This window comes from Aspergillus udagawae (genome assembly GCF_001078395.1).
Source record: "Aspergillus udagawae IFM 46973 DNA, scaffold_2, whole genome shotgun sequence".
NCBI lineage: Eukaryota > Fungi > Ascomycota > Eurotiomycetes > Eurotiales > Aspergillaceae > Aspergillus > Aspergillus udagawae.
Window position 1 is genome coordinate 5823 of NW_025091265.1, and position 540287 is coordinate 546109.

Here is a 540287-nt window from a genome sequence, read left to right on the forward strand (position 1 = left end):
ATTAATTATAGACCATCCTAAACTTCTTTATTATGTAATACCCTTTCTACATGGAATTTTCATCTCTAGAGTAAATAAGTTATATAGTTAATGCCCCTAAATAATATATCTTATTTTCAGCTGAATTAAGCTTAATGTGCTAATTGCAGTGGGGGTGACCATATTTAAATCTAGTAAGCATTGGACCCACCCACCACCAGCCAATCAGCAACAATACCCTAAATCCAGTGAGCCCTCAAAGCTCCGCCCCTTGTGGGATAGGGAAACTAAAACTAGTGTGATTCCCTAGGCTAGGGGACCAAACCTAAACCACTATAAGTTTAGTAAGGGTTAGATTTAATTTTAGTAGTTTAGTTATATAACTCTAACTTTATCTTATTTAACTCATGCAACTTCATGGTCTAATAGTTCATGGTCTAATAGTTTATAGTCTAATAGTTCATAATCTAATAGTTCATGATCTAATAGTTCATGGTCTAATAGTTCATAGTCTAATAATTCATGGTCTAATAATTCATAGTAGAATATATGGCTTATATAACTCCCTGGCAGCTGCAGAGGGAATATAGTAAATATAGTATATATAAAAATATATAGTTTATCTCTTATCACCACTACTAAATATATATCTCTGTACCATGACTTCATTAATCCTAAAAGCAACTAGCTGTGTGCAGCTATTAGAGGAACTTAAGTACTTACTATCTATAGTATATTAGTTAATAGAGTTAGTCACCCTTAGTTAAAATTTGATAAAGTTTAATAATTAGGAGAATTATCTAGAGGTAGTATTATACTTAGCTACTTTTCTTCTAGATTAGAAGGAGCTTAAGATAATTATAATTAAAATATTAAATAACTTATTTATTATAGAATAGGATACTAGTAACTATAATTACTAGTTATGGGTCCTGCATAAGCTATTACTAAGAGCTTTTACTTAGGGTTAGTAATATAAAGTCTACCTAGCCTACTCTAAAATCTATATAGATCTAAACATCTTCCTCTATTATAATATTAGCTACTATATTAAAGACTAGATCCTTTCTCTAGAGCTATGGTGCCAGCTAAATCTATACTAGTTACGCTATTAGGATGATTAGTATGCTAGCTAGGGAGGCCTACTAGGAACATATTATTAGCCTCTAGACTTATAGGAGGTAGTTAATCAGGACTATAAATATACTTAGGTAGAGCATAGAATTATTATCTAGGTAGAAAATACTAGACTTAATAAGATAAGGACTATACTAGCTATATAGTAGAGGGCTCTATAGGTAAGAGAGAATTATTAGGTAGTAACTACCCTTATCCCTCTAAGGGACCCTAACCTAATACTATAGCAACTTAAGTTATTATAATATATACCACCCTTCTTATAGTCTATATCATAATGGCAGGTGGTTCTCTATAAGGAATATAGAAGCTGCTTTATCTAGGATAAGCTTAACTATTACTTAATCTACCACTATGGAGTAACTGACAGTGTATTATATAATATTAGCTTTCTACAGCTAATCTAAGAGCTAGCTAAGTTATAGAGTGATATTATCCACCTATACTTATACTAGAGGATCCCTGTAATCCCATACCTATAGATAATGAAAGGGTACCACTGTGCTAATTAATTCTACTAGTATTAGATAGTTATTAATAGTAGCTAAGTGTTACATAACTAGGCCACTAACTATATAAACCTAATCAGAGAGGGCTCTTAAATATTTTACTAGACTTTTTTAAGCTACCTAATAAAGGTTTAGTATTTTCCAGTATATCTACTAGATAACTTTACCTTTCCACTAGATGAGGACACTACTGATGATAAAGATAATAATATAGAAGAGAGTAAGGTGTAGGGCTTCTATCTAATTATTATAGGTAGTTACTAGTTACTAAATCACTATACCTAGTAGAGGGGATATTCCACTATAGGGTACTTAAATATAGTTAAGAATAGATTTATAGATTAAAAATAATAAAATAAAGCTTCTCTAAAAGTTTAATTTAATTTAACTAGAGTTTAGGAGAGTATAATAAGGTTTAGAATCATAGGCTAATAATTTATAGTAAGGGGCTGATAATTATTATATAAGAATTATCAGCCTATCCCTACTAATAATATCCTGGTTTTTCCACCGCGATATAAAATTAATAAAAATAGATAAAAATAAAAGGGAAGTAGTTTCTAAACTATTAAAGGCTATACTATCTAGAGAGAGAAAAATAATATCAGATATTACAGGGGTGGGCATTGATAACTACCATGGTTTTCCCTTATAGCAGCATTAATCACTTTAAGATATCATATAGAATGCCCTGATATATTAAGATCTATTATATCTACTCTAGCCACAGGTGAGTTCCTTTATAGGTGCTTTACCCACTATACAGGACACTATTTTACTATTACTAGACTTTATAAAACTATGCCTCTTATTATTAGAGATTATATATAAATATAGCAGTAGTAGCATAATATTATTCTTCCAGAGGACTATTTATAGTATCTCTATTAAAGCTACTTGGGTTGCTATTAATAATCTAGTATGATTAGGTCACAGTTAACTGGGTCCAGGACTGTATAGAAACTGGCTAGTAGAGTAGATCTAGATCTAGCTATGTAGAAGGTCTATCTAGTGTATAAGACCCCCTGAGGTGCCAGCCCATGAGATCTAGACTAGTACTTATATAGGGGTATTATACATACTAAAATCTAGTATGGACCCAAAGGGTAGGATAAGATGGTGATCTATTTAGCCATGGTTTAGCTAAGCTACCACTTTTAAAATATTAATTAGAAAGGTATTAATCTAGACTATTTTATTAGCTCTTAGGGATGTGGTGTTTCTTCTAGAAATAACTACTTATCTATATACCTTTAGTAGAGATTGCATACTAGCATAGGGTGTAAATTATAATATATTCACCCTAGTCTAAGTATAGGGGAAGGGAAGGCCACTCCTATATAAATACTAGATAGGCTGGAGAAGACGGCATTATAAGAGAAAGGTTTAAAATATATTAACTAAATATCTTAATGGCCAGGGAAAGCAGAATACTAAGATTAAAAGTATTTTAGTATCTCCTTACTAGTGTTATAACCATCTCTATATATTGCATCTAAAGACACACTTTGCTTTTTCTTATAATATCTAATCATTATTTAATAATTAGACTAGCATGCTAATTTCTGCTAGCGCATGCTATGGTCTTTTAGCTAGTTAAGTACTCTGTAAGTTCTATATCTGAAGACTGGGTCTGTTATATATATTGAAATAGAAAAAGGGTGAGAGAGCACTCTCTCCATGTGTAGGTAGGAATAGTTAGAATGGTGGGACAGGTGGCTGTTGCCCACCGGATTTTTTACTATGGGCGCACGGATGAAAAGCGTGGAATGGGACCCAGTCCAAGGCAACCTTAGACAGTAGGTTCACCATCCATCGTGCGGCATATTCTCCGCGTAATTGAATGGAGCCTTGCTGGTTCTGAATTGCTCATACCCGCCTTCGTGAAGCGGTCCGATGAAGTGGGACTCACCATAGTCGTTCCACGAAATGATTTTGATGAATTCTGGGTGGACAGACAAGACCTCTTGCTAGCGATCATGCCAAAGGTGGTCCCCGCGCCAAAGCCAATTCTTGCCGTAGCCGGGCAAATTGGTATAGAACCATGGAGATACCGGCGTCATATAGGCCAGACCCTCGGATTTGTTAAGGAGTTTTAGATAGGATACACCACCTGGCTCTATCTCGGGCTTTCGGGAGCGTTGCCCCCGGACTCCCTTGGCACGGAACGTGGTGGCTGGGCTTTTTGGAGCCTAGAGTTTGCAATTACAGCGGAGAAAAGATGGAAAGGTTCCATGTCTTGAAACTCCCTTCATCTCTGCCAAAGTACCCACTTCGTTTGTCCCGTCATCTTGTGATCATCGTGGAAGCCCAATCCCACCGCTCCATCAGGAAGGCGTTTGTTCCTCATTTGATGTGACTGTGACACCTTGAGGATACCACCGGGGTCTTTCACACTGTCAGCTGCGAAATTCCTCCAATCAACGGCATCCATGCTTACCAGATGGACTGCTATGCTGTGTAAGAGCTGGCCTAGTCTCTTGGTTGGCTTGCCTTCCTTAAACAGTTTGCCCCATATCTTCTCCAACGTTGTCATCTCTGTCACGGTTGTTTCCGTCGACGGTGCTTTTGGGCGTGCTTCCATTTTCTGGCCTTGGTTGCTTGCCTAGCTATACCGTGACCCCCTTCTCTCGACAGAGGAGGTACGGGGGAAGGTTAGCAGATCACATGGGATGGGAACTGTCACTTAGCATACGACTTACCCCTTGGTGCGCGCATGTAGAGGGAGGAGTTCGGGTCCGTATACTGGCACTTTATGCTGCATCATTGGAAGGACATGATAAGATTGTACAGATGCTACTGCAACACGTAGCTGATGCTAACGCCCAGGGTGGAGTGCATGGCAATGCGTTGCAGGCTGCGTTATCCGGAGGACATTACAATATTGTACAAATGCTTTAAGTAGCAAATCTACCTGTAGAGCGGACACCTTGTGATTTTCCTAAAATATTAAAGATCTCTTGATATACAGAATATATGTCTTACAATCCCCTTCATTTTTGCTTACCCTTGCGTGTACTTGCCGCACGGCTTTCTGTTTCTGTTGCCTGACTAATTCTGAGCTCCGGATGGCAACAATATTTGTTGCTCCAATAGTACACTGTGGAAACCTGCCAGATATCCAGCTTTGTATAGACCTTGGCATGAGATATGATATCCACAACCTAATCGATCAAACGCGATGGGTAATAGGCCTGTTCTCGTGCTGAGGTTGGGCTTGCAAAAATCTCTCCAAAAGGGGAGTTCTCAAGCCTTTCTCTCCGTAAAGATTGATGATGTAAACGCCCCCTGGTTGTACGATAGAAACCTTCTGTAAGTTGTCAATGATGTATTCTCTTTCCGCCTCAAGATCCTCTGCATTGACTTTGTACAACAGAGCCTATATGCAATGTTGTTTAGCTGCTCAATTTCTCCCCTGCAGGGTGGAAAGGCATCCAATTCCCTCTTCAAGAAAATATCTGCCAAGTCACGGTGAGATCGAAGCAGAACTCACTTGACCTCAGCTAGTTTGTGTGAGGGTGGGCAGATTAGATACAAAGGATGAAGACGATCAATCCTTGTTTGAGTCCTATCACTAGAAGGATAAAGGTGGAGAGGGTTGGAGCGGTAAAGGTATTAATGGGAGAATATGATGAAGCCCCATCAGCCATAGCCCTGAGCCCTTTCCCCTGTGGTCGTATGTGCTAGATTTATAGCAAGTGCAGCATATATTGATCGATGTTCAAAGGCTGGCTAAGTGGCTCACCAGACGTCCAGCACATGCAGGGTTCTCCCAGTGTCGGGATAGCTCCAACCGAAGTGCGGGGGCCCAGCATATCACTGCGAGTTTCTGGCCCCGTTTGCCGATTGCCAAGAGAGAATATATTAATTCGGTGCAGATCTCCTGGATTCGATTCGGTATCACAGGGTGCTCGGCCTTTGCTCAATCCATTGAACAGCGGATTACTGCGATGAGATCTCTCCCAGCCTATCTCAGGGATGCCTACCAGTGGTGGATTAACGACACCCTCGCCTTACGCAGTTGCCGTTGCTGGGATCGGTAATTGACATCGGAATGTCCATTGTGGCAGGATGGCTGCGGAGTATCTGATCCATGCGAAGGTATAAATGGGTTACCAGTCGAGGACGATACACAGACTAAGGCTCTAATTGGTATCTGACGATATATCTACAATGAGAGAGTCTATTCTTTCAGCCCTCATGTTCTTCTCTCTCCTGCTCATCGTCCAAGCAAGAGATGATGGCCGTATGAAATACAACTTCAACCCTGGGTGGAAAGTACTCGTGGGCAATCCTGCGTCTGCACAGTCGCCGTCCTTCATCGACAACGATTGGAAGGACGTAACGCTCCCCCACGCCTGGAATGAAGATGATGCTTTCCGCGTGGACATTGCCAACCTGTCCACCGGAATTGCCTGGTACCGCAAGCACTTTGACCTGCCAGCCACGAGCCGGGATAAGAAAGTCTTTCTCGAGTTCGAAGGCATCCGCCACGCCGGGGAGTTTTACCTTAATGGCAAGTGGATCGGTCGCAGCGAGAACGGGGTCATGGCCTTTGGCTTTGATGTCAGCGATGTCACGCTCTACAATCAGACCAACGTCCTCGCGGCTCAAATCGACAATAGCTGGACGTACCGGGAGAAGGCCACCAATACGCCATACCAGTGGAACGACAGGAATTTCTATGCCAACTACGGAGGGATCAACAAGAATGTTTTCCTGCATGTTACGGATCGGCTCTACCAGACTCTACCGTTGTACTCCAATCTGCAGACCACCGGGGTTTACATCTATGCCACCGACCTGGATATACCCCGCAAGAGCGCTACCATCAACATAGAATCGCAAGTTCGCAATGAGTATCCACAAGCCAGGACATTCCAGTACCAAGTCGAAATCCACGATACCGTGCAGGGTAAGAAACTCAAGACCGTCACCGGCGGCCGGTACACCCTACAAGCGAATGAGACCTGGACCATCCGCACCGCAACACACCTCTCCGACCTAAACTTCTGGAGCTGGGGATACGGTTACCTCTACGACGTCCGGACCTCGCTACTCCTCAACAACCACGCCATCGACACCGTCACAACCCGCACCGGCTTCCGCAAGACCGAGTTCACCCACGGCGCGTTCAAGCTCAACGACCGCACCCTCCACCTAAAAGGCTACGCCCAACGCACAACAAACGAATGGCCCGCCCTCGGCTGCGCCGCCCCAGCCTGGCTCTCCGATTTCTCGAACAGCCTCGTTCTCGCCAGTAACGCCGCCCTCATTCGCTGGATGCACGTCACCCCATGGAAACAAGACGTCGAGTCCCTCGACCGCCTTGGCCTGCTCCAGGCCCTGCCGGCGGGCGACTCCGAAGGCGACGCAACAGGCCGGCGCTGGGCGCAGCGCACGGAGCTCATGCGCGACGCAATCATCTACAACCGGAATAACCCCAGCGTCATCTTCTACGAAGCCGGCAACCACGGGATCTCGGAGGCGCACATGAGCGAGATGAAGGCTCTGCGGGATACGTACGATCCGCATGGGGGTCGCGCGGCGGGATCGCGCGAGATGCTGAATAGCTCCGTGGCGGAGTACGGGGGCGAAATGCTGTATATAAATAAGGGGGCGCGCATCCCCCTCTGGCAGATGGAGTATAGTCGTGACGAGGGGTTGAGGAAGTACTGGGATGACTGGTCGCCGCCGTACCATGTGGACGGGGCGGGGCCGCCGTACAAGGGGGAGGATGCGAGCGAGTACAACCGCAACCAGGACTCGCATGCGGTGGAGAATGTGCGGAGATGGTTTGATTATTTCGAACAGCGGCCTGGGACGGGGACGAGGGTTAATGCCGGAGGGGTGAATATTATATTTTCTGACTCGAATACACACCATCGAGGAGCGGAGAGTTACCGACGGTCTGGCGAGGTGGACGCTGTCCGGCTGCCGAAGGATGGGTGGTACGCGCACAAGGTGATGTGGGATAGCTGGGTTGATGTCGAGCGTTTGGCAGGGCATATCATCGGGCATTGGAACTACAACGACAGTACGGTCAAGGATGTTTATGTTGTGTCCACGGCAGAAGAGGTGGAGCTGTTTCTGAATGGCAAGTCTGTGGGCAAGGGCGAGCAGAGCAGCCGATTCCTCTTCACTTTCGCTAATGTAACTTGGCAGTCTGGCACGATCAGGGCCGTAGGAAAGTTGGACGCTCGTGAATCCGTGCTGGACACGAAGACGACTGCTGGTGAGCCCGCCAGTATCCGACTGACGCCTCATACCGGGCCATCTGGATTTGTGGCTGATGGTGCGGATATTGCCTTTGTGGATGTCGAGGTAGTCGATGCAAAGGGCGAAAGGAACCCCATTGCTCTGAGCATCCTTGACTTTGCTCTTTCTGGTGAGGCTTCCTGGCGTGGCGGAATCGCTCAGTGTGCCGACAACTGCATCCTGTCAACTACCCTCCCAGTCGAAAACGGAATCAACCGGGTCATGCTGCGGTCTACCACAAGAGCCGGCAAAGTGGCTCTGACTGCTACATCCGACGGGCTCAAACCAGCAACTATCACCCTCAACACCAAACCATTTGCCAGTAAGGGCGGGCTGAGCACCGTCATTCCTGGGTCAGATCTTCCTTTTGTTCTCTCTCGCGGTCCGACACCGTCGGGTGAATCATACACCATCTCTCGCAAAGCTGTGGAGGTTCCGAAGGTCACTGCTGGATGTGACACGGAGAACATGATTGCTTCCTACGACGATGATGAGGAAACAGAGTGGTCCTGTGACGGGGAAAAAAACAGCACCTGGATCAAGTACTCTTGGGACAGTCCAGTCAATGTGTCGCAGATGGTTATGAAGCTCCACAGCTTCCGAACGACAAAGTATCCAGTTCATATCAGCGTGGACGACAACATAGTTTATGAAGGGAGCACACCAACTTCTCTGGGTTATGTGACGTTGGATCTCAATGCTGCTGTTGGCCAGAGTGTGACGGTGGCTTCAGAGGACGGCGATCTGGGAATTATCGAGGCGGAGATCTACGCACCGGCATAACTCATCCATCACTAATAAACTAGTCGTCACTGCTATTGCTTGAATCCACAAACACTGCCCGTCACTGTCAGACACCTTTCGCGTAGACGTAGGCAACGCCAACACATTCTTCAACGACACCACCGCATGACCCAGAACATAGACCCCCAAGCTCAAAAACTTCAACCACGCCAGCCCGATAAGATAAACCAACAGCCGCCACGGGATCATCCTGTACATCTCCGTCGGATCGGACCGGCCATGACCTTGAGGTGGTTGACCGTAACAGAGACGGCGGCTGTGCTTCCATCAGTGTCTGCAGCCTCATGCACATCCCTAAACGCATCTGCATCACACTGCCGAAGAGCGTCATGAATGCCGACAGCGCCCCCCTGGATGAGTAGCTCATATAGCCAGATGCTGCACAGCGAGGTATGATGAGTGCATCCCGTCGAGGACCGGAGTCAGCGGACGCAATTACCTGAGCGACGGTGACATATTGAGAACTTTTAGACGGTTCCAGGCGGCGAGGAGACGGCACATGAGGAAGGTAACAGAGCAGTGTAAGTAAGCATCTCGAGGAAAGTGCTGTTGATGTTGAGGGCGACAAGGGCGGTAAAACTGAGTGCAATGAGAATCTAGGAGACAGGGAACTCAATGGCTAGATCTTTCTAGAGGCCGGCACTGATCTGAGCGAACACTTATCAACGTCATCAGTGAAAGCCTTCTGGTCAAGAAGATTGATTATGTTCGTCTTGAGCTATAATTTCCTGGCTGCAACCCTGCAGTCCTTGCGTGTCCCAAACATAACATAAGCCTGAGCTCAGGACTGGCGGAGAGGGACAGCAACAGGTCTATATATGTGTTGCGCCGCGGTTCCCAGGCGTGAGACTGCACTGATCTTGTCGCGAATAGAGATTCGGAAAACGCTTAACGAATGAATGAACTTCTGTAAAGAATCAAGCTGTTTGGAAATGAACCAGATTCTCATCTGTAGGCTTAGAACTGTCCGGCTCGCTCTTAGGAGTGCACGGAACGCTCCTCGAAAGTGGGCTCACTCTTTAACGCCCTGGGAAAAATTAGATGGTTTACCGGACTGCTGGTTATGGCCATATTTCCAATAATGCCATTCAGCGTTCCTCTGATGATTTCTTCCGGGAGAATGAGACGGGGTTGGTGAAAAGAGGTTGGAGGGCATAGAAACTCTCCGCGGAATCAGGACTCCTCAGGAATGGGGTTGTGAACTGTCCCCGGTCCTGGAATTCTCACATGATTTGATTGAATAGCGTCTGGGACACGCGGTGCTCTTCTCGCAGGCCAAAGACTTTCTGGATGGAGCCTTGGAGGGCGACATGACACCGTTGCTTTGTGGTCAGGTAGGCGCGATTCAGAGTAATGGGGTTATGGCTCAGGCCACCCCTAAAAGTTTGCCAGGTCTTTCAGAGCTTCGGGTCGAGCGCCAGGTTTAGTGGTGCCTGTAGCCTAGACTATCCGTCTACCTCCATGGCCATGGAGTAGCGCTAGTGCAATACTAGATCTAAGTAGAACTTCTATAATGATCTCTACTAGTAGCCCTGTTATTATTATTCCTATTATTACTAGGCTATTGCCCACCACTATTTTCCCCACAGAAACTATAAGTTAGGTTAGTAACTGGCTCCCAGAGCCCACTGCAACCCAGGTAGATAGTGGTAATCCTATTCCTGTCATTCCCTGCTAGACCTGGTTCATATGGTCATGCCCCCCTAATATTAGTGGTATCATCTTGCCTAGGTTTAAGAATCTAAGCATCTACCCTAGGTATATCACTCTCCCTAGTATAAGCTAATACCTTCCTTCTCTTAGCTGCCGCCATACTAAACTTTTTATACAGGGGAGGCCCGCCACCCATTAAATCTAACCCACCCCTAGGACTCACACTGAAAATCCCCTAGCCCTAAATTATATAAGTTAGCTAACAATATCCCTAAGTAATATATAGTCTTTATCTCTCCTCCACCTCCACTCTACTATATTATTACTAATACTTTTATTTAATCTTCCCTCTAGCATTAGCCCTAATCACAAGCCCACATACCCAGACAAGCCAGACCTAGAGGAGGACAGCTATAAGATAGTAATAGCTAGTGTGTACACCATGACCCTCTTATATAGTATTATAGCCAAGCAGGCTGCTGAAGGGGCTGCCCTAATACAGGTACCTTAGATCCCCTTTAAAGAGTTCTAGAAGCTCACTAAGCAGGCTATCACTATAATAACATCCACCATCTCCTTCTGCACCTAGGTGACCAGTTATAGCGCAAGTGACATCACCACAATAACTATAATTATAACCACTGCCACACCTATTCCTCATGTGGTTATCCCTCGCGACCTAAGAAGTATTAATAGCATCAGGACCACCCTATAGTAGTAGCTTAGGGGCTCTGCCTTAGATCTTTTTAAGTCCAGAATGGACTAGCTAGGCACCATGTTCTTCTTTGTCCCGGCCTTCACCAATAACCAGACCGCCACCATTTAGGGCCACACGCAGGTCGCAGATGCCTATATCCCCAGGGGCCGCTTGATGCTCAGCTATTAGAGCATGGCCCGTGACCTAACCTTGGGGGGAGGACCACCTGCTGGGGATGATGATTGGTTTATGGACACCCTGAACAGCACTAAAAGTGAATTACAAGAGTAGTCCATTCTTGCTAAGCACAGTGAGATTATGCAGTTAAATTTACCTAATATCATGGCCTCACTTTCCTAGCCTCCTGCGACAGGTCCTATCCCAAACCAGGGAGATTATAAGTATGCTAATTTTTCTTTTTTTATCTCTTACTATGTTCCTCTCCTCTTATGTGATAGTGTGTGTGTGTGTGACTATGACTAAATACAGATTGCAATAGGTTTAACTCATCAGCGGGTGAGGGCACTTATGAATACCATATTAACTATGGCGCCCAGCCTTCGCACCTAAAATTTAGTAATGTATTATTCCTCCTCCTACTGCTTCCAGGGCCATACCCTATAAGCAGCTAGATAGAAAATAATAAAAAGCAGTATAGAACCAAGTATCTCTCTAAGGTGGTGGGGAAGATGGTTAGCATCACGCATAAGGCCACCGTGGTGGCGACTGTGTGGGACTTTAAAAAGACCATTTATGAGCACTGGCTTGACAGGCTCGCCAAGGTGCATGCTGACATATCCACCAGGGCAAGGGGGGCTAAGAGCATCATTAACTTCTCCATCTTATTCCCCCAAGGCCAGCTGTCGGCGGCATTTGTGGACAAGCTGGGTAAGTCTCTTTTTAACCATCCCTAAGTAGGACACCATACTCTTTAACTAACCATTCTTGCCTCTTGCCTAGCCTTGCTGATTCAAGAAATCATCAAACTCAGCACTATATTTATCATAGGCTCCAGAAACAACAAAGGCTCGCCCAGCGGCTTTCCAGTGCTTTTCAGAAACCCCAACGACCGCAACTATATCCCAGAGCTCATCATCATTAGGTTGGTTATTAGATCAGGCTGGTTGGGCCCACTCCAATGCGCTTTGAGCTACCAGCTACGCGCCTGGTTTCTTCCTGCGGTTGGCCACCTCTGGCCCGACTAACTCAAGGGACCCTGGGTACCAAACCGCCAGTGGGACATCGTACGCCTCCGCAACGGTCGCCAGTCTGGCAGCGTATTTCAGCGGCCTTGATTCCACCTTGACCACCGCCGCCATGGTGAAGGAGAGGATTGTGGATCTTGCATACCACCGGCAGCCGCACCCCAATTACCCCGATGTGCCCTACGATAAGTATGCCGACAATGTGGTCTGGAAGGGTCAGAAGGGGGCCGATCCAATGTCCGCGACTGCAGCGGCGGTTCCAAAGCAAAGCGGCAGAGCAGCTGCGGGTCCTGCCCCGTCGCGTTCCCGTCCCAGCCGTCGCCCCTGACCTTCCGCACCGGCCCGCCTCAGCCAACTTGCGCCGGCGCTGGCTGTGGCAGCAGCTGCGCGGGTTTCTTCTGCCCTGGCACCCCACTGAAGCAGAATCCGGACTTCCTGGACCCGCGCAACCAGGACAGCGTGCAGAACCCGGACAGCCCCTACTACAAGGACTGGGACGGCACCATCACTCGCACCACCACCACTACCCCTACCAAAACCATCCCCACCACCACTCCAACGCCTCCCAAAACCTCGAGCGTCCCAATCGGAGGCCCCTGCCGTCTTACTGACGAATGCGAGGATAACTGCCCCAAGCCCGGGGCCGTTCACTGCGAGTCCGGAGCGTGCACTTGCTGGCCCCCCCCTCCCAAAACCACCCCACCTTATGCGGCGATGTGCGATAACGTCCCGATGTGCTTGGAAGCTTATGACTGTGGGCCTGGGGCCTTCATGGTGTGTGAGCCAACGGACTATTCCAACGGGAATGGGCTCTGTCAATGTATAAAGGGAATCCCAGTTGAGATAGGCAACGCCGTATGGCACGGCGCGGAGTGCGGTGTGCATGAAATGTACCTGATCGTACCGAGTAGTTAGGGTGAGGAGGGCAGCGGTCGAGAAAGCAACATTGGCCAATGGACAGAGAAGTTTCGACTTGGATTTTCAACCATATACACATTATATATTGACTTGTAACCTGACTCGCGATCCAGCAATCCTTTGGTGGCTCGATTGGCTCGCCACCTTTCTCATGGGTTTGTTACTCTTCAAGATCTCTCACAGCTAAAGACTGGGGCTTTAAAATAGTCAGTTCACTCCTTATCTCGGCATGTACCAGGGTATGTAGTTGATGGGGTGCTTCTTCTTCGCTGGCGGTAAAGAGGTAAATAACAGAACCGAAGTCAAGGGGAATCTGACCTGGCCCATGTACATGGTGCTGTTGCCAAAGGAATCGTCCGTGTTCGTCTTGCAGCCAAGAACCTCGACGACCTTGTCGCTCGCCTGGAACCCGCCGACGCTGACGGTGTAGCTATTGCCCTTGCTGCTCTTGTTATTGATGTAGAAGGCAATCTGGCTGCCACCGGGCCTCTACTCAAGCTAAGGAAGTTACTAAATAAAAATCCGAAAGGTCTTCATAGTTGGTATTTCGCTTTTCGTTTTGTAAAGAAGCTTAGGTTGACTGGTTAAGGGGTTAGATGTCTTTATATAGGCCTGCCATTCGCACCGTAGGCAGTACCGATACATAACGACACATCGAGAGATGTGTCAAGATTTTTATCGTTACCACCCACCGACCCTGGGGCCCGGATACCTTCAGGTCAATCAAGAGCTGGGTCATTCTTACGCCTGATTAGTGCACTCTATGAGATAAAAGCGGCCATTGGACAGCTTCGCACCAACCGGGCTTTTCTGTTGAGCCATTGCCACCGTGGTCTCCAGCAGACTCTTGCACCATGGTGACATCATGGAACGTCTAGCATATCGTCCTTTGCAGTATAAATCAACAGAATCATCTCCCTGTTATAGCAACAGGCTTAACCACACTACGGATTACAAGCCATTTCCACCATCTATACGTTTCCGTTCTCAGGTGAACGCGTCCATCTTTCGCTATCTCCCACCCTAAAGATGAAGTTATTCAACTTGAGTATTTATCTCATGATTCTGGGCACTGCTACGTCCTGGAAGCTCGAGGCTGGAACCCAGACGTGGTCGGGATCGACCCCACAGGGATGTCGAGCCGTGTTCATCCAGAGAGGCACACAAATCAGCTGGGAAGGATCACCAGGAGCCGAAACCCTTCAGCTCTTTAACGTCCAGGGCAGCTGCAGCAGAGTGTATCGCACGGTGATGGGCAAAGGAGATATAAATGCGTCGAACAATATCTATGGCTTTGTTGTGAAGGCCTGATTATTCCTGAGTTATCTGCAAGTCTAGTTTGTTGCATCCTCAACGCTGCGGGAAAAGTTTAACTTAACCTCCCTGTTATTAAATTGTCAAAATTTGGTTATCCTGCAATTAGCAGAAGCCCGCTGCTAAAATATCTCTCTATGGTATTTGTTACGCCCATATGATTACTTGATTGGCGCACATGGAGTTCCAAAATGAAAGCGTACTCTAGTAGGTGGTTCCATGGCTCCTGCGGACCTCAATTCGATCTACCTCTGATATGACGTCATAGAGGTCGCAGGTTTAATACGTAGGGCGAACAACAGATGCTGACACACTTCGATCTTCGAAATTCTCTGGCTGAGGCGACTTGGGGTGGAAGGCCTTGTTGATGCGTTTTTGTCTGGTAGTCAAATAGTTGAAATCCTGCGAAAAAAAGTTGAATGGTCTCTTCCGCAAATGAGTGAACGGCTAGATAAGTATTTGGGCTAGACTATGTTACTGGCGGGGCCTAGCCGCCCTATCCTCTAAGTGGTTACGAAGTAATATTAGCCTGTTTACCCTTTCTTTTGAACTGTGAGATTTCAAGTTCCGGGATTCGATGCGGCTTATCCTGGCTTGGAGAGTGCCTAAAATGCTTAATGCTTATGTTATACTTATGTTGACAATTTTAGTGACATTTGAACAATCCTGATGTGACCAATATGAATTTGTTGTCTTCGGATCTACGGTTATGCAACTCTAATTATTATTATAAATTATAGATAACTACTTACTCTCTCATAGATATTGATCTCCTATATAGCAATAATTAAGTTTTAAATCAATCCTCCACACATGAAAGATAAAATATTACATAGTGTATGGGAGATAGTAGGGTAGCTCATGAAGTAAGAGGGGAAATATAGACTCTAGGAGTAGATATAGTCTCTGCTAAGGCCTAATATAGACTCTAGAGTGGATGTAGACTCTATGCTCTGGTAGCATTGCAGTCAACCATAATTAGTATAGGAGCTATCGACTCCACGCATGACACCATTACTGGGGCCTTAGAAATAGTAGTCTATATTCTAGTAGACTATCTAAAATTAAAGGTCCTATAGCATAAACTATAGAGGTAGATTAGGACTATATTTAATGATATTTCAGGTATGCTAGGAGGAGGATCTTAAGGTAAAGAAGGTAAGAAGGATAATATATAAGATAGTAGTATCTTAGGTACTATACTAGACTTCGCAGAGGTATTACAGAGGTTTTAAAGCTGTGCACTATAGGGCTTTAAATAGAATAGTAGGTAAATAGGCCACCACAGGCCATGATGAAGCTCTAAAGTTATTAGAAAGTAATGGTTACTGTACATAGACACATGCAAGGACTAGATAGTTGTATCCTGCATATCACCTAGGCGAGGGGTCAGGGTATGAATTCACCACCACCACCACCACCAACTGTATGGATTTCAGCTCTAGCAGTACTCTATTCATTAGTTCATTCATAAGGGCATGTCACTGGTGTACCTGAGTTAGTAGTAGGCTGGTAGCTCCTAGTTAAAGTACAGTTAACTAGAGCGTGTACATTTCAGCTATAGGTCAAATCCTGACAAGTTGACCTAATGCAATGACAATTAACAATTTATCACAGACTAAGTAGAAACTACATGCATGGTAGACAACTGAACATCCTTATGTCGTTTCCTGCGATTGTTGATATATCAATAGTAAGCGTCATCATAATATAGTAATAGAGAATATCATGTAAAACATCGTCCCTCCCTATAAATAAAGTTATCTAGGTTGTTTGTTAGAATCAATATTTTTGAAAGTTGCTTTAAGTATTTCACACTCACCACACTAATCTTCGAACACTGCCCCTAGCTGATCAATGTCCTGGTCCACTTTCCCATGAAAGCCGCGTAATATTTTACCAGCAGCATCTTGGTTTCTCACATGGTCACCGGGTGCTCCAACCTGAAATTAGACATTATCTGTGGTCCTAAGTCTAACAGATACAGCACGCTCGTTTCCATATATCTCAATCGACTGCAGTGGCTCATTACCTCCGTTCGCGAAACGGTAACTAGCTCGTAGTACGTCGACATTTCCGTCAGCGGGTGTTTGTCCCACTTTGGCGTCACTACCTTCAGCCTAGGTGACGTGAATCCCCTTCAAGACAGCATATGATACAGCAGTACCACTGCCTTTGCCATACCATATATCCAATTGTTTCATAGGCTGTTGTTCTTTATAAAGATTAAATGGTGCGCCACCTGTACCCCCAATTGGAGCAACCTTATTACTAATAATATAATCATAATAGATTACATAACATAGGGTATAGGTAGGTAATGTAAATAGTATATTAATATTATAAATATCTACTACTATACTAATATACTATCTACCATGCCTATTACAGGAGAAACTAAGGATATATAAGAATGCTTATTATTATTATATCTAGTACTCTTAGTTTTAGTTCCTTATATTTAATATAAGTTATTTACTTAAGTATAAGTTTACTAGTCTAATTCATTAGTTACTCTTTTACTATTAAGTATATATACTTAATAGGCCTTACTTCTATCTTTGCTATTATGATTCATATATATCTTTAGATTATCCTTAATCCTGTTTAGATCCTCATACCTTGTGTCAGATATATGCCTGGCTAGTAAATCATTAGGCTACCTAGTCAGTAGTAGAGTTGCATAACCGAACCGCTAAAATCGAATCCAACCCTCACCGAACTCGCAACGGTTCAATTCAGTTCCTAGATTGAGAAATCGCACCGGGTTCGGGGTGGGTCAGGGTTGGATTCAGGGGGTCAGTGGTTAAACTGCTAGAAACTGTTTTGCTTAGTAATCACTAATTTCTCAGATTTCTCTAGAAATATTAATATCAGAAGATAGCCTAGTATCTAGTCTATCTAAATATGAAATATCGATTCAAAATATTTTGTGGTTGGTGAGATATAAGGGAATAATCATTTCTATTATAAGTTAGTATAAAAGTAGTGGTGATTTATTTATATATGTGCATCAACCTTCGACAATTACTATAGTCAAAGAATGATTTTTTAACCACCACCCATTCAACCCTATAGATATTAAATTAATATTTAGATATAGATTAAAATGACTATAATTACCATATATTTCATATAAAAATAATTTTATATAAGCATGTTTATTAGGCCCCTAAGATATGAGAAATTGAATTCTGAAAACTATTAAAATTTTTAAGATTGCCTAGGCATACCGCCCGCCTAGCTAGGCTAGTGACTACCTATCAAGGCCTAGTGGCGGATTTTGCGGTTAAACTCGCACCGAATCGGAACGGATCAGGTTTGGTTCTGATTTCTAAAATTTGGACTCGAAATTGCAGCGGTTCGGTTCCAACTGGGGGTTGGAGTCGCCCGAACTCGGACCGAATGCAACTCTAGTCAGTAGTCCTTAGGCAAGTATCAGATATAGTCCAGGGACTATATCATCCCCAAAGTAGTGACTAGCAGGAACAGCAGAGACGGATCCCAGGGTATGACAGATAGATTATAGGGATAATAATTTAACTATTATTATAAATTATGAATTATAGATGACTGTGAAATCTCTTATAGATATTTAACTTCTATATATATATATATACACACATACAAACAGATAGATAGTAATACTATTAAGATTTAATTAACATTAAATCTCCACCACATGAAAAGGAAAATGTTGGTTAATAACTTAGGGAGAGAGAGTAGAGGGGGAAAAGAAAAAAAATAAAAAAAATAAAAAAATAAAACAGAGGGAAATATAAAGTCTAGAAAAGTAAGATATAGACTCCACTAAGGCAGGACTATGGTGGCCATAGACTCTGGAGTGGACAGGAATCAATATAGACTCTGCACTGCAGAGGGGTTGCAGTTGGCCGTAATTAGTATAGGAAGCGTGGACTCCGCGGATAACACCATTGTTAGGGCTGTTTATATGGTATTACAGGTATTTCAATTTTCTGTGGGTCTAAAATACGTTTTTCTCCGCTGCCCAGGTCCACGGGTTCTCCTATAAACGGGGGCTGCCGCTCCAGCGCTGCACAATAATACACTTCTCTTTGTCTCTCAGCGTAGAAATCTTACCTTGATTTCGCTTTCTCGCCAAAGGGAGCCCAGAACCCTGGGGAGTGAGGCTGATTACTGCTCATTTCTGCGGATAACAAACCGAGCCTCTTATTATTATTGTTCTCAACCTTGAAACGCCACACACGCAGCCAAAATGTCCATTGCAGCTCTGCCCGAGGAATTGATCTCAAAGATATGTAACCATTTGGATTTCCAGCAATTGGTCGCTCTGAGGTTATCATGCCGCGCATTGTACAAAAACTCACTGGAGAACTTCGCGGAGACCTTTTATCGAAAAATCCGTTTCATTATGACAAGCGAAAGTCTCCACGAACTGGAAGAACTATCCAGGTCAAATGGTCTCCGCCAGCACGTCCAAGAGCTATGGATGATACCCATTGTGTTCGATGGTACTAAAAAGCCCCTCGGCATGGTATCTATATCATCAAAAAGCTGCCGACAAGTCAATGGCGATGAGCTGGAAAGTCGGTATGCTGTCCATAAAGCCATGCTTGCGGATAATTCCAACCTGCTGGAATCAGAAGCATTCAGTGTTCGACTTCGGGAATGTATGGATCGATTTAAGAACCTCCAAACAATAGGACTCGCACATTACACAACGGAATTTTTGCTTGATCCACGGCAGCAGACAGTTCCATTCCTGGGAAGGCGACAGATGATGAGCCGGATTGATTTTCGCTTCGATGTTTACAGCCTGCAAGCCTTTACCCATACCAATCAGGATAGCCAAATAAGGAAACTGAACTCCTTGGCATTATCGAAGCTTTTTCTTGCGTTATGTGGCTCAAGCTGCAGACCCCGAAAGCTGTATACCTGCGATTCTAATTTCTGTGGTGATATCGGCCCCAGAATTACCCTCTCCGAAGAACAATTTGACTCTCTACTGTCAACTTTAAAAGGCCTAGAGGATCTTCATTTATGTATTGATCTCAATGAGGCGGCTTGGCTGAAATTTTTCACGAAGCTTGCACCTCAACTGGAAGGACTGGTTTTGTCGCAAGATCATATGCCTTTTTATCTTCTTCAAGATGAGATGCCTGCCTATCCGGCAAAAAGCTACGTTGGAAACATGTTCCATGACATTAGCTTCACTCGACTCCGAGAGCTTCATATTCACGAGCTTGATATCTATTTCAACTCTTTGAAATCACTATTGCTTAGTGTAAAGAAAAATCTGGTCACTCTTACACTTGAACGGGTGACAATACGCAGCGAGGAGTTGAGAGCTGCAGAAAATCCTAGGTCGCAACATGGCGAGTCTCCCGGCCACCAAGAAAATGAAAGATCTATCCCGTGGATGTCTACCAACACACCTTACGGCGCTGGATTTTCTCCGACTTCACCCTCGAGGTGCCCCGCCTCACCCACGCTTCAATATACATCGCCAGCGTCTCAGCTCACTTCACCAGGGGTTCATCCAATATCGCCATCGTATGGACCAACATCGCCATCGTTTGTACCAACATTGCCATCATTTCAACCAACACTGCCATCATTTTCACCATTGCCATCGTACACACCGACCGTAGCCCCGCCAGAATATGGACCAGCCCCCCTACCAGTCCTGCCAGCATCCGAAACAGCATGGGCAGAAAGGGCACCCCAATTCCCACAGCATTCCTCGACTTCCGAATCCTCTGAGTCGACGACAGAAGAATATCCAAGCGCAAAGTGGTTATCTACTTATCACCCATATTCTCCACCTGAATCTGCTCGAGGTTCAGTCTGTCCGACCTGGGAAACCCGAATGGCATGGCAACGCAACGAAGAAAAGGTGACTTGTATGTCTAGCCTTTTGGACACTTTACAGAACGAGCTATCTCTAGAAACACTCTCATTGGAAGATATTATCTGTGACGGCAATTATTATTATTTCAAAAGGGTCAACAATGGAAACGAACAAAGCGGCCGAGTGGATTTTGAGATTCGCAAAGCTAATCTTTCGTTGAAAGAATGGATTTCCCGTTTGAGGCCAATTGCTCACTGTCCGGGTAATCGCATTTTAGACCTCAAGGAAGATGAAGGTTAGTAGTGCCTCCCTATTTAGTCCCTGCGGTTACTAATGGAATCTAGAAATGGAGGATTGGTTCGACGAAATGATAGGAAAGGACAGCGGGTCATTCAATAGGTTGGACTGTGACTGCAAAAGAAAGAAGAAGCCGTTGTGGGGATGTCCTTTTGGATGCCGCTGATATTAGGAAAAATCAGTTTGCATTTATATCAATAGCTTTGCAAATAATTGTACTCTGGTAGTACACTGGACACTGCATTCAATTCAATTTCTATGACGAAGGTACAGAAATTGAAGATCTTTCTCTTTGCGGATTTTCTCCATTATATACCAAGAAAAAAGTTCCAAAGTTACTATATAGATACGTGAATGGCACATCAGTCACATGCAATGTTTTCAACAACTCGAACCTTCTGCTTACTTGTTGAATTGAATAGGCACAGAGATGCATATGTGCCAAGATCAAAACTGGGATACCAAATGAGGAGAGGTCCTCACATGCGCAGGCCTGAGGATGACATGCTTGCAGACAGTGAATCAGGAAGAGTCCGAGTTTTAGGGCGTCTTTGCTGCTTGATCAGGGTCTTCACACCTCCCGCTGCGGAAGTTGCACATCTCCAGGAATACACCTAGCCGTCCGTGGTTAGTTGAATCTAGCGCATGGCGTCTTGAGGAACCATAGGGATTTCTGCAACTTACTATTAATCCAATATGAGAAAGTATCTAGAGATAATCAGCACTATTCACAAGTCAATATTTCAGAAAAAGAAATCATACCAGCATTTTTGACAGGCTTTGACCGTGTAGCATCAATTTGAGCGTTATCGTCTTTAGCAAGCTGAACGATGTCAACCCAGCCATATTTTATATCCCCTGAAACATTTTAGGGAAAAGGCCATTCATTAGCAGACCAATAACTATGTTGAAAGTCGCATCGCACAGTACTAACTTCCATAATATTTACCAAATTGGCCTTGTCTGTGGGTAAACTCATGCGCGAGGAGTCGCTCTGGTGTGTCAAAGATCATGCTCTCAAGGAAATCAGCGTTGCTCAGAGCTGCTGCCTTATTGTCAGGTTGATATCAGATGTGCGTCTGATATTTCAACACTGCCCACACCCCATCACAAAATGTAATCCAATTAGGATTACCCTGAGTATGTGTGGCTGTCAACGTGACCGCTTGAGCTTGTCCACCACCAAATCCAGCCGCATAACCGTCTGAGATCGTACAAAGAGACTTAGACACTTTTTGCTTGCAGGGACCAGCTGGTAAGTCCTTGTTCCACCAGAACTCTACACATATTATTATTCGGAGATGGGTTCATGATGTTAAACATTTGAATTAGAGGAAATTTAACCAGCGACTCACCGCATGCGATCAAGAAACGTCTTGACGAGGCTATCAGCACAACCAGCTGGACTGAGTTGCTAGCTCATGCAATCCTCCCTGGTCTTGATAATGCCATCGAAACCGGCGCACAGGCAGCCGAAGCAGCATCCAATGCACTTGCTTGAGCTACAAATAAGGCCTTTGAGTTTTCCCGTGAATATCCCATCTTTGTCACTATCCTTTCTTTGGGTGATTTGGCCATTTTGACGCTGTGGGTAATTAAGGTCCTGGGATTTGGAGAATTGGGTCCGATTGAGGGGTCATTTGCGGCATCCTGGCAGAGGACGTATGCTAGGTATGTGCCAAAGAGGTCACTATTTTCATTCTTCCAGTGGTTAGGGATGGCCTGGAAACACTAAGTTCTGTTGCTCAATGGTAAAGGTCTTGGTTAAATATTGATCATTTTGACTTTGGTGGAATGTCAGCAGATTGGTGTTGCTAAAGGGCACTTAGGGCAGAAAGACCATCAGCTATTTTTAAGAGACAGACCGCAAGGTAACCAGGGTTGGATAGTTCAGGGTGCAGATTAACTTGAATACTACTAGTTACTGGTCAGAAGGTTGATTTAATTACATTACTGGGGAACTTGTAGAGGTAATCATTGAAGACTGGGCGCCTAATGTGCGCGTTAAGCCGGGTTGACTCAAACTTCGCGTCGTTAACTGTTTGTAGGGCGAGAGGTGCGAGTTTTAAGAGCAAAGCATGGAGCCAGTGGTCTATTTCTAAACCATTACTTATGCTTATATGTTTAGATGATGCATAAGTAATTACATTATCCATAGTTTAAAGCACCTCAAGGGCCTTTTTTAACAGAATTGTGCATATAATATGGTCAATCCAAAAAAAAAAACCCTTGATTTGGGACATCTCAATCATGATGTAATCATTGTTGCCTTTACTACTTTAAAGGTTGATTTATTGTTTTAGAAAGTTTTACATTAACTTTCTTCACTTACCCACTCTGTTTAGCTTAGCCATAATCAGTGATATTAGGATGGAAAAGTAGACATTACCCTCTCTCTAATAAATAACTTCAAGCGACGTTCCCCTGCTGTTAAGAGTATGGTGAGATGAGAAATTATGCTATGACTTAGGACTAGCATTTTATGCTTAATATTTATATTCCTAGTAGAGCCAGGCTTTCTTATATCCTCCTAATGCCCAGCATGGTGCCAATTAGATATTCCCTCTTTATTACGCATTGCTTTTTCTCTACAGGAACTCAAACCATATCAAATCCTTAATATCTAACGTGCCCTCACCATGCTGCAAAGCATTGAATTTTTTAGCTGGATTACTTGGAACTAGCCTACTAGCAAGCTAGCCAAATTTAATCTACCTATAACCATATCTATAGGCATGGGGTATTCATAGGCAGTGCTTTTCTAATCTATACTAACTGACCCTTCCACCTAGCTTACAGGGTCGCCCGCATGGGCGACCCCACCACCTCAATGTAAGGAGCCATCTCAACGTTAGATTTTTCAAAATATCGACAACTTTTTGAGAATTAGTTTTATCCAACCACCACAATGCCTAGTGATTACCATATAACTAAGGCTAAGATTCAAAATGCTATTGAACACCTGCATCAGCAAAAAAAACCTAATATTGCAAAAGCTGCGCATGATTTTAAGGTCCCTGTATCGCGCCTGTAAGCGCGTTAGAAAGGATGTCAAACTTAAAGCTAATAAATGCCTTTAAATCAGAAGCTTGATAATACTCAGGAGCTTGCTCTAAAGATATATATTAATATATTAGATGAGATGATTATCCCTCCGCGGCCGAAGCAAATCATCAAATTAGTTAATAAGATCTTGTAAGCAGATTATACTAACCCCATAACCCCTCCACCAAAAGTTAATATAAGATGGCTAAAACAATGGCTTGATCGCAATCCAGAATACTAAAGAAGGAAGATAAGGGCTATAGAGCTGAATTAGCAGCAGGCTCATAAGCCTAAGGTTATATAAGACTGGTATAATCATCTAGAGCATACAATCCAGGAGAAGGGAATCACCATTAAAGATATATAGAATTTTGATGAGACAGGCTTCTGAATCAGTGTTGGAAAAGATCAATGGATTATGACAAGGGAAATAATAAAGAAGCTATTCACACCAAGCAATACTAATACTAAGTATATAACCTTAGTAGAGGCTATCTCTGCTGGAGGTGAAACCATCCCTCCATTAATTATCATGACAGGAAGGGTGATTATAGAGGGATGGTTTAACTACACTAAGAAAGGAAGCTTTATTGGTATCTCTGAGACTAGATATATCAATAATGAACTGACATATCAGTGGATTTAGTAATTCCATGCTGCTACAGTGAAATCTAAGAAGGGGGTCTATTAACTACTTCTCTGTAATGGATATGGCTCTTATATCATCTATAAATTCATTAAATTCTGTAAGTAAAATTAGATCATTCTCTTCTTCTTAATTCCATATACTAGCTATATTCTTCAGCCTCTTGATGTTATGGTGTTTAATATCTTCAAATACTAGCATAGTGAAACTATCGCGGATGCCACCTAGTCTGGATGTGGGAAGTTTACTAAGATTAAATTCTTACATGCTCTCTCAGAGATACGATGCTAAACATTCAAGAAATCTACCATCCTAGCTGGCTTCCAGCTTACTGGGATAGTTCCATGGAATCCAGATATTGTGATTACAAGCCTGCCAGAATATTAACTGTGTACGCCACCTTCAGAGGGAAGCAATGAGACTACCTAGACCTAGGGAAGCACACCAAAGATAGTATCTTAATTTAAAACTATTAGTGATTGTATTCCTCACCTAGAAGGCTACAATCAAATACATAATATGAAGCTATTAGTTAAGGGCACTGTTACGCAGGCTTATCTTATTGCTGCTCTCTCTAAGGAGATCTATAACTTAGCTGCAGTGCAGAAGGCCTGTGAACAGCAATCTAAGGCCTTAAAACATTAGATACAGGTAGGAGGCACGGTATCTAGCTCAGGTCTATCACAGATAAAGAAGCTAAAGAAGAAACATGATAATATAAAGAAGAGGTTAAAGCTACAGAAGATATGGCGCACAGTGATGATGGAATTAATTAATTATGCAATTAATCACAGAATAATTATTAAGCGTTCGCGACTAGCTAGAAAGATAGGGTAGATCTTAGAGTTCCTTTTATCTATAGGAAATACATATATTTCTATGGTTTGGGGAAATAATGAAGCTTTAAACATTGTCTCATTAAAAAATCTAACGTTGAGATGGCTCCTTACGTTGAGGTGGCGGGGTCGCCCATGCAGGCGACCCTGTAAGCTAGGTGGAAGGGTCGGTTATTTAGCAGGAACTTAAACTATATTAAGATTCTATATATTAACTATACCTTACTATATCTATAAATCATCAAATTCCATATAAATTTAGTTAAATTATGCTAAACCAGTTAATTAGTAACCTACTAAAATTTTAAATATATATAACTCTATCTAGTGCTATAATCCTACCCCTACTTAAAAGTCACACCCTTCTCTGCTAAGCCCGCAGCTATCCTGCTTTGGGCCAAATCCTAATTCCTAACTTAGACTCTAGTAGGGTCCTCCTAACCCTGTAGGATAGAGAAGCAAAAGGCCAAGCTAATAGCCTCATCAGTAATATTAGTCATTGTCTCTACCCTCCTGTCGCGTTGGGTACGGACCTGCTGCCATTCTATTGCTTTAGGGAAGACATTTTCTGTATGCACCTGGAACACCACAGAATGAGAATAATGCTTTTATGAGAAGAACTGTTTTTGTTACTTAACAGTGCATTAGAAACATGCATATATGGTATATAGTGGAGTCATCGTGTGGCATGCTGGTTGGAGAATATGCAAATCAGTCTGTACAACATCACACTGTATGACAGCCTACATTATACCTGAGCTGATGCATGGGTTCAGCCTCTTCATACTTGCCCTGCTGTTCAAGCACTAAACCAAGGTGGCTGACACTGCTAAAAGTGTAGGGATGCCCTACTCCTAGAACCTTTTTTCGACCTTCTAGACCTCGCTGGTGCATGGCCTTGGCCCCTGCATAATCTCCCCCGTCGTTTAAGCACCGAACCAAGATTGTCGACACTGGTAAGGGTATAGGGATGCTCCGGTCCTAGGGCCTTTCGTAGCCTTCTAGTGCTTGTTAATGCATGGCGTCGGCCTCCTTATACTTGCCTTCTTGTTCAAGCACTGGACCAAGGTTGCTAATACTTGTGAGAGTATAGGGATGCTCTGGTCCTAGAGCCTTATTATAGACTTTTAGTGCTCATCAATGCAAGGCTTTAGATCCTTCATACTTGCCCTGTCTTTCATACACTAGACGTAGGCTGTTGACGCTGCTGAGAATGCTAAGGATGCTCTAGTCTAAAAGCCGTCTCTACTATTCTATGGATATCAGTAAAGATAATTTAGGCCTTATCTTCCATTATTCTCTAGGCATCTTCCTATCCTTCAAAGAAATCTATAGTTTTTATACTAGCAATTCTGGAACTCTTCACTCTTTGCTAAGTAGAGTACATGTAGTAGGTAGTCTCTCCATATTTTTCTATTCCCATGGTTATTAATAGGGAAAATATGATCTCACTAGCATGCTGCTTTTTCTACCTAAATGTGAAGAGTTTTATTTACTCTCAACTAATTTTCGAGTCGCAAGGTGCACAAGGGGATGTAGACTAAACTGACCATCATGAACCTGTACACTAATAAAGGAGTACGCCTTTAGGATACCTATTGCGTCTGCTTGCTTTTTCGCTGAAGCTGCAGGTGGAAGGATTGACTGCGGGATATCCTGTGAATCAATGCAGGCCATGAAGGCATCAGTTTTTACTTTTTCGCTCCAAACACCTGAGTACTGCCACGATGGAATTTTCAGACGTGCCTTTTGACTCGCACATCCATGGAACTTATCAATTCTTCTTTGATTGAGCAGAAAATCTGCTTGCGTTCAACGGCCTAAGTTGCTTTTTCTCTATCCAGTACCCAATGCAGAGCATGGCCAACATCACAACGCAGACATACCCCTGTGGTCCACCCTGCCCGAATTCAGGGTCCATCGCTAATGTGCCCGGGTAAAAAAAGGCGCTGAGCTGAGTAAGCCAATAGAGGCTGCCGATCCAAACTGAGGTTCTCAGATAATGGCTCTTCAACTCCATTGTAGTAGCTGGGCAATAAAGATAGTACAGGGTCGTTAAACCAAGAATCATCCCCATAGAAATCGTCTGCCCATTATGAAATTTTGCATGAGGTGGCCACCGTGGGTTGTAAATATGGGTTTCGTTCCAATCGGCGATGTAGCAGCCCACTGAAGTAGTGATGCCAACTAAGGTAATGAGGATAGAGCCGGTTCGAGCCATTTTTCTTAAAAGATAAAGACCTGCAATTGGACAAGAAGTTAAGTAAATGGAGCTAGGAGTAGTGGCATCGATCCAGACTTTATAACTGTCAAGGTTCACTGGCCGATGGTGGGATAGGGAATTGTATCATTCTTCTTATAATCAATTAATACCGCGGTGTGGGTCCGGTTTTAGGGCGGACTTTAGGACTAAAACCGGACTTAGGAGTCGGCACGGATGCTCCGGAACGGAAGATTTTGGGGGTTTGAATGCACATTCACAATATCGAACATCTAGCTGGAGTATTTCGTCTTGAAACATCGCCATGGCCTAATATTACTAGATAGTGTAAAATCTATCCCGCGTAGTTTGACGATAACATCCAGCGTCGCGTGACTAATTCTGGGAATCACAACTCCTGGCCGTTACAGCGGCGAACAGCTGAGACCGACTTAAATTCTTCAGGGATCCTCGGTCATATATCGCCTGTATGATGCCTGGGCTGATTGAATGCCTGAGGCAACCCTATCCTTTTTGAGCCAGAGGTCGTGGCGATGTCCTGTTGGAATTATCTTCTAGCGCAGCAGTTGCCAGCTCCGAAAAAGGTGCCTGGGAAAAATGACATAAGATATTATGCTGAAGATGGAGCTCTGTACAATGGATATTCAAGCAACCTAAGTCTATGTTTTAAGTCTGAAAGTTACAAGTCCCTAGTCCATGAACGGCGGCACCTCGGCCGGTTTTCTCCACCCTTCATTAGTAGGCGACGTTGGTTCTGTGTCTCCCTTCACCGCTTGCCGGCATTCCAGAGCCGCCAGTGATCGAGGAGGTTGGAGTACTCTACGATGATTCCCCTAATGATCATGACATCGATTTTTCCGAGAGCCCCGACGGTCTTTGGAAAGCGAGGGCATCATATAACGATGAGGGTGGCTAGATTGGTGGAAAAAATCTGTCTCTTGCTGATCCCAACTTGGTCATTCTTGACTTAGTCAGATATACATACTCTGTCAAGAGAACACGACTATGAGCTAATAAGCCGAAAGTAGCCCAGACCCAGGGGCGGGCCTGTGTCAGGCATCCACAATTATATGAACTAGGTTTTGACCAGTAGCTCGAGACCAAGCAGAAGGAAGGAGGGTTAATGGTTGGAAGGCAAATGAATATTAGCCTCATTTAGCTGGACTGACTTTTGGCCTCCCATAAGTAAAAATGCAATGGACAGTATTTCCCAGTTTGTGGGAGTATTGTGCTTTATGTGAATCAAGATGGTATTTCAACTTTCAATGACCTTGAGAGAAGGCTTTGGGAGGCACAACGTTGGGTAAACAAGAAATTTTGCTTGGCAGAGGCTATTAGGTTCCGTTACTGACGCTGATTTCTCATTCTAAGAATTCCTCGATGTGTTTCTCCAGCCTGAGTTTTGTAAGCGCAACGCTCAGTTTTGCCATCTGCTCAGGGTTCCCATCCAGCAACTCATAGATGGCATTCACATCTTTGCCCAAGCCTATTTGCTCAGCTACCTGTAAATCGCGACTGCCAAGAAATGGGCAAAGCGACGGCCAAACACCTTGCACAGTTGACATGAAGATTTCGATACCAAGGGGACCAATTCCCTTGACCTCCTTCAAACGCTCTTTGAGGAGCTTACGTCCTAACTCAGCATCCGTTTCCAGAGGCAATATCCTTGATACGTCCGATCCTGATATGCAAATGAATGTCAGTACCCCTTGCAAGGTCCAGCCGAGAAGTGCGAATAAAGCAAGCTGGGAATTGAGGGCTATGTAAAATCCTCAAGGGCACATTACCATATTTATTTTTCACCAAAGTCGCTAGTTTTCCGAGCTCAGTGGCAGTGCTAAAATCATAACGAGCATATCCTGCTTCATCCAATAGGCCTACTCGTTCTTTCCATGTGCTTGCTTTCAATGTGTTCAAATCATAGTAACTCTGTTTCATCAGACTGAGAAGAGCACTCCTCGCGAGGTGATGCGAGATATGTGCAGAAGACAAGAGTGCATTCAGGATATGAGAAAGAATAGTTTCTGGCGTGGGTTTGTTCGGTGAGGGTATTCCTATGTCAGTGAGAGGAAGGTCTCCATATTCTGCTATCAGTTTGTCGATCTTCTGGATCATAGGAGAATTAGTCCTGGCTCTGTGTTTGATCATTTCCGCATCCAGAGCCTTGGCCTCTTCCTTTGCTGACTTCCTCCTAACAATACCACTTTGGGGAATCGAAGTACTCTTTGTAGGCATCCAGTGCTTCTGTTTTCTCCCTTTTCCATATAGTTCTTCCTCTTCTTGTGCCTTACGCTTCCTTGGCGTGGCTTGATCCGATTCCGATACCCCTGAGGTCGGCTTCAATTCTCTGCGTCGCACTAGGGTGCGAGATTGTGCCCGAGTTAGAGGCATATTGAACATATACTCATGGAGACAGACGCAGATGAGTCAGAATTGGAGTTGGCATAAACCAGAAATGATCGAAATGCATCATTTTATAGCTGAACTTGTTGGCTGCTGGTGGTGGTGGTGGTGTGATGTGGCGGAGGAGTGGATCCAATGACATGCTCGCATGTTTATCGCGCTTAAAAGGTCTACTACGTCATGGATTGAAGAAAGGCAACCTGTCCGCAGGTATTAGACCAACACCATTAAAAAGGCAAGCAAGTTGACACTGCCCGAAAAGGTGCAATCCATGCTTAGTGACTAGGTCAGCTGAGGGTCATACCACCTGCTCCCCTAGCATAAAAGTAATGGAAAAGACCAGAAAAGATCTGGACAATGCATAGTATCATACTATTTCCTCTCTGCGCTTCCTCTGCCTGGACTCCTTTCCTTTATATTTCTCCCCTGCCTCCACTTTTCTTGCATCTACTTGTGTACGGGATAGGCCACAGTCAACAAAGGAATCATTGTTTGTATTGAACGGATGTTCCTATCACCACTTCCTTAAAGTACAGTGGTTGAGAAGTTGTACTGTTCTAGCAGATATTACGTGGATCATTTATTACATATCGGAGCTAAGATTCCAAACAGAGACCATGGCTACCCTTAGAGTAGCTCTCAGATCTATTGCTTTTGTTTCAGTTAACTTATCAAGCTTTGATTTTGATGAGATTTTGCTAAGAAAGGTATGCTCTTCAACCGCGGTCGGTATAGCTTGTACCCATCGTGTTATGTGACCGGATTGGTTCAGTACTCAGTTGCTATGGAAGCAAATCATTGCACTGCACGCACTTGTATCAGAAAATGACACAAAGCTCCTTTGCTTTGATAATTAACCAAACATCCTCCTTACCGATGGCCGGTTCCCAGTGTCTATTAATTTTGCCTGATAGGTCACTCTGTCAGTGCGGACCACTCATCTATTATAAATTAATGTGATTAGTGCTGTAGAACATAGCTTTAACATCAGCATGATCTTGTCTTCTTGATGCCCCTTCTTCCCTATCAATACCCCACTGATCCCTATAAATACACAGCCACTATGTTTACTTCTTATAGTGAGTGGGTTCTTTTCTCTTGATTAATATTAGCAGTATAAACAATACACATCAGAAGTAGTAGGACTGACACCCTGCTCACAAAAAGCGTTCATAGACCCAAATCTAGTACGCAACCACGGAACATGCCCTATTCCTAGGACTCAAGCTTAGTAACTATGTAGAGCCATAAAATCAAAGTAGTACAGCATAATTTGCTACAGCAAGGTTAACATCCTTAATTCACACATTGTCTTACTGTTGAATTGGTTGTGCGATTTCAGCTAGAGTTTTACTAAAATCTAGGATCATGATGGTAGCTATCATCAGCACCAGCAACTACAGTCCGAACTTCGTCTTCAACAAAGAAATATCTGGGCCGACAACTCTAGTTATCCAGGCTAGTCTAAATAAGGTATTATTCATAGATACGGAGATGCTTTTTAAGGGAGTTCCAAGCAATTTCCTCCCTGAAGATCTCCTCACAATTCATGGGCAAATACATAACATATAGTAAAGAGTTTATAGAGAGCTTTATCTACAGGGACTCGGGGATAAGGTATTAATGCTCGTGTTATATACCAAGCTAAGCTTTAGGTTCTTCTGTTATACACCCTTTACCTAAATAATATAATGGGTTTCTATCCATTTTAATAACATTATAAAACACTTATGCCTGCGGAAAATATAATAGAGTATACTTATATTTATCTATTATACTCCATTTAGCTATAGATTACATGATAAACATTCCAATTTATTCTCTGTTTAGTTTTCTAGAGTAATATAACTACTAATAGTGTTTACCTGCATGCAAGAGCTGCCCTAGAAGTTTTAAGTAGCTTATAGTGACTGTCCAGTACCACACTATTGTAAGTACAATTATAGAGGTCCCTTGGCTCTATATAACAAATAGCCTGCAGTGCTTACTTCGTTTTACAAGGGTATTTAGCATTTTAAACCGTAATCCTTAGTCCCTTAGCTCAAGGAGGTATTACTTTTACTCAGAGGACAGAGGAGTCGGAGCTATAGTAGGGCAGGTAGTAACAGTATTGGGCACAGATGCACAGTTACCATACTTATTAGGGGTGACCATAAGGTCTAGTAAGTGCAGAGTCTATATCCACTCTACCTAGAGTCCATGGATGATCCTTCGTATTATTATTACTACCTAAAGTCATCCGCATCTATTAGTTATACCTAGAGTCTATAGCTCTTAGTTATACTACTCTACCATAGAAGCATCTAACTAATATATTTAATAAGAGCAAGATGATACCAGACCGAGGACGTCTTAATAAGCTATATTAATCATTAATTAAGTAGTAATATATATATATAACTTCTTATTCTATAAATTTATTCAATTAGCCCCTTCCTCTCCTACTCTCCTAACCTTTACAATTATTAACAGAGTCACATAACTGAACTGCTAAAATTAAATCTAACCCTTACTAAAACTTACAGTCATGTAAGTTCACGGTCTAGCCTTGACAGATAAACAGCACTCACTAGGCAAGTTAGACAGCTTACAAACCAAAAGGAGAGGACATGGAATTCAGCTCCAGCAACACCCATGTCTGCAACAAAAAGTAGACGCTCGCAATAGAGAACCCAAGACGCCCACACTTGAAATAGAATCCAGCAAAGGTATGATCTCCTAATTGGCAAAGTAGTTTCCAAAGGAACAATAGAGATAGAGCCACTACCAGCAGGGATAAAATATAGCCCCGTCAGTACCAGTAGAGGACACGAATCAAAGACTTACGTATCTTCTTATTCACCACAAGGTCATGCCCTGCCCAGGGATTTTATCACTTGAGCGAAACACGATCGATCTGCCACAGGAATAGAGATATTCCACTGGAAGGGCTTCGCGTCCAGTTGAACTATGCTGATTACTACTCATAGGGGGAAGCTAAACCAGAAGGTCACACTGTAGCATCACCTTCTATATGTAATATAGGGAGTCTACTTACATATGCTACTTTTCACTTGATTAGGGAGCTCCTTAACTAAACATGTCATTAACACAGCTTGCCCCTTCCTAATATTAGTCTGCATTTACTTCACAATCAGATCTCCTTTGCTATAGCCCAATACTGGTGAAAGGATGAAAATACGTGTAATCTGATAAAGGTACTATGAGAGAAATCTGATTATAAAAGCTATTGCAGAAGTCAATGTTAATCAGGACTAACTAGCAAACATAGTAAATACAGCTCATCTGCCTAAAAGATCATCAACACCTACTGGGATTTTACTTGTGATGGCATGCTACTATATCATCACCACTGATTTAAAGCTTTGCTTGCAAAGGAGCCGACGATAGGTCTTCCCGAAGCGCCTTGAGGGACGGAGTAAAGAAGTATTCCCCCCCTTTATGGGTAACCCACGCCCCTAGGCTCAGGCGTGCCTCACTAGGCTTCTTGCCGTCTGGCAAGCCCATGTTTCGAGGAGGGTGGTGGGCGAGACGCTGGCCGGCGATCCCATCGATTCCCGGTCCGCTGAGGCCGACAGCATCATACTTGTTACTTGGGAAGTGATGGTTGCTAGCCCAACCTGTAAACCCAGTCAGTCATCGGGGGAAAACCTGAAAATGGGTTTCAGGAGTGTCTCACGCGTAGTCAGGAAGTTGAATCCGTTTCTAATGTCACTTTGATAGCAGACAAACAGCATACCACGCTCCTTGCTTGTCTTCTTATTTCGCTTTTCTTCTTCTGAGACCTCAGGTCCATAGGCTATTCCACGGCGGATGATGACTGCCTCATCGTCATCGAGATCAGCTCGGGGACGCATTTTGCGGATATGCGCAGCGAAAGGACACCTATCATGTGATCCAACTGGAGTGTAATTGAAGTTATTTGATCTGTAAAGAGAAGGATCATTATCATCGTGCGGATTCAGATCAACAGGGGTTCCTGCATGAAAGGCCATGCGTCAGTGAACTACATGAGTAAGTCAAGAATGAGACCAACCATTCCTCCACCTCCCCATTATGAGCGCACCGAGCTTGTTAGCCGAAGCGGGACTTTTCTCGGTGCTCCGAGATGCATGAGCATTGTCTTCCAAAAATCTTCAGTCCCAGTGCCATTAGCCCAGTGTTCAAAGCACAGTGCACTGAAAGAGGGATTGCCTTACTGATCGAACTCAGGAACAAGTTGCTGCAGGTCGCGGAAAACCATGAAGCTGCCGTCCTTGGTCCACGCGGGTTGTTTCAAGGCGTCACCGTCGTGCCCGATAAGGATGAGTCTGGAAGAGTAGTAGTTAACATTACCAGTTGCAGAAGCATATGGCCAGGATTACCACCAGAGTTCATCAGGGGAAACAGGATGTATGACACGGGCTTACCCTGGAGGGACGGCTTTGGGCTCTTTTTCCCCCTTCGGGGGTGGGTCTAGCCCTTCGAGTTGGGGCTGTGAAATTCCGTCTTGGAAGCCAAAGCTGAGATGAGGTCAGATCTGATTGGAGCGAACCGGGATTCTCCATGATGCACATACTGTTCCTTGCCTTTCAATTGGCGTGGTCGCGCCTTTCCCTTTCGGGTCAAAATCAATTTGCAAGCAGCATCCTCATCAATGTCATCGTCAATGTCACGCATATGCAGCTTCTCCTTGACCAGACCAACGGCCTTCTCCAGCTGCTTCTGTGTGCTTGAAGCGACGAAGACTACTCCGTCAATCTGCCGCTGTTTTGTCTCGGGGTCTTTTTTGTATTCTCGACGTAACTCCTGCGGATCATCCCAGCCCTCGTAAACCAAGTCGTCAAACATGCCTTTGTCGAACAAGTCCCCGCGAATTTGGTTTTTCTTCAGCTCGCGCCATTTCGCCGGGTCTCTTCTGATCTCTTCCATATTTACTTTCGTGTTCATTATATGCTTTCCCAACTGCAGTATAAGTGTTAGCACACTCTCTACACCATACATGGATCCTTCATGTAATAGTATGTAGAATATCTTACAGCAGCTAGACCTGTAGAAGAAAAGGCAATGTTGACACCGGACCATGGCAACAGCTTCGAGGCCTCATCATCGGCAGCAGTTTTGTCTTTTTCTTCGCGAATGCGAGCTCTAGCGTCCAAAACAGCTTTGGCAGTTGTGATGTCAGGAATAAGGTTCCGAAGATACTCTTTGAACTTCTGCCGTTGACTCGCGTCATCCGCAATGCGGAAAAACAGAAATACCTCCTGTCGTTTGGGCAGGCCGGGCCTACGTGGTAATCCAGGTCGTGTCAGCAATGGATGATTGCAACAACCTTATCTGCAAGGGATGGCACCTACCATATATCGCCCTGGATGTTCTCCAGATCAAAGGGAGCCATATTGGGAAGTTGTAAAGTTGTGCGTATATCTTGTCGGAGGCGAACAAGCAAGAAATAGGGCCAATCTTCGTCAGAGTACAATTGCGGGTTTTAAAATGTCACTTTTACTTGACTTTCGTCGAACCTTCCCAGAACACGCTATTTTAACTGCCATTGAAGAGGTGAGGTTCTATACATACAAGCATCATTGCCAATCCAATATGACTGCATAACCTTCTGCTGTGGGAATGACCTACGCAATAATTACACGCAGATTCATCTAGGATGTGAATCCCAGCTGCCTTTCCAGCTGATCGAGCATTCTAGTCCTCCAGCTGATTTGAGTGTACGAACCAAGGAGAGCGGATATTTCAGTGGTCGGTAATCCGAATACATGTACAAGTATGAGATCTCTCTGTCTAGATCTTTTTGGTCAAGCGTTGCCCGCTTTAAGCTCCAAGCTACCAATAGGTTCTTTGCAGAATTAGCCAATCATTAGTCATTCTTTACGCTTCCTCCGCAAACGTAAATCTTGGCGTCATCATTTAGCTCCTTTAGCGTCTAGTATAACTTTGATTGACGGCGGCTTTCCCGCCGGATCCGGCAAAGGGAATTTCAAGCTATGGCTAGAATTCCATGACCGGTGAGATTACTCCACATAGCGAACTTGTGTGCTCCGATGCATATAGGCGGCCAGATGACATCATTGTAGGGGGGCCAATGTAATAGATAACGAATTGCTAGACTTGTCCGCGCATCTAGACTAAAATTCCGCCGTAACAAGAAGGGCTCTATAGTTGGACCCTAGTTTGCCAAATAGACAACATCCATATCTCCCTTACATGGTGACGCCGTGGGTTCCGGTCAGGTGTGTGCCTATTCATACCTGCGAGGAAGGCATATAACACGTCACTTGCTTGAGAGATGGGGGTTAAGAAAATCAGCGCCACATCCTCCCCAACCGACTACCTCAGTCGTTCCACGGTTATTACTGTAGTACTCGGAATAATTGACTTATAAAGGTAAGCAATGGGGAAACCTCTCGCCGTCTTGTATTACTATTTTCACTGCAATGCTCATCGTTTGCTTGGAATCTGATTATCAACATGCGGCCGCACCAGCCATATCTGATTTTTGCTGCACTCACTGGAGGGGTGGACGGTATCAGTCGTCCTTCCTTGAACCCCCTAGGGGCGCAGAATGTCTCACTTAAGGCTGATATACCGTCCTACGTTCCCTCTTTCACCGACCAATCGCCCCCATACAGCGGTTGTTTGGTCGATCGTACCGACTGGAAGGTCTTCTGCAACAGCGGCTCTGAAGATGAATGTAAAGAAGCTCTTGATGGTGATAATAGCACTTACTGGCGAAGCCGTGACAAAAAGTCTTCACATGTTATCACAGTTGACCTGGGTCGAGCTGCCTACCATGTCAGTGCTGTCGCCATGCTGCCGCCGCAGTGTGAAGACGCACAAGGTCTGATCACCCAACATAAGATCTTTCTGAGCGAGGATGGTAACAACTGGGGCGACCCTGTCTCTTACGGCATGTGGCCTGAGGAAGGCAGACTGAAGCTTTCGACATTTGAACCTAAATCGGCTCGATATGTGCGGCTCGTTGCAGATACACGTGGCACGAACCAATCCTGGGTTGGTGTCTCCGAGATGAGCATCTACGCAACGCCTTATGCTATCCCTCAGAATCCGTCCCTTGGCGCTTGGGGTCCAACTCTCGATCTTCCGATTGTGCCGGTATCGGTGGCGAATGAGGCATCTGGTAAGATAGCCTTTTGGTCATCCTGGGCTCAAGATTTGTACTTCTCCACCCCTGGCGGGCAAACAGCTATGAGTCGATGGGACCCGACTGGAGGCCACATTTCAAGCCGTGTGGTGACTGATACCCATCATGATATGTTCTGTCCGGGGACCTCTATTGATGGTACCGGAATGCTAGTTGTAACAGGTGGTAATGATGCGGAGCAGACTAGCCTCTATGATGCTGTAGAGGATAAATGGATCCCCGGCCCCCCGATGCGCATGCGTCGTGGATACCAGTCCTCCGTGACAGTCTCTGATGGACGAGTCTTTGTCATTGGTGGCTCTTGGAGTGGCGGTTCAAGTAGATCGAAAGATGGAGAGATTTACGACCCTAAGACTAGAAGCTGGACTAAGCTTCCAGGAGCCAAGGTTGATCCTATGCTAACAGATGATACCGAAGGCAGGTGGAGAGCCGATAATCATGGCTGGCTCTTTGGCTGGAAGAACTTGTCTGTCTTTCAGGCAGGTCCTAGTAAGGCTATGAATTGGTATTATGTTGGGGGTAATGGCACGGTTACCCCTGCGGGTCCCCGTATTGGAGATGAAGACTCTATGTCTGGCAGTGCTGTAATGTTTGATGCACTAGCAGGCAAAATACTCACATTGGGTGGCTCCCCAGACTATGAGATGTCCCACGCCACGAACAATGCTCGCCTTATCACAATTGGAGAACCCTGCGAGACACCTCAGGTTGAAGTAGCTGGGCAAAACGGACGAGGGATGCACTATAAGCGCGTCTTTCACTCAGCCGTCGTTTTGCCAGACGGTACTGTGTTTATAGCAGGCGGCCAAACCTTCGGGCTTGCTTTTAATGAGGAGAATGTACAGCTGACTCCGGAGCTATACTTTCCTCATAACAACAGCTTTATCCAGCTGCAGACCAACAACCTTATCCGCGTCTACCATAGCTGGTCTATCTTACTCCCCGATGCCACCGTTCTCAACGGCGGTGGTGGTCTTTGTGGAAACTGCACGGCCAACCATTACGATGCTCAGATATTCACTCCGCCTTACCTCCTTGACAGCAAGGGAGATCGTCGCCCACGCCCTAAAATTATCTCAGTCTCCGGTAAAAAGCTTCACGTTGGACAGGAGGGGTGGATTCGAACAGACTCCGACGTCTCCAGCGCTTCCTTTATCCGCTTGGGAAGTACCACTCACACAGTGAATACCGACCAACGGCGCATTCCTCTTTCACTCAAGAAAGTCAGCCAACACAAGTACCACTTTACTATCCCAAGTGAACCTGGAATCACGATTCCCGGTTTCTGGATGTTGTTCGTCCTTAACGCGGACGGTACCCCTAGCGTAGCTAAGACAGTTCTAATCGCTGTTGGGAATGGTTCGGATCATGGCCCTTATGACCATGAGGATATTGGGTCAGACACCCATAAACCCACTTGGCAGTCTTGGAAACCAGCTCTTATCGAGCAATTTGGACAGTGGTTCGGATACTGACATGGTCGTCTGCTTGGAGGTATGCGTGGATCCATAGGGAAAGCGCGAGCAGCGCGTGAAAGGTCTACAAAAACGAATCGTCACCAAATTTGGAAGCGCAAAAAAAGAGGGAAAAAATAATAAAAAACAATAAAACAATAAAAAAGACGAAAAAGAGACAAAAGGAAAAAGGGGGAAAACAAAGTCATTTTGATTTCCTGTATATTATGAAGACTGTAATGGATAGTAACATGGAGGAGCTCTACAAAAAGCTTGGCGAAAGCGCAGGGTCGTGGGGCCGAGTATGGGGTCTCCTTCGTCTAAGGAAATCGACCTTTAGTAGACGGTTAAAACTCAGCGTCGACTGACGATTGATGAATATCGGTCTCTGTATCTATACAGACGTATTGTTACCGCTTGCGAATCCGTTGCTTTCCCTGCAGAATCGACGAGTATCCTGCCCCGACAAGTTAGCTCTTTTACAATGACAGCTTAGTTGCTTCTCCTTTTCTATTCACTTAATATAAACGCTCTGTAAGTTCGAATATAATAGCTTATTGGTATTTAAACTCATATTTTATAGACATGTGAGAAACAGAAGTAATTTTAATATAAGCAAGAACTTGATACAAAGCTACTCTAAAGCCCTCTTGCTCTGGCTGCTTATGCAGGGATTCACAGTGGTCTAGTTTTTCTCTTTACCTTTGATGGAATGTAACCAATGCGGAGTTACCACATTAAGGAAAGATTATCCAAATCCGACCCATGCGATCGTGTAATGCAGGGTTGCTTGCGCCATATTCTCTTTCCGTCGGACTGGAAAGTGACGGAAAATCGCTTTTGGTCATGGTATGTAGATCAACGCTGTTTGCGTAGACAGTTGTCATACTAGTACCTGTTGCCTTTAATACCCTCAAAGTCCTGGGTACTGGACATTGCGTGATCATCTTCTCTAATTTTTGTTCTTTTTCCTTTTCCCTCTAAAATAAAAAAGAAAAGGAAAAAGAAGGCAACCGGAAAAGACTACAAACTAATTCGCAGACATGCGCGAGCTGCCATATCTCAAGAACAACCCTAGGATCATATTCTTCACGGATTTTGATGGAACTATCACATTGCAAGATTGTAAGAAGCCATCTCTAACCTGGATCTTCGTGATCTTATTACTGAAATCGTACAGGCAATGACTACCTGGTACTGGGCCCCATCTTGATGCAGGGAGCATCCGCTGACGTTTTGAGGTTGACAATCATGGGTTTGGGCTGGACAAGCGCGAGGTGCTGGAGCTGGAACTCCTGAAAGGAAATATAACGTTTCGGTAAGATAAGCGATGCGTTGAGCTGTGCGAAGTGAAACCAGGCAGTAATTAACGGTACCAGGGAGTCATTCCAGACCATGCTTGACAGCGTGCGAATCCCGTTCAACGAATGTCTTCACGTCCTCGAAGAGAACATCCAATACGATCCGCATTTCGTTACATTCTATCAATGGGCACGAGAACATAACGTTCCCATAGTAGTGCTGTCCTCTGGCATGGCGCCCATCATCAACGCCTTGCTGGAGAGACTCTTGGGCAGCAAGCCGGATAACATCTTCGTAGTCGCCAACGACATCGAGCCTCGCAACGGCAAGGATGTCAACATGAATGGTGGCTGGCAAATTTCCTTTCACGATAACAGGTAAGGAAACCCTCATACGGGCAGAGCGTAGGCTTGTCACTGAAGACCTGGACCACATAGCTCATTCGGCCATGATAAATCGCTTGCAATCAAACCTTACGCTGCCCTCAGTGGCAAATCTCGCCCGATATTGCTGTATGCCGGAGACGGTGTGTCCGATCTATCCGCCGCATCGGAAACAGACATCCTCTTTGCGAAGAGCGGGATGGGTAAGTCGGCTCTCCAATACGTGCATGCCATATACGAATTCCTTCGTAAACCAAATGATATCAGTACTGACAGCTGCGCAAGGCCTCGTCCGGTACTGTGAGCAACGTGGAATTCCGTTTGTGCCATTTAATGACTGGGCCTCCATCCTTGCCACCGTGCAGGAAATCTACCAAAACGGATGCAGCAATGACGTCGAGGGCCAGCCTTCTACCCACTGAGCTAGCGAAAAATGAAGGGTATATCCCTGCTGGCCAGACTAATAATGGTAAGCTGGATCCTCTGTCTGCCGAAAAGGCCATACCGAACAATGATACATTGTAAAGCCAATGTATAGATAGTAGTGAGAGAATTATGCCAGATGTGATGCAGCTTTCCTCGCTACATCTTTGTTTCCTACTCGAGTTTGGTAGTGACGATTTAATGTAGTAATGTGCTTGTGAGAAATATCCCGTAGTGGACCATCAAACCACTGAAGTAGAGTTTGCTTCAATAATGCGAAGACAATCGAGCCAATAGGCTATCAACGAATAAGATGCCTACCCCGGAGAACCCGAACAGTGTATCGAGTTGCCGTGTTCAATATTTGCCATATGGGTCCAACAACCAGAGAATCTCGACTTTTGCGTACGTCATTTCCGGCGAGCAGCTCACTCAGAAATAAGCGTGGGGCAAACTCCAACTCCACTCGCTCATATAAATGAGTATTACACCCAGTTCGCTCAATTCCTCACTTGCAGTTAGATCTAACTTTGATACGATCTTTCTACGTCGCAATACAGTGAAACCGCGCTCGTCATGGCGTCTATGGACAAAGTGTTTTCGGGATATCATGCCCGCCAGAAGCTTCTTGAACGGAGCGACAATCCTTTCTCTAAGGGCATTGCCTATGTGGAAGGAAAGTTCGTCTCACCCAGCGACGCCAGAATACCGCTACTTGACGAAGGCTTCATGCACAGTGACCTGACTTATGATGTTACAACGGTCTGGGATGGACGCTTCTTTCGATTGGATGATCATATGCAACGGATCCTGGAAAGCTGCGATAAAATGCGGCTCAAGTTCCCAATTGCACCGAGTACGGTAAAAAATATTCTGGCTGAAATGGTGGCCAAGAGCGGTATTCGGGATGCGTTTGTGGAAGTTATCGTGACACGTGGTCTGACAGGTGTGCGCGGTTCGAAGCCCGAGGATCTATATAATAACAATATATACTTGCTTATTCTCCCATATATTTGGGTGATGGAGCCTGAGAAGCAGCGCCTTGGTGGCAGTGCTGTCATTACAAGGACTGTGCGACGGACACCCCCAGGTGCATTTGATCCTACGATCAAAAATTTACAGTGGGGTGACTTAACAAAGGGACTTTTTGAGGCGATGGACCGTGGCGCTACGTACCCTTTCCTCACCGATGGAGACACCAACCTTACTGAAGGATCCGGATTTAACATTGTCTTGGTGAAGAACGGGGTTCTCTATACTCCTGATCGAGGTGTCTTGCGAGGGATTACACGTAAAAGTGTGATTGACGTTGCGCGAGCAAAGAACATCGACATCCGCCTTGAGGTCGTGCCAGTGGAGCAGGTTTATCACAGTGATGAAATCTTCATGTGCACGACTGCTGGTGGCATTATGCCTATCACGTCGCTTGATGGTAAACCAGTCAATGACGGCCAGGTTGGCCCTTTCACAAAGAAGATATGGGACGGTTACTGGGAAATGCACTACGATCCAGCGTATAGTGTTCCAGTTGACTATGGCAGTGGCTAATGAGAGTGATGAGATTGTCAGAATATCATAACTCATTGCTTGTTGTCCTTGCTTGTGCCCCTTGGTCTTTACATTTTCTTGTTATGTTTCACTGCAGATAGCACATTCACATTATTAGTTAAATAAAATACTGAAGTGTTGTGTCCCTTGCATAGCTGAGATGCGGCTTTGAGATTAGCTCACTTGCGCTGTCAAAGACCCGATTTAGGTATAGAGTGATGCCAGTGCCATTCAGGCCAACGCTCAACCCCATGCGTGCTTTTCAGGATAGTGATGATTGTTGTGTATTGGCCAGTTATCGACAGCCACCCAAGGGATACGTTACCATGGGGTTGAACGCCGGTATCTAAGCTACCCTGAATGGCCATGTGATAGTAGTATCTTATTTTGATTATAACTAGTTTTTGATTATTATGGCTATAGTCCGGGGCCTCACTAGTTAGTTTATCTGAACACAACTTAGATTGGTATATGGCCCATTGAAATATTACGTTAGTGCATAATATCAACTATCACAGATTTGTCAGTGTTTTAAGTGTTGGCTAGCTCCTGAATGATTAAAATAGTATTGAGAAATTAGAATCAGATAATAATTATATCTTCCTTATGCTCTTACGACAGGTTCGATGTCCTTCCACACACTGTCCATCACCTTGGCAACACGCTTCACAATTTCATCGACGTCCTCCTTTTGAACGGTGTACGGTGGGGCCAAAAGAAATTGGTCGCCGTTCCAACCGTCAGCAGCCCCAGTGGCACTGAAAATGCAAATGTCATAGCCAGGTTCAAGTCCTCGAGTCCGGATACGCTTAGCAATGTTCAGTTTCGGATCGAAATGAGCCTTAGTGCCTTTATCCTGCACAATCTCAACGGCCCAAAACAGCCCTCGCCCTCGAACGTCTCCCACGAGAGGGTGCTCTCTAAGATGCAGTTGGAGCTGCTCCCCAAGGTATTCACCCATGCAACGAGCATTCTCGACCAGGTTATTTTCCTGAATATAGCGCTGAGTGGCCAGCGCTGCAATGCAGGTGAGGGGCTGTGCCTGATAAGTTTGTGCGTGAGCGAACATCCCACTGCCTTCTTTCAGGCCACGAATAACACGGTCGTGAACCAATACCGCAGAGATCGGAGCGTATCCTCCGCCGAGGACCTTCCCCACGGTCTGAATGTCCGGGACAACACCATCGTGCTGCCATGCATGCTGCGCGCCGGTGCGGCCGAGCCCGCACATAATCTCATCGAAGATTAGAAGGGCTCCATGGCGGTGACAGACTTCCTTCATGGCTTGTAGATATCCTGGTAGCGCTGCAACACAACCTAGGGCCTGGTAAGGAATGCTATGATTAGGATGCATTCAAAGTGTAAGATCCGGAGTGCCGGACTTACAGTGCCGACCATGGGCTCCACGATAAAGGCACAAACGGTTTCGGGACCAAGCCTTTGGAATTCGTCTTCCAGCTCCTGTTTCAGGCGAGTGACGTATTCTTCAGCAGTTTCCCCTTCCTTCATATCTCGCCAAGGGTGGCATGGAGACACCTTCGACACATTCTTCAGTAAGAGAGGCTCAAAAAGCGTCGTTCTGGACTTTATATCGCCAATGGAGAGTGCGCCAATGGTACAGCCGTGCCAAGAGCCTCGTCGCGATATGAAGTTTAGTCGTGGCGTTCCTGGCGACAGTTCGGCAAAATACTGGTACGCAAGTTTAAGCGCTGCCTCGACAGCTTCAGAGCCTGTACCCCCCGAGATTAGCTTCACCCGAGGGTCTTTTAACGTATCAATGGGAGAGTAGTGCCAAACCGGATCCAAGTATGCAGGCCCGTGACAGCTGTCCGCCAGTAGACTTGACCAGCCAGTCCGCCAGTTCAAGGGCAGGGGCATTCTGGAAATATCCAGGATGACAGTATGTAACCGCAGCCAGTTGGCGAACGATTGCATCTACGACAGCTTTGTTGCCATGACCAATAGCCGAAACAGCAGCCCCGCCTGTCGCATCTAGGACCTTTTGTCCATTTTCGAGAGTAAAGTAAAGGCCTTTAGCAGACTTGACTGTGGGACAAGGACGACTGTCCGCGACACTTTGATATAGGTATGTGTCTTCCTGGAGGGATCCCATGGTGTGAGAAGAGATAGAAAATAGACCTTGAATACTATAACCGAGAAGTTGTATGTACCTTCCCTTTGATCTAGCGATGTGAGTCAAAGGATCTTTAAGTAGAAGTCAGCGTAATAGGTCCGCGTCCAGGTAGTGTACGGGTGGCATCGTGTGAATCTAGACCTTCAATGGATGCGTTGACTTTTCACCTTGTTTTGCAAACGGAAACGGTCTAATCATCTCTAGATACTTGCACTACATGTTCCCGGAAGCAGCTAGAGTGATAAGAGACCTCGGAGACATCCGCACGCCATTCGGCCGGATGAACAGAGTTGACCGATCTAGACTTGCCAATACAAAATTACAAGGTGTGACGGGACGAATCGACGGAGAACCTTTTTTATTTGGAATTAAAGTCGTAAGTTCTGATGGAAACATCAACCTTCCTATGCGCATAAGCTATGTTGGACAGCATCGCAATGGGATTGAGCTACCACAGGCTAAGATACCCCATTTTTATTAATTAGGACGACAAAAGATGCCCACCGCAGCCACCCGTGCTATTTTCATGATTGTGATGACGGTTAGACGCATTATTTCAAAGATGATATCATTTGACAGGTGTCATGAACGGTAGGGGTTACAGTGCTTATCATTATAGGTCCGTTCCGCTTGCGGGCGCTAGATATCTGGTTCAATTAGTGTCAGTGAATAATCCTGCACTCTAATATACACTAATTGAGATAGATAAGGATGCAGGCCCGAGAACCAGATCTAGCCCACCTTACAATGTTCAGAATGACCTCTTCCACCTGTCTTGCCAGGGCTCGGGACTTTACCAGATCGTCTCTGTGAATGTCACAAGTGGCTTCAGTAATGATACGAGTTACTTGGTTTTACTGGGGGCTAATGAATCCATTTTTACCGTCACCGCTGCGAGTGTAAGGTTACAATTGCAACTCTACTATGCTTCCCAAAGTAGGCCACATTTCCTAACCTGCTGTGCGAGAATGACCTCTAACAACCGGAAGCTAACGGATACCACGCGGCCCGCGCCGGCTTAGGCTAGCCGCAAATCGCCAAGCATTTCCATCCCTGACATTTTTCACTTGGGTTGCAGTCTATTTCTCTATTTTGTATCGAGACAGCGAGATCTAATCTAGTCGGCGCTGATCTCCTATGCTTGTGTATTTTCGCTAAAATCTGGAGAGTCTACCAGCGAGCATTAAGAAATGATTCCTGCACTACGGCAGCTCTACAGTTCCAATTTGTCGTCTTTCCCTATCATGTAGGCAATGGGCCAAATTAGTAAATTAGAGCCATAGTTTCCGGTCTAGCATGTAGTGTCTCTTCTAGAACTGCATTTCACATTTCAACAGCAGTAATCTGCTAGCCAGCGGAACCTCCCCAATTTCCCTTTTTTTTTTTTTTTTTCCCGGTGGGGTCGTGTAGAGAATACAGAGCGGGAGCAGCAAATGTCATCTGCACAGAACATACAAATTCCGATAGCGATCAAGAGACTGTATGCATGATAATATCATATTATGAGCAAATGATCGTTGCGATGTAACTGAAAGTAGGTGGAGTCTGACTTTCCCCTGTTTACCCATTCGCTAGATGTAACTCGTAAGAAGCACAATGTCTTTACCGTTCGCCCATGAGGTTCAAAATTGGCAGCAAAGGCACGCGAAGTCAAGGGGTGATGAGTGAAAGAGCAACGAAGCATAAACGTTTTTCTGCTCATAAAATAGGGATGAATGGTGTGGGAGGTGCTAGTGCGTAGGTACTTCCATGGATAACTGGCACGAAATATCCTTAGAGCATGTCTTCTACATACTAGCTGTATCCGTCTTTCCCTCTTCTCTATGGGCCAACCACTAGGTTACTATTTTGGTTGGCAGGTTGTCAAAATGGTTCTTTGGTATGTGCCCCACATGCCTCGTGCCTCCCCCCCAACTGTAACGCGCGAAAGAGGTTGTCTCCCCTAAGAATGGTACCGAATTTACGCACCGCATTCGGCTGTAGATTCCTCATTGGCTTGTGGCTTCGGAGAAATGTCAACTCCGAGATACCCCATGATGCCAGTTCGAGCATATCTCACTCTTGGCAGTACCTTATCCGTGACTGTGATATCTTTGCGTCCTGCAGGCACCGTCACTTTTTTGATCCCGCGCCTTGCATACTCTTGATGTCCCCTGCGAGAAGAGCCGAGCAGAATGTCGCGTAATCCTCCTTCAGATGATCCGACAACGCCACTGTTACAATCGGCTGTGGCGAAACCTATAGCAGGCGCAGATCAGACACTAGGATCACAGGGAGACGTTGATAGTGAACTGAGGTGGAACGAGTCCGTCATTCAGGCATGGCGGGTGCTCGCTACCTTCTTTTGCTTCATTGTGGTCGGTGCGAACGATGGCACATATGGAGTACGTGTAAAGTTCCAAAGCTGTCTTTCAGCCCGCTAACGCATTCTTCTTTCAGGCTCTCGTCCCTTATGTACGTTACCCTCTTTTAGGAATCTTCTCCGATACGGCCTAGCATCTGACGAAGACTACTTTGGCGATCTAGCTTTGTGACTACTACGAATTAGACTATGCCGCTGTATCTGTGGTCTTTCTTTCCCCTTGTGTCGGGTACGTTGCTGCTGCGCTAGTCAGCAATTGGACTCATGAGCACTTTGGACAGCGGGGCGTTGCACTTCTGGGATCGGCATGTCATATAGTTGCCTATGTCGCCTGTTCACAACACCCGCCATACCCAATCCTTGTCTCCCTCTTTGTGTTGGCTGGACTAGGTAATGGTGTGCTTGATGCCGCATGGAATGCTTGGATTGGAGTTATGGCACAGAGCAGCAGGTTGATGGGCATCCTCCATGGCTTCTACGGCCTTGGTGCGGCATTAGCACCGCTGGCTGCTACCTCTCTAATTACCAGTCGTGGATGGCACTGGTATCAGTATTACTATCTCATGGTGGGTGGAGCCACGATTGAGACGGTGACGCTAACTATTGCGTTCTGGTCGGCGCGAGGTACTTCGGCCAAGGTAGAGCATCATCAAAGCAACGGGAACAGAGCCCATACCAAGCTCTCCTGGAGGGAAACGTTGCGCGGTAGCCCCACAATACAGTCGCTAGAGTCAGCGGCAACGTGGATAATCTGTCTATTCATTTTCATTTATGCGGGGATTGAAATCACCCTGGGTGGTTGGGTTTTCACTTACCTTGTCCGCCAGCGAGGCATACCTCCATTCGCGGCGGGTATGGCAAATTTTGCTTACTGGGCAGGGCTAACGTCGGGCCGTGTCCTCCTTGGATTCTTAACTACATACCTTCAAATCGGCCAATACACGGTGATCGTGTACGTGGCAGCTTGCTTGGCTTTCCATTTTGTGTTCTGGCTGGTGGAGGAGACAAAGGTCTCCGTAGCTGCAGTTGCCATGCTAGGATTTTTCCTCGGCCCATTGTTCCCGGAAGCAGTCATTGCTTTGGCACATCGTTTACCCAAGCATTTGCATATCGCAGGTATTGGGATTGCCGTCGCTCTAGGGAGTGCTGGTGGTTGTGTTTTTCCATTCATAACGGGGGCCCTGGCAAAGGTGGCAGGCATCCAAATTTTGCAGCCAATGGTCCTAGGGATGCTCGTTCTTTGCTTATCAAGTTGGATTGTGTTTACATCGATGTCAAGGCGGGAATCATTTCGATAGGCTCCACCGGATGTCATGTATCGGCAATTGATCCATGACCTGGCAGTTATCAACGATTATGTTTCTTATACAGGAGGGCCTTCAGACATGGCAATTTGCTTAGAGATGGCGGTACAATAGGAATGACTACTTCACCCAGATCAATCTCTCCCTCTCCGTATGAACGACCTTGTCCGCTGCGTTCGCGACCGACGCACCAAACACTAAAAAGGTCGTCATCTTCCAGACAGGTTCAGCTGTATTCATGTCATGGCTGGAAATGGCGTCGCTGACATTGTGTACGGAACCCTCAACAGTTCCGGATGATTGCCCATCACCTTGCGGAGACAGGAGCTTAATATTGCTGCAAACCTTAACTTTAAGTTAGCATGAACCAAGACCTACTATGAGGAAGGTATCTGGGTTGGCTACCGTTACTTTAATGCCCAGAGCATCGAAAGCATGTATCCATTTAGTTATAGCCTATTATATACTATCTTTAATTATTCTGTCCTTACTATTTTACTGTCTGTATCATCTTCTCCAGACTTATGGCATATTTCTATTTCTACTAGAGTGACCAATAGTAGCATAGTACCTAGTGCTTATTATATTTACTTAAGTCTACAGGAGTACGCCCCCACTAATAATAACTTCTCTTATGCATCCTGATGTCACTCTGTAAGTATTCACAAAGACTGTTGTACTTCTACCCAGTCAGTCTGAGAATGTCACCATGGAGATGGATAAATGTAAGTAGATTAAGACTTAATGGCTTTATTACTTGCTGATAATTAGAGTAGTTGCTATCTCCCCTGGGATGAACTGACCTTGATATAGCAAGCAGAGCCCGGGAAATGGCATGTCAAGATTGGAAGGGATGCACAAACCATGTGCGCTAAAGCTCCGTTTAACATCTCTCCAAATTTCAAGTGGCAGGGATTATAGTTTTGGCGTATCTGATTTTACCAAGGCAATATGTAAAATAATCAGACATGTTGTAGTGCAAGCAGAGAGGATACTGTGAGATGAATGCCATCTTATCGCCTGGTGATATACTGATCAAGGGCGATTGCATCAAAAAGGCAGCAAATTTAAAACTCAAGGCGTCAACGCTATTAGATAGAGAGCTGTAGAATAGAGCTGCATTGTTCAGGCGGTGCTGGTATAAGTTCTCAGGTAGTTATTACAACACCTCTTGAATTTTGTAAGGAATCCAGCCGGATTCTAAGTTTCGAACAAGGCCAAAAGACCAACATCTAGCATCTTGCAAATCTACACCTATATAGAATCGCCACGGGTAGATTGCTTACAGGCCACCAGAGGTCGGTGCGGGGAGGGATTATCATCTGGGATTCAGATCGGCTTACATCCAGGATATACAACCAGAATGTAGAAAGCTGTCATACCAATGCACTATTTGGTGAACTGTCATACTGCTCTTTCCAATCTTTCTTTCTACTGGTGGGACGCTCTGCGACTTGGAAGGATCCCGAATCACAGCCAGGGCTGGAGGATAGTGAAATGTCCAACCCTCGTACAGGGACCAAGCTATATACTTTCAGCGGGTTTGAAGGCTCCCTGAACATGGTCTTGTTTATGCCCTGGCCCCTTCTCTCTTACTCACTACTCCTAGATCCATGCTGCCTTTGACAATGCCAACTTCAAGAAAATCCAAAGTCTCCGAACCTGAATGGGAACATTACAAGGGGATTATTCGGTCCCTGTGGGAGAAACACACCCTCGCAGAGGTGATGAAAATTATGGCGGATGACCACAATTTCCACGTGACGTGAGTTAGCGTTCCAACGTATGATACTTGACGTGGTTGCTAATAGCGAGTAGCAAAAATCAATTTGGAAAGTGGTTGAAGATCTGGGGGTTCAGAAGGTATAAAACGTCTGACGACTGGAGAAAAGTCGCTACAAAGGTTGAGAAGCGGAGACAAAACAAGAAAAACAGTACAGTCGATAATAAAAACCTCCCTATTCCGCCCGAAACTCTCGTAAAGAGATGTCCCGCCATACTACTTCGACTGAATTGAGTCAAGCCACAAATGGTGAGTACTGGATAGTACCCTGATTAGCACAAGGGTCGATCAATTAAAGTCCACCGCAGCACTGACCCCGGCAACTCCGGAGGGTTTTGCCATATTTACACGTCTTCCAATCAATGATCAATCAATGAGTGTTGAGTCCAACCATGGCTTAGAAGAGGTCGTGACACCTGCAACTGCACGACCGGTTTTCAGTCTCCCTCCAAGCTTTGAAGAACCCAACGCCTTTGGCCAAGAGGAGAACTTGCCAGTGGATGCTGCAATTTTAACGGAACAAGTCCTTCATCTGTCACTGTGACCCGCAGCACTTCTCTCTTTTATCGGAAATGGTATGATCGCGCTCCCTTCCTAACGCAGGATCCTACCAAGCAGTACCCGCTAGGGAGCAAATTGAGCAAGAAATACTGCGTATGCGAGACCTCAGCGGAGAAGGGAATTTTAAACAAGCAAGTGAGGCCTGGGTAGCTTTGCTGCAACGGATCCACAGAGCCGAGACTTTAAAGAAATTTTTCAGCGCCATGAACGATGTATTCAGAGGCGATGCTCTGCACTTTGATCCAGCAGAGCTTCGGTTTGATAAGCCACTATATACCAGCGCGAGATTTGTGGCATACATCGTATTCCTGCTCGAAGCTCCGGCGTCGCGGTTATTCCAGGATCATGAGGATCAGATCAAACCTCTGGCGTTCCTCAAAAAGGCAATACTGTTACTCGAACATTTGATTGACAGGTATTATACGGAAAGGGTCAAGCGAAAGATCATCTCGCGATATGTTGATTATTTCCTGGGGCGCGATCCGCCAGCTATGGTTTCCATTATAAACAACATAATGGCGATATGCAAGTTATGGAAGAGATAGCTACGGCTGGTGTGGAAGAACCTCCCTTGGTAGAAATCCTCAGATGGACACTCGTATATGAGGATTTATGTCTGTTTGTGTCAGCGACAGCCCAGTGGGAGTTGTGGTCGGGGCGGTTGTCGGCTTAGCTGTTGGCGTACCAGATACACCCACGCAGTTGTATGTCTTTGCCTGGAGGCCACTGCAGTCCGCGCCAATAGCAGGATTCCATGAGAGAAAGTCAGCCGAAGTGAAGGTGCCGTATTTGGCGACGCTCTTGTCGCAGGTCTCGATCAGGCCGTCCTGCGTCGGAGAGGGTTTCGGCGTGGCCGTGCTAGTTGGGGTGGTTGCGGTTGGACGAGGCGTGCGATAGTTGGCCTCGACGCACTAGGAGTTACCTACCTTGATGCCAATGCAGACTTCCTTCACTGAGGATTCTGCAATGCACGTTAGCTCGTTGGACTGATTGGGTTTTGATTCAGAGAGTCAGAATAGGAGGGGGAGACGCGCATGTAGGACATAAAGTCCTGATGGGACAACCCCCAGTTGACTTCGAACCATTGGCATATAGGTCTTGTCGCGAGCAGCGTCATATCAGGTACAATCTACCGCGATGTCAGGGTTAACAGGACCATCCTGTCGTCGGCTGAGATGGGCTCGCCAGCGCGGCGCCCAAGAAGAGGAAATATGGTAAAAGAGTTTGCAGAACCATCTTGACGGATCTCCTGGGGATTTGGCTCAATCCACTGAGAGAGATGGGGTTGGCCTCCTCCTTTGAGCTATTAATTATGCTCTCCCGCCATGAAATCTTTCACTGCAGGCCATGGATAATGAACCAGACCATCCCACATACATGCAGGCAACTAAATGATCTGTCAGCACTAAGCTTGTGGCATCAAATGAAGCGATGGCCGCAGTAGTTTAATCACCATGTCTCACAAGTTTCTGTTTGCGAAATTTTGGCAAAATACGCCATTTACTTGAGGTTGCATTGGCGTGCAGGGATGATTACTCCGGTTAACTCTGATGGTCGGGTGATTTTGTTGGTATAGTAGGCCATTGCAGGGGCTCGAGTCCTTCGAAATTCGCCAACAATATTTGAGGACTAATGTTTCTGTTGGAATATTATACCACAATGGATATGAGCCATGAGTACAAAGTCTGGACGCCTTTTTGGCCTAGTAGTATTATTATTCCATATTTTCTACGTCTGTATTCTATCTAGTAAAGCTACCATCTTGTAAAATGATATAATTTATTTTTTATTAAGATAACCAGAAGTCCACTTTGCTGGCGGCAACAGCTATTATGCACTTAAGTAGGCTTACTATTACGCTCAATAATACTGCCACTAAAGCGCTGAGGTCTAGGTAGCTTAAACACCAGATGAATTTTAGGAATGTGGCGCTATGGGGCCCTGGCTTGACTGGTAAGGATTTAAATCCCTGTAATATAACCCGCCATACTACGAGTCGCCATGGCCAAGTAGTGTAAATAGCATTGTTAGCGCATATCAAATGTTACTTGGGCCTCCATCTCTTCTCTTCTTTTCTTCCCTCCGCTTAATCTACTTCAACGCTGTGGTCTCTACATGGTCGGATGAAATGCTGGAAAATGACGCTAATTTCAGCCGTCTACTGGCCGAAATCATTTCAGTTGGGTTCCCCAAATTAATGCCGTATTCATCCAGTTCTGTTCTGGTCCGACCCGGCATACAGAAACATGGGGATACCAATGCCGCGGGAAACAATCAGGAACAGTGGGAGCGACTCGTCTGGAAATGGCAGTAGCCGACACTATTGGAAAGCTGGGTATATTCTTCATTTCCTCACTACAGTAAGATACCGGGAGGTCTGACACCTTGCCACCATATCAGCACCGTAACGAGTTCTCTCCACCTAAAATCAGCAAGGAGATCAGACGCGTGCTGGCCACACCAGACAGTGCACAAGCATAATATCCACCAGGTCAGCAGCGATGTCTTGCAGACCGTCAGGCTGTTGACACGGTACGATCCGGATCTCGCGAGCAAATACGAAGACCTCAAATGAAGATCTGTGATGCGTGGATGTTACGACCGGAAGAACAAGATCCTGGACGACCCCACCCGCAACGATTTTGACGATGGCGGCGGACTCTCTAAATTCTGGCGTATACAGAGGATGGCCACCGCTCTGACTTATCGAAACTAGAAGACTAATCTCAATGACATTGGAAGTCTAATGTAACACTGATGTAGCGATCCACCCTAAATTCAAGGCCCCTGTCAGTCAGAGGCGAGGCTAACCTAGACAATATATATACTCCACCAATCATCTTACAGGCTCTGCTATGTTCTGTAGATTCCGACATATACAGAGGATGGCCACCGCTCTCACTTATCAAAACTAGAAGACTAATCTCAATGACATTGGAAGTCCGATGTAGCACTGTAGATGTAAATATCCACCCTGAGTTCAAGACCCCTGTCAGTCTTAGAGGCGGGGTAAGTACTAAGATCGAGGCACTAGTGAAAGCAGTATTAACATTGGACAGCTCGGGTACCCTAAACCATCTAAAATTTAGTACCATGTAGGCACTAGTGCAGTATAAAAGCTAATTAAAAGTGATGTCTACACCTTGCTACTTCTATCATGGCCTCACTCAGGTACCACAGAGGGTGCTTTGAACATCAACTTACAACATCATGATTAGCAAATCCACTGTGCTGGAATATTAGAATATGACCTGCTAACCGCAGCTTAATGGAGATATTGGGTGAAAATGTTCGCCCTTCCAAGTTGCAGCGCAGCTACGGCATGGGCTAGGTGCGCCTATTTTAACGAGTTGTTCCCTTAGCCTGTTATGTACACCGTTCTGCTTGCTTCTCTCTAGCCCACATTACCCTAAGGCATTATTCCTCCTAGCGGTTTCCGTTGCCCCGAGTGGTAGGAAAATATTCAGTCATGTCCGAGGGATAGTGAATGTCACCTTATAGGACATTCTGCCATGATAATGGGCAATTTAGCCTATATATCTGTTAGAGGTACAAGGTTCTCATTACGGCCCTTCACAGACTAGGAGTGCTATAATACAGACCTGGGATTTCAGGATTCATGAATATCGGAATATTACCCTTATTTGGCTAGATAGTCCTGAAGCTGCCTAATACTAGCATTTTATTCCTAAGTTTGGACCTCCTGCAGATACTACATTGTACAGGGATAAACATGTGCCATTCTAGCTAATATAGAAATATCAGGGTTCCACCAGTGATTCCTAAAAGTATAAAAGGCTCCTAGATCTTGGTCCCTGTGAGTGCTGTTAGTAGAGATATTTATCTAGCAAGGACTCTCAGCCATCATCTACTACTTTCACCCACAGTCAACCTCATTATCAAGCCCTTTTTACCAAAAAAAAAAAAAAAAAAAAAAAAAAAAAAAAACCTGTCATTTACCAAGGACCACAGGTTAGCCACAGTATGACTACCATAGCATTCAGTTGCATTATTCTTCACACACTAACATCTTTAAGGATCAGCAAAATGCAACTTTTGAAGAGAATTACTGCCCTAGGCATTTTCCTTACTGCTGCTGTTGAAGCTGCTCCTGTGGCTGCCCCAGCTGATAGAAGCATGAATGAGGCATCCCCATCCGTCCTGTTTATTAAGAAGAGATCCTCAATCAACGACTGCGGTTACTCTACTTTCGTCAACCAGAGCAGTGGTGGATCGCCCAGGGTAGATGACTGCTTGCAAATCGCCCGCAACATTGCTGGCGGCGGCACATGGGTTGTCAGTGCTGTAGCTGGGGTTCATCACCAGCTTCTTCAATACGGCACCTGCGCCTTCGGAGTCGAGCACGATCCTGATTTTGCTGATGGGCCTATCTACAAGATTGGGAACCAGGACATTATTGATCTTATCAATGATTCTGTGAACAGGTTCCAGTGGTTTGGTCTGGTCGGAGCTAAAGGAGAAATGGATTGCCAGCCAACGCTTGGGTCGGATAACGTGCCCATTATCTGGGGTATCTATCACACCTAAAGTACGCATGGCTGTCCTATAACCACTGAAAGCACAAAAATAGGACAGCCGGTAATTAGGAGAGGTAAGGTTGTGAAATGGAAGAGGAGGAAGGCCATTGAGTATGGTTTTAGTCGCGAGGATGTTCATGGATTGGTGATCCCACCTCCCTATTAGGTTGATATGCTCTGGGATTTAGGACACTCTTTTGCAGATAATTCTATTCATATGAAGTATTCAGAGCTGATGTTATTCGTATTAATGTGGTTACTTCTCATAGTAAGAGAGAAAATGCTAGACAATCCCCAGGTTCTTGTGGCTCTCTTTGCATACTCCACAGGTCCTACTAAAGTAATGCTTTATAGCAAAAGGCCGTTTAAAAGTACAACGACTGCCATCGGCCTCTCTAAGTGCCCTGTGAATTATGAAAGACAGCACCATGAACTTAATAGTCTCCCTAGCTCTATAATCTTAAGATGGTAAGAGATGTCACAGTCAGCTGGTAGCGGCCAAGCTTGCTATTTCTTACGCCCTTGAACTGACAAACGCACAGTAAATAATTATATTTTGCTGCCGACGAACTTCATAAAGTATTCTCACTATAAATAGTCATGTTATGATCAATTCTAGTTAGTGTAGGCGTACTGGGGGAATTCGTTGCGGTAATCATGAGGATGTATGATCTGAGTGGCCAGATATAAGCGAAATTCCGCCATTCAGGATAACCGGGTAAACGGATGGCAAGGGTATGCCAGTTTTTACTTCTATTTTGATAAAAGACGCAGAAGGTCACCTGACAGTCCATGGTGCCCTTGGAGCCGACCAGACCATACCATTGGAAGCGCGAGATGGAATCATTCATAAGGTCAAAGATATCCTGATTGCCAATCTTCACTGTTGTTCTAGATCTGCGTTACACCGAACGCGCAAGTCCCGTATTGAAGTAGTTGGTGCTGGACGCTGAAGCCCTGGAAGGTCCAGGTGCCGCCGCCAGCAATTTTGCGGGCGATTTGCAAGCAGTCACCTACCCTGGGCGATCCACCGCTGCTCTGGTTGATGAAAGTTAGAGGCACCACAGTCGTTGATTGAGGCTCTCTTCTTAATGAACAGGACGGATGGGGATGCTTCATTCATGCTTCTGTCAGCCACAGGAGCAACTTCAGCAGCAGCAGAAAGGAGAAGAGTTAGGGCAGTAACGCCCATCAAGAGTTGCATTTTAATACAGCACCTGCGCTTTTGAAGTTAAGGTTGCTCGTGGATGAGACATATGCCTATCTACAAGGTTGGGAACCAGGACATCATCGATTTTATCAATTATTCTATGAGCAAGTTTCAGCGGGACGGCCTTGTCGGTCTAAAGGAGTTATGAATTGGCAGCAGCTTGGGTTAGATCTGACGTATGTTCTATGGGGCCTCTATCACACCTGAAGCTAGCAAACCAACGCAGAGTTTCGACAGTTAGCAAGTGCTCGGCGAAAGAGGAAAGCGAATGAGAAGAGCCGCGCGTGATCTTTAGGGGTATGACTGCTACTCACAGGGATAGCCATGCTTTGCTCTATTTATTTCAGATGCCCTCTAGGCATAGGACAAATTTGGAAAAGGGAAATTTGAATACATACTAGCTTTCTGGAATAATACTATTGTACCTATGTGACTATAGGTTGTATAATGGTACACTGCAGAGTATTCTAGCCCACAGTACATTAAACCCTTAATAAATGAGCTGTATTACTTAAAATCTGTATTAGGACTCTTGCGGTTTCCAGAAATACAGTTTGTCAAAATATTCAATTTCCTCAGACTGATACTCTACGGTAAATATCCGCCGCTTATGCTGCCAGAGTTTCCTTGCAGTAGCATCTAGGCGTACAGAGCAAAGCGTCCAGATTTTTTGCTCCTAACAAGCCCATAATCGCAGCCAACTAGGTCGTTGATCTTTACATGTCTTCCAGGTTCCACTAAAGTAATGCTTCCCTAATGCCTTGGAGGATATAACATCCTCACCTTGGACTGTAGCAAAAGACTGTTTAGGAAGGACAAGGACCTCATTGATGCGCACAGCAGTCTCCAAGTCTTGAAGTTCCTCAATCTGCTGAGTGCTGCAATTTATGTAGCCTAGGATTGTGTCTGTCCAAATACTTGGTCCCGTCCATCCCGTCCAGCCCATGACATCTATTGCCGCATCATCAGTGGTCGCTTGTCGGAGGCACTCAGGGGTGCTTCGCACGATATGGTCCAGTAGGTGGCGGAAGATTGGATGGCCTGACGTTGAGGCCATAATCCACTGCACAAACTGCGGTGACCGCAGGAGCCGTATCATAGATGCATCTCCCTCTATCCCAATAATTACTGATGGAGGCCATTCCTGATTCTCTCTAGAGGACGCCATTATACCCCATGGCAAAGTCTGAAGTAACTGAACGTCGAGGTCACTGTAGATTCCACCGCGTCTAAGCATAATCATGTACTCGCAAAAATCTGATTTGAGGACTGCGTTCGGCAATTTGTCGAATGTTTCTGAGTAAGTACCTGATTCGTCAAGCTCTCGCCCGAGCTGGAGACAGGAATCTGCACTCCAGTACTCAATTTTCCAGCCAGATCGCTGCCATGAAATGACGTGCCTGTTTAGCTTAAAATGTGATATAGGATGTCCAGGCGTCGATATCAGAAGCTGGTGAACAATCTTCGGGATTGAAATCTCTAGTGGTGGGTGAGCAGATTCCTCGGGAGGCGAAAGACGCCCACGAGGGGCTAGGTGGTGATAAAGAAGCCATAGAATTCCTAGAAACATTACTGTCCGAATAACAGTGAAACGAGACATATGAGCTGGCGTTTCTCTTCAGATCGCGACACTGAGAGGCGTTAGGAAATGGTTGCTTTTACTTCGGTCCTCCCTTGTGAGATGAGGGGATTCAACATGACAATGATACTGAAAGAGAGATCGTGGGAGGGAAAATGGTGGCGGTTTCAGTTGAAGGCTAGTCTCTGAGTATGGAGCTAAATCCTTTGAGTTGCAGATTCACAAGCCTCAAGAAGAACAGGACCCTTTGCCCTTTGCAGTTACGCAATAGAGCAGGAGCACTATGCTGTTACAGGTTTGTGGATTGACCTTAAGCTCAAAGCCTCTATTACTGGTGAAGTATAGATTGACCCACTCCCTCCACTAGTTGCTGACCAGGTAGGCCGGGTTATACGTGGTCCCTTGTTAGTATAAGGGGAGAATGCTCGATTGGCTAATGACGACCGAAGGTGCACAGGAATCGATTTTTCTTCCTTTTTCCTTCGCGTGTGTAGGGGAGTATTGAGATTTTGCATGGGTAGCTTCATCGTACTTCGCAGTTATTCATGCGTGGGATAAATGATCAGTAAGAAAATACATGACATACCAAGCAGGTTCCATACAAGCCAGATGAAATAAATGTCCTGTCTCTTGCTATTAACTGATGTACGTGTCTTTACCGCTGGAAGGAATGGAGAAATTATTTGCCTCACAGCTTATGTGTGGGATAATGACTGGCTGGGCATGGGCTCGGGTAAGTACTAAGATCGAGGCACTAACATTGGACAGCTCGGGTACCCTAAACCATCTAAAATTTAGGAAAATGTAGTAGCCACCAGGGATATTTGAAACCTCTCCAATTGTGTCGAGCTTGCCTCATGTTAACATTTGACAGTTCAAGTTATTGCTGGTCGGCCCAGTGGCAGAAATCAAACAAATGACTTTTACCCAAAGCTAAGGGCAAGTCCGCAGTTGACAGACTAATCTGCGATCGTCTTCTCCATACAGGACGTATAACAGCACACTTTCCTAATGCTCAAATATCGTGGTAAATATTTTAGCATCGGGCTCTCTCTTTCGGTCACGTCGCGATATTGTTAAGGCAACATGCTTTTACCGTCAACGTTACCTAGACTTTGCGTGCGTTCTCTCCTTGAGTCCTACACATGTCGTGTCCTCTTCATCTTCTTGATTCCTTACATCTTGACAGTATATTATGCTCATCTGCATTGCTGGCGCGATCCAACATCTTCCTTCTTCAGAGAAGATGAGGCCTATGTGCCTGCATATTTGACTTTGCGTGCGGAGCAGGCTAATGAGTTCATTAAAGGAGCCAATAATAAGACTGGAATGCTTCAGCTTAAGGCATCCTCTAGTCCTTCTATGTGCGTGGGGTTTGCCTCTGTTGCGCGGAATAGTGTAAGCTATTTTCAGGGCGCTGTTGGATCAGTACTATCAGGTCTCTCTGAGGCAGAGAGAGCTGATCTATATCTTATCCTTTTCATTGCACATACAGATCCTACAGAGCACCCAGCTTACTTACAGCCATGGCTTCATGCACTAGCTGATGAGGTCCTACTGTATGATGAGAGAGACGTGGACATCGAGCACATCCGTGAGCTTGAAACATCTGAGGCAAAAAGATTTGCTCGCGAAAAGGGCCTGCTTGATTACACATACCTTTTGAAAGCATGCCAATCCGTCAATACTTCATACAGTATTATATTTGAAGATGACATTATCGCCCTCGATGGTTGGTATCATCGGGTTAAACGAGCCGTGGTAGCTGCTGAACGACAGACGGTGGAAATGGGGGCTGCACAATGTAAGTACTGGAGTAGTATTCTGGCCCTTTTGCATTAGTCAGTCCTCAAATCTAATCCAGACTTCCATGAAAAAGGGCTCTACCTTCGGCTTTTCTATACGGAAAATTTTCTAGGCTGGAATTCAGAAGAGTGGCCTGCTTACTTGTTCTACTCTCTAGTCTCAGTAACTGTTGTGGTAGTGACAACCTTAAGCATCCGCCACTATTTGCCCCCTTTGAAACCATTCATAACGAATGAAACTATTTTCGCTGTATCTTGCATTTGCACGCCACTTTCAATTATCCTCTTTTTTGCGGCCGGCCGAGTGACAATGCTACCAATTCCTGATGGGGTGCATAATATGCCAAAGTTTGGCTGCTGCTCCCAAGGGTTCGTCTTTCCAAACGCCCGTATGAATGACCTGGTGTCTTGGTACGAGTTAAAAGGCATTGGTTATGTCGATATGCTCACAGAAGAGTAAGCAGACAAGCATGGAGATATTCGCTGGGCACTGACTCCCAGTGTAATACAGCATGTCGGTAGCAAGAGTTCCAAGACAAACAACGCTCTCAGGCGCAACAGTCATCGTACGACATCTGAAATGTTATGGAATTTCCAATTGAGGAAAATGAAGTGAACAGCTTACACATGCAGCATGAACGATGGAAACATGATAGCGGAAAATCGCTGAATGGATGACCATAACGGTGGCAAACCCACCTGAGCACCATTCTCAGCACCATCGCTACCTAGGTGATTCCGCAGGCGAAGTTTTACAAAAATACCTCCACTGTATGAATGCTGTGCGTATGGCCTTCTCAGCTGTTATATAAGCTAGCTAGTACTAAACATTCTCTTAATTTCTATGTGTACAGCTTTAATCCCTTGATCATCGGAAGCTGGAGTCTGCTGATGATTTATTTTTATATGCGCACCAATATCTATCCTACCCGCCATGAAGGGAAATATCGGCCGTTCCTTGAGCACGTTACCTAACAATGCGTTATTTTTGAGCCTGAATCTGTTCTCTCTTACCCCATTTCTATGGCAGCACAGTAACATAATTCCAGACCGACCCTACCAACTGTCCAACCCGATCAATCATCGACCTGAACGCGTCTAATAATTTGAAGCTATTCAAGTCGCAAGCTATGCCACGATAACCACACCGAATACCAAGAATATTGGTGGAGCGAGAAGGGTGGATTCACCAACAGTATTTGCTTTAAAGTATTCAAAAAAATTCCAATATTCGCCAAGCAGCAAAGGTTTGGAATATTTCCTTTACTAAGATTGACAATCTCCTGAAATGGACGCAGTTATCAGATTGAAAATGTGCCGAAAAAAATAAAACATGGAGCGTGCTAGGCTCACTGTCGACCACCTCTAGATCTCTTTGACGCGCCGCCAGAGACAGTGCGGATTCCTTCTGGTAGGTTTGGGCATTGATGTTCAATCGCTCCCCCAACGCAAGTAGCTGCATTGCTACGTTCACATAACCTTTGATGACGGCAGCCAGGAGCGGGGGCAGGTGGATATCGAGGTAGTGTATCCGTGATGGGAAATGGGATTGCGACTGAGGAATAGGTCGTTGCTCTCTACTGAATACAAAGTCCAGTCTTAGCTAACTGGTACCCCGGGATGGCTCCTGGATAGAAGCGAAAAAGGCTGGCCACACATTGATATTGTAATAAATACGGTAGAGAATATTGTCATTCAAGACAATATCGTTTGCAGCAGTTTTAAGACTGTTAAAGGGAGTAACGAGGTACTCTGATCACTGAATAATAACCCAAGTAACCCGGCTATTGGGAATAGTTGTGGCCAGATTACTATTTTCTCTTGAAGTATATACTGACGTTCAACTGATCCTTTCAGTGGCAGTTCCCATTGGAACTGCATTTAATGACACGCGGTGCTTGTGACGTATCCAATCGGCAAAAGCACGAAGCCTTGATGGGAATGTCTGCTACAGCGAACGCCAGCTTTACTGCGGGTTCAATGACAGCCGCTTCCTCCGTTCTTCCCAACCGTGTCAAGCACTCATGGTAACCCTGGAGCGACCAAACATTGTTCGGGTGGCGGCGGGGACGAATCAGCGTGTCATCGAGTCCAAGGTCAGCGCGGTACACATTGGCCGCTTCCTCGAGATGGCCTTGTTCCAGGAGAAGGGCCGCGTAGGCATGTCGACTCGGTTGCATCCATGACCATGGTTCACTATATGGAAGTTTGTCATCAAGTTCGATGGATTTGCGCAGATGCTCAAAGGCCGTGGCGTAGTTTTGACGGCGATACTCGATTTCCCCATCCAGCATGGCCGCGGCCACGGCCAAGGTCTGAGTACACTTGCTATTATAGGCACGGCGGGTCCCTGGGACAAGTGCACAAGTCTGCTGAAAGAGCTCCCGCTGCTCTAGGGCTCCATCTACATCCCCGGTAGCCGAATAGGCAACCGCCTTGGCGTAATGTGTAGTTGCCGTCGTGACCCTGTATAGTTCAGAGTCATTCGGTAATTCTATTTGTTTCAGCGCCTCCCACATCCCAAAGCGCACCATGACATGTAAGCGAACGGACATGAAGTTCTCTAACCAATCAGCCATGGGCGGGGACTCAATCCGTAGCACATCTTCAGGGACTGAAGCCTCCATCCGGCCGACCGCATCCAGAGCCGTATTGAGCTTTCCGGAAAGCATAGCCGCGTAGATGAGAGAATGGTAGTCGTGAAGTCGATAGAACGTATAGAAGTTGTATGGTCCCGTGCGGCGCACATACTTGTCGTCAGCTAGAGTTGCCTTGTAATTGGACGCAATCGAACGCCGCCAATCCCCGATCAGAATGTCAAGATGAGTTGGCATGTGGTGGATGTGACCTGCATCCGGCATCAAGTCACGCAGCTGGTCGGCTATATTGACACCTAACTCGGGATTCGGCGACATTTCAATGTAGTGGATGTAGAGGTGCAGCAGCCCTGGGTGCTTGTCAGATTCTTCTTGAGTCAGAGCGCGTTCCAGTACCTCCTTGACCTCCATCGTGGCTGCTTTGGGATTCGGTTCGCCAGTGAACAGATCCCAGAGTGCCCAGGGGGTCTGATTCATCAACGCATCCGCGTAGAGAACTGCGACATCTAGATCGTCGCCAAAGGCTCGATAGACAGGCTCCATGGCGGTCGCGTACGCATGGTTGAGCGCCGAGCGCTCCGCAGTAGTATTGGGTGGGGAGGCGCTCTGGAATCGGGATTGGATGGCTTCGATCAACCCTTGCTCGATTGGAGTCGCATTGTTTGCATGTTCCTTGGCCTTGCGTGACGCATCGTATGCCCGTTTCATGCAGGCCTTCAAGTCTTCCCTATCAAAACTGTCCCACGGCTTGTTGTAGTTGGGGCCCACTGCGTACGCCAGCCCCCAATATACTATAGCGCATGACGGATCGTGAGCGATGGCTTGTTCAAAGCAATAGGCGCCCTCGACATGATTGAAGGCATAAACCCAACTGAGGCCCCGATTGAACCAGGTCTGAGTGTCCGGGCTGGAGGTGGTGATCTTCCGACCGAAAGAGCCGAGATCGTAGTATTCATCGCCAGCCGACACGGGTAGCATGATGGCTGGCAGATGAGTCATGATATGGGGGAGTTACACCAAGAGTAAGCAAATCAGCAACTGAGACGGAGAGGTGACGGTTTGGGCGATCTCCTGACAGACCGAGCTGGGTATGTATGTAGAGGAGGAGTCTTGACCAACATATGACACTGAGATATCGGCCTTTGATTGTAGGCTTCTGTGCATTCATCTATTGATATTAGTAGAAAGCGATAGCGTCGGATCTGTAGTACCGGTGGATAAACTAGGCTGATCTCTGTGGTCTGATATCGACCACTTCCCAGAATCCACTTTCTCGGCCTCTGTGGCGATCTTTCTGGAGTCCTTCGGATACTTGCTGGGGCCTAAGGCAATCAAACGCCGACCGTAGCGGGGTGATGACTAATACATTATCAGTCACTCTCGTGATCAACAAACTCGAATCAATTGATAAATTTGTCCTTTCGAGGCATAACCTTAGACTTCAGATGGTTTCGAGGGGCGAAGTAGCTCAATTTTTTGTCACAAAGGAAACGGCAGACTGTAGAGCAATAGTATGTCGACTACCCCAAGATCAGCTCAGCCACATGTGAAATTGTCATGACTCGCATGGTGGGTACTGTAGCCTATCTATTCATCATCCGTCAATTTGGCCCAGGCCTTTATTGTTTTATTGCTCCTCCCTGCAGAATCTCTTTCCTGAGTATAAAAAGTGTTAAATCCGGGGCCCACTGCTGACATCCGATAGCCGCGCATCTAAGTCTCGGTGTGGTGGGCAGAGCCCTTGTGCGAATGTCCTGCCTCGTGCCCTCCTGTCTTTTCCTATCCCTTGCTGATTGAAACCTGCTCAGTGCTTTAACAGTCGACGGGAATGTCATTACCGCCCCAGTCGGTGCGGTGGAGCCCGAAGAGGAATCGAAGCAGCTGAAAGTTCTCGCGCGGAAACAGGCCCCCAGCGCTGCCCTATACGTAAATAGTATCGACAATGGAGCCTATCTGTCTCCCCTTTCCTCTGAGACCACTGATATCAACAGTAAGCGAAGTTTCTTCCTGAGCCTATCATCAATTCTCTCAGCTTACTGTTCCTCGTAGGTCCAGTTCTACACAACTTCACTGGAATTAACTCATCTCTTGGTGGTTTACGAGACGCCGAAGGGGTCATCAATCATGGAGCCTTCTACTTGAGATATAGTTCTCGCCTTAAGTTACATCGATTTCGCGCATTTTTGGACCACACCATCTTCCTAGCGGATCATTGTGACCTACCCTCGATCAATGCCGTGGGGTTCTCGGGTCCGCCCCATCGTCTCTCTGCCAGCTGATGGCCGAGATTGAATGCATCTTCCCCATCACAGAGCAGGATTCCACCTCAATCTGCCTCAAATCTGCTATTGTGATTTCAAAAGGCTTCAGACATCTCTTCGCCGAACCCACGCTTGTCTGACATCGGACTAGATGCCGATACGAAAGCGTCCCGTTGCGTCCATCAAGGTCGCCGCGCCGGTTGCCACATATTGCGTGCTGTACACTGCAGGGCTTCTATGCAATTAGCATGCTTCTGTTCAAGGCCCGCAGGGCCTTGTGTTCAGGCGATCTCTCAGACTGCTAAAACTTGCTGATAGACCGACCCCGGCTACCGATGTACTGGATGCAGAGCGATTGATCGAGGAGCTGCAACAGGCGCTCAATGCGCCGAGTTCGTCGATCAGCGCGGATGCTGTTTTTGAGGGGTTGGCTGCTGCGGCTCGCGAGGTGGAAGATACTTTGAGCGCTACCATTGACTGACTACGTCTGCACAAATGTCTGTATCATGCCGCAAATTAAATGCTTGTTGTACCAGTTATTACAGATAAAGGGACAAGATGAAAGTCCACATCGATGTACTTGGCTTTCAAAGAGTGAAGAAAAAAGCAGCGCGAAAGAGAGCTAATTAGGATACACCAGTGAGCTCCATTTTAGATGTAACGTGTGATTTTAATATAACAAATTAGCCTATCTGGCTGCCTACATATATAAGTATTTGTCCCTTTCCATTACAACCATGGTTCTCATAACTGGAATGCAGTTGACTCGTATCGGGCATCTCCAGTCATAACCTACAACAGAAGAATTCTTACCCAGAAAACAAACTTGGCCCCCCGCCGAGCCCCACTGCAAAAGCCGTAGTGTTGGCGACCAGCATTGATTACTTTCGGCCTTTGATCTCGCCCATAGCCCTGGTTAGCTGCTGAGTACAGAAGCCAAGATCATCATTAAGCCAACACTTTTAGGACATGCGGCCTTGGTGTAGGCTAGCCATGAAGTTTGTCAGAATGATCCAAATATTAAGGTACTCATTGCCACCGAAGGAAACCGGTGACTCAAAAAATCTCGCATACAAAACACTATAAACGGCCATCCAAACGCTCTGGAATTGCAGGTTACGTGTTTAGTCCGCCCATGCTACGGTGTAGACAGCGCCATTCTCTTCGCTACCGATACCACCATGACACGCGTTCAACAAATCAAACAATACCTTCCATGGGCACAGACCCTGTTGATTATCAATGCCCCCATGAGCGTCGCGGCAACCAGCAAGCTAGCGGTTGCCGTCACTCGAGGTGGGGGACTGGGACAAATTGGCTTCCTGGACGACACGAGGATGCTGGGCACGGAGCTCGAAAAGACTAAACGGCATTTAAGTGATCTCACCGTTCCCAACGGGACGTTACCAATCGGAGTGGGAGTAATTGTGTTTGGGTCCCCTGTCTCGCACTGGCTTGCCCTATTTGCTGCGTACAAACCCGCCGTTGTTTGGCTGTCCTTTGGGACCGCGGGAGAGTTCCAAGAGTGGACAGGGGGGCTTCGTAGAGTGTCCCCAGACACAAAGATCTGGATGCAGGTTGGAAGCGTTGCCGCTGCGCTTGATGCAGCCAGAGCCTGCCAACCCGATGCTCTTGTTGTGCAGGGAGTGCAGGGAAACGATGCGGGCGGACACGGTCACGCAAGTGGAGCGAGTATCATATGCATATCGCTAATCCTAGAGGTATGTGATGTGCTTCACAAGCATCGGATGAGCCAGATCCCATTGATCGCGGCCGGAGGGATCGTCGATGGACGCGGCGTGGCGGCGGCTGTCATGCTTGGGGCGGCGGGGGTCGTGGTGCGCACACGATTTCTGGCAGCGGAGGAGACGAGCTTGCCTGGTGAGTACCGGGAGGCAATCATAAATGCCGTCGACGGGGGAGTGTCAACCGTGCGGTCGAGGGTCTTTGACGAGATCTGGGGCCCTAGTCTGTGGCCGGAGTTGTATGACGGACGGTGTTTGAGGAATGCAACCTATGCGGATGTGGCAGCGGGAATTCCCATACAAGAAGTCGTGAGGCGGTTCTACTTGCGTCTAATGGAAAGACAGGACAAGGATCTTGATGTCAAGGAGGCAGGAAGTGTGTGGGCTGGCACAGGCGTGGGGTTGGTGAAGAAGATTGAGGACGCGGCTACTATTATCTGCCAGGTACGACTGGAGGCAGCCAGGAGGCTGGAGAATGGTATCTCCTCGGTGCATTGTAGTAGAGAAGCATAAAACCGGTTTGAGCTTTTCTCATATGCTAGGCTTTATTGGATACCGCCTTTGTACTTCCTGTATGCTGTTTCCGATGTCGAAGAAAGGGCATTGATACTCTGCTTCAGCTCGATAGCAATAACGAACCTTCATCCTTCATTGTTTACCAGTTCCAATATATTAAACGCCAATATACTCACTCATGTCTTCCAAACTCAAGTCTCGCGAGGAGCAGCTCGCCACCATGCGTGCCCTTCTTCATGGAGAGACCCAACCGAAGAGTGACCTCACGGGAAAGTACTTGATGCAATAACCGCACCCAGAACGTATTGCTCAGCGTCGGTCTCCACGCGGCCACCCGAAAGGCCGAGGGTTGGAATTGTCGGACCTGGAGCAGAGGGCCCTCGACACCTTGCACATCGTCACCGACGACGTGGGATTGCCAAGTTCGCGCAGAAATTTGTAGCGGCTAATAAGGAGACCCGACGGACCCAAATTCTATATCCTCCCCGACTCTATCCTCGATCTGGATGAAGAAACGTCCTTCACTCAAGACGATCTGCGCCATGAGGCCAAGAACATGATTCCTCATCTCCTGGCGCAACCCAGAAATCAGATTGTGGACATTTTCACTGTCGATGGCACCTATGTCGACACGGAGGAGCATGCGTAGGCGGTCGCAGAGGCCGGGGGCGGCGTCACCGTCTACATGGTCCCCGAACTGCCGAGGGATTCGACTGCCCCTAAGCCATCGGCGGACGAGGCGGGCGAGACAATGACGGCGCCAGCAGGGAACCGTTATCGCTTGGACTTGGCCCGATTCCATTGTTACCGGTCCTTGATCAAGTCTTTGGGGCCACGAGACGAGATATATTGGTGGTACGCAGCCGGTGCGGATGGGAAGACATCGAATGAACACCGAACCCGAGAGTATGGAAGCGTGGAGACCGACTCCAGAGTGACATTTTGACAGTGGTACCGCCCTGTTTGAAGGGAGAGTGGTGGTGGATGTGGCGGAGCACGTCGAAGTTTGGGAGGCGGACGACAGTGGCGGTGGTAGTTTCTACTCAGATGCCGCGAATCTTGAGGAATGTAGCCAATTATTGCATCAACGCTGCCATCGAGGCTGCCAAGCTTGGTAATGACCCCCGAGACGAGTATAGGTCAACGAACAAAGCGGCTGCCATTCTGGCTCTCGCCGCCATTGCAATGGGATGGTTAGTCAGGTTGATCATCAATGACGACGACTTCGTGGCCCGAAGAACAGTTGGATGGGCGACCGCCGGGCTAATTCGTTCCTGAACACAACCTCTCGAGAGATCTGCCTTACTTTCGACGGCGGCAGGGTGAGGAACCAGGGGCTGTTTATCTGGAGGTACATGGATAAGAGCTACATGAGCCGACTTTCTCTCAGCTCCTGGGTCGGACGAGCAGCAGCCGTCCTTTTTTACATACCGAGCAGCGTTGGGCGCTGCTATGAGAGAGATTCACGGTAAAAACATAGTAGTCAATCCGTCCTTCGAACCGCTTGTCATGGGGTTTCACACCTATCGGCTGGCAGTCGCAGTGCTCCCGCGCGGAGAGCAACTTATTCCACAAGCTTATGCATGCCCTGCCGATGCGTCCTGACATAACCGAGCACAGGACTGTCTTTACGTGGCCTATATTGGGCAAGATAATAATGTCATCCAGATTCAATCGTGCGGCAATATTCTCGCCGCCAATAAAGACTGGTCAAGTCCCCAGGAGGTCAGATTTACAACGGCGCGGTCCTATGATGGACCAGCGATTGCTTCCTTCGAGGGCAAAATCTGGGGCCGTCCACCGCGGTGGACAATCATTTTTACTACTCCGATTTGGACGACAGAAAGCAGTGGAAGACGTGGGTGGATTTCGGTGCTGCCAGGACAAGGTACACCCCTGCTCTTGTCGTTCAAGGGGACATGTCACCTTCCCTCTTCCTGGTCAATATCGCGTGGGGACTTCAGCAATTTTCGTTGAAAGGCAGCAGCCGGTTCTGTGATACTCTGGGTCCAATTCCTTTTAAACCCTGAACGCAGCGAGAAGCTATTTTGGGTGAAGTGGGGGGGAGTTTGTAGGGTGAAGCTATCCAGATGTGTGGGACCGCGCGGCCCCGCCCTAAGATTATAGACACATGCGGATGCTGATGAGGTGTCCCTGCAGCTCCAGATGCAATAAGATGAATGTGATCATTAAATAGAACGTTGCAATAATGATTAAAGCTCTTCAATCTACACTGGCCAGGTAATATGATATCGCATCCCACCCTGTGTTAGGCTCCTAAATTGATTCCCGTCCCTCCATTTATCCCACGAAGGAAATAGAAGCAATAATAAAATACGAGCTTAGTAGTTTACCATTCCTGAACCTCGCCAGTGTATAGTACGACCTTGCCACCGTACTTCTCCTTGGTTCCCTCTGTGATCACGCGCACCATACCACCGGTGGACTTCTCAATGGTATCCGGTGCCGATTCAATCCCCCAGCCCTTCGCGGCAGAGTTCCCCATGTCGGTCTGAACCCAGCCAGGATCCAGGACAAAAGTGTTGAGCCACTCATCTTCAGCGTTGATCCGAACTCCATACCAGGGGAGAATTGATTTGGAGGCGCCATATGAGGCACTAGGAACGGGTGGCTGGCGTCTAGGATGAGATTTAGTATCGATGCATAGACATTGTGATGTAGGTATCCTTACCCCAGCGCTCCGCCTCCAGATCCCATGATAGCAAAAACGGGCTTCATTGTCGACTTCCGAAGCAGATCACGCGTGGCCTGGTAGAGCGACACAACGCTCAATACGTTCACCTCGATGTGCTCGAGGATATCAGCCCGCTTGACATCCTTGACAAAGGGATACCCCTTGGCGATGCCAGCATTGGCAACGACGTAGTCGAGATGATCCACACCATGGTCGGTAGCCTGCTCGACGGCGTCGAAGGCAGACTGCTCGAAGCTGGCATCATACTTGACCACGATCACACGGCTGCCTTTGCCTGTGGATAGCTTGGCGAGTTCCTGGGCGGTTGCATGCCCGGGATCACGGACCGCAGCGACAACAATCTACGGGTGGTGCCTCGGGTCAGCCTCTAGCTCGTGTTGAGCGAAGTCGAAATTGAGAAAGAGGAACCCACGTAGTCCGGCTTTGCGACAAAGCCCTTCACGAGCCCAAGGCCCAACCCGCGATTAGCGCCGGTCACAAAAGCAACAGTCGGAGCCATGATAGACGATAAAGACGTGTAAAATTCAGGAGAGCAGACGGCAATTGGAGGGTGCGCGTCGGGTCGAACGAATTGATGTAGCTGGATGTCTACGCACAACAAGAATAGCTAGAATCGGCTGGTTTTCATATGTCTCCATGTCAGAGTAAAACACGATCATTGATTACCAATCCACAAATCTTGAGGGTTCCTTTTTGATTACAAATACAACAACTATGTTCCATGTTGGTGATGCTGGAAGCAAAGAACTACCCCGGTAACTTCGAAGGAGCCGAGAAGGCGGCCGGCGATAGCGTGGATTGGCGGGGAACGGAAAGCCGACATTGGCCTTCGGATAGTGAGGTCTACTGGACGCTGGCCTATCATCGGTGCATCCGAGGGTAGCGTATTGAAACTAAGATAAGGCAGGAAGTAGTCACATAATTCGATCGGCTCATGTTCCGCGAACGGAGAAAGGATGAGTAGATGCCTACCCCTGAGCCTATGCAACCATAGGGCTTTACGCAGTGTATGTAGCCATTAGTGCCCTCTTATGCTGCAAGTTGATTCGGCCCTCTTTCTCTTGCATACAGAGCGGTTTGCTTACATCTTTCCATCTACGATTCGTTGGACTCTACCGCTTGCCGTTCAGCTATGGATGAGATGCTCTGTAGTTAGTCATCAATGTTAGCCAAAGAGAGTACAGTACACAGCCTTCGTCAACTTCTTGATTGTAGGTTCGGTTCCACCAAGAAAAGGGGACCGAGTTAGAGTCTGGAATCCGTCTTAAATTGCTCACGCAGATCGGGAGGGTAATCATAATCATCAACTGCGTATATTGTTAGCACCAAAAGGCTATGCAGACGGATAGTAGAATTTCGATCTATAAAATTTCCCTCTTTCGCTGCCACTAATCTCCCGAGGTAATCATGTCACTGCACCAGAGATCCTACCAGAATTGGGAAGACCTTCCCAGGGATTGAGCGCCTTCCGCAGATACGACCTGTACGGCGGACAGCCAGGCCGCACGCTCGAGTTGTATGACACAGAGCGAGCCAGGGATGTTAATGCTAACTTGGACATGATCATTCCCGTCCCTGCCAAGGGAGGCAAGGGGGCGTGTGAGAGGGTGAGGCACTAACTGCGCAAGCGGTATTGAAGCCTATACCCTTAAGGATAGCGGAACGGGAAGAAGAGTTGATAAGAGAGAGGAAATACTTCTGTCTGTTTGGTTAAGCCTAAGGAAAACAGGAAATTATCAGAATCCAGAGACGTAGGACCTCCCCCTAGGCAATGATGGAGTGCCTGCGGGAATGAAAATGAGGTAGATTGCCAGAAGGAACTATGCACAGGAATGAACAGCACTGATTGATCCAACATGATGCACAGAATAAGCGGGAAATCATCAATGACGGACGAGATATTGTGAAACCGGCCTTGTCGTGGCTGATAAATCATATGCACCAAACACTATCATGACTAAATCCCTTATTGTGCCTCATGGAGCAAGGGGCTGTGTTATTCCGAGACCTGTCTATCACATTTTTTTGCAGATGGGGAGTATGCAAAGAATATTTCCATTCTGGGATGATTCCAATCTTGGATATACCTATCTCTCATACCTAGGTCTCATTTTTAGCCGCCTGACATCGCACGTACGGACATGTATATTCCAGAGCGATCCACTGTTTCTCTGCTTAACGAGGAAAAAGTAGGCGCGCGCAACCTTGTTAACAGAATGGAGGACTGGATAGAGAGGGGGATGGCAGTCACCACATCGAATGAAGAGTATGATTATACTACACCCAGCTATCTATCACATAACATGGATTTATGGACAAACGGAGCTGGAAAGTGAAAATATGTATCCATTAGTCTTTCCAAGTTTTCCAAAATGATGATTTTCGCTATATCGCAGGATTCGATTTCTATACTATGACTGCCCAATCATACCCTCCAGAACGGCCCCAAAGAAATCTGCCATTTTCTGAAATACCTCCAACGGGTCAAAATGGAGAGGTGGCCCTTGTCCTTGGCCAGAAACAGATCCTTCATGGTGGTCATACGTTCAAAAGCGTCCTGCTGTTCGCCCGGACTGGAAATATTATCCAGTTCCGGGATAATCATCATGACTAGCACGCCCTGGATCGTCTCCATCAGCTCCTTAGGCCGGAAGAGGGTGAGCTTGTGATAAGTTTGCAGAGTAATGCGGTCTCGGAAAGCAGGGTGGCCACGCTCCACAGCAGCACACAGGCTGGACCTTAGGCCATATCCTAAGCTTTTGGACACCTGAACTCTATTTATGGTGCCTGCATGAATGACTACATATGTTACATGAGAGGAGGCTACCTTTGCTTTAGCTTCACGCAGTCAACTGCAGGAGGTGGCACAAGTGCAGATGGTGCATATACTACTACCCAACTGATGCCATTCCCCGGTATAACACCATGATACATATTACGGTTGCATTGGGAAGTCTATGGCACAGATTCATGATATAAAATCATATATCACTCTGGCTTTTGAAGTTGTGTCCGCCTCAACTATCCATATGATTACCAAAACATCTAAACCCTATCAGTGCGTGCCACCTTCTCCAAATCAACTTAGTGAATCCTTCAGGTGCTAAAATTACTAGGCAGAGCTTATTAGACCCTGATCTTTCAATATGAGTTCCGTGTCTTTTACCATCGAGAACCAGAACCGAGCAATGCAACTATTCATGCGTTGGGCGACAAGTACGCGGGCTGACTTTGAATATGGGAAATCACACACATTCAATGTGCCAACTGGGCACTATAAGATCATGGCTCATGAAGGCGGAAAGATTTTTGATCTTAGACCTACCCAGTCCAGCTTTGAGGTGATGCCCGGCGATCAATATGATGTGATAAAGATAAACTTCTTTTCTCTCTCTCTCTCTCTTCCATGGTAAGGTCATCTAATCATATATTAAACGTCTAGCCTGCTGCCTGTGACCTCTAAAAAAAAAGCCACTGGAAGATTAGGCCACAACAATCAGACTACTTCTACAGCCTGATTGCTGGTCGGGCAAGATAAGGAGCCTAGAATTACAGCCATGGTTCACTCTTAGGGGCACAAGCATTTATGAGATAGAACCAGATTTCTTCATCGTTGAATGGATCTTATATTACGATACATGCACACATGGTAGCCCATCGACGTAGTCCATTAAGGAATCATGGAATTGCATCAGACTCAACACCAAAACCATGGTGTACTGTAATGAGCCCTAAGGCATTAATTAGAGCTCACAAAGAGTAGTTGATATGGCATTACTGCCAAAAGATATTCAGAATTAGTGGAGTTATTCACAGTTACAATATCAATGCCCCCATAAGTCATACTGCCTTATATCCAGTATCTGTAGTATCTACCATGATCAGTGGGTGACCGTGTACCAGCAGCAAGACTACTATTCAGACTTTGGATTAGATGCTGTATTAGAACATTTCAGCACACGCAAGCACTCACTGGACACAGCTCAGCCATCCCAGAAACTCAGAACTATCATGGCTAGTTGCTTCAGCGAGAGTTTATGTTGGCTACTAGACAGAGCAGAGTCCGATCTGGGACAATCCGGAGCCTTAGGAGGATGCGTTCTAGGTGAGATAGAACGCAGCTTGTATTCAATTATTCAACTAAACCAGTAAGGTGAAGATAACACAAAGTCACAGACCACGCAGAGTACCATGCTATGCGAGTAGCTTACAGTCATTCTCGAAAACGGCTTGACCAATACACAGTTGATAACTCTTTTCTGGACCCATATTGAGCGGGCTGTGTAAATCAAGCAGCGCAGTAAAATGCACCTTGTATGTTATTGTTACAGTACCTGGCCTTGTAAAATTAGCAGTGCTACATTAATCCTATGGAAACCCGTACTAGACACAAGCGAAAGTCCCACAGTGACTAGTTCCTAGAAGGTCCGCATGAGGCAGATAAGAATTCGGAGACTTGTACCCCGCAGAGGCAGTCAACGATGGTTGCCTGGCCGAATGCCCCTGAGTTGAAGGGGCCAAATGAAAGGCCTCCGTGCAGTGACACAGCAAAAGCTTTAACAACATTGGCTGCACACCCCGTGGGTCTTACAATATTCTGCCTGTTCTAAACCCTCTGTTAAACTGCCTATTTGACCATCTACTTTGGGCTATCCATTTCCAGACGGCGGTCGTTCTTAACGTAGGCGGTCTGAGAGTAGGTCCCAGGGTGTTATTTAAAACGCTTGCTGCATCACTGTACTTCGACAAATTACTACAAAGGCAGTAAACAGACATAGGTACAGGACGTATAGTCTCCTGGCACATATTCTCTTTCTACTAGATCCCGTGTCAAGACTTTCACAGCAGAGCCTTGGGGCACTTGAGACGGTCGGTGTCAACTACAGCCTCATCTCCGCAGGAACAGATCGTCATCTATAACTTCTTTGCGAGTGGAATATATTTCTCAAAAATACTCACTCCAATGACCTTGAACCTATTCATGTGTCCGTTTCTTAAAATCCCGTTTGAGCTCCGAGCGCTCATCATTGGACATGTGCTCTATACGCCGCTCAGCCCGCCTGTGACTTCGCTTCAGTCCGATGGAATCGAGTACAACGATCTTAGGTACAAGGCATGGGTTGGAAGAGGTAGCCAGCCTTATTATACGCAGCAGAGCGTGGCTAGCTCTTCAAGCTGTCTGTCTCTGCTTCTCACAAATCATCAAATTTCAACTGAGACTCGGGTGGTTCTTGGACGCATGAAAGTCGACTATATCCTTGACATTTCAGTCAAGGATGACTTGATTATCTTTCTAACATGGCTGTCGGTACCATGTCTCACAACCCACATATCGACCCTCTACGCGAATGTCCGTCTTTTTGGTCACATCATTGAGAAGCGCGCTGTCCGTAGCCAGCTCGGCGATGGCGGCCGGCTAGGCTTCCACTGGTCATTCTATGCTGCATTAGAGCGGTTTCTCCGCTATGGTCCTGTCGGAGAAAAAAGACGCAAAGAGGAAGATGAGTCATCTGAATATCGTCAGACCACGCAGGAATTTGAGGACCGCGGGATGCTGATCGACACACTTGTTCTCGATTTCCAGTCTGCGGAACTAGAGCTTGCCTTCCCACCAGAAGATGTCACATACAAGCATTGGTGGAGGCGGCATTGGGGTCGCGATCGGGGAGACCAAAGCGAAATCTCAGAGAAATTGTCATCGTATACAACGCGCCCGGAGTGGCTCTGTGAATATCTGCAGGGCTGGATATGCGGTCTTCTTCACATGAGTTATCATACCTCCAAATTCGGACAACCTATATATGAGCATATTGGGACTATCCAAATGCTTGTTGATGGACAACTACATTACGAATTTGATCTAGCAGCTTGGCTAGCTCGCCTACGGTTTACCGATCCAGGTGATACGATGGGTCATTTACCCACAAATGAGAGAGAGTCTGGATTTTGGAAATGGAAAAAAGAGACATGGCTAAGAAGGGAGGCCCAAGGGTTCCCCGTGATGAAACAGCCATGGGATGATGAATTAGGACCAAGAGAGATTGAAGAATCTATAGTTTGAAATCGGGGAGGATCGACGGTAGTCTGATAAGCCAAACAGCTCGAGAGCGGCGTTAGTGCTGGCAGGAATAGGAGGATGAGGCCGCCCTGTTAATATGATTCGTAAAGACACACTATCAGCTTCCATGGAATTATATTGTACGCACTGTGTAAATCTTACGTAGCAGGATACGGCAGCATACAAGGTGCATTTTCCTGCGCCGCTTGATCTACACAGCCCGCTCAATATGGGTCCGGAAAAGAGTTATCAGGTGTGTATTGGTCAAGCCGTTTTCGATAATGACTGTAGATCGAAGCAAGACTTCGATGAAAATACCGTCCGGATATCCCTACTTCCAGGACGTTGTAGGACTTAATAATGCTGAAAGGATTCCTGTTACTGGTCCAAGACTGAATGTAGTTGGTCTATATCTTGGTCTATTTGACTAACGAGTCTCAATATACAGCAAAAAAGAAAAAAGACTAGCGCCGCAGTAGAACGTGCTTCATCAAGACAACAACAAATCTGGATAATCGGTTGCCTTAACCGTTATTGGACCCCACGCTTACAGGGCAGCCAAAGCGAGGCAGACGGCAACGACAGCGCCGAAGATGGAGCCCGAGAGACCGTTGGCAGAGTTGCTAAGGTTGGTAGAAGACGAAGGAGAGGAAGAGCTGCCGGTGGAGGAAGAAGACTGGCCAGAGGCACCGGAGCCAGAAGAGCCGGAGGAGCCAGAGGAAGAGGACCCAGAAGAGGAGCCGGAGATGGCGCTGCTAGAGGGACGGGCCGACGAGGAGGAGTTCCAAGAGCCGGCATAGGAGCCGTTGTAGGAGCCACCGGGTCCCTTGCCGACGGTGAAGGTGGGCTTAGCAGCGCCAGCGGCGCCAGACGAAGCGGCAGCGGATCCGCTGCTCACAGTGGTAGTGAAACCGGAGGCCTTGCCGCCAGCAACGGAGGAAGCCGAGGGGGCAGGAGTGGAGGAAGCGGCAGCGGAGGACGAAGAAGCGGAGCAAGACAGGTCAAAGAGAGGAGTGGTGCTCAGAGTGCTGCCGACGATACCGAAGCTGGGGTTAGGGGTAACCGGGTTGGCATCCTGGAGGATGTACCACCAGGTGTTGGTCTTGCCGAACAGGGGGCATCCCACCTCGTCCCAGTAAGTCTTGGCGTTGGCCAGGTTAGCGACGGCGAGGTTCTCGGTTTTGCCGCTGACGGGCCAGCCAGTCTCCGTAATCCAGACCTCCTTGCCCTTGGCGACCGCCTGAGTCTTGGCCACAGAATCGTCGAAAAGAGCCTTGGCATCGGAGATGGAGTTGGCCATGGTGTTCTGGAAGTACGGGTAGCCGTCGAAACCGAGCCAGTCGCAGGCATCAATCACAGCCGAGTTGGAACCATTGACCCAGGCGGTCCAGGTATCGACGTGGCCGATGGGGGCACCGCTCAGTTTGGTGCCAGCAATGGTGGAACGGACCTGGTTGATGTACGAGACGAGCTCATCAGGGTTGATGCCGAGGCCAGCGTTGGCCTTGACACCGTCGACCGAGTTACGGTACAGATCCTCACTGCCGACCGAGATACCGACAACCAGCTTGGCCAAATCATCTCCGTAAGCGGCAATGGCGGACTTGAGGGCGGCGATTTCGTTGGCGAAGTTTCCACCAGAAGCCCACAGACCGAGCAGAAGGGAGGTTTCCTCGGCGACGGCGGCAGGGATAGCAGAAATGGGCGTGTTGGGGGTGCCTCCTTGCTGGTTGGAGGGTCAGTCTCTAAATGGTCTGACCATACAACATGCATGACAACTTACAATCATGGTGTACAAGCGGGCACTGGTGAAGCCGGAAGTGCCCACCAGGTTCTTGGCCGTCGAGAATTCGGACTGGAAGTCAGACTGGGACTTGGCGCTGCCATCCGACTTGGTACTGCCATAGTTGAAACCCTGGTGAGCGGCCTCGGAGGTAGCGAGCGCCAGAGCAAGGGCAACGAGCCGTGCGAAGTGCATCTTGAAGGTTCGGAAAAAAGAATGTGTGTAGAAAAGAAGATGCAGACGTTGATTAAAGAGCGTAGATATGTCAAAATCAAAGAATGAAGAATGGACTCAGAGGCACAGAATGAATGAAATGAACATTGGACGTCAAAGACAAAGATCCAAGTTCGAGTAGCAGATGAGAAGAAGAAGAAGAGAGAGACGATAGAGAGAGATGGACAGTGGAAAAAGAAGAAGATTCCATAAATAACGAAGCAGGTCTAGACTCTGGGTCGGGTTGACCTATCCACCTGGGCCTAAGTGGGTCGGGGCCACGTTGGCTCGCATAAGTCAGGGCTTGTCCCGGAACTAGAACACTACTATTAACACTAAAGATAGCATTGCCGGATATGAAATGCATGGATTTAATTGCTCCGAATACAATAATGTGTGTGCCTGGTGGATAGGCATAAAAATTTCAGAGAGGAACCATGGAAAGGCACAAAGGTCTTGAGAGGAGTGCCTTAATTCCCTCAGTCCAATAGTGGATAAGAGGAGGCAGTGGCTGAGGGGACTACCAATCAGCAAAGATGTGGCAAAGGGAGTCGTTATGTAAATGGCTTAGTGCGATGGATATTGTATCCACTAGTGGGGCATCGAGCATCGTTCTACAAATGAAATTGGGCGGGGTTGTCTTGCAATCTTCCCTGTCCTGACCTTGAGACACTTCTCAGCCAAATCAATAGTCCCCTTCAAGTCTCTAGCAAGACGAAATGACGACATTTAAAAATAGCAATAATCGGTCCCAAGTAGGACGATATGTCATCGTGAATTTGACACCAGATCTAGAATTAGAATTAGATGCCTTGAGTGGGAGCCCCTGATTATCCTCGACGGGTACCTGAATAACAATGTGGCACTGCCAAGTATTATTACTCCAAAGTATTCCATATTATCTCTTGCAGTCAGCCGAAAGCAGGTTTCTCCTGACTTACTCTGTACTTTATTCTCAATGCATATAGAAATGCTCTGGCCCCCTCTAGTACCGAATCTCCTACATTACAGCCTTCTCGATAGTTACATTCCATGTTGGGCCTTTCATATTTTACTCTGCGGAACGACTGCTTCAAGCTTAAGTTTTATGTGGAAGTATGCTGATGCAGCCTGTATGCTACGCAGTCCTCTCTGGTCTAATTATTGAGAGACATGTGTCCGTTGTCTACCGTATGAGTCTAGGTTGCTGCCCCCCTAGATTGAGAATATTGGCGTTCAAGGCAAGAAATATATATTTCCGCAAATGTAGATTGATAATGGGACAGCCAATGGCACGGAAATCCCAAAAGGGATAGCTCAACATTTGAATCTAATCCCATGTATTCGACTGCGACATTGTTTTCAACCCTCTCTGTATGAGAGTCTTATGAAGATTAGTAATAATCCTCTTGTGTCTCAACTCAACTCCCATTGGGATGCACGTATGACGCGGTCGGGTACGAAATCACATGTCTGGACGCTATCTCCTGCACATGGGCGTAGGCCCGGTCTACGGAGTATAGGAGAGATTTCAGGGGCAAATAGATGGCCAGAGTGCTGGCGTCTCCAGTGAGTTCACCTGCGTTCTCAAAGTGAGAGTTGTGGAACTTCGACGGTCTTGTGGCCAGTTCGTAGCTTCCTCAGTGGAAATAACGCAAGTAGACCTAATGGACGGCGATTACTGGCTTGTTTCCCACATGCAGGGGATATCCAGATTCGTCGACAGTTCAAAAACAGAGAAGCAAGCATTGCATTTTCGTCTGTCCAGGTTGGCTTGTTTCTAAGCGAAACCAATTTTCATACTAGTTTGAACGTGGATATTCACCGTTTGTCATTATATTGACTATCCTCAAACATTCCTTAGTGTCCAGGAACAGACACAAGAGCAATAACCTGGAGATAATATCACAGGTAGGACGTAATGGCAATCCCCCAAAGATCACTTGAATAAATACCCCGTAAGACCCTCAATCGTCCTCCTGCCGACGTCGTGGTGACGATTCTCCTCCCAAACCTTGCCACCCTCTCCGAATTGATTGGACAAATGGCCCAAGAAAAAGTCCAAATTCTGTTGGCAGTGGGGAAAGGCATTCTTAAAAAAGTCATAGAGATCCTGGACCTGCGGCTTAGTCGGCGCATAGGTGACCTTTTCAGCAAAGAGATCCAAGTATTTTTGCGTGTGCGCAATGTCTGCCATGGCATCTAGCTCCCAACCAGGCTCCAGATGTCCTGGAATAACCTTGACGGGCTTTAGAGCAGAAATGAGCGCGATGGTCTTATTCCATGCGTCGAGGAGGCCAGGGGTTTCAACCTCTTCCACCCTGTATCAAAGATGGAAGTCAGTAGTTGACAACGGGTCGAGGTATTACAGCCTCACCAAACATGTGTGCTTCGACCATAGACAGTATCCCCACAGACGACCGTCTTCTCAGTCGGCAGCCAGAAGACGGTGTGGTCAACACTATCTCCTTGCAAGGGCCCCAGCAGCACCACAGGACTTTCGGGGTTGCCGTTCAGCAAGAAGAAACCGAAATTGAATTCATCGGGTTTCCTGGGCGCTTCGGGAACATTTTCCTGTCCAAAGACTGTTGGCCAATACTTGACCTTGTCATCATATTCGCGGTTGATGCCCTCCAGGACGTACGGAGCGGCATAGAATTTGGCCGTGGGGAACGCATCCAGAATAGGATTTGCGGAAAAGAAATGGTCAGGGTGATGATGCGTGACAAAGACGGCTTTGAGGGGATTTAAGGTGGTTTCTTTGATCCAGCGTACCACGGATAAAGCGTCAGGAATCAGGAAGGGCGGGTCTATGAGGACAGACTCCGAGGCCCCGACGATCAAGGTAGTGATGCTTGACAGGCCTTTGATAGACGAGGCATGATGATAAGTTTGTAGAGGCATGATGAATAGAGTAAGACTCTAGTAGATGACTCTGCGAATATGGTCATTCGGGAACAGCAAGAGGGGTTAATGTACCTCGATCAAACCCTTTGCTGGTTGGTATCATCCTTCTACTGGCTCGTAGAGCGGGTAGCCTGTGCGTGTTTCCCCTCATTTTTGACTCCGCTTATGCCACATCGTCGGAAAACTCCCAGAATATGCATGTGGAACCATCGAATGTCAGCTCTATATCGGGGAGGATCAAACATGCCTGAGTGTGACGCGGCCATCGCCGGCAAACCCCCGACTGAGGATTGTCAAAGTTATTTTACGATATACGATGCGGGGAGTAATCGTAGTCGATTTGGTGGACCACGGATGGAACCCCGGGGTTTTCCCGTTTACCGAAGTCGGATCTGAGGAGGAAACGATGGCCTCGGATTCACTGTCTTCCTGATAAGGGCATCTGGATCCTATGCATATATATCCACCGGCTTTATCTTCCCAGATCGTTGGATATATCGTAGAAATCATCCATCATGAGTCGATTTCATCCCACTATTACCCCTGAGTCTTTGAAGGACAAAGTTATTGTTGTCACGGGTCAGTCGCGTATCTACTATCCCCAACATCCGTGGCTCACTCAGCGATAGGAGGGGCCAATGGAATCGGAGCCAGTTTGGTCGAGTACTGCTGTCAGCAAGGAGCGTATGTTTGCTTCGGCGATGTTGCTGAGGACGCTGGAAATCAGATCGCTCAGTCGCTGTGCTCGTCCGGCTCATCGTCGACCCCGCAAGCCATCTTCCAGCACACCGATGTCACCAGCTATCAATCCGTACTCGGTCTTTTTGACCTGGCCCTGGAGACATATGGCCACGTTGATCATGCTGTTGCCGGTGCAGGCATCATGGAGATTGGTAACTTGTTCGACCCCGCCTTGACGCTGGAGACAGTTCGCGAAGTGCGTTACTATCCTACATATTGAGCTTTTAAGATATTGACTATGAAAAGGCGCCCACAACCAAAGTCCTCGATGTCAATCTGACTGGCTGTCTCTATGTTGCCCGCATCGCCAGCGTGTACTTGCGCCAGAACCGCCCGGAACAGGCAGATCGGTCTATTACTCTCATTTCCTCAGTCGCTGGATTCAAGGAATCTCCCGGAATGTTTGTTTACCAAGCTTCGAAACATGGAGTGCTCGGGCTGATGCGTTCGCTGCGTTTGTACCTCTCTTCTTCGACCCATCGCATCCGAGTCAACGCCATCTGCCCATGGATGACGACCACGGCTATGGTCAAGGGTGTACATGAAGCCTGGACGAAGGCAAAATTGCCGTGCAACACGCCCGCCGACGTTGCTCACATCATCGCCGGTGTCTTGGCAGATTCGTCACTCAACGGCAAGTCTATGTACGTCGAAGGAGGGCGAGGGTGGGAGATTGAAGCCAATATTGATCGACTAGAACCTCAGTGGTTGGGCGAGGAACCGTCGCGGTCTCTGGCGCAGGGGCAAGCAGTGCTCGGAAGTGGCATGGATTGGGCTCAATAACAATTGAATTGTATCAATTTGAGACAAATGAGAAGACTCCGTAGTTTTCATATGTAACTGGAAGAAATATCCCAATGCAGTCATCAAATCCGGATGATCAGCAACGGATATGAACTTAGCCAGTCAACATGAAATTGCTCTGGATGATTGGACGCCGAATGTAGTATCGTAAAGGTGCAATGGATTTTGGCTCAGTATTGCCGCATGATGGATCAACGGCAGGAGATACAGGCCGCATATTATGACCTGTATATGCCTGAACACTATTTCAGCGGCCGCTTATACCAGGCTGAGATCATGGGCTGAATCTTCGCGATGAGTTATTGATTGATTGATTCATTCATTGCGTTCAACTCGCGGGGAAATCATTTTACAGAATCCAATTCCTCAACTCAGTAATCAAAAATTGGAATGCGTGTTTTGAAAATCCAATGCCGCTAGACAGAAAAGGCGTCCGGACGATGTACCCTTAGTCTAGGGATCACATACCGTAGTTATTATGGTATAATATTTTGGCACATGTTCCGAATCCTCCTCTTCCTCGGTTCCTGTTTAGTCCCGGTTCTCCCCTCAATGGAGTAGACCAACCACCTGGTTAATAGGCTTAGAACCTTAGTTCAGCATTGTTTCTCATAGAACAAGCGAGGTTACCAGAGGTATAACCAGCCTTTCATGCCAAGCTTTTGTTAGTGGTCCTGCCGATGAGCCTATACAGCCTCAATCTGGGGATACGTAGGTAAGAGGGGAAGGACGATGTAAAAATCATTGTGTTCTCATCAGCCAATCAGAAATAATTATCCAAGGTTGGATAGACGACGATCGACAAAGGGTGTTCCGCATAGGAGTTTAGCACGAGCTGTGGATCCTCTAGGCAGATGGCTTAGTCTTAACCCACGAGAATGATGCAAAATTCCCTCAAGTCTCGCATCTGCTTTCACGAGCCACAGGCAACCAACAACTCGATCAGAAGGAGTCTTCTTGTCATTCTTACTTTGCCTGACCGAACATGAAAACTGCAGCTGGAGTACTGGTCGTTGCTATCAGCAGCCTGGCTGTAGGTGCTCATGCCGCGGAAGCTCCACCAGCCCCCACCGGGAGCAGCTATGCCTCGGGCTTTGACACGACGCGGAGTTGGGCAAATCTGAGTCCATACCAGGAGGCGGATGGCTTCGGTGTGCCAAAAGGAATGCCAAACGGCTGTGAGCTGTCCCAAGTCCATGTGCTACATCGCCATGCTGAACGCTACCCCACCCCGTATCCCTTGGACGGGCAGGGGATGGAGGACTTTGCCGCCAAATGGAGCAATTATACCAAGAGACATCATCACGGAGCCTCAGCCGCGGGTCCATTGAGCTTTTTGAATGACTGGCAATACATCCTGGGCGAGGACACCCTCCTGGAAACCGGCGCAGCGACCGAGGCAACCGCGGGAGCAAGCTTCTGGACCAAGTACGGACGGCTACTGTACCGTGCCGGCCGGGAGAACGGAGCGGCCTGGAATGCCTCGTTGAATATGTATCCAAACGGCACAGCCCGTCCGAAGCCGGTCTTTCGCACAACCTCGCAGCCGCGGATCCTGGAGAGTGCTCGATGGTGGCTGAGTATGGATTCCTTGAACAAGTAGTAATGCCAAGCTAACAGATAACTCGAGGTGGATTCTTTGGCAATACCGGTGCCAACAGTTCGTATGACCAGTATGACCTGGTTGTGATTCCAGAGGTGTCCAATTTCAACAACACTCTGGCCTCGTACGACTCGTGTCCTGGAGATATGACCGAAGGGTGAGTGATAAATTTTCTGACATGTCCTGATGACAACGAGGCTAAGATGACCAGGGATACTTCTGCACAAGAATTCATTCCCCGCTATACTCGGCAGGCCATCTCCCGTCTCTCCCGGTATCTGCCCAAGGACTTTAACCTGACGGCTTTTGATGTGCTAGCGATGCAGAATATCTGCGTTTACGAGTACACGAGCCTTGGAGGTTCCTCTTTCTGCTCCCTCTTCACGGAACAGGAGTGGAAGGATTTCGCCTATAATGTCGACGTGCAGTACTACGGAGACTATGCGTACGGATCTCCTACAGGCCGTGCGCAGGGCATCGGCTATGTCCTTGAACTGGCGGCTCGACTTCAGGGCAAGTTGATCTACTCCAGCGACACGAGCATTAATTTTACCTACGACAATAACCTGGCACAATTTCCGCTCGACCAGCCCTTCTACCTAGACATGTCGCATGACGATATCATCCTGTCTGTCATCACTGCGTTGGGACTGCGCTATTTCAGATATGGGCCGCACGGCCTGCCAGGGAATGTCGACCACGCACTCAACCGGACTTTTGCCTTGAGCCAGATGACGCCATTCGGAGCGCGGCTCATGTCGGAGGTTTGGACCTGTCCTCGTAACGCGTCATTTGACTCCCTTGCCCCGGTTCTATATCGTAACCCCCATGTCGACCGCACCGTAGGCACGACCAGGTTCATCCGCTTCGTTCTGAATGGAGCTCCCTTGCCGCTGGATGGACTGGTAGGCTGTGAAGAGTCGCACCAGGGGTTCTGCCCAGTTGAGAGATTCTTGAGTGGCGTTCCGACGCTGAAGAAAGAGGCAGAATATCAAAAGGCCTGTTTCGGACATTATCCGACTGGAAGCCAGGTGGGCGATGGTGCTCCAGAGTGGTGAGTTTCATTTATCCAGGACAGCGTGTGACAGGGGTGGTGCCTTGTATGATTTGTATCGTACGTTCAGTCATCCTTTTATTATAATAATTCCCCCTGGACGAGTTGGAGAAAAGCCATTCATGGAGGAAGAGAGTTGCACGTCCATTTTGAGGAGGATAGTCTTGGCGTTTGACAATGTCTTAGCAGTCCTAGTCTAGGCTCTTCAGGGTCCATAATACGTTAACGCACTCTACCGTTTGGGGCTGAAACAGAAACGCTCCTTTGACCAGAATGGGCTGATAGGCCGAGGCTAAAAAGAGCAAATGCAGGATGTCTTGGTCCCTGAATTTCAGCGTGTAACACCCACTGATCGTCGTGTATTGGTGGTGTAGAGGCTAAAATGGCTGTTAGTGCTCCATCGTGGATGGCTTCACAATGGCATTTATCCGAACGCAACCCCTCCCGCCTTCCCCTCGCCAGCCGAAAGCTTCAGCCTGTTGTCATTCTGCAGTGGCATTTCCAACCTCATGACCATATATCTTCCAATTCAGCCGGATTTGCTTGCAGAATTGTGGACTCTGGGCCAAATGCTCCGCAGCGGGTGCCCCGGATTAACTGCCGCATCCCTGATGGATGTGACAAAGTCAATCGAGACCCAAACACTGTAATCTCAATATAGCCGCTAGAGTAGCGTCAGTGTCAGGATGTCGCGATGTGGGGTAGGCCGGTATTTGCTCACTGCTCTACTGCCGGTGATGCAAAGGTATAAAGAGCAGAGACATCCTCGAGTATGGAATCCAACAACTACTCCCTTGGACAATCATATTTGCAGTCAAACACCAATCCCCTTCGAGCATCATGGTTTCTTTCTCGTACCTGCTGCTGGCCTGCTCCGCCGTTGGAGCTCTGGCTGCCCCCGTCGAATCCGAGGGCACCACGTTCAACGAGACTGCTCTCCATGAGTTCGCTGAACGCTCCACCCCAAGCTCAACCGGATATAACAATGGTTACTACTACTCCTTCTGGACCGATGGCGGCGGCAATGTGAACTACAACAATGGAGCCGGTGGCTCGTACTCAGTCAACTGGCAAAACGTGAACAACTTTGTCGGTGGAAAGGGCTGGAACCCTGGAAGCGCTAGGTACAGAGCGTCGTCAACGTCTTGACTTGAGGACCCGTGGCTGATAGAAATAGAACCATCAACTACCGAGGCAGCTTCAACCCCAGCGGCAATGGCTACCTGTCCGTCTACGGCTGGACCACCAACCCTCTGATTGAGTATTATGTTGTGGAGTCGTATGGCTCATACAACCCCAGCAGCGGTGCTACCTACAAGGGCAGTGTCACCACCGACGGTGCCACTTACAACATCTACACGGCCACTCGCTACAATGCCCCCTCCATCGAAGGCACCAAGACTTTCACCCAGTTCTGGTCGGTGCGGACCTCCAAGCGTGTCGGAGGCACTGTCACCATGGCCAACCACTTCAACGCCTGGAGCAGGTTGGGCATGAAGCTTGGAACCCACAACTACCAAATTGTCGCCACTGAGGGTTATCAGAGCAGCGGATCTTCTTCCATCACTGTCTCCTAGGATTACTACACTGAGACTTGATTGAAGGATCAGATGGTTGTGAGAGCTTCGTGTAAGAGTTAAGAGGCGGTAGGTAAATGGGACTACCTGGGATGTTTGTTGGGTATGAAATGTATTTCTGCGTACATCTTCTTCTGGAAACCTATCTTTGGAATTGAGCCACTATCTTTTAGATCACCTGCAATTGCGCTTCATTTAGGTAGTATATGGATTGAGTGATCAAATATTTTGAACAGTGAGAGACATGGACTACCTTGGTATTATCCTATTAATGCCTGGTTGCCATCGTGGGAGCAAGGCTTCATTATCCACCCCAGTTCGGGGGAACAAAGCGAATAGCTGTAAACAATCCGATCATCACTTCGACGCCTGCAGCTCTTCTCTCATGGCTTCGATCTCCCCGTCGAAGTGATTCAGAAAATCTTCATCGCCCCTGGATGTCTTCCACCCCAGCCGATCGCGAGCGAAATCAGCTCTCGCCCGGGAACTGTTTTTGCATTAGTCATGTTATGTGTTAGGTAGATCTTTCTCGCGGCAACATACTTGGATGCAAGAGTAATTTCCACGAGGCTCTCATTGCCCCCGGTGATTTCTGCTGCTGCTTCCTTCATACTGATCGACTCCACTTTGTTATTGTCTAAGAGTCCCTGCTTATGCAGAGCATCAGCAATACCCTGGCTAACCTGTAGCCATGTATGCTCTCCACTCTCGGCGAAGAAGACGGCCCTGGGGCCCGATGGAAGCCAGTCCGGTTGCTCTCGCACAGCCCGGAAGAGGAGGAGATAGAAATTCGCCAGATCCAGGATGTGGACATGATTCCAGATCTATGACGAGGAATGTCAGTCAGAAACTATCTATCATATATTGTATATCAAACTTACACCAGATCCACTCTCAATGACGGCAGTACGGCCTCGTTTTCGGGCAAGGCGCGCAAGATTGGGCACCTGTTGACTTAGTGTCGCAAATGGACCGGATCCTTTGCCATCTGTCGTTTGTCAGTTCAATTCGCCTTGGTACCCTTTTACACCGGGATGAATAGCATACAGATAGTGGGAGGGACAACGATATACGTCTTGACGCCAAGACTCAATCCCGTCTCCACCACCGTGACATCGGTGACCCGTTGCCCATAGCGCTCGGGATGGTTCTTCTCCATTGCGTAGACGTCGTCTTTCTCGTCCGACCAGACCTTCTGATTCTGCGGCGTACCGGTATAGGGATGGTCTCCCAGGATAGACGTCCCAGAGGTCTACATTGTCGTCAGCGTTGCAGTTTTTGACACTATGTATTCGAAAGAAGAAAGCCTTACATGGATCATGTATGCCTCTTTGCCAGTAGCTTTCTGTCTTTGGCTCAACCCCTCTATCAATGCCTTGGCAGAGCGATCGTGGGAGGCAGACGCGGCGTTGATCACCACTAGAGCGATGTGTGAGCGCAAGTCAAAGCATCAATAATCTAGAACTAGTCAATACCATCATGCTGGGAAGCAGCGTCTCTACATGCGTCAAGGTCGTCCAGGCCCTTGAATTGCAGAGGATTTACTCCGAGAGACTGAAGTTGGGCCGCCTGTTCATGTCGACGGATCAAGGCTGAGATGCTCAACTCAGACGCCTCTGCGGATTGCAAGAGTTCAGCGAGAATTGAACCTCCACTGCAGAGCGTCAGAGCTATACTGGGATTGTTCCACTGAGGTTGACAACACTCACATGTATCCGGTCGCACCAACAATAAGAACGCTCTTTGCTGCAGTGAGAGACGCCATGGCTACTACCAGAATGTACAAGCCGCAATTCCAGACAAGTCTGTCTGTTAATTCGTCTACTTCATAGCAACCATTTTATATTTTGTCGCTGAGTTACAGCGGTTGACGTCCATTAGTAATTCCGCCGAGAGGTGACGTCGTGGATCAAAACTCTCCGGATTAGAAATCGCTGCTTGGACCTTCCCCAGACGGGTCTCAGTTAGGCAAGTTGAAGCTATTTCGCGTAGCTTCTTTCTTATTGGTCTGGTGCCAATGTGTACCTTAGTTCTTCAAGAGTTTTGATAAGAAAATTTGCATTGCTTATTAATGACCGTTAAGCTGCTATCAAAGACGCAAGCAATTACTACAATATGGGAGTAGTCCGATGACGGTATATCATCCTATATACATACGCTTCGAAGTCTGCGGTTGATTTAGTCGTCAGGGGTAGAGCAGTACAATTCTGACAATGACACCGCAGGAATATATCTGTGCAGCACAGCAGCCAGTGGACGTAGTCAGCAATACAACCTATGAAGTAAAGAGGATCATCTCTAATGATGATTCTCAAGGTCGACATTCATCTCAACACTTAGAACTTGATATGTACCTTTCTCAAGGATCAAATGAGACATCGAACCTTGTGCCATAATTATGAGGTGGCAGTGACATCTGACATAAAACGCTGACCTTGCCATCCAAAGAGGGATCTCTTCTCCCTAAACTATTCCTGGCGCGGTAAGGGGATGCTAACCTGTTTTGGCGTTAGGCAGCCAGATTGTGTCCATTAGCATTGAATCACAGTGGGTCTTTTGTCTTGGCAGGAGACAACTTCCCACGCGCTGATTGAGCCCATTTTGGGGCAGAGGATCGAAAGTGGGGCAACCCTGATGGCCGCGGCGAGTTCCCATTGGCTAAAATGTGTCCCTGAGACACCTGAGTCTTGGCTTCTTTTGTCTTAGTGGTGGATCCAAAGTTTCACAACTGAATAATATTGGTCTAAAATTGCAATGACCCAATGATCGGATGATGTTGGCATCTGTCCTGGTCACAGTGGCATTGGCACCCTTGGCAGTCAGCACTGCCTTCCCCCCTTAAAAAATAGTAATGAGGAGGACGAGCACTATTATTATTATTATTACCTATCATTAATTTTATGATTAGTTTTCCCAAACCACGCTGCCTCAAACTGCCTGGCTCCTAATTTTGTTATCGTCACTTCCCACCCCTACGATACGTAGTTATTGTTGTTCCTATTATCCCTATTATTGTTGTTCCTGTCTATCGGACCCAGATCATTCTGTTTTGGTATGATGGTCCTGGTGATTCGTCAAACCTGATTTCTGCCATCCCCTTTGTTACCTCCTCTTCCCATTTCCTTGAGCCTCTCCCCGTTTCTCCTCCTTCGGTCAGCCATCGCTTTCGGGATGCGCATGCTGAGTTTGCGCCAACTCTGCGGGGCCACCACTCTGCTCCTCTCTGGGCAGGTGGCCCTAGCAGAGCTCGGGATCCAGGCCCAGAATGTTGGTATGTCTTCCCAAAAACCTCATCTTAGACTTCTTTAGATGTACACCTTGTAACACATGCTATGATGATCAGATTCACTCAAATCGGCGGCTAAAACCGTCGCTGCTCCCATGATGGAGTTCTATGACAAGAACCAGACCGAAGGCATCCCGGGCAAGCTGACCGGCACCTGGTACGTGGCCGGCGCCATGTTCATGACCCTCATCCAGTACTGGCAGGCCTCGGGCGATGAGACATACAATTCTGTCGTGTCACATGACCTGATGTTCCAGTCGGGCGAGAATTATGACTTCTTCTCGGGCAATTACAGCCAATGGCTGGTAAGTCGCAACAGTTTTTAGGCTCTGCCTATGCTGACATCTCCCAGGGTAATGATGATCAGATGTTCTGGGGTCTCGCCTCCATTACAGCTTCGGAGACAGGATTCCCGGAGATCTCAGGCAAACCCACCTGGACCTCTCTGGCTCGGGTCGTCTTCAACATGCAAGTGGCCCGGTGGGATAAGGTGGCCTGCGATGGCGGCATGCGGTGGCAGATCTGGCCGTATCAGGCCGGTTACACCATGAAGAATGCCATCTCCAACGGTGGTCTCTTTGAACTGTCGGCCCGACTCGCGCGCTTCACCAGGAACGACACCTATGCGCAATGGGCCGACAAGATCTGGGATTGGTCGGCCGCCACTCCACTGCTGCAGACGGATCGCTGGTACATTGCCGATTCCACCTCCAACGAAGCCAACTGCAAGGATGCGGGAAACACGCAATGGTCGTACAACTACGGCACCTATCTGTCGGGGGCCTCGTACATGTATAACTACGTAAGTCACTCCATGTCCAGGAGACTTGCTCGACCGGCACGCTGATTATTCTATGGCGAAAAAGACCAACGGTGACGACAAATGGCTGCAGAGAGTCAACGGCCTGTTGGAGTCCCTTATCGGCACCTTCTGCCCCAAGGACAAGGGCGGCAACGTCTTGTCCGAGGTTGCCTGCGAGCCCATCATGACCTGCGATCGCAATCAAATCGGCTTTAAAGGGTACACGGCCATGTGGCTGGCGAATACCGCCATTCTCGTCCCCTCGACGGCGGCCCGGATCATCCCCGTCCTTCAGGGATCCGCTCTGGCCATCTCCAAGCAGTGCTCCAAGCCGCCCGACAATACCTGCGGCATGCGCTGGTGGCAGCCCACCTGGGACGGCTATACTCCCGGTCTGGAGACGCAGATGGCGGCCCTGGCGGGCATCACTGCCAATCTGATGTACTACAAGTCGACCGCCCCGAACACCATTGATTCGAACCCGGACGGCAAGGAGCATCAGATCGACACCCATGAGGATGAAGCGCCGCATGAGCTTGATCCCATCAACACAGGCGATCGCGCGGGGGCATGGATCCTCACCGTGATCATCGTGGTTGCCGTCGGGGGATCCGTTGGCTGGTTGATCAAGACTTGAATTTCTGGGATACTTTCTTGGCTCATTATCTTTGGTGCTCATTATCTTTGGAGACAACAGTTGCTTGTTTGTCTGTTGTCTGGCGTGATTTGGTGAGGGTTTGGATTTGCACATTCTGTCATATTCGGGGCTCATTCCCGTTGCGTTATCATTTCTTGTATTACTTTCCCACATAGAGTCGACATTTTCCAACAATATAGCTGCATCGGACTCCATCCGAGTGTCCAATGAACTGATCTCCCCGCTCCACTTAAGCTTCACCGACGCGCTTGTAGCAGTCCTGCCCCACCAGCACTTATAAAACAAGACAAGATCCTGGGTGATCAATCGAATAACCCATCCACGTCCTGATCGTGTCTACCCAACATGGTGTATACTATCGTCGTCCGTATGCTACACTCCTCATAATCGATCCCGAGCTCAAACTCATTTTTGCAGATCTCCGCGCAAAGCCTGATCCCGAGTGCATCTCGAAGCTTCACGCAAAGCTTCTCGAGGCCTCGGCCGTCTACTCCAAGGACAAGGAGACCCTGTCCTGGTTCGTGATGCAGTCGGTCCACGACAAGCAGGACTTTTGCATCGTGGAGCGCTATCTGAACGAGGGGTCCCAGAAGTACCACCTGGAGAACCCGTACTGGAAGACCTTTGATCCCTATGTCATCCCGCTGTTGGAGAAGCCCATGGATTTGAGACGATTTGAGGAATTGGTTCCAGAGGGAGAGAAGCAGTAGATAAAATCGCTTTGTCTATTTCTTTCTAGTATTTAACGCGTAAATGAAGCGCAGAATGGATGAGTTTCAGAGGATCGACCACTTTGTTTCTTTGACGCGCACGCTGGTGGAAATCCTGCCTGAGCAGCGAGGCATCAATTTGTTTGATTCGCATCTCCACTGTTTTTATCAATGCTCTCCCTGCGTTTCTCATCTCTGAAAACATCCACAATCGTGTCAAAAGATCTCCAGAATGTCGAATAGTCAATCCAGCGATGCTCTCTTATTCCCTGATTCAAGTCGGATATTCTTAGAGCCCCATCTTCCGCCAAAAATTAAATTTTCCCAATCCCCAGATTCTGATCTCCCCTTCGCCACAGTCACTTTTGCTACCTCCCTCGACTCTGCTCTGGCCCTTTCACCAGGCGCAAAAACCGTACTTTCAGGGCCGCAATCGAAAGCGATGACCCACTATCTCCGGTCGCGTCATGATGCTATCCTGATCGGGGTTGGTACTGCGGTTGCAGATGACCCTGGATTGAACTGCCGCATCGCTGGCGTCGGTGGTTACGGGGGTCAAGGTCTAGAAGGACAACCCCGGCCGATCGTCATCGATCCCATCGCCCGATGGGACTTTACAGAGAGCTCTAAGATTCTGGCACTGGCCCGGGAGGGTCGAGGTCGAGCGCCCTTTATCATCACAGGGTCGCAGTCCGTCCCGCCAGAGAAGAAAGCTCTGTTGGAGAGACACGGCGGCAAGTTCATCTCTCTCGATGTGGTGACCTCTGAAACAGGGGAGCATCGTATCGACTGGACCACTCTGCTCAAGGCCCTCAGCAAAGAAGGACTGAAGAGTGTCATGATCGAGGGAGGAGGGACCATCATCAATTCTCTCCTGGAGCCATCCTATCAACATCTCATTGACTCGGTCATTGTCACGATCGCTCCAACCTGGCTCGGACAAGGAGGAGTGGTCGTTTCGCCTAAGCGGCGATTCAACGAGCAAGGCGTGGCCATTCCCGCATCGCGATTGACCGACGTGAAATGGTATCCGTTCGGAGAGGACGTTGTGCTTTGCGGGAGGATCCAGTCCTGAACCTGCATCTCTCCCAGCCGAGATGCGTCAGTCAAAGATTTTACACCTACAGAATTTGGATTCCTGCCTTTAATTGGCTATTTATACAAAAACCCTGACCTCTCCTGATGTTACCCCTTTCTCTAATGGTATCACTAATAAACAATCTCTGTCGAATAGATGGCTTGCTGTCCACTGGTACTGCCATCTTCAAACCATCTGGCGATCACTCTCTCCTTATCATGAAGTGACCATTAATCCACAACAGGTCCGGACTTGAGATAGACTCAAGAGAGGCCGTGCAACTTGGTATGCCGATGACGAGAGACAACGACTATCATGATTCACTTTGAAGCTGCCAAAAATAAGAGAATGACGGACAGCCAGTTCAGCAGACCAGGAAGCAGCAAAGGCGCGGAGGACAAGCGTTAACGCTATCCTGTGTCTCCTACTGGGACAATGTAGCACCAGGGTCTCTTCTCCTCGCTTTGCAGTGGAATAGTGACTTTGTCAGGGAACAAGTGCCGGGTTCCGATCCAGTAGCTAACCACAGGTGTCTGAGTGAGTGGTGGAGCCTACTACGTCGTGTCTTATGGGCGTGCGACCTGGCAATGCTCAGATGTCGCAATTGTAGCAGAATTAGCTGGGTCGCTAAGCTCTCACCGTCTACAGGGGCAAAAGCTTCGATAAATTACTAGGGGGCATTCTTGACTCGCAGCCGTCCTTCTGTTGTGATCATTGCTTAATATTGACGCATCGGAGGGAGAATGATCGAGACGAGGGCCAAGCATTTCATCTACATCAGCCGTAATTTGAACGTGTCTTTGGCTCAGTACACGAAGCCATATATGGGTCCTTGCTGTGTCCTTAGACCTAAGGTCGATAATACAAGGAATCTAAACATCAGTTCCCTGAATGTTTGAGGCATGGTACTTTTGTATGTGGCTGCCTCAGGAATCAGGATATTTTAAGCCAAATTTCCAAGGCATCAACAGCACGTGATCTTATCTAAATTGACCCAATCAGATGCGAGAAGTGCGGTAGATGGGCCCATGGACCTCGCGATAATCTCCTGATCGCTCTGCTCTACCAAAGGGCGCATCCAAGGTCAGATATCATCGCAAATCCTATTCCCAACTCAAAACATCATGACACCCATCATGCTCCATCCAATCGAGCCTTCAGACCCGAACTCAGCGCGTCCAGACCTGGTGTCGGTTCCTTCGGATCATTCTACGTCATCGAACTGCCTTGTCAACGTCCTCCATCTGGTCAGCATGAGCGAAACACTAGGAGATCCTGGGGTCGTCTCATTATCAGGCCATATATATCAATTCTCTGTCTTTATATAAAACTGAACCCGGTTTTTCTTTGCTAACGTTTCCTCCATCCCATCAGTCTCTGCCACGTCTATGTATCCTCATTCTACTCCCACTTTACTTACTTACGCTTGAGGAGAAAAGATCGTTGATGAATTGAACTCAACAATTACCAAGAATGACGTCAAAAGGTGAAATTGAGAGCCTCTCCGCGTATGGAGTCGCTCGGTCCACCATCCAAGGGAGCCCCTTGAGCGAAGACGAGCTCCGCAAGACGGATGCCTATTTCCGTGCGAGTATGTATCTTTGTCTGGGCATGCTTTATCTGCGTGACAATCCTCTTCTGAAAGAGCCTCTCAAGGTGGAACATCTCAAGGCTCGATTACTGGGCCACTGGGGTTCCGACGCTGGTCAATCCTTCACATGGATCCACATGAACCGCTTGATCAAGAAATACGACTTGGATGTATTATTCATCTCTGGCCCCGGCCATGGTGCTCCCGGCGTTCTCTCGCAGTCATATCTCGAGGGTGTATACTCCGAGGTCTATCCGGACAAGGCGCAGGATGAAAGGGGCATGCAGCGATTCTTCAAGCAGTTCTCCTTCCCCGGCGGAATCGGCAGCCACGCAACTCCAGAGACCCCGGGAAGTATTCACGAAGGAGGTGAGCTGGGATACTCTATCTCTCATGCTTTTGGAGCCGTCTTTGATCACCCGAATCTCATCACTTTGACCATGGTGGGTGATGGTGAGGCCGAGACTGGCCCTTTGGCCACCAGTTGGCACAGCAACAAGTTTCTCAACCCGATCACCGACGGGGCAGTTCTTCCGGTGCTCCATCTCAACGGTTACAAGATCAACAATCCCACCATTCTGGCCCGGATTAGTCACAAGGAGTTGGAAATGCTCCTCAAGGGATACGGGTGGACCCCGTACTTTGTCGAGGGAAGCGACCGTGAGAGCATGCACCAGGCCATGGCGGCCACCCTCGAGCATTGTGTATTGGAAATCAAGAAGATCCAGAAACAGGCGCGCGAGTCCAACAAGGCCTTCCGCCCCCTCTGGCCTATGATCGTCCTTCGGTCGCCCAAGGGATGGTCAGCGCCCAGAGAAATTGACGGCAGGTTCCTAGAGGGCTTTTGGCGTGCCCACCAGATCCCTATCACCGATGTGCAGAGCAAGCCGGATCACTTAAAGGCCCTGGAGAACTGGATGAAGGCCTACAAGCCAGAGGAGGTCTTCGACAAGAATGGTACACTGATCTCCGAATTGAAGGAGCTGGCCCCGACAGGCAACTCACGCATCAGCGCCAATCAGGTCGGCAATGGCGGTCTCCTGCGACGACCGATGGATCTGCCCGATTTCCGTGACTACGCGCTGACTGACATCGAGCCAGGTGTCACCATCCGTCCAAGCATGTCCAATATGTCCAAGTATCTGCGTGACGTGGTGGCCAAGAACATGACCACCTTCCGAGTCTTTGGTCCCGATGAGACCGAGTCCAACAAACTTGCCGAGATCTACAAGGCGGGTAAGAAGGTCTGGATGGCCGAGTACTTCAAAGAAGATGAGGACGGCGGCAACCTCGCCATGCAGGGCCGTGTGATGGAGATGCTCAGTGAGCACACCTGTGAAGGATGGCTGGAGGGCTACGTCTTGTCTGGTCGACACGGGATGCTCAACAGCTACGAGCCCTTTATCCATGTGATCGACTCGATGGTCAACCAACACTGCAAGTGGATTGAAAAGTGCCTCTCGGTTGAATGGCGCGCCAAGATTTCCTCGCTCAACATCCTCCTGACCGCGACCGTGTGGCGTCAGGATCACAATGGATTCACGCACCAGGACCCCGGATTCCTGGACGTGGTGGCTAACAAGAGCCCCGAGGTGGTACGAATCTACCTCCCTCCTGACGGCAACACACTCCTGTCGACGATGGACCACTGCTTCCGCACCGTCAACTATGTCAATGTCGTCGTGGCCGACAAGCAGGAGCACGTGCAGTTCCTCAACATGGAGGAGGCGATTGAGCACTGCACCAAGGGAGTCGGCATCTGGGACTGGGCTAGCAACGATCAGGGCTGTGAGCCCGATGTGGTTATGGCATCCTGCGGCGATGTCTCTACGCACGAAGCGCTGGCCGCGACGGCTCTGCTGCGCCAGCACCTGCCCCAGCTCAAGGTCCGTTTTGTCAACGTTGTTGACCTGTTCCGGCTCATCTCCACCATCAATCATCCGCACGGCATGTCCGACCGCAAATGGGGAGCCATCTTCACCACCAACAAACCTATCATCTTCAACTTCCACTCGTACCCCTGGCTCATCCACCGTCTCACGTACAAGCGGCCGGGTCAGCAAAACCTGCACGTGCGGGGCTACAAGGAGAAGGGAAGCATTGATACGCCGTTTGAGCTCGCTGTACGCAATCAAACCGACCGGTACAGCCTAGCGATCGACGCTATCGATCGTATCCCGTCCCTTGGCAATACCGCCTCGGGGGTGCGGGAGCGTTTGATCAATCTCCAGCTAGCCGCAATGAACAAGGCGTTTGACGATGGCATCGATCCAGATTATATTCGCAATTGGTCCTGGGATAGTCTGCGGAAGAAGTGTTGAGCCACCGGCATCATGGCGACCTTTCTTACTGAGCCTGCTACGCTGAAGAAGGAATAATTTATATGTAGCCATGACGAGTATCAAATTGTTATGACCTCTTATCTCCTAATGACCATCTAGCATCTGTGTTCTAGACCCGTAGGCTTTCCACGCCGCATCATCTATTCTTGCTCAAACCCCAAACTGTAGTTACTATCCAGTTCTTTCGTTCATGGACACATCAATAGGCGCCCCGACGAGGCTTCCAACCAGGCTGAGGTGCCGGGGCCGGCTTGCGGTATCCAGATAGGAAAGGAGTAGAGGCGACAAGCTCCAGACCACCGACCAGAGCCCCTTGGGACTCGAGCGCCCAAAGCGTTAAGGCGACATAATTGACCCCGTTGTAGTTGAGAATACCCTCTGGAACAGGGAAGTTGGTTTGCGGGCCGAGGTCATTAACTGCATCCAGTTAGAAACCTAGGTTTGATTTATTCATCTTCTTGTCATACCGTATTTCCCAAACTGATATCCATTGACAAACAGCTGACAGCGATAGCTCGTCCTTGATCTTGCGTCTGATGCGGAGGTGTTAAAGACGAAGCTCAACGGGATATCGTATCCCTCGGGTAGATCCAAGGAGAACGAAGTAGCATAGAATCCGATACCGGCGTTGGTGAGCCCATCATTGATCGGGCTGGATGACTTCCACCAGGCGGTAGGCGGTTTTGGAAGATGATATCCGTGGCGCTCGGCATACATGGCTCCCTCGTTGAGCGGACCTCGCGTCAAGTCCTGGTACTGCTCGCCACCGAGATTGCCGGTCATCTTCCATGCAAGATCGGACAGCTCATGGCCCGAGAGCGCGTAGTCGAGAATTCCTCGAGGGAACTTGATTGCGTCAGTCCCCGGTGCCTCTTCGTCCTGGCCCATGTGGTCGATCACCACTGTCAAGACGTATGATTCCCCGGAAGACAGCTCATGGGGGAGCGAGATGTTTCTGGGATAGGTCATGTTGTTTCCACTACCTGTCCACGATCCCAGGAATGTTTGATTTAGCCATGCTGAATTAGCGAAGCCCACGCCGCCAGACGTGTTGAGGAATACCCATGACTCGTCTCCATTGGCCTTGAAATGGCCCCGGTAGATCAGAGAGCCCCCGTGATACCCGTAGTCGTCAGCGTACAGACATGTAGGGCCAGTGAACTTGCGCGTGTTATTGGTATATGTGTTTGTCAGTGGCGTCCAACTCTCGTCATTATACCCCGGGGAGATTTCGGGAAGAGAGTCGACGTATTTCCAGTCGAGACGCTTCAGGTCTGGCAGGGAGATAGCCGGTGGTTGATAAGGAACCGTTGCAGCGAGATTGCCAATCTTAGACCGAGTTGATTTCAAGGACTGGCCGTTGAAGATAATCCCGTCGAGTCGATTCGGTGCTGAAATAACCTCCAAGGAAGTTGTTGCGTTCACGTCACCTGTCAGATGCAGTTTGCTACCTGCAATTGATGCGCTGCGAAGCAAGTATCCTCCCTTCACAATCACCGTCTCCTTGGATGGCGAGCTATAGTTGGCAATTGGCTGTGTTGCTGATAGTTCCAAGACCCAGTGCTGATAGGCGTCGTTGCGCCAGAGGAGGTGAATCTCAAGGTTTCCCACGTGCAAAACCTGTCTTTGAGCAGTTACATGCCACTGTACAATCCAGGCGCTTCCCTTCCTGGCAACCTTGATGCTGGACCCGTCAACCACGGTTGGTCGGGGATGATGCATTGACAGAGCGAGTTCATGAAGTTCTTCTGCTCCTCCATACAGAACGAGCACGCGCTTCTTGTCGAGTCCTTTAGCCCAGGTGAAGACCTCTGCGGAAGAGTAGATGAGATTGAATCCGCCTACATCATAGTCAGTGACGTGGAATTTGGAGTCTCTGCCGTTCAAGGACAGATAGCCTCCTAGTTGAGGAATCGTCACATTTCCAACGCTCGTCAAAACCTGGAATCGGTATTGGACATTTCCAGTCGAAGTAAAGTCGGCATGTCGCAGTAGATAGAAATTGGTGGCTGTTCCATTGCCAAACAGTGGAGTGACTGCTATATCCTTGTTCCCTGTGTATGATCCATTCCCCCCGTTTCCAGGCGTTGCGGTGAGGTACGCGGGAGACACTTTCAGGAAGTGGGCCTGCAGCTTCTCTTCGCTATACTTTTCTCGCCAGATCTGGCGATCCTCGGTAATAGCGGCCCCATAGTCATACGAAGTGTACCCTCCGTGGTAGCCGAGATTGCCCCAGTTGGTGCCTCCGTACGTCTAAAACAGTCAGCTAGGAGCGGGAGTAATCAGGAGGAGGGAGGATATCACACCATGTAGATGTTGAGAACGGTGACATCAAAGCCGTAATTGTTCTTGTATACCACTCGCACAGCTTCATTGTTCACGAGAATCGCACATCCGTCTTCTGTGACTCCTCCCCTGATTATTGTGTCTTAGTGCGCTGAACAGAGAAGTATCCATAGCATTTCTTACCATCCTCCTCCTGAACCCCCTTGGAATTCCATAATAGCAAATGGCGTCGTAGGACTGTGATTGCGGTGCGTCTGCTGCCAATCTCGCGGGAATCGATAGGTTGGCCATACATAGGGGTTACCACCTGAGCGTACATCAGATATATGTCATTGGCTCTTGAAAGTGATGCTCTTACAGTCATATCTCATAGGATAAGCGTCGATCCCGTAGATATCCGTCTCGCCCAATCCAGTCCCAGGAGCAAAGTATCCCAAATTCTTATTGTCATTGACAACTAATGGAACAACTACTCCAGCGTCTCGAAGCTGCCTCTCGGCATATGCCATGACCTCCTTATTCATCGTTGTCGGAAACTTGGACTCTGATACGTCGGGCCAAGTCGCGTACTCATTTTCCGGCTGAACCAGGATTACCGGTCCTCCATTGGTAATTTGGGCCTTAGCAATAATCTTCCCTAGAGTGGCCATGTACGCATCTGTCGCACGGAGGTAATCCTCGCTATTTGAGCGGATTATGCCCTTTAGACGAAGAACCCATCCGGGAATACCACCTGCCGAGGTCTCTGCATTGATATATGGTCCAGGTCGAGCTATCAGGTAGATACCAGCTTCACTCGCAGCAGTGAAGAACTCGTCAAGGCTCCATATCCCGTCAGTGACAACTTGTCCAGGATTACCCTCCATTAGGCCCCAGTCGGTATAGAAGGAGACAGCATTGAATCCGAGGCTTTTGATCTTCTGGAATACATCAAGCCAGAGACCAGGAACTGGCAGTCGAAAGGGGTGAAACTCTCCCGAGAAGATCATGAGGCGCTCACCCCGGACAAACAAAGAATGTTGGTCACATGTCACTAAGTTTTGAAGGTCTCGCTTATTAGCAGCAGCTTGCAATGAAAGATGGCTGATGGAAGGTGCAGCTACTACCGAAGCAGCGGCGGTCAAGGCGATGAATCTCCTTAAAAGGGACTTCATCGTGCGCTTCGCACCTAAATTGTATTTTCTTCTGGTTTATTCCGCCAAAGAACGTTTATCACCCCTGCCTGAACTCTACCGCAGAATTTTATACGCTCTGTACGCCCCCGCAGCGTGCTCAGGCGCGTGGTGGGGAAGATCCATTAGAAGGAAACGGAATCCCACCAATTCTCCTATCGCATTATGTATTTTCGACCTCATATCATGCTATAGACCTTATCAGGGGACGAGTCCGTATCGATTGGGGAACCTCGACCAGATCCTTGCCCCAGATTGGTGGAGAAACGATCAACATGCGGGGAAGTCGAGAGGATCTACATGGATTCAGCTATTCAGCCTGAATGTTTTCAGCATTGAGAACGGAGAAGAGTCCGATATTTCTCTAAGACCCAATCGAGGGAAAACATGGCTCTGGCTGTGCATTCTTTTCCTTTTTGATTGCTGCAGTCCAATGTTTCTCTCCCTGGGTTGGCCTTCCCTTGGGCAGCTGGGACGACGACTTTCTTTCACGCGTATCTATGGAACACCTGGCAGGGGTGGCATGAGTGTGCTTGTAACTGCTCAGGGTCATTCTGCTGACCACGCAGGATTTGACCAGACTGTTGATATTTCTTTCATAGGGGCTAGCAATGATGCGATTGAGGAACCATCTGTACCAGATGCAGAGCATGCTGATAATACTCAGGCAGAGGAAGCAGGTCGTCTCAGTCCCCGTAGGGATTAGAATAAGAAATATTGTACATTAATCCGTAGAACGCTCAGCTCGCGTTCGTATTTACAGGCAAACACTCTATATCCAGCCTCAGATAATCTCTGTTCCCTTGAATGAGATATGCAGAGTAAGTCTGGCCAGAAAACAATTACCCTGCCCGGGCTCAGCCAGGGCTGCGCGGTCAACAAATGCACATGGCAGAGGTGATGGGTTCTGGTCAAGTCGAAAAGAATGTCATGCAATTATGCAATTGTTTTGTACATCATTTACATATTTCTGCGCTTTGGGAAAGAAAGGTGTCTTCGCCAGGGGAGTCGTATCTGAACAAATCTTATGTACGTCAGCCAAACTGGATCATGTGTCAATCATAACGGGGCCTTTTCCTAACCATCTGGTGGCGAGACAAAGCTTTCCTGGGACGCCTCTTCGATAGGCAGATCAATGACAGCAGTGCCAGGGAGTTCGGTTGCGCCAATATTGGCCTCTTTCGTAGGTTCTTCAGAAGGTTCTGTGGACGCGCATTGATCTAGAACGTCAGACTTATCCTCATCCCCGACTTTTCCATCATCTTGTTCGGGGTTCCAATCGTCTTCTTCGAAATGGGGGTCCGCCAACCGCTTAAAGGCAACTTCCCCCGTGTTGATCTTCTGAAAGACATCATCACGCGCGACACGATGACCGGAAGGCAAGGCTCTGCTCGAAGCCAAGACGCTGCCGCCAAGTGCCGACATATAATCTCGTTTCACAAATGACAGAATTTCCTTGGTTTTCGACAGCATCTTGTCCTCAACCGCCTTGACCATCTCTTCAAATGCTCGTTTGACCGTGTCCGCACTGTCACGGAACATAGTCCAGCGAGCCTGTTCCACATGGGCCACCATGGCTGCTTTCATTCGCATGAAACTTCCAGTACCTACGAAGACAATTAGTGTCAAACCAAGCCTGGGTTTGGAGTGGTCATACCGCGTTCTACAACACAGGTTTCGTAGGCAGGTTCGAGAGCAGTAGCAATTACAGGCTGAAACATGCGGTTGATTTCCTTTGCCTGGGCCACCGTTGTCGCCAGATTCTCGTTACAAACATCTTTGAGAAGCGCCTGGTAGTTGCGTAGCTGATGAGATAACAAATGAAGACTCGCTACTGGACCATTCTGGCTAGCTTCTCGCTCAATGTCGTCGTGGAAAGATTTCAGTAACCGTCCAGCATCAGATGCAGCACCCTGCAGAAGAGAGTTGATGCGCCGCGAGAATGTCTTCTCCCAGCCTGAGGCGATGGCCTTGATGATAGGTTCAATCAGCTCGGCGTTCCAGTCGTGATGCCCTTGAGCGTTTGAATACAGCCCATTACGGCGGCATATAGCCTTGTACGTGGACCAGTAATAACCTCCAGCGGTGCGGTCGCTACGGTCAACTGGCGCGCCCCATCGAAGGACAGTCTTGTTTGCTTCAACTGCGGCCGGCGTGAGGGCGTTCTCTGGTCGCATGTTAGTGGGTCAGAACTGGTTGGTGACGATCCAGATAGGCTACTTACGACAGGCGTCGAATACGTTGTCGTCGAACTCTTCTCGTATCTGCTGATGGACGCTTCGGACGTGCTTTTCCAACACCTATTCCGTCACATCATTGTCAGCAACCTGTAAACAGCATGGTTGAACCGTTACAATAAGAATGAAATGGGATGGATCAAAGAGAAGAGAGCCATACAGAGAATCTTGATAAGAACCGTTCGCACTTACACTCTCGAGCTTCTGTATTTTGTTCTGCACCATGGTATTCTGCCTGGTCTTCTGGCCATCAGTGAGATGGCTGCCATCTCCGGCTGGAGAGGACCACAAGCGCAGAGAGTTCAAAAGTTGACTGAGACTGTTCAGAAATCTTCGCGAGTTGGCTTCTCGGCTCACTTCCGTAAGTTTCTTGCAGTGAGCCTGAAGTTGAGGAACCTCGGTCTCTTCAACAGACTGGAACCCAGGTACATCGGCTTCTTTTCGCAGACGTCCTCGCAGCTTCTGGTAGCCCCGGGACGAAACACAGAATACTGGAAGAGATTTCGCGACTTGATCATAATCGCGTGCATCGACATCAGGATTGAAGTTGGCAGCGTCCTCTTCTTCCGCGAGTTCCTGGTCAAGCTCTTTGACTCCGGCGGCGAAATCCTGCTGAATCGCACCTCGGGAATATTCGTTACGGCCGGAGATAGCTATCGCCCTCATCTCAGCTTCAATCTTCGCGTCAGCTTCGTCAATGTCTGAAATTCTTTTCCGAAGTTCCTTGATCTGAGACTCGAGGTCTTGTTTCTGGCGACGGTTTTCCTTCTTCGTCATCTTCAGTTCCGAAATCTTCCCAGCGATTTGTTCTTTAGTGAGGGGAACACGAGACTCTTCAGGCTGATCCTCCTCGTCGTCCGCCTCGTCGTCGGAATCGTTGCTGTCTTGATCACTATCGACATAGTCACTATCAGCGTCCCCGTTTGGAGTCCGAGCCTTCTTTCGCCTCCCAGGTTTCTCATTGCTCGAGCGTCGTTTTCGTTTCTTGGAGATTGAATCTTCACGGGGAGCGAAAACAGTCTTCCCATCCTCAATGTCATCTTTTAAGGCCTCCCAGACTTCGAGGACTTCGTCCACCTCATCGGCGGAAGCTGTACATGCGGCTTTGGTTTCTTTCAATTCCTCCAGCCGCTGCTTGAGTACTCGCCTTTCCTTGGCAAGTTCGTCGGACTTAGCCCAGTGTACGCCCATCTGCTCCTCGAGTCCTAATGACTCTTGACACTCGATGAGGCTGATGTCGTCAGTTTTGCTACAAATGAAGGTGACGGTATTGAAGCCACCATCCATCTTCAGCTGTCGCTTGAAAGAGTCACCAAGCAGCGATTTGGCGGCTTTGTCATCGACTGCTCGAGTGATCGGAGCCACGATCCATAGACCCGTACACTGTTTCATGTAGCCCTCGGCAACAGCAGAGCGGGCAGCATTTGAATCGTGAACACCTGGCAAATCGACAATGACGGCGCCGGTCGATAGTGCCTCAGCTTTCACGTAAAGACGGACAACCTTGATCAACGGCCAAAATTCCAAATCTCTAGCAGGCTTCTTATCTTTGTCCTTCTCGGCGGTTGTCTTCTCCTTGCTATCGACGAAGAATTGGAGCTTCTTGTAGAAGCGAAGAGAATCAGACTCGGCAATTTCTCGCTTGCTGCCCAGCACATTTTGAACATTGGGATGCCTCATCAGCTGCTCGACTGAGCTATTCTGCAACATCTCTCTCGTGAATTTAGGGTATACAGCCTTGATTTTGGCGTATGCGACGCCCGCCTCGCTTTCCTCATTGGACGCGTCGCGAGACACGTTGCCACTGCCATCGAACAGATCGTGAAAAAGGACCTTGAGTTCCTTCTCCCAGTCTTCCCCTGTGATGAACTCAATTTCGGCCTGATAAGGATCATCGCTGGTGTTGTAGGAGATCTCGGTAACCACCGCCGTGCATGCGCGCATACAATTTGTCGGCACCAGTCTCTCCTCATCAAGCATGGCATTGATGATGGATGACTTTCCAGCCCCCGTGTTACCGACAACACCTACAATCGTCTTGGGTTGCACAGCCTGGCTTTGGACTTTCTCTATAGCCTGGAGCCACTGGGATGCATCTTCAACCGCCACGCGACCGAGCGGCTCTTTCAAATCTTCAAGTAACTTCACTCCTTGTTGCACGGCAGCCTCGAGGAGCTCAGGAGCGCTATCAGCAAACAGGTTCTGTAGGGAGAGCTGCTGGAGAACCTTGGGCTCAGGACGATCTGATGTCGCACTGGCTTTGACTGGAGTGATCTGGAACAACGGATTTTCTGTCAAAGTATTTTGAGTGAGCCCAGAGGAGGAAGCAGTTGTAGACAAATACAGCATGGTCTGAGGAGGTGTGTGTCGTAGCACTCTTCCTAGTTCGATCCAGATGTTTTGGTCACATTTTTTCTTTCTGTCCCAGTTTTGCTTCATCATTTTAAACGCTAGATCTGAATCAAGATGCTTCTCATACACATCGAAATCGTCTTTGAACGAGAAAAAATACTGGTAGAACCCAGCGTTGAGACTTGTAAACTCATGCAGTTCCGCCAACAATTGAGAAGTCGGTGCACTATGGGCGCGAGTAAACAAGAGGGCTCGTTTTTTATACCGTTCGCGGGCGTCTGAAGGCAGAATATTCCACTCTTGAACGAACTCACACCGATGGTGTTCTGTAACCATCAGCAAGTTGCGTTGGACCTGAGTTATGAAATGGTAGCTCCCTCACCGATCGATGACCCCGCTTCTACACAGCTAGGGAGTATCTCTGTGAGGCGCTCATGAATAAAACCACGCATGGCACACTCTGTGACGTAATCCTGAGAGCCTGCGGGCAGGGTATTATGTCCTTGAGTGTCCTCTTTCGACCCAAGGAGACGTGTAGGCGACTCCAAATTGCTCATACCAGTCGCGTTGGGCTGTTTGGGCGAGGGCACTCGATTTTCGTTATTGAAGGACCAGACTTGAGGCTCACGCTTAATCCTCGTATCCGACGTCACCGATCCTCCGTTCGCCGGGGCCAGATTGGAAAGGGGCTCAAGGGGATCCCGTCGCGCTGGGCTTGTACGAGAACCCAGGTCTGAATCCTTGATCGCTTCGATAGCAATGACACGGTCGCCAAAGGTGTCCAGTTCCGCAATAGTGTTCATCGAGGCCACGATAATGCCATTGTGCCGGAACACGATTGGTTCATTGTGGGAAGCTCGTAACAGGTATTGTTTTCTGATATCTTCGAATTTGGTATGCTGCAGTCGATCGGAAGGCACGTCAGCATCTGGTCGGCTATAACTGAGAGATCTTGTGGATCACTCACGCCACGACATTTGATCCACAGGACATCTGTCTCGTAGTCGGCATTGTCGGGGGTCTTGTGGTCATGGAGGACACCAACCCAGAAGACGTTGGGATTCGATAGTTCGTCTGGTGTCTTGGATTTGACGTTGCGATGAAAGGCGCTGCCATGGTTCAATGCCTGGTTAGGTGGGCACCACGGCGGAAAATGATCGGTGCGACACTCACATTGTATTGGCCTTCATGGCCCTGAATGGCGGGAAGGATAGCATCTACTTATCAAAACGATGAACAGAACTGTACGCAGTTGAGAGCATACTCATACTAAGGCAGCAGAGAGTACAGGAGAGAGTATTGATAGATTGATTGCATGAAGAGTGAGGTGACAATTATCTACATACATGCGTGCGCTTTCTTTGAGGCCATCCAACAAAAAGCAAAAAGGTCTCGCTGTCGCGTCGACGCGTTGAGGTGTATTGCCTAATCGGGTTAGCGGATCTGGTTGCTGGATTAACGTCTATACATCACGTGCAAATAGCCTCTGATGTTATTCAGAATGAACGTGAGTAAGTCTTGCCTCAAGGAACTGACACTGAGAATTGGTTTTTGTTTCACTAACGAGTGTCAAGTGGGTAAGATATCAAGTCAATAAGGCAGCCAAAAACTCAGGCCCTCATATCATATGATCTTTCGCCAGTCGCAAACCAAAATATATTTCTGGCGGCTGCTATGGCTAAATGAGTCTGTCATGTACAGTTCTTCTCTGGTTGTTCTGCACTTCTCTTCGAGATAGGACGTATTCGTCTTATGATCGATTGTGATATGACGAGAGTACCTGGTTTGATAACTTGAGAAAATCCAGAATCATTCAGGACAATGAATTATAGTCGTAAGTTTGAGCGGACCGAGTCGCCGAGTCAGTAGATTGGAGAATCTGGTGGAAGAATCTCGCCCTTTGATTCGGATATGAGCCGCTGAGACAGAGATTGGCAGGACACTAATGCCTAATGCCGAAACAGCCCTCCAAAGCTACCCAGGCCTCGCTTGTGACCCTCAATTCAGGCGAATATGCCAGGGAGACACAGATTAGCCTATTTTCCCCACACAAGCTCCAGTGATTTACGTCACTTTTCAGGTGAAACGCAGGCTGTTTCTTCAGCGTTGCAGAATCAAAACAATTCGGCAGAACAGGGCATTTCTCCGCAGTACCTATTGCTCGGAACTGGAACATGACCAATCCTACGGCTGTCCCGGAATATTTACCCTATAGATGCAAGTGCTTCATTGTGTCTAGCCAACTCGGTTGCAGGGGTGCGGTTATAAGCATTCTGGACATATCGTGCGCTCTTTTGCTCCACGGCTAAAATCACTGTCGACCCCAGGTTTTGGGAAGTCTTTTGAGCCAAATCGTCTTTGGAAGCAGTTGATTCCAACCCTCTTTCTCGGGGCAAAGGAACAGGCTCTAAATAGGAGGTCGGACGACAGGATAGACAAGTGGCATTGTATATTCGCATAACGTGAGGGCTCGTCTGGGAGGGACCGGGTCTATAAAAGAGATCATTAGGACCAACGTTGGAATCCCAGAAGCTTGGCATACAGATTCCACAAGCTCTCCCAGATTCGACTATCTGCCTGTTTCTCAATATCCTTGTCAAGAATGTTGTTCACAGCAGTGACTCTCGCTCTTTTGGGCCAAGCTTTGGCTGGCCCGGTCGAACTTGAAGAACGCCAGAGCAGCTGTCCCAATATCCATGTCTTTGGTGCTCGTGAAACCACCGCACCCGCGGGCTATGGTTCCTCCTCTACAGTTGTCAATCTGATCCTCAACGCCTACCCAGGATCTACCTCCGAGGCAATCAACTACCCTGCTTGTGGAGGCCAGTCTTCCTGCGGCGGAGTCAGCTATGGCAATTCGGTGGTTGCCGGAATCAACGCTGTTGCGAGCGCCGTGAACTCGTTCAACCAGAGATGTCCAAACACTCAACTGGTCCTTGTCGGATACTCTCAGGTATCGTATCTTCTCATATTGAAATATCCAAACCCGTCTAATCCTGTGGCAGGGCGGTCAAATCATGGATAACGCCCTCTGCGGAGGTGGAGACCCAAATCAAGGCTACTCCAACACGGCCGTCCCGCTGTCCGCATCCGCCGTCAACATGATCAAAGCGGCTATCTTCATGGGCGATCCTCGCTTCATCGCGGGTTTGCCGTACGAAGTCGGCACCTGCAGAGCGGGTGGCGTAAGCAAGATCTTCCTTGAGTTGTGATGTTGAATCTAACCACTCCCGGCCGTCTAGTTTGACCCTCGTCCTGCTGGCTTTAGCTGCCCATCTGCAAGCAAGATTCAGTCGTACTGCGATGCTGCCGATCCATACTGTTGCAACGGAAACGATGCCAACACCCATCAAGGCTACGGAACCGAATACGGACAGGCAGCTCTTACCTTTGTCAAGAGCAAGCTGAGCTCGAGCGGCTCGGGAGGGGGTTCGGGAGGTGGCTCTGGTGGCTCTGGAGGGTCTGGCGGCTCCGGTGGAACCGTTGCCCATTACGGTCAGTGTGGAGGTCAAGGGTGGACTGGCGCCACCTCTTGCCAAAGTCCCTATACCTGCACGGTGATCAGCCAGTGGTACTCTCAGTGCCTGTGAGCTTGACCGACCGAGCGTGGTGATGTATCACAACTCATGATATTTGAAGGATATGGCTGCCTGGATAATCTTAGGAGATATCGTTCGTCCTCTATTTGCTTCTTTGCGCGGTATGACTTTTTCCCAGGACCGAACATTCCGCAGAGGACAAATATGAATCATGTACAAAGCAGACAAATCCAAGGACAGATATCGAACCAAGTAATATCAATTGATACCCTCGATGTCTGATGCGTATACCGGTACAGCGAAGGAGGTGTCTATTGACATCGGCCTTGACTGGAAATTGATAGTTCCGATTTCCACAAGATACGACAATAAGCGGTGGCTTTCGTATATCTTGCTGTCGGCGAGTTTCCGACCAAAACCCATAAGACTGATAGGCAGAAATGGCATTTTGTTACGCTTTTCGGGTGCCGAGGAGAGCAAAGGGGGAAATTATACCCGCTGTGGTTGGGTGATAATGCATGGCATGCGTCTGGATTTGGTTGGATTTCCCGCAACTTTAATCATGGATTTCCGTGAATCTCGGCCAATCCATCCATTCTTTTACCTTCTGGGATTTGAAAAAGTCTGCGTATCCGTGGAATGATTCGTCAAACCGTTACAGAATCTCCACAATCGTGGGCCACTGAAATGCCGGGATTTGCGGGAAACTTGGCCAAAGAAGGACAAAGACATTGACTGATCAAGTGGCTGGGTCGTCCGGGGTAGAAGTCTGGGGTAGGATGGCCTCTCTAGTCCTGCAACTGCCCAATGGCTTAACTTTTTTGCTTCACGTCAAAACACTCCAGCCGAAAAAGCCATCAAGGAACTGACAGGTTCTGCCGACCACATGGCGCTTGGTCCTGGAGTGGAATTTGCGTCCGCCCCAGTTACGTCCAGAGGTTTCATGCTTGAGCCAAATTACATCACCACTGAAGGTACCGGCCTCTGTCTCGTCGTTTTCATTAACCGATTGTCGCTATATATATTTCCCAGATAGAAGGGACTGGAGCGAGCAACCTTTCCGTCTTCAGGCATCCTCATCTGTTTAGGTCGATTAGCTTCTTCTGCACTCCACTTGCCATCTCCACCTCTTAATCATGGTCCATGACCTCGAGGCTAGCAAGCCCTCCCTGGATGGGAAAGAGTTCCCATCCGCGGAACATGTCGAAGGAGATGCCGTCGGTGTCGTTCATGCCTTAGACCCTCGCCAACTCGAATCCCTGCCTTATGGTCCCAGCGGATTCAAGGGCATCTTTGGCTCCAAGTATGTTTTTGGCGCAGCATTCCTGGCCTCCATGGGCGGGTTCTCCATGGGATACGACATGGGGGTCATCTCCATCATCAATTCGATGGACAAGTTCCACGCGGTGTATCCGCGGGCCGCAAGTGCCTTTGGCAAGGGATTCATGACGGGGATGTTGCTGCTGGGTGCATTTGTCGGCTGTATCTTCATGCCATATCTGGCGGATCGGATCTCTCGCAAATGGGCCATTACGGCTATGGTCATCGTCTTCAACCTCGGAGCCATTCTTCAGACGGCCGCCACCAACTACGACATGCTGGTCGCGGGTCGCTTCATCGGAGGCATTGGGGTTGGTACATTAGCAATGGTATACGTTCCACTCCATCGGCAGCAGTGTTTCCACCAAGATTAATGGGTGAAAATCATAGGGTGCACCGCTCTATATCTCGGAAGTCTCTCCACCACACATGCGAGGCACGCTTCTCGTCCTCGAATCCATCTCCATCACCCTGGGGGTCGTCATTGCATTTTACATCACTTACGGCACCAGACACATGGCCACCGAAGCCTGTTTCCGACTGCCCTTTGGTCTGCAAATGGTGACCGCAACCATACTCGGCGCCGGCATTCATTTCTTCCCGTACTCTCCTCGGTGGCTTGCCTTGGTCAACCGCCAGGATGGCTGCATGTCTAGTCTGTGTAAATTGAGAGGTCTCCCCAGCAGTGATGAAAGAATCCAATTGGAATATCAGCAAATTATGACCGAGATCAATTTCCAAAAAGCTGTCCTGGCCAAAAAGCACCCTGGTGCATCCGGCATCAAGCTTGAAGTTCTCTCCTGGATGGATCTCTTCACCCGGAAAATGTGGAGACGAACTGCTGTCGGCATGGGTGTCGCTTTCTTCCAGCAGTTCTCGGGCATCAACGCTTTCATCTACTACGCGCCAACACTGTTCGAATCTCTCGGCCAGACCGCAGAGACATCCCTCATTCTCTCCGGTGTCTTCAACGTTCTCCAACTCATCGCAGCCATTGTCTGTTTCCTCGTCATCGAAAAGGTAGGCCGGCGCCCTCTCGCTATCTTCGGTGGCTTTGGCACTGCGGTGGCCTATATCATCATCGCGGTCCTTTCTGGCCTTTACTCAACCGCCTGGGCTTCGCACACGGCCGCCGGCTGGGGCTGCGTTGCTATGGCGTTCATCTTTATCCTCGTCTACGGAGTCACCTATTCGCCACTAGGTTGGGCCCTCCCATCGGAGGTTTTCTCGACCACGTCTCGATCAAAAGGTGTCGCTCTGGCCACATGCACCATCTGGCTGTCAGATTTCATTGTTGGCATTGTCACCCCTTCCATGCTGGCTGACATTGGCTACCGAACCTACATCTTCTTTGCAGTCATGTGCTTCCTGGCAGGTGTCTGGGCGTTTTTCTTGGTTCCTGAAACGGGTGGGAAGACCCTTGAAGAGATTGACGAGTTATTCGGTGATTCCAGTGCGAGGGAAGAGTGGGCACTTGCTCAGGAAGCAATTATGGCTGGAAGTACCAAATAGGTAGGTTGTGGTTTGGGTTATGTTTAATTAACACTGCGTTGTGCTATTAGCAAATAGTATATGGTTAGGCAGTTAGGTGTAGTTTTTTGCTATAGCATGAACGAAATAAATAGTACATTTTCTGGACTTTGTCCATGCAGATACACCTAACCATGGACCAACACAACTCACTATGCTCAATAGCTGTAGTTGGTTACCTGGAATAACGATTATTTAGTACTAGGGGACATTTGCTTCTGATGCATAATTAAAACATATAGATTTTGAATAAATTCAGTATGAACTACAGTAGTTCAGTCTCTATTTCCGTCGCTAGAGACCAGCTTCATATAGTTCTTCTTTACTTATGAACTTCATCCCTCTCTCAATCTGGCTTCGCATTTCTTGCCTCCTGCTGCTCGACTCTTTATTGTCGAACAGATTTATATGTCATTCTCTGCCGTCATTCAACGGACATATACCGGAACGAAAGTATGAGCAGCGGTTGTGAGTAGGACCAGGCCACGATGGATTTCGCAGGTGGAATGAGCTCAAGGCTCTTGCTTCGGGACAATATGCATCATTGCTAGCGTATGTTCAGTCTATTAAACACTCTTGGGCAAGCTCCAGGAGCTCTCACCTGTCTTGATTGAAGAGAATACTGATGTTGATCGCTTTTGCTGATCGGGCTGGCAGAGCGTCCTGTCACTAGTCATCGAGGCTGTCTCGTTTTGCAAAAGAGATGCCTTCTCCCGCTCCTTTTCCTGTCTCTGTTTATATACCATCTGCACTTGGTCATCGTCTGAGATGCTGCGAAAATTAGGAAATCCTAAAGGCATGGTGCGATGATGCAAAAGTCAACAATCAGAAGGCTGAAATTAAGATCTGCCAGCCTTTTAAAGAGAAGGACCTGGACCACAAGACTATCTGATATTTAGAACTACTTTGTCCATGATATTTCCAAGCTACTATATAGTACAGCGAGAACAGGCGTGCTTGTTGACGTAAGCTCGGCTCTAACTTAGTCTTGTCCCCGTCATTATGAGTCAAAGCGGTCTTACAAGGTCGGGCAAATAGAAACGCATCATTAAGGCAATCATATTGCGTTGCCTGATATTATGCCTGGTTTATATCATATCCTTGGGAATCAAAGGGTCAAGTTCCTGAAGGTTGATGACAAATCGATGACTTTAAATAATCCAGTGGTAGAGGCTATAGACCGCGCAAGCAAATGGTGCACAGTGCTCGTATAAAAAAACCTTCAGATGACTCACATAAGAGTTCTAGACAACGAGGATGACGCAGAGATGAAATTTTACTGAGCAAAGATGAGGACAGAGTTCTCGAGGTCCTTGTTGGATGGTTAACAAGCTTCTCTCCACAATAAGCAGCCCAGTCTTATCATTAGGTCCACAAAGCTTGAATTTGATTGACATTTAATAGTTCAGGTGCGAACTGGAACTAGACGCTTCGCTCTGGCCCTTTTTAGTCGCCCATGGCAGATGCCGTGCTACATGCCTCATTCTCTTCCATCAGCCCTAGTTTGGCCGGTCTTGTATGCGCGACAACCGACGGAGACCACATGCTTGACTTGTTGTCAACCAGAATATGCCTATCATTTCTAGTATGCTAGGAATTGTCGTTTAGATACCTTTTGGGCGTAGTGAATTTGATGGCTGACCCTTTTTTACTACTTGAACTGATTAAACTATTCTACCTGATTACCTATGAGCGCTAATAAGGCAACATACACCAGACCTAAAGCCCTTATTCCATGGCAGCTTGCAGTAGCATTGAGTATATGATTATTAAGGTGTCTACAGGGTGAGCGAGAGAGAATACCAGCAGATATTCATATGCAATCTACGAAACATTTCAATGTATGATGTATGAAATTGTTGTCACTATGGGTAAGTATCGTGGTGAAGAAGCAATTCAATGTCTAGAAGAAGAAAGGAAAAAATATAAATTCTCCTCCCCAAGGCTGTGATCCTTGACTTTAATATGTCCAGCGTGTCCATACAAATTCTAGCTTGCACATAGGCGGTCAAACATCTCCTCCCTCACATTCTCCATGGCTGCGTCATCTGAGATCCAACTAAGCTGCACTCCAAGACATATTACAGGAGTTTACAAGTGCCAGACCCAAAAATAACCAAGACGTTGGGGCATCATTGCTTGGATGGATTTCAAGATTGTCGAAAACAGCAGCTAAAAACTGCTCAGACACCGGTTCCAGCAAGAATAGCGATCGGAGAGCTATGGGCCAGGGTATTGACTCTCATGGTTTCCTAAGTCAGAGCTTCTAGCCTTGCTTGCTGGTCGACTGTGCGGTTCTGCATAGGGTTGATCCCTTGCTGCGGAAAGGCACAGCTGTACCTTCTGAGGCAATTCCGATGACACGTCTACCCAAGATGGGTTACTAGTCTAGGAAATCCGAGACGATGAGATAAAGCAGCTCAGTGGAGATCTGGGCTCTTTCTTGTGCTGTAAGTCAATTGCATTAGGGCTCTCCATACTGTACTGCAGTGAGAGTACCTATATGTCTCATCAGACTTCAGGTTATTGTGTGCTGGCCCTGTTGCATTAGCTGGGGACTTTGCATGGATTTGAACTGAAAATAACTTGTGTTTTAGCGGTGCAACAGCTTTGAGCTCTCTTTTTTCTCGAGCTTTAATCTCCTTTGTCCATAAAATCTTCACTGAGAGTGGGGTACCTATTTTGTGTCGTCTTGTGTCCCTCGGGTGTTTCTTTGAATTCTATTGGTTGAGTGGGCCGCAGGGAACAATTCTGGAAGGAACGCAGCCAATCGTAATAAAACCCAAGACAGGAACAGCCCACAGTCTGCACCAATCACATTGATTTGATCTCTCACGATCTGGATCCGACAAGAAAACTTTGAATTCCCGTCTGACCGCAATTTTTGAGATGGGGATGCAGCTGCAGATCGCTATACGAGGTCAAAGAGCTCTCCACTCTTGATTGTCGGCTAGTCTCCGCGGCGCCTGAACTCATTTGAAGAGAATTCATGTGAGTGATTCATACTGGACTCAGAAGCGCAAGAACTTGATAGATACACACTTCGGCTGCTATCCGCTGCATGCAAAGCTCCCGTGTTACACCCCTTCAGCCACCCTGCTGCGCACCATGACATGATTGATTAGTAATCCATGCCGCTTCCCAGGTGCCCGGTGTCGGGGAGAACGGAAGAAAGGATTTTCGTTCCAGTCTAGAAGGGACTCAGAAAGAGAGAAGGACAACAAAAGTACCGTAATGTCGGTCTAGACACGTTTCTCTTTAATTAAACAGCGGATGTACTACTCGATACTACCTTAATTTAGGCCCTTTTCCGGAGGTCAAATGACCTCAACTTACCATCCTAACTAATATCGAGAGTAGCTGAACCGGGCGGATCGAGACCTCGTAAAACCAACTATTTTTAGATTAAGCATCAAATAATCAGGAGACAGCGAGAAGGCCAGATAACAAGTTATCGCCTCCGCAGCTTTGGTCTGAAAGTGTTAGGTAAAAGAAAAAGGGGCATAGGAAGTTCCTCGGGACTCGGAATTGCTTCAAAGGGGCAATATCGACTTGGCTCTCCTTAGCGATATTAAATCACTGAGCGGTGTACGGGGATAGCCAGTCTTAGCAAGAAAACTTGTCAGGTCAGCTGAGACACTAAACAACAGCTAACTGATAGCAGTTCATCAAGACAACGAATGACAACTCATCCCGGTGGATAATGGATTCCCATCAGGGGCAAACGGGCAGAACGCCATTGCTTCCTGCGGGTCAGTTGCTTCGGCTTGTGGGTATCGACCCAATTATTGTTGGATTTGGTCGAGGGAACGGATCGCCAACCGAAAACTTTTCGAATTTTCCATGTGTGCGTGCGTGACCACCGAGTCCAGATGGCTCCATATTGTATGATAGTAATAAAAATGTCAATCCGCGGTGGCCGGTGATATTTATCCATTCCACCTTGTTTCGAGAGTAGAGATAGATCACTCATTCCCCCGTCAAACTCTCAACCCAGCCTCAGTTGCATCTCCACTTGATACTCTCCCCCGTGGATACGCGGGGAACTCAGTCTAGTAGTCATCATGGCCTACGACTGCTACTGTGCCATCTGCGGTGTCGGCTTTTGTGGAATGCTCATCGAAACTCCATCAGAAACAGCAGCCGAGCGTCGAAGAAGGTGGATTGAAAAGAGATCCCAGGCCCTCCAAGCGGGCCAGTCTATCGACCAGGTCCCCCAGGAGGGAGAAGAGCCCGTTCGCAGCTACGACCCCAAGATTGTTGGCTGGGAGAACGTAGCATGGCTTTATAAGGCCTACTGTCTCGGATTTAACCCTCAGGCCGCCTCGGGGAAGGGGAAGTGAGTGCCTGATGATCGCCTTTTGCATCGATTGAGGCAGAATATCTGACTATTATTAGGACATTTGTCTCCGGACCAGGTTATTATGCCGACGTTGTATGCTTCTCCAGTCAAGGTTATATCGACAATTCAGCAGGCTTACAGATCATTGCAGGGAGAGATCGCCATCAAGTCTGGAACTGACGCTGTACCGGGCCAAGATCGGAACGTTTATACCTGGTTTGACCACCCTATCCATCGAACTGGAAAGGGCCCATTCTAATGTGATGCAGCTATGGCTCCGGGACCGACGACACCCCCGGACCAGTCATCCCCTTCCACGGATGCTGCTTTGAGATCCTCACTCGCGTCCTTACCGGCTCCACCGATAGCTCAGCGATCGACACGAAAATACTGTACAATGTTATGACAGAGCTGTCCAACGAATCCTCCTCCGCTCTGCGACTGAACTATGGCGACGACATTCGGCGGGCGCAAGGCCGGTACTGGGAGTGCATCCCCGGCGCAGAGGCAAGAAGCCACGACCAAGTCGCATCCTTCTCATACTGACCAGTTGCAGTACTGCGCGACTCATCCAACCGAGACATCTGGCTTGGATGATTTCCTCAAAACCAACCTGGCGACGGACGGCAAATTCAAAAAGTCATTCTCACAATTCGATCTCAAGGGCCGCTCGCCTGCCAGCCCCTTCGGCAAGCTCCCACTCGAACTCGTGTATCAGATCTGCTCATACTTGCCCGGTGATTCGCTCAAGGCATTGACTCAGGCGTCACTGAGCATTCAGGTTGTCACCCAGGACAACTGGTTCTGGAAGCGATTTATCCAGTGGGATATGCCATGGTTCTGGGAATTTTACACCTCGCAGAACCCCAGGGATTTGCCGGCCGACGTCAACTACAAGCGCTTGTATCTGTGGCTCGACAAGATGACTGCTGCTCGGTATGGCATGGACGACCTGGGGCTCATTGGAGTTGCGAACCGTCGACGCATCTGGGGCGTATGTGAAGAACTGGCCAGTCAGTACCACAAGGCTGTGGCAGCAGCGTGAGAGAATGCCTCGGCAACCTTGACATTTCGAAACCAACAATATGACGGATAAGGCCGGTCGGCTGCATCTCTGTCGCTCATCTCACACGAAGCAAAACCGACCCCTCTCCATCCGATATCCTCTCGGAATCATGGCAGGAGAGGGAATGAGAGCACCTGTGCTTGGAAGATTTCAAGGATCGCTATTTCCAATCAGAACGAGATCATTCAACCAGGACAAAGCAAAGTTGCGGTCGCGATAGTGCAGGAAATATCCGATGCCGGAGCGAAGCCAAAAACCATCATTTATAGTCGATCATCATTCTTTGAAGCCGCGGAGGATGGCCTTGATGAGGAATCGAATTGGTCGGATTGAAGTGAGACAGCTTCTCCACGATAATTCGCATTCCCCGATGCGAATCACACAGGACGAGCTCTCCCTGCTTGGTTGCGTCACTCGCTTGGACTATACGATAACCAACTCTACAATTGCCCGAGTGGTGGGATTATCGAGAGAGAGAAAACATTGACTCATGGAGGCAATGCAAGGGCGCAAGCGGGCCGAAATATATCGTCCTAGACTATAACGGAGGAACATAGATCTGGTGGAATTATGGATAGACGGAAAAGATAGACTTATTTCTGTATTAATTTATAATAAAGAATATATTCCTTAGACTTTTGTGATGCAATTGCGATATTATGAAGCTCGGAGTTTGTAATATGTGAACTGTGTCTATGGACTACAGATCTCATACAGTGTTCTATGAAATACCTGGCGGTCTCTGGTTAAAGTCTCTTCACGACAGAATGAGCCTCCCATCTGTCCCGAAACGTCTAGACTCATCAATCGCAAGAGACAACATTAGCCTCCAAGCTTGTCCCAATGCTATAGACTACTAAAATATTAGTTACTGGTACATCTAGCTGCGGAGTCAGCGCTAGGACGGAGTGAGACATGTGATGACGTGGGATGGTTGCCTGCGAGTTATGGACTGCTGTCTTCCGTGTCTTTGTCTATAAAAGGCCACAGGATGTGACTCAAGCATCAATATGAGCCAGCAGTAGATCGAATCAGAAACAAGACAACATTTGTGCATCATGGCTGTCATCCAAAGAGTCGCTATTTTCGGTGTAAGACCGACTGTTAAGCGTTCAATATGACGAGAAACACCCCTACTGACCTCCCTACCGGCCTCTGGCAACTTTGGCACCCCTATCACAGCAGCCCTACGACGTGCGGGCTTCACAGTAACGATCATCACCCGGACCGAATCGAAGGCGACGTTCCCTTCCGACCTTCCAGTTATCAGAACGACTTACTCCCTGGAGAACCTCACATCAGCCCTAGCGGGACAGGATGCAGCCGTCTGCGTGGTGGGTCCCGGCGGTATCGGGGCACAAGTCACCATGATCGACGCCGCCGAGGCTGCGGGCGTGAAGCGCTTCATCCTGGATGATTTTGGCTGGGGTGACAATCCCAAGTCTTTGCCCGAGTTCAACGACATTCATGCGCATCGTCGTGCGGGATGGGATCACGCAAAGGCGAAGGCAGAGAGCAATCCCAGTTTTACATACACGGGAATCAGCACTGGGAATCCAATTGACTGGGTGAGTGATTGCAATTCATGTCATACTCTCGCCTCCGACTCATCAGCTCTCAAGGCATTGAAACGCTTCCCCCCGATGGGCTTCGATGTAGCGCACTTCTCGGCCATCATCTATGACTCTGGCACCGAACGGTTCACCGGAACCACCCTCGAGGGTATCGGACAGTCGGTGGTCGGCATCTTGCAGCATACGGACGAGACATCCAACCGCTTTGTCAAGGTGCAGTCCATCATAACCTGTCAAAACGAGCTGTTGGAAGCCTTCCAGTCTGTGACGGGGAAACAGTGGGAAGTAAAACGAGGGTCCACCCACACACTCATGGAGAACGGGAAACGCAAATTCCAGGAGGGTGCTAGTGGCTGGATTCTGGACTTGGCGGTGGCACAATTATTCGACGAAGGCCAATCTCGTTGTCTTCTCGCTCAGTCGCGAGAGGAATCAGATGCGGATTTACTGGGAATTGTACAGGAGAGTCCGGAGCAAGTCGCGGCCAAGGCTCTGGCTTAGAAGTGGTGTACTTGAAAAGTGGAATCCGGGTTGAAAGCGCAATCACTACGTTCATTAGCTTAGTAGCCGCGAATCGAGTCCTATGTTGAGACAAGTTCTCGTCGCTGAACATGTTTGTGTTGCAACTGTCCCTTCTAATGTCACTGCTCACACTGGTATTGCATGGGCCTGGGAGGTCACCTAAGCATTTCTAAGGTTAACAATCGTGGATATCTTCTGAGAGTTGATAGTATTTATCTTGATCAATCACCGGCCTACGGTTGTAGTTGCCGTGCTAAGAGACGCATTACGCCTGGGCAAATATACGGGCACCTACCCACCAAAAGATGATTCGCCTTTGTCATCCACGAGGTCAGAACTTGCGTTGCGATTTGATATTCGTCCAGTACTGCCTGGTTGATAATAGAACGTCAGCAGACACCAGAACATGCCTTAAGGGAGAATATCTTTCATAAATCCCGACTACTTAACTCCCGTAGACATTCAAGTGTAGACATTCTTACTCCCTGAATCACATTGCAAACCAGCATCGAACATGACTACTTTTCGCTTGAACATCGACTACTGTTTAGTTTCCAGAATGCCTTCTTCCACTTTATAGCATTGACTTGTCAAATCTTTTCTCTGATGGAGCCCATGAGTGACTGTACAANACTTTATAGCATTGACTTGTCAAATCTTTTCTCTGATGGAGCCCATGAGTGACTGTACAAGAGTGAACCCATATCAACCAGACCCTAATATTGCCGGAGCAGGCGTGCGTTTCGCAGGCGTTTTTGACAAGACATATACTAAAGGTTTCTAGGTAATCAGCGGATTTATATTGACCGGAACATTGACCTTTATCGCCTCGTATGCCGTTCTTTACCTTCGAAGGCGCGGCTCATACCCTATAGCGTCCACGATCCACCAACAGCAATGCGGGAAACACAGAAGACTGAAGCACTCGAACGAATTCTGGATACGCGTCTTGACTGCTTTTGTGCTTCAGCTGAGTGACCAGCAACTGGTGACCGGACTCTTGCTGCTGGTGTGCGGCTATGCTCAGTACTGGGGATCGTCCGTTCATCACGGCGCCAACAATCTATGGACAGTGACCGATGTGGTCTGCTGCTCCAGCTTCACGCATGCAGCCACGCTGCTCTCTCTCTGTCCTTACTTCCAGCGCCACCGAAAGCTTGCTACGCTTCGTGTAGTGATTATGTATATCATTTACGGCTTGTGGCTGGTCGTCGCGGTGCGCATCCTATCGCTTGATAAACCAAAGGATTCCCAGAAGCTGCCCTCCTTGGCCAGCAGGTTCTGGCATGCAGCGACGGTGATCGAGGCCATTGGCATTATGTGGATATACCTGTTCACATATCTGCCGGTCTTTCTTTCTGAGCAGGCAATGGAGGTCAGAACGATTGTCAGCCGTGTGTCCCTCTCAACCCAGGATATCGCCTTCATCCGGGAATGGTTAGCTCTGGTGAAGCCTTTGTCGCACAGCGCTGCTTCGGGCTCTATATGGCATCGGTACAACCCGTATGCAATAGCGAAGCGGTGTCTTTTCAAAATGGCGGTAGCTTTCAGCGAAAGGTATGTGGAGACAGATTCCAAACTGACAAGAAGGATAATATCATTGATTGCGGAGTTGATCTTTCCGTGGAGCACGGCCGGTGTCTGGCTGGCACTGTTGTGGGCTTTCAGCTTAGGTGCTCTGATTTACAGTCTACTCCAAAACGGCCTCACATCATCCTGGGATTTTGGTCAATTACTGCCTGTCTTCATGATCCTGCTGCCATTCGTCAGCTTGGTCACTTCTATAATTGGGGATGAGAGCGCTCCGGTGTATTCTGACGGGTTGACTTGATGTTCCCGCGTCTGAATCTGGCTGATAGCAGAATGAGTACTCATAAAATAAGCAGGTGTGAAGAGAAGGATGAATGTACAGCAACTCGTCTTGTTTAATTTGTCTTACTGTCCTGTGACGATATGTGCGCAATCCTAGTGCAAGCGTATAATACTCAAGGAACCTGACCGCGTCAGCATCGAGACTATCTCCACTGAAATGGTAAAATAGATCGTATGAGCTCAAAGGTAAAAGTTTGCTATTGGTTCCTATCCCTATTCAATGATATATTGACTACATTTGAGACAGCGCGAACGACGGATCTCCAGCTTTAATACCCATGGCATATATTCGAACCATATCGGACTCCGGACCACGTTCACACGTGCCAATAATCGGCATAAAACCCTGCAAGGAGGCGTTACAAGCACTGTGAGTAGTACGAATTCGAAAACTTGCAAGTGCCAGAAGAGCAGCAAGTAGGGCCAGACCAGCCGATTCCACCGCACTGGCCGTACAAAGCAGAGCACTATCACAGTCAGAAGAGACAAAGCCACAGCCGTGTGGGTGAGGACTTACACTGCCGGAGCCACCAGTAGAGGAGCTGCCGCCCGAGGAAGTGGTGGAGGAGCTGCCGCCGTTGCCCCCTGAAGAGGAACCACCAGACGAGACGGTGATGGTGGAGGTACCGCTGCTCTGGTATCCCTCAGTGGAGACGATCTGATAGTTGTGGGTACCCAGGTTCATTCCCAGGCTAGCCCAGGCCTTGAAGTGATTCGCGGTGGTGACCGTGCCACTGGACCGCTTGTTTTGGCGGATGGACCAGTACTGGTTGAAGGTGGCCGTGCCGATGATCGAAGGCTGGTTGACCTGTTGGTGCTCGTAGATGTCGTAGGTGGATCCGTCGCTAGTGACGGTGCCCTTGTGCGTCATGCCCGAGCCAGGATTGTAGCTGCCGTAGTTCTCGAGGATGTAGTATTCGACCAGGGGGCTGGTAGTCCATCCATACACGGAGAGGTAGGCATTTCCGGAGGGATTAAAGGAGCCAGAAAAGGTAATGTCACTAGTAAGGAAGTTAGTACTTTCCCCGAGACTTTTTACCGGTCTCCGGCGTTACCTACTGGTCACTGCCAGGATTCCAGCCCTTTCCGCAGGTAAAGTCACCACCGTTCTGGTTCGCCCAGCTCACGCTATATGCGCCACCAGCGCCGTTGGTGTATTGCACTGATCCGGCACCGTTGGTCCAGAAGGAATAGTAGTAGCCGTTGTTAGTGCCTGTCTGGCTGGACGTGATGGTCTGACGTTCCGCCAAGTTGACGGACGTGTCACCTGGAAGAGCATATGCGCCGGCGATAGCGGCGAGACCAAAGCTAAGCGAGGAAAAGGAGATCATTTTGAGACTTGATTTCAGGGCTCTAATAAATATAGTTGATGGTTGTCAAAGTGGTTTCCCAGGAGGGGACGGGTCTTCCTTATATGTTTTTTTCGGCTAAATTTACATATTTGCGAATAGCCTAGCTGAATGAGCACTCCATCCTAGGAAGTAAGCTTTGCTTGAATGATCTTTGCTTCTCGGCAATCATGCTTTCCCCAGACTTTCCCAGCGGCTAAAAGCTTAGCGGTTGGTTCCCCTCTGCTGCAGAACTAGCCCAACTTCGGCAGTTAACAATCTTCACGGAATCAGGCCCGACAAGGCGATACTTTTACCGACAGGCTAAAATGATGATCTTCTGACAAAACGTGAGAAGAACCTAGAAGAAGAGATGGCCTCAAGGCTGGTCACAGACTTACAATCTAGGATTGATGAGATGAGCAGCAACCCAGACTAAGGCTACTTTTATCAGCTAAGAGTCAATGGATACTTTTTCTGATGGATCCACTTGACCCTCTAATAATTCCGCTTTTCAGAAAAGGTACTGAGGTAGAGAAAAGAATGCTTCTTTGATGAAACACGTTGGCTCCAAGAAAATGCCCAGGCTCGGCTGCCGAAGCTTAGTTCTTACCACTAACTACAGTCTATTGATCCAAGAATATTCTGTTCGTAATGGTACTCATAGACGATGTTTCATAATTATTATTGTCAATGTTATTATGAGTCTACTAATTTTACCGGAAATATGAAGGAGATAATGGCGCTGGTGGCTTGTATAATAGCCAGGGCGAGAGAGGGGATGATACGTGTCCCTCGACTTTGATCGTTGTCCCCGATTAGTTGAGGATTATGGCTACGCTACGGAGTACCGAGTCAATGTTAATCATTTTTAAAATTTTAATAGCCAGTGTCAGAGAGTGAAACCCACTATTAAAGCATTTCCGGGGGTGGATTTTTGCCAGACGTTTCATGAACCACTAGTGGCATAAGACCGAGTCAGAAAACCACACCAGTTGGCCGCACAGTGATAATAATAGCAGAAACGTAGATATTCGGGCAGTTTGATATATGATTAAGTAGACGATTCGTACTTTCTCAAATCCATGCCTTTACTTCTCTATCTTCATTTCCAGCATCTCGGCTTCTAAGCCCCAAAAATAAGCACCCCATCCATGCATACAGTCGTCAGCAAGGTTCTCACCCTTAGTCTCTTTGTGCCAGATTTAGATAAGATAGGGTACTAATGTTTCCGGAGAGCTGTTTGCAGTAATCCAGCCGGCGTTCAAATCTGACGACTCATGGCAGATATCTACTTATTCCGCTCTGCTAGCGGATGAGTTTCTTCGTCCTTCTGACGGACAATGAGGTGAAACAGGCCAAATGTAAGTGCATTGACGGCCGCATACACAGCTTTGACCAGAACATGTTGGTCATTGCGGACTTCCTCCTCTTCGATTTCGGTCGTGCCATCCGCCGCCAAATAAACCGTGTGGTGTCTGGGCAGATAGCGACCTGGATTGAACACATTCCATAGGAAAGAGTTGACGAGCATGAGCGATGCCTCAAAGACATAGAAGAACCACTCATATCGCAAAAGGGGGCTGAGAGTTCCGAGTTCTTCTGGATCACCAAGATCCACCGACGTGTTGCCGACGTGTTCCACCAGGCGGTAGATGCAGCGGACCAGAATCAAAGCCATGCTGATATTTAGCGTAATAAGGAGAATCGGAAGAGACCTGCGACGAATCTTTGCTTTTGCGCACCGCCATTGGAAGGAGCCCGCTATTGAAACGAATGCAAGTACCACGCACAGCTGAAGCGCGAGTGCGACAAGGATCAAAGCTTTCCCAAACCCCTGCTGGCTGCCGGTGGGGTCGGCGTTGAAAGCTACCCCTAAAGCATTCAATGCCTCCACAAGCGCCATTAGAGCACCGAAAATGGCTAGAACTTTGCCGGGGGGAAGGGGTGCGAGATTTGGGACGTAGTAGAACATGCGGCCGAGAACGTGGTAGTTGGCGAGTTCGAGCAGCGGACTATAGAGTCAGACAAATTCAGTCAGCACCAAACCAGGATTGATCTAGACATTAACTCACGGGCATATATAAATAAAAACCTGGCTGAGTATATATATGAGGAGATTTTGTGAGCTGTATGCGTTGTATATATAGTGCCCGCGGGCTCCATATGCCCGCATTGCATATCCAACTGTAAACAGTACTGCACACAGTGGGTGCAGCCCGATCATTCTAATGCATTTGTAGCGGCTAGGGTAAGAGTCAGCAGGTCTGGTTAGACGGAGTAATATCACAAGCGCTCGGGGCACGTACAGACATTGCCAAATATGGCCAACGGCTGAGATAGCAAAGGCGATTGTGAAGAAAATTGGGGCTCCCTGATTAGGAGCATGGATGTAAAGACTTCCCGGAACTAGGGCTGGTCAGTACTCTGGATTGCTATCACATACATTAAATAGTGGAGAATCTCGACCAAACCCTACCGACTTGCCCGCTTGCCATCATGTATGGGACTTTGAATGAACGGCAAATTTTCAATAAAAGCCGAATAAGATTCTTCTCTTGTTATTTATTTGACACTGGACCATGCCGGCTTATATGGCTATCACAAGTTGCTCTCCAAAATGCATCATGGTCAAGAGACGCTTTACCGAATTAGGAAAATAGAGACGCCAAGACGCTAAATGCAAGCGCTGACGATCGTTCCGAGGCGGTTGCCAACTCAGGACTTACAACAACTGTTGATGTGACTGGCGCTCATCTGATTGCACTACTCTCTCGTGCTTGCTACGGGTAGAAAATCATGGTAACCGGTCCCCGGACTGAAGTCTTTTATCATTCCCTCGCTTGATCGTCTCCGATCAGGTGTATAGACAATGGAGGATCGAAAGCGCCACTGTTGGGAATGTCTCCGACAGTCTCTAGTTTGTGATTTCACCCGTCCCGAATGTAAGCGGTGTTCTACCTCCGGGATCGTCTGTCCCGGATATAATGATACAGAGCCTTTGAGGTTAAAGTGGCTTGCCCCTGGAAGGGTAAAATCTCGAAATCGAAAGCAGGCGAGCAATCGGACAGAGAACCTGGCGAGGGCCACGGCAGAGCTCTCCGTTGTTCCCCGTTTCGAGCCCATTACTGACGCCCCAGTTTTGGCCCAGGCAGCCGAATACTGCAAGTAAAAGCCATATGTAGCGCCATAATTAGAAAAAGACTAACCCCGGGACAGTTAACGCCTGTATATTCCCCGACTTGCTCCCCATCAATGACCTTGGACCCCACAATGGCGTTTACAGGATCTCATCCACGCTTCTTCAGCGAGGGGCTGCGCACCCTGAATACTTACGACTTGGTATCGTCTGTATGACCGTCAGTCATCGAATGAACCAAACGAGGAATGACCCTGCGTCTAATTCTCTGGCGGTCGCCTTTTACCGGTATCGGGGGCTTGTCCTTCAGTCTCTCAGGAGCGATATTAACGAAGGACAGAAGCGTACCGGCGATGTCGTCCTTGCCGGAATAATCACGCTTCTACTCATTGATGTGAGTCGATTTTCAGTATGAGAGCCATCCACCGATGCTGAACCGTGTTTTGCCTCGCTAGGCTCAGCAAGGTGCCTCTCCTCATTGGCAATGCCACATCGAGGGTCTCCAGAGCCTAATCAAGCTGCGCGGCGGCATCCGTTCACTGGCCAGGTCGGCCAGCTTAGCGCCACTACTCCATTGCTTTGTGTTGTACGTTACTGTGCATAAACTGTTTGGTTTGGGGTAGCATTCAACTGACTGCCACACAGCGTTGCAGTTATTGGGAACTCTTCATCGCCCGCTTCGCACTTGGCAACAACTACTTTGCGCCTTGAGGAAACTGACTTCATACTAGAGGAGTTTGGCAATGGACTTTTTGACTTCCAGATGTGTCCCAAGCCCCTGTTCGCCGAGATTATCAGGATCAATCATCTTCGTGCGCGAGCCTGGAAACAAGGCCCCGCAGGACTAGAGCATCTCGCCCAACAGGCATACGGAGTCCTTAGCCGTGTCAATATTTTCTCCCCTGAGCAATGGGCTGATTCCAAACCGTTGTCAAAAGAGGACTGGAGAATTGTGGCAGAATCGTACCAGGCCGCCGTGTCATTATACTGCGTCCTCTCGCTGCAGAGCCTGTCGGTTCTGCCTCTGACCCCCTTACTGAGAGCCAGTTGTACCACCCATGGACAGCTTCTGCAGAAGCTGCTCAAAGAGGCCCAATCATCCCCAAGAATAAAAAGGTTCACGCTTTGGCCGTTGGTCGTGCTCGGGGTGCAAGCTGTGAATGGTGGCGCAGTGATGCGAGCTTTTGTTCGAGAACACTTGCCAGAGATGAGTCGCCACATTGGCTCATATGTCCCGCTGACGGTAAAAGCCGTCCTGGAGAAATTCTGGGCTTCAGGCGAGACTCGTTGGGATGCTTGCTTCGACAAACCCTACCCCGTCGTGACGCAAATCGCGGTGGACCTCAGCCGGTTGAACCAGTAGCGCAGCTCGGTTGGTACGTCATCACGGTACTGACTATCTTCTTGCCCGGTTTAGCTGGATAGAAGTATTTGGTGCTGTAAGCTGGGCAGGGCTCTTCATCAACAAGGTCGTGCTGAGGAATTTTGGAGGCGGACAGAGCCGGAGGGATTTTGGGCCGGTTTGACGCGACGGAAAATCATTCTCTTCGCCAAACGGCTTATTGACCATGCTCCGATCTGTATGAGTCGCAGGCATAAACATAGCGATGTCACCTCGGCTTTCATGTCAGATTTGTCCTCGGAGGAGTGCTGGACGTCCACGGCCGTCAAAGCTTGGGCTTTCGGTCATACTCATTATAACTGTCATTTCACGGATGAGAGAGGCAAGGTCATTTTGGCCAACCAGAAGGGCTATCTGATGTTTCCCCGAAAGTCTTTTGATGAAGGAAAGGTATTTCAGCTTGGCTACTGATACCATCCGAGCAATTGAGATATGGAATGTACACAGGTGTATGTGCATCTAGATTCTGGCAGGTGTACTTCAGCCACCTCGCTTTCGTGGATAGAAGGGCCAAACTCCCTATACAACGAACAATCTGACATTGGGAGAAACTCGATAGTGGTTGGTGATACCACGAGGGATGTTCGAACTAAATATGTCGTACCTTCCGTGACGTTGAGCACGCATCAACAACCCACTGTCAATAGCTACTAAACGAGATAAATAGGGCCAGTGCAGGAGACATCATCTGAAAAAGACCCACCAAGGGCCTGAGCCGGACGAGTCTTTATTGTAGCATGATCATCTCGTCCGTATTCCGTACACAAATTACCAAACACAAATGTGGCAATTGCCTGCTTTGTCAATGACAATAACTCAGCTTCTTTCAACAACGGTCGCTTAGCTCAGTTGGTTAGAGCGTGGTGCTAATAACGCCAAGGTCGCGAGTTCGACCCTCGTAGTGACCATTTTTTGATCTTCATTTTTGTGACTCACCTGGAGAAGGCTAGTGTCGGTTGCAATTTTATGGACCTTACCTTGTTTATTGTACATCAGAATATTGCCCATGGAGATGGAAGACGAAAGAGTGAATGTTGTCCGTAACTAGATCTAAATCGCTGGCAGTGTACGCGATTGCCGTGGTATGCCGGCTCAGGACTCGGTGGGGTCAATGGGGTTGCTCGACAATGAGGCTCCACAGGTGCCGGCGATATGGATCATTTACAGATCTACTGAGACTATGTGCGGCATGAATATAGATATACAGAAACATTGAATATTTCTAAACCGCCCTTTTCAGCTTCACTCTCAGTTTATCCGTCTGTCGGGTAAGAGCACCAGCATAAGGCACCGCATCCGGGGCGCTACAAAATACATAGTATGTCTTTGAATAATTATTTGATGCAATCAATAAATCCAGGATCAGACATCATCGATTATCAATTTGATTATAATATGCTGATCGTGTGACATGACATGTGATGCTTGACTCCAGCTGCTGTCTCATAACCGTGGTTCGGCCAATGGTTCTCAGCCATCCCGGTCGATGATTTCATGACCTTCGGACCTCGAGTCAGACCTGAGGACAGCCAAAATAGTTAAAAAGGAGCTCTGGAAGTGACGAATGTAATTATGTACACAAGGTGCAAAACATCTCATATTCCACTGATACCGAGCTGACCGCACGCACCAACAACGTCCAAAATGGCCTGGACCTCAAGAGATGCGCTCCGCCCTTTTCTCTTTGTCGCCCGTCTGTTCGCATGGATAAGTGCTGTCATCGTCATGGGCGTCACTGCTTGGGCCGTGACCAAGGTTGATGGCTACCGAGTGGTCTATCCGCTGGTGATCGTACGTCTTTCGCGCCTGGATGATAAGAAATAGGGTTTCTGACTCTGGCAGGCTGTGCTAACAACAGCGTTTTACATCCCTGCGATGGTAGTGTCAACTATGAAACGTAACCGCGGATATATGCTGCCCTTGGACATTGTCTTTTCCTACTTGTACGCTTACATGCTCCCCCTGTTTCTTGAGACGTGAGTACTAATGAGTAATGAACAGGTGGCTTGCAGCATTCATCTTCCTTGCCCAGCACGTTGGGCAGCTGAACTGTCGATGGTTCGCTTTCGGCGTATCAAGCTCCTGCACCCGCAAGAGAACTGCCGAAGCCTTCTCCTTCCTGGCTTTGTAAGTTGCTAGCTGATGTGTGGAGTGCAGTCAAATGTGCTAACTCAAGTGCGCAGCTTCTGGATTCTCTGCGCCATGTGCTTTGAGATCTTCAATTTCTACTTTAGTGGAAAGGAGGGACCAGTGCGCACCCATGCCGAGAAACCTCCCCATCCCGAGACTGGCCGTGCTCCTGCCGATGCACCAGCAGATGTTGCCCAACCGGCTGCCTAGATGACAGCTTAATTATTGACGTTTTCAGGATTGACTTGTCCTCGGCGTACTGCTGTACCTGAAGGCCTTGAAATCTGGACTCGTCGCTTTGAATTCATATGGAACGTGTGCTTTGATTGATTTGCGCTGCTAGTCCCAGGATTTTAGTATAGGCTAATCACGAAAAGGTGATGGTGTTCGCGTATGTTTGGATAAGGCCCATTAGTATTTAATTTGACTACTTAATATTGAGACAGTTTGTTATGGGAAGTTATAAGAGGTGAACTGCCTAAAGCAAATTCAATTTAAATCCTGCGAGGCAAGATAACTAGTTGTTCTGGGATCTGCGAATGAACTGGTTGGTTGACTCGCGTGGAAGAATAAGTTTGGCTTTGGCTACAAAGTCCTTCAGATGATAAACGTGCTGACGACTGCACCACTACCATGGATGAGCCAGACTCGGTTCTTTTCTTGTGCCATGAGTACCTGGCAAAGAACTATATTCCCTACTTATGGTAACCCGGCGAGGCCTAGAATTGACAGTCTCAGCATCTCTCCTGAGTGCGTAATGTGCTTACGATTTTAGTCCGCAATTCGGCCAAGTGGAGACCCGCAAAATGGTCTGGATTTGAGAGTCGAGAGTCGAGACCACAGTGGATAATGGAGGCAAATCACGTTGAATTATTGGTCCAAACAATTAAAACAGCTCTAGTACTGTGCCAGCTCCCCATTCAATTGGCTGTGTTTATGAGGAAACATAGTAGGAGCCCTCGTATTATGTCCTGAACAGCATCAGCCTCGACAGATGTAGATGCGGCCTACAGAACGTCGAATAAACCTCCACACAAGATCAAAATGGACCTAGTCAATGGGAACAGGGCTGAAACACGCTATCCACGTGCATGCGCTGACCGTTTTGATCAAGTGTTCGCAAACCCCGACTCCACTATGGGATATAAATGTAGCAGGGACAGGCCGCGACCATGTTGACTGCTCATGCAAAGCAAGCAGTCCTTACAGCTTTATTCTCTTCGTAGAATCATTCTTTAGACGAGGTTGATCCTCGCACGATCCTTTCTACTATCAATTGCCATTGTGCCACAGTCTATCCTTAAGCCCAACACTCCTTTCAATCGGTCAACCACCATGTTCTTTTCCAAAATCCTTTTCCCAGCGGCCTTTGCGCTGACTGTCTCGGCCCTCCCGCAATTTTATCCTGGTGGCAGCTTGACTCGGCCTGGTGCAACTGCCACCTCCAGCGCAAGCATCAGCACTACCTCCACCTCCGCCAGCACCAGTGCCAGCCCAAGCGCTACAACCAGCAGCAGCAGCGGCAGCGTCCAGATTGTAAACAACCTCGACTCCACCGTCTATCTGTGGTCCACCTCCGATACCTCCAGCGCCATGCAAACCATCGCCTCCGGTGAGACCTGCTCCGAGACCTACCAGACCAACTCCAACGGCGGCGGAATCTCCATCAAGATGGCCACCACCGAGAGCCAGGCCAGTGTCCTCCAGTTTGAATATACCAAGGACAGCGATACGCTCTACTGGGACTTGTCGGCAATCGACATGGACTCGGACTCGGAATTCATCAAAGCGGGATTCTCGGCTACACCTAGTGACTCGAGTTGCACATCCGTGACCTGTGCGGCTGGCGACAGTGACTGCAGCGAGGTGTATCAGGAGTCGGATGATGTTGCGACGCAGAGCTGCTCGGCTACTGCGGGAATTACGGTTACATTGGGCTGATGGCCTTTCGGACCGCATGTATTCGGTGACATTCATTGCTTCGATTGACAGTTTTATCAAGTAGGGGATAGAGAAGAGTAGGCTGGTCTTGCTCGATCATAGTGAATGTTTTACTGGTATAGAAAATGTATTTAGATGGGGCACATCTGGTCTACCGTTCATTCATGACGCTTACGTTATAGAATAGACTGATTTAAAATGAATCAGAACTGGTCTTCAGCAGTCATAGACTTCCGCGAGGGAGCTTCAAGGACAAGGGTTTACATGAAAATGTCTCACTTCAACGCTCAACCATGGTTGCGATATCTCAGGTCAGGGTCTAGCCTCTTTCTCTTTTATTTCACGGAGTGGTGTCTCTGCAAATAAGTCATTGAAAATCGTTAAAGTAACTATGAACACGTGAATACACGGGTTCTGCACCTGCTGCTCCTGGCAGGCATTCCCGTCCATCCTTGTTCCCACACTGCGCAAAAATGCATCGCCACAGTACTCGAAGCAGCAGTCGTAGTCATTTTCTTCTTAATGGAAGTGTCGTCTACGATAGAACCACAGTCACCATTGCATGCCCAGGAACATTGACAGTAGCCGCTCCTCCAGTAACTGACACGGTGGTCTCGCTGATATTATTGTGGCTGTTATCCGTGAGGTATGCCTTGGCCGAGCCAGCAGAGAACCCCTTGACGGTGACTGATGTCGCCGAAGACGCACTATTGATCATCTGAACCGCAACGGTGCCATCCTTATTCTTGAACGCAGTCATCTGCAGCGTCGAAGTAGACCCCGAGACGGCCACGCGCACCGCTCCAGGCCGTACAAACCGACTCCACTGCGCAATCGCCCACAATCGGCCGGATGGAATGATATTCGTTCCGTCGGTAATCACCAAGCACGAGTTCGTGGTACCTTTCTCGAAGCCCTCCCAGTACAGGTACGCGCTCACCCCGCCCTGCGTGATCGCAGTGTAGATCTTCTGCGCCCAGGTGAAACCCTCGCCTTGCCCCCCGTTGGAGTACCAGGTCGTTTCCCACGTGCCGGCGTCCGAGAGGTCTGCGTTCTCGGTCTGCCAGACCGGGATGGATGCGCCCATGGGGCTGGTCGGATCAGACGAGTACGAGTGCGAGGTGATCCGCGAGAGGAGCTTCTCGACACTGGCGGAGATGAGTTGTGCGGTGCGAGTTTTCTGCGCGGCCCAGCCCATCGCATCGCAGCAGTTGATGCCCACGCGGCTCAGGCCTGCTTTTTGCAGGGTGGGATGCAGCACCCTGATGAAGTCTGCGGCCTGGACCCCGTCTGACAGCATGGAGGAGTATGCTGTCCTACCGTATTGTCAATATTACACGGCTGCCGAGCAAGGGCAAGGGAGACACACTTGAGATCCGGCTCGTTCAGGAAGCCCACGTGCGTGATATCCAGTCCCAACGCCGCATAGTCCTGGATATATTTGACCAGGTAATTTGCATACGCCTGGGTCCAGTTGCCGCTCGCGCAATTCGCTCCCGTGACTCCACACAGATAGCCCCCGTTGGCCTGGTCATTGTTGGTCTTCATGAACCCCGGGGCACTCCACGCATCCGCGTAAATGGTCTTCACGCCGTATTTGACCGCCTGCTGCGTCACCCATACCTGGTTCGAGTCCGTGCCGAGAGCTATATACTGCGGCGTGGCATTCGGGGAGCCTGGGGAATTTGGCAAAATGCTGTCGCTGCTACTAGAGCCGATGCGGTTGCGCAGGATGGTCATACCTGCTCCCTTGGTGGGGCTGAAGAGGAGATCCAGGGCGTATTGACGCTGGTTTGAATTGAGATTGTACAGGTCGTTCGCGCGGCCGAAGGCCTGTGAGAAGCCGAACCCATCCATGGTTTGGAAGGTTTGTCCTGTGTTGACGGTGGCCGTCAGGGCGTTAGCCGCAGCGGCCAGGCCAGCTAGAAGAAGGAGAGTCATTTTGCCGTTGCCTTGCTGTCCTATCCCAGCCATGAAGGTAGAAGGGAGTTATGGCTTCTTATATCTATGTAGATCCTGTAGATCCTGCTGGATTTGTCACGGACGGAGCCCCGATTTTCCGAAACGGTCTTATGAAGAATTGGCTCTATGGAGAAACAGAAACAGGCTCCTGTGGGGTAAAGCTTGAATGTCTTAGCCAGCCAGGATCCGGGCTCCACATTTGATTGCACAGAATCAACTTGAAACCGGAAGCGAGGCCGTGCAACTCTTCAGATGAAACACCGTTTGTCGCTTCGGGATTAGAGTCACGGATAAAATGCCATGGAGGGAGCAGGCTGTTTCCCAAGAACCGGGTAGAACAGGCTGAATAGCCTCAATCACCCCTTGATAGCGGGGTCGACCAGTTTCATGCAAATTGTAGAGCACCGCATGACAACCGTCGGCATCTGCAGAAAGCACTAGCGGATAGTTCACTGATACGACGGTGGATATAAGTGTGGTTCAAGGATCGTCCGTCCGCCATCCTAGGGTTGTAGTTCATGTCCAACTCTAACTCTTTTCCAGTCTATTACTATCCCTAAGCTTTATCTGATGAGAGCATGCCACCCCCAACAGGAGACTCTCCTTAAAAATTGTTATCCTGTATTTAGCTGCCTAGACTAGCATATACTATCATGGATAACTCACCAGCTTTGCTTCAGGGCACTGTCCCTTGCATATTTACTTCTGCATTTTGCCTCATAACCGGCCCTTTCTAGCCGAGGAAAAGGGGTCTTTTGAATTGACATTTTGTTTCGGTTTGTTGCCAGGGAATGAGACTGGCAATCGACTAATCCCCATTCGTCAAGGTATTACAACACGGTAATTTCTTATCAGCTATGCAGGGCCACCGTGGCGCAAATTGGGCGCACCGGGCCGAAGATCTCTCTGTGCATATCTCGTAAGTCGTAGGAGAGAGCACAAATACCTTGTCACCTGTGAGGCGGAGCTAAGGTCAAGTTTGCTACTTGGGGAAGGAAAGACCCACCATAAATATCCGATGTCAAGCCCTCAAAAGCAGAGCGGGTCTTCCAGCGTTCATATGACCCACATTTTTGTGAAGCCTTATGTATGAGCACCAAGCGAATGATGCTCGCAACCGAGAATGGGCCGTGGGAGAAAGAATATATGTTCCCCACAATCTATTAGCACTAGTTTCCGCGACTGTGGATCAGCATTATTGCCCTCACGGGGCTCTTCATCTGGGGACCGGGACAATCCAGAGAGTGATATTCGTGTTCATGAAAGGAGAGTGTCAACAATAAGCTGGCCGGATAGTGGAGTCAACGGGCAAATACAAGATATCGTCATCTAAGCCAGCCATTGACCATTGAAGAAGGAAGGGAGACGTATTTCTCTCCTAAGACAGCAAGGGGGATGACGGTCCCTCCAGCCTGTCGACTAGATCTGGTTCTCGGGACCAGCAGGTCTATCTCTCATGCGATGCAACTTCGCCGCAGGATCTTCAGAGATGTACACGAGCGTCTTTCCATCTAGCACAGCCATGGAAGCACAACAGGTTCAGCTGCCGAAATTCGTTGCCTCTGGGCCAATCCTTGCGGAGTACACCACACAACATACGAAAAGGCAGCGTTAGAAGTCTGTACAACAGCATCAGCAGAGATTCTGGCGTCGGCTGCTGCTCGAGTACGGAGTATACGCTGTCTTTGTGGTGTTCGTGTACTTTGTTCAAGTGGGCACCTCTGTGAAAAGTAACAGTATGGTGGCTTCACTGGATCCTGCAGCATAATGGCGTCTTCCAGGGCGGCTGGGCGATTGTCATTGATCTCCTTGTATTGGAAGTCCCATCCGGCTACCGGATATTGTAATTCGATGAACGTAGCTCAAGGTCGGACAACGATAGCTATTTGTATATCCCACTGGTTAAATGGTGCAGCAAACGCGATAAGCAGGCAATTGCTAGACCGATCTTGCCATCCTGATACCTACGGATAAGCCTATTCTCGCCGTCCCCGCACATGTACTACCTATTGCCCATGGCGAGGAGATGGAGGCCCTGGTGGAGCGGTTAGTACTCATAGGCGAAGTTATCTCTCGTCACAAAGAGCACCATGGGGCAGCACTGGAAGTCATAGTGACCGGACACTTCAACCGACATCATCTTCTCTGGGGTGGCAACGAAGTCATAAGACAGCGGAAGCACCAAGATGAAGCGGACCCTATCATCCATTACCGAATTCGAAGTCGTACACACAGTGAGGGTTTTCGAGTCTGTTGCGTCCTTCGTCTCTGTGTTGTTTGCCTTCGCCGATCCTTGGTAAATCCCTTTTAATTGCAAAGTCAATCCACATACACCCGTAATTGTACGGATGGGGACTATCTAGGCAACAGGACGGAGGTCAGCTCGCCCGGTTAGATCTTTCTAATGACTTCGCCTTTTTCTTGGTGGTCTAAATTCTAAAATTGTCCTCAGTTTTCACGGCCCCTAAACCAACTTTAGTACTCATACGTGGCTCATTCTCACATTGCTAGCTAAGTTTGAGTATATTGAAAATACCTAATGAAGGTGCGGTGTAAGAAAGACCTCTCACTGTATTTAGAACATGTGTAATGGTATGTAAAACGCAAAGTTCCCCACATAATGGCAGATTTAATTACCGCCCCCGCTTTCCAGCCTGTTCGTTTTAACTTTACCGTCGGCTAGTTATATTCCGCTTCCCCGCGTCCAGGTCTTTATCTAGCCGACTCACCTTCCCCTCGACTGCCTCCAGGAAAGAGCTATTCAAGCAATGTCGCCAGGTGTTCGGGAAAATGCCGTCAGATTCCCTCGGCAAAGGGTACGGTTGCCCTACCCGCGTTCAAAGTCTGGATGCCTAGTGTGTCGGCGTCAGCACAAGAAATGTGATGAACGTCGTCCCGTATGTTCTCGCTGTTTGGCAAAGGGGAAGGATTGCCAATGGCCAGTCACTGTTCAGCGTGAGGCCGATTTCGACAAGTCGCCGTCTTTCAATGACGCTCAGTCTCCAATCCGGGAAGGTCCTTCTGATCCTAGCCCCCGCAGGGAGGAACCCTTCTCTCCGACCTCAACATCCAACGATGCTGTAGGGTTTGACGATGAGGGCCTGCGTTTACCTGCACCTCCCGGTTGCTCCCTGGGCTCTGTGTCATCCATGTTTCTAGCCCACTTTGTCAGCGAGACCAGCAAATACATGACTATTGTTAGCCCGGAGAAGAACCCGTTCCTAACGCATATTCTCCCCCTGGCTTTCTCCGATGAGTTGATATTCCATTCATTACTCGTTCTTGGAGGGGCGCACTTGGAAAGTAGACAAGTCTCTCCGGAAATCAATACATGGGTATGCCGACACTATGGACGCGTCATACATCTCCTACAAGACATCATCTCTCGGAAATCAAACGAGTCAATTGATTGGCTTCGAGCCTTTCTTGCTCTGCTGATGCTGTACCTTTTTGGGGTATGTCCATTACCTCCTATTCAATCGATCTCCTCCAAAACCCTTGCCGAGCGTGTAACGACGCCAGACTCTGGATTTCGAAGAATGGCGCTTATAACACTGAGGCTTGACATTACAGACCTGACTCTTTCTTCGCTAGGTTTTCAATTCCATGCAAGCTGGAGGTGCAATTCTGCATATTCGAGCAGGGAAGAAAATTATTCCCCGACTGCTGAGTGCTTCGACGAACACGAGTAGTATGCGGACACTATGCGGTGTAACATTTGAGTTATATACCTACCTGGCCCTTGTAACCACCCCTACACCCTATAACAATGGGACAGAGTCCGAGCTTGATACTCGCAACTCTCTTCTGCTGTCTTGGGACCTACTCAAAAATTACGGAGTTTTTGGCGTCATTGTTTCTCCGATTCATCAATGTTTGGAGATCATCCCGCGTGTGGTTGCCCTTTGCACTCGCCGCCAAGCAGAATTGACCTTCAACGAATGTTCTTCGGACAGCTTGATTCTTTTCACTGAACTGATGGACATTATTGACACTATAGGTTGTGAGGATGATCTCTCCGGATCCGCGCTAAATCTTGAAAACCTCCATAGTCTCTCGATTTCAGCAGTTTATCGCCATGCCCTGACAATCTTCGCATACGATGCTATGTGGTGTGGTACTATCGCCGGAGACGAGACCCGGCTGTCAATCGTTCGCCAGCATGCGCTCAGTGCGCTGACGCATATACCAACTTTGATGGACACGCATCACAGGAACATTCTTCTGTGGCCAACTATCGTGATCGGGTCCTGTCTCCTCAATGAAGGAGAACGGGATATAATTCGATCGGTATTATCTATTAGGGAGCCGGTATTTGTGGTTACGAAGATGGGGATGATGCTCGAGAAACTCTGGGCTGAGAATGACCCTGCCTATTTTGGACCCTATGGATTGCACAAACATATGCTGTCACAGGAGACTTTTATATATCTTGCATGACGCGGTAGTTCGGGTCGATTATGTCGGCACAACCATTATAACTCACCGTGAGAGATTAACTCAATGGGAACTGATAACTTCACTTATGGGGAGATGGTCTATACACTGTTGATTATTTATATGCCAAGTTAAGGCTGATCACAAATTCCATCTTCTTTATAAGTCGACTTGCAGTCCATGTAGACACACGACAGTCTCAAATTTCATTTCCACTGGAGCCAAATTGCGATTGAACAGAACTTCAACCTGACTGGTCACGTAAAAGACCGTGGGGACACCGATAAGTTGCTTTCGCTCTGAACCAATTCGCCAAGGAAATTGACAGAACCAAACCAAAGATCACTGGTGCCCAGTTCATAGTATCCATCGTCACGGGCATATATTGGGGGAAGCAAACAAATAAGGCACTAATTATCATCCAGCATATTGCCACGACATTGACGACGGGACCAGCGGCTCGAAGATTGAAATATCTGTTGGAAGGGAGGTTTCGGCGATTAGCCAAAAGCAGACAAGTTGGCATGGCATAGGAGGTGGTAAAGCAGACAACCGATGCGCCAAATAGTCCGTTCAGAACAGTGAGAGGTGCAAAACAAAGGAGAGAGAAGGCTGCACACGCCATACATGATGCAAGTACAGCATTGAAAGGTGTCTGGAAACGACCGTTGACTGCCGAGAGCAAATTTTCTAACGGCAAGCCTCCAACTTTGGCGAAAGACCAAATAACCCTACTGCAACCGGTGATAATGCTGATCAGGCCGTTGAGGGACATGGCCCAGTATATGAGGCATACAACAATAACGAATGCTTTTGATGGCAAGGCGTCCCAGCATATCTGAAGAATCGGCATACCCGCCAATGGTTGGAGGAGCTTTTCTGGATGGGTAGTGCAGAATATTAGGGAAGTGACCATTATCAAACTGCCAGTAGCAGAAAGAATTGCATTAGCAAGCATGACAATCGGCACCTGTCGCTCTGGTTGGGGAAGCTCTTCCGCCATGTGAGCTGCTGTATCAAATAGGCAGACAGTCATCATGCCGGGGAGGAGACCGAGAAAGAAGACCAGTCCATCCGACGACCAGCCAGTCGCATTGACAACATCAATAAATGCTGTCTTTGCAGATGCTTTTGGGTGCACGACAGCGAGCAGGGTAATGCAGATGAACAAGGCTGCGATATTCAAAAAGACCACCATAAAAGCCGTCAGGTTTGGCACGATATTAACGAGCAGCGTGTTCAATATGAATGCGACAATTAAGGCAGCAATGACTAGAAGAAATATTTGCCACGAAGTAGGCTCGTATGTGTCGGAAACCAGCTGGCTAAAGCTGACAAAAAATTCAGCCGCGAAAACCGCGGTTCCAGCTGAAGCGAAGACCCATCCAAATATGGTCATTGCGCCATTCAAGTAGCTGAGAAAGCGCGCATATTTGGGCGGACTTAAGGTGGCAGTCCAATATACCTGTCCTTAAGATGGCGAAGATAATTAGCAAACCCACAGGACTTAATTCTGGCGGATCCTCACCAGAAGTATGCGGATAGGCACTTGACAGTTCGGCCAAGCTCACAGCCACCAAAAGTTGGCCAATTACTGCAACTAGGAAGCCCCAGAAGTAGAAAGGGCTACCTCCAACCCCCGTTATGAGAGTGGTATAGCCGGCAATTCCAAGAGGTGCTGCGGTAACGGAAAATTGAATGCCTATGGTGCTCCACAGGTTGAATCGATTCCGGTCAAGCTGCGTCACCTCATAGATCTGTCCCTCCCGCCTTGTCTCCACAGTATCGAGAGCTGATTGAGGCTGGGCTTTTTCGTCAAGCATCGCGGCGGTCATAATCTTTTTGTTGTATCTTTTGAATTCTGGGCTCCTACCACACTTGTCAGGAAATGTTCGTTGTCTAGAGAAGAGTTCGATAAGCTGGCAATGGTGGTAGGAATATACAAGTAGGCTATGACTATCTAGGGAGCGGTAGGCACATATACTCTACGAAATAGCTTGAAATGTGCGATGGGCCGGCCTGATTCAGTCGAATTTTGACGAATGTACCCCGCCTTTGAATCAGTAGGCTTATCTACGCGCCAGAATGTCATTATCAATTCCCTTTATGACTTCTATTTCTAGGTAGCTCTAAGTTAGATTTTGTGGGGTATGGGGAAGGAACCATCATCAGTAGGGACTCAGCCGCAGCGTGGTGGCGGGGCGAGAGTCAATGCTTCAACAATAGAGTTCCATGGGAGTCACCTGAGACCTAACTCTTGTTGTCATCATTAGACAGATTCTGGTCTCGTCCCAGGTACCATCCAATAGACAAGCATCCATCGCTTCACAACTCTATTTGCAACGGCCACATAGGTGACTTCCGGGCACCAATAGCAGTTCGCCTTAGAGCGCGTAGATAAAACTTCTTGAAGTCCAGGATACCAATGCGGGGATTGAGTTCGGCGCCCATGAAGAAATTATAGATAGTAGAGCCCGACAATCTGTGGGTTCGCCCAAGCACCATAGCTTGAGTGCAAACGACAAAGCTATTCAGGAAGCCTGACAAGATAGCGACACTCATAATGGGTCCGAACTCGTCAATTAGCGTGTACAAAGGAAATACACGAGTAAAATGCAGCACAGCGGCGATGACAAGGGTCGCATAGAAGCTGCAATAGGCGGAGCAGTAGTATGGATGGCTTTTTCCACCTTCGTGCCGCAGTGGGCGACCGAAATTCCAAACACCAGGCATATAATAGTACATGACTGCCTCTAGGGGGAAAATATCCAGTATACTGCCCATGCTTTTGCAGATGTGTAGGCCCCCCCGTAAAACCAATGGCATAGGTGACAGATAAAGTCAGGCCAGGACTGGCCGGGGTCAGGGAGAGGAATGCCATCATAGTTTGTTGCACCAATCCACATGTACCACATCAAGAGAGGAAATACTGTCATCAACAACACAGCACCGACTGAACCACCAAACTTGAATTCATCTGATGCACCGTCCGTGAATCTATGTGTGGTTTTTCATGCATTCTCTTCCGCCCGTTTAGGAGGTAGATGAGCGGCAATAGAGTTTCTTTGCGTCATGGCCATTTGGAGCAATTGATTTCGCATTTGAGTTGGACTTTGGGCTGGCGGTATTCACAAGTACTTGAAAGATTGTTTCCACAGGCGTAGCTCTTCAGGGGCATCGTATGATTCCTCTCAGATTGAGCCATGGTCCTTGCAGGACCGAGGAACCTCGGTTCCTTCGCACCCTGAGCAGCAATACCCTGAGTGCGCGGATTCAGCATTGGATGCCGGGCCCCGCGGAACCCGAACTTCAGGCAACCATGGATGTTTCCAATCTGTTTCGAAGTACCTGTAGGATCGAGCGGCTAGATAATCGACGATAGCCGCCGCCACGGCAAGGAGGCGTATGGGTACAGTCGGGCCATCATTCGTGTCGGTAACAGGAATTCGACCATTGCCTAAAAGGACGGCCTGCAGAAGAACGACCAAAAGGATAATACGATTATCGTTTATTGGTAGTCAAAGAGCGAATTGGCTGTAGATCTTCTTTACATTGAAGCATTGAAATTCATATCTGGCATATATATACCGTACATAAACCCAAAGAAGAAGAGAATTTGCAGTTTTGTTCAAGATACATTTATTTTCACCACCGAGGTCATCATATTTGCGGCGATGATTATTCTTCAACAATTGTCATTCTCGACTGCCCTTGGGGCAGTGGTTCTCATTTGTGTTTTCCGATGGATTCTGACCTCATTGATGCATGCCCAACGAGCTCGGCGAATGGGTTGTAAGCCCGCTTTTGTCCGACCGAGCAGGCTTCCGTTGGGTATTGATATCGTGAAACGCTATATGGATACAATGCGGGAGCAAATTCTCCAAAATGATGATCTGGTGCTCTACGAAGAGTTGGGCCGGCGCCCGACGTGGAATCAGAATCTCCTCGGTACCTGGCACCACGTCACAGCGGACCCAAAGAATATACAGGCTATACTTGCGACGCAATTCAAGGATTTTGAGCTTGGCCCTTTCCGGCGTAATATGTTCAATCCGGTTATTGGGAAAGGCATCTTTACTACCGATGGAATGGATTGGTAAAGTGCACCGTCATATCGAAGAGGTCATAGGTATTAATGTTGAACATAGGCAACACTCTCGCTCCCTCCTTCGTCCCCAATTCACTCGAGGTCAAGTTGCCAATCTGGAGCTGGAGGAACGTCACGTCCAACACCTCCTCGATCGGCTCCCAATTCAATCCGACTCGTGGACATGCACCGTGGATTTGGCGCCCTTGTTTTTCAATCTGACTCTTGACTCCGCAACTGAATTTCTCTTTGGACAGAGTGTAAATTCCCAAATTGCTTCATCGAAAGAATATCAGGGTCTCAAGCCTGGGGAATCTACACAAGATGGTCTGCCCGACGGATACTCCTTTGGTCAGGCGTTTGACCGAGCCAATGGAGTGGTTGCATACCGAGGTAGGTTGATGAGTCTGTACTTCCTCTACAATCCGGCACAATTTCGCAAAGACTGTGCAGAGATCCAACGCTTTGCCCGTTATTATGTCAACCTTGCTCTTACTGGGGGCCTGCAGTCGGGGGAGGACAAATCAGCCCCAGGGGACCAGAATGACTCTGGCTATGTATTTCTTCGGGAAGTTGCCAAGGAAACAAAAGATCCCGAAGAGCTTCGTACCCAACTTCTCAACATTCTACTGGCAGGTAGAGACACTACTGCAGGTCTTCTAGGATGGACGTTCTATCTACTCTCTCGTCATGTGGATGTTTACGAAAAGCTGCGTACCGTTATCATTGAAACATTTGGGGGGTTCTCCGGTAACACGACTATTACTTTCGAGTCCCTGAAATCATGTTCCTACCTGCAGAATGTTTTGTCTGAAGTTCTACGACTCCATCCAGTTGTCCCTGAGAATGGCCGCCGCGCGGTCCGAAACACCACGCTCCCTCGAGGAGGCGGCCCAGATGGTACATCGCCAGTCTACATCCGCGCTGGAGAGGAGGTTGCCTACAACGTGCATGTTATGCATCACCGGAAGGATATCTGGGGGGATGATGCGGACGAATTTCGCCCTGAAAGGTGGACCGGACGCAAACCGGGATGGGAGTTTTTGCCATTTAACGGTGGACCGAGGATTTGCTTGGGACAGCAATTTGCCCTCACAGAGGCTGGATACGTCGTCGTGCGGATGCTTCAGCGATTTGACAGAGTGGAAAACATGGACATGTCAACTGTTGTCAAACATAAATACACGTCGACAACTGCCCCAGTTCAGGTCCTCGTGCGGCTACATGGCAGTTCCCAATAGATAATTGATAGGCTCTCGTGGGTAAATTGATCATTTTCTCGTTAGATTTCTATAGACTGAATCATATTTTTCTGGCTTGGAATCGCGCACGCAGTCGCAGTATCACTCCCGTTGGATAATGTTCTAGCCAGTATCCCCCAACCGGAAAGTGGTCTTCGCAAAAGGCTGTGGTGGTGCCTAATTTGTCTGATTACGTGGTTGGAACTGCGACAGGCACCTTGTCTTCTATTGAGATAAAAAATGCCACCGCTTGTCGTCCGAATGACGAGGATTTTGAACGCACAATTACCGTCTTGCTACTAGACGACGTGAGAAATCTCGCTGCACCGTCTTGAGGTCATGGGCATCCAAATATTGCACGTCAATTTTTGTATCTGTTGGACTTTTTAAACTAGAATCAGAGTGGTCCACAATGCAGCCTTTGCAGTGCCCCGGGTGCTGGATGGGGCAAGGCCCTGCGCAGAGCTAACGGCATGAGGAATCATATGAAGTCCGGAAAGGGCGATTTTGCAGCTGAACATCATGTACCCACAACACAGGGTCACTCTTTTCTACTTCCAGAGTACGACCCAAAAATCACTAGCCTTGTTTCTGATAGAGAACAACAGTTATTTAATTCAACTTTTGGACCAAGGCAAGATTCTACAGAAGAGAGGGAATTAGACTGGTGCTGACATGAAGACTATTTCCGCTCATTCAATGACCGATTCCGTTTTATTTACGTTTACAACATGTAACACAGAGTTTGCTACTATAGCACCGTCTCAAACTCCAAAGCAATTGGAACAGTTGCTCCGAAGATTTCTGGGACTCAAAAAACGCCCCGCAGCGAAGTCGGTCGCCAATCTGCCTCTAGCGATCTTGAAAAGTCACACGGAAGGGAGACCAGCTAAATTGAACTTATGATCTGTTTACAATTTCTGGAACTATCTTGTTTCAGACGCGTGTGAAATTCCACTTGATGTGGACTGGATCCTGGAAACAAATACATGGAAAGGACACCATGATATCATCCAACAACCAGCATCCCTAGCCGATGGCCAGTCGTTCTCGTAACCACAGATCTGGGGGAGGCAACTTCAACCAAAGAGATGGGTCCGAGAAGCTGGAACACAAGTTGACGGGTAGTCCGGCGCAGGAATGATGGCAAGGCAGCAAGGAGTCCTCCTAGGGCCAAACAAAGCAGCGCCTAGATAAGAAAACAAACCAGGTCATGTGAGGGTTGAAATGACGTATCACAGAAAGAAATGAGAGTTAAGCTGGGAATGAGAGCGGTTAGCGATTAGATTAGATATCGGGTACTAACCGCTCGGGATAACAACACACCGGCTCTTATGGTCAATGGAAGAACGGAAGAGAGACCGTTATGTTGGATTGGGGGTTTTGCTGGAACACCTCTTGTTGCCTTATGAATCTTGGCTAACAATATGATGTCCATTATAAATAACATGTACACCTTCACCGAATGTCCAGTCCACAGTCCTCATACATCAGGCTATTTACGTGAAGCTTCATTTGACCCTTCTAGATCACCAAACTTCATTCGCCATGACTCCAGTCCCCGTTCCTCGTGTGTCGGCAACAGACGACCCAGAAATAATCACCCAAACCTTACGCCAAGCCGGTGCCCTGATTGTCGAAGGACTTCTGTCTAGAGACCAGGTGCAGGAGTTGAACCGCGAACTAGAGAAACCGCTGGAGGCCATCACTTCGGGCTCCAAACACAATGTCGAGAAGATCCAAGACTTTCATGGCAGCAATACAAAGCGCCTTACAAATGTTACAACCCACAGCAAGATTTTCCGTCATCAAATCCTTGAGAACGAACTGGTTCACGCCGTGGCTGAGAGGCTCTTCCACCAAGACTCTGGAACGTACTGGATGGGTGCCGCTCAAGTGATTCAAATCGGACCTGGAAACAAGGCTCAAGTGCTTCACCGGGATCAAAGCCAGTATCCAATTTTTGATCTTTTGGGCGCGAAGGCACCGGAGGCGACTCTCAATTTCCTCATCGCCCTGACGGATTTTACCGAAGAAAATGGCGCCACCAGAGTTATTCCTGGCTCTCACATGTGGGAAGATTATTCCAACATGGGATCACCCGACCAAACGATTCCTGCTATCATGAAGGCTGGAGATGCTGTCCTAATGAGTGGCAAGACCGTTCATGGTGGTGGTGCCAACAAAACTAAAGACGAGCACCGCCGTGGCTTAGCGTTCACACTCCAGTGTAGCTATCTGACACCAGAGGAAGCGAATCCGTTCATTATCGGATTGGATACCATCAAGCAGCTATCTCCCAGAGCACAGCGGATGTTGGGATTCCGTTCGCAATTCCCGAAGACATCACCCGGTCTCTGGCAATCCGACTACTCGGAGATTGCAGACGTTATCGGTCTCTCGGGAGACGATCCCGCCCTTGATCGCTTGAAACAAGAAATGACAGTGACGATCTGAGTCGCAAGTTGGCTGTACACTGTGCGGGCGGACGTAACCTCAAATGAAGACTTTAGTTCTTTCTGTGAGGTGGGATATAAGGTCGCCATTACATGTATTATGTCAGTCAATCTCGACGATCATACTGCGTATAAACTGCATAGCGATGGACTTCAGTAGCCCGAACAATTCTCTCCTCTCTTTTGAAGCTGTGGACTCATTGAATCAATGTATATCTGTCTGAATGACCATAATCTTTCATAAGTAGACTGCCAGACAAGCTGTTCCCTAGCGCAATTAGCTGCATGGTTTGCATCAATAAACTGTACCGAGGAGTGTATAAGTTCTCCAGTAATGTAATTTCAACTGAGCTGACTCGGCAGCTGTGGCATTGATTTATGTTTTAAATTGATACTATTTTAACAACGACACAATACTTACACATCCCTTAAGCCTAGATTCTTGGAATTGGGAGCACTATATAACTTTAGACAAAACAGCTTTCTCCCCATCGTTCAGATGGTGTGACAGCTAACCCTAATCCTTACTGGAATTTTTGCAACCTACAGTTTTGCGTTCGTATGCAATGCTTCCTCGACAAGGTCCACAGCAGCTTGAGCACACCCAAATGACGACTGATAACCAGCTCCACCCGCGCCGTAATTGTGAACTACCCATGTATCGCCGATGCGCTCCTTCTCCACCCTCGTTCCCCCTTCGCGTACTGGTCTCAACCCTACTCCGTGCCTTAGGATATCAAGATGTTCAATCCCTTTTCCGCCAGTCAGCGATGGGCATAACTCGACCGCCCTTTTCATAATTCTGACAGCAAGGTTTGGATCAACCTGAGAATCCCAGTTACCCTTCTGATAGGAGCCTCCGAGGACAGTACCACCACCTGCAGCCCTGGTCATAACGTAACAGATTTCATCATCTCCATCATCAGTCCCGGATATAGCAACCATTTTGCCCGCATCATTCCGGACCACCACAATCTGCCCACGAGCAGGTACCACTAACTTGTCTTCAACACCACCGAGCCGGGACGCCATGAGACCAGTACAATTGACGATTAAGTCAATTGAACCTCCCAACTGATTACCCATGGAGCAGGCATCCAACACATGTTTGAAATCAGCACGTCTGAAATCAACGCCATTTTTCAGGCATTCAGAGACAAGCCAAGGAAGATATATAGCTGTGTTAATACAGACGGAAGTAAAACTAGTACCTGAGTCCACCCCAGGGCTGAGTTTGTTTTTAGGAATGCTCCGGAACTTTCAGTGAGTTAGTAACCGATCTTAAAGCAAGGTCTTGGCACCTGGGGACAAACAGAACTACTACTCACGTTGGGGATAATGTCCTTGAACCAGGGATTTGGGGCCAGCAACTCAGAAAACCATTCTGCTGTGGCGGAGCCTTTATCTTTGGGTCGGCTATAGATCTCACATTCTTTCCATACGATCAGCAAATTATCTTGGTAAGGACAATTTGGTACAGGATTTGCGCACCTTGTAAATGTATGCCTGATTCCGGACGGGTGAGCGCTAGATCTAGCAGCCGTGCCCAGGTCTTTTTGTCCCATTCTGCCGCTCTAGTTCCACGTATTGAGACCCTAGCCATTCCTCTTGTGAGTCCGTGACTGCCAAAGACGCACATATTCTAGTTCTGCTCACGGCATGTAATTAGCTCCAGCCCATGGCGAAGCATATTCAATGTCATAGTCGCCGGGCATATGCTTAGCAGCTACCATAATCCGGTATCCGCTACGTTCAGATAGGATGAGCGCGGTAGTGAGTCCGGCAACCCCTGCCCTATAAAAAAATAATTAATTTGTCTTGCTATTATTGTCACCGCTTCGTTACTCTCTTACCCAATGACGACAATGTTCTTCTGTGACATACTTCAAGTTTGGCGGTATCTGAATTATAAGCAGGCGATAGATCCGGAATATCATTGCCGTGGAGAGATGCGACAGTAAGATCTCCCAGTCTTCGGTTCAAATGCGGTAGGTATCTTTGGGTACGAAGTTACATCTTAGGTCCCCGTCGGATCTATAGGTTATATGTTTGCTAGCCCTGGCTGAGACGAATATTTCTGGAATTTGTGGTTCCAGAACCGCTAGGTAGGAGCATCGGAAGTTGCGCTAAGACGCCAAGCGTTATCTAGTCGCTCCCACCATTAGCTGCCGCTTATCTACCCGGCGTTATTTTACACATCCAAGGCATCTACACAGCCGAGTTTGGTGGTGAGTCCGGGGAGGGGGGGTGTAATGGTGGGACTTACAAGATCAGGTGTCGTGTGTCAGAGAAATATAAAATCACTTCCCACGGCATGCAGTGAAAGCGATTCTTCACCAACCCAACAATCATTATCCTCGTTGAACTCCGTGACCGAATTTACTTCAATATGGCCTCAATGGATGCAGTGCTAGGAGGGTATGAAACCCGGCAAGCCGTGCTTGAGGCAAGCAACAACAACCCTTTCTCTCAGGGAATTGCCTGGGTCGAAGGCGACCTATTTCCGTTGGGGGAGGCACGCATTCCACTGCTCGATCAAGGTTTCCTTCATAGTGACCTTACCTATGACGTGCCAGCTGTCTGGGATGGACGATTCTTCCGCCTTGACGAACATATCGATCGATTGGAGGCAAGCTGCAAGAAACTACGTCTCCAGCTCCCGTTGCCAAAGTTAGAAATCAAACGGATATTGGTGGAGATGGTGGCTAAATCTGAAATTCGCGACGCCTATGTGGAACTTATCGTTACCCGGGGTCTCAAATTTGTCCGCCAGGCCGACCCGAAAGATATTGTCAACAGAATATACATGTTTGTGCAACCTTACGTCTGGGCTATGCCACCTGCTATGCAACGGACCGGTGGAAAGGCTATTGTTGCAAGAACGGTCCGCCGAGTCCCTCCTGGATCGGTGGATCCGACTATCAAAAACCTGCAGTGGGGAGACTTGATACGTGGCCTGCTGGAGGCCGTTGATCGGGATGCTAACTATCCTTTCCTAACGGACGGGGACGCAAATTTGACCGAGGGGGCTGGCTATAACATTGTGCTTGTTAAAGATGGTGCCTTGTATACTCCTGATCGGGGCGTGCTCGAGGGCGTCACTCGCAAGACTGTCATAGAACTTGCACAAAAGAACGGCATAAGTGTCCACGTTCAAGTTGTCCCAGTTGAGATGGCCTTCCAAGCAGATGAGATATTTATTTGCAGCACTGCTGGAGGCATTATGCCCATTACATCCATTGATGGCCAACACGTCAATGGGGGCCAAATCGGGCCTGTCACTAAGCTTATCTGGGATGGGTATTGGGACCTGCATTACAACCCTTCTTACAGCTTTGCAATCACTTATGCAGACTGCAAGAGAGACTGTGAAACGGTTGTCTGATGCCATTGTTGCATAAGTCATGACTCGTCTCAACATTCTTTGTCAGCCGAGATAGCATCTGCGCATCTTTTGGAATATGCTGCAGAGCTTTCGAAGTGTCTCTGCCATTTTTATTTATGTATACAGAAAGCCTATTGCTATTGCGGCTGCCTATTTTTTTGTGAACATGCTATTCTACTTAGCCCCTCGTCTTTTTATTGTTAACACAATTAGTCTGTGAGCTTGCATTGATTGACCAGCAATGTAGCGCACCTGCACCCACAATATGAAGGGGCCGCCCCATAGTGGCACTATTGACCACTTTTCCTCTGTAGTTCTGATTGCCTAGTATCTTCAATCATCACGTTATATACTTATTATTGGGCTAAAACAACGTTTTGGATAGCACGCACAGCAGATCAATGTGGTACGTCTAGTGCGTTCGAATCCGGTGCGTCAGTGAAAATTATACCGAATCTATTGGCTTCCGACAGAGGAAGCAAATGCATGGCCATTACATTTTAAGTTCTGCTCTACCAGGGATTTGATAAATATTACTTTGAAGTGGCCGATAGGATGCGCCTTTTGCTAATGATTTGTTAGGGTTTCGGATTCCGAGGACGCCGAGTTCCTGCTGGCCAAATTCTAGTGCTTGGATTTGCCTTTTCTGGTTTGTCGCCAGCCTTTTCCCTTTTCCAAAAATCAATTTGATTCTTAATTTTTGGTTTTGAGGACCTGTTGCTGCTACATTTATTTTCTTATGGTTACGACCGAGGCTATATCAAATCTGCCTCATGCTAGCACCACGTATAAGTGACTGCATTGTCACAGCTCATGATCATAAGCTTTCATACGATCAGCTGCGTGAGGTGGTTAGGCTGCTGGGGATGGAATTCCGTCCTTCCTAGATGAGCAGATTGATCTAATGTAGGCGCTGCCAGTCTTCGATTGACACGCAGGGAGGGCATACCCCCTACGTTGCTGTGTTATTTTGAGGCTTGTAGTGCTTTACATTAGCTGTGTTGACAAGGTGGCAATATTTTAGTCATCAACTGGGGAAGGAAGTATCACGCTAACAGTTTTTATGTATCCCGACCACAGTAAATCTTTGCCAAAATCGCACTGCCAGAGCTTCATGAACCTTGCCATTCTCATCATTCAACATAGGCCACGACGCAAGAAATTTGTCCACACACTACCGCAGAGGGAACCTCAGGAGTCACATAGAAATGATCAATCTGGTGAATGCGCAGGGACGATCTTCTCATCATTGTCCCCTTTTTTACCTAAGCTCCACCATGTGAAAAGTGCGCAAGACGGATTCCAGTTTTCGAGTGCCTTCGGCAGATCATCAAAAACAGAACTGTCTGCACAAAATCTATGTTTTGGCCGGTTGATCAACCCAATTAAATGCAGTCGCCAGTCATCCCATATCGGGATTCCAAGGCGTCGAAAGGCTCGGAAATCCACATATTTCAGAGGATGATTGACAGACCGATGACAACCGGAAATGAATCGATACGTGCCTATAGCGCCATTTTGTTGTCCGGCGCGGCGATAAATTATTTCCCAGTCTTTATCCGCGATTGGAGGGTTGGGTATGATTAAACGTGCCGGAGCAGTCGAGAGCGACTTTTCTAACGAAGGAATGGTCACCAGAAAAGGGAAACGGTGGTCGAGGGTTGTTGTCTCACTAGAATAAATGACACTCAAGCACTCCGCGATCGTTTTGAGTTCTTCGAGATGCCAGTTCAGCCAGCGTTCTTTGACATATCGCTCAGTGAGAGAGTTTTTGTCCTCTAGAGACCAGTCCCATCGTGTGCCGGCCGCGTGCAAAACGCAACTGAATGTCGCAAGCGTCCATAGAATGCGATGTGTTCGATATGTTTCAGCCCAGGAAGGAGGATGATATGTGATCCGGATGGGCTCGCTTTGGGGCTCGGATAATCTTCCCTCTATCCATTCAAAGGCTTTGCTGGGAGAGCCAACCACAAGGTGAGGCTCTGCGACCATAAGACGATCCAAAAGAATATGAATGCAAGCAGAAGCAGCGTGACAGATACTCGCCGCTACACTGACGGCTTTTCGCACGGCTCCAAAAGAATGGTCATGGGGGAGAGAAGGCGGCACACTAGATGTTATGTAAGCGCCATCTAGTAGCTCTGGCAGGCTCGAGGGAGTAAATGTTCCATCTGATTCGAAGAGTATGATATTGCGAAATTCGTACTGTAGTGCATGGGAGAGAATTGGACAATTCTTCATGACCCGCTCAGTGATAGTCTTGTAATATTCGCCAAACACTTCATTCGCTCGGGTGGACGCTCTGAGCAAGCCATCTAAGCTAGCAAAGTCGGTACAAAATTCAAGGACGGACACTATTACCTCTGGTGGGAATGTTGAGAAGGGATCCATGGTGAGACCAGAAATTAGAAATGAGGTCCGTAGCCGAGCGTGATCCGCACGTGTATAAAGTATTATCCATGCCCTTCTGCCCCACAACACTATCCCAACCAAAATCCCAATTGAGCTAGGATCAACTCTATGAGTCAAATCATCACCGTCACAGAAAACGCTGCGGGATTTTGAGATTTGATGCTGACAGATATCTTCAATTCAGTAAAAGTGTAGATATGTACGTCTATTCATGTGACACTAAGTTCAAATGACGAAACCCTTAGTATACAATGTGAGCATAATGTACCGGAATACTCCGCTAAAATATGCTTTCAAAACGTCTCGGAGACAATTATATCGTCCGTATCATCGAATGGGACTTAATCGGGTGGATAGGCAATTTCAAATCCTTACCGTATATTAGACAAATGCTAATGAACACTCTTGGTATGTACTACTTACACTAAGCACGAGATCGCAAATGACACAATTGTCTACATGTCAGCTGCAAATTCGCTCCAGTTAGCTTTGAAAATTAAGTGGAGACGCCAAGAGGCGATAGAAGACTGCAAGGGCCAGATCTGGATATATACACATGAAAGGCTCATTTAAGAAACAATCCCACTTGGTATAGACTGATTGAGATCACCCTCCTGCCCCGATCTCAAACACTCTCGGAGCTTCGGTCGAGGGACGCTCTGCCACAGGTACAACAGCACCAGCAGGAGTAGCATGAGTTGTTGATTCTCTTGTAGCTTTCGCTGGTACCTCCGACTTTGGGACCACATGGCTCCTAATAATGTTACGAGACATGCGCCTAGTCCAACCCCAGTGCTATCGTCAACTACTATTGCTTGTGAATCCGTGCAGTCTGACTTGTTTGCTTGTGCACCTCACTTGCAAGGAAAAACCCGATCGAGAACTAAGATGGAAATCTGGCGGAACGGGCTTGGTTGATAAGGAAATAGAACGATCGCTATGAAGACCTGAAGGAGATTTCAAGAGAGAAACCGTGTAGGGTGGGACCCATGACAGACGCTAATTGCTGTAGGTGGTCAGGTCAACACAAGAATTTTTTCTCTGCAATGCAACACCGCGAAGGGCCAAGAATGTGAGGTTGCGGTGCCAGGAGGAGTAGGGACAGCCGACAGGGTAGTCGAGAGCATCAGCTTGCCCATTTGCAGCTTGAATGCGTTGTCGCAGCAGTTGGAGCCATTGGGACTACAATGGTCATTGCCGGTCTCAGGACACGGCAGGATATGAATCCCGTAACTTCCTTGGATTGCTGTTGGCAAGGGTTGTATTAGCAGCCCATCACCGGACAGGATATCGAGGACAGTTGAACCGCACACATTTAGGACAGACTCTCGGACAGTCATTACCCTCCCACCGTAAGATCTGTGCACCCATTAGCGGGACGAGACCCGTATACCGTGAGACATGGGTCAGGCAAAGCCCGTTAGTCAGGCAGATACCACTGGAGTCTCCCTTTGATTTATGGATTGCGCAGCAAGGGCCGTTAATCTGGTCGGAAAGCAGGGCTGCAGCTCTACTAAGCCGGAACTGCCGTCTGTAAAGTAGCACTGTGTTGCAGCTGCATGAGGAATGGCAACGCTAGATTGTCAGTGGCTGCCCTAAGGGCTGGACTTTTATCTGGGATGTGGATATTGCAGTCATAGCAACAGCGCTTAAAATAGCGACTAGTATCTAAAATTATCAGATTACAAGGCCCTTATTAGAGAGACGACGAAGAGTAACGCCAGTTCTGAGACAGATGCACTGCTTACCAGGGAAAGCGGGCTTATAACCTGATAAGATGGTAGAATTTCATGGGAACAGTTCATCTCTTTGTACCCACCATTAATTGGATGCTACAATCAAGCGGAGTGGTCTAAGAACGCGGGTCTACGATTCATATAATGTACTTTATTGTAGAATTCCGATAAGTTCCGGAAATGTTGAAGTAGGCGCCGGCAAACGGAGTGGAAAGAGCTGTCACATGGACCTGATACTGGGCAGCCTTCAACAAGGGATCTTCATTGAGCAGTCAATAGTATGATGGCCTTAGAAGAGCTGTAGACACTGGCCGTAGAGCTCTACGGACAATGATCTGTTGCCCAAAGTCAAATTGTCAGATTCCCAGACGAGGGTTGCCGTGGTGATCGATTATCATGCAAGGCTGACAGCTGCCTGCGTTGCAAAGCATAAGAACGCAGCATCCCCTAAACAACTTTCCCAGAAACAATCATCAATATTCTGAGTCATTTCGCAGTGACAAAATGACAGATATCGAAAAAATCGCCAACCTCATTAAAAGCGGCCAGGTGCACCAGATCGTTGTGCTTGTTGGCGCAGGTATCTCTACTGCGGCCGGCATCCCCGACTTCAGATCGCCCGAGACTGGCATTTATGACCGGCTCAAACCCCTTAAACTGCCCTATCCAGAAGCCATCTTCCACATCAACTACTTCAGGCATACCCCCGAGCCCTTCTACGCCATCGCGCGTGCCAGGCATCCTCGCAACCTCAAACCGACCATCACCCATGCTTTTCTCGCTCTTCTAGCGAAGAAGAACCTTCTCCATTTTGTGTTTACACAGAACATAGACGGCTTGGAGCTGGATGCCGGTGTCCCAGGGGAGAAGATTCTCAATACACACGGGAGCTGGCGGACCCAGCGCTGCTGGAAGTGCGAGACTCCCTATCCCGATGACTTGATGAAACACGCAATCAATACAGGCACTGTCCCGTATTGTCAGGTCCCTGACTGCGGAGGAGCTGTAAAGCCTGACGTGGTGTTCTTCGGACAGTCTCTCCCTGCGGAATTCTGTGAAAAAGAGAAGAAAGTATCCGAGGCGGATATGATGCTTGTCATGGGGACGAGCTTAAAGGTTGCTCCGTGCTCGAGACTGCCGCGTTTGGCTCGTGAAGGCGTTCCACGGGTGCTAGTCAATCGCGAGACGGCAGGAGACTTTGGAAAGCGGGCCGAAGATGTGTACATCTTGGGCGAGTGCGATGATGGGGTGCGAAAACTGGCGGATGCCCTTGGTTGGACTGAGGAGATGGAGTCGCTGTGGAAGGCGGCCGTTGCGGCCAAAGAAGCAGCGCAGGAGGATTGGGGAGAGGAGGAGAGCCTGGACGAGTTGATCGACAAATACGCGGAAACGCTGACGGATGCCAGGAAGATTTCTGATGGCCATAAACGGATGTTGGAGAATCATCTGGAGACGAAGTTTGCCGACGTCCTAAACAAGAGCAGGTAGTTTAGTATTGGCTTTTCTTTTGATAATCCCCAGTATAATGGTCCATATGATCATGGATCTACCTATATACATGGATGCGGATACGAAATGGTCCTACTGGTTGGGTCGTAAAAATGAGTCATACGCTGAACTATTTAACCCTGTACTGATCTCCAACTATTTGTCAACCAACTTCAACACCATCCCTTGCTATCTTCACATTCGCATCATGAGTCGTTTGTCGGGTGCTATTCCTCGCCTTGGTCCTTTTATTCAGCGCACCTCAGATCCTCGCCCAGTTGTCCTGATGACATGCGCAGTGGCAGGTATGTACGTCAATCCATCACCAGAGATGCATCTGCCAACTCAACAGGATCTGGAAAGTCCACTCTCGCAAAATTGGTCTGCTCCGCCTATCCATCTTTCACACGCCTTTCCATTGACGCGTATATCTATTCTCATCATGGCCTTTACAACGTGGACTACCCCAAGGAACACTACGAGAAGTATCTAGACGAGGCTGAAGCAGCATTGAAGCAGCAACTTGTCCATATTCTCGAACATGGCAATTCGAACGTCATCCTCGATTTCTCCTTCGCATTCCGCCAAGTTCGGGATGAGTGGAAAGCGCTCATCTCGGAATCGGGTGGGCGCTGGGTGTTGGTGTATCTGGACGCCGATCCAACAGAGATTCGGCGAAGAGTAGCAGCTAGGAATGCATTGACTGAGAAAGATGGAGACTCGGCCTTCTATCTAACAGAGGATGTGTTGGAACGGTATCTTAGTGGCTTTGAACGGCCGGTTGGGGAGGGAGAGATTGTCATCAACGTGGATTAAATAGGGTCTAGCTGCTCATATGGACTGAGAAGTTCTTTCCACGATGATGTCTTCTCATATTGTAGAATTCGCCATCTGTGTCGTTGACGGGGGCTGAAATGCTACTTGTCCGGTTTGCGACCATACACCACCGAGACATGGATATAACCGTGGATGCTGGGATCGCGGATTGCCTTTCTCATCTCGGCTATTGTCATTTCAACCTCGACTCTAGAAAACTGCGAACGAGTCAGTACCCGCTAGGAGAGAATTAAGGGTGACAAGCACTCACACCCAGCACATTGGTCCACAAGTACATCACCCACATCTCCATACTCTCCTCGATCACCAACCGAAAGTATTTCCCCAGCGTCTTCAGGTGCTTATCTTTCGGCCACGGCCCAATCGGTAGTTTGTATCGTCGCTCGACCACCTCGATGAATCCGGCGTCGATCATGCGCTGCTTGGACTCGTCGACAATGCGAAGGGTTTTGCCGAATCGATCACCACTCTCCAGGCTAGTTTTGCCCCATTTCTCGTAGACGGTTCCAACGTGACTTCCGTCGTCTGATGTAGGCACAACTCCCATCTCGACCTGTTCGATATACCCGCCTGGTACTAGGTGTCTTCCACCACCTTTATTAGCACGCTAGACCACTCCAGAATTGGCGACGGCGTACTTCAGAGCCTGCTGGTAAAACTTATCCCAGTCGGCCACGGAACCATACAACCCCCGCACATGAATGTAGTCGAACGGCGCCCGGTACATCCACTCGTCACAGCAATCGTCGACCTCGAAGCTCAGGTTCGGCGGTACCATCCGCGGCTGGATAGGCGAGAGATCGGTCCCGATGACCGTAGCCGTGGGATACATATCCGCAAACTCAAGGGCCCAGGCCCCTGTCCCCGTCCCGACATCCAGAACTCGTTTTGGATTCTGCAATGGAGCGAGATGCAACTCGCCGTGGAGAAGGAGACTGTACAAAAAGTGGCAGATATCCATCGCATCTATCGCCTTTTCATCGTTCGACCCCCAGTACGCACCGGCGTGGTAGGCGTGGTACCGTCGCCCATTTTCGTAGATATAATCAAAGACACTGCTGCGGAGGGACGTTACTTCCGAGTCTGTCGCTGTGTATGTTGAAGCCCAGTCATCGCCTGAGTCAACGGTGATGGTTTCTGCCTCGGTGGTCATTTTCGCGGGGCGGTTTGCGGACAAATGATGGGATGACAGGGGAGGTCATTCCTTATATGCGGGACATATTATCGTCTGACGCACTAGAAGACCGAACAGGGATCTGTGTAGCAGCGTCTTGTCAGCGTGCAATTGCTGGCACAAGGAATAAATCGAGTGGCCAATCATGGCATTTCGCCGAGATGTCCGTGCCTCGCCGTTGTTGAACCGTTGATCCGCCATGATAGTGGGGTTTATGGCGCATTAAGCGTTGCAACGATAGTGTCGTTCCTTGTACCCTGTACACCGTGTGCCACTCGACACTTTGCCTAGAAAGTTTGAAGTCAGTCTCCCATTCGGATGCTCCATACTTTATCTTTGTACCCGAATGCCTCAAGTCCCTATGAGCTAGAATCCTTAGACGGATCTGACATTTTACTGGTGTCTTGAATGAAACAGCCAAGCAGGCGGCGCAAGGTAGTCGGTTTCAGACGAACCTGGCCACCGTATTTCCTGGCACGAGCTCAATCGACTCTCACTTATCATCTCAAACAGAGTGTAGCGCTTCCTTCAGATGAGGGGCAAGAGAACGGGGCAATGGCGACAGCAATGTTATGTCCAAGTTATCATTTTAACTCGACCTTCCCGGCAGATGCTAGCGTGGCATCATGTATGAAAATAAGAAGTCAGTCATCAGTCTCTCATCAGACTATAATCGTTGACAGTTTTCCAAGAATCTCTACAACTACAACCCATCTACCCTTACAATCTTCATCATGATGAACAACAAACTGACGCCAACTACCAAGCTATGCTGTCTCCAATCTCGGTATCTGATATGTCTATTCGCTAAAATCATTCAGGAAGGAACGTAGAGGAGATTGGAGACGAGATCTCTATCATTTGACTGTGATAGATAGAACGCAAACATGTTGCAGCCGAATGGCGGCGGAAGCTGTATCTGAACCTCGACGATATGGATATCGATGCTGAAAGGAGCACCCGCTGTGCCTAGCAGGCATCCAAGCCAACTATCTATCAGTCTACCCAGACTAGAAACCCCCTTCACCCATCGCTGTTGGTCTTTCCTGTCCTTGGGCTCATTCCAATTATCTTTCACTGAGTCCCTGTTTTACTGACCCTGGTCCAGGCACATCCTTATAATCCTTATACTGTGCTATATCTGGAAACTCCTCGACAGTGCTTGCGTCAATTTCGGTATCAGGCACCATTGTTATGTCGATTACAATTGTTTGTCCAATGAAACCAGAGTCGTTGAATATTTAATTCCATGGCATGTGGGAAGCTCAAATATCATTGCGTTGGTCGCCTTATATAATTAGGTCGCCCGCGGTGGACTTGCGTGGTCGATCAAGGAGAGTCGGGAACCCGAACGGGTAAAGCTCGTCAAGGACTATCTGAGTATAAAATCAGGAATTGTTTGGACTTACCAAGGCTATTCTCCACTCGTCTTCTTTCCGAGCCTCTTAAATATCAAAATGTCCCTTCCACTACGTACACTGGGCCGAGATGGGCCCCCCGTCTCTGCAATCGGTCTCGGCTTCGGGAGCATTGGCGGATTCTACGGACCAGCTGGTACCCTTGACGAGAGAGTTGCGCTCTTGGAGCATGCACATGCCAAAGGATTACGCTTTTGGGATATGGCTGACATATACGGTGACAGCGAGGAAGTCGTGGGCGAATGGATCAAACGATCCGGCAAGCGCAATGACGTCTTCTTGGCCACGAAGTTTGGGCTCCAGCGACAGGCTAATGGAAGGCACACTTTCCGTTCTGACCCCGAATATGTCAAAGCTGCATGTGAACAAAGCCTGCGGAGACTCGGGGTCGACACCATTGATCTTTACTACTGCCATCGGGTGGATGGAGTCACGCCTATCGAAAAGACGGTTGAAGCTATGGTGGAGCTGAAGAAGTAAGTCATCCAGCCTCGATCTGACGTAATATAAAGTAAGCGAGGTTTAACCTTCAATGTCCAGCCAAGGAAAAATTCGCTATCTTGGTCTATCGGACGTCTCAGCAGCCACGTTACGTCGCGCGCATGCCGTGCACCCTATTACCGCCTTACAGGTGGAATATAGCCTGTTTACACTAGACATCGAATCCCTAGCGTCGGAGATCCTCAAGACCTGCCGTGAGCTAGGCGTGGCTATCGTGGCTTTTAGCCCGATCGGGCGTGGTGTACTCACAGGGCAGTTTCAATCTCGCGCAGATATACCCGAAGGTGACTTGCGCCGCATGTACCCTAAATACGCGGAGGAAAACTTCCCAGAAATCTTGAAACTGGTGGACACCTTGAAGGATGTGGCCAATGCTCATGGAAGTACCCCGGCACAGGTGGCTCTTGCGTGGCTGCTGGCGACAGGACCAGATATCATTCCTATTCCGGGTACGAAATCGGCCGCCAGAATGGAGGAAAATGCGGCGGCTGCACGACTGCAGTTGAGCGACGAAGAAGTGCAAGAGATCAGATCTCTGGCGGAGAAGGTGACGATCAAAGGTCCACCCTATCCTGCTGCGTAAGTAATCATTCTTTTGTTATTATTCTTCTCTCCATAGAATGCTGACTGGTCGTATAGCGTGATGGCTACTCTCTTCTCAGACACGCCGCCGCTGGAAATATGATTAGTGGGTGTAAACAGGAAAATCTGGTTTTGCAAGAATCTCCAATTTATATTTGCCTTGGCTAGCAGTCTCAGGAATACCAAGCAGAACTTTATTGTCCAACAGAAAATGATGCTGAACCCTGAAATGGCAACACATCTGGCTGGCAGGTTGTGTTCGATGCAGGAAGGTGACCATCGAGGTACATCTGAACATGATTCAAATAGCACGATGAGAGACTCGCGATAGCAGTCGGCTGGTAAAGAGTCCATTAGTGTTTTGGGCCTGCTTGACAAATTGATTCACTTACGCTAACTGATGCCTGTCAAAATAATAGATCCAGGAAAGACCGACGACATTCTGTATGCACTGTAACATGATCAGCTCGGGCTGCTGGACGATCCAATATTGAGATACTCACCCTCTCTTCAGAGCGACGGGATCAGTCTCAATTGTGACAAATAAGATGGGAAACGAGGTCTTTCGAGTTTCCAAGATAGAGCCCGGTTCGAGGTTAGAAATATAAAAACAACTTAATATAGCTTATTAGTGCCCACCCCCACTGAGACTCAACAGACTAATATAACCTTGCGTACTGGTTGCAGGAACACAGGACTTAGGTATAGCCACTCATCTAGGGAATACTATTCTGTTCTCTTTTATTTAGTTTCTTTGGTAGTAAAGCCCCTGGTGAGCCTTAGAGGGTTGTCCTGTTATATAAGGACTTGTTACAGGACGTGTATGTAGAGAAATGAATATCTTTCAATTTTGCTTCCCTAAATGAAGAAGTATCCACGGAAGGTCGCGTAGCACTAGATATACATTGTTTCCTCTGTGCATGTGCGATCACGGTACTTGTACGTACTATATTGCGCTCAAAGTAATGCACTAGTTGACTGTGGTCTCAGATTGGTCTACTCACAATTTTGGTTGCATATGCTGTCGACCAGCAGGCAGTGATGCCCCTAGGCTTTGCTCTAACTGCGTCGGATATTGGATTAGATAGAAAATGGGGGAAAATGGGAAAGGAGGAGTATATGGCGCTGCAGAAATTGACTGCTAATGGTGTATAGTTTTGTTGATATAGCTTCACTTCTACAACTATTTGCCCAAAGTGTAACAATGTAATTGTTAATATAACAACTAGTAATTCTAACATAGACTATACCAAGATAGCTATTTATTTATTCTGGTTGTTATGTCAATTGCCAGCTTACTATTATGGTGTTTGGTATCTCCTTGACTATTGCAAGTGAGAGCCTGTGTAGATTAGATGTTGTAGCAACATACTTCAATACCCTAGAATAGACTAGAGCTAACTGAAAATGCCACTGCTAGTCAAGTCCACAGCTACAGTATGAGAACCTACCCTAACAGTGACTCCCATATGTTGATGTTTATCAAATCCACTACTAACTATTATATCACTGTCACAGTTACAGATGCTCCTATTGTTAGGAGACATAGTTCCTGAAATATTGTTCTCAGGCGCCACTTACCATTAAGGACAGAAGAATAACTATTTAGATGCAGCAATGAATCCAGCAAGGTACATGAATATAACCTAATGTAAAACATGGTGGTACCCTTTGAGGATGGGTTAGGTCAACTCGGAGCACTCCATCTGCCTATCTTAATTAGGCACTGAAAATTTCTCCCTGAAAAAAAAAGAGGAAGCGCTCCATTTCAAGCAGTTTGAAAAGGACTTGTTGTTTTGCTCTCCCCTACAATAGCCCCAGAGACCGACCGCGTAGTTGTCCGGGAGAAGTGAATTCAGATGGTCAATCAGGTCGTCAACATGCTCACCTACGCGGTTCATTGCATCTTCGTAAGATTGGTGGACTTTTATGAAATCTGCAAAATGCTGCATCTGAGATATCATCGTCGTCGTCAGTGCTAAGTAGACTTTGCACGAGCTGAGTGCCACCATTATCTAGGTATTTCTGGGCTACATATGTAACATCCCGGTGCAGAGTTTCCCCCAGCTTCCAGTTCCCTGAAGCAGGATAAGAAAACAGGAGTGACAGGAGAACATTTTAAAACTTGTACTTAGAGCTTGACTACAGCTCTCAAGATCATATACGAGCAGGGAAGGGAAATACCTCTATACCCCAATTTACAGGGAGCAAGAAGGTCTTAATATAAAGGGAAAAGGAAAAATAGAACAAATCCTACGACTCGGGTGTCGTAATTTGGAGAACTAGAAGGACCTGAAAGTGCTTCAGTGTGTCCGATTGTCGGTTGTAGATTAGAGTTTTACATGTATTCAATAAACCTCGACAAACTGAATTCATAGACTAGGTACTCCGGAACGATCGCCGTTTTCAGTATCAGAGACGGAACCAGTGACGTATGTAGGTAACCAACAGAAACAGATGAACACTATCTACCAGAGGTTACCAGGAAAAGGAGGGAGCGTTCTGCATGCACCAGCAGCCCTCCCTCTGTGAAAAAAGTAATTACGCTCTCGGGCACGCGTGATTTGCAGGTGTATGACGTCTGCGAACAGGTCCTTTTGCTTCCTTATCACGAATGTGTCTTGTAGTCATTGTCAAACATGGGTAATCAACGTAATCTGTGGGGCAAGCGAAGAATATGTCTCTTGATTAAGACAGCTTAGTTCTTCATCTGCTCAACTAGCCCTTTCTCTATTCAATCGGTAAGAATCCGTTAGTGCTGTATACGAACGCAGATTTCTGCCCAGTACTTCTTACATAAAGCTGCCAAAGGTCACCTATCTCCTCCCCAGTATGAGCTCAGCTAACACACAGCTTTGTCTGCCAACAGGTATCGCACTGTCCATTCCATTATTCCACAGCCGCCAGTGACGATGCCAGGCGAGGGCGGGTCTCTTACACTAGACAATTTTCAGGCTATATTAGGAACCGATGGTGGTACAACCAGAGACACCGCACCAGTACAGAAATGGTGCCGCTGGATGCCAAGATGGAGGCAAACTGACTATCATGAGCCACAAAATGCCATGGCCATGTACCCAAAGATCCTCAGAGAGGAGAAGAGGGCATTGCGACAGCTATACGCTTTTGATATGCTTGTATATACATGCCTGGCTCTTCAGCTAGTAATTGCCTCGACTCTGGTTATTCTCTCCGCAATTAGCGGAGATCACCATATTATCGTTGCAGTCCTAGGTGCCATCACTGGACTCATCACCGGTGTGCTGTCCTTGGTCAAGGGCCAGGGGCAGCCTATGCGACTGCTCAATTACGCCGATAGCCTCAAGAAAGTGCGAGATGATATCGAATTCTGTGAGAGTGGACTAGAAGCAGGGGTCACTTCTGTGACATACGAACAGGTTTTGGATATCTGGAATAAGTATACTTCTGCAAGGGACAGCCAGATGAGTAATCGCCCGGATGTGTGGGCCCCTCAGGAGGGGGATAGAAGAACCCCTTAACTCAGTGACCGACCGGAACAGGCTTTTTGTAAGGCAGAATAAACTGAGACCCTGTTGTGTTTGGTACATAAGAGGCAACATGCAGAACCCGTTGGCGACAGCTCTGATGTTGAACTTATTGCTAGCCTTGATATGATTCATCTAAGTGACGCTGCTTGTTGGTCAGGTTTACTTGAATTCTAATATGCTCCAGATTCTGTGTGTTTTCTGTCACATTTGTAGCAGCGAATTTAATAAAGGCAATCGCTATAATTCCCCCTGATGGATCCTCGTAAATCAAGGGAACCTGGAGCCGTGCGCATGTGAAGTTGTCGAAGCAAGGAGTCCACTGGAGATCTGGAGATGGTTTAATCTGATTTCTCCATCAGTTGAGCAATTCAAATGGCGCATAGAGTGGCAGGGTTCTCACAGACGGCCAGTCATTTACCATAGAGCGTGTTGTATGTGAAGGTAGTGCATGGGACAAACTGAGGAGAGCAAAGGAAGCAAGTCGAGAGAAGCTTGAAGACCTCATCATGAGGGATAAAGAGTCAAGCGGGTTTCAATAACAGACTTTAATGTGTGCTTCAGGGCTGGGAGCGAGGATGGTATCTATGCTCTGCTCTCCATCAATTTCTCTCACATAAAGTATATGCCCAAGCTCTGATGCCTAGTTCATAACTCCAGCCATAAAACCTGTTTCTGGCTGTTTTATTCTATAAATATTTCACCAGTTTGTGGCCGTTCATTGGACCTGCTGTGAAGCTCGGCTCAATGGCACGCCTGATCCTAAAGATAATTCGGCCAATTTTCACGGAAAGCTCAAGATGAACACGCATCTGAGTAAAGGAAATTATAGAATCCCCACGAAGGAATTCAGAGGGCCTCCACTGCAATAGAAAAATGAATGACAGAAGAGGTTCTTCTAGTTTGATAACCGCCCCACGCAGCTCAAAAGCAGGAAACCAAGGGCAATGCTCTCATAAATCCCCGGAATCCGTGAATGCAACGCAATTAAGCATCGTATATAATAACTTCTATGGTACACTCATCCTATACAGACAGAATAAAAGACTCTATCAAAGGCAGTAAAGCTTAGGAATTGAAAGGGGTCAAGGTGATGTCCCCATCGTAGGTACACTTCTCAACTATCCCTGCAACAGAATCATTGGTCGAGGTGCACGACCACCTTGTGCCCGGAGCACTGCCGTTTCCATTGTCATTGAGGGTGACGGACACTGTCTCGGTGCCCTTGAGGACAAGGAGCCGACCGATTCTTTTGTTCATGTAGAGATTGGGCCGCAGACTGTCACTTGCCAGGGAACAGTCACGTTTAAATTAGAGGCCGAATTCACCTAACGCAGCATGGGTCGGACCGCCGGGAAATAGCATTAGCCTTCCAGATAGGCACAACTCTGGGAGATGAGCCGTCACTACCTATTTGGGGAAACCCACTGGGCAGAAATCACAACATAGATCAATAGCCTCCGTGGTAGACCCCTGACTGTAACAAGCCCGCAGGGATTGGAGTAACTCCTGCATCATCTTGTAGGAGAGGTCGCACGGGTGATTGAACCGAAGTACCACCGAAAAACGAAATCATCTCCTTACAGTAAACGGACGTTAGGGGTAACAGATCTGCAACAACAGTACAGTCAAGGGAGGAATAAAGCACTTGAGCCCGTTGCTAGAGGTATCGCGACCGGAATAAGAGAAAGTCACAAAGGACCCGGCGACAACGCTACTATCTAAGCATTCGGCAATTATCCAGGTCAACCATGGTTGAGTACAATGGGTCATCGATATCAAAACCATAAAAAGAAGTCAAGGTTTTGCGAAACCGTCGAGGGACCACATCGTCGTGGCAGACAGCTGGAAACAGGTGGAAACAGGAGGCAGCCAGCCAATAGCCGAATTCTTCGTCACATGTTCTCGTGTGAGTCATGCCGCCGTGTTGTCCTTATTACTCCTTTCCTCATATCATGAGATTTTTGAGGGAGATAGTTTCATGACAGACAGGCGATTGAAATCTACAATCAGCGAACGCATCAAGTGGCTTCAGGAAGGTTTCTGTGCAAAAGCATCGCGTCGGCTTTTTACCTCAACCATGGCAGCCCCTCCATCGACGCCACCCCGTGTTCTCTCAGTGGCGACCTCAGCCTCGCATAATTTCTCCAAGAGCGTCGTCTCTTCCATCAAACTTATCGCCAATCTCGGCGTGGAAGGGGACTGTCACGCCGGCGAGACCGTTCAGCACCGCTCACGCCTCCACATCAAGCCTCCACCAGCAAACCTTCGCCAAGTGCATCTTATGCCAATGGAAGTGCTACGGGATATATGCGCAACATTGCCAACTGAGGAGATGAAGACGCAGCTTCTGAAGCCTGGTGCTTTGGGGCAGAATATCACCACCGAGAGAGTCGATCTCTTGAGTCTCGGTGCGGGGACAGAGATTCGTTTTGTTGGAGATGGCGTGGCTGCGGGCGACGAGGCGGTCATTGTCCTTACGGGGTTGAGAAATCCGTGTCCTCAAATTGACAAGTTCCAGGCTGGATTGAAGGATAGGTTCTTGGTTCGTGATGAAGAGCGTCGCATTGTCAGGCGGTTGGCAGGTGTCATGGCGACAGTGAAGGAGGGAGGACTCGTGCAGCCTGGAATGAGGCTGATCATCGACAAGCCTCCCCAGCATATTCCGTTAGATGCTGTTTGATGCGAGAACCACGGTCTACTCGGCCTGGCTGCTACGCCAGGGCTGGAAGTCGAAATGTGTTAGGTATTCTCTGTTTTAAACAGAATTCTATTCGCTCGCCTACGCTGAGCTACTCTACCACCACTTGCTAGACAGATCTGTCTCTCCGCACCAATAAAGTTTAGTCGTCTTCTTTATTTATGAAAAAGAACAAGGAGGACCTGAAATCAGAGAATACATTACCAATTGGCGTGCCGACCTGTCGTCCTCGCGAAGATTGGATGGCTTTGTTCTCACTCGACGTCGGTCGAAAGGTCAGCTGTGATGGCAAATTGTTTTCTTGAATTTGTTCAACCAATTCTGGAATTAGTGGCATTCTGCTCGCTGCCTTGGACTGTCTGAGCACACGACTTTGAGATTCATACTTTCTGTTCCGGTCATTCCCAATCATACGTGCGACAATTCCACAATTCTTCAGAAGAGTTGAACAGCCGACGAATGTGGGTCGTTGCCGTATTGCCCAGAATAAAACTGGCGTTGATAGCCGACACCAAGTGGATTGCGGTACTTTTGACACCATCTGTTCCTTTACGGTGATTGGGAGGGTCCTATGAGGCTATGGATCTATGCTCCATGAGGCCCGTGCCGAACTTGCCACTGTCCCAAAGATTTGAACGCCATGTCCAGTGAAGACACAAGACTTGTCACAATTGGCCGAGATAGTCGTGCCCTAGGCGAGATGTCGTTCATCTTGAGGTATCTTGAAGCGAGCCAGCAGGGAAAGGCGACAAGCAGCGAATTCTTTCTGTTCAGCTCGCCACCCGATTCTCGTACACGCGGACAGTATGCTCATTCCAGGAATATCGAAGCGACAATGGGAATCAAGAAGACTTCAGCTCGCGACAGGCGAGTTGCAATTTGTCTGAGCATCCGGCGTATAAATACCACCGCAAGAGCACCGCCGTGATGGAACAACAAACCCAAATCGTGCCCTGTCGTGCCCTTTCCTTCTTCACTAGTATCACCAGAAAGCCTTGCTCATATTTGTCACGATGCATTCCCTCGATAACGCCATTACTGCTGTTGACGCGGTGAATCATCTCATCGACAATGCCGTTGAAGACGGACATGTCGTCCAGACCCCTGCTGAAGAGGCGGAAGCTCGCGAGGCCAAAGCAAAGGTAACTACCATACACCTCTATATCTATCCACCGTGATACTTGCATGGCCCTAACTACCTACACGTAATAATAGGCCCTGGATACCCTGGGAAGAACCATCAGCGTGGTCGACTCGACTCTCGCCAAGCTGAGGAAGAACATCGCCAGCCGCCATGGAGTGACGAGCGGGCAACGCAGGAGATGTGTACCACCACCAGTACCGCTTTCGGCTGCTGTTCCTGATGGAATGGCGGCAATGGACGCTTCCTCGGATGGCAAGATTAAGAGTATTGTGGCGACGATGTCAGCTGAAAAGGGAACCGAACACAAGCCAACTCTGGCTAATGCCGTTCCTACTTTGAACGATATGGCCACGGGCGTAGGTCCTATTATGGACAACTTTGATAAAGTTCTGGTTAGTCTGCCATGGCTCCAGTCTGCAGGATGTCGGCTGCTAACAGCTCTTCTTATATAGAAACACCCCTATCTCGATCAGTTCAATGCGACACTGAACACGGTCCCGGTGGTCGGTCTGAAGGACCAGACCATCATGTACGTCGGAACGAAGTTGAATGCAAACCCGCTAGGTCCTCCCGTCGAGGAGTGGGCAGTCTTTTCCAAGCTCCCCCAGGGTGTCACGGTGGGACCGGACGACAAAGTCCACTTTTTCCCTTACAAAGGTGACTTCTACATGTCCATCGGTACTCGAGTCTGGCTGAAGAAGCACCGCCCCGGTGCGAGCGGGGGAGTAATGCGGGACCCCGAGTTGGCCAAGGCCGTTAACAACTGGCCGTTTATGTACCAGAATGACTGGGAGTTTGTGGGTGATCAGGTACTCCCTGTCGCTGATCTTGCCGCCGTGATGCCCTTCTCGGTGCTCTCGGCGGATCGGTCTGAGATCGCTTTTCAGCTCGTTCTGCTGCACAAAGACTCTTCGCTGCAAGTGCTCGCGGGGGATAGCCTGCAGGCAAATAACCAATACGCCAATTTGGAATTCGCACCGACAAAGGAAGCTCCCTCTCGGCCAGACTGGAAGTTAATGACGTACTGGAACAACCACCTCATCGGTTATGACTCAGAACAGAACTTCTGGGACTTGAGTCCCGACTTTACGGCTCGGACCTATACCATCTCCGATAAAGCAAAAGTTCCCGAACCGATTGTCGAACTGACAGCGAGTGAACAGGGTCCCATTGGGATCAGATCCGACGGGTCGATGTGGAAACGGCTAGTCCAACCGCCCAAGGACGACAAGGATCCCGGAAGCTACACTTGGAAATCCTGGATATCTTCCCACGGTGTGACGAGTATTGGCGTTGCCTCACCTGGTGTCCTTCTCGATTTGAACCTGCTCACCAGGACGCTGCAGTCTCGCTATATCGAGACGCAGACGGCTCTGATCCCGGTCATGAGCAAGATTCGCGCGTTCGGGCTGACACACAAGTTCTATCTGAAAGAGCTTCGCAAGGCCGCTGATATGTGGTTGAGTGAGCCAGGTAACCAGGATCTGGCAGTCAAGCAGGGACAGGGTTTCGTCCTGCATGCGCTGACGTGGGCGAATATCTTGGGCAGTGCTGCGGCAAACGCACAGGCTCCGGTCAATGTGATGACTGGGCAGCTTAAGGATGTCGAAAGGCAGTTGGAGATTCAGCTCACAATTCTGCAAGACAAGCTGAAGGGGTTGGAGGCGAGTCTGAAGATCAAGCAGGAGTACCTCAGCAAACTGCAGGCTGCGCTGTGGGGAGCTATTGCTGCCCTGCTGCTATGTAAGAAAAGCCCCCGCCAATTTCAAACCCATCCTTTTTCATCCCTATGGCTAACGATTTGTCCAGCCGTCGCCATCTTTCTAGTTGCAGCGGCGACGATGCAGCCCTGGGCGTGGGCAGCAGCAGGAACTCTGTTCGTTGGAGGCCTCGTCACAGTCACCATAATGAGCAAAAAGGTCGATGCAGCCGCAGAGGATGTAAAGGAATGCGAAGGGCAAATCAACATCACTAAGACAGCAATCAACGAATTGACCGAGATTGTGTCCAACTTTCAGGCCATCGCCACGCTATACGATACTCTGAATACCTTCTTTGGCCGGATGACCCTCGATGCAGGCGCCCTGAAGGACATGGATACCGCCACTGCCGCACAGCTTGGGGCCTATGTCCTCGCGGATCCTTCTTCTATTGATGCCGCAGCTGCGATGACGGATGAAATCACTGCAGCCTGCACGACCTACCTGGATGTGCTCAGCAAGCAGGGGATTATCCTTCCACCAGTAAATTTGATGCTCGCCTCATACTGCGCAGATGCCAAAGCTGCACCTGTGGGCGTAGCCTCGAGCGTGGCCACCTTGGACGAGCACTTTCACTCCACTGTCGCGAAAGCGGCCAATACTCTGTCTAAAGGCAAAATGGTCGACTACTTCGCCACTTTGAATGCGGCATATGCGCTGCAGCAAACCAGTCTCAAAGCTGAACATCTTCAGGAAGTCTCTACCGGCGCTTGGTATGATGTGCCAGCCCTCACCAACGCCGGAACCCTGTGGGCTGGATTCAATCCCCACGTCCAGCTACAGGGCGTCTCAATGCTGTCCCAGTCGGCGGGAAGCAATGCGGTTGAGGAGATCCTCAATGAAGCACGCCCACAGGTCATCGATCTGCTCCAGCAGACAGTCCTCCTCGCAAAGACAGCCGAGGCGTGGGCTGACAAGTATCCCAGCGCACCGACCGGCGACCAGTTAGCCGACGCACGGCAATATCAAGCGAAATCCATTGACGCCTGTCAGAAGGCTGAGTCCGCGGCTGCCCAGGCGAACAATGCATTTGTCGAGGTGAACCATCGTGCTCAGGCATTCCAGCAAGACCTCGACGTCCGCATTGGCGAATGTGAGGGCAAGATCAACAACGCAAAAGCCGTGGCAGAAAATGAACGGTCGAACATAAGAGTCCCGTTCGAGGTCGTATTTGCAGGAGGTATGGCTACAGTGTACTGGCTGGACATGAAGAAGAAGGAGATATCCGACAAGCTCAACGCCACCGTTAATGGTTTGAACGCGACAATCTCGAGCTTCGCCAAAAGCAAGGAGAGTGGGGTTACTTTCCAGGGCCATCTTCTTACATGGCAGGAGATGGTACAGAAAGTCAGCCACGATCTGGCGTTCGTTTATCATATTCTGGCGGGCGTTGAGGGTCAGTTGATGGAGAGCCCCGACTTATATCGTGAGTTCATCAAGATCGAGTGGGCTGAGCTGGCCAAAAACTCGAACGATGTTCTTACGGTTATCGGCGTGCATAGCCCTGAAACTCAGCCATTGGCCCTCCGTGCTAGCGATGCCGTAGCGAACGTGTGGCACGCCGATGCCGTTGCCAATGGATCGAACAAGGAGGCGCTGATTGCGGCCGTCTCGTCCAACACTCGCCTTGGAGGTGTTCTGGCCACTCAGGCAAAAGAGTGCAAGGACGCATTCCAGCAGATAAATGTTGTGCTCGGCTTGCCTTGGATCCAAGATATCGTGGGCTACTGGGACGACTCCAAGACTGAGAAGGCTACCTTATTCGACGTCGCCATGAAGCTGAGACGGCAGGTGAGATTTGTTCAACCCATCCAAAGCCTAGCATTTACTAACTCTGATTGCCGGCCAGTATGTCCAAATGATTGGCATGGAATACCAAACCGTCCAACAGCTGTACAGCGTCTCAATCCTCCAGGCCTTCCGCGCCGAGAACGTCCAAAGGGGCCGCCTCCCGCTGGGAGTCTTCCTGGACAGCACCCTCACCTCCATCCGAAGCGCCATGCAGTCCGCCCAGCACACTTCCGGACGATTCCAGGCACTCGCCGCAAACTTCGAATCAACCGTCGCCATCATCTCCAAGAATGTCGACGAGATCACAACCAAGATCGCCTCCATCAACACCCAGATCGCAACCAGCACCAAGGCCCTCCGCGACAAGATCATTGCCGAAGTCGCCGACGTTATCGCTATTGCCTTCGCCACAGGCGCTATGCTCGTCGCCTTTGGCGTTGTAGGCCCAGTCGGGGCGACACTGACCCTGGCGGCGAAGCTCGGAACAACCGCTGCATTGACGGCAGCGAGTATCAAGCTGACTCTTGATAGCCTGAGTCTCGACGACCTCGTCGAAACGATCGAGGGCCTCAAGTCTGTGCGGAGCGGGCTCGAGACCTCACGCGATAAATTGGCGGCTGTAAAGCCATTCTTCGCTAATGTTGGTGCGGGCGTGCAGGGCCTTACGGGCACTGTGGCAGAGATGGCTGCCGCGTTGCAGAAAATCAAGGATCAGATTAGGCTCTGGAAGGAGGTTTCCTTGACTGAGGATGACGTGGTGAAGATTTCGAAGAGCTGGAAGGGGGTCCGAAATGATTGTTTGGAGTGGATGGATATGGTCCATTCGCAGGGGATTACGCCTATGAATTTGTCGTTGGGGCCGGTTGACATGGGTGTTTGTGAATAGATTACACCTCCGCTGCTTGCTTGGATGTGAGTTGCGAAGAGAGGCAGTGCATATAACTAGCAATTTTCCAGCAGTTTGATATCGATTTAGTAGCAAATTCCATATCCATGGAGCTGATCATCATAGCCCTTAGTAAATGGAACAGTCACTGATTGAGTATCTCGAGAACCTGCTCTGAGGAGCAGGTATACCTGCATCACTTCTTCTTTCTACTCATCCTTTGCTGCTAAGGCCAAACTTGAGAGTGGTCCTGCTCGGCCTGCGATACCTAGTTCGTCGTCTCAATCCTCGACCTGCGGCTGTAGATGAGCCAGCTCTAATTCAGGTGCGAGCAAGCGATGGCTACCTGGTGCGATTGGACGCTTGGATCTGTCCCCGCTATGTGGCAACTGAGTTCAGCTGCTCTCTAAGGAAGTCGTGGTATATAAGAGCGGACTGAATTCGATCTGACCATCTGAAGCAGTAACTGATTCGACGACACACCCTTTCGGCAGAATACCAACCTGAGGAAAACATCATGTCTGAATCTATTATCGAGCTGTTTCTAAAAGACTACGAGTCCCATCTTTCCTTTTATGTTGGTCTTGCCTCCTACGCCGAGACCCGATGCCGCAAAGCCCTAGTGGAGAGTGGCATCCCCGCGATCGTCACCGCGCGGGCCAAAAGTCCAGAACGACTGTTGGCTAAGATTCGCCAGAGGGACGCTGCGAAAAATTACCAGTCTGCGGAAGACATTCTCCATGATCTTGTGGACCTTGTGGGGGTGCGAATTGCACTCTACTTCCCTGATCAGGAGAGCCAAATCGAGGTTATCCTACGCAGATTATTCGAAGTTAAGGAGGTGAAGCGGCACGACAAGACCCTTGTCCCTGTTCCAAACGTCGCAGTTCAATCCGACGCTCTCCAGTGGTCTACAGTGCCAGCTGAGGGTCCGTATGCGCCGCGGTTCCATGGATACAGGGCCACGCATTTCCGCGTCAAAGCCCGAGACGAGGACTTCAGCGGGCCCGACGACAACACCGCCCGTCGCCAGCAAACCATGATCGAAGTCCAGGTGGCCTCGTTGCTCATGCACGCCTGGTCAGAGGTTAATCACGACCTCGCGTACAAGACACTGAACGGTCAGCTCTCCGTGGACGAGCTCCGCGTGCTGGATGGGATTAATGGGCTCGTGCTCACTGGCGAGGTCCTACTCAGCCAGCTCAAAGTCTCTGTGGAAGCTCGTATCGCGGTCCAGAAACGGCCATTCTCGAATTACTTCGAGCTCGGCGCCTTTGTACAGCGATACGCTCCTTATCATCCCGCCGGGCCCGGTGGCGAATACCGCATGGGCTCACTCTCCTGGCTGCTGTATGTGACGCGGCATCTGGGTATCAATTATCCTGAGGCGCTGGGGGAGCGATTAGGACGTTGGTCGGCGGAGCCTGCGAATCTGATGAACTACCCCTTGGTCCAATCGATTCTGGACTTCATATTTGCCGAGTGGAATGCACGTGCTCCGCCAACTCTGGAGCGCCCGCTCCTTCAGCCTGCGTTGAATGACAAGTTCCAGTCGGGGATGCCAGCGCTTGAACAGAAATTGAAAGTGTACTGTCATATCCTGGCGTACGCATGCGAGGCAAAGCCGCTGCTGCCTGATGGTGGTGATGGGGCCGTTATATGTCTTCCTTCGGCGTACCAGTGGCTTAATGACGCTGGTTACCTCGTTCCTGACGCGCAATTCAATTTTCTGTCTGGTGAGCAGTTAGAAGAGACTCAGCGGTGCATTAGGGAGCTGTGGGATTGGTTTGTGAATAGCTCGAGGGCGCGGGCTCGTGTTCCGTTTGGAATTGCGCGGGCCAGGGTTGGGAATAAGCGCCAATAAAGTCCAATAGCTAAACAGATAACTAATTCCGCATCTATGCTATTGGCTGGGCTCCAATCACGCTAAATAAGCATACCTAGCGTTGAAGCTTAGAGACCACTTCCTCGGGGCTGCCAACAATCGAGACTCGCCTGTTTTGATGGTATAATTGTATGGCTATAACAGCTAGTTTAGCGTGGATCTCCGTAACATGCAGGCCAGAAGGGTGTAATCGTATAGGCAAATCACCCCCTCAAGACCACCCGAATCGGCAGCTCATCCTCCGGCGACCCAGGCCAACACTGCCTCTCCTCACGTGGCAACGCCGTAAGAACAAATCTCGAGCACACAACGGCAAGAATATGCTGCATACAATAGTACGCCAAGTGATTGCCGAGGCACATCCGCGGCCCGCTCGCAAACGGCCACAGCACATCTTCTCTATTGTATTTCTTTCCACTCACCCGGTCCATCTGAAGCCAGCGCTGGGGATCCCAGCAATTCACATTCTCCCACTTCCGAGGATCCCGGTGCACAAACCACTGGAAGCTGTTGATGCGCGTTCCCGGCGGGATACTGAACCCGGCTACAAAGACTTCTCTGTCGGCGGGCGTGATTCGGGGTAAGGGGGTACTGGTGGGGCGCATTCGCAGGCACTCGTCGATTACGGCGTGGAGATAGGGGAGGGAGTCTAGTTGCGTGGCTCTACTGGGTGCCCCTGTGTCTTGGGTGTTAGAGTCATGGCTTCGGCTGCTCATGTCAATTCCGTGTGCGTCCAGCTCTGCACTAATACGGTGCTGGGCGTCGGGATGTTGGGCGAGGTACCAGAAGGCGTAGCCGAGGATGAGACCTGTTTCACTTAGTTGGAGTTGGAGTGTTAAGGCAGGCATAGAAAAGACGTACCTAAGACCTCTCGAGACGCAGCTGTACCGTTAGCATATATATGGCTGAACAAAGCTAAGGTGTGAACAAAAACGCACAGATGTGGTCAAACATCTCACTAGCGACTTGCATTCGCTGCTCCTTCTCACTGAGATGTGGTGAGTCGCTTCTCACTGCCTCCATAGCTGTTTCATACACAGCAGGCTCATCTTTAGGTGCCAAAGTCAGCCCCGTCCTCTGTTTCCAGCCAATCATCCTCTCAGCCTTCTCAACCATCTGCGACATCCAACCCTCCAGGAATGCCGTTGCATCTGTGTACTTCTTCGGCAGCAGGTTAATACCAACCAACTTCAAAAAAGCATACAAGCCCGGTGTCTCCTGCACGAAGAATGCCTCGTGGCACGATAGGTTCTCGTAGTGAAAGCGCCACAGGCTTAGCCCGTCAAATTCCAAGTCTTTCCCCAACACAGGCATTGAGGAAAGATAGTCCGTTCCGTTAGAATACCCAAATAAGAACGAGCTGAGATAGTCCGTGCACACGCGGTAGCTCAGGTCCAGCCCGTCAATGCGGCCGTTGCAATTGCCTGTCGCCGCTGCGTTAAGTCTCGGTAGAAGACGATCGTAGATGAGACACACTGTGACCTCGCGGAGATGCTCCGACTGAATTAGCGCAGACTTAGAGTACAGACAGGCAGTTCTCCTTCGGCGGAGGCCGTGTTCGTTTCTCTCAAGGCTTGTGAAGGCGTTGCGCTGTCTACATGGATATACGCCCACTCCCACGTTATCTGCGTTACCTCGGAACTGGAACCTTGGAGCTATGGGTGGCCATACCGGTAATAGTTAAACATAGAATAGAACGGCGCCGGCTTCGGAAAGCCCGCATCATAGACCTTCTGGATGCCATCTTGGTAGCAGCTCACGCTGAGATCTTGAGGTCCGACGAGCACAATCGGCCCGTGTTTGCGGTGGGCGTCGATTAGCCTGGAGAGCTCGTTTCCTGACCAACGCGTCCAGAGGATCCAGAGGGGGCTAAAGCGGGAGGACCAGTGAGCGGCGGGGACTTTGTATAAAGGTGAGAAGAGGGGGCGTAGGGTGAAATAGCTGCAGACGGCTACGAGAAGGACAAGTATGAGCAGGGCCATGTTTGGAATGATTCTTAAGCGCTGGGAGGCGACTTGGAAGCCTCTGTGTGGTTTATATACTCAGCAGAGACATGTATCTGAAGTCAGAACGCTAGATCTGCAGCCGAAGGCTAGAACGGGGATCGAAGATCGGCACTCCATGAGACAGGCTTGTTGGTAATCTACAGACCCGTCTTTGTTGCTGGGTGTCATGACGTGATTGAGTCAGTAAAGAATTTCCTACATTCCGGTGTATGGAACATTACCTCCAGTAATAGACCGCCTGCCTTCCATATACAGTGGGAAAGAGTGGCTTGTGCCAGGTCGGGTGAATTCGACAGATGTTGCTCGTTGTTGGTAATTCTGAGCTTGAACCAACAACTGGATTTAATTTAACTCGGTATTTTTGCAGCGTTTTCTAAGAGTATTTTGATAACCTCTTCATTTTTTGCATGAAGGCATCTTGCAAAGGTGTTCTACACCAATTGTTCCGACTACAACTATGATTTGACTTCAAATTCACGTTCTTGATCCAGCGGTGGTTAAATAGCCGTAAAGTAAGAAAACAGAGCGCTGTAGGGAGTTCCTTGCAGCCTGAATCCGGAGGGCCTCCCGAATCATACGACATGGGTACGTCCTACTGCCATGGCATTGAAGTAGATCATGTTAGATTTGTATGGTCATTCGACACTGCCAATAGGTCCAACCTCCATGCTGCTTTTCTGGCCATCCACTGACATATGTCTGTGTTTCTCTCTATCAACCTCACTACGGACCGGCCATGGCTAACAGAAATCAGTATTTTACAACGTTTAAGGATGTCTATAGGAGTGTATAGTACAACTCAAATAGGGCTTTTATCTCACTTAAATCAGGCTAGTATAATACGGGAATCCATATCGTTCATTGAACCCTTGACAGAACTAGGCTCCTCTATTTGTTCTTTGCCAGTAGGTAAGGAAACTGGATCTTACAAAGACCAGCCTTTATCAATTGCCGATTCTCACATAGGTGAAAGTCCCCCCAAAGAAGTCTCAATATGGAATGCAACACAGACAAGGGTGGACGAGTGATGCGCTAGACTGTTGTAGGATATTGTGAGTTCCATGCATTTCTGCATTCCACTTAAAGTCAAATGTTTCGCTCTCATAAGTCGACGCAGTACTAATAGCATTCTTGGTAGACAATCCATATCTTTTTTTTCTGCTTCTTGCAAGGATTACCATTATAAAAGAATGTGTAGCATCATTTCTCTGACGGACAATTTGATTTCATTTGATTAGCGCATGTAACAGCATTTCAAATATGTTGAGAAAGCATACCTATACCTTCTACCAGCATAAATACTTCCCGATGAGCATGGAACGCGCCTGAAGACAAAAGTGGCCTAAGAGCTACGCTGTAATTGGATGCCGTCTACCCTGTAGAGCTATAATTGTACCGTCTGATAAGTCATGACATTTCTATGCAATATTCAATAGAACATCGCAGTGTGTGGCATAAGATACAATTACGTTTCAAGTGTATACATGGCGTTTAGTATTAACTGGGTTCCAATGAGTCCATGAGGTCAGAGGATAGCTTATCACACAAACAACGCCATAAGTGCGTAGGGGCTTTTTGGTGCTCTATTTGGTTAACCTATGACACAATGCATTGAGTTTGGATTACATCGCCATTTACTAATACTTCCAGATGCCTAGACTCACTTTGTGTAACCATGGAGATGTCAACTTACCTTAATATAAGTTTAGATTACGACCGCAGTGCTATGTTCCAAACCTTAAAATCCAACCCTGAACCCCTATAGGCTTGAGATTAGAATATTAGCAGCCGATCATTGTGGCACGATTTTTCTGCAAACGGCGGATCGAGTCAAATACAAGATTCTTTACGGATGTAACTGGGTATAAATGATAGTGCTTATTGCCACCTGCTACATTATGTTCAAGTTCATCCCATTGCTTCGTCACAGGGTTCCCTCCACCATCTCCTTTTAATATATAGTCATTCAACCATAGCTTGCCCCCATATGCTGAAAATGAACCTTCTATATCTACTCCTAATTTTTATTTACTCCTTCCAACCAGTTGCTTGCTGGGGAGACCTGGGTCATCGCACTGTTGCCTACCTTGCGCAGAGATACTTTAGCAAAGAAGCAGCGCAGCTCATAGATGATCTTCTGCCCAGTGGTGATGGTTCGGATATTTCAGATGCGGCTGTTTGGCCTGACAAAGTGAAATTTCACCGTCCATTTACCAGACCATGGCATTTCATTGGTATGTTGTAGCAAACTTCCAATTCCAATACTGAAATTTAATTGTCATAGACGCTTTGGACCATCCACCTGATTCCTGTCAGGTTTCCTTCACGTCGGATTGTGGTCATGGCGGATGTATAATTTCTGCTATTCAAAACATGGTAAATATTGGACCAACCGCTTCTAAAGGTCTGTAGAGCTAACTGGGTCACAGACAAATCAGGTTAACGATCCTAACATAGCCCAGGATGAGCAAGCTGAAGCGCTCAAGTTTCTCATTCATTTTCTTGGTGACATCCATCAGCCATTGCACGCGGAAGCTTTAGAGCGAGGAGGAAATGAGATCCATGTCTGCTTTGACAAGCACTGTGGCAAAAAAGAAAACCTCCACGGTATCTGGGACACAGAAATCCCTCATAAAATGAACGGCATCAAGCATAACGAAAAACATAATGACGAAAAAGAACCAGCTGAACGGTGGGCAGCAAGTCTCTTTCGGGCCAATAGGTTCAGGCCTCATCATGCGGAGTGTTCAAACATCCAGAACCCTTTGGAATGTGCTACACTGTGGGCAAAGGAGACGAACAGACTGAATTGCGATTACGTCTTGAAAAGGGACATCGACTGGCTTGAAAACCATGACCTTGGAGGTGATTATTACGATGGGGCTGCCCCTATTGTGAATGAACAGATCTATAAAGCCGGAGTCCGCTTGGCCACATGGATAAACACTCTGGCAGCTCAACGGCCATCATCAACAGGTTTCCTTGTTACACAGGACGGAAAAGTGGGAAGAAATTTTGAGCTCTAAATCTCGGTTTCATCGCTTCTGCAGAATTGGGAATCACATACGGATCCGCCCCTTGTGCAATCCAGTTGTTTTTCCTGTTGTTGAAAAATGCGCGAGGAGTTGAGCGGGGGAAGGAAGCGGAAGAAAAGCGAAAAAAAGGGAGAGGGATGGCGAAACAGAAAACTCTTGGTTGAGAGGGCAAAAGTTGGAGTTCTCTGTTTCGAGTCCTGACTGAATAGTTGAATCTCCTTTACCTACCTTGAAAGCAGTCATCTTTATTCGAATTATTTAAAATACTTCTTGCAGGATACTCAACGTCTCAGCTCTTCAAAACAGGCAAGAGTCATAGACGAGTAGATTGTGCCTAGATTTGAGCTGAGAGTCAACATTCGCAAAGGCTTTTGGAACTTGTGATACAGCTGACAATGGGACTGTATCTTAAAACCTTCGATTTTTGTGCTACAGAAGATACCCTTCTTTTCCGATTATCATATCATATTAACTTCAAGATTGAATGCTCCACTCGTAGCAGCAAAATCTTTTAGCTGATAGACTCTAGGCTGCATCATGTTAGCATAGGAATCCACAAGGAAATACCTTTCTTAAGTTGAATATCAGAAGGTACGCCTATGGTTCTACAACAAGAAGCATCCAAATTACAGACACACTGTTGATCCTGATAGAATATAGGAACTGTGCTGTGTATTCCCTGCATCACAGTAATACTAACTGTTTGGTATTCACCATGATGAAACAGGTTTAGGACACAACACTGGCCCATGTAGTGGCCCCGATATTTACCCCAATGTTCTACATTTCCGCAAGTCTCTTCGCACATGCCAACGTTGGGGAAGAATTCCTGGTCGATGTTGATTAGTCCATAGTCCATAACATGGGGCTATCTTTTAGACTGGAGAAGATTTTAGATCAATACCTCTATTGTAGGCCTCGCCAAGGAAGAAATCACAGGTAAATGGTGATTTAACATAGTTCAATGAGCCCACTCCACTCCACTGCACAGATCGTGTCATATTCTTTGCCAAAAGCCACGGCTTGGGCCTGTCCATCTCTGTTATCGTCCTCAGCCACTTCTCGGCAACCTCCGAGTTGATCACCAAGATCTGGGCCCCAACATCAAGGATGACTACTGTAGGCGGATGCAGGTTTACCACCATGTCCAAAGGCTCTGGGTGTCTGAGCTGCGCATATTATCACGTAGTGAGGTAAAAGCACTGATATCTCACCTGCTAGAAGTTACTCTAGCATCATGGTATTAGGGTGGTTTTGCTCCCGAAGATACAGTTGCTCTAAGCTTAAAGGAAGGGTCACGGAGGAGTAATTCGTGTCGCTAACGCCAGCTGTCGGGTGGTCCTTGACTTCGCTGATGTTCCATACGGGAACTCTTTCAATTCTTTGAGAGAGGCAAGGTAAGAAAGAAAGCAGACAATGGCTCCTTTCGCATTGCGGAGATAAGGGAAAACACATTTCAAACAATGATGACTGTCGAAGGTTTATGCCGCTCAACTGGCGGTATGCGTATGGAAATATCAGGGCATCATCCATCCATGTTTGGTACATATCTAGGGGCTTTCTTCGGAGAGTGGAGTAGAAGCAAGAGTCATAGACATGACCTATAAGTAGGTGTTAGATATCTGGAATAAGTATATGTCTGCAAGGGACAGCCAGATGACAAACTGTCTGGATGTATGGGCTCCTCAGGAGAGGGATACCAGGACGAATTAACTCAGAATGACGGTCCGGAATATGCCTTTTGTAAACTAAAAAGAATGAGATGGTTGTATCCTGTAGTAGTCATAGGGACTATAGATATCAGTAGGTGCTGCCGCCAGTAGAAATGTAATATTTATATTAATATTTATAATGCACCAATTTGTTTACTAGTGGGCTCATAAACAGCATACAGGAGTGATCTGCATTAGCCATAAGCTAATTATGAGGAGAGATCAACTCATAGATCTTTATCCACAACAGACCCAAAATCTAGAGGTATCCCACTTTTCCAATAATTCATGAACTGGTGATCAAGACCACGGGGTGAGGACAACTAATGCACAGATGCCTACTAGAGAAGTTAGTGGTATATCTCTTCATTTAAGCTCTGGACTGCTTACAGTATTTCTGCCTATAGAGATTAACATACAGCCCCTATAATCTTTTCCTTCCGTTGGGTCTAAATGTGCCGCGAAGTTCTGCTAACTCCTTGCTGTCAGATAACTTACTGAACTGTTGGTTAGACTGGCACCATTGTTTCCAAGCTGGAATCTGCCACTGCTAGCTGTTAAAAGAATATAGGAATGCCCCAGTGTGCTGCCAGTGTAATATGCAAGAAAAGAGCCTTAAGCCCATAAAGAATTCTATCATAGCATGATGAGGCTACCGTTCCAATATCTCTTATAAAATGTTAGCGGAGCAATCGTAAAACATCTACTTAGGCAAGACGGTATCAGGATTAAAAGGGAAGGTGAGGAGAAATATCAGGGTTCTATAAACCACCGCTCACTTGAAAACTTCCTGGTATGTACAAATTTGGTTAGGGAAGTCAGCTATTCAAGAGTCTTCAATTAGTATAAATTTTAAAGGGCTCACTCAGCCGAAGTTAAATAGTTAGTGTTCACTCTAAGTATTCTGGACCAAAACATTAACTGAGAAGCTGAAAATGTCAAGATTACAAAATGGAAGGTTCTCTTCTTATGGGGGAATAAACAATAGCACCCGCTATAGGCTCTAAGTACTATAGTATTTAACACTATTAGTCTTGGCAATGGAATATGGCTGACGATGTTGCAGGACATGAAGGGTGTATATAGATGAAGAACAGATGTCAGTATTGACAAAGACGATTAAAGTTATATTACTTGTTCTCGCTTAGAGAAAAAAGGGGGATAGCATCGCGCCAGGTGATTTGCTAACCAAGACATTTGTATAATTAGCGATAAATGTCCGGCCCCGGTACTAGTAGCAAAACGTCGGCCGAACAGACAAATCAGCTATTAAGACAATAGGTTCTCCAGTTCCCCAGATAAACTTCGGCTCTCTCCGCGCATTGGCACTGTGCAGTGCAGTATTGAATTTCATTCTGTGTGGCTAGCATGCAAGTTGTCCCCCTGACCACTAAAAACTCCTCTAGCCACCATCGTTAATATCTTGGTATCAAGTGACACCTCTGTGTGGTGGGATGACAGCCTTCTTTTTAGCCTTCTTCTAGCGTATATACAGAGAAGAGGATCATCCACTTTTATTGAATAATTCACTGAGATCAACATTTGGACCTAGTGATGGCGCTAAAATCTTGAGCCACCTCATGAAAACAAAATATAAATGCACCTTCCCGCACAGATTTCTTAACTCACGAGAAATTTACTGTGCTACCTGTCTCGCAGATCAAACACCATGCGTTTTTCCAGCATTGCTGCAGGAATAGCCAGTGTCCTTGGACACCTGGCTGCTGCTTCGCCTGCCAGTGAACTTGCTGAACGCTCCTCTGCAGCTGCAAATTCCTACCTAGTCAAGGAGGGACTGTTCTCCTACGAGAGCATTCTCAAAGCTCTTGGGAACACTGGTAGCAATGCACCCGGCACAGCGGACGGGTTACTTATTGCGAGTCCTAACACAGAGAATCCAGATTGTATGTGCCAGCCAGAGGAACCTCTTTGACAGGAACAAGCTAACTGGATCTACTCCGTGCTCTAGATTTCTTCACGTGGACGCGTGACGCGGCATTGACCATGAAAGGGCTTGTGGATATCTTTGTTGAGGGCAACAAATTCCTGGGTGTCAATTTCGACACCCTTGAAAGCCACATTCAGGACTATATCTCTTCCCAGGCAGTCTTGCAGAACGTGTCCAACCCATCCGGCAGACTTTCTGATGGGTCTGGCCTCGGTGAGCCCAAGTTCGAGGTCAATTTCAACCCATACTCCGGTGGATGGGGCCGACCCCAGCGCGATGGTCCTGCTCTTCGCGCCATTGCCATGTTGACCTACATGCGCCATCTAATCCAGCAAGGAAAACAATCTGTGGCTTCCAACCTCATCTGGCCCGTTGTCGCCAACGACCTCGCCTATGTCGCTCAGTACTGGAATCACACCGGATTCGATCTCTGGGAAGAAGTCGACGGCTCTTCCTTCTTTACGACTGCTGTTCAGCACCGAGCGATGGTTGAAGGCAGCGCGGTAGCTCAGGCTCTTGGGAAGGCGCACGGGGCGTACGACTCGGTCGCTCCACAGATTCTTTGCTTCCTGCAGAGCTACTGGAACGGAAGCGCTATTGTCTCGAACATTAACGCTAATAATGGCCGCTCGGGTATCGATCTCAACTCGGTCCTCACCAGCATTCATTCCTTTGACCCTGCGGCTGGTTGCGATGATTCGACCTTCCAACCCTGCTCGTCTAAAGCTTTGGCAAATCATAAGGTCTATGTAGATGCTTTCCGCTCTATTTACGGCATCAACGCTGGACGTGGTCCTGGAAAAGCTGCAAATGTAGGCCGTTACCCTGAGGATGTTTATCAGGGAGGGAACCCATGGTAAGTCAACCCAATCTTGACAATTACTATAAGCATTTTTTTTCTGATGAATAAAGGTACCTTGCAACCCTGGCGGCAGCTGAGCAGTTGTACGATGCCCTCTACCAGTGGCAGAAACAAGGTTATCTGACCGTCACACAAACCTCCCTCGCGTTCTTCCGGGACTTCTCGTCGACTGTCAAGCCAGGCACTTACAAGTCCAACGACCCCACCTACAAATCCCTAACCGAGTACATCCGCACCTACGCTGATAACTTTGTCTTCCTTGTCGAGCAATACACCCCAAGCAACGGCTCCTTGGCTGAGCAGTATGACCGCAACACCGGCGCTCCTCTCTCGGCCAATGATCTCACCTGGTCCTTTGCAGCCTTCCTCTCAGCCCTTCAGCGACGCCTCTCCATTATGCCGGGCTCCTGGGGCTCGTCATCTGCGAATACTGTTCCTACTGCCTGCGGCACAACTAGCGTAACAGGCACCTACAGTGCTGTTACGCCTCCCTTCCCTACCTCGACCGCTCATTGCGTCCCCGCTGTGACAGTTCCTGTTACTTTCTGGTTAATCGAGAACACCTACTGGGGCGAGAATGTATACATGACCGGTAACGTTAGCGCTCTCGGCAACTGGAACACGAGCGCTGGCTATAGTCTGAATGCTGGTCTCTACACCTCCAATGAGAATCTTTGGTTTGCCACAGTCAAGGGACTTGCGCCGGGTGTTATCATCGAGTACAAGTTTTACAAAATTGAGCCTGACAACTCTGTGACATGGGAGGGTAGAAGCAATAGGGTGTATACGGTTCCTGCGGGATGTCCTGTAGCGCCTCAGGTCCATGCTGTTTGGCAGTCTTAACGTACTGGCAGACGTCCTAGCATCAGTTTTGGAATTAGTATCAATTTTTAATACACTGGATATCTTATGAACATTATGGTTTATCGAACAACACTTCCTCCAGCGGACCGTATCACTAAATGGCAACCTGACTCCCTACATATAATCGCCGTTTTGGCCACTAACGGCCGACGAGCGCAGCATCCTGACAAAAATCTCGTAATGTTATCCATAGGATCTCGTCGGCTATCGCTGCCTATTCTGCACGATAAGCACTACATCGGTAAGTGTGGGTTTTGATGCATGGTACTAAACTCCCCCAATCAATACCCCCGCAACATTACATCCAACCCCTGTTTGTTTGCCTGTGGTTGCAACACCTGCAGAGGCAAAGCACTAGTGTGCCACTCTGCTCAGCTGCCTCTACCCCGCGGGCCTTTATTTCGCGAGTTCACAGTACTTCCATTTTCTGGCTGGCGAAGCGTCTATAAAAGGGGTCAATGATGTTCTGAACTTTTGTCCACCGTCAAATTTCTCAAACATCTAGGCGTTCCGGTCCAGCTACTCAACTAGCAAGATGAAAGCAGTTATCTACACTGGCGACAATAAGATCACGGTCCAAGACCGCCCGAAACCAATCGTTCTGGAACCCACCGACGCCATCGTCAAGGTCCTCCATACCACTATATGCGGGACAGACCTACACATTCTCCAAGGGCATGTCCCGACGTGCACTCCAGGCCGCATTCTCGGTCACGAAGGAGTTGGTGTAATTGACTCTCTCGGCGTCGCCGTCACGAACTTCACAGCGGGCCAGACTGTGCTCATCTCCTGCATCACCTCCTGCGGGACCTGCCACTACTGCCGCCGGAAGATGCCATCTCAATGCGAAACGGGCGGGTGGATTCTCGGAAATAAGATTGATGGCACGCAGGCCGAGTACGTGCGCATCCCTCATGCGGCGTTTTCGCTGCATGCGCTGCCCGAGAGCATCGACCCCAAAGTCGCGGTTACGCTGTCAGACACGGTCCCGACTTCGTATGAATGTGGGATTCTGAACGGTGATATCCAGCCCGGGGCTTCCGTCGCGATAATCGGAACTGGCCCGATCGGATTGATGATCCTGCAGATGGCGAAGAATCTGTTCGGTCCGGCGGTGACGGTCGTCGTGGGAAGGGGCCAGCCCCGGCTCGAGACGGCCAAGGCCATGGGTGCAGATCATACGCTGAGTGTCCTCGGCGGGCAGGAAGAGGTAATTTCTGCGGCTCTAGCAGTGACCAAGGAGCGAGGGTTCGATGTGGTGATTGAAGCAGTGGGGACGGTGGAATCGTTCGCGATTGCACAGGCGCTGGTTGGCGCTGGAGGGACCATCGCTAGTCTAGGTGTCTTTGGGGAATCGTGCGAGCTTCACCTGGAGAAGTTGTGGCATCGCAATATCTGTATGCTTGCGCCCAGTCTCCGATGATCATGGCTGACTTCCTCGCTAGGCTTGCGGACTCGGCTGGTTGACGCTGTCAGTACACCTGATGTACTGAAGATGGTGGAATCCGGTGGCATCGATCCTCATTTTCTGGTCTCGCACAGTGGGTCTCGTCCGTATGTCACCTTGGTCAAGCTAATAATTGTCCAGAATTCACATTCGATGATATTCACGACGCTTACGAAGCGTTCGAGGTATCCTCCAAACATGGCGCTCTGAAGGTGGTAGTCAGCATGCCCGAGCCTATTACGAATGGTTCTGCATAATCTTATCTCTGTCCTTGTTTCACTGCAGACAATATCCATATTTACTTGTATATCCTGGCTATCCCAAGCAATGATATTGTTCCCAACTATTGTTTAAGCAGATCAGTCATGATGATGCCCCCCAGCACCTGGCATCCCCCAGGCCTTCTCCCCATTATGCATCCGGTACCACCCATGCTCCAGGTTGAGCACTCCCCTCCCACAAGCCGGGAACTTCGTCCAACCCGGCGTCCCCCAGGTCTTCAATTCCGTCTCCCGGTTAAGCAACATCTCCCCGCAGTGCCCTGTATGCCCCAGTCCCGCGATATACCCATCAAGGTGATCGAAACTGCCATCTAGAATCGCCTGATGCGTCTTCTTCCACATGAACACGCAGTGCACGACGTGATACTCGTAGCTCGTGAAGAGGTACTCAAAGTCCCCCTGCTGGACATAATCCTTCGGGACAAGGTGGCGCCCCTCGATGTCGAGCGACCATTGCCAGTCTGTGTAGTTGAGGAAGTCGTTCGTCAGGTCCTCGTTGTAGCAGGCGGGCGGAAGCCAGGAGAAGGACATCAGGTCGAAATGGCATCCTGCTGCTTTGGCTTCGGCTGCCGATGTGCCGCAGCGGAAGAGGGAGTCTGGTGATTGGGCAGCGCGGGGATCGCGTTGGCCGTTTGTATATGCTATCAGCGTGAAGATGCCAGTTACTACGGAGATGGTGAGGGCCAGGCTGGAGAGCAGGGTCGCGTTTGAGCGATAGCCACTGGCTTGTGGTGGTTGGGTTGCTGGTGTTGTTTTGTCGTAGACGAACTCCTCGTCTTCGTCCCTCCTGAGGCGCGTGTAGTCCATATTGTCAGATAGAGATAAGTCCTCCTCGCTGATTGTGCTTGAATTTGTCGAACGATCAGAGAAGCAGGCTCCAGAGCGAGGGTGTCGCGTTTTGTTAATTCTGTTCCGCGTCGGCAGAGTTAGCATGCAAGGGATGAAGAGTCGGCTGCTCAGATTTGCGACACAACGGAATGTGGATAACTGCTTCTGTATAGCTTCCTGCAAGGGACAGCTATTAAACATGCCATTGCGGACCATTATAACATTAAAGCGCCTAGAAGCTGTATACAATTTGTTCACCACGCAGGAGAAATTCAGCCAGGACCAAAGCAGACCTACGAATTATAGGTATCCATCATGAATCAAACCCGAATACTCAACGCCAGAAACCAAGAGTATAATCAATCCTCCTCGTTGACATGCACAGTCCGAATGCGACCCTTCATATACTTTTCCATCTGCAACGCGGTAAACTCGGAGATCTGCTTGCCAGACGCCAGATTCCAGCTCTTCTCATCGTGGCGTCCCTTGAGCGCGGCGCAACGCCACTTGGCGAGATCGCGATCCCGGACAGACTCATGAATGAATTCGTTCGTGATATCGGACTCGTGGCCCACCGGGTTATACCCCATCGGTCTGCGAGTGGATGTCCCTCCCAGCATACCCTGCAAGGTTCGCGAAATACTCCAGTGATTGACTTTCCCCAGACTGGTCGCCCAAGGAGTCATCTCGCTCTCCTCCGCCAGCGGGGGATCATCGAATAGATAATAGTCAATGTCAAAGCTCAGCTGCCCATGCTTCATGCACTGCGCGAGCATCCACGCGAGAGTAATATTCGACAGGCGGGGATTCTGGTCGCCACCGCCGACATCCGTATGAACTCCAGAAAACCACACCTGCAGCAACTCCTGCCCCTCGTTCTTGTGCGGGATATGCCACACGATCGGCTGGAATGTCGTGCGCTCCTCGTCCAGCGACAGCGCATGGAACGCACACCGCACGTTCTCATGCAGCACTGTATTCCGCAGCTCCAGCTTCTCGCCCGAGTCCCGGCCCAGCCACGCCTTCTGGAACCCAACCGTATCCCACACCCCGATGATCTCGACCGTGAACCGCGGTAGCGGATCGCGGAATCCCATCCGCTTGCGCTGCTCCGCGCTGTACCCGTCGATTTTTTGGTTGTAGAAATCATCGTACACAAGCGCAAAGTTGTCCATGCCGCGCGGGGTCAGCAGACCCCATTGACAGACGAGCCCGGCCACTGCGCGCGCCGTGTACGCGCCGCGTGAGAAGCCAAAGAAATAGATCTTGTCGCCTTCGCTGTAGTTGTCGGCCAGGAAGCCGTACGCTGCTCGGACGTTGGCACTGACGCCCAGCCCGGCCACGCCTGGTCAGGTCAGTAGCAATTCACTTCTATGGGGAAGAATCTGCGGACCGCCCCAATATTTGTCTCCGAAATTGGTCCCCACGCCTTTCTGGTAGTAGACGATCTGGGGGATCTCGTGTTGTTGTCCGTCCTCGCCTTTGACGACGGCGAAGCGGCTCAACACTCTGCTAAGTCGAGTGACGTTTGACGGCGGTTGTGCCGCGTCAGCGAGCGAATCCTGCCATGTACCTGGTCAGTTAGCAATGGTCTTCTATGAAGCTTTAAAGATGCCTACCATCACAGCACACAATGAGTCGTTTTGGAGGGTAGCGCTTGACACCAGACATGGTTGGGAGGTATTTCAGATAATTCTTAGAAGAGATCCGAGACAGAGACATAACAAAACAGTAAAAAATTCTTCTTCGCCCCACTGCAGCAGGACTTATATCATAATCCAACCTGTCGAAGAGCGCATTGCCATTTTCTTTGTCGTGAGGCTGGTGAGCCCTCAGCTGCAGACGTCATCCAATGGTAATGACGGAAAAGAGGTCGTTTGCGGCGTAGACTCTGTGATTCCTCCAATTTAACTCCAAATCATCACCTCAGACTGGCTGACAGGAGGCCAGTGCCGGGGCTGACGAGGAGAAATTGACGCAGTCATTGGGCGCCGTTTTGCTTTTTCTTGGAGATGCGTTATTGACACTGGGCTCGTACCATAATTGGAGGAAGCAGCAGACACGCTGAAATAGTTTGGATCATTGCAGCATTGGCGATGGGCCCAGAGCAGTTCGTCTGGCCAGTTCAATCAGCCTTGTCATGTTCGTCTCAGCTGTCAGCTGTTTTCCTGAGGATGCAGTCAGCATTTAGCGATTCAGGACGGAGTAGGTGGAGATGATCTCTTCAGCCCCGCCACTCACCGCAGCATCGGCTATTCTTCCTTAGTCCACAGCCTCACTGGAATCTCGTCAGATTTATGTATGCTCTTTCACAGTAGTGAGGCCAAGACCAAATTTTTCATGTGATATCATGTAGATTCTCACCAGTTTGCGAAATCTTTTATGTAATACTGCAGTTTAGTGTGGAGGTCTCGTCAGACATATATATATACCTATATATATTAATTATGATGAACCAGTTGTAGATAGCCCTGTTGACAATTGAGCAGAGGAGTCTCAGTAATGTACTAATACAGCAGAATATTCGGCCCCCGGTCCATGGAGAACATCCTGCTCAAAGCTCTGCCATCCATGGAAAAACCATAACAGGATAACCTCAGATGAGTTTTCAAAGCTAGAGGCCCCATAACCGCTGAGCATTCGCTCTTGTCAACTGCATATCTGGCATCCTGATCCCCGCTAGGTAAATAGATGTGACATAGAGAGGAAAGTTGCCAATGTTCATTATTGACCGACGAAGGAAACAGGCAGATGGGTTTAGTTTCTGGATTAAAGGCTTTCCATGACTGATGAGGAGAGGTTAACAAAGATAGAGAGAGAGCGCAATTGTAGGGGCTCATATAGAATAGATGAGGTGGATATTCACTCCAGCTGCATGCTTCTGAGACATTCATCAGTTAATGTTCTTACTTAGTTTTTTGCTATTGCCAGTGAATCAATTCTAGCTTGATGGACAAGGCAGATTATTGAATGATTAGCTCGAAGACTCTATTCCCCTTTCACTTTTGAATCAGGTTAGGTTATCACGGTTCAGTCAACATCATCTATGGCTCCTGGGACTGCCCTCAATACCGGGCAGTCTTGTCAACGCGATGAAGGAGTAAGAAGCATGAATCTCCATATACTCCCCGAGCTCCTTCTCATTCTTCAGTAGAAATGTAGAACTGCCAAGCTTCCAGGTCTTGGGAACCGGAATTCCAACGGAGAGCGGCGGCTGGCGGGGGTGGCGGACTCTGCACACGAGGGATATCCTGGATAAGCAGAACAGTACTAATATAAGTTCTAAGCTGTTTCTGGAATAGTGCTGATTAGGTAGAGAGTACTAAGGTACAGTTGGAATCTAGAATGTAGCCCATGCTGCCCAGTAGTTGTACAGCACATGGCCTTAGATTGATTAACACGAGAAATGCAATAATGGCCTCATCTTTATCTTGGCAATTGCAGCCACAAACAGATACAAGCCTGGATAATGCCGTTTATCATCGGATTGAAGCCGCAGTTGCCAAATAGTGCTATTTCTCTGTACTGCTGTTACCCCGACTCTTATCTCTGCCAAGTCATGCTATCCTCTTGGCTGTCGACCTACTCCTCCTGCCAAGACATCATTTCCTGCTTGGATGCAACTCCAGGCGGGATGAGGTGCCATTCCGTGAATTGTCGCTATAATGGCGACGCGGGGAATCATTCAGAGTGGCGGGTTTACAGCCGCAATTTGGCAGCAGCGATGGCCTGCTGGGAATGTATAAAAGGCAGGCGATGATCGGAATGTTGATCACTATTCGAATACTCTTCTTCTCCAGCTGTAGCATTTTAATCTCTCTACAGCCAGAGCTGTGAGATAGTCGACGACTTATTCTTACAGCGTCAGCATGAAGCTGCTCTACCTCACGTCGTTTGCCTCTCTGGCCCTGGCCAATGGCCAAGGATGGAAGCCCCCAGTTCATCCGGTTAGTGTTCCTCTCCTGTTGTCTTGTTCCTATGCTAAACCATCCTGTCTACTATAGAAAGTCTTGCCTCATATGATCCAATTGTGGGACCTTATGGAGGGCGCTCAAAAGCTGGAAGACTTCGCCTATGCCTACCCGGAGCGCAACCGCGTCTTTGGAGGACGGGCTCACGAGGACACCGTCAACTACCTCTACCGCGAGTTGAAGAAAACCGGCTACTACGACGTCTACAAGCAGCCTCAGGTGCACCTCTGGACCAGAGCCGACCAGGCTCTCACCGTCAACGGCGAGACCTATGCGGCCACCACCATGACTTACAGCCCCAGCGTGAACGTCACTGCTCCGCTGGCGGTGGTGAACAACCTGGGCTGCGTTGAGGCTGACTACCCCGCCGATCTGAAGGGCAAGATTGCTCTGATCTCACGGGGCGAGTGCCCCTTTGCGACCAAATCCGTGTTGAGCGCCAAGGCCGGTGCGGCGGCTGCGCTCGTGTACAACAACATCGCGGGTTCTATGGCGGGGACTCTGGGCGGTGCGACCAGCGAGTTGGGACCCTACGCTCCCATCGCTGGCATCAGCCTTGCGGACGGGCAGGCGCTAGTCAAGAAGACCCAGGCGGGTACGGTCACGGCCAACCTGTGGATCGACAGCAAGGTGCAGAACCGGACCACCTACAACGTGATCGCGCAGACCAAGGGCGGCGATCCCAATAACGTCGTCGCGCTGGGCGGCCACACGGACTCGGTCGAGGCCGGGCCCGGCATCAACGACGACGGCTCCGGCATCATCAGCAACCTCGTCGTCGCCAAGGCGCTGACCCGCTTCTCGGTCAAGAACGCGGTGCGCTTCTGCTTCTGGACGGCGGAGGAGTTCGGCCTGCTGGGCAGCAACTACTACGTCAACAGCCTCAATGCCACCGAGAAGGCCAAGATCCGTCTGTACCTCAACTTCGACATGATCGCCTCCCCCAACTACGCCCTGATGATCTACGACGGCGACGGGTCCGCGTTCAACCTGACCGGGCCCGCGGGCTCGGCGCAGATCGAGCGGCTCTTCGAGGACTACTACAAGTCGATCCGCAAGCCGTTCGTGCCCACCGAGTTCAACGGCCGCTCCGACTACGAGGCCTTCATCCTGAACGGCATCCCCGCAGGAGGCATCTTCACCGGCGCCGAGGCGATCAAGACACAGGAGCAGGCCAAGCTGTTTGGTGGCCAGGTGGGCGTGGCTCTGGACGCCAACTACCACGCCAAGGGCGACAACGTGACCAACCTCAACCGCGAGGCCTTCCTGATCAACTCCAAGGCGACGGCCTTTGCGGTGGCGACGTACGCCAACAGCCTCGACTCGATCCCGGCGCGCAATATGACCACCGTGGTCAAACGGTCGCAGCTGCAGGAAGCCAAGAAGAGGGCTCCTCACTCGCACGCCGGTGGCACGGGATGCTACAAGGACCGGGTTGAGCAGTAGTTCCTCCTTTGGGCGGGAAATAGGGACCGTAAAAACGAAATGTCTCATGTTCTATGATGTAGATACAACAAATCATCCATATAACAATATCATTCATCATTCATATAAACCCCTGAGCGTCCCTCCTACTGTACCACACACTTTGCCCCGGCTAGTCAGGCAGGACCGGCACCCTTGGGAGGATACTCCTTGCCGTCGGCGTTGACCTTGGGAGTGCAGGCGCAGCGTTCAGACTCGGGCACCTGGTCCATGACGGAGGGGATGTGGCTTCCACAACCCCACCAGGTTTTTTTCTCTGTGTCTTGTTAGTAAGACTCCGTGACAGTTGGAATGGAGACATACGGCAGTTACTGCACTTTGATGGCATGCACATTTTGTAGAGGAGGTTATAGAAGTGGCTTGTGTGATTATGATTGAGTCTGGTTGATGTCGATGATGACGACCCGTGTGAGGGGCACGATTTCAATAATAAATACTTCCATTTGGCATAAAAGGTGGGTGCTCATTAGTCATAATCAAATCATTTCTAGATAAGACAGAAAGAGCCGGAAAGCCTGACAAGAGAGTCGCCGATTGATGGTTCCCGAGACCCCGATACCGCTCATTCTGCGCATTTCTGTCTTTGACAAGGAGGGAATCATTTCTATAGATCGTCTTGGATGAGATATAGAAGACAAGCATATGATAGAGAAGAAGGTTAAAATAAAGTAAAGCTTGCCATGCTGATCTGAGGACCCTGAGGATTAGGTCTGGGGTAATATTAACATAACTCTAAGCAGGGAATAAGCAGCGGCCAAAGCGAACAATATGCAGCCAATAATACAGAATCAGACTCTCATGGGTGTTCCTGTTATTACTTTCCAGTCCTTTATCAAATATTTATCCCAAAAATGGCAACAGCCACATTTTTGTGAAAGGTTTCATGTTTATGCTGACTATACGAATTTGTCGGTCGGAGGTCGGGGACTCGGGGATGAACTTGATATACACTTGGCTAGGATCTTCAGTAGAGGATAGAATCGTTGTTCCTATTTACTCGGGGCGACTTTGACTGGCGAATTATTACAAGTGGCGATCAGAAAGTCAAGAGATATTCATACCGGAACAAAGACATTCGGGCAATAATAGCACCATCTTGTCCCCGTTCCCCGATGCTCGATAGCGGACTCGGGGAAGTGGACCTTCGAGCGTCCAACTTCCAGGATTATATTCATTATGATTGCTCTTTTGGTAGCTTGATATTATTCTGTACGATGACATACAAAATACCTTGCCGCGCGTTGAATCCATAGCTGATTACTTCATTCAGACAACAAGATGGAGTTCATCATGCATGTTTTAATGTCATTGATCAATACTACAACTTCACCTTGGCAGGAGCACAGCAAGCAGCTGGCTCGGGATGGAGCGTCGACCGGTTGAATGTCTGAGTCGACGCGGGAACATCCAGCGCCGGGTTCTTGGTAAAGAAGCCATCCGGCTTGAGCATGACACTGACCCGCTCGACCGGCATCACAGGGAAATCCTCCACTCGGGGGTTGTGCGTAAGACCAAAAGCTAGGACCGTCAGCAAGGCCACAAGGCGCGAGTCAATCGAACTTACTATGCCACAGGACAAGATCCTCATTCTCAACAGGATCATTGCGCTTCACCCACTTCTCCACGCCCTCGCTCTGCTTGCTCTGGTTGGTGAATTCTCCAGCCGCATACAGCTCGTCATCCTGATACTTCGTCACCCAGATTGGCTTGGTGGCGAACTCGGCCCGCTTGTAGCCAAATGACCTGTTCCCGGCCAGAAGCATCTGGCTCGGCGAGGTCTGCAACTTATAGGCGACCGGTTTATACGTGATAGGGTTGACGCAGGCGTCGTTGCGGATCTTGAACACACGGTGGCGCTCCACGCTGGTGTTGGCGCTGCCGCTGGTCCGCAGGACGGTTTGTTCCGTGGTGTAGCCGACCAAGTACGGATTATTCTCGTCCTCGGGCATCGGAACGCTATCTTCATAGTAGACCGTATTTTTGAACCCATCCAAAGCGGGGTCGATTCGGAAGGAGAACATGTGCTGGTGGAAAGGCGCCATAACACCCGGCCCAACGTTCGTTCCCCAGGGCACTGTCGTCCCGAACTTTTCATTGTCGAACGGGACAGTAGACAGAATGCCAGTCGCGCGCACCTCCAGCTCGATGTTAGCGGCTTGATCGAAGATAAAGGCAAAGATGTACTCGTAGTTGGAGACGGTGCAGATCATCTGGACTACTAGCTGGCGGTTGCGGACCACCGTAGCGGCGCCGGTGCGGTAGTTGGTGTGCTTGTGCTGCAGACCATTGTCCTGCTCATGCAAACAGATGACGTTCTTCAGCTGCACGGGGTTGCCCTTAGAGTCGGAGCGGTACCCGTCAAAGTACTTGATGTGACCCAGACAGTCGCAGCCCAGGGAGAGCTGGTTGGCAGTGATGCCGAATCCAACGTCCCCGACATCAAACGCCTGCTTGCGGTGGTAGGGGGCGCGGGGGTCTATTCTATTAGTGACTATCCTTGTCCTCAGTCATGGATGTTCAATGCATACCTCCATATGGTACGGTCATCTCGGACACTGACAGCCGGTAAAACACATTGCGTCCGTCATAAGTGGTATTGTAGATGACTAGCCCTTCACGGGTGTTGAACCCCACGCGAAATTTCCACTTCTGCCACGAGACCAGGTTTCCCTGTACATGGAATGATGGACCCTCAGGTTGCTGCACGATATAAGGCTTCAGATCCGTCCGCAGTGGTTCTGTAAGCAGATCATGCGCGTACTGAATGGTCTCCACCGTCTTCCACGGCTGAGTCTCGGTGACCTGGGCGTCCACACCACCCGGGAGATAGTCCATACGGACAAGTTCGTGGGTGAGTGCATCGAAAACGGGAGAGAATTTGCAGGGGGCAGAATAGTGGTTATTTTGCGGGTGGTCCGTGGTCACCACGTACATATAGCACTGGAACAGGCGGCGAGTTTCCTTTGGATCGTCCGTACCGTAGATCCAGGGATCGTTGCAAACCGTTACCCCCTGCGGCAGTTGCAATTTGGCAATCTCTGCCTGCACGGCGGGATGGCTCAGACAGAGTTGCTCGATTTCGATCAGTTCGTCTGCATCGACCGGGCCCTAATTGTGTCAGAGACATTTTCTGAAGGTTCATCGATTGACATAGCATATACCTGGACCTCTTTGGGCAGCTGTCTAGCATACACAACAGACCTTGTCCCCGCATTAAGCAACGCTTTGTAGAATGCTTCATTGTCTAGACGATGGAATAGAACCTGCAGCAACCGGGTTGGGGCCGTCGGCAAAGGCTTCCCTAATCTCTCGGCTTCGATGTATGGTACAACCTCCCTCTTCAGAGGTTCATTGACATCAATTTTCTTATATCTCAAGGAGACTCCCGGGAAAGCCGCTTCCAGAATCTTGACGGCCAACTGGATTTCCCCGGGAGTGATGGGGTCAAAGGGATGAAGCGCCGTCATGATGTGTACACCTAATCGGAACGAAATGAATGACTTGTCATATTTTTGACCAGGGTCATTGGGCTTTATATACCCTTTTCTAGGACGTATCTACCTGGGGAAAGATACCTACGCTCTCCAAATCCTCGTGTTGTACGCAATGCTTGAAAAGCCGCTGATTGGTGGTCGGATCCCTGTCTCCGCAGCCGAGTGTCACGTGCATTGTACTATTGGTCAGCTCTGACTCGGCGTATCTCTTACCCAAAAGAGTTAGCGCATCACGGGTGTTATCATTTCCTTTTTCGTCCAGATTGACAGAAACAGGGAAAAAGCACGAGGAGACGCTTCGTTTCATTTGACGTTCATTATTCATTAGGTTATCGTCAGTGTTGTCGACGGCCAGCGTCATGTCACAACAAGATACAGATATCCCCCCAGCAGCACCCCCAATCCCCCCGTTGCGATCCACGCGACCACTCGGTCAGCCATCGAGACGATACTAGTGTCGTCGGGCAACGCAGTTCCCTCCGAGGGACCCCTCCCCGCCGCACTGTTCCCCTTGCTCGTTCCTCCCGTGCTATTGGTCAAGGGCCCCGCGACCGTCTCGAACAGATTCGCCTGAACCACCTCCAGCGCCGACATCTGCTGTCCCACCCCCGTTGTGCCGTCGTACTCGCCCGTCGTCCAACGCATTCCGCAATACGTCCCAGTCTTGCCACCGACACATTGCGCAGCTGCTGCCATGGCCGAAGCCCGCAGTCGAGCCGCAATGGTATCGCGGGTCCAGGGAGCCAACTGCGCAACATCCCCCATCCAGCGCGCCAGATACGCTTTGAAGGAGTACTGGTCGGTTTGACACGTGTTGATCGTCTCGCAGGCGTATTCATAAAGTACATTCTCGGACGACTTGTTCGGCGAGAGGAAGATCCTCTGCGCGTCGAGGAGACCGTCGATGCGCCTTTTCCAGGTGGAGTTGCCTTTGGTCTGGAAGGTCAGCTGTTGCCTCACCTTTGGAGAACTGACTAGGAGACATACATAGTTCCACATATGGGCGGCTCCATGCAGAAAGACACCATTGTTATACGTCCATTCGACTCGATTGAGCTCGGAGCAGTTGTCGCTTTCGTACCCCCCGTCGAATACGTAATATTCCGGATTGATCAGTCCAACGTCTGTGACCCAGTCCCAGACCTTGTTCGCCCATTCGGCATACGTGGCATCCCCTGTATACCGTGCGAGACGGGCTGCGATATTGAAGAGCCCTCCGTTGGAGATGGAGTTGCGATACGTGTATCCGTTGTTGAAGGGGAAGATCTGCCATTTCAGCCCACCTCCACAGGTCCGATCGTCCCAGCGCGCGACCTGCTCGTTGAAGACTGCTTGCGCCATGGCCAGCCAGGACGGCGAGTCTTCGCGTGGGTTGGGGAAATTGTGTTCGGCCGCCATGAGTGCGGTAAAGGCCCAGAAGGCCTGGTCATCGTTGCCCTCGGTGCGGGTCTGGTTGGATGGCATAAAGTCACCTGTTCCCGCCTGATGCAAAATAGCCTGCATGGTGATGTTGTTGTAGGTATCGTCGCCGGTATATCGCCAGTAGTTGACGAGGGTGCCGAAGAAGGCGCCGGCTTCCCACCAGTAGTAGGGGGCAGGCAAGTTACCGGGGACGTCGCCGGTGTTGTTGCCTGTGTAGAAGCTGACGAGGTCCCAGGCTAGTTGACTGGCTACCTCTTTGATATTTTCTAGGGACAATTAGGTCCGTTCGGGGTGGGCAATGCTTTCCTAGACCTCACCTGAATCTGTAACGTTGAGGTTGAGTGCGGTCGCTTGGAGGGGGACTAGTAATAACGATAATAATAGACGCGAGCTTAGAGATAAAAGCCAGTGACACTGGCATTGACGTCCCATCCTGGACGTCGCGATAATAATTTCCCTCAAGGAGCGTAAAGAGACTGATCACTCTGGAGTAATCATCCCAATGAAAAGAGCGACTGTTGAAATATACTTAGCCCTCGACGGCTGCAGAAACCTCGTCCATGCCTGAGACTGTGGCCGACAGGGCAACATCCATCCTTAAGTGGTGCGAAGGTAAAGACCGTTCCTGAGGTCGGAACGTAGAGTCTCTTTGCCATTTGTCTGCAGTGCCTGACGAGATCTAAACTAAGAACAGTCTCAAAAATGGGCAACCATGAAGTACATTAAATAACGTCAGTCGCGCCATCCCAATCAATCAACGACAGACAATAACCGCTGAATCACACCTACAAAGCGCGAGCTAGGTATCTTACAACCAATAGAGAAACAGCTACTACTCGATGCGAATTATCTGATACACCAAGGCGCATCTGAACGGGGCTTGATGAGTTGATGGAGCAACAGCTGTTTCAGCCTGGAATTGGTGATTCTGTTCCAGGCCAGAAGACTCCGAGGCAACTCACTGAGATAATGTGAGGATTGATAACTCAACGCCGTATTCTTACAGCAGTCATCTACACTGCCTGCAATGTATTTCTTTGAGATACCTTCCCAAGTTTTGTTATCGTCACAATCATATCCAAGATACTCAACTTAATGCAGCCATGATGACATACTAAGTTACTGGCCAATCAGATGCCGCCTGTCCCTCTCAGTCTCAGTCTGCGGGGTCGGTGACTAAAATGCCAACAATAGCATCACGGACAGGCCAAAGCAATAGTAATGGTCAAACGTACAATTGTTCTGACTGAATGAGAACGGATGGACCACTCAGCTCGTTCCAAGCGCACTTCCAACGCGTACGTCTCCCAGTTTCGTAGCCGAGTGCCCGACTGACTGCCACAGGTGTCAGCGATGTCGAGCTCGCAAGGTCAAATGTTCCGGTACGCTGCCTTGTGACAAGTGCCGCAATCGGCAGCAAGCTTGCGTGTTTGAGGAAGATCGGAAGATTGTAGTTTCTGAAGAGTATGTCGATGAAGGCCAGCATGATATCTGGTTCTAACGGACATTGAGGTTGTTTCTTTCGCTCAAGAGGAAAGTGGGCGAACTAGAAGACTCACGTACATCGACACCGTCAAAGCGGCCTCGCTTCGTAGAGGGTCATGCCAGTAATTCTGAATCTAGCGGTTCAAAAGAAGCGCCGCAGTCAGTGTCGGAGCCATGCGGAATCGGTACGCCTGAGCAACAGGAGTTGAATCGACACGATGAGCGATTCGCCTCCAATCCCTTGGTATCACCATCCACCTACGTGAAGAACAGCGGACGCACACAACGGGCCTGGTGTATGCTATTAACCTGAAAGTAAGAATTTCGCTAATGGTCGACTATCAGTACTTCTTGGTCCTACCTCGACATGGTCATTCAGCCGTCGGGTCCTCAGCACGATTCAGACCCGGCTTAACCCTACAAGCACCAAACCGATTCCTCTGGCCGTCGACGGCGATGCATATCAGATTCACTGGCGCCAGGCTAGCTCCGAAGAGATCCCGGATATAAGCGGACTCCCTCCTCGCGATCAAGCAATCTATATGCTCAACACGGTCCATTTCCATTTCGGCCATCCGTATCAGCTCTTTGATGAGGAAGGCTTCGCCCGTAACTTGGAGGAGTTCTATAATAATGCATCCGCAAAGGTCCAGGAATCCAGGCTGTGGTACGTGCAGTTTCTCGTCGTGCTTGCGTTCGGAGAGGCATTGCTGGCGCCTGTGCGAAGGGCATCAAATACTGCATCATGGACAAAGTACTTCTCCCGAGCGATGTCACTGTTACCAGATACCACGGCGCTCTGGCAGGATCCTCTTCTCGCCATTGAGGTTCTGGCGCTCATTGCGCTGTATCTTCACTCCGTGGATATGCGGGACTCGGCATATTGCTATGTATGCATTTGCCACTTCATGATCGATGGACGACGACTGACGAGCGCAGATCGGTCATGCCATGCGTATGGCTCTGGTCGAAGGCTTGCATCGTGCTCTCCCAGTCGACCAACTGGGTCAGAAGCGCGTCGAACGATGTACTAAGGTGTGGTGGACGGTATACATTCTCGACCGCAAGTTCTCTTCGTTGATCGGGTCACCGGCTTCAGTGAATGACGAGGACGTAACCACAGTCCTGTGGGACCCGATGACCTGCTCCCAGGAGACAGCAGCTTTGAGCCTTCATGTCAAGATCACGCAGGTCATCACGCGGGTGTTAAATAGTAAGCGACCTGCCAGGTGGTGATAACAGGCTGACGTCGCCCACAGCGGTGTACAGCGCAAACGGGAAGTTGGGCGGTGCCTTTCTTCATGGCATCCGCTCCATACTACATGAAATGACCGACCTGTCGCGGGAACTGGAGGAGGTTTTCGCGTATCGATTCTCGAGTTCAGTGGATACTCTTTCCGGTACGGCCACTCGGTTAACGCTTTCCTGTCATTCGGTGAGTGACATTTCTTCGATAAAGACCCAGGAGGCTTATGGAGAACAGTGCATTATCGTCACCGCTCGTCCACTCATCCTGAGTTTGCTCTGGGAACGACTAAGCTGCTTCAAAGACGGCGACGTCTTCCGAAGTCTATCTTCCCCCATCCGAACCCTGATCCAAGCGTGTACCGAATCAGCACTCAGATCATTGAAGATACTGACGGCCCTGCGAGATCAGAATCTCCTTGGTTAGTCCCAATGCTCCTGGCCGATGCGTACCCTAACAGCAAGACAGAAACTTTTCTCCCCTTCGACCTCGAGAACCTCTTTTCGTCCTTCTTTATTCTCTCCTTGATCTCCGCCGTCTTGCCCGGCTCAATACCGGACCACAGTTACCGCGATATGGGCTTCAGTCTGTTAGACGAGATGATCGCCAGGGGAAACCGCGTCGCGCAACTTCGCAGATCGGAGATTGAGCTTCTCGAAGAGCTGGTGCAACCGCTAATACGGCCAGAGACCCCTCACCGTGAAGAGGACGCTGGAATTCCTCTGATTGAGTCAATCAACGAAAAAAGCTCTGTAGCTCAACAGGAGCGCCACGGACTGGGTCCGGATGCAGATGGTCCCGGTCCGACTCCCGCAGTCACAGTCACAGGAGCACAGGAGGAGGAGCTCCTTTTCGACTGGCGGGATTTTGGACTATCATTGAATCACATGCTTTTGGCGACGGATGAGCTGAACGCGAACAGCTTGGTTCCTGGAGGCGAGGGCGAGGAGTTACCGGCTGACTTGTGGCTGTGGGGTGACGGCTAGCTTAATTTACCTTTCTCTCAACGAGAATAGAGCATTAGCATTAGAGATTCCGATACTCTCTCTGTGATACTGTAGATATCGGAATGTCGATCTTTCCAGACTGTATTACTTCGTTAATGGCGCTATTGCTCCTTGTCTGATAAAGCAGCAACGTACGGTCTGCCATACGACCGTATCTTAATGTCTTAGAACAGCCTTTCGTATGAAAATAGGTATCAAACACGACCTCTTCACCCGAGTGCCCATATCTAAACCATTCTTGCTACCATTTGATTATTTTAAACGTTCTAGCAGCACGCAGTGTATGAAAGCTAGATGCGCATGCCGGGCACGGAGATCTTCAAATATGTCACTGAAATTAGCATGAATGGCCTGCAATGACAGATCTATCTAAGGTTTCTGCTCCGTAAGTAAATTCGTAATTGAATGGCCTACGTATGCAGATACGTGGATTCGGACATTGGCCCGGATCTTCAGACTACAGCGGCTATTTTTCTGTCTTAATTGCCGACTGAATTGATCTCCATATATGAAAATGCTTGTCATTTATCCATGATGAACATGTTAGAATTGTGCCTCCCATGAAAGCAATCCATAATGTAAAGCCGTGGCTACGTCCGAAATGTACTTGATTCATCGGCCCATTGTGCATACGTGTCTCGAGCGCAACGCTTCTCAACGCTGGTTTTTTCCCGTACCATCGACAATGTGTGTGCCTAGACTAGAATAGTATTCAATAGTACCAAGCATTCGTCATCTTGATCTAGAGTTTTGTCTCATGCCAGTGGCTGCTGTTAGCGGGTCGAAGGCGTTCATTAGAGCCGTTGTAAACGTAAGTGAAGGGATCCACTCACGTTTCCTTCTGAAGGAAAGAGACAATTCCACGTCCCTCACCATTGTATGCTTAAGACATTACAATAATACTTGCTATAATAGGAGCATAAGCCGAGTGGAACGGTGCTATTATAGGTTGAAAGTTGGTGTATTCTGGTATATGAAGCGCAGTTGCATATTAAGGGCGCCATAGGTGAGAGGGAGTAAAAAGGACTGAGAGAGCAACACTATCGGTTGTTATTCTGCACATGTGTCTGTCTGATATAATTCATAGAATCTAGACCTCCGATCAAATTTTTGAGGACTTGGAAATCCCACCGTCCTGCCATAAGGTTACGCCCGGAGATGCCACTGCAAGACAAAAACACGGTAATGCTGTTGTATAGATACCAGCCCACGAATCAGGTCAATTCTACTGCATAACCACATAGAAGATTCAAGGTCTTTTTATTGTTCCTTTGCGCATTTCCTGGTTCTGAGTGGCTGAGAATGTTGACGACGCAAGGAGGGCCCGCTTACGTAGGGATGGCATGTTGGTTCCAGGATGACAATCAACAATCAACAAGCCTAGGTCCAGAACGGCGCAGACTATATCAATTCAGCTAGTCAGTCGTCTAAACGCTCTTAGGTCTTGATGGGATGGGGCAACTCGTTTCATATTCGGTACTCCATTGGGTTTGACCCGAGCGGACGGTTGATGAATACCAATTGACTAGACGAGCGTCTGTCCAATATGTCTGCTTTTTCTTGGGCGTTGACGATAGACAGACTTGACCATACGTCTTGCCTATAATCGTTCAGGTCTTTGATCTTTGGCGCTGGTCCCACTTGGCGAGGTTCAGGAGTCTTCATCCAGTCGTTCATTCATATATCGCACCCAACGCTCTTTTTCACGGGATCACCATCGCTGCCACTCCTTTGACTGTTTTACACCAATTCTATCAAACATTGGTCACTCCTTTTATAAGAGAGCTAGATTTACCCATTCGTCATGAAGTGGGAGTCGTTCCTTTTGACAGCCATCACCGCTGGCTCGGCCATGGCTGGAGCACATCATGCGCACGAGCATGCTCATCGTCGTCAGCGTCTTGCTCACAATGCAGAATTGATGGCCAGGCAGATCGGCGCCCATGCCAACCTGGCGATCAGCACCAAGACTATCGTCAACCTCGACGTTGTCACCATGTACACCACTATCACGCGACACCATCCTGCCCCCGCGCAAACCACTACCGTGGCAGGCGCAAAGGCTTCCACTGCTGGCAGCCAGCCTCTCGCAGGCGTCAACCTCGGCGTTTCTGTGAACCTTCTAGATGTTCTTCCGCCCACCACCAACACAGCCACTACGTTTAGTACTGGCACCAGCACCAGGACTAGGACCAGCAGCGCCACAGCGTCTGCTGCGATCAGCAACTCCGGCAACAGCGCCAGCTGGACCTCCACTCCTTCAAATGGCGTGTACTCGACCTCTGGCTTCGGCCAACGCACCACCTCATCCGGCTCGGGGATCGAGTACACCGGCAACGTCGGCAGCCCCTGGGGCAGCAACATCATCGAGGTGACCGCCTCCACGGCCTCACAGTATAAGTACGTCGTGAAGTTTACAGGCAGCAACACCAATGACTGGTTCGTCTCATTCTGGAACAAGATGGGCCCCGAGGGCAAGCTGGATGGGTGGTACGGCCACTCGGCGCTCAACTTCACCCTTGCGGCTGGCGAGACCAAGTACGTTGCCTTTGACGAGAACTCGCAGGGAGGGTGGGGTGCCGCTGAGGGCGACTCGCTGCCGACGGATGAATACGGGGGGTACGCCTGTACCTGGGGAGAATTTGATTTTGGGAATACCGGTAACGCTGAGTGGTCTGGGTGGGATGTGTCTGCCATCCAGGCGCAGAAGGCGGGTCTGACGGTGCAGGGGATGAAGATCTGTGATTATAAGGGAGATGATTGCTCGTATATCACGACTAATGCCGCCAAGGTGGTGAATGCGTACACGGAGGCGCAGGCATCTGTTGATGGCATCGGGGGTAGTGTGAGTGCCGGCGCGGTGAGATTAGTAGTTGAGGTGGATTACAGTGGTTGAGTTGTTTGACCTCGACTGTACATACACAGTTTAATCAGGTAAATAGATTTTAGACTGTACACACTGATCTATCTTCCTCTTGGTCAGCCCTTCATTCTTGCCCGCGCAAAGCCGTCTACTCTGATGAGGAAAAGGCTCAATAAATTGATGATGTCCAATACTATCTAGAGATGAATAAAAGAGACTTTGCGCTGAATGACGTTCACCAGTCCCGAGACTGGAAGCTAAGGTGAGCGAGATAGATGAGCTATAACTCTACGAACTAGACATGGCGGGAATAGTGATGCTCTCAATCGTCCACACCTTTCCTCCCTCGCTCGAGCTCAGACCAGAATACGTCGCACCGGCAGCCGAAGCAATGGTGTTGCCAAAGGTAGTGTCGGCCGAGGCTAGAGTGATCTTCGTGTTGAGGTACTTTTGCTCTGCAACAGTGCCTGAGCAACCACCGTTGCACTCCGTTCCAGTGCCGTATCTACTCGATCAGCATGAGATCTATAATTCGGAACAAACAACTCACCCAGTCATATACGGCCCAGACTTGTGCGAGAAGGTCGAGAGAACCTTGCCCGTCTGCGCATTTGTAACGTTCCTAGCGACATTAGCAAACGTCCTACAGGCAGTGCGATATACATACTGCACCCAAGTGTCCTGATCATCCAACAAGGTATACTCGATGCGAACCTGATCCGTTCCGCTCACCGGGCTGGCATCCCCATCCAACTGTCCAAAACTACCGAACAGACTAGCCCTTACACACCACTGGCCCGTCGCTGCACCGCACCAGGCATTGCTGGGCCAGCTTTCCAGCGTGGTCTGGACCAGATCGCCAGTGCCGTTGCTCATCCCGGGCCAGAGGAAGAGCTCACCACTTTGAGTTGCAGGCGCCGCACCGGGGATGAGTGTGGTGACTGCGTTGACGATGGTGGATTTGGTAGGGCCGAGAGAGACGCTGCCGCCCCAGGTGTCTACACGTTTGATGACGGAGGCAGATAGGCCCAGGGTAGGGAGGAGGAGGCCGAGTACGAGCTTCATTATGATGGTACGAAGAGAGTCAACCGCTAAGCACTGAAAGATTTGTTCTTGATGGCATTCGATTTGGCATGCAGAAACTGGGCTTTAAGTGTTCGTGCGACTGCTTCAGGGGGACAAAGAATGCCTCTTCGCAATCTATTCGAGAGCAAATCGGACTCTGGCGAATCAGCCTGAAACGAGCCATACAGCCCCTGGTACATGTAGATTCTCCACCACTAAGTTGGCTTGCCAACTTAACTTGCTTAAGCTCAAAATTGACAGGTGGGTGAGACACGGAAATTCTTCGGTTCTTATTCAATATCATGACAGTGCCGACTGGCATCCAATTTTCCAGTCATTCTTCACAGCACTCGTGGACCGTTTTTCCGTGATGGGGGGAACTAGTACCCTACAGTCTCAGGTAAAGTCTGCGTGTTTTGGAGACCTGCCAGGCATACTCTGCTGTGTCGCATTGTCATGGCACCTGATATTAAGGCCAAGGTGTTTTAGCACTGCCATAGTTTTGCAGGATATCGCTCGCTCACTCCTTAGGATCCCACGTGGCCAGCATATTCGGATTTCCTCATACACAAACAGAGACGATGCGGAGCCAGTACGGAGAATAGCCTCGTTTTAGGCTGTTGATATGCATGAGAGTACACTCCCCTTTCAAATAAACATACGAGTAGAGGATCATGCCAATGCGCCCTTGTTTCGTCATGACTCATGATATCCATGGTATCCACTTGAGCATGTTTTGGCTTCTCTGATTTTGGCTGATAGATTAAAACTATCGACTGTTTTCCTCAACGAGCTCGCATAGCTCAGTTGGTAGAGCGCATGACTAGTAATCATGAGGTCAGCGGTTCAAATCCGCTTGTGAGCATTTCTTTTTCGGCTCTTGTTTTGGCTATCATCACTATGATGAGATGCTGGTTCGAGTCCGAGTGCGAGCAACGTACTTTCGTTTTTTTGCTCTGTGGGTTATAAGACTGGTCGTATAACTCAGAAATCTTATATCTAATATCGATGTGGCCTTGTTGTGAGTACGTAAGGAACGCCAAAGTCACTGACCCAAGACAAGGGCAGTCTGTTCTAAGGTGTAGCCTATTTACATATCACAGCAGTAGAACATCACCATCAGCAACCAGAGAGATCCATATCCTGCCCTGATTTAGGGACAGTGGCCGGGTAAGTAGAGGTGATCTATTCTTGATTCACGTCTGCCTATAACCAACGTATGGAGGCGATGCCCCACGGTCGGCAGCACAGCCATAGCTCTCGCACCGAATCATCATGCACCATTGGGGCAAGTGGGTTGGTTCGCCGCGCTTATTATTGCTTGTCTGCTATTAATTCTATTAATTCTATATCTGTGCTAGGTAGCTGCCGATGATGTCGAACGCTTTATCTTTCTGCCTGGTGCCACTGATCGCCATCACTCTATATAAATCTCCGTTCCTCGGGCAAAGGAATATCAACATCAACAAAGACCAGCTCATCCAAAATGCCCTCCAAAGCAGATAACACCAAAACTACATCCTCATCTCCTTCAAGCCCCGGGACCAAAAAGTCGCTAACACAAAATAAAGCATGGATCTACGGCAAAAAAGGCTTCGACAAAGCCTGGGACGCTCTCGATAAAGTCGGCGCCCCGGTGAACCGGCTAAGCAACAAACTCGGCTCTGAAGCTTTCTGGCCCATGACGCTGGACAAAGAAAGCGAAAAGGCCTCTCGGATCCTGCGCAGTTTCTGCAAGGATGGAGTATACGTTGCCGAAGATGCGACCGTGGCAACCCGGGAACAGACGCCCGACGGGAAGATCGACAAACCACGAGGTAAACCCAAGGTTCTGCAGAAGATTCCCGCGGAGGTGATCCGCCAGGCCAAGGGCATTGCCGTCTTCACAGCCATGAGGACGGGACTGTGGTTCAGTGGTGCTGGCGGAAGTGGGATCCTCGTAGCTCGCGTACCCGAGACAGGGGAATGGAGTGCGCCTTCGGGAATATTGCTGCATACCGCTGGCCTCGGCTTCCTGGCTGGCATAGACATCTACGACTGCGTCATGGTCATCAATACATACGAGGCGTTGGAAGCGTTCACCAAAGTGCGGGTGACGCTGGGAAGCGAGATCTCCGTCGCGGCTGGGCCGGTGGGCATGGGAGGGGTGCTGGAGTCGGAAGTGCACAAACGACGGGCCCCCATCTGGTCGTACGTCAAGAGTCGCGGCTTCTACGCTGGGGCACAGATTGACGGGACGATCCTGATCGAGCGCAACGACGAGAATGAGCGGTTTTATGGTCGCAAGGTACCTGTCAAGGAGATCGTGGCCGGTCACGTCCGGACGGAGAACCCGTCGGTTCAGATGTTGACGCATACTCTTCATTCGGCGCAGGGCGACAAGCAGTTTGATCTGACTCCGTCTGGGGTTGCTGTACCGACAGGGCCGAGTCCAAGTGATTTCGCGCCCGAGGATCTGGCGAATTCGAATCTGATAGCGCACGGGGCATTGGCAGCTCCAGCTCAGATGGCGACCGCAACTTCTGCTACCGCCAACGACCGTTCCATACCTGTGGATGGCTCACAGAGCGAGGAGGCCATCGTTGCGCAGATGGAGAGCATGGGCTTTGCTAGAATCGATATCGATCGGGCCATGAGAGCGGCGTCCTTCAACCCCGATATCGCCGTGGAGTATCTGCTGAATGTGAGCTGGCCGAGACCTCATGCATTTTATTCGACTAACATGTTTGATTTTCCAGGGGATTCCCGATGAAGACCATCCTGAGCAACAGCAACAGCCGGCCGTTGCTACCGCGCCAGATCATCAAGAGCCTCCAGCTCCTCCTCTTCCACCCAGGCATCACTAATGCGGTCTTATTTATGATGAAGCCACGAATTTGCATATAGACATTTTGGATACTTTATTTGACCTCTGCATACTTTTCCAACGCACGATGTAACTGTCCCCATAGTCCATCATGCCAACTCAGCAACTGCTCCCACTCCTCTATCGTCTTCTTGTAAAACTTCAGCCAGCTACCTACAATAAAATCGGCATATGTAGGCGCATCACCCTCAAGAAAGGGGCCGTCCGTTCGCCGGTACGCCTTTGCTAGCTCTCCCAGCGCATTCTGGAAGCTCTCGAGCATCCGCGCCCTCTCCTCGCCTGTGATCATCAGATCCTCATAGCGCTCCTTGCCCGCTCGCTTGGCAAACGTCGCTTTAGACTCCTCCACTGTCGCAGGATTGTAAGGCATCCCCTGGACACACAGAACGCAGTGCTGGGTGAAGACAGCATCGACCTGGGAATTGAAGGCGGAGATCAGGCCAACAGTCGAAGGAGGGAATAATCTCGGCCCCTCGGGGTAGAGTCTGTCAAGGTACTGCGCGATCTCAAATGAGTCGCCCACAAGTTCACCTGTCGCGTTGTTTCGGATGATAGGAAGGGTGTAGAACGGACTGCCGTCGGGGAGGACTCTGTTGGCTGCTAGGCCGAGTCTCTTGCGAACGGCGGGTACTTCGGGCAGTTCTACCCATTCTGTTTGATAGTGGACTTGTTTAAAGTTGAGGGCGTATCTGTTGCATCTTAGCTTATGTGCTGGTTGGATAATAAATATGACGCACCTTGTTTTCCAGGGATTCGGCGCATAGCAAGTGACTGGTGGGGCGGAGGCAATATCATAGAAGAGAATGGCCGGCTTGGAATTGGATTCCATTATGGTGATCGGATAAGATGTGGACCGTGTACTCCGTAGTAGATCTATTTTGACGGGCTGACCAGAAGAACCAGCTTCAATGATCAATAGAAGGTGAGATGAGTGTGATTTGGGTTAAGGATGGTGCAATCTACGATATTTATATATAAGACCGCGACCGTTGTTTTTTCATTGATTGATTCCTGGACAGCATCACTTGCATGGATCATAACGGATCAGGATGAGCCAACATGACTCATGCTTGGCATTTTGGTGGTGCTGTCCTGATGTAATCCACAACTGAGCGGTGAGGGATGGTTAACCAAGGCGGATAAAACCTCAGAAACAGTAACCAACGGATTAACCAAGTGGTTTCGAGTTTTGGGGTAGTGAAACCGAAACCGGTGTGATTCCCTAGGCTAGGGACCGAACCCGAATAGCTGCAAGTTCAGGTGAGGGTTGGATTCGATTTTAGCGGTTCGGTTATGCAACTCTACGTGCAACACCTCTTAAATCAGATATACCAAATGCAAGCCTGGTACTGTAGCAGCCATTACCGATGAGGGTAGAGGATGCAGTACATTCTGTCAACTCATCTTAAAATTAATCACTTGTAAGTATTTAGTAAGAAACTCATCCCTACCACCCATTCCTACACAAGCAGTGCCCCACAGGCTTCTCCGAACAGCAATTTCCATCTACTCATCGTCGTTGATATCGACGACCGTCTTCTTCCATTTGCGAGCCGGAACACGACGCCGGAACAAAATGTCGATCTCACGGAAGGACCTGTCCTTCATCTCTGGAATCCACAACCAAGACATGAAGGTGCAGACAAAGGCGGTGCCAGCCCAGATATAGCCGCTCTTGCCGCCCAGGTTCCACTTATCAGAGTTGAGCATGTAGCTGGAAAGGAAGATGCAAGGAATATTGACCAAGTAGTAGGCACCTCGTCCAATACCGGTTGTCAGTGGCCTGAGACGAACGGAAGATGTCTCGCCGATGATGACCCATGAGGCAGGGGCGGGTCCCAAGCAGAACAGGACGGAGACGATCAAGCCAAGTGATGCTTGCGCATTGCTAGCCGCAGTACTAGTGCCAACTGAAGCCGCAATACCGAGCGCGACCAAGAATACACAGTTGATGAATTGACCATAGACATAGATGGTGCGTCGGCCAAGGTATGTGGTGAGGATCCAAGAGAGCATGACCATGATCATCTGGAGGGCAGAAGTGATAAGACCAAGTGCAAATGCAGTGTTGTCGGCCATGCCGGCCTCTGAGCTGGTGTTAGTCTGCTATGAGGTTGCAGGAAATGGTTGGACTCACGTTTGAAAAAGAAAACCGCTTGGTTAGCAATCAGATTGCCCGTCAAATTCTGAGATGCGTACACACCGCACACAATCAATGTGCGGTAGCGATCGGTACCTTTCCACAGTTCAACGAGACTGGGCTTCTTCTGGGTCTTCTCAAGCTCGATCGTGCGACGCATCATTGCGACTGCGTCAGCGGGATTATCAGTTGCACTCGCGCGTCCAAGGCGTTTGACAGCCTTCTCTGCCTCAGCCAGACGGCCCTTTCGTACGAGCCACCAGGGTGATTCAGGCGCAATGAAGAGTAGGATAGCGAGAGGAGTAGGAAACATCCACTGGAGTGCAATGGGAACTCTGGTATGACTGTTAGTACAGTGTTCCTCTATGGCATCTATGGGAGCGGACAAACCTGTACGCGCTGGAGTCATTCTTGGATTGGTAGTGGTATGTGATACCGCCGACAATGATCGAACCAATAGCCCAGAACATCTGCAACATCTGCGTGGCTGGAGCTCTCAATCTCATTGGCACAATTTCGGCACAGTAGGCGGGTGCATTGGCGATAAAAATGCCCCACGGAATGCCTTCCAGGATCTGGGACGCGAAAAACATCCCGTTGCTGTTGCCGAAATAGAAAATGAAGATGAAGGCGTTCAGGAACATGAGACCGCCAATGGTTGCCCATCGATATCCAATCCAACTGGTAATGGGACCTGCGATGAATACACCGATGAACGCACCGACTGGTCCGCTACACTGGAATGCTGACTGCCATGAAGCTTCGATAATATAATCTTGTTTTACGTCGCTCCATACACCAAATTTCTGGGTGAATTCATGTGTGGCTATGAACTGTCCCATCAAGAAAACGCAGTAGGACTCCATGATCTATCGCAGCGTTAGAGAAATGATCTGCCAATCATGGGCCAGAGCTTACAATGGTGCATGACATGACGAATGCCCACCAACTGGCAGCGGGATAGGCCTTGACAGCCTCGAGCACAGTCATCTTATGTTCGATATCCTCAGCATTGATGGCGCCCGCTCGGTCCAAGTCGACCTTCTCGTCGACATCGTAGACAGGTCCGCCCATGGAGGTGGGCTGCTCCTCGAGCTCCAACGCTGAGGTCGGCTTCTCTGAGACGACGTTATTCATGTTCACGATTTTTGAGAGAAATGTGAGAACGAAAAAGAGGCAGGCACGACAGGGTTTTCAGCTCTTTATCCCTGCGACAACACGCTCGTGGTGGTAATCCCGATCTTAGCTCAATTGAGTGAAGCTTGCTCCGGACCTCCACAAACCAACATCTCCACTCATTAGGGCCATTTTCCGGGGAGCCAGGGTAGCAAAGTCGCATTCGCCTCGCCATCGGTTCGATTAACCTTTCTTATTAGCCGTACCGGACGTCGGTGCAACTTCTCCGAGTTGCTCTAGGGCCAGCGTGTAATGGTGGAGTTTTAATTATGATGATTGGTGGGTGGCTCTTTGGTCGAGCGGAGTAATCTGGTACTGGTCGGGAGTAGATGCGCCGGTCCCACACTCCATGTTTCCCCCGCAGTGTCAGTTGCGGGGCGTTTTCCTGTCGGTTTTTTTCACACAGTTAGTTCCCCAGTGTACAGGGGTCCGTTGGCGACCTCCTATTAGCCGGAGATTGCCTTCGAACGGCACGGCTACACTGTAATATGCCGGGGTGAAGGGGGGAGAAAGGCCACCAGCACCTCCTTGCGTCTTCTCCGCTTCCTCTTCATCTGGGCTTCTGGAGGCCCTAGCCTCGCTTGTATCCTATCCTATTGTATCCGCCTCTCAGGTCTAAGCTGCTATACGTATCCCTTGTATAGCCTGATGGCATCGCCAGCAGTGCTGCCTCTTGCCCCTGATTCTAACCTTGGCCATAGTCCTGCCTTCCTTCCTGATGTTGCAGGGAGGACCTAAGGATACGTAGCATTATTGTTGGAGCAAGGAAGTGCTAGTAGGCGCCACCAAACGCTACTGTCAGCCTTCGGTTAATTAATCTTCGGGTTCGGTTAATTGAGACCATAGATGCACTAAATGTGACGGTTGAGAGCTGACTAGCTCGGCTCAGCGCTGCTCGGTGCAGGATTCAGCAAGAAGGAACACGCCTTGTAAAGCTTGAATAGGGTTAAGATTGCAAGATCATAGAATTATGGGTAAACAGTAGATCCTGTGAAGGTGCTCATTCCTATCTAAGGGTAGCTAATCGACGAAAAACTGAGCATGCAGAGAAGGAAAGGAACTATATTATATAGCTTGCTGCAACTTTTCTTATACGCGTCTAGTTGCCTGGGCAGTTCCATATTGGAAAGTTATAAAATAAAAGAGGATATCTCTATTAATATAGTTTCTACTTAGGGCTTAGAGCTCTAGTAAAGCTTTATAACAGCCTATTAAAACACTGAACTTATAACTATTATATTACCTCCCTCTTTCCTAAGCATTTACTTTTAAATACTAGATTGAGCACCTTCATGAAGCTAATCCTCTAGTTATTCCAGCAGTCGGTACATTCCTAAAATTCTTAGCTAGATATTATTAAATTATCCTATTCGGAGTCATAAAACATTCCATACCGTCTCATGACCAAAACCTGAGACAGGGGCTCGGCATAATTCACAAACATGGCCTAGCGCCTTCTTGGCTACAGGGGTCGAGGAACAATTAAAAGCTTGCAACCAGGTGTAAGGTGCAGCCGTCGAAACGAGAATAAGAAAATAGTGCTTTGAATATGGTGCATCAGCGGCATAGCTTCTACAATATTGAGGCCAGAGGAATACATTCCATGTATCCGTCATCATTTCCTGTGTACCGACGAAGGCTTCGATAGTCGGGTGCGATATTGATGTGAAAATTCTAATATCAGCCATGGTCTCTAGTCACGTCGCCCTGAACTCGCTCTCTGGACTTCCCAGGATATCCCACAAAGTGTTGAATATGGGGATATTATCAGGGCGCCAATCATAGCATTAGATCATAATTTTGACCTCGGTCCCTTCCTTTCGCTTAGGCAGGAAGAGCGTAAGACATCTTCTGACAGATACCCTTGATTTGATTTCCAGGACTGCCAACAGGCTTTTCCGGGGAGTAAGGCATACGGAGTATTCCCATCTTTGACATAGGTCTAAGCTAAGTCTCAAGACTACAATAAATATTTTAAGTCTTACAAATCGGATAGCAAAGTCCTGCAAAATGCATGGGTAGGATACCTCCATCTTCGACTATATGGTCAGTACTTTCTGGTGTCGAACATGGCATCCATGAGTACAGCAATCTAGTGCAATCCACCAAGTATCATCACCAGAACTAAAGGATATCATTACTAGTCTGGATATCTTGCTCCTCACCATGTTTTCTTTATTGTGACCGACCGTAACTAGGGCCATCCTTATGAGCAGTTGACGTTCCCTTGCCGTCTGTATTTTATTTTAACCGTTCATGTCCAGAATATATTGCCCAATCACAAATCGTAAAATGCACTAGCAGAAGAGCCTACACTTGTCTAGAATTTAGGTGCAGGTATCTTGATAGGGACAGTATCGGTGTATTAAGGATTACTATTAATACTGGAGTGCATATAGTTAAAAACGAATTTGTCGAGAATTGGGATATTTTGGATCAGGATGAGCCAGGATGACATGCTTGGCAATTTGGCGATGTTGTCCTATCAGTTCGACGCCGTATTAAACTACATGAAATCCCCTCCATTTGGACACGGCTGCGTTTTTCGTCTCAAGCATAGGAGCAACAGAAAATATGGACATCAGAGAAGTTATATTCTATGATAATCTAATGCCTCTCTCTCTCCTTGGCCACCCTCCACTGAACAGCGGAGCATAGCTCGTACAGAACAGACAAGATGGGTGTAGAAACGCCTCGTTTCTCTGCCTCGCGAACCACCTCTCCGATGAGATTCTCGTGCTCAAGTAGATTGCCCTACAATTGTGAGTCTTCAAGTTAATCGAGGGATAAGTGTGTACTTACCTTTTGCATATCTTTTTGCATGCTAGGAGCAATCTTCCTCTCCTTCGGATTCTTACGAATCGTCTTCTCGATGATATCATCCGGTAGTTCGATCCCCACGGCTTGAGATACTTTCACAACCTCCTGCATAGCAGGAATAACCAAGCGATCAAGTGCACTCCCCGCGATTTGTAAATCGCCCGTATTGACCCCAGTCAGAGCGCAGATGGGATTCAGGGTCGCATTGTACACCAGCTTGCTCCAGCGATCTCGCTCCCAGTTCGGCTCATGTCGCACGTTAGTCTTGCCTCCCGCACCATAGATATGCACGAATTGCTCCGCGGCCTTTCGTTGGGTATCTTGGTCGAGAAGCGGGTTGCGAAAGGCGCCAATGTGGAGGTCATCTTCCTCTTTCTGTTCGATCACTCCGTGGGCGATTTCGTGAGCGTCGCATCGGCTAACCCCGGAGAGAACGACATTCTGGGGGAAACGAGACAAGAATGGTTTTTCAATGTTCAACCCATTCTGAATGAGAACAATCACTGTATGGCCTGGAGTCACTGCGGGAGCGATTGTGTCGCATATAGAGGGCGAAACGTCCGGGATGTTCTTGGTGGTGCAGACAATATAGTCGAAGAAGGTATTACTGTCTTCGTTACGGACGTGAGGAACCGCATTTAGAACTGAATCGCTCCGGTCAGCCACGCCGTGTCATTCTATAAGAGGAAGATTGCAAACCTGTAGTCGGCCGCCAGTTTTGTATATGACCATGTTCGCACGAGAGAATTTCAATCCCCCTGTTTATGACCGCTTCATAGTTAGATCTTAGGACACAGGTGACTTCGGCTAACCCTCCGCGCTCAAGATTGAGTGCGGCAATGGTACCAATTCCTCCAGTTCCAACCAAGAGCACTCGGGCTTTTCGAGGCATAGTCAGTGCTGTTTAATGTCTTCCTGTCACGGGTTTGAAGCAATCACTAGTACCAAGTTTGTCTGGAGTATCCTTGAGTGTACGGCGCTCACTTTTCCTCCCAAAGATAATAGTGCTTAACCCCGCTTGTGAGTCAGAGGTAGGCCAAGGCGGTGGGGTTGTTATCAATAAGCTAAGGTATAGGAAAGCGATCTCAACTCTATCCTTTTGAGCATTTTTCACACATTTTGCCTTATACCTCTCGTATTCCAAATGGTACTAGGGCTTCCCCGCGACCTGACGTCATATCGGGGATGCGCCGACCCATCATGCTCCTCTTTGCCTGAAGAGTTACAATGCCGTGGCTGCCAGAGGAGTTAAAACTTCGATGGAAGATTAAAAATAAATTCAGCGATTCTGTAACCACGCTCATAGCAAGTCTGACAAATTCGCCCCATATCCCGACCACAATGGCTTTCGCTGGCAGATTAGCTATCCTCCCTGGAGGTCTAGGTACACGAATGGACACCTCGATACCAGAAAACAACGCAAATTGACACAAATATCCTACGTAGGCGGCCTAGGCTCCAGCATAGGCAAGAAGCTCAGAGAAAAAGGCGCCCACCTCGCCATTCTCTATGCTCCGTTCGAAGCTGCCCGCCGAGAAGAGCTTCTCAGATCCGGCTATGGAGGAGCCAACGACGCAATTCGTATCTATGAATGCGATATTACTTCGCCAGCATCAGTCGAGTCTGCCTTTAGCGCTCTGGAGCGGGAAATGATCAGACCATCGCCAGTAAACCGACGCGTTGGATCCTTTCCGAGCATTCTCATCAACACCGCCGGATATGTCTCGCTTAGTGACATGGAAATGACTCCGCCAGAGGAAACCATGAAACACTTGACCACCAATGTCCTTGGACCGATGCTCTGCTCGCAGGCCTTTGCGCGCCTCTACTTTGCTGCTTCCAAGGCTGCAGAATCATCGGCGACTCCCTCCCCACCCGGTCGAATTGTCAACATTGCATCGCAAGCTGCGCATGTGGCGCTGCCGCGACATGGGGCGTACTGCGCTTCCAAGGCTGCCTTGCTAGGATTGACTCGCAGTATGGCGTCGGAATGGGGAGGACGAGGTATTACATCAAACTCTGTATCACCGACAGTGGCGTGGACGGCTCTCGGGAAGAAGGCTTGGGGGGAAGAGTCCGTGCGGCAGGCCTTTTTGAAGACTATTCCCACTGGGAAATTTGCTCTTCCTGAGGAAGTTGCGGATGCTGCTGTCTTTCTTTGTCAGGTAGGTCTCTCATAGAAACTTGCAGCGGCGTGATGCTGATTGAGGGTATAGGATTCAAGTGGCATGGTCAATGGTGCGGATATCAGAGTCGATGGCGGCTTTACCATCCAATGATCCCTCGAATATCCTCTGTATGTCTGTCAGGCTATTTTAATAAGGTAAAATCAGGCTTGCGGTTCTTTCTATGTGATTATGATGCTGGACATAGAGTATATTCCAGGAGTCCGTTATATTTAGAACCTTATCAACTGCTATCCCACCACATCGGTCTCTTTCTTCCAGCAGGCAACCTCTCATAGAGATGAAGTAGTCCGTCTGGGCAGTCCGGGTAGGCAGCTGAGGAGCTTTGGCTTTGTTCGGGCAGCCATCATTGAATTCAAGCGGTACTCGTATTGGTCAATTGGTGACTCATAGATAAGATCTTGGAGATTCAAAAGATTAAAGTCAGGTTAGTATTTCATGACAGTCTAAAATTGTCAATGTTGCCAATTCATTAAAATCAGCCTGTTATCCTGGTTCTGCACATATCTACATAGATAATGACGATTTGCCACAACCAGAACCTTTAACTGCCACCTACATCCACCATAGCAGCAGAATCTCTTCCAAAGACTCTACAACACAGATTGAAATGACAACAACAATACTCATCAGATCCGATGCTTTTGACCGTCCAGAGGTCCAACACTTGCTACATCACCACTTCACCGAACTTCGAAGTCAAGGTCGCCCTGAGACATCTTTTGCGCTGGACCTAACCGCTTTCCAGAACCCGTCCATTGCTTTGTATACCGCCTGGGAGGGCGACAGCCTATTAGGCTGCGGCGCGTTGAAAGAACTCAGTCCGACGCACGGAGAGATCAAATCGATGCGGACAGTCCAGGGTCACTTGCGGAAAGGCGTTGCCAAGGCTATATTGAAGCATATCATTGCCGAAGCGAGGGAGAGGGAGTACCACTCGTTGAGTCTGGAGACGGGGACGGACGGGAGGTTTGAGGCGCTCGGCAGTTGTATCTGGGGATGGGGTTTGAGCTCTGCGGGCCTTTTGGGGGATATAGCAGTAGTGATGATAATATGTTTCTGACTTTGAAATTGCGTTGAATATCTTTGTTAGCTTCGGAATATTTGACTAATACACTCTCATGGACATGTGTGCTTAAGCACCGGCGCTTCTAACTCCCACAGCAACAATTCATCCTCATCATACCCCATCTGCTTAATCACCCTGAATCCACATTTGCTCAATACCTTGCTCGAGCCCGCGTTGATCTTCTCGCAAAGGGCGAAGACTTTTTCGGTGCCCTCACTCCCGTCTTCTGCAGAATTCTGAGGTTGACGAGGTAACTTCCACCATGCCTTTAGTAGTCCCTCCAAAGCTTCCGTCGCATATCCCTTTCCCCAGTAATCAGGATGAATAGAATACCCAATCTCAGGGCTGGGATATATTTGATTGATACTCATGTAGCCAATGACCTGTTTCTCGGCGGGTGGTGGCTGAACCTCATCCTCCCATTGTTCACGTTCAATGAGTACATAGGTAAAATGACGACCAAGGACACTCTCAGGGCCTGCAGTGAAGATCTTGGTGGCCATCCATTCCCGTGTTTCTTGGACCGTTCTATGAGGGGTTTTGGGATAGCTTACGGTCGGTGTCAGGCTCTGGTTCTGGAAACGAGATCAACAAGTGGCCACATACTTCATCCTGGCAACTTCAGGTCGTGACCGGATGGCGAATAAGCCCTCTGCATCAGAGTCGGCCAGAGGTCGAAGATACAATCTATGAGTGATGATGGGTGGGAGTGGTTCTGGGATAGACACTTGGACGCTCTGCTGAGGTAGGAGGGCCATTTTTGATGAAAAAGAGAGGCTGGCCTTTTCGGACTAATGAATAGAGGAGAACGTTGTTTTGAGTAGATTCAAATCGCAGCCTGACAATTGAAGGAAAGAGTTGGGATATTTAGCGGGACACCAGACCCAATCCGTTCCCCGACAACATAAAGGGAATGGAAACATTCCGTACTCGTTTTAGTGATAGGAGTGCGATCTACAACAAAGCATTACAAGATGAGGATACACGACCAGTGTCATATAATAAATCGGTGTTCGGGACTGCACCACTGAAAACTTTTCTTTAAATAGAGGGTATCACACATGGAGTTTCGAGTGTTGTCTTAGAAGACGAGATGGAATCAAAAAACAAGGGGGAAAAAAGCCGAAAGAGATGAACCGCCCATAATTCGTCTTGCATCTGACAGACCCATTGATATTGCGCAAACTGCCCGTTGCCCATGTAGACGATGTCGTCGTAACCATTAGCACCATAATAACCACCCAAGGTGGACATCACGGCAGAAAGACCAACGTCACCGGCATCAATCAGCCTCATCCATAACATCATCCTCATCCGAATTCTCATCCTCATCGTCCCAAGCCTCTTCGTCATCATCGTCAGATCCACCCAGGACCATCTCATAGAAAATCTCCCGGATTAACTCCTGGACTGCTTGCTCGTGTCCGTCCTGAAGCGCCATCAAATCGTGCAGCCGTTCCTTAGGGACCCAGCTTTCCGGGTCAAGATCCTCTTCATACTCATATAGCGCTTCGGGGAGATGCATCCTGAAGTATGCGAGGAGCATCGTGCCGACGCCCATGACATACTCCGTAGACAAAGCGATGGTGTTTTCATCGCGCTCCAGCCTCTTCGCGAGACCAGTCACATCTTTGGCCTTCAAGTAATCCACAAAATCCGCTTTCGGGAGTTCGACACCCTCCACGGCGCAGTATCTGATCAGCGCGAGGGTCTCGTCCCAGTCCATTGTTTGCTGTTCACACAACAGGGCCAGCAGAAGGTATGTCGGGCATTCGTTGAGGTGGTTTTTACCCGACATTACTTGAGCCCACGCGTCTGCCTCGGCTTCGAGGCGTCCATAGAATGGCTTCCAGAAAGCCTTGTGCCAGGGGTCCGAGACTTTGGATGAAGGATGCTTTTCCGCATCTTCCTTGACCGTGGCCGGGAGGTACTTTTCATAACGGACATAGCTCCACATATCGTGGAGATTATCGAGTTCCTCACCCATTTTGGTCCTGGTAGCCAGATCAAAACAAAGATTCGCTGGTCCGTTGGTTTGTAGTGATTGCTCGTATTCTCTAACAGCTTGCATGTCGCTTTCGCGCGTTTGGCTCTCCCCGACATCAAGACGGCGGCACGCATCTCTGTACGCATGGATGACCTCTCTGTCTGAATCCGACATGCTCAGGTGTGAATTATTTAAGAGACAACTCGCAAATAACTCTCTCCCCTCGATCTCCTCGGGGGTGGAGTTTGAGATGTCCCCAAAGGGGCGGGGAGGGGCCAGATACCGCAGGGGGTTCATTTCGAACTGCTATGGCCTGTATGATCCAGCTTGATCCGTTTATTTTCGTCGATCCCCTCTATAGTGTACTCGGAATATTGAGGAAGAGCTGAGATGATCTTTAGCTGAACCTATTTTGGTGGTCTTGCAGTGGAGATTCCATGAAATGCAGGGGAAAAATTTCTTCACGGCCCCGCGCCAAGGCGGCACTTTGTATGAACCACAGGAATCTCCCACCTTCCCAACCCTAAATAAAAACAAAGATCTACAGAGTATGAGTAGTGCTACGAGCATCAATGTGAGCATTGACAGAGGAATATGTACGTCCCATTGAGTGCCTTCTTTCCAAAGGTGGTAGAAAGACACCCGCTTAATGTAGTCCGCGTGTCGCGACAGGTTGGTATGAGTCGCTTTGACGATGCTTACCTCTTGATACAGACAATAGCGATATGACCGACATGGACTATGAGTCTATAAGATTCAGATGGTATAAGGTTTGGAGTTACCATGAATTCCGACGATTTGGGCTTCCGCTGCAGCCGGAACAGAGCACACATTGAATGCTCGCTTATCAAGATGGCGGGTCATGTCAGGGGTTGCCAAGATCGAATTCTGAATCAGATTTGGTCAGAAGTATGACAGAAGCAGCGCCATGAATGACGTTAGAACAGGGTTCATGTTAGGCTAAGCCGAGTTATCCAACCACGATGAAGAAACCCCCAAAGGACCAGTGTACAGGTAACCGATCGCAAATCATGTTGATGGAGTTCCTGCGCAAGTTTCGCTTCTCGCGTCTTGGTCCAAATTCTACGTCTAGACTCTGCCTGGATTTGTTACATGGGGTGGTGTTTCAAGCAGACTTTTTTCGTGTTGCTGCGCCGCAGTCCTGATAAGCTCTCGGCACGATTTCATGGCGGTGATACTTGAGATCACGCAAGACTTCTCGAGTTTTGGGCGAGCCGAGCTACGTAAAGTCCGAATGAGTCTTCAACCGATGATTATTTGATATTCTCGCTTGTGAACAGAAATCCAGCGACCACCGCCAAAAAAGCAAACAAAAGGCTAGTGCGGGACACGCCGTATATACATCAAACTGGGTACAAATGACGCCATAGCGTGGTGCGATTTACCATTTCGCCTTGTCCAGTAGATCTCAGAGAACGGTATATTCTGCACTTTCCCTCCTCGTCAGCATTATTGCGCTATCAGACACAAGACGAGTGTCTAGTGACATGCGTGGGATCATTCCCAACATGTGGAACTGATATTAAGTTGCATCATTTTGGCACTTGCATGCCATATGCAACGTGCTGGGCAGATATGTGATCGAACATTGATTTTGTAGGACCACTTCCCTCAAAATATCAAGTTCCGTATGCCCTTACCATATCCGCCATGGCCCTCACTGAAGCGCAAACTCGCATGTTGGCTACGGTCGAGCGTGTCGCGTCGATTCTCTCCATCCTGGGAGTCATCACGATCATCGGCACATTTGCCTGTTCGCGGCATTTTCGCAATCCAATGCATCGCCTGATCTTCATCAATGCGTTTTATAATTTGTTTGACTTTATTGCGACGATGATTGCGACAAGCGGGCCCGCGGCAGGCAACAGCTCGGCCCTCTGTCAGTTTCAAGGCTTTTGTCTGCAGATGTACGTCCCGATAAGCTATTCTATCGTTCGATGGACAGCTGATTCATGGAGTACTGTTGTGACTTTATAAACAGGTTCCCTATGGCAGATGTCCTTTGGACACTGGCGATGGCCTGCGACGTGTTCCTGGTAGTCTACTATCAATTCAACGTGCAGGCGTTGCGCAAGCTTGAGATATGGTATATCGCTATCATCACATCCATCGTATCTATTCCGGCGATCGTCTTTTTATTCATTCATACACCGGAGAAAGGACCCATGTATGGTAGCGTAACTGTAAGTCAGCATCTGTCTCTTCTTCTTTTTCCACTGATATTAACGATCACAGCTCTGGTGTTCGATATCTCCCAATTGGGTTGTCTTCCGAATCGTGTTCTACTACGGACCAATATGGTGAATCTCCTCTTCTAATGCGCCCATAATCCGTGTTGAGTTTGCTAACTTAGTCCTATTCCAGGTTTCTCATCGTGAGCGTGTTGCTTTTCTACATCCTCGTCGGTATCAAAGTAATCAAACTGCGACACCAGTTCAATCTCTCCCGTACAGACCACATCGCTCTGTCTTCCAACATCTCCACCAGCAACCACACCCTTGACCAGCACAAAAACGCCGTCGCGGTCACTGTCCAAATCGACATTCAATCCCAGCCGGCCTCCCATGTCTATCCCTCTTCAACCGAACAGAGCCCCCACTCATCGCGCGGAGACCCATCCTCCCACAACGTCCCCCCAGATCATCAACGATCCAAGCATTCCAACGTATCTTTCAGACAATACATCCTCATGCCAATGGTGTTTTTCCTTGTCCTGCTGGCCACATGGGTTGCCCCCACGATCAATCGGTTATCCGCCCTTGTAAACCCGAACCATGTTTCGTATCCGTTGCTGCTAGCTGTCGGAGCAATGGGATCGCTGCGAGGGTTTTGGAACGGGGTGGTGTTTATCACACTGGGAATGAAGGGCTGGAAGAGGGAGATGAAGCTGAGGTTGGTTGCAGCTTGACTCTCGTCGCCCTTATGGCAGAGTAAGCGGTTCTCATGTACTTATTGTTCTCTTATAATGTATAAATCATATAGTAAAGTCTCACCCACAAACATATTAGGATATCGCCATTTCCCGGATGAGTCAAAACACAATCATACTCAGCTGGGCGTCTTTATTGCAAGTAGTCGGGAAGAATATCCTTAATTGTCAAGGATTCGCACTAGTTGGAGCGCCCTGATAGCTGGTAATGCAGGGGAGGATCAACCCAAACAGTCAAGACCGAATTGAAGCGGCATTCTGGTTATTCAAATCATCGGATTATTCAATCAAGGAACTGAAAAGTGCAGCCACGCCAAGATTTATTCGAGTACTTAATTTCCGACTAGGTAGCTGGAATAATCAGTAATATAATCGCCCTGCATAATTAGGAGATGAGGTTAGACCGCTTCGTGTGGATGGAAGTATTCTCCAGAACTACATTAGATCTTAGACCCTGATCAACTGCACAAGAACGAACATCGCTTGGGTGGGGACTAAACTCAGTGAAGAATTGATCATCAATCTATCGGAATCTATCATGAATTAGCGCGAAGCACTTCATAAGCGTCCTGCGTGTACCTTCCTCCCCGTAACCCGAACCAATTCACGTTTCTCTGCTTGATCAAGCGAAAATGAAGCCTACGGACGTTCAATTCGTCATTGGACTATCCGGCTACTTTGTCAAAGATCTCGAGGCAGTTCGCCAGAGTCCAGCGTACGACCCTTTGAGGGACAACATCTCGCCACGCACACCTGGTTTCCGAAGCGTCGTACAAGCTGGGCAAGTTATTTCAATCATACTGCATCTTCCTTGCGGCGAGATCGCAGTAGGAGACTGCGTTGATGTCATTTTTTCCGGTGCTGCATCGCGAGACTCCCTCTTCATTGCAGAAGAGCACCTCCCTATCCTCGAGGCCGTGGTGAAGCCCTGGCTGCTGAGTTGCGACATCTCGAATTTCCGACAGAACGCGAAATGGGTTGACTTGCCCTGGAAGCAATTGCAGAATTGCAAGCTCCACTCCGCAGTCCGGTATGGTCTCACGCAAGCGCTCCTTGCAGCCACCGCACTGGCTCAGCGCCGTACAATCGCCGAGGTGATATGTCGCGAGTGGAGACTCGCCTCAATTTCAGATCATCCCGTTGATATTCTCGCGTCCTGCCACCGCAATGACACGCTTCAGCTGGACCGAATGATCATGAAAAAGGCGCCGATGCTCCCTCACGCCTCGTTTGTGCATGTCTCCGATATAGGTCCCCGGGGTACAGTATTGATGGACTACGTGAGCACCGTCGCTCGTCGGATCCAGGAACGCGCTCCACCAGGCTACCACCCCCGTCTTCATTTCGATGTCTACGGTACCCTAGGAGATGTCTTTCCGGAGACATCGAGGCTTGCTGATTTTCTAGGCCAGCTACGTCAGCGCGCCCGACCCTACGCCCTCCTCATCGAATCACCCATCATTGCGTCCTCCAAATCGGCGCAGATCCAGCGACTGGGGGACCTCCGTGCTTGCCTAAAACGCAAAGACATTGATGTCAAGATCGTCGCGGATGAATGGTGCAATACGCTGCAGGACATAAAGGATTTTGCGGATGCGGATGCGGTCGATTACGTGCAGATCAAAACGCCTGATCTTGGCGGGGTCGATCAGAGTATTGATGCGGTGCTGTACTGCCACAACAAGAAGATCGGGTGCTGTTTGGGAGGATCTGCGAATGAGACGGACGTGTCCGCTCGCATCACGGCGCATGTGGCGTTGGCGACGAGGCCGGATTTCTTGCTGTCCAAGCCAGGGATAGGCGCCGATGAGGGGTTGATGATCCTTACGAATGAGATGCTGCGGGGGATTGCGTTGGCGAAGAAAGCGCATTGTAGATTGTAGATGGATGGATTGGTGCTATTCAACATGCGACGGTATTGGTGAGTGATGGTAGTGTGGCAGGACATGCAGCTGGACTAATGCATTACCCCTCTTGAATAAAGTCCGATCCTACTTGACGCACTGGCCATCTCCAGCTTGTATAGCTTCGATCCACACTGATAAGCTGGCCAATAGACTCGCAATTATGGGATCTGGCCCGCGCCTTGAGCCCGGCCCATTATGTGCATTCAGCAGTACTCCGTACTTTATCCTCAACTTAGTCGCGCTGCCGACTCATCCACCAGGCCTTTGTGCATTAGTCCATAGAACTCGCATTAGATGGATTCCATATTCAGCTGGTAACGGCAGTAGCTCAGTTGCAACTAATCTACGCAAACTTCCGTCTCCAATAAAGTCATTGCTCTGTCCCTCGTTCTCGCAACAGCCTGAAATCTAACCAGGTCAATCATGAAAATGCTTCACACTAAACCCAGCCATAGAGGTCCCCTCGTTCGGATCTGTCGGGGATCTGGTCCAATTCTTCTTGATCCGTGCCCTTGTCCACTCTGGCGCCGGGATGTTGATCTCGTTGATCCCCTCCTTGTAGTAACCCAGCCTTCGCAGAAGTGGGCTCTCCACCGTTCTTAGATTCAGCCGATCGCTCGGACGGACAAAGTACAGCACTCCCAGCCGATCCAAGTGTTGCTGATCCTCAGGAGGGGTAATGACGCGGTGCACCCCGCTCTTCAGATATCCATTGGAGAGAATGGTAAGCAGATCGGCGATGTTGACCGCTAGCGTACCTGGAGGGATCCGCAGGTACTCCCACTCCGAGTCGTCATACTTCTTGACCTGCAACCCCGCCACAGGCTGCTGGAAGACAAAGGTAATGGTGCCGTTGTCTGTGTGGCCTCGCGAATAGAGGCTCTTGTACTTCTCGTTCTCGTCAGCGGAGCGCGCACGGTAGCACATGTATCGCAGGCCGCTGTCGCAGTTGGAATCATACATGTGGCCGTTCTCAAGTTCGTCTTCGGGAATCTCCAGAATAATTGCTAGCAGGCGGAATAGTCTGTAAGCGATGTGTTCGTGCACATGGCGATGGAAACGCTCGATCTCCGCCCAGTGTCGCCGGATTACGTCGGGGTGGGTCCGCTCATATTGCGGGAGAAACTTCATGATGTTGTAGAACTCGATGTTATCGCGTAGACCTGGGAGAATTTCGATCGAACCCAGAGGCCTGTAGCCATTATAGATGCCTTCTTCCAGCGGGGCCCGGAAACTGCGCCTTTCTTCCTCGGTGAGAGAGAAGAACTCTTTGGCGATGGCGAACTGACGGTCCACTTGTTCTTGGGTGAGCCCAAAGTTGGTCACGTAGAAGAACCCTGGAGAGTTAGTAGTCAGGTAAGAGACGCTCGGGAATGAAAGAATTACCAACTTCATGAACCGCGTCCTTTAGCTGTGCAGCGAGCTTCTCCTTCCCCCCTGGTTGATCGAACTCCGAGAGATCAATTGTAACGAGATCTGCATACTTGACTGTAATACATTCAGATGCGTGTCCAGCTCTCTTTGTATGAGACAGCACTCACTGTCCTGCTTTGTCTCTGGTGGATGAACATATTGCTTCAGAGGTTCGGTCGAGGCAGTCAGAGGAAAGTTCAGCTGCGTTGTCTGAGTGGCCATCTTGTTACCAGATACCTCCGTGCATGGTGTGACTTCGCTCGAAGAGGGAGTGTCTTGGGGTATATATATATACGCAGGTGGCATTGACATCACATGCCTGCCGCCCGTAGAGAGATCTTCCTGATCGATGTCCACCTCGCCCTCTCCGTCCTCCAATCATCCCTTCCTTTGGCGTCCAATCGAATAATTTATCTCAGCCATGAAACTGCAATGGTGAACCTACAATATCGCTCCGGAACATGAAATTAACCAAGTCCTATGCAGCCTTAAAACTCGGCTGAATGAACATCCTAAGCCTAGTCGTGGGAGATTATACAAGCTAGATTCTAACTTCTCATGTACTTCAAAGGAAAGAGGAAAGGGAAAAGGTAAATGAAGGCGGAAAGAAGGTTAAGGGACGCGGTGGAGGGAAAAAAAGAAACAAAAATTCGTCCCCGGGAAGGCTCGAACTTCCAACCTCCTGATTAACAGTCAGACGCGCTAACCAATTGCGCCACGGAGACCTGTTTGTTGTATGTTTGGTTACGAGAATTCTTTCTATACCAGTCGATACTGTGCGTATTCCAAGAAAGTGGTGCACTCATTTTGGTTCCCAAAGGAATTGTGCGAGGCAAAAAAACAAATAATCGGGGATAGGAATATAACAGCTATTTACAGAGCCATGGCTGAACAGGATGACGAATATCCATCTGGGCCAATTGAAGTGGTAGTGGCCTTTAGCACTCATTATCTGTAACGTGAATCTAAACTGCCAACTTCCATCCTTATCGAGGCCATATATGGATTACCACAAATCGTACGCCTTCTTTCTGCACTACGTCTGTCCTGTTCACGGCCAGGCCAGGGCTCCAAGACCCTAGTGGTATGAACTGCCTTGTACTTTACTGTCGAAAAGGTCAACCGAGTTAGGAACACTCGGACGTCACCGTAGTTCCCATACGGATGGAAATGTATATCTCTAGTTCTCTGCTTATCCGTTTTACCCTCCCATATTTGAATTACTGCATCGGATTTTTCAAGAGAGAAAGTAGAAGGTACTCGAGTTTGATTGAGACTAGATGCGAGACATACTTCATTTCAGCACCTAAGAAGTCGAAGTCAGTGGCGAGTTTTGGCTTAACAGCAGGCCTGGCATACTTCCGTCTATCCACTGCTTTTGACGTCGCAGATATTGTGTAATGAATGCGTGAATAAGGACGGTTTACATGATATGCTAATCTGATCGCCACCAGCTGATCTGCCAGCAATCCTAATCTGTAGAGGTATGCATGTACCCCAGTCCCGACTTTATTTGCCCGATCATAGAGACGGATTTCTCTCCTACCAAGATCAAGGGCTGGGGGTTGCCTATGAATCTAGAAGCGTCACTGACGTTTCTGACAATCCAATCCTGTCGAGGAGGACTAGTTCTGACTTCAGTAATGCTTCCACCGGGTAAGATCGATCACCCCCATCGCACGCTAAGCTAGTGTGCACCATCTTTCAAATCGCCCTTGAGGCCTTCGCTCTTAAAGGCTGGTTCTAGCTCTCCACATAGTACAACTTCATCAATGTTAGGCCTAGCTTGGCTCCGGGCTGGTAGGCTGTTGCTGATTTTCCTGCTCAGAAGTACGGAGATAGTAGCATCTGTATTAATCAAAATAGATTATAGATAGTATAGAAATGACAAAGGAAATTCGCAAGTTAAAGGGGAAGTGATAGCTTGCCTAGGCATAGGGGAAGAATAGAAGGAAGAATTTAGAATAGAATAGCTATGCAATGGTTGAAATCGATGATCATCCATGGCTATTAGATCCATGGATATGATCAATGATTAACCACAGCGGTTAGATCCATGGATCTCACCAACAAAGATACACTTAGGATATAACTAAATTCATAAGTTTAACTTCCTTAAAGTATATCTAGTAGCTTATCTAGAGGCTTTTATGCCTCTAAATATTGAGAATAGCTTTATGACAGTTGGAATCTATCCTTTTAGTCTAAAGAGGGTGCTTAAGAAGCTAAATATCTATATATTAACCCCTACCCCCCTCTAAGCTACGCAAGTTAATTAACTAATTTATTATAGCTTAGTATACCTCATATACTTTAATAATTATAAAAGTAATCATCCTTAGTTAAGAAGCTCCTAAAATAATAATCCTAAAGCTTATAAATAGCTATATAGTAACTTATTAAGGGTTATAAGATGGCAATACATAGTACAGCCCTTCTAGTAAAGGAAAATCATGATCTACACACAGCTAATGAGAAAAGAGAAGGAGAAAAGTAGTGATCTAGATACTAGATAACTTATAATAAAGGACCGCATACAGGAAGCTAGGGATCTTGTGACCTTGTCCAGGTCAGAAATAAGGTTAGACCGTTAGAGGGTAGTTCTAGTTCCATGCCTTACATTTAGAACCCCTAAAACGCGCACCACTAAGGCGTTTTAATTACTTTATTTAGGGCATACTAGAGTTAGATGCCCTCCACGCTGTACTAGCTAAATCTAATATAAATTTATTGTTTTGGTTGATTTAGATAGCTTCAAACGATCGAATGCGTCGAAATCAGATGAGTGGTGGCGACTCGGTCGGGAATTATGTTATCTCACCGCTAGTAGGCCTTCCTAGATAGAGAATCAACCATCTCAGCCGCTCTAAGCTACGTCAATAATAATGGCTTGAGCTTAAGTCTAAAATTCTGGCCTACTGCAAGCTACAAGTTTTGGTTCATCACGATCATCGCGATATGCTGACCTTAATACAAGCATGCAGTTATCACAGCTGCAGTATTATGTTAAGTACTGCCTGAACTAGGTTTATTCAGGTGGAGCTGATGGTCTGATGTTGTGAACATGAACCATGGTTTAGTAGGACTGGGAGTGTTACCGCAGCGGACCTCAAGCCTGACTTTTCTTTTATAAGTCAGCTGAAATTTTTAGTTCCGGTACGCCACACACGCCACGATCCCCGGAGACTCTGATCATTGTTCTGTGGCTTTGAGCTGATTAGGCTTTATTATTAGGCGATAGCCATGAATCTATATCCCAAAGCCCAGTGCATTCACGTGTTGCTATCTCCGTTCCATGTCTCCACCAGTATGGTCTGATTTAATCGCGCCTATTAAGAGTAACTGGGTCAATTTTGGAAACTCTCAGATGAGGTAGTGCTCTCACGGCCCCAAAAGTGCGCAGCTCTAGATCGGGTACCCTCAATTAGCTACTGGTACCTCTTGTTACTGGTTCTACTGAATTTTCGGATAGAAGTTACTGGCATGAATTTAGAATCATCTGGCCAAATCTATGATATCAGAATATGACTACCGGGATCTAGACACCGCAAGTATGTATGTCGCAAGTATGACATTATGAGCTGAAGAGTATTTAAAAGACTGTGTTATCCCACCACAATGTCCCTCTTCAATCATAAACGACCGGCATAAGCCACAAATCTTTCCTACTATTTTAAAGAAAGACACCCATATAATTACCGCAAAGTCGCAATGAAGTTTACTATGGTTCTGGCTGCTTTAGCTTTGCAGGGCCTGGTTTCTGCGACCCCAACAGAATCTCTGCAGAAAAGAGATTGCTCTCCTGGCCAGACCAGATTCTGCTGCGCTGGTTTCACCCCTTTCAATTTTTTCTTTATTCGAGGAGTCGGAACAGGATGCATCAGTGAGATTGTTCGTTTCTTCTCATTCTGAAACAGCCTGACATGCTTTTAAGTTCCCCCTGGGAATTCGCCCTGTGGAGCCGGCAATAGACCACCGGATGAGGTCTGCTGTGCTAATTATCTGCCACTGGTAAATTGCTTGTTCTACTCCACTCTCATTAGGATGATGTTCAGTAACCGTTCCATCTTATACAGAACAGCGGAAGGCTTATCTGCACCGGGTGAGAAGGTAGTAAAAAAGGGCAGACGCCCTTCTAACAGACTTCGAAAGTTTGTTCTCTAACCGTATCAAGTGAGCGCTGGACTAATGCTGGGATGGTGAAAATCAATGGTGGCGGCATTGATTACTAATTGTATTTGGCTGTGACTGTTCAATAAATGTGGATTTTGATATCAGTATCAATAAGTTCTGCTGTTAAGACTGTGATCAAACGCAGGGTCTCCGAAGCGGGGCTATGAACGTAGATTATTGGGAAGAGCTATCACCCCAAATGTGTGGCTACCATCCAGGGCGTTTATAGCTGTCAGATTCGTACCGAGTTTAGTTATCACCAGTAATTTGCATGGAACCGATGAATTCATGGATGTCTGGTCCTTCTCTGTCTAGTTTCCCCCCAGGTGATCTATACACTGTTGAATGTGTAGCAAACATGAGGCCATTCTAATCATACGGCATCGGAGGTTTGATCACTCTGGAAAAAGAGATATCGTAAAATAGAGATAGAATCAATCTATGGAACCATGCGACAATCAACCTAATTGGTAAGTGGTAAAACATTATCAACAATAACAAATTGCGTAGCTGCACTTTGGGCAGCGCCACGGTCAGAAGGATTATGGTTGAGCTGCCTCTTAATACGCCGAACGAGTGATCTTGTTAACTAATGTACTTAGGCAGAGTCTGAAGCTTTCTCAGTCACATATCTAACAGATCTGTGTGGTGTTCCATTTATTTCCAGTCCGAAATAAACCCCATAGATACGTCGGACGGCATGCCTATTAAGAGACATGAGCCCCCCTCTACTTAATATCTCTGACATGCATTGAGGATGCTGTGGCAGCCAGAGCATGGCTCCATGGCTCCATGGCTCCCACTCCTCAGCGTGTTTTAGCAGCGCTGCTCTCTGCTGACAGCTCTGCTTTGGAACCTTCCCACTTTTTAAACATTTTAACCATATGGTCTCGCATCTTCTAAATGCTTCTTAAAAGTGGCGGGAACCAGCTTCCTGCTCCCTACAATGACAATTATTATGGATTTTCTCATCTGAGACACATGCCTGGGCGAGCTACAGCTGATGTTTCCATCTCAAAGTGCGAGCTGTTAGTATGCTTCCCCGATGTAAGATTAGCACAGCCATTGGTAGAGCGTCACTAGGTGCGCAGCTTGTTCTTTGAGAACTGGAATTTTCCTTATCTAGCTATTGTGACTTTTGAAACAGGTGCTGGAACGGCTCAGTGGCTAAGGCAATAGGAGCGATTACAGTAACATCCTTACCTTTTTTAAGAGACTTACTTCTAGCTAATATACTGTTGACTGGGACTTGTCAGGCGATGCTGGTAACCAGCATCTTTAAATTTACCTTGCCCACTGTCCTCGGTTAGCATAATAGTCATAGCTCTGGCACCTTCAGCATCTCATTATTATTATATTGTCTGGAGCCTGCTATGGTGCGTGAGGACTCCCAGTGTGCTTAACTGGCTGTGCTTGAGTGCTGAAGTCGCTCAGAACTTGTGTGGTTACCCTTTCCGCTGGAAGAAGCGTTGCCTTGGATGCTATAAGCTCTAGAACTTAGTCAAGGTAGCCCCTTTTGGATAGTTAGAATTACCCTGTTAGCCTTGGTTGAAGAAATACAAGTATTTATGGACACCTGCTCTTAAGCATCACCTGCTTAGCGCTGACTGTTTAAGGATAACAGAAATAAATGAAAAGCATTTGTTATACAGGACGCTAGGGGAGATATGGAACCATGAAAATAGTATTACCTATCTGATCTGCTGGGCAAATCATCCAACTGAATATAACTGTGCGTGTGCTGTGCTAATGCCTGGTGGAAAATAGCCATACGACCTGTAGTCTCGGTCCTGGTTTTTAAGCATAACAGGTTGTCATTTGCTAATCCTCTACTCCCGCAGCGTTATCAGTACTCTTCATTAAGTCTTGCTAGATGCTACAGTGATGGCTCCTTAACTTGCTTTACCTTGCTCTAACCGCCTACATCCTAATGCATTTGCCGGTTGCGGACAAATGCAAAAGAAAATTAGCTAAGAGGAAGAGAAGAACAGAAGTGTCTAGACTAGTGCTGAATAAGTCCTTATTTTGTGCCCATTACAGACTCCTGTTGTGTCTTAGGCCTGAATTCTAAGGTTATTAAGCATTGTTCCGTATTAAGCTTCTATTGCTACTGATATCTTAGATTAGTGTGCCTTTTGGGCAAGGGCTATTTAAAAATTATATATACAAGGAATTCACTTCAGGTCACTATTTTAGGAAAGGGTGTGGTGAGCCCATATATGGCCAGCTGTAAAAGTGTCTAAATAGATATTAACCATAGATAAATGCCATGCAACTATATAATCTTGTATATTAGGATAGTAATATTATAAGAGATTGGTTATGCTGCACTAGAACTCATATATATTCTCTACTAACTATAGAAATGGCTAGTCCTTACTATACTTACTTTCTGATCCAATCATACATTCTGTAGGCCATCAATCAGGAGAGATTGTTGACTAGATAATGGAAAACTTCCCTAAAGACAATAAACCCTCCTAGACAGATAATAAGTGAAGTCATAATTAAACCATCAGTAGACCATTGCCTTTAGGATGTTAGGTGCAAACTATGATGGCACTGCTCATATTCCAATGGTACGGTAGTAATTCGATAGAAAACTAAGCATAGAGAAGAGAGGGAAGAAGTATGTACATAGTGGGGAGATATGTAAACAGAGGGTGGAACAGTGCAAACGATCCAAACAGCCCTGAGGAGGTAAGTGGTCAATATGGGCAGAAAGCTCCACGTAAAGAGGTCAGTGGGGAATATGGTAATGGGTTGTCATATTACCCCCCCCTTTAGGCTCTGGATGCCCTTATCTGGGGTTTATCATCGTCAGGGTGATCTTCAAGGAATACATTGTCTTTGGCTGCTTGTAGCTATTCCAGTAGGCGCATTAGCAGGCCTGGTATGGCTGGATACTGGGCGTGGAAGTCGCAGAGCAATATTGGGGAGTTCCTAAAATTTCAGGCTGGATACCAGGTAAGATTAATGTCATGGCCAATCCATCTTACCCGGTACTGGAGCTTGCAATAGTGGAGTTAGGATGCTAGTATTGCATTAACCTCCCATTCATCTTCGCTGTTAACTTTGAGCGGGGGAGCTGGGTCCTGAAGTTAGCTAGGTAGAGAATATATGGATGGGGCTTTATGGAGCTTCTCAGGCGCGAAGATGGGGTGGACTTTTATAGAATTTAGGAGGTCTAGTTAGAAGGTGTTCCCCTCTCACTTCATGATTTAGTACAGTCCAGCGAGCTGGTCAGTGAGCTTCTAACTAGGATAGTTAAGCTTCTAATCTAATGTGGTGATGAAGACATAATTATTAATGTTAAAGTTAACAGCGCAGTGATGCTTATTAGCTTATTACTTCTGTTAACATTAAGCAGCTTCTATACCTCTGTGAGCATATAACCAGATCTCCTCCATGTATCTAGCCATCTACTGTGCTTGCTTGCAATTAATATTAAGGTCTAATGGGGTGGTAGCTGCTGACTAGTTAAAGGATGTGCGTGGTTCAAAACCTCTCTTAATAAAGAAGGGTGATATCCCTGTAGATTTGCTTGGAAGCACTGTAGTGGTGAAATTTAGTATAGATAGCCACTGGTCCTAGTTATCCTGGTAATGGTTAATAAATAGTTATAATTACTGCGCAATCCACTGGTTTATGACTTCTATTTAGCTGTTAGTCTGTGGATGATATCCTAATAATAGCTTAAGATAGATCTGTAAGACCTTACATAGTTCATCCTAGAAATCTAAGATGAACTGACCTCCCCTATCTAAGATAATCATTTCCGGTAGACCAGTCCATAGGTAAATATAGGTAATAAAGAGATACACCATGTTATAAGCAGTAGTTATCTTATAATAGGGAATGGCAAAGGCTCTCTTCCCTAGCTAGTCCACCATGATGAACACAGCGTCAAAACCTGTCTTGGAGCGTGAGAATGAATGGAAATCTATAGTAATGTATTACTAAGGTTAGTTAGGGATTAGAAGGGGCTGTAGTAAGCCTAGCAGAGGGTCCCTATATATCTTTATTTAATAGTAGATGAGATAATTATCTATGTAGTAGTTCACATCCTGTCTCTAGGAAGTCTAATAGTAGTAAGCACAGATGAGTCTCTTCATCTTGGCCTTGCCTGGGTGTGCAGAAGATGGTAGGTGGTAGATTTCATCTAGTAGGTGAGTATATAGGTCACCTTCATCAGGCACTACTAGGCATCCTTAGAAGAGCAGAAGTCCCTCTTAGAGTTTTCATTAGTCACTACCCACCTATGTGAGCTCTTGCTCGGGCTGGAGGCTGTTATATAGTTAATTTACTTTGGATACCTGATCTACTATTAATATCAGGTTAGGGGTAATAGCTGCTAAGATTTAGGGGTTAAGGTGGTCCAGCTTGAGTATTAACTAAATTTAGTGATTATTAGTCCCTTCCAGGTCTTCCAGTCTGGAGAGTGTATTAGCTAGTGTGTTAAGCTTCCTAGGCTAGAAAGTAATAAGGAAGCAGAAGCTAGATAGGAACTTATTCTATCAGGCCTGTTAGGGGTTTAGTTGCTGTTTCTGTATGAAATATTATAACACTTAGTAGTCTGTAAATATCTTAAATAGTTTAGCTCTTTATAGGCCCTGTAGCTCAGCTTGCCATTCTTCTAAGGCATATATAATAGCTAACAGTTCTTAATTGTGGATGCCATAGTTATGCTCTGCTAGATTTATAGTTTTAGAGTAATAGGCTATAGGATGCTACTCTCCCTCTTACTGCTAAGAGAGCATACTAGTGACTGCACTATTAGAGGCATCTATCTCTAGCTTTATGGGTAAGGATAGGTTATAATAGGTAAGAAGCAGAGCTTCTGTAAGGATAATTTTTAAGTAGTGGAATGCCTTCTTATAGTTATTATTCTATATAAAGGGGACATCCTTCCTCATTAATATAACTAGGGGTTTGGCGACATAACTATACTCTTATATAAATCTCTAATAGAAGTTATAAAAGCCTAGAAATGACTAGACCCCCCTTACAGTAGTGGGAGTCTTCCACTTCTATACTACAATAACCTTTTCTGGGTCCACCTTAATGCTATCCATTGAGATGATGAAGCTGAGATACCATATCTTTATTATATGGAATTTATACTTCTTTATTAAGGCTTATAGGCCATACTCCTATAAGCACTATAGAATAGCATGGACATAGAGTTAGTACTCTAACTCATTATTAGAATAGATCAGTAGGTTATTAATGAATGTGGTTAGATATTGATCCAGGTAGTCCATGAAAATGCTATTTATAAAGCACTGAAATGTGGCTGGTCCATTAGTAAGTCTAAAGGGCATTACCTTATATTTAAAGCTGCTATATTATAAGTGGAATGTGGTGAGGTCCTCTAAGGCTGGGTCCATGTGAATCTGATGAAAACCCTAGCAGATGTCTAGCTTGGTGAAGATCTTTACTTTAGAGCTATGCTCCAAGATCTTATTAATTAAGGGGAAAGGGTAACGGTCCTTCTATATTATAGTATTTAGTTTATAGTAATTAATATAGAAGTATAGTCCTCTACCTAGCTTTTCCACCATAAGAATGGGAGAAGTGAAGGGAGTATTACTAGATATAATAAATCTCTTATAGAGGTTGTCTAGTATATATTCCCTTACTGCTTCTAATTCTTCTGTGTTTATTTTATATAGGGGCCTATAGCTAACTATATTCTCCTATTCTAGTTTAACTTTATAGTTGAATTCCCTATGATGGGGAGGTAAAGTATCAGAATTATATTTAGAGAAGATGTTAGCTAGGTCCTGATAAGGTTCTGGTAGTACTTGCTTAATCTTGCTAATCTCATCTTTAGTAATTACTAGACTGTGGTTAGTTAACTGAGGTGTTAAGGACTGAGCTATAATTATTAGCTGCTAAGGGAGGGAAAGGGGTTATTCACCCTATTTCTTATTAATTAGTTTGTTGAGCTCATGGAGGGAAGATAAGAAGATAGTGGTATCTTTCTTATGTATGTATCAGTGGAAGGCTACTACACCTATTATAGTGATATTAATGATAGTCTTACTTAGCAGGTGAGTAGGTTATAGTTATGATGTTAGTTCTATGCCTCTTCCTTATAGAGCTTATTCTATCTTAAGGGTGTGATGCCACTAATTAATTTCATCCATTCTTATAGGTCAGTATCATCCAATCTCATAGAAAGGTGAAGTAGTAGTTATTAGCATTGCTGGGTCAGGCTCCTTAGGGGAATATGGCTTAGGTGCCTCCTTAGGGGCCACAGAAGGAAGCATTAGGGACTAAATGTATGAGGATTCAGAGGTATCTAGGGGCCCTTAGATCATTCTAGGAATAGGGCGCCATAACCTTACACCATGGCCCCATGGCTCTCCCATTAAGCTATATATATTTAAAGGCTTGGTTGCTGCCCCAGGAAGAACCATAAGGCTAGGGGTAGTTAGGGAGAGAAGAGAAGATGGAGCTAAGGGAGGGAAGACATCCCTTTTATTTTCTGTCTATTGCCTAGCGCGGCGCCCTACATCACATTAGTGATCTCAGTTAATGGGTTACTTAATTAGGAAGTTGTGAGGGATCTCCTGGTTCATTTATAAGGCTATCTCATCTTAGTAGGTGGGTGGTGTAGGCTAGATTAATTATTTCTCTGTATAATCCACTAGTATATAGTGTTCCATGAGCCACATCCTTCCTATTATAATATTATGGTGTCCTAGGTCTAGTATAAGAAACAGCATCCATCTTATGATGCGATTGTCCATGGCCATAGTTAATATAATAATGTGGGTAAGGGGAATGGACTGCTTTCTATTAAACCCTATAACTGCATACTCCCTTTCTAGAGGCATGGTAGGTATTCTGAAATATTTAGATATCTAGATTACTAAGGAAGTGGTTATATATGCATATGCATTTGCTCTAGTGTTAACTAGGGAGCTTATAGATACTAAGAATCTATTAATAAGGATATAAGACTTTATTTTAAAACTATCTTCTTCATTACCTAATAGATTCTGTAAGTCTAAGTTATGCTAGTTAACTAATTTTATGCCTAAGAAGGAGACTTCTCCTAAGCATCCTTATTTTCTGATCCAGGAGTGGGCTTAATAGGCTGTTCCAACACCTTAAGCTGTGCAGCCTGCTTTATAGGGCAGCTATAGCTAGTATATCTAACCTAGAAGCATGTAAAGCATTTACCCTTACTTATAAGATGCTTCCTGGTCTCATCATCAAGGTTACTAGGAGCTGGGGAAGCTATAGTAGTACAGCCCTAAGTAGTAGTATTATCTATAGAGGGAGTAGCTGTAGCTAGGGTAGTAGTATAAGATGTTACTCTAATCCCTCTGGTTTGAGTATTAACACCGCTGTTTAAACAAGCCTTAATTCTCTCTATGTTCTTAATGTTTATTACTATATAGCTATAGTAGTCTATGAACTCCCAGAAGGTCTTATCATTATCATTATATATAGGCATAGTAAGCTCTTGCATGCGGAGAGATAGTTTATTATATAGGTTATCTTTCTAGGTCTTCTTAGGGATGCTTACTTCTGCTGTAAGGTATAGGAACTTAGAAATAAAGTCATTCTATTTAACTAATAACTTTATATAGAGGGTGTTATATTTCTGCTTAGTAACTTACTTATAATTAGGGTCCGCGAATACATTCTCCAGGTGCTTAAGGAGGTTAGTGGAATCCTAGTATAGGTTAATAGTATCTTCTTACAGATGAGGGGTAATGTGCTTCTGGGCGTTGCCCTCAGTGCAACTAGTCATATAGGTAATTCTTATCATGGGGTTAGGGAAGTGGTTAGCATTAGTAATAAGCTTCTGCTTAATAGCCAGTAACTAGTCTTTAAAATAGGGATCCTTTCCATTGCTAAGGAGAGGAGGGTCTGGGATCTTTACTAACTTATTACTAGTGGCTAGAGCCTGGGAACCAGCATTTCTAATACTAGATTTACAGGCTACCTATAGAGCAAAGTCATTCCATTCCTAGATTACCTCTTTGAGCTTCTCTTGGGTCTCATCATGTTTAAGGTTAGCAGTAATAAGCTGGGTCTGGATCTGTTCATGTTCCTGATGGATCCATTCATTCTGGTGCTTAAGGTTATCATTCTCACTCTAACTCTTAATAAGTTGCTTATTCAGGAGAGCTGCCTCCACGCTACTCTAATTTGCCTTAGTATCTAAAGTAATGTAGATCTGAGAGATGGCTTCCCAGTAATACTCAGGGTCCATTCCCTAATAAGCAGTGAATTCTTTGTAGGAGATGCCGTTGGCTGGCTTATAGGTATCTTCATTAAGGCCGCCATTCTCTGTCTGGTTGAGTAGGGCAGTTAGTCTTCTAGTAAAACCTGGGTCTGGTCCAGTATGCTGAGTGGAGAGGTTATAGGATCCATTTCTAGCTCCCTGCTGGTTGTTAGGCTCCTTAATGGAAGCCATGGGTCTGGCCATCCTTATTCTGTTAATAGGTTATATTGTTATCTCCAACTATTGGCGTCGTTGGCACGCGAGGGGTTCTTTGCAAGAGGAGGTAAGATTAGTGCTCAATATAAAAAAGAATGTGTTTCTTGCTGGATCTTGGACCTTCTAATGAAAGAGATGATGAAGGGAGTGATACTTAGTTTTATATAATGGCACTGCTTATATTCTAATGGTACAGTAGTAATTCAATAGAAAACTAAGCGTAGAGAAGAGAGGGAAGAAGTATGTACATAGTGGGGAGATATATAAACAGAGGGTGGAATAGTGCAAACAATCCAAACAGCCCTGAGGAGGTAAGCGGTCAATATAGGCAGAAAGCTCCACGTAAAGAGGTCAGCAGGGAATATGGTGACGGGTTGTCACACAAACTAGAGTTTTGTCCTGGTAATGTAAATCACAGCCCCTTGCACCAATAACCAGTCTAGAGGAAGAAGTTAGCACTATTAGGATACTGCAATCCCCAGAGGAGGAAGGGTAAAGTAATTTATAGCCTTTCCACTTCTTCTTTTTAGGCGTGGACATACTAAATGACCTTTTTCTAAGATATATTAAAACTGAATTTCAAAATGAATATTTTACATGCAGATCATGCTGGGTCGTTACAGAAGAAGTCATTTATTGGTCTAAAAATCATCCCAGAATGCGCTCTTACTGTACTCTACTCCAACCCTTATTATATACATCAGTGCAACACAACAACATTATAAATTGCAAATAGGGAAAGTGTAGTTAAGGTTTTAGATGTGGTTGTTGCTGAAGTCTGACTAACTTAAAGGTCTTGGCTGCATTTTGCACCCATTAATAGCCTTTGGTAACCATCTTTTTCCTTTGAAAGTGAGTGTAAAAGGTGCGTAATAGTAATGACTATAAGAGATGGCACTCTTTGTTAGGGCTGAGGTCATTGCATCTAATGAACCGTGGTAACCGATGATCTGACGGCAACCCTAGATCTAGCCCAGTCTACTTAACCTTCTGATCGTGAGATGCCAAGAGGATCGTATGGACAACCTACCTGATCCCCAGATCCATGGTCGGCGTCGTTTATGAAAATTTGATTAGGACTTTGATCGTATCTGATCATCTCCAATTACCTATTTTTGTTAATAATTGAGCAATGAAAACATCTTTGGTAAATGCTTTCGTGGCAGTGAGACTTGAGCAAATCTAAGAATTCCGCCTCCGAGAGTTGGATACTGACGCCCCCACTATCCCTATTAATCATTATGGCGGCCCTAGAAACCAACAAAATGGAATCGCAGATCCTGGTCTATTATCCATGGTAATGTTCAGTCAAAGGCCTGATTAAAACTCACTAGCTTTTTTGTGGCAAAAGTCCTAGTTTCCCCACAGTTCGTGGAGGCCATGACGCTCCTTCCGCAGACGGAAAGGTCCAGCTAGACCCAAGGTTCAACCATTGACTTTTTAAGTATAACAATTTTAGTAAATGCTATTGGAGCTCGAATTGCCATAGCTGCTGGCATCACCCTTAGCCTCTAATGATATTCTTCCTAAGGGATTTATATTGTATTCGTTCCAATCGTGAGACCCAAAAGAGCCCCTCGTCAGTATCTATTGCCACTACCTACCTGTGCCAGGATTGGGTAAGTTGTGCGCCTGCCATTGGACGTGGTAGCCATTCCTCAGGTAGCCAGGCTTCCTCCCCGGAATCGAACACAATCCCATTTGCCATGCTCTTGACGTCTAAGACCAACTTGTCTATTTATTCTAGACCATTGTAGCCCCACCTGTCATGCCACTCAAATCCAAGATTAATTGTCCGTCTTGTCTAGACTCTCGGGGGAGGAGTATTCATGCTATGCCACTACGTCAATATGAGGCATGGCAACGTGACATCCTTGAGACCTGAAGTCTACTTAAGCAGGCAATAGGACATTCGAATTGCGCGGAGGTAAGACTTTGAAGAATTTTCATCGAAGGTTCAATTGTCGTATTGATCGCACTGAGAAGACGAAAATGCAAATCAAATCTATCCTTGCAGTCTTTGCCATGGCCAGCTTGGCCACTGCAGCTCCAGAACCCGAAGCCTTAGAAAAAAGGGCCTGTCCTTCAGGCCAGCACAGATTCTGCTGTACTAGTTTTGTCCCATTCAATTTCTTATTTGTTACAGGAGCCGGAAATGGCTGCGAGGGTATGTTGAACTACATAACCTTCAAATGAAACATTACTGACCCATTCAGCCACCCCTACTACTTCAAATGGCTGTCCACCCCAGAAAAGCCAGGTCTGCTGCGCCAATAATCTTCCTCTCCAGGTAAGACAATTCCCTTGTATGTGTGGTTTTGCATTGACGATGCTAACTATGTTAAAAGTCCAACGGAGACCTTGTCTGCACTAGATAAACACCTAGCTACAGTGCAAAAGACTCCTGGTTGCTTTGTTATAAAGGTTAGGGAAGTAGCACTTGCCAAAAGAGAAGCAAAACAACTTGGAAGTTTGGCTTCATAATGTTTCACTTTGTGGAAAAGGAATTCCTTTCAATGTTACTGTCTAGTTGAGTATCCAGAATTATGTATCATTGTTAGTTATGGAAACATGATTGAATAATTACTTCTTAGTGCCCGGGAGAGGGATCTATCCTATTTCAGATAATGCCTCTATTTTTTTGTTTTCACTTATCCAGAAGTTAAACAAAATGGTTTATTTCAAAATCTGCGGAGCTGACGAAGCATTAACCTCTCGAAGATAACTGGAGGCTTTCCTACATTAGCAGAAGGTAGCTAGTGCTGACGTCAATTCAAGTACTTGATTTAAAGGCCTGATAAAGAACAGGATTGTTGGTCATGGCATAGGCTTATACCCACACCTATAGTCAGAATGAACCGGAGAGCTTAGCCCTTATAGGTAGCTCTTAGCCCTTAGACTCAAAATGTTGAGTGTATATGTGTATACGTGTGTATACTCCGTGCGGATTATGCTGCCATTTCATACCGATCCATGGCTACCTTCGCCTAATGCGAATCCAGAGCTCCCGAAAGCGACAACCTTATATCTGGCCTGGGAAATATTCTGCAACTTTGCGTTTCTGCGAATAGCTATTCAATAACTGATACTCACCACTGACTAACAGTTTAAGGTTTATGCTCAATCAGGATGCTTGCTTTACAAGCCCAATGCTCATTTAGATGCATTCATTTCCCCTTTCGTCTCTGATCAAGCTCTCCAAGTCTTCGAAAAGCATGAGTGATCTCCACGACACTTTGGTACACATGATCTGTGAAACATCAGTAACCGACAAGATACTACAGGGATAAAGTCCAGGGTTGACGAACAGGAGCCAATCGCAAGCCAAATAAAGTTCATGAAAAAGTAGTAGAACCAGAAGTAATAGCCCTCCGGCCGACAGAACGACCCTCCATGGAAATAGAGGTCGAACAAGCTCGTGGTGTAGTAAAGGACATCTCCGTAGACCTGCCCCACTGATATAAGGAGCTGGAGGGCATGACGGACGGGGTGATTGACCGCGATGCAGTATGCGATGAAGAACGCCAGCGGTCCCCAGCAGAACTATGGGCAAATTAGTCATGAGCTGGTTGACTTCGGTAATCTCAGAACATACCGCCGTGACTGCCTCCATCGGGACAAGGAAGGCGTCTGAGGTCAAGTAACGCGAGTCAGAGAGGGAATATTCCTTCCATAGCTGGCCGAATAACTCCTGGGAGCCGGCGAGGGATTCATGGTGAACCACAAAGTATGCTTCAAAGAACAGATGAATGAATCCCGCTGTTTATTTCCATGTTCGTCAGTGCCGAGTCAATATCTATTCGATTAGGATAACTTACTTAAGCACATCCATATAAAAGACAGTTGGTCCGACCGACTGGCGGTAGGTCGCACTCGCTGAATTACAATAAAGGCTATCCCAAGTACAGCGGCCCAGAGGACGCCAAATTGAGCAATCAATGACAGGACTGAAGTTTCGTTGGCTGCATAATGCGGCAGATGAAGAGTAGGTGGGTAATAATTATGGGGTATCATTTTTGTCGTATTCGAGTCGTACATTGTCTCAAGCAAGTTCAGCAGTGTTGTAAAATGACTGGGGTAAACTGCACGTACTCCAATCGTCTCTGCAACTATCATCAAGCCAACATTGGCGGATCCTTTAAATAACAGAACTGGTTTGATAAACTTGGACCTCCATCTCAACCGCAGTCCGCGGAGCCCGAGTCTTCGGCTCGGATGTCCAACACTGCCTGATCAGACCACCCAAGCGGGAGCTAGAAGAGGCTTGGCCCGCAGGGGCTGCAAGGGGACATATTGTATCTGGTTAGTATAGTGTGCCCCTTTCCACCACCCAATGCTTAAAATGACGGATCTTGAGGGGAATGCCTTTGGACCAGTTCAATTTACTAACGCGGCTGTATTACAGCCCTGACAGCCATGAACTCGCTAGCTAATATCTCTCAAGTAACATGAAGGTCCCACAAATTCGTTTTTCCAAGGTGCTTCTCGAATCCAACCAAAATCACTAGATGCCTGTTCCAATTCTCATGGTGCTCTAGTCAGCAATATTATCCAACTGCTCGGCAGCCGGTCTGAGCACGTAAATATCCCCAGTCGGCGGCGGCGGAAGCTGAGGCACAACCGCCTTGGCTTTACTGTCTCCTGCATCAGCTGCTGCGTGTACATTATCGGTTGCCGCGTACGGCTTAAACTCCAGCTCCTCGAATTCCCATGCGCTCTTCCCTTCCACAGCTGCCTTAAACAGGGAATTCGTCGCTCCAAAAAGACTCTGTCCATCCGGCCCCTTATAACCGAACAGGTCTACGCCAACTTTCTTGGCGACAAGCGCAAAGCGCAGGTGCGCTCCAAGGTTGAAATTGGAGTAGTGCCAGCTGCGCGTCCTCGCGAGTTCCATCGGTTGGGAGCCATTAGGCCGGATCTGGACATTGATGAGAGACTTTGCCCCCTGGGAGGTCTTTTCCGAGAGCGACGTGTTCCCGGTGAAGAGAGCGAGAGCCGCAATCTGCATGTTAGCGAAAGTGCCGTGGTTATTCTCTTGGCTTGCCTCTTCCTTGCCGAAGGGCGAGTTGACTAGCCAGTCTAGAAACTGACAGTTCCAGTTCATGAACGCTCGTTGATTTGCTATTGTCCAGCCTGGGGCATGGGTCGAGGCAAGGATGGCAGCGGCATCCACAACGTTGGTGTATTCCATGCTGAAGTCGATAATGCCGATCGAGCGGCCATCATCGCGGCAAGGGATGATCTGCGCGTGGCGCAGATTAGGCGTCATGGCCGTAGCGCGGTCGATGAACCAGGTCTGCAAGATAAGCGAGGCATGCTTAGCGTATTTGGCCTGGCCGGTGTAGTACCACGCGAGGGATAGTATGTAGCTGGATCTAAACATCGAATCACGTCCACTGTGGTCGGTGTATTTGTCGACTTCGGGGTTGCGCTCGCCATCCAGGTTTACATAGGGACAGCCATCAGTGGTATTGCTGGGCCACCAGTACGGTGCTTGGGATGCGTAGTCGTGGATTGTGCCGTTTGGTGGTGGCTGCGTCTTGGAGGCCACGGTCCACGGGCCTTGGCTTAGCCAGCTATCAGCTTCAGCAGTGAGATGGCCAAGAGCGGCTGTGAGCGACGAGTCGCCAGCTCGGAGGCGCAGCTTATTCTCAACAAGGCGGGCGCCGTCAATCACAACGGTCTTTGGGATGATGTCATGACGGCCGTAGCCATTGGGAAGACTGAGGGAGCTAGAGAGTGATATGAAGAAGCTGAGACAGGAGATCTGAAATAGCTTCATCTTAAAGGATGGCAAGGAGTAGACGAGTCGATAGGTGAATCTGAAGGACGGAGGGGTCGAGCTTCATTCCCTGGGTCTTTCTGGTGAAGCTCCAGCCAATCTTGCGTCTAGAGCTCTACAGATATAGCTCAACATATCTTCCAGCTCGTAGTGTAGATGCATATGGTTGGTGGAAGAGGATAGACTGACTGACGATGGAAACGATACATTTTCCCACTACTTGAATTACGGCAAAGAACCTACAACTAGACATAAGCGTGGGGTAGACGACTCGAAGGCTGTTGCGCTCATCCTCGGTCAAGGAAGAGGAGGACAGGGAAATGGCAATTGAGGTGTCAGATCTGCATCGTTGCTTAGAGCTATTATTAGAGGCTACTGTAGCTGCCGGCATATTCGGAGAAACCGGGGAAGCGGGGGAGAAGTGCCGACCCGAAAGGGTAAGTCCTCTGCAAAACACTTGGTGGACAGGGAGCCATAGCACGGGTCAGACATGGCGCAGGAGCTATGATACCTACTGATACGACCAATCGACCCAGATGTAACGTTAGGCTTAGCTAAGTGATTCAATTGCCGCTAGTCCAAAGAACCTCTGCACCCTCGAGCCAACATTATTCTTATGCGCAGCTGGCAGAAGCTTCGTTGATTTAGATCGTCTCAGTTGGTGGAAAATATATCTTGCGAGCGAGGACATTGCAGATCATTTGGGTTACGAATGGTATCATAAAGTGATTAGATCCGTACCTTTAATTGACGTAAATGAGATAATCCGCCTGCGAGGTGTTGTCCCACCTGTCAAATGTCTCCCCTGTCGGGTTTCAGAGTTGCTGAGGAACGATGATCCCTTCCAGAATGGTGCTACGCCAGGAAAGCTTCCTTTAATTAAGGTAGTGTCATATGATGTGGAGTTGTCGACATTAGGACCCTGAAACTGCTGGGGCGAGTCTCGAGGACAGAGATACCTTAGCCTATGCATTAATATTTAAAGCCGCTATAACCCGGCTCCCAGAGGAACCCATCCAGCACCACAGTCCCCAGTCGTCTTCGTTTAATAATTCTCTGAGATCAATCCCCGCTGCTTGTCTTCTTTCAGCAATTCAAAATTAAAATCATGGCGATTAAGAACCTCATCCCAATCGCTCTCTTGGCCCTTGTCCACTTTTCACCCATGGCCATGGCACAAGGCTCAGCTTGTGCTCCTGGCGGTACTTTTGATCTATCCAAGTGGAAACTACAGCTTCCAATTGGCAAGCCTGGGTCGCCAGACGAGATCTCTGCTTCTGAGCTCAAGGGCTGCAATGGTTACAAGTCCGAATACTTCTTTACCAGCCCTGATGATGGCTCCATTGTAATGAAGGTCCCAGGCTCTCCATCAACCTCCAACTGTGTCACGACCGCAAACAGCCAACACTGCCGCACAGAACTTCGTGAGAATAGCCCGTCTAAGTGGAGTCCTTCTGCTTCGAAGAACCGGCTGTTTGGCGACTTGATCGTGAAACAAATCCAGGACGACCGAGTTGTGGTCGGCCAGATCCACATTGATGGCTCCATCTCCACGAAGCCCGTGTGCGAGCTTTACTATAGTTCCAAGGGTGATCTGACGATGGGTGTCAATCGATGCCGCACTTGCAGCCAGAAAACATTCACTGTCGGCCACGTTCCTGTAGGCCAGAGATTCACCTACGAAATCCGGTACGAGAGCGGTATTCTATCCGTTAGTCTCAATGGCCAGGCTTTCCAGAAACTCGACACGTTTGACCTGGATAACCCGGATAGTTACTTCAAGGCCGGCAACTATAACCAGGGCAATGGTCCCACGGAGGTTCACTTCTTTGCAATCCGCGTTACTCACTAGAGCGTCGATGTCGGCAATAGTTGGGCTTCTCAACTGCGACAACCGGATAGCCCGAGATACTTACTTTGCCGCCAACAGACGAAGACGGCCCTTCGTGTCATTGCCTGGAACGGATTCGGGTTACTGGAAAGCACGTCAAGATTGCTATCATGTCAAATAGCTGGTTAGCAAGGTTTTGCGTTTCTATCTAAGAGTTTTGTATTATCGGCGCTCCTCTAAACTGCAATTGAACGCGATTGCGAATGACGGAACGTACTGTAGAGACTGACACTCTGCAAAGAGAGCTTGGTGAAGCAGGAGGCGGATTAAGTATACATATGAGGACGTTACCAGCTCGCATCAAGAAGATGATACACAGATAGTCTCACAGCGAAACGAGCCGGGTCAAAACAAGGCCAGCAAAGTCAGCAAGAACAATCCACGGGACGCTCGCAGGACACCCCCGGCATTTCTCAGGCTCACTTCTGCAAGCGAGAGCTCTGGTTCATATGGAGCCGGTGTGTGACTGTCCGTCGTTCCATTCCAACAGTACCGTTGGAAGCACTGGTTGCAGGCTGTGGGCACCGTAGTATGTGTGCGCTCCATCGAGCGGCTCAGCACGGCGCAGCCAACACAGGCCGACCAATCTGGATCGCGCGTGGAGTTACCCATGGTAGCGACGTTGTAGCCGTTCAGAATGATTGCGTCTCTCACGGTATTATTGTAGCTCATATCAAATGTGGAGACGTTGGAATGCACAATATAGGGAGAGTTGGGGATGTATACAATCAGTGGGGCAGCGGACTGCGTCCCAGTGATGTTGGAAGAATTGCAGCCAAAGAAGGTCGGCCGATTGTTGAGCCCCAGGTTCAGAAACGTGTTTCTGTCGGGAACAGACGGAAACCTTGTGCCATTATTGATCTCGGCGTTAAGGCTGCGCTCATAAGTTGCCACCATTGCCGTTCCGTCCGGCCAGTTATTCGTGTCGGCGGATGAGTCCACGGCGAAGATGACATCTACGTGGCGCTCGGGTTGGATGAGCGGATGAAGGGGGAGATTTTGCAAGTCCTCGCCTCCATCAACGACAGCAAGATATCGGGATTGGGCGTAGGGGGACGATGACTTTGAGTAGAGGTAGAAGGGGTTTGTGTAATTAGAAATGTCTTTCGCCTCTTGATCGACCTCGCTAAGGATATTAGAAAGGACTTTCTTGATGGGATCCGCCAGGTCCGTCGAGTTGATGTTCAGCAAGAACTGGTTGAAGAGACTCGAGGATGTTCCCATGATATAGCCAGCATTGTCGAATCCCCGGAAGCATTTTCCCCCACGGGGCAGGATGCCATCCTCGAATCGAGTTCCTAGATACTCCAATGGGACAAAGCCGAATATGGTGGGATCGAAGGTCCCGAATTCCCATGGATTGAACTCGTAGACCGTTGCATTGCCACCCACAAGGTGCTCACCGGGATTGCGCCCATCAGCCACGAGAACTGGAAGAGGCATCTCGGCCTGTCGGAACTTGTCGGTTTTTGCGATCGAGCTCCAAGTGTAGTTGATGCCTCCTTCCGGTGCGTTGATGAGCTGGTATGACAAGGCCCGGCCCCTACGGAAGAAAGAAGACAAAAGAGAGCAATTAGCTTTGTTGAATGAAGATTGACATGGTGCCGGCTTGAAGAGGTCTGACACTTACCAGAAGTCAGTGATGGTGGTTGGATAACCAGCATCGTTCTTCTCCGCCACGGCGTGTACAATCTCTTCATAGTATCTGGCTGCAGAGGTCAGAAGGGGCCCTCCATCATCGGGCCCCTTGATGATTGAGTTACCAAACTGCCATGGGGTTCCGAGAGTATTTGTCTGCAGCGAAGAAATGGTAGTGAAATTATTGAGGTAAACCGAACCTAACAGCCACCCGCCACCGCTGAGACCGGCCAAGTATGTAGCTGACTGCAATAAGCCGCCTAATTGTCCCTTAGCAGTCGCATTCTCGGTCCGGCTGTCAAAGGCCTTGAGGGCACCAGCGCCATTCATCAGGGCACGGTAACCTCCTCCGGAGATAGCGATGCCGATGCTAGGCACGAGCGAGGCGTTACTGGAGATCTTATCAAGGTAGGACTCGGCGTCGAAATCCTTGATTTGAATATGGCCGAAGAAGTCTTTCATCGCCTTAAATGTCTTCTGTCGCCGGAGGCCGAGCCAGTTTAGCTCGCTGGGCGACAGCTTCGCGGCGCTGCGTACACTGGGAACGGGGGTTGGACATTCGACTTCAGATGGGGCATATCCGTGGGGTGCATCAGGTAGTGCACGAATATTGAGCTCAGTAGGCTGTCCTGCATCTATAACCAAGCCGCAGATCGTTAGCTATCACGTCTTCACAAGAGTAGGACCGGTTGATATGCTTACATGAAGCATGAACTGCAACGGCTGGCGAGACAAGCCACAAAAACCACTTCATCTCGAAAGAACGAGCTCGCTTTTGTCCTCTTTCACAGCTTTATCTGTAACCAAGAAGACACGCCCCTTGAAAGAGGGCCTTTTCAGTTTTATATGTCGAGAGGTTCATGTACTCTCGGTAGGCTGCAGCATTTCTCACGTTGACTTTTAACGATACAGCTTCCGATTAAACAGAATAGTGCTATCCCAATGCAGTCATGCTCCGATGTTACTGCAGTGCATATGTGGCTCAAGCGTCAGGAAATCGGTTTGGTATACTTCCATAATTGCCTTAGAGTAGACTAGATGTTTGAAGGACCTATGCATCTTAGTTGCTCCCAATTCGTACGCCGACCCATTGAAGCTTCAATAGGATATCGAAGCTGCTTCGGACATCTCCGTCTAGAAATAATGCATATATATGCTTAAATGACGGATCCATGGACCTATTCTGCCAATAGAATAGCGAGAAAAGGAAAAGGGACGGCTGCAGGCAGCAGAATAACCATCTGGAAGAGGACAGTGGACTTAGGGCTTGCAAACCCTTCATGTCGTTGAAACATTGCACGTGCATTTCCCAACTGTTTATGGCCAGACAAGATCGGAATGCTAAGGAAATCAGGGAGTTTGCAGCTAGGCCATGGCTTGTTGCCACAGTTTTACGATGCAAAAAGCGGCTGTGGAGCTCTGTCGCCTCCTAGTCCAACGCCAGCAATAATTGTAGGCATAATTTGGATGGAATACATTGCATTGCCTGAGCTCGAGCCGAAGTATATCTAGGGCGCGTAAACTAGGAGTAGTCACTGCCTCTTCCTACCTCTGAACGATGTTATGTGACACTGAGATGTACCTCCCAGCACATTCACCTAGCACACTCGCCAAACAGAGCCTGGATTACGTTCAGAGATGTGGACATCTGAAGAGAGATGCTCTAATTCTTCGCCTTTTAGTGAGAGATGCGAACGATCCAAGTGACATCAAAGAGAGGACTAGTGAATAAGTCAACAATCTAGCATCTTGCTGTTTACCCTCGAGCGCCTTGAGCAAGAGCTGATTTTGGCTGCGCAAGTCAGCCAGAAGTTTGGCCGTGTTGCTCTCTTTCTCAAGACTTAGTAACTTAGGAAAGCTTGGATAAATCACTTAACTGATCATTCCGGCACTCTGATAGCACCTACCGTGACTGGAATATGCCCTTGCATATTTCAATGCAGCAGCCACCCACTGCGCTACGCCGGGACAGTATGGCCAGGCAATGATAATAGCTTTGATATTTACATGTCGGCTGAAGAGGATCATCATCACCGAGACGACACGTAGGGATGCGGGTTGGCTGCCATCCCTTCTGTATCTTGGACTGGCCATTCAGAATTCCAGTGGTCTGGACCAACCGCTTTGGAGACTTGTGGCAACAAGAAGATGGAGGGACAGACTGAATCTCACGTGGTAATCCTTAAGGTGATAATCTACATAAGAAGGATTTGTCAAGAGGTGTCTTTGATTTTGCGTTATAATGCATTACACTCTTTACACCCACGACACTTCCCTAAGAAACGTCATAGGTTTATTTATGGATAAGGGTGTATATTATAAAGCGATTCCTGCTTTCGTGCAACCCAGGCATATCTGGATTACTAATTCCTCACTAAATTAGCGGCATCAAATAGATCAGGAGGCTAAGAACCTGCAGATAGAGGCCAAGAAAATATCTCTTGCCTCCCTGCCGTGGCCCTGAATCATGAATTCTCTATTATGGAACCTGATATGTGGACCCTATACCCGCTAGTATTGGAGTTGACATTGCAGTTAAGCTAATGAGTTTTAGCGGTGGGGAACGGCTGGACTTATCTAATATCATAAACTACACTGTTCTAGGCAACAGCCCTCTGATAGATAGCCCTGCGCGCTGTGGTATAGGTATTGCGACTCGTCTACTAGTGTGTCTTCTTCAACAAATATAGAGGTTGAAAAGTGATGTCTCACAGCTAATACTTGCCAAATCCTATATACTTTTTTCTTTCTTTGAATATTAGGCTAAGCTACACAAGATTGATAAGGATCTGAAGAGATTTAATCCTAACCTGCTTGGTGAGGCTAGCTGAACTGGGAGGTCGAAGCAGAGTTCTCGACTCCACATATCAGCTCCGTTTATCTAGGCAAAAGTCATGGCCGCATGAGTGGAGAAACCCCACATTCAGGGGACCGGGTCGGTCAGGGACCGCAGAGTCGACAAAACTACATAGTTAACTAAATCGCATTAAAAGCTTTCATTAAGTGACTCTGGACCTAGAGGATGGCCTGCCATAAGCTTATACGCTTACTGTCATTGCTCACGAACAAAACAATTAGGCCGAAAATGGCTGATAATCTGTTGAAATAGGTCTTTCAGTTGGTTGAAACAGGCCCACTTAGCACCTGCGCTATCCATGTTATCATGCTGCCTATGGCCATGTTTTAGACTAGCTGAAAATCTATTTCTCCTTAAAAATTCAAGTAATTCGTGCTTGGCGACCTTTCCTTCAGCTTAGCATTTCCAAGCCACCACACATCTCGCAGTCTCTTTACTCGGTCTTAATGGACCTGGGGTTCTGTTGACACAGGGGAAAAAAAGGTTGATTATCTTTGATCCTGCAGATCTCAATGGATTCTAACGGTCTTCTGTATACCCTAGTAATGAACCCGGACTTGTGATTTTTCACTTATGCTAGACCCTCTCTTGACGGTAGCGATGCGGCAGGAGGCATGGAAGAGATGTCAACGGAAACAAGGCAGGCTACTAATCACGAGGGCGATTGAGAAATCCATCTCTTTAAGGTGACAATATGGCCGCAAAAGACAGCACCCGTAGGTCTGCAGAGAGCCAGAAACAGGACCAGAATGACTGCACTGCAGCTGAAGACCGAGGCTGGATGCCCTCATCGTTGCAAGCTCCCTTCCTCTGCTCGCTGGCTGTGCTTTTCGTCCTCCTGTCAATTGTCCTTGAATGCATTCGCCAATATTCGGACCGCAACCAGGGCCTCATCATCTTCAAAACGACTGCTGAACTGCCAAAGAGCGTCTCGGTGGCTTATATCTACATACCGACGGCTGTAGCAGTGCTGGCCGTGACGCTGTGGAACTTTAGCGCCTCCGACGTTGTGCGACTAGAGCCATATTTCCAGTTAGCCAAACCTGAAGGCGTTGCTGCAGCAGTGCTCTTCACCAGCTACAGCTTCTACCACGGCCCCATGGCCCCCCTGATGGCGGCTCGCAATCGCCACTGGCTTGTATTCTTCACCTCTGGTCTGTCGATCCTCCTGCGGATCTTTCTTCCCTCTCTTCTCTCCGGCCTGTTGGTTCTAACAGAAGTGACCACCACCGAGTCGAAATCGGTTCGGACCTGGCCTGATCTGCTTGACGTGGATACCCAGAAAGCCTGGTTATCCAGCGAGACCTATGAATATCACGCAAATGCCTCCGTGAAGATGACTGTTGACGACGTTTTCCTACTCCGATCGTCTGACTATGCCACGGCCGCTGTGTCAATGCCCCTCGACGAGAACGACACGTCATTGCTGTCGCTCAATCAAACCGTGTATTGGGCCGAGCTCACCTGCCAGGAGGTGAACCTGACGGGCCTTGAACCCCCAGGTCGTGATGTTTACTGGAACATAAGCGGGATGAAGTTCCCGTCGTTGGGCGACGGCAATGCAGCATCCACATGCTACTGTGACGTTTCCCTCGGCAACATCACCGCAAACCGGGGCGCTTCTTCTCAGGTGCGGTACTGGGAGCCTGTCCATTCCGAGACTCGATTCCACGCCCCATCCGCTTTTCGTACGCGCGGTTGCCAATCAGTCGCCCTGTTTGGGATCCTCATTGATCTAGATATGGATGTGCAAGGCATGTCTAACTCTGTGACCTCCAATGCCACTGCATTTGCGTGCACCGCTTCTTACATGTCTGCTGAGGCTGAGCTCTTCATCAGCGTCAATGGCTCTATAACTAATGCGAAGGTTCACCCCTCCACCGAGCGCAGTCTGACAGGGACGGTTTTTGCCCATGAAGAGTTTCAGGACCTTCTCTTTTCTGAATATCACTCGACCCCCCTTGCAAAACTTCGGACCCCGAATGTCGTAGCGGCGGATGGTATAGACCTGGGACCAGTAGCGTCGAACTCTACAGCCCGGATCGACGTCGCCCAATACCAGGATGCGATCATTCATTCTTGGAAACAGAAATTCATCACCACAATGAGCAAATTTTTCAACCCAACTGCAACCCCGACGAAGGTGGATGCAAGGCAGGTTACACTCGTTGTGGCTCTTGCCGTCATCTCCAGAACTGCTATCATGGCTGAGACCATCCTCCTTGCGGCAGTTGCGCTGCTGTTGTTTCTGGCAGCACTCTATCCGCGGCGTATGAACTTCCTCAGAGGTGATCCAGGGTCGATAGCCGCACAATGCGGGATTATCGCTGACCTCTTCCCGCCTGATACAGTGCTCGCTCGGTCTGACGCGCAGTTTCATAGCGCCACGACAAGGAAGCTCCGCCTGTGGTCCAAGGGTTTCCGTTGCGAGTGGACGGGCGCGCCGCCCGAGAGAAAGATCAATATCGTTCCCTTGAATCGACATCTCGGTTCAGAATGTTTGGCCCTCCCAGCAACCCGAAGAGGACGAGACCCCAGGCCGCATTTCTTAGTTCCGATCTGGTTCCTGGTTGAGTGTGTGTTGCTCATTGGAATCTTGGTAACCTTTGGCTTCGCGCTCAGCTCTCTTCGATTGAAGGATATCAACGACGACTTCTCGCCACGGGATGTCGCCTTCACCATTTTTTTGCTCTTTGCTCCAACGGTTATTTCCTCTATGATTAGCGCGCTGCTCGCATCCATCCTCCGCCACCTTAGCGTATTGGAACCATGGGTGCGCCTGCAAAGGGGCATGGCTTCTGCAACGGACTCACTAGCACTGAACTATGGCTCGCAGACTCCAATCGCCGTCCTGCGAAAGAGCGGTCGCGGTGCACCTCTGCTTCTGACTATTCTTTCTGTTACCTGTGTCCTGGACCTATTGCTAAACGTCGTGAGCGGTGGGGTTTTCGAACCACGGCTGAAGCAGTACAGGACGCCGGCCTCCGGACTTCTCTCTGCCCAGTATAATGATACCGTCTTCCACGCGCCATCCTTCGAGGTGGAATTTGACGGTTACAGTTTGGTTTTAAGCAGCCTGACCACTGGCACTCCCCTACTGCCTTGGACCACCCCAGACTATTCCTTCCTCCCGCTTATGGTCAATGAATCGGACTATGATTCGATCGGAGGCGTCAGTTACAGTGCCGTCACGCTCGGCGTCGGAGCTAATCTTGAATGTCACCAAATTCCGATCAACAGTTCATGGACTGACAGCAAGACTAATAAGGTGTTTTGGAACCATACAACCTCATCAGGCGACAACTGCACGGCAGAAGTCGACAACAGGGAGGCGGACGGTGGTTTGATCCGGAGATCCATTGAATTTCTTCTACCTAGTGGTGACTCTCCGGCGTCTCCTTGCCAGACGTCAATCTTCATCCTGGCCCGGTGGGCAACAAGGAATTCCGCCCCAGTGAACAGCCAGAACTCGCTGGCGCTGTACTGCACACCGTCCATCCAGATCAATGAATTTGAAGTCCTGTTTGATGACCAAGGAACAATCGCTTCCTACAAGCCTGCAGCTGCTACGACGGACGCACGCGGGCAGATGCTGCGCAACGCGTCGGAAAGCCTGGGACATTTCAACCAGGCATTAGCCAGCATCGGACAGAAGTTTCCTGCACACCGCGACTCGTCCTTCTACCAGTATGACTGGCCGGGGCTCCTGACGGCCTTTGCATACGAGCCATTGGACCCAACCTTGGACTCCTTCCAGCCGAAGTTCCTCATCCGTGCCGTCCAGTCCACCTACAAAGCAATCTTCAGTAGCTACCTCACGCTCGCCCGGGACATATACTTCGACCATTGCCGGTCCCCTGATACCCCCGCGGTGGATGGAACCATCATCACGACGCTCTGGAGCATGATGCCCTCAACCCCCTCGATGGTCATTATCCTCGTCCTCCTGTCCATTGATATCTCGGTGCTGGTCCTCGTATTCGCCCTCCGTCATAATCATTTCGATGGGCCCCGTATTCCGAAATCAGTTGGGTCACTGATTCCGTGGGTCGCACGGAGCAGGATTGCGCCTGACTTCCGGGGAACGTCGCGGATGACGGACAGCGAGCGGCGGGATTATCTCGAGCGAAGGAGCCACAAATATGCTTTTGGTCTGTCTTTATGCCCGGATGGTGAAGAACGGTGGCAGCTCGATTACGATAGCCGCTACTTGAAGGAAAAGGACCATGAGCTAGACGAGATACGTGGGATGGTGAGATAGTATCATGTCGTTGTCAGAGCGGGGATCCTACCTAGATGAAGATGGCTTTGTTGTCCTCTACTATGCTACACTCTCAAAACGGGGGCTGAGCAGGGCATCTTGGAAGTCATTGATATTAATACTAATAAAGGTTTATATAATGTTTCGGATTTGCTCCGCTCACATATCTTAAGCTATGATTAGCTAACGGATAGCTGCGTTTGTGGGTGATATCTTTAACATAATGGCAAGCCAATGTCGGTTTTGCAAAGATATAAGGCCGAAATTGGACTTAAAGTATCATGTTGCCTACGGGCTGTCATTCTTCTTTGGTGGTACGCAACTAGCCCAGACCAGCTAGGGGAAATGTATGTGTAAAAACTAAGTAGATATTATATTGTAGATAAGAGTATGTTGAAAAAAAGACTTTTTTATGTCCAACTTTAATTCAAAGGAAAAAAGAAAGAAAGGAGATGAAGACAAGTTACTCAAAGCAGCTTTTAGGGGTTGGGCCAGAATATTATACGATCGCCCCTTTTCAGGTATTTGAACCATTGGATTTTGTTGATTGTTGTTAGTTCAACCACACTGAACAAAAGTTCCAAAAACTTGAGTGGGATTGCAGCAGACAGCGATAGGAGGCCTGTGGCCAGTACCACAAGTTGCAGTAGTGGCTAAATTTGTTAGCAACTTTTAAGCCAGAACCTATGCAGTTCTTTTTGCTACTTACGTGCACAGCCAGTAAAAAATGTACTGCTCAAATATTGAAATTTATCCGCACAGCAATATTGATGTGGGCATTGGCCGCTTGTTTGTCTCTTTTCAAAATCCTCCGCAGGAGCTGCTGTAGCCACACTGGCCAATGCAAATAGAGTTAAGATAGTCTTATAATGCATTGTGTATTTAATATTGGATATGGCGTAAGAGAAAAAGGAGAATTGAAGGTGACACCGATAGTGTCTCGATATGTAGTGGGTTAATGGCGCCGGATGAAGTGTGTCAGTTGTGAATGATTGACAGTCTAAATATTCAGGATTCGACTATATTCCTCGCCACATTTCGGGGTCACAGGCCAAAACACGACACTTCCTGATGCTCGAGACTCCTGATGATCGAGCTAGGTCCATAGTTCTGGGGAACATAAAGTGATTTCAAGCTTCACAGTCAATCCAAGGTTAGCCCAAGGACTTAATTTAACGGAGCCGCCCAACGATCGTATCCTTTGTGGAGTCTAGATCGAGCTCTTAATTTTAACTCCCAGAATGACCTCAGAACCGGAATCGACCAACTGTGTCTCATGACATTGATGAGTAATTTGTGGCTAATGCAAATCAGGTTAGCTTTGCCGTTTTCATCCAATTGCCTTTGCGATGAATGATAATCCATCTTGGTGTCCGCCAAAACTGTTCCAAAGCGGAATAATCCATGAAGGCATCAGCTCCACAATTGCCTGACTGTATGGTTCGCACGCACAACGCACCGAGCCTGTGTTTTACTGATTCTGGTTTACGTCCTCGAGATCTAGATCTGGCTGTCTAAAACAAACTTCGACTCGATCTTAGAGTCAACGAGGTTTGGACGCGATCGTTGGGCGGCCCCGTCATATCATGTTTCAATATCAACCACGGATTCACTGTTGTCTTCAACTTCAACTTGAGTTCAACGAGAACTAGACTGATTATCAAAAAGGGTTGTGATTTTGGCCTGTGGTCCCGAAATATGTGTGCATTTGCCAGCATGGCTATAAGCCTATAACAGCCCCTGGGGAGGGTTTTGAAAATAAACGGAATCCTCCCGGCCGACGATGTTCCTATCTCCTTTGCTATGCATCCGGACCTTTGGGTCGTGGTGGTTGTTGGTGGTGATGATGATGATGATGATGGTGGTGGGGGTGACACTAACTATAACATAGAGTAAGGTGATATAATATGATAACAGGGGAGGGAAAGAAGTAATTATATCTTCTGAGTTACTCTATATAAAGTTAATCTAGGTATATACTAAGCTACTAAGCTACTAAGCTACTAAGCCAGAATGTAGGTAAGTAGCAAGGAAAACCAAATAACACCCCAAACAACTAATCGTAGGTGGAGAAAATCAGTTGCAGTGCAGCCATTCATGGACTAGGGACTGGGTATTCCGCACATCCAGTCATTCGCAGCCATGGGTTGGCATCAGTGAGCTCAGTAGCCTCGATGATCTGCTGGGCCTTCACCTAAGCCTAGGCCTGCTCCCATGCCTGGATCACTGCATTGACTATAGTCTGGATGTGGTGGGTGGGTGCTATCCGGGGTTACTCCTCCGGCTGCTTGTTGGCGCATGGCACCCAGATATAATGGTACCCTTTTCAGGATAGGAAAAACTGTTGGCAGCTAACCACCAGGCAGATCCAAACACCACTGATACCAAGAGGTGAGGACCTATAAACTGGCTGGTGGAACGCCGTTACGACTTAAAATCTCTTGTGGAAGCTGCTTCTGAAGGCAGGAACTAATCCAAATAAAAAGGATAAGTATGGCCGCACACCCTTAATGGATGCCACAGTCCTTGGACTGGGAAATTTTGCGATAGCACTACTTAAGGCTCCAGATTTTAACCAAGATGTAACTAATATCTTCAGTCATATAGCACTTATGGAAGCCACTGCAAGAAATAAACCTCACATTGCAAAGCTTTTATCACAAGACTGCGGGGAAGATCTTGCCTGGTATGCTTGCGATAGTGATGGATCTGAAGCTTGTGGCAACCTAAACTGTGATATATGTATCTATACAGACTTGATTTTCTAGAATCAATGTGACTTTCCCTCTTTGGATGAGGCTGCTTTAATGAGGGCGCTCAGGGGGTTGCTCACTGAGTATTTCTCATCACCGGTTAAGGCTCAGCGAGTGCTCAGTGAGCGCTCAGATCCTACTCAGTGCAGGATCAGTGATTGGTCATGTGCGCTGTGAGCTGCTCATCCCTCAATATTCTATACCATTAGCCTGACATCAATGCCAAATTGACTGTCTCTGCAATACCCATCTCCGCTAAAATGCTCGTTGTTTATGACGCAACCATAATTGTGATGGGGTGTTGGAAGTCATTTCAGTGGTGAAATTCACTAAGAATAAACATTATTGATCATAATAGCTCTGGTAAAGTTATAAAAGGGATGTCTCTAATCCGTTTCCAAGCTGACCAAGCAACCCAATATCTCGTTCCTTTTCTCTTTCCAACTTGTCCCGTGCATATACAAATACCTGCTCTCTTATTCTTCATGTATTTTTCTCTTCGCTGACTATGGGCAGTAGCTCCTTTTGGTGCAGTGAAGATGCCCGGAAGAAGCGTCGTCTTGCTTCTGGATATATTTCAAGAGCCCACCAGGAAGAAGACTCTATCAGGGGTAAAAACAACCGCCTTGATGAAACCAAGGACCTACAGCGCCAGTGCGTCACACTATACACGCAGTAAGTGACCCCCCAGCAAATTGGAAACTAGGCCTGTTCTAACCACGTTCATCAGGGCTTGCAAGTCTGGTATCGCAAGGCTCCTGCAGCAGCATGTAGTAGCGGTGGAACTACTGCCAATCCGGCCAGCCAGCTTCAACTTGAATACACACCGGCACAAGTCTTGCAGGAAAAGGTGTTCTTCTCTGCTCTTCTCACTGTGGCGGCCGACGTGTCTGTCACTGTCGGTGGTGCTACAGTGCCTGCTACGTGGACCAAGACCCCCGAAAATGACATTGGTATTCACCATGGCGAAGCCTCATTCAGCGGCCATTCTGGCGATGTTGTTGTGACCATCCACCGTGGGGGAACTGTCATTGCAAAGGTCACCGGCGCCAGCATCTCGGATTCCTGCACCAATGGCATTCAGAATTACAACGCGTGGGTGGGAAGTGCTTCCAGCTCTGCCGCCGTCTCCGCGTCGCCCGGACTCAAGCTTGATGATGTGGTCTGCGTCAATGGTACCAGCGTGAACGACTTTGTCGGATTGTGTGAATTTGCCTGTCATTATGGATACTGCCCCTATTCCGCGTGTACTTGTGAGTCTCTGGGTGCCGAGAGGAAGAAGTCAGGATATCCGATTGCAGGAGAGGATGCTACATACAGCGGCCTGTGCAGTTTCAGTTGCAACTATGGCTACTGTCCTGAGAATGCTTGTGGCACCGAGGAGGTGGAACTGACCGTGCCCATTGTGTCTGGCTTTGCTGCCCCGGCCTGTGTTGCGGGTACTGATGATGGAGACCTGGCAGGACTGTGCTCGTATGCTTGCAATTTTGTTACTGTCCTATCAACTCCTGCACCTGTACCACAAGGGGCGCTTGAATGTACCCAAAGCGCCTACTGCTGGACTGAGTGGTAAGGCTAAAGGCAAGGATCCCTTGGTAAACGACGGACTCTGCGACTTTGTCTGTAGCCGCAGATACTATTGCCCCGATTCCTGCGTCTCGAAGGACAGCAGTGATGACGGCAACGATGGAAGCAGCGGCGATGGCAGCCATGGCGGCGGCTCCGGCGATGTTGCCTATGTTGGACCCTCGTTGTGGACCGACGATGATCACGATGCCCTCTGCGAGCCTCCTTGCACTCTGACCCTTCTTAAATATCCTTTGTCTCCTACCTCAACCGTGACCTGGGGCCCTGTCACCGTCCCCCTGATCTCCCCAGGCGACAATGACGCCGTCGTCACCACGTCTACCGTCGTCACGCCCAAGCCCTTCCCTCTCGGTTACATTCCGTTCTATCCAGTCTATGTCCCTCCAAATGCAGAGAACATGACCCTCTACCCTACCCAGGCTATCATGCCACATCACTCCCCATCAACCTTCACCCCGGTGTTGAACTAATGCCCACAGACTCTTCCTTCACCTGGACTACCGGTCCCTCGCCGAGCATTACCGTCGGACCAGGTGCGACTTTCACCTCCTCGACCACAGGCGTGGTCATCGTGACATTCCACTCGTCTTCGCACAGCGTCGACGTTCAGCCCACCTCCACCGGAACCATCATCCAGCCCAAACCCCCAATCCCCAAGATAACCGTCAAGCCAGGCAAACCCCACGACTCTCCCCCGGGGTTGGGTCGCGGGCCAGGCAGCACCAAGCCTGGCTGAAATCAACCACTGTGCCATACTAGGAACCTGCCCCGGATCGTCTGGCGGAAGCTCAGGTGGCGGTGGCAGCCACGGACACGGCAACGACGATGATGATGACGAGGAGCCCAACTCGTGCTGCACCACTCAGACGGCCTCTATCTGCACAGAGGTCATCAGCAGCTACACGCCGGCCGGCGCAGCCACAATGACTACCACCACGAAGAGCTACTGCGAAGCAACCGCCAGCTGCTCACCCACTGGATCCACGGAGACCATCACCAGGACATCCGAAGAGATCCACCCGATGACCGTGACTGCCGTCGATGTCTTCGCCACGGCGGAACCAGACTCCGGGCTGAAGTCCATCGCCAGTAGCATCTCCAGCAGGCAGAAAGCCGACTTCGCCACCGAATGGGCCACCAAGACTACATCCAGCGACAGCCGTCCCGCCCCTACCAGCGGGTCCAACCCAGGCAAGGTCGAAATCACCTACTACAAAGACGACGGTAAGAAGTCCGGTGAGACGTGTGGAATATTTCCCAGTTTCCCCTGCCTGAGGGCATCTGTATTGGATGCCCGGAGGTGTCGAGTGTAGCGCCCGATGCGGTGATTACAGACGGTGCTTATAACGGGATGAAGGACGGGATGTCGTTCACGATATTCGGTACCAAGTGTATCTATAAGGATACCTCGGGGGGCTTTGCTCTTGTAGGCAAGAAAATGGGAGAGTTACATTGTAATAAGTATTCGCAATGCTGATTGCACAAAGGGCAGTGGGGGAGGGACTTGCGCAAAGGGAAATCAGCACTGGAATCCCTTGGTGATTTGTAAGTGGTAGAGATTGATAGATTGTATATAGCAGTAATTCTCCACTGCGTGGTTTTCATACCGTTTACATTAACATCCCACGGAATTTATGTCCTGAATTGTTAGACAAGTATACCTGCATGTGATGCTATACTTCCAGGACTAGAGTGCCTAACCCTTCAGGCATCTTTCAGGCATCTTTTAGGCACCCTTAGCCCTCTCAGCAACGTTTTCTCTATTCTTTATTAAAGTATTCTTAGTCCCATTCCAACTCTGACAGCCAAAGTCCCCACAGCCCAGGGGGTACTTAATAAGTTAATTTGCCTCCCTCCATTGATCTAGCCTGGCTTGATTCCCCATTCTTTCAAATCCTTGACAAATATAGATATGTCTTTACCAACCCTCCCAACTGAATTACTCTTATGTATCGTCACCCACCTCCTCCCATCTGTACAAGACCTGGATTCTCTAGCCAAAGCATCTAAAATCCTGTACACAATCATTAACCCCATTCTCTACCATCACCAAATCTTTCATCATGATAGCTCAGCCTTAATATGGGCCGCCAAACACGGCAAATCAGACCCCTGCAACCGCCTGCTGCAAGAAGGCGCCAACCCCAACACCCAAGATCCGCAGCACAGAACGCCCCTTTCATGGGCAGCTGGAAACGGTCACAAAGAGGTCTCTTCAATTCTTCTATGCTCAGAAAAGATAGATCCGAATGCGCCCGACGTGCATCTCCAAACTCCTCTTGTCTGGGCGGCAGGGAACGGCCTGCCTTCTGCTTTCATGGGGCGGAATTCGCCTTTCACGAGGCGGAATTCGCCCAGGCCAACAACGGATGCCGTGCATTCAAAGGCGGGCGATTACCTCGCTATCGTGAAACTGTTACTATCGACGAAAGACATCCAGCCTGATTGCCGGACCCAGCGCGGGGAAACACCCCTTACGGTTGCCGCTGCAGCGGGAGCAGAAGATGTAGTAGAGGAGTTGCTTCGCACGGGGAAGGTAGACGCAAACTCAATGGATCAGTTCGGGCAAACGCCGCTCCTGGCAGCAGCCGGAAATGGGCATCTAGGGATCGTCAAGCGCCTCCTGGCAATTGAAGGCGTGGACGCGGACCCCAGATTCCAGAGAGGAGAGAGCCCTCTCCTGGCCGCCGCGAGGAACGGACACGTGGGGATCGTGAAATTGCTTCTTGCTATCCCTACCGTGGACCCAGACCGTCAGCCTAGTTTTGGAGACCGGGCTCTGTTAACTGCCGCTGCTGCTGGGTACACGGATGTTGTGGAGGCGCTTCTTGCTAACGAGAAGGTTGATCCGAGCTTGCCGAATAAATACGGAGTTACGGCACTCATGGGGGCTGCGCAACATGGACGGACGCATATTATGCGGTTGCTGCTTGCGAAGGGGGTCGAACCGGATGGGAAGGACAGCGAGGGTAGTACGCCGCTTATGCTCGCTGCTGAGAGGGGACATGTCGAGGCAGTTGAGCTTTTGCTTTCTACTGGTCGGGTGCAGGCTGATTTCGACTTGACAAAGAGGAATATGTCGTCTGCTTTTGCACCGTCGAAGTTGAATGAGGATGTTGTTAGGGTGTTGGATGATTATAAGAGCCGGCGTCGAGGTGGCTCCTCGTTGGATTCTTAAGGTTTGATAGGTGTTACTTTGTATTATACACTGGACCAATAGTTATTTGAATATTGGGATTTTAATTCTTTGGTTCTGCGTTTTTTAATGACGTTGCTTGTGCTTTATTAGTGGCGTCATAATCATATATATTTCCCTCTGACCTCATGCTCAAAGAATTATTTATTGAACTTTTGAAAGCAGCGTATAACAAGTTTCATAATACACACAATAGAAACAAATCTCATTTACGGCCAGTGAAGCAGAGAATGTTGCTAATCTCGCCAACTCAGGTCGTGCATACCCAGTCTCTCAAGCCTCGCATACTGAGCAGCCTCAGCTCACGCGTTCTTTAACCCATCCTTTGCTCTGGGATAATAGAAGAAACACTACAACCGCAGCCGTCCTGCAATGAGCAGGCACCACCGCTAAGTCTCCCTCAAGCTCTATGCAATATTTCGTGACGATCGAAAATGCACCACAGGAGATCGTCGGTAATAGCTGCGACTTGAAGAACTTCGAAACTATCTAAGGATGAGGCAGTTGATAAAGGAAGTATCTGGCAATATCCAGCGTGATATGAGCCTTTGTAATAGAGTGAACCCAGTCGCCTTGAGCCGCGAGATGGAGTTCCCAAGTGACGGAGGTAGGAGGCCGTGGGAGTAATGACACTCTCCTTGCTGAATTTAGTTGGGATTCCCCAAGATGCAAGAAGACGCCTTAGAATTGCTGTATTGTTCATGGAATACTTCCAGATCGTTTCCTGAGATGACGTGGGATATAGGCCGGGGAATAACCATTTCGAAGACCGCGCGCGGATCGACCATGTCTGGGAGGGCTGTTGCAAATCAGTCCTTCTTCATTGGTTTGTAACAGATTACCCCCCCTGACACGATGATTCCGAAGGCTTTGTGGTGGGCTCATGGTGAGTATCTCAGTTCGTTCTAAGACGTCTAGTGGACCTAGAAATATTTCTGCCGCGGGAAATCCCAGGTCCATTGCTTCGTCTGCACAGATATACTCAGTAGACGGTGTCAGACCCAATGCGTCTGAGTACATGTTGTAAACCTAAAATATCGTCTCCGATGCTGGTATATGTGGTTCCAATGTTCGCAAGAAGACTGACTGTATGGCTTTTGCCTCGAGACATGAAAGGGCCCTATCTGCCGTGGGGACTAATATTGCTGGCTCAGTGACATAGTTGAATTCTAAGCTGAAGTGGCCACTAGTTGGCGACACGCAGGCTGGATGGGTTTGAGAGCCACAGATCGAGGGCCAGTCTGACTGCAAGATCATTTGCATCTGGCCTCTGATTGTGGTCGTTAGCTATACATCCCACATCCCTAGTCTCTGACCTTCATGCCTTGGTCACCGAAGTTGATCGTCCCAGACACCATGTCCATGTCCGATCAGCCTTCCAGCCATTGATGTTGGGCCCGTCGGGTCCAGATGCCATTCAGGCCGTAGATCCAGAGAGATTGAAACCTCTTTTGGGCTAGAATCCTTTGGCGAGAATGCAAGCTACTGAAGATGAGTATGGGTGTTAGCTGCTGGTTTATTTGCCCGTGCTGGTCATATGCCCATGAAATCCAACCCAGTTGGTCTGGAAGTATATGGTATGTTATTCAGCCCTCTGTAGCCCCTTCCATCTGCTAGATGCTCAAAATATGGCTGTATTATGCGAACATAATGATGGGGGCTTGATCTGCTGCTTTGTCTTTAATTGCATTAGTAGGAGGGAGTTAGCGCCAGTGTCTGTTGCTGCCTTGAAGCTGGATGGTGTGCTGACCGTTTGCATATTCATGTCATGCAAAATCACATGCTGCTGGCTAATTCCTGCACTGTTCTGGTTAACTCCGATAGTTAGGTTGGGTTGACACGCACCACATTAACGACTCTCTATTGATTATTTTCATAGAGTTAGTAAGGGATCTATACCCTACAGTCTTCCAGGCCCTGTCCTGCCTCTACCCCTAGTCTTTTGTGCGGCGAATGGATGGCCATCTTATATGCAAACCCACAGTAGTGATTTTACAAGCGCAGCTAGATAGCACGTACAAGCCAGGGAAGGGGAGAGAGTAATAGCTCTAGGAGCACTCTTGGTGCTGTGTGACACTGCGGAAGCATTAGGTAGATTTTACAGCCGCCGGACCAGGGGAATGCCTAGGACAGGGTCTCAGGCACAAATGCCACCATTGGTCTTGATGAGGCTTATAGTTCGCCCTGGTGAAGTGGTACATGTGAGGTTTTCTAGGAAAACCTAAATAGTACACGCCTGCATATTGCTATTAGATGTAATAAGTTAATGCATAAATTCAGTGAACTCACAAACTAATTGGTATAATGATGATATAAGAGGCTATATGTTTCATTTACGCATCCAGGACATAGCTCCCAACCTCAGAGCCACAAATATACTAGGAGTATCACACTCGCGTCATAATCTCTGGAACCTGTCATCATAAGCAAAGTCAACAAAATAAAGATCCACCACATCTACTCTGATTATACTCACCTAGCGCAATAAACAGACATAGCTTGTCTAAAATAAAGGTCCCAATCTGGCACCAGAAGTGTTGACCCAGGTAAAATACATTGAACCCGCAAGTCAATTTCCAATATATTCCATAAGAAATTTCTTTGCTCTTTCGACGGTCTGATTGAAGGAATTGGAAGTAATCGCACTTTACTAGAGAAAGCCTACTATAATGTTTACCATGCTGGTGCAGTGTGGTAAATATAGCATTTTCCTGCTGGGGAAAGAGACCTGATGGCAGTGCTAGGCTTTAGGGGAGTGTGGTGGGTAAAAGTAGACTGTGAGAAGAGAAACAGGCAAGGGGGTGATTATTAGTTGGGGTGCAGTTTATTAAGGTTACTTGCTTAGGGCACTCAGCCTTCTGCTCACCGCGTCAATCAATCAATCAATCAAGATTCTATTAACCTGTTGCTCACCGCGTCCTCAGTGATCGCCTTAGGCTGCCCTGGGCGTGCTCAGGGCCTGCTCAGATCTACTTAGTGAGCAAAAAAGCAGCGAGGGGTAGACACCAAAACGGAAAGGGAAGGCCATCGACCCTCCTAGAAAATCAAGTACGTATGTGAAGTCTCAACTTTCCGCGAATTTTCGTACCAGTGCATGATGTGCTACGTTGAAAATTTTGATATCTGCGAGGAGTGCAGGAGATTTGGCGCAACATGCTTGCATGACACACACCGGTTCGCCAAGCGACCAAAAAAATGAAGTCGGCATCGCCCAAGAATTAGGGAATCAGTGGCGGAAATAGAGCGTCTGCTGAAGTCAGTCAGATTAGAATGTCGTCTAGCCTCCGACGTGCAATCTTAACATGAGTACTAGATTGCACTCACTATAATCGGTGCTGAAGAATCTAATTATATCTGAGTTGGTCATGGGAAGCAATATGTATCTCGCTTTTACAGTCAGTTACGTTGTAAAGTCTTGAGGAAAATTGGTATACTCTACTTGCATTTTTGGGACCTATCTTCCAAAGAAATACTTGATCTATTACTATACTAAAGCGTAGGGGTCCGCCCTATAGACTGTACAATGATTCCATGTGACCTCCTCATGATTGTCTCTAAGCGATTGGGCCGAAGAAGCTAAACTTGCCTGCCGGGTCATACTTCTTCTTCAAGGCCTGCAGGCGATCCTGGCGCCACTGTTCACTCCCGTACCACTGCCGCGGCGTCTCATCGCCATAGGCATAGTTGACATACGCGCCAAACTCCTTCAGCCCACTAGCCTGGAAGAGGATCTGACGAAGCTGGTTACCCAGCTGCGCGGCCTCATTGTCACGGTCCGGCCCGGCAGGCGCGTAGGTGATAAGCGGCGCAGCAAGAAGGTTCTCGTTCCGGAAGGCAAAGGCACTGGACTTGCTGTTGATGGCGCGCACGCCTTCCATGGAGTAGCCCTCGAACATGAAGATGGAGTTGTTGAACGCCGAGGAGCCGCGCGTGGCGGCGGCGAAGATGTCGTATGCCTTCTTCTGGGCGGGGACGTTGTAGCCTTGGAGATAGATGGGGAAGCGGGGGTTGACGAGCCCGGCCTTTTGGCAAGGCGGCGAGGTCGTGGCGATGCCGGTCCATCCGGCGAGATCGGTGTAGCTTCCTCCGATAGATTCAGCGGACAGCGGGCCGATGTCGTGGAAGGGCTTTGTGTAGGCTGCGTCGACTGTCTTTACTCCTTCCTGGATGATGTAGAATAGGATGACGGGCTAGGAGTTGTGAGACAAGGCAACAACTTTATGGACTGGGTATATACTTACGTTGTTGGGGTCAGCGGTGGGGATGTTGAGCCAGTACGACCAGTTGATGAGGTCCTCGGGCTGAGTGCCGTTCTTGAGGAGGTGCTCGTTGGCGGCCTGGTAGACGGCCTCGACTTTGTCGCCGCTGAAGATGAGCGTGTCGATTGCCCAGTCGGCGTGCTGGATATCGTAGATCTTGGTGGTCACAGAGGTCACAATGCCGAAGTTGTGACCTGCTCCGTTGAGAGCCCACCAGAGGTCGGATCTTGCGTCGATCGTCTTCAAGCTGCCGTTGGCCAGGACAATATTGGCTGAGACAAACTGATCTGCAACCAGTCCGTGGTGTCCTTGAAGCCATCCATGTCCACCTCCAAGGGCAGGGCCCAGATAGCTGACGCATTCGCATGTTCCGGTCACCGTCTGCTTCCCGGCGGCCCAAAGTTGGTCGGTGACGGTTTTGGAGATGGTACCACCCCCGATCTTGGCTGTTTTCCCATCCTTGGAGATCTCCACGCTGCTCAACTGATTCATGTAGATCTCGATACCATGATCCATCTTGCCGAGCGTGGTAATGGCTCCATGCACGCCATTGTACGCCAGGAAGGGCAAGTTTTTCTTGTTGGCGTATTTCACCTATCTCCTAGTTAGCAAACTATACCCCTCGCCGATGATAAAAAGAGACAAGAGGGGAAGGACAACATACCGTCTCAACAACGTCGTTCTCCGTCCCCGGAACCACGACAACATTGACCTTGGGAGCATCCAGAACTGACCACCGTGTGGACGCCTGTTCGAACTCAGCCGACCCAGGGAAATATATCTTGCCGGTACTCGAGAGCTTGTCACCCAGCTCCTTCAAGTCAGCATCTCCCCGTGGACAAATGCCTCCCAGCCCATCACAGGCAACAGGCACGCTGAAGCAGGATGCAGGTACAGCCGAGACAACCAGGGCTGCAACAGCATGGATTTTGAGCCAACGCATTGGGCTGGCTGCAAGAAGAAAGTTTGACTCGAAACAGAAGCAGAGGAAAAAGACAGGGATTTCAGATAGAGAGAATGCACGATTGATTGGCCTCGATCGAGCGCCTAGGTTACATTAAGTACAGGGGCATGTCGCATTTTAACCCCTCATTCGGGATGGAGTACATCCTTGGCTATTGCAGTGGCATGAGGGCGCAGGTACCAATTAATGAGAGTTCATTTATTCGGCGCAAGGGATTGGTGAACCTGTCTTAATCCCTGTCGCATCCCTGCTAGGCTGCTGCTGGGCGCTGAAGAACCTAACGAGATCGGGTATCGTCATAGACCGGATCCTGGGTACTGATCCGTGTAACTCCGACACCCTGCAAGCATTATTAGATGAACTCGGCAATGACCACGACCGGCATACGATGGGGCCAAAAATATACTTTTTCTATTTTTCGGTATTCTTCTTTTTTTCGATGGTACTCTTTCGCTTACCTTTTTTTTACTCTCCTCATACATAGGAAAGCCAAGTCCAATGTTGTCACTCTACGTTCTCGTCAACCCGCCAGTTGGCCATGCCGGCCCGAACACTTCGTTGCTCTAATGTCGAGTGATTCTGCAGCAGACGACGCTGCCCAGGCAGCCTTGTACAAGTCCACGGTTGTGCTCTGGACGCTATATGCATTTGGCGTTGCGGTGACCCTACTCCGAACGTATTCCCGCGTGAGAGCCGTGGGGTTTAGACACTTGCAAGCCGAAGACTTTCTTGTGTGGGTTGCAATTGTTCGTGGCTCCCCTCATGGATCTATCTCAATCAGTCGCTAATGCCTCTTCCGAGCAGGTATTTTACTCGGCGCAGACGGCTCTTGCGTACTGCGTCGGCGCCGTCGCACATGGCCTTGCGAATAATGGCTTGACCGACGCTCAGCGGGCAGCGTTGTCCCCTGACGATCCAGAATACCGATGGAGGTATATCTAGTCTTGAAGAGTACTTAGGATATGACGAGAATGAGAATGAACTCACACGGATACAGGGTAATCGGCTCGAAAATTCAAGTCGCCGGGTGGACTACATATTCGGTGTTGATGTGGTCGCTCAAGTTGTCCATGCTATCATTCTACCTTCGACTTACAGTAAGTCTTTCAAATGTCTCCTTTTAATTACAACTGGTACCCATGCGCTTGACAGGACGGCCTTGGCCAGCGGTATCGCAATCCCATCTATATTGGGTTCGTTCTTGTCATCGGAACCTTTCTCGTCGCCGTGATCACCATCTTCGCGGCTTGCCGGCCATTCCACAAGTACTGGCAGATCAATCCAGATCCTGGCAGTAAGTCCTACACCTCCATTGCGACTCCATCCGACCGATCGTTCTCTGACAATTCTACCTGTAGACGCCTGCCAGGCTGCCATATCCAGGCCGATCGTCTGGGCCTCGTTTGCATCCAACGTGTCCACCGATATCTACCTGATATTAATCCCCATCCCTATGCTCTGGAGATCCAGCCTGAAACTCATGAAAAAGATCGCCGCCACCATCGTCTTCGGCGCTGGATTGTTCGTTCTCGTCTGCGCCATCCTGAAGAGCGTCTTTGTCTTGGTGGTGAGTCGTGATGTCATCTCGGCACTTCCGGTGGGGAACTAACATCGATACCCGTAGGATCCCGTAAATGGCGCACAACTGGCCGGCGAATGGGGAACAAGGGAGACCTTCGTCGCGGTGGTCGTTACCAATCTTCCCATGGTCTTCCATCTTCTTCGATCCTGGCTCTCGCGACTATTTGGTACCGCGTTCGGCAGCTCCCAGAAAACATACAAACTCCCTAGTGGGTTTCAGACGATCGGTGGCGGCGCTGGCGAGTCCTTTAGCCGGAATCGTCGGGGTGCTCCGACCGCCCATCCTATCAGCGCCAACGCGACATTCAGCGAGAGTGAGGAACGGATAGTGGACGATGTGAAGATGAATAACTTGGAGGCATTTGGTGCACCCGGCACTGGCCGCGAACATCCTTCTCGCGGCATTGTAGTCTCCAATCAGATTGAGATCACCCATGAGAATAGAAATAGCCATCTCGGTGGGAATGATCAGCCTCGTGGGGGGACTTGGTTATCAAGTCCATAAAAGTCAGATTAGATAGACTTACAGATATGAAACGATCTGTCCTTGCCACCATACAATTTCTATGGCAACTTAGTCTCATTTCCGATTGGATAGTCCGTCACACTAGCTTTGGAGGATTCAAATGGTAATCAGACTAGTCTTCAGAAATACGAGCGAGAATGTCCTTTGACCTCCGAGGTCCGCATTCAGGGTGAGCTCCTTTCTCAAGGGCACACAAGGAGAAGAGAATGTCAGAGGGTGCCAAAGTCGTGAAGTATAATAATATGGAATCTCAAATAGCCATATCCGACACGCTGCATGTAACTAATGACAGACAGATGCGTGCTTCTTGGTGACAACGGGGTCGGCAAGACAACCCTCTTGACCCGATACGTAACCAATCAATTCTGTACTCCCAACTGTCGTGTATTCGACTATTGCGCAGTGGACGCTAGGTAGGCTGCATCTGAGATATCAATCATCACATTTGTTAAGATATCTAGTGTTGATGGCCAGTTCTACAGCCTGGCACTTTGGGACACTTGGAACGATGAAGAAAGGAACCGGTTACGCCGACTTGTTTATCCCAATACCGATGTGTTTCTCATTTGCTTCTCTGTGGTCAACCGAGAGTCCTTCTCCAACGTGGAATACTACTGGTTCGATGAACTACGGCGTTGCTGCCCTGGGGTTCCGTGGCTGCTAGTTGGTACTCAGATTGACGCAAGGGACGACGATTCTAGTATAAAAGTCAAGGAAGACTGGAGACGACACGTAACGTGTCAGGAGGGTGAAAGGATGGCCAGGAAATTAGGTGCTGCTGGATATATTGAGTGCTCTGCTCTGAATCAATTCAATGTGAAGGAGCTCTTTCAAAAGGTCGGTGGTTCTGAGAGTGTGGCGCATCCAATATATCGTTGAAGGCATTCATGAACTGATAATACTTGCCTGAGAATAGGCAGTTCACGTTTCGCAAGAGCCAATGACTACTGCAAAGGAAAAGAGCACATGTGTGATAGTCTAAAGGTTAATACTCATACAAGGAAAGAGGCGGACCGTCAAAGTCATTGGTTCCATTCATTGTAGGAGTTTTATTTTACCACCCATCTAAGGCAACCTTCATACCTCAGAAGCCAACAGAGGCGCAATAGAGATATCGACTGTGCTGACCTAGTTTACTCCTCCACCAGGCACCAAGCGTGTATCGCCCGAGACACCCTAGAGCCCGCCGACAACTTCAACGTTCCCAGCAGCAGTAAATCTCTCGCGACGGATTAAATATCATCGTTTCCGCCAGAGATACATTTATCAAACGGCAGGCCGATACCACAGTAGGCATTCTCGTTAAAACTGCTGACCGAGCCCAGCTTCAACCACCCGTTCCAGGTGCCGCCATGATCCAGACGCAAGCACTGGGTGCCGCAGATTGTCCCATTCGCTGCATTCCGAATGTACTCTGCGATCGCACCTTGAACAGTAGCTTCCTGCGTCGTCGTATTACAGTGCTGGCCAGTAGCATAGAACGACCACTTGATACTATCAAAGGTGCCAGTCATACGTCGACAACTGTGCTGGTCCGAAATGCCCCTGGTCACGCCTGTAAGTCGCGGGGAATAGCCGAGAACATCCAGAGTGTCCAGACATAATAGCGCCAGGAGTAGTGCCATGAGCATAGCCAGACATACATTGATAGGAGTGGGCTTGCCAGGGGCTCGCTTTTGATGCCAGTCTAGGGCAAGTATGACGCAAGCGTTCATACTGGTGCGAAGCAGGTCATTTGGAGCACAGTCTTGGGGGAAAACGTAGTACTGGATGGCGTTGAGACCGATAACAGTGTGTAATAGGATAGGGAGAATATATCGGTTGCAAAAGATGTGGAAGTCGTCGAAGCTAGGCATCGGGAGAGGCGTTTTCGATGCTATTAATGCCAGAAATACTAGATGGGTTTCGTTTGATGATGCGAGGAGCTCTAACTGTGACGAGATCGTTCACCGATGGACTAGGAATTCGCGGAAATTCGAGCGGGTTAGAGCTGAGTGCTGAGAACAGAATAAGAGAGTCTTGGAGAAGTATCTGTTAGAGAGTTCGGGAGTACTGAGTCTAAGCAAGAGTGGCGATATACAATGGTTCAAAACAAACTGGAAGTGGCTATAGTGCGGTTTCCCAGTTGGGAAGTCTCGCGTGTCTGGGCAGGGGCAGCATCTTGCGTCAATCCATCTGCAATATGGCGGTATATGGACAAGTAGTAGTTGCCTTGCTGCATTCCCTTACATCATGTAGCACGCAGCACCAGCTAAGGTCGGCGTCAGAGTGACGAGTCTGCCACCTGCAGTAGGACCAGGATCACCATGCTTATGTTTGAATTACTTCTAAGAATAATGGCCTTTATGCTGTAGGCGAAATGTCAGATATGTCTCAAGGTCATACTCTGTGCGACTCAAGAATGTACAGACCTAAGGAACCAATGGAAATAGACTTGTGTACATAGGATCAACCACAATAGTAATGGACCCTGATCATCCCAGATGGGTTTATGAAAAAGGTCGCCATGTTCCTCACGACTACTACGAAATCCCCTTTCCACGGATCATCTTTTCTGTATGTTCACTAGACACAGGTAAATCAGCTAGATGGACGGAGTAGAGTCGAGAGGGCAAGAATCATGCCATGTAAGGCTGTCCGCGCTCCCAGACTCTGTGGATAGGCAACTTTGCATAATAGCTTGCACTATACCGCAGCAAGACTCCCGGAAGAGGTATGATAGATATCATATCAATTCACTTGGGAGCCTGTATAGCTTCTAATTTGAAGATAAACAAAGCTATACTCCTTAGATCAGTGACCCAAAGTGGCTAGATATTGCTTCTTCCTTCCCAAATGATAGTCAATAGATTCCATTGTCGCTTCTCATTCTTGAGTTCTACAGCCAAGGTGACGGAGTTCAAGCTCTATCATGAACATGGAATAATTGAATAGCTAAAATTCTAAAGGTTTAGTGCCCAAAATGAAGGCCAGTGATATGGCTGCACGTGTAGACGAGCTGATTCAGCCTTGTCCATCAGCATCCGAGCGCTGATCCATGTCCTACAAAGCGCTGGAATGAGCATAGCCACAAATCCCCAAATAAAAGGCCTTCGACTCGAAATCTTCCACCGTCAGGTTCAACACCCGAGTCTGTTAAACATGTCGGCCTCTATACAGCGCATCGCAGCAGCAGCAGTGCATGCAGTAGGTGAAGTCAACCTCGCACTAGCACATCTGAATTTCGATTTTTCCCTGGTCAAGTACGAAGTTCCCACCGAGCTGCAGCCCATCGGGCAACATCTCTCCAAAGCCCGGAAACAGTCAGCTGAGGAAGGGTCATTCCACATTCTGGCCCGAAGACTAGGCGTGTTATTTCAAGATGTCCTCCCCGAGGTACCTGCGCTGCTGGAGGCGTATGGCACCCGAGTGACCGAAATCGTGCAGGAAACGACGGATACAGTGGATCAGCCAAAAGGTCTCGCAGAAACCTTCTTTGGATCACATTTTGGAATTGATTACACGACGATCTGGGCCAGTGCAACGAGTGGCAGGCCTGCACTTCGAATGCATCTTTTAGCGTGCATGCTAGCTCGGATCTGGTCTCCGCAGGAAGCGACGGCCATCTGGGCCGAGCTAGTCAGTCATCGGCAGATGGAGATCAAACAGCAGGCGGCCATTTCGGGAGACATCGCGGGCTATACTTTGGCACAGGCAGCGGCATCCCACGAGATCAGCCGCTCCTCACTGAGCAGTTGGGATGCCAGTGCCCGTGCTTGGCTTGAAGTGGCCGACAGAGCCTGTGTCCGATAGCAAGATCAAATTAGGTTGATCGTGAATAACCTGTCGGTGGCCATCAAGGCTGCCGGGAATCATAAAGGCCAGGCTGCATCCAGCAAGGAGAATTCTTCTGATAGCGTGATCCAGAACCTCAGCTGCGCTTTGACTGCTCTTGACAAGTTAATCAGGGGAGAGCCTCAGCGGATCATTGACGGCGGGGTTCTGCTTGGCCTCACTTCCTGGCATATTTACCCAGACCTAGTAGTCCTGGGCTCGGTTACGCGAGAGATTCGTCAGAAGGATCCGTTGGTCCAAGACGGCGGGATCGTCACCATATCGATCGCTTCCCGTTCTGATTCAGACCGGTCTAGGTCCCCAAACGGAGTCTACTGGTCCCTGCCCCTGGCCAGTCTTCGATACTATGGAACTGTCCTACGGGAGCGCTCGACCATGCATGACTCTAGGTTGACCATAGCACAGCTACAGGCTCTCGCCTTGGGGGCTTCCTTGGATTCGCTTGCGCATGCATCAATCGCCGGGAAAATCTTCAAGCTACTGTGGGCCATGTTTCACAGTCGCTATCAGGTGCAACTGCGAGAGAGCAAGGGCGACGCGCTGCCATTATCCGGCAAGTTTTCGGATGCAATGAATGAGAGCGTCCTCGGTTTCAAACATAACATGAAGGTCTTGCAGCTGACATATGCCTTCATGGACGGAATAGACCTTTTATCCTCAGAGGACGAAACCGAAAGAAAAGTTGCCGTTCAGCTCCTAAAGTATGGAGCCAACTACGGAAAATCGTGGATCGGAGCTGACGGCAGTTCACCGCAATCATTCTTCGGATTAGCAAGTCTGCCCTCCATTCTCCATATGGTCAGCAGCCTGGAGGTCCAGGTGGAAACTTTGCGAAGGATGTGTTCAGAATACTCTCTGGATGATGCTCACCACATCATTCGTCTTCGTACCGCAGAGGATGGCTGGATATACGTATCCATCAAGGCGACAGCGAACCCAGACATCACTCGGAGCGGTGCGAAACGAAAGCGTAGCGAATACGAAGGAGAGACGCCGGGTATCGACCAGCGACTTCACGTTCAGGACGGTGAGAGCTGGGTTTGCTTCCCGCCCTCGGGAGACGTGAGTAGCGGCCAACACGGCGTTGCCCTTGAGGAGCTCTATGCCAATGTGGAACAACTTGCAGAATCGCAACTGTACGCACAAGCAGCAGAAGAACCTCGTGCAAGTCAGAGTGACTTGAGGGAGCCCCTTTTGAGTGACGCTATATTCTACGAATTGTTGGACGGCAATCCGGACTTTGGTCGGTATGTGTACTTTGACTTTGTTATGGGCGTGCACAATCTCGCGGCAGTGTACTCCAGACGGCCAGAGGGTGAAACGCCATTGCAGCAAAAGACGCCAACCACCGTTCCTCTAGTCTTCCTTCACAGCTTGCTAGAGAGGAATCTTATACGTGCGGACATTGCAGCTCGTTATGTCTATGACTACTTCGACACAGAGCGAACCTCTCATGGCTATTCTTTACTCACACTTGGGAGAATCATGGACTACTACAAGCGGCATCTACCACGGACTACCGCCTCAATCAACATCATCAAGAAGCCCTTAAATTTATGGAAGTGGACGGCTTCGCTTGTCTCCGAACTTGAATTCCTGCCAATAGCGGCGTACCAACAAGCTCGTGATGGCCACGTACAAGGCACAATCTACCCGAGCCCTTTGTCCCGCGAGCATGCGTTCGCAGCGATCTTGCAACTCGAGTCTGGCACAGTCAACGTCGATAGTACAGACCTTACCCGCGTAATGGCAATCTCGAGTGGAAACTCCCTTTTCATTGCCAAACGACTGCTTCATGACCCCATTCCTTCGACTGAGATGACCTCATGCGCGGTGGCCCACGTGGTCGGCAATGTAGGTAAGCCCGGTATCTCATTGCTAATTGCACCACTCGAGCTGGAAATCCGAAAACATGATCTTGAACGATGGCGTTTCATCAATCACTTTCCCTTCGATGGGTCCCCGGCTGGTGGGAGATTCGAAGGCACATCCATCCATCTGTCGTTTACAGGTTTCGAAGCCCCGGTCACACTTGAATCCTCCAGTTATCGTGAGATGGAGGCCTACTACTAGAGACAAAAGTAGCCATGAATGACGAGGGAGAATGGGTTGCTGATCTAGATATATTGCGAGGCTTAGCGGACCCGCGGCTTGAGGTTCGAGGACTGGAGGGTAATAACTGTGTGCATGGTTCAACTTTCACCAATCTAGGACTCGAAATAGTCTCTATTGATTGTTGGGAGGAAATCCTGGAGCCACCAAACCAAATTTTAGTGTTACGTTCCGGGGGCTCATGGATGGCGCGATTGGCCGCTGTGAGTATCGCATATTCCAGGGGCTATAGGTGTATATGTTTGCCGACAGATCGTTCGATCTGTTGGACGTGCGTTTTGTGTGAATTGCAGCTCGATACAGGCGAGTTTACCCTGCTTGTTTACTGAACTGCGGGTGGGCATATGTCGCATCTCAGGACAATACTCAGGCTGGGTCCGGTTGTTCATCCATCAGAATACGATAAAGGAACCAGGCGCTGTGCTACGTCCAACAACCGCAAGGGGTGGATATAGAGAACCGTCTTTATAGAGGTCTGTTAGGCGGGAAAGATCTGTCCAGCATCAATGTCGCTGGAAGCATTAAGGGCGCTTGTAAGGCAGGCAACCAGAAATCGCAATATTCACATGTTCTAGATTTATACACGGTAACTCTCCTCGTCAATCTTTGCAAGTGTCGATTCAGCCAGCTTTCCATCCTTCAACCCATAAAGATTCTGAAATGACATTATCATCGGTTTCCATTTGTCAGGATCGATCCTGTTCGCATACCCAGGAAGTCGCAGCTCATCCAAAACATGGGTCTTTACGACCTTAACCTCAATCGCCATGAGGCACCCGTTCAACTCCACCGGTCCGTCTTTAAAAAGCTCATGGATATCGGCAAACTCAGCTTCCATTTGAACGGGACACTCCTGGATCCGCGGAGGCTGTACGAGATCCGAAGATGCTGGAGTCAATCCCGCGATGCCAAACTTGTCCTTCTCATACCGATAGCCTCGCTGGACCTTGCCTGCCGGCACGTTCTTGGTGCCTGTTGTTCGGGCCAGAGCATTGACGCATTGGACCATGTCATCACTCGGAAGGTTGAGCACACACTGTCGAGTGCGGATGATGTTGGCGGTTGTCTGTGAACTCCGGCCCAGTCCTATGACGGCACGATTCCCCAACCACCAGGCTGACGATATAGGCGCGATGTTCGGTGTTCCATCTTCGTTGACTGTTGTCACAAGGACGACCGGAGTGCCCCAGTAGAAGATGGCAGGAGAGATGACAGAATGGCCCATGATGCTGTGCAGGAGATCAAACAAGCAAATTGAATGGCCATTTACAGAAACTGAACAAGGGTGGCGAGCATTGGTTTTTATCCGGATGGTACTGCTTTGAACTTATATAGATCATCGTCGAAGCATTGAGTCAGACTCGAGCGACTTAATTGGTCATATCCATGCCAGTGGCTTGTTACTGCCTTTTGCGTTGGCAATATCGATTGTGGATCTCGTATCTATCCATCACTGGCCAGTTTGACAGCAATCCATCCATATTTTCCTAGACCTTCATAGAGAATAAGTATCTATCGGCTTAGTCCTGACGTTCCATATTGCCTTTAATCTAACGAATTGAAGCAGAGCACATTCAGACCCGCACATACGAGAATAGCGATATTGCCACCACAGGCGGAACTTGATGCTTGAGACGGAATCATCGAAAGGCCTTTAGGGACTAGCAACATCGCGATTCTCATACATAGGCATACTCATATCAAGACCTCTCAATCACTTCGACGGTTCGCCCCTCTCCATAACCATCATCATCCCGAGCTCCTTCGGCGCCGACTCCACAAACCCATTCTTCGCATACAGCCTCCTCCCAGGTGCATCAGCAAGCAGATTCACATACGGCTTCCCCTCCGGTGCTTCACTGCGAATCTTCGCCAGAAGCGTCTTGAGAATGATGTCTCCCAAACCTTTCCGCTGATGATCAGGCAGGACTGCCATGTCGGCGATATGGAAATACCAGCCGCCATCGCCGATAATGCGGCCCATCGCCACGGGAGTCGATGTTCCTGATGATTCATCTTCGAATGTCACGTAGCAGCCGTACCAGCTGCCCTGAGGCACGGGAGTCGCCTGTGCCTTGGTCTTGGGGGTGAGGCCTGAAGCGGCGCGGAGGTGGAGATAATCAGCGACTGCGGGGTAGCCGTCATGGAGACGGTAGTTGGCAGGGAGTGGAGGGATGGAGGAAGACATGTTTGATTCTTGATTGCTGTTATCAAAAAAACAGGGATCTGAATTATGGACTTTTATTGCTCAAGAGTGTCGCTTATTGACAATATTAATGTTGCGCTGACAGCAGGCAACAGTAGGCAGCAAGCCCGTCAATCGGTTCCGAGATAGGCACAAATAAGCATTTCCTTCAAAATCTCACCCGTCTCGGATACCTTCAATTGCATCAGATACAACGAAGAATTTCATCATCTATTATATAGAGACACAGTTACCAGTATAGGCATTTAATCTATCATGTTAATGTCCTCTCGCGGGGTCATGGATCCAAAAATTTTCAGGATGCGTAGAGGGAATCCTGGACGATGCATCTGTATATATTTATCCCCATTAGCCTTAGTACCAGAACACTGCTGAATTGTCACAATTTGCTTTCTGGGGTAAGGTGTAATATCTTGATTCCTTATTTCGTTTATCTCTACGTCAGCTAGAACAAGAATAATTTAATACTATACTGAGACATCCAGTTCAACTGGCCGGTCGGTAAGGGTGAGCATTGAATATGGCATCAAATCATAGTCAATTCTAGAATGCTTGTTCCGCAATTCTATGACAGGTTTGGCCATGCTTAATAGTTCTCAATCCGGCAGCAACTCTACATGTGTATCAACTAGCATCTCGGAGGATCGCTCAGTTCTGCAGTATCACCACTGTGACTTATCATGTATGTAAAAAGCCTGCTCTAGTGGTTTGTACAGCTACTCGGTATCAGTTCCGAGCAAGTACGCTGCCGAGTCTACTCCGTACTCCGAGGTTTGATCTCGGCCGCAAGCAGATGACTATTGTCTGGAAGGCGGAATAAGCCGAACGGATCAGCACAGAAAATGGCCAAAAATCGCCATGAGCAGTTGCCACACGGATGGCCCGAAGAACTGCGGATGCACCTGGAGGTTCAGGTTCGGAGAGCACCGAACAGCACATCAATCCGGACCACCCAATAATAGTACAGAGCCACTTGATGTGCCCTTGGGTCTAAAGGGGCTTCGATTCGGAAACCAGAAGATCGTCTCCATAATTAGAAGATCACGTTGAGTGCATGGTTTTCTTTTTTCCACCCCACTGCTAAAGAGGTTTCTCAAGTAAGAATCATAAACCATTAGTCACTATGGAGTAATAGGCTTCAATAGCCCAATGATACTACTGAGTAGTCGTGGCCCAACAGATTTTTACTGTGCGTAAGCATGATGAAAGTGCTTCCTGTTATCTTAGGACTATGATTACAAACCGGAAACGGTACAGAGTAATCCGTAAGGTAAGTATTCTGAACTTGGTAAGGTACAATACTCTGTACTGCGTATTGGCGAAGAAATCTCTGCAACAGCAAAGTCTGGGTCGGGCAATAGCCGACTCTTGGCAGCTCAAAAACTGAGCGGGAGACAGTTTATCATTGGCCTTGTCTCGGTGTCTATGCTCGGTAAAACCAAGTAAATTGAATATTGCACCATGATTACGCCAATCCCACAGTTCCTTGAGCCCTAGTACGCAGTACACAAAATCTGGTAATTCGTGCTGGAACTTTACAGGAGGCGAATCCTTCAATCAGGATCCAGGTGGACACAACAGGGCGCAGGATACTGTGGAGCATTGACTGCCTTGTTGATAGCAGAGTAGTCACCCGTAAGACATGTTTTGTTGCATTGCTCTTGATTGGCGAGGTCAGGCGCAATGGCCCGACCCTTTGCTACAGCTCTGCTGTTACTTGGCAGCGAAGGTTCGGAAATTTGTCTATCGACAACAGGGGAGGGTTTTGTGCGCGCAAGAGTTTTGATTGCTGGCGATTATGATGCAATTGAAGGAGACTGAAGGGGCCGAGGGGCGTCAAGCAAGGATCTTGGCCCTGTGGATACAATCAGGGTCTGATGGAGGTCCTGGAGTGCATGAGCCGGCTTCTGGAATAGTAGCTCATTGCATTAATCTGAGTAAGGCTACTGTGTATACAAATTAAACGTTCTGAGAATAGTCTCGCATTATTGATCTGGTTGATTTCGATCAGATCCATCAATTGCATCTCAACTATCACAGCGGATGGATACCTGACCGATTGGAGGAGTGGTTCACAGTTGACTCACCCTTGGTTCCTGATGCTGTGATAGGCCTCTGCAAGAGTAAGACATGGCCAGATAATATGGGGTGTCTCTGCTATTTATAAATTTGGCAGTAAGACTCGATGCTAGATATAAAATATCAATTCCCTTGTGTCCTCAGCGCTCTCTGTTTCATTCATCACTTCACTACCAGTCACTCGTTTGCCTGACTTCCACAGCTATATTTAATTTTAATACATTCGGATAGACTTTTACATTCCAATCACTCGCTATCAACATGCGTTTCGCTCTGACTCTCACTGCCTTGGTCGGCTCTGCCGCCGCTTTGTCCATCACCTCTCCCCAGAAGGACCAGGATGTTGACCTCAGCGAGAAGACCAAGGTCGAATGGAGCTCTGTCAGGTACTCAACTCTGGCCACTGTTACCATGCGTCGCATACTGATAAGGATAGCTCCGACCCCTCCTCCTTCGACATCTACCTCGTCAAGATGAACTCTTACCCTCCCATCAACAAGCTGGTCGCCGAGAACGTCAAGACCAGCGACGGCTCCTACACCATTGACGGTCTCTCCGCTGACAGCGGGTACGTCTATTTCCTCCGCAACACATCCTTCATATACTGATCTATCTCAGATCCGGCTACCAGGTCAACTTTGTCTCCAAGGATCCCAAGAACACCGGCATCCTCGCCCAGTCCCAGCAGTTCAAGGTCGAGTCCTCTGGCTCCTCGACCACCTCCGACTCTGCTTCTAGCACCACTGCCACCGAGTCCTCGTCTACGGCCTCCCATTCTAGCACCGGTACGGTCTCTACTACTGCCTCTACCTCTGGCACCGCCTCTGCCTCCACCTTGAGCACCACCGCCTCCGGCACTGGTTAGTCGCCTGTCCTGGCGTCTTCAAGAGCTCTACTAACAATCTCCCTCTGCAGCTTCCAAGACCACCTCCCCCACCGCCAGTCACGCCTCCTCCTCCGCTTCCGGCACCAGCACCGCCAGCACCACCCCCAACGGTGCCGGCTCGCTCTCCATCCCCGCCGGCTCCCTCCTCTTGGGTCTGGCCGTCCTGGCTCTGTAAACGTGAACGCTCATCTCAGAAACGAATGATCCGGTTCGCGCAGCCAGATGTCTACTTAGTAGATAGATAATACACGCCGTGTACTGGACGTGTACGTGTACTGCTTTGTATGTATATGAGGATCTGCAATCGCATTATTAGACTGTCTGTCCTTATCATCACTATCACTATCACTATCACTATCCCATAATTAATGCAATGCTTTTACTTTTGCCCTTACGTGTTGCACTGTGTAACTGATAGATCACATTGTCAGTTAATCGTTGGTGTCTGCATTGTATTGTATTGTATTATGCTATGACCCTGTACGGAGTATAGTATGGGCAGATACTGTAGGACCTTAGGTATGAATTGTGTTTCGAGGCGTCATGCAAGCTGGTACAGGGATGTAGGTACCTAGTCTGACGCAGTAAGCAGGACTCGGTATGGGGAAGTTTATTACAGGATTCAGTCTACGTAATCATTTTGAAACCTAGCTAGAAAACCAAGCTGTTTTGTGCGGCTCGGTCGGATATTGTCGAGCATGAGAATATTGTCGAGTTGGGGGGGCGTTTTGCCAGGGTCCAATGCAAGAGTATATTACGTGTACGCAATAGGTATGGTATCAGGTACCGAAACTCAGACACCGATCCTGAGACAGTCGAAACTCTTGAGTGCAAATCCTGATTGGCTGATATGCAAGACTGTATCACTCTGCTCTGATTCGACGGCCAGATCGGGAAAACTAGTCGAAGTCAAATCGGCGGCTGAAGGAGCAGAATTCAATCCTCATCACAGTGAGGACGAGGCTGCATGCGGTGAGATTGAAATACGGGCTGATTATGGAAGAGGCTGTGGAGTGAAAGCTTCTATACGAGCCTCGGTGAGGATTTGTCCAATAATAAATACTTAGGCAAACGACGGTGCGGCTGAAAGAAGGGAGATCCAACTTATGTACATTCGGATAAAATATATAAACATGCATTTACAGAACGTTACCGAGATATTGCCATCCATGGAAATGACATGAAAAAAAGAATAAATAGATGGGTATGCTCAAGGAAAAAAAAAAAAAAACTTGTCAACCCCCAAACCCCAACCCAGTGACTATTGACACGAAAACAGAGAACAGAATCGTCAGCGGTATCCCCGACGGCGTCATCGACAACACACCTGCAGACCCTGACGCTGCCGGCTTGCCCGTCTTCAGCTCTACATAGCTGATGTTTGACTCCGAGTAGCCGCATAGCCCACTGCCGGGCATGAGGTTCGCGGGGAAGAAAACGTGGGGCTCGCCCTTGTCCATGGTAATGACGAGCTCTCCGGCCGCGTCGACGGTATAGTTGACGCAGTTGAGGACATCCATCGCCACTACACCGGGATTATAGCTTACGGGCAGGTGTAGGGGGTACGAGTTTTTCTGGTTGGTGCCCTGCGTCGAGAGGAGCATGATGGTCTGGCGGCCCTCGACGCCCTTGCGGAAGGCGAGCTCGCTGGAGCCCTGGTAGACCGGGTAGGTTTGGACGTCGAGATAGTTGTTGTCGAGGTTGTATGCGTGTTTGCGGATGCGGTTGAGTTTCCCCACCAGCTTATACAGCTCGGCGTCGGTGTTGTAGCCGGACAGCCAGACGGCTTCTCGGTTACTGTTGTTGGCGTGATAATTTCCGTTAAAGTGCTGCTCCTGCCCCTGGTACATGATCGGGATGCCGTCGAAGAGGATGTTGAACGTGACTACATTCTTTGCGAGCTAAAAGGGGTTCAGTTCATCAGCTGGGAGCCGAGGGTTCTTGGGGGAAGAGGTCAGTCCCTACCGCCATGTCTGAGGTCATGTTGGCAAACCGGTCCACGTCATGGCTCTCCGTGAAGATGGTCAGGGATGTGACGTCGTGACAGGTGTTCTTCATCACTTCTACAACGTTTGCCAGTGAACTCGTATTACCTCTGGTGAAGGCCTCTATGACGGAATTGTAGACGGGGAAGTTAGGAACGCTGGTGATGTAGTTGTTCTTGTAGTCGCAGATGATGTCGACTTCGTTCTGGAACACCTCCCCGGTCATGAAGGTGTCGCTGAGGGCCTTGCCGAAGTTGGCCAGGAAGCCCGTGTCGACGTGCTTGGCCGCATCGATACGCAGCCCGTCAATCGAGTAGGTTGAGATCATGTCTTGCGCCCACTTCTCCAACGTGCTCTGGACCTCGGCATGTTCGGTGTAGAGATCGGGTAGTGCCACAATGTCAGAACCAGTTTGACACCATTGCGCTTCGGTGAAATTATCCCAGTGAACGACTTGGCAGTAGGGGTGGTAGTAGCTGGGGCTGTCGAACGGCTTGAGCGTCGAGTATTCAATATGGGTGGCCGGGTCGCTGCCGTTGGTGATGTAGGCCATATTGTTGATGACCGTGTCCATCATGAGGAACATGCCCCGCTTATGCACTTCTGCGCTCAGATCCAGCAGATCCTGTTTCGTGCCGAAGTACGGGTTGAGGCTGTAGATGTCCTCGGGCCAATATCCATGGTAGGCTTCGCCGTATTCCACCCGGCCCTCCACATTCTTAATGACGGGGGAGATCATGACCGCATCGAATCCCATGCCCTGGATGTAATCCAGACGGTCAATCATTCCTCGCCATGTCCCTCCGCAACGAATGTTTTCGGACGCCACGCATCGCGCTGTCGTCGACCCGTCAGTGCGGGCGAACCGATCCGTCATGGTCTGATAAATGGCTCTGGGTTTCCATTGTGCCGTGTTTGCTGCGAGCGAGGAGGCGACCAGCAGGGAAAGAGAAACGATGTGCATGCATCGCCGTAATACTGAAGGCGAACTCATGATCGGAACATTGATCTGAAGGCTGACTCAGTGCTGGGGTAGGTCTGATGCAACAAATGGAGATGTGCTGATCCCAGCCCAGCTTGGCACGACGGTGTCTCGTTTGGTTTGAAATCCTCAAGTCCCACAAGAGAATCAAATCACCCGCGATTTGGCCAGTTCCAGACACGTTGATGCAATGTGTTGACGAGATAAGGAATAATTTTCGTCGAGAGTCCCCAGAACCGCTGGTGCAGGCGAGAATGGCGATGAAGGCTAGAATATTAGAGAAAGAAGACGAAAGAACAAGGAACCGGTAGGAATAAATTCAAAACAGCGAGGGACGACAGGGTAAAGAACGACAGGCCTGATCCCAGGCAGGATATAGAACGAATGACGATGGTAGGAGAAGGAAGAGACAGAGATTAAACAGGGCCAACGAGAGAAGCAGCAAGAAAAGGCCTCGAACTCAAGATTGAAGGGAGTAGCGACCGAGAGGGGAAGGAAACAGAAAGGAGAGAGTCATGCGGGAAGGATTTCCTGCTTTGCTGCAGAAACTTTAGATTAAAAGAGTGGAATTGTGGGGGAAGCCATCAGAACCATTACTCTAGTGATTCTAGTCTATCCATTTTTCTCCAGGATTTTTCTTGGTAAATGGCCGATGATGGACATGTGATCTTTTGGCCAGAGTTGAGGTTGTTGTTGTATTGCCTCTTCAGTCTTTCTTTTACATAGTATGGAGTACTCGGGTGTGTTCAATTTGATCTCTACCGAATTTGCCTCCTAGAGATAAAGGTACAATGGAAAAGACAACCAACGCGCACTGCGGTGCCCGGTACCTGCGTTTGTGAGGACATGTCTTGGGTCTACCGGGTGCAACCCGCACATAGCCGGACCAGCCCATGAAGGACCACTGGACCAGTGCCGTCGCATTTCTTAATATAGTCTTAAGCAATGTTGCTTCGGAGCACCTCCGCAGAATTAGCATACATCTTTAACCCCATGAGCATCTGAAGAAACTAGAGAGAAGCAATGGATTGAGAGTATTTAATAATATAGGACAACCTGATGATTATTGTTGATTGTGCTCGTGAGGGGGTCCTCCGTCTTAGGTCCCTTGCAGTGTTCGTGAACCACTGATTGTCCAATGGCAGATCCTATCCACATCAGGAGATCAGAGTCTCCTTCCAAGTCCGAATTCTAGGCGAGTGCTCAGTCATCCATATGGCTCAAGTCCCGCGCCCACATTTCCTCTTGTAGCTAGCAATTCCCCTATGCCGCCTTATTCGACACATCCAAGTCATTATTCTCACACAGCGGTCAAATAATAGTCTACTACCCCATACCTTGATACTACATACTCTAGATGCAGCATGTCAGTGGCTGGAGTGCGGTGATGTCCACAGTGGCGAGAAGCAACTTGGTACCTGACTTGACCTGAATGCTTAGCTGCGTCGGAGCCCTAGAGTCTGACCATCTTGATGGCAGTCAATCAGGGGAGAGAGCTCTACAGTCGTGTCACACAAGGAATCACATCGTCAAATGAGTTTAAGCGCACCATTGTGGATGGGTTGTCCAGGAACAAAATATTGGCCAAAAAGGAGGAAAGAGGAATATTAGTAAGGAGTAATATTAACTTGGAAGGAGGTAGTTAAGTACTTGGATGTGATCTCACTATGGACATTAAGACAAGAAATATGTCTCAGACGATCAGTCATAGGCAGTCTTGATTAGGCATAGTTCTTTTGGGCCAATTTGAAATGAATGCAGTTAACTACACTGTACTGCATATGAGAAATATTCTGAGTATATCTTGTGTGGGTTCAAATTTTTCAACACATCTAAAGAGCTTGACATGATGATGCATCTCTGTCACCTGTCATCACACCATGCGCATAATGATTGCTTAGTGAGAATTCTGTCCCCCCAAGCGAGAGAAAAACAGTTCTCAAATCAAGACCAAATTACCAGGCTAAGCTCAGTCAAGCTAGTCAATCCTCTTGTTTCTGATAGTTACTGTATGAATAATACCTTTGAACTATAATACAATACAATACCAGAGAATATGGATGGGATTGATGATTCGTCTACTCTGTATCAGCCCCCAAAATACGGAGACCGTAGAGGTTCCTTAATCACGGAGGTAACTTACCGTTTGTAACTGACTTCGGTAATTGTAGGGTAACCTACAGGGCCCATTTTCCACTCCTGTTCTAGGAGCTTCGGTTCCCTGACCCTTAGCTTCAAATAGTCATAAACATACCAACCACAGAGAAATTCTTGAGCAATTATTAGCAAATGTCTGAGAGATGGATACACCAGGTCCACTTCGGACCGGTGCTCGGCTCCTCGGTTCTTAACTGGAGATCTCGTATTTCAGTCGCTGACATCCATGGTACGTCCTCTGTAAGTTTGTAGGATTGTATCTGTCGACAAGGATGGGAAATTAAAACTGCAAAGCTTGCTTTTTAGCAGGATAATCCTTACGGAGTACAAAGTAAAAGAGAGAATCGAGTCTGTGGCACCATCCTCGAAGTTAAGATACGAACAGACTCAAGAGCTGCTAGTGTAAGAGACCAGGGTCTGGAGTTGACACTTTGACCGACTCCAACGCCACCGTCACTCCATCACGCACTAGTGAAGTAGTCACTGGGGCCCCTGATAACAATGTTATGGTACCCTGTAGATAGGTAGTCCATGGACCTGGAAGATCCAGTTGATAAGTTCATAAACAATTTTTGCTCCAGATGGTTCGTGAATCATGAAGCCATGCCTCTACGAATGGAGGACTTTCCCCATGGTATGCTGAGGAAAAAAACATATTCGATATAATCCTCCTCTCCTGTAAACTGAGGCACCCCTGAAGGCATCTCAATCGATACAATAATATGATACGGACATCTGACCCGATACGGCGAAGGATGCAACCATAGCAAGATAACAGTCTTGGCAGAACTGGTCCTCACCATTCTCATTGGACTGCCTGGCCAGCAATGCCCCTGATTGAAACCCGAGGATGCTGTTCAACCCCGTCGCTCGTCGCGATTCGTCGTTGTTGACCTGATAATGAGACAAGCAGACATCATCGTCCAAGATATGTGTGCTGTCATTGCAGATTTGTACGCCAAAGTCCAATAGGAAAGCCTATTTTCCTTCCGGGACATTACTGTAAGACATTTGTTTCAATCTTTTATCCTCCTTTATCCTTCGTAGTGGACATAGTAGAGGAACTATTCCCTACAGTCCCAAACCTTCAACCCATCAACTTCAACAAGCTAAGGAAAAAGCCCACAGTCGCTCGATAGAATCAATAATGACTGGGTATCAAGAACATAGACCCTCGGCTAAAGCAAAAAGTTTTCTCGTTCTTGGCGGAAAAAGTTACACAAACGGATCGCCCGGAATGGCCATTACCGAAGATTTAGCGATCACCCATCCTGTCACCAAAGGGGAATGGATACGGAGTACAAACAGCACGCTCCACTACCTCTCAAGTAGCTTAGCTGAAAAAAAAAGATTATTTATAGTATCCGTATTGTGGCCTCGATCTGGTATTGAGAAGCGATTCAACGCCTTATAAGTGGCTTGAGCTCATTGGGCACAACCGTAGGGTTCTAGTACCAAATCGCGGACCAGACTCGAGGAAATCACCGTTGGGCTCCACTACATACCCACTTTGGCCCATGGAACAATCAATCGAAGGGTCTGTTGATGGATCTTTTCACGCTGTTACAGAGTAAGCTTTACGAAATGGAATGACCTCTGTATTCGCTGAGAAATGCTGGCCTCACCGGAATTGCTTTTCTGCCTGTTTTTGCTCTTGGCAACTCTGTTTCTTGGGATTGAGCATTCAGCTCTCAGCCACTGTCTCCTCTTGTAAGATACTTTCCAAAAATCTGAGCAGTCGGATTGGTTGTCTGCTGGGGCTCTGCCTTGTGGCTTTCTGGTCCACGACTTTTATCAACTTAGACCGACACACGGTTCGAGCCGCTTACTTCCACACTACAGGATCCAATCTAGTAAAAAGGAGAGTAAAGCAAAAAAGAAAAAAGAGAAGGAAAAAAAGAAACGTGGGAATGAGAAAAGAGGGACCCAACGAGGCTGAAAACTCAAGGCTGTAACGATGGACGTGAAGACTGAAGAGGCGAAGAGAAGACCCATGAAATCTTATATGGAGAGTAGGACAGCTCTTAAGTTGCAAGTAAGATAAGAAAGACATCATCACCATATGCTGAAATAATCCCCTCTTTTGCCTGATTCCTTCTTTGCTACTCCGTACTTCTACTCCAGTTTGATATAACGGCTCTAATACCCAGTCCGCTGCAGAGACAAGTCGTAGCATCTGGGAGGATCCGCATAATAATAGGAGAGGATAGTGTAGGAGTAGAGCAGAACAACAAGATACTACTACCTGCACTAATCCTATCACCATCTTAGCTCGTCATGATATTAATAGTCTATTGACAGCAATTTCGCTTGGTCAGTGTGTCTGTCTTGTCTGAGTATTATTATTTCCCCATTGAAATCCCGATTATTTGTTTGATCTCTTTTCTTTTTTAGAAACTTTGATTCTCCTCGTTTCTTCTCTTATTCTTATCCTCAATCCTTCTCAACTCCCCTCCTCCTCCTCATCCCCTATCTTTCTCTCGTTGTCTGTCGTTTCTGTCGTTTCAGCTTTTTTGGAGAGGAATACTCACTCGCTTCCCATCCAGCCTTTCGTTTCGTCGGTTGTGCATTTTCCCTACATTTTCTCAACCCGCCGTTATCGCCATTGTCGATCGCTCGTTATCAGTACAAACAAGCAGCTCATCCGACATTCACGATTCAAAACGGCAAACGAAGAAAAAGTTGCAGGAGAAATTCGGCATAATCAGAACTGAAAGTCGCCAAAAGAGCACATTTAACATTTAACGATATTCCTCCTCCCGTGCATGGGTCGATTCCCACGTATTCTTATCCACCGCATAGCTCAGAGGCAGCGAACAGAATCCACCACCCACGATGAAGTGGGGATGGACCGGGGCGTTGCTGGCCTGGTTTGCGACCACCGCATCATGCTGGCCGTACGATGAGAAGCTGGTCAGATACAACCTCAATGAGAATAAAACCGCCACAAACCCGGCGGACTACTGGGGAGAATGGCCGGACCATAAGTACTTCCCCTCCCCAGAGAACTGGCGGTTTCCGTTTTATACCCTGTTTTTGGATCGATTCGTGAACGGTGACCCGGAGAACGATAATATCAACGGGACACAGTTCGAGCATGATATCAGCTCCAACCAGATGCGTCATGGTGGTGATGTCGCGGGTTTGGTCGCTACTTTGGACTATTTACAGGGAATGGGAATCAAAGTGAGTTTCTCGGCTTGATTGCGGCATATGGCGGAAACGAGATGCTGACTCTGACAGGGCATCTATCTTGCTGGAACGGCCCTCATGAACCAGCCCTGGGGCGCGGATGGTTACTCTGCATTGGATACAACGCTTTTGGATCAGCATTTTGGTGACATTGAAACCTGGCGCAATGCGATCACTGAGATCCACAAGCGGGGGATGTATGTGGTATTCGATAACACTATTGCTACGTAAGTCTTCCCAGACCTCATTCTCTGCGTGCGGACTGACACAATACAAGCCTCGGTGATCTCATCGGCTTCGAAGGCTACCTCAACACCACCACCCCATTCTCGGTCAAGGAGCACAAGGCGTTGTGGAAAACCGATCGCCGCTACGTGGACTTCGACATCGGCAACGACTACAACGCGACGTGCGATTACCCCCGTTTCTGGTACGAAGACGGTTTCCCGCTTCCCGCGGACCAGGCCGATCAGCTGGTGGGCTGCTACAACAGCGATTTCGATCAGTATGGAGACATTGAAGCTTTCGGTGTGTTCCCTGATTGGAAGCGTCAGCTGGCCAAATTCGCGTCCGTGCAGGATCGTCTACGAGAATGGGTTCCTAGCGTGCGAGAGCGGCTGATCCGTCACTCTTGCATAATTATCGCCTCCTTGGATATCGACGGTTTCCGGTACGATAAAGCCACCCAGGCCACGGTCGATGCGCTCGGCGAGATGTCCATGGCGTACCGGGAATGTGCCCGCGCCGTGGGTAAGAACAACTTCTTCATCTCCGGAGAAATCACCGGTGGTGATTACTTCGGTTCCATCTACCTCGGACGAGGCAGGCAGAAAAACCAGTGGCTCGATGATTCCTCCGAGGGCCCTAAGATGACGAATGAGTCTGGTGCCCACCATTTCCTGCGGGAGGCCGGCCATGAAGCCCTTGATGGTGCTGCATTCCACTATTCCGTTTATCGATCCCTTACCCGTTTCCTTGGGATGGACGGTAATCTCGCTGCCGGTTTTGATGTCCCTCTGAATTGGGTCGAAATGTGGGGACAGATGCTCCGGTCGAACGACCTCGTCAATGCGAACACGGGCAAATTCGACCCCCGGCACATGTACGGTGCGACCAACCAGGATGTCTTCCGGTGGCCAACTTTGCAGTTGGGTATTGAGCGGCAGTTGTTGGGTAGTTATATCACGACAATGCTCCTTCCCGGTATCCCTCTATTGCTCTGGGGTGAGGAGCAGGCCTTCTATGTGCTTGATGCCACCGCTACCAACTATATTTATGGTCGTCAGGCCATGTCCCCTGCAACCGCCTGGAGAGACCATGGCTGTTTCAGTATGGACTCCTCGCAGTACTACCAATGGCCGATTGATTCTGGCCGGAAAGGTTGCCAAGATGAAACGGTCGCCTATGACCATCGGGACCCTTCCCACCCTGTGCGCAATATCCTTAAGCACATGTATTGGTTGCGTGAGCAATATCCCGTTCTCAATGACGGTTATACCCTGAACAAATTGTCCAACTTGACCGTACCAATCCACTACCCGGGTTCCAACGAAACCACCACTGAGACGGGCATCTGGTCTGTGAGCCGCGAACTCGATCTCGAAGTGCAGAAATTCGACTCCGATATGAAGAACTCGCCTATCTGGATGATTTACCACAATGACATGAAAGATAGCACCGAATACAAGTTCGATTGTACCAATGATACGCATGCTTTGGTCGCTCCCTACCCTGCCGGCACCGTCGTCAAGAACTTGTTTTCCCCCTTCGATGAGCTCACATTGACCACCGGCCCGGGTCAACGAACTTTTGGAAATGAAACATTGTCCATTGGCTGTTATGGCAATCTGACCCTCAAACCATTCGAGTTCCGGGCCTACGTACCGAAGAAGTGGCATTTCATGCCTGGCCCGATGATCACCGGCTTTGAACCTGGCCACGACCATCCCGTTCCCTCCACTGTTAAGCCTGACGCTTCTGAGAATGTGCTTATTAGGCTGTATTTCTCCGAGGAGATGGATTGCGATGGGGTCACCAAGTCTATTTCCCTGACCTCCTCCACCGAGTCACTACAAATACCGTCTATCGACTCCGGCTCGGTCTCTTGCGAGAAAGTTAACCAGACCACCTCGTGGACTGCTCAGATCCCTAGCCGCTGGAGGTGGTCGGCCAATTTGACCAATGTCTACAACGGTATCCACAAAATCACTGTGAAGGAACCTAAGAGTAGCAGTGGCAACGCCTCCACCAACGCCACCGACCACTTCCTTTTCCGCATTGGCCAGGTCGATAATCCGATGGTCTTCACCAAGGCCAACTACTCAACTAGTTTGCTTCATGAGTATGATAATGGGACTCTGTTCATCCAGCACCATGCCGCAGGCGCGGATAAATACCGCTACTCGACCAACTGGGGCACGACCTGGTCGAGCTGGACCAAGTACAATGGCGGTAACGACACCATTCAGGAAATGGAGTGGCACGGCACTAAAGAACAGCAGTGGGAAGGCAAACACGTCCGCGTGGAATATTGGAGCAGCTTGACGGGTAGCAGCGACTACTACCAGGAAGGCGATGTGGGCTGGAACCACAATGTGCCCCGTCGATTCCCGCATATCCATTTCAACGGTCCTTTTAACCAGTTTGGTTACGATGGCGGCCTTCCCAACAAGCTCAAGCTAGACACCACCAGTGGACGATGGAAGTACCACTTTACCTACGAGTGGCCCGCACGGGCACAGATCAACGTCTGGGGGATCAACCCGGATGGCAGCCCGGACCAGAGTTGGGTTCTGGGCGACGTTGACGGTGACCACGTTCTGGACCGAATGCCCCCGTCATCTCTATCGGCGACCATGATCAATATTACCGATCCTCCGCCGTCCCCTCATCTCTCATGGGTTATCTCTATCAACGACGCCACCATGCGCTATACGCTGGAAGGTGCTGGAGACCAAACGACGCAGATGGCCATGTACATTCTCTTCTGGATTGTGCCCCTGCTCACAGGCGTGGCTTGCGTCTATGTCTTCATGAAGTCCTTCTACCAGGTGAAGTTCAACCAGGTCGGTGTCAGCGAGAAGCGCACGCTCATTCCACTGGCCCTCCGGCGGAAGCTGAAGCGTGCTCGCAACGGCGAAGGCGAGGCGATGAACCCTTTGATGCGTCTGGCCAACAAGTCCGGTTTCATCCAGAGCTCGACGGATCTTGCGGCCGGCGCTGGGGCTTCCAAACGCCGCATGGTGCTCATTGCCACCATGGAATATGATATTGAGGACTGGGCCATCAAGATCAAGATCGGTGGTCTCGGTGTCATGGCTCAGTTGATGGGCAAGACTCTCGGCCACCAGGATCTCATTTGGGTCGTTCCTTGCGTCGGCGGAGTGGATTACCCTGTTGATCGGCCAGCGGAACCCATGGTTGTCACCATCCTGGGCAACCCATATGAGGTCCAGGTGCAGTACCACACTTTGCAGAATATCACCTACGTTTTGCTGGATGCGCCGGTTTTCCGTCAGCAGTCCAAGTCAGAACCCTACCCACCACGTATGGATGACCTCGACAGTGCTATTTACTATTCCGCGTGGAATCAGTGCATTGCTCAGACTATCAAGCGGTTCCCCATTGACCTTTACCATATCAACGATTACCACGGATCCCTGGCACCTCTCTACCTCCTGCCGCAAACAATTCCCGCCTGTCTGTCTCTACACAACGCTGAGTTCCAGGGTCTCTGGCCCATGCGGACTGAGAAGGAAAAGGAAGAGGTTTGTTCCGTCTTCAACCTGGATAAGGAAATCACCCGTCGATATGTCCAGTTCGGTGAGGTTTTCAATCTGCTCCACGCCGGCGCCAGTTATCTGCGTGTCCACCAGCAAGGATTCGGTGCTGTCGGTGTGTCCAAGAAATACGGTAAACGGTCGTACGCTCGGTACCCCATCTTCTGGGGTCTCAAGAAAGTCGGCAACCTTCCCAACCCGGATCCATCAGATGTTGGCGAGTGGAACAAGGAACAGGCCCTCGCCAAGGGTGAGGACCCGCCTGTCGATACGGAATTCGAAGCTGGTCGCGCGGAGCTCAAACGCCAGGCTCAAGAATGGGCTGGCCTGGAGCAGAACCCGGACGCTGACCTCCTGGTGTTTGTTGGTCGATGGTCCATGCAGAAGGGTGTGGATCTGATTGCGGATGTCATGCCTGCTGTTCTCGAGGCCCGTCCTAATGTCCAGCTGATCTGCGTCGGCCCTGTCATCGATCTGTACGGCAAGTTCGCTGCCCTAAAGCTGGATCGTATGATGAAGGTCTACCCTGGCCGCGTCTTCTCTCGTCCTCAGTTCACTGCTCTGCCCCCCTATATCTTCTCCGGTGCTGAATTCGCCCTCATTCCCTCTCGTGACGAACCGTTTGGTCTGGTGGCCGTCGAATTCGGCCGTAAGGGTGCTCTCGGTATCGGTGCTCGCGTCGGTGGTCTCGGTCAGATGCCTGGTTGGTGGTTTAACGTGGAGTCAATGTCCACTTCCCATCTGCTCCATCAGTTCAAGCTGGCGATTGACAGTGCCTTAAACTCGAAGCCAGACGTCCGTGCTAAGATGCGTGCTCGTTCAGCCAAGCAGCGGTTCCCTGTCGCTCAATGGATTGAGGATCTCGAGATCCTGCAGTCTACATCTATCCGAATCCACAACAAGGAAGCCTCCAAGTCCAGCAATCGTCCCGTGACCCCTACTGGTCCCATGACACCTCGCGGATTGGGTGCTATGAGCCCAACCCTACCCGGTAGTGGAACTCAGACCCCTGTTGGCATGCATTCTCGCGAAACCAGCTACGTGAACCTGAGGCAGTTGGCAGAGATTGGCCCCCAGCAGCGCGATACCATCATTTCCTACAGCAACAACGCTGGCCGGGAGATGACTGAGAAACCTGCTCCGGGATTAAGCCGTAAACTGTCGCTTGGTGTCCGTTCCGGCCCTGGTCATCTCAACCGTCCTGGTCGGCGTGGACAGCAGGACCTCGCTCTCCCCGATCGCACAGATGTCGGAGATGTCTCCGATATCGAGGAGGAGAGTGACGATGACTTCATTGACCACTACTACGGCGACGACGAATATACTCTCACGCCCGAGCAGGCCGAGGAAGGTCGCCGACTCCAGAACAATCCCCAGTCCCAAAGTGGACGTGCCACTCCGAGAGAACTTACCCGCTCCGCGCAATTCCCCTCGAGCCCATCGGTTCATTCTGACATGGGCCTTGCTCCCCCCACCCGGCCATTCCTGGAACCTGGCAATCGTCTGAGCAGTGCCTCAGTGCTGTCCGTCGATTCCATCGTTGGTGACAAGAAGGACTTCAAGCTGCAAAAGGTGGATCCTTTCTTCACGGATAGCCATGGCGAGTATACTCGCTTGTTCGAAAAGAGTCTGGAGGGCTTGAACGGGACCAACTCCGAGTCGCAGCTCTGCATCGAGGAGTTCCTGGTCAAGAGTGAGAAGGAGTGGTTCGACAAGTTCCGCGATGCCAAGTTGGGTCGCCTGAACTCGCCCGCTCCATCTGTCTTCCGTGGTAAGCGCGGTCCTTCGCCTGTGGATTCCTACTACGGGGATGACGCCTCGTCGCGTATGAGTCCGGATGATGAGCAGTCCCAGGAAGATGACGAATTTCTCCTAGGCAAGGACTACGTTCCGCCCACCGGTCTGCGCAAGTGGATGCAGCTGCGCATCGGAGACTGGCCAGTCTATTCCCTCCTGTTGGGCCTGGGCCAGATCATCGCCGCCAATTCGTACCAGATCACCTTGCTGACCGGCGAGGTTGGTCAAACCGCGGAGAAGCTGTACGGAATCGCGACCACGTACCTGATTACCTCAATTCTGTGGTGGTTTGTCTTCCGCTACTTCAAATCCATCGTCTGTCTCTCTGTCCCCTGGTTCTTCTACGGTGTGGCATTCCTTCTCATTGGCCTCGCCCATTTCGAGCATGATGAGTTCACCCGGGGATGGATTCAGAACGTCGCCAGTGGCTTCTATGCGACCGCTTCCTCCAGCGGGTCGATTTTCTTCTCCCTCAACTTTGGTGATGAAAGCGGTGCGCCGGTCAAGGAATGGGTCTTCCGTGCCTGTGTCATCCAGGGCACGCAACAAGCTTATGTCATCGCGCTGTGGTACTGGGGGTCGACGCTCACCAAGGCCTCGAGCCAGGGCCTCCTCAGCCCCGAGAACAACATCGCCAACACTTGGAAGATGACGGCCATCTGTGTCCCGATTGCCGTGCTCCTGTGGGTCATAGGTCTTCTTATGTTCTATGGCCTTCCCAACTACTACCGCCAGAGCCCTGGTAAGGTTCCGTCCTTCTATCGCTCGGTGTTCCGCCGCAAGATCGTCATCTGGAACTTCGCCGTCGTCATCATCCAAAACTTCTTCCTCAGTGCCCCTTACGGTCGCAACTGGAATTGTAAGTCAACTTCATCTGTCAAGTGAATCGAGATACTGATGCCTGTTACAGTCCTCTGGAGTTCAGCCCACGCAACGACCTGGCAGATCGTAATTCTCTGCATTGTCTTCTTCGGTTTCGTCTGGGCCGGCTTCCTTTTCGCCCTCAGCCACCTCTCCAAACAACACAGCTGGATCCTCCCCGTGTTCGCCTGCGGTCTTGGGGCACCCCGCTGGGCCCAGATCTGGTGGGGTATCTCCGGCATCGGCTACTACCTCCCCTGGGTTGCAGGTGGGTACACGGGCGGCGCCCTGGCATCCCGCAGCGTCTGGCTGTGGCTGGGCGTTCTCGACGCAATCCAGGGCCTGGGCTTCGGTATGATCCTGCTACAGACCCTGACCCGCATGCACATGTGCTTCACCCTCATCGTGTGCCAAGTGCTGGGATCCATCGCCACGATCTGCGCCCGAGCCTTCGGGCCCAACAACGTCGGTCCGGGCCCTATCTCGCCCGATCCCACCCTTGGCGCGAGCGCCGTGGCGAATGCGTGGTTCTGGATCGGCCTGATCTTCCAGCTGCTCATTTGGTAAGTTTTTTGATCCTGTCTTTCTCTACCTCCGAACATGGCTGATATCGTTGCAGTGCTGGGTTCCTTCTCTTCTTCCGCAGAGAACAACTCTCCAAGCCGTAAGGCACTACCATCGCTCCTTAACGATTTGATTTCCCTGTTGTTGGCATATTTTGCATATACATGCTTCCTGTATAGATACGACATTTTGCATATATAGATGTGTCATGACTACCTCGCTGGGTCTTTCCGCCTGTGGCTTGATGTCCGGAGGTCAACGAGGGTATGACCATGTGTTTATAGAAAGTTTACATAATACTTAATCGCGTTTTACCGGATCCAGTAGCTCAAGTCTAGTCGAAATGATGTGCACACAGTAAGAAACGCTGTCGCTGAGACTCCTCACATACGATCTCGCTAAAGCCTTAGGGTAATAATATGGTTGAGCACAGATTCTGTGTGGTCTATGAAGATCTTAGTAAGGGGATAGTGGGTATTGATCTACACAAATTGATAGAGGACACTATCTCTGGAAGATGCCTAGACCCTCTATGGTTTGCTTCCTTGTCCTAGCCACATGTACCGCCATCTTACACTCTCCAGATAGCTAAGTCATTGTAAATAAGTTGTTGATTCTGGTCTCCCCAAGTGTTATCCATGCTTACCATCCATGTGGACTGTAAGAGACATGGCAGTAGCTCAAGGCCTGGCCGAGTCTTGGTACAACCACCTACTAATCAACAATGAGTATGCTAGATGAGGCAAGAGATTCTACTGCCTAACACATGGCCAGCCCAAATCACCAGGTACTCTTGCTCAGTGGACTAAAAATAGGGAGGACCCTTGAAGTATGCCAAGAGATTACGGAAGACGATTCAGCGTAGCGGGACGAGCCTATTTGTCCGTAGCCAATCATTACATGCTAACCAATACAGCTAGGCCGATTTTGGCTGGTATATTACGGTTTCTCGCATTTTCGCATTTTCGCATCGCTCGTATTCCCCACTGGTTAAGCATGAATCCAGCACAGCAGGGAGCGGAATCATCTGGATGGAGATGAATGAGTCCAGATGCGAGTGCGAGTACGGGTATTGAACCACTGAATTGGAATTTTCAAGGCAGCAGCATTTACTATGGCGTTTGTTTTAGAGCACACAAGGGGAAATGGTGCAAGACGTCGACTATATATCTACTCCTTGTCCCATAGATGACATGACTCCTAGGAACTACATCAACGCTCAGTGCAAGGCTCTTACTATTGTCAACTAACTCAATCCTCTCCAATCTTTTCTCAGTTGTCGACTCAGAAGCCATGGCCTCAGACAAGGATAACATCTACTTCTACCATCCGTCCCTCGGGGCATCCGTCCTCTTCACCATCATCTACATCATCCCTCTCCTGTACCAGTCATACATGACCTTCATTGTCCCCCGGAAAGCCCAAACCGCACGAACCAAGTACTTCATCCCGGCGGTCGTCGGCGCCGCCCTCGAAGTAGCCGGGTACGCGCTCCGCTGCGCCAGTGTCCAGAAACCAGCGGATGTCTCCCTGTACGCCGTCTCCAACACCCTCATTGTCATTGCCCCGGTCTTCGTCTGCGCGAGCCTCTACATGCTTCTTGGAAAGCTGGAGATTAACTGCGCGGACGGGAGTGTCAAGAAACCCGCGAATTTTCTGCTCCGGGGTTCGGGTAGATGGCTGCCGTGGATGTTTTTGTCGTTGGATATCCTTGCGGTCCTGACGCAGGGGTCTGGGAGTGGGATTGCGTCGTCGGGCAACTGGAAGGGGTCGACCAAGGACACGGGGATTGGGGTGTTGATTGGGGGGTTGGTGTTGCAGATTGTCACGTTTGCAGCGTACCTGGCTATTATGGTCTGGTTCCATTGGAGGGCGACGGTGCAGGGTCACCAGTTGCCGCATGGGGTTCAAATGGTCATGAAGGGGGTTTATATTGCGGGGTTCTGTATCATGGTGAGTGCAGCTTAACCTTTGAAAGCAAGATTGCATGTTGGGGATTGTACAGATGCTAACGGTGAAAAAGCTCCGCTCTATATATCGAGTGTTTGAATTTGCCTTTGGCATTAATTCGTACACGTTTACGCATGAATGGCCGTTGTATGTGCTCGAGGCTGTTCCGATGCTCGTCGCCTTGATGGTCTTGGGCTGGTTCCATCCCGCACGGTGGTTGGCAAAGTCTGGGCTCGAGGGAGAGGAGATCTATTCTCTGCGCAAGTCGTCGTCCAGACGACGTAACACCGAAGAGCAATCTCTAGCTTGAAGATACGGGGCAAAGGATGACATGGACGGGATTTTGTATTTCTCGATGCTTTGGGTTAAACGGAGGGGCAGTTGGCAATGCAAACATTCCAATGCAATGATGTCTATGAACTTGATTGTGATTATTGCACTATTTGTCTCACAAAAGCTATTAATAGACGACATGACATGCACTGCTCTCGTACCATGGTGTCAGTGAGTTCAATCCAACACCCGAACCCATCCAGGTTCTGGACACCCTAACCATGCGATGGTCTCCAAGTCAACGAACTGGGCATGCAGATCGGGAATTGCACTGTCAGACCGCGTACCGCGACTGCTTCTCTTAGTATTCTCATCTGCAGCTATGATTTGCGTCGGTAATTCTATCAAGTCCCGTATCGAAGACGGTAGCTGGCGATATATGGCATCGGCCCACTGATGGATGACTGAGTCAGTGGTTAGGGATGTCATGTGACTCCGCTCGTGCAGCACGATATAAACCGGCTGCATAAAGCACTCGATAACAAGGAAGTACATGAACAAAGCTCGCGAAACGTGGTTCGCGGGCGCGATGAACATTAGAAACTCCCGATTCTCGGCTTCGTACCACACGGCATAGATCCTGGTGAGGCTGACAAATGCTGTGCGGTCGGAGACTGCGAGAGCTGCAAGCGTCTCTCGTAGCGCTCGATAGAAGCGGTGATGTATGGTGCTTTGAAAAAGAGGTTGTAATCTGTCTATTGCCGCGAGAAGGCTGTCGATCAGGAGGGGACTGCTGAGGGGTTCGTTGGCGAGCCCCATGGCTACATCGACCGCCTCTTTCGCTGTAGAGAGATGGAATAGCTGGCTTGTCTTGTATTTGTCCATGATACAGTTGGTGATGACTCCGCAGCCGCGGACCATGACTGCGAAGTCGACTAGGCCATCTTGCATGTGGTATGCCTGGAACACAAGAGCATAGCAAGTGGCCAGGATGACGTCCATGTCGGTTGTTGTGCATTCTGGGCCTTTTCCAATCGCTGTCGATAACGCTTTTAGAGCCTTGCCTCTGTGGATGATCGCCGTGGAGGAGTACTCCGACCCATTAGGCGAGACAAGGGAGTAGTGAGTAGCTCCTAGCGCCAGGATCGCGTGCATCAGATGGGGATACTACGGTGGAAGCATCAGCTATAAGCCCATGGTACCTCGGCAAGATCATCAATAAATCACCTCAGGAGCATATCTGGGTATTTCGGTCGCCCATGTCCCCTCACTCCCAAAGGGCAGATGTGGGCGCGCAACGACGAGGAAATGATGGAAGAATCGCAGGTCGTCGCCACTAAACGGAATGACAGCGAGTCCTTGTGAAGGTGATACTTGCTTGCCACTCTGTGATGATGCTACCAATGCATCTCGTCGCGACGCCGGTTGCTTCCCTGCACCAACCCATTCCCGGACTTTGGATGGATAGACACATTCCATGTCTCGGTACATGCAGTTTTCGCATGCCGGCTTGGTTTCTTGACACTGCACTCGTTAGTGAACGTCGTTCCTGGAATCTGCGGTTCAAACGTACCTTTACCCTCCTTGCTCTGCAGTTGTAGCAGCCCCAGCGAGACTTGGTATGTGGTCGTTTCTGTCTCTGATTAGTCATGGCCTTTCCTTGTTCTGCCGATTGAGACCTCCGCCGATCTGGCAACTCGGCCTTATTTGAAGCTTCAACATCCGAAGGCAAGGGCGAAGTTCTGGACCCTGCTTCTACTTGAATATCCATTGAGCGTATACTAGATATCAAACAATGATAATACCGATGGAATACTGATGGACTTGTCGAGATAAGCATATTTGATGAACAAAGATCGTTGATGTAATCCAGGCAGCAACCGAATTTGACGAATACGAGTTTCCTCGGCCTCCCACCAATAATAGTAATCATAGTGAATAAGCAGCTGTCACTACTTTGACTCATCGGAGCCAACCTTTCCCAATGCAACGGTGAAGACAGCTTAGCTCTATATCACTTAGAAAGATGTCTGGATTCCGTGAGCTCTATTAAAAGTCTCGTACCTGAAATCGACACAACTGACCAATCCATTAAATTCGCCGCCCCTGTTCAACGAATCCCATTTCCTTCCCCGGTATGAGACTCCTGTAATGCGTCCCCTATATTGACAACCGAAACCGCTCCCTCGAGCTTCTTCGATGGCTCAGTATCATCCAGACGACGCGTTTGAACTCGTTTTCTTCTGTGATGAACGCATCCCGGAAGCGACCGTAATAGTATTCGAGAGTATACCCGTCCGCTCGAAGAGGGTGACGAGGCCCCGGCAGGCTGAGGATTGACCGCGAGCTTGCCCTTGGTGCTATGATCTTAGTACCTAGCCGGGGCCAGATACTGCCTCATGAAGTTCAGGTGCACAATGGAGGTCTAAGAGAGGCACTTCCTATTCTCTCGTCCCGCAGCCATCATGGGAGCGATGGCATTCGGACTGGAGGCGTGAGGGACTGACATTGAGACAAAAGTGGACAGTCTATCTTGCGATCTGCTACGTGCGTCTTTCAAACGGCTGCTTCGATGACATCCATCATCTTTCCTATCTTCTCCTTACACGTCATACAAGGTATGGATCGATTTCACAAACTCTGGAACGGGATCATCCTTCAAATCGTAAAGTCATGCTGTGATTGAACCAGCCTCGGCAGCTTCTTGCAAATATCCCTTGTGGTCAACGTGTTCAACTATTCTATGCGAAGATCACAGAGGCAGTGTTGGTGTCTGGTCCATTGACCGGCCATGGGATTGATGAAAATTTCAAGTACGTAGTCGCCATATGCTCAAAAAAGACCTTCACACCGTCGAAGATCTTCAACTTTCTTCTCGCCATTGAACTGCGTAATTGGATTACAGTTCAGCTGAGCGTGGATATGTCTGTATTCAAGCTTATGGAAGGTCGGACGATTGCGGATGTTGCAGAGGTGGTCGTGAAGAAATGCCGTCCTGTTGCAAACGGTTTATGAGTTGAGACCATGCAGACGGGAATAGTTTCTGACTTCTTATGCTTCGATCTTTTTTAGACTGGATAGTATCAATTATGAAATCAGCTGTTGTGGATAGAGCCGTTGCGGTTGTGGAAGTGGGATTGTTCTGTACTACGTCAGGTGTTCATTCTATGTTATATCAAGACTGGCTATCTGTAAGACACACTCACACAAGTTGAAATCAGACTATGGGTTGACATGCATCATGCGGGGCGCATATTTCCATCCGGGCAATATGTCGAAAACAAGTGCAAAAGAGGAATGATCACCCCAAGATCGTCCAAAACTCCCCATCTGACCCTTACATGGTGTCTTCTGGGAAAGAGCAGCGTAGCTCGATTTTCAAACAACGATGCTCTTCGGTATATGAAGGAGACCAGAATCCCCGAGTCCAAATCCAAACCATTGCCAGAGAGTAGACGAAGATGGTCCGTCATCCTTGCAGGTGCCACGTCAACACGACCCCCCAGTACTAAACCTCAAAATACCCCACGGCCATAGCGATTACCAACCGCGCAATATTAATCCCCGCCATGGAAGTTGACGCTGAAACCCTTTTCAACGCACTCGGAGAGCGTTATGAAGACGCCTATGCCGATAATCCCGGGCTGCTCCAAGTCACCGAATATGTGGTGAGCAACCTTCCACGCAGTAGCCATGTCCTCGACGTGGGGTGCGGAACCGGCAAACCGGTCGCTGCAGCGATCGCAACGGCCGGTCACACCGTCTACGGCATTGACATTGCTGAGAACATGGTGAGAATTGCTGCCAGCCAAGTTCCAGGGACATTCTCGAAGGCCGATATGCGAACCTACACTCCTCCGGTCAAGATGGACGCTGTGTTTGCAATCTACTCTCTCTATCAGATTCGACCAAGCGATGTTCATAAAATGATGTATCGGTTCGCTGAGTGGTTGAAGGGGGATGGGATCCTGGTACTTGGTGTGTCGCCTTCCTCGACCCTTGTGGGAGGAAAAGGCGTACATGACCCCGTCTGGGATTGTATGAGGTCTAAAGGGACGTGGATGGAGAGGCCGGTGTTCGAGCTGTACTTTTCCCAGACGGCTTGGTTGAATCTACTTCGCGAAGCTGGATTTGCCATTGAGCGGGAGAAAATGTTCGACTACATATCCAAGGACCCCAAGCATACGCGTTCTGAGACTCATTATTTGATCGTCGGGAGGAAATCAGTGTCACATCCGTTGCTGGGACCGTATCCTTTGCCTGAAGGCCTTCCGGGAAAGTCAATACGCAATGAGTCGGCTTGGAGACGGCTGCAGGGCCACCTATTCTTGACGGATGATGAGAGGATGAAGATATCCTCTATGCTGGAGGGCCATCGAAGGGTCCTGGATATTGGTGGGGGGTTGAAAGGTGAGCTATTAATCATTCTTCCTCGCTATATGCTGACTTCTGACCCTCGCAGACTTCCTTGGCAAGGCATCAGCAAGAAACAAGTCCGTCGAGACTTTGCCTGCCCATTTCAACAACCTCCCGTACCCAGATGCCCAGTTTGATGCCGTCATTGCATCCATGATTCTCGACCATGTTGATGATCTCCGTCGTTTCTTGCTAGAAGCCGTTCGCGTGATTGACAAGACCTCATCAAATGCGCGCGTCATTCTGATCCAGGGCGCACCATATAATGAAGTCCAGAAATTGAAAAATACCGTGTGTACTCCATTGAGCGGGAAGGACGCGGGAACAGCCCATCAGGGTCTGCTTCTTCACTCCTCCAGGAAGATACTGGCGGAGATCGGATTCGGAAGGACTTCCCTCCATCCTCTCAGTACTTCTTATTCCTTCGACGAGAATCGTCCATCCAATCGGAGCAACGAAATCGCCGAGATGTTGTACAATGTCTGGTTTCCTGGCGAGAAAAAGCATGAGCAGATGAAGCGGGAGTTGACCTTCCCGATAGAGAATCTTCTGCATGACCATCCCGGTTTCCTCCAGAATGAATTAGTGATTCTGGAAGCCGTGTTAAATGATCATTAAGTCTGTATGCGCACAGTTGAAAAAATACCCTATTGTCTTTTAAAGAGGATTGTTTACGTATCTAAGGCAATCGAACTACGAGACTGATCCATGAAGGTTGTAAAAAATAGACACCCCGCTGAGCCAAGGTGCCATAGCAGAACATGAATAACAAAACCAGATTCATTGTCCAATACACAATTGACAACTATAGTCAGGAGCTTCGCGAGGTCCCTCTGCACTCAAACCTGGGCACTCAGCGCGCTTCTCGATGCGATCTAACATTTCCTCTTTCTGGACCTACAGTGGTCTGATCTGCGCACTGATTAGCTCTGAAATCGCCCGCCGCCTCTCCCTGCTACAGATGGTCGTTGAGAGCACAGACCCCAAGGGAATAGCATACACCATCTCTATTGACTCCAGTAATCTGTCTGTGATAACAGGGATCTCTGCATAGGACTACTCCCTAATATGCCGCACACTTACCTCTCTAACTGCCAAATCCGAGCACTTCCAGCGACCGGGCCACATTATCCCAATTAAGGCGACGAGCGGCAGAGTGCGCAAGAGAAAGTGATATATAGAGGTAACAGTAGACTTTTGCCATCTAGCAGGTAAATTGCATGTCGGTGTGATTAGGGAGTTGGTAGAGGATGGTATAATAAGACATAATAGGTGCTTAAAGTTCGGCAAGGCATGGGGAATTAAGGTGTGCATAATTAAAGATTTAGTTGAGTATCTTAAGAGGATAGAGGGACCTATTTTAAATAGGAAGTATTAATCTCTTGATTAATATTCTATCATCTAGTTCTAATAGTTTCTCTTTTAAATTTCTCTCTCCTCTCATGTACTCTGTTATATTAAGTAAGTAATGTTATTATGGTGGACACTGAACTGCGTAGAAACATAATAAATTCCATGCATTATCATTTAGGGATGTTTATTAAGACTATGACAATCAACATGAATTTTTTTAACGTACGTCTATATAGCAATGTGGCTACTTCTAATGATTCGGAATGGACGCTCAGCCGGCTGCTTGATGTGTAAGTGAAAAGAGTCTATGGCTGCCAATCAACCACCCCCCTACATAGTACCTCTTCAGTACTTTGATAGCAGGCATCCTGACCGTGAGGCACAAGGGCCTGACAAAGGCTGGATTGACTTTACGGAGACTAAGGGGGCATGTCGCGATGCTGGTCATACCCATTATGCCTGGGTCAATGATCACATATGGGACCACTGGTCTTATATCCACACACTAAACTTTTTATGCACGCTTAAAGCAATTAAACTAGCAAGTTACAAGTAGTTATGTGGGCGGGTTGACTACCTTAACAAAATATATTAATGTGGCGGAGTGGCCCGAAGAGGCCACCATTCCCCTCTAACCTCCAAGGCGTTATTTAACTCCAACTATTAACTATCACAGAGCATCTTGGTCAGTCAATTCAGACCTTTTTTTTTTTTTTTTTTCTTTTTTTCTTTCTTACTTTTTTTCACAAATACGGCCAAGACGATTTCTACACTAGTCACAGCCAGCTGTGCCTCGGTTCCAGGTATCTTCTAAGCACTGCCCGTATCCACTCACCTCGCCCACCTCACCCACCGGTCACCCATGCTGTCACCCATGCTGTCACCCATGCTGTCTCAAGCCAGGATCATCTTCCGCAAGCTTCGTGGTATTGGCAGCCGTGGTAGCCGTGGCAGCGAGCCCGTGCCATCAGCGCCAGCCATGACAGCAGAGAGCGAAACTGTTGACCCACCCCCTCGCGCCATCCATATCAGCGACTGGAGGCAGTCACCCACCAAGCTACCCTGCAATCGCGGTCAACAGTCCATGTCCATTATTGTCGTGAATGCCAAAGGCGCCGCTGATCGCACTCGTCTTTATGAAGTATGTGCCCAGTGTAATATGCTCTGAGAACCCCCAGCTGAGCTTACCCTGCGTGGTTCATTAGCTACTGGGGAGAGAGAAGGATTTTTGGCCCGAGTTCGACGTTACATTGGACGACTCTGGCACAGATTTCGTTTGTAATGGTTACCTCTACAATGTCCACTTCACCTCGGCCAGCGGTCTGGCGCGTTATTCAGCGATGCTCTCGCTCTATCAGCATATCCCCCTCATCTTCACATATGATGCTTCATCAAGGGAATCATGGGACGAAATGGTCACCGCGTATGAGAGCATGCGCAGCCGCTGCAAAGATGGGATCCACCCCTTTCTTGCGATAATGATTGCCGCTATGGGTGAAGGTGACGGTGATTTCCCTGTGTCGCATGCAGAAGCCGAGGCGTTTGCAGCCCAGCGGGACTGTCTATTTGTCAAGGGCTCACCCACAACTGGGCGCGGCCTTTGCGATGCAGTCTGCTCACTAGTTGAGCTGGCGTACGGCGCTCGTGATCAATATACTACGGATAAGAAGGGTCAGACCCAGAGGATCAAGAGGGCGAACGCAATTGCGGCATTATTCCCAGCTAGGGATGCCTAGCTCAAGACTGGCATCATCATGTATGGATGGATGTGATATACCGCCGCCAAGACGGTCAGTAAATACAGCAAATATATTCAGTGGAATCCTGCTTTACCTACACTTGGTTCGCCGCTGTAGTTCAGTCGCCAGTCTTGCATCTTGACTCAAGATGAGCCCCTGTCTGCATACTATCTATGAGAAGCTACTCAAGGGGAATGCGTATCCTGTCATGGGAGCGAACTACCTGGTGATACATGGAATGATTAATAGTGAGTGGAGTTAGGCCTGCCTTTCCTGCTTGCTGCAAAGGGGTCGGCTTCGGCCCCTCTTTATGGAGTAAATGCCGCGCTTTTACATCTTCCCTAGATCGATCTCTGTTCCTCCCTGAACAAAGGAGACAGGATGGACCCCTTTGGGCGACTCCCTTGGTTTGCCCTGCAGAATATCTTGTCCTCTCTCCCGGATCTACCCCTCGCTCCACAGCTTGCACAACGCGACCCCCGAAGTCGCAGCATTCCTGCACCGGAACAATGGCCTATTCGCGCAGATCGTGGATGCAATCATCGAAAATACGGACCGTGAAAGAGGCCTGCTCCCATTTGTTCAGCGTGCCGTAAGGCAACTGGTGATCATCTGGACTGAGCAGTCAAGAAGGAAGCAGCCAAATGACGACAACGAACAAGAGACCGATCCGAATGTCCTCAATAACCTGCGATACCTCGTGGAACCGTATATCGACGTACAGACACCCATACCGCGGACCATATCACCGTCGACACCAGCGGCTGTTCTCTGTCAGCTGCTTGCACTAATGACCCGGCTGCGCTGCCTCGTGCATGCATCATTCCACGCGATGGTCGCAAAGTCTCTCCGGCTGCGAATCGAACACTTACTGAAGAAAGCCGCGTACACCAATATATATGGGCTTGGACTCGGCCATCGCCCGCAGGTTCTCACATTCTAGTTGTAATTTGTCTTTAATCTCTTGTAAAATCTTGGGTATTAGCATCAGCCATTCTCAGGATGGAGACAAGGAAACATAGTTCTAGCGCAGTTCACAATCAATCAGCTCTTTCAAAGGGTATCATAGAACAAAATAGCTGAATCTCTTAAGCAATCAAGCAAGGTCCATCTCGATAAATATCCTTCACAGGCAAACAAGCCAAACATCACAAAAATGACAGACAAGATCGAGGGTATCAAATTAAGTTAACAAGCAACAACGTTTCCTCACCAATCGTCGAGAGCAAAGTCCATCCAGTAACTGAAAGGTCAACACATGTTCAACTGCTCGGATACTTCGTCTAAGGACGACTGCAGCTTCGCATACTACACAGATCTCATCCTCGCCCAAGGGCGCTCGTTGACCAGGTATCCACGAAGCGTGCTCGACGATCCTGCTTCAACCTCTGAACGGCTCATCTCTGCAAAACACTTCAGAATCTCATTCTCCTCAAACAAGAAAGCAAAGAGGAGCGGGGTTTGCCCCTGCCTGCACAAGTAGGCGGGCCAAGGTCACTGAACGCAGCACGGCAGCGAAATGTAGAGGGGTGAGTCCGTCGTTGTCTTTGATGTTCACATCTGCTCCTCTCTGTATGAGGAGGCGCACCATCTCCTCTTGGCCTGCTTGTACAGCAACATGGAGGGGAGTGCGTCCTTTTGCATCTACAGCGTTTATATCATCTCCGTGTTCGATGAACGTGAGAGCAAAGTTGGGATATCCGAACTCTGCTGCGTCGTGGAGAGCAGTGCGCTCTTGACGAATCTGCTTCTCGGGCCTTTCGGGCTCCTGAGCCCTGGTGCTGTGGTCGAGCTTGGTCTGTTTAATGAACTGCTCAAGCTCTTGCGGACTGGTCTGGTAGGAGAGCCTTTCCTTGAATCTGGACTGCATGGTGGCTGTTTGAGAAGCTCTTTGCGATGGATGTTGCATTGGGTACCACTTTATTGATGAGGCGTACGACGGCGAACGAGCAAGTAGAGTACTGAGAAGAGAGGAGAGAGAAGAGAACAATGAGGGACGTTCTCAGTCATCTCTTCTTGGGGATGTGCAACTCACAGTGACGTATACTGGTGACATATTGATGACAGTGTCATGTGATATCATTTACCCTATATCAGGAGTTCCAGCATAGCAGATAATCGGGGCCTCAGGCGTCGGATAACTACATGAGCACTATTCCCTTTATTGCCTTTATCGCATGCAGCCCGGACTATAGTAGGGCCTTTAAACTAATCAACCACCTTCTCATGGTGGTCTGAGAGCCCAACAAATAGTTAAGAGGGTGATAGGCTCTCCGAACAACTTGGGAGAGAGCATCAGCTCTCAGCTTCCCTGATTGTCTAAGGGGGAGATAAGGTACATCAATATATCATGCCCCGATCCAGGGATTGATTGTTGGGCTATCATAATTATCAAAACTGGTAATATACATGGCTGGGCTTTGGGTTGAACGGACTAGAACTACAACGGTTTATGCTAGCTTTTCCAAACTTCGATGGGGATCAAGGATTGGCCACTAATCAAGATATATACTAACTAGTGGCCGCTAATGTCTGTGTGCCAGGGGACCCCTGGGTGATCCTTGATAGTCAGGGTGGCTGCCAATCACAAACATAATCACACCAGGTGGAACGGAACGCTGATTGGCTTGTTCGGCTACATGAAGCATTTATGGAAAGGGGCTCATGGGTTGCTGGAATCTGCTATCCAACAACGTGGATCCGATGAAATGATTAAACAATAGCATAGCAGATACTCGCGGTGTCAATAACGTTGAGGAAAGGAGAGGAATATTATGTACGCATTAGATATGAAGCTGTACAATTGTACACTTAACCTTCAGCTTGCACGGGCCGTCCTTTCTTCAACGTGGCCTTTTCACCGATCCAGGTGAACAAGACACGTGTAGGTTGCTTTGGTCAGCGATACGGCGGTGAGATGTCCACAGACTTCTACATCTGGCAATTGACATTACAAATCATGTTATTCTAGGTTTCACTGGAAATTCTATTGCTTTGTAATTCAGATGGGTTGAGAACATTCTACTCGTATTGATGGCGGGGCTGTGATGTTGATCGTGTTGGTGAGCGTTCGAATACGTATAAATGATCAGGACGTGTCCATGATTTAGCAAAAGAACAATTACAACAAAGATCCTAGTCTCAATATACACAATCACTACTTCTTCCACTTCAACTGAAGCAAAATGACCTCCTCTCTCTACACCTATACCGTCCCCACCTACCTCAAGGGCCTGGAAACCCTCACCCTCCTCCTCAAAAAGGCTGAAGACTATGCCAAAGAGAACAACATCCCCCTCTCCGACTTCGTCGAGGCCCGTCTCTACCCAGACATGAAGCCTCTGAGCTTCCAAGTTCAAGCCGTCAGCAACACTTCCAAGAACTCCGTCGCCCGACTCACGGACACCGAAGGCGTGGCTATGGAAGACAACGAGACTACCTTTGAAGAATTCTACGCTCGCATCAACAGGACCATCGAGGTGATCAAGGCCGTTGATCCTAAGCTCTTCGAGGGCAAAGAGCACACGGAGTTCCATGTGAAATTTGGCTCGCATGAGGCGACTTTTACCGGCGAGTCGTACGTGAATCGGTTTGGGCTGCCGAATTTCTTTTTCCATTTGAACACTGCGTATGCGATCTTGAGAAGTAAGGGTGTGCCGATCGGAAAGTTTGATTATCTCAAGTATTTTAATTCGTGATCTACTGTGTGGTGTTTTGTAAGTGGAATAAGTGGAATAGGCAGGATGAATCATAAGTCGTTACACATTATAACTACTACAAATACAGATTCTGAAAACAAATATGGTATAGTACATTGCTTGAAACGATAAACAACCACTATGTCCTCCCATCGTAGATGACCGGCGTTTGATCAGACATGGCCTGTCCTCGTGAGTGGCATTGACATGGACAGCCAGGTCAGAGTCAAAACTTACGTCCAAGAGGCTTCGCTCTCTTTGAGATGGACTTGGCCTGATACTGCTTATGCTTGGCCAGTCGCGCCCTACCAAAGCCAATCAGTGCTCCCGTACGGAATACCGCTGGTACACAGCCAGCAAGAACTTACTCTTCAGCCGCCTCGTACTCCAATCGTTTCACATGGTCCTTGGCTTCGCGCACCGCCATCCGGGATTCCCTCAGAGCCCGATCGGCCGCTTTCTCTGCAGACTCGGCCCGGAAAACCTGCTCTTTGGCCGCCGCAATGGAGGGGTCTTCATGGTGTCGGCCGAGCAAACCGCGACGCTGGGTGTGTCCGCTCGAGTAGCTACCCGAGGAACGGCGAGAGGAGTAGCTGGAATGCGAGTTACGACCACCGAATAACCCGTGGCTGCGTTGGTTGGGTTCCTCGATGCTACGGGCCGAGGAGGAGGAGCTGGATACTGAATTGCGGTGGAAGAGAGGCATGTTGCTCTTACTGGATGAGATAGAGGGCTCGATTGATTATGATTGCTTTTCTTTGAGTGGGTGATAGGCAAGGATGAGAACTTCAATTCATGATGAACAGATTGTGCGATAACTATATAGACAATCTGTATCCAGTGTGACGTCAAAACGATGATCGCACAACAGCCACCATCATCATCCTGGTACGTATCGTGGTGTGCTGCCCTGTCATTATGAGCACGACGCAATATATATGCGCTTCGTTGATTTGACGGCGGTCATATTCTCATCAAGTCTTCCTCGTTGGTCCTTCCATATCGCTCGATCGTGGTCTTTTGCTTTTGTGTCTGACATCATCATCCTTGGCCTGGTTATCCTCATTCCAGAAAACCGCCAGTATATAATCTATACCGTGTAAGTTTACTATTCGTGACACCACTTTGACGAATGCCTCGCAAGAAGGCTGCTTGTGTTTGGCAGCTTGAAAAGCAACCAGAGGAGGTTACCTGTCATTGTCGACGATGATGGGACAGTGGAGGTGGCGAGTGTCATGGTGATCGACAAAGATGCCGTCACCGACAACGCAGCGACCAATCGATTGGATGCAGCAATGGACCATCTTGACCTATCAGTATCAGCAAGATAATTGGTTAGTGTGTCCCCTTGGGAGTTGAGCGAGGCTGAGCACGAAAGAGCGCTAATTGAGGCTGGCACTGCGAAGTGTCGTCGTTTTGATCATGACAAGTGAAATGTCGGTGAGCTATGTCACGTTATGTGATGAATGCCTTGTGCGGCTAACTCACGTGACATTGTTGCCTGTTACCAGCCGCCGTCTAGACTCTATGACTCTATCTAGCTTCTAGGCAGACCCGAGACGGCTCCAGAGTCTACTTAAGGTCATTGAGACCTCTGATCACAATGGCTTCAAGTCAGGCGTCGTCGCATCGCTCCCTTTCATCATGACGCCCAACACCGCCCTCTCTCAGACTATTCAATCGCTGACTCTCAGCAAGATCCGCGAGCTGGAGAAACTGCGCAACAATTATCAGTCGCGTAAATCTGAGATCCTCAGAGTATCTGCAGCCTGTGATGATCAACTCGACAGATTGAGACATCTCCTGGCTGGCACCAAGGAACTCTATCCCGGCGCCTCTAAGGATGTCACCATCAGTCATATCGAACGATGGCTCGATCAAGCCAGATACGACTCGTCTATCCCCTCGAAAATGATAGAGGGGCTCGAAGAGACCTTAATTTCTAAATTGGACGCCCACAGTCGCAAATTGAGTGTTGCCGATCTCTATGCGCGCTTGCTGACTGAGTGGATGAATCCTTCAAACGATACAAGGAACCTAAAAGCCAAGGATGATTCTTACGACGGAGATTTTCTTGTCGTGGAAGAACGCCAGAAGCAACGTCTTCAGCAACTATGCGATCAGTTTGAAGCGGTCGTCTTTGAGCCACGTGAGACCAACGAACATGAGATCCATGCCTTCCTTGGAGACCTCTTCCTTGACGATCAGGGGAAGTTGGCGCTGAGCCAACTACGGCGCCTTGTTAAGGACAGATGCGAAACAATTTGGACAGCCGAGGAGCCGTTCAACCAGATTTCTTTGTCTAATTGCATTAAAGGCCTACTGACCCAGGAGTTGCTGAGTGACGGGAAGCGAGCTGTGCTGAAAGACTTCCTGGGCAACAAGGTTGCTATGACTGAGATTGCAGATGTCCTGAATATGCGATATGTAGACTTGAAGAACTGGGACTGGCGCACTGGTGAGAAGGGCATTGCAGTCCTACCACGTCAGCAAACGAACGGCAAATACCGCGTCTGGGTAGACGAGGACGTCCTGGAGACCATCTTCGCCGAGTTCATCGCGCTCAAGTTCTGCGGCGCACTCAAGTACCTTCTGACATATATCATTACACATTACAGAGTCTGGAAATTCTCTACAGGTCCGCAGATGACTGAACGGGACATTCTCCGCCGTAGTTACTACCTCGATTCCCGGCCATGGAGAGTCAATAACTTGGACGCCTTCCGCAAAGGCGAATACGAGTCCACGTACTTCCTCTCACACTTGCCCGGCTCGGACACGTCACTCTTTGAGAACGGTCCTACATATGATGAAGCAAGCGACGATGAAGACGCCGGTGCAAGGCCGACGCACAAGGCCGGTCCTAACAAAAATATCAAGCAGCGGATACTGCGCAAGGTTGCCACGGAGACTCTCCTCCACCAGCATCTGCATGGCGAGGCTGCTGTGATCCAGTCCGATATGAAATGGTACGGGACCGGTCTTCCGCACAGCACCCTCTTTGCGATTTTGAGGTTTGTCGGCTTTACCGAAGAGTGGATCGATTTCTTCACAAAGTACCTTCACGCACCGCTGAACATGGATGAGGCCTGTGATGGCCGGACCCCTACTGGCCCTCGCATGCGGCAACGCGGCGTGCCTCTGGCTGGCGCAATGGCGAAGCTCATGGGCGAGCTTGTTCTCTTCTTCATGGACATGACCGTGAACCGCGAATCTGGCATGTTGCTCTACCGAATGCACGACGACTTGTGGCTGTGCGGAGATCCAGCCAAATGCGCCCAGGCCTGGGAGGCCATGCAACGATACGCCCGAGTCACCGGTCTGGAGTTCAACCTGGCGAAAACTGGCTCAGTCTACCTCGCCGAGTCCAGAGACGCCAGCATTGCTGCTCGACTACCCAAAGGGCCCGTCACGATCGGATTGCTCGTGCTTGATCCAGACTCTGGTAACTGGGTGATCGATCAGGCGCAAGTGGATGCGCATGTTCAGCAATTGAAGAAGCAACTTGACTGCTGTGATAGCGTCATCTCTTGGATCCGCACCTGGAACAGCTGTATCGGCCGCTTCTTCACTAACAATTTCGGCCAGCCGGCCTTTTGCTTCGGACGTGACCATGTCGATCTCATCCTTGCCACTTACGAAAAAGTGCAGAGCGCGCTCTTCAAAACCCATGGTCGCGCTTCAACAGTCACAGAGCACCTTCGGCACATGATCGAGGAACGGTTCGGCGTCTCCGGAATCCCGGACGCGTTCTTCTTCTACCCGGAGCAATTGGGCGGTCTTGGTCTTCGGAATCCTTTCGTCTCAACGCTCGTGGTCCGCGATGAGCTCCGCTCCACCCCCGGCCAGCTTATAAACGAGTACAAAGAATATGAGAAGCAGGCGTATCTCGACGCCAAGAAGAAGTTTGAGGAGCTGACCGAACGCGAGCGCTTGCAGCGGTATCAGGGGATCCACCCCGATGCGGAGTCTGGAGCAACCCTGGTCCTCGATAGAAGTGATTTGAGTACCTTCATGTCTTTTGAGGAATACACTCGCTTCAGAGAATCCACCGACTATTCCCTGCGAGATCTGTACATGATGTTGATGGATGATCCGGGTGAAGCGGATATCAAACTTACGGAAGAGGTCTCCAGTGCGCTGGAAAAGGTGCAGTCTCAGTTCGATTATCCGGTGGAGGATAATGAACTTAAATGGATGCTGCAGCTCTATGCTCAAGAGCCACTGAGACTGTTTGGGGGTTTGAGCCTGGTGGACAAGCGGTTCTTGCCTGTTGGGGTGTTGGCGATGGTCAAGGGGAAGAGGGTCACCTGGCAGATGGTGTTGTAATCTACTTTCCGACGATTGATGGCTATTTGTACTCTGCATTTACCGGCGTCTATGGAATCTACAACTCGTTTTAGAATTCATGCAACAGTGAAGTATAAGGCTCCATCCACACTAGATACTTTCCATTCCCCAATCCTCTCTCCAAATGCCATTCGCATAGCCCAGCTACACTTTAACTACGCCTCCATCCTCTGAATCTACCCCCGGTAAACTGTCCTCACTCTCGCGCTCCGTAGTTTCGGCTAGTCTCCGAGCCCTACAACAAATTAGCCGCACAATTACCCCTATCGCAAGAGCCACTCACCTGTCGTCCCTCTCCCTGTTATCCAGCCCAACCGTAACAAAAGTCGCTATAATAAGTATAACGGACAGAGCAGTCACCGTGATAAACCCCTTACGGTACTTCGGCGCCTCAACCTGCCGCCAAACAACCTGCGGCAACCACGCTTGAAACACATACGCCATTTCATTCATGCTGCCTACCACCAACGCGCGTTCCTCGTTATCCTCAGCGCATATCTCGTGTGCCCATCTATAGTCTTTTCAGTTTGTAGGTACACACAGTGAAGGGGAGACTGGACGTACGCCATTAGAAGACCGCTTAGCCCGTACCCTGCCCCAGCAATGATGTAGCAGGTCCATTTCCACCCGGTGGGGATATCCCATATAGCGAGAGAAGTGTAGGAAATGATGTTGATTATCTGCATCGTTAGATTGGCAGGACTACCGTGGATAGTGGGAGCTTACAGCGCCGAATATGACGGGTGGCCATCGTTTGCCGCCGAGGATGGAGTCGGACGTCCCTGTCCTGTCAGAGGGTATCGGAGGTAGAGAATAGAGCCTGCTTACAAGCGTAGATTAGGGTTGTCACAACTTGAACAGCCCCGGTGGTAGTCGGATAAGCATTAATCTGGCCGACGGAGTATTTGGGGTCTGTCGAATGTTTGAGGTATCTATTTGTCGATCAGCATACGTATACAACGGGGGTATAACTGCACTCACTGTTGGAATACAGGCTGGGACCCTGCAGCACCGTTGTTGAAACACCTGGTCGTGTCAGCTATCAGCGCCATTCGGACTCGGTGAATATAAACGTACAAATACAGCAGAGTCAGTAGATAGATATGCCACGACGAGAATATCTTCTTCAGCTTCTTCGCAGTCAGAGGCCCTCTATTCTTCCGTCCTTCAAGCTGCATCCGTTTTTGAGACAGCGCAATTTCCTGCACATATCAGCTGTTGCACGTTCCTACTACAGCAACTCAACCCACCTCCTTGGTCAAATACCACGGGTTCGAAATCTCCGGGACATCAGGCAGAATGAAGAACCCGCTCAGCGCAACCGGAAGTGAAATAACGCCGTCGATTATAAACAGCCTAGACTGTCAGCCTAACTCATTAGGGGGAGTTGCAGTTGCAACATACCATTGCCAACCCTTGAACCCACCCCTGCCACCAAGGTGATATACGCCCGCCATCAGGTATCCAGAAAACATGTTCGCAATCCCACCACTCGTATGGAAAATGCACGACCGCTTAGCCAACTCATCTTTGCGATACCACGAGCCAATGATGTACTGCATGCCAGGGTAGAATGTGCTTTCTGCGAGGCCTGCGGCTGTTACTATACTCCCCTGTCAAGTGAGACCACGATCACGATCACATACCGACAAAAAAGCGCAGGACATAGAATTGAGTCGTTGAGTTACATCGCGCCATTGCGAACGTCAGAACCGTCCATAGCAGCTGTCCGCGTTAGCATCGAACGGTCCCAGCTAAGCCGTAGAAGATGTTACTCATACCTCCATAGCCGGAATCCAATACCGGGGCCGTATGCGCGTCAGGAGCAAATTGCTGGGTATCTCGCCAATCACGTAGCCAACCGTCCAACAGGTCTGCATATAATTGAGCTGGTTGCCATACATGCCGAGGTCTTCTTTCCTGCACTCTGTCAACAGACTGCCATCGGGGACGAGTATAAACCACATACATCCCAGAGACAAACGCATTATTGATGTTGACTTGATCGAGATACTTAATGAAATACCCTTGCATCTACCGTCAGCTTGATTACCGATTCGCGGTTTGATACGGTATACTAACCAAGGGAAGCAAAAGTTAATATCGCCGTGTCCAGCTTGAACAGCAACTTGCGCTCTTCGGGCGACTTGTCGAAAGTGTCCCAGATGTAACTGATCCATTTCCGCTTAGGTTGTTCCTGCGGAACGTCGACGATGACTCTTTCGTCAATGACTACCGGTGAGGCGCCCATAGTTTATAGGTGGCTGTTGAACAGTTTGTGTGGCTCTTGATAGTAGCAGAAACTGTTCTTCAGTCTGAGTTTAAGAATCAGCGCATTTTTAACAGCCACTGTCATTGAACAAGCTCTGCCGGTAGCTGACAGCCAACTTTTATTACATCCAGTAGACTCCCACTGAGCTTGTCTCTATCTTGATCTACTGGGTAGACTAAAGTGGGACGGTGTAGCTAGGGTGGATTCCTCATTGTCGGTAGGGCTTGCGCAATCTGGGTTGAGATAAGCATAGACATGTTGTGAGTGGTCATGTCAAGAAGTTTGCAGGAGGCATGCTGACTGGCTCATGGTAATGGTGAGTAACCGGTTCAAAGCTCGCCATACGAATGTTGGATGATGTGCCAGCCACACAATGCAAATCGCTCCTTATGGTCCAACTACGTACATGTGGGGTACAGGAGAGTAGGCAGGAAGCTGGGGTTCAGCCAATATCGAACTTTATGTAAATGCCCTCCACGACAAGGCGGCCCCATTCTCTAGGTGCATTTGATAATGATAACAATCCTTGCGACTTAGCTACACATCTCCAACAACAGCAACTCGCCCACCCCACTATCTCTCCTCGCTCCACTCCCAAAAAGCTGTTTCAGTCGCTCACTCTGTGCTTCCTTCGCCTCCAACCATGTCCTAGTGTGTCCTTCAATGGCTACTAGTCCGTGAGAAGCCCGAGCCCTATTCACCCAGTCCAAGATATCCCCTACGTAGTGCTCTTCCACATTCCTGAGTGAGTGAAATCCCCGTCCACTCCCCTTCGCCTTAATGCGAGCAAGATATTCCGCCCTCATCTCTTCGGCGGGAGGAAGCTGAGCAATGCCAGAGAAGAAGGCTGCCACGGCGATGGCTTGGAACTCAAACAACGTGAATGTTGCTGTGTAGTACGGGACGCCTACGAACACCAATGTCGGGTCGGGGATGTAGAAGATGTCCTTGTGAAGGTTATGCACCTGCGTACCGTCCGTCACAAGGACTGTTTCATTTGCATCCGCGGGGGAGGTCTCATCGTCATGATATTCCTGAAGAAAGGGCAGAGTGATGTGGTAGCCGGTGCAGATAATTATGCCGTGAATACCGCATAGCTTCTGACCCGACTTGAGGTGGACAATCAAGGGCAAATGCTCATCGTTCCGTAACGGCTTGTCGCTTTGCAACTCAAACCTGGCAATCTCGCTGATTCTGACTCCGTTCTCTGGAAGTACTGAAGCAGCCAGGTCAAATTCACCATTGCGGGTGCTCTGATATACGCTATTGGCGATTGGTCCTATCTCACGAGCAATGTCTGTCGAGGATACGCCACCGCCGATAAGGAGGATGTTCTGTAAATCTCAGTATCTTTGGCAATTTCCACCTAACCTCTAACCTGAGAAGCTCACCTTATTTTCAAATCCGCTGGGCCTTCTGTAACCCTTTGAATGAATGATGCGAGACGCCCATAGTGCCTTCGCTTCGGGTAAGCCAGGAATGTCGGGAATACGTGGCGCGTGGTAGTGCCCAGAGGCGACGACGATTGCGTCAAATGTCTGCAACAGTCAGCCCGGTCCACAATGCAGCCTGACATGAAAGCTCGTACGTCGTTGTGCTCCTCCTCTTGCACGGCTTCACTTCCCTCCTCTTCACGGAGAGTGGACCAAGTGACCTCCCATCGGTCGTCCTGCTTGCGCAGCTTTTTCACCCTCGCACCATAGATAGTAACACCATCAACGCCGGCCTTCTGTGACGTATCTTGAATGTATTCCTTCATGACAACGTGACTCACGAAGTCAGGTGTGTCTCTTGGCCAGGCGTTAAGCTTTGTGCGCATCAAGGGTGTCGGGACATTGTTCCTGAGCCCTTCGTAGCAAGGACTACTCAAGGTTAACCAATATTCTTAGACTTGTTTCAGTTAAACCTACCCAGGAGGCGCATGCTCTAGGACACGCTTATCCCTAACATCTGATGCGGCATCCGCAAATTGTTCAGCGCGGGAGGGATGGACGGAAGGAAAGACGGGTTCAAGGGGCTTGCGCGCGTCGTACAACCTGCAATCTCCTGTCAGAAATGCAGGAAGAGGAAGTGTATGATAATGCATACCACACACCCCCTGCAGCATGATTCCTTTCAAACACAGTAACCTCAATCCCTGCAGCGAGCAGATGCCCGGCCGACACAACGCCGCTGATTCCTGCGCCAATCACGGCCACGTGATGGATTTGACGGCGAGTCATTGTATTGACTGTGCTTCAATATTGCTCCAAGGGCGAGTGCTTGACAGGAATCCCTTATGAGTGCCCCTCTAGGCAATGGCAGGTGATTCATTCTCCCATTGCACCATTGGCGACGCGAATAACGATTGTGCATAGACTGTACAGAAATGGGGCATCCCACCGTCTCGGAAAGCATATTGCCGTGCAATTCAAGCCTATTCGAATCCATAGGCTGATAGCGGGTTGCTTTGAAATCCATTTGTCTCAACGCCATCACAGCCTTAAATGAGGATTTTCGGATCTTGTCCGGATGACGTTCGAGACTGATGCGATTTGAGGGGTTGGAAAGATAAAGCAGGATGATAAGACAAAGTGAGGGGAAGACAGGACCTCGAGCGAGTCAAATATCGCGGCTGCCCCCATACGATACATGGTGTGGAAGACGTAATGGGTGGTGGTGATGATGTGATCGCATACACAGAAGTGCCCACACATGCACTTGCTAATCAACTAAGTCGGGGATGAATTCCGCGTCGTATAATTAAACCGGAATCGACACTGTCTTGCAGCAGAATATGTCCATTCTCAAGGTTGTTACGCTCATCAAAGGCTAGCATCATGGCTCCTGCTGCAATTGATCCTCGCATTGTCGATGTCGCAGAGCCTAGAAAGGAGACTCTTCCTCTCCCTCCTAACGCTCGGGAAAGACTCGAAAAGGCTGGCATTGATCTCTCAGCCGGATATCCGTACCGACCTGCTCGGCCTCTCTACGTAGATGATGTTTACAACATCCGAAACTATGATCGCCCTCACATCGACCCGGGATCCCGCGCCGATCCCGAGAAGAAGGCTCTGCTGTCAGCAGCGAAGGAAGTCATTCACCTTACCAAGCACATTGGAACCGAAATCGTGGGGCTGCAACTCAAGGATCTCAACGACAAGCAAAAAGACGAGTTGGGCCTCCTGATTGCGGAAAGGAGTGTTGTCTTCTTCCGAGACCAAGATATCTCCCCACAGCAGCAGAAGGAGCTTGGCGAGTGGTTCGGTGAGGTCGAGGTCCATGTACGTCATTGCAATCGCCTTTGGCAAGTTGGTAGGGCAATGGACTAATCCTCGTTCAGCCGCAAGTACCACAGGTTCCTGGAGTTCCCGGCGTCACTGTATTGTGGCCGGCCTTGCAGGCAGCAGAAACCCCGGCTGCATTCCGCCGGCCTGGAGGCGCTTCCCGCTGGCATACAGATCTCGTGCATGAGCGACAGCCAGCGGGCGTCACCCATCTCCACAACGATACGGTGCCCATCACTGGAGGAGACACCCTATGGGCAAGCGGCTACGCAGCTTATGAGAAGTTATCACCATCGTTCCGTCAGTTCATCGACGGCAAGACAGCCATTTATCGCTCGGCCCACGCTTATTTGGACCGCAAGCATCCCGAAAAGGGGCCCATATATGTTGAGCGAGAGCATCCTCTTGTCCGAGTACATCCTGCCACGGGATGGAAGACTCTTTGGGTAAACCGAGCCATGACAGATCGTATTGTCGGCCTAGACAAAGCAGAAAGTGATGTCATCCTCGGATATCTGTTCGATGTCTACGAGAAAAATATTGACATCCAAGTTCGCTTCAAGTGGACGCCAAGGACAAGCGCTTTGTGGGATAATAGGTAAGTTACGAATGCTTCCTGCCGTGTACGGCGTTCGATGACTGATTGTACAAGAATCACCATTCACAACGCCAGCTGGGATTACGAGGGGATCGAGCCGCGGCATGGCACAAGGGTAACCGCCCTGGCAGAGAAGCCTTTCTTTGATCCAAAGGCACCAACAAGACGAGAGAAGTTGGGTCTTCTAGGACCGGACGAGGTCGAGGAATTGGCCAATCAATTGGCCAGACAGTAGCGCAGCAAAACTTACTTCAATGCTCATACGGATTCTTCGCGCCTCTTGGGGCTGTGCCGCCCCGAAATTTTTGATGCTGAAACCACTAAAGCTGATGCGAATCACTTCGCGCGTAAATTGATTGAGTCCTACTGAGCGTGGTGTCTGTGTTGATTTCTGCGTAGCCGTAGCAAATGTAATTGCGTGTACTGATTGGCCAGAGCCGTCTGTCGTTGGACACAGTCAGCACAACCGGGTTGGTGAGTTTATTTCCGCCGGAGGACATAGGCCCAATGGAAGACTTCAGGGCTGTGCGCAAAAGTCGACGTCTGGCCCTGTGGTGCTTTTATAGAGGTGCGTGACACGAGAGTCCAATACTTCCCAGCATATCCGAGGTTGTCAAACCGAATGTTTGAATATGAGAGCGCAACCCAGGTACTGCCCTTCAGGGTCAGCGGAACAAGGTGCAAAGACAACAGCTCCACTGGAGACAGCGTGAGTTCTCCGGTCTCTTTGAAGATCTCGCTTATGATTGGGCAAATAGATCGTGTATCAGATTCAGTTGATAGACGGACAGGTGACGATGTCGCAATGGCATCGCTCGTGCTTTTATCGACGACCACATCAAACGGCCCATAGCTTGCCAGCTTGGCAACATCGCTCCACGATCTCAAGTCAATCTGAAGCCATTGCATTCCCTGGTCTGCGCTCTTGCCGCTCTCAAGCTCCTGGCCCAGGCGGACAGCTTCCGCAGAGAAATCCACATTCTAATCGGAAATAGTGGCATATTAGAGCAATTCTGCAAAATTCTACCAAACAAGAGGGCGCACCACAATGCAGCTTCCCGGCCAATTGCGCTTATGAAAGGTCTCACATAGTTTGATCCCCAGTTTGGAGATGCCTGGACCGAGGTGCAAAGCACGCGGGATGGCATCGGGTTGAGGACGATGCTCCAATTCGGACAGGGTAGTCTCGATCAGGATTTCACCGGAATTCAACCATTCCCCGACATCTTTTCCAGTCGCAAATTTGACGTCCCAGTACGCGGGATCGTCATAGTCCGGAGCGCCTGTAATTTGGGGGTGCTCTCTTCGCGTCGACGTCGCTGGCATTCTCTGTCATGAATCAGGAGACACGGTCGCGTGCGTGCGTTGCCGAAAAAGATGTTACCAAGAAGATATAGTCACGTGATTATATCGATATCCTTGAGACCCAGACTCCAAGAGCCGAAAGTTCATAACGTTTGCTGCAGAAAAGAGCAATAATTCTATGAGGCACTCGGATATATGTGATTCGTTTTGGTCCGACTTTGAACGTTTTCTACAGCCTTGGTCCCTGCCTAAATCTGATCTGAATAAAGTTGTAGATGTACTGAGCTCAATAGGAGGGAGATATATTTTTGAGCACTGCAGTCATGCTACCTAACGAATGTGACCCAGTTCGCTATATGGACGATCAAACCAGACTGCGTGAACTGTTCAATATTTCACTGCTTCGTTTGGCTAGCTCGATGAAGTTCTTTCCAAATCTTCTGAGCTTTGCCAGACTGTGCATTCTACTCTCTATGAGCCTGGGAGAGTCATCAAGAACAATTTACTCCAAGCGGTTGATGGGATGATCCAGTTACGAGCGCCCAGTCAGATGTGTCTTGAGAGCTCAGCGACTCCTGGAGAAGACAGCTACCGTCCCCATCGCGCCTAAAGCTACAGCAGACTTGGGCGTGTTGGACAATGATCTACGAGTTCTTGATAGACCACCCAGTCCGCGTGGAAATTGATGGGTGCTTGCGAAAGTACGTATATTCATTCCATAGCCTATGATCTTACAACATTATTATTGTATTAGCCCATGCAAGAGTGGGGTGACCGAACAGTCTCATTTCCATTACTGTCTAAACCAGTACAACTTATGATAATGCCGATACTTTTCACTATCAACTTATCTTAAACTGGGGTATCTTCCAGAAGCTTATCTGTCCAAAGGGCTGGTAGACGACTGAAATCTGTTTGACTAATTGATAGCATCTTTGACTGGAATGTGCTTTCCTGTCATTCCAGCAACGGTGGCATTCCAGAAGAGTCCATATCGAGCGTGAGCGGCCTTTTATGGGGAAAGAATGGTGGAGATGCTCTTACCCATGATGATAGATTTATGCAAATCTTTTGGGTAGAGCTGTCGCTGCATCTCCGAACTTAAGGTGATGAGCAATCTTCGAACCTGCTGCTCTTACAGGATTCCCTCCCACGACACACGACCTTCGTTCATTATGTCCACTAACCAGACCTGCCGCTGCGTCCATGAATGGCATATTCTTGGATTGTAAATTTGTGCTCTTAACCGGTGGTAACAGTGGTCATTTAGCCACTCATTATCGATGGAGGGACGAGTCCATTGGCCCTACACCGTGCTGCACATCTTCTCTTCTTTTGGTAAGAAGAGGATAGAAGATAGGCTCATTCATATGCCCTGTTACTGTGTAATTATGCGTCGAAGATCACCTCTCGATGACTTGACCATAGCTCTTCTCAACACCAGGGCTCTCTCGATTCCATTGGGAGATTTTGCCAGGGCAGTGTTTAATCGGTGGCAATAAGGCACTTTGCCCTGGTAATTATTATCCTATTGGCACGTTACTGTCTCACACGTACATTAGGTTTACGGATGGGCGTCTCTGCATCACCACCCTTCGAGCTACCCCAGATTGCCACCAGCAATCAAGAATAATGGCCAATCATTGCCAGCACAAGGGAGGCGTAGCCGTCGTAAGAGGACAGGGATATGCTGCTAACCATGGTCGATGCCTACGAGTCAAACGCCACCAGCCTGAATCGTCGACGTCGATTCCTGTACTACCTTGAAGCCCCTGTCGTGTGACTACCCCGCATCAGGATGGCGAGGAAAGAGTATATATAGGCTGGAGGATGCTCGTACATCTTCTCAAGAACAAGGTATCCCGTGCTTGCTAAACTCGTGACATCTTTCTGCCAATACATACCTGCAAAGTGATCCCAGTCATCCCAACCTATCATCCAAAATGTCAGCTCCAATCATCCAGAACCTTTCCGCCTTGACCTCCTCCGCCAGACAGCAACTTGGTACTCTTCGAAACAGACTCTTCCAGAAAGGTATGTACTGAATTTTCCCTTTTCAACCTGGGTGAAGCCGTCGTCTATGGGCAGACGACTAAACGGTGAATTTTATAGAGAGAACGAAGACTACAGCAGGTCTTGCGCAGACCTCCTTTGCACTGCACAGGCCGGTCTGGGTAGTAGGCGGGGGCGCCATGTACACAACTATGGGCGCCGTCTACCTCACACTCCGTTACATGAGCCGACTTAGATGATCGAGCGTTACATCGTGATGATCCGTACTCCTGGAGAGATGGGAATATTGCATCCAACATTATTTACGACCTGCAGCTAGACAGTGTCTCGCTTCTACTTACGATTACTTTCCTTTGTTTGGGTACCATGGCCTGGATGGCCTGATTATTGCGCCACCAGTTGGCAGGGATGGAGTTTCATGTATGTGATTTGTCGTCTTACATTATCTACATAACGAATATTTTTCGCCCGTCATGAGGGGTTTGAATATTTCCAGCTGTTGCCTTGGTCGATGTGACATCGTAAGTTACGTGGTAGTCAACTGGTAAAAGTACAATGCGTCGCAGGATTCTTGAGGGAGGGGAAGAAAGGGGGGAGCACTAGTAGTTTTGGGCAAGGAGGTGCAACTTACAGCAAGCCACATAATCATCACACCATACAGCCAGTACAAAGTACATGCCGGAGTATTTTAGTTCTCCTGCAATAATCATACAATAATGTGGATTTCTAGGTGGTATATTGTTGCAATTCTATCGTTATCTTCTAGTGAGCCCATATCAGGCTCTCTGTCTCCAGCGGTCGAAGCGGGCCACATCCCCAGATCCACATAGCTTCTACCGGATCTCCCGGACTTAGTGAGTAGTGACATGTACTACTCTGAGTCCACTCAATTCGGTGATGTATTGATCCGTATCCAAAAATCGGGTGGACCATGGCTATTGGCTGGTTCGGTGCAACCTCGCTCATGATCCAGCCAATCGTACTCCTTTGTTGCATTCCCCCAGATCCTTGGCCGACTAACCCCGCACTACGCTAACCAGTCAGATCCACTTGCCCCCCACCATTCCGTCGATTCTGAAACCTTGCCAGAAACCTTGACTGCTGTGTTTTCCGCATTCGTTTTACCAGTAGTACTTTATGTCCTTGTGGTCAGCAATTCAGGGAAAAAAGAGGAAGCGCTTTTTAAGCAAGTGATTATCTGGTCCACTCTGCCGTTGCTTCTCCCCACAATACTAAAGTAGTCGCATTCTTTCTTTGACCCACTCAATTCCATTTGGACATTTCACATTGCTGAAGCTGGCTTAAGTTGCGACTGAGGACTAGCTACCAGGCGATAAGGGCCGTGGATGTGATTACGTGATCAACAACTGCTTGGTGACCAAGGACAAATATGGGTTATGGGTTTTATCTGAACGATTCTGCAGTGGCAGCGCCAATAACGCCCTCGAAATCGAGATAACCTATACCAGCATCCTTAGGGATAGATACAGCATCCTCGTAAGGCAAATTGATCACCAAAGGACTAATATTTTTATCAGTCAACTTGATGACAGGTCCCTCAAATGACGTGTCTATTCCTTCTTTGGGTAATAACTGACAGGTACTTCACTGACCTCGTAAACCATTCATGAACAGCAGTTCCTCTAGAGACTCCCTCCACCAACATTATTTGATCAACCCATCGTCATATCTAGCGCCTGCGTGTGCGTGCGCGTGCGCGTGGCAGAGCTTTGAATGACACCTGGATGCCAGACTGCCCACAATGCCATTGCAGTGACCATGGGCACCGAATCAAATACATACATGGTCCACTCGTGCCCAAGCAAGTACCCGTCCTGTCCCCCAGCGTACTCGATCACCCTAAACACCGACCGAATCAATATCAAAGCACTGACGGCATCCAAAACATGCAAGTGGGTCTTCCACGGCACATCAGCATCGAAGACATGCCCGCTCGGAGCCCGGTTCATACGCCGCTCAAATTCGAACGATGTAACCATGAACAGCCCAAACATGAGCACTTGGATCACAAGTCCCGCGATGACGATGTTGTTGCCCATGTTTGCACTCGACCCGCTTGCCATAAGACCCGCCCCCGAGCCCTGGACGAGGAAGGAGAGGACATCGCTGGCGACGAATATCTTTGTGAGCCAGTTTACGCGAATAACTGAGTGCTTCTCGGCTTGAATGCTGCGGATAAGGCGTCCGAGGACCATATATACCGAAGCCGCGAAGAGGACCGGTCCGAGAAGAATAAAGACACTTTGAATGATATAGGGGCCAAGCTTTCCGGTTTTCCCGTGCGCGTCGATTCGACCTATATAGCCGATGATTTCAACTGAGGTGTCGGGATCATTAGAGACAATTCTGTTTGCGCACAGCAAGCGGGTAAACGCCACTTACACAGTCCTCCAATGGCAAAGGGGATGCAGAACCGCGCTCGCGTCTTCCATATTTTCCAGGAATGGAAGGCAGTCGTGCATACGAAGAGAAGGAAGAAGATGACAGCTGCTGGGATCGATGGCACATATTTCCAAAGGTAGTAGTCGCCAGCGTGCGGCTCTAACTTTGCCATTGCAGGAATACTTTGTCGCTGAAAATAGCTTCGGCACAGCGTTGTATGAGTTGGGGTGATGTGAAGAAAGACATGGCGAGGGTGGATATGAATCGTTTATAAATTGAACACGGTGGATACAATTTCAGTCGGCTAGGCAGCCTCTTTTGCAAGAATAGAACCAACAATCAAACTCTTCTGTATCGAAGCCGTGTTGTAGACATTTATTTGCCAGGAGCCGAAGCTATACGCGTATAGAGCCAAAGGGTGGATCATGTTGGCGGGTAAAACTGCATATGGTCTGTGCATACGCGGATTTGCGTTCTTCCGATTCGTCGCGTGTGGCCGGTTCGGAGGCTGTGTCTGTCGGTTGCGTATCGGCGTATCCGTTGTTTGACTTTCTTCGGGCCAGGCACGACACATTTTTCCTTCTGAACTGCAGCGGTACAACGAACCGTGGCTTCCTGACCCCTGAGTGTCGCCTCTGGGTTTCCGCGTATTTGGATGACCTTGTCTGCGTTCTTGCGACCAGAGCTGAACACGACGGTCGTCCCTCGAATGAGATTTCGTCATCGCGTTAGTCTTGGTAGGCGAAGCACGCAAGTTGAGCTGTCATTCAGCATGCCACGCAGAGCTCATAAGAAGTCCCGGAATGGTTGTCTGGAGTGCAAGCGCCGCCATATCAAAGTATTCCGTCCCGATCTCCCACATGCTGCGATCTGGAGCATGACTAATCCTCCCTACAGTGCAATGAAAACCGTCCGATATGTTCCAATTGCCGCGTCTCAGAGCGGGTGTGTGAGTATGGAATCAATGTGTTCAAGGTTACACGGCCTGTAGACTCGCCAAATCGCTCGGCGGCTTCTGCGTCTCTCTCACCAGCGACCAACCAACCGTCAGGCCGCTCCAGTCTCAGCCCAAATCCAGGAACTCCTCAAGATGCACCAGTGAACATGCTTCACATGGAGCTTTTCTACCATTTATATACCGAGACGTTTTCGGAGTTGGACCGCAGGAAGAATACCGACCATTTGCTCACTATTATGCCGCACCTCTTAAAAGCACCCTACATGGCGAATGAGCTGCTCGCCTTCAGCGCATTACACCTCAGCACCAAGCATCCAGAGCGACGGGAGTACTACCGGACTCATGCCGCTCAGCTGCAGACGCATGCGCTGGCAATTTTTAAAGAAACAAACTTGGAGGTGAATCAAGAAACCTGTGTACCACTGTTCTTCTTCTCGGCTATCCTTGGGCTCCACACGCTCTGCGACGTACTCGTATACAGGGACAACGATTTCGACCAGTTTGTCGAAAAGTTCGTGCACTGCTTTCGACTCCATCGGGGTATCAGAGCAATTTGCGGGAAGGCCTGGGATATGCTACACCAATCGGTCCTCAAGCCGCTGATAGTGGACGGTCAGTCCCTTTATCAATTCGACGGTCGGCTGGGAGCGGGATGCGAGAAACTTCTTAGCCATGTTCAAGCGGCAAAGCTCGGAGATACCTTGACAAATATCTACAAACAAGCCATCGAGCAGCTACAGACCTCGACGAATGCGTTGCTGGCTGCTGGATCTCTCGCCGGAAGTAGTCAAGGCAGCATCGGATGGCCTGTACTTGTTCCCCCGGAATACATTGATCAACTGCTGCAGCGGCGGCCAGAGGCGCTTGTGATCCTGGCTCATTATGCCATTTTAATTCATTCCTGCCGTGATTCGTGGATTTTTGGCGACGGTGGTCAATTCCTCATCGGGTCCATTCGTGATTTTCTGGGCCCGGATTGGACTGAGTGGTTGGAATGGCCAATAAAAGCTCTGGATAGTCCCATCGAGCCGTTGCTACGAGCATTCGGGTGATGGCAAAGGTATTTGGCTGATTTAGAGCAAAAGCACGCGTTGCTCGCATCCTTGCTCATGCTATCAAAATTTTGGTCCTCTGACAAAGGCTATGCACTTCTCCAGGAAATCACCATATCTCTTCGAAACTGAGAGGATCACGGAACCTCTGAATCCAGATGACCCTTCCACTTGTTGGATCCATGACCGCTGAGAAATGCGTCATCTCGTTCGTTGTTGGATATATTGCCGTCCACTGTATTATTTCCTCCGGTGTTGCGGTGACCTCATGGTTCTCAGATGTTTCTGCACTCTCTTTGCCCACGACGGTAGATGTCGAACCGACTGGGCAATCTGCTACTCGATCTCTAGAGGAGCGTGTGCGACGCAAAGGATCATGACGTGGCTTCCGACCGTGGGCCGACCTTCCAGCTTGAGCCACCTTTTTGTCCCAGTGCGCTTGCATACACGCTCTTCGCTCTCTACTGTCTTGGATGAACTCGGTCATTGAGATGGCCTCTCCAGCGGTCAGCGCTGCGCCCAAGGACATATCAGTGGCCGTGTCGTATGAATGAAGCTCTGAACCGAGGGAATCATTATTTGTAGCAACGATGAACGATGAACTGGAGTCCATCCTTGCAGTCCGATGATCCTTTTCAATCACAGTGGCCTCAGCACCGTCACATAAAACCAGATACGCCGCCGTGGATGGTGTGCGCATCACCCTCTGACAGATACTGCGCAGTGTCGGCGTTTCAGCCCCCGGACGTCTCCTGACCAATACGCCCAGAATGCGACCAAACCAAGTCTCCCGTGGGTTCTCTCGCGGAATGATATACTGCCTCAGCATCGACGAAATAGATCTTCGCAAGCCAAGCATAACAAGAAGATGGCTACCATAGAACCGCAAGTCACCCAACCACCCACCCGAATCATGGTTCGGTCGAAAGTTCAACGACACGCTCAACCCCTTCCGAACTCCGGTCAATACGCCCACAAACCCAATGTAGGTGATATTTGTCGCCAGCACGGTATCATAGTCTGGTCCGCGGACATACTCAAACTGCACGAGCACGCGCCGCAACGCGTCCATCCCCCAATCCAGCGTTCGGAAATGGAGCATCCGAGGCGTCGTATTTTTGTCCTGTGCCCGGGCGGCGCCACTCGTGCAGCCCATCAGCACATCGAGGAGAACATTCAGCGAGACGATCAGATGCATCTCGATCCCAGTTGCCTGGCTGATTCCGCGGATCTCCTCCGTCTCCTCGTCGGAATACACCCGACGCAAGAACAGGCGCGCCACGCGTTTCACCCACTGCAGCGAGATATTGGGTGCGATACTCTCAACCAGACCATCAAAGAGAGCTGTGAGCGATCTGAGCTCGTTGCGATGCTTCCTGGCAACTTCAACATATCGCTCTGCTGGGGGGCGAGACAGATCAATCCTGTAGGTTGGAGGGACATCGCCCAGGTTCATGGTGGGCATTATGCTTGGTAGTTCTGCTGCAACTGCATGGTACGAACCCTCTTGTATATGTCGTCGGTGGGTTTTATATTATTTTCAACCGAGCATTTATATTACGTCGAATACGTCAAGGGGGGTTGATGCCTAGGTATGCTACCTAGTGGCGGAGCACCCCGCAAGGGTCACGTGCCCATCTGGCAATGAAAAACGAGACAATCTTTAGAATGCAGATCGATAAGTAATCTATTAACCTATTGAATCATCGTATAAAACAATGTGATTCATTCAGGAATACCGAAAATAGAATACATAAGCGTATGAGGTCTCTCCAGCCCCAACCACGCTAATTATATCACAAGATCACGTAATCATTAACCGTCATTTGAATCATTCAAATCCAGACTCTCAACCGACAGAAGCAAATCTTCCACGGGCCGTAAATTATTCTGCGGATCAAAGGCAGGATACCTGGCCTCCAACGTCTCAAGCAGAGACTTCTTCCACACACTGCGCGAAAAATATCGCAGGATACGGGTAACCTCCGGACAAAGGTCTGTATCCGCGAACCCCGAGGCGATGAGGGCATGCTGGATCGCGCGAAGCAGGTACCTGCACACAGGGAAGGAAAAGGAAATGTACCAGAGGCCGCTGATGCAAGTCTCCAGTGACTGGCGCCAGCGGGGATCACCGTCCTTGGCGAAGGGTATCGCGTTGAAGGCGCCATAGGTGAGGGCGTGGTTGAGGAAGTTGGAGGCGGATTTCCAGCCGAAGGTCTGCTTGAAGAGAAATATGATCTCGCGTATGGCGAGCTTGGCTTTGTTGGAGATGCTGAGGACGGAGGGGGTGGGGTTTCCGCCCGAGAGAATGGGCCTGCAGAGGGCGACTACGCTGAGGTGAAAGTGGAGGCTATGGTTGTAAGCAACAAGGCACGGACCGGCGCATGGGTTGATGTGGTTGGCACTTACTGCATGATGAAGATGTGTGGGGGTGCGTTTTTTGAAGGATGGAGCGTGGGACTTAGATCAACAAACCAGTTGGCGAGTCTTCCATGGATTAACATAAAGGTCTCAACAGCATGATGGGAGTCTAAAATGAATTCGGTCACGTCGTTGATAACAACACTCAACTCAAACCTCGCTCTGACCGTCGAAAAGACAAGCGATGGATAAAGCGGGCCGCTAAAAGGATAGGGGTGCCAGCGTTGACTATGATCGAGAAACTCGGCGTCTGAATATGGGATTTCATAAAAAGGCGGATGGTCCAAACGCGGAGCATCATCAACTACACTTGCCGCGAGTCTGTTAGGAGGTCAGATATGGTGCAAACGAACTTCAACGGGGGCTGATAATTACGCTTGCCACTCAAAAAGGCCCCAGGCTGTAACCGCGTGTGCTCTATTCCAGGCGGGTTCAACGGACCCCGCGCTGCGGACACCAGACAACGGCTCATACAATTTTAGCTCATTTGCCATGTGGATCGCTGTCGCCAGGCAAGACCAGCCAATCTTGTCCTTACCCAGGCAGTTGTAGGTCAGGTTCATGACAACCAGTGCCTGAATTGAGGTCAGGGTAGGCTGTGGATGTGATATCCAGAGCTGTCGGGCTTCCGATAGGAAGCGGATACACATATCCATCTCCTTGAAACGGTCCCACGGTTTTCGGAGACTATAGGAGTATAGCTGCGAAGTCCGTCAGAAAATCAAAGGTTGAGGGACAGAAAGGCTCGTCTTACACAGGCGAGAGCTAATACAGCATTTACAAGCAGTGGTGAGCAGAACCTCGACTGACCAGCTATCATATCAGCTAAGAACAAATGTTGATCAAACCAGGCGTAGCAGGGATAATCCCAGGTAAAATATAGAGAGAGTAGATGCGACACCAGCCGGTCACTGTCTGTGACGGTCGTCCATGGCTTTGCAGGAGCGAAAAGGATGGGCTCATCGCACAGCGCCGGCAGCCTCGGTGAGTTTATCAGCTTATACTCTGTTGCTAAGTTCGACAAGCCGACATGAGCATCAGCGAGTCGGCCAAGGGAGACTTGGTGCAGATATTGCGTGGCTAGTGTCGGATTCGAGGTACTGCAAATGGCATTGACTACTTTGAAGAGGTCTGCTGGTGCACAGTTGCGAACCCTCTCATATACAGCCCAGATGCTGTTCCAGTCTTCTGTCGACCGATCGGAGGAGCTATTTTTGAGCACAGAGACTGAATCAGTCCCGGTCTTCTCGACAGAATCTGTCGAGGCCGTGCCTTGAACATCACGGGCGCGTTCCTCGCTAGATTCATACCTAGTCATGGCCATCTGACAGGCCTCGGCACGCATCGTTGACAACTCGGGTGAACGGCGTCTTAACAACTCAATCTCCAGCGATTGCACCTTTTTCTTCAAAGTCGACTTCTTACTCTCCATTTCAGCGCCTCGTCGCTTGGTACCGCCTAGGCGGCGAGGACTGCTCTCCGCGTCAAGCTGGCATTCTATGCCCAGCGACACGCATGCTGCACACGGACTTTGTCCGCTACACTGATAGCGGAAAGGAAAGTCAACACCGCTAGGTGGTTGGGTACATCTCGTTGAAACCTACTTTACGTTTCTTGGCACGACACGCCGAGCAAGCTGTCACAGCGATGTGACGGCGACGCTCGAAAGGCGATATCTCCGCAACTCGCGGCCTGTCAACGGAAGCGGGAGCGAGCACCGGCAACCTTGCTGACTCCCCCATGGCACCAGTGCTGCACTGAACGCGGTGTGACATGAGCAGCTGAGTGCCAAGTACGGGGACCGCAAATTGGGAAGAGCAACTCCGCGTGTATTGTCTCCATCTGACCCAGTGCGTCTGGTGCGAAGACCTTGATCCGCGGCGAAGTGACGTAAGGTTCTCGCAGGAACTTTCGATGTGAAGCAATTTGAATTGATCGCGAGATGGAGAGATATCAAAGTTGTCGCCCAGCGAGCGCAGGGCACGTGCTTTTTAGTGCGCTCTACCATTGGCTCGCTTAGTAACGCCAAGACGCTGCCCTTTCGCACCTCTTTTTAGGATGAGATTGCCCTGTTGTGATTCGCCAGAAACTCCACAGAAACTCGGATTTACGTTCCGCTATGGAGACACAGGGTTCTGGAGAGTTCAAGAACGACTCGTGGGACGAGAGAAGGCGCAGATCTAGTTGTTGTGGTTCGAACAGTGGAAGCTGGAACGAAGCCGGGAAGGCGACGGAAATGTGAGGTCACGTGGCCCATTTCTTGCCCAAGGGTGTAACAGAAAGCTGAACGATATATGACTGAAGATATTATTATGACAGTGATACTCCTTGCGACTTGCATAAACATCGCTATGAGCCAGGAAGAGCTCTCAGCGGAAAGTTACGGTCAGTTGCAGCGCCCAAATCAAAGGGCGAGGTAAGAGCCCATCGGCAATATGAGTCGTGAAAGAAGACTAGCATATTATTTTGAGACATAATTTCGAAACAAAGTTATGCTCTTGTCTCGGAGATCTGTCATACATCGTGGCTATACTCGGTCGTCCACTGTCTGTTTGGGCCCTATACCAGGCCCAACCGCATCGCTTCCACCCTCTGTGTGCACAATTACTTCTGTCGTGCGCAATATTCTCTGGGATGAAAGACGCTGAAGACGCGGATGAGATGCCAAGTTCTCCTCGCTTCCCCCCTCGGACGCTGACAGGGATGTTCGAACAGCATCGATATGCACATTGTACTTCTGTGCTTCATGCTCTAACCGGCTGCGTCTCATGGAGCCCAATGCATGGCTCGACGACTGTCCGTAGTAAGCGTTGTTTGTTCGCTTTCGGGAGCGGGAGTTGCTGGCCAAACTCCAGGTGCTTCCGATGACAGACTTGACGAGTGGTTTGATCGTGGGGAAACAGGCGGCTACGATGCCAACGTTGAGCTCAACGCTGTTGAACATGTCAATTCCATGCTCGGTGTCGAAGGATGGGTCAACATACCAGTTCCATATGAGGAATTTAGGGTCTCTGAGCCGCGGAAGGCGAGTTAGCTGTGCAAGGTACTGCAACTGAAACTGGATCGTCAACCTACCGCCATGCATCTTTGTCCTCGAACACCCGACTTTGGTAAACTGTTTTGGCGATAGCTGCGGCGCAGGCACTGACATTCCATGAGTTTCCCATTAGTGCCTTGGGACGAAACAACTCACAAGTACCCAAGACTAAGAATCCCCATTAAGGAGGCTCTAGTGCGCCTGTTGACTTGGATATTATAGAACATGAAAACCGGCAGAGTTGCAAAAACAAAGTCAGTAACAATATTGATAGCTGTTGGAGGAACTGTCAGCAAACCCCCTTTAGAAGAGAAGAAGGAACTTACCACTGTTGAATTCACCAATAGCTAGGTATGTTTTGGTTGAATAACACGTTGCTGTGGCCTTTTGGGCATAATCCCACGCTGCACTGACGGGCAAGCATTGGAATATCAGTGTTAGGACACAGGCAATTGTGAAAAGTATGAGGAAGACTTTGGACAGTCAGCAGTCCGTATATGTATCTTTAGGTTGCCATTTCGAACTTACCCAGCGCCCCGATGATGAACCTTTTGATAAACTTATTCTGCGTCGCGAACCGCAGCAGAAAGAAAGCAAGCGATATCTTAACTGAGCTTATCCCCAGCACAATGACAATCGCATGGAAAAATGTCCACTTGGCCAACGGTCCAAAGTCCTTCAACCCAATATCACTGCTGTAATGGCCCAGTCCGTAGTGCGTCTCTCCAATGAAGCATGCCAGGACACCAAAAGCGCATGCCTGTCAGAAACGGATATGGTTAGTACTGCCCGCCAGAGACTGTCTGAAAAGCACAACCTACCTGGGCTATAAGAATGATCCCATCTTCAATGTCAAATCTTCGCAGAATGAACAATCGCACGTAGTAGCGCAGCACAACCAACAAGGCCGATAGACCCGTCAAAAAACCCACAATGGCGAGAATTCGAGGCGCATTGGTAGGGCCTCTTGTGTGGAGGGGGAATTCGAACGTAGGCGTTGATTGCCGGGGAACCAAGGCCTCGAGCGCCTGGTGAATTGGACTCGCCATCTCCAGTCCGTCCGATCGGGATCGCTCTCCTTTCACTCCTTGGGTCTTGTCGATCTTTATCGGGAGCCGTTCATGGCAGCTTGGGGCGTGATCCACATACGTCCGCGGCGGGAAGACGATCGCGTGGAGATCGATGCAACCGTGCAAGTCAGTACGATGCGTCTTGGGTGTTCAAGAGGCTGGGGTACTTCTGCCCTCTTATGAACGAAATGAGATTTCGGTTGCTCGTGTCAATATGCAGGAACAATTGGCAAAAAACATGGCTTGCCCGGCACTAAGAGCCAGGGCAGCTGCAGGTCTCAGGATAAAGTTTTGTACTCCTGTAAAGACCAACATAGCAACCTAAGCGTTTGAGAATACAAGTGGTTCTACAGCTAGCTTTCCAGTAGAATTACATACATCGCCCCGTATTTCCAAGGAGCCACGGTATTATATCGGACAGGGGGAAGGATACATTTCACTAAGAAAGACTCAGGAGAGTCTGCCTACGCTCTTTGACAGATCGGTGCTTCCAGTCTTGTTGAGATAGCAGGGGACAGGGGACTTCGGTCCTTCATCTTCTTTCTTCCTTGGGAATTCTAAAGGAGGCAACCAAAAGGACCGGGGTTGTCCGAATCCTTCAGTCAGGTGCATATACTGCGTCTTGGCATGTTGGCATGAATCAGACTAGTGTTATGGCCAATATACTGCGGACACGAGGTCCATACTAGGCAAAGGGGCCAAAGTGCCTCTAGCTTCCTTCGAACTCGCAAGAAAATTCTTGCTTCTGGCTTATTTGCCACGTTTAGAGGGAGGACAGCTGGATGCGAAACAAGTGGTACCCCGCTGGAGCTCGTGAGTATGTTTCTGGATCCATTCGTTTGGACATAGTTTGCCACTGTATCCAGTACTGCCTGAGTGTCACCGTGGAAGTGGATTGGCAAATGTAAAAAGTCAGTTTTATCACTTCCTCTACCGAGAAAAGTCGCTCTTCTGGTAGAATCACAGGCAGGCCAGCCCGCACGGGACAGGGTGACTAAGGGAGTAATCTCCTCCGCAGCGTGCAACAAGCTGGCTGGAACACGTAATAGTAATAATAATAGCCACGGCATTGTATCTGTACTCTGTGGCCCGTAGCCGAACTAGTTGCAGTAGCCCAGTTTGAGATGGAAGCATAGCCTGAATTCGTTCAAACTCAGCGAGGCCGATTTGATCCAGGCTATACTATTATCTCCAGATCGAGCACTTAGTCGATATCTTGTTGACAGGGTTTGTGGAACCTGACCTATAATAATCATTGATAGTAAACGAAGTGAAACTGACATTGGTGGGATCTTGTATTGGAGAACGAATGGAGACGCTACTTGCTAAGATTTCCTGGCAATTTCCCGGACGAGCAACGGGGCCGTCGACTACTCCAGCTGAGTTTAGGAAAAGCGAGGGCTCCCGGGCCCGGGCTTAGCATTGGTATATCTATGGGGAATTCTCCGCCAGCAGCGGGCGAAGCAGCGGGCGATACACCTAAGAGGAGAATAGTGACGGTCGACGATTGGTAAATCATAAATGGCGCCGAGAAATCTCCACTTAGTGCCAATATAGCTCTCGGTCAATCAAGGCCCGTTGATTCATTAGACGAGGGTTGACTATGTCCAGGGCAAATGGCCATTATGGAAAGGTGCCCCACAAAGCTACTAGAGTAGTCCCGGACGCTAGTCTGCCGTCCCTGCCTTCACCGGGGATTTACCAAGTTTGCCTGGTTTACCTGGTGCGGCGCAGAGCTTGAGCCCACGTTCTCTCTCAACAGTAATGACTTGTCCTGTGGATATGGTGCCATTGTGAGATAGTGTCCTATCCTTGAACTCTCTTTTCCCATGATTGGCCGGGTCTGTGCTCGAGAACGAGTCAGTGCAAGCAAGGAGTCTGGAACATTTAATAAAAAGTTCGGAAGTGGAAGATGACCCCCGTATATTGTGGATTCCTTGGCTCGTTACATTCTCGTGCTGAAAGTGGCAAGCTCGCCGTAACCCTAAGGGAACAGGGGAGTCCGTTCCCTCTAACCTCACTCAAAAGTCGACAATTACCTGCATCGACCGCTGTCATTGTATGTGATCTTCCGGCATTCTATGGTCGGAAAATGGTCGATATTAAATGCAATAATATAGACAGGTGATAATTAAGACAGAATATCAAGCATTCTATGCATGTCTCGCTCCACAGGACATAGCAGTTCAGTTTCCCACGTTCACAATTTTATCATAAGCTAAGCCTGCGTTCTTGCCAATAGTTCTAGAGCTATGTCTAGTCTTGGTACCATTTGATCATACTAATTTGCCCTTAGGCTGCATGCAAGCAGACAGTTTATTCTTATGCTTCGGTGCCGATTAATGCGCGCTGTCCTGGCATTGTTTTCTCCTAGCAATATGTTTAAATAGCCTGAAACCAAGCGAAGCTTTTTCCCTTTTTCCTTTCTTTCCTGAGCATACCCCTCAACTTTTTTATCTTGTCCTTGTCGATAAGAGGAGCCTTCGGTATGCGGTTCACAGTGCTCTCAACAATTGCGGCTTTGGCCGCAGTTGCGCCCACTGTAGCTTTTAGCATTGACCAGTGGGATGTCCTTGCTGGAAAAGCACTTATTAATCAGGTCCTCTATCACTTCTCCAACCCGGACGCCAGCAAGACATGCACCCCTCTTACCGCAACGGTTCGCCGGGAATGGTGAATCAGCCCCTGTCGCAGTATTGGACCCGACCCACTAACACTGGATTCACAGGGGCTCTCTCTCGAAACACGAGCGCAAAGAGTACACTGACGCAGTGCTCTGTCTCGCTTCCAAACCCTCGAAACTGGCTCAATCGGATCCAACATTTGCTCCTGGTGCGCGCTCTCGTTACGATGACTTTGTCGCTGTCCACATCAACCAGACATGGTTTATCCACGCCACTGTAGGTTTTTAAAAGTCTAGATAAAAATGCTTAAGTCTAATGTCGACTTCCAGGGCAACTTTCTGACATGGCACCGTTACTTCACCTGGGCCTACGAACAAGCCCTCCGCAACGAATGCGGTTACACTGGCTACCAGCCATACTGGGCCTGGAACAAGTACGCTGATGACCCGCGCAACTCTCCCATATTCGACGGCTCTGCCTACAGTATGTCCGGAGACGGATCATACATCCCGCATAATGGTACCGAGGCTGCTCCCGGTATCGTTCTGACTCCTGGAAACGGAGGTGGCTGTGTCTTCTCCGGCCCGTTCAAGAAGTAAGTCGTGGGAATATCCAATGACACAGGACTACGATCTAACAATTGTTGCAGCTGGACCGTCAACCTCGGCCCCGTCTTCCCCAGTCTCAAGGTCCCGGGTATTGTCGCTCAGAACGGGTCCGGACTGAATTACAACCCCCGCTGTCTCCGCCGTGATATCAATGAAGACGCAGCGAGCTGGACGACCACTGACCATGTCGTCGATCTGGTCGTTAACCAGAACAACATCCTTGACTTTCAGAATAGGATGCAGGGTGATTTCCCTAATGGCTTCCTGGGTGTCCACAGCGGCGGCCACTATACCATTGGCGGTGATCCTGGTGGTGTACGTATCCAACTTTCTTTCGTCAAAGCCCAACATAAGAAGCTAATGGACGTGTGCAATAGGACTTCTTCGTTTCCCCCGGCGACCCTGCTTTCTTCCTCCACCACGCCGCCATCGACCGTGTCTTCTGGACTTGGCAGAATCAGGACCCCAAGTCACGGACTTATGTCGTGGCAGGACAGACCGTCCTTCCTGCTCTGGATCCCAACGCGCCCAATGCTACTCTCGATGATATCGTCAATATGAGCAGTGCGCTGGCTCCGCCGCAGACTATCCGGCAGCTGTTGGATACGACTGGTGGTCCCTTCTGCTATGTTTATTTGTGATTAGACCTTCGGGTGGAAGATTGAGAAGAAACACATTGTAATAAGCGAGCTATATACCGTTAAATAATATATCAGATAACGTAATGCAGAAGGATATGCCTGTATGCCTGTACTGATGTTGCTTGTAGTAAGGAAGTACTTGAAGGTTTGCTAATCATCACGCGAAGAGAAAAGTATGAAAGATGAATTTCCTGTAGAGTAGACACTTTGAAAGTCTCTTCACCGTATTAAAATAATTCTTAAAGTCCTGCTTCTTATTGTGGGGTGTATTTCCTCGATTCCGGATACTGATAACCGCCACGGTGTTATATATATATAGAGGGTGGATGATGCAGAACAGAGTTGTACTGAAATCGTCACCTGTTAGACAGAAGTGAATTAGCATCTATTATAAGTAGTATTCTAATAGCAAAATCAATCAAGATATCATTAACTCAACACTTTCTTTAAGTGATCGACCCCAGTTATTCAGGCCGATGACGTGTGGATTCCCCACAATTCAGCCTCCGCTGTGCGACCCATGGATGATTGTCTGGGTCAAGGCTGGTCCCTGATCTTATCTGAACGTTGACGGCTACACACACACATCCCTGCTTCCAACGACCTCATCCCAGTATGTCCCAGATAGATATTCCAGGCGATTTCAGAGATGAAGTAAGAGACGAAAATAAAAATGACGCTACCCCACCTTCAGATTCAGGACCAGCGGGCCCAGTCTTGAGGCTCGATGCTGGCAGAAATCACAGCAAACCAGCGCCTAAAGCTCCCGCGGCAACTTTAACACAAGGACTATCGGATGAAGACCTGTGGATGCTCATCCGGCGATTCAATAAAGTAAGTCATTATTGACAGTCAGTTCGATCGCGATGTTGACCCCAAAAGCAAATATACCATGTCAAGGCAGCAGCGAATACCGCCTCGGAGGATCTCGATCTGAACAGGGCGCAGGATGAGCAGTTTCCACCAGAGAAGCTTCGGATCACAATCGAGCGCTTCTATACGTCGGTGGTGGTTGGGATGGTGGGGTTTTGTAGTCACATCGCCCGGCTACGGTCGTGGAAAGAGCCACGACGGACGGCGATTTTCTGTTCGGTAAGCGATGATGCAGAGTTCCTCATGATGGAATCAAATCTAATGCTTGCAGGGTTATTTCATTGCCTGGTTGTTTGATGTCGTTATTTTTACACTATCGGGACTATTGATTGCCTTGGTTTTGTGTCCGCCACTCCGTCAGGCGCTTTTTCCTGGCCCACCTCCAACGTCTACCGACACTGAGGATTCGGCAACTGGAGAGCCCCGGAAGCAGGACAGTGTCACCGGGATCCCGGAAAGGCACAAAGGAGAGGCAGCTGAGCGGGAGGCTCACAATCTTGTCAACACTGTCGCGACCATTGCCATGAAAAGTGCTACAAGTAAATACGGACAAGCTGTGTCTGAAGATGCTGAAAAGGTCACCGAGCCGGAGAGTCTCGAAGATGTTGTCGATACGGCAGATGCACTGGATGAAAGCGTTACAGCTGAGACGCAGAAGCCGATGAAGAGGAAGGTAGCCAGTGCTACCGACGAGATAATGCGGACGATGAATGACATTACGGATACGTATGAGAAGTTCTGCAAGTATGTTCTCTTCACCAGTAGCATAGGGTAGTACTGACAGAATACAAACAGTCTCCTTTCTCCGACACCCCCATTTGTCACATACATTCCTCGTCTACGTCTGGTGGGAATCATGGCCTCTGTTTGTCTGCTATCGCTCGTTGTGTCGAGCAATTTCATGATCAAGGCTACTGCCTTTGCACTTGGTCTGGGCTTCTTCGGAGATCCCATCATCAATTACAGCATAGCTTACCTCAATCGCAAAATTCCCAATTGGAAGCAACACCTCGACCTGCAAAAGTATGTCCAGTATTCCTAGAAACCACCCCATGCTAACAAAGCATAGAACGCTCCTCAAGGGCGTCCCCAACAATGCGCAATTGACACTCACCCTGCTACGCATCGGCGAGATTAACTCCTCTCCTCTCCCTCCCGTTCCCGACACCAAAGACAAGGAATCCTTGTCGCTCATTCGCCGGAAAGCACGCGCTGTCATCGCCTCCAACGCAGCCCCCATTAACGAAGAAGCTACTGACTCGACAGACTCGACTACCGACCAGCACACAGACCCAGCGCCAAAACAGCGAAAGAAATGGTTCTTAAAAGTCCTCCGATTCGTCCGCCGCACAATCGCGACCGCAATCAAAAGTCACGGCGCATTCGACCGCGCCATGCGCATCGCAAACTCAGCACACACGCGAACCCTTCTCGACCTCCTGGCCAAGAAGGATTGGTTCGCGGCGCCTACGGGTCCCCTCAAATTCGAAGCAAAGTTCCAGCGGAAGCGCGGGACGGCTGTGATCGACTCGACCCAGGAGCCGCCGGTGATGTACTTTACGACTACGCAATCGGCTTCGATTGATGATTTGAGGCTGGAGAGTCAGAAGAAGGGGTCTGTTTTGTTTCAGATTCCTGTTAGTGATATTAAGGAGCTCAAGAAGACAGAAGGACTGGGATGGAAGGGCAAGTTGATTGTTGAGTTGACGGCGGGGAGCAAAGAGGCTGCGGATGGATTGGTCATTTCCGGGAGCGAAAGTGAGCAGGCGTATCATCTGACGGGGATGAAAGCGAGAGATCAGTTGTTTAATCGGTTGATTGCTATTGATGCGCAGTTCTGGGAGAGTCATTAAAGTGACTTGACGCGATTGTGAATATAATGAATGTATTTTGTGCAGTCGATGATGCGTGGTGACCTTAGGCACCCGCCGGCCACCACCAGGCCACCACCAGGCTGCCATGGCCCTTCCCCACATCGTCCCGAAGCTTAAAAGCGCTTTCTGATCCTTTGGTTTCTTGACCTCACCATAAATCACCATCATCAAAATGGCAGAACTAGATATCCACCCTCCCAATTTCACATCATGCCTGGACCAAAACCAAAGCCCACTCTTCTCGATATTACCCCCAGAAATCCGCCGGGAAATCTTCGCCTACGCTCTTGCCGCTTTCGAGGACACTAACAGTCCATACAGCAAAGACACATATTGGACACGGCCGGGCTATGACGCGCCCCACCGCACCCACACAGAGCTCCTCCGGACCTGTAAACGCGTCTACCAGGAAGCCTGGTTCATGCCGTTCACATACGCAGAGCACGCCTTTTACCTAACGTGGCACGACCGAGCACCGGAACAGCTCTCGCCAAAGGCCTTCCAGCAATGTCTGGACCTGATCCATCAGACGCACGGCAAGGTCGAGGCCGGCAGGATCAGGATCTTCGCGCAGCTTTTCATGCTCGAAGATGGGCACCGGATGAAGGCGCTGGTAGACATGACGCATTTCTACCCGAGGAGCATCAGGCTGACGATCCGGTACACGGATTTCTGGATGTGGGAGGAGAACCAGCCTCTTTATATTGGTGCGCAGTGGGTCAATAAGATCCGCTTTCCGGAAAGTGTCACCCGCTTCAGTATGGACTTTGAGAGTATCGAGCGTCGCAAGGACGAGGTCGAGTATATTGCCAACGAGGCGGCTGACAAGTGGTTCTTCCGGCGGAAGGACGGGAAGTTTCTGACGGCTGATAAAGCCGATATGTCGATATCGCGATGGACAGGGAGTTCTATTCTAAAGCGAGAGCGATGGCTGAGGGATGAGGTTAGACCGGGTCAATTGGACTATTATGTTGTCACGGTCGTGTGGAGGGTCTCACCTGGTTTAGCAGAGGCGCCGTTACCCACGCCGTGTCCGACGGTCGAGGTACCGCAAGATTTCCAGCGGCCCGCGCCTCCGTTTACTTTAGGGGCATGTGTGAGTGTTGCGGAATTGGCAAATGCCAATATAGAGCTGGATACACCGGCTGAGGAGACTTGGGTTGCCCTTGAGGCGCATCGAAGAGCGACGCAGGAGGCAGCCAGCGACGCAGAGGACGACGTCCAGCTTGATGACGAAGGCATGTGGAGTGACTAAAATTATATCATGTAAGGGGTGGTCAGGTGGTCTACGAGTGGACAAACTTCTATTGCTGTAGATTAGCCTCGTTGTATGTTATGAGGGCGTTGAGGGAGAATCACCGATTCCCTCAATAGTTAGAGCAAGGCACAGACGGGACATGCGAGTCAACAAGGGACATGTTGTCTCAGGATCATAAAGCTCACCATCGACTTCCGTCCACCAACGACCTGTCATCTGCAATTGAGTCCAAAGCTATCAATTCAACAAGCAATCTTTACTTCTTCCTTCTGTCTCTTCTCAGATAGCCCCAAAGCAAGCATCGGAGATGGCTCCCTCTTGGCTGCCGGCGCACATCTCCTAGCCTCCAAGCCAAGCCTAAAATGACCAGGTGCAGCCACTAGCATTGCCTGGTACACATTCCTCTCATCGATCCCCACAGTCATTTCCAGGAATTGAAACGGAGCTGACAAGAGCAAAGACCAATTTGCACAAGCGATCGTTGATCCAACCTAATCTTGCATTCGGCCGTACCTAAGCCACATCGGTTCCCGTCGTCCGAGAATGCTGTAGCCTGTCGATTGGCTGGCGAACGCGTCATCCATGTCAACCTAATGCTGCGCTGAGCAAAGCGGACGCATAGAAACTGGTAGAACCACATATATTCTGGACCATTTCTTCCCTTCTATTGCTCAGTTAGTATCAATAGTACCATCGATTGACTTTTCTTTCAGTTGCTGGGAAAGGAGAGACCGTGTTCTGGACGTACAGCTTGCAGGACGATTGAGGCTTGGATGGGCAGCCACAATATGCTGCTCAGCCACACTACACTGGAATTCCAAATATGCAAGGAGCGATCGACAGTCCATCGTTTAAAGGTAGTTTGCTCCGGTGTACTCCGTGCGTGCGATCTCGGACAAAATGTGGCTGGTGGTACTAGTGGCTGGCAATAATACTCGCCAGCGTCAACTAGCTCCCAAGGCCCCATACTGCCATGAGGGTATCCCTATATCCAGTGCGAGGTGCAATTCGGAGAGCTATGATGGTACCTAAGGCACCCTAAACTTATTACCTAGAAGAGGCACAGGATCGTACTTTTAGCCAATAAGAAGGCTCGATAGGTAAAAATTTTGGACCAATCAGATTGAGCGTCGTTATAGCAAAGTACCTAAAAGGGCGAGATGCGTTAAGACATGCTACAGTTCCGCTCCGCAATGAGCCATAGGTCAATTAACTGAGCTTCCTTGAAAACCTGATTTTGAATGAACTATCGAGACGCTAAGCAAGCCCTTCAATGACCTGTTTCTGTACACGTAGTGTTGCCCTTGATGTCTGGCTAACGTGAGATAGCTTATACCTAGGGTTGGGATCTACAGCTATTCGGGAAAGGATAGATAGTATTAGTCCACGATTCCATTAGGGCATTGGGGGACTATTTGTGGATCTCGCTCGGTGAGATTGCTGTGTATTTGGCGGGGGGTAATCGCAGCTTCTACGATCATGTATCTATTTTGTGGCTAATCCAGGGCTTGTTTATGTATCTCATTCTCCAGATGCGGCCACTATGTATTGGTCTCGGAACCCTTTCCCAAGTCGACAGGGCTGCGATGACGACTGTGGTACATCCTTTGAATGAAATCTTGCTTGGCGCGAAGAATGTGGTAACATCCTGGCTCATGGTTGGCTATACTCGTCACCACTTCCTAATGATAAATAATGATACCCTCAAGGCCACTAACAACGAGAATAACAAACGGCAAGTCCCTATGCAGAATAACCTAGGCAACTTACTCCCACGAGATACTCGAACTGAGACACTCGAACTGAAACATCCCTCTCGATAATACGGGGAAATCCTCTTGCCATGAAGGATCCATCAAGCATCGTAAGGTACATTGGGTGGTACACCAAATGCCATAATGTGGAAGAGGCGCGTAGGGGAAAATCCTGCGTGGATCTTAGAGGTCGGGCTAGAGCTGACAGATTCCAAGATCGACATTCACAAGTTCATCCAGCGCCCCCAATCATGATGCATTATCTTCCGCCTTATTATGGACTTGTCCGAACCCTGGGCTCCTCAGATATCCAGATAAGTCAGGCTGCATGATCAAGCATGAGTAGACTAAAGTAACTGTTCAAGATTGATTATTGTTTTGCGTCAATCTGCCAGTTCTCATAAGTGAGTCCCACACTAGGCGGCACCGAATTCGGTAAAATTGCGCTGGTTGCGCCACTGGGACAACATGAGCTCCTTGCTTGATGGATCGCCGTGCGGCCTGATGGACTCATCTAAAATGAAGTCAACAGAGGGAGGTCTTCTTTGATCTTTTGTACTGTTCTGAACACCGTGGAGACTGGGAGTAGAAATCCACAGGAGCAGAGATATCAAAATGAGGGAAGATCAATGGCCGCGGACTAGATACCTACAGGAGACCTGTGATAGAGTGAAGATGCTTTAAAGTATCAATCCCTAGGTTCATCTGTCACATGGATAATCAGCGGCTGAATTGACAGGATATAGACGTAGTCTCTTATGCTCACCAATATACAGGGTCCATTGCTGTGGCTCAAGCGCCATGTCTTGTAAACATGCCGGCAATCATGCATCTGCAGCTCGGCAGCCATAATTGGATAAAGCACCTGTAGAGGGATCAAAGAAGCACTGATTTTGGCCGCAATTACACCGGCTTCCATTGGGCCCTGTTTCAGTCGCCACCATACCGGTGTGGCTGGCTCCAGCGGGCCATTCTTGAGACAAGATACTGCACGCTTATGGAAATCTCGGGAATACCCCTATTACTGTAGTCTTGCTTGCACACTGCAAAATCCCTTGGCGGGATCATGCCTGCCCTAGATACAGAGTAGTGGCTGTTCGATCTGATCCTTCCGCCGATCATCCCGTTGACAAGCAAAAGTACCAAGGGCGTCCCACTGACTGACAGATGTCCCCTGTGTTGTCATAAGCCCACGACTGTCCCTGCTCTGATCATTATCAAATAGTGATTTTCACCCTCCCCTCAGGAATTCGTTTCCGATCAGCCAGCTTAGTACCATGGAAATGACACCGATGATGCTCGTGCCTATCTTAAGGAAGTACAAGTGCCATTGGGCGCACTGTGGAAAGGTCAACATCACCCTCTCTCCAACCACGCAAGTTAAAACTCACAAGAAAACCTCACAGTCCTTCAATCGCAAGTCTGACCTCTGCCGACATCACCGCATCCACACCAACGAACGTCCGTACCACTGCGCCGTCAAAGGCTGCAACAAGAGCTTCGTCCAGCGCAGCGCGCTGACCGTCCACTTCCGCACACACACTGGCGAACGCCCACACGTCTGCAACTTTCCCGGTTGCGAGAAGGCCTTCTCAGACGTATGTTCTACTCTACCTACATCACGCTCACGCTCACGCTCACATCCTAATCCTTATAGTCCTCGAGTCTAGCCCGCCATCGGCGCACCCACACAGGGACCAAACTGTTCAAGTGTCCCGAGAGAACGTGTCACAAGAGGTAGAACGCACCTCCCGTTACGGCAGGATGAAGATCAAAGACTAAATGATACCCACCCGGGGGTTTGCGTGGATAGCTACTCCCGCAGAGAAACGTTAGCGAATCATCTACACCGCCATCATCCGGCCATCATGGCGCATCCGCAAATCCATACACATACCCGAGAAGACGCAGTTTTTACAGAATCTCCATCTGCATACGAGAGTATACTGCCTCTGGCGGCTAGCGGGACCGTCGTCCCCGCGTTCTACATGCAGCATGACCTTCCTGTGAGCTACGCGCCGATACAACAGAGTATACCGCTCCCATCTGCCGTTCCCATCATGGCAATGAATGAGATGCAGTACTCGCCCTTTAGCGAGCATTCTATACAGCAGTTTCACAGCCAAGGGCTCGGAGGATTTTGCTATGCAGGCTTTGTCCCGATCACCGAGGATCAGAGTTCGGGCACGGGGCTGAGCAATGGTTATGAGTTCCCTAGGTGAACATTCGCATGTGGTGGCGCAATTTAACTGGGATTGGGGCGTTATGGCGAGGAAACTGGCCTTTTGGTTAGTAGGGGTGGCTTTACTCTGTACTGGGTGTTTATGTGGATCATGCGCAGCGGACACATGGAATGTTGGGGAAAGCGGAATAAACTGGAGCTTTGTTCCAAGGAGACAGAGCGGTGCTTGTTTTGACGCATTGAAGATTGGAGACTCCAGCTTCGATGTCGTAATACTCAGCCCTTCTGAACAGCGGCTAAAGCTTAGATAGGGAGCAGCTTAGTCGCTGCAATCACGTTTCATTCTCTCGTGGTCTACATCATTGCCTGAAAATCTTGTAATTTTGTAACCCATCTAACTCCAATCCGGTTTGTATCGCTTTATATATCATGAAAACATTTACTCCATTTCAATGGTGGCAGGAGGCTTGCTGGAAATGTCATAGAGGACACGGGAGACTACAACGTGTGAGCATGCATTTGCAGAATTCATCGAGATGATGGAACTTACCACCGTGGACCTCATTGATGATGCGGGTAGCGCACTTGCTCAAGAACTCGTTGTCGAAGGGGAAAGCACGAGCAGTCATGACTGTTATATCTTAGTACCAAGTCTTCATCGATTCCCAATGTGAACTTACAGTCAGTGGTCTCAACAGCGCGGAGAATGATGATCTCAGCGTAGACGCGCTTGTCACCCTGTAAGTGGGTTAGAATGAAACCATTTGAAGAATGCAACTAAACGCACCATGACACCGACGGCCTTGCTGGGATCCAGGGCAGCGTAGGCCTGAGAGATCTTGTCATACAGACCGGCTTCCCGGATCATGGAGATGAAGATGTGATCGGCCTTTCTGGCGATGTCGACGCGCTCGGGGGTAACTTCACCGAGGACCCTGTCGTTGCATTAGTTCCAGACCCTTCGTCCACAATCGAAACAACTGATGAACCTACCGAATGGCAATACCAGGGCCCGGGAAAGGGTGCTTTAACACCGTCAACAATTGTGCGAAGACCATACCCATGGAGGACAACTCACTCTCATAACAAGCTCATGGGCAATGCCCAGCTCTCTTCCAAGCTGACGAACCTCGTCCTTGAAGAGCTCGCGGAGGGGCTCAATGAGCTTCATTCCTTGTCCCTCGATCATACGCTCTGTAACGAGTCAGCAACCGACACCCCGACACCATGACAACATAAAAGAGTAGTGGAACATACTAGGCAGCGCACCCACGTTGTGATGTGTCTAGACAAATGCATGAGTAAAAACTCCCCAAGATAAGGCCCAAAATAAGGGGAGAAGTCAAACCTTGATGGTGGCGGAAGGACCCTTGAATGAGATACTCTCGATCACATCGGGGTACAGAGTTCCCTGGAGAAACCACTTGACCTTGGCACCAGAGTTCTCGGCCAGGGCCTCAATCTTCTCTGCCTCCTCCTCAAAGACGTCAATGAAGGTGGCACCGATGAACATGCGCTTCTTCTCAGGATCAGTGACACCCTTAAGGCCATCCAAAAAGCGCTTGCAGGCATCAACGACAGTCAGGTTGATACCGAGGTGCTTGTTCAGGGTTTCGGCGACGGTCTCGCACTCGTTCAAACGCATGCATCCGTTGTTGACGAGCACGGCGTGGAACCGGTCACCGATAGCTTCCTTCATGAGCTTGGCGGCAACGGTGGAGTCGACACCACCACTAACGGCACCGAGAACGTGGTCGGTCTCACCGACCAGCTTCCGAATGCGAAGGATTTCCTGGTCGACGAACTTGGACATGGTCCAGTTGGGGTTGGCACCACAGATGTCGACGGCGAAGTTGCGGAGGAGCTTGGCTCCATCGGGGGTGTGCTATGCTTCGTTAGATATTCATCCACCTTGTCCATTATCGAGCGAAAGGGTCATACTGTGACTTCGGGGTGGAATTGAATTCCTACGACTTCATTAATACATTGAAGAAGGGTAGCGCGTCGATGGGGGAATTACCATAAACTGGCTTGGTCTCGTGTGCGATACCGGCATACTCCGAGTTGGCGGTAGTAGCGATGGTGTGGAAGCCCTCGGGCAACTTGACAAGCTTGTCACCGTGGCTCATCCATACCTTGACGTGCTCCTCCAGACCAGCGAACAGTTTGTCGACGTGTCCCTGGCTGTCGAGTCTCTTGGCGTTCAGGTCGGCATGGCCGTATTCGCGAGCAGTACCTGCGACAACATTGTCCTTTCCAAGTCGGTAGGCGATTTCCTGAAGACCGTAACAAATTCCAAGAACGGGAACACCGAGTTCAAAGACGGCAGGGTCAGCGTGGGGGGCACCTAATGGTCGTTAGGTTACATTCGTCATGTTGTTCGCATTGCGTCGCATACCGTCCTCGTATACACTGTAGGGGCCGCCCGATAGGATCTTGAAAGGACTTTGTTAGTGAATGTCTATCACGGCATCTGACAGAGGTATGACTCACAATTCCCTTGGGCTTGAATGGAAGGTCGGCCAGCTTCTGAGTGCATGGCAGCATCTCACTGTAGACTCCGATCTCACGCAATCTTCTGGTAATGAGATGGGTCTAATCAATTAGCGCAAGTCTTCATGTATGGTGGAGGTCTGAACTCACATATTGCGACCCAAAATCCAGAGTAAGGATCGTGTCGAACGTAGCCGACGGAATCTGTTCTTCAGCCATTGCGACGGGGTTTGACGGAATGATACCGGTTGAGACTGTCAATATTGAATGATGATAAGATGTCAGATGCAAGAGGAAATTGTATTGACTAGTCTCTTCGACCAATTGCCCGGAGCACAGCTGATGACTGCTGGTACCCAGCAGCAAAAAGGTTGCAACGCAATGACTCGGGAAATTTTTCTGTACGCGGGGCGGTGAAACATGCGGGGTTGAGCAATATGCGGCAGAAAAATTCTTCTATTTTGGGTTATCAGCAATGAGCCAATCATAATCCTCAGATAAGAAGATGCACTCTAACTTTAAATGGTATAGCTCAGGTGTCACTTTGTCCTGTCATTTAGAGAGGTACAGAGGAGTCGAGGACAGGCTTTCTTAACCAGAGTCCCCAAGTCCCCATTCATGGCTTGTCTGGGTCTTTCAAGATGCGTTAACTGGTGGAACTGTGAGCCAAGGATATCTGATCCATGCAGATGACCTACATATCTCGAGTCTCTAGGACCCTGCACAATCATCGCCCTCAGCAGTGTTCTGACACATGGTCTGTCGTACGCGGGGTCCGATCGAACTCCAAAGCTTCCATCTAGCTTGAAGGCTTCAAGCTCATTATAAATGCTGAACTGAAGCCAAATCAGCCTCCTATCCGGAAACCTGGCATACTCCATAGTGCTCCTACTAGAAACTCACCTTGTGAAAGTGGCTTCACTGGGCTGTATATATGGATGAGAGGTATTCTTCGTGGGAGAGGCGATGTGTAGGGTGAGAATTCCACTTCGTCGAATAACGTATTTGGATATAACGTCAAATGAGATATCCTTCTCTATCTAGCCCTTAGACCTTTCTCTTTACATTGCTAATCGGCCACGATCTTATGTTGACTGCCGAGACCGACCGGATAAGCGGCATCGACACATCGGACAACCCCCGCCCATATTCCTGGGGAAAAGTGTGCACCAGCCTTACAACAAATTGTGCGTCCTTTAATCCTTGCCATGGCTTGGTTCTGGACCAATGACCTTTTGTAGGTGGGATACTAGGGCAAGTAGTGCCTCTCATCGAGCTGGGTGACGGTTGATTCTGCACTGGGGAAAATGCGGGGGAGGGGATGGTAAATAATCGGGAAAGGCTTGCAGTCGTCGCTGTGGGATCGATGAGATGCCCGTCTTCACTTCTGTGTGCGCTGCATGCTAAAGAACAAAGCTGTTGAGTTTTCAGAATTCTCTGCATTGTGGACACTTTGTGGTCTTTTCTCATAAATTGACGCTCCCTCATCTTGTCACTTATCCGAAAAGACCTCGGCTCTGTGTACTAATAGATACAACGCGCAATGCACTGACGGACAGGAGAGTGTTGCGATCAACAACAGCTGTGGCAATGAAAAATGAAAAGTCGACCATTTCTTCGGATCTGGAAAAGAATCTGGTTGTGCAACTTGAAAATCCAACGTCAGAATGCTTTGTAACAGAACAGGCCACCTCACATGTAGTCGATTGGGACGGGCCCGATGACCTTGCTAGACCAATCAACTGGCACAAGAAACGAAAATGGCTGAATGTGACCAGCATTGCTTTTCTCACTTTCCTTACCCCGTTGGCTTCCTCGACGGTGGCACCCGCCGAAGGGTTGGTTATCGAGAGCTTCAATATCACCAGTGAGTCGCTGGCCAGCTTTGTTGTATCTATCTATCTCGTTGGATTTGCTGTTGGGCCTCTGGCACTTGGACCCTTATCAGAGATCTATGGTCGTCTTCGGATCTATCAAGCTTGCAATGCCGTCTTCATCGTTTGGAATATAGCTTGTGCGGTTGCTCCAAACATCGGTTCCTTACTAGCTTTCCGGCTTTTCGCTGGAACAGCCGGCAGTTGTCCGCTTACGCTGGGCGCTGGCTCAATTGCAGACCTATTTGTCCCCGAGGAACGAGGTGCAGCTATGTCAATCTATTCAATGGGTCCGTTGATGGGGCCAGTGATTGGTCCTATTGCTGGGGGATATCTGGCCGAAGCGGCCGGGTGGAGGTGGATATTCTGGGTCATTTCCATGGCAGTCAGTACCCTCCCTGATATAGGAGCCAAGCATCCACTGACGTTGTCAAGGCTGGTGCGGTATTTGCATTCTCGCTCCTCTTTCAAAGCGAAAGCTACGAACCAGTTGTTCTACAACGACGCGTTGACCGACTCAAAAAAGAAACCGGTAACATGATGCTGCGATCTAAACTCGCTCAGAACATCAGCGCCAGAGACAACTTTATCCGGTCAATTGTCCGACCAACAAAGATGCTTTTTCTCTCTCCCATCGTGGCGATCTTCTCCGTCTACCTCGGTACGTACACACATGCACTCACCGACTCACTTCGCTGACTGAACAAGGAATAATCTACGGCTATCTCTATCTCCTCTTCACGACAATCACTTCAGTCTACCAAACCACCTACGACTTTTCCCAAGGCGCCGCCGGTCTCACCTACCTCGGGATCGGCGTCGGTTCCCTCATCGGCCTCTTTATCTTCGGCACCATCTCGGACAAAATCCTAATCTACCTTACGAAAAGAAACAACGGCGTACGTGAGCCTGAATTCCGCATGCCGCCACTCATCCCGGGAAGCCTTTTTATCCCGATCGGGCTGTTCTGGTACGGCTGGTCCGCCGAGAAACAGCTACACTGGATAATGCCTATCGTGGGGACCGGATGGGTGGCATTCGGCATGCTGGCGTCCTTTCTCCCTATCCAGACGTACTTAGTCGATGCATTCAGTGAGCATGCGGCTTCCGTGACAGCTTCGATGACGGTGGTTCGATCGCTGATAGGGGCGTTTTTGCCGCTGGCAGGGCCGGCGATGTATGCGAGGCTAGGGCTGGGATGGGGGAACTCGATGCTTGGGTTCATCGCGTTGGCGATGCTGCCGCTTCCTGTGGTGTTCTACTACTATGGGAAGAGGATTAGGACGTATCCGATGTTCAAAGTGACGTTTTAGCTTTTATTCATGGAGTGTGGGGCCAGTGTAGTAAAAGAAATATACACTATTAACAGGATTAAATAGTCATGGACTAATGTTTTCATTAAACGCAGTCTAACTTAAACTGCAACTGGTCATAACCAATCATGGCCCTAACTCCATTGATTCAAAATCCTAAGTACGTTATCATACCACATCAAACCATGTTCCAGTAGGCTCCTCAATGGGAGTAAGCCTTGATAGCATCAGCAAACAATCCCTGAGCCCACTTGTCTCCACCGTCAATCACCTCCGCGTCCTTGGCATCCACAATCTTCTCAAGAGCATCAGGAAGCTCGGAAGAGAGAACACGCAGGTTATTGAGAATGCGCAGCATATCGCCGCTCTTGTGAATCTCGTTAACCTTAGGTTTCTATTCTAAAGTTAGTCCTATCCTGTTATGGCGCAAAGGAAGACTCACCTTGGCAACGATATCAGCAAGCAGATCGCTCTGGAACTCGGGGTAAGGCTGCGCAAGGGCCTGCATCACAAACTTGCTGTCCTCATCGGAAAGAGGAGCAGTGGCATGAGCGGCGTCGATGGCGCGATGAAGAGATGCTTCAACGAGAGCCTCCTTCTTGGTGATGGCGATGTACTCAGCGACTTCTCCGCCGAAAGCCTTGACTGCGTTGTGCAGGTTGGTGTACTTGTTTGCAGCGTCGTTGAGGGTGTGCACGACGTCTTTGACAGGCTCAGGGACCGGAAGGGCGCTGGTGCCGCTGATGACAGCGGTGGCCAGGAGGGAGCTGAAGAGACTCTTAATAGCAACCATCTTGGTAGTTGTCTTTGAACTGGTTGTGTTGATATGGGAGGGAAGAATTTATATTGACTTGGAGAAGCTTGACAGTGAGAATGGAGACAGACGGAGAGAAGAGGAGGACAGAGAAGCAGTGAGGTGAGAAGGGACTATTTATAACTGGTGCATGTGAGGCAGATGAGGCTAATTTCTCACTTAGAGAGCAAGGTGAATATGGGTAAACAAAGATGAGGTAATGGTGTCAACAGTGGATCTGTGAATATGCGTGGAATTTTCCTAGATTGCTTGGAGTAGGATAATTCATGGCATTTTTACAACTGTTAATATCGAGATCAAACATCAGTGGATCACTACATGATGTTCACGCAATACTCCTGATTATAGTAAACTGTGATGCCGTTATTTTGAGATACAGTGAAGCAGGACCTAAATATCAAGTCTCCCCTTCCACTCACTCTGTCTACAAAGCGTGAATAATTACACTGTATACCAACATGAATACCAACCCCTTTGAGTGATAGAGCTGGGTTATAAATAGCCACCGTCAGGCCACTCGTAGACATCTTCCGTTTTCTTTGTTATGCCATTTACCCCTGGTGGATCAGAACGCTCGATTGCTCGAGACACCTGAGCTTCAACAGTCGGAACTGGTTGGGCTTGCTGCTTCGATCCACTTCCTGGAAATTACTGCAAGAGAACTGCAACGAGGAGATGCTACGCAAACACAGCCACGTATGAGCTATTGCTATAGATGAGATCTACAGCCTTCTTTCCGCAATGTAGCATTGGACCTTGCTGATGTGAGCACAGAAAAAAAGCCTCAAGCACAAGGCCATTGCTATCATATTCGAGGATATAACTGACATGGGTGATGAGGTGAAATATTCCATCTTCGGCCAGCGGTATGAAGAGAAACAGTTCCCCTTGTTCAGGTAGTATACTTCCAGTGCCTATGCCTGCGGCACGGATTGCGCACTGGCAATTTGGCAAATACCGGTTTCCCTCTAGGAACGTAAATGATATGCTCCATCCCTGGGGCCGAATTGAAAGCAGTATTGGCATTGGACTGTTCGGGTACCCTAAACCATCTAAAATTTAGGGCCATGTACTCGGAACATGTATCGGTGATCGGATTGACCATTTACCGATTCAAGGCATCGCCCCTCGAATCCACATTATTGTTGGTTGTTGGTTGGCTCAGCATATATGGCTGCGGGTCAACGGGGATCAGCCTTGACCGAATGTAATTGAGTCAGCCTTGGCGAGCGCCTCGATGCATTCGATGCAAATGGGAAAGTACCGGGGCCAATTGGGACATCTGGGACAAGGAGACCCTGTCCGGTTCGAGCTACGCTCCCCGATAACCGTTTCCCCATCGTAGTGGAAGCGGGACAGACTCGCCTTGTTGTGTATAATGGCATTACACAAACACACAGCGCCTGCTGAGACAACCGTGCTTGGCATGGACGGGACGGGACTGTAATGGCGGCCCGGATTGCAGCGATTGCCCTCCATGTGGGGAAAACCAAGATCGGAAAAAGGGAAGAAAAGAAAAGGGCAAGACGGTGTCTATACTGAAGGAGGACACGAGGCTAATAAACATTGTATTTTTCAAGGCTCGAAGACCGAGCAATCATCCTCTTGACGGATGGGCAACCTTGGATTGCGTCCTTGGGGTTTAGGGTGTAGAACAATCTACAAAACTTGGGCTTCCGAAGGCTTGCTCGTCGAACTAGGAAGCCTCGGGTCCAAGTGTCAATTGGCCCCTGCGACCTGGTCGTTAATTTAGTGCCATTCGCGCCACTGAGTTATGGTCATCGAGTACGCACCGCTATTCGAAATTAAGCTGACCAAAGGTAGTGTTGGCCTATTCATGGATAGTCAGGTAACTGGCGGTCTACCGCGAAGTAATCGACGCCGTCTACCGGATTCTTTCATTTATGTTCAGACCCCAGTGGAAAGGATCAAGATGGCATTATGAGAAAGACAACAGACATATCCTGCATAACGCTCACACCACCGTCGGCTTCACCTTGTACTCGGTTCTACGCCATATATCCCGTGTTGCATGCTAGCCCTGATATCTGCGCCGAAGATCCATTTGCGAATTCCCGCCACAGATTCACCATCACATTTATCCGTGGGGTTATCAGCGAGGTCCAGTTTATCTTATTAGAGCAATGCGTGGGATTCTTGCTATGCCATGCCAACGAATATTGACTGCTCCACGAAAACGAGCTCGCGGCAAAGGCCACTTGTTCGTTGTATTGACCGCTGGACAAGCAGCGATGCTCTACTCAAGGCCTCCCCTTGAACCTTCCATTCGTTACTCATTCAATTGAAATTCAGCAATTGGCTATCGACAGCGAAGAAGCCCGTTTGATAGAGCGAAGAAACGAGCCAGCTCAAAGGTCCGTTGTCGTCGTCAGGCATCTGACGCAGAAGGGCAGAAATCCAGATTGCGAGCATTACAAAACTCGCCGATGACGAAGAGCGCGGCGGTCAATACCGCACTGATAGATTTCACGCAGTGTTTGACAGTGCTGATTGCCAGCCAGCCAACCGAGTGTGCCTCATATGATGACCCTTACCTCTCTGAGACTCAGACATGGCGGTGTTGACACTATGGGAAGCCCATTCCCTCCTGTCCATCACATATTTTTGGACGGGCTTTATAAGTACTTCCCCCCAACAAGCCCTACTCATTCGGTTCCTGCCTGAGAAATTTCCGGTAGTTGTGGACGACAAACTACCAATTGCATAGGTAACACTCCGGAACCAATGGCAGGCATTAAAGAGCCCACGGTGACGCCAGTACAGGTGGGCATGGTCACTAATAATTATACATGGGGATAACATGACCATTGCATAGGGATATGAACCTCCCAGCTTGCGTATCACACTTGCGGACAAAATATACGAAATCGTGGACATCCAAGGTGGCGTGCTGAAACGCGAGCACGCCAGTTTCGGCCTAGAATACACCAATGAATGACAGAGATTACAGTGCGCTGTCGATATGTATAACTGGGTTTGGTAAATTGACTGACTCGAATGATAGATTGTTTCCTATCCCTTTACCGTCATTGTGTTCAGATTCCTCGTCTGGATACTCCCCTCCATAGTCTCGTCATCCCTGTAACACAGACAGACGATATTATCAGCGTCTGCAGATCGGACAAAAGCCCGCCAATCGGCCCTTGAAAGGGTACTTCATGGGAGAGCCTCGCAGTGGCGCAGTCAGTTCTTAAAGGGGACAGAAAAGGCTAGGGGACATGGATGCCGTCGATCCTAGCATGCTGGATATCGAAGCCAGACGTGGCAAGTGAAGGAGAAGTCCAATGGAGATGGGAGATCGCGCCGGACCACAATGTAACACAATGCGTTGTCTTCAGGGATTGCCCCAGTTATTACAAGGCAGAACAATTCCTGATATCCCATAGCTCACATATAAGACGAACGCATTGCGCAGAAGACTTTGGAATGCATTACTACCTGCCGCAGAAATTCAGCTGCAATCTGGTCAATCGCAATGCCCAAAATGCACTCTGCTTTTATCCTCCTCGTAGCTCTGGCTGCCACTGCTTCCGTGGAGGCGACCGAAGTCCAAGTCTTCCAACCCGGCCCCACGACCCTTCCTCTGGACGCTGTCGAGGCCAGCGTCGTCGATGCCAATGCTGTCGCCACCGCTCTCGCCATCAAGTGTGAGGGAAACAAATATCCGCCCGACGCTCGCTGCGCCCTCTGCAGCCCTTTCACCATCACCCAGGGCCCATCCACCTACAGCGTGAGCGCAGTCTACTCAGCCTCGGCGGGTGGAGTCGAGGAAACCCACACTGTAGTACAAGACTGCGACATCACATCCTCCACTGAGTTGGCCACATGCACGCTGTCCGCCAAGGTGGAGGTTTCGGTGCTCGGAAGAAAAACCATCACCTCGTCCTCGGCGACGGTTACCCTTCACTCTGGTGACATTTGGTATACGCCTGTGGTGGTGACTGCTGGCGCGGAGAAGTTGACGGCATCTCGAGCGACACAGACACTGTCTGAAACAACGCAGACACGGTCTACAGCGACGCAGACGGCTGGAAATGATGCCGCTGTTGCTGTCAACGCTGCTTCGGGCAATATGGGACTTGGTCAGGCTGCTGTTGCGGCTGTCGCTGCCGCTGCAATTGGGTTCTTGTAAGTAATTCAAGGAGTTAAGACATATACAAAAGCGTGCAGTACACATTGGTTACCTTTGCCTCTGGTCTTTCACACGCTCTGTCGGTAAGCCGTTACGTTGATAGCACCCAGCCATAACCATCTTGGTAAAGTTCTTAGCACCATCTTTATAATGGCAAGATACTTCTTTGTATTCTGCTCCTCTCTTCTACTATCTTCAAGGGCCTTGCACTTTGATGTAATTGTCTTAGGCAGACTGTCTGACAGAATAGTCAGCCCACATCCATAGCAGGGTTGCCAACGCAACAAAGAAGCAGCCAACGTTCCATGCCGTTGCCCAGTCCCCGAACGTAAGCTTCGCAACCACGACCATAACGAAAAGCAAAGTCACAGCTAAAGGTAAGGCAATGTGCTGCGAACTAAGTTCCCAATCCTCTCGGATCCGTATACCACGGAATTGAAGCTCGCTTAATTCAGGGCAATGCAAATCGTCAAATTTCCTCAAGATATCACTGCGTGTTTCAATTAGACTTCTGGTAATTGTAGCCCGTCGGTCTCCACTTACAGGTGGCTATACATAAGCCCCTCTCTGTTAAGGAAGCCGTTTAAAGCAGCAAGACGAGCGTCCGAAAAGAACAGCGTCAATAAGGGCCGCGTATCGAGACGCGAGAGTTCCCGTTGCACGTCATAATACTTCTGCTTAGGGCATTCTTCGTCCTCCATTTTGTCTGAGAGACAGTCGCCCTCGAACCTGACCACTCTGCCTGTCGATGGATTGTATTCGCAAAGGGGGTCTAGTGATCGGTACTTGGCAATGATCTTTTCGAATAGTCTCCTTTGGCCATCCAGATCCTCTGTTCTATACATTCCCATATAAATTGGCTTCATTCTGCGTCCTGACTTCAGCCCAGCGATTGAGATCTTGAAAGATATGTCAGTACCACTAGGAGATAAACTGCACGCTGTTCTGTGACATGACAGACCTCGACAATATCCACCTGCCTAACTCCAAAGAAAGGCAAATATCTTCTCCACTGCCCTCTGTGAGAGTACCATGCTTGGTGGATTTCTTGCCAGACGGCCACCTCATCGGTTGAATTGGCAATATTCACTGGGATAATGTGACAACGGTGCTTTTCACCCCAGCAGAGAAGGACTGAAGCACTTATGCCATCTCCGAGCATCGACTCCAAGGCTTTTCCTAGGTCACTTTTGCGGCCCTCGTGTGACTCTTTTTCACTGACGGGGGACTGAGAACTTGTCTTCGTTCGCTCGGCGCTTTCATGATCAATACGTCTCCTATTTCTGTTACCAGTGGATGTTGTTGAGATATTGCGGCTACTGGAATGGCTGTCCCCTGCTGACGCGGTCAGAAACGTAGGCGCATTTTCCACGAATGCAGAGTGTTGTATATGAGTAGCATTAGAAAGAGGTAATGTAGGTAATTCTGGAGCAAAGAATGATAAGAGTCTATTTATCAATAACCTATCAAGGTAACCATGTTGCCAACTTTCAAAACGTGCATGTCGGTTGGAGCCGTCTCTTGAAGTGTTTTGTTCATCGGCGTCAACACGCCTTGGCCCCATCAAGGCCCGTGGTGGGGGACGGATACTAATCATTTTAAGTCAGGTCAGGGAAGACGTCTGGTATCTCAGGGCCTGAATGAAGGAAGGTATGTCAATATATATCTGGTAACCTAACCACTTCATGTCACCTGTCTAGTCTACATTTGACACGGGGAGTGTACCTTCAAGGATTTTCGGGGTCTGAAGCACCTTTACTGGGGAGCCAACGAATCTATTCATGCAGCATACCTCACAAATAAATTCCTCAGCCTTGTTACATGTCGGTGTGGGCGGCTAATCAGACATTGTAATCCCAAGGCTAGAGAGATTTGTATGTATGTACCTTGGTCTTAGTGAGGGCTAAGTCATCCCAGCGTCCGCCAGCCTTGTCAGAGGAACTCCGTAGAGTCCAGACGAAGATTGATCGACTTGGCCACTTTAAGATGTAAGCGCCCTGGCCCTGTCACAACCATGCTCTGTCGTAATAGAAAAGCTCTTCAGACAGGCGGCCCACAGGTTCAAACAAACCGCGGTCTCCATCTAGAACCCGTATTTTAGAAGCCTAAGGGAGGTCTCGAGTCATTTGTAATGGTCATATATAGCATGGTTGAATCCCAATAGTGCGAAGTAGGGATCAGGACAACAGAGTTATATGGCCGAAAGCACCTCGATTTGTTACCAGGAAAAAGCTTCTGATGGGTCTGTCCCAGTATCAGCAGCCTAGAAAAGACGGTGTTTCATTTATACTGGCAAATTTATTGTTCTCTTGTATGGTAGCCTGCCGACGTCTTCAACAGCTCCTAGAGACCTTATCACCAAGCCCTCAAAACATCACTAATACGCGGGCTAAAAGCATCACATCATTATCTTGGAGGTAAATGTGTTCTTTAAAAAGTGACTGCGTTTCCTATATGGCTTAAGTACAGCCCAGTGGCGGCAAAGACCTGTTTTCCAAACCTTGTGGTACGATATGAGGCTTTGATGATTGAATACTCCGACTATATGGTATTCGATATTTATCACAATAGGTAGTGCCTGCGGTCAATAGTAGCGGAATCCAAAGTCCATTTCGTAGAAATAGTCTGCCTTACGAGGCATCCAAGCACAGCCACTGTAGTCCTAAGCATAGCCCCCCCTTATCTAAAATCACCCATATCAGCCTTCTACATTCCACAGATTCTAAAATAATGTTCCTTCCAAGTTCAATTACACAGCCTCCATCATTCTCGCCATGTCGGTCCCCCTTGGCTTTGATAATATTCTCTTTATTCTGAGGAGCTGTCGTTCAGGATTCCGATCCCTAGCATCCCCCTTCACAGACGAAATCGACGAAACGAACAAGAGCGAACCTAAGAAGGGGTTTGTTGGCTGACCGTTGGATGTTCTACCTTTCTCATTACCACGTATGATTCCTAAAGTCAGGGCCTGTAAGAAGAGTCCCTAGAGAAGCTCCTAGAATCTTATCTCATTCTAACAATTCCAAAGTCTTTAGGTCGGTCTTTAATCAGACTGCAAAGAAATCACACAATGTCATCGACTACTCAGACGCCAGCAACCAAGCACTGACTGGGAGAGCATGCAACAGGCGGAGATATGAGTTGCTTACTCAAGGTCTTTCTTCCTTTGATTTGATAGACTGCGGCCCACAACCTCAGGTATCTATCGGAGAGAGATTCGGGGGTTATTTTACACGTCATTCCTGTTCGTAACCCTGATGTAACATGTGCGCATAGGGAAGCCGATCTACGTTGATTCCGTGATATTTACATGTTTCTAGGTGTCTTCGACATGTGTTCGTGCCAGAGATGGAGGACGAAGGAGACGAGTACACGGTGCGGATTTGTTCGCGGAGTCCATTCTCCTTGATCGGGTATGAGTTTCCTCCATAGTTGCAACCTGCCATTATCGAGTTCCCGGGACGTGCCTTGGATGGAAAAAAGCGCATACCGGAAATTCGCGAAAGGCAATGTTGCATATTAAGGATAATGATGCAAATTTTTAGGCCAGCAATGCTTTTTCCGAACAGCGCGCAAATGATTATTCTATAGGTACAATCTCAGCGATTCCACCTTCATGCTTGATGGAACGCCCAGTGATAGCCGTAGCCTAGTATCAAAGATTTCCAATTTCCCAAATCCCTTGGTAAGGATTTTCGTGGTCCTGAAATTGGAAAAATGGATCACGTGTAACATCCATGAAAGACACATCGCCCGGAAACCCCAAACCCGACCAACCCAACGGTTCCCGTGGTAGTGGTCCTTGACCTGGGCCATTGTCAGCTGCAATCGAGTTTGTACTGCTCCAAGGCTCGGACTGCGAGTTTTCAGAAGCAGCCCGACGTTGGACAGTGCTCGAGCATGGAGGTAGTGCCTGCCCTCCATCGGATGTATCTACGGTCCGCGCGGAATGATGAAAGATCTCGGTTTCCACTGTCGTCTGATCTGGGTGCTTCTGCCCAGGGGGTTGTAAAAGTGACGCATCAAAGAGACCGTCTCCTGGCGAGGCGAATGGAGTCTTGGTAGAATTATAGCAAAGAATGTCCCACATCAATGACGTATCTATTGATAACGTCCTGCGTGGTGAACGGTGATCACCCGAATGTGGACTGACGGCGAATGCTGAGTGGATGAGCCCCTGGACCTTCTGATGCTGTATTAATCTGTTAGCGGACGAGCGAATGCAGTTGATGCAGACTCACAATTGCCTGAACTCGGGGCCATTTGGTGGCCAAGTCACTCAAAAATCTCGTACAAGTATCCAGCTTCCGTTGAGCGGACTCCCTCACAGTGGGATCTGCGGCACGGCAGTAGTAGATGAGAATCGTGGCCGCGATCGCCACGACATGGCCAAGGAACGGGTCAGACAGTTGGTATTCCTTCTCAGTGATCATGTCAATGAGGCGAGCTGTCCATGTTGTGTGGATGAGCGCCAGCTCTGATGATGTCTTCCAGAATGTGTTTGGTACTGCAAGCTGGGCAGACTGCTGAGGTCGCCATGAGTAAAGAAAAGGGTGGTTGAGGACGCTGTGCACTGCATGGTAGGTGAACTGGAGGTATAGCCAGGGACTCCAGTACTCGCGGGCATGGTTTAATTCTTCTGGTGGCCGCTCCTGAAACCTTACTGAATCGTATCGATGGGAGGTGGGAAACTTTGTTTCAATGTCCATCAGGTGAGCCCCAATGATACAATAACCAGAGTCCACCGACCAGGGTGGCGTGGGATCTCCGCTGGCGCAGTGCGAAACATAATGTTGCACTTCGCTCCAAAGTGTGGATAGCTGCACCATGTACACCCAGATGCCCCCTAAGGCACTGTTTTCTTGAGGGGTTTGAGGCGGCTTCATCCCCATTTCCCGCGAAGAGTCAATGTTGACAGCCATGTACTTCGGGTTGTGAATGTCCCGCAGCATATTCAATTGCATGCTGTGAGGAGCGTATTGCTGGTTAAGAAGATGGATGCTCCAAAATACCCTTCGTCGTTCCTCCAATGTAGGCGTATACTCGCCTTCGTGCTGCTCGATGTCAAGACCTGCACATTTGGCGAGGTTTGTGGCAAGGCCAATATGTAACCAAGCGAGATGGGTGTCATTAGCTGAGGACATGTTAGTGAGATATCACTATGTCTATTCAGGAGAGATTCCCACCGATGTATTCAGCAAGTGCAATCAAACAAAGACATTGTAAGGTTGAAAGGTCCACGGTGCCCTGGACAATTCGAAACATGACATAGCTGCGAGCGGCTTCGGCATATTGTCGACACATCCGGTCTGTTCGTCCGTCTAGAAACAGATTGTTCGAGTAGCGCAGCGCAAGGCTGAGTATGCCAAATAGCACCTCGCTGCGACATCTTTCCGGAATGGAAAGACTATCCGGAAGGAAAAGCCATAGAGGTTGCTTGTGGCAGTATTGAAAATATAGAGCAATACCCTCCGCGACGATCTCTTTTGGTGGCATCGCAAAGGGCAAAGTATCTGCATTCTCAAGACCTGTCTCACCACTAGGATTTCCCGGCGTCATGGACATTTCCTGCGACTTGCTTGATTCCGATGTATTCCCACGACTATGGAGCCCGCGCGAACACGCCTTGGGGGTTTCAACATGGTGACTGGTTCTGCATCAATCAGCACTCGCTCTTCTGAATGCTAGAAATGTCGGCCATCCGCACATTGACCCTTCCAATATTGATTCCATCTTCTCTTCAAGCTGTTGCAAACGGTTCTCCTGCTTCGAATTAGTCTGCTCACTCCTCGGTTCGCAGGCAAGCTAGCCGTACCAAGCCCCGGTCGCTGCCTGGGGATCTCTGCGACGAGTCATAATTCCTGCTATACTGGCATGTTTGTTGAAGTCGGGTGCAGCTTGAACATGCCGGCCTCTCGCCCGGACATCGTGTCTTCTTCCGCCTACAGAGAGTCGGCAATCAACGCTTCTTACAAATAACCGTCTCTTCTCCCTCAGACTCACCTACAATTTTCACAGGCTTGATGTGATCTCTTGCTAACACGATTATTCATCAGGAGTACCTGCAGAAGGGCAGAGAAACGGAGGATATTAAGCACGCTGATATGATATGTAATGGCGTAAAGTGCCTTTAAAGCCAAAGGGGCGCGGGGTATCAGCTTCTGCATGATAACACGCGGAGGCTATCCGATCGCCAGTTGGCACCGTCATGACCCACCCAGGGAAACGATACCCAGAAGTGGAAAAGGCTAACAGAACTCTGTTTCCTTATTTCTTATTTCTTCTTTCTTGTTTCTTATTTATTTATTTATTTATTTATTTTCTTTTTTTGAGATCAAGGTAATGTACATGAATAAAGAACCTTGTCCTTCAGGACGGGGCATCACCTGAGTAAATAAACCTGCCCCTACCGTATACCATCATATTCAAAGGGAGTTCTGGGTATAGCAGCTAAAGCACTGGAATCATTCCATCAAATCCAAGTTGTCCAAGCCATCAAATCAGATCACATTGGGCAAATCGAAGCTACCATTCTAGTTCAGCCGTTCCATCGCCTGAGCATGCTAACCCTGAACAAAAAGCGATATCCTCTGCAGTTGCCTGACCTGCTGAATGTTGCCGCGCTGGCCAGATCTCCCTGTTTAGCCTTCGCTCCTCATCCCGGTGACTTCGGAGTAGGGTCCTGACAGTATTTTGAAAGAACAACGGCGCACTCTCCAGGTCAGGGTGAAGCTGACCATTAACAAACACCCCAGCATTCAGGTTCTTCTGGGCAGCATTACAAAGGTGTTTGTCCTCGTCCAGAACCCTCTTGAAGAAGGAGTCAATGTATTCAAAGTCCTCATCCGAGGCCTCTACGTGCCGGTAGACCTCGTATTCCATGGAGCAAGTTGAAGCCGATGTCGGGACGCATCGCATCATGTAGAAGAAATGAGGCCTGGAGTGAATTGATGTATTGATGTCAATGAATGAGGGTTGTCGACAACCCAAAATAAAAAAGAAGTGACTCACGAGACTGTCATGCAGGCATTGGGAAAGTAATAAGTGCTGGCATTCTGGATATCCTCATCCAATTTATCCGGCTTCGGTCGGGAGAAATGCTGAATGTGCCCCGGGGTGGAAACGGTATAGTAATATGACAGATCTGCCAGGTTCGCCACGTCGGGATGCGCAACAGTGCAATGGTAGCATTCATTGTAGTTGTCCGCCAATGTTTTCCAGTTATAGTCGCCGTTCATCTGCCATGTATGGTCAAACTTGTACTGGGCAAAGTCGAACCTCTGGAATCGTTCTTGTCGGTCGACACCGTAGAAGTCTTCTTCCCAGGGGACTGGATCGGGAGAAGAGTCAAGGTTGACCCAGATGAAACCCAGTGCGTCAGTATGCACATGAACAGGGTACAAGCTCTGACTCTCTTTCTGGAACCCCGGGACGTCATCAAACTTGGGGGCTTTGGCCAGCTTCCCATTGAGGCCGTACGACCATCCATGATATTTGCACGAAAGAATCTTGACGTTGCCCCCGTCCTCCGAAATGAGTGGAAACGCACGATGGCGGCAAATATTGTGGAAGCCATTCAAATTACCTTCTCGATCAAGGCACAACACAAAGGAGAATCCAGCTTCCTCAAACCGAAGGAAGTCACCGGGCTTTGTGAAGCGCAATTTGTGCGTAACCAGTATCCATTTATTTGAAAAGATAGCTCTTCGCTCCAACTGATATATCTCTTGGGAGTGGTACCAGGAGGCTGGGAGGGCTTTGGGTGGTTCATCTGGAAGCTTTTTGTCTCCTGGGACGGAGGGCTTGTACCCAAACCAAGACGCAAGTGTAGCAGCCATAGTTATAGTCGAATGTTTGCAGGCAACTCAACAGGAAAGGTGTCTACCCATATTCAGTCATGACATAATATATATGTCTTCACAGGTCGTGCCCTGAATCCATCGAAGGCCCCGGTCACGCGACCACATAATGGAAACATGATGGCAGTTCTGGCTCGGCATTGAGACAACGGAGAGCGCGCCGTGTTATCGCAAAATTCAAAATCTCCGTTATTTGGACATTGCCATCGATGGGTACTACGGACTGGTTCGTGGTCATAGGTTCAGCCGGTCCGTCGGCGTTGACCCCGATCACGGGATCGGATATTAGGAGTTGGGCTTCCCTGCATATCTTCTAGTAGAGGAGATTAAGGAGATTAGTGTGAAGAAGCGATATGATGCAATTGAGATTACCCTCCAGTACTTACTGGCCATCAAAGGATGCTTCTTGAGATAACGGGGGATATCTCGGTTGCAAATCATTCACATTTCTGGAGCACACTTCTCTACAACAATACACGATAAGCATTAGCCTCCTTTTGAGCTCCAATCGAGCTGCGTGACAGGCTCTTGACCTCCCAAGGGCCCGTGCATGTTCGTCAGCCGCCAACTTTCCCCTCGGCTGGTGCAATGTATGAGATATGTGGCCGTGCGGTGTTGGATCTATATGTACAGTTGGCGGATTCTAATTTGGACAGGAACCCTGCGGAGAGCTCTGCTCGGGACTTGCTACGGCTACAGCCTTTAGTGATTGAGCTTGCTAATGGCTGTATGAACACGGAGTCCTCCGATCAGGTGCACCGCAAAAGGAGGTGTGTCACTTATAAGGAGTTATTATTACTTCAAAACCACATGACACGCTTCCCTTCAACAAAGCCCCTGCTCGTGTTTCCGGTTCACAGCTCACTACACCATGGGATCAATCAACGCTTCCGAGAATCCCTCAAAATTTATTTTGACAGCTGAGGCTCTAAACAATGCGCTGTCTGAAATGCATATGGCCACAAGAGCCATCCATGCCGATGATTTCGTCAGCCCGCACCGGGCCATTGCCCCTGGCATGCATACCGCGGTAAACTTCCGCTATGCACGCGATCCAGATGAGCTGGTGCCAGAAGAGAATAAGGATGTAAGAGCTCTAGCTTTCTTTTCTTCCCGTGTTTGTCCCGACCTAACGGGGCCGGCAGCCAAATGCGCCTTATGATTCCCACATATATTCCCGCTACACAGCACCCAACTCCAATCGCTTGGAGATCTTGCTACGCAGCCTCATGGGCGGCGAAGCGATCACGTACTCGACCGGGCTGTCGGCCTTTCACGCGATGCTTATCCTCCTCAACCCCAAGCGAATCTTCATTGGCGACGGATACCATGGATGCCATAGTGTTGTGGACATTATCAAGCGACTGACAGGCATCCAAAAACTGGATCTGACACAGATCGACCAAGCCGGTCCGGGGGATATCATCCACGTGGAAACACCACTCAACCCGACCGGCGAGGCGCGCAACCTTGCATATTATCGTGCCAAAGCCAGCGAGAAGGGGGCCTACCTGACCGTGGACTCCACCTTTGCTCCGCCCCCGCTACAGAACCCCTTGGACTTTGGGGCTGACATTGTCATGCACAGTGGAACTAAGTATGTGGGTGGCCACTCCGATATGCTTTGTGGGATCTTGGTCGTCCATCCAGATCGAGTTAAGGAAGGATGGTTGAAAACGCTCCGGACAGATCGCCAATACATCGGGAGCGTTATGGGGAGCTTCGAGGGCTGGTTGGGGATCCGGTCCGCTCGCACCATGCAGCTTCGCGTAACGAGACAGGCTCAGACGGCGGAAAAGCTCGCTGCGTGGCTACAGGAGCAGCTGAAAGTGGCAGCGTCTCCTGTTGCAAAGATTCTGACCCATGTCCAACACGCATCGCTGCAGAAAGATGACTTGAAGGATGGATGGCTCCAGAAGCAGATGCCTGGAGGCTTTGGTCCCGTTTTCGCCGTTTCGACGAAGAACCGGGAGCATGCACGTCGGCTGCCTAGTAGGATGTTTGTCTTCCAGCACGCAACTAGTCTTGGAGGGGTGGAAAGTCTGATGGAGTGGCGGGCGATGAGTGATGCGCGATGCGACCACAGGTTGTTGCGGATCAGTTGCGGCATTGAAGAGTTTGACGATTTAAAGGCTGATATCCTGCAAGGGTTGGAATCGCTGTTACGGGATTTTCCTTAAGATAGATTACATCTTTATCCATCTGAATAAATTCGGTTACTCTATTATACGAAGCTGAGAGACAAGCCAGAAAAGTAGACTGATACTCGGTTCTTAAGATCGCAGTACAATTTACTTCAAAATTCAAGCAATAAAAAGCAGTGAACACCAACACCATAGCTCTACTGACTCTCTCTCATCGGATGGCATATTGATATCCGATCAAGTGACCGGGGAGAGAGTGCGGGGAGCGGAGAAGTGCCCGATCACCTGAGCGTATCTATGACGGGGCTCGGATTCAGCACCGACTGCAAGTGACCAAGATCCAGAGTCTTTTTTTATTCCCCCGTTTATGTAAAAGTTCATTTCTTTTGATAATAATATCACATAGTAATCAGAAGGTAATCTAACATATCTCCTCACAGTAGATGAGTCACGTGGACGGGCCGATATGCAAGCATCTCTGGTCAAGAGGGGATCATGTAAACCATAAAGGCGGGGCCAACTCAAGATGTAGAGGTGTCATTACATATCTTTATGGCAGCTACACAGAAAATGGAACATTTCGACGTCGCAGTTGTCGGACTCGGGGTCCTGGGAAGCGGAGCGGCGTACTATGCTGCCAAAAAGGGCGCCAAAGTGATTGCATTCGAGCAGTTCGAGCTGGGCCATGTGCGCGGCGCTTCCCATGATACTTCGCGTATTGTCCGCACTTCGAACTTTGCCCCAGAATATGTGGCCTTGGCCAAATCGGCCTACAAGGACTGGGCCGAGCTGGAAAAAGTTACCGGCTACGAGATGTTGACGACCACTGGTGGCGTGGTCTTCTTCGCTCCGGATTCCCCGACATCAGCCAGCGACTTTGCGAGAAGTCTCGATACTCACAGTGTTCCATATGAGCTGCTGGACGCCCAGGAGGTGAAGAGGCGATGGCCTCAGTTCAATCTCCCCGATAACGTGTCTACAGTGTACACAGCCGACTCGGGTATCGCCCATGCTGCAAAGACTGTCAGCACTCTGCAATCACTGGCGCGTTCCCACGGCGCCATTTTGAAGGACAACACCCCGGTGGACCGCGTTACACCCGTGGCCTCCGGCGGGGTCGTAATCGCGACTCCAAAGGGACAATTCCGAGCAGGCAAGGTGATCCTCGCAACGGACGCATGGATCAATAAGCTTCTCGCTCCCCTATCCGTACACATACCCATAACCGTGATGCAGGAGCAAGTGACATACTTCAAGCCCACCGACGCAGCTGGATTTGAGCCCGACCGATTCCCCGTCTGGATCTGGCACGGGGCCAATTGCTTCTACGGATTCCCGTGCTACGGCGAGCCGACCGTCAAGGCCGGCCGGGATTATTCCAACAATCTCATGACGCCGGAGCAACGCACGTTCGTGCATTCGCCGCAACTGCTTGAACAGCTGACATCATTTATGAATGGCTTCATTCCCGACAAGGATCGCCAACCGCTTCGCACCATTACTTGTCAGTATACGATCACGCCTGACCGACGCTTCATCATCAGCCCGCTGGAGAACTACCCCGATATCATTGTTGGCTTGGGTGCTGCGCATGCGTTTAAGTTTGCCCCTGCATTCGGTCGTGTGCTGGCGGAGCTGGCAGTCGATGGCTGGACGAATGAGGATATTTCGCAGTGGCGGATTCCGAAAGGCGCTACTCGGAACGGCAAGCTTTGATGACATGACGAAAATCTGGCTAATCACTGATCGTCATGCTTTCGCTTGATTGTTGTGGAGTGGAATCAAACTACCCTGGAGCCCAATATTGCATTCCATTGTTCTAGACCAGTGGTTTGGAAGGCCTAGTCCTTACATGGATAAATCCCGTTCAGCTTGTTAGCTTGGCGCTGGAAGCTCAGCTGCATGGTTCGCTCAGGAAAGAACAAGCTCTATATATGGACTGATCAATATTGGCACTAGCCCTCATAAATTATATCTATCAATTACGGATCCATTCCCGAGCGCCCTGCACGTTACTCTAGGGAACATGGTTAAATCCCTCCGTGAAGGCTTCTGCACCCTCCATGAAAGGAGGAGCTGTATACGAACAAATATAAGGGAGCTCTGTCCTATAAGGTGCCGCAACTGTAGGAACCCTGAGCATTCTCTTCCGTAAGCAAAGGGACATATCAACGTATCCTATTCTAATGGATACGAGCAGGTCCTGTGTCCGTTTGGAGCGCCAGATGACTTGGTGCGATATATTCTATGTATGATCACAGTAACATTTTATTCAGCCTCCAAGCCCTCAACCTCCTCCGGTATAGGTATCAACAAAATAACACCAGCTGGACTAGCACAACTTCAGGAAAATGTCCCTTGAATATCCATAGATTCTTCATTCTATGTAAAATGGACTGCATCTGTCCATATTGATCCGCGTTCAGGTTGTTGTCCAGAATGCATGCAGAGCCACGGGGAGCCAGCACCGGACCACTGGCTGCTTCGCCGTCGATAAAGGCTCCTGTGAATCGAATGGGGTTGCTCTCAGCTCGAGAAAATCCAGTGGCATGACCCATACGGATTAAGAACCAATTGATTGCAGTTGCTCTTGGTGTGAGGCCTCAAGCGGCGCGGAGGTGGAGATAATCTGGGACTGCGGGGTAGCCGTCATGGAGATGGTAGTTGGGAGAGAGAGGTGGGATAGACCAAGACATTGTTTGATTCTTGATTGCTCATTTGTGTTGAATTTCACGGTGACTGAATCTTATGGCATGGGTCGGGAACAGATATCATAGGAGGCATCCCATACCTATAAAAGATAACCTTAAATCAACAATAATCAATCTTACTATCACTCGATTCAACGTCAATACCCATGGGCCATGGGTACCCGCAAACCCGCCACGAACCCAAACCTTAATATATTACGGTAATACGCGATCTTAGATGTTAATATGTGCAGATATAATCAGTGCAAATATTAACTACCTTCTGTTTATTTGCCAGCCAGCAGTTTTTCCGTCGAGGGACGCGGTTTGGCGAGCTTTAGTCCGGATTGTGGAACTGTCTTAGGATGCACGTGACGCGATACGAGGCCACAGCCCGCCATAACGTTGGCAAGGTGGGAACAACTCAACATTAGTCTCTGTGGATAGCCTTGACGTGGTCGAATATGGCTTCTCTGGCAGAATTGACCCTTTTAGATTTACCGAGCGAGATCCTGTTGCTGATATTTCACGAAACTGCGACAATCCAGGATGCTTGCGCCCTTGCTCGGACGTGCTCACAGCTTCACGGACTGTTTTCACCCATCAACAATAAGATCAATATTCTTCGGTCAGCGGCCAATGTTCCCAAGCGGCCAAAGTGTGATTCTAGGGAAGGCTTACCTGGTATGATGGCCCGCAAAAAGCCACTGATTCTTACTAGCTAATATAGGTGGTAGCAGTCCTTCGAATACCGCCCCTTAGCTGGGCGTTTCGAAGCAGCCGAAATCCTAAATGCGGCCTGCTGCTGGAAATGGATTACGGTCCACTATCAGAGGAAGTGTGGGCTTCAACGATGTGGGACCTGGGAATAATACAGAGGCGCCAGTCCGAGAGCTGTATGTTTAATGAAGCATTGCATGATTTTCTTTCCCAGTTCCAAGAACTACGACGCTTGAGCGGATGCTATGAACCTGCCACCGTGAATATCCTGGCAAGCGCCGCAAGATTGCAGCTGGAGATTCTCCACCGTTCCGAGCCATCATTTGTTCCTGTCGACCTTTCGAGCGAGATGACGGTTATTGCGCTGGCCCTTCACCTACTTCTTGTTGTACGGGATTTCAATTTTATGGATGACTCTACATTCCGCTGCACCGAGGAGGAAATATTTGCAGAAGGCTCTCTGGTCACCATAATTGGTGGCTATGAGATCGGCACGCTTGTTCCTTCTGTGCGGATACACAAGAAAAATGAGCAAGAATGGACAGATATATGCCTGGCCGAGACAAGTCAAAAGCCGAGCAATAGTCTCGATGCCAGTCCGAGTGTGATGATGGAGTATATCATTCAGTCGTCGTTTCGGCTCTTAGATGCTCATGATCCCCGCCATTGGCCGACGGTACTGTTTGTACTTTTGATCCTTTATCTCTGCTTGCTTGACATGTTACCAGATACCCCCTGGATGTCAGCACTCGAAGACGCATCTGAGCCGGTATTGCCCTTTCTCAAAGACCTTGTCCGATATTACTATATTTCCACAGACGGTGGGGTGTTAATGAGCGACTCCTGGGCTGAAGAGGATTTTGCGGCTCGAGTTGGTCATCATGAAGAAACTATCAAATACGCTCGCATGTTGAATGAGCTCTGGCTCGAAACAGGTAGATTGCAGCTCACGGTTCAACAGTCTCATGCTAACGACTACAGATCGCGGAGATTGGGCTAGCAGAGATATCAATCAGGGTATAGACGGATTTCCTGACAAACTGAATTACTTTGCCTTCGGCTGCGTAACTTAGGTCTCCAGCTGACTGCTGTTCTTGGGCCGTCAACAAAAGTTAATCTGTCGGAGAAATCCCTGTTCAGAGACAGATATACCGGCCTGCAAGTAATTTCATGTGGATTACCCAAGTTACCTGAGGGTAATACATCCTTATACATGGATACCAGCGAATTCTACCACACCTCTTCAACTTTAAACTGCGTCCACCCAGCATCCCTGGTCTTCCGAAAATTCAACACTCCATCAAATCCATCTTAATCACAGCTAAATGCTATCTCACGCCACAACCACTATATCTTCTACCTCATCCACAAATCTCACCTCCGGCCTACTAACGATAGACCCTCTAGTTACTGGTTAGCTGGCATTGTCGGGCAACATCACACGACAGAATTTATGGGTGGATTGATGATTTCATCTACCGTGCAGTTGACTTTACACTAGACCAAAAAGGGGGGTCAGAGTGAAGGAAGATCTAAGGAACATCAAAACAAGCACCGCATAGAGATTGTTGAGACTTAATTTGTGACCGTGGGTGTCTAATTTAAAATTAAGGTCTCTTCAAACCCTCTATCATCTTTGAGCGAGGACCTCTGTGGTGGAAATTAGGGGCCAGAGAGGCCTTTCGTCTTGGATGACGCGTTAAAGACGTGTTTTTTTAGTCGGGGGATTGATGAGTTATATCTAGCTTAACTAAGCCATTGTTTGATGTGGCTGATTGTGACATCCTGAGATGCGCTGGGATAGAGATCCTCGGTGCTGGTAAGGAGATGTTTTATTCTCTTAAATCGATTGTTGCAGGCTGCATATAGCCTAAGGATTTCAGATTCATGTGACTGATAAGTGTTGCGCAGTTTCTCTAACTCACAGATCTTGCTGAGAGTCAGTGATTGAATGGTCTGGGAGAGGGCGGTGTTGGAGGCCATACTAAAATTGCGTGATGAGATGATGGTTTCGTTGAAGCCATTGCGATTCGAAATTCCAGTAGCCTTAAGTAAGGTCTGGAGGCTCGGTGTTTGAGTCACTTTGGGCCCTTTGCTGTCGGTGTTTGCCTTAAGTACTCCGTAATAGAGTGTAGTTCAAATGTTTGTATTCATCGGACGTCTAAGCCTTAACAAGGCACAATGTCACATGAGTATATGGTCCAATCACATGACTTATCAGCACTTCTCGAAATAAAGCTTGAAAGTTGGAACTCAGACCCCTTGTAGGAAATTCTTCCTCTTAATTATCTCCAAGATCTTCAAGGAACCCCTTTCTGCCATGGCGTTTGATGCCTCAGCGCCTAATGGCCGGACAAAATCTTTGATTAATATTGAAAATGACCCTAGAATTATTGTCTGGACTAAGCTCCAAGTGCCCCCTGGGGAGGAGCTGGATACTAATCATTGGGCCGCATATTTTCAGCCACTGGTTCACGCTGTAGGCCACGATACTACAGTGTGGGCCAGAGTGCAGGAGAGTCCGAACATCATCATTCTAGCAACATGTACTCATCCCATAAGTAGTCCAATTACTCATACGTATACTAACTAGTGCTTATAGTATGGTACACTACCTCAGAATTAAGGGATTTCATGGCGTCCCCTTCCGCCCAGCTATACAGAGAGAGTCTTGCCAGTGGAGCAATAGTACCCCTGATCTCTTTTGAGACCATTTATGGTAGTGCAAGATGGTTTAACTCGTTAGCTCGATCATTCACGCAATTGTTCTGGGTCTACTTTCCGGCACCTATGACACAAGCCCAAAAGGCTGAGATTTCCGAGCTAAGGGGGATTCGCCCACCTGCCATGGGATTTAGTATTCCACAGAGTCAGGTAAAGCAAAGGCATCTTCCTGTTCAGTTATGGGCGACCCAGACAGAATACTTGCATGGACAAGAAGCCCAATTAATGATGTGGCCGCATTCCTGGAGGGATGCAGAGAAGGCTGAGTTTAGATTTCTAGGAACAGGTTACGGGACTGTGATGGAGAGATTCATTGAGGAGCTGGATGAAGTCGGCCCCATAGAATGGAAAGAAGTGTTCTATGAATTTAAGAGACTGCCTCGTCTTTGAATCCTATTAGTCCTCTCAATCCTTTTCTTACTTTGTCTGAAGTTGTATATCCAAGATTATATGGCGATCACTCCTTATTTTGACTTCTTCTCCCCCTCAGAAAACTCCTTTGGTACTCCTTTTCTTATTGCCTGTTACTAGATCGCGACTAATTCAGCAATACCGGTGTGGAAGCTTCATCTCTCATTTGCCTTGGAGCTCCACTACGTCTGCTGGAAGTACCAGTAGCCTACACAGAAGTACACATATGACTCAGGGTTGCGGCGAATGAGCTGCGCGTTGGTTTCGTCATAATCCCTAGGTACAGTTGTGGGATTTTGAGCATGTCTTGCTGCTTGGTCCAGGTGTCTTTAGGAGCTATTAGCTAGGAGTGGGATTCGGTTAGATGCGAACTCTCTATGAATTACATGCTGTAGCAGGAGTCTCATCATTGCCCAATAGGAGATGGAACAGTTCATGGTAGAGGCTTGCGCTTCGTGGGAGGACTTTCATAATCGATAGGCGTGCCTTGGATGTTGCTGACCCGAGCCCATCCAAACCTCTGTTTGTGAAGATAGAAGGGCACGACGTGATCGTTTTGGTGTTGGTTTGCTGCTGTGTGGCTCCTAGGATTGTTTTGGACTGAGTGCAGTAAGACTTACTCCTGTAGCCTTTATCAAAGATGTACTCCAACAAGGCATCTGACCAATAAGAAACAAGCTTATTCCTTACTAGCAAGCCGTTCTTTTGCTCCCAGAGGTAATCCTGGTATTGCGGGACCTCCTCGATCTTCATAGGAACCGTAGATCCATCCAGATTTACCTTTATAATTGTCTTACCCCTACTGGTGTCCCAGGCCGCATCTGACCGCGATAGCTTTTGGAGCCATTTGTCATTGCAGTATAAATGAGGCGTCCTAGCCAATATTGTTGATGTCCCATGTAGGAAGCGCTTCACTTGTAATAGATAGTCTGCAAGGTAGTTAGAAGTCTGGTGGGTGGAGGTGGCTCAGTGACCTGGGATCTCACTATTTACCCAAGCCACTGCGACAGGGCCGTCAGTGATCCTAAAATAACACTTGAGATACCGTCTGGCGACATTATAGTCTGCTGCGGAGAGATTCTGTGAATTTACATTATTTTGATTACTTATTATATTTAAGAATAAGATGGTTCTTGTTAGTTATCAGTATAGTATTAAAATATTAGTCAAGAGCTATAGTAAGAGGATGAGGGTACTCTAAGCTTACTTATTATTCTTAGTACGCCCTTCCTTAGCTGTACTTACAGCATCAAACTTACAATGCCTGGGCCGGGGCGACGCGGGAGCCATAGACGCACTAGTGACTACCATCACTGGTAAGGCGTACCGACCCAAAGTGAAAGGGCCTTTCAAGCCATGAAACAGGTGGCGACGACATGCGCTGCAGCGAGTATCCCGTTTCAAAAAGACCGCATGACTGTGTGTGTGTGTATTTTGACGCGCACATCAATCAAAGTGTTGGCTGAAGCCGGCTACAACAGCTTCGGGCTCTTCATAATTTACAATCAATGATGCGTCATCACTGCCTATCAGGTAACGGGTGATATCAAACTGCCAGCTATTGTAATTACTTCCTCATAATAACCCGATTCTCTGTGCCCGAGAGGTTGGGGACCTCCGGGCCAAGGATCGGGGGGGTATTGGGGGCGGCCGAACCTTAATTTGCATCTACTTGGCGTTGGCCCTGCCTGCTTGGCGAGGGCATGGGCCCCAGGGCCCACAGCCACAGCCGCCGAACAGTAAGTATAATGAACATATTCTCTAATAAGCCAAAGTAAATGCAGACTATCCCGCCCTAGATTTAGGCTTGTGGAGAGGGTTAAGGTTGTCTTTCACCTTCTGTAGCCTGGCACTGGCATTGGATCTTCCATGACCCCGTTAAGCTTGTGCTTTAATCCCCAGCTCAGTCCTCATTCATCAAGCCAATCGATGTTACGCTTATTCACCAGTGTGTCATTATCCTGGGCGTCCGGATGGGCATCTCGCTGTTGGGTGGGGGGCGGAACCTTCAGCCAATCAAACTTGGGTTGAGCCTTTGCTTTCATCTTGTCGCCTGTCCAACGGCTCATGGATGACGGTTCGCTGCCTATCTCAACAGGCTCCTTGTCTTTGGTCTTCTTGGTAGTTTTCTCGACATCGTTGCCATCGGATTTGGGTTTGGATGTTTCACGTTCAAAGGGTCGCCGTTCACGATGTGCAAATTCTAGGGGTCTTCTTTGCTTCTTTGGGAATTGCTGGACGTCGCCTTCGGATACCCTTCTTGGACCGTCGACGAAAACCTCCTGCGATGTGTCGGCGCGAATAACCTCCTCTGTGAGCCTGTTCACCAGGCCGACGTTTAGCTCGCTAGCTTCTTCTCTGGGCGCGTTGTTGACTGGGCTAGTGAGATCTATAATATCTGTTTCTGCAAACTGGTCCTCCAACCCGGTGATTTGCTGACTGTCATCTCCCCCGACCTCGTCGTCAACCTGGGTAGTGAGGTCCATAAAATTATTTTCTCTATTGGAAATGTCGTTCCCGGCGTTGTTGGCTATCAAGTTACCGTTACCTTTCAAGTAAAGAACATTAGTCAAATCCCCAAAAGCATAGAGTATTAAGATCTACATACCATCGAGGAGACCGCCAAAGAACTCGAGTTCAGGGCCAGCGCTGGGTTGTTCAAGATTGCCAAAGCCACGCATTGTGATTCCGCGGTCCCTCAGCTGTAGCGATGTCAGAACGAAGTTTGTCTTTTTGTTCAATGAGGGCATTGTGTGTACCTTTTCTGCTGTCTTTTCCCATGTCATAGGGCGGTTTGGATTGGCTGGTTGGTCCTTTTCTCGGAGTAGTATCAGCATGCTGTATTACTTTGACAATTAAGGCGGGATTTGGGCAGGAATACCTGGATGTCCTTTAACCTATTGTCCATCTTTCTTCGTACTGCTTCAGTTGCGCCGTCGAAAAAGCTCCTCAGCTTCTCACGGTCTTCTATTTTCTTCCAGGAGCTGGGCAGGTCGAATGTATTGATATCGGTCCCGTAAATATTTTTCATGAACAGTAGCATTTCCCTAAAGACTTCCCGCGCGTATTTCACGGCGATCTCCTCGTCGTCGATTTCCTTGATGGTCGATATTTCGTTTGGATCGGCTGAGTGATACGCTTGTCTGTATCGTTCCAGAAGATGGCACCCAGGGGCACATGCTCTCAAGCACGAGTCCCACAAGTCGGGTATTGCCCTCGCGGCCATTCCTATCACCTGTCATGAGAGGCACTTAGATTAGTAGGACGTGTGTACAGAATGGAGTCCAATCTTACATTATCCGGTACATCTTTGGGGACGCGCTGGAAGGAGAAAAACCAAATAGCTAGATTAGCCTGATGTTCAGCGCAGCAGGTAGGGGGAATCACGCACATCTCCCGGTATGCCGTCCTTTGGCTGGTGCCATGATCTGAGATATCTCTGAGGCTTATTAGCACCATGTCCTCAATGAAGCAACATATACATGGCAGTCTCACGTTGTGACCAGGTTTCGGCGGGCATCCCACAATCGGCATGTGGTTCTCGAAATTGCGAAACCACAGGTTGACGAGTCGTTCCACGCACATGGGATACTTTTCTGTGGGTTGCTCAAGCAAACTCACGTATTGGAAAATCCAATCAAGAAGGTCAACCGGCCCATCAACTGGATTATGCGGGTCACCGAAGAAGATATCGGGGCGTTCGGCGTAGTGGAAGACAGCACCGTCGACTTTCTCATCCGGCAACGAGGGAATGCGCAGATATCGAATTCGCACCCGATCGCAGCCCTGCATGGCTTTGTATTGGCTCGACGTGGGGTTACCAGTCTGACTGTGGGCTGTAAACCGGGTGAATTCGCTCAGTTGGATGTTTGTCCCGCTGAGCACAAAGGGAGCGCCCACGGGCAAAGTCTCAATCTTTTTGTCGTACCCTCGGTTTGTGGTCGTGTCCAGATACAATGGCGAGAGTAGAGTACTGGTGCGGTGCAACGGGGACAGATCGTTCCACAGCCAGTTATTCTTGACAAACCCCTCGGCCTCGAAGATGTACCGACGGATTCCCCTCTGGAAAAGACGAAACTCGAGGTATGGAGGCGGGCGAAGAGCGTACAACCGGAATCGGTGGTCCTTGCCTTTATCACCAGCAGCTGCGTAGTGTGCGTGGAGTGTCTTGAGCACCTCCGGATCTGTGATATCATTAGCCCTCTAGAGGATAAACGCGCGGTATAGTAGTATACTGCGTACCGGCATGCCAGTAATAAGAGCCAGCAGACACCACGCAGCACTCCGGTTTCAGTGTATTGAGGAGCTCCGGCGGTGTTGACCCACGCGAGCCGTGATGCGACAGCTTCAGGACCTTGATGGCACCAAGGCTGCCCCATTTATTCAAGGCCAGTTCGCGCTCGATTGACGCAACGGCATCGCCCATCCACAGGGTGGAAACGCGGCGGCGACCCTCTTCAACCCAGACGACGCCAGCAATGATCGAAGTTAGATTCTGCAACGATTGCTTCAGTAGTTTCGCCTTGGGCTCATTATCGGCGCCTGTTTGACCAGCCTGTGCTTCCTCTTCCTCCTCGCTCTCTGCTGCCGCATCGTCGCCTTCATCATCGTCCTTATCTCCGGTGCTTCTGCGTGCGGGTCTGTTGGATGTCTCCTGTAACTGAGTTTTGGGATTTCTATTGGCTTCTTCGAATAACTTTTCAAGATTAGGTTTTTTCTTATCGCCGAGAAACATGCCCGCAATTCCCAGGCAGATTAGTCGAGGCTGTGTGGACGGAGTGAGGCGAGCCAAAGCAGCATCCATCTTTACACCTTGCTGTTGGTCCGCTATCCATTCTAGGTTGGCATCCCGCACACCAGTAAAGAAGTCCACGCCGAGAATTGAATGGGGCCGCAAGTCGAGTTTCTCACTTCCAGTAGATTCCCAGTACCCTGAAAGCCAGAACATGGGCACCTTTGTGCTTGCATGCTGTAATCGTACATGAGTCCCGTCACGCAGCGTTCCGAGACAGTAGCCATCCATATCGCCGGCTAGGAACTCCTCATGATGGCCTTTCATCTCGAGACCGGGTTCTAGACACGCCTAATTTAGCTTGACCGACTGACGGCGAAAGGAAGAAAAAAAGAGAACAGGACACATACTCTTCTTAGGCTCCCAGTTCGGACAATAAAGCGCAGTATAGGGCTGCCGGTCCCCGTCATTTGAACTCGTTTGGGCTGTCCAACACCGCGAATCCGCTTGATGGAAACGGTCCACAAAGTACTGCATGGCACCGATATAATGGTCCTCATCCCAATGAGTGATGACCCAGGCGTCAAATCGCAGCCTCGTTATCTCTCCAGGGACATCATAGCGAGTGCTCAACTCATACATGTTCGAGATGTCAAGCATTGCCAACTCAATCGCTCGGCACGCCTTGTTCCCACCAGCATGGCTCATGCAGCCATCATTCCCACCGTCAATCAATACGGCCCGTTCCACGACTGGTTTGTTCCGCGTACCCCGCTGCAGCAACAGGTGGATTGAACACTCGCCGTTCGGTACCCCGACCTGTATTGTTTCGACGTAGAACGCATCGCTCTTCATATTCTTGATATAATTCTCGGCAACTTCTAGCATGCTCGTCTCATTTTTCACCACAGTCTCGAAGCCCTGGGCGGATAGCATGGCCTCGTAGGGTTCCATTTTCTGGATAGGATAACTGCCAGTAAGCAACGCACTCATGGAGAGATTGGGCCGCCTACCAGCGTTGTGGCAAGCTTCAGGACATGGTCCACGGCGGCATCGTAAAAGAATGACGATTGCTTGCCGTATGCGGCCCTTTGGGCGTTTGCGTTTGCGTTTGCGTTTGCTGTCTGATGGCGACCGCGATCCTGGCCATTGTCCTCCTCGTCCATTGTTATTTTGCACAGATTACATGTTGACGAATACCTCACAAGGTCGGCGAGCGATTATTGTAGGAAGTTCTGCATTTCCTTCCCCACTACGACGCCGCGGCCGTCGCTTGGAATTGCTCGGTTTGAACTCCCCTCTGGCCTAGGGGTCCCCTCTGGAGAACTGGCCAGATTTCCATCGCTCTCCTTCAGCTGAAGCCTTCAGCTGATCAGCTGATCGAGCGGACAGTCCATCGGTATCTTGATCGGGTATTCTTTCCTCAGCATGACTTTTCATTCCCGCCACTAATGCAGGAGACACGCGCAGCCTCGCTTTGAATGCCTTTGTCCGAACCGGTGGCGCGGCGCGCATGACTTGACAGCCACTGCTGAAAAGCAATAGCACGAACGACTAAGCTAACATTCGAATCGACAACCAATCCTAATGGTGTGCTTTAACTGACGATTCTGCTACGGTGCTTGCTAAACTAGGGACATGTTTCTTTGCCACTTTCAGGGAGGTGGAAGGTGCGGCCCGGGCCCCACACAGGAGCACAAACTGTAGGTGGTGCTGCGTGACCAAAAGGCAAATATACTAGCTGTATTTTAAGAGTATTTTTATTTTGACTTTCGCAAATAGTACACTGGCAGTATCATAAACAAAATGAGCGACTTAACTGATTAAACACAAGTTACCACCCCAGCCAGCTCACAAAGGTGTCTACAATAGCAGCAGATCTGCGAGAGGATTAGCCCAACTTCGCCATGTATAGTCAGCCAGTGGAGGGGCTTACGCTTTGACAACGGGCCCAAGCAAGACGCCGCCCAGCAGGTCGATCGGACCGCCTACCTCTATCGGCTTCGACACGGTGCTTCCGTGGGTGATCGTCGAGGCAAATTGTAAATGCGCAGCGGTGACATGGTTCATATAGTCTCGTGAGTCTCCGAGGCCGTTGTTTCCTATTGCTGTTAGTGCTGAAGCCGAGAGCACACTGATGCGACGAATGGAAAACGAAATGAGGATAGAAAGCACGTACCGACAGTATCCAACCTAAAAGTCAGATCATGCAGATTATACATGACCGTCTCGGTCTCGTGACTCTGCGGTTTGAGCGTCCTCATCCCCTCCCACACGGGCTCCGTCAGCGCACATGTACTAAGCACAAGCCCCAGCCCGGACCTGGCCGTGCCCCCGCCGAAGCTCGGGAACGGGACTTTCAGATACAACCGGTCAACGGGGACATCCGCGGGCCGGACCCTCTGGCGTCGCCCGTAGCAATCCTGCGTGTAGTCGCGGTATCCACCCGGCTGGTCGGAGAACTGCCAGCAGAGCCGGATCTCCTCGCCGGATTTGAGTTGCTCGGTGGTGGCGCCTTGGGCTTTGATGATCCGCCAGTAGGAAGGTTCGTCGGTGGAGGAGATAGCGGGGAGGAAGACGCCCTGGGCGTTGCGGTAGACGGTGAGCACGCAGCGCTTTGTCGCGGAGGTGTCGTTATTTTGCGAGCTTATGCAGACGAGGGAGTCGTGGCCGATCTGGGCGGGTTAGTGTGCTTCTATTGTTCTTTGGAGTGCTCTGTGGGAGGAGATTAATCTTACGCTTTCGCCGTGCGGAATTTCCAGGCTCCAGAGGGTATGCTTGAGGTATTCGTCTTGGATTGTTCCGACTTTATCCCACGACGTTGGCTCATTGGGGCCTTGCGCCTTTGGTGGCTCGGGGTCTCCATTCGCATCTAGCGGTTGGTATTCGGTTGGTTGGAAAAGGACTGGCGCTTGCGTGCTGTATGACATTACTTACAGGCCTCAACTTCTTGACTGGCTCAACAAGTTACTTACCCTGACGGAAAGAAGATGGCGTCCTTGGAGACGAGCTTGGATTCGACACAGAATGTGGTCATGTCCACCACCATTCGCGCGTTTGAAGGATCAAACCTAACACTTTCCTTGATTTGTGCACCGGTTCTGCTACTGGTTATGGCTGTTTTTCGGGGGACCGGAGGGTGTAGAGGGTCATGCCCTAGATAAGCCGGAATCTGCGGAGATCTATGATCAATAATCTGAGACTGGGTGTCTCGGACTTCCTCTCACGTACCTCGCTGCCGACAATTTTGGCCATGGTAGGCGTGTTGGCTGCTAGTTTGAATCGCACGTCCAGTGTACGCGAGTCAGGAACAACGAGGTACTCAGACAATTTCGGGACAGCCTGCATGAACCACTGTTTTACCTGTGTACAGCTTGGATGCTGGGCGATGACATCGACCATGGATACGAGCTCCGATTGCTGTGGCAGGGTTAGAGCGGAACACAGCCAGGTTTCAAAAGAGGAGACATACATCAATAACTCGCCAGTTGTTGAAGTCTCCCACTGATGCGCACCACTCAGAAGGACTAGAAGAAATATGTATTAGAAGAGGACATTCCGTGATGATGAAGCAAGGGAAGGGAAAGACAGACTTGGACGCCAAAAGAGTATTTCCGCCGGTAGCCTCAAACGACATAGTCTCCCTCTGATTGAGATTCGACTGGACGTGTTCTTTACCGTCTTGCGTCTCGTGGGATGCTTTGACGCTTCCACCTACACCGAAGGCCTGCAAAGCATTAACGATGGCTCCGTTCTCAGCAGAGGCTAATAGAAAACATACCGTCTGCACCGCCACCCCAACCTCAGCCTTAAACTCGTCCTTGGACTTTTCTTCCGTAGATTTTTCCTTTGCGTCGGTGACTTTTGTGGTCTGTAGGCAGCCGCCCAGGACAGCCTGTTGGACGAACAAGTGTCCTACCGCCGTTAGGGTTAGAAAGGTAAATGCAGGTGGTAAAGAGCGCTTACCAAAATCGGCACGCAACTTGCGCAAATCATTGATCTGATTGCTGTGTCAGAAGGTAAGTGAAGAATCAGCAAGCGGTAAGACTCACGTTTTTAGTTTTCTGTATCCGTTTGATAGCATTTTTCAGCTCTTCCGTCGGCTCGAGATTGTCAGGATGGAGAAACACAGTGACGCGAGGAAACTGCCGATAATACAAGCTTAGATGCAGCTCTTTCAGTTATCAAATTGCTCGCGACATACCTTATAGCTGGCCAGCATCCGTTTTTGCGTCGCCTTCTCAGTCTGTTTCTGACTATCGGATGAAGAGGACGCCACGCCTGCCGTGACGCCTACCGAGTTCCCAGCCCAGCCCCCAGATCTAGCTGGTCAGCGCTCCATAGATAAACGAAATAAAAAATCATTACTCACACACCAACCTCAAGTGAGGATTTGCTGAAGTGATTCGTGGCCATCGACTCCTGGAACTGGTGCACGACACTGACTACTTCGATCTTGGACCGGTCGTTGATCTGGAACGACGGAATCGCACCGACCTTGGCTGGGAGCTCCTCTGATATCTCCTTTGCAGAGGTTACCGGGGGTTCACTTGGTGGCAGCTGTTCTTGCGCCGGGGTTTGGTCAGCGGGCAGCGGCGGGTTTTCTTCGTCCTGATCCTGGTTGTTCGGCTCGGCCTTATCGTCACCTGAGGCAGCTCTATCTCCAGCCTCCACCGCTCGCGGCTGGATCTTCGCAGGAGCCGGCGGAACCGGGGGCAGATTCAAGCCCTGCCTCAACTGAAAGGCTGCCTTGGGGGCCTTCTCCAGAACATTCTTCGCGAAATCGATGCGCCAGCCGTACATCAAGTTGCAGTTCCGGAGAACCGAGGCCCAGTCGCGCTCGGTCATTGCGCTCGTATACGTCTTGACGCTGGCGCCGGAGACGGCGAACTTGGCTGCATCCAGCTCCTCTTGAATTGCCAACGCCTCCCTGTCGGCCTTGAGCTCCTCGGCGCTTCGGTCGGTGAAGGAGAGGTCCGGTCGCAGCTTCTCCATGGCGGCTTTCACCTCCTCAGAGGCGCCGTGGAAGCGCGGCTTCTCCGGTCGCGCAGTGCTGTGGTAGAGGATGGGGATTATCGGGGTTCGCTCGCGGACTACTTGGACGTCTGTCATTTCCAGATACTCGGTCAAGGAAACCCCTTCGCCAACGGGCGTCCCGTCTGCGATGCAGAATTGGTCGATTTCGGGGTTTACGGACCTGTCGTGCATTAGATCATTTCAACTACTACGTAGGAGGTGCAATCGTGGAGAGAGACACGTACATGTCTTTGATCAATTTCCGCACCTCGCCCATCACGAGCGCAGACGGATTCTTATCCTTCATGGATCCAGAATGCAGAGTGCCAACCGTCTTCTCAGTCCCGTTCTCAATGCGAATGAACTTCAACGTAAAGGGCGGTTTGGTCAGCACCGACGTCAAGGGCTCAGCTGGTGCAGCGTCGCCCGTGATGTACAGCTTGAAGGAAATATCCTAGATTGGACCATCGTCAGATAACCATCGTCAAGTCGGTAAGTCTCCAGTGGAACAACAACACACATCCATAGCGGGTCGCTTCGCGAGCGACGTAAAATAGTCATTAATACAACTGTCGTCGGCAACGACCGCGCCGACTTCATTGCAGAAGCGGAATTCTCCTTGTCTGGATTCATCAGCCGGTTCTATTCGATTCTGGTACATCGCACTGATCCTCGTCCTTACATCTTGCTCTTGACCTTCAATGCTGAACGGATCTGGGCCAGAGTTGTCTCAAGTCGGAAGGACACCACGTCCGTTCTAAAACAATGCAGTGTCAGCTGAATTTCTCCCTTTGAGAGAAACCCTGTGGGTAATTACGCTTTCATCATAATCGAGGCAACACCTGTCGCAGCAGTTGCCGCCGCGGGTGAGTTGGGAACCGCAACGTCGATCGGTTGGGAGGACTTGTCCTCCTTCGCAGGCTGTCCACTGTTCAGTTGCTCTGGGAGTCGAAAAACCGTAACGGTGAATGTCTGGACCCGGGAGACTGCGCTTTGAAACTTCTTGAAGGGCGCCCTGTTTGTCGCTGCATCGGTGCTTGCACCTGCGGGGGCGGCGGCAGGAGTGGGCATTTTAATCGCTGCTGCGGCTTTCACAAAGGCTGATGTAGCGGGTGTATAGCTATTTGTCCTAATCAGTGACGCTGCGTTGAGATAGATGGTATGTATGGAAGAGACGTACCCTGTAGGCTGTGCGGTGCCCTTGGAGTCTGCCATGGCTTGAGATTTTCTGAGAATTGGCTATGTCACTGAGGCTTACTTGGGATCTGAGAGCCTTTTACGATTGTGTACAAACTTGATTATTATCTTGTACAGGTTCTTGAATTATCTCCCTAGTGTCGCTAAAAAGTGCCTGAAATGTGAACCCTCAGAGACGCAGGATGTGACGGCTGTATTGAAGTTGTGCAAAAATACGCCAAACCGGCGGAATTCAGAATTGTGGCTTGGGCCCATGCTGGCTGCCGCATGACTAGATACGCGTATTTCGCAATATCCATCAAATTTGCAGAATACAAAACGAAGTCGCTATCCTGCAGGAGCAGCTGAACAGTGGAGATATGGAGAGACACCATAGATTATCACGAGGAAAGCTCCAGGTATTCTGGTCATTCTTGCCGAGAGTGTAGTTCGCGCCAGAGAATCTAGACCGAGCGTCGAGCAAGAGACAGTATACATATAGGTCAAGAAACTGCCTACCTGTCTACCTGCCTACCAATCGGTCCGTCCCTTTCTCCAACACACATCCACCCGCCAAAATGGTCGGCCTACTCCTCGTCCCGTACAATGACAGCATGCGCCTCGGCCAGGGGTACGACTCGTTTCTCCAGGAGGCGCGCGCGGACGGCGCAGTGACCTTTGGCAAGGAGCGCATCTCGCAAACAAGCATCGACCACACGGCGCCCGTGTCGCAGGTCGTCAGCTACTCGTCGCGGTTCGTCGAGAAGCTCTCGGATATCACGCAGTCGATGAATATCTCGGCGGGCAGTTCGATCAAGAGCGGGACGATCGAGGTTTCGGGGAGTTCGCTCACCGTTGATGAGGCCAAGTTCTCCTCGTCTGATATCAATGCCGTTGTCTCGGTTAAGGTGATCAATCGTGAGTGTGCTTGACTTCCTGGGGACTGGTTGGGAAGAGGGCTGGCTAACCGCTGCTTTGCTGGTAGAGACGACGACGATTGTTGATTCGGCCAAATTGTAATCCTGCGTTCCAATTGCGATTGTAAATCTCAAGCTAATCCAGCCTCTGCAGTAACCAGAATGTGTGCAAGTTCGAGAAAATGGACTCGGAAATCTTCCACGATTATTACGGAGACGCATTTATCTCTGGTCAGCTTCCCTGACGGACGAATCTCCAACAATACTAACAACCACAGGCTTCGTCGAAGGAGGCGAACTGCACGGCATCGTCTCAGTCCGAGCGCTAGACCGCAGCAAAAAAAGCAGCATCGAGTCCGCCCTCAAGAGCGCCTTAAACAGCGCAACCGACAACAAAGACTTTACCCTCTCAGCATCCGGCGTCGCGGGGGGTGTGGATTCGGCGCTGAGCGCATCCGAAACCACCATCTCAGTCAACTGGATGGGCGGCGGGCAGGTCAAAAACGAGCACGATGAATGGTCGCTGCAGGAGCTCTTCAAGGCCGCCGCCGCATTCCCTGCGCGTGTGAGCAAAACACCCAAACGCACGCATGCCATCCTAACCAAGTACGATAATAACCTCAGCTTCCTGGCCTGGGCGCAGCCGCGCCAGATCAAGATCCCGCAGTATGATGCCTCGTATGCGTATGCGCGCGAGTTGTTGGATATGTATATGACGTACAAGGCGCATATGACGCTCATACAGGCTGCGCTGGCGGCGCCGGAGAAGTATCAGAGGAGTGAGGCTGTGGATGCGGTGGATGTTTCGATCCGCGGGCTGGCGACGACGCGGAAGATGATTAGGGCTGAGATGTCGACTATTGTGGAGGATATTGATAAATTGTGAGTTCAATCTTCTCTCTGTCTCTTGACGGTGGCGGCGTGCTGAACTATTTCTTCAGGGATAAACACCCTGAGTTGGCTAAAGCGATAGAGGCTGAGTCTCGAGTAACGGCGCCAGAGCTCTGGGCCGTTCGGCTGCCAGTGAGTTTTCCGCCACACTCTGCAGCCCTTACATTGATATCATTTTAACCCGCCGGGACAGGTCAAAATCTCCAACGGTTTTGGAACAAGTGATGCAGAAGCGGTGCAAATGATCGAGAATGGGCTTCTGCAATTCTCATTTGAGAACGGTCCCCCAGTCGAAGAGCCCGCAGCCCCCAAACCAGATCCCATCCGACAGGCCCTAGAGGAGACAATGGCATCCACGCAGGCTGAATGCGTCAAGCTTGCAGAAAAAGTCGCCGAGACGCAACGGGCTCTCGAAATCACGCAGGCCGAGCTTGCACGTACGCAGGAGCAGCTCGAGTCGTCCCGCAAGGCTCAGGAGGCAGCGACTGTCGACCACCGCGTCGCGCTGGAAGCTGCACAGCGAGACGTCGAGGCGTCCAAGACCGATACCGTCCGCGTGCAGACTGCGCTCAGTCGGCTTGAGAGTTATGTCAGTTACCCAGCCAACAGTGCCGTTTGCATTCTCTCGGTCGTTTATGGTTCGCGTTTTTACGATAATAAGCAGTCGGTGATTGACCGGTTGCGGTACCTGATTGAGCGGCATGAGGAATTCAAGATCACGAACGATGTTTGCGAGGATGACCCGCTGTACGGTACTCGCAAGATGTTGGTGGTGGTGTATCGGTTCACCGAGAGCTCGCGGGTCGGACGCATACGAGTTCTTGCCGGGTGGGAGGGTGACTCTGCCCGGTTTGATGCGCTGGATTCGACATAGTGATCATCCACCGTTGGATACGTCGCCATCTAGTTGTATATGCCGTGCTAATAAGGCCATGTGAGACAAAGTTCACCTGCATAAGACTTGATTGCTTACCTGTGTCCCTGTTCTCCTTATCTGTCACCATACTAACTAGCGATTGAAGTGTGATCCATAGATAGACTGGCTAGCTTTTACGGAGACATAATTCGGAAAACCAACCGGAAGAGGGGCACTGGCTTGAATTCGTAGCTTCTTTAATTCACTTAAAATAACGGCCATTAAATTGAGCGCGAACACCGAGGAAACAGAAGGTAAAGCCCCCAACCGGTTTCTGTGGTATCTCCCATATAGATGGCGCATTTCACAACTTCTACTGGTCAGTCTCATAGTAGCGGGAGCGCCTGTTCGTGCTTGGCGCACTATAATCCTCCATTGTTTCAGGGAACGATGTACCGAAATTCGCCTGTGACCTTAACCAGAGATCTTATATGTCTATGTGACTGCGGACGGAAGGGTTACATGAGTCTTAGAAATTAAAGTAGCTCATTTAACTGACAGACGAGCGCGGTAGGTTACCTATCGAATGTGGCTAGGCTTAGAAAAACTGAAGCCAATCAACTACCAACAAATCCATCAATTCGCAAAACAAGAAGGCAGATGTTGGAAGAGGTAATATATCTCGTTTACTGTGTATTTTGGGGCGGGCGGTTCGTAGGGGAATTACGTTATTAGGTGCGGGTATAGACTAGGAGCCGCAGGAAGGTGTCAATCCCTTGCCCCACAGACCCTACACCCCGCGCAACATCATACGGACATCTCCTAGAGTGGCAGAGCATCCTACTTAGGTAGCAATACGATTTCAGGCGCTTTCATTTATTTTCGTTCCCAGAAATTACCTGGGACTATAATCGGCTAGACAACTTTTGAATAGGGTTATAGTATAGAGTTAGTGGAGCCATTTTTGAATATCTTCGATAGCTAGTAAGAATCTACCCTCCTGCCCTAGCGAATTCTCAATTTTGAGCGCATTTTGGTGGCTTGGTGGGTGTTTAAAGGAGGGTGGTGGTAGATAAGCATTTCGGTGCCTTTCCGTCCACTCACTTAGCAGTTACGTTGGTAAATTATCATTACTATTTAGATGAACTAGTGGAATACTACAGCTACTAGTGCGGAGAAATCCACTATTTATTTTTCGGTTAGGTATGTAGATCATGTACTGGGAATTTATGAAGTAGGTCAACTGTAAGGGGGAATATACGGTGAGAGGGGGGAGATGAAGTATAAAAGCTGTATTTCCATTCTCATTTTTCTTACTGTGGTATCTTTTACAACTATCAATTTAACCTATTGGACCGCCTATAAAGATTAGCACTCGCCTGGCTGTTAAAATGCAGTTCTTCTTTATTTTTACTTCTATATTAGCTGCCACTGCTACTACAGCTTTCCCAATTCATGATACCTTACGAAATGGGATAGCTGTCCGACAAGATAGTTGTTCTGGAGCTCAATCTTCAGTTGCCGCTGCTCGAAAACAACTGTCCTCTGATATAGTAACTTTTGAGAAAAATCCAACTGCTTCACTTCAAGCCCAAGTTGCTAGAGACCGGCAGCAACTTGCGCTTGCCCAAAAGCTGCTCTCAGACTGCCAAAGAGGTGGAGGTGAGTGGTCCCTACTATTCAAATTATAATCTACATACAGAACTAAATAAAGTAGATTGAATCGGACAATCAAGGTTTTCAGGTCCTTAACTCTACTATCCCACGGGTGTCGGAGACCTAGAGTCAGGTGGAATCAGGGCTTATACTTATTTGTATGAAGTTAGGCTTATTGTGTGGATAGATATAGGAATTCTGAATAAGGTGACAACAGAGATGAATGCAAAGGATTGTATCTAGGTTATTTAAGTGGATTGTAGCAGGGTCTCTCTTCCTCTGTTACTGCCTGAGTCCTGCTCAATCTTGATGCTGTCGAAGACCTAACTGTCTAGCAACTTGCTTCTGAGCTTCATCTTCTCTTTAGCATTCCTATGTTAATTATAGCCAATCTGCCATCAAAGGTTGTTGTTAGTGGTAACCATAACAGCCTAGGCATCATCTGTTTCATCACCGTCGTCAACTGTTGGGAGTTGATATCTTCTTAGTCTGGGAAGACCGACGGATTTCGGCATCGCCAGGCTTCGCGAAGTAGTATTCCTTTCTAGGTTTGGGGGGAACAACTTCTTCGCTTGTAAGATACTTAGAGGTATCATTCGCTTTCGCCGCACGCTCAAACTCGCGCTTCCAGCTAATAAAGTTGATTTTGACTTTGCGCTTGCGGTTGGCTTTGACTTTGTCCATTTTGGAGTTTGTCATGTCTGCTGTTGAGGATTAATGTCTCGGTCTGGCGTCTGGTGTCTGGTGTCTTGATCTGATCACCTGCTTCAATCCAAAGTCTAGTCTGGAAAAAAGAGGCTCATAACCAGTTGAGACCCTGGATTGAGATACAAGTGTGATAATCATTCTCCCACTATGTGAGTAGGCGCAGCTATTTGTAGTCACAGTAGCTCCCTTCTGCCTAGAGTAGTGGTGGTGGTAGCCTAACATCTATACATCACCTAATCTGGGATCCAACTCAGAGCGAGGGGTCAGCGTAAATGAAATCATCCATCCATCCTACTGTACGCCCCTCAAACCCGGCTCATTATAGTCGCGCCAAGAGGGCAACCTCACACCACGAACGACAAACAGGGCACGACATGCCTTCTCAGGTGAGGTTCAAAGTTCACCATTTAGGAAGTGGAACAAACACAGTGGACTTATCTAACTGGGGCTGCAGCAGCCAAACATGAAAAGGTGGGTGCTATAATATAATATAAGCTTATTACATTAATTAATATGATGTCATGTGACTAATAGGTGGTGTCTAATTTGGACGAGACTTCGCGAGGGCTGTGCAGCTTAGTTGAAAAGCCTGAGCATCCAGCGGGCCCTGCCCGCTACACTGCATACACATGTAAGTACAGGCAAGGCCAAAACAACTGCTGATGTAACTAGTGTCATTGAGGCAACCCAGGTGGGGTCCCGGGGTCCTCATTCCCAACCTCGGGCTGTCTATCCCCCGTCCACTCTACTACGGCCAACGAGTCTCAGGTAAGACAACTGAACCACAAACCATACCTACTGCTTACTACTCTCCAAATCTATTGCTGAACATACATTGCACATTCATCGTCAGCTAATCACATACTGGGTTGATAAGACAATGGATTCGGACTCTGAATCATACGAAAAAACAGGCGGGAACCCCTCAAAGAACATCCTTGAGCCCGCCGTCCTCTTTTTATCAGGCCAATCTGTTCTGACTGAGGCTGCAACTCCAACGCCGCTTTATCAATTGAAGAGTGACATCATGTCAATCCCAAACAAGGACTCGTCTGTGACACTTGAAAGGGTCGAGCATGATGTGCTTGAGCTCAAGAATGAGATCGAAGGCGCCACTGCTGGCACGCCGCAAAAACAACATCTTTTCTACCTCGCACACCCTGTGAATGCGCAGTACCGTACCGATATACCTGCTAGATACTACATTACTTCTGCAGCCCCAGAGACGGTGGGTAATATTCGCCTCAAGACTTCTGAGGCACGGTTTCAAAGGACGTCCTTCAAAGCCATGTTAAGCCCCAAAAAAACCGCCTCGGATAAGCCATTGTTCGACGACGGCACGCAACAAATCCTATTGTTTGATATCCAGTCAGATTGGAATGTCGGTCGCAATTGGTATAGGTGGAGCGACTGCAATGGCAGACAGGTCGCTATTGAAGGAAAAGAGAATGACAGATATAAATTATCCGTTACGAGGAGTTTGCCGCAGGAGTTAAGGGATGCACTGGTTGCTACATGGCTGTTAAGGTTGTGGCATGACACGGCCGAGAGTAAACAAGCTAAAAGGGAATGTGAGTTACTCCGGAATCCTTCTAGGAGGTGCTTTATCTTGGCTAACTTCTCTTCCAGTCTTTGAAAGCATGACATCACCAGAAGCGTATCAAGAAAGCATGAAGCCATATGGGCCAAGGCAGTGCATAATCATGTGAGATTAGTTAGGTAGTAACTGTGCCTGCCGACTACATGTTCAGCTCCTTGTTGGAGCTCTGCAATTCCTGTAGCTGCTCATCTGTCCACGACGGAAAGGCCAGCGTGTGTAGGGTCTTGTCGCTGTCTCGCGCATGCAATGTACAGTTGCACCAATATTCGTGCGTTGATTTGAGAATTATGAATTCTTCCTGTGCTGTTTGCCTCGTTCCTCTTACTATCATAATTATTATAATATACTTGCGAGACAGTCGCTATTGAATGTGCACTCTCATGTGTGCACGGGGCTGTGGTCACCTTTTAAGAGCCCCATCACCCGCTATGGCCAAGTAGCCTCTTTAATATGCTGGGTACATGAAGTGGAGCGCTTTTTTGCCTAGTAATCAAAGCCCCCATTTTCCTGAGAATCTGGAGCTTTATGTAGGATCCTAATGCAATTTGGGGCAATGCAGCACTTGGCTTATATCAAGCAACTGCTTCAATCCACATCCACGACTGTTGACAGGTCATGCTTCAGCTGCTATTTCCTCATAATCAAATCCAGGATGGCATATACACGGCAGTGCCAAGAGCCAGATGAAGTGTTGTTGCGGGGATGCGGATAAAAGTGTCTCAGACAATGATCCACTGGTAAAATTACCTTTTCGGAGGTTTTGTTGAAAGCCTTTCTATTTGATAAATCATTGGGCCAAGAAGAGTTCCCGTGCGTATGGAGTATATGGCCTCGGGAACAGCGATCTACATATCGTCCTGAGGTTCCACAACACCAATCAATGCTCCGACTCGGTACTTGACCCACTGAAAACATTAATATCGTGCACCCGGAGAGTGGCGCAGTTACTACAGACTACGTCATGTAAACAGAGGATACTCCGTAAAAATAGCTACGTGCCAGAGTCCATGAATTGTCCCGCTTCTTGGATTTCTCTTCTCAAACTTTCCACAAGTCACACCATGGCCCAACACCAGGGAAAGGAGGCCCCGCCCGACTATGACGAGGCATGGTGATGAAACCATCTCGCTATGGGTCGTTTCCGTCAACCATGAATGTATATGGCCAGTGGACAGAATAGAAATCTATGAATCTCTGTGGCACGAGTGCCAAGGAACGTCTGTGTCTGATTAAGATGCGAACTGGCTATTAGCGGCAAACCTCCGCTTGGGATGAGACCTGGATTCATCTCCGCAATGGGATGAGCACCAAAGATCCAATTTTATCATGGCTCAGCTCATTTGACCGAAAGAGCTGACTTTTCAATATCTCAGGGTCATGAAATACCAGCATGCGGTAACTGGCTGGGTGGCTGTAATGGACTGACCCCAGACTCGCTTTGCTTGGACGGACAACATCGCTCATGGTTGAAAGGAGACACAGAAATGTCTACTTATTTCAGCATTCAGTAAAATTGCACTCGTGCGGGAAATCAGAGGTTAATCAGAAGTTCACACAAGTTGAGTATCAGTCACTGTTGCAAACAATGCAGAAGGAGAATAATTCCTGGGGGCCTTGCAATCGGGTACATCCATGTGTTATGTAAATATAGTCTGCTCTTGTAATCCTGTGATTGACATTCGAACCGGAAGCTTGAGTTCATGGGCTGTGCATCTTGCAACAGCTTGATCCCTTGGTGAGCTGACGTGCATTCTCTATAGTTGATTCTGAACAACCAGATTTCCTGTAGTACCTGCAATGCTAGAGCTCTGTTGATCATTTCTACTACAAACAACAGGTTGTTGAACAAAGGTTACTAACTAAACTTTCAAGCATACGACACCACTCAGTAATTTGAGATCATATTAAAAATTTCTCCGTAGTTCGATTAAGCGCAAGTGGCGAGAAGTAGCACACCTCTTAAGACAAGATGGCTTCCGCATCCGGAATGCTAGCCACTGGAGTCAAGTTGATATAAATGAGGCGAATTTTGCCTGGATGACCTAGGTGTGATATAAGCTTAACTTGCGGATAATCCATAAATAAACTCTTTATTCTGCTGCCCGTTCTCTAAAAAAGCATCGCATGATAGGTAAACCCTACATGAGGTCATTTCTAATGTAGCATTCCACACGGAGTAGACCAGCGGTACTTCCATCCACTGGTTCGTTTGCCGAACGCAACGGATTGAGTGACGAGTAGATACAGAATGATCTGTCTAGCCTTCGCTTATTCTAGATCTGAGAGACGTTTCCATGACGGCTAGTACTTCAACTTTTAGATGCATATTACTATTCCAGCTAAATGAAAGGAAATTATTACAGAAAATGACGCAACTCCAGAACGGAGCCTTATTTAAACGGCCACTTAGGGCATGAAGTAACTAACAACTCTTACATAGTATTATACCGTTTATTAAACAGTTCCAACGGCAGAATGAAGCTTTCTTATATCCTCTTAGCCAGCCCCCTCTGTGTGATGGGGCTGCCATATCCCTTTTACTCCAATGATCCCTTTGTTCCTGTGCCTCTCCCACCACCAGATAACTGGACTCCAAGCTCAAAGCTGTTTCCGTCAAATGTGATTAGTGGCTACAGTACTGACTACGATAAATATACAGCGGATACCTGGGCGGAGTATATCAAAGAGCAGTGCAAGCAGTTTGATGCTTGCACATCCACTTTCTCCTTCGCTGGTAGGGAAAACTATGCCAAATCTGAGGTTCAATAATATATACTTACCTGTGGTTAGCAATTAACAGTGGTGATAAACCGAAATGCCTTTTCTGGTTTGGGTACTGCTTCCGCGGAGGTCATACCACTCCAAACGACTATAAAAGAAGCACCGACCATCAGAGCGCAGTCCAAGGCTCCAGGGCTTTCACAATCCCAGGCAATGATGGAGACAAGTCTTCACTGAGGGTGCAGACACAGGCTATAGAGTAAGTGGTAATGACTAACTGCAATAAATTTCCGTATAATCAAACTAAAAACCCGTACAGAGAGATGATCAACGGTTGTCAGTAGCATTCGTCCCAAGGGACTCTTGCAGTTAATATACATTTCGATATGCTAGGCCCTGGCTTATTTGGTCTCTTACAATACAACTTTGCCCTATTTTGAGATGCAAAGGCAGGGATTTATATTTTAGTCAACTGTCAGTTACTTCTGGTACTGCAGTAGAGCTTTTTTACTCTCCGTTAGTGCTTTTGTTATGCTGCCACCTGGTTGCTCAACCTCCTGGGGCAGGGTGTGGGGATATAACATCCCTCACCATCCTTATTCTAATGTTTTGCTATGTAACTTATTAGTGTTAGCAACTCTATTTTAACACCTTGTAGTTGCCGTATATCTTCCTGATCTGGTGTTCACACTGAATATGGCTTCAGGGGCTTCCCTCTGCGACCCCTGACCTAACCTACTTTGAAGCAGTGTACCTTTCTGGAACAGTTCAAAGCTGGACTGAGTAAGGACGATTTGGACCGTTGTGCCCACCTGCGACCTTGGCGGCAAAATGCCTGTCGCACCTCAAATAAGGAAGATCAAAAGTCGGAAAGTATAAGAACAAAAAGGGAAAAGGTCTTAACACGAAGAGGAACACCGCGGCCTTCGAGCCTGGCAGAGATAATCATGGAGTCGGAGGCATGGAAAAATGAAAACAAAAAGATGGACTCGCGGGGAATCGAACCCCGGACCACCCCCATGCTAAGGGGGTATTATACCACTAAACCACAAGCCCAATTGTTGAGTTACCGTGCGCGTTATTTGCAATACTAGAAAAACACGCAAGTCCATATAACTCGGCTCCTCTCTGTTTTCTGGTTTCACCAGATGTTCGCCCACATTAATTCTGTATAAAACAACAAAAAATGTGTGAACATTGCAACATACTCAATGGGAGTTATCCTGCCACAAGTCATTTCAGAAGTGTGTCACCATTTCGAGCGAAGCTGACAGTGCTCTGCTGACGGATAGCCATGACAATATATTAACTATCCATTCTAGTTTTGGACAGTGGCCCCTTCAATACTTTAGCGCTTTATGAAGCCAAAAATATCATACCCAATAATCGTTTTCTTCGTTGGAACCATGGATGGTTCGATTGATTCCCAAAACACGAGCACCGTGCACCAAGAGCAAGTTGGTGAGCTCGGGGTTTTTCGAGCACATGGCGATCCGCAGTGCTGTAGCACCATCAGGCCCAGCAGCATCCGCACCATAATCAAGAAGAAGACGAGTCATAGCCACCAGTTCATCTCTAACAACTTGCGGATATGGGACTACTAGGTGACTGGAGTCTCGGGGACGCTGGTAGCGCCGAGTGCCCTGTCGTAACCAGATCCCTTCACTTGGCTTTGCAGCTCGCGAGAGGGTTCCTATGTAATCGCAGTCCACCATCTTTGGATCGGCCCCAGCTTGCAGGAGAGTTTTCGCGGTGGAGTAATGATCGTTGATCACTGCGCTATCTAGCGAAGTTGTGCCATCCCACCGGAAATTCACATCAGCACCCTCTGCCAACAGCAAATGAATTAGCTCGTCGTTGCCATGGTGGGCAGCGACCCAGAGTGCGTGTCCGAGCTCTTGAAGCAGCCGGGCAGGGTCAAGAAGTTGTCGATGCTCAGCATCCCGCAGCAGGAGCTTAAGTATCTCTGGACAGCCACGGCGCACCGCGGCAACCAGAGCTGATTCAATTTTACGGGTATCCCAGGGATTTACGCCTTTCTGCAGGAAAAATTGCAAAATAGGCATATGACCGTACCATATAGCTCGATTCAGCGGCAACTCGTAATCTTCCTCCTTTAACCTCTCGCTCATGCCACCTCGATCCAGAAGGAGCTCGACAATGTTTAAATGACCGTTCCATATCGCAGTTATAAGCGGATGGTGAGTAAGTGTGTGTGTTTGATCTGGATACCAGATCGGGGATGCATAAAGATCAACCCCTGCATCCAGTAGGTTGATGAGGGTAGATGAATACCCTCCCTGGGCTGCCCAGTGCAGAGCGGGAATCTTCGGGTGCTCATGGTATTGATATAAGAAGGGATTGAGCAAGGAGTAGAGATGGCGGCTGGTTCGAGCTAAGGCATTGATAGCGCTCTCTGAATGCAGCTCCTTGGCTATTGCAAGAATGATTTCGTTGGGCAAATCAGAGAGTGGGAATGTCATGGTGGTGACGTTCAGGAGGCCGAACTACCTGGTAAAGTATCTGACATGTCTAACTCAGAGAAATCAACGCTAGGGGCTGAGTGATCCTGAGTGGACGAATCTTGTCCCAGTTCATACTAGTTACTGTACTCCGTACTAGTATGCTGTATCTAATGCCCCACAAAAACAGCCCGACGAGGCTGAGAATAGCCCAATCGAGATCCCTTTTCCCCAATGCTGTGCGAGACATCTCGGGACCTCTATGTTTATAACTTTTATATTTGGAGACTGAACCTACCTACAAGCTGCAAGATATCTGGTAACCTTCGATTGCAAAATTCTAATGGCACCACGCAGGACTGCCTGCTCTCAAGGAATCCGCCAAAAGCAGATGCGACCAGTGCGAGTTACGCTAAGATACGGTAATTGAATCTTTTGGTGAAGAGCAACTCAGGAGATGGCCCAGCCAAAAAAAAAAAAAAAAAAAAAAAGGGGGGGGGGGGGGGGGGGAATAAAAAACTGAAGCAGGGTCAGAGTAAGATCTATAGCTGGGAACTACTGCCTGGAGTCCGCTGTTTCGTGGTTTGCCATACATGGTCATCGTGCAAGATTCTTTGAAAAAGGGCAGTGAATGAGCCCGCGGACGGCTGGGCGGGTTCAAAGTCTATGTAGAAGAAGGTGATATTCGTTCTGACGGACGAGCGTACTAGCTGAATGTGAGGATTCCGCGACTGACATTCCCCAGGCAGTTTCCCCTACGAAGCAATTCACCTTCTCGCACTGAATACGTACCAGGATCCCTCATCGAAAGTATTCCAGTCGTTGCTTCACACGTTCGCAATAGAACATACTTCAACGATCAGGTCGAGTCCGTCATTCCGAGCAGAATTTGCTCGTTTGTGCAATGCTATCGGGGTTGATTGTCTTGCAGCCAGTAATGTCAAAGGGAAAAATGGCAGGATGGGAGAAAGCGGTAGCTTCTGGTCATTGGAAGAATTTTAGCGATTACTACAAAATGGTTCAAGAGAGTGCTTGACGGGCACAAGGACTGCCGTAAGCCAAGCAAAATCACTACCAACTATAGTCATTAGCCACGGACCACCAGTTGGTCGCAAAAGCCTCTCGACTTTAGTTCCAGTGGCAAATATGGCAGTTTATCTATACGAAAACCTCAGCATGTATATCAAGTTCTGCGGTTATCTTACCTACCTATACGGAATCTCGACTGACCATCTGTTGGCCTGGAACCCGAGCCTCGATACAAACATTACCAATTGTATTCTGTCATCGAGCAACAGTTTCTGCATTCTGCCGCATGAGAATAGTACAGTTGGGTTTAAAAAGAGGAGACTGGATTGTGAGAACCGAGTCTTAATAGAAGCAGCACCCTCGGATGACACCTCGACATACTGCTATCCAGAGATGAACGCCACAGAAGCCGGAACGGCCTCAAACTGCAACTGGTTCAGGTACGTCATGTTAGGTGGCGCTTATGATGATATGACAACCCGCACACCACTCAATCTTTTTTGCTCATTCCTTCTGAATGGACTACGGACGTGATGATCTCGCCTCACACTACGAGATTACTCTGTCTGAGCTCCTTGCATGGAATTCCTGGCCTACGGAGGATTGCGATACAGCGCTATGCCAATCTAGAGGAAAGCGCAGCCCGCGCTGTTTGTATCGGGACGAGTACCGCTAGCCTTGCAGCAACCACCCTGTCCAAAACCACAGCTCACAATACAGCTTATAGAGCCGAATTTGATTGAGTTTGAATAGATGTTTGGATTGAGCCGCTCTATTTGGGACCTTCTTCCAGAGAGGTACCGATACTGAATAAAAGTACTTGAACACACCCGGTATCATATCGCCTGAGATGCAGCATACTGTCTAGACGGAGCCCGGACATCGGTACTCTCAGACCGACCTCGCCTTGCGGACACCAGCTTTGAATTCTGTATTATCCCATCTTTATCACTCTCACAGAGCCACCTGCGTTGAAGAATACCGAGTCTATACCGTTCCTATCCTCTGTTTGATGCCATCACCGACGCGTTGGATTGGGTCGTGCCCATCAATCGACCACCTGGACGCTTCGTCACTGCGACACAGCCCTTCGATTCATTTGGTTCAGCACTCGAATATGTTCCTCCTTCAGCGCCTTGAACTCGGAGTCTAATTGATTGTGCCACGGATATAGAACGAAGACCTGGAACGCGAGCGCCGAGGACGCAACTGCGAAGTTGACAAGCGAGATTCCGCGTGTGATGATCATGTTTTGCTGCATGGCGGTCAGAGCTGAGTCGAGTAGATGCTAGTATATCGGGCATAAATGATTTACTTACAGCAGGTCGAGGTCAGAGAAACCGATAAGGTTCATGATGCTGGGTACGAGTCGATCAATTCGAAGAGGGAGAGACAGTCTTTTTAATCTGGGCGGATGGGAAACCCGGCTTTACCCCTTTCACGTGTGTATGGCCCCACTGCTTGAGGATTAGGTACCTTAAGCGTGGTGTCTATGAAGATGCCTGCCACAGCCCAACGTTACTACTTATCCGAGGCAAAGAAGCAATGCCCTCTTTGTTATGGCTATACTTCAAAATCACGCGTGGTAATTAGACTGATAACCGGTTTGTCCCTTCGGCTCTTCACATTTTTTCAAAGAATCGATGCCGACTACATCGGTCATCTGCCCGAACAATGTATTTGCTGCCCGGCCTGTTAGACCTAAGATGAATACCAAGTATCAATGGAACCGTCAAAGCCAGGGACGTTACAGGAGTCTCCATCGATGTGGAGTCCGGAGATGGTTCGTATCTGTCGGATCCGACAGCTAAGGTCTATCTATGATTGGTTAACCGGAGCGTCTTCGGTACTCGGCGTCTGCCATTTCAGAGAACGAAAATGCGCCGCTTCCATAGTTTTGTTTCTTTGAGGTGTTTTATTGTTCAGTTCTCCGGTCCATAGAGAGATAGCCCTTGGTTTAAGGCCTTTTTAGCCATTAAAACGTGGAGTGTGTGGATTCTAGCTGGGCAATGCTACCCTTTGGTCTGCGCCTCAAAATATACATATATATCTCCTCCCACAATTGTAAGCAGTGAACGGGCCATGGAGCATATTGCGAACAAAACAAGTCCTTCAATGCTCCACAAGAATCGAAGAACATTATTCCCGCCCAGAAGGAATCATCACCGTTTTTGACATTAGAGAGCTTTTGATTAGCGATGCTTTTAAACATGCTGATACATGATACAAAAACCTGCACTCAAGTAATCTCTTTGACATGGCCCGCATTCGAGGATCCAGAGCGTGTCCAAAGACATTCCGTGAAGCATTGGGCACAATTTTTCGAATATCGCTCTAGAATGAGATGGTGGGAGAAGAGCAGCCTAGACCAGGGCTGATTGAACCTTGACTTCGTAGACGAGGCAACTGCTCTGAAAGCCTTAAGGATCCCGAAAGTTGAGAAACAGGAATGACGTTGACTAAACATTTCGGACCATTTTGTCTTTCACATCCTTCATTTTCCACACCGGCACTTACCCTTGTCGTGTTATGCGAATACAGTAAATGGATGGATCGGGCTAGCACTCAGCTGAAGAGCAAAGCGAACCCCAGGTTCTCTCCAAGCGTCTCCAGTGATGATTCTTTTCTCTCTAAGCAGGAAAGCGGGGGCATTGTTGACATCTCGACGGCGCCATAGACATATAGATAAAATGCCGCTGTTCCCTTTCTGTTTAATCAATGGCGGGATACGCATTGTGTCAATGCCATCACGTTGCTTCTTTTCCAAGAATGTAAGAAATTGACAAAGATTCAAGCATTAATCTTTACGCTAATGCATGAGACAACAGTGCCAAGTAAACAACCACGATCATCCCTGCATGCCTAAGTGAAGCACCCATGTAAATCAAGCTTGGATCGAATACAGGTCTAAATGTCCTGAACATGAGGTGGTACAGCCTTACGTTATCCAGCGAAATTCTAATCCAGACCGCATATATCACTGTGCAGGCGAAATATATGAATAATGCATGCATGATCAATTGTTAGTTGATGAGCTCTGTCTCTTCAGAACAGGATGCTTTGTCATGACTAGGAGAGAGACGCACTTCGGATCACATACCTCTCCTACAGCTGCATTGAAGTTGAGGAGAAGTGGCCACATTGTAGCCTGTGGGGATAAGACTTGAAAAGCAGAGTTTGATTGTTGGACAACAAATAATGAATCTAGATTACTCTACACGCGGTGAGCCCTTTCATAAGCCTAGATTTCAATAGCCTCCACCTATCTACTCGTTGCGGAAGGGTCAGTGTAACCAGCATCGAGTTCGACAAATTAACATTCAGAAACACATTCATCTTGCATAACTGGATCTGATACCATCGCCATCCACATCTGGACGCTCAAGGGCATCCATGTGTCACCTGTGCAGGCAGCCAAATCCCGTTGTCGTGTGCTCCAGTCTTCTGCAAACCCCTAAAGAAGATCCAGCCAAAGATGATTGGCAAAATATCAAGACTTCAACAATTTCGGAATACTCCCGAGCTATCTGCTACCAATTTAGGCAACTATTATTTGGACAAACAGCCTACTGGCACCAAGAGACATGGTGGCTGGGCATTGAATCAAAACTAGAAGTACAAAGAAAGAACTGGGAGGTGTTTCATCGCAACAGGCAAGAGAAAGGAGCGCAGGGGCAAGTCTTCTAGAATAATAGAAAATTATTGACAAGCAAGGGAGATTGGTCGGCTTGATCAAGAAATTTTATATGACATGTCAAGTGTGTCTTTTCTTAGTCCGTAAGCCTTAACTTCTGCCGAGAACAGGACTTGCTTAATACATTCGGCTTTTGGAGAGAGCGAGTTTTGTCGATTAAGTGAACGAACAAAGATATTTCTTGTAAGACAGCAAACAATGAGCGAGCGGGCGTTGTATCCGGATAGATGAGTGGACAGAATTGGGTGGGAAGTATGATGTATCATATTCGACAAATGATTGATCCACTCACGGCAATGGAACCTTGCTTCAACCTTATCGGAGAAAGTTCAGGCCTCCCTGGATGTGTTTAGACAAGGCTGTAAGGCCCAGCAAGGGCAAGCCGGTATAGTAGTAAATTGCGCAGATTGGCAGGGATTTCGATCCACATTCGGGCAAACACACCGACACTTGCATCATTTGGTACATGTCAATCATGACTCGCATCGATAAAGAACGGTGTACTATTTATGCTTTGCGCTCAGTCGTTCGATTCTCGTAGTGATCAGCATCTGATCTTCTTCCACAAACTACCGCTAGAGCTCGTAACCCCTCCAGGTTGCGGAAACGGCGCATTTCTGGTGCCAGATCGGCCGCTCGCGAATTCTGTGGACAGGTCTATGGCACAAACATGATGCTAGCGTGTCAATAATGTGATGTGTGAGCGACCGAATATTGAATCTTTCGGGCCCTGCAAAGCTTGCTACAGAAAGATGGAGTATGTGACCGATCTGGCAGCGATGACAGCCGAGTATTCCGTCCGGGAAACCTTTAATATGCAGCACCGTTTCCATCATCGAGATGGCTCTGGGGATTCCAAATAATTGCTGCCGCCTTGCTCGTTCTTCAACGGTTGATTCATCTTAGCCCTCGTTTCTTTCCTTCATCGCTTTTGCAGAACACTCGGACAGACCACCCGATATGTCAATCGATCAGGTATCCGGCAATGGCACTCCTGGCGACTTTCAACATCCAAACGAGAACCTGCGTCGGTCTATTATCATTGCGCTGTACTTTGCCTTCATCATATCCACAGCTGCCGTTGTCTTGCGCCTGGTAGCGAGAAAGATCAATGGAACGAGTTTGTACCTCGATGATTATCTGATTGTCGTGGCCTTGGTATGATCGATTTGTTTGTGTATGAAAGATTCGCCACAAGTGAGCTGATTATCGCCAAGTTCTTCAAATATGGATGCTCAATAGGAGTGACCATTCGTGAGTTTTCCGCGCTCTTTTGCGAGTTCGACTACTGACCAGATGCAGTCTTGTTCAATGGCTTAGGATCACACATAGACATGATTCCTCAGAAAAACCTGGAAGTTTACTTCCAGGTAAGTATGCGATTTGAATTTGCACAAGGACAAGTGCTGACATGACCTGGCAGATCGGATGGTCCAACTCCTTCGTGTACACCGGATGTATCCTTTTCATCAAGCTCTCGATTCTCACCTTATACAAACGGCTCTTCTCGGTTCCTCGCATGATTATCGTCGCCAATGCTATCGCGGCGTTTGTCATCCTCTGGGCTCTAGGTATATTCCTGGTCGGTGCCTTGATGTGTTTGCCGGTGCAGAAGTTCTGGAAGCCTTCGATCGAGGGATCGTGTATCGACCCGGCCAAATTCTATTATGGACAGCAGATCCCGAATATTTTGACAGACTTGATCATACTCATCATGCCATTGAAGGTTGTATGGGCTCTACCAATCTCGAAGACGCAGCGACTTTTGCTTTCCGGAGTGTTCATGGTTGGCGGACTGTAAGTTGCATGTCCATGTCCAGATGTCTTGGGCCTCGGGTCGCTAACCGCACTCCAGGACACTGATCTTTGATATTGTACGATTGGTCGCTATGATCGAGTTCACGAAGGCTGGGCCCGATATTACCTGTGAGTGGTAATTCTGTCCGCTGTCCTGCTCTTACATTTAACCATTCATCTGCGCAGACAACCAAATTCCCGTCGTCGTCTGGACGTGCATCGAAGCAGCGGTAGGCATCACAGCGGCGTGTCTTCCCAACCTGAAACCTCTATTCAAAGTCGCCCACCGACAATTCTGGGCTCGGATCGGATCGCCGCGGCCGGAGTCCAAAGAGGGCAATTTCAGAAGATCCCACGGGCTGTCAGAAGCCACTACTCTTTACGCTTATGCCACTCAGACTCAGTACAGCCATCACACTGAATGCACTAAAGCATAGTCTTTTCTTTGGTCTTCCTCTCTCGGTCACTTTTCGTCTTTCTTTGCGGCATGTTTCATTACCGAGTAAAGCCGTACTTGCCTTTCGTTAACTTCCCTTCTCTTCATTGATATATACTTTTCCAATCATCATGTACAAATTATACCAAGTGGCTGTTCGCAAATGAAGTTGAATTTCTATGATTACACATTTAGAAACCAAAGGCATGTCAGTCAATTCGAAGGGTGGGAGGCCCACCGCAGGATACCCGGCATGCCGACATCAGCTCCGGAACAAGCACTTTCAACAGTACCCGAGAATCCCCCGTTCTACTTTCTGCTTTAATAAATTGTGCTAATATGCCTCGCTCACTTTTAGTCATACTATGACCTATTCATGAAAGATGCATGTCAGTCCTGTCCATGTTCCAAGACCTACGTCATCCCGATGTCACCTTCCGCCATTCCTATATATGCCAGTGGATAACAACAACTCTTGACCTTCCTCGATCTCAAACGATAGTGCACTCAAATCAACTTCATAATCACATCATCATGGCCGCAAAAAAGATCCTCATCATCCTCTCCGACGCCAAATCCTTCCCCCTAAAGAAAACCTCCGGCTCCGACGCCGGCAAAACAGTCGAACACCCATCCGGCTTCTTCCTCATGGAGCTCGCCAAACCTCTCCAGAAAATCATCGACGCCGGCTACGAAGTAACCTTCGCGTCGCCCAAGGGCCTAGAACCCACTCCGGACCCCCTCAGCGAATCCCTCCTCGCCTTCGCAGGCAACGTTTACGAACGCCGGCGAGAGAACGAGCTTATCGACCGCATGAAGCGCGAGAACGGTCTCAATCGGCCTAGGCCGCTGAGCACCATTAGCGATGCGGAGCTGGATTCCTTCGCGGGGGTGTTCATCCCAGGGGGACACGCGCCGCTCTCGGATCTAGGTGACGATAAGGAGGTGGGTCGGGTGCTGCGGCACTTCCACGAGAAGAGCAAGCCTACCGCGTCGATCTGTCATGGCCCGATTGCGTTTCTGAGTACGAAGCAGGCGGGGGATGGGTCGTTTATCTATAAGGGGTATAAGATCACGTGCTGGAGTGATATGGAGGAGAAGGTCATGGAGACGATGTTGGGTGGGGAAATCAAGAAGGTGGAGTCATCTCTGCGTAATGAGGGGGCTGAGATGGTCGAAGGGCTCGGAGAGAAGGTTGGGAGTATCACTGTTGACCGTGAGTTGGTGACTGGGGGGAATCCTCAGGCGGCGAATGCGTTGGGGGATCAGTTTCTGAGGATGCTTAGTGTTCATTGATTTCATGTACTGGTATTTACTTCCCGGTCGGCAGGGCCGAGTCTTTCGCTTCGATGCCGAAACCGTGATAGCCCCTTGCTTCGAATAGCATGGAAACGGAAATGCGTCGGAATGTGGCTGTCACCAGTTTCTATTTTGGTCTCTTTCTCCTCTTAGCCATTCGTTATCTTATCATGTGCTTATCGATAAGCCCTTCTCCGACGCCAATCATGTTTCCTCTTCTGGCATCAAAAACAGTGGATTTTATATTTTGGATCCGTGCTGCATGATTTAGAAGTCAAAAAAATTACTGAATTAGCGTCCCTTCTTGAGATAAAAGTAATAACTACGATTTGAAGATATACTATGCCTGCTTTCAATCGTCAATGTTGTTTAATTTCTGTTCTAGGCTGACGAACGGAACGAATGCGGAAGAATGTTGCCGTCAACATGGCAGATGATCAAAGATATCACTGTCAACCACTTCATTTTTTGAACTCTTCAAGTATATTTAACCATGAACTTTTCTGTTGTTGGCAGTGAGGGGAGGAGGGCATATGCAACCTGCTATTTTATTGCCTGAAGACCAAGTTTGGTATCAAAGAAAGTCACAATGCATTCCTCAACAAGCAGCTTACTTCTATACCTGTTCGCCTCTGCGTCATGTACAGCAGCATCTCCTCTGTATACTCAGCGTTCCCGAAGAACGGACCTCAGCACAAGCACCTGGAAGCCATCAGCATTCACGAACCCAACTACCGACAAGACCACAACACCACATGTCCTTGAGCTCATCAAGATCGACAACAAGGGCAACGCCCGCAGCGCAGTCGATCTCAACGGCCAGGTTAGAACCGGATCCGCAAATCTAGTCTCCCTCGCCGAAGGAGGCGGGTTGGCAACAGCAATCACAATCGGCGATCAGACATTCGAGGTGGTCGTCGACACAGGGTCCAGTGATTTATGGGTCATCCGAGATGATTTCACATGCATCGACCCTGAAAGCGGGTGGGAGGTCGCACAGTCAGAGTGCCAATTCGGGCAGGCATACTCACCTGATACCACATTTGGTGAAATCGACGGCGAGTATCTGGACGTCAAGTACGCAGACGGGGAGATCCTCTCCGGTATTATCGGTACCGAGAACGTAACATTAGCCGGCATCACGGTCGACCAGACTATTGGAGTGGTTGATTATGCGGGTTGGTACGGCGACGGTGTCACGTCGGGGTTGATGGGTCTCGCGTATTCTTCTCTGTGGGTTACTCGGTCCTATTGTTATGATAGTCAACTGACGGTGGGTACAGCGCGAACGCCTACACAACTGATTACACGCAGCCAAGCCTCTACAACCCCATTTTTGCAACCATGTACGAACAGGGTCTCATTGATCCTTTCTTCAGCATAGTGATGAGCCGTAACGCATCTAGTGGAACGGCAGCCGGGTATCTGGCACTTGGTGGATTGCCGCCTGTCGACATCAAAGGGAATTTCAGTGCCACGCCTATCCTAATCACGGACATCAGAGGCTATCCGAGGACTTATGATTTTTACACTATCAATATTGATGGAGTCTCGGTAGGCGACGACAGTTTGCCAGACGCTGGTGGTGACATTCAGTATCTTGTAAGGGTGTACCGGTCCTGGACTCGAACCCCGCTAACAATCACAGGTCGACTCAGGAACGACGATGAACTACTACCCAAACTCCATAGCGGACGCTGTCAACGCGGCTTTTATTCCCCCGGCGGAGTATAATGACTACGAGGGGGCGTATGTGGTGGATTGTAACGCGAAAGCGCCAGTTCATGGTGTCACAATCGGGGGTTCGACATTCTACATCAATTCAACGGATATGATATTGCCGGCCGGGAAGGATGACTCGGGAAACAAAATCTGCATTAGCGGGATCAATGCTGGAGGAGATATCGGTCAGGGTATATTTGTCCTGGGAGGCACTTTTTTGAGAAACGTGGTGGCAGTGTTCGATGTCGGGGCCGCAGAGATGCGATTTGCGGCGAGTGCTTAAGCATTGGACAAACTGCATATAGAATTATAGATATAGACCGTTTATAATCTGTCTAGCGTAATATGTTGTTAAACATGATATGTTGTTCAACAAGGTCTTATGTAATGGTTTGATGAGCTTCCCTCATAGCTATCGCTTCAAATAATCTGGCATGAGCAGAGATATATGGATCTGGTATCATCCCACATGCTGCACGGTAGCCGAGCCAATCTTAATTTCGTCCCCCGTCGACTGTCTCTGTTTTATCTGCCGCTGTAGTTCCTCATCCTCGTGCTGGATATACTTCAATGGCCGGCATGTCGAGATTGCATCTGGGTCTCCCGTTACAATCAGCGGTGGATTTGAACGGTAGTATGCGTCCAGGTCCTCCAGAGTCCGGTTTGCTAGAGATAGTCAGCGTCTTTCGGATGGGTTACTGCAAGAAGTTCCACTCACCGGTCTCCGGGTACAGGTAGTATATAATCGGAAGAGAAACCGCGTTCGTGATAGTCCACACAGTCCAGAATTTCCACCCAATGTTCTGTATCCCGATAGGTGTGATTTCGACAATGACAAAATTCGTGATCCTGTGTATTGTGAATACAGAGACACATTGACCAGAAAGATGATAGTGACATACCAGTTCGTCGCAGACGAGACAGCTGCACCCTTTGTGCGCATAGGAAGAGAATTGACCTCCGTCGGATACAGCCAAGGAACACCCAGCATGCCAATTCCAAATGCAATGTAGTACAGAAAGAAGAAGGCCACTGAAGCGGTACCATATCTTGCGTCGTTCTCCGCAAATCGAAGGAGAATAGTGATGATCAGGAAACATGCAAACTGGCCAAAGGTCGACATCAGCATTAAGCCCCTTCGACCGAAGCGCTCAACCATGATGACTGCCACGCAGGCGAACACAAAGTAAGATGTCGCATTGCAGGCACTGAGGAGGCGCGACATGCTGTTCGACAAGCCGACGGAGTTAATAAGCACCAGAGGAAGGTAGTAGGACATGATGTTAATCCCTGTGCATATTAGCCACGTTCATGTATTTGTATGGAGGTCCGTACCCTGGAATTGCTGTAGAGCCTGAGTTCCTGCACCGAGAAGGATCCGCCGCAACGTCTTAGTGTCATTTGTCTTTTGGCGCCGTAGTAATAAATCAGTCCAGGAGACGGCATTTTCACGCTCGTAGTTAATACTGTATTCGATCTCGTTGTACTGCGTGATGATGTACGGATCATCGGCTGGCTTGGCCTCGATGCGGGAAATTACATCGAGGGCTTGCTCATTGTTGCCGTGGGACAGAAGCCATCTAAAGCGTATTAGCCGTGGATCGTCGGGGTCAAGACGCAACAGCTAACCTCGGAGACTCAGGAAGCCATGGTACAGTCGCGTAGAGGACAAAGATGAAGAAAAATTGCAGTGCGATGGGCAGCCTCCATGCGAGCGCACCACCCTTGAAAGAAAGACCATAATTGATCCAATTGACTAGCGCAAAGCCAGAGACATTGAGTGCCATTTCCAGGATGACCAGCTTTCCTCGCCATTTGACGGTGGCAGTTTCGGTTTGCCACACCGGCGCTGTAGAGGTGTTGATTCCGTTGCCAATACTAAAGATATCAGCTCTGTGCCATTATATGTAGCTCGATTAATGGTCTCCTCACCCCAGGATCACTCGGCCGACGAACATCTGCGCCAAGCTGTAAGAACTGGCTTGAAGGATAGTACCGACCGCCATTATGGTTGTTCCAAGAAGAATGGACTTCTTCCGACCGAGCCTTTCGGACACGATGAAAGCTAGAATCGAGCCGAGGAAGCAGCCGACGTCGTAAATGGCCGTAACGGTGGATAGGGTTTTCGTCTTGGTTGGCCCGACAAGATCATGGACGACTAGGAAGTCCTCTGTGACGACGACTCCGCCTAAGGGACTTATTAGCCCATTGGTAGGATGCACTAGATCATATACATACTAAACACCCCCTGGTCATAGCCGAACAATGTCATGTCTGTAGCACACGCAATCTGCTTAGGTCTTAGTATGAGATTGATTATAAATTCTCAGTACTCACCGTGATCCAGAACGTGAGCCATCCTCCGGTGAGCCCGAAGTAGGGCTTCTTTTTGCGCTCTGGTGTTAACATATTTTGCTATGTCGAGCTGCGCGAGCATACGTTTGATAACCTCGATGAGCATGTCGGCAGATGGATATGGCACCCTTATATACCACCACAGAAAGGACAAAGAGAAGCGATCTGCACGACGGAGACCCACAGTGCAGGTTTCGCAGGTGGATTTGGGGTAACATCCTGTGTCAGCATCTTAGCCGAACATGGACGTGGTAACATGGCTATCCGAAGGTGTCTGTCATAAAGACAACTCCTTGGAAATCATATAACCATTCACGATGCTGCGGGACAATCACAATTTACAGGGTACTATAAGTGCCATGGTGTGTAGACCTATCCCAGGGCGTCCCTCATGGGAGAGCGGAATATATTACTATAGGTGAGCTTCTTGCCTCTATCCAGATTGCGTAACAGTCTTTAATATGACGTCCCGAGGTCACACTGCTGGCGCAGATCAAGCCTTCTGATAAGGATTTTAACCACCCTTTGGTAGTCATTAACTCCAACAGAAAAACTGTCAGCTAAGCGATATTATTACTGATAGACATCGACTCTGTCAAGTGAATGTCCCATTCCTAGCCTTCGGAATAAGCCCGACATGCGGGGAGGAACCCCAGAATCCCGTTCTCCAGGTTCCCCCGCCCGCGATCGCCCCATTGTTACCGGATCCGGCAGGTACAATGACCGATCCGGCACCCACTTTAGCCTAAGTTCCATACCAAACAGAGTACAATACTGCGTGCTAGTCAAAATAACTCCAATAGTCCGCTGAGAGCATATGCAGTAGCATATAACTCGACTGATGTATTAGCTAGCTCACGCAGGTTGACTGATGGTGCTCCTCAAATATGATGGGACGATTCATCTAAGCTTGCATATGTAAAATCACTTCCCGGGGAATACGTATACACGAAATATAAGCATCTTCTTCTAGACTTACAGTCTGAACCAGCTGAAGCCTCTCATTGTACAAACGATGACATCAAGGATACAATCATTGAATATCACACTATGCCACACACCAACTACCTCACCTGAGAAGAAGCCTGCTCAAATCCCAAGTTCACTCAAATCCCGACACCATCCCATCAAACCTCCCCAGCTCCCACCCAAGCATCACAGCACCCACAAGATCCGTAACTCCCAGCGCCAAAAACTCCCAGAAACCCTCGTCACTCATGCGGCGCCCGCGCAAGAGGAGATTCAAACCAAGAGCGGCGGAAACAGCCAGTCTACACGGCACAGTGACGTGCAGCCACTGATTTTCTTCAATGGGCATGTACGAGCAGAGGAAATACGGCAGCTGCAGGGCACATGCTACGACGCCGAGGAGGGCATTGGTGTCTGCGATTCGGCGGGTAGAAGGTGCTGGTACGAAGACGTCGCGTCCAGTGAGGTGTTTCAATGGCGAGTTGCGAAATAGCGAGACGTAGAGGCTCAGGCCTATGATGGCGGTGCTTGTAGCCAGCACATGCGGTGGGAGATTGACTGGGCGGAAAGGGAACATTGATGATAATGGTTGCAAAGATGGCTGTAATTGTGAGACTAAGTGCGCAAGATGGTCGTTGGATAAGTTGGGAAAAGTGTTCTATATATATGATGAATCTCATCGGGTGAGTCAGGATCGAATACGAGCATCGGGATAAGTAGGTTGACGTTGTCACTTGATGAGAAGAACCTCCGCAACGCCCCGAACAGACCTATCTATACATCTCAGCAAGATACGATCAACCTAACGCCGGTTCCCATTGAGACACATACCACGAATCAAGACCCCATAGTGAACGAGGTCTATTCGGTGATATTGACGATTCACCATACCGCGCACTCGGCGGAACAACTATACTGACGAGGAGAGATAGGCGTATGCCACTCTGGTCGCGACTAGCGATATTTTCGCGCTCTCTCAGGAACTAATCACGTATACTATCAAATCTGCACGGACGCAAGCCTTCGCATGTCAAAAGACGCCGGGGAATGGCCATGCCGCATAGTACCGCGACAGCGCCAAGACCTTCCCGATTAGGAAGCCAGTCTCCTATTGGCTGGGTTGTCACATTTTGAGGCTACTCCATAGGTAATTCTGTCCAAAGACGTCAATCAACTCGGACTTAGATCAAAAATCCGCTCGTAGCAATGTTGTTGAGTCCGTAAACGCCGACTATATGATGCTAACAGCTCAGGGACTCAGCTATAAAATCCAGCCCTGGCTCGTGTAGAGATGGGAGCAAACACCAACATCATTCTTACATTCTGAATATCATCACTTGTGTAACAACCTCCAATATCAGAGATCTACACGTCATGGCTTCTGCAGTTCAAACTCAACGCCGGAATCTCCCTCTTCTAGCTACCACCGAAACCTGCTCTGGTGGTACCTACATTGTTACCGGTGCCAACACCGGCCTAGGCTTTGAGGCAGCCAAGCACTTGGTCAGTCTCGAAGCTGCAAAAGTCATCCTCGCCGTACGTAACCTCAGCGCGGGCGAGAAGGCTAAGAAGGAAATCGAAGAATCCACAGGAAAAATTGGTGTTGCTGAGGTCTGGTCGCTTGATCTAGCAAGCTATGACTCTGTCAAGGCATTTGCGCAGAAGGCGACTGCAGAGCTTGATCGGATCGATGCTGTGATCGAAAATGCGGCTGTTGCGGTGTCAGAGCGCGTCCTAGCTGAAGGTCACGGCCTGGCTGTCACTGTCAATGTGCTCAGCACGTTCCTTCTTGCTGTGCTTATTTTGCCCAAAATGAGGGAGAGTGCGCAGCGTTATGGGATTGTACCCCATCTGACCCTTGTGACCAGCCGAGTTGGATTCGATGCCAAAGATCTGTGGGATAATATCAAGGATGATCCTGTGAAGAAGATGGATGGAGATGACATTCCGCCGATGCGAACGTAAGTTTTCAGCTGACGAGGCTAGACTTCTTTAGCTCGTCCTGATGACAAGAAATAGATATCCACTTTCCAAGGTCTTCACCACAATGGCACTACGTTATCTTGCAACTTTGATACCCGTGGACCACACTGGGGTTGTGTTGAATCTGGTGTGTCCAGGACTTTGCAAGACTGACCTGAGTCGCAACGCACCAGCACAATTTAGGAAGGACCTCGCCAAGCTCCACGCAGAATATGGACGGACTGCCGAGGATGGTAGCCGCACGCTTCTTCACGGGGCTGTGGCAGGAAAAGAGAGCCATGGATGTTTGCTTCATTCCTGCGAAATCGGAGAGTAAGTCGCAATATTCCCTCGGGACCTGCAATGACTGGTGCTGACAGAGGCGTTTGTCTAGGAATGCAGTGCCAAGCTGGGTGACAGATGAAGAAGGTAAGAAATGGCAACAGCATAGCTGGGAAACTATTGCCGAAGAGTTGGAATCCATTGAGCCTGGATGCGTAGAACGAATCTTGAAATGAGGAACTCGTCTGCGAGCTGTGATTGCGGCTGCTCTGTTTGAGATCCGGTGTTCAATTCTTTGGCAATTAGTTTTTACTGGAGTGTAGCCACAGGGCCTTCCCAGCAGCATGGTGAACCGCGTTGACCCATGGGTATTTCGCAAGCATGTCCTGGACTTGTTCCCATGTCCTCAATTTCAGAGTATCGGTAGTCCCCTTTAATTTCGAAATCCACGTAGGATGAGCCCCCAGCTGGGACGATGACGCGGCTCCAATATAAAGCATCCAGAGTAATATTTCCTGGATATCTAGTCCGTCATCCGAGAAAGCTTGAGCAGCATCGAGAAGTAGCTTAGAGAGAAGAGCATTATGGGCAATACGACGATCTAGTCCCGGCAAGAATGTAACCAAAAACGCAGTCAGCGCTAGGTGGATTCCGTTCTCAATTGTGCACTTGGGACGACACCCACCCAGGGTGTACATATTCACCAAACGATAACCAAGTACGAGCAGGTCACTGTGAAAAGTGCAGGAATTCAGCTTGGGACTGACGCCCTGCATTGCGTCGTTGAGGATTGAAGCAAGGGATGCCACATCAATGAAGATACCTTGAATATCGCGGTGCAGACTTCCCAGCAAAGGGGGCCGATAAGCTTTGCTGGAACCCGCGTGATTCTGTCGCTTAAGGTCCCCGTAGAGTTCATGTATCGTCTTGTTTTCCTTGATGGCGTCCTCCAGGCTAAATAGTGTCGCTGAACCCAGCTGCAGAGAATACTCAAGATCAACACTACAATGGTCAGCATGGTTGGCACATGTGTAGTGCTTTCAATCAAGGGCCATACCGCAACATTTTCTGAACAAGCATATGATGTCTCTTCGAAACCTGCAATACCCCGCCTTGTAGTTGAACCATTTTTCGTAAACCTTGAACGTGGACAAATCCTCGTTGATACTGGTACTGATGACGCTCGTACTGAGCCATACTTACTATACCTGCCATGGTCGTATCGCTGATCGCTTCCTGGTGGGAAAGTCGTTGATTGATCAAGCGAAACGTGTGGGATATGTGACTCATCGCTTGTAGGATACCCTCTTGCTTGGTGACGAGTTTATTGAGGCACAGTATGGACGTTGCCACGGCGCAATGGAAGCCTGCCGCGGAGCCGTCAGCCTGGGTCATTACAATGCGTTGGCTTGAACACACAAGCTTCATCAATAAATATATACCGCACAAACATCGAAGCAGCATGATCTGTAAACTCAAGAGCTTTGCTCAGTTCAGGCGCGTATCGTGTGGCGCATAGGAATCCAACGACTGCATGTTGGAAAACAGGTCATGAGCACAGCCTATACAACGTTGAGTGAAGGAGATGGCTATACCCTGTTTCACAAGCGCCCTCGATTCCCCAAATACTGCTGCTGGAAAGTCCAGCCCATCATCTATCGGCCGTTCAATCTGAGAACTCCCTTTCACCGGACCAGCCTCCTTTCCTATTATGCCAGAGGGATGAAATGAAGATATAGTCGTCGTAGACGCGTGATTTCTCGATGATCGCACAATTGTTTTGCCTCTATTTTTCCCCATAGCCACATGGCGACGGATCTGCTTTCGAGCGGCTTGATCGATGCACAGTTTGTTGTCAATAAACTCAAAGGACATTTTGCTCGTTTGGGACACGGTACGGGGACACAGCGCACGTTAAGCAACGAAGAAGGAGTGGTAAGAGATCGAATGATGATTTTGTGATTTTCCGTCGAGGTGAGATTGAGCTGTCGGAGTTAACGGAGCTAATCACCAGAGGCGTGTATTCCTGCCACCTTGAAGGCTTATGCACAGTTCCTGAGGTTTTGTTTGTTTTGTCATCCAGAGAGTCACAAGCTTTCATCGTGAATTGACGCGTAACTCGAGAAACTGGAGTGAGTAGGAATTTCTGAGCCTGGAAGTACACTTCGCCATCGATAACTCGTGGCAAGCTTGTTGCGTTGAGTGCTGATTAGCCTCGGCGACATGGGTACAACTAACCATCTACCATGTCCTCAGTTGGCATCTTTGAACTTTATCTGTCAGATTTCTGAAGGGTGAATTGATTCCTTGTCACGCCAGATGCGCTAGCACCAACTAATTTCCATCGCCAGCTAGGGTAGTTGGAGCTCGTATAACTTAGCCTGTCTTTAATGCGACCTCATTGTGATCTTATGACTCATACGAAGTATATAATTCATAAACACCTCAGCTGATGATGCAAAACTTCTGCCATCTGAAGCCCACCGCAACAATGGCTAACATTGCCCTTATTCCCCAGGCGTTTTCCGCACCAAGCGAACGGGACAAAATCGTCAACCTGTACAGACATCTCCGCTTAGCAGGCCTCAAACAAGACCCAAACGCCTTTTCATCCAAGTACGAGACTGAAGCAGACTTTCCATACGAAAAGTGGCTCTCCCGGATTGAAAACCCGCAGGCACGGACCTTTATCGCCCTGGAGGAGGATGGAACCGTTCCTTCATCGGCCAATGCGTTGACAGCGCTTTTGTCAAGGGAATGGCTGGGAGCTGTGACCATCGTAGGACCGAAATTCGTGTTTAGCAGTGAAATTGATCTCAGCGCGCCGTGGAAGGTATTTACAGAAGGCGATCGGTATACGACACCACCCGCGGATGATACAGACGCTGTCGGCGTGTATATGATTGCCGGCATGTTTGTGCTTCCAGCGTCGAGAGGAAGGGGAAATGGTCGTCGACTTGTTGAAGAGGCTGCCAAATATGCCCGGGGCGCTTCTGCTACAAGGCAAACTCTGTTGGTCCTACTGGTTGAAGCAGACAATGAAGCTGCAAGGAAACTCTACGAACGATGCGGGTTCCAGAAGTGCAACGAGGAAGTGGTGTGGAGTGGCCGCCAGACTGTCGGGATGATTCTGGACACTGAAAAGTAATGCAGCCAATTGAGGATTGAGTCCACATTTTCGAGACTTGGACCATTCTTAAGCAAGACTGGAGTCCGTCAACCGGCCGAAGGGGCGTATGTTTATCCCTCCGGTCAATTCCTTGGAGGTAAATTGTCATGGCTGAGAGATGCAAAAATGCATTGTAACCTTTAAACATTGTAATTTGCCATCGGATAATATTGAGCTCTGCGTCGTGCTGAACGCACAGCTTCATTACCACAGAATCTTTGCGATGCACGTTTGGCTCAGACCCAAAAAGATGGTACCTATGGAACTAGCCAGCTATAGGCGCGTATGATTTGACAATCTATTTCTATTCACTTTGTATTAGAGCAATACCACATCGATGAGCAGCATTCCTGCTGCAAAAGCGTCCAGAAGATGATTGCCCTCAACCCAAGAGGACGCAGGCGGAGATTGAGAGAAAAGGGAGGAATCAGATAGTTCTGAGAGACATGGTGGCGATTCATTTATTTTTTGCTACCCTTGCCGACTAACTCTAATTACCTGCGTCATGATTTGGCTCCAGGGTTGATCAGCTCTCGTCCCCTGTAAGCACTAGTGGGTTATTGTCGTTGCCTGCCACCGCCCCTCCTTCGCTTTTCTTTGTGTTTGTGTCTCTTGCCTTCATGAGACTCGTTTCTTTTAACTTCCAGTAGTACAGATTCCCTCAATCTACAAGCAGCAAAGATGATCTCGGATGACTCAGGAATCCCTTTCTGGGGTCCGATCACGTCAAACTCCAAGTCCGTGCTCTCTACTCAGCCTCCCGTGCCGACAACTCTTTAAGCATTGTCAACTAACTCGCGTCTTACAGCTTTTGTGAGGAGGTAGCTATGAATCAGAGCCCCCGTACATCAAAATCTATTTTATCAAGCTAATGGCTTGCTTGATCTGGAGTAGGACTACATGGTAACCAGATATGTTGCAGAATTCATCAACAGCTTGACCAATGTAGTATACAGTAAGTTCTTCTCCTGTTTTGGATTAGACGACGATCCCACTGAGAAGAACGTTCAGTAATCTACGCCATCTATGGGCTCTACCAGCTGCGGCAGAAACCAAATGCTGGTTTCCTTCGCACCGTACCCTACTGGGGTTTAATGGCAGTGGGAATTTGTTCAGCTCTATTCCACGTCAGCCTCAAGTACCACACGCAGATGTGTAGGTTTTTTTTTTTTTTTTATCATTTCCTTATTCTACTCTCATACTTTTCTCTGGCTTACTCTATTCATCAGTGGACGACATCTCCATGTTGTTCACAACCACCCCGGTGCTCCACCGCGTCATGGCCGCCAATGCCAGCCCCAGGGTGACGATCATTGTGGGCATGATCTTGGGGTTAACCCTTCTCGCCCTAGTAATTTACCACGTAAAGACAGATGAGATGCTCCTACACTCGGTGTTCTTCGTTGGCTCCGTAACCGCCATCGGAATTTCTACCATGCGAATGATCAACGCTCGCACACGGGAGGGCTCGGAGGCTCGAAGGCAGATCTGGGGGATGGTGCGGTTTGGCGCTGGTGATATACTCCAGCTTACTCCGACATTGGGCTCCTGCTAACTTCATCGGCAAGTTATATTCAACCTGGGGTACTGGCTCTGGCTGGTTGATGGGTGGATGTGCTCCTACCTGAAGAGCATCCGGGAGACGGTGGGTCTGCCCTGGGCCTTTTTGTTGGAGCTTCATGGGTGGTATGTACCAGGCTTCTTTTGTTTTACCCACTTTTTTCTGGATGAAGCAATTGATACGAAAATTGGCAGGTGGCACATCTGCACGGGAATTGGCGCCTATATCTTCATCGCGGTTATTGACCATCTTGTATCGGGAGACGATCACAAAGATATCCCCGGATCCCTGGCCTGGCCTGCTCCGTGGGCTGCTCAGTCGGTCTTCGCGGGAAAAGGATCGGACAAGAAACAAGCATGAGCATATAACTATAGAACACTAGTGGTGGCATGCTTAGGGTTTTCCCTTGTCTCTCCGCTCTTCGCCAGGCTATATACATTGATCATTGTTGAGACAGCTTAATATTATAGAACTTGGAGAGTTGGAAATGTTGCTCCATACCAGGATCATGCGCGGTCCGGCGACCGTTGTTGCTCCCATAGTCACGGGGCGTGATGATATCCAGAAATATTGCTGAATTTAGTTTCTGGACATGTACCTCGAGGTTTCTTGAGTCGATTAGCGTTGAGACCCTACCTCCAATTTACCAAGTTCCATGTCCATGATAAACCAGCAGTGTTGGTTATGCTGCACCCTCGGTCTGGAATTTCATGGATCTATAGAGGCAGGTGTACGTGGCAGGAGCATGGCCAACAAGGTGACAGACAGAAGGGATCAGTTGCTAATTCTCCACCGGCATTAATGTGTATCAAGGCATGCCATTATCTGCTAGTGTAATAATTCTGTGCTACCAATCGAATCCCATATTGCCAACACGGTGAGGAGGGGGCGTAAGACCAATTATTTAAGAGCGCCCAATCCAATTGCTGCATAAAAGGTGCACATCAAGCGCCTTGGCTGAGGCCGAGACTAAGCCAATATCACAATGACATATATCGGCAAAACCGATCGGGCCTTAATACTTGTAAGCTAACAAGCCACTTGTCGAGTGGTGTATTATCCGACCTGGCCATCGACTTGCCATTCCCAATGGACCAATTTCCATCATCTGAGAGAACCATGATCTCCATCGGCACCCATCGCCTCTACCTCTCCATAAGCGGCCCACCCCGCTGCAACCCGCCAGATCCTATTGTAGTGTTCATCGCCGGCGCAGGCGACGTCGCATCGTCTTATTGCGCAGTCCAAAGGATCGTCGCGTCCTTCTCCCCGCTCGTTCTCTACGACCGCTCCGGCCTCGGTCGCAGTGAAAGTAATCCAAACGCACCAAACCCAACGGCCACGTCAGCAGCCGCGGAGCTACACACCTTACTCACCACCGCAAACATCCCTCCACCACTTATCCTGGCCGCTCACTCCTATGGCGCGATCATCGCCCGGGAATATCTCCATCTCTACTCGAGCGACGTCGCGGGAATGGTTCTCATGGACGCCTCAACCGAACGAAATATCGAGCTATTCCAGAACCCAGATTTAGACCTCACAGCGATGGTGGGGAGCTTGAAGTTCGCTGAGGTCACGGGGCTGCGTGCTGCCGCTCAGCTGTCGCGGGAGGAATGGAGGGTGAGAGCGATGGACATTGCGCGCGGGATGGCTACTTCGCAGGCTGAAGCGATGATGCGAGAGGAGGTTTGTCGTGCCCTTGCTGAAAAAGAGCAGTTCAAGAAACAGGCGCTCGGGGATCGGCCTTTGAGCGTGATTCGGTGTAATGGGTTGATGGACTACAGGAGACTCTATGAGAAGGCTGTCGAGGCTGGCAATGGGACGGAGGCACAGCGAGCGGCATTCCGTGAGCTACTGGATAAATGGGATGGGATGGATCGTGAGATGCAGGAAGAACAGTTGAGACTGTCTAGGCGGAGTCGGATGGTTCATTTGCCGGACTGTGGGCATAATGTGCATTTGATTCGACCGGAAATTGTTGCGGAGGGGATTCGATGGGCAAGAGAGCAGATCTTACGTCCGAAGATAGACTCTATTCTTTGATCTGACGCATCGTTGGTCGGAATGCATCCTTGCCTGCAAGGGACACAACTCGCCCATAAGGATGGGCCGCTTCGCGGTTTGGAACTACCAGAGAAGTAGCAGGAAGCGTCAGCTCCACCCGTTAGGAGAACTGCATGCCTGCATGCCTGGGTCTATGACTTTGAGGAGGCTGTCAAATGCTGTACGCATCAGGATCTTAATATCAATCTACATCTATAAATTAACACGCTAAATACTCAATACTACATCTCGCTCTGCAGCGAATCTGCCTGCGGGTGATCGAAGAGTATCCTTAAACTCCTTTTAGGCGTTTCTTCACATATTTCTATCCGGAACAGCAAAACGTCTGATCTTCTTAAGTGTCTCCTCCACTTCGGAGGATCCCGGCCTCCTATATTGATCGCAGCTTGGCTGAGTGGTGTTGACTCGGCGTGTGCCAAGCTGCTGATTACCAAGCTGCCCTTCCGGATTTCGTCCGAGAAAACTGCTTCAAATGCAGCCCTAGAATAACGGGAATAGGCCTGCAAAACAGTTACCTCCAGCAGACCGCGCTGAAGAAAGTGTCCTGCGAGCGGCCCTAAGTGGTAACAGCCAGTGACACGGCGTTGAGGTCGAAATGTACTAAATCCCCCCCCCCCCCCCCCCCCCCCCCAATATCTGTTATTATATCGAGCCCAACCGGGCCATAATAGCCCTTCTGATGCAAGAAAGCGGCGACCTTCTCCTGTATGTCACGATAGGTTTCTTTGAGCTCCGGTTGCCGCTTATAGAAGATTGAATAACCAATCCAGTGCCCATCTTCGTCTAATTGCTGATCACAGCACGCTACAAAGATGGTCCGCCCCTTCTTTGTTACAAAAAGAGAAAAGCCCATTGTTGTACCATAAATGAAGCGTTGAATCACTAAAGAACATGGATGCATATGATGGTTTGATTCGTTAATTCGCTGGAGCATCCGGCCGAGGTGCGCTGCGAGTATTGTCTTGACGTCTGCCCTTTGCGCATCTGTATTGACCTTAAAGACGCCTAGCCCGGAGGCTGATTGGGAGCTTTAGGACGAATGGCAATTCGTGATTGTCAAGTAGCTGGGTGATTCTGGAAATTTCACCCCTCGGTAGGTCCTGATCGTGTACGTCATGTGGAGTGAGAACAGTATGGATAACGTTGGATGGCGGCGTTGGCAGACCTCATGCCAGGTTTGGAAAGCAGCTCATAGTGGATCTCGGGGACGACGAGATGGGGTAAGTGCACGACGCAGTCTGCCGGAAACATTACTGCAATATGAGCCCCTGGCCCTACAGATATGCTTTCTGAACATGTCGTAAAGCTCACAATCGGCTGTTGATCAGATGATAACTCAGCCAAATTTCGAAAGATATCAGCGTGGTCGGCGCGCAGTGTATCTAGAGCTTGAATATACTTTCCAGAGGGAATCAAAGTCCTGTTTAGGAAACATAATCAAATGTTTATGAGAGTATCTGAAGGAAATCAATGTGCCAAGTAAGGCTTTAGACTTATGGGACCTCTGATACCGTCGTAATAGGGTAGCCTACATCACGAGTTTTACATTACTATACTTATGCCAAAGGCCTTAGCCAGTAAGTTCCAGTCTAGGAATGGAGGCTTTCAAACAATCATAGCCAGTTCTAAAACGGAAACCAGACATCTTTTGTCCCATTCAACACAGTGTCAACATGATGTGTAGGCCCTCAACCAAATCGCTACTCTTATATGCCCTTCCTTTTCCGCGAAAGAGGCGGCCCGGTTACAGGCAAGTGGCAGTTCTTCTCTGCAGGGGTAAGAGTTGAGTAACAACTGTAACATATCGAGACGACCATGCTCAGCCGCCCCATCAATTGCTGTTCTACCATCGACAGGTGCCGCAGCCGCAGCAACATCAGCTCCATGTTCCAGCAGCCTCCTGGCAAGTCCAACGTAGCCATGAATGGCGGCTGCTTGAAGCGCAGTTGCACCGTGTTTCCCAGCCGGAAGGGCATTAATATCAGCACCATAATCTATCAAAAGGTTCGCGATTTCTGGCTGTTCGTAGAGGATTGCTGTTTGTAAGGGTGTTCCCCTGTCCTCTGTTGCCAGGAAGTTCACCTCTGCCCCACTTTCAAGAAGCTGCTTGACTACATCAACATCAGGCTCCATAAGTGTCTTTTGGAGTAATGTCTCTCCCGTATCGGTGTCAATCGCATTGACATTAGCTCCAGCATCAAGCAATGTTTTTACCAGATCGGCATTGGGAGGGAAATCTTTATCCACTGTGATGCATGCCAAAGCTTGTTGCATCACGGTCGAGTATGAACCCCTTGCAAGTTGTGAAAAAATTTCAATAACCTTTTTGACAATACTTATATCGTTGGTAACGCTTGATACTGCAAGCTCAATTGCTGATTCAGAGCCCCAACACTTTGTGATATCGGCACCTCGCTGAAGAAAGAGATCAAACATCTCATTTGAGCAGCACCGATGGAGAGCATAGAGGAAGGCACTAGGTGCCTCTTCGTAATTCATAGAAGGAGCATTTGGATCGGCCCCGCTATGAAGCAGTAACTCCATCATATCGTGATCATAATTGTTGATTGCCCAGCCCAAAGCTGTGAATGCCTTATCATGATCACGCTGGGGAGGGAGTACATCAACTTCTGCACCGAAATCGATGAGGAGTTCGGCACCTTCAATCCATTCGAAATAAGCCGCAAGTTGGAGAGGTGTCATGTTTGAGCCTAATGTATCCGGAGAGGGAAATGAATTGGATGCTTTTGAGGGCGACAGCTCATTCACATCTACACCTGCGTGAAGCATGATGTTGAGCGCCGAAATATCCTTCCGCTTAATTACAGCTTGAAGTGCTGTGACTCCGTCCTCAGGGCTAACCACACCTTTAACATCTGCGCCATTCGTGAGGGCTATTTTAAGAAGTCCAATGTTGCAGAAAGCTGCTGCCTGCAAAGCAGTGAGGCCACCACTAAAAGCTGGACTTGCATTGATATCAGCCCCCAGGTGTAACAACAGTGTTATCACGTCATGGTGGCCCTTCTCCATAGCGGCCTGAATCGCCGTTCTCCCCTTTCTCCAGCCAGCGGCCGCGTTGACATCTGCTCCAGCACTTATTAACATTTGCATCATGTCCATATTTCCATTGCCTGCAGCTGCCTGGATTGCTGTACGCCCATCATATTTTCCAGGAGGAGCATTGACATCAGCGTTGTATGAAAGCAACATTTCTACCATTCCAATGTTACCTATCCTGGCCGCAATTTGCAAAGGGGTATCGCCATAATTTGTGCCAACTCTGGAGTCCACATGTGCCCCAGCAGCAAGTAATTGTTGAGCAAGGTTTATGTTATTGTTCACGGCGGCATGTTGGATGGGATATGCAAGCGGAATCTCTTCGTCAGAGCTCCATCGGCTCCAGTTGGAGAACATTTTTTCGATAGCACCGAGCCCTAAATGCGGAATAATAGGGAGGTAATTCACTAGAGCTCCGCTCTGAATCATAATCTGCACAATGTCTCCCCTGTTCCCGCGTGCTGCTAGCTGAATTGGTGTCATAAAGGCTGCAGAGAAGCGCAATGGTATGCGGTGGATTTTTGTAATAACCCATATTGCATTGACATTTGCACCTGCTTCAATAAGAAGCCGAACAACTGCTTCATGCCCTGGTCCAGCAGCAGCTTGCAGTGCAGTTCCAAGTTCCGGAATAGCAAGATCCGTCCGTGCGTTAGCTCTAAGGAGGATTTGGACAGCTCTCACCTCGCCTTCGGCAGCGGCACTTACGAGGGGATATCCACTGGGTTTATTGTGAATAAACGATTCCGAGTCTGCACCAAAGGCAAGGAGAAGTGAGAGAAGCTGGTTGTTTCTGTCAGACCACAAGGTGTCGTTGTTTTGGTCACTTTTCTGGACAGAAAAATTTAATATCTCTGGCTTCACCCCACATTCACAAAGCAGGCTGACCATTTCCATGTCTCGACGCTGAACTGCAAGTGATAATGGTGTCTCCCACTTTTTCGGACAGTGTACATCAACACCACGAGAAATGAGTTTGCGCACAAGCTCTATCTCGCCTGTCCTTATAGCCGCAGGAAATATCTTGTTTGCTAATACATCCACTGTCACTGTTGGTGGTAATTCAAGTATTTTCGCAATTATCCAAATGCAATTATTTTGCACAATCCAAATAAAAAATTCATGGATGTCGTGGTCGGCCAAGATGTTGTTTGTTATCAAGAATATAAACGAGCCAAAAAAGCGAAATAGTGCCGCATGATCTGTGGGAATCAAAATACTGCAAGACGATGCATCAAGCTCCAAGTCTTGCTCATCCGTTGTGTACCGTTTAAGAAAGGATGGTAGATTGATGGTATTCCTCTGCGATAATTCGGAAAGTAATGATAGCGCAGGCTGGGTACTGATGGCGACAGCATCCGATGGGCTGGTTACCCATCCTGTTTGGTTGGCTCCAGGAGAAGCTGAAGAGAACACCGTATCAAATAGCGATCTATATGTGAAATTATTCAAAATGGTCCAGTCCCAAGGATCTGTATTCAGTTGATCTGCTGAGCTCAGATTTGCCTGATCAAAGGCGTAGATCGTTGTGCTAGGTGCTGTTGGACTTTGGATGGTTGTGAGTTGGGAATAGCTGAATACATGAAGTTCCCTGGCATTTTGACCACCTGGATCCGAATGCTGACCCTGAGTTGCTATCAGGTGCTGTTGTGATATCACTTGAGATTCGATTTCTCGTTTGAACAAATTCCAAGGAAGATTGTCAACGCGAAGCGGGCTGATCAATGATTCTCCAGGTGGAGTAAAGATTACCACACCGTCTGGCGTTGGAGGATCATGGCCTGGAAATATGCATTCTTCCGTCAGGATTATCATTTAGGGTTGATCTTGGAACCCAACGTTTAAGAAGAAGAAAGGGGCGAGGAAGAAACTCACATGCCCGCTTCAAGATATCTCTGTGTGTCACATTCCGCGAAATCTCTTTTTGGACCCTTCTATTCGAGTAATGCTTCCCATGGAGAGAAACATCGCTGTTTTTCCCTACTGTCGAACGTTTCTTAAGTTGCTGATCAATGAAGTTCCATGTATCCGCGGCGCGGTTCTTCTTGACATTCTTCCGAACTCCCCACAATCTCAGCCTCTTGACGTAATCGTTCTTGCTGGAAGAAATTGGTTACTTGAACTTGGTTAAATAGCCAACGTGTGGTCATGTACCTTGCGCGGAACCCATGTTTTTCATTCATCAGTTGCATAACATTATGTAGGGTATGCTCCTGATATAGAGAAGTGATTTCTTTCTCGTATTTCGCCCATTGATTGTCCCGCACACTCTGAGACATTAAGGAACACGAGTTTACCACGAGTGTCTTGAATATCCTCGAGGGGGTACAGTGACTGGTGTAGATAACAAATTTCTAGACTCTTTTGTTTGGTGCAGGACGGGAAGCTGATGGTCCAGCTGCAATCAATCAGGGATAACATATCAGACAGGTTGACGTGTAACAAGGCTGTCACTATTATTGGGCAAGGCTGAACTGGTGCTTGGCTCTGCCTAATCACTTGTAGCTAAAGCTGGCTAAAAACACAGCGTTGGCACATTAATCCTCGAATGAAATCCCATCACAGTGCAGGGAATATACACCGCCACGGAAACTTCTGATCAAAGGGTGAACGGCTATAAAACTTATTTGGAGGCTGAATTAAGTACTTATCCTAGTTGTCTATTACTATGAATGTCATCTGAAATAATAGATGACTCCAGGCACTGAAGCCACAGACATGATATACTATTAGAGGCAAGCTAATTGCTCATAAGTAGATTTAGGAGAATAGGACTTCAGCGCTTACAATTGCGCCACTTGTCGATATTGGAGATGGCGTCAGAACCTATGCATACTCCGTATATCGTCTAAAAAGCCTTCACAAGGCAGTTTGGTCTAATACTTAATCAATCTCATTCGCGCTCGAAAGGGCTCTCTTAATACCGAGAGACGCTGCTACCATGAGTTTACAGGGAACGGAAGGGTTCAAAGAAAGGCGCCGTAAGCTAATAAATCAAAAGCATCTTGGGTAGAGCTAAAGACAATACATTTAAAAACTATGTCTAATCAATCATAGAAGATCTCTTTATTTTGTTGCGGTTGAGGGTTAATAAGGGCAGTGGGATTTCTAGTATGCATCTCCACCAGTAATCTATGGTCGTGGGAGGAGCATTTATGTGGTTGGCTGGCTGTGGGATTTTCCTGGGTCCCGACCGTGGCCTTGATGGACGTGCGGGAGAGGGTGGTTGTTCGTCCTCCTCCTGCTGCGTTGAAAGTTGCAGGGGCTGCTCTGGATTAGAGGCAGTATTCTCGTTCGTGCCTGACTCCATTAGATCTATCTGTGTCGGTAACATTTGGTTTCGATGAAGTCAATTTTTCCAACGTACAACAAGTTGAAGTCTCGCGTACTTCAAATGGTGCTGATGGTACCAAGGTTCGTCCGAGTTTGGCAACGCAACATGGCACGATTCAAATAATACGTTTAAGTTTATGGCCCTACCCCAATTGTTACCATACTTGGAGATAAATGCCTGGATGTCGCGAGCCTGTGGATGATTCGGATCAGGAGAATCATCTGGTGTTAAAGGACATATTCTTGAACGGAGTGGGTTACGGCGAGGGAACAGAACCCCACGGTTCGATTTTGGACAGTGGAACAGAGATAGTTAGTTCCACAGAGTTGTGGTTGGTCATCATTACTCAGTAAGCTAACTATATCGCGGCCATTTATCGGAGCTTGTAGTCTTTGCTGCCGGTAGATTACAAATGTCTTGTTTGGCAATGTTCTCCATCGTGCGACTATGAGATAATATATTCCGCCTTTAGGTGATGAGTCCATGTCATTTCCAGTACAGTAAAAGTGCAGGTCATTTTATGCATCCACTTATCTACACCTAGTATTGTTGGACAATAAGATGGTTAGGTGATTGTCACAAGCCTCACAGACACCTCACCCTAGCTTATGTCATTACGCGGTCCCTTGTCTGTTTAAGACTGGCGACGGAAGTTATTCCTTAAAAGTATATTTACTCCTACCATCCCAATAATCCCCCTGGTAGACAAGTAGTGGTTTGTAGCTGATGATCAAAGTCTTTTGTTGACCTTGTAGTATTGTCTGTCAAGGAAATCCCGTCGCAGATAATTCCTTGCCGTCTGGTGTTGACTCAGATGAGATGAGCCAGTTGTGTTTTTAATCCGTGCTGACCTGAAGAATTCATAAACCAGCCGACGGGCCAGTCCCCAGCTCCACCTCTTCCGAGATAAGGTTAGGGCAGCCTCGAAGGATAAGCTAAGAACCTTGTTCAGTCTTGTTCAGTTTCTAAGCATTAGTAATTATATAACTCAGCGAAGATCCTTTGCGCTTGCTCAGAACGAGATAGGGGTAACTATAAATATGAGGTTAGATCACCAACCAGCAATCAGTGAGCCACCGAGAATATCAAAGAGAAGACTCGGCCGCCATGACATCAAGCCAAACAACTGTTGTGATAATTGGTGCTTCCTTTGCTGGGGTACCAATTGCGCATTCTCTCCTCAAAGATGTCACTACGGTGAAGGTTATTTTGATCAACCCCTCTCCAACATTCTACTTCTCCATTGCCGGTCCCCGGATCATGGCCAAACCCGCAGCCTTTCGACCAGAGCAATACTTGATCCCAATTGAGTCGGCATTCAAAAAGTATCCCTCGGAATCTTTCAAATTCGTTCAAGGACGGGTGACCGCCATCAGTCCTGAAGACAAGTCCGTCATGGTTGACGGTCAAACGGCCATCCAATTTGACCACCTGGTCATTGCCGCGGGGAGTACCACCGCTTCAACGACACGCAGCGACATCCCCGTTCCCTTCAAGCAATCCAACGCCGATAATATGGCAACGCTGATTAACAATGCGCAAAAGGCTATCTCATCAGCCTCGCAGATCGTCATAGCCGGTGCCGGTCCCATCGGTGTCGAACTCGCCGGTGAAATTGCCGAAGCCGCGCAAGACCAAGGAAAACCAGTAAAGATTACTCTCGTCTCTGCTTCGGATCGGGTATTACCGATGCTCAAGAAGTCAGGCAGCAAAGCTGCGGAGAGCCTGCTTACTCAGAAAAATGTGGCAATCATCACGTCGAACAAAGTCACCGATGCGGTTCGGTCCACCAACGGGACGTGGAACATATCTCTCAGTAACGGACAGCAGCTCGCCGCCGATTTGTACATTCCCACAACGGGCCTCCTACCCAACAACAGCTTTATCCCTCAGCAATGGCTGGACACTGACGGTTGGGTGAAAGTGGACCGTGAGCTTCGCGTACAGGGCGGACAGAATGCACCTTTGCCCATCTACGCGGCAGGCGATATAACCAACAATTCGATGCGCCTCTCCTTCAAGGCTGTTGAGCAGGCTGCAGTTGTTGCTGCAAACATAAAGAACGACATTCTTGGATCAAAGTACAAGAGGAAGGTGTATGATCAAGGAGATAGCATTATGATGATGGTCCCCGTCGGGGCATCGGGTGGAACGGGGCAGCTGTTCGGTATGACGGCCTGGAGCTTCATGGTCAAGGCAATCAAGGGGAAGGATTTTTTTGTCTCCAAGGCGGCTTCGATTATTGGGGCAAGCTAATGGCATGCCTTGCTGACTCTCACCTCGTGTTGTTGGTTCATCTATCCGGACTGAACCCGCTGTCTCCTTAGAGAGTAGTTTGACTCTTTCAAAGAAGATCTTAGAACTTATGCTCCATTTCAGTCCAGAATTAGGCGTTCCTTGCCTTTATATAGATAAATAATTATAGACAAATAACTAATACGCAGTCAACTAGTATATACTTCGATGAACCTAAGTATATAAAACAGCCTAGTTGGCGTTGGGCTCCAATTATTGGTAACGGATCTTTCCGTTTAACTTGAGCATGGTTCATCAGCCGATATACAAAAATTGCGTACCACCAACCCCTTGGAAAACGCTCATATACGCGAAATTGTGGCTAGAGGCACGGTTGAGCATAAAAGGATGCGTGGAGGGAACTGCGGGAAAGTTTGAGCGTCAGTTTCAGATCCGGAGCCACCGACCTCAACTTGCACTTAGATTAAAACCGTGTCCGTGTGTACAGAGGTGATCAGTAGCTATATACCAGCTATGGAAACTATGACCACTACCACAACTGTAAGTATCTCTCTGAATTAGAACGGCCTCCCCCGTGCCCTAGAAAATGGTGCTTACTAAAAACAGACATATTGCTTCCAAAGCCCAGGATGCTCAGCTACACTGTCAGCAACTATCATTACCAAGGCAAAAACTAAACCCTTCTAACCAAGCATTATCAAAGAGATAGGCTCAGCAATCCCTGAACCTAATGCTGCAACGCTCTCCTCAATTGCCAGCAAACCTTCTAGTCTCAAGAGTGTCTGATATGCTATTCACTGGCCATTGTCTACTGCGGCGTCTCCATGTATTAGAAAAGTGGAGACCAGTTGATTAATTTAGTACCCCGCAGAAGAAAACAAAGGGACAGATAGTTGCAAGCAGCAAGTTCACAGTAGTGGAAAAACCGGGGACTGCTACCACAATATGTAGATATGTGCTAACTGAAGTGGGATGGAATCAAAGAAAAGCAGAACAAAGAACTTTTTAGATGTAACTAGCTACAGAGTTAACCCCGCTTTCAGTTTTGGTTGTCCTGCTCCATAATTTTGTCATTGTATCCACCTTGAGCATGGACATATCTAACCTAATTAAGCTAGTTACTTAGTTAATGTAATTCCCAACCAAGTCGCCATCCTGGGCGAGCCGGCACCTTCTGTATTCCATATAAAATGGCACTCTTCAAGGCTTTCATAAAGAATCCAGTATAAGATTTCGATATAAGCAACAAAGAAAGGGGCTGCTCGAATACTTACTTATATCAGGGGTTTACTGTATTATCTTCCTGTATGACCGACATCTTACCGATATTGGGCCGTAGCTGTCAGTATGGTTGACTATATGTACGGAATGTATGAGAGATGAAGGTCTGATTCTTCTAACCACAGCTCGATACAGCATTTATACCCAGTATACTTTATAATGCCCTAGTTAATGACTCGCTAATTTCCGTCTGGGCATATCCGGAATTGCTAGTAACTTCCCAAGACCCGCGTAGGACGCTGACACGACATCAGTCAGGGATTACTCCTCATGGCCCCGCTGCACTGGTCAAAGCCATCGCGGACAAACAAACTAGTGAATCTGTCGCCACTGTCACCGCGGCCATTGACCGGATCACCATTGAGGATCTGCTGCTGGAGATCAGTGACCTTGATCTCAACCGCCAGGTCAAGTCTTATGGGAGGAACGATAGTTGCAAATCTACTGTGGGGTTGAACGTCAGGAGCTGCACTTACATTCCATATTTAGTCATAGTAGAAATTAGACGGAGGTTCCTGAACACAAAGAACTGACTGCATGTTAATGCCTAATGCCAGCCAAATGTCTCATGGACACTTACTTCACCCTCATGTCTGCCTTGAATAGAATTTTGTAGTACTCTACAAAAGATCCCTGAATCGGCCCCACAATCTAGCTGTAGGGATTCATTATTACGTATATGGCTTCCTGTGTAGAGCTAAGACGGCGCCACACTTTACTTAAGGTCCGGAGGTAGGTCACATTGCCTGCAAGTCAATCCACTTAGAGTTACATTTCATTTGCATGTGAACCCCTAGTAATCTACACTAAGAGATCTCTGTTAATTAATGCTAGGGCTGCGCCCATGAGCAGGGTTCAGATCATATGCATAAACCAACTATTTGAGAGGCAGACCCCATCTCTACTTCCTGTAAAGGTGTACCAATGAAGCATCAATGCTTTTACAGAGCGCTAGCTCACAGTAGGAGGTTACTCTATCTAATACAGTGCTATAGGTGTCTCCATGGAAAATGACCAGAACTGGACCACCTAGTGGTCTGCTGTTGTATAATGATCCCCTTGGCGTAAACGGCAGAGCCTCCATGAAAAGAAGGCATTCCTACAAGACTGCTGCCTAGATATCTACAAGCACTTGATCCTGACTCGAAAATCGCGCAAGTGGATACAGTGGACCAAATTCTTCCATAAGTAAACTCCAGCAATTCTCTGCAAATGCTCCGCCTGGTATGCTCGAACTAATCAGGTTAATACCCACAGTGGGACACTAGAAGTCAAAGTCTGTGCTTTTCATGTGATTGCAACAATAGCACTAGACAAAAGTACCAATCTACTATTTGTACACCATGGGAGAGTCACAAAACTTCTTAATCTATGTAGCCAGGCTTAACTTGGCAGTATTTCCGCAGCGTCCGAAGCGTTGTTCCTTCCCTTCTGTTCATCACCCAAAATGTTACCAGAAGCTTTGATCCCGCTGTGGTGGCTAGTGAGTGTATCAGAGGCCCTAACATGAGTTGGATGTTCATTCCTACCTAATCACAGGTTCAGTACTCGTACGCGATGGTCATCCAAACCATTGCCGTTGTCGAAAGTCCCCAGTCCGGCATCACTGACTCTCTACGCACCACAATCCACCATTTACGTGCCACCGCCGGTCCGTTGTTCTGGCTACGCGGATTCCTATTCTTTATCATATATGATTTTACATGGAGTGCTTTACTCCCAGCACTACTCCCAATCACTGACAGCTCCTCATGGAAAGGACACCTACGCTCATTTCTTTTTCTTGCCTTCCTTGCGAACCTGCAGGTTCTCTGGGTCCACATCATTATCACTAAGCCATCCGCAAAATACACCCATCAGAGACTCCCTGGACTCAGATGCTGGATTCGCATTGTACCCATCATCGTCTTAGAAGCTGTTACCCATTGGCTGGTGCCGCTGTATGCTACAGATCTCGCAATATATCTCTCAAACCTATCTGGGTTCACAGATCTTCATGATCCAGAAGGCGTTCACACATTACGTGGAGGCTATAAGCTCGGCATTCTGGGCCTGATACCATGCTTCGTGACGTGCATGGCTGTACTTCCCGCACGAACTACTTTTATCCGGATGGCGGCGTCCATGCTACCTGACGATGACGAGCTGATCGTGCCACTTGATCCCAGACTGAGACAGAACCCTCCACCTGGGATTCTAGATGCATGGAATAGTTTACCGGACGGGACATGGGCGCGTGTCTGGAAGATCCAGGCCCGGGCATATATCATGTCTGCTGGCATCTTCTTTCTGGGCAAAATGGTCTACCAGGACTTTCATAGAGTTGCCATGATTCCCTTGATCTGGTTTAATGACTTCTGAATACGGTACGGATCCTTACTTTACTCTCGAGAGGCTCAGTCGATATTTGCTAGCGGTAGCGAGGACCTCATTTGCGGGGCAGCCAGTGAACTTCTATAAAATTGTCAAGGTCTCACTGGCCTCAAACAAGACGTCTTAACAGGGAAGGCAAGTGATTATGGGTGGAGATCAGAAGGCTGGTACAAACGACAAGCAGATCTGCGGAATAAGGAATGGACTGTCTGATAGACCATGCGTCCAGCACCATCGCCAATAAGGACCTTGACATGATTTAACCTAATTCAACTAATCTATATGCACAAATATCAGCTGTGTACCTGTATCCGTGCTTGCTAGCAATCTCCTTCACCTGCCTATCCAGAAGCTAGGCGATGAAACGAACAAGCGATCATATATCCTTACGCATATGCGCAACCCGCTCACCATTGATCTGTGGTATATTTTTCTGCGGATCTTTTGCATCTGCATCGCGGAGCCGAACCGCATCATAGACCCCGCCGAACCAGTTCGCTGTCACCCTTCACCACAACTGTTTAATGTGAAGCATAGCTGACACCGTGCATACAGGCTTTTGCTGTCTTTCCGATCTTCTTTGAGGTGGTATTCGCCTAGTATGTTTCCCTTCCCTCTTCTACTCTTTGACGGCGAACAGATCAATACAGCGCGCACATCGGCCTCAGTCTCGGATACCTGACCGTGAATACCCCCCTCAGCGGAGAATTCATGGTCATCAGCAAGTTGGTTATCTGTGCGATGGTGATCCGCGGTCGGCATCGGGGCCTGCCGTATCAGCTTGATCGGGCGATTCTGCCTCCGAATGAGCGGCTAGATCATACACTCGATAAAATTGAGAATGCGGGGTCTGTGAGGCGGATGGAGAGGATTAAACGGTATCATACTAGCAAGATATACATACAGTACAGGCGGATGATTCCGTTCGAGCTCCGGATCTTGTTCTTCCCAGATCCGCCCCATCTTCCTGATCAGATTTGGCATTTAGCGACATGTGGTCAATATCTTGAAAGCAAATACTGCTTCCTAGATGACCAGGACGCCACACTGAACGAACATGACGGCGCTTGTAAGGCCAGTAGTCATCGTCGGGATCAATGTCCCAGTTCAGGTCCGCCTCGGCTGATGAGGTGACCAGATCTTCATATTCCAATTCGAGGGCCTTGCACTCATGTTCGGAACTGCATGGGTAGAAGGGTGCTGAGAAGAAAGGTGATGGGCTCTGATTGCATATCCCATACCTTGGCGTCATCAAGATTGCTCGCCAGGATCCTATTTCTTGTGAGCTGCCTGGGCCGCACCAGATGACCCTGGTTGAGTTCCCACAGAGAGAATAAGCACTTGCCGTATCTAACGACGCGTTCATATCTCTCCCTTCGGTGTCATCAGCGGAAGAACAACGGCTGCTTAACCATTTGCGTGGCACTACCCAAACCTCCCACTTTCAAGGGGCTCTGGCCTGTCGGAACGACTAAACACACAGATACCTGAACAGTCCATTCTGGAAAACCCCAGCCCTAGCCAAGCCATGACTCTGCAACCGCATGTGGGACTTCCTGCCGATACGGCTGGTGTTAATGACTGGAGGACTTTCCAGGGGCTCAACATGGCGTTCTTTAATAGCTTAATGAGATGAATGCCCAGCATGGGTGCTGCTGAGTTAGAGCAGTAAAGTAGCGTGTTAATGATTTGAATACTAAGCTTGATATGCTACCTCTACTCTTCATGCGTGGAATCTGTATAGTTTTACTGCTCCCAACAGTTCTAAGCTAATAAAGCAAACATGCTCACGCCTCCAGTACCTGGTGGGACGAGCCCTACTTGAAGTAAAGCACTATTTTTTCCTTCGCGCCATGGTCAGAGCCATCCAAGTAGCTGTTCCCGCGAATGTGATTGAGGCCACCCGTGACGACACAGAAGCGTAGTGACGAACACAGCATTGACGCGCTGCATCTACCGAAAAGTGCTGCTGCATTATTGGATTCCAATGAAAGAATCCACCAAAGTCGCGTTTAAACGAGTTTCTGCGCGCGTAGATACAGTAGCAAACTGCAGACAACTAACAAAATTGAACCCACACTGTTGGCATGGAGTCGCACCATCGTGTCTTGACGAGAGAGCCCAAGATTGTTTGAATTACTGCTCTCCGCACACCTATCCGATACGTTGCGTTCTAGGTCTCTGCGACATGGACAAAGGCGTCCAGATTGGTGTGATATCAACTGCAGACAGCAATCTGCGGCTCAGAAACACGACAAAGTCGAGCAAAAGAACTACCGTCAGGGAATCGTGAATAGGTGGCCTAAATCGTGTGTCGATGCTAATAGATGGGCTTAGATATTCTGGTCGAAAATACTATGGCGTACAAATCTGAGACTTTAAATGGCATGCCCTCACTAGAACTTTGCGAACTGCCATGGGCGGGAAAAAGGAAGCTGTTTTCAGAATAACAGAAAGAGATAACTTTTATTCAGAAATCCTTTGCCCAGATACTTCCATCATTTCGCCCATTCATACTAGTCAAGACTAAAGTATCAGTCATCCATTAATAAATGTACATCTTCCTCACTATCAGCAACAGTATGCTTAGTCTGCCTTGGAATGCTGCGGCGTCCCACTCCTCTACCTCTTCCCCTGCCACACCCACCACGGTCGCATCCTCTGGCGCTGGCGCTTTGAGGCGAACGGGAAAGTATTTCGTCTTCTTTCTGCATATTTTCTCCACGGACAGCGCGTCTCGAAAGTGGACCGCCTCTCCCTCCCCCTCTTCCTCTTCCTCTTCCTCTGCCCTGTGGGGTACGAGGCATATTGACCGAAACCTCTGGAAGGTCACTTGCAGAAGGCAAAATCAGCGTATCTTCTGGCACTTGTTGAGAACGTCCGTCGATATATGTTCCCTCAAGTGAGGTGGAACCAGTGACAGTGTCTGGCTGGGCTGGATTTCGGACATCTAACGGCCCGTCAGGAATCGCTCTTGCTTGCGCAAGGTTACCAGAGGCCAAAAACGCTAGCCCACTGCCACAGATCAGAGCCTTTCTAAGGGAAATGCGCGAATTCGTTGCGCTTGGCTGTTCATCTTGATCGTTGCGAGGCGGCATTACTGATGGAGTACTTCGCTGGCGGAAAACAAGACTATGCCGGTTGTTTGAGGGCCTGGATCTTGATACCACTGTTGGGGGCTTCCTCTATCCTTAATTTAGAAGAAAACAATTTATGTGTAACTATGGCGAAAAGATGAATGTTGGGCAGGTCAGTTTGAGAAATATATATGTTACCCACATATCTTCTGCGTAGTCATCAAACGGCGCACGATGTGTCTAGAAGCTGCATCACTGAGTACCCTGCTCGATAAAGTGTAACCTCAAGCCACAAGCAGAGGATTTACCGCATGGTTATCTCATCGAGATGTGGATCATATAGTCAATCACGAAACATATTTTGAAACATATCAGCCGCAAACGGCAATGTCACAACGATTAGTTACCCTGATGACGCTATAGACTTTCCTACAACAACAGGAATATGATTGTTCTGCTTATGCTTCCCCATGTCCATAAGTTCATAGTCCATAAATAGTTGTTCACTTTGATGCTCTTTTAATGATCTTTATACTGGAGTAACTCGAGCAGCGTATGACAGCCGCCGAAGTTGTATATAGTCCAGGTCGTTCAGATTCTCTGCCAGTTAGAACAAGCTCGGCGGTTGTAATGCTACACGCCAAGAGATCTACTCGGCTAGAGTAGTACCGCAACTAAGTATGCGTGCCTACTATGCATGAACTCAATTTTTAGGGATGAATTTTGAGTCTCATCTAGGGATGTGCTGTGGCCATTTGACTTTAGTCCTGACATTCTGAGGGGCAACCATACTGAAGTCTGTCGACAGCTGTTCTGAATCTAAGTACCCCCATTGGGATTAGGCGACGATGTTCTGTCCTGGGCATCTTGAGGAAGTGAATCGACTCACACAATTCTTGTAGGGGACATGTGATTGGGCAATTGGATTCTCGAGTGATCAAGCAAGCAGGATTAATTTGTCTTGTAGGCTGCTGAATCTGGATGCTTCTAGCGCCCATTTAAAGATTTTATGCCATAGTTCCGTGCACACAGCTTCTTGCAGAAATCTCAGTCACTATCACAAGCTCAAAACAAGGAGATATCATATTAAGGACAAACTTTGTGGGGTACCATTGAATCATGGTTAACTAGGTAATTAGCTCTGATTGACACAAGCGAAGCGGTCCACAGTACTCTTTAGTTTTATCCCGATGTTATTTTATCTTCAGAGGCAAAAGAGTGAACCCAAATCTCATCATTTCAGTTCTTCATCAGTTCCAGAGGACAGCTTCCTAGGATCATGTTACTCCTCCGTCTCCTATCACTTTGAGCTCATCTCATGATCGGGTCCCTGTCACTTTGCCCATTGCCTTTTAATTTCGATGCCTGCTCAAGTCTAGATTTGATCACCTGTTAATTGAGCGTTATCATGATGGCTTGTTATTGCTGCCTTAAATACATATAGTTATCTGAATCTCCAAGCAAGTAAGCTGAAAGTATGAACGCAAATGCAGTAGTGAACCCTGGCAAATGTTTGGATTCTGCGTAACCAAGGGCTCAAGCACTTGCGCTAACTGCTTAAGCTAATCAATTGGCTTCAGAGTTGGTTACTGGACCCAGATGATTTATCTAGAACATAGAACTTTCAAACGTTGGAGATTTATGGCTCTTTTGAATGTCCAACAATTTGGACTGCCAAAGCTGACATGCTTATGACACCAACACCCGACATCACAAGGGATTTAAAAAAGATCAGTCGTTTGCTGTTTATTTAAATGGTAAAAGGCTTTTTTCATATTGATGATAGATTGCGACTTTGTCTACTCTGTATTGATCCGAACCAACCAGTGTCAGCCACAGAAATTGGGCATCATCTCACAACAGGAGTCTCCAGAAGCAGTATACTTCAAAGGCTTACTTAAGGCATTTGCGGCTATTTCAACCTTTGGGAGCGCTGCTACATTTGCACCCACAGCGGGAAGCGGTGTGGGTGGGCTAGTCATGGATACAGTCATACAGGCTTGATAGAGCTGTCTCATTCATTCTAGACGGAGGTGTCTCAGGCCACCAAGTGAGATGTTGACCTAGGTTGCTGTTTAACTGTTTGTTATATGTGCTCCTTCAAAAGAAAAGCTTTCACTACCAATTAGTGACAGGTTGTTTTGTTTGATCAGATCATGAGGGGAAGGAAGCCAAGCTGAGCATTAATCAATGAGAGGCATATGGCAACGGATGTCTCCAGGTGCAGAGGCAATCATGTTTGATCTCTGTTTGGCTTTTCTTCGTTTCCTCCACGCTTGATATCCCACCGCCATTTTGGATTCTGCTGATGTGTTTCTCATCAGTCCGTATTATATACAAAGGCAATCTTTGGCGCCTTCTTATAGATTTGACTGGCTGAAAAAAAGCATTATATGTCATGTGTATATACACTTGCTTTTTCTTCACTGGTGTCTTGCAGCCAGTATCTGGTCTTTTGTCGAATCCGACTACCCTGAACCAATCGTCAATAATTCCAGGACCATGCCAATGTGTTGCTCTTTTCATCTTGCTTTTTACTCAGCCTTGCCAGGAGGCACGCGTCACCTATTGATTGGCCTGAAGCCCATTTCTGCCTAGACCATGTGTTTACAAGGCTCTCAGTCCAAGCCATGCCAGGGTGCGCAATATGGGAGTGTGTGGGTTTACTCCCTGCCTACTACTGAGGATGTTTGCCGGATGCAGGTGCGGAAGTTTTTGTTTATAAAGACAGAAATACTCACCTCATGGAAGAGTCTAGTGGAGAAGATCATAGGTATAGAGCTGATATCAACCCTTCTGGTCTCTTTTCATCGCCACTGATTAACATCCTACGGAAATGGAGTCGACGGTTCAGTCCGATGAAGCGAAAAATATTCGCTACAATCCAATGCCTTGTACGTTTACAGAGCTTCGACGTTTTCAGGTATGTTCATAGTTAAATCAAACTATTATTCTCAATTTTTGTTAAAAGACTCTTCACAGTCCGGACAGAGCGAATCTCATGAAGGCACCATCACAGGCGAAGAACTTGTTAATGGTTGGTTTGACCAAAGGGTATGTTTCTTATCGTCACTAATATGCGTTCTCATTCTAATTTGCCTTCGTCTTCGCTTGAGCAGGGTAGCCATGCCAGTCTGCCAAACGTCATTGGCACAGTGAGGTGGATGTATGATCCAATTATCCAGAACCTCACGTACCAGCTCATTCAGAACCTGTTAACACCAACCGGTCTAGCTTCGCGAGTACAATTTCAGTCGCCCCCGATACACATGGTGATATTCTGTCTTCTGATGAAGTGCTGGAGCTCGCCATTAGCGAGGAAATCTTCACCAAACTTAAACAACGCTATAGGTTTGCTGGCGTGTTAGATGCCTGGGAACATCGCGCCTCATCTGGATTTGAGACACGGCACATCGAATATGATGAAATTACTGGAAAAATTAAATTCATCAGTGAGTTAAATCCTCCAAGTACGTGAAGAATGGTGCTCAGATCCACACCTTGTCTATTCTTGCAGCTGTAATCATTTCTATTCGACTCTCAACTAGCTTCGCCTCCGTCTTCGCCATCAACCATGAATTCACCAGCAGTACTACTTTGATCCTGGGATTGCGGACTAGTCCTGACGATCACGCCATTATAAAGAAGGCCCAGGAGTCTCACAATGATATGATAGGACAACCTCTTTTCGTTCCTACTGTCTTGCTCGAACTAAGCCTAGCTGCGAACCTAGGCTACGTGGAAAAGATTCGCCAAGAATTGAAAATCATTGAAAGAGCAACAGGGTACCATGGATGGCTAGAGATTCCTGGAACAGAAGCCCTTACCCTCAATAACGAGCTTTCGAAACGGGCACATGCGACAAAACAACAAGTGTCAATTTCCCTTCGTCGCCTGAGTTTCCTTCAGTGCTACCTCAAATCCATCCAGGAGACATATGGCCAATTAGGACATCCGATCAGCAGCTCTTTTACTCTGGCTGCCGGCTCTATCGACCAATACGAGCAATGGCTTCATAATATCGTGTTGTTACTGGCACAGCGCGAAGCTGATCTGGCCTACTATGCGCGGCGGGCCGAGATTCAGATAGCCGCGGTAAGTTATGGAAAGACAAACTGGAATTGCTTTGCTCCTGATCATCTGTCATAGATTCACACCCTATTATTTCAAAGAGATAGCATGCTGGCTTTGTCAGTTGCTATCCAGTCAAAAGAAATTGCTGAAGGCGCAAGACGTGACAGCTCTGCATTAAAGTCACTCAACATACTTGCGTTTCTTTTTTTCCCCCCAACGTACATTGCGGTAAGCTTCCTTCCGTTAATATGTTGCAATTTAACAACAGATACCAATTACTAGTGTTCATAGACCCTATTCGCCCTTCCTCATTTTGCTGGGGCGCCACTGTATATTTACTGGATAACAGCTATTTCACTGACACTATCTATTTTCGTTCCATGGTTTTACTGGACCTTCGTCCAACACCGCGAGATTCCTCGTGACGCAATTCCATATGTTTCCAAAGATATGGATATATCATTCCACGGATTCATGGCAAAAGACAGGGAGCAGCAAAACTACCGTTTCCTTTGAACTTCAAAATAAAATCTACCCTATACTTAGTAATGAACTACCTTCGTCGCTGAGCTAATTCCATGAGATTACTAATGAAAATCTGACATACGTGTAGCGGATGTAGTAGATTTGAGGTTATGGATCTCGCTAGAGTTTCGGGAGGCTGGGCAAGATTATCTGTGGCAAGTAAGTTAACTTGGGCTTGTATCTCACTTATGAGCCAGACCCTTGCGTTACGCAGCAGCCATGTTATGGCAATAGAAGAGCGGGAATACAGAGGAAAATGAGCTTGTTCTGGGCGGTCTACATACTTAAGTGTGTCGTTATGCCTTGATAGGCTCTCCACCACCAGAGGCCAGGATATTACTGTGCCGCGACTGCTCAAAAACTGAAAGATGGTCTCTCTGGTCTATGATCAGATGCCTGGCTGGAAGGGTTCTCCAGCCTCCACGGAAGACTGTCTGATAATCTATACAGTCCAAATGCGCTGGCTCAGCCATTCCTTTCGAGCGTCTTGTGCCAATGCCATCGCTTCTAAGCTCAAATAACTGACAAGTGCGAATGCTGAGCTCTAGGCAAGTAGTCCTAATCGCCTTGGGCATACTCCGGCTAACATTGTTCCTCAGAAACGGTTAAACTAACGGACAAGCCTTGTGATACATCCTGGGCTTTGTAGGTTTATCATACATGCCAACAGGGCTGCAGAATACTCTACCTTAGCATCAATCTATACGGGGAACTTTCTAGCTTGTCCAGAATCCGTTACAGCGGCCAGAGCAGCCCTTAAGAGGACAAAATCTGCATCTCTACGATCGCAGATGCGCCAACGTAGCCTCCCAGTCTTGACATGTGGTTCAGTGAGATTCTTCTATTAGCACCGCTCATGACGTTTATTTTGCTAAGCAACAATCGTTGAGAGGTCTGACTCATCAAACTTGGAGCGCCTACAAAACTTAATTAACGGTCTACACTCACTGATACAATCACAATACTATTCCTGCAGTAGGCAGCTGCGCATTTTTAAAGCCCTCTATGTTCTCGCCGCGAATTACATCCAGATTAAGGCAAGAAGGCATTCAGCCTGCCTCATTGGCAATTAATCTACTGACCTATACGTCTGTAGACCTCGCGATTGAAAGAATTGGTGTTTGCGCCAGGGAATGTAAATTGTGCATGGCTGTGGCTGCTGTTGATTCATAAACATTTGAACTACTGTAAAGCTGTTGGCAAAAATGCGATTGCCCCTTATATCTTTCAAACCCTAATTCAAAGAGTAGCTAAATTACACTTGGTCCATGACACGAAATTATCATCCAAGTCGCCCTTAGCCACCATCGAAGATACTTGTTGTGCGTGGCCGTCCTTTGTGCTTTACTTCCAAGCCAACGAATATGAGGATCTCAAAATTGAAGTTCCAGTGCCAGATTCTTCCTGGTGCATTTTGTAAATGGCCAGAGGAGTCCTATGGTTGCATAAATCCTTGTTTGTTTACTAATGAATATCTACTCCCATCCTGATACCCGTGAGCCTGCAAGTACCCTGGGAGCTTACGTAGATGCGAACGCCACAAATTCACTGGATGCACGTAGTCGATATTCACTTTTGTGGAACCTCTTCACAGGGTATTCGTCCTCCTGGATAATTCCAATTTCGTTTGAGTGGCGGAAGTACGAGATGTGCCCAAATTTGGGACACAATCGTACACGGCTATTGTTGATGGCGTGGAGCGGTGCAGGAGAACAGACAGAGTTCTGTCCATCCTGGAGGTAAAGCCGACGTCAAGGTTCACGAAGGCGGCTCCTGTCCAGATGCAGGAGACGCCCGAGGCCGTTGGATGGCTCAAGCACCAATCTGGGGGTGTTCCGGAGCTCTGGGAAAAGAGGTAGATATAACTCAGTATTAACGTGAATATTATAAATGCAAGGCTAACAGATCAGTCGCCTCATAATCTACCAGGGAAAAAAAAGAGGTATTCCTCACCCTCATGGCGCCAGGTACTCGTTACGTTGAGTATTTGGAGTGGACAGTTCCGACGACCACCGCTGAACCAGAGGAATTCATTAAGATGCAGTCCTTTGGACCATGGAGCATAAAGAAGGAGCCTGAGCTCCGGAGCCTCTGCCTGGTGCTGCTGGCATTTCTGTCAGCCGCTGAGGTAGTGGCCCACTAGGTCTTCGCAGTGTCTTCAAATACCATAGCATAGGCTTACTCGTCGAGCACGGAGTACACGCCATTGCCTAGCCTTTGAATGTGCGAGGACAAAGGCATTGTTTGGAGGAACAGAAGGTATGGTTCAAAGTAAACCATTCATAACTCCATTTGTCTTTCCCAACTGATGTATATACAGAATGAACAACAATGCCAAATATCGACTTCAGAACCCTTTAAGTGCAGACAGGAGCGCAAGATCGCTAACTGAGAAACTTGCGCGACGGTACGTTGAGCATGGGCTTCGGTCTTCCCGCTTGCGCAGGTGATAAACCTCCGCATAACCCGAGCAGAATTATTGACGTGCAACCGACCCAAACTGCCTAGGTGGTCTGGTCGTTCGACGGGTAACAGCAAACCATTTCCTCTTGACAGGATCCCCCGGCTCGAATCCCACCTTCCGGTCCTCCGTCAGCTTCCACAAAGCCTGCATCAAAAACGGCACCATAGCCCCGTCAATCACCTCGTCCGGCACCATCCCAAACATTGCCCTCGCGATTTCGTGCAGCGTCATACCCCCCTTCCTCCCGCCTCCTTTCCCTCCCTCCTTCTCCACCCTCTCCTTCTCCTTCACCAATACTGACAAAATCCCCCGCACACGCGTCTCCTTATGCCGGATGTCTTCCTTCAGCTTGCTGGGCAGGTCACCAATAACAGCTCCATGCGCAGGGTATCCAAGCACACAGCCCAGGCCCGCCATGAGCTCCAGACTCTCCATAAACCGCCCCAGATCGGGGGCCACGCTGAACCCGTGCCCCAGCACATTATCCCCAGTGAACAGGGCATTTTCTTCCTCAAGCAGGAAGCACATGTGGTCGACCGAGTGGCCGGGCGTGAAGACCGCACGAACGGTCGCCCCCTCCACGGCAAAGATCTGCCCATCGTCTATGGGCTTTTGGCCCGCATCGGGGAGGTTCTTGTAGACGCGATCGGCGAAGGCGGGGTTGTAGGAGATCAAATCTGGGACGCCGCCTGTGTGGTCGCCGTGCCAGTGGGTGAGGAGGATATGTGAGATGGAGATGTTGTTCGAGCGCAGGACCTCGCTGATGCGGGTGAGCCAGATGGGGATACCCTGCCTGTGTTAGCTGCGTCAATGGTTGGGTAGGAGGTTGGCACGTACCTGGCCGGTATCGATCAGGATGCGGGACGACCCTGTTCCGACGAGATAGGTGTTGGTGCCTTGTAGGTGCATGGCACCTGGATTCCCGCCGAGGATGCGGATTACTCTGCTGCTGACGCTTGAGGTATCGGGAAGATGAGGGAGGGTGGCATCCTGGCCGGAGAGGTACTCCTCCCAGAACGCCTGGTTGAATGGCATGCGAGGAGGCATTGCATGCGTCTGCAGAGTATACAGAACTCTGGAGTTCTCAGTCAGAGAATCCAGATTATCTTAGGGCAGGGGATCGGCAGAAAGGTTTTGTTGTGTTATAATCCGAGCTGTTGCTCCGTGTTGGATGCTAAAATCCGACATCGGAAATGCCGAAGCGCCAAAATCCGAGACTTCCTTGCAGCAGGCTACCCTTGTGATGGAGAAAGAGACTAACATAAGCAATACTCCTTGAATCTAGGCAGCATTATGGAGGAAGTTGCCTGACATCCGGGCTGGTCATAGAGCGCAAAGTGCCTGATATGCTATTGTAGATGAGTTTGAAGTGCGATGAGGAGAATGTCATGAGCCTGGCTTCTACACTGGAACGGTCTTATTTTCTTTACAGTATTTGACTAGTATGTAATGTGGAGCACGTAGAACATGATTGTTGTTGATAATTTCTGCCAGAAACCGGCGCTCTATCAAAAGTCTCATCTCTATTGGAACAAAAACTCCGCCTCCCAATCAACCGAAGCTAAAGTCCGGATAACCAGTCGGATGCCTTATCGTCTTATTACTACTTCATTCTAACCGTCTATGGCCAAGAGACGGAAGCGCCCAGTCCCAGTTAAGGAAGAAACATGTTCGACTCGGCATGATCAATATCCGACATCAGCTGCTCCCACGTCCGCAGCGACGGCTCGGCGTCCACTGGAGGGATCTGGCCCCCAAGCAGCGGCTGGCTCTCCATATCGAACTGTAACAACAGCGGATCCAGATCGAGTTTGGCCAACGGCTCTACGGCGCCCACCGGAGCCAAGTCCAACCCGAGCTGGGGATGAGCATGGGAGAAAGCTGTCGGCCAAGACAGGTCGCTGAGGGTGTCGCTCAGAGCGGTGCTGGCCCGCGAACGCGGCGTAGCTGCAGCTGATGTCACGGCACTGCTACTGAGGCTGAATGTCGGACTAGGCCTTGCGAGCTGCAGAAGGGGGCCCGCCTTGTCCCGTGCCCGACATATCAGATTCTCCAGTGGACGCTGGATTGCTTCCTCCTGGCCCGCGACACCTTCACGACGCAGCATCTGATAACATGCCTCGATGATTGGCCACGCGCTCTGGATTTGGGTCGCATCCGGGCAGAGGGAGCACTCGGTGATGGCGACCGCCAGCGCGTGCCAAGGCATCGTCACGTACCAGCGGAATCCCTCGCCGCGGGGATCTGTGTGCATCAGGTGCGCCTTTTCCAAGACGTTCAGGGCCAGGCGGAGCACCTCGTGGTTGTGCTCCTGCGAGCTGGGAGACGACGAAGACGACGGCGGCTGGCTGCTGCTGCCGTGACCGGGCTGCGGGAGCTGGAGCGGCCGTAGAGCGGACAGCCGAGCGCCAGAGACGAGGCATTGCGTGCCGTGCCAGGTGAACCAGGCGTACGGCGAGGACTCGGGGTCGCAAAAGTGCAAGAGGCGGAGCGCATTCTGTTCAAAGCGCTGCGCGTGTTGCTGTTGAGACGCCTTGTGCTGGGGGGATGCCGCGTCGCCGAAGTTCAGGGCCCGCCCTGCTAGCTGGATGTGATATGTGACTAGTGCGAAGGTAGTGTCGCACAGCCCCTCCCTGTTTGGGATGTCATATGTTACGGTTGGATCGAAATCCGAGTCGTTGATGTGCTGGGGCAGAGAGAATGTGGAGGTGGCCTCGTCGGTGTTGATGAGCGGTTCGGAGGCCTGGCTGAAGGAGGTCTGCAGGTCCATCAGGGAGATGGTGAGCCACAACCGCCTGCACATCTGTTGGTTGAAGAATGTCCCATCCTGCTGCCTGTGGAGCCCGAGTGACTTTGCCAGCCGCACGGCCACCGCTGTCAGCGTCCATGCGGCCTGACTGCGGTCTTCGGATCTTCTGGCAATCTGTTCCAGGGAGTCAGTCAAACAGTGCCGCTTTTGGTCTTGAGGCCTTGTTGAAGAGGCCGGGACTTACGAGGTATAGCACAAATGCCTGCAGGCCAGTGATGCTGGGAGAGGCCAGCAACCCGCTTCTATCCAGTGCGGCCTCACACGCTCGTCGAGAATCCGCCACAATGCCGCTGCACCTGCTCCTTTGAAACAGGGCCCAACATTGATCGTCGGTCAAACTCACGGCAGCAACGTAGCAAATGGCCGACCGCAACGCATCCACGGCAACGTGCGTCTCCGGATAATCGAGGTACTGCTCCCCATGTAACAGCCACTTCTCAACAGATGGCCGGTGCAGGATTTTAATGATGGGGTCGACTTGCTGGAGGTAGACCTGGCATAACTGCCTTGTCATTTCTTTGTCTTCGAGGACTGGGGTCCAGGTAAGGGTCAGATCATTTCCGCCATTCAGGCCAAGGACCCGAAACCCGCCGTCGTCCATTTTCGAGATGCCATGCGCCGGCGGGCTATGGGTATCTGATTTGGTTTCTGAGCTCGATCCTATGTCGCCACCAAGGTCTTGTATCTGATCCACCAACACGGGAGACAGTCAGCATCCCAGTGCCAGTCTAGATTGGCCCTCGCGATATTGCCTACCTCTCCAGCCAAATTAGTCCAGAAACAATCAGGGCGCGGAGTCGAGGGTGGTTGCTTCTGGACACTAGTCGGAGCGGACAAGGTGCATGACAGTGAGTTTGTTGGCGCCGGATATGAATTGTTAAAACCCGACTGTCCCTCGTCAGCAGGCCCGACTATAAACCGGTATGCGCAACTCACCTGGCTAACAGGTGCCGGAGACGGGCTCTGCGTGGCCGCGCGCATGCTGTTGACTAGCGCCTCAAGCCGGTGAAGGCGTTTCCTGAGGTCTTCGTCGACTGCCACCACGGCGCTGGAGGAAGCTTCTATCTGTTTTTCTTCGGAAGATACCGGACCCGCCACAGGGGTCGGCGCGCGTGTGGGCACGGACGCTGGGGACATTGGGCGAGCTCGTCGTGCATGGACACCTCGTGGCAGGCGTGGCCGGTGGACAGGGATACAGACCACGCCTGCCGAGACGCAGTTGGTGCAGGGATCGACTTTGTCGCACTTGATCTTGCGCTCGCGGCAGAGCTCGCAGCTGAGATGGGGGGTTTGGGGGCGTTTCCGCTGATTACTTTTCTCCATCTTGTCAACGGTTGGTGGTCCGGTGGCGGGGCGTGAGTTGATGTCTATATATGCTTCGTCGGACCCGACAAGCGAAAACAAGCCCTCTTGGATTTCTCGGTTCTCGAACAAGATAGGGTGGCGATAACTCCATCCGGGCTGCATAAGATCTAGGTCTCAGGACACGAGGGAAACACGAGGAAAACACGAGGTGAACACGAGGATGAAACCATTGGCAATGTAACGCAACCCCTGCAAGTGCGTGCATATATAACCGCTATAAGGATGTTGCCTGGTATCTTCTCTTAAAATGACCGGAGTGGGCATAGTGCTTTTCTACTTGGAAGAAGTGACTCCTACATCTTCTATCGGTGGATCGTACAACGGTAGATGACAATGACCGAGCGACTACGATAGGGTGGACAGCCATCACATCGTGCAGGCAGATGCAGGTTGTTACGTATCTGGTGCGACAAAGGTGGGCATACAAAAGATGCGATAGGTTGAGCTTGATGCGAGGCAGACTTCTGGAGTAGACGAGTCGACGCATCGGAATGCCCGTAGCCTCCCTGTACCAACAGCACAATCCGGTGGCGCAGAGCAGATATCCATCAGTTCTGGATAACCATGCAAGCACGCTAGCGTTGTGGAACATGAAATAAGCGACCGGATATTAGCCTCGAGAAACATTTTTCTCGAACCACCACATGTGACAGTCTGGGCGCCTACCACCATGCTCAAGATGCGCAGATTCTTATCGCGATCTAGAATCCGACGTGTATCAAGTTCCTCTGCTGATTCGTGGGCTGTTTACTGGTGTTTACGTGGCCAGATTTCCTCATTTGTCCAATACGAGCATGGACAGTGGTAGCATCCAGTGAGAAGGAGGCGATATCCGTGATGCCTATTTCAGTACGGCCTTAATTTCCATAACCTTATTTATATCACAGACGATCTTCTTGAAATACTGGGCCCAGCCTAGGGCTTGTGTGTCTCGTCCCGTCTTGGTCAAACTTTGCTGCGGTGTTCTTGTCTGTTTCTCAGCGATATGGATACAAGGTCTTTTGACCTTCATTACTCTCAGCTGCCATCCTCCTGATAATGCAAGATAATCACAACGATAGTCAGTGCTCTTGCTCTCAGAATCGGTCCCACATTCCCAACCCTAAGTGACAAGGCTCGCTGCAAAGGGATGGGGGTATTGATCTTGCTCCTCCAATCATGCCAATTATCAATATTAATAGAGCGCTAGCTTCATGCTGCATTATCCACTTGAGGCTAGTCAAAACCAGCGGGAGCCCCATCCATCAGCATTCCGCACCTCTGAATAGTCGGCTGCGGGGGGAACTCGTATTCATCAGACCATTGCAGTGGAGACATGTATTACCCCTGGTAGCCAGTCTAGCGGCCTATGGCATGATCTGCACGCTTCGGCAGATATCGCTTTTCTGGGAATCGGGAGCCATGGGTTAGTTACTCTGGCGAGATCGCCCATCAGTTGCGGGAGACAATTAACCTCCGATATCAGGAACTAATTCAGCACAGCGTTTTCGTTGCTTATGCCAAGCGTTTCCTTAATACGAGCGCAGCTTTCAGCCAATGACATTTCCTCCACGTGATAAAGCTCGATATTAGCCAATTTGTCTGATATAATTGAAGTTGGAAATTGCAACATCGCGTTAAGGCACCAAATACGGCCTATTGACTGGCTGGGCAGACCCACTTAGGTGGTTTTCTTATGTCGGGGGTTGACTGGCGGAGGTGTCTTCAAGCAAGGGGTATCGAGTCATGTTGCACGTACTGGTCCAGCTTATGTCTCTATAAATATTAGACGCGAGCTAACGAGTGCTAGGGGCCCGGCCAGGTTACATCTCCGTTCCAAGAGACCTGTGGCCAAAGCGAACCTTATTACTCGATTCGAGTCTGCAATGAGTACGATGGTCGAGGTCATGGGTGTAAGGGTATCAACCATGTGCAACCTGCTGCTCTTTTATGTTGCATTATCTTTGGGATTCCACTGTCAATGATCTTGTGTACCACTATAGTGGACAACCAATTGTATTCCCCCAACCAGCCCCGATTCGATAGCGGTTTGAGACCGGGCCAGATACCCGTACAGTCTCACTAGCTTCCTCACTAGTCCTGACACTACGCTAAATATTTATTAGCAGAATACAGACCGGGGCTAGACAGTCTCCCGCCTGTTTCCAGCGAATTGGTGGTTAGGTGGGCCTCAAGATCAGTGCAACCATGGCATTCTCGTGTAGGCATTCTCGTCTAGTAGTACAAACCGTTCAAGGTGACACGGGCTTCTTCTGCGAAAGCTCCCGCCACTGAGCCATTGGCCGATGCAGCGCATAGAACCGCTGTTTCGACCGTCGCACTGCGTCCTGTGATCTTTTCCATGCTCGGTCATAGTAACTCCCAATCGCCGCACCCAGATCGGCCCCGATGCCAGCCGCAACCGCAGCAGCCAGCTCGACCCCATCCGCAAGTGCATGATTGCCTCCCTCGCCACCAAAGATGGGCATCGCGTGCCATGAGTCGCCCACAAACACGACACCCTGCCCTACAGCGCGCTGCATGTCTTCTCGCGTCACAGACACGCACCGCACGGCCCAGTGAAACAACCGGTGATGCTGGATAGCCTCGCCGTTGAGAAACAGACTCCACGGCTCGGCCAGCTCGCGCGACGCAAGCTCCTCCACCAGCGCGGGTGGGATCTGCTTCGCGTCCTCGGAGGCGAGATGGGGCCGGTACAGCGGGTCGTCCTCGCCGCTGCCCCAAGCCGGCCGCGAGTACGACCAGTCCATGTGGACGTGCGTCTTGGTCATGTTGCAGACGGCGAACGGCGCGTTGAAGCCATCGCCGACCCCCGCGAGGATGTTGGACTCCCCACTGTGTGGCCGGAATATCCGGTCGAAATCGGCCCTGGGCAGCAGGAACTCGCCATGGTAGAGCACCGCAGGGACAGTGTCGGGGTGGACGTCCGGGAGGACCTGCGATCGAACTATAGCACATATTATCAGTTTATTCCGACAATGCGAGAGGAGCAAGTCTTCCTACCGGTCGAGTTCACACCGTCTGCGGCAACCACCATCAGCCCCCGATAGGACGACCCGTTCTCAAACTCAGCCCGCACATCCCCCAAGCTCCCCTCCACCCTCTTCAGCCGATGTCCGTACCGCACATCCAGCTCCTCCTCCCCACAGTCCGCAATCCACCTGCGCAACGCATTCCGGTTCGCGCGCACAACCTCCTCCTTTTTCGGCGAGTTCGCGTCCGGCACAAATAGTTTCTCTGCGGTCCCGTTATCCCACACAATCTGGTCGATCCAGCCCGAGCCGCCGATTTCCCTGTCCGGCGCGACGCCGCGCCTCAAGCTTCGCAGCGGCACGTCCCCGAGAGCGGACAGCAGTGCCGAGAAGCCCCATTCGCGCAGGCTGATGGCGAAGCCTTGTCTGCGCTCTGGGCTGGATGCTTCGAAGACGATGTTCGGGATGCCGCTGTTTGTGAGCAGGCGTGCGGTTGTGAGGCCTGAGATGCCGGCTCCGATGATGAGGACGGGGAGTGGCGGTGCCATTGTCGTTTACACGGTGATTTTGGCAGGCAAATAGAAATTGATCCAGATCTCTTTGATTAATTGCATCTTCCGTGCTTAGCCAATGTATAGCTGCCCAGGAACGGGAGGCTGCAAGGCTGAGTGGGTAAAACCCGAAAGGAAAAGCGCGGATTTTGCATGGAGGCTCCGGGTTTTGGCGCCGGATTTTAATGAATAGAAGGACACATAAGTAGCAACAGACTCTCTATCGCTTTTGACATGCACATCAGACAACCCACAAAGACAAAAGACAACTATATTTGGCATTAGGGTGGTCAGGGATGGTGATTCTGGAAAGTGTGGGCGAGATAGGTGGTTAGCTAGCTACATAAACATATTTTATATAAAATAATCCTGATTGGCTTGATGATCCAAGCCCGTAAACAAACCTTGTGGCTTGCCGAGTTTACACTCAAATATAGATCAAGCTACAGTGGCGCGTCAAAAGTTTGAATCCAATGGTATTTCCTGCTAGCCTGATTAGGCTACCGTAATATTTTATCTGCAGATTCGAATCTAATACCTCGTATACCCAGCCATTCGCCTGAATGACTGCCTGGACCTGATAAGGTATGGTATTAGATAGCTTCTCGAGCATTTAATTATTAATATTATTCCATGCCTCCTTTTCTGCATGTACAAGCCGTTTAGACATATCTACTGATCTGGAGCATGCTTAAGGTCAGGGTAGAGCGGCTAGAGCTTATAGATATATTGCTTCATAATGGATTCAATTAGATTTAAATTAGGTTAATAAGGTGGTTAGGCCATAACCTCTACCTCTAGGTCTCAAAGAACCTATTAAAGAATCCTTGCAGTATGGACAGACTGTACACTCGGCCATTTACAGTCTGAGGTCAACTGGTAAGATCAGCACGACGGGAGCTAGATAACCGTATATTGCCTAAGCAAGGAGAACTAATCGCTATGCGGAATACCAGTGAGAAAATCTACAGAAGTCCACGGAAGGCTAGTAGAACCTAGGAGTATCGCATAGAGGATGTACACCCTGTAGTAGAGATCCATTTAATATTATAGATATTGATCGGTTACAGAGATTAGAGGAATTGAGCATAAGTGAGATATAGATTGATTGACAAATGACAAAGACAAGGTTCTACAGATACACAAAAGGAGAATCTATTAACAATACTCTTCCAACCACGCGGTCATCTCCCCGATAGTCGGACACTCCAGGAACAGCGAACTCTTAATCTCGATTCCCAGCTCGGCACGGAACTTCTCCGACAACACAAGCGACATGAGCGAGTCGACACCCAGCTGCACGAAGCTTGCGTCCGGTGTCAACGCCTCGAGTTCCAGCCCTGTCTCACGAGCCATCACCTGCAGGCACTGGCCCACCACGCCGGTGTCCACCGGATCGCCCCGGTCCGATTCAGCCGGTGTTACGACGACGGATTCCTCGGGAGACCGTTCCTCGGAGGGAGGGGTGAGCGGGGGGGTGGAGTCTTCGGACTTGCTGACGGCGGGAAGTGGGATTGCGACTGGTTTGCTCGAGACCACTGGGGCTGAGACAGGGACCGCAACAACAGGAGGAGTGGTCTTTTTCACAGTGGTGGCGCTGGGAGCGGTCTCCTGCTGCTGTGCCGCATGGGAAGCCGCGGCAGCGGGCGAGAAGAATCGGTCCATGAGAATCCGCGGCACGCGACGGAATCGAATCTGGCCGACCATGCCCACAATCCGCTCGCCCTGCAGGATGTACACGTCACCCGCGTACATGTTGGCCTCCTCGGGCAGTGGGAACATGCGCACGTAGCTGCGATATTTGCCGCCAGCCTCCAGCGGGTTCAGCAGCCGGAAGCTGGAGCATCCGGGTGTGACGTAGAAGAAGTCCCTGGTGTTGGACGCATCGCTGCCGTTCATGACCAGGCCGGCCAGGTGCGAGACGCTGTCAATCCAGTGGGGCGGCGTGTGCCAACTGCCGTGCCGCTCCTCGACGAGCGTCACCTCCGCCATGGCCTCGTGCTCGTGCAGCACCACCTGGTCCATCCCGCGATACCGGTCCGCGTAGTCGACGACGTTCTTGAAGAGCGCATAGGCCAGCGGCTTGGAGAGCTTGCTCGCCTTGCCTTCTGCGGCGCGCTGTTCGAGCGCCTCCATGCGGCCTAGGACCAGATGGGACAGCCGGTCCCATTCCTTGGTCCACTCGGCTGGGTCCTCGAACCGGACCACGGCTGTGGCGAAGGATTCGGCGGCGCACTCGCCAGTCTCGACGCTCGCGTTGAACCAGGCAAGGGACATGGAGCTGGTGGCCAGGTCCAGGTGTGCCTTGAGCACAAGTGGCTGGACGCTTCCTTTCTTCTCGAGGGCGACCTGGGCGTGCAGGACTTCGACATCCGAAAGGTTCATGTGCACATCCTTGACCTGGGGAACCAGTCGGCGGTAGAGGTATTCACCAACAGTGAAGGCCATGTCGGACCAGATAGACTGTATAGAAGTTAGCCACAGCGGAAATACAGAAGATTAGAATAATGACATACCGAAGTTGCAACGCCGCAGTTATTCATCCTATGGCCATGGAGAGCCTCCAGGAAATCAGGATGCTGCATGTCAGAGAGGACTTGGAGGGTGGCCGTTGTCGCCTCGACCGTCTCCTCGGTGATCTGGTGAACCAGCGAGGTCCGGAGCGCTGAAGGGCGCGACATGGTCAGAGACAGAGGGGCTTTCTTTTCCCCGTACTTGAGCAGTGCCTTGTCCAGCGTCCATGTTCCAATGTACGGAATCCAGTAGTCGGTCTCATTCCAGCTGTAGGTGGGCAATTTCAGCAGCGAGTACTCCTGCTCGCGGGGCCGGAAGTATTCCGCCCAGCAGGGCGTGAGCCCCGCCAGCTGGAGGGTGACCAGGCTCTTGGACATGGTGGCCAAGTTGTCCTCGTTGCGCCGGCAGGAGGAGATCACGGATGCGGCGCTGTCTATGCCACGCACAAGGCCAGCACAGATGGGGTGCGGCCCGACATCGATCCAGATCGTCTTGGCGTCGACCAGGCCGAAGTCCTGAGCGGCTTCAATAGCGGCGACGAAATCCACAGCCTCGCGGGTCGCACGGCGCAGGTACTGTGCGTTGATGGACTTGCGGTCGAACACCACGCTGCCGAGCAGGGGGGACAGCACGGGGATGCTGGGAGCCTTGAACGCGATCGGCGCCGCAAGCGCCTCCAGCGAGTCCAGGATGGGGTCCATTTGCGCGGTGTGGAAGGCGAATGGCACGTCCAGCTGCGTGCATTTGATACTGTTTGCCTCAAGGGCCTGGCGGATCGTATTGATAGACTCCTTAGCGCCGCCGATGACGGTATCTTGGGGAGTGTTGCGACAGCACACTTCGTAGGCAATTTCAGCAGTGTCGGGGCTGCCTGCAATAAGCTCTTCAATATCATCCTCGGACGCGCGAACGGACAGCATCGACTGGCTGCCCGGAGTGCATCGTTCCTCGGTCAGCTGCGCGCGCCGTCCCACGAGGTAAAGAGCGTCCGCAGCGGAGATGACGCCAGCAACAGCGAATGCAGCGTATTCACCAAGACTGTGCCCCACGACAGCGCTGATGCGAATGCCGAGGTGCGACCAGAAGCGTGCCAAGGCAATTTCCAGTACCACAACACTGAGCTGCGAAAGAACGGGCGACGCGGGCCCATCATCAATGCTACCGTCGATGACGGGGACAACGGACGGGAATCCCAGCCGCTGTCCAATCTGGTCAAGCTGGAGTACCTGCGTACGGAAATAGGGGAACTCGGCGAAGAGCTCCCGGCCCATGCCGCTGTAGTAGGCACCCTGGCCAGTGAAGGTCAACACCACGGACGGAGCGTCGTTCGGGATGGCCCGCAGCTCGGCAGACGCCTTGGGGCTGTCCAGCCAGGAGCGGAGGGACTTCTGTAGAGCCGCGATGTCGGAGGCTGCGGTTCCAAACCGCATGCTGTGGTGCATCCGCCGCGCGCAGAGGGTGTAAGAAAGGTCTGCAAGGTTCGCGTCGGGGTTCTGATCCAGCCACGACAGCAGTTTCTCGATGTTGGCCTGTAGGGACTTCTTGCTCTTGGCAGAGATGACTACTGGATGAGTTGTGCGGTCGTCCTCAGTTGAAACCTTGACTCTCTCCGGGGCGTCTTCCAGCAGCACGGTGGTGTTGCCGCCGTGTGCTCCAAAAGAGTTCACGACCGCCAGACGCTTCTTGCCTGCGGGCCGTGGCCACGGGGTGTTCGCCATGGCCAGACCCACGTTGCGTCGATCGAGGTCCTTGGGAATGATCGGGTTGATCTCGGTCTTGATGCCGATGTGCTTGGGAATCAGGTTCTTTTGGTAAACCAGGAGCGCCTTGAGCAGGGAAGCGATGCCCGCCGCAGCCTCACCGTGCCCGATGTTACTCTTCACTGCGCCCAGATACAGGCGCTGATCGGGTCGACGGCGAGGCATAGAGGGTGCAAAGACATCGGACACCGATTCGGACTCCACCGCGTCACCAGCCTGGGTGCCGGTGCCGTGAAGCTCGACATAGCTCACATCGAGGGGGTTGACGCCAGCTTGGTGCAGCACCTGGCGGTAGTTGTCCTTTTGCGCGCCAGCATGAGGGTGCGTGATCGAGACAGCCTCAGCAGAATGGTTCGTGCGGGCACCCAGAATCACAGCCAGGATGTTGTCGTTGTCCGCCTCGGCATCTTCCAGCCGCTTGATGACGACCGACCCGATTCCATCGGAGCGGCAATACCCGTCGGCGTCCTTGTCCCAAACCTTGCATTGTCCCGTCTTGGAGAGGAAGTGGCCGTTCCCAAGACCGGCGTAGTTATCGGGGTCGGTGATGACGTTCAGGCCACCAGCAATGACCGTATCGGCCTCGCCGGCCCACAATGCCGAGCAGGCTGCCTGCACTGCCGCCAGGCCACTTGAACAGGCGGTGTCAATGTTGAACGAAGGCCCGGAGAACTTGAAGAAGTAGTTGATTCGCCCATTGGCAAAGGCGCGCTCGCCACCAGGCACCGCATACGTGCTGATGTTCTGGGAGGCGTTCAGCTCCCGCCAGTCGTCGCTGGCTTGTCCGAAGAATGTGCCAATGCGGTTTGGCTGGGTGGATGGGGTGCGGCCGGGGACGAGGCCTGCCATTTCCATGGCCTCGTATGCGGTGACAAGGGCAAGCCGGTGCATGGGGTCCGTTTGCTCGGCCTGGTTAAATGTTAGTATCGTTGCAGAAGGAGGCTGGGGTTGGTAGATGAGCTTACCTCACGCGGGGACATATTGAAGAAGCCGGCATCAAAGTAGCCTGGCCGATCAATGAAATTTCCGAATGGAGTCTGAGTCGCGTTCTCCGTCTTGCCTGTAGGGTCATAGTGTGTGTTCAGGTCGAATCGGTCCGGCGGCACTGTAGTGAGGGTATCGCGTCCCTGCTCGAGCAGCTCCCAAAACAGCTCCGGGTCATTGGCGCCTCCGGGTAGCCGGCAAGCCATACCAACGATGGCGAGCTTGGAGGCCGCGTAGGAAGCAGGGCGGCGAGCACCATAGTCTCCGTGCACCCAGGACACAAAATCGCGCCGGGCCCGCTCCAGCTCGGGGAAGTCGGTCTCGATTTTGGTCAGGATACCCTTCAGGACCAGTGACATGCGGAAGGAGTCAATCAGATATCTTCCTGTCGATTCCCTAAGCTTGACGTGCTCAAGGATACCGGCCGTAACGTTGTCCACGAAGATTGTGCCAGTCAGCAGCTCGGTGCCAATCTCCAGGAAGAGCTCTCCGGCTGTCTTGGCCTCGAACGGTTTGCCGGTCTGGGAGGAGATCAAGGGGAGTCGCACAGGCCGGGAAGTGGGGATCACAGACTCGGCGCTGTTGATGACAATTTCGATATCATCCTGGCTGTACAGATGCGGTGCGTGGCAGAGACCGTCGTACACGGGCAGCGGCAACGACTTGGAGTATCGCAGGCTGGGCGAGTGTTGGAAGGCGGCTTTGATGCGTGATGGCGGCCCACTCACACTGACGGACGTCTTGTCCGCAGCACTGACAAAGACCTTGGTGAGCTCCGGGTTCTGCGTGACTTCATTGAACTGAGCAATCTCCTCTTGAACTGCTTCGTGCGACATATTGGTGACGACGGTCGCCCAACTCTGAAGCGTTCCATCCGACTGGGGCGCTTCGAGCTTCGTCGAGATGTCGGCGACATACACCCCCAGACGGAAGGAGACGCGAACACTTTCCGCTCCGACCTTGGCCACATCTGCCAGGCTGCTGGATAGAGCTACGGCAGAGCCGGCAAGAATGCCGATGCTCAGGCCCGCGAGAATGGTCTGGGATGGATCTAGGTCCCATTCAATATCCTCCGCTTCATAGTGTCTAGACAGTTCCTTAGGTCAGTAGAGTCCAAAAGTCACAGGAGAAATGAAATGAATAAATACCCGATGAACATGCCAAGTTCGAGTATCGTAAGTATCGCGCTCTCCATAGCAGCGCCTAGAGCGCCCTGGCGAAAGTCGATCTCGGCCAGCGTGCAGGCCGTGTCGAAATGAGGCACCAGCTCCTGGAGCTGTTGGGGCAACTTGGCCACCTCCTCTTTGAGGATCGCGGTGGATTCATCGAGAAAGAGGGACAGCAGCCTGAACCGCCGGTCCTTGCTGTGTTGGTGCAATCGCCGGAACAGATCCTTCAGGTCATCGCTGGGGAATTCATTCCCGAACCATACAATCTGTGCGCGAGGAGTCTCCATGATTTGATACTTGGATGAGGTTGATGTTGAGTGTCGATCAATTGCCTTCCTGGAGGAATCGTCGACTAGATATGGTCAGACTAACGGCCCCCTGAGGCACATAATAATTAACTTGCAAACAGGCATCATCCCACTCGTGCTGCAGTTGATGAGGTTAAAATCCGAGATCTGCAAAACCCGAGACGGTGTAAAATGCGCAACAAACGCTTTTGTTCTGATTCCTAGAATCCGCCTCGTATTGGTCTTGGCCTGATGAACTCCACAAAGGCCGAACAATATTCGGAACGGGCGCGCTTCCTGCAAAATCCGACATCGATAAGAGATAATATAACCTGGCGAAGGATCAAAACCAAAACCCTGTAGGCCCACAGATACTACCTCTCGCAACAGACTTAATTTGGAGACCGGAAGCCCTTCAAGCGATTAAAGGCTGAAGTTCGCCATCCACCGGGGTCACTCATATCATCGCAGAGTTACCCAGCATGTCTCCTCTTTCGCTCAATGGCAAAAGCCGTGGCGCATCCCCAGGCCACGGCGAGCCGCTGCCCATGTTCGATGCCCTTTGCCGTTCCCTCCCCGTCGGGACTGCGGACGAGCAGTTCTGGTGGAAACTGACGGGCCGACACCTTGCCCGTATGATGCTCGAGGCGGGCTATCCCGAGCATCGCCAGGTGGAATGCCTCCTCTTCCATCGCTTCAAGATCGTCCCAACCTTCGGTCCTCAGCCGACCTCGGCCGAACCGTGGTACAGGAGCCGCGTGGCTGCAGCTGCCGGAGACGGTGCTCCCATCAGCTACAGCTGGCGGTTTGGCACCGCGGACAGAAAGCCCTATATCCGCAACTACATCGAGCCTCTGGGCCCGCTGACGGGGACTGCGGCCGACCCGAATAACGACATCGCGACCAGGGCGTTTCTGCAAGACCTCACCAACACCCTGCCGAATCTCGATCTGTCGCTGTTCTGGACGTTTGAGCCACATCTTGTTTCCCGGTTTTCCGACAAGGCCGACCGCGAGAAGTACGCGGGTCCGTCGGTGCTGACGGGCGTGGAGTTTTCGCCCGACTCGGACGCCATCGAGATCAAGATGTACCTGTATCCCCGGCTTCCCGAACAGATCAGCCAGCTCCTCAGCACGATCATTCCCAAAGCGATGCGTGAGGCCTACGGCGAAGACGTCTGTCTCGACAGTCTGAATCTGGTGAAAGACTTTTTGACCAACCACCCCGACGGGCGTCAGCTGAATCCTCGTGGAACAACCGGCATTGACTGCTGCAAGGTACAAGACTCGCGGGTGAAATTCTACGTCGCGACGAACAACACTTCCTTCGATCACATTGCAAACGTCATGACCATCGGAGGGCGCCGGCCCTTGTCGGAGGAGGTCCTGAACAAGCTGCGGGAGCTGTGGTATGAGCTGAACGGACTGCCGGCTGATTTCCCCACGTCAGAGCAGGTGCCAGCAGGCTCGGTAGAGCTCCCATCGGGTCACCACGGTGTAGGCTTCTATTACGATATCCAGCCGAGCCTTGCACTTCCCGATGTCAAGGCGTTCATTAACGTGCGCAAGCATGCCAAGAGTGATCTGTCTGCCGCGGAGACAGTGATCGGCTTCCTGGAGCGTCACGGCCAGGGACACCACAATCCGAGGGCGTACCTGAACGTCCTCCGGGACATCGTGCCGGCTGAGGAGCTGGAGACGCGCGTGGCTGCCCAAGCCTTCTACTCGGTTGCAGTCAAGAAGGAGGAGCTAGACATCACCGCGTACTTTATCCCACAGGTTTATCGTCGCTTTGCTTCCGTCCAGGTGGAGTTGAATGGACAGCGACGCAGTAGATTCGAGTAAGCCGGTAGTGGCTGGTGGAGCGTTAGCGTATTCCGACGTACTTATGCCTCCTGGCTGGGACAGAGCGCTGTTCTTGTTGATGATGACCTTTCTTATATAGCAAGCACATTCGCATTTAAGCACGTTGATCCCTTCAACAATGCTTTGCCAATCTAATGAGTCTCATGTTGGATTTGCATTGAACCATCCCACCAGCGCATAGGTCCTGTTTCCTAGATTTCGCGTTTCTCGTAATCCACTCAGGCATTTATTGGAACACAAATCTGTACGGCAGAGCAGTAAGGCAGCTCAGAGTGGAGGACCAGTGACGCAGATACCAATACCCCATAGTCCCTGTTGGAAATAAAACGTAACTCACCACCTTGCATCCAGAAAAGTTTGACTTAGGGCAGTAACACAAACACCCCTACTGTGGACTACCACAGCATCCGCATTCGAGAGCAATGCCTGTTTCCTCAAGCGGTGCGGCACTTATCAGTCAGAAAGGCTTGTTGCTGAAGCTCTTCACAAACATGCTGGATGCTTGCCAAATGAGTTAAGAGGGTTCTAAGCATGAGAATTCTCAGAGAGTCTAGAGTTATTCTCAGAAATATACAGCAGAAACAGTGAGAAAGACGGTTGGCAGGCGGCTTGTTTCGATGCTGATGATCTTGCGTTAGTGTTGAGTTGGTGGGTGATTGCTTGGTGGGGAAGCTTGGAGAGTTCTATGCGGATGGTGATGAGAGGACCAGGGGTATGTGGTTGATGTACTATGACTATGGTCTTAACCTGAACCTACAATGATTTTCTTCGGATTTACGTGGCCATCCCCACTGCGGGGATCCATCAATATCCGCCCAGCGGCCAGGCAGTCGAGACTTTATTCCAACCACAATTGTTCTATCCTCGTCGTTCAAGCATTCTACATCCCTGCTCTTACACGTTTTTCTGTCTCATTCAACCGCAACTAAACAACATCACACACTCAACATGACGCTTCCACAACTCGTCTCCCCCAAACCCTTCCTCACAGAATGCGGCATGGAAACATGCCTCGTCTACAAAGACAAAGTCCACCTCCCCTGCTTCTCTTCCCTGCCTCTAGTCGACTCTGAGACCGGCCGCAGACTCATCTCCCACTACTACAACTCATACATCTCTATCGCCGCCACCAGTGGCACAGGTATCGTCCTAGACACCCGCACCTGGCGCGGCGCCACACCCTGGGCGCAACCCATGGGGGTCTCTACCGACAAGCTCCTCGACCTTAATCGCGCCGCAGTACGGCTAGCCAAGGAAGCTCGGAATAACGCCATGGGCGGGGAGACCAATATCCCCGTCGTGATCAGCGGGACGATGGGGCCCCTGCGGGACGCGTACAAGGACACGAGTGGGTCGATCTCGCTGGAGGATGCGCGCGAGGGATACAGGGAGCAGGTGGAGGTGCTTGCCGATGCGGGGGTGGATTTGCTGGCGATCATGACGGTGACGAACTTGAATGAGGCGATTGCGGTGGTGGAGTTAGCGAAGGAGGTGCGGTTGCCGGTTGTTGTGGCTTTTAGTATCGAGTCCGATGGGCGGTTGCTTGGTGGGAGGAGTTTGGAGAGCGCGATTCGCACTGTTGATGAGAGGACGGGCGGGTATGTGGCGTACTATGGTGTTAACTGTGCGCATCCGGTGCGGATTTCTGCGGCGCTGCGCGATGTGCCGAAGGATGTGCGGGGGCGTATCGGGTTGATCAAGGGTAATGCGAGTCTGAAGGGTCATGATGAGCTGGACAATAGTGAGACGCTTGATCGGGGGGATATATCTGTCTTTAGGGATGGGTTTGAGGGCGTGTTGCCGTTGGTTCCTAATGTCAAGGTTATTGGGGGCTGCTGCGGTACCGACGAAGAGCATCTGGCGGCTATCGCTCAACGGTGCATCAAATAGATCTTGGGTGGCGAGCATGTAGATTACTGTCATACGCATTGGATATAGCTTATTGTCGCTAGGATGTACATACTGTGACGAGATCAAGCATCATAGTCAGATTGGGAAACGCGCCCGCGCTGTACTTGCCAGCAGAATGAAATTATCTGTCTACTTCAAATAGTCGCCGTTCGTCTCCTGATGAATCACGTCGAACATGGGCTTCGCACTGAACCACCCAGCCATCGGTGTCCCCACGGTCTTGTAAGTAAATGCAGCATCCGCATCATCAATCTTGATAGTCTGCCCGCCGCGTCCCGCAGCCGCAGCATCTGCCAAAAGCTGCGCATAGCAGCACTTTTCCAGCGAAACAAACCAGAAGACTGTCTCTTCCACCGACCGACCAACCGTCAGCAGCCCATGGTTCTGCAGCAAAGCCGCTTTCTTATCCCCAAGCGCTTGAGCAATATTCTTGCCTTCTTCCTCGGCGAGCACGACGCCGTTGAATTGCTTGTAGACAATGTGGTCCTGTAACCGTCAGCTGATATACACATAGCTCGTGAAGGCACGCGTACATTGTAGAATGCGCACGAATCCTGCGTGATAATATCCAGCGGTCGACCCAGCGTGCAGAACGCTCGGCCATGGAGGCTGTGGCTGTGCGCCGCACACACGACATCGGGTCGCGCAGCGTGGATTGCGGAATGGATCATGAACGCCGCTGCGTTGAGCATACGAACCTCGCCTCCGTCGATGACCTGGCCTTCGTGATTCACGCGGATCAGATCAGACGCCTTGATCTGCGAGAAGGCTACGCCGAACGGATTGACCCAGAAAGTGTCCGGTTCGACCGGGTCGCGCAGCGTGATGTGGCCGGCCACACCTATCATTGTCAATCAGTGGAAATATACAATCCGGGGACTATGGTGGTCCTACCCTCGTCGTATCCATACTTGCCAAAAATGCGAAAGGCGGCCGCTAGACGTCCCTTGAGGTACTCGCGCTCCTCCATTTTGTCCTCGAAGACTGGTCGCTTGGGCATAGTCATCTTGACCTTTGCTTTTTCCGCACCGGCTGCTTGGGAAGACTCTGGGGATTGGAGGGTGACATTGGTGGAGACAGTTTCTGTCGCGGTTGGAGGGGCCATTTCGACAGTGCTATTTTAATTATCAATACACTCTTTTTGATTTGGCAAGGATTATAGGATAGTTGTTTTATGTTAAATATCAGCGAAAAATTGAAGACAAGGTTTATTCAGGTGGTGACATCAACCCCGGATTATGTGGAGTTTTATCCTTCTAAGCGGGGTAAAGTTCGTTGCTCCCTGCATTGCCGGTCAGCATCCGAGGTTTAGAACAGAGTACCATATCAACCGAATCATGGACCATAGCTATCATTACAAGGCCGTGGTTTCTACTCGTGACTATGAGATAGCTTCGATCATATGGGCGACCGCGTACCTTTATTCTTTTCACACTTAAGAGCCCAAATCGAACTACAAGGTGACTATATATATCTAAGTTATTCAACCGGTCTATACATCTATCGCAAAAACCACCACAGGGAAAGACCGTCCACTAGCTCATAGATTTGTCCAGTCGCGTGATCTTCTCATCCTTCATCTGCTCAACCCATTTATCCTTGCGAACACACCAGATCTCCATCGCCAACTCCCCACATTCATCCCTGTACGGATCATCCAGCGTCCCCGTTTTGATAATAATAACTTTGTCCTGCCCACTCGGCTCAGACGTGAAGGGCGTCCCACACTCCCCGCAGAACATCCGGGGAACAGCTGCGCCGTGCTCACTCTGATCGATGTAAAGTTTCGGCTGGCCCTTGGTCCAGTGGAGGCTTGTCTTGGGGACGGCAATGTTGGCGGAGAAGCCGGAGCCAGTGTAGCGTTTGCAGTTAACGCAATGGCAGAGGATAACCTATCAGACGAGTTGCAGGTCAGTGAATGATTGGTGAGAGCTTGGAGACTGCAGGATGGCAATAAGGACCTTGGGAGTGGTGGAGTCGGGGAGATCGATCCGGTACGTCACAGCGTTGCAGAGGCAGGTGCCTGTATAGGACTTTGCAGACATATTGACTAGATATCGATTCCAGTTGTATGTTTCTACCGTCTAATTAATTTTATAGAAACGGTTCACTTGATGCGACGCTGAATAAATATTGCGTGTTTTCCCAGTCAGCAGCAAAGAGCTGCTTAAAAGAGACGAGGGGTAAAGTGTTATGTAAGCAGGAATGACAACAAGGCGCAAAAGGACCCCGCAGGTGGACAAAAGTGGAGATAACCTGACTACCTACAGGCTTGTGGTGATGAACAATATTTGAAAAAGTAGTCCATACACTCTCTCAGCATGGTTCATCAATGCTAATCTACTCTCCTAGCTCTTCCCTGCAGGTGCTGCATTTGACTCGCATGTCTTTCGGATATGGTATCACATGAATGTCAACACAAAGTGACGCCCAGGGGTACGAAAGTTTACGACTTGCTCAGGTTTTTGGCGTACGAGGATTGTTTCGAGGTGGCAGAAGAAACTTGTAAAAGCGGCGAGAGCCAGAGCAAACCCTATGGCGTGGTAGGCGGCAGAGCAGCGGTTCAATGAGGGCCGTTTGCAGCGCCCTGCTAATAGTGCACCATTGCTTCCATAAACATTACCAGCAATCAATGGTGACTCTAAGATAGAGAGGATTGATTGGATTGTCTCTTCATTCCTAGAAAGTCATAATACTCGGCAATGTCGAATCCACTAGATTCCCCGAGCTCTTCAATGGCAAGCTTCTTCACATCATCCAGTACCGAGACACAGAGCTCATAGTAAGCCATACTGGCACCTCTCCCATTGTAGGGCACCCCCATCTGAATTTCCGCGTATGGTTTATCGGGCATTTTTTTAAAGACAAGGGTGGGAGTATGCTCGAACATATACTTCCGGGGCACAATTGAATACGTCGAATCGCGTCTGAAGTCTCGGCAACCGCGCTCTGGAATCCTTCCTTCCAGATCACGGAGATACTTTGGGCTGGGACTTTCGCGAGCGTCCTCCATCAGATTGACATCTGGGTCAGCATCAAGCTCGTCCCAGTAGTCGCTGTAATCACACAGGATGCAGACTCTCGCCACAGCCGGCTTCATGGACGGCAAGCGCCGAAGAAGCTCTTTGCAGGTCGCGACGTGAGGGAAAGAAGGGTACCATATGCAGTATGGGAGGAATTTGGTCTCTGGCGTGATACGAGAAAGGTCGTTATTCATGATGAAGCGTGCATTGATGGCTTTTTCAATAGAAATTGGTGCTTCTCCCGGTTGAAAGGACCACCATTTGGCGAACATGGAGTTGTGGTAGATGCCGCGTACGACACATTCTACCTCAGTAGTGACCCAGTTATTAGGACGACGCAGGCGGGCGTACCGTTCGATATTACGGTAATATGCCGCCATGAGGATCAGAAGATCCTTGTTCATCGTCGGCAAATCGGTAGGCAGCGGCGTGTACAGAAGGTGACTCACGTCGTCGTTTTGCTGGGGTGGTGGCTCGGAAGTGAACTCATCAATACGGTCATCTTCTGTGATGTCAAAAACGCCATGCTCTCTGACTGCGAGGACGAAATCAAAAAATCACCTTCGTCCTCATCTGTGTCGCTGTCGTAGAGGGTCCGAGGCGGCCTCCGAAATTTGGACTTGACATCCAGGTACGACCGTACTGCAGTGTCCGCATTTAGGTATCCTGGAACTGGCTTAAGGAATACAGTCCTCGTGTAGTCATCCATAGCATTGTAGCGCAGATCTGCCGCCATGATGGCTTCGTAGATCTCCCACTGTTGGTTCTCGCGTGCCTCTTCCGCAATGTGCGCTTCAGGTAAGAGGTCCAATTCTTTGAAAAGGTTCACATAACTAGCTACAGCACATGCTCGGCCAACTAGATACTTCATCTGCGGATAGCGGCTGGCGAGAACCCGGTAGGTTTCCTCCTTCGCGGTCTCCGGGTACCAGATGCAGTAAGGGAACTCATCAGGGTCGCTCATCTCAGGGATCTTATCACTCATAATGTCCCTGGCATTCAAAGCACGAGTAAATTTGGGCAATAATCCGCGAAGTTCCGTGGCAAAACCCGGGTGGTACCGGATTCCGCGCACGACACATAGTTGAGTGATTTCTTCTCCAAGAGCTTTCGGGATCCGTTGACCACGTACCGCAAGAAGGCAATCCTCCTCATTGTATTTTTTGTTCAAAAGTATGTCACTGGAGATGAAACTCATGATGGGTAGGCTGCCTGGAGTAAGGAGACTGGCTAGAAGAGAATGGAGGGAGCAGGGGGGAAAAAGAGGTAAATGGCTCTAATATACCAAAGGTCGCCTGAGAATGTAACGTTGACAGGGGACAGACCTTTGCCTCAAAACCACGCAGTAGGGCATAACTAAACTATTTTTCTTATATAAGTAACTGGTGATCCCTTAGGCTCTGCCTATCACATCTGCCCTGCACTAGTGCGGCTGTGTTGGTGTCGTAACACCTGGGTCTTCAGCCTATCATATTTTGTCAGAGCTGTGAGATATCAAGAGATTTAGCCTGTTGAAGGTAGTGTAATATAGAAAGCTCCTGTCCTTCCTCATTATTATCTAAGACCAAATTTATTATCAGAATCATCAGAATTATCACCACTACTAGCTAGCTCAGATGCACTCTTTGAGATATTATCAGCAGTGCTATCTAAGAAGATATCTAGAACATTACTGCTTATGCTACTGTCATCATTAGACCTGATTGGCTGAGGTAAGTTCTATATAATAGATGAAAGAGTACATAGGAAAGGGGTTGCTTAAATATAGAAAGGTTAAGGATGATAGAAGTCTAGCTTCTTTAGCTATTTGGAAATAGGCAGTGAGAGATAGATTTATAGGTGGTGTGAATGTAAGTTACTTGAAAGTAAAGGGAGAGAAGTATAAGAGCGCCATGGTTATTATAGCTTTTATAGAATTAAAGTGAATAAGATGGTTATGAGGGGAGCTAAAAATAGCTCCCTCCTTAAGGAAAATGAGGTATGGTTAAGTAATGAGCTAGCCCTCAGGTGGGCGGCAGCATGATGGTTGAACATCAGGGACCGGGAACACAAGCAATGGGAGAAAACTAAATAGAGTTGGCTGTGGTGGTAAACCTGTTAGGCATGTGATTATTGGATGTGATGCTAAGGACGTTGAGTGTTAGTTGGACTCGCAAAACAGCGTCAAGTGTAACTGTTTTTGGCCGCTGGCTAACTGTTTCATCGTTAAAAGTAGTATTCTCTCCTAAAGACAAGGGGTTCTCAGGTGAACGGCAGTCTTCGACTCAGTTGGTTGGCTTGGGCAGCCATATTCATCAATGCGTCGTACATGGCTCTGTCTGGAGCGTTCATTGCGTGAACGGACCCTGACTCTCCCAAGAAGGGCTTCAAGTCCGCAGCGCAGACCGTTCCCGGATCGGGCAGCACGCCGCTCTGGAAGTAAGCGCGGATGGCCTTGCTCACGCACAGCGATGGTGCGGCTAAAGTGGTGTGCTACTGCAGGTTAGATTTGCAATTGACGACATTCTCTGACAATGTAAGGTGATCGAATGGTAGGAGGGATAATGCTTACTCCTTCCGAGTCTTGTTGGAGTACGACAGACCCAGGAAAACTTTGAGACATCTTCTTCGCACTGCAAATCACTAACAGTCAGCATCGTGGTGGAATTGGGGAGAGAGCATGAGATCGGAGACCTGCCTTCTCAACGGAGTGACTGGATCCAGAGTATTGCTCACAAGGAGAATTGGATGAGATGTATTGCCCGTGTACGGCCCTATCAAGATTTGGTGAGAAAGGGGCGTATTAGATTGATGGCCAGTATACCTGTCAACTGCCATTTCGGCCTCGACTTGTGTCCAACGCACCCTAGTGCAGTGACACCAGCCCAATAATCCCCCATGGTAAAACTCAGAGCTTTCTGAGACGCCCATGCTTCTTGGAAACGTGCTTGGTCCATGTTACGTAGATATGGGGCGTCGGAGCATAAGATTGCCGACATAGCATAGAGTTCATTCGCTCCCTTCTCAAGACACTCGTCAGACCACGGCCCTGTTTGCACGCATTGGTTAGATGGGCACGAAGGCGAGCGAGATTGCTGTTTGAAGTCCGCCATCGGAGACCCATCGCCCTCGGCCAGTGACTTTGCGTAGCGTGCTAGCAGAGGAAATCCCAGTAGAGGTTGGTACACCGAGAAGCGAAGAACAGATTTCAGATCGGTCCACGTAACGACTTCAGGACCCCGCGTGGCTGACGGTGCTGCTGGCACTGATGCGTTGTGCAGCGCCGCTTCTAGTTCCAGATATGCGGCTTTGATGGCTGCAGGGCCTCCTTGCCTATAGAAGGGACAGCCATCTAGCCCAGATGCGTCGCAGTAGAATGCAAAACGGTCGAAGATTGCGTCAGCATCAACAATCGAGTCAGGTCCTTCACCAGTGTAGTACTTGTCGACATCAACCACGGCGTCCAGTAAAAGACGCTCGATCCGATCAGGAAACATCATCGCAAAGGTGCTTCCGAGCACAGTTCCGTACGAACGGCCCCAGTACAGGAGCTTCTCGTGTCCTCTCTTCCACTTGGTTCGTGTCACGATTCTCTGTTGTAGGTCATACCCGTGTGTGCGATCGTACTCCCTTTGTTCAACCTGACCCTGCCTTTCCCGCCATTCACCATGTCGCTCAATGATTTCGAGCATATCCCTCGCGACAGCCGGTGTATTAAGATGCTCCCCGAGAGCTTCATCTGTTCCCGCCGGCGCGGACTGTAGTGCCTGGGAACAAGCAGCGCCAAGAGCAATGGCACGCTGCCAACTGCGCATAAGGGAATCGTCAGAGCTACCCAGCATGCCATCTGCCTCCACCTGGAGCTCCCAGTTCCTCTGCGAAAATGAATTGGGAAAACAGCTAAAGCCGGGAGTTGTGTTGTTAACGCCACGTGGATCGAAGCCGATGATATCAAAGTATCGAGCCGATGAGTACGCAGTTTTCGTGGGCAATGCAGGATCAGCTTCCGCATCAACGATCATCTGCATGTCCCGACCGGACAACAGAGCCTGTCCGACACCAGAGCCGCCAGGACCCCCTGCTTTCATCAGAGTCTTATGTGGAAAGAAGGGGAAAGTCGAGAATACCGGGATTGATTAGAACTGCACCACCATAGCGGGAGTCCGTCACCGGGACCTTCGCAGGTAAGCGCGCAATGCCAATAGCCATCTGGCGGCCCTGACCATCCTCTCGATGATAGTCCATGGGCACCTCAAGTCGGGCGCACTGAAAGCCGTCGAAACAGTCATGGTATTCCAGAGATTTGGAAGGTGTAATCTGTGTATGCTGTTAGATAGAAGCTTATCGAAATAGATCTCCTGTCGTACCTGCTCCCAACTGAATGCCGGCGGTAGTGTGTTCTTCTCTTTCTTTGCTGTTGACTGATGGAGTCTGTCAGGCAGCATTAACCACAAAAAAACGACCAATCCCATCAACGCCACCGCAATGGGACGAGCCTTGTTCCGCCGACCTGGATTAGGCGGAGACGGTCGGGAAGACCCATTCTGCTTTTCCAGCACCATGGGTGCGTCGGAATTCCCCTTGACGGTATGGAGCGAGGATGTATCCATAATCTCTACAGGGACATTTCGAGGATTTTGACCTGGAGGACGACCTAAGCCTTCCACTATACTCTCTTCAGGCAAAGCGCGTGAAAACAAGACTGAAGACTGTAAAATTGAGGGCCAGTATTGCTATTTAAGTGATCATTGCGCCTGAGTCCTTAATTTATTCTTTTTTTTTTAACAAGGAATCATTTCCCTAACCACAGGGATGGCGCACTTTGCGGGGCTGAGGTGTACTGACCATCATCGGCATGAACACCAAGCAACAGCGAATCATAGCACGATGAATTGGGATGAGGAAGAGGCGGCAGTCACCCCAAAAATCTGACTGGATCAGTGAAATGCAAATTGGGCTAGAAGGAATGCAGTTCGGAGGCCAATAAGAGAGACACTGATCGACCTAAGTGGGGTTATTGTGTCTCACTTGGATCGAGTAACTGAAGTTATCGATCCTGTCCCACCCTCATGAAGTGGCCTTTTCATTGACAACAAATTTTTATTGGTTTCCTCCAAAGTCAGGCATATTCGTGTCATGGTGAACATATCTCAATTGATAAGAAAAGTGCTATCAGGGGCAGGACTTTGTTAGTGAAAGCATGGCACAAAATCATCATTTGCTTACTCCCTATTACTGTGACGCGTACCGCGTCGGTCATGTGATCCCTCCGCAGTCAGCTTCGAGCTGAGCTTGAAAGTGGCCTTGACGGATAGCTGTGGCTCACTTCAAAACCACATGTAGTTAGCATGGACTGATGAGAAGATCCTGGGTTTGAAGGGCATCTTAATCCTGGCTCTCGAACCTCTTAGACGCAGTGGGTCTCAGGACAGCCTCTTGTCGCTTGTGCATTGTTCCATCATAAACGGAAGCAGAGCCCTCAAGCAAGGCACTGTATGATTCTCCCGTGAATAAACGATGTGCTGCCGGGGTCCGAATCGACTATTTGTCGATCTATCTTCAAGGACTGCTTTGATTCTGCGCTGCTACTTAATGTATCGATAGTTCATGTCGATCCTCAGCTTCACTTGCTCCTTTCGGCATATGATGGCTTCCTTCCATCCGCAACTCCTTACTGGACTGACCGCTCACCACTCTGGATAAAATTCGGACAGATGAGGTTGCGATCTGTGGGTGGAATGTCGCAGATCCCTCGCTAGAATTCCCTTCTTCTCTTCCTTCAAACTGATCATTATCAATACCGTAATTGCATGCCGTCGCGGTGGTATACTTACCAGCCGTTAACACTGTGATCCCAATTCGTTGTTTGCGCATATCTGGCCCGGGTTACCATTTGGTTTTATTCCTTATTTTCGGATAGTCCGCATCGGCTCAACTTCTATGGTTCGGGTACATCCACATTTTAAGGTCTTCTCCTCCAGATCCACTCTGACTGCCGGCAAGCGGGTCATTCTACAAGTAAAGACATAGTTTGAAGACTCTAGGTCCGGGTATCAATGGGCCTCAATACAGATATCACTCGGAAGATGGGCCAGATCGACGATCATTTGTCGACCTCGGAAAATGGACAAGACAACACTCATAACGATGTTGTTGAGTCAAACGATGAATGTCCAAAGGGCGCCAGCGTCACTAGGATCGAAGTCATTGACGCAGTGAGCAGTCCGAGAAGCAGATATGTTCTGTATGCTGGGTACGCCATATGAGGCTTGTATAACTAAAAAGATTACTGATATGACCTAGGCTGGTAATGGTGATGATCGTTTTGTACATACCTTCTTTGACCTGAGAATTTGGCGATGAGTGTTAACCACGTTGATGCAGTGAACTGGACAATTCCACGATGAGTACCTATCGTAACTTTGCAGCGTCCGAGTTCGGCCAGCTTTCGATGTTGGCGACATTGAACACTGTCACGAGCATAGTTTCTGCTGTCAGCAAACCACCGATTGCCAAATTGTCAGACGTCCTGGGGAGAGCGGAAGCGTACATCATCACGGTTACCTGCTACATACTCGCTTATATTCTATGTGCCTCAGCTAGGTCCTTCGACACCTATGCCGGCGGCTGCGTCCTTTACGCTCTTGGCCAATCTGGAACTTCGATACTCAACGCGATTGTCGTTTCTGATATCTCTCCTATGCGATGGAGAGGGTTTGTTTATAATATACTATACCTTCCATTCCTCGTCACCCCCTGGATCTCAGCATTTATCATTGACAGCGTCGTCAATGGCATCGGATGGCGCTGGGGAATCGGCATGTTTGCTATTTTAATGCCGTCTTGCGCCAGTATCATAATCATCAGTTTACTTGTCTTTCAACATCGCGCAAAGAAGGCCGGTTCTGTGGTTTGCCATCGTCCGAGTCTGTATAGTTTCTGCTCGGGGATTGACCTAGGAGGTATTGCGATCCTGACTTGCGGGTTTTCCTCGCTGTTGATTCCTATCACCTTGGCGGCCACCACAACAAGTCGATGGAAGACACCATGGATAGAAGCCCTTATTGTCCTGGGTGCCGTCTGTCTAGCTTGTCTCTATCCTTACGAGAAGTACATTGCTCAACATCCGGTGATTCCTGAGCGCTACTTCCATACGTTGTCGGTGCTCGTGCCGGTGGCACTGGCTTGCATCGACAACATTGGGTTCGGCACCACTCACACCTACCTCTATGCCTGGTCGATGGTCTCACATAACTTTTCCCCTCGCAATGCCCAGTTTCTTTCATGGACAAGTGGCGTCACGCAGGCGCTCGCTGGGATGTGCATCGGCCTGGTTATGGTCCGCCTGCGAAGGTACAAATGGATCGCTGTAGCCGGTGCTATTGTTCGGCTGATTGGCTACGGGCTGATGATTCGCCTTCGTACAAACACAAGCTCATTGGCGGAACTCTTCATCGTCCAACTGATACAGGGGCTAGGCAGCGGGATCATCGAGACAGTCGCGATAGTTGCAGCCCAGATCTCCGTAACGCATTCGGAACTCGCTCAGGTGACATCGCTGGTTATGCTGGGCTCATTCGTGGGTAATGCGATCGGGTCTGCCGTCGCTGGCGGAATCTATACTGGGGAACTCCGCGAGCGACTGCACATTCGCTTAGGTAGTGGAATTGGTGAGGTGCAGTTGGATCAGGTGTATAATTCCATCACGGGAACTGTACCCGTGTGGGGAACATCAGAGCGGACCGCAGTGAATCATGCAGTAAGCCTTCCAGGTTCTTTTGCTGCCTTTCGTCTGCTGATTTGTTTGACTAGTACTCTGATGTCATGGGGTCCGTTGCCTTTACTTAGAAGTGGAATACAGCTAACGGCACGGACAGCTATATTTGTTATGCGGCCCTGGCGGTCTCTATTCCCGTTGTTCTTCTTACCTTGGCGCTACCTGACAAGTGCTTAGGGTACGTGCCATCTATCTGAATACGCCTTGGACCAGTGCTGATTGAAAGCTAGTGACGGACATAATCTCGTTGAAAAATCTCAACAGGCAGATATTCCGATGGCTGATGCGGACGGTGTACGTGATTAATCCAGGCGAAGTCATTAATATTCAGTCGGTGATTGCCTTGCCCGTAGTAGTTTTGCACAGACAAAATGAATATCTATTTCAAGTTAACAGTCCTCCAACCCACATGTTTGCCATGTAATTGACAGTCTTTGACATCTATAAGGAACAGCCACTGTTTGCACTGTTATCAGCCCCCTTCAGATCGCAGCGTGAAGGAGCAAAAGATACCTGGGTAAATGCATCTGGAGCCAGGTAAGCGGGCAGGCAGGCATTGGTTCAATACTCTCAATACTTCACTTACCTCTGAGATGTCTGGCCCTAGTGTCGATTTCTTTGACGGCCTGAAGGTGTTGAGTCTCACTCTCACATTTCCAACTGAGAAAATGATCTCTTTGTAGTCCTCATTTTGCTCTCCCTCTGCCTCTCTATCAATGAGGCGGCAGAAGCATAAATATCGCCATCTCCCTTCCCTGTCCATCATTCTCAATCTCCTATATGCCCCCTTTACCGCCCTCTCTTATATATTCCTCGTTATACACTTATAGTAATACCGGGCTGAGGTACATTGTCGGTGGCGATGCGTGTGGCAGATGCCAACTATAACCCTTCATATAACGGCAACTGTGGCTCTCAGCTTGTAAGATGGACCTATATAATATGCAGAACAGCAGCATCCACACTGAGACGAATCTCACCTACCAGACCCTGGATATCCTAGAACATTTATTGTCCGCTCTATATACAGTAGGTTCTCGTCACCCAAGCTTTACATTAATCAATGTCCTCGCTAATTGTGTTCAAACAAATCTCTAGACACATACACTATGACAGCCAAGCGATGGATTTTGTACACACAAGGTCGTAGTCCTGCGTGAAGAACTTCTATCGCGAACAACACGCTCTCTTAATTATGTTTCATGGTTTGAGCCACCCCCCACTTCGCATCTATCCATATATTGCTTCCTTGTTCGTCTTACATCGCTGATTATTGAGTTGGTGTGCCACCTCATCCATCGCTTGATCTTGCACTGGGCAAGTACATGTCATCCACTGACCAGCATATTATGAACGTAGCTGGGAGCATGGTGCATGGGACAGATCCATGCAGAACCGAGACAGGCATTGCGTCGCTGTCCATCGCCGAATAGGGACTCAAAGTCATCAACAGCTGTGCCACATCGAGGACTTTGAGAAATATTCAACCTAGTTTGTCATTATACCGCTTTATTGCTTCTCGCCAAGTCATCTCTCTGTCAGTGGACAGAGGACAAATGAACAGAAGGCGTATTATTGACAGAAATGGATACTCAAAACACATTCAAAACACTGTCTCATTGGTTGCTCTTTGCGTTTGTATGTAATAGTTCAGAGCTATGATACTAGGCAGCCTGTACCAAGTTTGGAAAGAATAAGTTCGTACGATATCTACGAGCGTGTCTCCTCATTAGATCAAAATCTAATGCATTCTCTGTCCGCTCAGCGACCTTCTGAAGGACTTTCCATCTTATGTCAAGATGTACACGAAAGTAGCGTCCCTATTTAATACCAGCAAACCATGCGGCAATGTTTCCCACATTGCGATCAACACAGTCCGGCTGGTCGTAGTGCTGAAAGTGGGAAACCTCGTTGTCCCAGATCAACTTTTTCTGATCCGTGGGAATGGACTCGTAGTGACGCTTAGCAGCCGCTGCATTCATGCAGTTGTCACCGTGGATCAACAGCGCGGGCTTTTGCAGCTTCGCCACGCCCGGGACTGTGGTATAGTCAAAGTGGTCCAGATCGCTCATCACCGCATATCGGTTTTCGAATCCTTTCAATGTCCAAGGGCCATACCAGGACCAAACAACCGGACCGGGAAGACCAGCCAAGGAACCGGTATTGGGATCAGCAGCCTTCGGATCAACCAACGGTTGGTACACCACTTCCCCGGTCTTTTCATACAGTTCACGAGCCTGTTTGGCTCGCTCAAGACGCGCATGATATAGGGCTTCTCCCTGTTCGGCAGTGGGCATCTTCAACTCTCCGATATCCATGCCAGGCTCCCAGGCAACACACCCAGCACAAATCATGTAGATGTCGGTTTCGCGGTCGCGGTAGTATCCCGAGACTGAGGCCACACCTGCAACCCGGGTATCATAAGATGCCACATCCAGGGACTCGGGGCCGCCCTGGCAGATTCCGACTAGGAAGAGCCGAGACACATCGATATCGCCACGTGCAGAGAGGTAGTTAAGTCCTGCAACTATATCCTCGTTTTTCATTTTGGGGTTTTCCAATCTTCTGGGTTGGCCTGTGCTTTCTCCGACGGTGCGAGGGTCGAATATCAAAGCTGCGTAGCCTTCATCTGCAAGGCGAGTTGCATACTGAAGAGGTGCTTGCTCTTTCATGAAGGAGTACGGGCCGGTGACAACAACACCTGGTGGGTTCTTGACATTGGTAGGACGGTAGAGGATTCCACCAATCGTCTCACCATGTGAAGGATACTGGACCTTCTCGGTGGTGTATTGGCCATGGAAAGGCATCTTGGAAGGATGGGACAAAAGTGTATCAAGAGAGATTTAGTAGAAGAGGAGTGGTTTAGATTCCGAGATCCTGCTCAAACGACTTCATGTGCAGGGGTTATATAGTGTTTTTTGGGTATATAATGCACACAGCGCATCGGCGATCTTTCGGGTTTACAAGCAAAGGACTTCATCTCTGACGTATTCTACTAACACACAAGTGCGGCATATCCCCAGTCATATTACATTTCCTGCTCGTGGTCTCCGCTTTCGAGGAAAGCATTTAAGCTATCGCCGATATAGGTGGGTCGTGCCAAGTTCTTATCGCCGATGGACCAATGACAGAGCGCTTGCGAGAACTCTAATCTGCTGGCCATCGCCCAATTACAAGGGCGCGGCGCTGCAAAAGCTGCAAACGGCAAAAAGTGAAGAGCTTCGGCAGACGATTACGTTCTCGAACACACGTCTCCATGACATCCACCTTTAGACCTTTTTATTGAGTCAAAATTAACAAGACTTAGCTACTGCTGGAATGGTTGGAGGGCAAATCAGGCCTCAAAAGAGAAGAAGGGCTGTTATATCTTGCACTGAATGCCACAGGCGAAAGCAGAAAGTAAGACTCGTGCTTGGTGTCCATTTGTAGTTGTCATCTAACACAATGGTCAGTGCAACCGCCAATGTCCGTGTTGTAATTGTATCAAACGGGGATATCAGGTACCGATACTTGATGTGTCTACTTTGGATTGTAGGCTGATCCAGGGAAGTAGGAACTCTGCCATTATAATTACGAGCGGGATAAGTACCATCAGTCGCCATGCGCTCATCCTATCGACCGTGGTCCTTCGGCGAGCAGCAGCAGCACCAACACGGTGCTCCCGACCCCACAAACTAGCCTGGCGTCCGAATGGGCCAGCAAGGACCAGAGCGAAATTTCCAACTTTGGATACTCCAGTCAGAGCAGTCACCATACCCTGGCCTTATTGAGGGTCACGGAGCAACATACAGATCACAAGCACACGTCAACTGGCTCATCTGGTACACATTATAACCCTTCACGGGGAATCTTCCAAAGCGACGCCGACAGAAAATTTAAAGAACTAGTCCGCCATTTGCCTTCACAACCGTGCATCGAGGTTCTTATCCAGACATTCTTCTATGGCGTCAACTGGCAGTACGATCTAATTGACGAGGAGCATTTCCGAGAACAGCTGGAAGCATGGGGCAAAGTGTCGTATTCCGCTCTTCAAGCGGGGTGTGAAAAGTTGGCCCCCGAAATGCGTGTGTTTCCCGCTCTGCTCTTTCAAGTCCTTGCCCAGGCTCTATTGTTTCATCCTCCTCAAGATGAGAGAATTAAGATCTTGTTGACCATGGCTGAAATGACATTCTACGATCTCGGTGTGGAATTCAGCGACGTGGGTGCCGAAATCCTAACGCTTTTGGGTAAAAGAGGCATCACAATAGGTACGGTGCAAGCAGGCTTACTACGTGCCTCATTCTTGAAAAGCAGTGGCAAAGTGATTGAAGCTTGGCATACGCTCGGTGCAACAATCCGCGATGCGCAAGAAATCGGTCTCCACACTGGACGACTTATGTCCGACCAGTCGTCGGATTTATCGGAAAATGGCGCAATCAATGCCCGGGAGTCTTACATTGGGCACAAGATTTGGGTAGTTTTGCACATCTGGGACATTCATATGGCCGTCGTTCTCGGCCGACCAATTGTCACTAGTCTTGACCTGGACAATTTCACCCGCACCGTGACGAACGATGAGAAACGACGAGAATTATTCTCACATTGGCAAAAGGAAATTGAGCCCCCTCGGGCATTCGATGTCATCCTCGCCGGCTATAATGTGGCTTATCGATATTTCCCGCAGATTCATCGTCTAGGGCAAAATGGGGCTAGGGCTCAAGACTACCCCGTGGTTGAAAGTATTCATACTGCATTGAAGAAGAATCTGGAGCTTCTGCCATCTTGGTGCCATTTAGAGGACCCGGATACAACGTTTGATCAAATGCCTGGTTGTCACTGGCTACCTCTCGCACGCGAAGGATTGTCTTCGCTCATTCACCTCGTGTTTCTCACCCTCCATCGGCCTTACATATTTACAACAGCCAACAGTCGCACAGAGGCTCTCAAAGCTGGAATTGCCATTCTCCGTGCCCAAGAACGATTGTTTCAGCGCCCGGAGCTACAGTCATGCAAGATATTCAACCCTGTCTATGCTTCATTTGATGCAATTGTTCTCATTGCTGCCATTTGCATTGCCTTTTTCAACCAGGGTTTAGAACAGTTAGCAGAATGTATTCAGGTCCTTGAAAGGGGCGTGAAAAGGTTAGAAGCCATCGGCCAGTTCAATCCCATGGCTAGATCAGCCCATGCAGTGGCCTGGAACCTCTATCGCCAGCTTCAACACCGCCTCAGTACCTCTGGGACCGCAGGAAGCTCCAGAGACCAATTCAGCAACACAGACTTGGCTTCTCTCAATGGCCATGCCGATGACCTTATGGGAATGCCGTCAGAGTTGTCTTTCAACAACGTTTCACCACCCAACCCCGTCCATGACCTATTTTATGACCATCTATCTATCTCACAAACCACGAGACCTGAAGCACCGAAAAATCTTCCGTTCAACCCTCTTACTGCGGATCTTACAGATGGGTGGGACTTTGAAGGAACATTCGCGGATACAAGCTTCTGGAGTTTAATGAATGAATTCAACCTTTCATATTAAGAGGGGGACTCTGCTGACCGCAAGGCCAAACGACTGTTTGCAGTGTTTTCTTGTCTAGTCCATTAGCATTGTTTTCTATTCCCGTCATTCTGATCTTGGCGATTTGGTACATTCTTTAGGTGTGCGGGTTATAACCATTCTGGTCTTATCCTTCTTCATTGATTTAGGCAATCGCTTAATCTCTAGCTGCTGCCGCTCTCTTAATTGGATCTATGCTCTACTCTTATCTCGCGCCTCAACCCGTCTATGCTGATGGGATAACCTTCAACACCCATCCATTGAGTTGAAGGGAGGAGAAGAAGGAGAAAAGTGGTCGAAAGAGCGAGGTCGGGTCTTTTATGTCAAGGCTATGGAGGAAGAGGTGACAAAACAGTGTATTAGGGAGCTAAGCCGGCAACGGCAAAACTAACCACATATAGTAATTCACAGCTCCCTATATTACAAGATATATAGAATATGAGGACCTGTGGGATTGACGCCGAAAATGACCACTTCTGACGCCAGAAACGGCTTCCTTTCCACCCGTAACTTTGGCTGTCCAGCCGCCCCTTGACCGCCCACTGCCCCGTAACACCACTATTCTGCACCCACCCAGCACTGTTAGTCATCCTCCGGTCCTGATGTTGACGCTCGACTTGCACAGTTGTTCCCCTCGTTTCCACTGGCGACCAAAACGACGCCGAAAATGGCTCCCCTTCAGCTAAATATACGTCCCCTAGTGAGCGCCTATAAGATGCTTCGCCTTCCCTCCCTTCCGGTGTCCTTGCACGTCCCGTTCTCTCATCCTCGTTGCCCACGCCTCACGCCGACTTCGACGTTATCGTTTTCCACAACGCAAAATTCCACCCTGGTCTTTGTATCTGATCTCCTCCATGGCACCTACGCCTGTACATCCGGCTCCAACCGATGAGCACCAATACTGGACCGATCCCATTCTTTGCGAGGAAACTCGAGCCAGGCTGGAACATTTTCGCAGTCTTGGATGGCTCCCTCCAAACTTTAAGCCAAAGACTTTAGAAGGCATCGCTGTCAACGCTTTTGCTTGACAGGAACCGAAATCTGATTTTGCGATACTGCACCGCGATGATTTGCTCGCCTTGGGCCACAAATTGCCGTTGCAAGTCTTCCGCACGCCCACTAGACCCGGCCAGTCTGGGATCGGCTAGTTCACCAAATGGCACAACAACTCCTGATGCCAAAAGCGCACTCGAGATTGGCATAGCTAGACTGCCATCCACAACTTTCTGTTCTCGCGATTGCTCGGCGATACGAGCATCCAAGACAGTATGGTAGCCAACCACAACGTATATATCCTCTCCCTCATCGATAGTACGCTCAATCCACTTCCGGACATCTTCCGATTTCACGATTTTCCCGGAACCACTGCCCATTGTTGTCCAAATAGTAGGTCTTCACTTGCTTGGTGGTGATATGAATCGATGCATTCGCATGGCTTGACACGGATGAGGAGAGGAAGGCGGTAAGGTCAGAACCAAAGTTACGTTGGGCACCAAGGGAGTCGGCGCTGTCGTACTGGGTTGCAACTTTTTCGATGATGTTGAAACCCTTCCCTTGTCTCGGATCGAGGTAATCTCGGTGAGGCTCATCAATATTGGTGACGAAACGTCCTAGCTTAATAGCGGACGGAGGAAGGAAGAACTGCGGGAGAAGAACGCTCACACGCATTTGGGAGAAAGTAGGATATTTGGAGTGTAAAGTTCTATTTCGCGGTGGGCATGAGCCAAGCGCTGTCCGTTGTCAGCAACTCCATCACCGGGCATACTTTTCATTAAGGGAAATGTGGCTTGGTAAAAGCCATGCCAGCAGGAGAGAGTCACACGTAGCTTAAGGATCCCTCATGTCTGCCTCGCTCAATTGATACAATTCCCTTCCCAAATCCCCAGTGACGCGGTACCTGTCCCCGATAGTGCCTTCCTCCCAAAATTCAGGAGCCAGACCCAACTGGTCCCAGTCCATGATCACATCCGTGATCGTCTGTCCGTCTACACAGATGCGAGTCTCCCGAATGACATTCCGCTTCCAATCCACATACATCAGACGCAGGTGGCCGGTCTCGAAGGCCGTTTGATCTGCCACTAGAAAGTTGGCTGCTGCGACTGTGCGGAGGAGGCTGGCCACCTCTACTTCGATAAAGGCATGCGGGTCCTCTCGCCAGCGTTCAGGCTCATTCTGCTTTGCCTTGGCCAGCCAGGTCTTGAACCGTGCTCGTGGCATGTCCACGAGTTCCGATGCCGGAGATCGCTTGTACCTGGCACCATTCAACGGACCCGCAACCTCGGGCATGATTTCGTAGACGCGCTGCCAATCCGAGCCAAAGTTGAAAAGAGTGGCATCATTCAGACACGCCCACCAGGCTTGGTTCTCGAACTCCTCTGATGCACTGATCCACTCCTCCATCGTCTCGTCGTCCTTCGGGTCGTAGTGCGTGCGGAGAAAGATCGGGGCAAGGGCGCCAGACTCTAACATCTGCCATGCTTTCTTGCGTAGCTCGTCCGACCGCCAGGGACGGAGGATCAGGTCAATTTCTTCCACGGTGGGCATACGGGGCGGCGGTGCGCCGTAGTTGACCGGATCCCATTCGCGGGGGATCTCATCCACATCGATAAATTGCCGAATTAGGCGGAGGCGTTGTTGGTCAGGGGACTCTGCGGCGGCGAAGTCCCAGTGTCTCTGCAGAATATTAGCGGTCTTCCTTAGGAGCCTATGCTATGGGAGAAACGTGCGATCATGTATTGCTCGATGGGCAGCTCGCCCCATTTTGGCAAATATCCTAGATCGTCGTCGTTTGACATGGTGAGGGGCAGACAAAGTAATCTTCGAAGTGGGGTGGGATCTGAATTGATTTGCACGGTCAGCTCCCCACCTTACAGAAGTTGTGATATGATATGTTGGCGACTAGTCACTTGAGCACACTTCCCCCCAGTCTACTGGTCAATATCCAATAATACGACATTTCGTAACTTTGCCTAGGTACACAGACTGTTATCTGAGAAGGGTCATAGCGTGCGGCAACGAGCCCTATAACGTTTAAACCTCTCAGAAACGCAAGACTATCAGGGCTGGATATCACTCAGACCACTAAGTACTCCGATTCAGCCTGGCCGTCTTTTCCGCTCGTTCGAGATCTTCCTCTAGATCTCCGGCAATCTCGTCCACCATTTCCACACCTGCCAACGCAGTCAGTCGCTGATGGCCCAAAGAGTCAGACTGAGCAAATGACCTACTCTCAATCTCCCATCCAGCAAAGCTATTTGTTTCTCTCTTGGTGTTGGTGTTAGTGCTCCCGTCGGCGAACGTAACCAAGCAGGTACCCATGCTGTAGCCCACAGACCAGTATTTGATCTCATTCGAGTCCTTCCGGCAGTAGGCGTTATAAGTTCCTTTCCGGCCTTCGGGAAGCTTGTATGTGTCATCCTGGCCAAAGATATTCACTGCACAAAGAATCGCATCCATTCCCGAGGGTCCACGGCTGCCGTTCTTCAGCGTCTAGCCCGTGGCGTCCCACCAGGTACTTCCCGTGATAGTGGTCGGGTCCTGGTGAACCCACGACACACGATAGTCGCGTTTGTAAACCCAAGACAATTTGTCATTATCATGTGGAAATCATGAGTCCATCTTTCTTGCAAACACGGCACCTGCTCCCAAGATACGTACCGGACCGACACACCATCGGGAAGTGGCTGTGTATTGGGATATTCCATGAGCTTCTGGGAGTACTTCGAGCCTTGTGGTCCGTACTCGCCTAGGGAGGTCCAGCCTAGTAATGCGATAGTCAGTATGATCAGCGAGAGCAGAAAGATGAGATGGAGGCAGGGAAAACCGTACGGTCTGCGTTCCACTTAACCCAATAGTCCTCGCGTTCGTCGTCGGACGGCGGATCAGGACCGAGCTTCTTCCAGTTCGACTGGAACTGACCCATCAGTTCTGTCTCCCTATCAGCAAAAGAAAAACCCCCTAGCCTGCAAGTCAAGGTTCATACGTACTGAGACACTGTCCGTGCCAATTGTTCTGGATGGAAGGCACGCAAGTTGCACTGCGGGACTTCGGATTTTGATAATCTTAAAGAATCTGACTATGGCGTGTATTTATCCTTAGGGGCATCTCTAATTGAACACTTCATGCCGCAGGCCGAGCGGGTGCGGCTGCACTTCTTGTGGGCAGAATAAAAAGGGCAAATAGACTTATACAGGTTTCAACTAAATCAGGAGAAAAGTGAATATATAAAAAGAATGGTAGAAGAGGAACAAAACCTCGTCGCCTAATATTGGCAAGGACAATCCACAGTCTCGTAAGTCAGCACGACCGGCGTCAGTGTATCTTCACTCGTCCCGTCATTCCAAACAGGTTGCCAGTCTCCACTGTACGCGCGGAAATCTGTGTAGCGCAGTGCCACAGGCGAGGTGGCATACCAACCACTTCCACAGCTGACAATACCAGAGGAAGTATCCTTTGAACAACTTTGCTTGGAAGTTGCGGAAGAGAAGCTGTCAAATTCGACCCACTTATCCCGCACGGGGGCGAGCACGTTCATAGAGGGCAACGCGACGAGATCGCCTGCGCAGGTCAGGTAGAAGACACCGATCTCGTAGCCAGCACCCCAACCACCCCAGACGGGGGAAGAGCTGTTGTTGGACAGGAAGAGCTGTTTGCCATTGACGTGCTCGGGTCCACTGGCAGTGATCATGAAGCAGGAGACTTGTGTTTGGAGGGGGCAGTTGGTCGCTGTGGTAGCTGTGGCGGGTTGGGTGCCGGTAACAGTGGTCGCGGTTTGGGAGACGACGATACGCGAGAATGTCGACGTCTCTATGGCGCCAAGGGCGTCAACAGTGCTGTAGACGGTGTTCACGACGGTGCCGGAGTAGGCGGTTCGGCCCGGTCGGCTGGGAATTCCGTTAAAGAATGCATGATTACTCGACCCTCCGACCCGGGAGAACTCAACCCTCCGACCCGGGAGAACCATCAAGCCGTATGAATAGTTTACACTCGGTAACCGGACCCTCCCCAAAACCCGCTGATTAAGGTTTGCACATCAGTTAGCGATTGCCCTCGGCAGGATTACACCGCATAGAGTAGTCGGATGTCATATTTTGTGTATACACATTACGTGCTCCGAACATTTTACTATGTGGTAGCATATACCAATTTCCACCCTTGACAAGATGTTAGTGACGGTGGCGTGGAACTACTCCGGTTGACCCCGGTGATTTTGTTAGTACAGTGGGACTCGCAGCTATCCCATAATAGTTAACGAGGTTTTTTATAAATGACTGCCTGCTCTGATAGGTAGAATTCTTAACTATTCCGAAGATCAGGAGCAAGTTATTGGCCAGAAACCAATACACCAATTACATGATCCCTGTAAAGCGTGTGAATAAAAAACATACTAACAAAATCACCCGAGGGGTACAGTATAAGCTTTACGCCAGAAGCTGTGGCGGATCCGCAGAGTTTAATATTTGTTGCTCTTCATAATCTTCTATTAGTGTCGGCGGGTTCAGAGAGCGCGCTTTCATTGCTTCCCCCGAATGATCTCCATTAGATCTACTAAGATCTACTAAAGAATAGACGATTACTCAACTTTCCGACGGATACACTTCTATTCCGCTCCTACACGTAGCATAATTGATTACTCAGATTTACCAACCCAGTTATCTTGTAGAGAAGACTGACAAATTTGTAGAGAAGACTGACAAATTTGTAGAGAGGCTGACTGATCCGTCTATACGTCCTTGGGAGGGCAAATTGATTACATCACCATTTGAAGATGGCGATGACTATTTAATGTCTTGCTCCCTCCCTACATGGATTCAGACAGATCTAAGTCAGTCATCATATTATAACTATCAAACTTTGATACAGCAGGCCATTCAACGTGCTGTCAATATGGCTAAAAAGATTATTACTATCGTGGGAGTTACGGGCAAGCAGGTAAGTCAAACCTAACTTTACTTTAAGGTCATAGGCCTCAGAAGCATATTTTCTTACCAGACGCAAGGGTGCCTCCGTTGCCGAAGTGTTTGTTGGCAAGCCAGAGTGGCATGTTCGTGGCCTTACGCGCGACCCAAGCAAGCCCGCAAGCCGAGCTTGGGCAGACAAGGGTGTCGAACTCGTCACAGCCGACATGAATGATGCCGCCTCCCTGAAGACGGCCTTTGCAGGATCAACAGTCATCTTTGGCGTTACTGACTTCTGGACCGCCGTGGCCAGCCCCGAAGTCCAGGAGCGCGCTCAGGCCACAGGCCGCCCAGCGAACGTGGTCGCTCACGAGGTTGAGGTGCAGCAAGGTCGGAATATTGTAGACGCCGCAAATGCAACCGTGGACACCTTGGATCGATTCGTGTTCTCAACGCTCTCCGCCACGAACAAATGGAGCAAGGGAAAGTATACCCACAATCTTCACTTCGACGGGAAGTGGGAAGTCGTTGAATACTTGAAGGCCTCCTATCCGGTACTGGCAAAGAAGACATCATTCCTGCAAGTAGGGCTCTATATGACTAACTGGAAAGTTATGCCATTGGGTGGGCCAGTCAAGGCGAGTCTGGATCTCTGGAGATATTTCTAACGCAGTATCTTCTGCCTAAATAGGGGCAAAAGCTGACATCGTATAAGCAATCCGACGGTACCTTCCTGCTGAGCCTTCCCACAGATGGCGATGCCCCGGTTCCCATGGTCGAGGCGCGCCACGACACCGGTTAGTCCCACTATATGCATTTTTATGCTCCACTGGCTGATATCGCTCTAGGCAACTTCGTCAACGCTCTATTGCAGGTTGAGCCGGGCAAAAACCTCCTTGGCTATTCTAGCATGTTGAGCTGGAATGAGTTCGCTGCCTTGTGGGGTAAGATTCATGGCGTGACGTGTCGCTTCCAACGTCTTGACCGCACTGTACTTGAAAATGCGGTCCCTGGTGGCATAGGCGAGGAACTGGCCGATATGTTCGGTTATATCGGAGACTTCGGCTATGATGGTGGTGATCCAAGTGTTGTCCACCCGAAAGAAGTAGGTCTTTTCGCTACATCTGTCCTGAACCCTTTCTTACATTCAATATAGCTTGGCGTGCCAGTCCCGGTCTATACTGTCGAGGAGTATATCAAGGAGGAAGACTGGTCTGGAGTCCTTTAGGCTCAAGCAATCGGTTGACCGGTATATTACTACCTCACCCGTTGGATTTATTTTGCGTCACCAGTTGGATTTAGATTGTGTCGAGACATGGAGCGGTAACTTACCGCCTAGACAGGGGTTATACTGAGTGACCCACTTTCATCTGTGTTTTGTATAGTAATTTGGTATCTTTGGCATTACGGATGTCGTAACACCGTGTACCTTGACCATCTATGGGGTATTTCAACCTGCCCCATCATATTCGTTCTTTTCTTCAATCAATCAACTCAATCATCTCGAATTGGTTCCGCTTGCTCGTACCTCGTTGCCTATTCGTCCAAGAGGATTACTAGCCCTATCTCAGCTTGCTCCGATAAAAGATCAATCAGAACACCTTTATAAAGCACAGATTTTACTGTGTCGAGTTGAAAAAGAACCTTTTTTTTAGCTTTTTAATCTTCGATAGATCGGCAGTGCATATACGCGTATAGAGTTGACCCACATTGAAATGGGGTTAAACCAATAACAGCCAGTAACCTTCCAGGGCCAGTCTGAAATAAGGAATCTCCCCCGTCAACCTAATCCTATACGCGGATACTAGAACTGAGAGCGAAACAGCCGGAGAAGTTGATAAACATTTCTGTTGGTATCACCAGCTAGGTACTGTGTACACAGTTAAGTGGACAGTGTTTATGCAAAAGCAAAAGTTGATTGATTCATGTAAGACAGATGTCTCTTCCTCCAGGTCATGGTCCAATGCCCCTGAATCCATACGGCGGAGCCGCAGCTTAGCAAGATTACAAGATATATCTGAATCCTTCCTGCAGCCGACGCGCAGCCGCAATGTCGATCCCTTCGATCTCCGCCGTGCGCTCCAACCGCCGCATCTCTTTATCCGTGAGCGTCACCTCGCTATCCTCCAGCCGCTCCAGGCGCTTGTTCAAGGAGTTCAGATGGAAGTACATGATAATGGCCATGACGCCACCGAGGGTCTGCAGCCCGATACACACTCCCAGCGCGGGACGGTAGTGCGGGGCGTCCTGCTTGCGGTAGGTGAAGGGGGTCCAGATACTGGCGGAGTTGCCGATGGAGTTGATGAAGGCATAGGCGGCGGCGCGCTTAGCCGGGGGACGGGGGATGGCGTTTCCGATCCAGGCGTAGATGGTGCCATTCTGGGCGAAGATGATGTTCATCAGGAAGAAGGAGAAGTACTTTGGTCCGAAGCTGTCGGTTGTCATGAAGATGATGAAGCCGATGATGGTGACGGGGATGGGGTAGAAGAAGAACCAGAAGCGTTTGCCGAAGCGGTCGGAGAGGTGCGAGTGCACCAGGCTGTAGAAGACGACGAAGATGTAGGGCGGTGCGACGAGCAGGAGGGAGATGAAGTGGTTGTAGCCGAGTGTTGATGTGAGGGTGGGGAAGAAGTTCTGGAAGCCGCTGGCGCCGGTGATGGACATGTAGGCGATGGCGAGAACGTAGGTCTTGATGTCGCTGAAGGCGAGCTTGAGACCCTTGACCTGGCTCATCTTGCCGGCTTCATCCACGTCAGCATCGGCGGCTTCGATGGCCAGGCGGCGGTTGGCGACGTGGCGTTCCTCTTCGGAGAGGAGCTTCCAGGTGGAGGGGAAGTCGGGCAGGAATACCATGACCGCAAGGCCGACGGCTATGGTGATGGAGCCCTCAATAATGTACAGCCATTTCCAGGCTGCGAGGCCGCGTTTCCCATCGAGTCCCTTTAGGATACCGGCCGCGATGAGATTTCCAAATGCTCCGCTGAGGAGGGAGCCGGAGTAGAAGATACTCATGCGCAAAGCCAGCTCCTTCTTGGTGTACCACTTGGAGAGGTAGAAGAGCACACCAGCGAAGAATGGAGCCTCGACCAGACCCAGGATGAACCGGCAGGCGACGATTCCACCGAAGCTCTTGACTTGGCTCGTCAGCAGCGAGACCAGGCCCCATGCGGCGGTGAAAAATCCCAGATATAGCGATGGCCGCCCCATATAGTTCAAGATGAGGTTGGACGGCACTTGCATAAGAATGTATCCGACGAACAGAATGGAAAGACCGGTTTGATAGTCGGCATCGCTGAGCTTCAGATCGCGTTCGAGACCTTGTAGACGAGCAGCCGGGTAATTGTTCCTTCAAAGAGATCAGTTCTGGTGGCACAACCGTGTTACAATGGAGAAAGGTTGAAGAAAAAACTATGCGACCGGTGACCGGCACAGAGCAAGCAAACAGCTCGACGCAATCGCACGAAGGCATTCTTACCGATCAATATAGTTCATGAGATAAACGAGAATGACAAGCGGCATAATGAGAGAATCAATACGTCGCCGCAACTTTTTCTCAACTCTCTTCTCATCTTCGGTCAACTGAGCCAGCTGGATGACCTCCTCGTGGCTCATCTCAGCCTTCTCCCCCAGAAGGTCTTTGTTGGTGATTTCCTCACCCATGTTGATCGAGCCGGCCGATAACAAAAGGGTTTTCTCAAAAAAGGGAAGAAAACTAGTTAGAGAAGCGACAGAGTCTGTGCTGTGGAACTTGCAGAAGAAGAAAGGGATCGGCTATCTTTTATATACTACGCGCTCGAACTGCCGCGGTACTGCACGATTACACCATGAGGCGTGCAAGCTAAGCAGTCCTACCTGATGGGGAACCCCCACGGGGACGGAGAGACTGTGAAAGCGCGGGATTGGGCAGCGGAGTGAGAGAGCTCTGGAGTAGAGGGACACGGGATTTTGCTGGAGCGTGGCTTTTCTGGGGAAACGCGGGGTAATTACTGATTGGTTGCTTAGGTGATGATGACCCAGAAGTAATTCTGACAAATGCGGAGAACTCCCAATAAGACGACTGAGATGGTTTAGACTACAGGCTAAAATGTCCCCACTCCATCTTGACCCCCGTAGCCACTTGCCGTTGGCTGGCTTGCTTCATACTGCCACACGAGCCTGGAATTTTGTGGGTTCCCCCACGTTTCAGGGCCCGTGCTGATTATGCCGTTTGCTTCCCCATACTGGATGTTGCCCAAAGCGATCTGGTTGAAGTCGGAGGTTGTCCGGTGGCGCAAGTAATGCCACAGCATTAAACTTCGCATTGTTGGATCTGGGTCCTGGGAGCTCTTGTGCTTGTTAGACCTGTACAATGCTGGTGCTTCACAGGTTGCCGTTGGCAGAGGAACTGGATACCCTGTGCTTCTCTTAAACTGGCATATTTCCAGCAAGACTATTGTCGATCACTAAGAAGTCCGGAATATCGAGGTAGATAGTTTTGCAGCTTATCTAAGCTCTGCATATGAGTCGAATTGCCAACAGTTCTTATCGAACAACTATATCATGTGCCTTGTCTATTGCCGCCAGCGAATCTAGTATGCTTTTGGAAGCTCTGCCGTACCAAAACAAGGGTATTTGCCTGCGACTCCCATTGACTAGTTTTAGAGTTGGGGCTGGCTGGCCTCGCAGCATCTCCGATGTCTGCACATGGCTTGGTCTCTTGGCTATGGCCCATCAATCAGTGGCTCGGACTTTCCACGATCACCGAAGATTTGCCCCGTTTAGCTGATTCAACATTGCGACTAGCCAAGGTCGCGTCCATCCCAGCCTATCGTGAGTGAAGCCGTTCAACAATCCTGAGCTAGCAGGTTGACCCTCGTCATCGACCTAATCAATATGTATCGGGCACTGATGAATCATCGGCGAAGCTTAAGAGCTGCGGCTTTCGGTTCCTACTGTCTTTTGATGGCTAGAGCGTGGCACACAATGAGAATATTTGGAACAGCCTCCTCTAGACAAAATGCAGAGAAATGTCTTTCCTGTGGAGTTGATGATTGCCCAGCAAAGGAGCTAGTAGAGTCAGAAGGGACCTGCTACCTCGTATCAGACCTCCTTGGCGGAATAGGTAGCTCATCAATATTCAGAATATTCTGGAGCAGAAGCGGTTTTGTTTACTGGAGCACCTGTCAGTCGGACATTCGACGGAAGGGTGTTCATTGCATCGGGTTGAGATGGCCTCGTGGCTTCCGCCCGAAGTTCGGTTCCTTTCAGCCACAATCGCAGGAGCCGGCGTAAGGCCGTGGAAGTCTTACCAAAGAGATCACAACATCTCGGCCGAGTATCCGCCAAATGACAGCTGACCCTCGCTCGGAGCTTACATGGTGCCACTCGGCGGTGAGATTGTCGCTCGGCCTTGTGAGGCTACACCCCGACCGCCTTTGGTTTCTACAGTGACTACGTAGGTACTGTCTGACCATAAGTCAAATTGATGGGAAACGAATTAGATTGTGTGTTCTCGATGATAACTAGAAGGATGCTAGATACAGGAGGGAATCGGCTGGAAGTTTTGTGGTCAATTGGCCATGCATGCGACGTGGTTCCGTCATAAGCAGGTGGGCTTATGTAAGCCTGTTTCCCATTCCGTTCCAACAGCACCTACTTTCCAACAACAACAACATAACGTAGTTTATTGGCCGAGATGCGACTGTGCCATATTGCAGCTAAATAGTTGATGCGGACCATGGCAGCGCATCCTCTATTTCTGTGAGAACCATGCAGTGCCTTGCTTGAGGGCTCTGCTTCCGTGTATGATTGAACAATGTACAAGCGACAAGAGGCTGTCATGAGGCCTACTCCTCTTCGAGTTTCGAGAGCCAGGATTTAGAAGCCCTTCAAACAGTGCCTCGATGTATAACAGGCATGGAAACCCTACATCCTGACTTCGAAGCACTAAGGGAAGCGGAAATCAAACCTGAGCTGGAAACCTTGGACCGATTGATAACATTCTTCGGCCCTGTTCCTCCTGAGCTGGTAGCACATGTTGGCGACCATAGATGGGACTATATCTTGATGGAATTATCGGGGGCAACAGCTGATGATCCAAGCATGCCATTTAACCAGCGGAAGGAAGAGGCTTTCCCAAATCTTAACATTTGCGAGAGAGCCACTATGCCTGAAATTTTAAAGGATCTCCGGTGGAGTCGCGACGAAAACATCGGATCCCAGTAGGGAATGATTATTATCTAGCTGGGCGCTCAATCATCATCAACTGAACAGTAGGGAAGATACTTTAACAAGATTAAATGATTCTTATCGCCTGATACTTTGATGATTACCTTTTCCTTCAATGACCTCATAAGGCTCCTATAGAAGACACCATACAAAAGGCTTGCTAATAATTACGTATCTGCTATAGAGGATACCCCAAGGCCTAGGAGTTAACTAATTCACATGATAAGGGCAGTTTTACAGTAACAGAATAGTGAGGGAGTCCAGCATTTGGATTGCTTTGAAAAGCACACACGTCTCAGCAGTTGCGCACAAATATATGTCATTGCGGGTACACTTTGTCCACTGACAGAGAGATGACTTGGCGAGAAGCAATAAAGCGGTATACTGACAATCTAGATCGAATCTTCCTCAAAGTCCTCGATACCAGCGAGCTATTATTGACGACTCTTCAGTTCCTGTTTGAAGGATAATAGTAACAGATCTTTGTTGTCTGTGTCAGTGTATTCGTGAAGTAATCAGGGCGCCAGGTACAGCGAAGCTCAATCTGGATTCTGGAACATAACCCAATAGAAATGCTTGTTTTATCCCGTCCCTTGACGTAACTTCAATGTGATGTAAGTCCGACATTGCGCCCCGTCATTGGGGATCAATTTCTAGTCTAGGTCTTGAGCAAACCTTTTGTTTTCGATTTGTGAATTTGTTTCAGTGAGACTGGCCTTCTGCGCGACAACAATGAGACATGCTTTCAGTGCAGGCGCCATATCAGCCTTGATGGAGCAGGCGGAAAAGCTTTGTAACGATAACTGTCCATCTTGCGAAATTGCTGAATCTTGCAAAAAAGGCTGACGAACTTGCTAAGTGAGATACAATACTGGCTGATTCTATCATACTCTGGTCCAAATTCGCAGTATCATATCATGTGGTACCACTACACTTGAAGGATTAGACCTCATCCATGTTATTTTTGGCTACTTTGATAACTTAAAGAGATACCACCAATACTTATTAGTACATTAGGTTATATCTATATATATATGATAGAGTACTAAAACCTTATTCAAGAAAGCCACTTATATATATCTAGAAGCCCTCTGGAGTAATAAGTGAATCATTATTAATCCTTGGGATTCTTAGACGGACTTTACAGTCTCTGCAGACAAACATATCCGAAAGGGAATAACTGAAGTTATCTAAAATAAGATTAAATAAATTATTGGTCTTCTTGAAATTGCCTTTCTAAGTAGAAAAGCCCGCAAGCCGCAGACAACCAGCAGTCGATTCACAGAATGGTTCTCCCCGAAAGCCAAGACTTCCGCAAGCGAACACCATATCAAGGGCCTCCAGCCGCCACCTGCGGATCGACTTACCGTCAAACAACCCCCGGCATATACTAATATATTCCGAAACCTAACACCAAGTAAATTCGATTCCTGCCATTACTCTATCTACGACGACGTCCTAACGCAGCCATGATCGGCTGGAAAATCGAATATTGTACGGTGGCCGACGCCGCTGCCCTGGCGCGCAATAACATGGCCGCCTTTTGGGAGGACCCGACGTGGATCGTCCTGTGGCCCAAAGACATCACACTGGAGTTCCTTATCGAACAGTCCACGAAACGGCAGGCACGCAACCTCCTCCGCTCGCGAGAGGATACTCGCCACCAGAAGGCCGTCGATCCCGTCACCGGTGCGGTAGTCGGGTATGCGCGCTGGATCCTGCCACCGGGCCATGTGACTGCTGCGGACGGGGGGCCCATGTGGGCCGAGGCGCAAGTTCCTGACGTCGGCGAGGAGGAGCGGAAACACTACGAGGAACTGGCGGCATCTGCATGGTGGAATCCGAGAGAGGGCATGGGCGAGATTGATGCGAAGAATGAGTTGGTGATGGAACGCATCTTGGCCGAGAGGCCGTATATCAGTCCGTACCCTTCACTTGGGCCCGAGAGCCCCGCCCAGGCCAAGTACTGAACCTGACGTTCGCTTAGCATTGGATTATCTAGCGGTCCATCCGGAAAATAAAGGCAAGGGGATTGCCACGGCGCTCGTGGAGAGTGGAATCCAGCGTGCGGAGAAAATCGGGCTTCCTATCTTTACTCTGGCGTTCAAGGCAGGCCGAGGAATCTATGAGCGATTGGGATTCAAGGAGGTGGAGCGCGTCATACAGGATGACACCAAATATGGCGGACAGGGCGAATACGGTGCCTACTTTATGGTGTACGATGTTTCCCGGAACCCAGAAGAGGCATAGAATACGGGATGTACTCTCTTATTTATGTTATGCTGTCCAGAACGCGCTCTTTTTCCCATCGAGCAGTTGGCCCGTTACAGGTTATACCCACTCGCCCTCCCGCGGCCCAAAGTACTCTTCCCCTGTCAATCTCAGGCGAGGACATGCGTGTTTCTCGCATCCTGAATCCGCATAATTGCCCCACCAGGGCAGTTCAATGCCATTAGATTGCAACGCAAAGTATATCAGCAAGCTGGCAATGGCAATTGCCGATGAGAATGCTGCGGATGCGATATAGTTGTACTTGGCCCAAAATGCCAAATATCGGCTCTTGAGGTAGGCCATGGACAACAATGAAAGTGGAACCGCGGGCCAGATGTAGGCCAAGTTAAACTGTGAAGCCACGGTGGTCAAAAGACAGGGAAGGATAATAAAAAGCCATGTGGGCCTCTCGATTGTACATACTGGAGACCAAGTGGTTCCCCCGTGCAGTAGCATCACCGGGTTGATGTTGCGCAACCAGAATATCCGTCTTTGTGCAAAGTAGAGCATCACCGGCAGGGCGAGACCGATCGGGAAGGCAGCGAGTAAAGCCGAGTATGGACCTCTGGGACCAAACATCCTGCGAGGGCCGATGCTACCAAAGACTACCGAGGCACTGAAATAGGTATTGACTCCAGGGCAGGTAAAGCGATCCTTCTGAGTGCTGTTGGCATGGACGATGAGAGTTAGAGAAATGATACCTGGGGGAGTTAGATCAAACCTTTGGCAAATATCTGGAATCTTATTGATCTGATAGTTCAGCATGGCGGTGCACACAACCGCCGATACGATCGTGGCGACGATCTGGGCCGAAAAGGTATGCCAGGGTGGAATTTTAGCATAGTGGGCCAGTTTGAGATCGCTGATAAATGGCAGCGCATTGGCAAGGGTGGTATATCTAATAGTCAGGAAGGGTTCGGCCACATCAGCGCATTGACTTCTGAAGCAGCACAGTTTCGGTACATACCCATAAAGCTTGAAAAAGTTGACTGAAAGCGGATTGCCGGGAGTCCATAGACCCCCTAAAAATTCCGACAGCACACTATGCGCGTCCGAGGATCAGATTTCCTATGATCTTCATTGAAACGAGGCAGCGGAGAGATGGTCCTACTTTAGATTGATACTAATCCCCGTAATGGCGTAGATTTGACCGACTGGAACCAGGAAGGCCGCTGCAACACTGAATGCCACAAAGATGACTCCGACATTTGTCTACATGTCAAAGGACAAGATCAATCTCTATGACTTGGATTCAAGTAGATATTGTGACAACAACTTACGGATGTTGGCCAGGCTGTGATCACGACGACAGCAAGGCCGAGCGCAAGCACATTCAGCGCAGCATACCATATCTCGGAAACTGAGCATAATATTACATTAGCAACCTGACTATTCGCTAGCTCTTTAGAATACGGCATGCTCACCCTCTCTATACGTGCACATAAGCCTGGAATGGACGTCGTGAACGCTGGCCGTCTTCCGGCCAGTTTTACGGATCAGATTCCGGAATCCGGCCATGATCGCCTGACCTTGATAAAGGATGGCATACGAGATCGTCGCGGAATAGGTCGCGAAGTAGAAAGTATACTGGACCAGGCTGCTCGGCGCCAGAAAGGTGGTCGAATACTGTTGGTATTTGGCCTGGACGAGGACCGCGTGGGAGTCTAGAATTTCCGAGACATTATATGCCGTACCCCAGCGATTAAAGAGCCTGTTCGTATTAATGGGCAGGTAAGAGGCCCAGTATGTGTTTCTGAACCAGAAGATTGCGATGACGACCCCGCTGATGACGACGCCGGCGAATACATTCAGGGTGGCCACCAAAGGCACCACAAGCGGATCAAGTGCTGTGGTGACCATATTCCAATCGAATGTTGGAAGAGGGTTGAGGCCCAATCCGGTCTGGATACCAGTGATCGCGACAAGGTTCACGTTGCTGGGTGAAATCCAACTCAGCCAGTTGAAGATACTCAATTTTTCGAACAGGTAGCCGGGGAACCACGCGTAACAGAACATTCCCACGAACGCATACAGGAAGAACCGGAAACGTGACGTGTTGTACATCTGCCGGAACGGTCCAAGGGCTGGCGGATTCTCAACTAATCATTATGATGAAAATTAGACGGGCTCGGGTGTTTCTGAGCTGTCCGTACTTACCACCATGGAGGGAGTTAGAGAGCGCGAGCGTGGTCAGGCACTGCGGGAATAGGCAGAGAGACGGATATATGAGGAACCTGCGGCATAGGCCGGCAAGGCCGTATCCTTGGGAATGTTAGGTAAGGATCCGAATGAAGTCGAATGAGCAGAGCCTACCCATCAAATCCGATGACAGGGAAAGCAGGAGCTGGTAGCTGAAGCTTGAAGCATAGGACTGACTGTAGTACTGGGGGAGGACCTGACTCCAGACTAGAGAGCCGCAAGTAAGCTCTGAACGGGGGAAGCGCGGATGGAGAGGAACGGGATTGACTCAACTAGTGTAATTCGAGTACGGCCGACTCGTTCCCACATTTGCCATGATAGTAATCAGCAAATGCTCCTTCTGGCTGAACCGCCCGGGGTTGAGGCTGTGGCGCACGCCGTAGAGGGTGAATCCCACATCAGGCAGGATCCGCTCTGCCACCTTTCCCAAGGGGTACGACAACAGCTGGATCGTCACGGCCTCGACACCGACGGGTGGCTGACGAACGCTGAACAGCTGATTCACCGCAGATGCGCCGACAACGAAGAAGAGACCGATGGCCCATGACCGGATCGTCGAGCAGGGCATCTCCGGGTCATCCTTGTTGCTGACGATGGCACGCACTTCGGGGTATGGACTGTTCGTCGAGATCAGGGCCACCAGTAAGTGAACCTGCCCGCGCAGCAGGACAGACGCCGGCTTGTCTGACTGGTCCACGTCTGGAGTCCGGGCAAACTCAGCAAACCGGCGCAGAATTGCAGAGGGGAAGTTGGAATCGTTTGCGTGAAATTGTAGCACATTCTGTACAGTCTGGGCGGGGAAGCATTTTTTAGAAATGTACTCAAAGTCTGTGGCCGCCGATATGCCATTTCGTGTTCACATACTTCTCTGACTTGCGAATCAGACAATTCATCCACCCTCTCCTTTGCAACTGCCAAGTCTTCTTCTGTCAAGCCAAACTCACTACATGTTGACTGTCAGTGGCTACTTATGAGTAGTGTGTCCAGTATCTAATTCACTTACGCAGGATTAAATTGGGCAAGAACTTCCTCAAATCGATCATGACTTTTCTGGACCTTAACGAGAGAGGCAACATCCCAAGCATCAGCTAGGCACTTGCAACATTCCAAGGAGTACTGACTCACCGGAGCAATTTCCGTCACGCAACCTGAGATTCCCTCGACTTTCGAGGGTTCCATCATGTGAAACGATGGCCGCAAATGGATTTTGGAGAGCGTTCAACGATGGCATGAATGAGAGACATCTTCTGTGGTCGGGCTGCTACATATGAAACAACCGTCAGTTGCAGATTCCACTGAAAAAGAAGTAGAGCGAGAGAGACAAGCCGTTCAACTGCCCACAAACTGGCTGGGTTCAGGAAAGTTTCCAAATCTTTCTTTCATTCGCCGTGACCCATTATTAGTTGCGTGACGCCGGTTCCGGTCGGCAGCAGGAAGAGCCCTTCGAGTAGTCAGACTCGACAACGCTTATGGTAAAGTATATGAGCCACTATTTTCTTCCAGAGGCCCAGATTTCCCTGTCCGACTGGCTTGTACGCAAGGGGTGTGTCGGTTTAGGCATAGTTCGTGCAGCATCCCCCTCCGTCCCACTTCTGGGAACGCTTTCTGTTACACCAACCATAGCCCCAGTGGATGGACACACAGTCGAAGAATGAAGCATGTACCAATTCTCTTCACTCCGGAGCATATACATTGATAGCGGTGAAAGAACGCGGTTGGAGAGTTACCTGATAAGGCCGGCGGTATCTACTCCATATACTCCCTTCCTTGTAGACCATACTCCTCATCAGCCGGAATAGATAGAGATTTCCCTATTGTCTAAAATCGTTGTGACAAAGCAAAGTCTCTCTGAGAGGCTCATCGAATTTTGTGAATTCCCGAACATCTATCCATCCGCCATGACGTGCTCCATCGAGGATCTCGCCCGCATGTATATGCCCCAAGAGAAGTATATCCGCCTTGTCAAAGCCGAGTTGCAACAACGACTCGATGTCATCTCACAATGGTGCATTGAGCCCGGCTCTAGAGTCCTCGAAATCGGCTGCGGACAGGGCGACAGCACCGTGATCCTGGCCGATCTCGTGGGGGCGGATGGCCACGTTACGGGCATCGACCCGGCACCGCTAGACCATGGTATTTTCCGCCACGTTACCTTCTTCAGAATTTACCTACAGATATGTGCTAACTAAAATATCATCGCTAAAGGGAGCCCTTTTTCTTTCGCTCAAGTCCACGCAAACCTGAAATCGTCCCCTCTGGGTTCCAGAATCACCTTTCACCAAGCTACTTTGCAAGAATTTCTCCAATCCAACCCAGATGCTAAATTCGACTACGCCGTGTTCATGCATTGCCTCTGGTATTTTGAGTCTCCCGACGGCCTTCGTCCCATGTTGGCCAGCCTCCGTGGGCGAGCACGGAATCTGCTAATCGCAGAGTTCTCACTGGACGCGCGCGGGGATCCGACAACTCTTCCTCATCTGCTCGCTGCTCTTTCACAGGCGGAAATATCCAGCCGAGTGGCCCGGGCAATTCAGGAGACTAACATTTTCTCATTGCATACCCCGAAAAGCATCAAGAAAGCCGTATCCCAGGCAGGCTGGAAGATGCAAAAGGAGAGCTACGTGGACAATCATCCCGACGCTTTGGATGGTAGGAGAGAAGTTGACGCTGTTCTCTCCGAGGAATGTCGTATGGCAATTGCAACCGAACCTGAGGAAGGCCGAAGGAGATTTGCAGAGGCATTGGTGGAGTCTGTCCAAGCCGCAGTAGGTTCTCTGGGCCCCGGAAAGAAAGCGAAGACCATGAGCAGCTGGTTGGGATCCTTCGCATGATCATATAGCCCGTCAGGAGGCCAACTATGCACATACCGGCCGTGCGAACGGATGGAAGGGGAGGCTCATCAGATGCACGAATCGGATTTCCTAAAGACGACTTTCGTATACGTACTCGTAGTTCTGTCGTATTGTGGTCTATTCTTGTAGTTTGTCGTCTGTTCGTTGCTAGGTGGGTTTATGGTCCATCCAACTGCAATTTTTTTTCCGGCCTCAACCAGACGCAGTAGTTGGTTCTGACGTGATGACATTATTCATTATAAAATTGCAAGCTTACAAAGTGGCACACTCCAAGTTAAACAAGCTTCGAGATTCCTAGAATCGGATAAGATGATGGCGGTAAAGCAGCCAAAATACTATTAAAGGAATCATACTGGTGTTGAATGTTGAGTTAAGGAGCGTCAAGGCGGATTCAATATCCGAAAGTAGAGGCAATGCAGTCCAATTCTCCCCTTCCAAATTACGAATGACTCGATGCTGCCACGTCATTAAAGAGCGAATCCCTCCCGCTAACTTCGTTTTCTTTTGAATTTGGAACTCACTGTAGCCCCTGAAGAAACTTAGTTGGTCCCTACTTGTTTAGCTCGATCCCCGCTCCAGTGACGAGACTGTCATGGACATGCCGAGATGTGGAGGAGTTGCACGTCAAGGCTTCGTTTCTGCTCTACTGAGGTCCGTCGTAGATGTCATATTTGACCTTGGCATCACYGCGCTTCTGAGGGCCGTCGTAGACATCGTACTTGACCTTGGCATCACTGCGCTTCTGAGGGCCGTCGTAGATGTCGTATTTGACCTTGGCATCACTGCGCTTCTGAGGGCCATCGTAGATGTCATATTTGACCTTGGCATCTCCGCGCTTCTGAGGGCCGTCGTAGACATCGTACTTGACCTTGGCATCACTGCGCTTCTGAGGACCGTCGTAGATGTCGTATTTGACCTTGGTGTCCGTCGGAGCAATGCCCTTCGGAGCCCTGGAAAAGTTAGCCAAAATAGAGGAAGTGAATAAACCATAAGAGTTCTCTCACTGTCCCATAGGGCCAGCAGCAACAGCTGCAATCATGGAGGCAAAGACCAAGGAGGGAAGGAATTTCATGGTGAGATTAATCGGTGGCGAGGAACAGATGAATCGACCAGGGGTGGACAGATGGTTTGCTAGGCGATTTTGAGTGTAACTGTTTTTTCCAGATGATTGTAGCTTGAGTTGCTGATTTTAGTCCACGGTAAGAGAAATGGAAGGCTTATATAGCTTGATGGTATAGACGTTCAAGGACGGTTCTCAGGCCAGGATGGGCCAGGTCATTAGAAGATTCGCTTCCAACTGCACTTAGCTGCAACAATATCACCTCGTGCGCCTTGTCTACTCACCGCTGCAAAAGTACACTAGACCCTCCCTTGGTGTGCCTGATGAGCTGACCGCTATTGGGGGCTGGATCTAAGGTGGTTATGCAATGCAGTCGAGGAGGGCCGTATTTCAAGGTTTCATGAGCAGCAACAGCGGGGTTCGGTGAGGGATGAGAAAGCATGGAATGGATTTATGAGGGCCATCAGGTAGATGCTGAATTTGATTCAACATTCACACCACTCATTCTTCTAATCTCCTATGTACAGGGTATGGACTGAATGCCAGGCAATTCTCCAAGATCCTGAGTTGCACAATGTGACGTCAATGAGGGACCGCATCCTCACCGACTAATATTGTAAGAGCAGTAAATGTAGGTTGACCTGGATAGGAATGGATCCCCCAAGGGAAAGCAAATCCAGCCTGTAGGATGACTGTCCCCCGAAACAGAACCTGCGCAAAAGAGAGAGGAACTTTAACAACAGCCGACTGATTCCGTCCGTTCCGGTGAGACACTTCAACCCGTTCTATTTATTTCCATGTGGCACACGATACCCAAGAAGGATGTTATGCAAGCCTGGACCTTGCCTTATCTCCTGTGGGATGCAGATCAGTTCGAGGCAGGTACAGTCGGTGTAACCATGTCAATGTCAGGGTTCAACTTCCATTGCCCTGATAGGGCCTGCACCTGGAGAGTGGTCACTCAACATGTCGAGATTTCACTGCTTCTGTCGCCATACATGATAATGTATTATTCCCCACTTGTCCTAGGTCTTCTGATGCAATCAACCTGCTGTTCCGGCAATGATGCCTGCTACAAAAGAAAGCAAGGCACTTATCTACCCGCAGCGCTGAGAATTTAGGACGCAAGGTCAGTTCACTCTGAGCGCATTTCCCCTCTGGATCCATTTCAGAACTTATCTGTCGAGATGACATATTATAATATGTCCTTTCATGCTCATTTTTCGTCCTGCTGTGTTTTGCCTTCGAATCTATCGCAGGACGCCATGGATGCCAGAAACGTCATCTACAAGGTGATCAAACCACGTTCGAGCCTCGCCAGCTCGTCTTCGACTGCGTGTGAAGACTCGGAGAATCTCCTGGAGAGAAAGCAAGTGCTCCGATGGCGACATGGATGGTGGGAACTAAGGAGGTCCTACTACATTTGGGCAGCCCAAATTATATTCTTGCTATTATCGCTCTCCTTCTTCATTGTGGGACTTCAGCAGCAGAGGTACCCGACAGAACAGCAGTGTGCGGCTCAACTGTCTGCCTACTGTAAGTCCCCGCGGCCTTCCTCTGTGAAAACTTGTGGGGCACAATCCCATCTTCCAGCGTTGAGCTTTAACCGTTTCCCTCCTAGCACCGGCCTTGGAGGCTGTGGAGTATGAGATGGTCCGCTTCCAAGGAGCGCTGCTCGATAAGAACCCCTACAAAGGTGAACCGAGCCCAGAACTAGACGCTGCATGGGATGAGATCGTAAACAGTGGGTTCCCTGGATACCTCATGACTTCATCAATGAACTTAGTTGGTCTAACAGATCTCTAGTGGGCCAAATCAAAGTCCATTCGGGCGATCTGAGGCACTTGAAAAAGCCCCTGACCCAAGCCAAGTTGCGCACCGCCGATGAAGAGTGGTATACTGGTGGCTTGGAAGTATTCCATCAGGTGCGTTGCAACGGCCTGTCCTCCCAAACTTGAGGTGCGAACGAGGTGATAGGCTAATTCTGCAGTTACACTGCGTGAATCTGATCCGGCAATATACGTACCTTGACTATTATTACCGTCCCGAGAATCGACCACCTTCATTTACGGATTCCAACCATACTCTTCGTCTGCACATTGGTAAGTCGAAATCCTGCCCTTTGCACGCCCTGATAATTCGACCCTTTCATGTTTAACGCACCCTAGACCATTGCATCGACATGCTCCGGCAGGTAGTGCAGTGCCAAGGAGATGTTGGCATCGTCACCAGCAGCTGGGTGGCAGGCTTTCCTGATCCATATCCTGATTTTAACAGCTGGCATAAATGCCGCAAATTCCAGCCCTTGAATGATTATACCCAGCGACATCTCCTCACGGAGAAGGTCATGAAGACATCCGAGGATTTGACTCTTCCTAGACCGCCCTGCGAGAATGCTGGTCCCAAGGATATTTGTCCATAGGTGCAGATGCGAGACGGCATTCCTTGTTCTCTGTATGTGATCTATTGCCAGAGGGACTTGTCCGGGTAATAAAGACCCGTTGCGAACCATGAAAATAACACATTGCGAGGAAAAATTATCAAATTCTCTAATATGTTGTCTAATTCTGGCCCTCTTACGCGCAATGTTGGCCAGCATGGTAATGAGACTCGTGATTCTGGCACACCTCGACGAGTATAGATAAGAGATCCACCAATAGATTGGAAGGCAATAGCTAATTTTTAGTAAGCACACTTGCTCTTTCTCTGTCTCTGTCTCTATCTTTGTACTATATTAAACAGAGCGTCAATTGTAAAACCCATCTGGCCCTTATCAGCCTGTTTTCAATCTCCCCCCAACTTGTGGCATTCCTGAGACGCGATAACGCGATCAGACCAAACAATCCCAAACGCGAGTTAAAATATAATGAATAGCTCCTCATGACAGCGAGGAGAATAATAACACAGAGAATGCAGGAAAGCCAATCGGATTGTAGCAGCTTTTTGTAGCGCAGGGCTATAAGGAGCCCAGCTGTCCGATACGGCGTTCGCTCGTCAGTGGCCTCGCCTACCTATCTTGCCGATGCGTATTCATTTATTAACCCATGAGAAATGGCACCCGACGTAGATACCTGGTCCGTGGCGTCGAGCGCTCTGGGGCTCTTTGCGGTCGGATTGTATTCCTCGCCTGCAGTGTTGAGAATCCTCTGCCGAGACCCCGTTCAACGTATTCGACTCGACGATGAAATTCCCGGAAAGAAGTGGTTTCAAGACGAAGATGGTGAGGCAGCAGAGGGTTCCCAGAAAACGTATTCGAGTCTAGGACAGAGAATGGCCATTTCCCTCTTTTCAGCGATCGGGCTGGCGTCTGCGCTGGCATTGTTGATTGTGACCACCCGGTCCAGACACAGTCCTCTCCTTCTCCCCTCGTGGCTACAGTCCGGTACTTGGGTGAGTACCATACCTACAAAGGCAAGACATCGAGTCATATACTGAACAAGCACAGATTCTTATGAGTATAGAATCTGCAACTCTTTTTGTGCCGGCTTCCCCAGTTGAGTGCTACCGACTTGGTCTCCATGTCCTCGCCACCAGCAGCGTCGCCATCGCAGTGCCCAGCATTCAGATAGGTCTACTGCGCAATTCAAGTTACTCTACTGTAGTTGATCTGGTGCCAGTCCGCCTACTTGTCGTCATCGTCGCGTCAGCCTTTGCCCGCGGCTTGTCTTCTATTCATATACCTCGTCGCCCAAATGTCTATCACGAGGGTCTCGCCGTCGACAGAGAACGCACGGTCAGCTTGTACAGCCGCATCTCATTCTCCTGGGCCACGCCAGTTCTTCAGTACGTTGGGAAGAACCGAGGCCTTGACATCGACGGCCTCCCAAAACAGCCCTACCTTGCACGCGCCAAACCCCTCCACGAACGCTTGCAGACGATGATGACCAGCACATCGCAGCGGCTGTGGGTCATTCTTATCCGCTGCAAATTACACCTGTTAGTGTTGCAGCTGCTTCTTAGCGTGTTGACGTCTCTTCTGGAATTAAGCCGACAAGTGGCCATGTACGGCATGCTCAAGTCAATGGAGGATGCTTCTCAGCGGGATGGCACGCGAGCATGGTCTTGCGTTATGGCACTGGGACTCGTATCACCCCTGTTGCTGGGCTTGAACTCGTGGGTATCGTGGACGATGTATTCGCGGCTGTGGATTCCTACCTACGCGGGCCTGTCTGCGCTGGTCTTCGCCAAATCACTGCGCTGCAGGACATTTAGCCATACCAGAAACTCCCAAAAACAACCCACCCAGGTGGGTGAGAGCGACGAAGAAGATCAAAGTCAGCAGAGTATTATCAACATGGCCGCCGTGGATATCAAACGCATCTCTGATTTCGCGACCGTCGTCAACCTCCTCCCCTCGTCTTTGATGAGGCTCCTCATCGCCGGCGGCCTCCTACTTCACCTGGTCGGATGGCAAAGCATGCTGGCCGGCGTGCTTGTAGCCTTCGTATTTGTCCCAGCGAGTTGGTATTTCACGAAACGCTACGCCGCGTCGCAGGAGGAGTACATGGAAACCAGCGACAAGTATATCACGATCGTGAGCGAGATGCTTCGAGGGATTCGTCAAGTGAAATCTGACGCACTAGAGCCACTGTGGCACAATCGGATCGCTGAACGGCGGCATGCGCAGCTCAGGTCGCTCTGGAAGGCTTTGGTTCATATTATCATTATGGAATCTGTCTGGATCTTCGGACCGATCCTGTTTTCCGCGACGTGCTTGACGGTGTATGCCCTGCAAAACGGAGAGCTTCCTGCCTCGGTGGCCTTTACTGCACTGTCCGTCTTTGGGAGCCTGGAAAACACCCTGAGCGGTCTGCCCGATATGCTCTCAAGAGGGATGGATGCCAGGGTCAGCGCTAATCGGATAGAAAACTACCTTGTCACGGCGGATAAACCCGTCCACACAAGCAGTCAGGCGGATAAGATTTCCTTTGAAGACGCTACAATCGCCTGGACAGCAGAACCGGACTCAGCTAACGAGGATCGATTCAAGCTTGGTCCATTGAATTTACAGTTCCCTCGCGGAGGACTGAGCGTGATAACGGGCAAGTCTGGGTCAGGAAAAACCCTGCTGCTCGCCTCGATCCTGGGTGAATGTGATATCCTGCGCGGCACTGTTGCAGTGCCCACTCCACCTTCTATGGAAGCACAGCTCGACGACAGAGCGATCCCAGGAGCGTGGGTCATGGAGACTTCGGTCGCGTACGTAGGACAGAATCCGTGGATCGAGAACGGAAGTATTAAGGAAAACATCGTCTTTGACCTTCCGTACCAACAGCCTCGCTACCATCAGGTCCTGTTCGCGACCGGGCTGGAAAAGGACTTGGAAACCATGCCAGACGGAGATAGGACGGACATTGGGAGAAATGGGGTCAACCTCAGCGGTGGTCAGCGTTGGCGAATCGCCTTCGCTCGGGCCTTGTACTCCAGAGCTGGAATCCTGGTCATGGATGATATCTTCAGCGCCCTGGACCCGGGGACGGCTCGACACATCTACACCCATGCGTTGATTAGCGAATTGGGCCGGGGACGGACCAGGATTCTCGTCACGCATCATCTAGGCTTATGCCTGCCGCAGACAGATTACTGCGTCCTGTTGGAAGACGGGGGCATGGTGCATGCCGGGATGACAGAACATCTGAAGAACAAACGGGCATTTACAGTCGGCCTGCAGGATGAAGCAGATCATGCACGTCCAATAACCCCCCCTCTCAGCACCCATGTTCCCACGAAATTCGCTCAAGAGGAGAACCGCCAGACCGGCTCAGTCTCTTGGGCGGTCTACAAGGCGTATCTAGTCAAGGGGGGCGGACTGCCGCTTTGGGCATTGACCTTTGTAGCATATGCAACCTTCATGGGTCTTCTGGTTGGTCGAGTTAGTTCAGAGAGCTTTCCCACACTCGGATGCAGCACAGGACATATCGGCTAATAATGAAACCTGTCTAGTCATGGTGGCTCAAGCTGTGGACCGGTTCGTCCGATTCGTCAAACGAGTCCGAACCTTCTTCTCGATGGCTCCCGGCGATAATGCGCATTGGCCAGTCTTCCATCAGTAACGACACCATCTTCTTCTTGAGTGTCTACGTTGGCATCTCTATTACCGCCTGTGCAGTGGGTGTCTTGAAGTACCTGGCCTTATCCTATAGCTCCCTCTATACTTCCCGACATATGTTCCAAGATCTCCTCATGAGTATCCTGGCTGCCCCGATGCGATGGCTCGACACTGTACCAGTAGGTACCCTTCTCAACAGATTCACCTCAGATATTCAACTCCTAGACTGGAGGCTGGGCTATGATCTCGGCAACTTTATGTACAAAGACATGGAACTGGCCGGTATCATTGTGGCTGGAGGGCTGGTGTCACCGACTTTGCTGGCTTTCGCGGCTGCCCTGTTCCTTGTCTGCCTTCGCATTGCCCAGGTATACATTACTGGCGCGAGGGAATTGAAGCGACTCGAGAGTGTTGCGAAAAGTCCCGTCCTAGAACATTTTTCTTCCAGCCTTGTGGGACTATCCACCATCCGTGCCTTCGGCAGGGAGGAGTTGTATCTCCACCAAATGTACTCCAAGATTGACCGGCATGCGCAGGCGTCCTGGCACCTTTGGCTTTTCAATCACTGGCTGGGATTCCGAGTGAGCATGGTGGGCGCATTCTTCACCACGGCGACGGCAGCATTGGTGGTGCATTATTCTGCCAACGTTTCTGCCGCACTCGCCGGCTTCGCCATGAGTTTCGCGCTGCAGTACAATTCCGCCGTCTCCATGTGCCTTCGGTCCTACGCCAACCTGGAAATGGATATGAACGCCGCGGAACGGGTGCTCGAGTACACGGCGAACGAGACTGAAGATCAGGGCGGCGAAGACCCCCCGGCCGCGTGGCCCGCCCGTGGCCATATCGAGGTGGCCAATCTGTCGGTCAGTTATGCTCCGAACCTTCCTCCCGTTTTGAACCGCGTGAGCTTCACTGTGAGACCAGGCGAGCGGGTTGGAATAGTCGGCCGCACAGGGGCGGGGAAATCCTCGCTGACCATGGCCCTCTTCCGCTTTCTGGAAACGCCTCGAGGTAGCGTCTTCATTGACGGAATCGATATTTCCACGATCAAACTTTGTGCCCTACGCAGCCGTATCGCCATGATTCCGCAGAATCCTATCTTTTTCTCCGGGACCGTCCGGTCCAATCTCGACCTGCGGGGCGAATACTCTGATTGGGAGCTTTATCGTGCCCTAGAATGTGTCCATCTCATCCCCCCCGAGGACGGAACCTCGCCTAGTCACAACGACAACTTGTGCTTTGCCTCCCTTTCCTTCCCCATTGCGGAAGGGGGTTCAAATCTGTCCCAAGGCCAGCGTCAACTTCTATGTCTGGCGCGGGCGATTGCTTCACGCCCGAAAATCCTGATCCTGGACGAGGCGACCTCGGCCATTGACGCGCAGACAGATGCGTTGATTCAGCGCTCCATCCGCGAGGAATTCTGCCGCCACGGCTCCTCGTTACTCGTTATCGCGCACCGGCTCAGTACGGTTGCGGATTTTGACAAGATCCTTGTTTTGGACGCGGGCAGAGCCGTGGAGTTTGGAACTCCGCGCGAATTACTGCACATCCAGGACGGCGTGTTCTGCAATCTAGTGAGCAACAGTGGGGAGAAGTCTCTAATTAAGGAGATCATTCTTGGAGAACGAGGTGGGGAGTAAGATGTGACGTCGATATACAGAACTCGTTCTGCATCCGTCCCATAGCCGTAGAAACAGCTGGTTGTCGTACTACACGACGGGACATCATGTTCTGTTTCCCTTTATCCTCATTTGAACCTTACTCTCTCATACTGATTCTTGCGTGCGATAATACAGCAAACACAGAAAAGCTGAGGAGTGGGGTACAACTGGGGCTCAGGGTCAGTGTAACAATGATAAGAACAAGGAGTTACGTACGAAGGTACTTTTTTGTTAAAACCATTATATAAAGATACATTATTCCCTTGTTTGAAACCCAATTCGGAGTTCTCCTGCAACTCATATCCAGTCTAAAGCATGTTAAAACTCTAGCTTTGTAAACTTCGCATATCTTAGATTCTATAGACTGAGGGCAAAATATCCTAATTAAGTGTTTATAGCTCTCAATTTATCAGCACCTTACGGCACAGTGATGTACGAAATATAGAATGTAAGCACGTATTCCAGCAAGCCAATCTAAAGTAGATTATAAGGGCTTGACTTATAGTGACAGAACTGACAGAGGGAGTCAGAGGTGGATCGGAGAGACGCCATTTGGATTGCTTGGAAAAGTATCTCAACACTTAGCCGTATATTGCAGGCGAGGTTACACGAAGCTGCCAGAAACTGTACCTCAACGACAATGGATGAGCATATTAAAACACATTATCATCTATGAGCAAAATAACATTATTTGCTCTCTAAAGTCTTCTCTTAATAACCGCAGCCTCTGGGATGGTTAGTGGCCCTGAATCATCACTCTGCGCTTTACGTAGATATGGCCATATTGGCATTTCATGCAATAGCGAAAACAGTTAGGTTGTCAACAAGGCCGCGACGGTCTTGCCAACTCAAGGAAATGCGCCACAGGTAGGTGCAGGCGATCCTGTCAGCAAGAGCTACTTCATCCTTGTCCTAAGCTGACACATCTTGCATGGACTGCATGCACAAGAAGGCTGAGCTCGTATAAGTGTTAGCCCAGGTCCGGGTCTGCGACATGTGAACTCTTCCAGGGGGGCATGACGCGGAGGGGAGCACACGGAAAGAGAAAGATCCTAGCCTGTGGGATACGTGCGTCGAGGCCAGCGTCGTAAAGTGCTGGATATGGCGTAAGAAATCTCTCACTACGCAGAGGAAGACATAACGAAGGAAATTGCAGAGAAGAAAACCGAGGCTTCCTAGCGTGCCATGCGTATCCAGATGCAAATTGCTAGTGACTAGATCCACAGACGTCACCACATCTCAAGGAGTCGAACTCAATATCCGTTGGTAGTCCTTATCTCCATGTCGACAACTTCCGAGATCTCCGCCCCATGGGCAAAGCTGCGGCTATCGAGGTAAGACCGTCGATGATCGGTAATCAAGAACTTGGTCCAGGCTGGATTGGACAATTCTCCAGCGGTATTACTCATATGCAATCAGTGTATCAAAGGTCCAGAACAAACGTGTTCTAGAAAGGTGAGTCAATTGAAACGAACCATCGAGATGCCGAGTAAAAAATGATGACAGATTGGTCCGCAGCCGCTGCGTCAGCGGAAGGAAGACGCTCTTCTGATTCCGGCTTGTTCTTGGCCGAAGCGCAGAAGCCCACTGATTGGTTCTGTCGGGTTGACTCAGCGGAAGGCTCAAAAATAAGTCGGACTAAGGGGCGCCCGACGCCGACGCCAACCCACTCAAAGCCACTCCTGCTGTGTGAACGAATCAAAATGGCAGATCGGGGAAGACAAAAGACAACGACACGTTCGTCTTGCACCCCTGCCTTTGCAGAATCGGTCAATATTATCAGGATCATCCTTGATTTTTCATCCATTGAGATCTTATTCGGAATTTCGGCTCGGATTCGGCATTATGGCGACGGGGCCACCCAGGGGAGAAGGCCCCTCCTGTAACAACAAGCTTACCATTGATTATCGATCACAATGGCAGCAACCATGATGATTGGCGAACACAGCCTTGAGTCTTGTAATTTTTTTATGAAGCTGTGAGACGGGGCCCGGGTCTGTTTCGACCGCTGACCCACCAGGCAGAATCATTCTGCAAAATGGCAAGCTAATATATACCTTCAATGGCTCCTGCGCTTCTCTCGACCTCTCTCCAAGCTCGAGTTGGAGTATTTTTGCCCTTCTGGCCGCTGAACTTGGTGCCTGCTCAGCCATGGAGGACCACGGCCACCCACCGTTTATTGAGCCGACAGTGCTATTTGACAGGCGAGATGACACAGACAGCACGAACACCGTTCTTGATGAAACCGATCAGTCGCCTACTCCTCGTCCTCAAGACACCTCTCACGCCGAGGACTGGAGTTTGATGCCGGATATCAAGAAACAACGTGACCGGAATCTAGCGTCGGGCCTCAGACGTCGCGAACTTGGCGTGACCTGGAAGAATCTGAGTGTGGAAGTCGTCGGCGCAGATGCCGCCATCAATGAGAACGTTTTGTCCCAATTCAACATTCCTCAGCACATTCGGGAGTCTCGTAACAAGGCCCCTTTGCGGACCATTCTTCACGAAAGCCATGGCTGCGTCAAACCGGGAGAGATGCTTCTTGTTCTCGGTCGTCCTGGCTCCGGCTGTACAACTCTGCTCAGGATGCTTTCCAACCACCGACTCGGCTACAAGTCGATTCAGGGAGATGTTCGCTTCGGATCGCTTACTCCCGAGGAGGCCTCCAAATACCGCGGTCAAATTGTTATGAACACCGAGGAGGAACTGTTCTTTCCTACCTTGACTGTTGGACAGACCATGGATTTTGCAACCCGATTAAAAGTTCCCTTCAACCTTCCCGAGGGCGTCACTTCACAGGAAGCTTTTCAGCAGGAAACCAGGGAATTTTTGCTCAACTCCATGGGCATCTCTCATACTTCGGATACAAAAGTTGGCAATGAGTACGTGAGAGGCGTCAGTGGTGGTGAGCGGAAACGTGTGTCTATCATCGAATGCCTTGCCACTCGTGGCTCCGTCTTCTGCTGGGATAACAGTACTCGGGGACTGGACGCTAGTACTGCTCTTGGGTGGGCGAAAGCTGTCCGTGCGATGACTGACGTGTTTGGATTGTCATCAATTGTGACCCTTTATCAAGCAGGAAATGGCATCTATGATCTTTTCGATAAAGTTCTGGTTCTTGATGAAGGCAAGCAAATCTACTATGGTCCAATGTCCCAGGCACGGCCTTTCATGGAGGAGCTAGGCTTTGTTTGCCGTGAAGGATCGAACGTGGCAGACTTCCTGACCGGTGTTACCGTGCCGACCGAGCGCAAAATCCGCCCTGGATATGAGAATCGCTTCCCACGCAATGCGGATGAGCTTCTGGCCGCTTATGAGAAGTCGCCGATCCGAGCCCAGATGGCACTTGAATATGACTACCCTGATACTGACTCGACCCGGGAGAGGACGGAAGAATTCAAGCTTGGAGTTGCTGATGAGAAAGCTAAGCGGCTGTCGAAGAACAGCCCCTTCACAGTCGACTTTGTGCAACAGGTCAAAGCATGCATTGTCCGTCAGTACCAGATCATTTGGACTGATAAGGCAACGTTTGCCATCAAGCAAATTTCTACTCTGATTCAAGCACTCGTCGCCGGTTCTCTCTTTTATAATGCCCCAGACAACTCTGGTGGCTTGTTCATCAAGTCAGGTGCTCTGTTCTTCTCGTTGCTATACAACAGCCTCCTCGCCATGTCGGAGGTTACGGATTCCTTCAGCGGTCGACCAGTCCTGATTAAGCACAAGTATTTCGCTTTCTTTCATCCAGCCGCGTTCTGTATTGCCCAGATTGCTGCCGATATCCCGGTTCTTCTGTTCCAGATCAGTATATTTGCGATCGTCGTCTACTTCATGGTTGGCCTTACCACCTCAGCTGCAGCTTTTTTCTCTTACTGGGTTATCATCTTTGTGGCTACTATGGTAAGTCGCGCTTGATTGCTTTCATCTAACATCGAGTTCATATGAGATACACCATGTGCTGATAGACGCTGTATAGGTCATGACCGCATTGTTCCGTGCCATCGGAGCGCTTTTCTCTACCTTTGACGGAGCGTCGAAAGTGTCTGGTTTCTTGATCAGCGCTTTAATTATGTACTGCGGCTATTTGGAACCCTACCATGCGATGCATCCATGGTTCATCTGGATATATTGGATTAATCCGATGGCATATGCCTTTGATGCGTTGCTCTCCATCGAGTTCCACGACAAGATCATTCCCTGCGTCGGCAATAACCTGGTACCGTTCGGACCTGGCTATGAGGATTCTGCGTTCCAGTCTTGCGCCGGTGTAAGTGGTGCAGTTCAGGGAATGAACTATGTGACTGGCGACCAATACTTGTCTTCCCTAACATACTCCTACTCGCATGTCTGGAGGAACTTTGGTATTCTCTGGGCCTGGTGGGCACTTTTCGTCGCTGCGACCATCTTCGCCACATCACGCTGGAAGTCTGCCGCTGAGGCTGGCAACACGCTACTGATCCCCCGTGAAACGGTGGCGAAACACCACGCTGTGACTCGCAAGGACGAAGAAGCACAGGTCGATGAGAAGGCTGCTGGCAAAGGCACCAGCGCCGACACTGAAGACCAGGGCGGAGTCGATCAGCATCTGGTTCGGAACACTTCGGTCTTTACATGGAAGGATCTTACTTATACGGTCAAGACCCCGTCGGGTGATCGTGTTTTGCTGGACAACGTTTACGGTTGGGTCAAGCCCGGCATGCTGGGCGCTTTGATGGGATCCTCTGGCGCCGGCAAAACCACTCTTTTGGATGTCTTGGCTCAGCGTAAAACCGACGGTACCATTCGAGGGTCGATCATGGTTGACGGGCGTCCGTTGCCTGTTTCTTTCCAAAGATCCGCCGGTTACTGTGAGCAACTCGATGTGCACGAACCATTCGCTACTGTTCGGGAGGCTCTGGAGTTCTCCGCCTTGCTTCGTCAACCACGCCATATTCCAAGAGAGGAGAAGCTGAAATATGTGGACGTCATCATCGATCTCCTTGAATTGCACGATCTTGAGCATACTCTTATTGGTCGAGTGGGCGCAGGATTGAGCGTCGAGCAGCGCAAGCGAGTCACTATTGGTGTAGAGCTTGTCTCGAAGCCTAGCATTCTGATCTTCCTGGATGAACCTACCTCTGGTCTCGACGGCCAATCTGCATACAACACCGTCCGCTTCTTACGGAAGCTCGCCGATGTCGGCCAGGCGGTTCTTGTGACCATTCATCAACCCTCGGCTCAGTTGTTCGCTGAATTCGATACCCTGTTGCTTTTGGCCAAAGGCGGCAAGATGGTCTACTTTGGTGACATCGGCGACAACGCTCAAACAGTCAAGGACTATTTCGCTCGATATGGTGTTCCATGCCCTGCCAATGTTAATCCTGCTGAGCATATGATCGACGTCGTCTCCGGTCATTTGTCCCAGGGACGCGATTGGAACCAGGTGTGGCTCGAGTCCCCAGAGCACACCAGTGCGGCTCGGGAACTAGACAGTATTATCAGCGAAGCAGCCTCCAAGCCTCCCGGTACTGTCGACGATGGCTATGAATTTGCCATGCCGCTTTGGCAACAAACAAAGATCGTCACACAGAGAATGTCAACCTCGCTGTACAGAAATTGCGACTACATCATGAACAAGATCGCACTGCACATCGGATCAGCCTTATTTAACGGCTTCTCCTTCTGGATGATCGGTGACGGTGTCGCGGATATGCAACTTAAACTCTTCACCATTTTCAACTTCATCTTCGTCGCCCCCGGTGTCATCAACCAGCTTCAGCCTCTATTCATTGAACGCCGCGACATCTACGATGCAAGAGAGAAGAAGTCCAAGATGTACTCGTGGAAAGCTTTCGTCACTGCCCTGATCGTCTCTGAATTCCCTTACCTCTGCATATGCGCTGTTCTGTACTTTGTCTGCTGGTACTACACCGTCGGATTCCCCACAGACTCCAACAAGGCCGGCGCGATGTTCTTCGTCATGCTCTGCTACGAATTCCTCTACACGGTTTGTTTATCCTCCTCCTGCAGTCATCTTGGTTCACTATCTAACATGCTACCAGGGAATCGGACAATTTATCGCCGCCTACGCACCCAACGCGACCTTCGCCGCCCTAACTAACCCCCTCATCCTCGGTACCCTGGTCTCCTTCTGCGGTGTGCTCGTCCCATACGCCCAAATTCAGGCTTTCTGGCGGTACTGGATCTACTGGCTCAACCCCTTCAACTACCTCATGGGCAGCATGCTGGTCTTCGCCGTGTTCGACACAGACGTCAAATGCAAGGACGGCGAGTTCGCCGTCTTCGACACGCCGAATGGCACGACTTGTGCGGACTACCTGTCGACGTATTTGCAGGGCTTCGGTTCCCGTGCGAATCTCGTCAATCCCGAGGCGACGTCTGGCTGTCGCGTTTGCCAGTATCGGTATGGAAGCGACTACCTGTACAATATCAACTTGAAGGATTACTACTACGGCTGGCGGGATTCTGCCATTGTTTGCATTTTCGTGCTCAGTTCGTACGCCCTGGTGTACGCACTGATGAAGCTGCGGACCAAGGCTTCCAAGAAGGCGGAGTGATTGTTCTTTGGGTTGCCTCACTATTGTTTCTCTCGGAGAGAACCAGGAATCTGAGCTTTGGACTTGACGGTCTCGGTGTCGTCAGTCAAGCGCCTACTTCCCTCTCTATCTCACTTTTTACTCGTATCTTGTGCTACCGGTTCCTGAGATCTCTTGTTTTATACCAAGATCCACAATAATAGACTTGCTTAGATTTAGTAATTTTGTTGCTTAGAAAGGAAATCCCAACTATCCCTATTCTTCCACATGAACCAATCTAGACTTGGATGCAATCTTGCCCGCCAGATCCAACAATGTACTACTAGCCAGAATATCCAAAATCGGCACCGTACTCTCCATCGTCTTCGAGATCCAGTTTCGCAACTCCACCGCCATGTGCGAGTCGATCCCGTACTCCGTAATGGGACGCGAGGCATCGATGCTCTCGATCGGAACAGACAGATGCGCCGCAATCTTCCCGCTCAGGGCACCGTAGATAACCCCGGAAGCCTCTTCGAGGTTTTTGTTGTCTCGGAGCTTCTCGCGTAACTTGCCAATAAACTCATCAGACTGGTCTTCTCCCCGCTTCTGCTGAAACTGTCGGCGGAAGTGTGCAAAGAGGGGAGCGTCAAAGTTGCTGAGCGACTGCCCTTCTTTCCACTCGCCCAATCCCGTAATGATCTGTGAGGTCCCGCCTTCACCGAACGGCGCTCTGATTGAGGCAGCAATCAGAGACATCAGCGTCGCTGTGTCTGTGCCGTGGAAACCTTGCTGGGCCATCTTGGCCGCTAGATCGCGGTTACCGGCCAGGTACCCTACGTCGGTTATCACGCCGAGGTCTAGTGAGACGGCTGGAAGACCGAGGGAGTTGCGGTATGCCGCGAATGCGTCCAGGAAGGTTGAGCCGGCGGCGTAGGCGGCCTGGGTGGCGTTTCCGATGATTCCGCTAATGGAAGAGAGCATGACGAAGAAGTCGAGGTTGTCTGGGAGATAGCGGTGCAGATTCCAGGTTCCTGCGTATTTCGGGTGCAGCACGGACAGGTAATCCTGGATGGTCAATTTTTCGATATGGATATCCTGTCACCGCGTCAGCTTCCGGAGGGTATGGTCTACGTTGATTGATTAGACGTACCCGGAGGACCATGGCAGCCTGAATGACTCCTCGAATTGGAGGCGCATCCCGCGCAAGATCGCTCACCATCTTCTCGACTTGTGGTCTATCAGATATATCGCAGGCGTGTACAACCACGCGGACTCCCTTTTTCTTCAGGTCTCGTGCTGTTTCCTGCGCTGCCTCGTTCGACAGTCCGCTTCTATTGACGAAGATCAACGTTCGAGCCCCGTTATCGGCCATCCAGAGAGCCGTGGCTCGTCCAATGCCTCCTAAACCGCCAACGAGTATATAAGATGCATCTGGATGGAGTAGGGCAGCTTGTGGCTTCGGAGTGATGACCTGCGTTTTGTTAGCAAGGATCCGGAGATTCTTTCTCCGATGTTACCTTCACAACGTCCTCTGGTTGAGCCGAGAGTACTACGGAATCCATATCTTCCGATTCCAATGCGTTCAATGCGCCCAGCATGTCTGAAATACTATAATTTGTCAAGGCATTGGAGCCACGGATGTGTCCTGCTCGGAACATGCGCTTTACATCGCCCCATGTTCTATACAGCAACGTTGGCTTGTCTCTCAAGACCTTATTGATGTCCAGTGTTGCGAAGGAGATGTCATTATCCAGCTGTGGAATTGCCCATTTGCGCTGACTCCAGCGATTTTCGTGGTAAAGGTGTATGAATTTGCCGCCTGTACCGACCAGCCTGCATAGCGTCTGTAGCATCTCGTTGTCCGAACATTCGAAATTGATTACCATATCAAAAAGCCGATGCTGCTTCATCCTCAGAAGCTTTCTGACATGAGCTCCGTTCTCATCGACGATAATCCGGTCATCAGGCACAGCAACTGTACAGCTAAGAGAATGCTTTTCTTTCTCAGCTCGCACGACAAAGAGCACATCTACTCCAGTATGAAGGCATAGTTCTGCTAGAGCTTGGCCAACTGTTCCTGTGGCTCCGTATACTAGAACCCTGTCAGCGGAGACAACCCGCCCAAGGTTCTGAAGAGCATATAATGCTGTGCAATAAGCCACAGGCAAGGCCGCTGCTGCTTCAAAAGATAAATCCGACGGTAACTTTTGGAATGCGAACACCTTTTCTTGCTGGTAATTGGCTACTGCTCCTTGCGCAAGGCAAGCCACTCGTTCACCCGGGGCGAAACCATGGACAGCTTCTCCGACACTGTGAACAATCCCGCTGGCTCCGAAGCTCATCGCTGGTTCTTGCGACATGTCCTGCTCTTCCAGAGCATTTACGGCTTGTTTATCTATGCATACTGCATAGGTTTGAACTCGGATATGGTCCGCGGGTAAGTCATTCATCCTGGAATCGTTCACGAAGAGCACCTCATCTGCCTGAGAGGCACCAGGAAATGTCGCTTTGAGGAGTCTACCATCCTGGCGGAACTTTTCAAGGCTCGTTGTCTGTGTCTCACGCGATAACGCAAGAGAACTGTTGAAGGCCTTGTTTTCGACAACTCGGGGAATGAGAAGCACGCCGTTTCGCTCAGCATACTCTGTGTCGCTTTGACCGTCTCCCTCGGCCAGAATTCGCTCGCGCACCACTGTACATATAACCTCGACAGCGCAATAACTTGAGAGCGGGTTCTGCCCGTCCAGGTCCAACGTGACGATTCTTTCAATTCCGGATTCAGAGCGCGAACTTCGTACAAACCCAATTGCCAGAGCACCGTCCGGCGTCAGGGGGGAAATTGCCGCTCCTCTGGTCACCCACAAGACGCCCGATGCCTTCAAGAAGATTCGCTTCAATACTTCCAGTTCCTCTGGAGTAGGGTCTGCCATCAGTGGCCGCCTAAGGCCACTGAGAACAATGCAAACTCTTCCTTCTGGCTTGGCATGTGTGAAATCTGCGATTTCGATATCAGACGACACGGGGCTGAGGCAGTCTTGCAGAGCGGACATGTCTATGCCATTATCATCTTCGGATATGATTAGAATACTTCGTTTGGGAATTGAATGCTCCTGCGATGGACGAGTGATGATCATGAAGGGCCCTTCTCGTGAAGTGCTTGAATCTTCTGCTTCGGAAAATCCAGCCGCTGAGAGCGCGACATTCCATTCTCCGAAGGTAAAACCAAAGCGACCTTCAGACCAGCATCCTGGAGAATTCGCAAAGATAACAGAGTTGACTAGATCATTATGTCCAGCGATGGGGTCCACGATAATTAAATGTCCTCTCTCCTTCAGCAGCTTGTGTATGTTCCTGAGAGCTTGCAACTTCGTTGGGACCGTACAAAGCCCCAGTGGCACAATGATGACGTCGTATTGAGATTTGGGAAAGTCTTGTGTCTCTGGACTCTGATTCAGATCCAATTTCTTCGCTTTCAGCCTTTGGTTCCACTTGGAAAGCAATGGGGCGAAGTGCTCAGGGATTGATGCGACTTGATGAGTGATTGTGTATTCACTGCATATGGGACCCTGCCCGTTATTGTTCAAGAGCCGTTCAAGATGACCTTGTGAAGATTGTCCAAATGTACCCTCGACCTCAAGTATCGAGATCATTGGGTTTTTATAGCCGACTAGCTCGAGATAGCTAGCCAGCTTCCCGTACACCGGGGTTGAGCGGATAGCGTCCCAGTAGTGCTCCCATACCGGATCCATATCAATGGTCGAGGATGGATCTTTCAAGACTGTACTGAGTTGCTCGCCCATTGCAGCAAGGATTCTTCCTTCCGGTCCGGAAGCACTTACTGCATGGACATCGGCGCTATTCATGTCTGGCGACGGGACCAAGCGACTTTCTTGCATCAAATCAACAAAGTATTCAAGCTGTTGCCTTCTGTCCGGATGCAATTCTACCTTGTCCACGGATTCAAGACCTTGGATGGCATTCCGAATGTAGTAGGACGCACAACTTTCCAACAAAACTCTCTTTGCCGATTCTTCGCCATCGTGATTGTTCTCATTAAGAATAGAACTCAAGTCTTGTCTTGAAAGTAGGTCGGGATCTGTTTTCCAAGTAAGCATATACCCAAGGCGATCGGTCAGTTTGACTGTATTCTTGGGGGCGCTGTTCTCGAGGTTCTTGCATCGCAATCCTTCAATCAACATAACAATAGTATCATGGCTATCCATAACTGCAACTGAGGCTACAGTACCCTTTCTCGTCCGCTTGTCAATGTTCGTCTCAATTTGCATTTTAGTACCCGGTGAATGGTCTGTACTCCGAGCTACACAAAGCTGGTCTATATGAACCGGAATAGCGGGATCATCTCCCAAGTTTGTCTGAACAAACATTGAATGAAATATGCTGTCAAGGGTGCAGGGGTGGATCAAGTATGGGTACTGGAAATTCATTGGCATGACAGCTGCTGTGTCAGGGATAGTAACTTCAGCAAAGCACAAGTTGTCAGCAACATTAGCGTGCGTCAGATTCGCAAAGCAAGGGCCATATTCGAGGCCATTGCTGGCTAGCTTTTGGTAGAACGTTGAGATGTCTATGACGCTGAGGTCGGAAGTTTTTTCTGGCGTCTGGGAACAAGACTCATCCTCGGTGTCTAGGGACATATCATGGACACCAACTAGGCCACGACAATTCTCGGTCCATCGATTTTCACCTGTCACAGAATAGATGTTGAATTCGTAAAGATGCTCGGAGTGTTCCGTGCCCCCTTGACTCACTCGTAGTGAGGTCATGACTTCAGCTGCAGAGTGCTCCTGGATGACCAAAGCGGCTTTTATTTCAACATCACGGAGAATAAACGCTGACATGTGCTTGTTTGCCTCCTGCTCCGGCAAGTGTTGAGATGCAGCTTCTATAGCCATTGCAATGTATCCCGCTGCAGGATAAACTATGTTCGACTGTATTTTATGGTCTTTAAGCCATGGGATTTCGGATACGCGTAAAAAGTTTCTCCAACGAGGTTCGAACGGACACGACATTCTGTCGAGAGCACCTAGGAGATCTGTCCGCGGATGCTTGCGCTTTCTGTATGTTGTGCTGATGCGCGACTCGGCCCAGTATGATCTGCTGTGGTTCCATGCATAAGGAGGAAGATCAATCAGGACATGGTTATCTGGTGACTCGTTTAACGGGTCGTTCATCGCTGAAAAGCTGACGTGAGAACCAAGGCAGGCAAGGGTCCCAGCAACCTCCAATGCCGTCGTGACAGAATCGACTTTACGAGTCAAAACGCTCGCATACTGGATCCCGGCCGCCTCCAGCTTATCGTCGTCTTTCAGGATTTGACGGATCGGGCCCGCTAATGCTGCGTGAGGGCCAACTTCCAGCAAGACATCCACGTTGGCCTTGCGCGTACCGTTCGGTCGCCTGGTGCGCCTGTTATTAGAGCCCGCAAACATCGATTTCTGAGTACTAGTTTCAAAGCAAAGCGCCCTGACGGATTCAACGAATTTGACCTGGCCGAGAAGATTTCTAGTCCAATATTGAGGGCCAAGATCAGATGCTTTGATCTCAGCTCCTATCACCGAAGAGAAAAAGGAGACGGGATGCTTTCCGGATTTGCTTCCAATCCGTGGTCGAATATTCGATATCAGGTCCAGATATTCTTCACCAACTATTTCCATGTGGTGGGAATGATATGCAACATCAACTGCCAGACGTCGGCAGAAGAATTGTTTCTCCTTTATTACCTTCTCAAGCTCTTCAATAGCCTTAATGTCTCCCGAGACAGTAACGCTGGACGGACTGTTAATGCATGCCACGACGGCTTTCCCAGATTTCAACGTGTCCAGCAACGGTTGTATTTGGGCTTGCGACACCCCGGCAGCGAGCATCCCTCCTTTCACTGTTTTGTTGTGCGATAGCTTGCTCGCTGCAACACCCCTATAATATGCAACGGATATAGCGTCCTCCATGCTTAACGCTCCGATGGCGTACGCTGCTGCTATCTCGCCACTGGAATGGCCAGTAACCGAGTCTGGTTGTATTTTCCATGCACTTAAAAGGTCGACAAGTGCAATTTGAAGTGCTGTGCAGATTGTTTGACTGTGAAGAGGATGGTTGAGCCGTGACGCGTCTTGATTCTCAAGAATTTCACCTGTTGCAGCACAATTAGCAGAGATTCTTTGTTACTCGGGATGAACCATGAGTCAATGGCTCGGACTGTGCCCTTACCTAGGGCGGAAAAAGGAGCTCCAAATCGGATCAAGTATGCATCAATTCGTTCCATTGACTGGCGGAAAACGGGATATGCTCCCACCAGTTCCCGTCCCATCCCACACCATTGCGCTCCTTGGCCAGTGAAAACAAAACCAACTGCTGGCTTTCTCGTGACGTTTCTAATCTTGATACCGCTTTCCAAAGCTTTGATCACGCTGGCAGCTGAGTCGCCAGTAACCGCTGCTCGACACATCAGGGCAGTACGCCGTTGATTCAACGTGAACGCCAAACTGCTCATGAACGGATCATCAACTATCGATTGCCTTTCGAGGACATAGCCTCTGATATTCTCTATCTGCTTTGCAACGGAATGATGGTCAAAACCGGACAGCATAAAGAGACGCGCCCGTATGGGAGATTCGTTGTGCCGGCCGTTGGGAGTTTGCGATGGCCCAAGAGCATTCCTCAGGAAAGGCGTACAAGTTTTACCAACAAGCGTTTGTAAACCGTGCGATTGTAGGTATCCGTGCGTATCTTCCAGGATAACATGTGCGTTGCTTCCCCCGTATCCGAAGCTGTTTACCGACACGCGATGTGGCCCTGTGCTTTCCCATGGCTCCGGATCGAGTTGAACCTGAAATCATTATCATGCTATTCACTCAGGGGACACAATATAAGAGACCATGCCTTAAGCTTCCACTCGTCTAGCAGGATGCGTGGGTTGAGGGAAGTGAAGTTGCGGTTGGGGAGAAAAGTGTGGTTCTCGAGCATCAACACTGCCTTGATCACGCCCGCGACTCCGCTTGTTCCCTCCAGATGCCCCACGTTTGTTTTGATGGACCCGATGCGCAGTGGCCTGTCTGACTTTCTTTCAGCGCAGAACACACTCGCGAGCGCTCGTGTCTCAATTGGATCTCCTGCTTGAGTTCCTGTGCCGTGTGTTTCAACAAATTCTGTATCATGTGGATGAAGACCTGCCATGCTGTAAACATGGCGAATCAAAGCCTCCTGTGACGCTCCACTCGGGAGAGTGATGCCTGGAGTTCTGCCATCTTGATTCGACCCAGAACCCCTGATGACAGCCCGGATAGGGTCTTTATTTCTGATGGCATCTTTGAGCGGCTTCAAGATCAAACACCCGATCCCTTCGCCACGAGCATATCCGTTGGCATTCTCGTCAAAGGTATAGCATCGTCCATCCGGTGACAGGAACCTGGATACTGTTTAATTTGATGCCATTCAAATGCTTCATGCAAACCTACTTCATCATGGTCATGGTGGACATGAATTCGTGGCTGAGAATCACGTTTACTCCGGCCGCAATTGCCATCACAGCGTCGCCGGTGCGCAACGTCTGACAAGCCAAATGAAGGGCGACTAGACTTCCCGAGCAAGCGGTATCAACTGTGACGCTGGGGCCCTTTAGGTCGAAGAAGTATGACACTCGGTTGGCCATCATGGCACGCGACTGGCCGGCATTGGTGCACTGGTACATGGGGATAGCATCGGGGTCGCGCAGGAGGAGATCTGTGTAATCCGCATTGAAAGAACCAACGAAACATGATGTGTCGCTTCCCATGATTTCGGGAAGAGGTATACCGGCTGGCAGGTGTGAGTGCTATCCGATAACCTTTATGCTGTGGCAAACAGACCATTCTCTAGTCCTTCATAGGTCACTTCGAGCAATAATCGCTGCTGGGGATCCATCGCCTGAGAAGTGATATGATAAGCTTGATAGGACCCAATTGCACAGACACTTTGTTGAAAGGCTACAAACCGCTGCCTCGTCACTCGTCATGTTGAAAAAGGGCGCATCGAAAAGGGATACGTCTTCTGACAGAAAGTGGCCGCCTTGGACATTGATCTGCAGATACTGTTATCACAAATGTCTTTTGTGCGTTTATCATGACTTACAGTGCCGTGCCTCGCATGATCTGGGTGGTAAAACGCATGATTGTTCCATCTCGACTCGGGTATCTGATTCCATGCTTCCCGACCTTCGAGAATCATCTTCCATAGCCTTTCGACGTTGCTGGCATCTCCGGGCCCTCGGAAGCCCATGCCAATAATGGCAATGGGCATTGATGTGTCATCCAACGAGTTTGAAGCTTCATCTTCTAAGTGGACATTAGAGGGAGAAGGGAGCTGGACGGGTACTCCAGTCCCTTCGAAGGAGTTGACAGCCATGGTGGAAGACTACGAATGGCCCATCCATATGACAATGTTGACGTACTCTCATGTGACAGAGATTCGGCAAGGGTTCAAGATAATCACTAAGTTGCGGAAGGAGCAGAAACATATACGTCGCGTGGTTATTATCCGATTTTCAGACCTGTAATTCGCGATCTAACGACATCATCCAAAGAATGCTCCGTACCAGTACACTGAGAGAAACCGGCATTGAAACCGAGGAATGCAGGATAGACATGCGGAATATTCTATTCTGTGCAAGGTAGGACAGAGAGAAAAGCCGTGGTATTGTCACCATATCGCCAAAGCTTCAATGGCCAACTTGCGGATACCAGCAGCCATCAAAGCGACATTTTTCTTATCGTTGGGAATATCGTGGGCCTTGCTATGCACTATCCACGTGGACTTTGACGGATCACACAACCTGTGCAATGCAAGCGAATACTTGAACAACGGATCCTTCGCCCCAGCGATGCTTACAGTCGGTATCTTGATATAGCCGTCAAGATCTGGGTCGATTACAGGGTTCTCGCCAGGGCTCATACGGAACGGTGGTAGGGAATTGATGAATATAGCGCATCGAAAGAGAGGTGGTTCATGCGGATACGTCTTCGCATGATGGATGAGAAAGCCCGAAGCCAGGGTTCCTCCGTGCGAGAAGCCTAGAATACCATCAAAGGGACCGTCCTCATCGATGATGTCATAGAGGAGGTTGTATGCTTCGTGCAAGGATTCGTCCTCGCTGCCGTCCGGGTCAAAAAACGACCGGGGGAACTTGTAGTAGCTGTAGTAGGGACCGTCATAGAATCCTGCGATGCCAGGACCCGGCACCGAGTCAATGTCGCCTTCGACAAAATGAAATGTCGCCGTGTTGTCTCGTTGGAGTTCGGTCATCAACCCGCCTGTCTCGTCAGTATGTGGCAGCAGAGCTGAGGGCTGTGCTACCTACTCAGTTGAGATTGCAAGATCTGTCACAATGTCAGCGAGCAGGACGAGGATGGAGTGCTCGTGTCACATACCTTGATGTTCGTGCCCCAACCATGCAGGCAAAGCAATTTGAGTGGCATAGTGGCTGACTGTCAGATGGGATATTTTCTAGCTGGTCTTTTAACTGGACTAAATTCGCCGCCTATACTCGATCATGACTTGGCTTGGTTTGATGGAGAGCATTGCGATGCTTTATAACAACTTCAGCTTTCCTTCTACAACATTCTGTCGGACATCGAAACAGTGCCCTGAATCACTTCGGTTCTTTCGTCCCCTGGATGCCAGGATACCTTGGACGTAGATGCAGCTGCCCATTCAAAAGTCACCGTCCCCAAGCTAGTACGACTGATAAAACGTGTCCATATTTTGCGAGTCTGTATTCCATGTCACCGTTGATCTTTCTGGTCGGCATGCAAGCTCCTTTGGTTGGGTGGGATTTGACTTTTTGTTGGTTTTTTGTGTCTTTGTTTGGTGTTATATATTTCACTGCAGTCACTGGCGCTTGACGACGCGAAAGCGTTCCAGATATTCTGCTGGCTATGTTATTCTCTCTTATATTCGAGCTCGATGATTATTTTCCATATTCCACAAACATCTGTCACGCATCTTCAATGGATTTGTGTTTCGTAGCGCCCCTTCTCAGCGAGGTGGAGTTTACGAACAATGACGTTGGTGCATATCGATCGATCGGATGAAGGACTTGAACAGAGTACATAAGACCCCCTACACTCCGTGATAGAGAAACTCGTAAAATTTCCGAAGAACAAGGATAAACACTCTACTCGGAAAATATTTTTCAACCTCAATCACGATGCCGTGGTCATTCGCACTCCCTCAAGAATTTTTCACCTCGCCAGTCCTAGCAGTAGCGACGCCTATTGGGGTTGGATCCCTGGTGGGATATCTGGTCAACAGTATGCTGCCCCTTCATCGGCGATAGATAAGATATTACTAGTCCTTTATGGCAGGCCAAACTGGCCGATACTTACTCCGTACCTCTACAGAATTAGGCCGCACAAAAGACCTCTACAGCCGTCTCCGCCAACCGCCCCTACGCCCTCCCGCATGGGTCTTCGGGCCAGTGTGGACCGTCCTCTACGGGATGATGGGCTACGCGGCCCACCACGCAACAACCTCCGCGACCCTCCTCACACCCACGACGGTAGTAGCCTCGTCCCAGACGCTGTACACGACGCAGCTGGTCCTCAACTACCTCTGGATGCCGTTGTTCTTCGGTGTATGGAAACCTGGGTGGGCCCTTGCGGATATCATAGCTCTGGGCGGTACGGTCGGGAAACTGATGGCAATGTGGTGGGATATCGATCGCACTGCATTTTGGATGATGCTTCCATATGCGGGATGGCTCTGCTTTGCGACGTACCTGAATGTTAGCGTTGGGTGGTTGAACAGATGGGATTTTGACAGTCGTGATGGTCGGTAATTGCATGGTGCGGAGTCCAGTACCCCATGGCCATAATAGTCTAATAATAATCATTCACATGCGATCCGTAGTATTCCGCCGAGTGTTGGACGAAAATAGAACACGTTTTGATGCAAAGTTGATCTGTTTCGTTGATCCTGCGAGAGTACTCCATAGGCAGGTAGCACGGATCTGGAGTCTGGACTCTTTGCTGTGGACATGGTGATCTGCTTGAGGTGGATAATTTGACGGGTAAATTGGCTACCTTTTAGGATTTTGACAAGGTTTCAACAGCCCATCAGGATGGTCAAACAGTCCACATTCCCGGTCGAGCCCGCTGCAGCCACGGCGCAAGACTCGGGAGTCAGAGATTTTCTATGCAGCTTCCACACAGCGTCGGTGATTCGTTGTGATTCTGTCATCTTCGCCACTTCCGAGTCCCGACCCACAGCCGAGCATCTTATTCATCTTTATCTACGTATCATGATTGTGCCAATAGTTCTCCACCGGTTGCGTGGATTGCAGTGTCATTGAGTTTGGGTCTTTGAGCATTGAGTCCTTTGACACTGCTGATCGAGCCGCCTCTTTGGGAACGGAGGATAGGTAGTAGACTGGTTGGGTTCTACAACAGTACCTTAATCAACAATCACCAGTTTAGTAAAACATAGCGATCTTGTGCCGCATTGAAACTGTTGTAAATTGTCGAGAAGAGAAACCATAGTAAGAGTGCTATTGATAAGGATCATCTGTCCAAGACCCCTCCGAAACACTGACAGGGCAATCATGCCCCTCCACCATGAGATCATCGTCTTCTTGTCATCTCGTCAACCTCACAACAATGAGCTCGGCACCGAGACTTGACTTGTTTCTTTAAAAGTCAATGGCTTCTTTTCAGCTCTTGCAAAACTTTCCTATCTTTGGGATGAAGAAAGTCTGTTCTAGACTCGACTTATTTTTGGTTCGCCTCTCCCACGTCCTTCCGCTCAGTCTTATCTCTGGTTCCTCTCTCCACTCAGCCAGCCCTCTCTGCTTCTCGCTGCCTTTCGTTAACCCATTTACACCACTGCATTCCTCAATTTGTCATCTCATTGTGCCATCCATCGTATGTATTTGTACGGTGACTAGTCCTTTAATCTCTATCCGTTCCTCCACCGTTCATCCAGACATTCGTTCATGGTCTTCTGCCCCGTACACTCTCTTCCTGGCATTCCCATCAAACTTTACTGCAACGATAATTGACATCTGGAGTGCATTTGCCTCCCAATGTCGGAGACTCATCATGATAACGAAAGTTACGAGTTGCTCACGAATCCAGAGTCTGTAGAGCGAAACACCGTTGAGGACCGCAACGGTCATGCCCGCAGTCGCTCTCAACCGGTCAACGCCGGGAGTCACCACCTGGGACTACCTGGCGAACTCTCACGACCGCATCGAGTGAGGTTTCGATCTTTCAGCCAACATCGCGATGCCGACAATACCGAGACTACCGAGAGAGTCTACTCGAATACCTCCGACGGCTCCTCCCGGACGCTGCTCAATTCCGCACCACGATCCACGGATGTTACCGATATGCTAAAAGCAGAGCAGTTCGATGATGAGACAGATATAACCGCGAGATATGATGGGTCGGGTTACTCCAGCGCCCAATATCCGCCTTCTACGCCCGAACGCATCTCCGAAGACTCCACAGCCAGGGAGCGAACAGCGAACCGATCGAAGTCTGTCAAACAAAGATGGAAGGAGGCAGGCCAGTTGATTAGGCAAAAGACGGTCCGTTTGGGAGAACGCCTGGGTAGACCGCTGGATGACGGTGAGGCGCTGGGAGTCTCCCTTCTACCGGAGGACCTGGAAGAGGGGATGCCGATACGCAGGTTTGATAGCGAGTACCGCATGCCTATGGGCGACAATACGGACGACGAGAACCGACCCAACCCCAGTGCGGAGGCGCACCGTCTTGTTCGACGGATGACTCAACGCAATAATCTGCGCCATCGCAAACCGAAACCTGCCTACCAACGTTCTGGCCAGAGCACTCCCGAGCGTCCCAGTTCGTGGTATGATTCGTACCGTCCGCTCTCCTTTAGTGGAGGAGGCGGCATTTTGTCTCAACTGCTTAAGCTGCAGGCTGCGCAGAATGAAAAGGATGGTCTGTCGGCCACGGATGATTCCGACGATGGCTCTCCCATGTCCTCGGGAGCCACAACGCCCAAGTCAGGATCGGCAACTCCCAAGTCGGGTGCACTCACCCCTAAGAAGGAGAAACTGAAATGGTATAAGAAACCACACCATCGATCGACTGCTTCCCTTGTGGAAGCATCGATGAACTTAAGTCGGGCCACCCTACCATCCTCCGCCGACGTTCTGTCAATGACACAGCAGCAGAAGCGGGGGAGGAAGAAGCCATATCGCAAGCACCGGTTGGAGGATGAAATCAAAGTGACCGTGCATATTGCAGAGATCCTGGCACGGCATCGGTATATCATGCAGTTGTGCCGTGCGTTAATGCGGTATGGCGCGCCGACGCACCGATTGGAGGAGTACATGACCATGACGGCGCGGGTCCTGGAGGTCGAGGGACAATTTCTGTATCTGCCTGGTTGTATGATCATGTCCTTCGATGACCCTGTTACTCGAACAGCCGAAGTCAAGCTGGTTCGTTCGGTGCAAGGTGTCGATCTAGGACGATTGGCTGAAACGCACAATGTTTACAAAAATGTCGTTCACGACCTGATCGGAGTCGAAGAAGCCATCCAGGAACTTGACGAAATCATGAAGCGCAAACCGCGTTTTAATAAATGGGTCCTGGTTCCAGTCTACGGTCTGGCTGGCGCCGCGGTCGGCCCCTTCGCTTTCGACGCCCGGCCCATTGACATGCCTATCATCTTCATTCTTGGGTCGCTCGTCGGTCTGATGCAACACGTCATATCTCCCCGATCTACTCTCTATTCCAATGTGTTTGAAGTGACAGCAGCAGTGTTGACCTCGTTCCTGGCGCGGGCATTCGGCTCGATCCGTATAACTGTGGACGGCCAAAAACAGTCTCTCTTCTGCTTCTCCGCTCTGGCACAATCCTCCATCGCCCTGATCCTCCCCGGTTTCATGGTCCTGTGCAGCAGTCTTGAACTCCAATCCCACCAGATGATTGCTGGCTCCATCCGCATGGTCTTCGCTATAATTTACTCCCTCTTCCTCGGCTACGGCATCACAGTCGGCACCACCGTCTACGGCCTCATTGACGGCAATGCTACCTCCGAAACAACCTGCCGCGACCTCTCCATCTACGGCAGCAAGTACATACAACACTTCATCTTCATCCCCGTCTTCGTCATCTGCCTCGCTGTCATCAACCAAGCCAAATGGAAACAAGTCCCCGTCATGATCTTCATCGCAACCTGTGGCTACATCACCAACTACTTCAGCACCACCAAGCTCGGCTCCCGCTCTGAAGTCGCCAATACCGTCGGTGCATTCACCCTCGGCATCCTGGGCAATCTTTATAGCCGCTTATGGCACGGTCACGCGGCCACCGCCATTCTACCGGGTATCTTCGTCCTCGTGCCGTCGGGTTTGGCCTCCTCGGGCTCCTTGATCGCCGGCATCAACTATGCTAATCAAGTCCGGGAGAATCTGCATAAAGGCGGCAATGGCACCGACACGCCCAGCCAGGATACATCTATTGCTAGCTTAGGTTTCGGTATGATCCAGGTGGCGATCGGTATCACTGTGGGATTGTTCATTGCGGCGCTAGTTGTATACCCGTTTGGAAAGCGCCGGAGTGGGCTTTTCAGTTTCTAGTCATTTCTTGCTACAGACATGATATTTTGTAGCGATTTTGGGATTTTGTTATGGGGCGTTGTATTTACGGTTTGCGATATCCTACATTTGAGCGAGTACTTGGCGATACATCATATAGATATGATTGCTTTCTGATGAATATATTAATTATGAGGTGTTATATTTTTTTTACTAGCTTCAGGATATGCTAGGCTCTTGAAAGAATAGTGAAGTGTCGTCGTCGACGGCTCTGAAATACTTACGAGAATGATTACCGTAAAAGGAAAGTCGCTAGTGTGGCATGGAGGTCGGGATGTCCAGGATTCTGTGGCAGCGATATTGCTAGCTTGAAAGGCTTGCCGATGATTGGCCAAAGATGACTTCCAAATTTGGCATATTTGGTAAATAACACATGATTTAAGGGGGGACAATGGACAGCAAGGGGGTCGGGAGAGAAAATACGATCGACAATACAGAGCTGTACAAGAGACGGAGCCGTTTAAAACACTTGCCCAGAAAGTTTCATTTTACTAGTCAATTGTTCTAAGAAATCTATACGTAATCTACTTAGCCCCATTGCAGGTTTTCCGACTTCTGAACATCTCTCGAATTAAGATGTCAAGGTAGGTTTCAGACGAGTATATATTTCGTACACCCACTGGTATAGGGGGGTATTGGAACTACTTCAATCGATTCCTGTTTCTTTCTGAAGCACTCCGGTAGAACCTTAAGGCTTATTCTGCTGTTGAAATGTAAAGCATTCTCAGGGCACATATATGCTCTATTTCTCTATTGGAACCATGCAAACGCTCAGTACTCCAGTGTCTGCTTAATAGCATCATAAATTCCTGATATGCGTCAGCAACCGACTTGCTCATTATGAATAAATAGAAAGGGGGTTGGAGATCACTTACTCGCGACATCAGGTAAGATGAGTTTCTCAAATGTAAGGCCAGTGTGGGTACTCCACCCAGCCACTCGCTTCACTGGAGCCTCCAGGCGCAAGAATGCGCCGTCTTGGATGGTAGCAGCAACTTCAGCACCGACGCCGTAGTTGATCATACTCTCGTGCACCACGACAGCACGTCCGGTTTTCTTCACGCTGTCGAGGACAGTTTGTCGGTCCCAAGGGTATATTGTTCGGAGATCGATGAGTTCAACCTTGGCGCCAATGTCCTTTTCGATAGCACTAATGGCGGCAGAGCAGAGGTACATTGGTTGACCGTACGAGATGACTGTCACATCATTTCCTGGTTTGACCACTTCGGCTTTGTTAAGCGGTATTGTGTAGAATTCATTTGGGACGTGCTCAACTGCTGCGCGGTACAGAATCTTGGGCTCCATGAAGATGACTGGGTTGTTGCTCTGGAAGATGGCGCTCAGGAGGAGGCCCTTTGCTTGTGAGGGAGACCGAGGCATAACCACTTGGACACCGGGGACATGGGCGAAAAGCGACTCGGGAGATTGTGTATGGTATCTGTACTCCGAGACTGTATTAGCAATCGCTACAGGGCAGCAACATGATAGCGGGTTCAACTCACAGGGCGCCGTGTCCGACTGCACCACATGGCATTCTGACTACCATTCCCCCCACATTCACGCCTGTGCCTCCCTCTCGATACCTGAACTTTGCAGCTTCGTTTACAATCTGGTCAAATGCAGGGAAGACATAATCTGCGAACTGGATCTCGGCAACAGGCTTCATGCCTTGCGCTGCAGCTCCAATAGCGAACCCTACAATACCCTGCTCCGTCAACGGGGTATTGAATACACGCTCAGATCCAAACTCTGTTTGCAAGTCCATCGAGCACCGAAACACTCCGCCGAAGGCTACATCCTCGCCAAAAAGCATCACCCTGTTATCCGTAGCAAGGGCGGTTCGCAGCGCGGCATTGATAGCTTGGTATAGATTGAGTGATTTGCTGGTCGTCGAGCCGGGGAGCTCTAGAGCGCTTGATAGTGAGGACGAGGTATGGTGCAGGAGAGGCGTGGATTTGTAGTCGATGGGTAGATTGAGCCGTGATGAGGATGATGGAGCGCCCGAGTACAACCGGCAGGGCGGTTGCCGTAATAACCTCTTGACAGAGGGTCGGAGAGAAGCCATTTCTGGATGGGTAGTAGGCGGGAAGTTGGGAGGGAGGGTGGAAATACAGAAAAATGACCGCGAGAGGTCAAAATTAAAGACTTTCTTGGAACATTCCCCTGGGCGATTTATACGGCAGTCTCTCAGGCTGGGGGATTCTCATTTCATCATGCGGGGAATCTGGAGAATCGCCGCGGGTAGCCGAGCGTTGGTGCCTGGATGCCTGGCGCATGTTTTGGTGCCGAAATCCTCAGGCAGCCGCTCATTGGTCAATTCTTCTTGTAAATCGTCTCAGCTACGGTGATCGTAACATGTCAGCTGCCGAAGGAAACTGGATTTGTTGGAGAGAATCATCTTCAAACAAGTGCATTTGCAGAGATTCTACCTTACTCGCTCATTGATACCCAATTGTGTCTGTTCTGCATCTGTTCCATCCTCTCCAGCATGATCCGCCTTGCCCTCTCCGCTTGGTCCTGGGTATCAATATCCCAAAGCCACCGTAACCGTTCTTGAAAGGTCGATCTCAACTTCTCCTCGTCATCTTTTACTCCATCCAGGCGTAAGCACAACAGGAATGCGTTCTCTTTGCTGCTGGTTACCACCCTCTGACTGCGCGGCCGTCGTACGGCATCGTATGCCTGGAATGCTGCGATGACGTCTCTTGCTTCGATTACTCTGGGATCCCCAAGAAGCTCTGCCAGTACGTGTGCATCCTCAATTGCTTGTCCTGCTCCTGCTCCTTGGTGTGGGGTGGAAGCATGAGCCGCGTCCCCGAGAATCGCTATACGCGATCTTGCGAAGGTCGACAAATGCGGATGATCAAATATAGCCCACTGCGAGGGATCCGGCATATACTATCATGTTACACTATCAGCTGGAGACATTGAAAAAACTGGATGTTATTTCCCGCATACCTCGACCAGCCGATTGACATAATCTCCCATATGATTCATGTCCCTCCGCATATCCTCCTTGCTAGCCGGACGAACCCAAGCTTCGTCTTCCCACTTATCATGCAGGATATAGAGACCTACATTAACCTTCTTCGCGTGCATGATTGGATACGAGATCCCATATGCACCGTCGCCAACATACATGGTCGCTACTCGAGCACGGTGGTCACCGACCGCTTCGACCATGGTCTCCATGTCCAAGACTGCGCGATATCCGTACATTCCGCTGTACCGTGGCATGGTCTGCTCATACTCGTCCGGTAGCATAAACTCCTTGACTCTTGAATGAATCCCATCACAACCGACCACCACATCTGCAGTTGCAGAGGTACCATCTTCAAAGGACAGATCCACCCCGGTCGGCGATTCAACTAGCTTGATCAACCTCTTTCCAAAATGCGCAATCTCAGGTGGAACCAGCCCAACCAAGGCGTCCAAGAAATCCGCTCTCCGTACCGTGGTTTGCCCTGACGGCAAGGCCTTCAAGTCCATAAGTATCTGCCCAGATTTCGGACCTGTCGCCCAGACAACTTCAAACCAGGTCTGTTTGAAACGCTCATACCCAGGACTGTCGGCATGGGTCGTGATGAGTGAATCGTATATCTGGCGGATCTGGGGATCAATCAACCGCATCGCACGGTGAGCCGCCGGTCCTATCGTCAAACCCAGCCCGATTTCTTTGAACTCCGGAGCGGCCTCATAAATTTGAACAGGCACATTGCGGCGCAAGAGTCCTGCGGCCAGCGTGAGGCCTCCGATTCCGCCGCCTACAATTGCGACGGTAAACTTCTTTTCGGCTGAGGCCATGTTGCGGAATTGCTGTCGTACAGTACTCTGCAGATTCTTTCTCTTGTCGAGTCACCGCCCAGAGCTGTCCAAACCACGAGAGACGAGAGACTCAGAGGGACAGGGGCGGTTGGACATCTGCAACTTGCAGTCACCAATCGCTTATGTGATCAGACGCAGGCAACACTCATTGGCTATTCAGCCCAATTAGTCGGGACGATCGTTATCGTCGTGAAAGTGTCCGAGTGTCAAAAGCTAAGGCGCATACTTGCAGCATGTCAATCCCGCTAAAAGCGGGGTTGACAGTGGCCCTGATGGTTAAGTCCTTCTTTGGTGTTTATTTATGCTGACAATCAATACAACTGTGTGAAATTGTCAATCTGACTCGCCATGTGGACAGAATGGTCGTCAATCTGCATTAAGTTGTTCCAGACTGCTAAGCACGGCCGACCAGAGAAAAGGGGTTGGGGAAGGATTTGCTATGATGTTCCGATGCATCGCAAAAACCCAGGAGAGGGGCAACATAATATTATCGTTAGGGGTACGAAATACGTCCTCCTCAGAAGACGAGTTTAATATAGCTTAAGATCATCCCTCCGAAGCAGCCGAATTCCGACAGCTTAAGCTTGTTTCATCTTGACCGCAATGGAGTCAGAAGCGGCGGACTCAGTTTCAGAGTGATGAATTTGTCTCGGGAGTCTCGCACTAAGTACAAAAATACAATAAACAATGGACAATTCCAGGAAAAATTTACGGATACGACGGTCATCAGCAGACTGGCCGACTAGATTGACTTAATATGGAGCTTAGTGCAGATTCTATTTCTGCATTGCCATCTCGACGGTGATAATTATATACCGGCTTCTCGCACTCTTTCCGATCATCGCTCTTGTAATCACAGTAGATCTGGATATCTACATCCTTTCTTTCTTCAGTACCGTTACATTCATTTCTATCTTGACATTTCCGCAACAATATCCAGAATGCACTACGCATACATTTCCATTCCCTTAACCCTAGCCCTGGGGGCTACGGCCTCCATGCCCGCGGACTCCTGGGTCTTTGGCAACAGCCTTTTCTACCTCGGTCCTCCAACCGGCGCTTCCATCACGAAGGCGACCTACTCGCTCGTCCCACCGGATGTCCCATCCGGCGTGAAGGTGTCCTCACCCTCCGACCAGGTTTGGGTCTCCGTCTGGGTGGGAGCCTCTTCCACGAACGGCGACGCAAACGCGAACTTGTACCAGCCGCTGCTAAACTGGTCTCCAGACCAAGAGTCTCAGTATGTTTCTCACTTCATATACTAGACATTAAGCTGACAATAGGTAATAGGGGCTGTTCCGCGAACAACACAGAGTGGTGCGTGGCTGCTAGCACGTACACTCCCGGTAAGATTCTTTCCGATGAGTATCAACTGGGCTTGGTTGCTGAGTGCGTACAGACGGTCAGGTCGGGCAGGCGTATGTACCTGTGCCACCAAAGACCAAACTCGACTTTGAGAGTACGTGTTTCGCAGCAGCTCAGCTAGCTAGACGAACACTAACCGGCGCAGTCTCCGTCGAGAACAACAAGGTCTACCAGACTGTCACCATGAACGGCGGGGTGATCTCGCAGCAATCGGACGGTAAGCATGATCCGTCTGTCAGCTAATAGACACTAACTGAAGGCGCCACAGCCCTGGACAACGGCCTTAAATATCTCTACTCGTCGAACGAGTGCTACACCGGCTCAGGCAACTGCGGCCTTTTGCCAGGTTACGGTAAGTAGTTCCTGGTAAGTACTGCGGCATGGAAGAAAGCTAATTTGGCAGACATAACCAACCTGACGGTCACCCTCAGCGCTGCTGATGAATCATTCGGCAAGACTATGGCGCTCTACTCGTCTACTGACGCTGGCTTTGCCACGACTGATAACGGCAAGACTTGGTATACGGATTATATTGCCACCCAGGAGATTGACTTTGATTCCTCGTCTGATGCTAGTGTCCAGGAACATTGATAGTGCTTTGGTACACCAGAAGGGTTGGGGTAACGCCGAGGACAGTCTGAGCGAACAGCTTTCACTACTATCAGTGGTGCTACAGTGGCTGGGGTGTGATTATCTGATATATGTACCTGTATATATCGATCTGTCTAATATATGTATAAATAGGAGCAAGCATGGGAATACCGTGCGGTGAGTGATATCTACCAGAGGAACACCAAGTCTAGATAAGTGAGATGTCTAGAGTAGACCAAGCAGGAAATTCGTGTCTCAAACGGAATTGTTCTCATCATTGTCACCAAAACCCACGAGCTGGTACTCATTCGGACGACGATGGCGTCGGGGAAAGATTCGACGACAGCTGCAACACTGGTAGAGACCGAGTAAGAGACCCCCGCCACTTACAACAAAAGCAGCAGCCACGATCCAGTTATGCAGGTCAAGAAGTTCATCCACATCGGCACCCTGCTCCTTCTGAAGGACTTCGGTGTAACCCAACACATTGCCCTCGGCATCCAAAGCCGCCAGGCGGAAAAGCGGGCTTCCCAGTTCCTCGGGAATTTCAATCCCCGTCTCGAAACCAGTCTTCGCGAACTGAGCGACCACGTCAAACGTGCTCTCCTCAATAGCTCGCGTGTCCCAGACTTCCAGTCGCCAGGCTACAACCTCCGTTGCGCCGTTCCAGCTCACGTACACATGGTCGCCCATGACCGCCGCCTCGGGGATTGTCAGTGGTCTGCCGACCCAGGTACCCTTGGACGCGCGATAAGATACGACCCGACCGAAGGAGAAGAACGCCGAAGCTCCAAAGTGGACATCGCAGAGTAGGTCCCCGTCGGCAGTATACTCGGTAAAAGCTGCGCTGTGGCCCCAGCCAACCAGGGCCCGACCACTTTCGTCCAAAATCTGGACATTGCCTTGCGATACGGACCTCATCTGTTGAGGATGGTAGTACTCGGCGAGTAGTTCGGCTATGCGGCCAGAGATATCGAGTTGGATGACCATGCCGCGACTTTCACTGTCGGGATCGCTGCTTGAATGCGCAGCGTTGTCAAACAGCGTGACTGTGTTGTTAGCGTGCCACCGGGCATCATGCTGCCAGGCAAAATTGGTGGACTGTCCGTCAGACAGGTCTGTGAATTCGTTCAACTTCCCGCCCAGAGTCCACAAAACGTTCCCAGTGACGTGGTCGATATAGCTGACGGAATGGAGATGTCTCGCAGAAACAATATAGTTCTCCTGCTCATCTTTATCGACACTGTTTATGTGAAAGTAATCGAACGCGTTATTCCTATCCTTCCCCGCTGCGTCCAGTGGTTCGTAGGTGCTGTTGACGGGGTAATGTTTAGACGCGCGCCATTCGAAAAGCAATTCGCCCGTTTCGATGTCGATCTCTTGGAAAATACCATCTAGGATCCAACCCAGCTCCAGTCCTCCTATGGAAGTCAAATCCGCGGGAACGGGGTCGTAGACAGTAACAAGGGCTGTCCCCTGCTCTGTGATGCGGAATTCGTGCAGATCGCCGCCCCCGAAGTTGCCGACGGGGGATATCTGGTATTTCTGGGTGTAGGTCGAATCGAGCTGCAAATGGTGAGCTTAGCTTCCTTGTTTTCTCATCGTCCAGGATACTGGATGCAGGCCACCGACCATATACCATGACCCGTAGCCACGACTTTCCACTTCAGTCCCTTCCCAGTATGTCAAGTAATCTGCACCATTGTATCGCTGTACTTTGAAGTCCTGCGTTGTATCCCAATTATATTTCATCCACACCAATTCGCCTTCAGCGTCCAGAATGACGGGCCCGGGGTGGGCGACCGAATCACCACGAGGAGCAAGAAATGTGTATCGCGGATCGCATCCTGAACCCCACTCTGCGATCTCTACCATGGGAGATTCATACTCGAAAGATATGTAGCTACGCGAAGGACCGAAGCCATATAATCCCAGATCATACGGGCTTAGATCGAGCCGAAAGCGGAATCGAAGCAGCTGAGGAACGGCGAAGACGTTGAACAGGTAGAGGAGACTAACGGAGACACCAGCAACGGTGGGAATCAGGCTGGAGGACCTGCTCCGCGATTTCGATTGGAGAGAAGGCTCAGGACGTCTTGAGAAGTGGCGGCGAAGGCAGGCAGGAGTCCAAGCCCAAGAGGACATTGGGACACGGCTGACCAACGTTGAGAAGAGGTCTATGAAGAGCTTGCAGAGGAGAGAACGGAATGAAGATTCACATGTTAACGTTTAATATGAGACTCGAACTCATGGGGAGAGGGTCAAGTGCTGGAGGTGCTCGAGCAGTTTTATCATACTCGTTTCCCCCTCTCATCGTCAGGAGTCTGTGAATCTTTCCCTCGGACGACAAGCTTATTTATAGCGTCTGTGAAAGACACAGCGGGCTAGCTCCCCTAATTGGCAACTGCGGAGTCCAAAGACTATTTGATAGAGCATCGAATCCTGAACAAATCAGTTTGGAAGATTCTGAATACTCCACACTCCCCAAGACAGCCGTCTCGGGATTTGGGTGATCAACATCGGCTGATGACGCCGGCCACGAGTCCTCTAAGCCACGACTCAAGCGTCGGCAAATTGCACGACTCCACTCGGGAGGAGAACTCAGTTTGATCGTCCATATCGGTTTAATAGTCCGAGAAGAAGAAAACGAAGTTGTCGGAGACCGTGGAGTGACCCCTTTCTGGAATGGAGATGATCATAAGAAGATCACTGAGATAAAACACATTAGCATTCAATAAAAGGACGAAGAGGAACCCGAGAGTGAGTACTCATAGTACTTTAAAAACGGGCGTTCGGCCAACCAGCCACAGCAGCCAAGCCGGCGTCGTCATCATCTCAACAAACGTAAGCTCCACCACGTACCAACTTCAAGAAGAGAGATTTGCAGCGGGCACCATGGCGCTAGCTAAAAACTAGTTTAATGCGCCTAGTCTAATGTACAGACAAAATGTTCCTCTCACGTCGCGACTGCGATTCATGATTGGGGCGACGGTGCCTCAGGCGCCGATTGGTCATTGAGCATTTTAAGGTTGAAGAACAATCATGGAATATTTACTAGTCATGAAGGAACGGGGATACATATGTAGGGTGGATGCCGTAAGGTCTTTGGTGCATCTGCTTGGCTGTGGGATGCTCAGAAACGAAGCATCCATTCAACGAGATATGTGCCCCTTTCGGCAAACTTCCCCCTAATTTAATTGGGGCTATGCATATATCCGCAAGGGAGCAAACAGTGCAGAAACAAGCTCATATGAACAGACATCAAGATGGAAAAGGTTCTTTCAAATGGATTCAAAAATAGAGATCCAGCTAGCGATGATGTGGCCACTCCCTTGAAAAAAAAAGGCCAAGTTGGCAGACCTTGGATCTGATAAGAGCCAGACAAAGCCAACGCTTACTGCTTAAGAGCTCCCAGTGATAGCACCCCTTCTAGGTATGGTGCCGAACCGAGGTGAAGTCACTTTCGTAACATATAGGAGTCCGGAGGTCTACTTTGGCAAGGCATGGACAAGCGCCGTCGATATCTGGGCATAGGAATTGTAGTATGGGACCTAACAGCTTTGAATGTGATGGATGTGCTAAGCGATGGCCCATAAAGTACTTTCACCTCCTCCCAGACGTGATCGTGGTATTCCAGTGGATAAGCTGAAAGACTTTTGATTTGCTTTACTTCTTAGAAATGATTTATTCAAGTAGCCTCTTTTGTATTTACCAAACACAGCACTATCATTGTTGAAGTGCTGGCCATGAATCTCAACCCGGTCGGCTTTTTGAGATGTTTGGGTTACCAACACATACGAAATCAGAGACATGGTCTTGAGCAAAACGAGAGATCAGTCGATGATCCGTCTTTCGTTTCCCTTGATTTCTTATGTCGCCGAGCCGATGCTGAGGTAGGAATGGCAAATAGATAAAAGCCCGAAACATCGGCTACTTTCGGGTTGGTGTAACGGCAGATCACAAAAGTCACCGGCCGATTTTGTTGACAAGGACCGAAGATTCTCCTAGAAAACTGGTTCAATTCAGCCAGAAGGCAAGGAAGGAAGTTGGCGTCTCAGATGAGGAGTTCATTAAGTCTCCTCGGCGTGATTCGAATTGAATATGATGATGGATACTGAGTCTGGGAGACGTGAGTAGGGTCGAACAAGTTCTAAAAGTGACGGAGGAACCTTTAGACTCAGGATTTCCTAATTCTTCCCAACAAGATACTCAAAGTCTCATTTCCAATGAATGTACGCGCAGAGTGGAGCGATGTGTAAGGCTTGGAGATGAGTCTATCAAGGCAGGCGTGCGTATTTAGTACCAGCTAGACGGACCAGTCTGAGCATAATCTCGTCATCGGAGCTAAGCAAGAGGTGACAGGCTTATACGAGCCATTGTATTATAAAATACTGCTTACTGAACATGGTACGCTCGTTCTGCGTTACTCTTGTTCCTCCTGGACAACTAACAAGCAGTAATATAACCAAGTTCTACACGCCGACATGGAGAACAGCTATAGTAACGAGCATTTACCCTTGTGCTCCTCTCTGGAGGAGAAACAGTCTATATCGTTCTCCTTCTACTTAGGTCACAGACTTGCATCGACTTCGTCCACCACCGTCACTTTGATACTCCCGTTGCGAGGATCCGCACACAAATGTAGAGCATCCTTTGCCCTCTCCAAGGGAAAGACATGCGATACTAACTTCTTCAGGTCCAAAATCCCACCACTGAGACACGCAATGGCCGGTGGCCAAGTGTCCCGATATCGATTGATGAACCGCAGATCAATATAGCCATCGTTAGCAACAATTCAACCAAGGCCCAAAGCAAGCTCACCTCTGCAAGAGACATATGCATGAACGGCAGATTATTCATAATCGGCTTGCCAACACCAATCACAACAACCACGCCACCCCGGCGCGCAGTATATGCCGCCGTGCAAACACTACTTTCCACCCCTGTGCACTCTAGCACCGTCTCTGGCGCCGCGTACTCGCTCTCCCCGAAGAGAGCCCTGATAGCTTTCGCATTCCCCTCCGCATCCTCTGCAGGATCAACTTGGTATGTAATACAGCTCGGCACGAAATCTTTCGCGAATGCAAGCCGCCTCGGCTCAACGTCGGTAATGACAATCGGGTGGGCGCCTGATGTGCGCGCCGCAGCGAGAGCAATGAGGCCAATGGGCCCGGCGCCGCAGACTACGGCCCCCCGGCCAAGATTGAGGCGAGCGACTTGGATGCCGCGCATGACGACAGAGAGGGGCTCGAGGAGGGCTCCTTCGGCGTATGAGAGGCTGCCCGGAAGCCTGCAAATACGTTAAGATTAGCTTGGAGAGGAAAGAAAGTAGGCAATATACTTGTGCAGCCACTTCGCAGGATGGACTTTGTATCGTTGCAACGTCCCCGCGTAGGGATAGACACCCGCAAACTGTACATCCTCGCAGAGGTTATACCGGCCGTCGTTGCAGAGGAAGCATTGTTCGCAGGGAACGCCGGGCTCGACGGCTACCCTGTCGCCTTGGAAGTGTCAGTATGTAACTCATAAACTGGAATCTTGTGCTCTCACCGGGCTTGAGTTGGGTGACCCCTTCACCACATTTCAAGACTACGCCGGCCGCTTCATGGCCGATAATGCAATCGCCCTCGAACACTAGCTGGCCGATTCGACCAGCCTTCCAGAAATGGATATCAGAGCTGCCAAATATCAGGACGTGATTTGTACAGGCTGATGAACCGTCTTACCCGCAGATTCCAGTAGCCTTTATTTGAAGAAGGACTTCTCCGCGTCGGGGAGCGTACACTGGCGCTTCAACAACCTTGAGTTGGTGGTTCGCTGTGACCTGCAATGATGGGTTGGGAAACGAAGTCTGGATGATCTGGGGATCGTTAGATGGGGATTTCGTCGATGCGACTACCTCCTCTGAACTTGATTCTGTGAGGAGAGAGGAGACCATCTTGAAAGGAGAAAGTTCAAGTGGTTATTTCTATGAGAAGAAATTAGAGAGAACTTAGTGCACTTCATAAGAATGATGATTTATATGCACGCTGCAGACTTGAGGAAATCAGTATGCGGGGTATGGTCAAGAGCATGATGGAGAGGCAAGTATACACCTTGAGTGGATTTGACCGTCCATATCCATATTGTAAGGCGCTAAAAATGAACAGGTCATTTGACAGTATTAGGGTGACTTTGATCTGCATGACAAATAGCACATTTCCTCTTTCAGCAATGTGTGCCTCAAATTACCTATTTGGGTAATAAGCTTCACACTGCTCATCAAGAGACTGCTTACTAATGACATAGAAGTTAATATTGTTATAATTATAAATGGATGCTCTGCAGAATATGCCAGCTATTCCCTATAGGCTATGCACATGGCGATTGCATCTGCACCAGTCACTGCCAACGGCGGACTGAGCGCGCCACAGGACTGGAATCCCTGGGCGCAACGTCCACATCCACCACTTTTTGATGTTCGCGCCCAAGCACCTTCTCTCATGTTTCCAACACCCGTTGATACATCGCAAGACTTGAACCGGACATTTGTGCACAGGTCGAAGGAGGAGCTATATGACAAGGTTTTCTAAGATTTCAAATGTCCTTGAATGTCATTTTATTAATTGCTTTGCGCGATATGAGAAGTTTTTCTTAGCAAGGAAGATCTAAGCCATAATAACTGTACATGTACTATACTATGCTCATAGTAAGCATTGCAGTAGATAAGTCAGTCGAACTTATCATGAACCCAGAGACTCAAATTAGATATGATCATTTCCAGTAAGCTATTTGGTATACAAGCAAATTCGCATCACGGTTGTATGGCTTTACTCATCACAAATTTATCGTTCCCCTGGATGGATAGCCTTAGGGACATAAGGCTCTTCAAGGTACTGAATCTCTTCCGGCGTCAGCTTGACCTGGACACTCGCAACAGCCTCATCAATGCGATCCTTAGAATTCAACCCAACGATAGGGTACTCGCTGGGGTGACTCAGTGACCATGCAATTGCAACTTGTGCCATGCTGATTCCCTTCTTGCCAGCCAATTCTTCCACACGGTCAATAATAGCTTTGTCGGACTCAGACTCGCGGTCACGAACCAAAATACTTAACCCAACATCGGTGTTTTCGCGCAAGGTAGAGCGAGAAGCCCAAGGTCTGGCGAGGGCTCCACGTGCGACAGGAGACCAAGGGATAAGAGATACGCCGCTGTCAAGGCAGTAAGGGATCATTTCACGCTCCTCTTCACGGGCAATAAGATTGTGGTAGTTCTGCATGGAGATGAACTTGTGCCAGCCATTGCGAATAGCAATGTTTTGTAGGGTCTGGAATTCCCAAGCGGCCATCTACAAGAAAGAAAGGTATTAGTGCTTGCTTGTTCAGATTGTTGAGGGTGAAGCATACCGAACTAGCGCCGATGTATCGAACCTTGCCGCTCTCAACTACGTCATTCAGCGCCCTCATGATCTCCTCGCGTGGTGTCTCACGATCAAGTCGGTGGATTTGGAGCACGTCAATATAAGTTCCCAGTCGCTCAACACTGGCATCAACGGCCTCCAAGATGTGTCTGCGAGAAAGACCGACGCGGTTCAAGAAGTCACCCGCGTTCTGTCTCCCAGTCGAGAGAGGGGGTGGAAAGTTCCCCTGATCGTCCACACCAAAGAAACATTTGGTCAATATCACCACTCGGGAACGGGGGATGTTGTATTTCTTCAGAGCCTTTCCCACGATTTCTTCGGATTTGCCGTGGGAGTACATATCGGCCTGGTAAAAATCGGTTAGAACTCGCGTGTTTGCTCAAGCATTTCTGTTTACAGTATCCCAGGTTCTGATGCCTTTCTTATAGGCGTGTTCAATAAGTGGAAGAGATTCTTCTTCATTCAGCACCCAGCCCTGCCATTCTGGGGCACCGTATCCCATGGTACCCAGTATCACCTTTGAGACCTTGAGGCCCGAATCCCCCAGTCTGTGTCATATTGTCACCGTAGGTCAGCAATTAGATCTTGAACAATCTTTGAAAGGCGCTTAGGTCAATGCTACCAAGGTGGATGCAGAGAACCTTACCGTGCGTATTCCATTTGTCCGAATATTGTAGTACTGGTCAGCGAGAAATTGTGGTAGAGTTGTGACTTAGGAAGCTTCAAGGGTCACGAAACATGTAGATAAATTAGAACTGCAGGTTGAAGGTGAGGGCGAGAAACCTCTTTATTTCTTATCCTACACTAATTTCACCTGGTGTTACCGATAGCAAGCCCAACACGCCTAGGACGGAGTTAACTGATTAAGTCCGGACGACCAGTCATTCTGGATGATCTCTCGAACAACCTGAATAGGTGCGGCAAATGAGGAGTCTTGATCTACCAGTCAAGCTCATTGTTAGCTCACTTTGTCATAGCAACACTGCTGATTATATGCTCCGCACCGGAGTTAATCGAGGGCAGCTCCAAATTAAAGCGGAGTTAAAGGCTAACAAATCCGCGATCTGTCTCATAATTAGGCCGAGGTCTGGCTCTACTTGAAGATCCGAGTCGATTCCTTTAGGTTGAGTCTATAAATTTCTTAGTTTCGTGAATTCATTCAAAGCATTCGCCTGATCGATGTCATCTGGATGTATCTAGCCTGAAATCTAGCGTTTGAACCGAGATCATCGTTTGGAATCTATTGTTTTCGGATACTTATATACTAAATCAGTAGCTTTGCTTTGGCAGCATTCCACTAGGCCTAATTATGAAAAGGACTATAAAAACTTATTAGATAAGAGTATAAAGCTCTCTTAACCCTGGTCTATAGCCCTGAAATATTTCTAAAGTCTGCATATAGATTGATATCAGGCTCACCTACATCAAAGTATAAAGTGGTTTGATCATTAAATAGCACCCATAGTTATATATCTATAGGACCATTCATGATAGAAGAGCATCCAACTCCATATTAGATCATCCCATGGAATTATTAAACAGCCATAGACCTAGCTAGCTGTGCAGCATTATACCTCTGCTTTTCCAGTCCATCTATTAGTATAGTATCTGGTTTGACAATTTCCTACTAAAAATCCATTGGTCAAAATCCTTTATGTATAGTCTGCACTGAAGGCAACAGTAGTCAGTAAGGTATTTAATTAACTATCAACACAATGATTGGTGAATTGGTTGGGCCTAGAGGGCCAGGTGTCCATTCCCAATTATTCAACCTCATCTAGAGCGTTAGCATGGTTATCAAACCACACACCATCACCTAGTCTAAATTCTTCACAAGCTATAGGTATCTTGCATAGCTCCAAGATTATATCACACATGATCCTTAGCAACAAAATTCTTCGTTGGATTTATAACCTTTACTTTCATTCATTGCGGCAGATTCCAGGGTCTAGGCTGGCTGCTATGACTTCCTGGTTTGAGTTCTATTATGATGTTTGGGGGAATTGTCTTTAGAAGATCAAGGAGATGCATGAGACATATGGTAAGCTGACAATCCCCGAACTTTGCTAAGTCTCATCAGATTGGCTAATATTCTCAAGTCTCGCCTGAAGGCCCTATCATTCGAGTCAACCCGAATGAGATTCACATCGCGGATCCCAGTTTTTACCCTCAAATCTACACCAGTGGCACTTGCAAGGTCAACAAGGATCCTTCAACTGTGGCAGGCTTCTCCGTTCCAAACTCTGTGGCAGCGACGGTTGACCATTTCCACCACCGCCCTCGACGGGGCTACATGAACCCTTACTTTTCCAAAAGAGCCATCGTTGCTCTTGAGCCCGAGATCCATGAGCGTATTTTCGCTTTGACTGGCAGGTTCCCGCGCGCAGCGGTGGAAGGTGGTCACTTGTCTCTTGACAGGTGTATTTCCGCCATGACAGCTGATATTATCCTGAAGCTGTTCTTTGGCCAACACTATGACTACATCAACGAGCCCAATTTTGAGTTCCCCATTCGTGACGGGTTTTTTGGAGCTTCCTTGATCTTCCATCTGTCTCGTTTCGCCCCGCGACTCATTCAAACTCTGAGGAAACTACCCATCCCTGTCATCAGCTGTATCCTTGACAAGGTTGCCAACTTTCTGATCTTGGAGAAATATATCACGGAAAAAAATGGCGACCATCCTTGCAGCGGAAAAGAAAGACACTTCCACGGCCAAGTCTGCCATCCTTGAATCTCTGGCTAACGAGCGAATCCCCGCACAGGAGAGAAGTATGAAGCGTCTGGTTGACGAAGGTCTTGTCATTACCATTGCCGGTACAGAAACATTCGCCAGAGCTCTTTCCGTCGGACTGTTCTATCTTATCCAAAATGAGACTCTCATCACCAAATTGCGCGCGGAAGTCGCTGCAGCTGTCCCCCCCGGGCCAATCTCCAGATACTTGGACTCTGGAGCAGCTAGAGCGCCTGCCATTTCTCGTAAGTTTTAATTATGTTTCATCTATACTTGGCCATTGCTACACTACTGACGCTCTCTAGACTGGCTGTGTTAAGGAAGCCCTTCGCCTCTCCTTTGGTCCCATCGTACCCACGCTGCTGGAATCGTCATTCAAGATAACTTTGGAAATGAACTGGAGTCGGTCAAATCGTAGGGAATACTGGGCTGGGGTACGTCAAAAGAGGGCGTCCTGGGCTATTGTAATCATGTTTACTTATCAACATTAACGTCGTCTATCAACATACAGTAAATAAGCATCAGCCCCTTGAAGCCATATTTAGCAAAGTCCAATTCCAGCCTTTCCGCATCACGGAACCCACACCTCTTGTAGACCATCTGCCCGGCCGGAGAAGCCTCCACCCATGCGGGCAGCTTGAGACGTTGTGCCTCTACCACCCCGACCATCAGCAACTTTGTCCCGATGCCCCGACCTTGGTACTTTGGATGGACAACCAAGACTTGTAGGACTATAATGCTGTCAGACACTCACTCGCTCATGTTGACAAGCCCACAATGAAAGCAGAAACTCACTGGCTGCTGGCCTCTCCCCAAGCCACTTTGACCTCGCGCTCGCCTTCAAATCCTCGTAATCAAAATACGCCTGTGGACAAATTGAATTAGGCGGAGGTGTGGTATGCCTTTCATGTGCCTCGTGTTCTGCTTTTGCATGGGCCACTGCATCCTGGTAGATACTCCACCACGACCAGCCCACAATTTGATTCGATTCATCATCGACAGCTTTCATGAGTTGGGCGTGGGGGTCGTCGCGGATGGTCTGCTCCAGGTCGCCCACGAAGAGCGGGTCTTCCATAGTGAGAGGACCGTACATGATCTCCATGAGGGTGTCATTGGCGAATGCTGCGTTGTGGAGTTTTGCGAGAGTGAGGGCATCTGTGGGGAGGGCGGGGTGGAGGGAGATATTTTTTGAGAACATGGTTGGCGTCATTTCTTGAAGAAGGGATAGACTTTTGCAATGATGAAAGTCATGCTTTGTTGAAGGCGTTATTGAGGGTTATATATATACTAAACTGTGGCCAAGCCGCGGACTCCGTTCGGCTTCCTAATTGGGACGCCGACGAAGCTAGTGTTGGCAGTCCCGATTAGCTTGCAACGTTGAACTGCCCGATGTCTCGAGACATATAGTGATGTACATAGAGTAGGATTATGTGTTTACCTAATTGTTCTATGCTAACGTGTTGCCCAAAGCGAACCCACCCTCATCAAATTTTGACGCGTTTGAATCTTGAGGCTATCCAAACGGCTACTATGCCACCAAAACCGCGTTGCAACTCTCACAATTTGGTGGAGCAAGAGGTACGGCTTCAATTAGCAGTTTCTCCTTTTGAAAATGGGCAACAAGTTTCAAGTATTTGTCGCGCTGCGACATTTGATGTGCTGTGCGTAGACCTACCCTTCGTGGCCGACTTAACGGATGCCAACATCGAATCGAAATACGCGCTGATGGCTACCGGCTATCTCTCCACCTGAGGAAGTATCATATCGGAATAGATGCTATCTAGGGATCTGCGCGGAGTGCCCCTGGGGGATCTCATGTGCAGGAGGTGGCCAATATCCTTCTCCAAGCAGATGATCTCTCTAGGTTCAAACCTATTGACAAGAACTGGGTCTCTACCTTTACCATTCGGCATGAGGAGATCAAATCTCGATATGCTCAACAATATAATTATAGCTGAGCTCAATGCGAGGATCCAAAGATTATCAAGGAGTGGTTTAACTGCCTAAATATTATTTATTTAGATACTCCCAATTACATAGCATTTTAATCCCTTGGAGTTCAAATTATATCCCAATATCAAGCTACAGATTCAATCGCCTGCATAATAGTTAAGATAAATGGCTGAATTGGTTTAGATTTTTGACCTTAAGAATGCTGCTTAACTTCTTGAATGTAGATGTATTAAAGGTATGCTTGCTAGCAATGACAGTTGGCGAAGCCCTGAGGGGCACCTCAAAGATGAAGTTAATAAGCCGACAGACATATTTTCATTTGGGATCGGGATCGTCGTGAGTTCGTTAGATCCAATTGAAAACATTGTTACTGAGTGGCCTTGTCAGTGCATCTGCGCTATTCTTGGGCGTGTCATCTTCAGTCCTGACGATGATTTCAAACACTGTCAAACTCTAGAAGCACTGCCTTCTTTTATTCGCCTTCTACGTCAAGTGACATATTTTGGAGATTCAGTGGGAATT

At 49.2% G+C, this 540287-nt stretch overlaps 186 protein-coding genes and 4 non-coding genes across 190 annotated transcripts; 103 read left to right on the plus strand and 87 right to left on the minus strand.

Moving 5' to 3' along the window:
- Nucleotides 1–3595: 3595 nt before the first annotated feature.
- Aud_002317 (uncharacterized protein) lies at nucleotides 3596–4209 on the minus strand (the record flags this gene model as incomplete). The annotated part of the gene is made up of 2 exons (XM_043287289.1): nucleotides 3596–3817; nucleotides 3895–4209. The coding sequence occupies 2 exons, from the start codon at nucleotides 4207–4209 to the stop codon at nucleotides 3596–3598; spliced, it is 537 nt and encodes a 178-aa protein (XP_043143224.1).
- Nucleotides 4210–5798: 1589 nt separating this feature from the next.
- On the plus strand, nucleotides 5799–8666 carry Aud_002318 (putative cell-associated beta-galactosidase; the record flags this gene model as incomplete). Its single annotated transcript, XM_043287290.1, has 1 exon — nucleotides 5799–8666. One exon carries the CDS (start codon nucleotides 5799–5801, stop codon nucleotides 8664–8666), a length of 2868 nt encoding a protein of 955 aa, XP_043143225.1.
- Nucleotides 8667–11726: 3060 nt separating this feature from the next.
- Aud_002319 (uncharacterized protein) lies at nucleotides 11727–13157 on the plus strand (the record flags this gene model as incomplete). The annotated part of the gene is given in 4 exon segments (XM_043287291.1): nucleotides 11727–11925; nucleotides 11998–12139; nucleotides 12195–12479; nucleotides 12494–13157. The coding sequence occupies 4 exon segments, from the start codon at nucleotides 11727–11729 to the stop codon at nucleotides 13155–13157; spliced, it is 1290 nt and encodes a 429-aa protein (XP_043143226.1).
- A 1032-nt stretch (nucleotides 13158–14189) lies between these two features.
- Aud_002320 (uncharacterized protein) lies at nucleotides 14190–14471 on the plus strand (the record flags this gene model as incomplete). Its single annotated transcript, XM_043287292.1, has 1 exon — nucleotides 14190–14471. The coding sequence occupies one exon, from the start codon at nucleotides 14190–14192 to the stop codon at nucleotides 14469–14471; it is 282 nt and encodes a 93-aa protein (XP_043143227.1).
- Nucleotides 14472–28713: 14242 nt separating this feature from the next.
- Aud_002321 (uncharacterized protein) lies at nucleotides 28714–29743 on the minus strand (the record flags this gene model as incomplete). Its single annotated transcript, XM_043287293.1, has 2 exons — nucleotides 28714–29033; nucleotides 29140–29743. 2 exons carry the CDS (start codon nucleotides 29741–29743, stop codon nucleotides 28714–28716), a joined length of 924 nt encoding a protein of 307 aa, XP_043143228.1.
- A 3369-nt stretch (nucleotides 29744–33112) lies between these two features.
- Nucleotides 33113–35132, minus strand: Aud_002322 (Dyp-type peroxidase; the record flags this gene model as incomplete). The annotated part of the gene is made up of 8 exons (XM_043287294.1): nucleotides 33113–33375; nucleotides 33435–33734; nucleotides 33792–33889; nucleotides 33955–34065; nucleotides 34165–34257; nucleotides 34314–34699; nucleotides 34774–35020; nucleotides 35092–35132. 8 exons carry the CDS (start codon nucleotides 35130–35132, stop codon nucleotides 33113–33115), a joined length of 1539 nt encoding a protein of 512 aa, XP_043143229.1.
- Nucleotides 35133–36217: 1085 nt separating this feature from the next.
- Aud_002323 (uncharacterized protein) lies at nucleotides 36218–38386 on the plus strand (the record flags this gene model as incomplete). The annotated part of the gene is made up of 1 exon (XM_043287295.1): nucleotides 36218–38386. The coding sequence occupies one exon, from the start codon at nucleotides 36218–36220 to the stop codon at nucleotides 38384–38386; it is 2169 nt and encodes a 722-aa protein (XP_043143230.1).
- A 1022-nt stretch (nucleotides 38387–39408) lies between these two features.
- On the plus strand, nucleotides 39409–40472 carry Aud_002324 (uncharacterized protein; the record flags this gene model as incomplete). The annotated part of the gene is made up of 6 exons (XM_043287296.1): nucleotides 39409–39490; nucleotides 39546–39559; nucleotides 39607–39683; nucleotides 39745–40044; nucleotides 40105–40253; nucleotides 40327–40472. 6 exons carry the CDS (start codon nucleotides 39409–39411, stop codon nucleotides 40470–40472), a joined length of 768 nt encoding a protein of 255 aa, XP_043143231.1.
- Nucleotides 40473–41049: 577 nt separating this feature from the next.
- Nucleotides 41050–42021, plus strand: Aud_002325 (aminotransferase class IV; the record flags this gene model as incomplete). Its single annotated transcript, XM_043287297.1, has 1 exon — nucleotides 41050–42021. One exon carries the CDS (start codon nucleotides 41050–41052, stop codon nucleotides 42019–42021), a length of 972 nt encoding a protein of 323 aa, XP_043143232.1.
- A 604-nt stretch (nucleotides 42022–42625) lies between these two features.
- Aud_002326 (uncharacterized protein) lies at nucleotides 42626–44134 on the minus strand (the record flags this gene model as incomplete). The annotated part of the gene is made up of 3 exons (XM_043287298.1): nucleotides 42626–43345; nucleotides 43408–43751; nucleotides 43819–44134. The coding sequence occupies 3 exons, from the start codon at nucleotides 44132–44134 to the stop codon at nucleotides 42626–42628; spliced, it is 1380 nt and encodes a 459-aa protein (XP_043143233.1).
- Nucleotides 44135–46329: 2195 nt separating this feature from the next.
- Aud_002327 (uncharacterized protein) lies at nucleotides 46330–46766 on the plus strand (the record flags this gene model as incomplete). The annotated part of the gene is made up of 2 exons (XM_043287299.1): nucleotides 46330–46539; nucleotides 46704–46766. 2 exons carry the CDS (start codon nucleotides 46330–46332, stop codon nucleotides 46764–46766), a joined length of 273 nt encoding a protein of 90 aa, XP_043143234.1.
- Nucleotides 46767–50368: 3602 nt separating this feature from the next.
- Aud_002328 (uncharacterized protein) lies at nucleotides 50369–51062 on the plus strand (the record flags this gene model as incomplete). Its single annotated transcript, XM_043287300.1, has 2 exons — nucleotides 50369–50580; nucleotides 50795–51062. 2 exons carry the CDS (start codon nucleotides 50369–50371, stop codon nucleotides 51060–51062), a joined length of 480 nt encoding a protein of 159 aa, XP_043143235.1.
- Nucleotides 51063–54212: 3150 nt separating this feature from the next.
- Nucleotides 54213–54713, plus strand: Aud_002329 (uncharacterized protein; the record flags this gene model as incomplete). The annotated part of the gene is made up of 1 exon (XM_043287301.1): nucleotides 54213–54713. The coding sequence occupies one exon, from the start codon at nucleotides 54213–54215 to the stop codon at nucleotides 54711–54713; it is 501 nt and encodes a 166-aa protein (XP_043143236.1).
- A 6437-nt stretch (nucleotides 54714–61150) lies between these two features.
- On the minus strand, nucleotides 61151–62893 carry Aud_002330 (tetratricopeptide repeat protein; the record flags this gene model as incomplete). The annotated part of the gene is made up of 1 exon (XM_043287302.1): nucleotides 61151–62893. One exon carries the CDS (start codon nucleotides 62891–62893, stop codon nucleotides 61151–61153), a length of 1743 nt encoding a protein of 580 aa, XP_043143237.1.
- Nucleotides 62894–64306: 1413 nt separating this feature from the next.
- Aud_002331 (uncharacterized protein) lies at nucleotides 64307–64636 on the plus strand (the record flags this gene model as incomplete). Its single annotated transcript, XM_043287303.1, has 2 exons — nucleotides 64307–64374; nucleotides 64474–64636. The coding sequence occupies 2 exons, from the start codon at nucleotides 64307–64309 to the stop codon at nucleotides 64634–64636; spliced, it is 231 nt and encodes a 76-aa protein (XP_043143238.1).
- Nucleotides 64637–65336: 700 nt separating this feature from the next.
- Aud_002332 (nitronate monooxygenase) lies at nucleotides 65337–66413 on the plus strand (the record flags this gene model as incomplete). The annotated part of the gene is made up of 1 exon (XM_043287304.1): nucleotides 65337–66413. One exon carries the CDS (start codon nucleotides 65337–65339, stop codon nucleotides 66411–66413), a length of 1077 nt encoding a protein of 358 aa, XP_043143239.1.
- A 181-nt stretch (nucleotides 66414–66594) lies between these two features.
- On the plus strand, nucleotides 66595–67065 carry Aud_002333 (uncharacterized protein; the record flags this gene model as incomplete). The annotated part of the gene is made up of 3 exons (XM_043287305.1): nucleotides 66595–66673; nucleotides 66716–66825; nucleotides 66859–67065. 3 exons carry the CDS (start codon nucleotides 66595–66597, stop codon nucleotides 67063–67065), a joined length of 396 nt encoding a protein of 131 aa, XP_043143240.1.
- A 36-nt stretch (nucleotides 67066–67101) lies between these two features.
- Nucleotides 67102–67694, plus strand: Aud_002334 (uncharacterized protein; the record flags this gene model as incomplete). The annotated part of the gene is made up of 3 exons (XM_043287306.1): nucleotides 67102–67322; nucleotides 67366–67448; nucleotides 67489–67694. 3 exons carry the CDS (start codon nucleotides 67102–67104, stop codon nucleotides 67692–67694), a joined length of 510 nt encoding a protein of 169 aa, XP_043143241.1.
- A 1072-nt stretch (nucleotides 67695–68766) lies between these two features.
- Aud_002335 (uncharacterized protein) lies at nucleotides 68767–69631 on the minus strand (the record flags this gene model as incomplete). The annotated part of the gene is made up of 3 exons (XM_043287307.1): nucleotides 68767–69055; nucleotides 69109–69473; nucleotides 69545–69631. The coding sequence occupies 3 exons, from the start codon at nucleotides 69629–69631 to the stop codon at nucleotides 68767–68769; spliced, it is 741 nt and encodes a 246-aa protein (XP_043143242.1).
- A 4464-nt stretch (nucleotides 69632–74095) lies between these two features.
- On the plus strand, nucleotides 74096–75193 carry Aud_002336 (uncharacterized protein; the record flags this gene model as incomplete). The annotated part of the gene is made up of 1 exon (XM_043287308.1): nucleotides 74096–75193. The coding sequence occupies one exon, from the start codon at nucleotides 74096–74098 to the stop codon at nucleotides 75191–75193; it is 1098 nt and encodes a 365-aa protein (XP_043143243.1).
- Nucleotides 75194–75737: 544 nt separating this feature from the next.
- Nucleotides 75738–77168, minus strand: bgt2 (GPI-anchored beta-1,3-endoglucanase EglC; the record flags this gene model as incomplete). The annotated part of the gene is made up of 2 exons (XM_043287309.1): nucleotides 75738–76916; nucleotides 76974–77168. 2 exons carry the CDS (start codon nucleotides 77166–77168, stop codon nucleotides 75738–75740), a joined length of 1374 nt encoding a protein of 457 aa, XP_043143244.1.
- Nucleotides 77169–79104: 1936 nt separating this feature from the next.
- On the minus strand, nucleotides 79105–80069 carry Aud_002338 (MBL fold metallo-hydrolase; the record flags this gene model as incomplete). The annotated part of the gene is made up of 2 exons (XM_043287310.1): nucleotides 79105–79486; nucleotides 79543–80069. 2 exons carry the CDS (start codon nucleotides 80067–80069, stop codon nucleotides 79105–79107), a joined length of 909 nt encoding a protein of 302 aa, XP_043143245.1.
- A 518-nt stretch (nucleotides 80070–80587) lies between these two features.
- Aud_002339 (putative 3-hydroxyacyl-CoA dehydrogenase) lies at nucleotides 80588–81596 on the plus strand (the record flags this gene model as incomplete). Its single annotated transcript, XM_043287311.1, has 3 exons — nucleotides 80588–80651; nucleotides 80702–81009; nucleotides 81060–81596. 3 exons carry the CDS (start codon nucleotides 80588–80590, stop codon nucleotides 81594–81596), a joined length of 909 nt encoding a protein of 302 aa, XP_043143246.1.
- A 1006-nt stretch (nucleotides 81597–82602) lies between these two features.
- Nucleotides 82603–84278, plus strand: Aud_002340 (histidine phosphatase family protein; the record flags this gene model as incomplete). Its single annotated transcript, XM_043287312.1, has 3 exons — nucleotides 82603–83197; nucleotides 83248–83377; nucleotides 83432–84278. The coding sequence occupies 3 exons, from the start codon at nucleotides 82603–82605 to the stop codon at nucleotides 84276–84278; spliced, it is 1572 nt and encodes a 523-aa protein (XP_043143247.1).
- An 836-nt stretch (nucleotides 84279–85114) lies between these two features.
- On the plus strand, nucleotides 85115–85851 carry Aud_002341 (glycoside hydrolase family 11 protein; the record flags this gene model as incomplete). The annotated part of the gene is made up of 2 exons (XM_043287313.1): nucleotides 85115–85398; nucleotides 85452–85851. 2 exons carry the CDS (start codon nucleotides 85115–85117, stop codon nucleotides 85849–85851), a joined length of 684 nt encoding a protein of 227 aa, XP_043143248.1.
- A 357-nt stretch (nucleotides 85852–86208) lies between these two features.
- Aud_002342 (uncharacterized protein) lies at nucleotides 86209–87616 on the minus strand (the record flags this gene model as incomplete). Its single annotated transcript, XM_043287314.1, has 7 exons — nucleotides 86209–86338; nucleotides 86395–86675; nucleotides 86733–86839; nucleotides 86899–87103; nucleotides 87164–87270; nucleotides 87327–87505; nucleotides 87561–87616. 7 exons carry the CDS (start codon nucleotides 87614–87616, stop codon nucleotides 86209–86211), a joined length of 1065 nt encoding a protein of 354 aa, XP_043143249.1.
- A 1406-nt stretch (nucleotides 87617–89022) lies between these two features.
- Aud_002343 (glycoside hydrolase family 76 protein) lies at nucleotides 89023–90576 on the plus strand (the record flags this gene model as incomplete). The annotated part of the gene is made up of 4 exons (XM_043287315.1): nucleotides 89023–89122; nucleotides 89195–89442; nucleotides 89490–89939; nucleotides 90004–90576. The coding sequence occupies 4 exons, from the start codon at nucleotides 89023–89025 to the stop codon at nucleotides 90574–90576; spliced, it is 1371 nt and encodes a 456-aa protein (XP_043143250.1).
- A 366-nt stretch (nucleotides 90577–90942) lies between these two features.
- Nucleotides 90943–91307, plus strand: Aud_002344 (putative quinol monooxygenase; the record flags this gene model as incomplete). The annotated part of the gene is made up of 2 exons (XM_043287316.1): nucleotides 90943–90964; nucleotides 91015–91307. 2 exons carry the CDS (start codon nucleotides 90943–90945, stop codon nucleotides 91305–91307), a joined length of 315 nt encoding a protein of 104 aa, XP_043143251.1.
- A 232-nt stretch (nucleotides 91308–91539) lies between these two features.
- On the plus strand, nucleotides 91540–92382 carry Aud_002345 (RibD family protein; the record flags this gene model as incomplete). Its single annotated transcript, XM_043287317.1, has 1 exon — nucleotides 91540–92382. One exon carries the CDS (start codon nucleotides 91540–91542, stop codon nucleotides 92380–92382), a length of 843 nt encoding a protein of 280 aa, XP_043143252.1.
- A 1476-nt stretch (nucleotides 92383–93858) lies between these two features.
- Nucleotides 93859–96297, plus strand: Aud_002346 (phosphoketolase family protein; the record flags this gene model as incomplete). Its single annotated transcript, XM_043287318.1, has 1 exon — nucleotides 93859–96297. The coding sequence occupies one exon, from the start codon at nucleotides 93859–93861 to the stop codon at nucleotides 96295–96297; it is 2439 nt and encodes an 812-aa protein (XP_043143253.1).
- Nucleotides 96298–96517: 220 nt separating this feature from the next.
- On the minus strand, nucleotides 96518–99758 carry Aud_002347 (glycoside hydrolase family 35 protein; the record flags this gene model as incomplete). Its single annotated transcript, XM_043287319.1, has 5 exons — nucleotides 96518–96735; nucleotides 96786–98571; nucleotides 98625–98733; nucleotides 98788–98911; nucleotides 98963–99758. 5 exons carry the CDS (start codon nucleotides 99756–99758, stop codon nucleotides 96518–96520), a joined length of 3033 nt encoding a protein of 1010 aa, XP_043143254.1.
- A 1095-nt stretch (nucleotides 99759–100853) lies between these two features.
- On the minus strand, nucleotides 100854–105555 carry Aud_002348 (uncharacterized protein; the record flags this gene model as incomplete). The annotated part of the gene is made up of 7 exons (XM_043287320.1): nucleotides 100854–101383; nucleotides 101434–101943; nucleotides 102001–102076; nucleotides 102206–104691; nucleotides 104748–105264; nucleotides 105333–105474; nucleotides 105539–105555. 7 exons carry the CDS (start codon nucleotides 105553–105555, stop codon nucleotides 100854–100856), a joined length of 4278 nt encoding a protein of 1425 aa, XP_043143255.1.
- A 1412-nt stretch (nucleotides 105556–106967) lies between these two features.
- Nucleotides 106968–107955, plus strand: Aud_002349 (putative acetyl xylan esterase (Axe1); the record flags this gene model as incomplete). The annotated part of the gene is made up of 3 exons (XM_043287321.1): nucleotides 106968–107318; nucleotides 107371–107550; nucleotides 107608–107955. The coding sequence occupies 3 exons, from the start codon at nucleotides 106968–106970 to the stop codon at nucleotides 107953–107955; spliced, it is 879 nt and encodes a 292-aa protein (XP_043143256.1).
- A 1085-nt stretch (nucleotides 107956–109040) lies between these two features.
- On the plus strand, nucleotides 109041–110736 carry Aud_002350 (sugar porter family MFS transporter; the record flags this gene model as incomplete). Its single annotated transcript, XM_043287322.1, has 2 exons — nucleotides 109041–109553; nucleotides 109615–110736. The coding sequence occupies 2 exons, from the start codon at nucleotides 109041–109043 to the stop codon at nucleotides 110734–110736; spliced, it is 1635 nt and encodes a 544-aa protein (XP_043143257.1).
- A 4082-nt stretch (nucleotides 110737–114818) lies between these two features.
- Aud_002351 (F-box protein) lies at nucleotides 114819–116141 on the plus strand (the record flags this gene model as incomplete). Its single annotated transcript, XM_043287323.1, has 5 exons — nucleotides 114819–115093; nucleotides 115153–115189; nucleotides 115248–115312; nucleotides 115366–115621; nucleotides 115653–116141. The coding sequence occupies 5 exons, from the start codon at nucleotides 114819–114821 to the stop codon at nucleotides 116139–116141; spliced, it is 1122 nt and encodes a 373-aa protein (XP_043143258.1).
- Nucleotides 116142–117220: 1079 nt separating this feature from the next.
- On the plus strand, nucleotides 117221–118237 carry Aud_002352 (aromatic alcohol reductase; the record flags this gene model as incomplete). The annotated part of the gene is made up of 3 exons (XM_043287324.1): nucleotides 117221–117251; nucleotides 117345–117730; nucleotides 117785–118237. 3 exons carry the CDS (start codon nucleotides 117221–117223, stop codon nucleotides 118235–118237), a joined length of 870 nt encoding a protein of 289 aa, XP_043143259.1.
- A 1212-nt stretch (nucleotides 118238–119449) lies between these two features.
- Aud_002353 (uncharacterized protein) lies at nucleotides 119450–121461 on the minus strand (the record flags this gene model as incomplete). Its single annotated transcript, XM_043287325.1, has 4 exons — nucleotides 119450–119909; nucleotides 120494–120597; nucleotides 120648–121131; nucleotides 121190–121461. 4 exons carry the CDS (start codon nucleotides 121459–121461, stop codon nucleotides 119450–119452), a joined length of 1320 nt encoding a protein of 439 aa, XP_043143260.1.
- Nucleotides 121462–122749: 1288 nt separating this feature from the next.
- Nucleotides 122750–123846, minus strand: Aud_002354 (putative RTA1 domain protein; the record flags this gene model as incomplete). Its single annotated transcript, XM_043287326.1, has 2 exons — nucleotides 122750–123473; nucleotides 123749–123846. 2 exons carry the CDS (start codon nucleotides 123844–123846, stop codon nucleotides 122750–122752), a joined length of 822 nt encoding a protein of 273 aa, XP_043143261.1.
- A 965-nt stretch (nucleotides 123847–124811) lies between these two features.
- Nucleotides 124812–125960, plus strand: Aud_002355 (uncharacterized protein; the record flags this gene model as incomplete). The annotated part of the gene is made up of 3 exons (XM_043287327.1): nucleotides 124812–124991; nucleotides 125053–125183; nucleotides 125243–125960. The coding sequence occupies 3 exons, from the start codon at nucleotides 124812–124814 to the stop codon at nucleotides 125958–125960; spliced, it is 1029 nt and encodes a 342-aa protein (XP_043143262.1).
- Nucleotides 125961–126833: 873 nt separating this feature from the next.
- Aud_002356 lies at nucleotides 126834–126907 on the plus strand. Its single transcript has one exon. It is a non-coding gene; the product is annotated as a tRNA-Ile (tRNA).
- A 736-nt stretch (nucleotides 126908–127643) lies between these two features.
- Aud_002357 (MARVEL domain-containing protein) lies at nucleotides 127644–128339 on the plus strand (the record flags this gene model as incomplete). Its single annotated transcript, XM_043287328.1, has 4 exons — nucleotides 127644–127790; nucleotides 127842–127942; nucleotides 128001–128126; nucleotides 128183–128339. 4 exons carry the CDS (start codon nucleotides 127644–127646, stop codon nucleotides 128337–128339), a joined length of 531 nt encoding a protein of 176 aa, XP_043143263.1.
- A 1125-nt stretch (nucleotides 128340–129464) lies between these two features.
- On the plus strand, nucleotides 129465–130070 carry Aud_002358 (putative GPI anchored cell wall protein; the record flags this gene model as incomplete). Its single annotated transcript, XM_043287329.1, has 1 exon — nucleotides 129465–130070. The coding sequence occupies one exon, from the start codon at nucleotides 129465–129467 to the stop codon at nucleotides 130068–130070; it is 606 nt and encodes a 201-aa protein (XP_043143264.1).
- Nucleotides 130071–130605: 535 nt separating this feature from the next.
- Aud_002359 (glycoside hydrolase family 30 protein) lies at nucleotides 130606–132011 on the minus strand (the record flags this gene model as incomplete). The annotated part of the gene is made up of 2 exons (XM_043287330.1): nucleotides 130606–131386; nucleotides 131440–132011. 2 exons carry the CDS (start codon nucleotides 132009–132011, stop codon nucleotides 130606–130608), a joined length of 1353 nt encoding a protein of 450 aa, XP_043143265.1.
- Nucleotides 132012–134800: 2789 nt separating this feature from the next.
- On the plus strand, nucleotides 134801–136472 carry Aud_002360 (Zn(II)2Cys6 transcription factor; the record flags this gene model as incomplete). The annotated part of the gene is made up of 2 exons (XM_043287331.1): nucleotides 134801–135367; nucleotides 135627–136472. The coding sequence occupies 2 exons, from the start codon at nucleotides 134801–134803 to the stop codon at nucleotides 136470–136472; spliced, it is 1413 nt and encodes a 470-aa protein (XP_043143266.1).
- Nucleotides 136473–137200: 728 nt separating this feature from the next.
- On the minus strand, nucleotides 137201–138292 carry Aud_002361 (uncharacterized protein; the record flags this gene model as incomplete). The annotated part of the gene is made up of 3 exons (XM_043287332.1): nucleotides 137201–137203; nucleotides 137266–137939; nucleotides 137998–138292. The coding sequence occupies 3 exons, from the start codon at nucleotides 138290–138292 to the stop codon at nucleotides 137201–137203; spliced, it is 972 nt and encodes a 323-aa protein (XP_043143267.1).
- A 2040-nt stretch (nucleotides 138293–140332) lies between these two features.
- On the plus strand, nucleotides 140333–141797 carry Aud_002362 (cytochrome P450; the record flags this gene model as incomplete). Its single annotated transcript, XM_043287333.1, has 2 exons — nucleotides 140333–140565; nucleotides 140618–141797. The coding sequence occupies 2 exons, from the start codon at nucleotides 140333–140335 to the stop codon at nucleotides 141795–141797; spliced, it is 1413 nt and encodes a 470-aa protein (XP_043143268.1).
- Nucleotides 141798–143345: 1548 nt separating this feature from the next.
- Nucleotides 143346–144254, plus strand: Aud_002363 (phytanoyl-CoA dioxygenase family protein; the record flags this gene model as incomplete). The annotated part of the gene is made up of 1 exon (XM_043287334.1): nucleotides 143346–144254. One exon carries the CDS (start codon nucleotides 143346–143348, stop codon nucleotides 144252–144254), a length of 909 nt encoding a protein of 302 aa, XP_043143269.1.
- A 542-nt stretch (nucleotides 144255–144796) lies between these two features.
- On the minus strand, nucleotides 144797–145285 carry Aud_002364 (FAD-dependent oxidoreductase; the record flags this gene model as incomplete). The annotated part of the gene is made up of 1 exon (XM_043287335.1): nucleotides 144797–145285. One exon carries the CDS (start codon nucleotides 145283–145285, stop codon nucleotides 144797–144799), a length of 489 nt encoding a protein of 162 aa, XP_043143270.1.
- Nucleotides 145286–146642: 1357 nt separating this feature from the next.
- On the plus strand, nucleotides 146643–147638 carry Aud_002365 (aminotransferase class IV; the record flags this gene model as incomplete). The annotated part of the gene is made up of 1 exon (XM_043287336.1): nucleotides 146643–147638. One exon carries the CDS (start codon nucleotides 146643–146645, stop codon nucleotides 147636–147638), a length of 996 nt encoding a protein of 331 aa, XP_043143271.1.
- A 1212-nt stretch (nucleotides 147639–148850) lies between these two features.
- Nucleotides 148851–150029, minus strand: Aud_002366 (uncharacterized protein; the record flags this gene model as incomplete). The annotated part of the gene is made up of 1 exon (XM_043287337.1): nucleotides 148851–150029. The coding sequence occupies one exon, from the start codon at nucleotides 150027–150029 to the stop codon at nucleotides 148851–148853; it is 1179 nt and encodes a 392-aa protein (XP_043143272.1).
- A 2261-nt stretch (nucleotides 150030–152290) lies between these two features.
- Nucleotides 152291–153274, plus strand: Aud_002367 (uncharacterized protein; the record flags this gene model as incomplete). The annotated part of the gene is made up of 1 exon (XM_043287338.1): nucleotides 152291–153274. The coding sequence occupies one exon, from the start codon at nucleotides 152291–152293 to the stop codon at nucleotides 153272–153274; it is 984 nt and encodes a 327-aa protein (XP_043143273.1).
- Nucleotides 153275–153482: 208 nt separating this feature from the next.
- Nucleotides 153483–154090, plus strand: Aud_002368 (AAA family ATPase; the record flags this gene model as incomplete). The annotated part of the gene is made up of 2 exons (XM_043287339.1): nucleotides 153483–153579; nucleotides 153627–154090. The coding sequence occupies 2 exons, from the start codon at nucleotides 153483–153485 to the stop codon at nucleotides 154088–154090; spliced, it is 561 nt and encodes a 186-aa protein (XP_043143274.1).
- Nucleotides 154091–154191: 101 nt separating this feature from the next.
- Nucleotides 154192–155264, minus strand: Aud_002369 (class I SAM-dependent methyltransferase; the record flags this gene model as incomplete). Its single annotated transcript, XM_043287340.1, has 3 exons — nucleotides 154192–154308; nucleotides 154362–154695; nucleotides 154750–155264. The coding sequence occupies 3 exons, from the start codon at nucleotides 155262–155264 to the stop codon at nucleotides 154192–154194; spliced, it is 966 nt and encodes a 321-aa protein (XP_043143275.1).
- A 1478-nt stretch (nucleotides 155265–156742) lies between these two features.
- On the plus strand, nucleotides 156743–157889 carry Aud_002370 (uncharacterized protein; the record flags this gene model as incomplete). Its single annotated transcript, XM_043287341.1, has 3 exons — nucleotides 156743–157179; nucleotides 157244–157783; nucleotides 157844–157889. The coding sequence occupies 3 exons, from the start codon at nucleotides 156743–156745 to the stop codon at nucleotides 157887–157889; spliced, it is 1023 nt and encodes a 340-aa protein (XP_043143276.1).
- Nucleotides 157890–160851: 2962 nt separating this feature from the next.
- Aud_002371 (uncharacterized protein) lies at nucleotides 160852–161286 on the plus strand (the record flags this gene model as incomplete). Its single annotated transcript, XM_043287342.1, has 1 exon — nucleotides 160852–161286. The coding sequence occupies one exon, from the start codon at nucleotides 160852–160854 to the stop codon at nucleotides 161284–161286; it is 435 nt and encodes a 144-aa protein (XP_043143277.1).
- A 2086-nt stretch (nucleotides 161287–163372) lies between these two features.
- On the plus strand, nucleotides 163373–163975 carry Aud_002372 (MOSC domain-containing protein; the record flags this gene model as incomplete). Its single annotated transcript, XM_043287343.1, has 1 exon — nucleotides 163373–163975. The coding sequence occupies one exon, from the start codon at nucleotides 163373–163375 to the stop codon at nucleotides 163973–163975; it is 603 nt and encodes a 200-aa protein (XP_043143278.1).
- Nucleotides 163976–165006: 1031 nt separating this feature from the next.
- Nucleotides 165007–169574, plus strand: Aud_002373 (uncharacterized protein; the record flags this gene model as incomplete). The annotated part of the gene is made up of 5 exons (XM_043287344.1): nucleotides 165007–165135; nucleotides 165209–165529; nucleotides 165590–166880; nucleotides 166947–168688; nucleotides 168747–169574. The coding sequence occupies 5 exons, from the start codon at nucleotides 165007–165009 to the stop codon at nucleotides 169572–169574; spliced, it is 4311 nt and encodes a 1436-aa protein (XP_043143279.1).
- Nucleotides 169575–170091: 517 nt separating this feature from the next.
- Aud_002374 (GTP pyrophosphokinase) lies at nucleotides 170092–171438 on the plus strand (the record flags this gene model as incomplete). Its single annotated transcript, XM_043287345.1, has 1 exon — nucleotides 170092–171438. The coding sequence occupies one exon, from the start codon at nucleotides 170092–170094 to the stop codon at nucleotides 171436–171438; it is 1347 nt and encodes a 448-aa protein (XP_043143280.1).
- A 224-nt stretch (nucleotides 171439–171662) lies between these two features.
- Nucleotides 171663–173441, minus strand: Aud_002375 (uncharacterized protein; the record flags this gene model as incomplete). The annotated part of the gene is made up of 4 exons (XM_043287346.1): nucleotides 171663–172267; nucleotides 172321–172341; nucleotides 172398–173053; nucleotides 173131–173441. The coding sequence occupies 4 exons, from the start codon at nucleotides 173439–173441 to the stop codon at nucleotides 171663–171665; spliced, it is 1593 nt and encodes a 530-aa protein (XP_043143281.1).
- Nucleotides 173442–175894: 2453 nt separating this feature from the next.
- Aud_002376 (uncharacterized protein) lies at nucleotides 175895–176491 on the plus strand (the record flags this gene model as incomplete). The annotated part of the gene is made up of 1 exon (XM_043287347.1): nucleotides 175895–176491. A coding segment is annotated over one exon (597 nt), but the record flags the coding sequence as incomplete, so codon positions are not given.
- Nucleotides 176492–179881: 3390 nt separating this feature from the next.
- Nucleotides 179882–181865, plus strand: Aud_002377 (putative glucan 1,4-alpha-glucosidase; the record flags this gene model as incomplete). The annotated part of the gene is made up of 3 exons (XM_043287348.1): nucleotides 179882–180116; nucleotides 180182–181016; nucleotides 181073–181865. 3 exons carry the CDS (start codon nucleotides 179882–179884, stop codon nucleotides 181863–181865), a joined length of 1863 nt encoding a protein of 620 aa, XP_043143283.1.
- A 556-nt stretch (nucleotides 181866–182421) lies between these two features.
- Aud_002378 (putative zinc-containing alcohol dehydrogenase) lies at nucleotides 182422–183590 on the plus strand (the record flags this gene model as incomplete). Its single annotated transcript, XM_043287349.1, has 3 exons — nucleotides 182422–183283; nucleotides 183332–183427; nucleotides 183475–183590. The coding sequence occupies 3 exons, from the start codon at nucleotides 182422–182424 to the stop codon at nucleotides 183588–183590; spliced, it is 1074 nt and encodes a 357-aa protein (XP_043143284.1).
- Nucleotides 183591–183692: 102 nt separating this feature from the next.
- Aud_002379 (uncharacterized protein) lies at nucleotides 183693–184421 on the minus strand (the record flags this gene model as incomplete). Its single annotated transcript, XM_043287350.1, has 1 exon — nucleotides 183693–184421. The coding sequence occupies one exon, from the start codon at nucleotides 184419–184421 to the stop codon at nucleotides 183693–183695; it is 729 nt and encodes a 242-aa protein (XP_043143285.1).
- Nucleotides 184422–184801: 380 nt separating this feature from the next.
- Aud_002380 (T6SS phospholipase effector Tle1-like catalytic domain-containing protein) lies at nucleotides 184802–186113 on the minus strand (the record flags this gene model as incomplete). The annotated part of the gene is made up of 3 exons (XM_043287351.1): nucleotides 184802–185787; nucleotides 185836–186015; nucleotides 186062–186113. 3 exons carry the CDS (start codon nucleotides 186111–186113, stop codon nucleotides 184802–184804), a joined length of 1218 nt encoding a protein of 405 aa, XP_043143286.1.
- A 2198-nt stretch (nucleotides 186114–188311) lies between these two features.
- Aud_002381 (M28 family metallopeptidase) lies at nucleotides 188312–189859 on the plus strand (the record flags this gene model as incomplete). The annotated part of the gene is made up of 2 exons (XM_043287352.1): nucleotides 188312–188389; nucleotides 188447–189859. 2 exons carry the CDS (start codon nucleotides 188312–188314, stop codon nucleotides 189857–189859), a joined length of 1491 nt encoding a protein of 496 aa, XP_043143287.1.
- A 155-nt stretch (nucleotides 189860–190014) lies between these two features.
- Nucleotides 190015–190232, minus strand: Aud_002382 (uncharacterized protein; the record flags this gene model as incomplete). Its single annotated transcript, XM_043287353.1, has 2 exons — nucleotides 190015–190154; nucleotides 190202–190232. The coding sequence occupies 2 exons, from the start codon at nucleotides 190230–190232 to the stop codon at nucleotides 190015–190017; spliced, it is 171 nt and encodes a 56-aa protein (XP_043143288.1).
- A 984-nt stretch (nucleotides 190233–191216) lies between these two features.
- Nucleotides 191217–193365, minus strand: Aud_002383 (copper amine oxidase; the record flags this gene model as incomplete). The annotated part of the gene is made up of 4 exons (XM_043287354.1): nucleotides 191217–191416; nucleotides 191463–192374; nucleotides 192427–193006; nucleotides 193060–193365. 4 exons carry the CDS (start codon nucleotides 193363–193365, stop codon nucleotides 191217–191219), a joined length of 1998 nt encoding a protein of 665 aa, XP_043143289.1.
- A 384-nt stretch (nucleotides 193366–193749) lies between these two features.
- Aud_002384 (glycoside hydrolase family 76 protein) lies at nucleotides 193750–195246 on the minus strand (the record flags this gene model as incomplete). The annotated part of the gene is made up of 3 exons (XM_043287355.1): nucleotides 193750–194328; nucleotides 194380–195080; nucleotides 195132–195246. 3 exons carry the CDS (start codon nucleotides 195244–195246, stop codon nucleotides 193750–193752), a joined length of 1395 nt encoding a protein of 464 aa, XP_043143290.1.
- An 828-nt stretch (nucleotides 195247–196074) lies between these two features.
- Nucleotides 196075–198531, plus strand: Aud_002385 (putative C6 transcription factor; the record flags this gene model as incomplete). The annotated part of the gene is made up of 8 exons (XM_043287356.1): nucleotides 196075–196112; nucleotides 196159–196278; nucleotides 196327–196595; nucleotides 196645–197189; nucleotides 197239–197512; nucleotides 197559–197734; nucleotides 197783–197966; nucleotides 198014–198531. 8 exons carry the CDS (start codon nucleotides 196075–196077, stop codon nucleotides 198529–198531), a joined length of 2124 nt encoding a protein of 707 aa, XP_043143291.1.
- Nucleotides 198532–200356: 1825 nt separating this feature from the next.
- Aud_002386 (putative allergen Asp F4-like) lies at nucleotides 200357–201448 on the plus strand (the record flags this gene model as incomplete). Its single annotated transcript, XM_043287357.1, has 1 exon — nucleotides 200357–201448. One exon carries the CDS (start codon nucleotides 200357–200359, stop codon nucleotides 201446–201448), a length of 1092 nt encoding a protein of 363 aa, XP_043143292.1.
- Nucleotides 201449–201703: 255 nt separating this feature from the next.
- Nucleotides 201704–202480, minus strand: Aud_002387 (uncharacterized protein; the record flags this gene model as incomplete). Its single annotated transcript, XM_043287358.1, has 3 exons — nucleotides 201704–201920; nucleotides 201966–202037; nucleotides 202083–202480. The coding sequence occupies 3 exons, from the start codon at nucleotides 202478–202480 to the stop codon at nucleotides 201704–201706; spliced, it is 687 nt and encodes a 228-aa protein (XP_043143293.1).
- Nucleotides 202481–203272: 792 nt separating this feature from the next.
- Aud_002388 lies at nucleotides 203273–203345 on the plus strand. Its single transcript has one exon. It is a non-coding gene; the product is annotated as a tRNA-Thr (tRNA).
- Nucleotides 203346–203966: 621 nt separating this feature from the next.
- Nucleotides 203967–205326, plus strand: Aud_002389 (DUF500 and UBA/TS-N domain protein; the record flags this gene model as incomplete). Its single annotated transcript, XM_043287359.1, has 2 exons — nucleotides 203967–205163; nucleotides 205219–205326. 2 exons carry the CDS (start codon nucleotides 203967–203969, stop codon nucleotides 205324–205326), a joined length of 1305 nt encoding a protein of 434 aa, XP_043143294.1.
- A 54-nt stretch (nucleotides 205327–205380) lies between these two features.
- Aud_002390 (glutathione S-transferase family protein) lies at nucleotides 205381–206175 on the minus strand (the record flags this gene model as incomplete). Its single annotated transcript, XM_043287360.1, has 2 exons — nucleotides 205381–206035; nucleotides 206084–206175. 2 exons carry the CDS (start codon nucleotides 206173–206175, stop codon nucleotides 205381–205383), a joined length of 747 nt encoding a protein of 248 aa, XP_043143295.1.
- A 677-nt stretch (nucleotides 206176–206852) lies between these two features.
- Aud_002391 (putative MFS maltose transporter) lies at nucleotides 206853–208623 on the minus strand (the record flags this gene model as incomplete). Its single annotated transcript, XM_043287361.1, has 4 exons — nucleotides 206853–207433; nucleotides 207484–207821; nucleotides 207877–208355; nucleotides 208405–208623. 4 exons carry the CDS (start codon nucleotides 208621–208623, stop codon nucleotides 206853–206855), a joined length of 1617 nt encoding a protein of 538 aa, XP_043143296.1.
- Nucleotides 208624–211269: 2646 nt separating this feature from the next.
- Nucleotides 211270–212374, minus strand: Aud_002392 (ketopantoate reductase family protein; the record flags this gene model as incomplete). The annotated part of the gene is made up of 3 exons (XM_043287362.1): nucleotides 211270–211416; nucleotides 211465–212126; nucleotides 212182–212374. The coding sequence occupies 3 exons, from the start codon at nucleotides 212372–212374 to the stop codon at nucleotides 211270–211272; spliced, it is 1002 nt and encodes a 333-aa protein (XP_043143297.1).
- A 449-nt stretch (nucleotides 212375–212823) lies between these two features.
- On the plus strand, nucleotides 212824–213761 carry Aud_002393 (putative short-chain dehydrogenase/reductase; the record flags this gene model as incomplete). The annotated part of the gene is made up of 3 exons (XM_043287363.1): nucleotides 212824–212866; nucleotides 212929–213647; nucleotides 213699–213761. The coding sequence occupies 3 exons, from the start codon at nucleotides 212824–212826 to the stop codon at nucleotides 213759–213761; spliced, it is 825 nt and encodes a 274-aa protein (XP_043143298.1).
- A 517-nt stretch (nucleotides 213762–214278) lies between these two features.
- Aud_002394 (GNAT family N-acetyltransferase) lies at nucleotides 214279–214731 on the plus strand (the record flags this gene model as incomplete). Its single annotated transcript, XM_043287364.1, has 1 exon — nucleotides 214279–214731. One exon carries the CDS (start codon nucleotides 214279–214281, stop codon nucleotides 214729–214731), a length of 453 nt encoding a protein of 150 aa, XP_043143299.1.
- Nucleotides 214732–214787: 56 nt separating this feature from the next.
- On the minus strand, nucleotides 214788–215495 carry Aud_002395 (GNAT family N-acetyltransferase; the record flags this gene model as incomplete). The annotated part of the gene is made up of 2 exons (XM_043287365.1): nucleotides 214788–215286; nucleotides 215344–215495. 2 exons carry the CDS (start codon nucleotides 215493–215495, stop codon nucleotides 214788–214790), a joined length of 651 nt encoding a protein of 216 aa, XP_043143300.1.
- A 524-nt stretch (nucleotides 215496–216019) lies between these two features.
- On the minus strand, nucleotides 216020–217021 carry Aud_002396 (uncharacterized protein; the record flags this gene model as incomplete). The annotated part of the gene is made up of 1 exon (XM_043287366.1): nucleotides 216020–217021. The coding sequence occupies one exon, from the start codon at nucleotides 217019–217021 to the stop codon at nucleotides 216020–216022; it is 1002 nt and encodes a 333-aa protein (XP_043143301.1).
- A 1374-nt stretch (nucleotides 217022–218395) lies between these two features.
- Nucleotides 218396–219653, plus strand: gprI (putative cAMP receptor (Car4); the record flags this gene model as incomplete). The annotated part of the gene is made up of 4 exons (XM_043287367.1): nucleotides 218396–218652; nucleotides 218727–218928; nucleotides 218981–219045; nucleotides 219110–219653. 4 exons carry the CDS (start codon nucleotides 218396–218398, stop codon nucleotides 219651–219653), a joined length of 1068 nt encoding a protein of 355 aa, XP_043143302.1.
- A 653-nt stretch (nucleotides 219654–220306) lies between these two features.
- Aud_002398 (putative methylaspartate ammonia-lyase) lies at nucleotides 220307–221557 on the plus strand (the record flags this gene model as incomplete). Its single annotated transcript, XM_043287368.1, has 1 exon — nucleotides 220307–221557. One exon carries the CDS (start codon nucleotides 220307–220309, stop codon nucleotides 221555–221557), a length of 1251 nt encoding a protein of 416 aa, XP_043143303.1.
- A 441-nt stretch (nucleotides 221558–221998) lies between these two features.
- Nucleotides 221999–223216, minus strand: Aud_002399 (putative oxidoreductase, 2OG-Fe(II) oxygenase family; the record flags this gene model as incomplete). Its single annotated transcript, XM_043287369.1, has 3 exons — nucleotides 221999–222918; nucleotides 222968–223069; nucleotides 223123–223216. 3 exons carry the CDS (start codon nucleotides 223214–223216, stop codon nucleotides 221999–222001), a joined length of 1116 nt encoding a protein of 371 aa, XP_043143304.1.
- A 429-nt stretch (nucleotides 223217–223645) lies between these two features.
- Aud_002400 lies at nucleotides 223646–223719 on the minus strand. The gene has a single exon. It is a non-coding gene; the product is annotated as a tRNA-Asn (tRNA).
- A 15079-nt stretch (nucleotides 223720–238798) lies between these two features.
- On the minus strand, nucleotides 238799–239669 carry Aud_002401 (EXPERA domain-containing protein; the record flags this gene model as incomplete). The annotated part of the gene is made up of 4 exons (XM_043287370.1): nucleotides 238799–238881; nucleotides 238940–239174; nucleotides 239227–239390; nucleotides 239450–239669. The coding sequence occupies 4 exons, from the start codon at nucleotides 239667–239669 to the stop codon at nucleotides 238799–238801; spliced, it is 702 nt and encodes a 233-aa protein (XP_043143305.1).
- Nucleotides 239670–240165: 496 nt separating this feature from the next.
- Nucleotides 240166–241413, minus strand: Aud_002402 (alginate lyase family protein; the record flags this gene model as incomplete). Its single annotated transcript, XM_043287371.1, has 1 exon — nucleotides 240166–241413. One exon carries the CDS (start codon nucleotides 241411–241413, stop codon nucleotides 240166–240168), a length of 1248 nt encoding a protein of 415 aa, XP_043143306.1.
- A 1108-nt stretch (nucleotides 241414–242521) lies between these two features.
- Aud_002403 (polysaccharide lyase family 7 protein) lies at nucleotides 242522–243265 on the plus strand (the record flags this gene model as incomplete). The annotated part of the gene is made up of 1 exon (XM_043287372.1): nucleotides 242522–243265. One exon carries the CDS (start codon nucleotides 242522–242524, stop codon nucleotides 243263–243265), a length of 744 nt encoding a protein of 247 aa, XP_043143307.1.
- A 384-nt stretch (nucleotides 243266–243649) lies between these two features.
- Aud_002404 (lysophospholipase 1) lies at nucleotides 243650–245696 on the minus strand (the record flags this gene model as incomplete). Its single annotated transcript, XM_043287373.1, has 3 exons — nucleotides 243650–244847; nucleotides 244935–245577; nucleotides 245645–245696. 3 exons carry the CDS (start codon nucleotides 245694–245696, stop codon nucleotides 243650–243652), a joined length of 1893 nt encoding a protein of 630 aa, XP_043143308.1.
- A 2797-nt stretch (nucleotides 245697–248493) lies between these two features.
- Aud_002405 (DUF3433 domain-containing protein) lies at nucleotides 248494–252060 on the plus strand (the record flags this gene model as incomplete). The annotated part of the gene is made up of 1 exon (XM_043287374.1): nucleotides 248494–252060. One exon carries the CDS (start codon nucleotides 248494–248496, stop codon nucleotides 252058–252060), a length of 3567 nt encoding a protein of 1188 aa, XP_043143309.1.
- Nucleotides 252061–255352: 3292 nt separating this feature from the next.
- On the plus strand, nucleotides 255353–257949 carry Aud_002406 (uncharacterized protein; the record flags this gene model as incomplete). The annotated part of the gene is made up of 7 exons (XM_043287375.1): nucleotides 255353–255488; nucleotides 255554–256382; nucleotides 256441–256751; nucleotides 256820–257104; nucleotides 257160–257624; nucleotides 257714–257826; nucleotides 257893–257949. 7 exons carry the CDS (start codon nucleotides 255353–255355, stop codon nucleotides 257947–257949), a joined length of 2196 nt encoding a protein of 731 aa, XP_043143310.1.
- Nucleotides 257950–258312: 363 nt separating this feature from the next.
- On the plus strand, nucleotides 258313–259578 carry Aud_002407 (ankyrin repeat domain-containing protein; the record flags this gene model as incomplete). Its single annotated transcript, XM_043287376.1, has 1 exon — nucleotides 258313–259578. One exon carries the CDS (start codon nucleotides 258313–258315, stop codon nucleotides 259576–259578), a length of 1266 nt encoding a protein of 421 aa, XP_043143311.1.
- A 3572-nt stretch (nucleotides 259579–263150) lies between these two features.
- Aud_002408 (putative FAD-dependent oxygenase) lies at nucleotides 263151–264798 on the minus strand (the record flags this gene model as incomplete). The annotated part of the gene is made up of 3 exons (XM_043287377.1): nucleotides 263151–263786; nucleotides 263838–264449; nucleotides 264520–264798. 3 exons carry the CDS (start codon nucleotides 264796–264798, stop codon nucleotides 263151–263153), a joined length of 1527 nt encoding a protein of 508 aa, XP_043143312.1.
- A 587-nt stretch (nucleotides 264799–265385) lies between these two features.
- Nucleotides 265386–266905, plus strand: Aud_002409 (uncharacterized protein; the record flags this gene model as incomplete). The annotated part of the gene is made up of 6 exons (XM_043287378.1): nucleotides 265386–265565; nucleotides 265624–265751; nucleotides 265817–265916; nucleotides 265972–266113; nucleotides 266178–266386; nucleotides 266444–266905. The coding sequence occupies 6 exons, from the start codon at nucleotides 265386–265388 to the stop codon at nucleotides 266903–266905; spliced, it is 1221 nt and encodes a 406-aa protein (XP_043143313.1).
- Nucleotides 266906–268158: 1253 nt separating this feature from the next.
- On the minus strand, nucleotides 268159–268782 carry Aud_002410 (uncharacterized protein; the record flags this gene model as incomplete). The annotated part of the gene is made up of 1 exon (XM_043287379.1): nucleotides 268159–268782. The coding sequence occupies one exon, from the start codon at nucleotides 268780–268782 to the stop codon at nucleotides 268159–268161; it is 624 nt and encodes a 207-aa protein (XP_043143314.1).
- A 1285-nt stretch (nucleotides 268783–270067) lies between these two features.
- On the plus strand, nucleotides 270068–272833 carry Aud_002411 (uncharacterized protein; the record flags this gene model as incomplete). Its single annotated transcript, XM_043287380.1, has 2 exons — nucleotides 270068–270709; nucleotides 270767–272833. The coding sequence occupies 2 exons, from the start codon at nucleotides 270068–270070 to the stop codon at nucleotides 272831–272833; spliced, it is 2709 nt and encodes a 902-aa protein (XP_043143315.1).
- Nucleotides 272834–273449: 616 nt separating this feature from the next.
- On the minus strand, nucleotides 273450–274097 carry Aud_002412 (flavin reductase family protein; the record flags this gene model as incomplete). The annotated part of the gene is made up of 1 exon (XM_043287381.1): nucleotides 273450–274097. One exon carries the CDS (start codon nucleotides 274095–274097, stop codon nucleotides 273450–273452), a length of 648 nt encoding a protein of 215 aa, XP_043143316.1.
- A 489-nt stretch (nucleotides 274098–274586) lies between these two features.
- On the minus strand, nucleotides 274587–275060 carry Aud_002413 (GNAT family N-acetyltransferase; the record flags this gene model as incomplete). The annotated part of the gene is made up of 1 exon (XM_043287382.1): nucleotides 274587–275060. One exon carries the CDS (start codon nucleotides 275058–275060, stop codon nucleotides 274587–274589), a length of 474 nt encoding a protein of 157 aa, XP_043143317.1.
- A 2358-nt stretch (nucleotides 275061–277418) lies between these two features.
- Aud_002414 (GPI anchored serine-threonine rich family protein) lies at nucleotides 277419–278218 on the plus strand (the record flags this gene model as incomplete). The annotated part of the gene is made up of 4 exons (XM_043287383.1): nucleotides 277419–277543; nucleotides 277594–277725; nucleotides 277776–278017; nucleotides 278073–278218. 4 exons carry the CDS (start codon nucleotides 277419–277421, stop codon nucleotides 278216–278218), a joined length of 645 nt encoding a protein of 214 aa, XP_043143318.1.
- Nucleotides 278219–279278: 1060 nt separating this feature from the next.
- On the minus strand, nucleotides 279279–281022 carry Aud_002415 (alpha-amylase; the record flags this gene model as incomplete). The annotated part of the gene is made up of 2 exons (XM_043287384.1): nucleotides 279279–279944; nucleotides 280009–281022. The coding sequence occupies 2 exons, from the start codon at nucleotides 281020–281022 to the stop codon at nucleotides 279279–279281; spliced, it is 1680 nt and encodes a 559-aa protein (XP_043143319.1).
- Nucleotides 281023–286002: 4980 nt separating this feature from the next.
- Nucleotides 286003–293464, plus strand: ags1 (alpha-1,3-glucan synthase Ags1; the record flags this gene model as incomplete). The annotated part of the gene is made up of 5 exons (XM_043287385.1): nucleotides 286003–286353; nucleotides 286411–286586; nucleotides 286637–292794; nucleotides 292846–293359; nucleotides 293416–293464. 5 exons carry the CDS (start codon nucleotides 286003–286005, stop codon nucleotides 293462–293464), a joined length of 7248 nt encoding a protein of 2415 aa, XP_043143320.1.
- Nucleotides 293465–294653: 1189 nt separating this feature from the next.
- Aud_002417 (RTA1 domain-containing protein) lies at nucleotides 294654–295620 on the plus strand (the record flags this gene model as incomplete). The annotated part of the gene is made up of 2 exons (XM_043287386.1): nucleotides 294654–295313; nucleotides 295384–295620. The coding sequence occupies 2 exons, from the start codon at nucleotides 294654–294656 to the stop codon at nucleotides 295618–295620; spliced, it is 897 nt and encodes a 298-aa protein (XP_043143321.1).
- A 200-nt stretch (nucleotides 295621–295820) lies between these two features.
- On the minus strand, nucleotides 295821–297354 carry Aud_002418 (Zn(II)2Cys6 transcription factor; the record flags this gene model as incomplete). The annotated part of the gene is made up of 3 exons (XM_043287387.1): nucleotides 295821–296750; nucleotides 296811–297107; nucleotides 297157–297354. The coding sequence occupies 3 exons, from the start codon at nucleotides 297352–297354 to the stop codon at nucleotides 295821–295823; spliced, it is 1425 nt and encodes a 474-aa protein (XP_043143322.1).
- Nucleotides 297355–299152: 1798 nt separating this feature from the next.
- Aud_002419 (uncharacterized protein) lies at nucleotides 299153–300617 on the plus strand (the record flags this gene model as incomplete). The annotated part of the gene is made up of 2 exons (XM_043287388.1): nucleotides 299153–299993; nucleotides 300046–300617. 2 exons carry the CDS (start codon nucleotides 299153–299155, stop codon nucleotides 300615–300617), a joined length of 1413 nt encoding a protein of 470 aa, XP_043143323.1.
- A 1597-nt stretch (nucleotides 300618–302214) lies between these two features.
- On the plus strand, nucleotides 302215–303088 carry Aud_002420 (uncharacterized protein; the record flags this gene model as incomplete). Its single annotated transcript, XM_043287389.1, has 2 exons — nucleotides 302215–302493; nucleotides 302558–303088. 2 exons carry the CDS (start codon nucleotides 302215–302217, stop codon nucleotides 303086–303088), a joined length of 810 nt encoding a protein of 269 aa, XP_043143324.1.
- A 384-nt stretch (nucleotides 303089–303472) lies between these two features.
- On the plus strand, nucleotides 303473–304034 carry Aud_002421 (uncharacterized protein; the record flags this gene model as incomplete). The annotated part of the gene is made up of 2 exons (XM_043287390.1): nucleotides 303473–303498; nucleotides 303554–304034. 2 exons carry the CDS (start codon nucleotides 303473–303475, stop codon nucleotides 304032–304034), a joined length of 507 nt encoding a protein of 168 aa, XP_043143325.1.
- Nucleotides 304035–304523: 489 nt separating this feature from the next.
- Nucleotides 304524–304961, minus strand: Aud_002422 (ankyrin repeat domain-containing protein; the record flags this gene model as incomplete). The annotated part of the gene is made up of 1 exon (XM_043287391.1): nucleotides 304524–304961. The coding sequence occupies one exon, from the start codon at nucleotides 304959–304961 to the stop codon at nucleotides 304524–304526; it is 438 nt and encodes a 145-aa protein (XP_043143326.1).
- Nucleotides 304962–306276: 1315 nt separating this feature from the next.
- Nucleotides 306277–306789, plus strand: Aud_002423 (DUF1993 domain-containing protein; the record flags this gene model as incomplete). The annotated part of the gene is made up of 1 exon (XM_043287392.1): nucleotides 306277–306789. One exon carries the CDS (start codon nucleotides 306277–306279, stop codon nucleotides 306787–306789), a length of 513 nt encoding a protein of 170 aa, XP_043143327.1.
- Nucleotides 306790–307015: 226 nt separating this feature from the next.
- On the minus strand, nucleotides 307016–307495 carry Aud_002424 (uncharacterized protein; the record flags this gene model as incomplete). The annotated part of the gene is made up of 2 exons (XM_043287393.1): nucleotides 307016–307094; nucleotides 307158–307495. 2 exons carry the CDS (start codon nucleotides 307493–307495, stop codon nucleotides 307016–307018), a joined length of 417 nt encoding a protein of 138 aa, XP_043143328.1.
- Nucleotides 307496–308433: 938 nt separating this feature from the next.
- On the plus strand, nucleotides 308434–311118 carry Aud_002425 (uncharacterized protein; the record flags this gene model as incomplete). Its single annotated transcript, XM_043287394.1, has 1 exon — nucleotides 308434–311118. The coding sequence occupies one exon, from the start codon at nucleotides 308434–308436 to the stop codon at nucleotides 311116–311118; it is 2685 nt and encodes an 894-aa protein (XP_043143329.1).
- Nucleotides 311119–311283: 165 nt separating this feature from the next.
- Nucleotides 311284–313390, minus strand: Aud_002426 (putative MFS transporter Liz1/Seo1; the record flags this gene model as incomplete). The annotated part of the gene is made up of 13 exons (XM_043287395.1): nucleotides 311284–311374; nucleotides 311423–311650; nucleotides 311704–311819; nucleotides 311866–311921; nucleotides 311968–312071; nucleotides 312121–312165; nucleotides 312217–312341; nucleotides 312390–312495; nucleotides 312544–312730; nucleotides 312786–312864; nucleotides 312921–313059; nucleotides 313109–313166; nucleotides 313222–313390. The coding sequence occupies 13 exons, from the start codon at nucleotides 313388–313390 to the stop codon at nucleotides 311284–311286; spliced, it is 1503 nt and encodes a 500-aa protein (XP_043143330.1).
- Nucleotides 313391–313944: 554 nt separating this feature from the next.
- Aud_002427 (putative FAD dependent oxidoreductase) lies at nucleotides 313945–315633 on the minus strand (the record flags this gene model as incomplete). The annotated part of the gene is made up of 5 exons (XM_043287396.1): nucleotides 313945–314745; nucleotides 314803–314949; nucleotides 315000–315273; nucleotides 315322–315447; nucleotides 315500–315633. The coding sequence occupies 5 exons, from the start codon at nucleotides 315631–315633 to the stop codon at nucleotides 313945–313947; spliced, it is 1482 nt and encodes a 493-aa protein (XP_043143331.1).
- A 597-nt stretch (nucleotides 315634–316230) lies between these two features.
- Aud_002428 (TauD/TfdA dioxygenase family protein) lies at nucleotides 316231–317510 on the plus strand (the record flags this gene model as incomplete). The annotated part of the gene is made up of 3 exons (XM_043287397.1): nucleotides 316231–316674; nucleotides 316734–317275; nucleotides 317330–317510. The coding sequence occupies 3 exons, from the start codon at nucleotides 316231–316233 to the stop codon at nucleotides 317508–317510; spliced, it is 1167 nt and encodes a 388-aa protein (XP_043143332.1).
- A 245-nt stretch (nucleotides 317511–317755) lies between these two features.
- Aud_002429 (uncharacterized protein) lies at nucleotides 317756–318601 on the minus strand (the record flags this gene model as incomplete). The annotated part of the gene is made up of 2 exons (XM_043287398.1): nucleotides 317756–318256; nucleotides 318320–318601. The coding sequence occupies 2 exons, from the start codon at nucleotides 318599–318601 to the stop codon at nucleotides 317756–317758; spliced, it is 783 nt and encodes a 260-aa protein (XP_043143333.1).
- A 3665-nt stretch (nucleotides 318602–322266) lies between these two features.
- Aud_002430 (RTA1 domain-containing protein) lies at nucleotides 322267–323168 on the minus strand (the record flags this gene model as incomplete). Its single annotated transcript, XM_043287399.1, has 2 exons — nucleotides 322267–322931; nucleotides 322997–323168. The coding sequence occupies 2 exons, from the start codon at nucleotides 323166–323168 to the stop codon at nucleotides 322267–322269; spliced, it is 837 nt and encodes a 278-aa protein (XP_043143334.1).
- Nucleotides 323169–323768: 600 nt separating this feature from the next.
- Nucleotides 323769–325006, plus strand: Aud_002431 (uncharacterized protein; the record flags this gene model as incomplete). Its single annotated transcript, XM_043287400.1, has 2 exons — nucleotides 323769–323834; nucleotides 323894–325006. The coding sequence occupies 2 exons, from the start codon at nucleotides 323769–323771 to the stop codon at nucleotides 325004–325006; spliced, it is 1179 nt and encodes a 392-aa protein (XP_043143335.1).
- A 109-nt stretch (nucleotides 325007–325115) lies between these two features.
- On the minus strand, nucleotides 325116–326471 carry Aud_002432 (uncharacterized protein; the record flags this gene model as incomplete). Its single annotated transcript, XM_043287401.1, has 1 exon — nucleotides 325116–326471. The coding sequence occupies one exon, from the start codon at nucleotides 326469–326471 to the stop codon at nucleotides 325116–325118; it is 1356 nt and encodes a 451-aa protein (XP_043143336.1).
- A 350-nt stretch (nucleotides 326472–326821) lies between these two features.
- On the minus strand, nucleotides 326822–329202 carry Aud_002433 (uncharacterized protein; the record flags this gene model as incomplete). The annotated part of the gene is made up of 5 exons (XM_043287402.1): nucleotides 326822–327356; nucleotides 327416–327748; nucleotides 327803–328114; nucleotides 328276–328970; nucleotides 329032–329202. The coding sequence occupies 5 exons, from the start codon at nucleotides 329200–329202 to the stop codon at nucleotides 326822–326824; spliced, it is 2046 nt and encodes a 681-aa protein (XP_043143337.1).
- A 752-nt stretch (nucleotides 329203–329954) lies between these two features.
- Nucleotides 329955–331513, minus strand: Aud_002434 (uncharacterized protein; the record flags this gene model as incomplete). The annotated part of the gene is made up of 6 exons (XM_043287403.1): nucleotides 329955–330360; nucleotides 330503–330571; nucleotides 330621–330738; nucleotides 330791–330937; nucleotides 330993–331224; nucleotides 331286–331513. The coding sequence occupies 6 exons, from the start codon at nucleotides 331511–331513 to the stop codon at nucleotides 329955–329957; spliced, it is 1200 nt and encodes a 399-aa protein (XP_043143338.1).
- A 2509-nt stretch (nucleotides 331514–334022) lies between these two features.
- On the plus strand, nucleotides 334023–335407 carry Aud_002435 (tyrosinase family protein; the record flags this gene model as incomplete). The annotated part of the gene is made up of 5 exons (XM_043287404.1): nucleotides 334023–334207; nucleotides 334263–334434; nucleotides 334488–334753; nucleotides 334808–335081; nucleotides 335144–335407. 5 exons carry the CDS (start codon nucleotides 334023–334025, stop codon nucleotides 335405–335407), a joined length of 1161 nt encoding a protein of 386 aa, XP_043143339.1.
- Nucleotides 335408–336022: 615 nt separating this feature from the next.
- Nucleotides 336023–338133, plus strand: Aud_002436 (uncharacterized protein; the record flags this gene model as incomplete). The annotated part of the gene is made up of 5 exons (XM_043287405.1): nucleotides 336023–336241; nucleotides 336290–336499; nucleotides 336552–337024; nucleotides 337076–337303; nucleotides 337350–338133. The coding sequence occupies 5 exons, from the start codon at nucleotides 336023–336025 to the stop codon at nucleotides 338131–338133; spliced, it is 1914 nt and encodes a 637-aa protein (XP_043143340.1).
- Nucleotides 338134–338326: 193 nt separating this feature from the next.
- On the plus strand, nucleotides 338327–339409 carry Aud_002437 (uncharacterized protein; the record flags this gene model as incomplete). Its single annotated transcript, XM_043287406.1, has 1 exon — nucleotides 338327–339409. One exon carries the CDS (start codon nucleotides 338327–338329, stop codon nucleotides 339407–339409), a length of 1083 nt encoding a protein of 360 aa, XP_043143341.1.
- Nucleotides 339410–342443: 3034 nt separating this feature from the next.
- Aud_002438 (zinc finger protein) lies at nucleotides 342444–343388 on the plus strand (the record flags this gene model as incomplete). The annotated part of the gene is made up of 2 exons (XM_043287407.1): nucleotides 342444–342764; nucleotides 342837–343388. The coding sequence occupies 2 exons, from the start codon at nucleotides 342444–342446 to the stop codon at nucleotides 343386–343388; spliced, it is 873 nt and encodes a 290-aa protein (XP_043143342.1).
- A 399-nt stretch (nucleotides 343389–343787) lies between these two features.
- Nucleotides 343788–346060, minus strand: gua1 (GMP synthase (glutamine-hydrolyzing); the record flags this gene model as incomplete). Its single annotated transcript, XM_043287408.1, has 13 exons — nucleotides 343788–343846; nucleotides 343899–343979; nucleotides 344029–344086; nucleotides 344136–344283; nucleotides 344342–344373; nucleotides 344427–344542; nucleotides 344606–344633; nucleotides 344697–345233; nucleotides 345290–345315; nucleotides 345369–345695; nucleotides 345747–345783; nucleotides 345842–345943; nucleotides 345992–346060. The coding sequence occupies 13 exons, from the start codon at nucleotides 346058–346060 to the stop codon at nucleotides 343788–343790; spliced, it is 1620 nt and encodes a 539-aa protein (XP_043143343.1).
- A 1371-nt stretch (nucleotides 346061–347431) lies between these two features.
- Aud_002440 (MFS transporter) lies at nucleotides 347432–349028 on the plus strand (the record flags this gene model as incomplete). The annotated part of the gene is made up of 3 exons (XM_043287409.1): nucleotides 347432–348100; nucleotides 348151–348376; nucleotides 348424–349028. 3 exons carry the CDS (start codon nucleotides 347432–347434, stop codon nucleotides 349026–349028), a joined length of 1500 nt encoding a protein of 499 aa, XP_043143344.1.
- Nucleotides 349029–349230: 202 nt separating this feature from the next.
- Aud_002441 (cell wall mannoprotein 1 family protein) lies at nucleotides 349231–349821 on the minus strand (the record flags this gene model as incomplete). Its single annotated transcript, XM_043287410.1, has 2 exons — nucleotides 349231–349422; nucleotides 349471–349821. The coding sequence occupies 2 exons, from the start codon at nucleotides 349819–349821 to the stop codon at nucleotides 349231–349233; spliced, it is 543 nt and encodes a 180-aa protein (XP_043143345.1).
- A 3517-nt stretch (nucleotides 349822–353338) lies between these two features.
- Nucleotides 353339–353995, plus strand: Aud_002442 (putative GPI anchored cell wall protein; the record flags this gene model as incomplete). Its single annotated transcript, XM_043287411.1, has 1 exon — nucleotides 353339–353995. The coding sequence occupies one exon, from the start codon at nucleotides 353339–353341 to the stop codon at nucleotides 353993–353995; it is 657 nt and encodes a 218-aa protein (XP_043143346.1).
- A 543-nt stretch (nucleotides 353996–354538) lies between these two features.
- Nucleotides 354539–354696, minus strand: Aud_002443 (uncharacterized protein; the record flags this gene model as incomplete). The annotated part of the gene is made up of 1 exon (XM_043287412.1): nucleotides 354539–354696. A coding segment is annotated over one exon (158 nt), but the record flags the coding sequence as incomplete, so codon positions are not given.
- Nucleotides 354697–357650: 2954 nt separating this feature from the next.
- Nucleotides 357651–359922, minus strand: Aud_002444 (fungal specific transcription factor domain-containing protein; the record flags this gene model as incomplete). The annotated part of the gene is made up of 5 exons (XM_043287413.1): nucleotides 357651–358172; nucleotides 358237–359129; nucleotides 359182–359648; nucleotides 359703–359800; nucleotides 359866–359922. 5 exons carry the CDS (start codon nucleotides 359920–359922, stop codon nucleotides 357651–357653), a joined length of 2037 nt encoding a protein of 678 aa, XP_043143348.1.
- Nucleotides 359923–360520: 598 nt separating this feature from the next.
- Aud_002445 (iron-sulfur cluster-binding protein, rieske family domain protein) lies at nucleotides 360521–361833 on the minus strand (the record flags this gene model as incomplete). The annotated part of the gene is made up of 2 exons (XM_043287414.1): nucleotides 360521–360932; nucleotides 361007–361833. 2 exons carry the CDS (start codon nucleotides 361831–361833, stop codon nucleotides 360521–360523), a joined length of 1239 nt encoding a protein of 412 aa, XP_043143349.1.
- Nucleotides 361834–362725: 892 nt separating this feature from the next.
- On the plus strand, nucleotides 362726–364034 carry Aud_002446 (cystathionine beta-lyase; the record flags this gene model as incomplete). Its single annotated transcript, XM_043287415.1, has 2 exons — nucleotides 362726–362941; nucleotides 363000–364034. The coding sequence occupies 2 exons, from the start codon at nucleotides 362726–362728 to the stop codon at nucleotides 364032–364034; spliced, it is 1251 nt and encodes a 416-aa protein (XP_043143350.1).
- Nucleotides 364035–364568: 534 nt separating this feature from the next.
- Nucleotides 364569–365714, plus strand: Aud_002447 (putative sarcosine oxidase; the record flags this gene model as incomplete). The annotated part of the gene is made up of 1 exon (XM_043287416.1): nucleotides 364569–365714. One exon carries the CDS (start codon nucleotides 364569–364571, stop codon nucleotides 365712–365714), a length of 1146 nt encoding a protein of 381 aa, XP_043143351.1.
- A 1872-nt stretch (nucleotides 365715–367586) lies between these two features.
- Aud_002448 (uncharacterized protein) lies at nucleotides 367587–368408 on the plus strand (the record flags this gene model as incomplete). The annotated part of the gene is made up of 1 exon (XM_043287417.1): nucleotides 367587–368408. One exon carries the CDS (start codon nucleotides 367587–367589, stop codon nucleotides 368406–368408), a length of 822 nt encoding a protein of 273 aa, XP_043143352.1.
- Nucleotides 368409–372453: 4045 nt separating this feature from the next.
- Nucleotides 372454–376441, minus strand: Aud_002449 (uncharacterized protein; the record flags this gene model as incomplete). Its single annotated transcript, XM_043287418.1, has 10 exons — nucleotides 372454–373091; nucleotides 373152–373245; nucleotides 373303–373356; nucleotides 373425–373778; nucleotides 373838–373864; nucleotides 373935–373982; nucleotides 374039–374727; nucleotides 374786–375616; nucleotides 375686–376232; nucleotides 376289–376441. 10 exons carry the CDS (start codon nucleotides 376439–376441, stop codon nucleotides 372454–372456), a joined length of 3435 nt encoding a protein of 1144 aa, XP_043143353.1.
- A 668-nt stretch (nucleotides 376442–377109) lies between these two features.
- Aud_002450 (uncharacterized protein) lies at nucleotides 377110–381506 on the minus strand (the record flags this gene model as incomplete). Its single annotated transcript, XM_043287419.1, has 18 exons — nucleotides 377110–377155; nucleotides 377212–377377; nucleotides 377455–377950; nucleotides 378014–378194; nucleotides 378251–378447; nucleotides 378507–378695; nucleotides 378748–378802; nucleotides 378869–379002; nucleotides 379057–379190; nucleotides 379242–379275; nucleotides 379328–379420; nucleotides 379480–379597; nucleotides 379648–380472; nucleotides 380537–380745; nucleotides 380812–380914; nucleotides 380974–381048; nucleotides 381109–381411; nucleotides 381472–381506. The coding sequence occupies 18 exons, from the start codon at nucleotides 381504–381506 to the stop codon at nucleotides 377110–377112; spliced, it is 3393 nt and encodes a 1130-aa protein (XP_043143354.1).
- A 539-nt stretch (nucleotides 381507–382045) lies between these two features.
- On the plus strand, nucleotides 382046–384149 carry Aud_002451 (uncharacterized protein; the record flags this gene model as incomplete). The annotated part of the gene is made up of 4 exons (XM_043287420.1): nucleotides 382046–382385; nucleotides 382663–383266; nucleotides 383326–383407; nucleotides 383469–384149. 4 exons carry the CDS (start codon nucleotides 382046–382048, stop codon nucleotides 384147–384149), a joined length of 1707 nt encoding a protein of 568 aa, XP_043143355.1.
- Nucleotides 384150–387375: 3226 nt separating this feature from the next.
- Nucleotides 387376–388204, plus strand: Aud_002452 (uncharacterized protein; the record flags this gene model as incomplete). Its single annotated transcript, XM_043287421.1, has 2 exons — nucleotides 387376–388066; nucleotides 388125–388204. 2 exons carry the CDS (start codon nucleotides 387376–387378, stop codon nucleotides 388202–388204), a joined length of 771 nt encoding a protein of 256 aa, XP_043143356.1.
- A 3596-nt stretch (nucleotides 388205–391800) lies between these two features.
- Aud_002453 lies at nucleotides 391801–391872 on the minus strand. Its single transcript has one exon. It is a non-coding gene; the product is annotated as a tRNA-Ala (tRNA).
- A 317-nt stretch (nucleotides 391873–392189) lies between these two features.
- On the minus strand, nucleotides 392190–393299 carry Aud_002454 (uncharacterized protein; the record flags this gene model as incomplete). The annotated part of the gene is made up of 1 exon (XM_043287422.1): nucleotides 392190–393299. The coding sequence occupies one exon, from the start codon at nucleotides 393297–393299 to the stop codon at nucleotides 392190–392192; it is 1110 nt and encodes a 369-aa protein (XP_043143357.1).
- A 5662-nt stretch (nucleotides 393300–398961) lies between these two features.
- On the plus strand, nucleotides 398962–400235 carry Aud_002455 (putative integral membrane protein Pth11-like; the record flags this gene model as incomplete). Its single annotated transcript, XM_043287423.1, has 6 exons — nucleotides 398962–399159; nucleotides 399219–399255; nucleotides 399304–399371; nucleotides 399425–399798; nucleotides 399857–399927; nucleotides 399985–400235. The coding sequence occupies 6 exons, from the start codon at nucleotides 398962–398964 to the stop codon at nucleotides 400233–400235; spliced, it is 999 nt and encodes a 332-aa protein (XP_043143358.1).
- Nucleotides 400236–400768: 533 nt separating this feature from the next.
- On the plus strand, nucleotides 400769–401530 carry Aud_002456 (type 1 glutamine amidotransferase domain-containing protein; the record flags this gene model as incomplete). Its single annotated transcript, XM_043287424.1, has 1 exon — nucleotides 400769–401530. One exon carries the CDS (start codon nucleotides 400769–400771, stop codon nucleotides 401528–401530), a length of 762 nt encoding a protein of 253 aa, XP_043143359.1.
- A 592-nt stretch (nucleotides 401531–402122) lies between these two features.
- Nucleotides 402123–403538, plus strand: Aud_002457 (pepsin-like aspartic protease; the record flags this gene model as incomplete). Its single annotated transcript, XM_043287425.1, has 3 exons — nucleotides 402123–402754; nucleotides 402817–403135; nucleotides 403182–403538. 3 exons carry the CDS (start codon nucleotides 402123–402125, stop codon nucleotides 403536–403538), a joined length of 1308 nt encoding a protein of 435 aa, XP_043143360.1.
- Nucleotides 403539–403715: 177 nt separating this feature from the next.
- On the minus strand, nucleotides 403716–405664 carry Aud_002458 (putative MFS sugar transporte; the record flags this gene model as incomplete). The annotated part of the gene is made up of 8 exons (XM_043287426.1): nucleotides 403716–403921; nucleotides 403974–404104; nucleotides 404158–404545; nucleotides 404591–404835; nucleotides 404885–405133; nucleotides 405188–405443; nucleotides 405494–405545; nucleotides 405593–405664. The coding sequence occupies 8 exons, from the start codon at nucleotides 405662–405664 to the stop codon at nucleotides 403716–403718; spliced, it is 1599 nt and encodes a 532-aa protein (XP_043143361.1).
- A 1048-nt stretch (nucleotides 405665–406712) lies between these two features.
- On the minus strand, nucleotides 406713–407156 carry Aud_002459 (uncharacterized protein; the record flags this gene model as incomplete). Its single annotated transcript, XM_043287427.1, has 1 exon — nucleotides 406713–407156. One exon carries the CDS (start codon nucleotides 407154–407156, stop codon nucleotides 406713–406715), a length of 444 nt encoding a protein of 147 aa, XP_043143362.1.
- Nucleotides 407157–407953: 797 nt separating this feature from the next.
- On the plus strand, nucleotides 407954–409059 carry Aud_002460 (putative short-chain dehydrogenase/reductase family protein; the record flags this gene model as incomplete). The annotated part of the gene is made up of 3 exons (XM_043287428.1): nucleotides 407954–408540; nucleotides 408599–408874; nucleotides 408936–409059. 3 exons carry the CDS (start codon nucleotides 407954–407956, stop codon nucleotides 409057–409059), a joined length of 987 nt encoding a protein of 328 aa, XP_043143363.1.
- Nucleotides 409060–409125: 66 nt separating this feature from the next.
- On the minus strand, nucleotides 409126–410020 carry Aud_002461 (uncharacterized protein; the record flags this gene model as incomplete). The annotated part of the gene is made up of 2 exons (XM_043287429.1): nucleotides 409126–409825; nucleotides 409881–410020. The coding sequence occupies 2 exons, from the start codon at nucleotides 410018–410020 to the stop codon at nucleotides 409126–409128; spliced, it is 840 nt and encodes a 279-aa protein (XP_043143364.1).
- A 1294-nt stretch (nucleotides 410021–411314) lies between these two features.
- On the plus strand, nucleotides 411315–411971 carry Aud_002462 (GNAT family N-acetyltransferase; the record flags this gene model as incomplete). Its single annotated transcript, XM_043287430.1, has 1 exon — nucleotides 411315–411971. One exon carries the CDS (start codon nucleotides 411315–411317, stop codon nucleotides 411969–411971), a length of 657 nt encoding a protein of 218 aa, XP_043143365.1.
- A 921-nt stretch (nucleotides 411972–412892) lies between these two features.
- Aud_002463 (ceramidase) lies at nucleotides 412893–413913 on the plus strand (the record flags this gene model as incomplete). Its single annotated transcript, XM_043287431.1, has 5 exons — nucleotides 412893–412947; nucleotides 413004–413147; nucleotides 413222–413506; nucleotides 413561–413678; nucleotides 413748–413913. The coding sequence occupies 5 exons, from the start codon at nucleotides 412893–412895 to the stop codon at nucleotides 413911–413913; spliced, it is 768 nt and encodes a 255-aa protein (XP_043143366.1).
- A 759-nt stretch (nucleotides 413914–414672) lies between these two features.
- Nucleotides 414673–415599, plus strand: Aud_002464 (alpha/beta fold hydrolase; the record flags this gene model as incomplete). Its single annotated transcript, XM_043287432.1, has 1 exon — nucleotides 414673–415599. One exon carries the CDS (start codon nucleotides 414673–414675, stop codon nucleotides 415597–415599), a length of 927 nt encoding a protein of 308 aa, XP_043143367.1.
- Nucleotides 415600–417288: 1689 nt separating this feature from the next.
- Aud_002465 (uncharacterized protein) lies at nucleotides 417289–419160 on the minus strand (the record flags this gene model as incomplete). The annotated part of the gene is made up of 1 exon (XM_043287433.1): nucleotides 417289–419160. One exon carries the CDS (start codon nucleotides 419158–419160, stop codon nucleotides 417289–417291), a length of 1872 nt encoding a protein of 623 aa, XP_043143368.1.
- A 3958-nt stretch (nucleotides 419161–423118) lies between these two features.
- Aud_002466 (NAD(P)/FAD-dependent oxidoreductase) lies at nucleotides 423119–424267 on the plus strand (the record flags this gene model as incomplete). The annotated part of the gene is made up of 1 exon (XM_043287434.1): nucleotides 423119–424267. One exon carries the CDS (start codon nucleotides 423119–423121, stop codon nucleotides 424265–424267), a length of 1149 nt encoding a protein of 382 aa, XP_043143369.1.
- A 2728-nt stretch (nucleotides 424268–426995) lies between these two features.
- On the plus strand, nucleotides 426996–427909 carry Aud_002467 (uncharacterized protein; the record flags this gene model as incomplete). The annotated part of the gene is made up of 2 exons (XM_043287435.1): nucleotides 426996–427031; nucleotides 427088–427909. The coding sequence occupies 2 exons, from the start codon at nucleotides 426996–426998 to the stop codon at nucleotides 427907–427909; spliced, it is 858 nt and encodes a 285-aa protein (XP_043143370.1).
- A 5925-nt stretch (nucleotides 427910–433834) lies between these two features.
- Nucleotides 433835–435147, plus strand: Aud_002468 (uncharacterized protein; the record flags this gene model as incomplete). Its single annotated transcript, XM_043287436.1, has 5 exons — nucleotides 433835–433921; nucleotides 433981–434052; nucleotides 434118–434164; nucleotides 434233–434450; nucleotides 434516–435147. 5 exons carry the CDS (start codon nucleotides 433835–433837, stop codon nucleotides 435145–435147), a joined length of 1056 nt encoding a protein of 351 aa, XP_043143371.1.
- Nucleotides 435148–438073: 2926 nt separating this feature from the next.
- Nucleotides 438074–439108, minus strand: nscB (metallo-beta-lactamase type thioesterase nscB; the record flags this gene model as incomplete). Its single annotated transcript, XM_043287437.1, has 2 exons — nucleotides 438074–438850; nucleotides 438899–439108. The coding sequence occupies 2 exons, from the start codon at nucleotides 439106–439108 to the stop codon at nucleotides 438074–438076; spliced, it is 987 nt and encodes a 328-aa protein (XP_043143372.1).
- A 607-nt stretch (nucleotides 439109–439715) lies between these two features.
- nscR (Zn(II)2Cys6 domain-containing transcription factor nscR) lies at nucleotides 439716–442193 on the minus strand (the record flags this gene model as incomplete). Its single annotated transcript, XM_043287438.1, has 4 exons — nucleotides 439716–440984; nucleotides 441055–441555; nucleotides 441627–441758; nucleotides 441807–442193. The coding sequence occupies 4 exons, from the start codon at nucleotides 442191–442193 to the stop codon at nucleotides 439716–439718; spliced, it is 2289 nt and encodes a 762-aa protein (XP_043143373.1).
- A 2273-nt stretch (nucleotides 442194–444466) lies between these two features.
- nscC (FAD-dependent monooxygenase nscC) lies at nucleotides 444467–445755 on the minus strand (the record flags this gene model as incomplete). The annotated part of the gene is made up of 2 exons (XM_043287439.1): nucleotides 444467–445182; nucleotides 445239–445755. 2 exons carry the CDS (start codon nucleotides 445753–445755, stop codon nucleotides 444467–444469), a joined length of 1233 nt encoding a protein of 410 aa, XP_043143374.1.
- A 1161-nt stretch (nucleotides 445756–446916) lies between these two features.
- nscA (non-reducing polyketide synthase nscA) lies at nucleotides 446917–452472 on the minus strand (the record flags this gene model as incomplete). The annotated part of the gene is made up of 4 exons (XM_043287440.1): nucleotides 446917–448221; nucleotides 448275–450941; nucleotides 450998–452102; nucleotides 452165–452472. The coding sequence occupies 4 exons, from the start codon at nucleotides 452470–452472 to the stop codon at nucleotides 446917–446919; spliced, it is 5385 nt and encodes a 1794-aa protein (XP_043143375.1).
- Nucleotides 452473–452954: 482 nt separating this feature from the next.
- nscD (prenyltransferase nscD) lies at nucleotides 452955–454316 on the plus strand (the record flags this gene model as incomplete). Its single annotated transcript, XM_043287441.1, has 1 exon — nucleotides 452955–454316. The coding sequence occupies one exon, from the start codon at nucleotides 452955–452957 to the stop codon at nucleotides 454314–454316; it is 1362 nt and encodes a 453-aa protein (XP_043143376.1).
- Nucleotides 454317–455285: 969 nt separating this feature from the next.
- Aud_002474 (homocysteine S-methyltransferase family protein) lies at nucleotides 455286–456227 on the plus strand (the record flags this gene model as incomplete). Its single annotated transcript, XM_043287442.1, has 1 exon — nucleotides 455286–456227. One exon carries the CDS (start codon nucleotides 455286–455288, stop codon nucleotides 456225–456227), a length of 942 nt encoding a protein of 313 aa, XP_043143377.1.
- Nucleotides 456228–456377: 150 nt separating this feature from the next.
- On the minus strand, nucleotides 456378–457353 carry Aud_002475 (class II aldolase/adducin family protein; the record flags this gene model as incomplete). The annotated part of the gene is made up of 3 exons (XM_043287443.1): nucleotides 456378–456734; nucleotides 456782–457089; nucleotides 457143–457353. The coding sequence occupies 3 exons, from the start codon at nucleotides 457351–457353 to the stop codon at nucleotides 456378–456380; spliced, it is 876 nt and encodes a 291-aa protein (XP_043143378.1).
- A 430-nt stretch (nucleotides 457354–457783) lies between these two features.
- Aud_002476 (GFA family protein) lies at nucleotides 457784–458293 on the minus strand (the record flags this gene model as incomplete). Its single annotated transcript, XM_043287444.1, has 2 exons — nucleotides 457784–458140; nucleotides 458210–458293. The coding sequence occupies 2 exons, from the start codon at nucleotides 458291–458293 to the stop codon at nucleotides 457784–457786; spliced, it is 441 nt and encodes a 146-aa protein (XP_043143379.1).
- Nucleotides 458294–458889: 596 nt separating this feature from the next.
- On the minus strand, nucleotides 458890–460469 carry Aud_002477 (uncharacterized protein; the record flags this gene model as incomplete). Its single annotated transcript, XM_043287445.1, has 2 exons — nucleotides 458890–459776; nucleotides 459833–460469. The coding sequence occupies 2 exons, from the start codon at nucleotides 460467–460469 to the stop codon at nucleotides 458890–458892; spliced, it is 1524 nt and encodes a 507-aa protein (XP_043143380.1).
- Nucleotides 460470–461512: 1043 nt separating this feature from the next.
- Aud_002478 (putative proteinase) lies at nucleotides 461513–463860 on the minus strand (the record flags this gene model as incomplete). The annotated part of the gene is made up of 6 exons (XM_043287446.1): nucleotides 461513–461743; nucleotides 461823–461883; nucleotides 461949–462024; nucleotides 462075–463328; nucleotides 463378–463567; nucleotides 463618–463860. 6 exons carry the CDS (start codon nucleotides 463858–463860, stop codon nucleotides 461513–461515), a joined length of 2055 nt encoding a protein of 684 aa, XP_043143381.1.
- A 1446-nt stretch (nucleotides 463861–465306) lies between these two features.
- Aud_002479 (putative siderochrome-iron transporter) lies at nucleotides 465307–467333 on the plus strand (the record flags this gene model as incomplete). Its single annotated transcript, XM_043287447.1, has 5 exons — nucleotides 465307–465503; nucleotides 465635–467009; nucleotides 467063–467079; nucleotides 467128–467205; nucleotides 467258–467333. 5 exons carry the CDS (start codon nucleotides 465307–465309, stop codon nucleotides 467331–467333), a joined length of 1743 nt encoding a protein of 580 aa, XP_043143382.1.
- A 1514-nt stretch (nucleotides 467334–468847) lies between these two features.
- On the minus strand, nucleotides 468848–469834 carry Aud_002480 (alpha/beta hydrolase; the record flags this gene model as incomplete). The annotated part of the gene is made up of 1 exon (XM_043287448.1): nucleotides 468848–469834. The coding sequence occupies one exon, from the start codon at nucleotides 469832–469834 to the stop codon at nucleotides 468848–468850; it is 987 nt and encodes a 328-aa protein (XP_043143383.1).
- Nucleotides 469835–470471: 637 nt separating this feature from the next.
- On the plus strand, nucleotides 470472–472548 carry Aud_002481 (fungal specific transcription factor domain-containing protein; the record flags this gene model as incomplete). The annotated part of the gene is made up of 2 exons (XM_043287449.1): nucleotides 470472–470501; nucleotides 470581–472548. The coding sequence occupies 2 exons, from the start codon at nucleotides 470472–470474 to the stop codon at nucleotides 472546–472548; spliced, it is 1998 nt and encodes a 665-aa protein (XP_043143384.1).
- A 1013-nt stretch (nucleotides 472549–473561) lies between these two features.
- Aud_002482 (uncharacterized protein) lies at nucleotides 473562–473939 on the minus strand (the record flags this gene model as incomplete). Its single annotated transcript, XM_043287450.1, has 1 exon — nucleotides 473562–473939. One exon carries the CDS (start codon nucleotides 473937–473939, stop codon nucleotides 473562–473564), a length of 378 nt encoding a protein of 125 aa, XP_043143385.1.
- A 454-nt stretch (nucleotides 473940–474393) lies between these two features.
- Aud_002483 (uncharacterized protein) lies at nucleotides 474394–476488 on the minus strand (the record flags this gene model as incomplete). Its single annotated transcript, XM_043287451.1, has 6 exons — nucleotides 474394–475239; nucleotides 475550–475587; nucleotides 475656–475736; nucleotides 475794–476038; nucleotides 476224–476326; nucleotides 476395–476488. 6 exons carry the CDS (start codon nucleotides 476486–476488, stop codon nucleotides 474394–474396), a joined length of 1407 nt encoding a protein of 468 aa, XP_043143386.1.
- Nucleotides 476489–476827: 339 nt separating this feature from the next.
- Aud_002484 (uncharacterized protein) lies at nucleotides 476828–477529 on the minus strand (the record flags this gene model as incomplete). The annotated part of the gene is made up of 1 exon (XM_043287452.1): nucleotides 476828–477529. The coding sequence occupies one exon, from the start codon at nucleotides 477527–477529 to the stop codon at nucleotides 476828–476830; it is 702 nt and encodes a 233-aa protein (XP_043143387.1).
- A 923-nt stretch (nucleotides 477530–478452) lies between these two features.
- On the plus strand, nucleotides 478453–479691 carry Aud_002485 (uncharacterized protein; the record flags this gene model as incomplete). The annotated part of the gene is made up of 5 exons (XM_043287453.1): nucleotides 478453–478497; nucleotides 478532–479047; nucleotides 479155–479260; nucleotides 479312–479568; nucleotides 479620–479691. 5 exons carry the CDS (start codon nucleotides 478453–478455, stop codon nucleotides 479689–479691), a joined length of 996 nt encoding a protein of 331 aa, XP_043143388.1.
- A 776-nt stretch (nucleotides 479692–480467) lies between these two features.
- On the minus strand, nucleotides 480468–482123 carry Aud_002486 (putative MFS transporter; the record flags this gene model as incomplete). The annotated part of the gene is made up of 2 exons (XM_043287454.1): nucleotides 480468–481809; nucleotides 481939–482123. The coding sequence occupies 2 exons, from the start codon at nucleotides 482121–482123 to the stop codon at nucleotides 480468–480470; spliced, it is 1527 nt and encodes a 508-aa protein (XP_043143389.1).
- Nucleotides 482124–486139: 4016 nt separating this feature from the next.
- Aud_002487 (GNAT family N-acetyltransferase) lies at nucleotides 486140–486920 on the plus strand (the record flags this gene model as incomplete). The annotated part of the gene is made up of 2 exons (XM_043287455.1): nucleotides 486140–486590; nucleotides 486658–486920. The coding sequence occupies 2 exons, from the start codon at nucleotides 486140–486142 to the stop codon at nucleotides 486918–486920; spliced, it is 714 nt and encodes a 237-aa protein (XP_043143390.1).
- Nucleotides 486921–487001: 81 nt separating this feature from the next.
- Aud_002488 (uncharacterized protein) lies at nucleotides 487002–489104 on the minus strand (the record flags this gene model as incomplete). Its single annotated transcript, XM_043287456.1, has 7 exons — nucleotides 487002–487292; nucleotides 487365–487839; nucleotides 487909–487983; nucleotides 488053–488153; nucleotides 488222–488301; nucleotides 488366–489035; nucleotides 489099–489104. The coding sequence occupies 7 exons, from the start codon at nucleotides 489102–489104 to the stop codon at nucleotides 487002–487004; spliced, it is 1698 nt and encodes a 565-aa protein (XP_043143391.1).
- Nucleotides 489105–489408: 304 nt separating this feature from the next.
- On the minus strand, nucleotides 489409–490319 carry Aud_002489 (uncharacterized protein; the record flags this gene model as incomplete). The annotated part of the gene is made up of 4 exons (XM_043287457.1): nucleotides 489409–489930; nucleotides 490005–490083; nucleotides 490144–490196; nucleotides 490266–490319. The coding sequence occupies 4 exons, from the start codon at nucleotides 490317–490319 to the stop codon at nucleotides 489409–489411; spliced, it is 708 nt and encodes a 235-aa protein (XP_043143392.1).
- Nucleotides 490320–491038: 719 nt separating this feature from the next.
- Nucleotides 491039–491971, plus strand: Aud_002490 (class I SAM-dependent methyltransferase; the record flags this gene model as incomplete). The annotated part of the gene is made up of 2 exons (XM_043287458.1): nucleotides 491039–491273; nucleotides 491346–491971. The coding sequence occupies 2 exons, from the start codon at nucleotides 491039–491041 to the stop codon at nucleotides 491969–491971; spliced, it is 861 nt and encodes a 286-aa protein (XP_043143393.1).
- A 664-nt stretch (nucleotides 491972–492635) lies between these two features.
- Nucleotides 492636–493064, minus strand: Aud_002491 (uncharacterized protein; the record flags this gene model as incomplete). The annotated part of the gene is made up of 2 exons (XM_043287459.1): nucleotides 492636–492942; nucleotides 492997–493064. The coding sequence occupies 2 exons, from the start codon at nucleotides 493062–493064 to the stop codon at nucleotides 492636–492638; spliced, it is 375 nt and encodes a 124-aa protein (XP_043143394.1).
- A 1253-nt stretch (nucleotides 493065–494317) lies between these two features.
- Aud_002492 (oxidase ustYa family protein) lies at nucleotides 494318–495474 on the plus strand (the record flags this gene model as incomplete). The annotated part of the gene is made up of 5 exons (XM_043287460.1): nucleotides 494318–494588; nucleotides 494674–494796; nucleotides 494859–494977; nucleotides 495043–495154; nucleotides 495221–495474. The coding sequence occupies 5 exons, from the start codon at nucleotides 494318–494320 to the stop codon at nucleotides 495472–495474; spliced, it is 879 nt and encodes a 292-aa protein (XP_043143395.1).
- A 629-nt stretch (nucleotides 495475–496103) lies between these two features.
- On the plus strand, nucleotides 496104–500741 carry Aud_002493 (uncharacterized protein; the record flags this gene model as incomplete). The annotated part of the gene is made up of 3 exons (XM_043287461.1): nucleotides 496104–496442; nucleotides 496498–498924; nucleotides 498996–500741. 3 exons carry the CDS (start codon nucleotides 496104–496106, stop codon nucleotides 500739–500741), a joined length of 4512 nt encoding a protein of 1503 aa, XP_043143396.1.
- Nucleotides 500742–502678: 1937 nt separating this feature from the next.
- Nucleotides 502679–507316, plus strand: Aud_002494 (putative ABC multidrug transporter; the record flags this gene model as incomplete). The annotated part of the gene is made up of 4 exons (XM_043287462.1): nucleotides 502679–502721; nucleotides 502783–504659; nucleotides 504736–506745; nucleotides 506801–507316. The coding sequence occupies 4 exons, from the start codon at nucleotides 502679–502681 to the stop codon at nucleotides 507314–507316; spliced, it is 4446 nt and encodes a 1481-aa protein (XP_043143397.1).
- A 234-nt stretch (nucleotides 507317–507550) lies between these two features.
- Aud_002495 (putative polyketide synthase) lies at nucleotides 507551–515674 on the minus strand (the record flags this gene model as incomplete). Its single annotated transcript, XM_043287463.1, has 9 exons — nucleotides 507551–508372; nucleotides 508428–508748; nucleotides 508795–513425; nucleotides 513503–514062; nucleotides 514170–514700; nucleotides 514750–515089; nucleotides 515140–515197; nucleotides 515265–515351; nucleotides 515402–515674. 9 exons carry the CDS (start codon nucleotides 515672–515674, stop codon nucleotides 507551–507553), a joined length of 7623 nt encoding a protein of 2540 aa, XP_043143398.1.
- A 294-nt stretch (nucleotides 515675–515968) lies between these two features.
- Nucleotides 515969–516744, minus strand: Aud_002496 (putative DUF341 family oxidoreductase; the record flags this gene model as incomplete). The annotated part of the gene is made up of 2 exons (XM_043287464.1): nucleotides 515969–516622; nucleotides 516697–516744. 2 exons carry the CDS (start codon nucleotides 516742–516744, stop codon nucleotides 515969–515971), a joined length of 702 nt encoding a protein of 233 aa, XP_043143399.1.
- A 731-nt stretch (nucleotides 516745–517475) lies between these two features.
- Nucleotides 517476–518105, plus strand: Aud_002497 (TspO/MBR family protein; the record flags this gene model as incomplete). Its single annotated transcript, XM_043287465.1, has 2 exons — nucleotides 517476–517578; nucleotides 517669–518105. 2 exons carry the CDS (start codon nucleotides 517476–517478, stop codon nucleotides 518103–518105), a joined length of 540 nt encoding a protein of 179 aa, XP_043143400.1.
- A 1242-nt stretch (nucleotides 518106–519347) lies between these two features.
- On the plus strand, nucleotides 519348–521879 carry Aud_002498 (threonine/serine exporter family protein; the record flags this gene model as incomplete). Its single annotated transcript, XM_043287466.1, has 1 exon — nucleotides 519348–521879. The coding sequence occupies one exon, from the start codon at nucleotides 519348–519350 to the stop codon at nucleotides 521877–521879; it is 2532 nt and encodes an 843-aa protein (XP_043143401.1).
- Nucleotides 521880–522668: 789 nt separating this feature from the next.
- Nucleotides 522669–523962, minus strand: Aud_002499 (alpha-ketoacid dehydrogenase subunit beta; the record flags this gene model as incomplete). Its single annotated transcript, XM_043287467.1, has 3 exons — nucleotides 522669–522706; nucleotides 522773–523335; nucleotides 523400–523962. 3 exons carry the CDS (start codon nucleotides 523960–523962, stop codon nucleotides 522669–522671), a joined length of 1164 nt encoding a protein of 387 aa, XP_043143402.1.
- Nucleotides 523963–524327: 365 nt separating this feature from the next.
- Aud_002500 (putative salicylate hydroxylase) lies at nucleotides 524328–525701 on the minus strand (the record flags this gene model as incomplete). The annotated part of the gene is made up of 2 exons (XM_043287468.1): nucleotides 524328–524795; nucleotides 524856–525701. The coding sequence occupies 2 exons, from the start codon at nucleotides 525699–525701 to the stop codon at nucleotides 524328–524330; spliced, it is 1314 nt and encodes a 437-aa protein (XP_043143403.1).
- Nucleotides 525702–526663: 962 nt separating this feature from the next.
- Nucleotides 526664–527678, plus strand: Aud_002501 (uncharacterized protein; the record flags this gene model as incomplete). The annotated part of the gene is made up of 6 exons (XM_043287469.1): nucleotides 526664–526962; nucleotides 527013–527068; nucleotides 527122–527181; nucleotides 527233–527304; nucleotides 527356–527439; nucleotides 527491–527678. 6 exons carry the CDS (start codon nucleotides 526664–526666, stop codon nucleotides 527676–527678), a joined length of 759 nt encoding a protein of 252 aa, XP_043143404.1.
- A 255-nt stretch (nucleotides 527679–527933) lies between these two features.
- On the minus strand, nucleotides 527934–529929 carry Aud_002502 (arylsulfotransferase family protein; the record flags this gene model as incomplete). Its single annotated transcript, XM_043287470.1, has 3 exons — nucleotides 527934–529244; nucleotides 529311–529855; nucleotides 529926–529929. 3 exons carry the CDS (start codon nucleotides 529927–529929, stop codon nucleotides 527934–527936), a joined length of 1860 nt encoding a protein of 619 aa, XP_043143405.1.
- Nucleotides 529930–532243: 2314 nt separating this feature from the next.
- Nucleotides 532244–533616, minus strand: Aud_002503 (putative alcohol dehydrogenase; the record flags this gene model as incomplete). Its single annotated transcript, XM_043287471.1, has 5 exons — nucleotides 532244–532390; nucleotides 532500–532968; nucleotides 533020–533179; nucleotides 533229–533356; nucleotides 533405–533616. The coding sequence occupies 5 exons, from the start codon at nucleotides 533614–533616 to the stop codon at nucleotides 532244–532246; spliced, it is 1116 nt and encodes a 371-aa protein (XP_043143406.1).
- An 886-nt stretch (nucleotides 533617–534502) lies between these two features.
- Nucleotides 534503–535583, minus strand: Aud_002504 (aldo/keto reductase; the record flags this gene model as incomplete). Its single annotated transcript, XM_043287472.1, has 3 exons — nucleotides 534503–535009; nucleotides 535068–535427; nucleotides 535479–535583. 3 exons carry the CDS (start codon nucleotides 535581–535583, stop codon nucleotides 534503–534505), a joined length of 972 nt encoding a protein of 323 aa, XP_043143407.1.
- A 1523-nt stretch (nucleotides 535584–537106) lies between these two features.
- Aud_002505 (uncharacterized protein) lies at nucleotides 537107–538131 on the plus strand (the record flags this gene model as incomplete). Its single annotated transcript, XM_043287473.1, has 4 exons — nucleotides 537107–537122; nucleotides 537181–537693; nucleotides 537770–538057; nucleotides 538118–538131. The coding sequence occupies 4 exons, from the start codon at nucleotides 537107–537109 to the stop codon at nucleotides 538129–538131; spliced, it is 831 nt and encodes a 276-aa protein (XP_043143408.1).
- A 155-nt stretch (nucleotides 538132–538286) lies between these two features.
- On the minus strand, nucleotides 538287–539010 carry Aud_002506 (GNAT family N-acetyltransferase; the record flags this gene model as incomplete). The annotated part of the gene is made up of 2 exons (XM_043287474.1): nucleotides 538287–538543; nucleotides 538608–539010. 2 exons carry the CDS (start codon nucleotides 539008–539010, stop codon nucleotides 538287–538289), a joined length of 660 nt encoding a protein of 219 aa, XP_043143409.1.
- Nucleotides 539011–540287: the final 1277 nt, after the last annotated feature.